Source organism: Phaenicophaeus curvirostris, chromosome 1 (assembly GCF_032191515.1).
Source record: "Phaenicophaeus curvirostris isolate KB17595 chromosome 1, BPBGC_Pcur_1.0, whole genome shotgun sequence".
In the NCBI taxonomy this organism is placed as follows: domain Eukaryota; kingdom Metazoa; phylum Chordata; class Aves; order Cuculiformes; family Cuculidae; genus Phaenicophaeus; species Phaenicophaeus curvirostris.
The window spans coordinates 182,836,831-183,413,546 of NC_091392.1; the positions used below are offsets into that span (position 1 = coordinate 182,836,831).

General features: G+C 40.0%; 7 protein-coding genes across 26 annotated transcripts; 4 read left to right on the forward strand and 3 right to left on the reverse strand.

Annotated features, from left to right (window-relative positions):
• Positions 1–828: 828 nt before the first annotated feature.
• On the forward strand, positions 829–37,301 carry POSTN (periostin). 7 transcript variants are annotated; one of them, XM_069882130.1, is made up of 24 exons: positions 829–1,094; positions 2,617–2,715; positions 9,352–9,416; positions 10,718–10,875; positions 11,501–11,665; positions 12,032–12,178; positions 15,037–15,178; positions 16,769–16,981; positions 17,131–17,265; positions 17,920–18,068; positions 18,592–18,728; positions 19,445–19,575; positions 22,429–22,559; positions 22,723–22,825; positions 23,196–23,263; positions 23,847–23,892; positions 25,882–25,929; positions 29,032–29,127; positions 29,754–29,843; positions 31,376–31,453; positions 31,852–31,932; positions 34,122–34,208; positions 35,484–35,525; positions 36,083–37,301. In XM_069882130.1, the coding sequence occupies exons 1-24, from the start codon at positions 973–975 to the stop codon at positions 36,121–36,123; spliced, it is 2,574 nt and encodes an 857-aa protein (XP_069738231.1). In that variant the 5' UTR covers positions 829–972; the 3' UTR covers positions 36,124–37,301. The 7 variants fall into 7 exon arrangements, with proteins under 7 accessions (XP_069738231.1, XP_069738197.1, XP_069738216.1 ...); XM_069882096.1 differs by lacking the exon at positions 34,122–34,208 and having other exon boundaries at positions 834–1,094; XM_069882107.1 differs by lacking the exons at positions 29,032–29,127; positions 34,122–34,208 and having other exon boundaries at positions 840–1,094.
• A 52,351-nt stretch (positions 37,302–89,652) lies between these two features.
• Positions 89,653–430,519, forward strand: SMAD9 (SMAD family member 9). Its single transcript, XM_069882240.1, has 7 exons — positions 89,653–89,664; positions 408,639–409,266; positions 414,284–414,541; positions 417,877–418,014; positions 419,787–420,008; positions 424,037–424,293; positions 428,598–430,519. The coding sequence occupies exons 2-7, from the start codon at positions 408,855–408,857 to the stop codon at positions 428,739–428,741; spliced, it is 1,431 nt and encodes a 476-aa protein (XP_069738341.1). The 5' UTR covers positions 89,653–89,664; positions 408,639–408,854; the 3' UTR covers positions 428,742–430,519.
• On the forward strand, positions 297,738–330,508 carry SUPT20H (SPT20 homolog, SAGA complex component). Of its 10 annotated transcripts, none has more exons than XM_069882145.1 (24): positions 297,738–297,831; positions 298,915–299,013; positions 300,247–300,282; positions 301,413–301,471; positions 301,555–301,621; positions 303,419–303,548; positions 304,153–304,256; positions 304,781–304,897; positions 305,027–305,080; positions 305,875–306,014; positions 307,277–307,433; positions 307,518–307,574; positions 308,592–308,663; positions 310,131–310,288; positions 312,971–313,003; positions 315,324–315,441; positions 317,473–317,581; positions 317,820–317,981; positions 319,723–320,035; positions 321,065–321,219; positions 323,589–323,644; positions 324,964–325,089; positions 328,582–328,687; positions 330,208–330,508. In XM_069882145.1, exons 2-24 carry the CDS (start codon positions 299,011–299,013, stop codon positions 330,306–330,308), a joined length of 2,433 nt encoding a protein of 810 aa, XP_069738246.1. In that variant the 5' UTR covers positions 297,738–297,831; positions 298,915–299,010; the 3' UTR covers positions 330,309–330,508. The 10 variants fall into 10 exon arrangements, with proteins under 10 accessions (XP_069738246.1, XP_069738295.1, XP_069738263.1 ...); XM_069882194.1 differs by having other exon boundaries at positions 319,966–320,035; XM_069882162.1 differs by having other exon boundaries at positions 317,476–317,581.
• On the reverse strand, positions 330,676–342,990 carry EXOSC8 (exosome component 8). The gene is made up of 11 exons (XM_069882277.1): positions 342,913–342,990; positions 338,046–338,082; positions 336,912–336,975; positions 335,072–335,145; positions 334,445–334,490; positions 333,329–333,434; positions 333,198–333,243; positions 332,857–332,953; positions 332,380–332,500; positions 331,354–331,460; positions 330,676–330,891 (listed from the first exon to the last, which is right to left on the reverse strand). The coding sequence occupies exons 1-11, from the start codon at positions 342,927–342,929 to the stop codon at positions 330,776–330,778; spliced, it is 831 nt and encodes a 276-aa protein (XP_069738378.1). The 5' UTR covers positions 342,930–342,990; the 3' UTR covers positions 330,676–330,775.
• ALG5 (ALG5 dolichyl-phosphate beta-glucosyltransferase) lies at positions 343,019–369,055 on the forward strand. Of its 3 annotated transcripts, none has more exons than XR_011339587.1 (10): positions 343,019–343,133; positions 344,826–344,997; positions 346,253–346,299; positions 346,965–347,033; positions 348,219–348,311; positions 349,913–350,026; positions 351,397–351,456; positions 352,027–352,135; positions 354,568–354,719; positions 366,390–366,475. XR_011339587.1 is itself a non-coding variant. In XM_069882253.1 (10 exons), the coding sequence occupies exons 1-10, from the start codon at positions 343,062–343,064 to the stop codon at positions 367,912–367,914; spliced, it is 978 nt and encodes a 325-aa protein (XP_069738354.1). In that variant the 5' UTR covers positions 343,019–343,061; the 3' UTR covers positions 367,915–369,054. The 3 variants fall into 3 exon arrangements, 2 of the variants coding, with proteins under 2 accessions (XP_069738354.1, XP_069738363.1); XM_069882253.1 differs by lacking the exon at positions 352,027–352,135 and adding an exon at positions 367,802–369,054; XM_069882262.1 differs by lacking the exons at positions 351,397–351,456; positions 352,027–352,135 and adding an exon at positions 367,802–369,055.
• Positions 430,520–435,434: 4,915 nt separating the features above from the next.
• RFXAP (regulatory factor X associated protein) lies at positions 435,435–448,312 on the reverse strand. The gene is made up of 4 exons (XM_069857415.1): positions 448,308–448,312; positions 444,820–445,504; positions 439,465–439,572; positions 435,435–439,132 (listed from the first exon to the last, which is right to left on the reverse strand). Exons 1-4 carry the CDS (start codon positions 448,310–448,312, stop codon positions 439,022–439,024), a joined length of 909 nt encoding a protein of 302 aa, XP_069713516.1. The 3' UTR covers positions 435,435–439,021.
• Positions 448,313–495,444: 47,132 nt separating this feature from the next.
• SERTM1 (serine rich and transmembrane domain containing 1) lies at positions 495,445–510,618 on the reverse strand. Of its 3 annotated transcripts, XM_069882292.1 has the most exons (4): positions 510,401–510,618; positions 503,363–503,460; positions 496,908–497,037; positions 495,445–496,554 (listed from the first exon to the last, which is right to left on the reverse strand). In XM_069882292.1, the coding sequence occupies exon 4, from the start codon at positions 496,388–496,390 to the stop codon at positions 496,067–496,069; it is 324 nt and encodes a 107-aa protein (XP_069738393.1). In that variant the 5' UTR covers positions 496,391–496,554; positions 496,908–497,037; positions 503,363–503,460; positions 510,401–510,618; the 3' UTR covers positions 495,445–496,066. The 3 variants fall into 3 exon arrangements, with proteins under 3 accessions (XP_069738393.1, XP_069738388.1, XP_069738400.1); XM_069882287.1 differs by lacking the exon at positions 496,908–497,037; XM_069882299.1 differs by lacking the exons at positions 496,908–497,037; positions 510,401–510,618 and having other exon boundaries at positions 503,363–504,408.
• Between the last annotated feature and the right edge of the window lie 66,098 nt (positions 510,619–576,716).

Sequence of the window (576,716 nt, forward strand, 5' to 3'; positions counted from 1 at the left end):
ATACCCTGAAATTTTATTCCTATGTAAATACTTCTATATAAATGGCTGGATTTTTTCCTTAATATGAATATTGTGAACTCCTGGACTGCATTCTAAACACCACCTGTACTTGGAGCCCTAATTCTGTCACTTCATTGGAGGCCTGAGCCTGTCCCTTCACCCATCTACCTCAGCTCCCTCATTTACTGCCTAAAATAACATTTTCTATTTACTTCATAAGAGGCTTCCAAGGACTGACTAATAAGTATATAATGAAATATATTCAAATTTTCAGGTACTCGGTGGTTTTTATATGATTACATAAAGCTCAGAAAAAAAGCTTTATGTAATAGTGACTGTTATTATTAGAATTAAAATGAATATTTAAACTGACACAGTGTTTAATTGTGTAACTACTTCATAATCAGAACGTGTGTTAATAAAACATTTTTTTTTCAAGACAAAAATGCTACTCCAGGTTATTGACAACAGTATCGTCTGAAACATCCACCAACTTCACTAAATAAACAGCTCATAACTGATAACTGTGAGGACATGGAAAACAAAGGAAAGCAGTGCAGTTCTTACGGGAACAGACAACATCTTCCTCTGGATTTGAATTAAAGCACACACAATGATTGTGACCTCTGGATGCTTTCAGTGCTATAAATACCAAACCATAAGTCCGTGTCTAAACTTCTCAAACTTTCTCTCTTGTTGTGTCAGCAGAATGAAATTTTAAGCCCTGTGTTACAAGGAATAAATTAATCTAACAAGAATTACAAAAGTAGTTTGTACGGTTAATGCATGGTACTAATTCAGGATACTGAAGCTGGCAGCAAATGCTGCTGTTCTAGGGAGGGTGGTACGAAGTTTCAGGTTGATCCTGTGGATCCCTCCCACCACCTTCCAGTATGTATATAAATTGTCAGCTCTCCAGACTGTTTGCCAGTTCTCTCTTCCAGGCTTGCCAGAAGCAACAGAGGGCTAAAGATGAAGATCTTTTTCTTATTCACCTTTTCCACTTTTTTGTTGTCTGCTTTTGAACAAGCAGCTGCTTCTGCTCACTATGACAAGATTTTAACTCATAGTCGAATAAGGGCACGCGACCAAGGGTAAGTAACTGGATTTTATTTCTATTTTAAAAAGGTGCTCATTAATCTTTGTTCTCCCCTTTCTTCTTACATTATGTTAAATGTTATTTTTTTACTGCGAATTTTTACTATCATTCAAGTAGAACTTTCTTTCTCAATTAATTTCACAAGAATCGTTCACAAATAAAAAGCATTCTGTGGAGTTTTAAAAGGAGACAGAATACTGTTAAACCTAATAAAATGTGGAAAAATCTAAAATAACCAGTTCTCAATGAATAAAATCCACAAATTTTAGAATCACTAGAGTTAATTACAGTACACAATTAATGTAGTGGAATATCAGATGTGTTTAAAGTAACTTCTTAAATGTTTGAATAGAGTTCATATCTATTCCACAGCATTTGCTCTCTTTATTCCATCATAATGAAAATCACGGACTCTATTTAAATGCTTTCTAACATTGGAATATATACTGGGAGCCCTTTGTAAAACTTCTGTTCCCACTACAGCAATGTGGCAAGCTGCTCAGCAGGGTACTTAAAAGACAATGCTTACAATCCAGGCTGCTCAGAGACATGGAAATAATTTGAACAGCCGCTGTCAGGGAGACACATGTGTCTAAATATGTTTTTCTTCTTTCTTATTAAGTGAAAAATGTTCTCTGAATAAGATTTTTTTACCATCCTGTCTTTCTTTGCTGAATTCCATCTCCCTGCTACATATACACACACAGTCCCTGAGCTCTTGAGATAAAAAAAGTTCCTAGTTTCCCATGGTTATAAAATATAAATCCTAACTTCTGAACAGATGAATTTTTTTAAGTGTTGAAGTAGAAAAAATAGTGACAAAATGCCTTTGCTTCATGGAATTTGCCCTTAAAACATTCCACTCCTGTACACTACTATGCTAAGGAAAAGGTATTCCTCGTTCGAAATCTGTAACTCCTTGTATTTACATGCCAATTTACCCTTTGGTCCCCAGTAATTCCCAGAATGTTTATTTAGGTGTCTGCGGTACTCCAAAAGGTTGGTAATCAAAATAGCTGATTGATTTACAGAAGACAGAGTTTCCTTCTACATAAGGAACAAGGCACTTTTCTTCCCCATCTCCCTGTGACCTTCAGCTGCACAGACATGATGTGTACAAGACAAAAACTTCAACGAAAAGAGGCTGATGGTATTCACAGCTCAGTCCCTGGTGACTGGTAATTAATTCACTTCACAGGGGAAAGGGAGAAATGCAAGGCATATTGGGAATTGGCTAGGCAAAGCTGGCAATCACTGCCCATCAGAGGTGAGAGTCAAACCAGAAAAGAGGGGAATCTTTTGTCCCTGCCAGGAGGGTGAGCTTGCCAAGGAACCCAGCTGGGCAGTCCCAGGAGCTTCCACTGTGGTTGCTTAAAACACACGTGCCCAGGGAACTGAAGCCAGATGTTCATTTCTTACTATTGTTAAACAGAAACTGTATTTGCCACTATATCATATAAAAATTTTCCAAAGATATACAGAAACTTTTAAAAAATACTTCTTACTCTCACCCATAGCCCAAATGTCTGTGCCCTGCAGCAAGTTATGGGAACAAAAAAGAAATACTTCAGCACCTGCAGAAACTGGTACCAGGGAGCCATCTGTGGAAAGAAAGCGTAAGTATCTTATTTCAAAACTACTCCTCATTCCATGAGATACTACAATGTATGACTAGAAAACTCTCTTTTTCTTACAGGCAAACTCACTATTGTTTTTAAATACAGCGACAGGAAGAATTCAGTTTATAATTTTACAGGGCTACGGATTCTCTTTATCTGCTTCTAAAACCATCTGGATAACTGATCCAGTAATTGTTGCCAAAAATAATCACAAAAGGAGTGGAAAGTCTGAAAATGACAGCATAGTATGTAGTCCTATTTAAGTTCATGAGGTTTCAAAGCATTAGTTTCAGCATTACTTCTCTAAGTATTCATAGCTCTATTTTAAGCACAAAATGATATGAGGTTAAGTAACCTACCCAAATCCACAGAGACACCTAATAAACATGTTGGGAAAAGAACTCAGATCTACTCAGTGGAGCCATGTGCTCAGACCGTGATTCTCCACAAAGGGAAAAAAAAATCTATGTACAACTATGGATATGAGTTTGGCATTCTTCTGGAATCTGTATGTGTATTTCAACTGCCAGCTCTTCACAGAATGTAAATGATAGTATTCTCTGTGACAAAGTCACTAATTCCTCATCAGCCATAAAGTAGCTTCAGAGTGTGAACACACATAAAACAATGTCCTAAACTTTGTCTGCCTCTCTTGTCTCACTTAAAACTAAGTAACCTAACAGAGACTGAGATTGTTTACCCAGTACAATAATGTTTTTTTCTAGTGTACCGCATTTTCTTTTGTTGTTATGCAATTCCTTGGATAAATTTCTCAGCGGTTGTCACAGGAAATTGTTATATTTTGTTTTCCCATTATTGTCTTACAGGGTCCAAACAGGTCTAAGGTGAACATTTTTCAGAAAGGCTTGAGTGGACAGAGAGTCCAGGCTTCAGCTGAAGCTCTGGTTTAGGGTATTAGGAGTCTCTTATTGGAAGTCCATATAATCTACCACATGCCCAATTAATATTTAAGAACACTATTTCAGTAGTCACTGAGATATTGTGTGCCCTAAGACACAAAGATGTTAAGTTATATTGATACAAGGTACAAATAATTTGTTTGAGGAACGTAACTCCATTAAAGTAAGCTTTGTGTTTATACTTTCCTAGCAAACATGATTTAAATGTTAATGTAAAGTGGAATAGAGGGGTTTTTATTTCTGTACCTCAAGCTTCCTTCACTGAAGTTAATGTGGAAGACATTTATCAAAAGTCTTAGCAACGTAAGCTAGTTGAAGAGTGCACCCTTTGTAAATAAGTTCTTAAATTCTCTTGAGAATGTTTTTCTGATTAACAATTATTCACTAAATAAACTAGAAAGGAGAGCTTGAAGAAGTGACTGATAATTTGCAGTTTGTTAGTCATATTGTTATCCTCCTGATTGCCGAAGTCATGTGTAAATAGGATCCATATTTTCCAGTTCATTCTTCAGGTTTAAAAAATGTTTCTAAATAGAGAAATAATAAGAGATCTTGAGGAAAACAAGTTTTCAAACAATTGCATTTAGCTCACATTGAATCCAAATGAACTGTTGCAAACAGAATACATTTAGGTTAAATCTGCAACTATAAGACTTTATAAACTTGAAAGAAATGCATTGAATTATTCATTTCAGAAAGTCAAAGAATCTATTTTGACAAGAAACTGGATTCAGACACAATCTGGGTTCATGCTGGAGAGTGAAGGGAGCACAAAAAACGTGCAGAGTATGCATGCATCCCCAGCAGTGCTAATACAGCTGCAGTTGCTCATGCTCTCTTCAGTACATCCAGATATATGACATTTTCATAACTGACAGCTTTACGTTTTGTTTCATTTTTTTGGCTGGTTCAACTCTCCTCCCTGACAAACACTATTACTGCCATAGTTCAACCTGAGCACGATTCCTACAATTATTAATGTAAAGCTGATTAAGACTCCCAAACCCATGCTTATTTATGTGAGAAAAATACCTCCGATTTTTCTTAACAATTTTTTGCACTGTTAAAATAAGAGTAATATTGTAAATCACAGTAGTCAAGCAAGGACCTGAAATGGACTTGGGTGGTGGTTCCTGCTGCTCATGTTGGGTGTCAGAGGCTCTGCATTTTTTGAGATTCCTGAAAGATGCAATGTGTTCTAACACAGTATTGGAAAGGATCCTTAGGAAAAAGATGGAGGGAAGGTGTAGTAGGAGGAAATTTTCTTCCATTTTCTGAGAAAATGTTTTCATTACTCTGCCAGCATACCATAAATTAATGGAGCGGAGTTATGCTTCTGACACGGGGAGGCACTGATTCCAACACAGTTTTGCCTTTCAAGTACTGCCATGGTTTTGAAGCCTCAACTTCAAAGTCAGTCTAGACCTGAGGAATGATGCCAAAGCCCTGCCAGAGCTGAGAAGAAGACATGATTTTTGTGGGCCAAGCTGTGACCTTCTGCTATTGTAAACGTTATTGCTTACTAATTATTTATTTCCTTAAGGAGGCAGAAGTAACAGCAGAAAGTTAGAGTATGTGTAGCACAAATCACAATGAATGACCGACCCAGAGAAGATATCTTACTATTCCAAATCCCGAGTTTCTTTGGAATGTAATTTTCTTTCTGGAATTCTAACTAGGCTTTCCCATTTTTATTTTCGCCCTGTTTTTATAAGCAAATCCAGACAGGTTAGAACCCAGTTTTCACACAAATTGCAGATTTATATGCATCTGACAACCATAATAATGATGGATTTCAAGTCAAACTAGATTGTGTGTGGTCATTTACCCCAGCTCTTCCTTCAGGACCAATAGGTTTATACCTTTTCTCAGAATCTTTCCTTCTCCTCCAGGTGGCATTATAATACTGTCCACTGTCAGTGGACATTCTGAAGTCATCCAAAATAATTCACCTTTTGAATAACCCCTGCCATACCGCTGACTTCTTTGGCACTACATTTTATTCCACTACAGACACATTGGGGAGAAGGTTATTTCCTGAAAATGACTTAGACTGAAACTTGGATGTTTTCAAAGTCAATTTTGGAAAGTAACCAGCTCCTGTGGTTTTATTCCTAGATAGATGCCATGTTTTCCCATGAGAGAAAGCCTTCTCTCAGCACAAATCTGACAGGGAATTCATTACTACGCTGAGTTCCAGGGGTAAAATGGTTGTGCAGTGATAGATACGTGTGTCAGGAAAAGCAGTTTCAAGCAACAGACAAATTGGACTTATTGAACTAAAGTCAGATGGTGACTGTTCTTTTCACTCACTAGAATTTAGAGGAATGTAAGCTGTAAAACATTTTACAGAGCCTGTGTAAAACCCTAAACAAGAAGCTTGCTACAGCCAGACAGAGAAGATGTTGAGCAGTGAGGGCAGATGGATTTGGGCAGGAGAGTCTATACAAAACTATCTACTGCCTCCTCTTTCCTCTTTTAACATTCCAAAAATTGTACAAGCAGTCATGGAGCAAGGCTAGATGGGGAAAAGAGTGTGTATTGAGAGTAAGTTAAGTTGTAGAGATCCTGGGGGTGTTTTTTTGGTTGTAACAGAGAAACAGTTTTATCTGTTAATTGCAGTTTTATACTCTTTGCACTCAAAATAGAAATGCAGACATGACTGAGAAGATTACTGCCATAACAATACTAATTCAAAGGAAAATGGCTATTCTCATGTCAATATCTAACAAGTCTTCCCTAACTTCTATATATGATCTATAAAATGTTGATTCAAGAATTAACTTTTGTTGGCTTTTATTATTTACTTTTTAAAAAATTTATTATTTATACCTCATATCCACTGCTGTAAATATCCAGTTGGGATGCAACTTTAATATTTGCTAAAGTCAAGATCAACTGGACCAGAACTCTTTCCGCTGTTTCTATGCAGTATTTTATCTCCATGCCAGCAAGGAGTAGAAAGAGATGAGTCACAGACCTGATCTGACTAAACTGAAAACTAATTCATTTAGCCAAGAATAACAAGGAAATAAGATAATACAGCTCTGCTCCTTTTTTCGTTGGAATACACTCCTTTGGATGAGGTTAGAACAATTTTGTGCTGAAAAGAAACTCCAAACAAGCAAAAAAAAATCCCAATTTAAAGCAACAACATCCCCCCCAACCCCAAACCTCCAGAAACTTAAGAATGCATCATTACTTCTTACCTGATTAACTGTTTTCCTCACTGGGACACCATCTAATACTGAACTAGTATGGAGATACAGATGACTTATGCTGTGAGATGGTACTTCCCCTGTGTGCTGTGTCTATATGCGAGTGGTGCTGAGTAACAGCATCTTGCAGTGAGTTTTAACCTTATTGTGGGACCCTCCATACAGATCCCTTTTCTCACATTCCATTTTTCTCACTACATTTTGAGCACAGCTGATAAGTGGCCCTTCTAACTGCAGTCAAATGTAAGGGAACGTGAATACTGTAAGTAGGAACTTACAGTAACCTTTGATGACTAAAAAAAGAGCCTGGGCTGTACATAACAAGTTAAATGGTATAAAGGGCACTGATCTTGTAATGCTTGGCTGAAGAAGCATTTTCTTTCTTAACTATGTTCTTCAGCCAAATTTCTGCCTTTAATGAATTGGGTCATTGTTGGACATGGTAAGAAGACTAAACTTGCCATATTTTATGCTATGCTTATAATTCAGTTCACTCTTTCTTTTCTTCCAAAAGCTAATTAAGACAGCAATCTTTCATAGCTTCTCATGGAGTGATAGGGAGATATTTTATATTCTATGGAAGCAAAAATATTTTCTCATGACAAAGCAGTTCAGAGTTGAACTTCTGATACAGAGTTTTCTTTAATCAGGTTTTTGTGGTTTTTTTTTTAATTAGCTTCTGGCATGGATGCAGCATTGAGGAAGAGATAAGATTAATTTCCTTATTAGTTAGAAAATCGTTAGCCCAAAATGTATGCATTCTTGCATTCTTAAGAAATAGACATTCTGTGAATTACTTAATAAAAACAGATGTATTAAAAAGAACTATGTGAATACTTTCAATCTATGGCTTCTCACTTGAAAAGATGCACGTGGCAGAAGGTTGAATATTTCATGTGTATGTATGTAGATGAAGGAAAGGAGACAAAATATTTCATGGCACATAAAAATGAAAGACACTGTTTTTTTAAAAGAAATCTTCAAACTTCACCAACTTTCTCAGATTGCAGTTACAGAATTATAATCTGAGGATTTAAAACAGCACTTTGTAATGCTATTGTTCTTCTAGTCTACTTTCATTTTTTAATCTCTTGAAGTAGTCTAGATATTGAAGAACTTAACCCCAACTTTTCATTTGAGTAAGCTCTTCCTTTAGATGTTTGTGGTTATGTTTTGTCAGATTTGATTTATGAAAAGTGAGAGAAGTGTACCCAGCTGCCACCAAAGAATCTACAAATTAAAAGCTGAAATACAGTGGTATAGTCTCAGTGAAATCCTTCAAGGAACTAGTGTTCAGCACTTTAGCCTTGCCAACAACAACCACACCAATAAATCAAATCTATTATGTAAAAAATTGTCATTTTTCTTTGTCATTCATTGTACACCATAATTTGAAAAGTAATATCTGAAGTCTAATCCCTCAAAGTTTGTTTTAGACTTAGGTAAGATTATATTATTTGGTGACAACTTTCCTGAAGTTATCTCTGTGCTGACTTCAGTGAATTTGTGTTTTTATGTAAGAGAGAATTTGTCAAGCAGTTCTATCTTAGAGCTTTTATTTCTGTCATAATAAGAAAATATTACATCCGGCTAAATTTAGTGCTACCATTTATAATTATTCCTGATTTGCTATTAGGTATTGTTTATACATATTCAAGAATGGGAATAGTTTATTGACACCATTATATAATGGTTTCTGACCCCTGGTATTGCTAAATTCTATGTTTGCTATGGTGACATACTCATTTAACTCTGGGTTTTGATTTGTTGAAATTCAGTTTTCATAATCACTACATCTACCAGTGAACTTTCCCTTCTGTCCATCCATCCATCCAGTCTTTAGTCTTCCTTCTCTGTGACTTGCTCTATATCTGTTCTTAATTAGTATTTCCACCCTTCCTGACATTCCTCAAAGTCTTCCTTGATGAACCGAGGCTCTACCATCTCACATTCTATCACCATACAATCCACAGGGCTGCTTTAATTTTGGTTTAGTTACTAATTCAGCATGTAGGTGACTTCATGTAGTTTCGTCATTTCAATTTCTGTTCTTTATTTATTTCTTTCCTTTACATCCCTGCTACCACCAGTTTCTATCAATGTCCCCACTTTCTTTATTTTTTTCTTTTTTCAGTCCCATCTAATGCTATCAAAATAGATCAGTTAATTTCCTTCAGCTGTTGTTCTAGTTACATTACCTTCTAATAACTCTCCATGAGTTCCATATTCCCTCTCATGTTCATTTCTACCACTTAAACTTAGTGACAGTGATCATTCTGTGAATTCAAAAGCCTTGCATTTGGTAAATTACAACCAGCTTGTAGTCTACACAGAAAAGGCTGAATGAAAAAATGGGATGAAGATCTGGATAGTGTGTTCTTGGTAATGAAAAATTAATTCAAAAAAATAAACAATTAGACTAAGGTAAAATTAGTATACGATTGTCCTTAGTGTATTGTAGTTACTGAACATGTTGTTTTGTCTATAACCCACAGAACTGTGTTATATGAATGCTGTCCTGGCTATATGAAGATGGACGGTACAAGAGGATGTCCTGCAGGTATAAGCTTATTTTTGTATGCATGAGTCTGTATTTGAGAAGTATTAAAACAGAGAAGACTTTCAAAGTTGGTCATCTTGAGAAATTACTTCTTCTTATTTCCTTCCTCTTTAACAATTATTGCTTAAGAATACATATTTTCATTTGCATACAGTCAATACGGTCAAATCAGCTGGCACCGAATTTTATCATTCAGCTTAGGCTGAATTTCCCAGCTTCTTCCCGTTGCTGTGTTGGAGAGGAAAGATAGTGTCTTCAATTCCCAAAGCTGCCAAAGAACTTTTATTCCTATTCCAATCCCACCCTAGAATAACCTAAAGCATGCCAGTAAGGTCAAAAACCTAGGATATGACATGACATTTGCCATGCCTAAATTTTGTTTATTCTTTTTCCTGAGAAGACTTGACTCTTATTTACTAAAAAACTGTTATATGCTTTAAATAAACTAAGAAGGTGTGAAAATTAGGACAGAAATTCTTGATTTCTCTTATTTGTGCTATTCTCTTTTTGCATAATTAAAATTAATTGCAGTAGGAAAGAGTAATCAAAGAAGTAATACATTTAGTAACTTCAGATCCCTACCTCTTAATTAATCCTTTTACAGTCAATAATAGATTTAGGTATATATAAGGCAGAGTTTGGTTTGTTTAGATTAATTAATCTCACTGTAGATGTTTACATTAGGATGAGGTCAGTCACACTCTAGACTGTCCTGTTCCTCCTCATGATGGTAAAAATAGCCAAGAACAACTAGTTTGCATGCATGTGACTCACTTGTACATGCCTGGAATGAGGAAAGGTGAATCCTGTTATCATGTAGCAGTGTTATCACTGTAAGACTGTGACCCTTCTTATTCTCTGGATGAATCAATATATACACAAGTCACACAACAGAAGGAGAGCAAGAGGCCTCACAAGAATAATTCTGGTCTACCATCTCCAAAGGAGACTCACTGCACTGAAATTTTTGTGATTATAGGTGGAATTTACTCATTTCCTTTCTTGAAGGTCCCAAACACAGCAACTCTTCTAAATAAAACATTAAACATAAACATAAACCAGTTTTGTTTTATTTAATTTTTCAGCTCATTAAGCAAACCAACAAAAAAATAATGGGCAGATGAATTTGGATGGGGTTTTATATGTTGACAATAGAATTTCAGTCCAAGTATACTGTTTTAATATTGATTTAAGCAATTTCAGAAAGGCAATATTGGAGTTCAACCAAAAGAAACAAAGTAGTTTTAATTACAAGAAACTGGATGACTGAAGGTTTTACAGTATTCTTATGTTTATTTCAGTTGCTCCTATTGACCATGTATATGGTACACTTGGCATTGTTGGAGCTACCTCCACACAGCAGTATTGTGACTTATCAAAGCTGAGAGAAGAGATTGAGGGACGAGGATCGTTCACTATCTTTGCACCAAGCAATGAGGCCTGGGAGCAATTAAATCCAGTAAGTGTGTGTGCATGCGCTTGCGCATTGTGTTTCTCTTTCACCTATTGTTTTGGCTCCAGTGGTTAGTCTATGATAAGGTGGGCTAGAAACACTATTGATAGTTTAGATACAAAATTACTTTATGCCAGTTATACTAAAAGAATTTTCATGGTTGGCATACATTGCTGAAGCTAGAGAATCTAAATTTATTTTCAGGAGTAATAAGCAATTATGTGTTTCTTGTTTGAGCACTTCTGTGACAAATTTTGATAGGGTAATTTTTCTTAGCATGGTTCTGGGGAAACTGTCAAGAATTCCAGTAACTGCATGATGTAGACTATAATTGTACATCATCAGTGATTCTGGTGTCCTTCTTTTACTAATATTTTTAGTTAAACAAACATTGAATCAAAGCTCCCCTAATGACTTGTCTGCAATGAGACCACATCTTCCATTTGTGAGCAAATCAAACTAAAGCATCATTTAAATAGAGCCAGACTGATATGATAGTTATGTCTCCTAGCAGGAAATATCCTTTGCAGAGTATATTGAAAGCATATGCTCATGTATAGCAATATGTACATCTCTCCAACTGGAAGAATGATTTGAACCTTCTAATTAATTAAATTGCTTTCTTCTTCAGGAAATTCATAGGAATTTGGTTGACAATGTAAATATTGAGCTATATAACGCTCTCCGCCACCATATGGTAAACAAGCGTATGTTGACAAAAGATCTTAAGAATGGCATGACTCTAGTGTCTATGTATAATGACCAGAAATTGCTTATCAACCATTATCCTAATGGGGTAAGTCTATACTTATTTTTTTTGCCTGTAAAATAATATTTTAGTTATAGTCATTACTCTTTCCTTTCTTTCCTTCTGTAGCTGAGAAGATAGGTAATAGAAAGGCTAACATCTAGCAAGTCATTTTTTACTGACTAAAAAAAAAAATACCTTTGAAATTTTGCCTAATTTTTGACTAATTGCTTAGAAGAATATGTACTCTTTGATGGTTAGAAATCGAAGTTCAAATAAGAATGAACTTTAATCCTGTAAGACAAATAGTTTTGTGGCCAAAATATATCATCATTACCAATCTGTCAGAATCAAAGTCCGAGTATGCGATCAGACTAATATTTCTACTTCTGCTCTTTGATTCTTCACTTATAGGTTGTTACCGTTAACTGTGCCAGGATCATCCATGGCAACCAGATTGCAACCAATGGTGTTGTTCATGTAATTGATCGTGTCCTGACCACCGTTGGAAATACCATTCAAGATTTCATTGAAGTCGAGGATGATCTTTCATCTTTTAGAGTAAGTAGACCAAAACTGATAATGCCTCTCTGGCCTTTTATATTTTCCTTGTTTCTTTTCTACTTGTAAATGATACCTGGAAGTAAGAAGGATAAGTTCAGTATGAGACAGAAATAAGTTAAATTAAGAACTCCAGTTAATATTACAAAGCCAGCTATATAAAAAGGCAAAGTATATTATACATAAGAAGTCTGCTGCTACTCTTTTGTGGATTAAATGGGACCACATTAATAGGACAGAATATGTCCCTGTACTTAAAAAAACGCATATCTTCTCTTTGAGCACTGAGGAAATGAAACATGTGAGCATAAGTTACAGTTTCTGGTGCTATATAAACAAGAAACATTTCATAAGGGATGACAGAAAATGGTAAAAACCCAAATAAATTGAAGAACCTGACTCACAGCAAGTTTCAGGATACCAGTACAGACAGGTAGGAAGGATTTTTCTTGCAGAGAAAATCATGCTTTGTTTTCTTTCAGTTACATCACCTTGCACTCTGTCTTTCTGACTTTTCAAAGATTGAAGTCCCTGTTCATGGCACATACGCCTGCTGTTTCCTGTGGGAATGCCTCTGCACTTCACCCTGCTTTAACAACTTTGGCTCCAAAAGCAAGTGTGCTAACGAAACCACTAAACCAAAAAAGGCCTGAGACTCTACTATGACATTTCTTTTAGTGTGGTTGTTCCTGTTTTCCAGTTTTCCTGTTTCATATGCTCCTCAGTTGAGCTAATAGTATTTCATATTAAGCTGAGAAAATTCTTAAGTCCATATGTGTTTGATTCAATGTATTTTTTTCCTATAAATTTTTTTCCTAAATTATATTGGCATACTCTATCAGATTATCATTTTAATCCATCGTATAGTCTCACTCTATCTTTGGTTACTTCTTCTGCATTGTTCCTTTTCTTTAGTCTTTGATTCTAATGAATCACACACACAGAATCACACAGAATAACCAGGTTGGAAGAGACCCACTGGATCATCGAGTCCAACCATTCCTATCAAACCCTAAACCATATCCCTCAGCACCTCATCCACCTGTGCCTTAAACACCTCCAGGGAAGGTGACTCAACCACCTCCCTGGGAAGCCTGTTCCAGTGCCCAATGACCCTTTCTGTAAAGAATTTTTTTCCTAACGTCTAGCCTAAACCTCCCCTGGCGGAGCTTGAGGCCATTTCCTCTTGTCCTGTCCCCTGTCACTTGGGAGAAGAGGCCAGCACCCTCCTCTCTACAACCTCCTTTCAGGTAGTTATGGAGAGCAATGAGGTCTCCCCTCAGCCTCCTCTTCTCCAGGCTAAACAACCCCAGCTCTCTCAGCCACTCCTCATAAGACCTGCTCTCCAGCCCCTTCACCAGCTTTGTTGCTCTTCTCTGGACTCTCTCCAGAGCCTCAACATCCTTCTTGTGGTGAGGGGCCCAGAACTGAACACAGGATTCGAGGAGTGGTCTCACCAGTGCCGAGTACAGAGGGAGGATAACCTCCCTGGACCTGCTGGTCACGCCGTTTCTGATACAAGCCAAGATGCCATTGGCCTTCTTGGCCACCTGGGCACACTGCTGGCTCATATTCAGTCGGTTGTCAACCAACACCCCCAGGTCCCTCTCCTCCAGGCAGCTTTCTAGACAGACTTCTCCTAGTCTGTAGCACTGCATAGGGTTGTTGTGCCCCAAGTGCAGGACCCGGCATTTGGCCTTGTTGAACCTCATGCCATTGGATGAAGACAGGTTGCAGCCACCCAAGAAATAAATATGGTTACAATATTCTCCTTCATGTGTAATCCAATAAGGGAAACAAGTGAAATGTCAGGTGGTATAGAGGAGATTTATAAGAAAGTTAAGAAGATTTATTTATGGAATGAAAAGGAAATTATGGTTTTTTTAAAAATACTGAATTAGATATTGGATTTTTTTTTTTGTTCAGACTGCTTATTTCTTTGCTACTAGAAAGCAGAAAACTGAATTGATCAATTGTGTTTAACTTCACTTTCATGATTTCCAGATTTGAGTAACATTTCAGGGATTAAAAAAATGGAGATAATTTTTCCTAGTCCTAGAGCCTGAGAGTGGAATGGAATAGACTAGATAATTTCAGTTGGAAGGGACCAAAAATGATCATCTACTCAAACTGCCTGACCACTTCAGGGCTGACTGAAAGTTAATGATTGTTGTTTAGGGCATTGTCTGAGTGCCTCTTAAACACTGATATGCTTGGGGCACTGTCCATCTCTCTAGGAAGCCTGTTCCAGTGTTTGAAGAAAAGAAATGCTTCCTACTGTCCAGTCTAAGTCTCCTCTGAAGCAGCTTTGAACCTTTCCTATGTGTCCTGCCAAAGAATACCAGGGAGAAGAGATCAGCACCTCTCTCTCCACTTCTCTCCCTCAGGAACCTGTAGAGAGCAATGAGATTGCCCCTCAGGCTCAATATTCAAAGTCTACTCCTTGTACTTAATGAAATTACTCATATACATGTGATACATCTGTTATTATTTTAAAGGAAAATTATTAGCTTTAATAGACTATTGTTTTGATTTAACTTGTCAAAACTTATTTGATCACATTTTATATTTAAAATTCAAGCCATAATAAAAACCCAAAATCTCCTCTATTGTTACCTCTATCAGAATTTATTGATTATTGTATGCTAAATTAAGGACATAACATGAGGTATCAATACACACTTTTCTAAAAACTTTGTTTTCTGTTCCTTTTTGACAATGAATTTTTAAAGCTTCTTTCTATAACATTGATCTCAGTCTACCATTAAAGTACTTGTGGGCATGAGGTGAAACTAGTCAACTAATGTATTTTGATAGTATTTCAAATACCCAACATAATAACTAAGTTTATTTTCTAGGCTGCTGCCATCACATCAGACGTCTTGGATATTCTTGGAAGGCCTGGTCATTACACAGTATTTGCTCCCACTAATGAAGCTTTTGAGAGACTTCCAAGGGGTGTCTTGGAAAGGATCATGGGTGACAAGGTGGCTTCTGAAGGTGTGTATCCTTTTTTTGCAAATGAGGAATATAAGTGTGTAGATTAGGAGGTAGAAACTACATTATCGCAGTAGCTCTGAAATTAAGCACCTGTACTTTCTTATCACAGAATCACAGAATAACCAGGTTGGAAGAGACCCACCGGATCACCGAGTCCAACCGTTCCTACCAAACACTAAACCATATCCCTCAGCAACTCGTCCACCCGTGCCTTAAACACCTCCAGGGAAGGTGACTCAACCACCTCCCTGGGCAGCCTGTTCCAGTGCCCAATCACCCTTTCTGTAAAGAATTTTTTCCTAACGTCTAGCCTAAACCTCCCCTGGTGGAGCTTGAGGCCATTCCCTCTTGTCCTGTCCCCTGTCACTTGGGAGAAGAGGCCAGCACCCTCCTCTCTACAACGTCCTTTCAGGTAGTTGTAGAGAGCAATGAGGTCACCCCTCAGCCTCCTCTTCTCCAGGCTAAACAACCCCAGCTCTCTCAGCCGCTCCTCATAAGGCCTGTTCTCCAGCCCTTTCACCAGCTTTGTTGCTCAAATGTACAGGAGGAGTTATTTTTTCTGTTATTTATTTTTCCAGTTACATAATGATTCAAATTAACTGAAATCTTTGCCAAAAAAAATCTAAAGAAAGCTGTGAAAATTAATTACATTAATGTTCCTAATTGTTCAACTGCATAGTTCCAGCAGAGATTCCTGCCTCTAGAGATGCAGGTCTATCTGAATGTGATATTCTCTCATAGCTTTCTCTTGAACAGCTTTTTCATACAAAGAGGACATGTTCTTGTGAAAAGTAAGTTCTTTGATGCAGGCTGAACTGAATTTCTGTTATATATTCTGACAAACTATAACAGTCAGCACAGTTATTATTTTGAGGACTACAGTAAAACAAAATAATAGCCAAATAAGTCTGTTGTGTGAACAATAGTGTAATGGACCACTAAGAAATGGAAGGCTGCAGTTCTATTCTTTTTTATGTGTTCCAGTTCACCAAACAAGTTCTCCATCATTTCATTACAACCTTATTATGTCACTGTGTGGTATCTCAATGGAGAATAATGAAAGGAGGGATCTGGACTAATTTTAATGTGATATAATGACTAAAAATGGAACCCTGAAGTTACATGGCATTTTTGTTGTAGATCTTTTATTACTTTTTTCAGTTTGCTTTCAGTAATTTTTGGCTGATTCTTTCAGTACCCACGGAGACTCTCAATTATATAGTGAGGCATAAGAAAATGTAAAACTAGGGCTGACCTTGCATTATCTATAAAGTTTTGTACTTGGAGAGCAAGTTGTAGCATATAACTGTAGTTGCCTAGTCACATACTTTGTTACATACAGATTACAGCATAATTTTCATAATATAAACCATGCCAAAGACTTTTGGTCATAGGCAGAGGCCTACAGTATCAATTATTATATGAGTAATTTTCAATAAAGAATCTATGCATGGGACATGTAATAATTTGTCCCCAGCTACACGTGAATTTATGTGTGTGTATGTATTTTTATATATATCTGTGAATATATATATACGAATATATGTGTCCAAACGTCTACATATGAACATCCTGCTCTTTTCTCTGCAGCTCTCGTGAAGTTCCATATTTTAAATACTGTCCAGTGTTCTGAAGCCATCACAGGTGGAGCTGTCTATGAAACCTTGGAAGGCAACACACTTGAAGTTGGTTGTGATGGTGAAAGTCTGACTGTGAATGGAGTAAAAATGGTGAAACGCAAAGATATTGTGACAAGCAATGGCGTTATCCACCTCATTGATGATGTGCTAATTCCTGATTCTGGTCAGTGATGTATATGAAAAATGTCTTGCATCCAAGATGTTTTCTGCAGTCTTACCAGATATATTGTCATGGATAAGCATGGAGAATCTGAATCTGGAAAAGGGATAAATTGTTTGTTAAAATATCTTTTCTTATTCTTTTATTTACAGCCAAGCAAGTCATTGAACTTGGAGGTGCCCAGCAGACTACTTTTACAGAGCTGGTGGCACAGCTAGGGCTGGCATCTTCTCTAAGACCAGAAGGCCAATACACTCTCCTAGCACCTCTAAATGGTGCTTTCTCAGGTTAGTAGAAATAAAAATCTACACTCCGAATGTCAAAATACAAAAGAACATATGTTACCCTGACTGTTTTCTAAATATGTTCCAGTACTTGATCTAAATCTCAAGGAGAGAAAGCCATAGAGAAATAGCCATGTCTCACCCATTCAAAATATGTACTAGGCAGAAAGACAAAAGAAGCCTGACTACCAGGCTGCACAGCTTATTTTTAGTGGTATCATTTTTTGATTTATGTAATGTTACTAAAATAAGATACAAAATATACACAGATTGTGGGAAAGGAAAGATATTAATAAACTTCCAGTTCCCTGGAAATTTGTAAAGGTTTTAAGGTGCACATGCAGAAAAGATAAGTTGTAATAGGAACTTCAACAGTAATGAAGTGGGCCCACATTTAAATCATATGCCACATTATCTATAGTAATTAATCAGGGCTATGTCAAAAGTTCATGTCTGAATTTAAAGAACGGCAATTTGCTGAAACTCTTTAGAAATTCATTTTCTGTGTACACAGATCCCTCCAAGCCTTTATTCAAGTATTTCAAAGGAAGATTCACTGCTTCCATTGTCTTTTAATATTTCATACACAGTTAGCCTTATTTGAATGAAAATTCACTACATGAATTACTATATATTGATTTATAAATGGTTTTGTAGATGACACCTTAAGGATGGATGAACGCCTTCTTAAAACAATCCTGCAGAATCACATTATAAAAGTGAAAATTGGGCTTAATGAACTGTACAATGGACAACAGCTGGAGACAATTGGAGGAAAACTGCTTAGAGTCTTTGTGTATCGCACAGTAAGTGAATGGGCCTTTCCAATAATATGTATCCCAACTACAAAAATGAAGAGTCATGAAACAATAAAAGGCAAAGCTAAATGAAACCTCCAACATTTACCATTCTGACCCTCTAGCAAAAAATCTTTAACTTTTAATCTAGGGAAAAAAGAAAAAGCAACCTGATTTTTATCAATGGAACTGTTTGCACTGAAGATTCTGGGAAAACGAAACAGGATTTTACAAGTGACATTCCATTAATTACATTTTTAAAGCTAGATTTTATAACATACACAAACAGGAAAAAAAATCAATTTTAGAAGTATTTATACCATGTTGGCTTACTCCAGATTTTGCTACTTTTTCTTTCTCAAGGAATATAAAATTTCCTGGCAAGAATACATACTTGACTATATGAAGTGCATTTGAATATTATTTTTAAATTTAAGAGCCTGGTAGGAAGTATGCATCCATCTCATTTTATCAAATATGTTTAAATATATACCATTGTGTGAAGAGTTACACTCGCTTCTCTTTTAATTAGGCTGTATGTGTTGAAAACTCATGCATGGTCAGAGGAAGTAAAGAAGGAAGGAATGGTTTTATTCACATCTTGAGACAGATCATTAATCCAGCAGAAAAGACACTGCATGAAGTGCTGAGAAATGATAAACGTTTTAGGTGAGTAGCAGTTTTGAGAGTACTGAGATATTCCTTCAGTAGGTAACTGAATATTCCACACAATTGGTCTGAAAAATATTTGTGGACTGTTGTTTGTTTGATTTTGGAGAAAAGGGATGGCATGGAAGGGGTTATTACCTCCTCAATAAATAAAAAGGAAGGAGCGGTGAGAAAAAGTTGAGAAGACTCGCAGATTTTATGCTAGGATGGTTGTTAATGGCATATAGGAGTCAGTAAGACACCGGAATGAAAGAAGCGATTGGATGATACATCCAGAGCTATAAATGCAACAGAGTCTGGAGGTCTAATCAACAAGTAGTACAAATCCATATGACTGTAGCATGACTGCGCATCCTTACAGCGTATATTTTTGTCCCCTGCCAGCAAATATTTGAAGATTCCTAGAGAGACCAAATGCTCTTGTCATCCTCCCTTCACCTTTTTGATCTGTGGGTTTTTTATGTAATGAATTCTGCTCTGACCCAAGCTGCCAATATTTTTTTTCCCAAATCCTTTTCCCTCAACCTGTATTGCTTAAGACTATCTTTTTTCAATCTCATCTTTCTCCCCCCCATCTTTATTTCTGGGAAATAGTGAAAAAGTTTGAATATTGAAGCAACATCAGAAAAACATAAGGGAACTAAATGCCTGTAACCAAATATAGTTACTGTGCTTCAACAAAATGTGTTTATGTTTTGTCCATTTGTTGTAAACAGCATTTTCCTCAGTCTGGTGAAAGATGCAGATTTAGATGATGTTTTGTCACAGCCTGGACAATGGACTCTGTTTGTTCCAACTAATGATGCCTTTAAAGGTTTGACTGATGATGATATGGCCATATTAATAAGTAAGTAACACACAAAACTAGAAATACAAGCAAAAGTGAAACTGATAGGAAAGAAGCATTTCTTACAAAAAAGACCTCTGATAAAACATCTTACCTTTTGCATAAACCAGATCATAAGACTTCTCTAAATTAATACCTTCTTGAGGGACAGAGATAATATAGTTTTGGAAAAAAGCATCCAACCTGAATTTAAATTTAAATGTCATTCCTTGATATATCATTCCAAGGTTTAATTACCTTCAAAGTTAAAAAGCTACATTCATTTAATTAGTATCAACTTTTCACCATTCAATATTTCTGTAGATTTATTAAACTGAAAGGTCTCTTATATCACATTTCTTTTCTAGTTTTGACCATTGCATTATAAGATATGCAATACTGATTTCTCTGTCTTTCATTTTTCTTCTCTGCCTCCACCCAGTGATCTCTGGTATCCAATGTTCTCTGCAAGTTAGGTATTGAATATGTATTTCTAAATGCCAATTTATGTAATTTCTTTCCATCTTATACTTTTAAGTTCTGGAATGACATAGATTTTTCACAAGATTTAAAAGCAGTTTATTTAATGTCATGCTTTATTTCCACAAAAGGAGAAATGCGCAATGAATACTTCAAATTCTCCTGCAGAATTTCCAACTAAAGGGATAGACTGTGGCCACAGAACTATAAATATTTTTATTTATTTGGAGTAAAGTGAATGTGGACTGTGCACAAGTGCAGGACAAGTATTTGTCTTGAATCCCATATCCACATTGAATCCCACATTTCAGATGAAAGTTCAAGGACATAAGGCCAAATCCCATGAATCCTTAATGACTTCAAAGAGTCCAACTCAGAGCATTCACAAGAAGCAAGCCCAGCTCTTTTCTTCTCTCAATTCACTTTTCAAGTGCCAATGAGGCACTTGAATTTGGATTTGCATTATCTCTTCAGAAATTTAAAGTTATGATATTGGTCTAAATTATATTCTGGTGTGATATGTCTCTAGTGACTGAAAATAAACTAACAAATAGCCTAAGTGGCAGGCATAAGATAGCTATAAAACAAAATAAAGCTTGTCTCAAGGCTGTGAATTGAACTAGATAAATTACATTGTTATGGTTTTATTGGATTATAGAGTTATTTTATTAACTAAGACTGAGTTTATCAAGTGTAATTTTGCCTTCAATTCACAACTTGACAGTGTACCGAAAGCTCATATAATTTTAAATTTTTTCTATAATTAAGAATATAATTATATTTATCATTCTTTTTCTCAGGGGTTTCATGTAGTAGCTTCGCCTATCACTGTGACTCAGTCTTTACTAACTTTTGTTGGCAGATGAGATTTTAATTTGCCATCTTTTTTTCCAGGAAAACATCCATTTCTTGTGATACTTTACATTCTGGAATTCTGTCTTGGCTTTCTTTAAAGACATTATGTTGCTTTCTCTATAAAAATGAAACCTTAAAGTATGTATTTTTTTAAAGGAATATAAAGAAATAGTTTATTTATCTTTATGAAAAACACAAAAGTTATTTATAATCAGTACTATTGTGGCATAGGAAAAAAGTAATATGATAGACTGTAAATCCAGCTTTTTAATGGCCACATTAAAGCTTGTATGTTACTTGATGCCATTTATGAATGATCCAGTCACAAAATCTCAGGGCTAATTTTAGTATTAAGAAAAAAAACATCTAATTGCACTTCAGTAGTAAAGTGAATTCCAGTAATATTAGTGATCAAAGCAAAATAAGCAGAAAAAGGAAAATATCCACTGAAAAAGACACCAGGAAAAGATTATAAACAAACAGTGTTTCCATTGCAGTTTTGTCAATTCAAGTTTCTGAAACCCCTAATAACAATCAATACCAGCATGTAGTGCTAATATGAAACCTGTAAAAGGATAGTCAATATTCCATACAATGGCAAGCAGATGTGTTTTTAAACTGTTCTGCTTGTTATCTTGCCTCCTGGACAGGCTGTGGGTATTTCTACAGCCCATCCTATTACTCTGAACCTCTGTGGACCCAGAGAACCAAGGAGCCCCACCAGGACACTCTCCTGGGCTTCAGAATCCATGTCCATTTTTTAAACAGTCTTTAAACTGTTGGCATTTTCTTTTCTTCCCAAACAAGAATGAAAATTTTGAATTTCATTTTGGAAATGGAAATAATCCCCAGAATAGGGCTCTTTTTCCCCTTTCCCAGCTTCTCCAACCTGTGTCTATTCTCTGTAGGAAAAGACAAAACCATAACTCCAAATAACTCCCTTTGTGCCTAAAAGAATTAACAACTTTCTCCTGCCCAGATGGGAAAAGAGGTGTGTATATAAAGAGTTGTGAGTTATCCCTAGTATACTCAGAGGGGTGTTGTCACAGGAAAATAATTATATTAATTAACTGTGTTTCTCTTTAGTTAGAACAGTGTTAGAGTTCGTGTTGTCAAATTTCACCTTGCTACTAGATATTGCTAGCCTCTTAGTGGACCTGAAATTATTGTATTAGCTAATTGTTTGTGGAGCATATTTAGGAAAAGGGCAAAAGAAATCTAATTAGAGATGCAAGCAAATAAGAGAAAATAATACAGAAAAATAAGAAAGTGCTTTTCTGTTTTTGTTGGGGTTTTTTTGTTTAGGTTTTTTTTATAGGAGTCCTCATGACATCTTTATGATTATGTTCTGAGACCCCTTTTGTCATATGATTGGTTGTTCCTCTTTATCATCTTTTTCAAAGATTCAAATCATATGTGTAGCTTCATTCATATCCTACTTAATTTGGGCTCAAGTCTGTTTCAATCCCTAGAATTTTCAGAAAAAAATATCCATTATCATTTAATTTATACTTATACTTTTGTTTTCTTTTTAAATAGGAGACAAAAATGCTCTCAGGAATATTCTTCTTTACCATTTGACACAAGGAGTTTTCATTGGAAGTGGCTTTGAGCCTGGTGTGACAAACATTCTTAAAACTATCCAAGGAGGAAAACTCTACTTGAAAACAGTTAAGTGTTGATAAATAGATCTCCCTGATACAGTCTTGTAATAGGTATTTGACATTCTACATTACAGAATAAGAGGCATATCTCTGAATTTTCTATTAGGGATTTGATTTTTTTTTCTTTAATGTCCCTCATAACGTTTGAACTGCTTTTGTTCTTTACCAGGTGAATGATACATTACTGGTTAATGAACTGAAATCAAGAGAATCTGATCTCATGGCAACCAATGGTGTCATTCATGTTATTGATAAACTCCTATACCCAGCAGGTGAGTATTAGTTCATGGAATTCATACACACACTTCTGATTCTCTGTATATGTTATGTAGATAAAATAACTTTAAAAAGTTAGTTCCTTTAAAGGGACAATTTCTATATGGAACAAGAAACAGAAAATTTACCTCACTACTCATTTTGTTGACGACTCATACTTGAAGCCATGGCAACTCTTTCAAATATTATGGAACTCAAATGGAAGACAACATACTGTAGGCTATCTGTTCCACTAATATGGAAGAATGTATATGCACAAGTTCATGCTTGTGTGAGTGAGAGTGATAACATCTCCTGATCACTGTAAATAAAATTAAAATGAACACAGATGTATGCTTCCTCTTAAATCCCTATTTCTATTATCAGATCTGCCTGTTGGAAATGATCAGTTGCTCACAATCCTGAAGAAGTTGATTAAGTACATTCAGATTAAGGTAATCTTTAAATAATTATCCCTTAGTCTTTTTGGCAGGTTGTAGGAAGCCATGTACATTATAACTCATGAAAAATTCTCTGGTCTATCTGTTTCTTCAGCAGACAACACATTCAATGGCTCCCAGTTACCCAAATATAATAATGATAGATACACTGCACTCAACAGTTAGAATTTATGTTTTTCAACAGGAAATAATTGTAGAATATTTGCATTTGGATAACTCCAATGTGAACAGGCCCAAATGTTCTCTTTAGCTCAGGTACACTTTATCACTCCAGCAAAATAAATCACTTCCAAATCCTTGGGGAAATCATTCTTTGAGAGAAATACTGACTGGGTTAATTGCTATGTCATTAAATGCACCATCCTCAATAGCCTGTGAGGAAAACAGGCATCCTTATCTCAGCTCTTCTGCTGAGAATTCAATCAATCAACCTCAACAGTGAAAGATAGGACCTAGGCAAATAGCACAGCCTAACTTTTAGCTCAACTAAACACTGAATGCTACCCATGCTTATTAGGAAAGTAGAAGGAAAGTGCTCATTCTTTTATATTTTAACATTCCTTTTCTGTATTTATAGTTTGTTCGTGACAGTACGTTCAAAGAGATTCCACTGACGTTCTACAGTAAGTTGATTTTACATACTTCCAGATGTGTTTGAAATTTCTTTTAAAATGTTGCCATTTCCAGTCTTGAACTGTAGATCCTTTTTTCAATCAAAAAGAAAGCTGTTTCTGGGAAAGCACAATGTACCAATGAAGCACAGGAAGAGAAAGACCCAAAGTAGAATGTTTCTGGCTGCTGTGTTACTGTATGGGGTGTTTTTTCACTTTAGAGATGTGTGACAAGAAATTAACCCTGAAGTAAGCTGTTCAGAGTCTTTGGGGTAGGCAAAATATGTATGCAAAAGATTCTTTTGCAGCTTTTAGCCATGGTTCAGCACTTGGTGTGTAGTAGAGTTTGTACTGGTTCTTTCTCCAAGATGTAGCATTTTATCATCCCAACGATCAAAATGTAGCATTTACTAAGCTCTGTATTAAGATGCTTTCTTTTTCATAAATGCTTCCAGAGAGACAAAGTGTACCTGTTCCAACTGTTTCCCTTTCATGCAAATATGAGGACTGTATGGGAGGCAGTAGTCCTTACCATTTTCTCTTTAGGGAGTAAATGTGAAAAAGAAACCTTTTTTCTGTCTTGTAACTTTGCTCAGGGTTTGCATTTAGTTTCAGTATATAAAGTGCTACTGTTGGAGCAAACTGCTAGGAGACAAAGGTCCTGCAGGAGCTTTGGCTTCTGAGGGACTAAGAATTTAGGCAGATGATTAAATTTCTCTCGAATTCTACTCAGATATCTCAGTGGAAATAGAGAACATCACATTACACTTTTGAAAATTGAAAATAGAAACACTGACATTAAAAGGTCTTTGGAACAAAAAAAGGAGGTAATATAAATCCTGATGGCAGGTTGAATTTGAGTCAACAGTACACCCTTCCATCCAAAAGGGCTGACCATGTCCTGGGGTGCTTCAAGCACATCACAGCTATCTGGGCTAGAGAGGTGATTATCCCATTCTACATTGCACTGGTGCAGCCCCATCCTGAATACTGTGTGTGACCAAGGTGGTGAAACGTCTCAAAGGCAAGATGTATGAGAAGTATCTGAGGTCACTGGGTTTCTTCAGCTTGGAGAAGAGAAGGCTGAGGGGTGACTTCGTTGCAGTCTACAGCTTCCTCAAGGGAGACCAGTGACAGGACACAATGAAATGGAATGAAGCTGCTTCAAGGGAAGTTAAGATTGGACATCAAGATAACGTTCTTTGTTGAGAGATTGGTCAGTCTCTGGAACAGGTTCCCCAGGGAAGTGGTCACAGGAGCAAGCCTCAAGACATTCTATGATTCAATCTTCCATAGTCAGTGAGAGTGGCAGGAGAAGTAATATCTGTAAACTGAAGCAAGGGAGGTCAATGTCAAACACCAAGAAAATTTTAACTGTTGCTTTAGTTGAATGTGGGAAGGGGAAGGCTGGGACCTCTACCAGTGAAATCTTCTCTACCAGTGAATGGATATGAGACAAACGACGATCTATCAGAGATGTTCAAGGAATAGTTGAGCCTGTCCTAGATGTAGAGTGACAGCTTGATCTCCCAAAGGCACCACAGTCTTGCTCTCCATGACATTCTATCAAGTATAAAAACAGTTCTGAACATCAGAGTGTTTCCTCTGTTTACCAGGTCAACTCCATAAGGTAAAAGAAAAAGGTGAGATTCAAATTTAAGATACACCAGGGAATTGTGCAAATCTTTATGCAGGGAATTTTATGAGCCATTACTATTACGTACCTTACATATTCATGGGTTTCATGACTAGTGGGCTTTGTAAGGCACAAAAAAAATGAAAACAGCATATCAGCAGACTCTTTCTATTCGTGACCTGTATACACTATTTTGTAATGAGAACTGAGATCTATACCCTAGATCCTTTTGAGTTACTTTATCATTTATAAGAAACTATGATGTTTTCTACATCTTTGCGACAGTACCAAAATCTAAATGATCATTACCATGAAGAAACTGTAAGAATGGAATGTGTTTTATATTCCATTTTCTATACTTTCAGAAATTAACATAATTGAAAGCAACGTCCAGCCCATCATCAGAAAGGAAGGTAAATGAGGCCCTTAATATATATTTCTGTATATGTTTGTATACATATACAGGATATATATTTGATACATTTCTTTAGCAAGATGCATTTTGTACATAACTCCAGCATGTACGGCACTTTGCTGGAAAGGCAAAGATACAAATATTGCAATTAGAACTGGCTGAATTTTTTTATAAAAAGATTTCCCGTGTTCCCATTTCTCTCCAAATGTATTTTCTCCTTTTTCTATGGACATTTTATAAATATTTTAAGCAATCTTTTTTGAAACCATTTCTTTTATGTGCATCACATATTATTATACTTTTAGTAAAAACATTATATGCTTTTATTAAAACAGTTATTTTAAAAAATAAAGTAGATTTGTTTCTTATATTTTGAAGGAAAAAAAAAAAACCCAGTTCATATTCCTATAATTTTCAACCAGTTCTAAATACCAATATCTGTCAGATGCTTGGAATGGACAATTAGCCAACCTTTCTTTTTTAACTTTTTGAGGCAAAAGGATGACCTAAAGTTTAGCTGTGGGACTGAAGAGAACAAATAGTGGGGCTGGAACTGTCAAAATTGCTTGTGAGTCATAACTGAACTGAAACACCCATTGTTTTATTTAATTTATCCAGACTGTTTAATCATTGTTTCCGGGAGGACTTCCTCCCAGCAGAAGTGACATGAGCTTGTTTTTCCTGAAACTCATCTGTGCTTCATTCCACCTAAAATTAGACACCATATTCTGATTTAGTTGCATATCCATCACTTAACTAGATTCACGGTATATTGTATATGGATAGATGATTCCATATGATAAATCATCTAAGATATATTAGAAATCTTTCTATGATGAAGGTGAATCACTCCCTGAAAGTATCTGTTTTTCTATGTTAAATCCAGAGACATATAGTTTAGTTGATTTACATGATATTTAGAAGTTTAGAAGTTGAAAGTCAAATGAAATAAAATCCTCTTTTAAAGACAAAATGAAATAACTGAGCACATCTATAGTCAAATGTACACTTAAATGTTATCCAGCAAGGAGAGAAAAAATAACTTTTTGAGTTAGCGAGTGCTGAAAAGTTACTCCTTTCCATTGCCAGTACAGTGTTCTGGCTTTGGGACACAGTCCAGGAAACAATCTCTGGCCAACACAACCTTTCTGCTAATGATTGAGAAATAGTCCAAACAAAGCCAATTCTGGCTCTTCTGAGTTTGTTAGCGGTAACAGTAGTGAGCAACAGCTCTCATCAAAACCACATAACCCAACAGCTATCATTAGAAAAAAGCTGGAAATCTGCATGTTAATTTTTGCAGCATATGTCCGGAAGTTCTAGCAGACAGTGTTGGGAAAGAGATTACATTAAAAAAAAAAAAAAACAAAACAACATAACCCCCACAAATTTAGAGCATGATGTCTGCCCTTTTTTGTCTCGATGTTATTTACTTGAGTTGTACTTCCATTGTCCAGAGGAGAGTTAAAGAGTTAAATTTGATTGAAACTCAAATGTTAATGGATTAAATGTTGAAAGGATGGATCCTAGATTAGGCGCTATAGCAAACAGTGGTTTTGCTTTTTGTTTTACATATGTTTGTTGTATCAATCACATAGGAAGGCACAGTAATTCAGAAATCTACAAAAAACATAATAGGATTCATAAATATTAATAAATGTGTATTTGACAGGTTTTCATTAATATCCATCACTTTTGTCAATGTATGTTGGTATTTAATAGATTCTTAACATGCAGAACAGAAATAAGTGAACAAATCTTTTAAGATATCTTCTTTCCAAAATTTTTGAAGTTTTTTGGCCTGAATTGTTACAAAATTAAAGAAAAAACAATGAAATGTTCAGCTATTTAATACTCTGAGTAGATGAATAATCTACTCTGTACTAACTAGTCATCGTTATAATCCTTTCATACCATCTTGTCTGCAGCAAATAAATGAATTGTTTATCTCTAAAGTCTAACTTAATAAAACATCTTCTGCTGCGAAAGCGACAAAACCATATGCTTGATTTGTTATTACTGAAGGATACTAGTTAGCCTGAATTGCTCTGTGTTCAACGATTAACACCAAGCACCCTTACTAAAAAGTTGTTAAATATTGATCAGTAACTTTTTTAAAAAAACTGTGCAGTATCAACTTCTACATAAATACACAAACAGAAAAAAAAGATTTTTAAGAGATTTTTAAGGGAAGTGAGAGAGGTGGGATGTCTTAGGTTTCTTAGTCTGAATAAGGAATAAGGGATCTCAAGTACAAGATGTCACTATAACACTTGTTAGAGAACCATAATAATCCTCTTAACTGACTGCATCAGTGCTATATGCCTGATTTTTTTAGTATCTGTTGCTTCAGCCTGTCAAACGCAGGTACATTTATATCAGTGTGCTCTATAGGGATTGCAAAGGATTAAGAGGTTTGTTTTGGCCATTGAAATCAAGATGACCTCTCCCATGCAACTCAAAGAATGAGCCATGAATGCTGACTAATATCATTATAACTGTTCCAGTTGATTTCTGAAGTTTATTTATTTTTTTCTTTAAGCTGTGTGAGTCTTGGTAACTTAAAAAAATAAACCCCAAACAACATAAGGCAATTCTTATTAAAAGGCCTAGTTCCCTCTTCAGTATCTGTACAGTTAGTAGGAAATAACATGACAAACATTTCTCCCTCTACTTCTTTTACAAGCTTTCACATAACAGTTTACATGCTCAACACTAGCAGGGCAATAGCTATAGGATTTCAGCAATGCTGCACAGCAGGCTTCTTATCAATATGTGTAGAGGAAGACTTCTGTTCACCTGCTGAATATCTGTTATCTTGCCTGAAACTTATCAGCAGATGTTAAAAATATCACACACACAAAAGTAAAATAAAAAAAATAAAAATTAATACAATAGGATCCAAGTTTAAGAGCATGGGAGGATCTGCAAGATTGTAAAGCACTGCTGCAAATGGCTTCTCGGATTCCAAAACCCTATCATTGCAGTCATCTGGTTTATTAAGAGTAGTGGATAGGTACTTGCTTCCTCTCGGCCCTGTGGAATACCATAATTATTTTTATGACTATTTTTAACTTGTTGTTTTTTTCTTATGTCACAGACCCATCTATCACACAGCTTACTAAATTAATTGAAGGGGAACCTGAGTTCAAAATAGTCAGGGAAGGGGAGACAGTAACTAAAGTGATTCATGGAGGTCGGTATACTTTCAGCAACTCAATTTGTATTAGTTAAAATTTAAAGCATTCATTATTCCCAGTCAGTTTCTACTTTCATGTAGGTGAATTATGTGATATATTAGACAAATGTTCTGTATTTAACAAGACCTTCTCAAAGTATTGTAATTTTATTGCAGCATTTCATTCTCACTTCTCATGCATTTTGGAATGCAGTTTGTTTGTGGTTTAGGGGTTTTTTTTTTTGGCCTATCTGTGTCCTGTAGCTGCAGTCAAGACAGTGTTAGAAATGCTCTGCATGCCAACAAAATTTTTGTCTCAGTTAAGAATTATTTACTGGTTGTTGTCCTACAATCAGAAATACAGCACGTGATGGTCTGATAGAAAGGCAATTTTATCAGCAGGAGAGGGAAACTTTGTCTCCTGCTTGCAAGGGGCATTGAGAAGTTCACGTTTAGAAAAGAAAAAATATGGGTCATCCTAAATTCTGGTGACACAGTTCTGGATCTCCTCTAAAGATGTTATGTTTTGTAGAATACGCTGTGGTGTTTCCTTGTGTGCTTCAGTAGGTTTCAGCATCTCAGAAACAGCATTTGTATCACTGTTAATCACTTGATTAATGTCTTCAATTTAAAAATCCTTGTAGAACCAATTATTAAAACATACACCAAAATCATTGATGGGCGACCTGTGGAAATAACAGAGAAAAAAGTAACAGAAGAAAGAATTATCCAAGGTAAATTACACTGAGCTATTCATACTCAGGGAAGTTCATCGTTACATATAGAAGTAACACATCTCAAGTTCTATCCAAATGTCTAAATTGCATGTCCTGGAGAGCTGAATTTTCCTTAATGCTTCCCACTTCCTACTGGTGGCTCAAATTCTGTCTCTGTGTATTACAACGTACACATCCAGATGTAGCAACAATGTTTTAACAGCATTACAAACGTGGGAACTTGTCCATTTTCTTTTTTTAAAAATGTATTTGCAAAGTATCTGCTTTTGCAAGTGTCTTGCTACCATTTCAGGACAACATTGCTTTTATTGCATTTTTTGAGCCTGGCTGCTTTAGAAAGAAGACTTCAATTTTTGTGAACTTTTGGGTTGTGTATCTCCAGGTAGGTTTCATTTGACCCAAGACTGATCTTCAGTGTGTAGATACTGACTTTTGCAGGTCATCCCAGGCTTCCTTGATAATTGTTTCAGGAAAATAACTTGTCTGTTTCTCTGTAAGGAGGGTGCTATGTCGATTTGACATGCATAAATGAAACTTTTGTATTCGGGTAATAAAAGATAAAATGAACGTGCATCTGTCCTTTGGTCTTCCTCCACAATAACTTTCAAACTCTTCGGACAATTTCAATTATATTTGATGTACTGCAGAGATATTTCTTTAAAAAACCTAGGAACTTCACAAGAATTGAGAAGTGGAGGGAGGTGCATTTAAGCAGTCATAAATTCTCTGTTAAAACATTTGGATCCCATTGGTTAAATATCAGTTTGAATGCTGCCATTAAAATTCTGTCTGCCAGAGCAGCTGTAAGGGGAAAACAGTATTATAGAAATATATTGACTTAGCATAAGGTCTTAATATTCAATTTATTTAGAAAATCTTAATCAATTTAAGAAGTCATTCAAGCAAAAAAAAAAAGACAAGTTTTTTTCATACAACTTTTTACTACAATAAAAATATTGAAATGAAAAATATTTGTGGTTTCTGAATAAATCTTGGACTATTTTTCAAAACAGAATTTCCGGGGAGAAAGTAAAATATCATTTTTTCATTTCTCAATTTCAAGTTTCACTCATATCTCACGTAAAATAATGAACATAATGTAAAATACTAGTGTTTCAGACCTGAGAAATCCTTCTTAGGAGAAACTGATAAAGAAACTCGTGTTCTAAGCTCTCAAATAATTCCCAGCATTAATAAAAGCAACAATGTATATTTATAACAGTGGATCCATGTTTTTGTGGATATATGATATAATACAAGTAGTTAAAACTGTGTTTTACTTTAAGAACGTAAGCAGATACTTACTATAAGCATGTTAAATTTGTCTATGTGTAATACTCTCCTGATTAGCTCTAAATACTCTATATAACTCTTTTTCACTTTAATTTGGGCCACAGTAAGAGATAAAATGATCATAAAAAAGCAGGTAAATGCACGTTAAAGACAGAACTATTCAAAGTTTTAAATGGAACAAAAATAGATAAACAGACAATCCTATTGTATCTGATTAACATTTCTTTTTTTTCCAGGTCCTGAAATAAAATATACTAGAATTACTGCTGGTGGTTCAGACAATGAAGAAAACTTAAAGAAATTACTTGAAGACGGTTAGTATCCTTGGTTTCTGTCCTTTAAAAATGATATTTTATAAATAATTATTGAATGGATACTCCATGTTTCAGCAAAAGTGTTCATACTGCAAAATCATACCTAGAAATAAAACCTCAGAAACTGAGAAATGTCCAAATCTAATTTTATGATTTGCGTCTCTGATCTTCACATTTCAGTCAGCTCCAGAGTTGAGACTACATGGGTCCAATATAGAGTATGCTATGTTTGTTATGCAATATGTTGTTTCAGTGTTTACATGGAATATTATATCATAGCAGATGAATTCTGTAATTCAACAAATGCTTTGACAGGAGTAATTCAGTAATATGTTGTTATAGGATTGTCAAATGTTTACTGTAAATCATCTCTTCTGTGATAACCTGTATCCTATCAGAGGTTACCAAGGTGACCAAATTTATTGAAGGTGATGGTCATTTACTTGAAGATGAAGAAATCAAAAGACTTCTTCAGGGAGGTAATTCAGTGTATTATAACTAACATTTTTGCAACAGGTTATGATAACTGAAACCCCTCTCACATTTGTCGATGTCAACATTTTAAAGACTGACCTAGCAGAGATGTAATTTTAATGTGGAAAAAATAGAATGCCATATATGAAGTGCCAGATGGCTGTGAAACAGAAATAAATACCAAAACTTGATTAACCAATTTGTTACAGTATTGATCATGAAAAAACATTACTTGGATATTTTCAGTCTTTAAAAAGTTATTTACTTAAAACATGAGGGAGCAATGAAGATTTATTCCACTAGATGTGAACCCTTTTTTTCAGCAAATTTAAATCTGTGAAAAACACTTATGAAGTGGAAAGTACTGTAGCCAAATTCACCTTACTTATCAGTTATTCAGAAATGAATATTCATTGCCCTCAAGTCGATAAATAAAGGCATGTTTGACATCCTTCTTTCAATACTTACAGGTGATGGGCATCGATGCATTAACCTTAATTCTCTTCAAATATAGCATTCCAAGGAATAGTTTTCTTTCCTCCTTTCTTTCTTAATTCTAACTGTTTTGGCAATATATAACCACTAGATGTAGAAAACTGTTAAAAGAACTTGTGCATATGAAATTAATCTTTATTTATGAATTTGGAATGTCCTCTGCTTAACGTAGATTAGAAAAAACTATCTATAATAGCAATGGAGAATTGAAAAAAAAAAAAGGAATTCATGTGCTTTGGTTATAGTAAATGTCTGACTTAGAAGCTTAAAAACAGATATGGATATTTCTCTTGGCATAAATTAACCGAATCCACTTCATTTTATGATCATTTTTTAGGAAGCTGCAAACTTCAGTGCCAGTGACGTGGCTCACAGGCAGCTGTGTGTTCACTGAACTAAACCTTCAAAAGCACTCTTTAGTATATTTGACTTAAACTTCAGTTAAATAAAAAAAAAATTGTGATGACTGAATAACATAGACAACAGCTTTCCACAAAATAAAACCATGTTAGTTGATAATACAGCTACTCTTTGAAAAAAGCCAAGATATACCTATGAATACTATTGAATATATTTCTCTCTTATGTTTCAAACATCTAAGTCATAGTTTTATTGGTCTAAGCCAATGTTTGCCTATAAAAAAAATTGGAGGGGAAGGAACATCCAGAGCATTTTTCACCTTATTCTATCTTAAGTGTCTCAGCAATGTGAAAAGAGTTGCTTTCTGGCGATGCCTATTTCAGTGTCGAATATTATAAAAGAAAGTTGAAAATGAAAGAAATTGAAGCAAGAAAATACCTCCATATACTGAATGATGTTCTATTGGTGTCAAACAGGCAATAAGAGTAGGAGGAAACTTTGTCTGGCGAACTGCTCAAAATTCTGGTGAAGGATCTGATGCCAGAAATAAACAATTATAATTGTAATTGTAATCATCATCTTAATTTACAGAGAGATATGATTAAATAGACATAATCTGTACAGATATGTCTTACAGTGATCCTGCAAGTGTATGGAAAAAAGTTTCTCTACTAAATTGGGAAAAGACAATACTGTCTCTTGAATTATTGCTATTCTTCCTTGCTATTATCTGCTAGTTTAAGCATCTTGCTTTACAGAATGGACCAAATAATTAGATTTGCCTTTTGTTTTAATTTTATTTTTCTCTATCTTTCCCATGATTTATCCAGTCAGCTACTCTTGTCTGTCATGATAATACCTTACCACACATTTTGCCAGTAAAAGCAGCTGCACAAGCTGCTTTATGGCTGTTGGTGATAATGGTGATAGTGCTCTATGGCCCTCTTGTCCATACCCAATTATTTCTGTTTTACCAAAAATTTCCTAAGCAATTTAAAGTGAGCCCAGTCGCAAACGAATGTGTTCTCACTGTCTAAGGTAAAATAAATATTTAATATGGTCTGTAATTCTACTCATACAATCTCTGTCACCGCTTATCACAATTAGTAGCCTGCTGAAACAAAATTTCAAGCCAAGATTGCAATGAATCACTCTCAGGCCTAGAGAAAGAATCATCTGTGGCAGGGCCAAGAAAATCATCAGGACCTTACAACGTGAATAACACACTGGTCTGCATACATCTACAGCCCCAAAATGACAATGTTTCCATGGAAGGCTCCATGCATATGGAAAAATGCTATGTCAGGTTTAATTCCTTTGTTTTTAATGCTTATCATAGCTGGAACTGAGTACACCAAGGTTACTAAAGTAATTGAGGGAGAGCCACAGATTATCGAGAGAGAAATCAAGGAAGTCCATCTGGAAGGTTAGTTTGTCCAAAAATCCAGTATCACTAAGAACTGCTTTGTCTGAAATGATCATTCCAGGTAGGGGTTTTTAGTATATACTCACAAAAATCACTTAGATCTGAAGCCAATATTTTATCAAGAAGAGTTTTATAATTGTTTTGGAAAAGAATTCTTTAACTGACATTGCAAAGAAAAATGTTGAGGCTTATCTTGTGGATAAAAGTCACTAAAGATTTGGCATGCATAGAGGAAATGTATAAACACAAAGCTTAGGTAAAACATTTGAAGGAATGCACACCATAAGAATTACCTTTTCTCAAAACAGCGCATCCAGAAGAAGACCACGTGAGTCATATTTAACTTGAATTATTTCTTGTCAATATTAATGGGATCTGTTGATGTGAGAGGTTCTCAGCTTAGTGAAGGGAGGGTAAGGTGGAAGGAATATAACCTCTAGGAATGAGTAAATATCTCAAAAGATCTTGGAATATCTCTGTCTTTATCTTGTGGTTAAATGAGGGAAGCTCTTGAGCGTGAAAAAGCTGAACAGTGTTGTGGTCCAAAATGAAACTTTTAAAGGAGACAAATACAATTCAGACTGGCTTTACACTAGGAATTTGCTCTGAAAGTTTAACAATATTTTTTTCAATGATCTTAGCTCAAAGCTAAAAAAGAGCTTGTTTAGGGGTTTTTTTGTATTTATATTTGTATTTGTGTCCTTTTTCAGTTCTAATTCTAATAATGCAGAATAAGTTATTCTGTCAGCATTTGAACTAAATTCATGGGAAAAACTACTACGGGTTTTGGAGACTGAAGTTAAATGAATATGTTGCGACTTTTTATAATTTGAAGTTTATGCTAAATACTGAAGGTATATTATAGTATTTGTATAACTTCAATGTTGAGTAAACCTTGAACTTGTAAGTCACTAATAGTGTTCGATGGTGTTGAAGAGCATGAGCAAAACGTCCTGGCACCTGCCTACATTGTGTAGCCATCTGTAGATCAGTGTGAATAACAGATTAATTCATACAGTTAAAATGTAAAAATACTTTTGAAATGTTGCTAAGATTTGATGGATGAATGCACATGGTAGAAATACGTGAACTGTATAATAAGCATTCGCTTTTCAGGTGATCAAGTCAACACGCTAATGGGAAAAAAGCCTTAATGTACTGAATACCTTACAGAACGGGTTTTGCAAGTCAGCAAGGAGTTTCCAACATTTCTAATGAGTTTTTATTCAAAGGATCTTACGAATAACTTCTGACTGCAACATTTCTGTTTTCTAGAAGCACCTATACGGAAAGTACAATCAACCAGGAGGACACAAGGTAAAAGCAAAACATATATCTAAAAATGTTATCATGTATGAAATATTATGCTCAGTTATGTTGTAAGTCAGGAGAGAAAAATGTAGCCTTGATAAAATGTAACTTTAAAGGAAAGAGTTGTACTCATGGTTTAAAACAAGAAATTTTAACTAATCATGGTGTTGCTAATTACTGTGCTTCTAGATTTTATTTTTTTCTTGTATATATTGCTGTATGAAAATGAGTTAGATTTTGTGCTTTTGGCAAACAGTGGTTCAGGTCAGAATACAGGCATCGAAGTCAGATCTGACTCTGAAGTTTAACATAATGAAAAAGGCGCTATGAGATTCCCCTCCATGGGATCTGCAACTCAATGATTCTACATTATTTTGATCAATTAAGAAGCTGAGAGTTCATTATAATTTCCTAGCTGACAGCGTAGCAATGAAAGATTCAGCACCATGCTTCAACTTTCTCCTTCAGATGTTTGTTTCACAAGAAAATATACTATATAGAGTAACTATATTATATATAATAATAGATAATAACTGTGGGGATTATTTTTCCATTTTTGCCAGGGGGAACAGCAAGAAGGAGGACAAGACTAGCCTATTCCTAAAAGCTTTCCAAGACAGAAGCCACAGAATTACAAACTGATGACACGGTCTTTGAGAGGAAGAAATACTGGTTTTTAAAAATGAGAACATTAGAAAATGATACTGTTTTGATAACATAATGTAAAACTGAAATATAAATGCATAGAAAGATTTGAAGCTGCAGATACTCACTGCTAGCACAGTGCTCAATAGGAGGAGTACTCAACTGATGGTGCTTTAACTGCTCTTCACAGTAAGCTTAGTGCAAGGTGGGATCCTAGAACTACCGAAGACCATCAACTTCTGTAGAACTGGGATTCCTCCCTATGCTGGCTAGTAAGTGTTTGCAGGGTTGGATTAAAAAAGAGCAGGGAGTAATACAGAATGTATTTTTTTATTATTATTATTATTATTTCCACTAAATAAGAAACATAAATGAAATTTGATGATTTTCGGAGAAAATAACTTCAGGTGACTTCTAGAGTAATCCAAGGAAATATATGTTAAAGTAGCACTTTTGATTCAGTAGTACTTGTACGCTTTTTATAAATCAAACTACACTGTGTGTTTAACGTCATAATGACACCAATAATGTTACCTTTCTAAACAAGTATGCTTTATATGAATTGTGTCTTATTTTTATTCTACATTGCATATCCAAATGCCTCCTGATAACATGACTAGTAGAAGCTCTTAGAAAGTAAAAACCTAACATTGTGAGCTTCATGAAATGTATTTGAGACCATATTGACTTCTTTAATTTCAAGAAAAATCATTCCCATTAAAGGAATCCTATACCAATACGTATACTGAGATTCTAAACTGTTTTCCCACCCTTCCCTAATTGTGCCATTTGATTATTAAAGTGGCTGATAAAATGCATGCAAACAATTAACTCAGCATGGAAAAAGGTTTTACAAAAATTAGGCTAGGTCTGAAAGCTTTTGTATCAAAAAACGCTTTGCTGTATTCTGGTGCTAATGCAGAGTTGTCTGTAAATTATGTCAATTTTATAACTCTAGTTTTATACTCATAAAAGTTGTTTGCCTTTATTAACAAAAGCTGGAAAACAATTACTTATGGAGTAAGAAAACAGTGTGTTCAAAGTGCCTTTATTCTGCAGACCAAAGTTTCAGAGGAGTTATCTAATGAGCTTTTATACTTGTTTTGAAACAAATTCTCAATAAAGAATTTGGCTGAACTATGCTTGCTTTTATTTGTAATTTTTTTTAATATGATAGCAAACTAAATATTCTTAAGCTCTTAGCGTACTTTTCAGTTAAGAAATATACTTGCACAGAAGCAAGATGATGCTTTCCTTTCTCAGCTGGCACACGCTAATGCACTTCTACTGCATCAGTCTCTTTAAAACAGTTAAACACCTTCCCCAATTCCATAATCACATACCATAAGAACTACTCCCGAAATTATAAAGCTATTCAAGCATTGGGCTGATAAACTCTGTGACCTTATTGGGCTGTCAGACTCTCAATAAGGTGACCTCAGTATCCACTATCACCATGCTTTGAAGGAAGGACTGGTTTTAACTCTGGTAAGAGCTAGATAGCTTTCAGGTGAAAATGAAAATGAAAATGAAAATGAAAATTAAAATGAAAATGAAAATGAAAATGAAAGCTCTTAGGACTGCTTAGGGGATGAACTGAAGCTGTTGCTTTTGCCCAAGGTCTTTAACTCTTACTAAATCATTAACTTGCATCTGCTTTTGGCACTTCAGTGCCACTATAAGTTGTTCAGTCAAGTAAGATTTTAAAGGATAGTAGTTACGTTATGGAGGAATGTGTTTGTGCTCTCATTTCCCAAAAGAGTAATGGGCCCTGAAGTTTGCAGAGGAACTGGGGAGGAAACAGGAGAAAGGAAGAAAGTAGATTAAAACCTACTGTGTGGTAGGTTATTTTTAATGTTTTAAGTGGAAACAATTCTGTAACATACTAATTTTTTGTATATTTTCCTCTGTGAAAGCATTTTAAAGCCTCTGGTAGTGAAATTTCTTTCTGTGCTTTAACATCCCCTAGTACAATCCAGGTTAAATACAATAAATAAACTGTGTTCTTCCATGAACTCATCTTTCCCTGATACATTCCATCCGAGTCATCTCTTGACTACAGAAGGGGTCTGCCCAGCTGCACTCCATTTGATGGAGTGGCTTTTTCTATTTATCCAAACAAGAATCCATCCACAACAACACATAGAAAGAAAATCAACGTGATCTTTTAGTTTCTTTTCACACAGTTAGTCATTTCTGGCTCAACAGTCTTTTACCAAAACGCAGATCTGTAGAACTTTTGTGACTATGACCCCATCACCCACCCCTGTTATCCATTTTCCCTCACTTTATAGTTGTTTAAATTAATACCATGTGACTAAACAAAGAATTAGCATACTACCATGTCAGAATGCTTACGAATAAGAGAGAATTCACTCTTTCATTTGGATCTATGCGGTTACACTGAGCTTTACTTTAATGATAACTTTACATAGTTTAATACATATAAGCCTACTTCCCAAAGTTAGCTATGATAAAGAACAAGACAAAGCAACTAAAATCTGACTTCTCAGAAACACAACTTTGTTTATTCTTTCCCTTACAGGTGAAAATGGCTCAATGACATAGAAAAATGTGCCCTTAAAAGCAGCACCACAAATTATAAGCTGTTTCACATAGATTGCTCTCTTCTGTGTTCAACAGACTTGCCAGTGATCTGAAATTGGCTAAGAGATCCTAAATTTAATAGACAGCTGACAGCCATGTACAAATCTTTCCATATTTTCATACACATTCTGATCTGTGTATCCTCACTCATTCATAAAATGCCCACAAGACTGGTGAAATGAGGCCTAAGAAAGAAGAAAAAAAATATTCTTAACAGTGCCTGATTCTTTCTTTACATGACTCAGCAAAACGTTTCACCCAGCCTTACTTCTCTCTCTTGTTTGAACAAGAGCTTTGTATTGTACAGCCTGATTTCTGCATCACATAGTTGTCATGTTAAACTGCTTATAGTACATTTTCCTGTCAAGGTTCATATTTTTCAGCTTAAATAGTGTCCTGTTAATCTTTGTACTGTCAGGAGAGTAAATGTTTCTATGGACACTGGGCTTTTATATCTTCCTTTCTTGACTTTTTGTTGTTTCTTCCAAGCAATTACCTCTGGAGGCACCTCAGTACTCTCACCATAGACACAGCAGCCTCTTGACACAGTTGTATAAGTTCTAGCAGTATAGGGATATGTGATATTTATAAAAAAGATAAACAGAATAATATTACTTTAATCACCATTACTTTAATTCAGCTTCTAAGAAATGCAACCAAAATTACTGTGAAATCAGAAAAATCTCAAACCTCAACTATCTTGAAGTTTTTTAATGTGAGGAGGGGAAATGCCATATGTGATATTCCTCTATATGAAAAAAATGAGTAGCTCTACTCGTTAAAGCATTTTAAATGTCTACCTCAGCCATTCACAGTCAGCGTACCCCCTAGCAGAGCTGCCTTCCAGTCAGTTAGCCCACAGCCATTATGGTGCCTGTGATTATTCCTCCCCTGGGCAGCACTTGGCTTTTCCCTTTGTTGAACTTCACAAGATCCCTTTTGGCCAGTTTCCCCAGCCTGCCTCCTGAATGGCAGAACAGCCATATGGTATGTCAATCACTCCTCTCTGTTTTATAGTTGCTTCACACTTAATGAGGGTATACTCTGTCCCATTGTCCAAGTCATCAATGTAGATGTTAAACAAAACTGAGCACAGTACAGACTTCTGGGATATACCACTATGAAATGAAAAATGCTGCTACTCATAGTGTGTTGGATGTTTAAGCTATGAGGAACACTGCTTACTGCATGCCTGCTTTATAAACATGCTTTTCATTACAACTCCTGCTGAAACTTTTTAGGGTCATTTCAATATTGCTGTTTGAATCACAGGGATTTAGTCCTCTGTTTTCTAGTCCAAATATCTTTTAATATTTTTCTTTTCAAAATATTTAGCAGTTTTTTTTCAGCAGCTGTACTTCCCACACTGGAACACATGGTCTGAGTCAGGACCACATTGAAGATGTGTGATGTGAATATGACGCTAAACAGAATTTAAACAGTATGTTTATTAATTGAGAAAAATATATCGATACAAAAATTGCTGGCAAGAGGCAGAGACATTTTCAGGGGCACAGATGGAAGTGACTTGACCTATGATTTTCAGGCTCTTCAGACTGTACTGCAAATGAATCTTAAGGTCATCGGTGTCCCTGCAGTCCCCCAGATCTCAGGTGCCTGTCTGTCACTGTGATCTGTAGGAAATCCAGACCCCACAGTTCTCAATGGCAAGTAGAGATCTTCTGTCTACAGACACCTAGATCAATTTGTCTGGAGGACTTAGAAGGACTTCTTTCTGTCTGTTATTAAGTCCTTGATTGCAAAGTACCCATATGGCAGTGAAAGATACAGATGGAGATGTGATTGAGACTGAGTCCTCTTGTTCCATCTCTAGAAAAAAACATCAGCTATGATTTAATTGGGAAAGACTGTTCTTTCCAGGGGGAGCCGAAGAATAGTTCACTTGTGGTTCCCAGCTGGTCAGGGAAAGGAAATACAGTAAGCATAATTTTTAAAGAGCAATTTTGAACAAAAGTTTTTTTTTTAAATATGATATATATTGCTGTATTTCTTTCTATTTCATTTTCATATGAAATTGGATATGGATTACGTTGTCTTTGGAAAGGCTTATTCTGTTGTGCCAAGACACTGACTAAAGTACATGTTAGCACTGCAAGGCACGTACCTCTTGTACTGGTTGAATGGTTGCATGGATGGTCAATGGCTCAATGCCTAAATGGAGATTAGTGTTGAGTGGTGTCTCTATGGCATACATACTGGGACAAGTGCTGTTTAATATCTTCATCAGTGACATGGGCAGTGGCTTAGAGTGCACCCTCAGCAAGTTTGCAGACAACACCAAGCTGAGTGGTCTGGTTGACACATCTGAAGGATGGGATGTCTCATCCCTCAAGCTTGAAAAGTGGGCCCAGGTTCAACAAGGCCAAGCGCAAGGTCTTGCACCTAGGACAGGGCAACCACCAGTATCAATACAGACTAGATGGAGAATGGATTGAGAGAAGCCTTGCCGAGAAAGACTTGAGGGACTGGTGGGTGAAAATCTGGACGTGAACCAGCAATGTGCCCTCACAGAAAAGAAGGCCAAGTGTAACCTGGGCTGCATCAAAGAAGCATGGCCAGCAGGTTGAGGGAGGTGATTCTGCCCCTCTGCTCTATTCTGGTGAGACCCTATCTGGACTACTATGTCCAGCTCTGGAGCCTTTAGTACAGCAAAGACACGGACCAGTTGGAGTGGGTTCAAAGCATTGAGATAAAAATCATTAGAGGAATGGAATACCTCTCTTATGAAGAAAGGCTGAGAGAGTCAGGTTCGTTCAGTATGGAGAAGAGAAGGCTCCAGGTTTTCTGTACATAAAGAAAGATAAGGACAAACTTTTTAGCAGGGACTGTTGTGATAGGACAAAAGGTAATGGGTTTAAACTAAAAGAAGGTAGATTTAGACTAAATATAAGGAAGAAATTTTTACAATAAGGGTGGTGAAACACTGGCACAGGTTTCCCAGAGAAATGGTAGAAGTCCCAGGAGCATTTCAAAGACAGTGGTGAATCTTCACATGTCCTATATATGCCCAAACTCCACTGGGACAATATCTGAATGTGTACTCTCCTCTATTTACAGTCCTCAGAAAGGACTTTCAAAACACAAGATGGGGAGATGCGATGCTACAATCCAAACAGGAGTGACCCTACAATAAAACAGCTGTATATCAGATATATGTTTTTTATTTCTCCAGCTGCATGTCAGAGACATTACAGATGGAAAAGTTTTATTATATCATATTATCAATCTCATTACAAACGTTGGATTGTTCTCCACTGTTATAGTCCATAATGCTTTGCCCAGGCGTGTGTTACAGTCATTCTCTCACACTCTCCTCCTAGTCACTTTCCCATATTTTGCTCTGCTCTCTGGCTCAGCTGCCACCAGACTAGGCAGACATATTCCATCAAGTACTCCTCCAGCAGAAAAGACTGCTGGTTTAGTCATTAATACTGTGAACATCCCTTTCAATGTGACAGTAATAAACTTGCACATACTTTCCTGAAACATCTGAAGGACCGGAAGTCTATTTCAATATTGAACAAACTATTGACTTTGATTTAGTTCATGGATGGCCTCATTGGCCTGTAACATTTTTTTTTCTTTTGCCTTCTTCATGATGTTGTAATAGTTCAATATTGTGTGATTCTAGAAATCACCCAATCACGGAATGTTTACTGTTGGAAGAAATCTCTGGAGGTCACAGTAGCGTTAACCTGAGTCCTAAAAAAATACTTAAAGACTCAGTTGCTTTTGTAGAAAAATTTTTATGTGATAGAAATGCTTGCCTGTATTTCATTCCTTATTCCAAAATCAAACGTATTTTTCAAATGCTAGTGCAATGAGGAACTGTTTCATATAATCATTAGCATTCCTCATGAATTAAGTCAAATCATGTAAGTGGAAGTGTGGCAGTGGGTTACTATAAAATTCAGCGTTCTTTTTAGTTTCATCATTGAAGACCTTATTGGTCAGAAAGTCTTCATCCATTAGCAGCCAGGATACCAGGGCTATCCCCAAGAATCAGGCAGGAGAAAACCATTCCTAAGTCATTTGGCATTTGGCATCTAGACTCTGATATTTGAAGTTCAGAAAGCTCCAAGGCTTCCAGTTTCACAGCCAGAATTTCCTGTGAATAGGAGTACAGTTGACTGACATAACAAGAGAAAATCGGGATGAATTAGCTGATCATAGAGAGAAAATAAGCCATATATGTAAAGTATATGCATCTACAGTTTGTCCACTGGGAATCTTTAGATTGTGTTTGCATCATCTATCCATACACAATATGTACACAGTTACAAGGAATTTATCATGTGGATAGTTTGGTGCATTTTGTAACTCTGTACTTGGCTGCAAATGTTAAAATCTGCAGCCGAGCTCTACAATGTGACTCAAATGAACTTAGGACAGTAACCAGCCACTAAGAAGTGCCAAGTAAAACAAAACAAAAAAAACCCCAAACTCCAAGCCTCAATATTTTATATAAGCAACCAGAGTCAGATTCTACCTATGTGCCTGTGGCTTAGAAATGCTGAAGAACTCAACCAAGCCATTAATAATTGGCTGTACTCTTTCTATTCAAGGATAGTTCAAGGGTAGAATCAGTTTTAGCAATTACAATGCCCTATACTGTCATTGATCACACTCTCAGCACCAAGATCCTAGAGCCAGAGCTAAACATCTCTTTTGGATCACTCATTTCCTCTCTATCCAAAATTCCAGGTCAACAAGAAAGTTTGTGACAGAGCTCAGTTGGTGACATTTATGACTCACCTTCTAGTACTGCTGACACTCTGCCATCTGCATGAATGTTATTAAAAACATTTTTTGCAATGGAAAATCACCACGTAAGGAGTAACAAATTTTGAAGGTACAAACCAGGCTTTTTGTATCTCTTCCAATCCTGGATGCTTTTTTATTCACTCATGGGTGATGAGACACTATCAAAAGCTGACTGGCTTTTCTACCTCAATCAGGGGAACTAGGTTGTAGGGGAGAAATCCCTGAATGATCCGGGATTACCCCAACATAGAGATGATGGCATGACATACACAAGCCTAGCACCTTCGAAGTGCTCTCAGGTCGCAGAACAACATTGTGATCAGGTTAACTAACTGCTCACTAATACATGGCAGATTCCCATGTGTTCAATTCTCTGCACTACTCAATGCAGTAAATCTTTACTTCTGAAATTTAAACATTTAAATTTCACTCCTTGTCAACATTTTTACTTTTATATTCTCTTTGTTACTTTCAATGATAGAAAGGATAGCAAATTATTTTTTGAGGCAATCACCACAGCTGCAAAGTAGCAGACAAGCATTCAGTACAAAAGCCCTTCACAAGGGCTGAAGTGGAAGCATTCATACAGTATCAGAAGGATAAGTGACTTTAAAAACTTCAGTTGGGAGATGCAAAAGAAATTATTGGAACAAAGATTTTACCAGCTGTTTGATTAGAAATAGAAGGTGACTATTGTCTGGGAAGAGATATCCTACCTCTGAAGACATTGCTGGAAGCAGGATTACATCACGATCATTTGCCTTTATTTTTGTATCATATCTCATCTCCAGCCTTTATTTATTATATTACCTAAAGAGGAGGAAAGCTTCATTAACTGTGACTGAATCTGAGCAAAACTTTTAAACACATGGGTCAGCATGTCGAAATTACAGATAGTCTTGCTCCCAGCAGCTGGAAACTAAAACAAATGGAGCTGTGAGTGGGAGGTCCTGAAGCATGAGTGGTTTGGGTCTCTCCCCTTGGAGTTGGAAACTGAGGTAGGTGCCCAAGTCTGTCATTGGCTTTACAGTAACTAGACAGATATCGGTTCTTGGTCTTTACAGCATCCAGGGAAAAGGAAGGTCTGCTGTTATGACTATCACCTACACAAACCTACAGAAACTACTGGCATTCAAATAACAGCATGAGAAGTAGAACATTGGGGTTATGGTTTACAACACTGCTAGTCAAAACACAGCTTGATGCACATTACTTATGTTCATGTTTTTTTTTCCTGGAGAATGACTTACTGAAAGAGTACAGTAAGTGGTGAATCTGATTTGTTGATTTTGCTTCTAATGAAGAAAGAGTCTCTGTTATGGTTAATGGCTTTCCAGAGCTCCCTGAGAGAAGCCTAGCTAATTCACTCCTATTTTTTGCCCTCTTAATCCAATCATTCTTTTCATCACATCAGCTATCCTTAGCACTATGTCTCTTCTATGTTTTAAAAAATAATTGTCAGAGGTTAAGGTGAACATATCAGATTTCGATCAGGTGATGAGCATGGAACTGTAACAGCTTACGAATACTGGATGCAACCTTTTTATAGTAATTTTTATGATGGGATTACGTAGCTTGAATAAATGATGTAACTGAAAACTTAAAAAGAAAGCAAACAATAAATCGGGATAAGGCATCCTAGAGCAAACACACAAGGATCATTACAGGACAACTGGAAAACCACTGGTAAGCAAGCTATGAAATTTTTGCTTTGTAAGTCTATTCAATCAAAAACTCATCTCAGCAGCTCCCTCTGGGTTCCCTGATTGTCCATTTCATAGAAGCGTTAGTTTATTCCAGGAGTTTCTTTGAAGCTCACTCTAAAACAAAAACTGATTAACGTCAGCTAATAGTTTACTCCGAGTCCTCACTTCCTGGACATTATTGAGCTGGCGTACAAAGTGTGCTCCCTCTGTCTTATGCACAGACATCCATTAGGGTTTCCATCCTCAAATCTCATTATCAGTTTTCACACCATGCCCCATGACATTCAGCAATTGCCCTCAGTTTCACAGTGCATTGTTCTGGGTTACAATTCAGACTTCACAATGGTTTTGACAGTGGACTAAAAGAGACAGACCAAATAACTGCAAGGCTGAGAGAAAATATAGACTCACACATTGCATGGGTGAGGCAATCCACTGTAAAGGAAGATCATAGAATCATAGAATCACCAGGTTGGAAGAGACCCACCGGATCATCGAGTCCAACCATTCCTATCAAACACTAAACCATATCCCTCAGCACCTCATACACCCGTGCCTTAAACACCTCCAGGGAAGGTGACTCAACCGCCTCCCTGGGAAGCCTGTTCCAGTGCCCAATGACCCTTTCTGTAAAGAATTTTTTCCTAATGTCCAGCCTAAAACTCCCCTGGCGGAGCTTGAGGCCATTCCCTCTTGTCCTGTCCCCCGTCACATGGGAGAAGAAGCCAGCACTTTCCTCTCTACAACCTCCTTTCAGGTAGTGGTAGAGAGCAATGAGGTCTCCCCTCAGCCTCCTCTTCTCCAGGCTAAACAATCCCAGCTCTCTCAGCCGCTCCTCGTAAGACCTGCTCTCCAGCCCCCTCACCAACTTGGTTGCTCTTCTCTGGACTCGCTCCAGAGCCTCAACATCCTTCTTGTGGTGAGGGGCCCAGAACTGAACACAGTATTCAAGGAGTGGTCTCACCAGTGCCGAGTACAGAGGGAGAATAACCTCCCTGGACCTGCTGGTCACGCCGTTTCTGATACAAGCCAAGATGCCATCGGCCTTCTTGGCCACCTGGGCACACTGCTGCCTCATGTTCAGTCAGCTGTCAACCAACACCCCCAGGTCCCTCTCCTCCAGGCAGCTTTCTAGACAGACTTCTCCGAGTCTGTAGCACTGCATAGGGTTGTTGTGCCCCAAGTGCAGGACCCGGCATTTGGCCTTGTTGAACCTCATGCCATTGGACTCAGCCCAGCAGTTCAGCCTGTTCAGATCCCTTTGCAGAGCCTCCCTACCCTCCAGCAGTTCGACACTTCCACCCAGCTTAGTGTCGTCCGCAAACTTGCTAAGGGTGCACTCGATGCCTTCATCCAGGTCATTGATAAAGACATTGAACAGGGCTGGACCCAGCACCGAGCCCTGGGGAACCCCACTTGTCACTGGCCTCCAGCTGGATTTCACACCATTTCCCACCACTCTCTGGGACCGGCCATCCAACCAGTTTTCCACCCAGGAGAGTGTGCGCCTGTCCAGGCCAGAGGCTGACAGTTTCCCAAGCAGAATGCTGTGAGAAACTGTGTCAAAGGCTTTACTGAAGTCCAGGAAGACCACATCCACAGCCTTTCCCTCATCCAGCAGCCGAGTCACTTTGTCATAGAAGGCAATCAGGTTAGTTTGGCAAGACCTGCCTTTTGTGAACCCATGTTGACTGGGCCTGATCCCCCAGTTCTCTTGCATGTGCTTCATAATAGCACTCAAGATCACCTGTTCCATGACTTTCCCTGGCACTGAGGTCAGACTGACAGGCCTGTAGTTTCCTGGATCCTCCCTGCAACCCTTCTTGTAGATTGGCACAACATCAGCCAGCGTCCAGTCCAGTGGAACTTCCCCAGTCTTCCAGGACTGTTGGAAAATGATGGAAAGGGGTTTGGCCAGCACATCCGCCAGCTCATTCAATACCCTAGGGTGAATCCCATCCGGCCCCATAGACTTGTGGGTGTCTAGTCAGGCTAGCAAGGCTCTGATCACCTCCTCTTGGATCATGGGAGCCTCATTTTTCTCCTCTAGCTCTTGGGTTTGTACACAGATGGAACGACTTTCTTTACAATTAAAGACTGAGGCAAAGAAGGCATTAAGTACCTCAGCCTTTTCCTCATCCCCTGTCACTGTTGTTCCTTCTGCATGCAATAGGGACTGTATGGTCTCCCTAGTCCTCGTTTTATTATTTATATATTTATAGAAAGATTTTTTTGTTATCTTTCACAGACTTGGCCAATCTGATTTCTAGTTGAGCCTTAGCCCTTCTGATTTTTTCTCTACACAACCTCACTTCCCTCCTGTAGTCCACCCAAGAGGCCTGTCCCCTCTTCCAGAGCCCATAAACATTTCTCTTCTTCTTGATATCCCTCAAGATCTCTCTGTTCAACCAAGCTGGCTTTCTCCCCTGCCAGCTTTTTGTCCGGAACATGGGGATGGCTTTCTCCTGAGCTGCTAGGATTTCCTTTTTGAAGAGCTCCCAGCCCTCATGAGCTCCCTTGCCCTTGAGTACTGTCTCCCATGAGACTTTGCCAACCAGCCTTCTGAAGAGTTCAAAGTCTGCCCTCTGGAAATTTAATGCTACTGTCCTACTAACCACCCTCTTCACTTCACTTGGAACAGAAAACCCTATCATCTCATGATCGTTTTGTCCTAAGCGTCCACCTGCTGCCACATCCCCCATAAGGCCTTCTCTGTTCACAAACAGCAGGTCCAGGAGGGCACCCGCCCTTGTTGGTTCATTCACCAACTGTGCGAGGAAGTTGTCTTCCACACACTCCAGGAACCTCCTAGACTGCTTCCTTTCTGCTGTATTGTACTCCCAGCAGATATCAGGCAGATTGAAGTCTCCCACAAGAATGAGAGGCATTGATCTAGAGATTAACCCCAGCTGTTTATAGAAGAGCTCATCAGCTGCTTCTCCTTGGCTGGGTGGTCTGTAACAGACTCCCATCACAAAATCTACCTTCTGGTGGGCTCCTCTGATTTTAACCCACAGGCACACAATCTCCTCATCACCACAATCCATCTCAGTGGTGTCCAAGTCCTCCCTTACAAAGAGGGCTACCCCGCCTCCTCTCCTACCCTTCCTATCCCGCCTGAAGAGTTTGTACCCCACCATAGCTGCACTCCAGTTATGTGAGTCTTCCCACCATGTTTCCATGATGGCAACGACATCATAGGCCCCTTGCCCTATGACAGCTTCCAGCTCTTCCTTCTTATTCCCCATGCTGCGTGCATTGGTGTAAATGCACTTCAGCTGAGCTGCCGAGCCTTCAGCCCTCTTAGAGGGAACAGAGTTCATTCCCAATTGCCTGGTAACTGGAGTAGCTAGCTCCATAGTGCCCGTGTCTCCCTTAGCACCCCGAGGTGTGTTCTCCCCCACTTTCTGTGTGATGAGGTACTGGTGGTCCTCACCAGCACACCCTCTCCCAATCACCATTGCCCCAGGTCCAGGCTCATTCCTGTCTAACCTGGGCTCACCCCTCTCCCCCTTCACATCTAGTTTAAAGCTCGATTTATGAGCTTGGCTAGGTTTTTAAGATGGCTCTTAATAGCATGGGTACAACCACTGTCCTCATAGAGCATGGCATCCTTGAAGCAGCTTTATTCATTGTGTATAGCTACTCTCTAAGAACACAGTCAGAAACCTTACAGGGTGAGAAAACACAGGTGCTCAGACTTGATGAGAAAGAAGCACAAGGCTGTTAGGCAATTATACAGTTTCCTGTTGAGACTTGCCAGGTTAAACATTATCTACTACAGCTTTCAACACAATAGGTGTTTGTCCAGTTATTTTTTAACAATTTCATCTTACTCTAGAGCTTCCTTCTGTTGTTAAAATTAAGCAATGCTTTAATCTGAAGAACATCATACACACACCTGAACACATAAACCATGGGAAAGCTTTCTAATTTGAGCTCTCAGGGCACGTTTGTGACACTGTTACTGAAATAAGGACAAAAACTGAATATCTTCCTCCATCTCACTGTGTGATCAGAACTCTGAGAAGACGACAGATCCCACCTACACAGTTAAAATCCACCTCTACCCAGAATGACAAGGAAGGAAGGGTCTCAGGCACAAAACCCAGCTGAGAAAATTAGGTGAACTGGGCCTCATCTGTGGACAGGTGAATCCGACAAGTCTACACCAGAAGACATGAAGATATAATGTTTACTAGATTACAGGAGTACTTTCAAGGCACTCCACAGCGAGGTCAACTAGACATGCGGAAATAAGGATGAACTTCCCATATCATGCAATACGTTCTTCATGTGCAGGGATAGAATCATTGAATCACCAGGTTGGAAAAGACCTCTTGGATCATCGAGTCCAACCATTCCTATCTGCCACTAAACCATGTCCCTGAGCACCTCGTCTACCTGTCCTTCAAACACCTCGAGTGATGATGACTCAACCAACTCCCCGGGCAGCCTGTTCCAGTGCCCAATGAACCTTTCTGTGAAAAATTTCTTTCTGATATCTAGTCTGAACCTCCCATGACATAGCTTTAGGCCATTCCCCCTTGTCCTGTCCCCTGTCCAATATAGTGACAGAAAACTCTGGCATAAGATTTTACCCTATTAATTTTTTTTTTTTTTTTAACCAGGAGAGATTTTAATAATTCTGCAAAGAGAATGAGGCAGGAACCACAGCTCTGATCCTATCCCTCATGGCAGGTTATATTGAATGATGCATGTTCACATCACTAAAGTTGTATCTCCTTCCTCAGGCTTCCTTTGGGAAAGATTTCTGCTCCCTCTAATACAGCCCATACTCAAAATTTTTAGATTGCTTGTATTATTTTATTTTTTTTTTGGTACTCAGGTTAGACTTAATACACAAACTGATCTTAGTTGAAAAATGCACCGTATGGGGTGCTAGATGAAATGGCAGTTTTGAGTCATTTTAGGCTGGCATGAATGTGTTCATATACACATTCTTCCATACTTTCTGACTATTTCTACAAGCCAGTAGAACTGCAGCTGATAGCATGGTCACCCTATGGATCCTCTGCCTGCAGATCCAGACAGCCTGGACTGCAAGAAAGCCTTTAGCACAATAAACTTTGACAGTAAGGCTCTCTGTTGTGCGTAAATCTCTTCAAGAGTGAAGCTCTCTATAGTGAACTCAATCTCCTTTTCAGTAAGTAACAAAAACACTTGAGTTATTCAAGGGATAGCTCATGTTTCTAAATTGGGAATTCGCTTTGTCTCACTTGGCCTGAGTGCTCTTCACCCAAAAAAGGAAGAGATATTGAAATGAACATAAGAGACAACACTAATTAATTGGGTAATACCCAATGCAGACTTCAAGCAAAATGGAGAAACTTTAGTGTTTTGGTCATAGCGATTTCTGCTATCAATGTTTCTGTAAAGAAAAACTCCTATAAAAGATGTAATTTCATTTACATGTGTAATTTTTATTTGCATGTTTTACAAGCTGTTTGAGATTTTAACCTGGCCAGTTATATTAGGAACCTTTAATATAAGTCACAATGACTTATTTGGACTAAAACTGGGTATACATATGTGAGAGATGACATGTTCATAGAACAAAGCTGATGTTTTCAGTTTCAGCATAAAAGCTGTCATATAAAATTCTACTACTACTGAATATTTTATTCATTTAAAAATGTATTTATTTCTTATATTTTCACATTCAGCCAGATATTCTGCATAAATTATATGTGCTAGACCGTATCTAGCTACCACAAATAAAGCTCCTTTTGTTTGCTGTGGAAATTTGTTAAAATTTGATTAAAAGTTAAAGGAGCTGATCTACCAGCAGAGCTGATTAGGGCAGGAGAAAGGATGAAGAGCAAGAAGTAATTTGAACATAATGTATCAGATAATCTGCTGCACCAAAGTTTGTAATCTCTTTTATTTTGAAGTTCATCCTTTTTTGCAAATTGAATTAATTTCCGGCATGACACTGAAACCATTTAACCAAGACACAGGACAAATATGTTGAACTAGTGATCTGTTTGTGTTTTAATATTAGTTATCTGCTCTTTAGCCTTTAGTGTGCACTTAACTCCTACTCGTTTCATTTGTAGTCATGCATCCTGTCTGTACTGAAAAACATGTCTTTAAGCTTAAGTAGCCCCTCTGAGATTTTGCAATGCGTTAATATTGTTTGGTAATGAAAAAGGTTCTGTTTTTACTCTCATCCAAGAAGCTTCTTATCATGTTTATCTAAAACTAAGTTATTTTATCCTCTTTTATCAGTTTGTCTTCTTTAAACAAGTTTATTCAGGATGAAGATATCAGTTCTTTTGAATTATATTTTTCCCTTTCATAAAGTATTTAGCAACAAAATTAACATTTCTTCACAAAAATCACGAGATGAAACTGTATAAAAATAATTATGAGAATTATAAAAAAACTGTCAGAAAGATAACTGCCCACTGGGATACCAGAAACTTCATGGGACCATTGAGTAGCTTGGGGTGTCTTATTTCCATACTTCCCCACAACTGTCCATGATGTTGTCCCAAAGATGCACAAAAAAATGTTGGTCCTCCAGCACATTTTTATCTTGTCAGTGCAGAAAGCAGTAAACCCTAGAGCAGGCAGAATCATTATAGACGACTATGCACAGTCTCTCCATTGAGAGTAAAGTAAAAATTACTAGGACTAAGCGACCATGAGATGATAAAATTTTCTGTTCTAGGTGAAGTGAAGAGGGTGGTTAGCAAGACAGTAGCATTAAATTTCCAGAGGGCAGACTTTGATCTCTTCAGCAGGCTAGTTGGTGAAGTCTCATGGGAGACAGTACTCAAGGGCAAGGGAGCCCAGGAGGGCTGGGAGCTCTTCAAAAGGGTGGTCCTAGCAGCTCAGGAGAAAGCCATCCCCGTGGTCTGGAAAAAAAGCTGGCAGGGGAGAAAGCCAGCTTGGTTGAATAGAGAGATCTTGAGGGATATCAAGAAGAAGAGAAATGTTTATGGGCTCTGGAAGAAGGGACAGGCCTCTTGGGTGGACTACAGGAGGGAAGTGAGATTGTGTAGGGAAAAAATCAGAAGGGCTAAGGCTCAGCTAGAAATTGGATTGGCCAAGTCTGTGAAAGATAACAAAAAAATCTTTCTATAAATATATAAATAATAAAACGAGGACTAGGGAGACCATACAGTCCCTATTGGACACAGAAGGAACAACAGTGACAGGGGATGAGGAAAAGGCTGAGGTACTTAATGCCTTCTTTGCCTCAGTCTTTAGTTGTAAGGAGGGTCGTTCCGTCTGTGTACTAACCCAGGAGCTAGAGGAGCATAATGAGGCTCCCGTGATCCGAGAGGAGGTGGTCAGAGCCTTGCTAGCCCGACTGGACACCTACAAGTCTATGGGGCCGGATGGGATTCACCCTAGGGTACTGAAGGAGCTGGCGGATGTGCTGGCCAAACCCCTTTCCATCATCTTCCAACAGTCCTGGAAGACTGGGTAAGTTCCACTGGACTGGACGCTGGCTGATGTTGTGCCCATCTACAAGAAGGGCCGCAGGGAGGACCCAGGAAACTACAGGCCTATCAGTCTGACCTCAGCGCCAGGGAAAGTCATGGAGCAGGTGATCTTGAGTGCTATCATGAAGCACATGCAAGAGAACTGGGGGATCAGGCCCAGTCAACATGGGTTCACAAAAGGCAGGTCTTGCCAAACTAACCTGATGGCCTTCTATGACAAAGTGACTCGGCTGCTGGATGAGGGAAAGGCTGTGGATGTGGTCTTCCTGGACTTCAGCAAAGCCTTTGACACAGTTTCTCACAGCATTCTGCTTGGGAAACTGTCAGCCTCTGGCCTGGACAGGCGCACACTCTCCTGGGTGGAAAACTGGTTGGATGGCCGGGCCCAGAGAGTGGTGGTAAATGGTGTGAAATCCAGCTGGAGGCCAGTGACAAGTGGGGTTCCCCAGGGCTCAGTGCTGGGTCCAGCCCTGTTCAATGTCTTCATCAATGATCTGGATGAAGGCATCGAGTGCACCCTTAGCAAGTTTGCGGACGACACTAAGCTGGGTGGAAGTGTCGATCTGCTGGAGGGTAGGGAGGCTCTGCAAAGGGATCTGGACAGGCTGGACTGCTGGGCAGAGTCCAATGGCATGAGGTTTAACAAGGCCAAATGCCGGGTCCTGCACTTGAGGCACAACAACCCTATGCAGTGCTACAGACCAGGAGAAGTCTGTCTAGAAAGCTGCCTGGAGGAGAGGGACCTGGGGGTGTTGGTTGACAGCTGACTGAATATGAGCCAGCAGTGTGCCCAGGTGGCCAAGAAGGCCAATGGCATCTTGGCTTGTATCAGAAACGGCGTGACCAGCAGGTCCAGGGAGGTTATTCTCCCTCTGTACTCGGCACTGGTGAGACCGCTCCTCGAATCCTGTGTTCAGTTCTGGGCCCCTCACCACAAGAAGGATGTTGAGGCTCTGGAGCGAGTCCAGAGAAGAGCAACCAAGTTGGTGAGGGGGCTGGAGAGCAGGTCTTACGAGGAGCGGCTGAGAGAGCTGGGGTTGTTTAGCCTGGAGAAGAGGAGGCTGAGGGGAGACCTCATTGCTCTCTACCACTACCTGAAAGGAGGTTGTAGAAAGGAAGGTTCTGGCCTCTTCTCCCAAGTGACAGGGGACAGGACAAGAGGGAATGGCCTCAAGCTCCTCCAGGGGAGGTTTAGGCTGGACATTAGGAAAAAATTCTTTACAGAAAGGGTCGTTGGGCACTGGAACAGGCCGCCCAGGGAGGTGGTTGAGTCACCTTCCCTGGAGGTGTTTAAGGCACGGGTGGATGAGGTGCTGAGGGATATGGTTTAGTGTTTGATAGGAATGGTTGGACTCGATGATCCGGTGGGTCTCTTCCAACCTGGTTATTCTATGATTATGTGAATAAAGGATTCATCAAGCAATAGTCAAAAACTGCTGATGGAAAATTAAGTTTTATTGTGAAACATCATGGGTGGTATGAGTTTATGTTCCTGATTTTGGCTCAGTAGGACAGTTGTGTGAGGTATCTATACTTTGTTTCCAGGAGAGCTTACATGGGAGTTTCTCAACAAACTTATTTTGTGCTTCTGCAGAATTATTCCACTTTTCCCCTCAAGAAACTGAAACTTTCTCTGCAAACATGTATTTGGGTAGCTTTATTTTTGCCCTGCATTTTAGACAAAGAGATTGTCATTGTGTGTGTTGCAATTTTACTCTTCCACTTCGATAGAACTCCTTCATGTAATGATTACTTTTCTATCTGTAGAGAGTTTTGGGAAATTGATAACTTGTTTTCTGTTTTTCACACTACAAAAACCATATTTTGCAGTTAGTGGTTTCAAACTTGAAATCAGTAATATACTTTATAAATCACTGCATCTCACTGCACTGAAGAGCTTCAGGAATTCTTTATATGATAACAAGAACACATCAGGATGAAAAAATATCTTGTTAAGTATTTCTCTGTTCCTAACTTAGGATTCATCAAATCATTGTGGGCTTTATATGTGTTCTTGTGTGATCTTTTTCCAAAACTATTATACACGTGATGTATACTTTCAGCTGCTATTGAAGTATCTGGGTCCTTTCAGCTTCTTGAGCAACCAAGTCTGGCAGTTTTCAGCAGTTTTTGGTTTACAATGTGTGTATGTTTTCCGGCTTAAAGATAGAGCATGAGTATGTTGTAATAGGCAATAGCGGTGTCATTTAGTGTTTTGTTGTATTTGTCCTTCTGACTGTTTTGAGTTGTATGGTTCAATGAGTAACAACAATTGAATCATAGAATCATAAAATCATAGAATCATAGAATAACCAGGTTGGAAGAGACCCACCGGATCATCGAGTCCAACCATTCCAATCAAACACTAAACCATGCCCCTTAGCTCCTCGTCCACCCGTGCCTTAAACACCTCCAGGGAAGGTGACTCAACCACCTCCCTGGGCAGCCTGTTCCAGTGCCCAATGACCCTTTCTGTGAAGAATTTTTTCCTAATGTCCAGCCTAAAACTCCCCTGGTGGAGCTTGAGGCCATTCCCTCTTGTCCTGTCCCCTGTCACTTGGGAGAAGAGGCCAGCACCTTCCGCTCTACAACCTCCTTTCAGGTAGTTGTAGAGAGCAATGAGGTCTCCCCTCAGCCTCCTCTTCTCCAGGCTAAACAACCTCAGCTCTCTCAGCCGCTCCTCGTAAGACCTGCTCTCCAGCCCCCTCACCAGCTTGGTTGCTCTTCTCTGGACTCACTCCAGAGCCTCAACATCCTTCTTGTGGTGAGGGGCCCAGAACTGAACACAGGATTCGAGGAGCGGTCTCACCAGTGCCGAGTACAGAGGGAGAATAACCTCCCTGGACCTGCTGGTCATGCCGTTTCCGATACAAGCCAAGGTGCCATTGGCCTTCTTGGCCACCTGGGCACACTGCTGGCTCATGTTCAGTCGGCTGTCAACCAACACCCCCAGGTCCCTCTCCTCCAGGCAGCTTTCTAGACAGACTTCTCCGAGTCTGTAGCACTGCATAGGGTTGTTGTGCCCCAAGTGCAGGACCCGGCATTTGGCCTTGTTAAACCTCATGCCATTGGACTCAGCCCAGCAGTCCAGCCTGTTCAGATCCCTCTGCAGAGCCTCCCTGCCCTCCAGCAGATCAACACTTCCACCCAGCTTAGTGTCGTCCGCAAACTTGCTAAGGGTGCACTCAATGCCTTCATCCAGGTCATTGATAAAGACATTGAACAGGGCTGGACCCAGCACCGAGCCCTGGGGAACCCCACTTGTCACTGGCCTCCAGCTGGATTTCACACCATTTCCCACCACTCTCTGGGCCCGGCCATCCAACCAGTTTTCCACCCAGGAGAGTGTGCACCTGTCCAGGCCAGGGGCTGACAGTTTCCCAAGCAGAATGCTGTGAGAAACTGTGTCAAAGGCTTTACTGAAGTCCAGGATGACCACATCCACAGCCTTTCCCTCATCCAGCAGCCAAGTCACTTTGTCACAGAAGACGATCAGGTTAGTCTGGCAAGACCTGCCTTTTGTGAACCCATGTTGACTGGGCCTGATCACCCGGTTCTCTTGCATGTGCTTCATGATAGCACTCAAGATCACCTGCTCCATGACTTTCCCTGGCACTGAGGTCAGACTGACAGGCCTGTAGTTTCCTGGATCCTCTCTGCAATCCTTCTTGTAGATGGGCACAACATCAGCCAGCGTCCAGTCCAGTGGGACTTCCCCAGTCTTCCAGGACTGTTGGAAGATGCTTACAGAGAAACATGTTGCTTTTATATTTATTATTTGCATTTCATTTCATTCTCCCTGTTTGTGGCCATGCATTATTTCATTCCAATGACAATCTTCCCTGTTTAGGAATTTAATTTTTACTCCTGCAGTGTTTATCAGTCATATTTTTTTTAACCTTTAGGGCAGTATTCTCTTCTTAAAGTAAGCAATGACAAAACCCACTTTTTTTCTTTAGACCATATCAGCTTCAGGTCTAAGTTTACTACTGGAGAGCAATGACTTTCCTCTTACCATTTGGATACTCACAAGTATTACGGTATTGATAACTGAATGATAGAAGTGTGAAAGATAAGCTAAAGAAGCTGGAACTTCCGCTGAGTAAAAAAAAATGAAGTCTGTTTTTTTCTTTATTTCATAATTCAACACAACTACAACCTAATGCTTTTCGAAATCCTTTGCAATAGGCTTCCTATTGCTATCAACATTAACTTCAGCCACAAAGAACAAATGTCTTTCTCTAGAGCAGAATGAAAAAATACTTTGAGAACTGAATATCTTCAAATTAATGGAACCTGATGAACTTTATTCAAGGAGATAAAAGAAACTAACATAACCTCAGAGGAAAAAGAGATTATCTTCAAAAATTTTTGGAGGATAACAAAGTAGCAGAAAACTGGGAGAAGTGTTTCTAAAAGAGAGAGAAAAAATAAAATTGGATTTTTAAGTCCTATTGCTTGGATATAATTAAGTACAGTCATGGAAAAGAACTTAAATCATGTAAAAGTTCTGGAGAAACCAACATTTTAGCGCATAGTAATTGCAAGCATAGTCAATTCCAACTCATATTAGAGATGTGCTTTTCTTCTAAGGAACATACTTTCTAGTTCCAAGAAGAGTGTCATATTAAAAATGACATTGCCAGTAGTTTCTTGTAAGGTCTCCAAATGTTCTTAAAACAATTTGCCTATGTTACATATACAGTATACAAAAAAAATTGCAATTTTTACCAATATGCCTTTGAAATAATGTGCATTTGTTCAGTCTCACAATTAGTTTTACTTTCACAATTGCATCATCTATGGGCATCTTATGGACTGTTTGAAAATGCATTTATTTTGTTAAAGGCTTCTCTTAGTATGTACCAATTAGATCATACCCATCCCTAATGGAGGACAAATATCTTATTCTAAAACAAAATCTCATCCAAATGTTTTATTTATACAAGTATCTACTAGTTTACAGAAGCAGGTTATAAATTTCACAAAGTACAATATTTCTAACACATTTTCTGGCACTTTTATGTCTGGTGTCAGCTAGGAAAATGCTAAATAGAACACCTTCCCTTGGCAACCTGTTCCAGTATCTCACCACTGCCATGGTGAAGAAATTATTCCTCTCACCACTACGAACATTTGGGCCAGAATGCCACAAAAGCATCAACAGCTAATTCTCCTTTTTCTGTGGCAAACAACCCAAAAGCTCTTCACCTTTTTTAAGGCTTAATTTTTTTTTTTTTCACCTCTGAATCTTGTGTTGGTGCCCAAAGATAAAATTCTTGACTGCCATAAAGTGTGGCTGCCCCATCCCTGGAGGTGTTTACGTTCAGGTTGGATGAGGCCTTGGGTAACCTGATCTAGTCCCTGCCCATGGCGGGGGGGTTGAAACTAGATGATCTTTAAGGTCCCTTCCAACCCTAACTATTCCATGATTCTAAGAATTCCATGCTGTGAAGGGTGATGTTCTTGAATAAGAAGAGGTCAGCTGGACATTACTGGTGGACATTTCTGTAACATAAGTCTCTGTTTTTTCAGCTTTAGCTTTTTCAGAGGAAGTAAACTGAAACTCTGGTGGTTCCATTTATATGAATTCTTGTAATTCCTCAGGAAAAAGCTGAAGTTAGGACAGTCCTCTTCTGTGGCCAGGAAACCTGGTGTTATTTCAGTCATGCTTTCTGTACAGCCATTACTCCAACATGCAGTGATTCAACACTGACAAAGATGCAGCCAAGCAAAGTTGACGCAAATTATTATACAAGCAGAATTATTGTTGCATTTGTCTCTAGCAGGAGGTTTACAGCTTCACATAAACCCATAAATCACTCCACAGAGCCTGGAGTTTCTCAAATACAGGGAAGAGCAGTGGTGCGTGCAGAGCCAGAGGAGACCTAGTAAATAAGGTGGCAGGTGAATACTTAACCATGGTCCTCCCTCCAGCCTCCAATGGTTAGCCACTTTCTCTCAGAATCACAGAATTCCTAGGTTGGAAAAGACCCACAGAATCATTGAGTCCAACCATTCCTCTCACGGGCTAATGCGGCTTTGCAGATACCAAATCAAAGGCTGGAGTAGCAATGCTTCCCAGAATGCATAGCTTGCTGGCCACCACACACACCAGCAACCCTGAGTCCAGGTTACATGTTAAGTTCCTCATGGGGAAAACAGGAAACCATACTGAATCCTCCTTGCTGAAACAGGGGCTTTGCCTCCCTGTAGGGACAACCATTGTAATTTGTCACCCCAGAGCCAGAAACTTCACAGAGTGAAGTAAGGATGTAAAAAATACCTCGAGACAAAGCTGGCTGCCTTCTAAAAAAAGAATCAGAAATCCCAGGTGATCCACTTTAAAGAAGTCTGATCAATTCAATACAAGAGTGTGTGGAGCTATAAAAAGCTTCATGAGTCATAGAATCATAGAATCATAGAATAACCAGGTTGGAAGAGACCCACCGGATCATCGAGTCCAACCATTCCTATCAAACAATAAACCGTGCCCCTTAGCTCCTCGTCCACCCGTGCCTTAAACACCTCCAGGGAAGGTGACTCAACCACCTCCCTGGGCAGCCTCTTCCAGTGCCCAATGACCCTTTCTGTGAAAAGTTTCTTCCTAATGTCCAGCCTAAACCTCCCCTGGCAGAGCTTGAGGCCATTCCCTCTTGTTCTGTCCCCTGTCACTTGGGAGAAGAGGCCAGCACCTTCCTCTCTACAACCTCCTTTCAGGTAGTGGTAGAGAGCAATGAGGTCTCCCCTCAGCCCCCTCTTCTCCAGGCTAAACAACCCCAGCTCTCTCAGCCGCTCCTCGTAAGACCTGCTCTCCAGCCCCTTCACCAGCTTGGTTGCTCTTCTCTGGACTCACTCCAGAGCCTCAACATCCTTCTTGTGGTGAGGGGCCCAGAACTGAACACAGGATTCGAGGAGTGGTCTCACCAGTGTCGAGTACAGAGGGAGAATAACCTCCTTGGACCTGCTGGTCACGCCGTTTCTGATACAAGCCAAGATGCCATTGGCCTTCTTGGCCACCTGGGCACACTGCTGGCTCATGTTCAGTCAGCTGTCAACCAACACCCCCAGGTCCCTCTCCTCCAGGCAGCTTTCTAGACAGACTTCTCCTGGTCTGTAGCACTGCATAGGGTTGTTGTGCACCAAGTGCAGGACCCGGCGTTTGGCCTTGTTAAACCTCATGCCATTGGACTCAGCCCAGAGGTCCAGCCTGTTCAGATCCCTTTGCAGAGCCTCCCTACCCTCCAGCAGATCGACACTTCCACCCAGCTTAGTGTCATCTGCAAACTTGCTAAGGGTGCACTCGATGCCTTCATCCAGGTCATTGATAAAGACATTGAACAGGGCTGGACCCAACACTGAGCCCTGGGGAACCCCACTTGTCACTGGCCTCCAGCTGGATTTCACACCATTTACCAGCTGGTCATTTGTCCTGCTTCTGTGTATTTTTCACGAACCTTGTGATCTCTTGTCTGCATGTATTTGTAGCCATATCAGATAATGTGTACATGATGGATGTGATTTTAAAACTTTAAATGATCAAAATTAATGCAGCTAAAATGATGTGTAATGGAAGGAGGAGGAGGTATACAGAAGAATAATAAATGCAATAGTCCAAAACCTGTTCTTTTGTTTTGATTAATCCTGTATATTAATTCATATCAAGCTCAAACAATAATTTCGATTAAAAAATGAGGAATTGTTTATGTCAGCACTTTCATATGTTTCAGTTTGTGTTTTAAAATTCGTTTTGGAATGAGAAGTGACAAATAACAGCTAAAAATAATGAAGGGTTTTCTTATTAAATATTTTTTATGAACATGGACGTGTTATGTTTAACTTTTTCGTTTGACAAAGAAAACAAAAAGAGTTCAATTTTATATTGATTCATTCTTTAATAATTTTTCAGCACAACTTATTAGCCAGAAGCTGATTATTATCACAATCTTAACCACATTTTCATAGAACCATATGATAAAATATCCAGTTACACAAAATGATAAAGGACTTAACTGCTATGCAGCAGGTATAGGAGAAAAAAAAATCAACTCAATCACAACTTGGCACACCAAGAATTAATTGGAGAGATATGGATTTAATGGATGGACGGTACAGTGGATAAGAAACCAATTGGATAGTCATATTCAGAGAGTAGTGGTCAATGGCTCAAAATCTAGATGGAGATCTGTGAGAAATGGCGTCTCTCAGGGGGTTGTACTGGGACAAGTGCTGTTTAATATCTTCATCAATTGTATGGACAGTGAGATTAAGTGCACCTTGAGCAAGTCTGCAGATGACATCAAGCCGAATGGCGTAGTTGCCACACCAGAAGGATTGGATGTCATCCAGAGGGACATGGACAGGCTGGAGAAGGGGGCCTGTGAGAACCTCAAGAGGTTCAATAAGGCCAAGTGCAAGACCCTACACCTGGGTTGGGGTAATCCCCATTTTCAGTACACGATGGGGGATGATGTGATTGAGAGCAGCACACACAGAAGGATTTTGGGGGTTCTGGTTGATAAGAAGCTCAATATGAGCCAGCAATGTGTGCTCGCAGCCCAGAAAAGCACCCGTATCCTGGGCCACATCAAAACCAGCATGGCCAGCAGGCCAAGGAAGGTGATTTTGGACTTCAGTAAAGCCTTTGACACAGTTTCTCACAGCATTCTTTGAGAATCCCTGGAGGAGAAGGACCTGGAGGTGTTGATTGACATGTCTGATCATGAGCCAGCCGTGTGCCCAGGTAGCCAAAAAGGCCAATGGCATCTTGGCTTGTATCAGAAAAGGCGTGACCAGCAGGTCCAGGGAGGTTATTCTCCCTCTGTAATCGACACTGGTGAGACCGCTCCTCGAATCCTGTGTTCAGTTCTGGGCCCCTCACCACAAGAAGGATGTTGAGGCTCTGGAGAGAGTACAGAGAAGAGCAACAAAGCTGGTGAAGGGGCTGGAGAACAAGTCTTACGAGGAGCGGCTGAGAGAGCTGGGGTTGTTTAGCCTGGAGAAGAGAAGGCTGAGGGGAGACCTCATTGCTCTCTATAACTACCTGAAAGGAGGTTGTGGAGAGGAGGGTGCTGGCCTCTTCTCCCAAGTGACAGGGGACAGGACAAGAAGGAATGGCCTCAAGCTCCGCCACGGGACATTTAGGCTGAACATTAGGAAAAATTTTTTCGCAGAAAGGGTCATTGGGCACTGGAACAGGCTGCCCAGGGAGGTGGTTGATCCACCTTCCCTGAAGGTGTTTAAAAGACAGATGGATGACGTGCTGAGGGACATGGTTTAGTGTTTGATAGGAATGGTTGGACTTGATGATCCAGTGGGTCTTTTCCAACCAAGGGACTCTGTGATTCATCTGGAGTATAGTGTCCAGTTCTGGAATCCTCAACATAAGAAGGATATGGAATTGTTGGAATTGATCCAGAGGACGGCCCCACAAAGATGATCAGAGGGCTGGAGCACCTCCCAGTAAGAGGACAAGCTGGGAGAATAACAATCTTCCAATACCTGAAGGGGGCCTACAAGAAAGCTGGAGATGTTTATAAAGGCTTGTACTGACAGGACTAGGGGCAATGAGTATAAACTGGACAGAGGCATATTTAGACTAGACATAAGGAAGAATTTCTTCACAATGAGGGTGGTGAAGCATTGGAATAGTTTGCCCAGGGAAGCTGTGGATGTCCCATCCCTGGAGGTGTTCAAGGCCGGGTTGGATGGGGCCTTGGGCAGCCTGATCTAGTGGGAAGTGCTGAAACGGCCCATGGCAGGGAGGTTGAAACAAGATGATTTTTAAGGTTCCTTCCAACCCAAACTATTCTATGATTTTAGTGGTTGCATTCTCCAGAAACCTTGATAAGTAAAGTATTATCATTTAAAATATGTCTAATTTGAAAAATTCAAAGTTACAAGTGTAGATAAATATTCTAACCTTTTATAAGATAGTATTTTTACAGCAGTATCGCATTCTCCGTGTCTTAGCCGAAAGAAAATAAATTCCCTTCCCGTTTGAGGAGAGATAAAAATAGCATATACCCTTTTTCAAACACCAGTGACAGAGAATGAATAACAACACTGTAATGAAAAACATTTGAAACACTGTCATTGGCTGCCAGCCTTTTCAAAAACATTAGCACTGTAACCCAGAAATCTTAGCTAATAATTTGCCACTACCACTGAACTCCTGATCAGTGACCAAGTTTTGACTTAAGTGTTCACTTAAGGAAAATGGCAGTTGAGCAGAAATTATACCCCTGTATCCAGAGTTTTTATTCTTACCTCCATCCTAAGTTCCTTCTATGTATTGAAGGCTGTTGAACTGAACAGTAATTTTTTTTTTCACAAATTAACAATTCCCAGCATGTGAAATTCTTGTTAGATCAAAAGATGTCCCAGTCTTAACAAGATAACTGTCCATCAGTTGACTTTGCCTATGATACAGGAATGACACTGTCCTTCTTGCTCAAGGATATGGTTTAGTAATGGACAGGCATAGTTGGACTTGATCTCAAAGGTCTTTTCAAACAATCGGTTCTATGGTTCTATGATTGTAAACAATCAAAAGGGCAAACACAACTGAGACGATGTGACACACAAGACTGAATTCTTCACCAAATACCTTGGCAGCTACAGTGTTTGCTTAGAAGTAGGTATCACCAGCAGATCAAGGGAGGTGATCCTTCTCTACTCAGCACTGTTGAGATAAATCTAAAGTACTGGGTGAAGTGCTGTACTCCCCAGAGCAAAAGAGACATGGGCATACTGGAGATGATCCAGCAGAGAGCTATGAAGTTAATGAAGGGACTGGAGCATCTCTCCTATGAAGAAAGACTGAGAGAGCTAAGATTGTTCAACCTGAAGAAGAGAAGGCTTCCTACTATGAAGGAAGGTTGTTTCTGTTTTCTCTGGGTATCTCACACTAACAGCTTCAGAAAATAGAGACATTTACACTTGGAGAGAGCCTCAATGTGTCACACATTGAGCTGTGTGACCTTACCAGGATTGCCATCCATTGAAAAATACTGCATAACCTTATGAATGATAAAAGCATTCATTTAGTCTTTCTGTCAGATTAAGGCACTGCTAATTTTCCACAAGTCTGGCAAAGCAACAGGCTAGTGAAACAGCAAGACTTTTCCCTTTTTTATCTGGCTGTCAACGATCATTCTCTCAGTCAGATATGACAAGTTCATCAACTGGCAATCTTCCTCTTGTCTTTTGATCTCTTTCATATACATTATAGTAAGCACCAAATGTTGTAGTTGTAACTCCGTATAAGGCAGAGGTTAGAAGTTTTTCTGATGACATTCTTTTTAGAACAATCTCCAGACAGTGCACTACATAGAAGGGAGGTCTGTGCTTTCTCAGAAATTGAATAACTGAAATACAGCTTCTTTAGAAAGCTCTGCACAGAGCTAGCATTTCTTGGTGTGTGGCGTGTGTTGTGTTTTGTATTTATCAGTGTAAGTGTAAAAGGGCTTAAAGCGGTTAAAGGATTTTTTTTTCTGTAGAACCAAGAGAATCTGGCTTACTCATTCTGTTTTATAGGGTGCTGATAGCTTTCACACAGTAAGGTCCACATTAAACTGCTAACCCAAATAGCTACCTAGCCTAGGGGCTGGCTGAAACCCAGGAAAAAGGTTACGTACCCAACATGACATTTAAATGGAATTTAGTTTCGTAAATCCTAAACTGTAATCCAGAAAATGCTATTTCAGTGGTCAGATCACCTAAAGCTAAAAGCATGCAGGTCCTGTAGGTAATCTACTCTTTTACTTTGAAGTTCTCCAAGTATCAGGGTTTGTATTCCCAGAAACTCAGAGCTGAGTTAACTGATGAAGTCCCTATCATTCCTTTGAAATCTGCATTTTCGTTGATCTAAGATGCCTGACAGATCTTATATGTTAAGTATGATAAGTATGAATGTGTTTTGGATAGAAATTGTTAAGGCAGAATAGTGACATTTTTTCTCTTAGAAACTATAGAACAAGGCAAGGAAATCTATCACAGTGGCAGCTATCTCTTACCTAGCAACCTATCCCCATTAAGAAGAGAAAAGACCTGGATTTGCCTTAGTCAGAAGAGCTCTATATCTGTATTTAACTATTATGAGACTTGCTATGTCTGCAGTGAGGTACTGGGCAACTTCCTTTCAGAGTTTTAGTACCAGAGAGTAAAGCACATAGGATACTGAAAAGAGAGCAGGTGAGAGAAAATACTCTAGGTTAGTCAAAGGGAGGAACACCCCACTGGGAGAGGGGAGTCCTGTACATGAGTCCCTGCTGTGAAGACTATACATATACAGCAAAACTTTGACAAAATAAAGGAGTGATTCTAGGTCTCCCTGTCAAAGCCAAATGCAGAGCTGATCTACACAGCCTTGCTTCTCCTCAATCTCATCATCTAGCACAGTGACTCCTCAAGACTTTGCTGCCAAGTATAAAGTTTTGAGAAGGGAGGGGGTGAATTATGAGTCATTACACAGAATAATCTGCACCCTGATGCTTAAGGCCTCTGTTTAGAAAAATAAGCATGGCTTTCTGCATTTACATACTCTCTCTGCTCTGCAGTGGTGACCCCTGGGAGCACTGTGTCACAAGGCAAGGCACATGCTCTGCCAGAAAGCTAATGAATGTTCTCTAAGGCACTGGGCTTGAACTCAGAAAAAGACCTTACCTGGACTCAGTCCAGTGTGTTTGTTTACAGACTGAAGAGAGTCTGGGAATCCACTGCAAAAATCCCAAGCTATGAGTAGGACATGCATATGTAAAATCCCTACACAATGAGATTTTAAAACAAGTACCTAAAACCCAGTTTCTTTCATGTATAAAATTCAGATAGCATGATGATGTCATTAATCCCATGTAGTTTTCTTATACCCAGACAAAGGGATTTCCCTTCTACAGGTGTTGAATTCAGTGGTAGTGCCCTTGCTTCTTTCCCATTCCTTAGCAGCCTACCTGGCTCCACTGCAGCAGATGTGCTTACAGTGATGAGAAGTTACTCATTAAAGCAGAGAGGTATGTTGTCTTCCTCTGCCTATGTCCCATGACCCCAAAAGTAATGGCTGTACTCAGTGTAAGTAATTTTCCTTATGTATTGTTGATATTTGTAAGGCAGAGTTGCCAAGGACAAGTGTCCTGAGTTTCCCTGCTAGCGTTTAAAGGTTTGAAATGATTACTTGGAAGAGCGCGTATAGAAAGGGTCCATCTCAGCATATCTTTCGTTTTAAACTTAGAAAGACGAACATCGTAGGTCTCCTGAAGAAGAAAGATAAGTGCATCTGAAACAGTGCCTAGTAAAAACTGTAACAACAACAGAAAGCAGTATCTGGTAATTGTGTAGGACTCAAGAGAAAAATAGGGTCATGAAGCACTATAGAATATTTCTAAAGGGTTTTGGAGAAGCTGATTCCAAAAACTGAAAAACAGATGCAGTCAAAAGAAAAGAAGCAGCCCCAGAGACTTAATAGGGTGTTTGCCGATAGCTGGTTTTGTAAAAAGTTATATGAAACATCAGTCTAATGTGTAGTTACAGTTAAAGGCAAATAAACTGCTGGCATATGTCAACTAAAGGTCAGAAAAATGGAATGAAACATTTGCTGTTTAAAGCAAAACCTTATTGCAGGCTATGCTTGGGTCAAGCTGCGGACTTCTCTGCTTTCTGTTGGAAAAACTGCATTTCTCTGGGGACAGTGTACAAGTGGGAAATCAGAAGTCTAGAATCTAGAGTTATACATAATATAGGCAGGCTAAGATATGTTCAACTTAATTCTTACTCAAAAAGTGTTCTTAATATTTTTTTTAATAGAAAACACCTTGTGATAGAATTTATCAAAGACTTACACTGTGTATGTTTCTGGGAGGAATTACATTCCAGAAGAATATTCTTCATAAGAATGAAGAAGTAATGAAGAATGATTTCACTTACAATCACTGTGACTATAGCAAGTGTGTGGAACCAGCAGAACTATCGAAAGAGGCAGTTTATGTTAAGAGGAAGTATGGAATGGCTAGCGACCTTGGATACCAAATCATATACAAGTGTTATGTTTTGGTTGGTCTTACATCTAACAGCACTGTATTTGTCCTGCACTTGGGGCACAACAACCCTATGCAGTGCTACAGACTGGGAGAAGTCTGTCTAGAAAGCTGCCTGGAGGAGAGGGACCTGGGGGTGTTGGTTGACAGCCAACTGAATATGAGCCAGCAGTGTGCCCAGGTGGCCAAGAAGGCCAATGGCATCTTGGCTTGTATCAGAAACGGCGTGACCAGCAGGTCCAGGGAGGTTATCCTCCCTCTGTACTCGGCACTGGTGAGACCGCTCCTCGAATACTGTGTTCAGTTCTGGGCCCCTCACCACAAGAAGGATGTTGAGGCTCTGGAGAGAGTACAGAGAAGAGCAACAAAGCTGGTGAAAGGGCTGGAGAGCAGGTCTTACGAGGAGCGGCTGAGAGAGCTGGGGTTGTTTAGCCTGGAGAAGAGGAGGCTGAGGGGTGACCTCATTGCTCTCTACAACTACCTGAAAGGACGTTGTAGAGAGGAGGGTGCTGGCCTCTTCTCCCAAGTGACAGGGGACAGGACAAGAGGGAATGGCCTCAAGCTCCGACAGGGGAGGTTTAGGCTAGACGTTAGGAAAAAATTCTTTACAGAAAGGGTCCTTGGGCACTGGAACAGGCTGCCCAGGGAGGTGGTTGAGTCACCTTCCCTGGAGGTGTTTAAGGCACGGGTGGACGAGGTGCTGAGGGATATGGTTTAGTGTTTGGTAGGAATGGTTGGACTCGGTGATCCGGTGGGTCTCTTCCAACCTGGTTATTCTGTGATTCTGTGATTTGCTTCACAAATCCTATTTGTAAAAGTATTTCAAACTATGTCTACTGGGATTCAAAAAATGGCCCATGGTATCCACAATGTGTCTATTTGGATTAAGCAAACTGAGAGTGGATTAAGTAAACTGCATCATTCACAGAATGAAAGAATCACTAGTTTGGAAAAGACCCACAGGATCATCGAGTCTTACCATTCCTATCAATCACTAAACCATGCCCCTCAGCACCTCATCCACTCAACTTTTAAATACCTCCAGGGATGGTGACTCAACCACATCCCTGGGCAGCCTGGTCCAGAGCCCAATGACCCTTTCCATGAAATTTTTTTTTCTGATGTCCAGCCTGAACCTCCCCTGGCGGAGCTTGAGGCCATTCTCTCTCGTCCTAAAAGTTATTGTCCTGCTGCACCCCAGGTTGATGTGCCACACCAAGACACCTTTCAAGTCAGAGGCAGAGAACATTTGCTCAGTCGCAGCCTTGCAATGACATACAGGTTTCAGCACAGGACTAGCTTTTAATGTGTGCTAATAACAGATGATCCTGCCTTTATTCACAACTGCACATTCATGTGCAAGATTAAATGTCTACAAACCCCTAGCAATCTGGGTCTTTGGAGCTTCTTCAGACGGACCGACTTAGTCGCCCTTCAGAAAGAGATGTTTAATGCATAAGAGAGTTTCTCACTCTGAGACATCCCTGAAGGTAGTCTGCTCTTAGACAAAGTGTGCAGCAGCACAAAGGGATCAAATGCCTGGAGAATTTTCTCTGGACTTGGTTTTCATTTCATGCTCTATTCTAGACTCCTGTAAAGCATGATACTGTTTTCTATAATGATATCTATCATTATATTTGCATAATCTTTGGAATGACTCATTAAATAGCATTCTTTTCCTGAATTATTATGAATTATAAGTTGAAATTACTGGCTTTGGGCTATTAACCTCTCTTGCGTTTTATTTTGCTGAGGACAGTTTATGAGATTCTGTGGCTCTTTATTCAGAATTCATATTTGAGAATGTTTCCATCTTGAGTTGCTTACAGAGTTTATTACAAATCTCTGAAAATCTTCAGAAAGAGGAGTGCCCTATTATTTTTACGTGTGGTCAGGTACTAGCTAGTGAGCTTACATGAAATTTTTATGTTGTTTCCAATGACCACCACACCTTATCTCCTTAAAGCAGCATAAATAAGTTTCCGCCTTACTACTTCCTGGAAGTTATTGTACAAGATACACTCGGATTTCTGGTATAGGAGTTTTGCAGCTCCTTTTTTTATATCTTGAAAAATTCTCAACCTAACCCTGTGAAGCCTTTAGCAATGGATGTAGAAGTTCAGTGTCATTTACAGTAAAGAAGTTAATGGATAAACATTCTCATTTGTGGTTATGCAAAATTAAAACTGGCCTTTAACAAGGGCAAATATTTGCCAAGCCTAAGGAAAACAATAAAGTCATTGAGTTCAGCTTGTCAGCAAGGGTCCAGCAAACCCTTCATCACACAAGTAACCCTATTTTAGCCCAGGAATATCACTGAGATCAACATACAAACATGATAGCCACTCCTAATAGGAGTTTGTTAGAAGTATAAACAATTTAGCTTCATAACACCATGATTAATTAACTCCTAGTCACACCATGATTAATTACCTCCTAGGCAATGACATAAGCTTTTGTGCTGATACATATCCTTTCATCACAAAAAAAAAATGAAAACACATCTTAGACATCTTTCACATGTTGGTTGTTTTTTTTTTCTCTCATGAAGATAGATTGTCCCTTGATTTAATTTCAGCCCTATGGGAAAACATGAACTTACGTACAAAGATGTTACTGAAAACTTTGGAATTCTTCTTTACTGTCTCGTACAAATAAATAATTGAATGGGAAAAATACAACAACCCTCCAATACATAATATATCCAGCAATGGCCCGGTCAGCAGTGAGCAATTTTTTTCCTGAAAAGAATAGTAGATATATCCTGAGAACTTATAATCAGGAAAGCCTTGGAAAACAGTGACATAAGACAGCACATTCTAAGAGAGAAAGAACAAGCAAGTTTAGCACAAACATATACTGTGTATATCTGGTATCGAAAAGAAAACCCATCCTTCACCATACAGGGAAAAAAGTTCAATGTCTTTATCAATGGCCTGGATGAAGGCATCGAGTGCACCCTTAGCAAGTTTGCAGACGACACTAAGCTGGGTGGAAGTGTCGATCTGCTGGAGGGTAGAGAAGCTCTGCAAAGGGATCTGGACAGGCTGGACTGCTGGGCTGAGTCCAATGGGATGAGGTTTAACAAGGCCAAATGCCGGGTCCTGCTCTTGGGGCACAACAACCCTGTGCAGTGCTACAGACTGGGAGAAGTCTGTCTAGAAAGCTGCCTGGAGGAGAGGGACCTGGGGGTGTTGGTTGACAGCCGACTGAATATGAGCCAGCAGTGTGCCCAGGTGACCAAGAAGGCCAATGGCATCTTGGCTTGTATCAGAAACGGCGTGACCAGCAGGTCCAGGGAGGTTATTCTCCCTCTGTACTCGGCACTGGTGAGACCACTCCTTGAATACTGTGTTCAGTTCTGGGCCCCTCGCCACAAGAAGGATGTTGAGGCTCTGGAGCGAGTCCAGAGAAGAGCTGAGAAAGCTGGTGAAGGGGCTGGAGAACAGGCCTTATGAGGAGTGGCTGAGAGAGCTGGGGTTGTTTAGCCTGGAGAAGAGGGGGCTGAGGGGTGACCTCATTGCTCTCTACAACTACCTGATAGGAGGTTGTGGAGAGGAAGGTGCTGGCCTCTTCTCCCAAGTGACAGGGGACAGGACAAGAGGGAATGGCCTCAAGCTCCACCAGGGGACATTTAGGCTGGACGTTAGGAAAAAATTCTTTACAGAAAGGGTCATTGGGCACTGGAACAGGCTGCCCAGGGAGGTGGTTGAGTCACCTTCCCTGGAGGTGTTTAAGGCACGGGTGGACGAGGTGCTGAGGAATATGGTTTAGCGTTTGATGGGAACGGTTGGACTCGATGATCCGGTGGGTCTCTTCCAACCTGGTTATTCTGTGATTCTGTGATTCTGTGAATTTACAAAAAGCACTCGTGGAAAATGTATTTTGGAAAAGCCTTATTAGATAAAACCCACCATAAATGCAAGAACATCTGTCTGTAAAATTTAGGATTGTCTTTTTGAGAGGAAGGATGTAGGGTCACTTTAATAAGTCATATTTGTCATGGAAAATGTCAAAATAATTTAAATTACCTATTGTCTATTCTATGATGTGATTTTAAAAAGAACATGCCAGTGCACTGTCTGTACACTCATGAAAATTGCAAAGAACACAATTTTCAGCAGATTTTGATTAATTTTGAATCAAATGGGACGAGATTTTCACTTGATGAGTAAACTATCAAATATCCAGCTGTGAAAGATGTAGCTAGATGGTAGTCCCCAGCCTGTGGGTTTGCCGAAGCTGTTTGGAATTTGTAAGTTTTAATCATTCTCAGTTTAAAATTGTGAGGTAAGAAATTGTGCAAAATGAATAGATAATGGAAAGGAAAAATGAATTGGAAGAGGAAATATTATTTTTTTACTCATATTTGGACATAAAACTATGCCGACAAGCCTTGAAGCTGATCAAATGAATAGAAGAAAATAATTCGTACTAACACTAAATTACACAGTAAGAAAAACCTCGCTGAACTGGAAACAGTGAATATACTGATGGAATGACATCTAACATACTGAAATAAAGTTATAAGTGAACCACCGATTGGAGAAGAGAAAGGCTGTGGATGTAGTCTTCTTGGAATTTAGTAAAGCCTTTGACACAGTTTCTCACAGCATTCTGCTTCAGAAACTGTCAGCCCCTGGTCTGGACAGGCAAACACTCTCCTGGGTGGAAAACTGGTTGGATGACCGGGCCCAGAGAGTGGTGGGAAATAGTGTGAAATCCAGCTGGAGGCCAGTGACAAGTGGGGTTCCCCAGGGCTCAGGGCTGGCTCCAGCCCTGTTCAATGTCTTTATCAATGACCTGGATGAAGGCATCGAGTGCACCCTTAGCAAGTTTGCGGACGACACTAAGCTGGGTGGAAGTGTTGATCTGCTGGAGTGCAGGGAGACTACACAAAGCGGTCTGAACAGGCTGGACTGCTGGGCAGAGTCCAATGGCATGAGGTTTAACAAGGCCAAATGCCGGGTCCTGCACTTGGGGCACAACAACCCTATGCAGTGCTACAGACTAGAAGTCTAGCTGGAGAGCTGCCTGGAGGAGAGGGACCTGGGGGTGTTGGTTGACAGCCGACTGAACATGAGCCAGCAGTGTGCCCAGGTGGCCAAGAAGGCCAATGGCATCTTGGCTCAGAGAAGAGCAACGAAATTGGTGAAGGGGCTGGAGTCTTATGAGGAGCGGCCGAGGGTACTGGGGTTGTTTAGCCTCAGAAGACGATGCTGAGGGGAGACCTGAAAGGAGGTTGTGGAGAGGAGGGAGCTGGCCTCTTCTCCCAGGGGACAGGACAAGAGGGAATGGCCTCAAGGTGCACCAGAGAAGGTTCAGGCTGGACATCAGGAAAAAAAATTTCACAGAAAGGCTCATTGGGCACTGGAACAGTCTGCCCAGGGAGGTGGTTGAGTCACCTTCCCTGGAGGTATTTAAAAGATGGGTGGATGAGGTGGTTAAAGCCATTCAATGCTTGGTTTCTTCCTAACATCCATGCTTCCTATACCCATCTTCCTGCCTGTAGGCCATAGGCAGAACAATGGGTTTGACTGTGGGTCCTCCCCAGGAGCAGTGTTCAAGCGCAGGGCTACCCAGCCATTACCTCCCAACAGCCTAGGCCACCATCCGTGAGATCTACCTATCCTTCATGGTCCTGTCTGCAACTTTTGTTCACTTCTCACACTGCTATTTGTTGTGTTAGGCAATTTCTCATGTCATACCCAGTATTTCTTCACATCTGGCTTAGTTTGCATAACCTCAGGCCAGGACATAGTCAGCAGCCCAGTCATTTGCCTGCGGCTCTAAGCCAAAGTTTCACATTTGTAGTCTTCATCTGTATTGTTCTGTTGCATATTAGATTACAAAAAAAAAATATGTGAAAGAAAAATTATTTACAAAGAGATATTATTGGTTAAAAGTCCTTTTTCTTTTTGAGAGTCATAGCTTGCATATCCCAGAAGCCAAGTGTTTTCAACTAATCTGTGTTTTGTTTTAATGTCTTTCTAAAGGAAGGGGAAGATAGAACATTAATACTAGACAGAAGACAGAGTTGTTGTTCCCAGTATGGATAGTGGTGTAACAGCTTCTATTTGTGCTTGTCAATTGCAGACCTGAATTTAAGAACTTATCTGTAAAGAAAGGCTTTATATTCTTGTTGAAGAGAGAATAAGAAGCATAAACACTCTAAAAAGCACAATACAAGCTAAGAAAACAACAACAAAAAACTATCTGAGCTAAGCTTGCCACAATAGTTCCCTCAACTATCTGTCGATCTCATAATACAACTTATCGGAACCCAGAACTATTTAAGAGAAGTGAGATACATTGTCCCCGAAAGTAGTCTACCTCTTTTCATAAACCATGTCAAAATCCATCTTGGTTTGCTTAAACTAGATGCATAACTTTTAGATACCAAAGTAAACCAATTCAGGCCTATGTAACATAAGGTTTTACCAAAACTCTGAATTATGGACCTTGACTTCAGATCTTTGTTGCCACAGCAACTTTGCTTTCAAATGAAAAGCTGAAGAAGTCTAAACAACTGGTATGCAGTCATTATTTTAAATTATGGTATTATGTAAATGAGTTATGCATAAAAAATGTGAAAAGTAGTGTCATATTACAAAAGGCCAAATTTAGTATTAATACAAGTATTTTTCTTTAAATTAAAAAAATTAAAAATTCTTAGGCACGTATCTGAACACAGAAATTACATCTGATGCTGTAACATTTTGGGATTAAAATGAGCAAGTGAGAACACATATCCTAAAATGAAAAATTTTAAGCTATGCAAAACCAGAAATTTACACAGAAATTTTATATGAGTCATAGTTTTATGCAAAAGTTAATAAAAATTACTGTCCAGAAGTCTTCATATTTGGTGGTAGAACCTTCAGCAAATCCGGATTTGCAGACTGCTAGAGAGAAGTCTGTTGAAATACAGGCACTGAGAAAACTGAAGGAAAGCATTATCAGATTGATAGTGCCTAGGAAGAAAATCTATCCATGATATAATCTTGAAATTAGTTTGGTTTTATTTATTTTTAGGTAAAAAAATTGCTGCAGCTTCAAACACTTCATAGGCTCTCCTTTTTTTCAGCTGTCATCTGTAACCATGGAACAATGCTGCCTTCCTATCCTCTCATACAGCCCTCAAACATTACTGCTTTTTCTTACTGTAATGTGCATGGTGAAATTTTTTGCTTAACTCTTCAATCATGGCATGGAAACCCTTTTCTGATTTCATTTGCAGAAGCTTTGTTAGATAAAATTACATAGTATCATATGCAGTCCTCTGTTCACAAGAATTAGCTGAATAAACGCTTCTCCTCCATGCCAGGCAATAACGTTAGACCACTCCATACTGGATAATATCTGTAAAAATATTCCATTAGGCAGATATTTCCTCCAGCTGAAATTGCCAGTTTACCATAGTTAAATAAAACCATATGCCTACTAAATGCGGACGGCCTTCCTTCCCAGACCTCTAATGACAGGGCAAAACAAAATATGAAGATCACCATGTAAATTATTATATTGTGCTACCATATTTGCAGGTATGATTTCAGTTGCTCTGAAATAATTCTTCTCTCTCTCATGGCTTATGGTAAACCAAAGCAGATACATATGGTATTGTTTGACTTTAAGGCTTTTGACACTGTTGCGGTTAAATTCTCATGTGCCAGCCAAGGAAACAAGGGATAGAGTATATCAGCACGTGGTATACAAGTACTTGAAAAGTGATTCTCAAAGTCATCAGCAATGATTTTTTCCTGAAGTATTCAGGATATTTCTATTAGAGTCCTATAAATTCCTGTACTGGATTTGGTTAATACCTTGCTGAAATACTAGGAACAAAAGGAGAACAGGGTATATTGATGGACTGCACTAAGCTGGGAGGCCAACAAACTCACTGAAAGATAGATGGCTAGGCAGAAGAATGGCAGATTAGCATGCAGAAATTCGCTGAAGTTTAGAAAACAAATAAGTAGTAAATATGATTCTGGTACTAAAAGAGAACATAACACAGGTAATTCTGTGTTTCATTAAGAAGTACAGAGAAGTAAGGCATGCAGGACAATTCTTCTGTTTTAGTTGGCATAGGAAAGGTACTGTACCCTATTGTCGGCAGGAGGATTTAAGAAATAAAGGCAAAAAGGAAAATCTAAGGGGAAGAAAATATAATGTATGTGAAAACTGAGAAGGAATTATGTTTTTTCTCTGTAGAGAAGGTGACAAGATAGGGAGTGTCTGGAAGGAGAAGGAGAAATGGAAGACACAGTAATGTTACAGTAAGAAGTTGACAACCGGTTTTATTTATTATTTGGGAAATAATTTTGTTATTCTCCAGAGGGTAAAGCCTTGTAACAGACTATCCACAGAGATCCTGGAATCCATTCCCTTCCAGGAGGCAGCAAAGACCTTCCTGGACCTTCTTTAGCACATGACAGGCAGACCTGAGGTAAATCTATTTCCCTATTTGTTTTCTCCTTTAGTTTTGAATCTTTTACCCTAACCGCACAAGGTATCAGCTAAATATGTAAATAACACACTTTTAAATACATGCTTTGTATGTGACGAGAGGGTTCTTCAATGTATTTGAATTTTACATTGTTCTAAAACCCCTGGAACATACACAGTTATTGCAACATCAGGTTCTATCCATATCCACCTGTCAAAGACTGGTGACTATGCTAGCATCTCAAGCCTACTAGAAGCATAGAAGCATAGAAGCTCCTCATATTCCTCCCCTCACTATTCCTCTTCAACACCGTTTTGGTTGTTGTGTCCTTATGTGCAAGACTTTCTGATGACAAAAGCAAAATGACAAAGTAGCCAAGGGCTAAGGTTATGCCACATAACAGCTAGTCAGAGAAAATTAAGTTAACATCAGGAAATGTATCGTAAGCTGGGTTGCGAAATTACCTTCTGACTTCTTTTTGAGTGTAAGCACGGGGCTAATTATTTAGAACCAGGACTCGGCTGACACAGAAGTGATGTTGCAATCCTGCACCAGCCCTGTTCAGCTCTCCCTGCCATGTGCAGCTGCTTACGATGACAGTTTTCTAATTTGTCTCATTTAATTTCTTTGTCCTCAATGGATTTTCCCCTCATTTGAATCTATAATCACAGATATTAAAAACTCTTTTGCACTGTCAGTGTTGACCACTGCCTCTGTTGAAACTTTATGTGAATTGTCCATTTGTAGACTAATGAGTTATTAATCCCACTGTGAAAATATTGAATTGCTTAATTTCTATTTCATGTTGTAAAATTAGTGCATCTGTTATTAATTAGATGTAGCTTTAAATGAGGGTCCCTCTTGCTTTTTACTTGATAGCTTTATATATAAAAAAATAATTGGTGAGATTTATTTAATTAAATGTTAAATGCAGAATCACAGAATCACTAGGTTGGAAAAGACCCACAGGACAATCGAGTCCAACCATTCCTATCAACCACTAAACTACGCCCCTCAGCACCTCACTCACTGTCTTTTAAAAACCTCCAGGGAAGGTGAACCAACCACCTCCCTGGGCAGCCTGTGCCAGTGCCCAATGATCCTTTCTGTGAAAAACTTTTTTCTAATGTCAAGCCTGAACCTTCGTTGGTGGAGCTTGAGGCCATTCCCTCTTGTCCTGTCCCCTGTCACTTGGGAGAAGAGGCCAGCACCCTCCTTTCCACAACCTCCTTTCAAGTAGTTATGGAGAGCAATGAGGTCTTCCCTCAGCCTCCTCTTCTCCAGGCTAAACAACCCCAGCTCTCTCAGCCGCTCCTCATAAGGCCTGTTCTCCAGCCCCCTCACCAGCTTGGTTGCTCTTCTCTGGACTCTCTCCAGAGCCTCAACATCCTTCTTGTGGTGAGGGGCCCAGAACAGTATTCAAGGAGCAGTCTCACCAGTGCCAAGTACAGAGGGAGAATAACCTCCCTGGACCTGCTGGTCACGCCGTTTCTGATACAAGCCAAGATGCCATTGGCCTTCTTGGCCACCTGGGCACACTGCTGCCTCATGTTCAGTCGGCTGTCAACCAACACCCCCAGGTCCCTCTCCTCCAGGCAGCTTTCTAGACAGACTTCTCCGAGTCTTTAGCACTGCATAGGGTTGTTGTGCCCCAAGAGCAGGACCCGGTACTTGGCCTTGTTAAACCTCATGCTGTTGGACTCTGCCCAGTGGTCCAGCCTGTTCAGATCCCTTTGCAGAGCCTCCCTACCCTCCAGCAGATCAACACTTCCACCCAGCTTAGTGTCGTCCGCAAACTTGCTAAGGGTGCACTCGATGCCTTCATCCAGGTCATTGATAAAGACATTGAACAGGGCTGGACCCAGCACTGAGCCCTGGGGAACCCCACTTGTCACTGGCCTCCAGCTGGATTTCACACCATTTCCCACCACTCTCTGGGCCCGGCCATCCAACCAGTTTTCCACCCAGGAGAGTGTGCGCCTCTCCAGGCCAGAGGCTGACAGTTTCTGAAGCAGAATGCTGTGAGAAACTGTGTCAAAGGCTTTACTGAAGCCCAGGAAGACCACATCCACAGCCTTTCCCTCATCCAGCAGCCGAGTCACTTTGTCATAGAAGGCGATCAGGTTAGTCTGGCAAGACCTGCCTTTTGTGAACTCATGTTGACTGGGCCTGATCACCTGGTTCTCTTGCATGTGCTTCATGATAGCACTCAAGATCACCTGTTCTATGAGTTTCCCTGGCACTGAGGTCAGACTGACAGGCCTGTAGTTCCCTGGATCCTCCCTGCGACCCTTCTTGTAGATGGGCACAACATCAGCCAGCCTCCAGTCAAGTGGAAGAAATGCAGAAATGGTTTTTACTGCCATAGTGTAATCAGCCTTCAAAGATGCAAATCTTTGATTTTCAAGAAAAGCTGCATTTCATCCAAGATCCGAAACTGGCAGGATTCATTACTGTAATTATACAGAGGCTCAAAGTACTGAACTCTGGAGAAGCAGTACAGGTAAGAATACTGAACCCATACATTTCAGAGAAAAGCTATTTATTTTTTATTGTGAGACAAACCAAAGATTATTTTTCCTTTCTCCCAACCGAGTTTTGGGATTTTTTCCTGCTCACTCTGAGTACAGTCTCATAAACTGTAGATTCAATCTTTAGCACATGGGGCATAAACATCTGGAGAGGACAAAAGATCTCTTTCCTCTGCTGAAGAAAATTCCCAGCAGTGCCTGCTATATTGCCCCCAGCTTCTCCCTTTCCTCCCTGGCCCTCATGTTTGCCCCACAGTTTCTCTTGTGTTGCTACAACTGTCTATGCAGCTGCTCAGTAGCTCAAACTGGGAACTGGCTCTGGTTGAAAATAACATCTTAGTTTTCTGTCGGATTATTCTTAATCCGACCCTCTGGGCGGTACAGATGGTGGGAACTGGACTTCAATCCCACGCCATGGATGCAGTCCCTAGAAGTTGTCATCATACACAAGATTAGCAAACTGCTGTCAGCTAATGTCATCTTGAAACTATACTAATTTATCCTCTTTATTCTCATAGGCAGTGCCATAACTCTCACCATTTTCCTGTTACTTGCATCTGTTGACTAACCTCTCACAAACTTTCATTAGTGAGAGCTGAAATTGCCTCACAGTCTCGAAGGAACTATTTCCTGAGAGAAGGAGCAGAAAGTGAATGCAGTACCCAACTTGAAGCTTACTGAACTGAAAAGCACAGAGTAAATTTATGCCCTTAGTAATAAATGCAAAAGTATGTCAAGACATGGGTAAAAAAAGAAAGAAAGGTCTTTGTGCTTTTTTTTCTGTATGTTAAAGGAATTTAAAGACTTCAGGTTTTGTTTGTTTGGGGGTTTTTTAAATTAAGTTTTCTATCATCTTGATTGCCATAGTAATACTTCAGAAGAACATGATTTTGAAGGTAGAAAGTGAATATGAATTGACATTCAGTATTTTTAGGGCCATTTTTTTCAGTGACATTTTTAACAGTAAGTTGAAAGTATGACTTCAACAGAAGATTTGTGTTTGAATTTTCCCTAAAAAGACTAGTGTTAGGTTAAGGGTAGGACTTCTTGTTCTTAATAGTCTTTTCCAACCTAAACTATTCTATGATTCTGTGAATTAAAATAGATTAGTATCTGATACTGTTACTTTCCTCAGACACTGCTCTATGAAGAAGTAACTCAAGTTTAATACCTACAATTAGAATCATAGAATCATAGAATAACCAGTTTGGAAGAGACCCACCGATTTTTGTTCAGGAAAGTTCCAACACCTGCCTTTTTTAAGACTCTGGAAAAGTGAGATGAAAAGAAAAAAATATTATTCAGGAAGAATTTTAGCAAAAGTTTTACAATGTCTTGAAGAGATTCTAGAAAATTGATTTTCTCACTAGTGGATGAATCTAGTTTACAGAAACGGTATTTAAGCGTATACACTAGAGAGCAGTTTAAATCTGCACTGATTAAGTTCTTCACTCAGAAACCTATTAAATATTTCTCTTAGAGGGGTTTTCTACTGAAGAGAGGGTGAAACATAAGGAATAGGTTAAGGGAAATATACAAAGATGGGGCTGAAATCACCCTTGTGGGTCATCAATGCAGCAGTGTTGTTCAGTGTCCAGTAAGCTGCAGCTAGGTAGTTCTTGCCCTCTCTCTTTGTGTTATTATAGAAAACGTACACAGAATCTCCTTCTTCTGGAGAAAAAAGTCTTGTTTTTTCTGTACTTCAGTCTATCTATTCGTAGCCAGACCATTGTCAGTGATTCTTAGACCAATATGGTTCATTCATCTCTGATAGTGATTCCTCATCTCAGGTTATATGAAGAGCAATTATATCCCATTCCTGCCTTCATTCTCCCAGACTGCAGACCAAGTTTACTCTGTCTGCTCCCTGCACAAACAGTCCATGCTTCAGTCACATCAGTATCTCTTTGGTGAGCCATTATAATTTGATCTCATTTGCTTTGAAAGCCATTAATCAGAACAGAGCACAAAGTGTAAAATATGATCTCCTCAGTACTTCCTATGAAATCCATATTCTGTATTCTGCTCCAAGTACCTTATGTGATACAAGACTAAGTCATAGTATGGCTGTTACTGGTGGATTATAGTACATTTGAGCTCTTCACTGTACTCTGATAATTGACAAGCTCCCATATGGGAAATTCTTCTTATTAGTTCCTGGGCATGTGAACTTTCATTTTAGTCATAGTTTGTTGACAGATTATGCAGTTTCAACACCCACACAATAAATTCATATATTAGGGATATGCCTCCTGTGTATCAGTGTGTTCTAATATTTGTTTGCCAATGGAAATATTGAAATGGTTTCAAAGGCTAGACATAAGAAACCAGAAATCTTCTCCCAGTCAAAATTATGTGTTGTTATCTGCTCTTCAGACAGCTCCTCATCTACTTAAAAATTCTTGTGCTTATCCCCACCATCTCCACCTAACTAATAATTTTTCAGGTAACACCCTATCATATTTGTTGAAGATATCCAGAAAGATAAGATCTATTATATTTTCCTGCTTAGAAAATAAGCTCTCGTGTTGGAGGAAGTTGTCAGATTATTATGGCTCATACAACTCTGGTAAATCTGCATTGCCTTTTACAACAGTTTCCTTTAACACTCATGTTTTAATTATTCTTCTTTTCAAAATGTTTAGTAAATCTTTCTGTGCTGCTCAGAACACATAAGTTTGAGAGCAAATACAACTACCAGGGTCACTTTCTTTCTTATTTTGTGTATAAGCATTACTATTACTTTTAAATCTAATATGGTACTCCCATAATAGTCTCCCTACAGCTGCTCCATGTACCTGCAACCAGACTGAAATCTGATATAGACCTTCACTGGGAATCCTGGACCTGACATTCCCCAGTGAGCTGATCGTGGTGGACTTCAGTACTATCTGCTTCTAAGCCCTTATTCCCATCAGTTATCATGCCTGTCACACTTTCCTTCCTCTCTCCCCAACCCTCAGTCAACATTATGATTCTTGTTGAAAACTGAGTCAAATATTCACCTAATTTGAAGGTCATGACTAGCTTACTTTACTACCTGTCCCCTCTACTCTGTGAGGTGGTCAATCACTTTTATGATAAGGTGACCTTGTTAATTGTGTTTTAACAGTTTTGTAAAGTCTGACTGGCAATTGTTTTTTTGCACTTCTCAATATATGTTCTCACATCCTGATCTCAACGTTGTAAGGTTTATACCCTCATTTCTTGCACATTCTCTGCTTTTTCCTGATAAACTGCTTGGCAAGGTTAGCTGTCCAGTTAGGGTTTCTTGCCAGATTTCCTCCTTGCTCAGTCCTCCTCTACAATAAAGCACATCAACCTTATCAGTCTGAGTGGCACCATTAGCTTGTTCTTCCTGGTCTGCTGTTCTGAAATACAGAGCTTCAGTCTCAGGCTTTAGTTGAATTAACCCTTCCGCAAACTGAATCTGGATAAGCTCTGAAGCTGGATAAGCTCTGAAGCTGGATCGAACTTTTTTTTTTTATTTATTCTTCTACTATCTTGTGTAATTACCAAGCCCAAATTCAATCAGTATCACAGTTACATATCTGAGTTCTGAGCTAACCTGGTTCATCAAGGATTGATGACATTAGTAAACAAATATATTTATACTTTTAAATCTAGAGCTTTCCAAATTCAGCTGTCTTACTGCCATTGTGATAAATTCTAAATCACTGAGGATTTTCTGTGTTCAGCTATAACTTGAGTCTTTGTTGGCAGAAGGTATGGATAAGTACTCATTAGATTTCTCATTACTCATTAGATTCCTTGCTTTCAGCTGTGATCTGATTGCTAATCTACTTTTGATCTAAGTCGCTATCATATAGTTTAAGAAGCCACGGGCTTCATCTAAATTGACAATCCTTCCTCCTAAATGAAAGCGAATAAATATAATTAGTCATAATTTCAGGGTAGAGTTAGAATAGTAGAGGAAAAAGCATTCTTCATTCATTTATAAGATAGTTTCCATATTAAATACAATATTAGTGAAATGTCTTCAATTAATGGATGTCCTTTTCTTTATTTCAAAAATATGTGTTTACAGCTACGTAATCGGAAAAGTTTTTCAGACACCTAAAAACTTTAAGGACATTTCAGATGTGACACAGACCTTTCTTCTACTTTGGAAAAATAAAAATGTGGTGGTAAAAAATGGCTTCCATTGAAAGAACTGAAAAGAAAAATATGTAACCATTAACTTTCACTTTCAATATAATAACTTATTTTTTGGCAATAATATTTCATTCTAATAAGATGTTCACTACCAGCTTTCCTGCTTCAAAGGAATTTTGAGGTCTAAAAAAAAACCCCAAGAGATATGAGTACTGTAAGTTATAAGTTTTTCCCTGTGTAATGACTTTCTGTACTGTTGCTTAAGCAACACATCTGCGAAAGATTTATTGCTGAAACAAGCAACTGCACCGTGCTTACAGGTACAAATAAAAGTTATGCAAACATTTTTAGAGTCAGAATTGTCTTATTGTAATGAATTTAACAGACACTAAATCTTTTATAACAGTGTTATTTAAAAATAAAATTTTAATTGTGTTTTTTCATGCACTTCTATTTATTTTTCCTCTCATTTTCAAAAAGGAAAGAACATTCCCAAATATGTCTCTTTCTCTAAGCAAAGTGTTAGTTTACATTTTATGTGCCGTTTTTTTCATGTTGATAAGAAGAAAATGTATGGGAACATACTGCCGAAAAAAATGGATTTCCTTTTTCCACTTCAGCTTTTTTCTCTAAAATATTTTTGGGGAATCAGTTTCATTCTTCTCATTTCATAACAAAAACATAATATGTTTAAAATTATTTAAATTAATTTTCTGGATTTATAAGACTAAGACTTGGGACTAAAAGTCTGCAGGAATTTGGATCAGACCTTTTTGAAGTTTGAGAAGACTGGTGCCTGTCTATGCTTTTAGGATAACAGTAGGAAGCTGATACACACATTGTGCCATAGATACAGCAGAACAAGAGTAAGATAGGGCCCGACTGCCTGTAATAGCTGATGTATCAGTGAGATAAGCAAAGGAACAGAAGAAAGAGAGCAGAACCCCAAAATGAAGATCAAATTTGCTGGGTTTTGGGGTAGTCATGGAAAATCCTGGCAAGTCCAGACACCTATTTCTGTGGCATCATTCAACCACCTGTAACTCATGCAGGGAGACATCTTCTTCCATTCAAGTCAGTCTTTAAGATTTACATTCATCCTTACCCCAGTGACAGTGTTTTGTCCTGACAACATGGAAGTACTTTTGTTTGTACTTGCTGCTGTGCTTGTAATACCATGCAACATACTTTCTGCCACTTTACTGACTGATTAAGAGCATTGAGCCCATATTTTGACAGCTATTAACATCCTGTCATGTTAGACAATGTTAAACTGTCATGAGGTACGTGAGAAGACAACATTTCTGCAGCTGAAATTCTTGAAAGCAAACAACTTAAAACCACATTATTCCAAAGAACAATTTACTGAGACAGACTTTGCATTAAATGACTTTAAAAGCAGGAACACAGGAACACTGTTAATTTGGCTCTAAATATCCACCCACACATCACGGTTTTGAAAATTCAAATAGTGATAAAGTGTCTTTGATGTGCAGATGATATTTTTAGTAGTTTAAGCAAACAAATGATATGTCTGGCTAAAACCCACTCCTACTGAATGTGGGAGATTGCTGCTGACAAGTTACTGGACATACCATGAACCAGAAGACTAATGTGTAATCCCATTGGGCCCTAGAGAGCATTCTTCCAAGCCAGTATTTAGATACTACATGGGAAGTATGCACTTATGTTTTCCATTTATGTATCCGTTCTCATGAAAACACAAGTCTCCAGATTAATCAATCTTCTTTCAAAAGCAGAATAATGATTCTTCATGGGTCTCCATTTATGCACACGCGTCTATGTGTCTGTGTGTATGTAGCCATATATACACCAAAAAAAAGAGTTCTGTGTGCTACAATATACTGATAATTATTTTTTTGTAGCTCTCATATGCTAACATATTTTAAAATATCGATCTGATAGCAAGCTGTTGAAGCTAGTCATTTAACACTCCTGTGTTCTCGCATGCATGGACTTAGGTTTCAACCTTATGCATATTGCATTATAGAGTCTGAGCAGTCAGGCCTGATGGTAAGGCCTTGGACAGTGATTCAAGATGTTGTAGTCAGGAGAAATGTTCTGATCAAGAGGCATGCTCTGCAAGATTTATTGTGACCTGAAAATGAAGGAGTGAAAACATCCCTCTACCCAAAGTAGCATTTTGAGAGTCGGAGGCATGGTCAATAAATGGAGTTATCTTGTACAAATTCATAGCCTGAGACAAAAAAAAATGGGAGAAAGCAAGGTGAAAAGGAAGAAGCCAGAAAAACAGCTGTGTAAGAAAGGGGGTGGGACACAAAGCAGAAGGGTATTAGGGAGGGTACTAGACTTTGTTGGGAGAGAAACAAAACTGAAGACCAAAAGGAGACAAGACTGGGACCTGAGAGAAAACAAAAATTATATTTGCATTGCTAGGAACAGATTGAAGGAGATCTACAAGTTTCCAAAAACTGTGTTGCTGAGGCAGACCATTGTAACTGCTGACTGGCCATAGAACTTTGCGCTGAAGTCACTTTTCCAGGTGCACAACAGCCACTGGGAGAACAGATGACTCCAACCCATCTAGGCAGTGAGTCATAAAATGCAGACCACCGTTCTGTCCTGCACATGGCATTATCCATATTTTGTTATTAAAGATTGTGAAACAGGGAAAGTGCTTACTAGATTTGCAAACATAAAACCTACTGAACTTTGGCAATACTACCAGTATTCCAGAAAACATGGCTAGAATTTGAAATTGTGATTGTGTATTGGTAACATAGCCAGAAAAAGTAACCTGCAATTCAATAGGGGCAAGTAGACTTTGGGACAAAAAGGCTCAGGACACACTAATTATATATCAGGGAACAACCTGTTTATAATAATTCTTAAAAAAAGGTTAAGAAGAGAGATGATTTCACTATCAAGGCTGAAAATGAGTCAGTATCCATGTTGTTACAAAAGACCTCGTGCCTTATAGTATATAAACAGAGGTATAATCTGAAAAGGATGTGTTTAGGAATATTTCTAATCAAGGCAGAAAGGATGTTAGACCTGAAATAAAGCACAGCTGGAAGTGCCACACTGCAGAAAAATTATAAATAATTTGCATAAAGTAATTGCATATAGATCTGTACAGAGAAGAGGAAACTATATAAAAAAAAAACCTAGGGAGAAAGACTGAAGAACTATGATTGTTTCAACTGGAGGAAAGTCATAGAAGACAGAAAAGTACTACTGAAATACCTAAATTGTTGAACTGAAGAAGAAAATTAAAGCTCTTTTTTACATTACTGTGGCAAGTACAACAATTAATGTGTTCAAATCAAGAGACTGAGACTGAACACTGGGAAAAAAATATTAATATGAGGAACAGGTATTAAAGCAGACTGTGATAGAAAATTTCCATTACTGGAGATCTTTCAAAAAAAGTTAGGAAAACATCATGAATGATACTAGAGAATTGGTCTGCAGCTACCACATGTATGAAAGAACCTTCTCAAGGACCCTTCTCTCAGGCTGGTCTTGATTTTCTGGTAGTATCTCCAATGTGAATTTCTCTCTGGAAATGAGTCACTGGCACAGGGCTGACATCACTGTGAAAGAAGATCACAGAGTGCTGTTTTTGGACATTTCTGTTTAATTTTTGATTACTGTATTGTTCAGACTACATAATGCTTTTCTTTTCCCCAAAGGAGAGATGACTTATAGTGACTTTATTTCTGCTATGACTTGTCTGTGAGACTAAAGTCAAATATATAAACAGTAATGGAGCAAGAGCTACATATTTACTCTGTGACTATTTCCAGATGCAAGACATCGACATAATTTATCAGTCAGAGGTTGTTTTCAGCTCATCATTAAAATAATGTCTATGTTGTTAAAGTTCCTGGACATAGACAAGAAGAATCTGAAAAAAAAGAAAAAGATAAGTATTTGAAATGAAATTTTGAAGCTGCAAATATTGTGAATGCAATGATAGCTTCTCTTTAATGTCAGTTTATTTACAAATAATCTTTCTATAAAAACCTGATAAAAATGATCTTTTCCTTCCAAATCTGGTAAGGATAAACACTTCTTTAAAAAAATGTGTTTAAGTGCATGAAAGGGTCATATGAATTTCTATTGCTCATATTCATCACAAGAAACATGAGAATACCTTTAAATGGTAGGATTTACCTTTGCATTTTTAAAAATCCTTTGATCATTTCTCAGAATGAATAATGATAGCCAATACTGGAAGCTGTTGGTATCAGTTTCCAAATAGGTTAAAATTTTGCAAAGAATATGCTTCTCAGATTCATCTGGCATCTAGGGCAAAACACTGGGAATGAAGCGGGGGTGGAAAAGGAAGGGAGAGAAGGAGGTATGTAGGGTGTGGCCTTCCAATTCTCATAGGTACCTTTCAAAAATAAGTATTCCCACTGAAATTTATTCTAAATTTAAATACTTGCAAGTGTCCTCATGCACATGTGCACATGTAATGTGTTACAACACTAACTATAACAATTCCATTTTAGTCAAGGGTATATTTATTTTGTGTGCAACTCTAATATTATGTTAATGGACTATTGCTTATATAACATACTGCAGGTTGATTACAACAAGGTGAAACACTGAAGAAATAAATAATCTGGTTTGTATTGAGTTAAGAAATTGTAAAATAAGAAACAAACCAAGTATGTACTTGTCAGCAAATGTTTTCCTGCTTACTATATGTGGTTGTAGAAAGCATATAACAGCTATGCAAGTCAGTAAACACTGTACTTTCATTTCTAGCCAACACTGTACTGACAGTTTAAATAGACCTATGAGATTTATTCTTACCTCTACCTACTTTATGTACTTCTGAACTCAGTAATGTTTTGGAAGAGTTCCTTTAGCTGTTTGAAGATGTATTTTGCAATAGTGTGAATGGTAGCAGAAATTACTCCCAGTATTACACATACAGCTTAGTCACTCTTTTTGCTTTGAGGGGTTAGGGGGTTAAGCAGTACTAGAGCATAAATTTAGGAGGTAGTTTTATGCCTTCCCAGAGACTTGGTTTTGTTCTCCTCTTCTGTCTTCTTATTATCTGAGTAAGCAGCTAGATACTACAGCTTGATATGAGACCAATAGAAACTAAATCTACAACCGCAACATCTGTGTGATGCATGTGACTTTAACTTTGCAGCAGCTGGAAGTGCAGGGAATATATTTGACTTAAAAAAAAAGAAACTCCACAGGATGCATTTTTTTTCTTGATTAACAATATAACTATCCATGCCCATGTGGTGGGTTATTTTTGGTTCTTCTCCAGAAAATATCCTGTTTCTGATGTCATAATATGCAGTAATTCCTTGGGTCATTGACTAAAGAATATGTGCAAGTACAGTCAGTCATTTTGTATTTGTTCAGTATGAAAAAGAAAGAAAAGTCCAGACTTCAGGAGATAAAGTGACGGTCATGAGGGCAGCTTCTTAAAAAGTATAAATACATAAAAATGAGGCAGGAAGTGTTGCCAAGACTAGTCATCTCTTCTAGCTGGTAGAAACTGGATTTAATGAGTAGCTATCATGGGAAAGGAAGTCTTTCTCTTTGTATTTCTGCATTTCTATGCATTTTTTCTTATCTATGTGGAAAAGGCCTGCATATAACTCTATCATTTCTAACATCCTCTTAGTTTTGTCTGAAACTAACATCATCAGGTGAAAAAGGCAAAACTCCTTGTCTCTAGGGAATTTCAAAAAATATTATACAGAATTAAGGCCAGGTTTGACACTGCATAAATCCTGCAGCTTGGGGGTTAATGCTTTGTAGCCCTGTTAGTGCAAGAAAATGGACATAGATGCGTGGGTTTGAGCATGAAAATCCATAGGAGTTAAAGCCTAACCCAAAGTTTAGTATCTGGTCTGTCCTGGCATGAAATGACATTGGCATGTATGTAACCTCCCAGTGAAGCTGAATCAGGAAGTTAATCCAACCAAAACCAGTCCATTTCTTTCTTTCAGATAGTCTCCAGCTTCCTGAGTGCACTTACCACTCAGTCTGCTGAGCTCAGTGCTAGGGCATGAGAAGAGGATGGAATGGTTGTGGAAAGGGGCAAAGCCTGCAATCACATCATCCTTATCCATCTTATGACTATACTATGTATTTATGGCCTTGGACTGAGCAGTAGGATGGCTTGAGCTATTTTTCCCTGCATAGCACATTTCTGCCTTTGTGCATCTTTCAGTGCAATGTAAGCAGAGCTGGTTAAGGAGCTGTAATTTGAAGTGAACCGAGGAATGTATCTGGCTGGGAAGAATAAATGTTCTGTCTTCAGCTGGACCAGCTTCTCAATACACCGGTGAAAATGCAAATGCCTCTGCCAACACTTATCCTGAGGTTGTTCAGGGTAGGGGGCAGAGAGAAGAGAAATTGCTTAATCTGGTATAATCATTGAAGAAATTCACATGGGAAAACAGGCTCTGTAAGTAAATTAAAAACAAAACAAAGACTATACATAGGAAATACTCTAGAGCACACAAAGCTCTGCAAATGCCTCCTGAAATGTCATGAGTAACTTTTAAGCAAGTTCTTCCACTATCTGAATCTACTGGGAATCCTCACAGTTTCCTCTTTTCATTTCTGCTCCTGTAGGTTTTTTTCTAATAAGAGAACAAAAGGGTTATTCTTTTATACTTTAACATATATTGATCTAATGCTTATCTTCAGCAATGATTTCTTAGACATAAATCAGCACCCAGAATATACAGGCATGGTAGCTTGACTCTGGCTGGATGCCAGGTGCCTACCAAAGCCACTCTATCACTTGTCCTCCTCAACTTGACAGGAGAGAGAAAATACAACAAAGGACTCGTGGGTCAAGATAAGGATGGGGAGAGATCATTCACCAACTACTGCCACCGGCAAAACAGATTTAACTAGGGGAAATTAGGTTAATATATTACCAGTCAAATCAGGGTAGGATAATGAGACATAAACCCAAATCTTATGAATACCTTCTTCATACCCCTCCCTTCTTCACAAGCTTAACTTTACTCCTGAATTTTCTCTACCCTCTTCTCCCTCAATGATGCAGGAGAATGGGCAAAGGGGCTTGCAGTCAATTCATCACAGATAGACTCTGCCACTCCTTCCTCTTCTGGGAAAGGACTCTCAACATCCTTCCCCTTCTCCATTGTGGGGTCCCTCCCATGGGAGACAGTCCTCCACAAATTTATTGAATGAGTCCTTCCCACAGGCTACCGTTCTTCATGAACCATTCCAGTATGGGGTCCTCCATGGGCTGCAGGTGGATGTATGCTCCACTGTTAACCTCCATGGGCTGCAGAGGCACAGACTTTCTCACCATCATCTTCACAACCGGCTGCACATGAATCTCTGCCCCGGTTCCTAGAGTATCTCCCCTCTCCCTTCCTCACTGGCCTTAATGTCTATAGAATATTTTATCTCGCATATTCTCACTCCTTTCTTCAGCTGCAGTTGTGCAGGGTTTTTTTACTCCCTTCTTAAATCTGTTGTGCAGATTCCCAAGGACTGCAGGCACAACAGGCTAGCTGACAGCCATTGGTCAGTCTTAGAGTCAGCTGGCATTGGCTCTATCAGACACTGGGGAAGCTTTATCAGCCTCTCACAGAGGCCACCCCTGCAGCCCAGCTGCTACAAAAACCTTGCCATGCTGTGCTGTAACAGACTTACTAGGACTTGTGGTTAGCAAATACCAAACTCATCATGAGTTTGCAAAAGGAAGCAGTTGAACAAACAACTCTATCTGATGAGACAGATGGATCGGATGGATCAGAATGCTCAGATCAGCTGAGCGACACCTCAGGTGAGGCAGAGGCCTCACAGCCTATTTTTGCTTCAGTTAAAAACAGACAACCCCAAAAGCACCTGCTGAAGGTGTGGTGAACCATTGAGTCATTGCTTCTGACAACCCAGTTGGCCTCATCAAGACCAATCAATGCATACTGATTGACTTAGTCCTACGCCACCAAGAGTTTTCAAAAAGTGTAAAATTGACCCCTGAAAACCTTCTTGTTGGGGAGGAAAAATGATCACATTACCTGACATGATATGACCTGGATGGGTCAGCTGGCCTGCACCTCACTTCTCCCTAAGAAGGGATGCCCTTTTGAAAGAATCACACACCACTGACTTTGTCGGTTGTTGTCCCAGGAAAATAACTACTAACTCAAGTCTCAATTGTTATTTCTTTTATATATATATATGTATATATGTATATATGTATAGTCATTTTTAACTGATTATAATCATCTAGTGCCAATGTAGCCAGTGAATTTAACAATGGCAATCCCAGACTAGGTTTTATTTGTCACTTAAAATATATTACCTACTGTTTACACTGGTTCTGACTGGTGGCTAATACATATACACATATCACACAATCCTTTAGTGATAAACTGTTGACAAATCTGGGACTAGAGATGGATCCAGCAGCACTGAGGTTCCTCCCTGAGGGGAAACTTAGAAAGGAAGGGGGTTAATCCTGAACTTCAGATGGGCATCCCTCATCTACCTGTCAGGTCGTACCTATTTACTGTGACACATGCAAACCTAATACAACAGGTTATGACACCTGTACTCCCTGAAGCACACAGAGATGGAGCAGTGTCTCAGGGATTTTCCAAGTACTTCAAAGCCATTAAACAAACAAGCAAACGGAGGAAGGGGACATCACAGTCCCAGTCCATGAATTTATAATTAACTGCTTTCATCTACTGCTGAGACAAAAATCTGTGCTTCGTAACCAGAAGGATATGACAAATCTGTTTGTCTTCTCTTAACCCATCAAAATTTCATCTGTTGCTACATTAGTTATATCTCTCCTTCTTTCTCTGTCATTACTCCTGACCAGCATTCGAAAGTGTGGCCACTGCAATCTGTAAATAACCTGCATGGTATGAGAAAATTGCTGATTATTACTAATGCCAGCCACATCCTATTTGGGGATATTTCTCTTCCTTCTCTTTCACTTGCCCTGCTGCGTGAGAAGGAGTATTTCATATGATAACTCTTTTCTTCATGCTGTTCCTACTGTTCTTTGGGACAAGCATCAAAGTGCTTCACTCTAAAATATGTGAGTTAACCTCAGTATCAGCCTCACTGCCTCAGGCAAAAAGTGTAAGGTAAGCAGAGGTCCCATTTATTTATAAAATATGTCCCCTGCTACATATTTCTATAACATTTGGTTTTATAATCTGTGTTGGTAAAACCTGCAGCATACATAATTATATTCCTTCATGAGCCTTTTGAGGTCTCAGACAAGACAGGTGTGGAGGTGAGGGAATGACATTAAAAAGCCAAAGATGCACTGTCCTCTGTAATCGACAAATCTCTGCATGCTTGTGGAAAAAGAAATTAAAGCTTGAATACGCTGGGAAGTAACAAGGATAAAATATAAGTTCAGCTGCTGCACAAATCCTGTTCTAGTATGCCGTGTTGCTCCATGAGGTACTACGACTCTGTTCACACTCACTGTGAGGATGGACGTTGGGGCCCTGAAAACATGCAGCCCACTCTAGAAAGAGCTGTGATGCTAAAGCCAAAGAGCAAACACCTCGCAAGGATACATTCTGTGCTACCCCCTTCATAGTCTTGATTGTGTTCATATTGCCTGTGAATTACTGGAGATAGTCCTGAATGCTTTTGATGTTTTGAGGAGTGTTGTAAAGGAAGGGGGTTTGGACATTTAAGATAGATAGCAGTACCCTCAGGAAAGCTGGACACAGGCTTCTGCTTTCTCGCTGACCCAGAGGAGCAGTAATGACTTTGTTTAAGTTTACTTAAAGAACACACACTTACTGAAAGGGTGAGGCGACATGCAACTACTTCTCGAAGAAGCTAGAAAGTTGCTGATTTGGGATTTCTGCTGCTTTACTTATATTTCACATCATAACATTTGTGATACTCCGAGTAAATAAAAGCAACTGAAGAGACACGGATAATTCATGCTTTCTCTGCACAAGCAGTTTTCATTACATGACCAATAGCGATATACTAGTAAAACCACAATCTACACTTAACTCAGGGTGAATTCGGCATTTCCTGCTAATTGTCTGAACTCCATGGGCTTTTGTAAGCTTGGAGAATTTCCCACTTAGGTAATTTCAGCTTTCCACATGTGTTTGTATTTTTTCTAATGGATCACACAACCTGTTACTTAATGCACTACATGGTAAAAAATGAAATAGTAAAAATATATATGGATATTCTACACTGCTTCATGCCATACCCCCTATCAATGAATCGAAGAGTGTTTCAGACGCACACAGCTCCTTAGTTGTGCAGATTCCTTGCCCAAGGACTGCAGGCACAACAGGCTAGCTGACTGCTTTTTTGTCTGAGGGCAGCAGCTCCGAATAAGACGTTCACCACATCTGAGATTCAGGGTGGGGCAGCTTTTTCTCAGTCCAGTACACGTATCTGTAGGCACAGAACTCCTGTGTCAATCTGTGTACTTTCTTCGAAGACCTTCGGTGGGTGTTCCATTGCAATGCTCCTATGAATGAAATCATTGACATTATACTGGGAAATATTTTTATAACTTTTGGCAGCAAAGTGGGAGTTTCAAAATGTAAACTAGCTTAACAAAATATTTTATAAACTCATAGAACTGTATCACCAACCCTGAAGGGAATAAAACAATTCTTCGTGTTTCCAGGAACTGTCAGTAACATTATTAACATTTGTTTTTGCTTAGATTATCCTAAAAAACTACTTTTGCTGAAAAATATTCAAGGGTAGATACATATATATATAGCTTTATGCTGCATTTTAGGCATCCTGATGATGGTAACTAAAAGGTCAAATGATTTATTTCTGGAATTGTCTGTATATTGCCATATATTGTTAGAAATATTGAAAAGAGAAAAAAATTGTTCCTCTGTGGAAAAAAAAACAGTGAAAGGTACCATTTTGAAAATGTAATATTAATAAAGAAATGTGTCCAATGATCACGCTTAAATTGCTCCTTTGAGAGAGTCACAATGACCTTCAGTGGAGCTGAAAATCCAGTAATACTTTGTCATCAAACTTCAATATGACAGTGGCTTAATCTCTTCAAGTCAGCATGGACGCTTCCTTTATGATCAGGAAGGGGAAAAAGGAAGGGAAACTGTTTCCCCTGATCAAATCAAGGATGCGACCCTGGAGATACCTCTTACTCTTCCATAACTATGCTGAGAACCCAAAAAACAAGGCTACAGTAGATTCAGATTGACAGAGGGAAGTAAATTGAATTTCGTTTTAAAGGTCTGCTTGGCTCACTATAGTAATATGAACCTTACACTTCCAACTTTTGTAAAATTTGACTAGGGAAATTCCTGATAAGGAGACCCTAAGTACAAGCATTATTTGTCTTCACATTTGTCCAAATCCCACTTGCTAAAAATATGAGACTTTATTCTGCTGCTTTCTGTCCATTAACTTCTAATAAGAAATCCACAGGATTATTCAGCTAAGGGGATGACCATATCGCCTGTTTCCGTTGGCCTTGGTGAGTTATTTACAGTGTTAATTTATGTTTATGCAGATGTGATTTCCATGAGAGAAGATATTTGTTTAGAGAGGAGTTAGAGTTTAGTCAGGGGTCTTTTGGTATCATCTGAAGGGTGGCCCTCAGTTCCAGGGTCAGATCAAATGCATAAAGAAAAGGAGGTACATGGGCAAGTAGGAAAGTAGCACGTACTTGAGGGTCTTGCTAAGGAAGGGTGATGTCATTGGAAAGGAAGAAAAGTGCAAGTCTTGAAAACTGGCCTGGCTCAAAACCTGTGTAGAAACTGAATGGCCTTGAACCATAAATGTGGAACAAGAACTTTTGAATTTGATGATAGCACAGAAGAATCTTGTGGCTCACAAGCAAGAGACATGATCTGTAAACTAGCATTTTAACCTTAGGTGATGGTTGATGTCAAAAAGACACATAGGAAGAAATCTCCTTGAGGGTATATATTTCCTTCTGAACTAGTTTCTAAATCAAAACTAGAGTGAAAAAATCCCTTCAGGTCTGAACTTTGAAGTTTTCTGGGCTTGAGATATTTCAGTATTTTTCTTTGCAAGACTACAACTTTATCTGTGTACTTGCAAAATATTGACTATGCCTTTATATTTTCCATTGAGAAAAAAACAGATGTCTTTTATGCAGTCATAACATATATAATATTATTTCCAAAGCTAAGTATGTATGTTCTTCATTAGAAAATGATACTAAGTATCGAGTCTATCACTAAGTATAGAATCTATATTAAGAATTTGAGCTTGTACCTGAATTCTTCAAATAATGTTCTAGGAAAATAATTAAATCAACAGTGACACATTTTTGCAGCAGTTAATGATAGCCATATGCGAGTATTGTGAATGTCAGTAACAAATTTGGAGGAGCGCATAAAAAGAGAACTTTTATAATGGAAAAAGTAGAGAAAAAGATGACTTAAACCTACTTCTGAGCCAAAAAAAAAAGCAAACAAATATGCTGGGTTTTCTGCACTAATTTAAATTAGTTTTCTTTTGGTTTTGCACGAAGATATCAAGAGTTCTCTGCATGTGGAAAATATGTTCCTTGCAGGGGATCATTTGCCATGTTTTTCTCTTGTAAATCTCATGCCTTTTACAATTCCATGAGCAGAACGGCTCATATAGACAAAGACTCTTCTTTACATAGTAAGCGGTTCTATTCAGCATGTGTCTTCAAAGACCAATGAAGAGTACCCACTGAATTGGAAAGGGCATGTTCCTTTGATGGAGAGGGCACAGTCACGTAACATCGATTTTGCACCATGCCATATATTGTGTACACAAGAAACAGGGTAGAAAATGAAAAAGTACCGGAGAAAATCTCATTCTAGATTAAATCATTGTATGATTTGGAGCTTTTCTTGAGAAATGTCTGTTCCAAGTAAAGACACCCTGCGACAGGGAACAGCTACACCAGGCCAGATCTGTTTTGCTGGAGATGTGTTGCTTGCCTGCATCCCAGATGTGAGGTATTACAGAAAGAGTTCTTGTTGTCAACATGGGTTCTAGTGGTACTGCAGGAGTGAGCTTGATCATACCAGGAGTGAATACAGAGCCTTAGGGTCTGGAGAGAAGGGTATGGGAGCTGAGGTGAGGTTCTCCTTGATCCTGTCACCAGGTTGACTTTGGCTGCCAGACGTCCACAGATCCACTCTCTCACTCTGCCTCCTCACAGACCAGGAGGAGAATGTAAGACAAAAAAGCTTGTGTGTCAAGACAATGTTGTCACTTAACAATTATCTTCACAGGAAAATTAGCTTTTGAAACTAATTATCGAAAATCATGAGTAAAGCACAGAGGTACTGATATGAGAGGAAGTATAAAGTTGCCAGTTGATACAGGCTTTCTCAGACACTATTTTCGATCTCTGCTTTCAGGACTAATATCTGCCAACCTATCTACCTTTTGTCTTAAAGAAAACAAATGCTCCTCACTCTACATGCCCTTGACATGATTGTCCTTATCAGCTCCTGCGGTAAAAACAGCTAATATTTGCCTTGAAATAAAAGGAAAGGGATGAGAAAAAAACATTAACATGAATAAAAAATGCCTCATTAATATTTTAGAGATTTCATTAACAGGCCTATTCTTTTAATTTCAATGGGAGGTATATCTTGGATATTTGAGCACATCAAAAAAATCCAGCCTTCTGTGATTATGAAACATCATATTTATACAGATGTTAAGTTTTCAATGGAAAATTGCATTAACTGGAGACAAACTAGCTATGTATCCTCTAAGGAAAAGTCATAAGCATCCAGTTTTCCACATATTGCTACAGTTTATCTCCAGAGTATCCTTTGTAGTATTTCACCCAAGGGTACATTCCCGTAAAACAAAAAAATAAAACAGGATCTGTGAGACTGGGAAGGAATACAAATAACATCCCTTTTAAACAATGGCTGTGTCAAATCTAGTAAATAGAATATTATATTTTTCTAAAGAAAGATGTTAATATTATCAGTGTCAAACATTTGTTGATGCTGTATGTCATGAAGCGGGAGAGAATGCAAGTGGGTCTATGCAAGCCCGGATAAGAAGATGACATACAGAAACATACGTGGCAACAAGAAAGAAAGCCACATGAAAATGGTATTTAGAGCTATAATGCACACAATGTGTTGGAAGGAAAACTGCAAAAGTTTTTGGAATATAGTTTCCCAGTAAGACTAGGAAAGAAAAAGTGTGGTTAGTTATAACTTCAGTCACCCACAGTTCCCATGACCTGAATGGACCTTCAAAACGTGAAAACAAGTTGAGTGAGGTAAGCAAATTTTTTTCACTTGGTTCAAAGTGTAGCACTTAGCTTAATGAGATGGCATTTCAGGTGCATTCATGTCATCTAAGGACAGAGAGCTAAATTAGGAACCTGTATAAGTAACCTCAGGCCTCTGTATGGATGGTGAAGCTTCCAGGGAGAAAAAGAAAGACTTGTGTTTTAATAACTTATCCATCTCATTTGCTGGAAAAGTTCCAAATATTTAATTTGTGAAGTTACTTCAAATCTCTTTGCATACTTCAAATCTCTTTGCATTCTTCAAATCAGGTCATCTTATCAGAAAATATTCTCATTATCTATGAAGACAAGGCTGCATTTTAGCTCAGTATTCTGGTCTGCTTGAATAAAACCCCAAAGCACTTCATCACAGTTCTTTTTCCTCCATTTCTTATAACAGTTGTCTGGTTTGCAGAATTCTTTTGAGCTCTACTTTGTCTTTACTTTGTCTTATTTACTGCTTGAAGGATTTTCCTGATCTGAATCATGTTGCTGCATCAGATTTGAATTTGAAAAGCAGACACGGGAAAAGGTTCAAACAGAAGATTTCTAGATATTGTTATGTCTTGTTTTTTGAATATGTGGGAAAAGGATGGACATATCTGACTGATATGTTGTCCAGGGTAAAGGTTTTCCCTTTTGTTTTCACATGTTATTTCCCTGTGGAACTGACCCTAACAGAAGATGCCACTTTTTGTCCTTGACTTTTTGTTATTTACGTCTTACAGTACACAATAAGCAGCTGCAGTGACCAGGCACCATTCCTCAAGTTCTGGACTCTCCTAGTTTAAAGTTGAAAGGATCCAGTTTGTCAAATAAAATTGGCCATTTCTGGAATTTAGAAACAAAAAATGTGATTGTTTCCAGTTTAATGTGAATTATTTTTTAATTATAGAATTTCATAAGTACAAAAGTGGAATTCAGACAAATACGGTTGAATTTTGTGCTAGATCATTAATGCAGAAACATAACAGAATTGTTAATCTGTACAGGAAAAAAAAATTAGATAATACCCTCAGCACTGCCATGCTGTCTGAGTTTATGTAAATCAAAAATCCACTATCCCAGTGTTTTCATAGTTAGAACTCCTCCATCAACATCCTAAGATTAACTAAAGTTTTACTTAGTTTTGCCTTCAAGAAGATCTGGATGAGATGTTTAATGAATCATAACATCAAAGACTGCCAATGAACTACAACTGAAAAGAAATTTCACTTCTATAGACGTGACTAAGAAGCAGGCCTAGCCCCTTTTACTTCTAACCAAAAAGTTTTTATTTCAGTGGGTTCCAAAATAACCTCAGCTATTTTTCCAGAAAAATAATTGTGCAAAATAAAGCCACCCATTGTATTCTATGCCAAAATCTCAAACATTTTGATTAATTGCACACAAGGAGTTCTTTGAAGCCAGATTTAAAGGTAGAAAGCAATGGATTTAGTTGTGCACAATTAACACTCCATAGATAGATTAATAACTAGAGATTTTCAAGCAATTTTCTTTCTCAAACTAGGAAAGCAAATGACATAACACTTCATTTGGTTGATATCCCCTGGCACGAACCACTGCCAAACCCATTTCTAGCACCCATATTGGGAAAGGCGCTTTTTTATTTGTCAGCTGAATTTTAGGCAAGCCAACATTATTTTTGTTTTTTTCAATTAGTTTAATAGTGTTAGTGAAATTCTAATTTTTACCATAGTGATCTATCTTGTTCCCTGCTTTGCTGAATCTACTCCTATAAAGCATGGAGTAACAGCCTTCCCAGATATAAAAGTCATATGCCACACTGCTTCCTCAGGACACTTTCTGTAGCAACTGCCTTTCTTCAGATCCCTTCAGCTTCTCCAGAGAATTTCCATCCCCATTCGCAGTCAGGGCCTTCTCAAGACTTTCTGATCGAGAAGAGAAAATCTAGCTGTTTCTTTCAGAGCCTACTGAAGCCTTATTCATGGTACAGTACTGTCCAATCCCTCTCTTTTACAATGCAGGACCACTGGAAGTGCGGTTACTAGGGAAATCATTAACAATCTTCACTGAGAAGAGGTCATGTGATCACAGGTAAATGATTCTAAAATTTCATTAAGCTATATTAAACTAAATCTTTAGTTTACAGGTTTTCCATTGTGCTATATCTTCATACAAGCATTCACATATTTAATTTTTGGCAAAATTATGAACCCTGCTTCTCCTGGGGGGCCTCAACCACCCTGATATTATTGGAGGGACAACATAGCAGGGCACAAGTAATCCTGGAGGGAAGCCTTGGCTACGGTGACCATGAAATGGTGGAGTTCAAGAGCCCTACGGCAGCAAGGAGGGCGTGCAGCAAACCCTGGACTACAGGAGAGCAGACTTTGGCCTCTTCAGGGACCTGCTTGATAGGGCACTATGAGAGGGGATGGGAGAGTGGCCCAAGAAAGCTGCTTAATACTCAAGGGTGACTTTGTCCAATCTCAGCAGCAATGCATCCCAAAAAAGTAGAAGTCAGGCAAAAACCACCAGGAAGCCTGCATGGTTGAACAAGGAACACCTGGACAAACCTAAACAAAAAAAGGAAGCCTACAGAGGGTGGAAGCAAGGCCAGGCAAATTGAAAGGAATACAGAGGAGTTATCCATGTAGCCAGGGATCAGGTTACGAAAGCCAAAGCCCAGACAGAATTAAATCTAGCCAAGGATGTCAAGGACAATAAGGAAAGCCTCTATGCCAGTGATAAAAGGAGTACTAAGGAGAATGTGGGACCTCTCTGGAAGGAAACAGAAGACCTGGTTATTCAGGATATGGAGAAGGTTGAGGTACTCAACAACATTCTGCCTCAGTCGTCACTGGCAAGGGCTCAAGCCACACTGCCCAAAGTGTAGAAGTCAAAGGAACAGGGGGATCAAAGAACCACCCACTGTAAGAAAAGATCAGGTTTGAAACCATCTAAGGTACCTGAAGGTGCACAAGACCACGAGGCCTGATGTAATGCATCTGCACATCCCAAGGGAACCAGCAGAAAAGGTTACTAAGCCACTACCCATCTCATTTGAGAAGTTCTGTCAGTCTGGTGAAGTTCACACTGATTTGAAAAAGGAAATATAAGTCCCATTTTTTAAAATGGGAAAAAGAGGGAAAAAAGAAGACATGGGGAACAACAGGCCAGTCAGTCTCACCCCTGTGCCCAGTAAGATCATGGATCAAATCCTCCTGAAAACTCTGTTGAGGCACATGGAAAATAAGGAGGTGATTAATGACAATCAACATGACTTTTCTGAGGGCAAATCATGACTGAGAAATTTGGTGGCTTTCTATGAGAAGGCTGCAGCGATATTGGATAAGGGAAGAGTAACTGCATCATCTGCTTGGATTTGTGCAAAGCATATGACACTGTCCCACATGACATTCTTGTCTCCAAATTGGAGAGACACAGATTTGATGGATGGACAATTCAATGGATAAGGCATAAGCTGTATAGTTGCACTCAAATAGTCGTGACCAATGGCTCAGTGTCTAAGTGGAGACCAGTGACAAGTGGCATTCCACGGGGGCTGATATTGGGATCAGTGTTGTTTAATAACTTTGTCAGTGACAAATGGAATAGACAATGGAATTGAATGTACCTCACAGTACTTAAAGGGTGCCTAGAAGAAAGATGTAGAGGGGCTCCTTATAAAGTAGTGCAGGGATAGAACAAGGGGTAATGGTTTTAAGCTGAAAAAAAGAGAGATTTTGATTAGATATGAGGAAGAAATTTTTCATTGGAAGGGTGGCGAAGCACTGGAACAAGTTCCCCAGAGGCACTGTGAATGCCCCATCCCAGGAGATGTTCAAGGCCAGGCTGGCTGAGGTTTTCAGCAATCTGATCTAGTGTCCTTGTCCACAGCATGGATTTTAGAACTCAATGATCTTTAAGATCCCTTCCAAACAAAACTACTCTATGTTTCTATGTATCTAATACGAAAAGCTATTTCCAGGCTCCCTATTCACTATGGAGGAAACTGGGAATAATTATTTTGGCAAAATCCTTTTGAAATGCCAGAAAATGAAAGCATTTTATTTTTATAAACCTTTCCAAAGTGGTAAAAAAGACCCAACATGTTGCTTTTCCATAGACACAGTCATTTACTTAAAATATTCCACTCTGCTCAATCACAATGTATTTCCACAGATGAATACTAGGTCACTGAATGACTCATGTCTGTTCCTAGCTCACTACCCTGCTTTAAGGCTCGTTTCTTTTTTGCCTGCTGTACAGCACTGTCAGAAAAGTTAAAGCATGTGGCAAGTAAAGGAATGTCTCAAACAGAAGTAGGCACATACTGAATAACACGTTGATAAGGTCAACTTGTGAAACCTACTGAAATCAGTGATATTATTCCACTGATTTCCATATGCATTTGGCAAATCCTTTCATGGTTTTCAAGACTAGTATGGCAGAAGATATGTATCAAGGACTTTTAACAATACTATTAAATCATATTTTCAATTATAGTATGTTCTTCACATAATAAAACATTCCTGCTCAAGTTTTCCATCAAATCATGAGGTGATATCCAAAATACATTCCTACAGCTGTAAATACAAGTAAGAAAATCCAGTACATACAATCAACATACTTTTTCAAGTGTGTTCAAATTGTCAAGGTCCTAAACTAATTACACACCATCTTTCTGTTAGCGTAAACTGGAGGTAAAACATAGAAAAGGAAGAGAAGCAATCTGTTAAATATGGACCTTATTTTAGAGTATAACTACACTGGTATTTGGCATTACCTAAATACAACTATGGGCAAGCAGCCACTCTGAAAAGTTTAAGACTTTCTGTGAACTTAAGCTGTAATTTTGGAAACAGCTTGTTGCTTATACACTGAAAATTAATACTGGGTTGTTTTCTTTCCAATGTTCTGTTAATTTGCTGTAAAACTCAGCTCTCTCTCTCACATAAAGCCAAGAATGCTTGTATCTCTCCGTTTTCCCAAAACCGAGTGGTACAATGAATGGCAAAATACTGCATCTGCAAAATGCTGTATTCTCAGATGGAACTGCAGATGCAGTATTTTGCCATGCATTTTGCAGAAAGGAGAACATTCTCCATAGTATCCAATATAAATATCTTCAATAAACACTACTCAGAAGGCATAATTGGAGGACAATATGAGCACTACAATGCAATACTTTGTTTATTTTTTCGTATTCCACAGTTTAAGTGAAAAGAACACCTCTTCGTTTCAGTGTATCTAAGGTTTTCAGAGTATGGATCATAATAAAATCCAGCATTTAGCCTGAAGAGAACAGTTTCAGAGCTGTACTTGCCAGTTTTTTTATAGTTGCTATTTTGGATAGAAATGTCTGCCCTGATTCAGTCTTTCTATTCTACAGCCTTTCTACTCTCCAGCCTTTCTACTCTCCAGCCTATCTACTCACTGCTCAATCCAAGGAAGCGGTGGGAGGAAAATATGTTAGTGTTTGGTTTGGTTGTTTTTTGTAAGTTACTCCTCTAAGACTCCATAAATACCATACATTAATTTGGAGTAATAAAATATCATAAAATCATTTAGTAATGGATGGAATGACTGTGTGAACCTTGCTGACTCGCTTTTTAAAAAATTCAAGGTAATCCAATGACTTTGTGTTTTTAAATTACTCCAAGCTAAAGAAAGACTTTGTTTCCAGGGGATTTAAAAACATAGTGTTTTTTTTTTTAATGTCTTCCGTTATTCTTCTAAAGCAATAGGTTCTGACAACTTCTACTCCAATCTATTTTCCAGACATCACAATACAGATGACAATAACATCACATTCTCAACTTTGTGGTTTGATTCAGCAAGAAATATGCCAACATAGTGGTGCTTTCTTCCCCCAGTTATTCAGAGGGAGTCAAAGTTAACTGTAAAGCCATGTTTTGTGAAATGTAGATATATTTTCTGACAGGCCAAAGGGGATGGACCTTCAGTGGACTCAGACTAGCATATATAACATATAGGCCAGGCCAGGTTTGTGACCAGCAATTGTTTATGCTGGACATCTCAAAGGAAAGCAAGAGACAAGAAGTTCTTGTCAGAAATTTCTCTTCAAGGAAGTCTTAACTTTCAACAAGAACTGGTTTAAAATCTAAGCAGGAGATTTTACATCCTTTTCCAGTTGATTATTCAATATTGCCTATTATATCTCCTGATAGGCTTGTACTCCTATTGGTGAAATCACATAACTAGTATAATTTGGCTTAACAGAAGTTAAGAAACTTAGATTGCCTTTGGGTTCCCATTAGAATTAGAAGACAGAAAACCTTGATCTGTATGAGTTCGTTTCTCCACAGTGTACAGAATCCATAGCTTTTGGAGTTGTACATTTTAGCTACCAAAGGAAATAGCAGACATAATTTCCTCTTTGGTCATCAGGAAAAATATGCTAGCTAAAACACATGATGCATGTTCCTTTACATATAGGCTTCTGGTCTAACAAGGTCATGGGATATTAGCTAGATTTTTTTTTTACTGTGAGGGTGATGAGGCACTGGAACAGACTGCCCAGAAAAGTCATGGATGTATATACCACCACTGGAAGTATTCAAGGCCAGGTTGGATGAGGCTTTGAGCAACCTGACCTAGTGGAAGGTGACCTTGTCCATGGCAAGGGGGTTGGAACTAGGTGATCTTTAAGGCCCCTTCTAATCTAAATTATTCAACGATTCTATGATTCTAATATGAAAGGTTATTTCCAATCTCTTCATTCACTTAGTAACAGGAATAATTTCTGGGAGTTCTGTCCCCTTTATAAAGTTATTCCTTCTAGCACCTTCAACATTGAAGTGGTTAGATTTTGTCCTGTGAGTAGTGACATGTAGCTTCCATATCCCAAGTGAAATGTAATTAAATTTAAGCATGGAAGTAAACATTTGTGAGACTGATGTTTTAAGTAACTATAAAAATAGATTCAGAAGATTCTTTCTTTGCCTCTTTCTTTTTCTTTGAGATCTCAGCATAACCATCTATGTAAAGACTCTGCTGAAATTGATATAACTTTATGAACCATTTTTTTCTTCCCTGGAATATATTGTTCTACTAAAAATACAGAGCACTAAAGCTGATTCATCTGAATACAGCTTTGCTCTACTTAACAAGTTACCAACCAGGCCTGCTGCCCCCATTCATGTATATTCTTACAATTTCAGATGGTGAAATTTATATATTACTTGGCATTTTAATTCAATATTGATTCTCCACTTTTATCAAAAGATGCATTGTCTACAGTTTTTCAACACAGTGTGATTAGTATGTTGAAGCTTTACACTAAGATCTGTTTTAAATATATTTTTGGTTTTTCTTAACTGTCCATCTAAATCCTGTTGTTTTCTTGAGTAGTTTGACTTTCCTTGTACTTTTCTTTGCAGTACTTACTTTTAATCTGAAGTATCTCTACAGCCTTTTTTAGAACATTTCTTTTTTCATTTTCCTTTTTGTTTTTTTTCAGATTTCTGAGCCTCACTTTCCTAGATCTATGACTCCTCTGTTTAATAATAGTATCATTTTAATTTTGCTACTCAAAGACACATCTTCACATTTGTGGTATACCTGTCATGTGAATATTGACGTGTCAATATTAGATCACTCTCTTTAGCACTATCAGAGTTGTTGTAAGCTAAAGAAAACCAGACTTTTAAAAGTAACCATCTTTGGCTTGGCCTGGGAGATTCTAAAAGCAGCATGCAAAGCCATAAGAAAAAAATGTATCTGAAATGTAGTACAAGAATGTGACTCTTGTATTTCTGTGTGTTATGGAAGAACAAAATGTGTTTTTTTCTCCAAAGTGAGTTTTATTTTGAATAATAATTTAAGACATGACAGAAGAAATGAAAGCAATGCTGCACATACACCTTACACTTGACACACGCAGAAGTGTTTCTAAGAGTGAGGTGTCAAGATGAGGCCATGTGATCACTCTATTTTATGGACGAAAGTAGGTCCAAACATATTCCTTTGTGCAAAAATTATCATAAACTGAGTCTTTAACTAAGTCTGCAGATGCATGGGGCTCATAACCTGAAAATATGGCTGGTAGTCTAAAAGCAGCAAAAGTAGATCTGTAAATTAAGTGATACTGTAATTTTTTCTCTCATTTTAAATTTCAATAAAGAAAATAATACAATGTAAGTTCCGATGACTGTATAACTCAGAAGTATGATGTAGGTAGGAAAATAAATAGAAAAAGAAATAACAAAGACAAATTAAAATAACTGTAAAACAACGAGTACCCTATTTTTATCCTAATAAAATGCAGTAACGTATTCCTTAGTAACTGAACAATATTGCTGCCCTATATTAGAATGTTATTTGTTCTTTCCACCCTTTTAAAAGCCTGGATCTAACTAGAATAACCAATTGCAAATTAGCCATTGTTTTCATTGGAATTTTATGAAAACAAGTGACTATTTTAAATGCACTTTACTTTTTAAAAAATTTCACTGTCCTGTAAATCGGTGTTTCATATGCCACGGTATTAATTAGAAGTTTAAGAAAGAATGGCTCTGATTCTCCTGATGAGTGGACATTAGACTTAAATACTGTATTTTTCAAATTATTTCTATTTCAATACAGAAATCCCAAACAAGGAAAATATATGATGCATCCAGTCCATGGATAAAACAGTTGTGTGACAGTTCATACCTATGGATTTGAGGACAGTTCTATCAGCAGATTGTCCTCAAAAACACAGTACAGCTTTGGCTGCACCAGACACAGTTCCTTCAGCCCTGTCCAGACCTTCAATTTTATTCAAGATGCCTTTTCTTCCTCAGAAGTTTCTGTGCACCCTCACACCAAGCAGCAGATTGTACAATGACAACTTTGCTCTGCCACCAGCATGTGTTACTGACAGTTTGGAGGTACTTGCAGGATGTGGAGAGTATGTTTCACCAGCCTGGACATTAGTCTGACTTGGTTTAGAAATGAGAGTCATGAAAGAAAACAATTTGCAGCACACTATAAAAGCAGGCAATGCTGATGGGAACAAGGTTGCCTGGCTGAAGTATTCTTCATCCTTGCAAGCCACAAAGGAAAACATCAAAGCCAAAGAATAGTGTGTAGTTTCAGCACTTTGGTGACACCAGTAAACCTTACTGTACTAGGTATGAAAAAGTATGTGGAATGGTGAATATAAATTAAGATATTTAACACAAATATATGACTTTTTTCAGCATATAGACCTGCATGAGCGGCATGTTGTAGGCAAGTTACAATCAGTGTACCTCAGACATCAGTATGGGATCATTCATGTATAACTTTCTCATTAATTACCTGAATGATATGGTGCATCCTCAGCAAACTTGCAGATGATTCAAGCCCGTTAGGAGTGGCTGATACACCAAAGGGTTGTACTGCCATTCAGAGAGACCCCAACAGGCTGGAGAAATGACTTAACGGGGACCTCATGAAGTTCAAAAAAGCAAAGTCCTGCATCTGGGGAAGAACAACCTCACACATTCACACATGCTGGGAATGGACCAGGTACAAACAGTTTGGCAACTGGAGTCCTGGTGGACAACAATGTACTCTCACTGCAAAGAAGGCAAACAGCCTCCTGGATTGCGTTAGAAAAAGCATGGCCAGCAGGTTGAGGAAGGAGATCCTTCTCAGCACTGGTGAGAAACACGTGGTGCTACATTTGGGCTCCGTAATAAAAGAGAGACATGGCCTCACTGGAGCATGTCCAGTGAAGGGCAGCTAGGCTGATTAAGGGTTTTGAGCATCTTTAATATGAAGAAAGTCTGAGAGAGCTTGGACTGTCCAGCCTCAAGAAAGTAAGGCTTAGAGGGACTTCCCTGAGTCTGTACACAATGTGTGTAAATATCTGATGGATACAAGGTATCAGAATTAGAGAGGCCTTGTCAAGGGTGCCCAGTGACAGAACAACAGGCAATGGGCAAAAACTAGGTATCAGAATTCCATTTAAATGTGAGAAAAGAAGTTTCAGAGCAAGGATGGCCAGACACCGGAGTAGCTTGCCCAAAGATGCAGTCTCCATCGATGGAGCTATTTGCTCATGGACAAAACCATGAGCAGCCTGATGTATCTCAACCTGCTCTAAGCAGAGAGGTTAGACAAGATGATCTCCAAAGGTGTCTTCCAGCCTCAACTATTTCAATATTCTGCCATCCTATATAAGCTCTGGATCATTGTAGATGGCAATGTTCTTCTAATTATTCCTGTCTTTACAGCAACAAAACATCACTACTGCCTAGCTTCAGGCAGTAACCAAAGGATTTATTCCTTGTGGACTTAACACATTCCAGACACCTAGGCAAGCTACAAATGCTTCACTCACTAACAGAGAATGTGGTTGGCTACGGCTAGTTGTGACTCAAGTAACTGGTCTAGAAATTAAATTGCTGATCACTGCTACCTCTGGAACAAATCCAAAGCCCATTAAACTCTTTTACTGAATTCAACTATTTCTGAATCTGCAACTTTCATTCTTAGCATTAATTTATCAAGATAAAAACAAAACCCCAGCAATTAAATTATCTCCGATTTGAATTGAAATTTCAAACTGCCTAGCTGGAAGCTCTGCCAATGCATTTCTTTCCCTCATGGCACTGTTCAGTGATTTCTGTTAATATCTTAGCCTGAATTTTTTTTGCATCATTCTGGAATTTGTATAATCTCACAGTTATGAGTATGGATTGGCAGATATAATTGGAGATGTGTGCTTTGGTAATGGGGGAGAAATAAATTATAAAAACATAAAATATTACTGCATATTGCACTGAAACTGGAACTGTTATTATGGGCTGTATGATATAGACAAGCTGGTATACAACATAACAAAAGAATCTCAAGACAGTAATTCAAAATTAAAAAAAAAGATGTATTAACTGTAATTAAGGCTGGTTTATTTCTTCTTGAACCATGTATTATATAATTGCCCTCTTAAACAGCATGAGTTAAAATTTGTTTAGTACTTACTGTAGTGAAAAAAATTATAATAAGGAAAAATAAGGTGGTTTTAAGTACCTATTACCACAATTCGGGTCACGGTCTGCCCTATTTTTAGGAGTTATGACATGTAGAGCATTTTAATTTCTCTAACTTTCTTAATATATTGACTTTTCACCCTTCCATTAAATTCTGTACTAATTGTCTGAACTGTCTTTGAATCTGACTTGAAAATTTCTCTTGAGTGATTCTCTTATCATTATAGGTGAATTTTGCTTTATCTCTCCTTGCAGGTACAAATTTAAGTGCCAGGCTGTGTACAAAGATAGTCATTTGAGAACCTTTCAAATGACCTTTTTGGTCATTGGGCACTGGAACAGGCTGCCCAGGGAGGTGGTTGAGTCACCTTCCCTGGAGGTGTTTAAAAGACGAGTGGAAGAAGTGCTAAGGGGCATGGTTTAGTGTTTGATAGGAATGGTTGGACTTGATTATCCGGTGGGTCTCTTCCAACCTGGTTATTCTATGATTCTCTGATTCTATGAATATTTGAGAGAAACGTTATTCACAGACATGGAAAGAAATTAAATTATTTACATTTTGGACAAATGAAAGCTCTGGGGAAACGGTGTGACCGTTAGGTCCAGGGAGGTTATTCTCCCTCTGTACTCGGCACTGGTGAGACCACTCCTCGAATACTGTGTTCAGTTCTGGGCCCCTCACCACAAGAAGGATGTTGAGGCTCTGGAGCGAGTCCAGAGAAGAGCTGAGAAAGCTGGTGAAGGGGCTGGAGACCAGGCCTTATGAGGAATGGCTGAGAGAGCTGAGGTTGTTTAGCCTGGAGAAGAGGAGGCTGAGGGGAGACCTCATTGCTCTCTACAACTACCTGAAAGGAGGTTGTGGAGAGGAGGATGCTGGCCTCTTCTCCCAAGTGACAGGGGACAGGACAAGAAGGAATGGCCTCAAGCTCTGCCAGGGGACATTTAGGCTGAACATTAGGAAAAAATTCTTCACAGAAGGGGTCATTGGGCACTGGAAGAGGCTGCCCAGGGAGCTGGTTGAGTCAGCTTCTCTAGAGGTGTTTAAGGCATGGGTGGATGAGGTGCTGAGGGGCGGGTTTAGTGTTTGATAGGAATGGTTGGACTCGATGATCCGGTGGGTCTCTTCCAACCTGGTTATTCTGTGATTCTATAATTCTATGAAAGTGGTTGACATACTAAAAGGCAGGTTCTTCCACAGGACAGGGTTATTACTGAGAACTGCAGTTCTTCAAAGTATTTTCCTTTCATGTCTTATTCGACCTCTGACTTAATTGTGACAGCGAGGGGACTAGACAGCAGTACTCCTTACAGTCAGCATAAAGATGACACACCTACAACAAGCGAGTTTCTGCAGTGTCACTGGAAGGACTCTCACTCAGAATGGAAAAAATTCCCTAAGATATTTTTAAACTTGTGCTATGCTTAATGTGTCACATGAGGTAAGGCATCAACAGCGCTGTGTAAGAAGCTGCTGCGTGAGCAGTTGGCTTAAGCGTGGGATCTCTGCTTCCAGCACTACCTTCAGACACAGGAATTTTCTTCTGTCAGTGCAACAGGTCTCATCACACAGTACACAGAGAGCAGAGGCCAACAATGAGAGGAAACAACCCTGAAACGTATGACTTCCAGTACGCTGACCACAGAGGGTCACAGGCAACTGGGCTTTTGCTATTTTTTTGCAGAGCTGTATCTTTAGAACTGTGCCACAGGACAGTGGGGCCAATATAGGAGCTATAAATCATCAATAACTTAATCTTAAAAGTTTGTTCTGGCTAGAATTGGGAAGTGGCATATCGTTCCACCGTCCTTATTAATTTTCTTCAAAAATATGAAAAACAAAACTGAGACTAAGTTTTAGTTCTTGTTAAATGATATTATAACCGCACAATAACTGACAACTTGAAAATAAATTTTCTCAGGTACTGAGGAGAATATCTGTTTTGGCCCTATTTATCAAGATGACATGAAGTTTATGAAATATGCTTTACTTAGATATGCAGTTATTTCAGTTACATTTTAAGTAGAAGACGATAGCAGATAAATATTGATTTGGAAGTAACATTGTGCCAAAAAAGCTCCAGACTGTGCACTTTGAAAAGCAAAGACAGAAAAAGTGCAAAACCCAAGAATTGCCTCATTCTGAGTATCCAGCCATAAACATAGAATACAATTTAATAATCCCAAGGAGAGATGTATTATGAGGAGATAGTATGGGTGAAAGACTTCGTTATTTTTATCAGCCTTTCAGTCAAATGATGAGGAAAGCTTGTGTTGTATTTCTCCTCAATGGACTAGCATATCCACCTTCATCTGCCTTCTGTTTTTCAGGGTCTGCTGAAAAGTGTTTCTAAGTGTTTGGCTCGGTAAGACAAGTAAAGATAGGACTTTTTTCTAGATTTGCTTAAACCTAGGGTCCTCAGGCCTTAAAAAAAACCCAAATTAGATGGAATTCCGACATTAAAACATCCTCTAACAATTTCAGTAACTGCCACACTGAAGTAAGAAAAATGAATGCTGGTAAGTGAAAGTTCACAGCACCAACAAATAACTTGCTACCACATATAATCTCAGTGCCATATAAGTAGGAATACATCTATGCACTGTACTCAATCACAAACACACAAGCAGGTTAGCAAGGGAAAAAAACTTTCTCCTTTACTTATAGGGAAAAATCATTATATAATCACCACCTCCTGAAACAGCCATTTCAATAAACCCAAATCGAATCTAACCTGCAAATACTATCACTGGTTACAATCCCAAGAGGTTTATTCTGGAGAAAGTTACTGTGCAACAACTCCAGTTTTGATAAATCCAGTCTTTGCTCTATACCTGGGCATCTCCATCGTGTAACCTAGGCTCTAGAAATACTGGACTAATTAAAGGTATTGCCTTTCCTCTCTGAAGTAGAATCCAGCTTCATTTATTTAGCAAAAGTTGAGACGTCTTGTCCAGACTAATTTTTCAGGCTCTCTCAGTAGTCAGTGCAGTGATTCATCTCCTCTCAGATGTTTAAAACAGTTAGGATGAATAGCCCTTGAGGGGGTCTATCCTTCTCCATTCACCGACAGACAAAACAATTAGCTTAGACTAGACTTCTTAAAAATTTAGAAAGATGAAGAGCAATCAGATGAATCACCTAGAGCATTTCCCTGGACTCAGATAACTGCAGTAATAGAGGAGGTAGAAATAATTTTTTAAACAAATGTTTCTCATTTGATTTTTGTTAGTCTGGTCTGCACTATCTGCCATAAGTGGTGAATAGTAAAGGTAACAATTATCCAATAACTGCTAGTTAATCCTGACAAAAGGCTGAAGAGATTATCAAATTTGAAACCGATAAAAAACCTTGTGGCAAAATCCCTCACTGCCATTCCTTACTGATAGGACTGTCTGTGACAGAGTGTATTGATTGTGAAAACATTAACTATTCAAATAAATGTATACTTGAGTGCTGGGAGAATCACAGCCTAATCCGATTCCTACAAAAAATTCTGTCTTAAAAGAATGAATCATCAGCTTCCCTCTGTCTTAGTGGGATTAATGCTTAAACTGGTGAATTAATATTCATTCACCATTGGTTTTCTAAACCCTTGACAAAAAAGAAGCATCAAATTATAACTACGAGATAAAGCATGAGACATTTGCCATTTGAGCCAAGCTCCATTTTCCTTGCAAATATGTGCATAACCATAATCAATCACATATGTCAGGGTATACCTGAATAATGCATATTTTCCACATTGCATAGTTTCAGCAAGGGTTTTTTAACATGTAATGTAAAGTGCAGGAATTTGGACACTGTTCAATATATGCATGCTTGTATGATCACCTCTGGGTTTTCCCTCAGGAAGAGAGTAATCAGATCTTCTAGTCTTCTGATATTTCCATTCTAGAGGCTAGATCTTGGTCCTAGTCACATGGAGATTAATGAGGAATGCTTGCACCAAAATAAGAAAATGCCTTGGTTTTTGTCAGATTGGCCAGGAATGTTTTGGGTTTGGTTGCATAGTTTCGTTCCATATCACAGAAAATCCAAGACCCTTAAAAAGAAGTTTTTATACATTTCTAGCATAACCTCAAAATAGGCAGGATCTCAGTGACCCGGCCAGACACCTGGGAAGCTTAATTCTAAGTTATAGAGCCTCTGAATTATTTCTCTAATCTGAGAAATATTTGTGATTTGCATAACACAGAGTAACTCCAACAGTAAAGTGTCCTGGTTTACGGTGTGCAGTCAGTTTTTTTAAATCTGAAAAGGTCTTCTATTTAACATGAAAGTTTTGACTTAACCACTAATCTGCTTTCTCTGTTCCTCCTTAATGTGTGGATATTATATCTGAGAAAGCTTTCCTCTGCTTTACCAGCACGGAAACCCACATATTTCTAAACAAAACTGAAACATCATATTATTAATGAAAGTAATTAGGTAAGATAATCAAAATATTAAAATAAGTGGATCTTTATTGTAGATAATAGTTCAAAATTATTAGATTCTCTGACAATAGTTCTTCCAAACGAGCATCCAGAGCATTAGATAGAGTCCATTTGTTTAAACAGAATTTAAAGAGTAAAATGACATACTCAGAGTGACAGAGTGAATCAATAATGCAATAAAACACGCAAACGTTGATCTAGAAGGGATATATGTCATTATTGATGATCTTCTAATAATTTTCATTAAAAAAAATCTCTGGAGCTCATATTCAAACTTTCTTCAGTCAAAAGCATCACTGAAGTGATTCAGAAGACATCGATGTTTGTCTACACTTTCCTGAAGTAAAGGTAACCTGAAATAAAAGTCAGTGTGAAGTTGGGCTGTTCCACATGAAGCATCAGGACAGTTAAGACAGTGATGTTTTCTAATTCCAAACTCTGTTTTGTCACTTTACACATTATAATCTCAGCCCACTTAACAGTCACTTCCAGCTAAAATATAACCCCTCAACAGTGGGGACACCTTATCCATTCAGCTCTTGAGCTCAGGTTCAGATTGCTATTCACATGAAGACTATGCAGGTGACACAGGAGCAGGCAAAGCAAAGATGCCACATTCAGAAAACTTAGAAAATGCTTTAAGGCCTGTTCTTGTCAGCATGGTCTGGAGCCTGACTAGCAGACAGGAGAGTACCACGAATGCAGGAGTCATGGTCTCTGGCTCACGTTTTCCTCCTGACTGTAGGACTAGCTAGTTTCCTAGAATTTCCAGACAAATCAAAGCAGTGCTCAGCCTCCTGAAGACAAAACAATAAAATCCCCTCTCAGATACATTTGAAGACCTGTGTTGCAGCTTCCTGTAAACCCTTTCTTGATGAAATATATGCTGCAGTTTAAGGGTAAAGGAAGACAGAAAAGCATTTAGATCCCAAATAACTTATAAAAGCAATGGAGAGTTTCTTTTTCCTTACAACTTTACACGTTTACAAAGCACAGTTCAGTCAAAAGTTAAGTATATCCCCAAGAATGCCTGCAAATGTAAGAGCAGATATTTTTGAAGTCAGGAACTTTTCCAGGTGAGTCAAATGAGATCACTTTGTTAGCTAATCGAAATGGACATGCATAAAGATTGTCCTATGTGGAAACTGCACTCAGCATTGCCTGCGCAAGAGACCAGCCTATGAGTCAGATTTTGCTTTCCTGGTATTACCACCTTCTGAAAAGACAGTTAATATATCATCTCAATACTTGAAAACATGGTACTGTTGTTCAAGCCAAGTCTGATTTTTTTTGCCAACAGAGCCATAACCTGATAAACCTCCTCTTTTTTTTCTGAGAACAGTAACACTGAAGACATGAAAATATCCATTTTCAAAGCAAGTAAATTGATTAATGTATTTCTTCCACACTGACTTCATTTAAGTGTCAATATTGCAGCTTTAGTCTTCATTATTGAAAGATTGTCTCTCACTTCTGGAAGACTTTGTCTCAGATACATTTCTTAAACGTGTTTTTTTCTAATTTAATACCTCATAAAATCCCAGTTTGCAGATGGCAGCGAGAGTGGGAAATCAGTAGGAGGGGGTTTGTGTTTGTGTTCATATTGGAATAAAGTTAAGTTTTTCTTTCCTAACATTATTCTTCTGAATTTTCACTCCGACTAAGAGCTCACAGTTCCAAATTTGTCATATGACCTCCTGGAAAGTACAATGTGCTAAAAGGTAATATCATATTGTGAAGTTTTTTCCCTTTCTCCTCTAGGAAGAGCTACAAGTGGTTCAAAACAATCCTGAGCTTCCTGTAGAGATGACTCTATGACTGGTGATATGTAAAGCTGGCAGAAATCAAGAATTTAGCCCAGTATAAGAAGGCACATAGAAAATGAAAAAAAAAAATCTGATCTTACCAAATTGGCAATTACTGGCAACCTAGCACACTGAATGTTTTTAGTCTTCTGTGTGGCAGCTTAGAGAGATTTGCTCTGAGTAAAGTCCTCTCTTCACTCTGTCTATTAAAGGTGTACCAGTCTGCAGAAAGACACAAACAACTCAGCAACATACGTGGAATAAGCACGTCAAAATCTGCCTTTTTAGCCTGTGGGGAAGAGTTTTTTCTTTAGAAAAGATTATCCTCTTAATTTGTCCACAGAAATTTTAAAATTGAACAAAGAGATAAGCAAAGACTTCCACACATCTCCATGAGAAGGGATGATAGCAAATATATCTCAATGACTTTATGTTATAAACTCTGTCCAACCCTCAAGCTTGATAAAGAACACAGAAGATTAGTCCAAATCACCTAGTGAAACTTTTCCTTTAAGTATTTAGCAAATATGGAATTATTCTGTTGAAACATCCCTCCTCATTCATCTACATAGGCTTCCTAGCATCTTTGCTCAAATTTTAGTACTGAAAGACTGCCCAGAGAAGTTATGGATGCCCCATCATTGCAAGAATCACAGAATCACAGAACAACCAGGTTGGAAGAGACCCACCGGATCATCGAGTCCAACCGTTCCTATCAAACACTAAACCATATCCCTCAGCACCTCATCCACCCGTGCCTTAAACACCTCCAGGGAAGGTGACTCAACCACCTCCCTGGGCAGCCTGTTCCAGTGCCCAACGACCCTTTCTGTAAAGAATTTTTTCCTAACGTCTAGCCTAAACCTCCCCTGGCGGAGCTTGAGGCCATTCCCTCTTGTCCTGTCCCCTGTCACTTGGGAGAAGAGGCCAGCACCCTCCTCTCTACAACGTCCTTTCAGGTAGTTGTAGAGAGCAATGAGGTCTCCCCTCAGCCTCCTCTTCTGCAGGCTAAACAACCCCAGCCCTCTCAGCCGCTCCTCATAAGGCCTGTTCTCCAGCCCTTTCACCAGCTTTGTTGCTCTTCTCTGGACTCTCTCCAGAGCCTCAACATACTTCTTATGGTGAGGGGCCCAGAACTGAACACAGCACTCGAGGAGCGGTCTCACCAGTGCCGAGTACAAGACTAGGCTGGATGGGGCATTAGACAACTGATGTAGTAAAAGATGTCTCTGTCCACAATGCAGGAGGTGGAAACAGATATCTTTAAAGGTCCCTTCCAACTGAAACCATTCTAAAATTCTATACATCTATAGCTTATCGCAGTCTATCTAATGTTCAGTTCAGCCCTGAGATAGAAGCTAGCCTGAGAAGTAGCAATTATTTCTATATTGGCCTTTATAATTTCAGGACAAGAGCTACAGAGATACATTAGATTACTTTTGAAATTTTGCATTGTTGTCATAGCACACTTTTTATGGCTGAAATGTCAAATTAACTGTGGAATTAAAATCTACATTTGTACTTAACCTGGTCTTCCACTCATTGAAACACACATATAGTTTTTTAATGCGTATTTGTTCATGGAAACCAAGCCAAAACAGATCTTCAAGGTGTAGAATTTCCCAAGGAATCCAGGCAGAAAATATGAAAGAATATACTTACAAGTCAGATACCTATTCTTGTGTTTGGACTTAACCAGGGACTCTGTGATTAAATTGAGTTAACAAACATTTTAAGTTTGTTTTACTCTAGAACATGGAAAGAAGAGTCCCTCACCTGCTATACTAGATCATTCAATAACATTACGTTTCCTTCATCTTGATGACTGCTTATTTTTTTCATCTTGCCCGTGCAACATAAGACACTTGGCTGGATTTACCAGCTCAGCAATGCTCTGTGAATTTCTCTGCAAGCTATCCTTATTCATCCTGTACTATCCTGATTTTTCATATCCTTCTTCTACTTTTAATAGTGACTCAGAATTTCAACGCTAATCCAGTAACTAGGTTAGAATAATTAACTATGGTTTATTTCACTTTATGTTAATTAATTTATTTCTAGCCATCTCAAAATAAGTATGTGGACTAACTAATAATTTAGACTACCTCTGTAAGCAACTGAGAGACATTTTCCAGAGTATGACTCCTTCCACTCCAAAGTAAGCGTCCATAACAAATGGAAAGAGCAGATTCCTGGATGTACTTTTTTTCTACTGACTAATGAAAGAGCATAAATATTTACCTCAAACTGGAATTTATCATTTAGAGTAGATTTTAGAACAAGGCCGAATAAGGTTATCTCTACCCTGACTAGAGACAGAAGAAAATGTAATTGTTTTCCCACAACTGCACAGTAAAAATACCCAGCATCTAAAATACATTGTCTTTGCGACTTCCTCCAGGAGGTCAGAAGATTACTTGAACAGTTATTCTGATTAATTTTAGCAATACTTATGCACTAATTTTCAAGAAAATTACATAACATGATTTTTCTGACATTTGCTGTAGAATTAAGTAAGAGTTAAATTACATATATGACAACATAATGCCTTAAGTATATAAGAAATCCAGACTGGATAAGAGCATATTACTCTCACTAATTTCCAGTTTTGTTGAAGCTTAGGTCCACTTTCCCTCCTACCTCAGAAGTTAGGAAATGAAGATAGGTACTTCAATGGTTGCTCCATGAAAAGTAAATGGTGTTTGCTTTACCTAGAGTTTTGCTGGACAGAGCACCAGCTAGCCAAACCTCACATCTGGAAGAAAATGTACACCTGAGTGTGTGATTGCTTCTGCAAGTACAGCAGCTGCCACCTATCTGCTAATATTCTCTTCAGTACAAAGGAAAGTCATTAGCCTATTCAGGGTTTTGAATATTAAAGAAAAAAACTACTGATTTCTTGCTATGGGTCAAATGGGTGAATCTTCATGTTCATGATCTCTCCTGGAAAACCAGCCTCCAAGCAGCTCCTATAATAACGTATGGCTTTTATATGCAGTTTACAGAAGTTTAATTTGGGACTATTGTTGTTTGCAGTCTGGTTTTGTTGTCCTTTTTTGCATTTTAAAGACTGTTCCTCAAGATTGTAGTGAGAAAACACAATGGACCTGAGTTGTAAATTGGTTTTAGGGAAAAAAAATGGAAAGTGCCATTTGGCATAATTAAGCATGGTGTAAAATTAATTCTCTGTGGCAAGGCCCTAATTTTAATTTTGTTTTCAATAAGAAGAATTTCCTCCAAAGCAGAATAATATTTATCTCTTCTGAAGAATTTTGTGAGCTAAAATGTTGGAAAAAAAACTGTCTGGCAAGGATCTATTCAGAAAAGACAACAGGGTAGGCTGAGACATGTACCTTATTCTGACCTCTCTGATGCAAATCTTATTTGAGAAATGTTTAGGTAATTATCCTGATAGAAATATAGATATATAGAGATATATACACAGAAAGAGAGAGAGATCAGTAAGTAGTCTGCATTATGTTAATAAAAATGAAACCACTGCAATAACATTTGGACTAAAAGTGATTACGTAAAGAATAGAATGGAAGTTGTCCTTGCTAGACAGAACAAACTAGAAATCCGCCTCCCAACTACAAAAGCTTAAATGATCAGAGTGGAACCACTTAAGTATTTACTTTTAAGCATGGCCCTCAGTACCTCATCAGGGACAGAAAAAAAAGAAAATTAAAAAGTCAATGCAAATAAGAGAGGAACTACCGACAATAAGAACATTATACAGAGAGCATAAGATATTCACACTGATAAAGGAAAAGATATTCTGAACCTTGAAGGACTACGTAGGATGTGGCTTTGATTTTCCCTTGTATTTTAAGGGCATTTTTAGATACCAGAGTATGTATCTATGACCCAAAGGATGAAAACATATGAATCAGGGTTCTTTCTGATAAGGAGTTGCAGTTATACTTCAACAGGTAAATCACATGCTCCGTACCTATATGCTGAACAACACTTTTCTGCACTCTGAGGTTTACTTTTGTGTATTTGAGCATTCAGCTACATTTCTTTGAAGTTTCAGCTTCTTACAGAGCTGTAAGCAATCTCTCGGTTGCCTTACTTAAGACAATGTGAACTTCTTCATTTAATCAAAGAAACCACCAGAAAAATTTAATCTGTCAGTAAATCACTTAGGATGTTTTACGCATGAAGATGCTATTTTTTACTGGTTTTTACTCCCTAGAAATTTTATAGTAAATCTTGCAACAAGGGTAACGTTTTAGTTGTTCCCTGTTTTTTTTCTCACAAAACTTAGAAATGTTTCCAGCTTTCCCAGAGGGGACTGTAAGATTCAATAGAAGGATCTAGTTTAGACATGGATGGAGTTTAACACTTTTATTTGTTCAGGCTTAAGAAATTAGAGATTCTTGAACGGTGCTGTTTGTTTGAGTTGCACATAACAAGAATGATGCTCCAGCTTGTTTCAGCATATCCTGCAGATCATACAAAGACAATGGTGCCTGTAAGTTTCTGTGCTTCATGGCAGGTTTTGTAGGCTTACAGTGACACAGATAGACCCTGAAAATCCACAGGGAATATCTTTGCAAACCTCGCCATTGCACACACCGCTGCTTGACATCCTAACTTGTCTCCTTATTTATTCATCCCACGTACCCATAATTTTGTCAAGATGCGCTCAAGCTCTTTACATGTTCCCAGCCCATTTTTAGTAACTAAACAAAATGACAGAAAAAGGTCCCTCCAAGGCACAAATGGTAATGCAATCACTCTTCATGGGGGTGTAGGTTGTCCAGCAAGAGCAGTCTTACTTCTGCAGGAAGCAGAGTGAGCAAAGAAGGAGGCAAAGAGGTTGAGGCAGAAATTGCCAAATGAAGTTCTTTTCCTTTCCTTGCAATACCAGTTGTCACTACTCAGGCACACCGAGATCTCCATCCAACTCCCACTACTGAATGACAGCCTGTCCCTTCAACAGAATTCAAGTCAGAGCAGAAGAATACCAACTGGAGGATGCAGACAAATACATGGAATTATTTTATCTATTCATCTAAGCAAACATGGTATTTTGTTCACATGAGAAAAATTAATTTAGAATGTTGAATCTTCTGTAAACAAAAACATAGCATTCCTAAAAATATAATCATACATACATCCATCTGGAATAAATAAAAAAACCTATTGGTTTTATAATGTCAATTCTCTGAAGGAAAATGTAAATCGAATTTAGTAATGTTAATCAGATAAGAACATGTATGAAAATCTCAAATTCTTCCTAATATCAATATCAGAATAAATTCCAAACAAAAAAAATAATAGCTTGGTCAGTGAAAGATAAGAAAGTAGCCTTTATTAGGAAAACCTCCTTAATGATTATCTTGCAAGATGATAGATAATGAAAATGCTTTTAAATCTTCTGCCAGGTCTCTAGATTACTCAGTATTTAGGACAATGTTCTGATTCTCGATAGTAGTCATTATGTTCCCAGTATTGGAGAGGAAATAAAGCGTAAAGAAGAGCACTGAAAGAAGAGAGAAAAACTCCAGAATGTATAATGTAGGTGGAAACAGCCATTCTGTTGAGATGACTTGTCTACAGTGGCAGCCAAAATAATCAGTTTAGATGAAAACCTAAGTTTTATAGAGTAAAAGTTGGGAAGTGAATCCCATCTTGTTTGTGTGTATGATATCAAGATGCCATTGTTTACAGTTAGATCCTCAAGTTATGCCTATATACTGCTACTCAGACTGCAGATAATACTAATACTGCTAATAATACAAATATGAATACTTTATTTTACGATTATAAAGCCATAGCAAAATAGTCCCTGTGAAAAACAAGATACATAAAACATGCTAACATTTTTTTGTCCTTTCTTCACTTTCTGAAAGATTTCTCAACAGTCTCAACACTATAGCAGAAAAGTACTAGTTACTTTTCTGCCTAGAGAAGATCTAGGACAAAATTCAGAGGAAAATTTATTTCATTACTTCAACGGAAATTCAAGTTCATTAAATAAATCAGTTGTAACAGAAAACCATAAGAAATCCAGCAAGCACTAGAACAATTCTCATTTTTACAATAGCAGAATAAAATCTTCCGTTTTCACAAAACTTTACAAGTATAAAGTATTGCAATATTTCCAGGCTTTTCTGATTGCTTTTTCTAAAAACAAATAAACTTGTGGTCACAAGGTATGTAAGTTCTCTGGAATCAAAATAACTTTGTAAACTGAAATCCTGAATTTGAACAAACAATGTTATTCTGTTTTCTGAATCCCAGTAAAATCTCCTTAAGAAAAATGGGATCCGTTTCTTAGCTTTATTTAAGTATCAGAAATAGCATGGATTTAAAGCTTGCTGTCATGTGTAATAAATGCAATTTCCTGACATTAGACATATCGTAAAGAAATGTTGATTTTTTTCCTTCAGGTTTTTCTGATCTAAGTAAATACATCACATCCTGAGTCAATCTCTTGATTGAAATCTCTTGATTTCTTCTGTAATCTCTTGAGTTTAGTTATTTTAAATGCTATGGGGAAAAATGATAGTTCAACAACAGACATTTATGATGCTGTAAGCCCTTCATTGTATGTCTGATCAAATACTAAGACCAAAGACAATTGGTAGCTTTCCTGATATGTATCAAAGGATGTGAAGAAATGCAGGATTAAAAAAGGAGAAGTTGTAATGTACTTCTAAAGAAACATGATAAAGAAAGACAAAGCCTCTTCATACTGCTTTCACAGCAGAAAGATGAGCAGTTCCACCACAGACGAGAGAATAATCCACATCTGCTCATGAGGTCAAGGGACACCTGTGAAGGAGGCTGGCAGAGTTTCTTCTGTGGTTCCAGTGTGGTGGTGGGTCTCCACTGGCTGGTCCAGATAAGCACTACTTCACTTTTAAACACTTCTATTCATTCACTGAAATAATTTAAAAAAAAAGAATACATTTTTTTTAGAAAAAGACTTGTATGGTTGACAGATCTGAATCTCCAGTCCCCTTGTTCCCTTCACCCTCGATAGAGGCTTGTAAGTGAAACAATAATAACAGGGTATGTCTTATCTAAATTAACAACCTGAAAGTTAAACATCTGCTCTAAACTGGGCCTCTTATCATCAGCAGGGCAAGAGAGATACCTACCCAAGGTGATTCATCCCATCTGATTTAAATAATTTTCTGTGGATGGATGAATAGTCTCTAGACATTTCTGTGTTTACCCACTGAATTCAAATAAGTCTAAACACCAGGTTTAGATTAGCTTCTAATTCATAGAGCATTAAGCCTAAGCAAGTTAAATTTCACCTGTAGAGCTAAACAGAAACAAGATGCCTTGTTTCCTTTTCCTTTGTGTGTGTTTGGGGCCTGGGGATCAAGGCATCCCTTGCTGTTGACATGCAAGGCAACTGTGTTTGCTCCTTCCTCAGAGCCAAGGGAAGCACATAGGGATCAGCAATATGTCATTTGCTCCTTTCTGCAATGCGACAAGGGTGGAGGGACAAGACCTGATAACTCACAAAACAATAAGGAGCTCAGTAGCTGGTAATTACCTGGCCGGCCATCATGCTCTCACACAAGCACAAAATCAATTCTAGAAAAATAACTTCATGTGCTTCGTGGTTCTCTTGAAAAATAGGGATGCATCTGCTAGTTAATCATAGAATAGTTTAGGTTGGAAGGGACCTTAAAGATCATGCAGTCCCAACCCCCCTACCATGGGCAGGGAAACATCCCACTAGATCAGGCTGCCGAAGGCCCCATCCAACCTGGCCTTGAACACCTTGAGAAATGGAGCATCCACAACTTTCCTGGGCAACCTGTACCCGTGCCTCACCACTCTCACAGTGAAGAACTTCCTCCTTATGTCCAGTCTACTGACTGTTCTTCATTATTTATAGCTCTAAGGCTTGTTCCAGAACCTTTGCAACCAGTGCAAATGTTTCTATTGCCTTACATTTCCAGTCCTTAATCCCGAATTTAATAGTATCATAGAATCACAGAAAGGTTTAGGCTGGAAGGGGCCTTAAAGATCATCTAGATCCAATCCCCATGCCATGAGCAGGGATGCCTTCCACTAGGTCAGGGTATTCAAAGCTTCATCCAACCTGGCCTCAAACGTTTTCAGGGATAGGACATCCACAACTTCTCTTGCCAACTTGTGCCAGTGCCCCATCACTTTCCTCTTAGAAAATTGTCTTCCTAATATCTGATCTAAATCTATCCTCTTTCAACTTAAAACCTTTATCCTGTCACTAAAATCCCTGATAAAGTACCCCCCCTACATCTTTCCTGTAGCCCCCCTTTAAATACTGGGAAGCTGCTGTAAGGTCTCCCCGGAGCCTTCTCTTGTCTGGGTTAAACAAGGCCAGCTCTCTCAGCTGGTTCTCATATGGGAGGTGGTCCACCCTTCTGATCATCTTTGTGATCCTTCTCTGGGTTTGCTCTAACAAATCCATGTCTTTCCTGTGCTGAGGACTCCAGAATTGAGCACAATATTCCAGGTGGTGTCTCATGAGAGCAGGGTAGAGAGGCAGAATCACCTCCCTCAACCTACTAGTCACTGTTTTGATACAGCCCAGGATACGTTGCTGGCTCATGTTGAGCTTACCCACCATCACCCCCAAGTCCTTCTCTTCAGGTCTACTCTCAATTCATTCTCTACCCAGCCTGTATTTGTGCTTGGGATTGCCCTGACCCAGGTGCAGGACCTTGCACTTTGCCCTATGGAACTCAATGAGATTTGCATACACCGACCTCTCAAGCCTGCCAAGGTCCCTCTGGATGGCATCCCTTCCCTTCAGCATGTCGACCGTGCCACTCAGCAGGGTGTCATTAGCAAACTTACTGAAGGTGCATCCAATCCCACTGTCCATGTCACCAACAAAGATGTTAAAGAAAATCAGTCCCAATACTGACCCCTGCAGAATGTCAGTCATTACTGTTTTCCACTTGGATGTTGAACCACTGACAACTCTTTGAGTGCAACCAACCAGGCAATTCCTTACCCACTGAGTGGTCCATCCATCAGATCTATTCCTCTCTAATTCAGAGACAAGAACGTTGTGTGGGGCAGTGTTAAATGCTCTGCACAAGTCCGGTAGATGATGTCAGCACTCTTTTGTTATCCAGAATTGCTGTAGCCCCACCATAGAAGTCCACCATATTTCTCAGACACTATTTGCTCTTAATGATTGCTGGCTGGCACAAATCATCTCCTTATTTTCCATGTGCCTCAGCAGAATTTCCAGGATGATCTTCTGAATAATCTTGCCAAGCACAGAGATGAGACTGATCGGCCCAGCTCTTCCTAATGTCACCTGGTGATCCTGGAAATTATAATGAAAAACTTAATTCAAGATCTAAAAGTGTATTTGACTGACCCTGTCAATGCTTCCATTAATTATTAATTAATTTTCCAATAGGCTTGAAAATTTTTTAATTTACTATTCAAAATCCTCAGTAGAAATAAATTGTAGGTGCTTGATGAATCTATGATTAAAACTGTCTCATGTAGAAAATATCAGACTCTTATTCCTTAGAGAATTTAATACTCTGTATTTAAGTCTGCCCTGAATGACATCAGTATAATAATTGGAACTGCCAAACCATATTCTAGGAAATTCCATGTTTCCAAATTTCCATCTGCATTCCAGTCAATTCAGATACGAGGCATATGTATAATAGACACAGCTTAGTAGGAATGTAATTTAATGGTAATCTTACTGCATGACTTAATTATGAGCATTTTTTGAGTAAAGGTACTGTGCCATGTAGCACTTTCTGCATTTGCAAAATTATGTAGGGCCACTTGTAATTTTTAGAGCGTGTCGTGTAATTTTTTCACTCTGCGCTAAAAAGAACAATTCAAACAAAATTAACACTGTGGATAGACTGTGAGTTTGCTGCCCACTGGTAACCAACTCTACCTCTGCTTAAAACACTCTTTACACTCTTTTGCCTTATGCTGAGCACAGCTCAATCAGAGGACGTGGTGCACTGTCTTTACTAAAGCTACATTTCCTGTATATATAACTAGAAGTGTAGCTTTTGCCAAATCTCAGTCAAGTTCTCAACAGGCAAGAGAAATCTGTGACTGCCTGATGTCACATGAAGTCAAGATCAAAGCTTCAAAGTAGAGATCAAAGTATCCTTCTCACTCTTAACTGATCCCAAAACACATTTAGTTAAAAAAGAATACACTACCCCTTACAAGCCTCAGCTCTCTTCTCATTAGAATTATTATTTCTACTGACAAGTGTTTTCAGACCACAAGAGCAAAGTTATGTATGTGTAGAAGTTTGCACGTGTCAGTAGTAATAAGTAACTGCCATGTACACAGTGTACTAATTCACAGCAATTTGAAAGCAAATTTAAAGAACTGAGATGAATTGTAATGCTTGATCTGATATCCCATCCCTTCATGGTTAGGTTGTCTGAATGTGATGCAAAACAACAGTTTTCCAAATGATTGCACTGGCATTCTTAAACAAAATTATGAATTAGCTGTTGTTCTTATTTCACCAGCCTTATGAAAGGGGTCATATAGAAAATATCCAGACCTCTAACACCACCATCACCTCCACCCACCTGTATATTCATGTATTGACCTCACAATGTTTAAAATGATGCTACTATTGCCTTACAGAAAGGAATATGTAACAAGTTCATGGACGAACTGCAGCCCACAAGCTAAAAAAGTAGAAAAATCATCCCCATTTATGAAACCAGTATTCTGCTATATTTTATAAGGGAAGTTCACAAAGGTGCTTAAGCCTTATATTTCTGTATTTCTCATGCTTAGCTATAGACAGCAGGAAGTCCTACTCCAGTCTGGTAAGCATTTGGCAATTCAAAATGGTGTGTCCTATTCCCTTCATCCAAAAGGACCAGAAGGGCCACAAGGATGCAGGGGAGGAATCAGAAAAGAGAATCCCTCAGGCTCTGAGAGGGGTTCCAAAGAAGCCTTCTCCTCTCAAATATAAATAAATCAAATAAACATGTGGCTTTGGCATGTGTGATGTTTTCCTGAAGTCTAAATTGCAGGTCCAACTGATGACTCTATATTGAAATGACTCACCACTATTCACTCGAACACCATCCAAATTATTTGGAATGTGACTAGAAGCAAGCATCAGCAGTTTTGGATGGTGCTACTTATGACAAGAATTTGGAAACAGCCTGCATCCAGATAGTTACAATTTCGATCAAACAGTATATTATTTACTTTTATTGCTGCCTGACATTGTCTGTTTCTCAAGAATTAGTTATGAAGTTTATTAGAATCAACTTTAGTCAGAAAGATGCTACAGAACAAAATCACCTCATAATATAAAAATGTTTATATTACAAGTATTTTCTTACCCTGTTTATAAGACCTGCAAAATATCTTTAAATGAAAGAGACAAAGAAGATAACACCTACTCACTCTTCACTGTTACTAAAACCTTTATTGCTCTAGACATTATGAGTGAAAGGTGATTAACATAACACTTCATAGTAAAAAATAAGTAGTTTATTCCTTTAGACAGAGACATTTGTCATAGTCATAAAAACCTCAACTACACATAAATCAGAACATAAACAACCTTGTGCAGTTGTGGTTAGCTAAGCATACACAAAAGGCAAGACCTGTAGGAAGGATTTATGAGAGGTCTGGTTTTGCTAAACCAATTTATATGGTATTGGGATAAGAGTCTGGTTTTCAGATCCACCAGTTCTTCTTCATTCCTGTAGCCCAAGTGACAGCTTGTACTACTCAGCATCTAACTCCACAAATGGTCTCAAAATGTCAGTGTGTATGTCTACACAAAGGAGCTGTCTACCAATGACAACATTAATTTATAATGTATTTATTAGTCTCAATATTCATATTATGATTTGGATTCATTTTGCATACTTTAGCCATCTAAAAATTAGGTATTTACATGCAATCAGTTGAAAAATCTCCTCTGCATTAAGAATCTACAGTCTTTTTCCAAAATAAGGGAAAAGATGCTGTGTTTGCTCTAAACAGTGAAAATGGCATGATCATCTACTTTCTATGACAGTCTATCATGTAGCGCAGTAGTGAGGAAGACTTGGATTTAAGACTCTTTCCAGTCTCTCTTATAGCCCAGGATAAACTAGCTGCCTGGATTATGTTTCATCTGGAGAAAAACTAAATGGTCCAGAAAATTTCTGTCTCTCTAACTTAAAGCCATTCCACAGTTTGGGAAGTATTACAGATAGAGCAAGGGGGTGAGCACAGACCTTGCTGCCTGGGTATTCTTCAGAGAGAAAGTAATTCTCCTGATTTCTCTTGTAACAATTCAGTAACTGTTCAATGCTTTCTCACTTGAGCAGGGATTGAACCAGAACTGCTGCTTCTAGAAAAGTGTCTCTATATTAGCCATATTTGACTTAAACACTTTTTTCTCTATTTTTCCCTAACATGAAGGCTATTTCCCTTTATTTCTCTTGCACAATGGCCTATATTCCTCAGGAGGAGGAATGCCTGCCAAAAATGTGTAATAGTTCTATGCCTTCAACTACTTTCTGCACTGTATGTAGTACTGTTGTCTTAACTCCCCTGAGAAAAAGGTAAGGGCCATCTCCTCATCATCACTGAAGTGCCTGAATACACAGCAACTGATGTGAGAGGGAATAACATTTCTCTTCTTATATTTTGAAGGAAAGAGCGATATCTTCTGTTGCTTATTCAGGTTTTGAAAGGAAAGACTTAGAAGACAATTCTGACTGAAAGGAAGCATTTGGCAGCTCTGTAAATAAGTGTCCTAAACCCCAGAGAATGTCTGGCACACCCCTGTTACCAAGTATTTACTATCAGCTACTTGCTGTGTTTTGTCTATCCCAATATCAGATGACTAACTCTCCTCATGTACACTGCAGGGAGTCACAAAGCTGAGGTAAAGGCTGAAAATTTGGCATAACAGTTTGATTCCTAAAGGTTTGAGACAGTTGAGTAGTTTAACACATATCTCCCTCTGGCACTTGGTCTAAACTGTCATCTTTGTTTATGAGGTAGTTTCTGGAGCTTGGTTCTAAAAATTTTCTTTGTTGAAAGTTGTACATAAAAGTGATTCGTAGTAGAGGATAGTTATTGCAAAAATCCTCAGCCTCATTCTTCTTAGCCATCTATACAGAATTACAATATTTATTTAGACACAATTTGCAGAAAGTATCTTTTACTTACTGATAACAACTATAGACTTACATTATAGCATAAAAAAATGGTTCTACAGAATAAACAATAAATGTTGAGACATTTCTATAGAACAACAGCAAGTCACAACTACTCAAATATTTGAAACTTTACAGTCTTCAAAGGTCTTTGGCAAATCCCTTAGAAGAGTCCTGTTGGGTTGATTCAAAACCTTACCCTGCACCATTGTGACAGTGTAACTACCTTCCCCACAGCTGCAGTTCATTACCTGCTCAGAGCAGTGAACCAGAGCAGCTGAGGCAACAAGACCCACCTTGCCCTGTGACAAGGTAGGAACCTGTGGGAGGACAAAGATCATACCTGGGCAAATATTGTGGCCATGCTTCCAGTAACTCCAGGAAGACTACAGAGAGAGAGTCCTACTAGCCAACAGAGGAGGGGGACACATATAGCAGTGTCAAAAACATGTTTTTAAAATGTGCTACAGATTTTTTTGGGGATTTGAGGACTCCCCCATTACAGTAAATGAGTCAATAAACAGGATTTAAAACTGCATATCAGGAGAGAAAACTTTAGCTTCTTCAAAGGTTTACTTGGAGGAATCCCATGCAATAGACCTCTGAAAAAGTAAGGGGTCCAAGGTTGCTAGGCAGTATTCAAACCCTTCTTCCTTCAAGCTCAAGATCAGTTTATCCCTAGGAGTAAGAAATGAAGCAAAGGAGGCAGGAGACATGCATGGATGAGTAAAGAGCTTCTGGAAAATCTCAGCTAGCAGAAAGAAGTTTACAGAGGGTGGAAATAGAGACTGGCCATTTGGGACTGACATAGGAATGTTGTCAGGGTATATAGGGATGTAACAACGAAGGCTGATGCCCAGCTGGAATTAAATCTAGCCAAGGATATCAATAACAACAGGAAGGGCTTCTTCAAGTACATAAGAAGAAAAAGGAAGGCTAGGGAAAATGTGGGTCCACTGCTGAATGAGGTGTGTGTCCGTGTGACAGAGGATGCAGAGAAGGCAGAATTGCGGAATGCCTTCTTAGATTCAGCCATAGAATCATAGAATAGTTAGGGTTGGAAGGGAGCTTAAAAATCATCTAGTTCCAACCCTCTGCCATGGACAGGGACATCCCACTAGATCAGGCTGCCCAAGGCCCCATTCAGCCTAGCCTTGAGCATGTCTAGGGATGGGCCATCCACAACTTCCCTTGAAAACCTGTTCCAGTGTCTCACTACTCTCATCGTGAAGAAATTCTCGCTAATGTTTAGTCTAAATCTGCCCCTCTCCAGTATAGACCCCTGAGGGACATGACTTTGTCACAGATCTCCATCTGGACTTTGAACCATTGAACACTACTCTTTGAATACGACCATCCAACTAGTTTCTCATCCACTGTACCATCAAATCCATATATCTCCAATTTAGAGAGGAGGATGTTGTAGCAGACCATGTCAAAGGCTTTACAGAAGTCTAGATATATGACATCCGTTGCTGTGGTTACCCCATCACACAAAGTCACTAAGTTGCTCATACAGGATTTGCCCCTGGTGAAGCCGTGCTGGCTGCCATTAATCACCTCCATGTCCTCCATGTGCTTCAGCATAGCTTCTAAGAGAATCTGTTCCATGATCTTCCCAGGCACAGAGGTGAGGCTGACAGGCTGGTAGTTTCCAGGGTCATCTTTTCTACCCTTTTTAAAAGTGGGAAAAACATTACCTTTCTTCCAGTCAACAGGGACTTCTCCTGACTGCCATGACTTTTCAAATACCACAGGGAGTGGCTTGGCAACCACATCTGCCAATTCCCTCAGGACTCTGGGATGCATCTCATCAGGTCCCCTAGATTTACATACATTCAGATTCCTCAGGTGGTCACGAACATGATGCTCCTCTACTGTGCATGGCGGCGTTACTCCCCTGGTCACCGTCTTGCTGTCCCATGATCCAGGAGGGGTGAGGAGAGCAGTTATCAGTGAAGACTGAGGTAAAAATGTAGTTAAGTACCTCAGCCTTCTCCTCATCTGTTGATATGAGGTCACCATTCCCAACCATCAGTGGGTGTACATTCTCTTTGACCTTCCTCTTCTGGTTGATGTACCTGTAGAAGCCGTTCTTCTTATGCTTTCTTTCTCTTGCCAAGTTCAGCTCCAGCTGCACCTTGGCCTTTCTGACTTCAGCCCTACACATCCGGGCAGCGTCCCTGTACACATCCCCGTTTGCCTGTCGCTGCTTGCACTGCCTGTGCAGTTCCTTCTTCTTCTTTAGTTTAACCTGCAGGTCTTGACTCAGCCATGCTGGTCTCTTCCCTTCCCTGCCTGATTTTCTACATACGGGAACTGAGCGCTCTTGCACTTTATGGAAAGCACCCTTAAATATTTTCCAGCTCTGTTCCACTCCCTTGTCTCAGAGGCCAGCACCCTCCTCTCTACAACCTCCCCTCAGGTAGTTGTAGAGAGCAATGAGGTCACCCCTCAGCCCCCTCTTCTCCAGGCTAAACAACCCCAGCTCTCTCAGCCGCTCCTCATAAGGCCTGTTCTCCAGCCCTTTCACCAGCTTTGTTGCTCTTCTCTGGACTCTCTCCAGAGCCTCAACATCCTTCTTGTGGTGAGGGGCCCAGAACTGAACACAGTATTCGAGGAGCGGTCTCACCAGTGCCGAGTACAGAGGGAGAATAACCTCCCTGGACCTGCTGGTCACACCGTTTCTGATACAAGCCAAGATGCCAGGAGGTCCTGCTGAGTAATTCCTTGAAGAGCTGGAAGTTTGCTTTCCTGAAATTTAGTGTCCTGACTATACTCCTCACCTGCCCTATATCCCTCTGGACCGTGAACTCCAGCGGCGCATGATCACTGCAGCCCACAATGACTCTGATCCTAATATCACTGATGAGTTCGCTTGTATTGGTGACCATCAGGTCCAGTATTGCATGTCCTTGGTTGGGGGTCTCTATCAGATGGACTAATAAGTTATCCTCAATGCACTCCAGGAGTCTCCTGGATTGCCTACAGCTTGCCGTGCTGCTTTTCCATCACATGTCAGGGTGGTTGAAGTTCCCGAGTGGGGTGAGAGCTTTTCAGTGTGAAGCCTCCTGTAGCTGGAGGAAGAAGACTTCATTGGTTGGCTATCCTTGATCAAGTGTCCTGTAGTATACACCAACCACAAGGTTCTCGTTGGTGCTCCTGTCTTTACTTTTGAGCCACAAGCTCTAAATCTGCTTGTGGCTACTCTTTAAGGATAGGTCTTCATATTCTATCCCTTTCCTGAGATAGAGGGCAATGCCTCCACCTCTCCTTCCTGGTCTGTCCCTTCTGAACAGCCCGTATACTTCAATAGTCTTTACCAAGGCCAGCCCTCAGGAACCCCAGACCCTGGAGGAAAGAAAGAAAGTCTGGAGAAAGTATGACTCTCCCTTGGTCACGGAGGGTCATGCTAGAGATTATCTAGGCAAAATGGACACTCACAAATCCATGGTCCCTGATAGGATGCACCCATGAGTGCTGAGGGAGTTGGTAGATGTTACTACTAAACCACTCTCCATCAGCTTTGAAAGATCACAGAGTATAGTACAAGTGCCTGAGGACTGGAGAAAAGTTAATATCTCTCCAGTTTTCAGAAAGGGCAAGAAGGAGGACCTTGGCCAGTGAACCTCGCCTCCATCCCCAGAAAGGCAATGGAACATCCTGGATGTCATCTCCAAGCATCTGAATAGAAGAACGTTATCAGGAGTAGTCAATATGAATTCACCAAGGGGAAATCATGCTTGACCAATCTGATAGCCTTCTATAATACTATGACTGATTGGGTAGATGAGAGGAGAGTGGTGGATATTGTCAAGAGGATGGGCCAGACTCTTTTCAGTGATGGCCAGCAACAGGATAAGGGACAATAAGCACATCGGAGCACAGTAAGTCCCACCTTAACAAGAGGAAAAGCTTCTTTACTGTGAAGAAGTTGTGGAGAGGAGGGTGCTGGCCTCGTCTTCCAAGTGACAGCAGACAGAACGAGAGGGAATGGCCTCAAGCTCCATCACAGGAGGTTCAGGCTGGACATTAGGAAAAAATTTTTCATGGAAAGGGTCATTGGGCACTGGAAGAGGCTGCCCAGGGAGGTGGTTGAGTCACCTTCCCTGGGGGTGTTTAGGTCACGGGTGGACGAGGTGCTGAGGGGCATGGTTTAGTGTTTGATAGGAATGGTTGGACTCGATGATCCAATGGGTCTTTTCCAGCCTGGTGATTCTATGATTCTATGACACTCCTGTTCAACCAACTCTAGGTGAACCTGCTGTAGTAGGAAGGTTGGACTAGATGGTCTCTGGAGAGCCCTTCCAAACCCTACCATTCTATGATTCTGTGATTTTAAGACCTGCAATATCTATCAACTATGATATCCTGTCTTAATTTGTGATGAGGTCTAGCAGACTGTAAAGATTAATGAAGCCTAAAGAGGGAAACAGCTACATAATGTACCAACCAGGAGGAAAGAACAGATGATTCCAGCTGAACTGCGTAGCTACTTGTTCCTGGAGCAATGAACTAGATGCTCCATGTAATTTAGTTTAGTAAGTTTTTTTATTATTAGGTTTTGACAGACCAGCATGGTGTTAAGGCGAGTCATTGTAAAAGATAACCCACAGATATTAAACCTTTGTCTGCACACATATGCAAGACCATACTCAAGACTCATGGTAAAATGTGTTATGTAGCTTGATAAATAAAGTATTCTAACATTTTTTATGTAAAAAAAACCTGTTACCAGGTATAGATTCCTTTTCAGGTCATTTCATTAATACTTTAAGCTTGACAGTTATATGCATATCAAAAATGTGCCCCAGCATTTCTCCCGGGCCATACTTTCTCTGTATTTATCTTGATTTTAAAAGCATTTTTTGGCACTCTTTTATCCTATATTTAGAATATTTTGTGAATAACAATTTACATTGAAAGGCTGGGTAATTATTGTTCCTATGTTTGCACGACCAAGTGGCTTGGGACAATGTAATAGGAAAATTCATACCAGGTTTAACCTGGAAATATCTTATAATTCATTAATAGTTCCATTTATTTTGCTGGGATTAGTTCCATGCTTAAAATTAAGCACACTGCTGCATCAAATCAGTGTTCTGGAAGTTTTTAATGGGTATACTATAGCCATGTAACTTAAATAATGAGAGGAAAACTTGGAGAATAGATACTGCTGAAATGTGATACAAGGGGACAGAAAATGAAAGTCAGACTTTGTGATGAATTATCAAATCTGTTCTCCAAAAATTACCCAAAGAAGGATTTATAGGAAAGCTAACCATTTCTGAGCAATAAAATGGCTGAAGTACAAGAGACGTGAAGTTTTTGATTTTGCCGCTCATTTTTTTCATAGCATCATGATGGATTTGCAGTAAAACTGAAAGGCAGAAATAAATATATGGTAAAAGAGTCTTCTGCATATGGCAGGAAAAAGGGGCGAAAGAGACAGTGCAGGATGTTTTATGGATCTCAATAAGAGAAGTTCAACAACAAATGGCGTAATAAGATAGTAGTTTTAATAAAACAGAATAAAAAGAGGAATATAGATAGTGAGTAAATCTTACATCCCTTCAGACGCTGGGAATCCTACATTTGTGCAGCAACAGAATGACTGGGGAGGTGTTTCCACAGCACACTGCACAGATCCCCTCCATGGAGAGATTCATCTTCTCTCCCATGCCACAGTATCCCTTATGTTGTGTAACAAGCAGAATCATATATCTTCTGACAGGTTAGACTGTTACCTCTGTCAGTGCATGGTGCACACCAGCAGTTTCCAACACAGCAGTTGCAGATGTTAACATATGGGCCACTTAGGCTTTAAGTGCAATGCTTAATCGAGCAAACACATCTTGCTCAAGATCACTAACTCCTCAAATAAGTCGTCTGTGAAGCTTCCAATATAAACTGTTGAATCAGAAGTGTTGATATGGAAGAGAAATGTTTAGATTCATTGCAGTACCAGGAAGAACATCCTTGAAAGGAGATTTGACCTGTTGAAATACGCTGAAGGAAAAGTGGTAAAAGGTCCATAATTCAGCATGCTTGTGTGAACATAAACATTTTGCAGAACAGCCTATATTGTGAAGACAACATGCTAGAATAAAGAGTTAATGGCCTTTTGTCCATGCTTTCCATAAGTTTTGTGAAGCCTATAATTAACACTGTAATCTGCCCATTCTGTTCATAAACAAGGAGCTATGGTGCAGTCAGCCCACATGGGACTCTTGAAGAGATTAATAAGGATTGAAGGGCTTAATTAAGTATTTGCAGAAGGTAATTTACTCCAACTTTTCAAAATGTGCTGTCTATAGTCCCAGGTAAACTCTCACTGTGATTTTTATATACATGCAGCTATCTGGATCAAGAGATTTCGTCTCAGCTGTGGAGAGCTATGATGTGCTGATGGAGAGCTCTGGTGAATGATACTTCGTGATTGAGAAATGTGATACCTCAGTGTTCTAGTCCTAAAAGAGGCATTCTAGTTCTTGAAATTATTGTAAACTTTTCAAAGCTTAGTTTTACCTTTAGCTCACATGCAACCAAGTTAAGGCCACTCTGCTCAATGCTGATGCAGAATTACAGCTCAAAGGCTGATGGGTGCTACAGATGGAAGCTCAGCAAATCTGAGATGGTGTTATTCAGAGAGTGGCAAGCAGGAAGTCAACAGGTAAAATGCTTAGGACTCTAGAAGAACAAGAACTCTTCTAATTATCTGGCTTTCATTTGGACCCAATGATTAGGCACACAGTTAAAATCACTACATAGGTTCCCTACTTCCTTTTAAGGATGAGAAGTAAAGGGTCACTTGTCTCTAGTAGGATTCAGCCAGCTTTTAGGAAGATGCAACCCTGAGTTTCTGTGCTCAGAAGGAAGAGAAAAGCTGCTGTTGCTGCTGTGTTCAGTCAGGGGTGATGACACTTCAAACAGGTTTCATCACAAGTCGCAGCCCCCAAGGTAACCATATAAAACATCTCTCAGCCCCAAAGTATCTGAAGAATACTCTGGGGAAAACAATCCACAGTACAAAGCAGCCTTGCAGTCTTTTCATCTAATAGAAAGCAGGGCACAAAAAATACACAGGGTGAAGTTAATAATCTGTTAAATTGTTTTATGGTCTCCACATGTATTTATGCTCCCATGCTGTGAATAGAAAAGCATCCAAAGTAAAAGTGGCCTGTACTTTCTCAGATTGCTCACTCACAGTTAATTCTCCATGAAGTCACAGTGGTTTTATTTGTTGATTTTAAAATGCACATGTTTTAGAGGAAAGAAAAACAGGAAGGAAAATAAAAATCCTTGTAATGACATGTGGTTGTAGTGTTTTGGATTTTTTTCATCTGTCATAAACATCTCCAAGGAGAACTGTATGTATCAATGATTGTCTGCTATAAACTACACAAAGAAAGAAATGCAAACTTTGGTATAATGTCTTCCAAGATCGTACTGTCAGTCATCATGTTGAAAATGCTTAGAATATAGCTTTTTTGAACCAGCCTTCCTAAACAAAACAGGATCATATTTTACCATTCTATGTGTGAGAACCTTTCAAATGACCTTTTTGGTCATTGGGCTCTGGAAGAGGCTGCCCAGGGAGGTGGTTGAGTCACCTTCCCTGGAGGTGTTTAAGGCACAGGTGGACGAGGTGCTAGGGGGCATGTTTTAGTGTTTGATAGGAGTGGTTGGACTCCATGATCCAGTGAGTCTCTTCCAACCTGGTTATTCTACGATTCTATTAAATAATTTCTCAATCCACTGGCACAGTTCAACTAAATTTGAAAAAAAAAATAGAGATCTCTAAGGTATAAAGTTTATGCATATTTCATGAGCAGAGTAAGTCTGGTATACCTTAAGAATACAGACATCCTTAATGAAGTAAGGACTGCAGCACGAACCCAGTACTTATTGGACAGCAAAGAGTCTAAGGGGGAGGGAGATGTTACGAATGCTTTAAATGTAGGAAAAGTTTCACTGAACACCAGAAAAAGCACACCTCAAACAGATATCTGTAAGCTACCAGATTTCATTAGTTTCCCTGTGAAGAGGTGCACAGCTGGGCCTTAGCAGAAATCTGTGACCTACAGCTGAAAGCAACCCACCAGCTAAACACCAAAGCTCTGATACTAGATCTGTGAATAAAACTGTCCTCCTGTAAGGGACATCAAAATTGAGACACCAAGCCTTCTCAAGAGTTGCTAACTGAAAGCTGTGCTTTAGTGAGTGTAAGCTGGAATGTTTTTCCATTTTCACCCATCTTTCATTGTCTCATTGTGTATTTTGCAGGTCAAAAATCTGAAACTTGCCCTGAGTTCAAACCTAGCATTGCTGCCACTGAGCATACACTGGGAAGGTGAAGGAGCCACAAGCTGCACTTCCCTTGATGGGGAGGTCCATCATGACAGGTCAACTGCTTCATCTTCTCCATCGACACTGCAGGTCCTGCCTCTACAGCTATGCAAAACACCTTATATCTCTTAGACATCTGTCTAGAAATATTTACAGCACATACACACCTGTGTGCTATATAGTGTGACACAGATATAATCTGCTGGCAAATGGTTGAAAACACTGCGGCAAAATGCATCACTTATTTTTTTTATTTTATTACTTAGAATCATATCCATGTGTCTGAACATTAATTTTGTGTCCATAAATATTGTTCTGTTAAACTGTATCTTGGTGTTACTGTGTTTATTCCATCCTAGACTTTTCCCATTCTTTTTTATTATTAAATATTCTAAGGAAAAAATTATGGTATTTTTTAGAGAGTGGCAAGCAGGAAGTCAACAGGTAAAATGCTTAGGACTCTAGAAGAACAAGAACTTTCCTAGTTATCTGGCTTTCATTTGGATCCAGTGATTAGGCACACAGTTAAAATCACTACATAGGTTCCCTAGTTCCTTTGAGGGACAAGCAGTAAAGGCGCATCTGTCTCCAGCAGGATTCAGCCAGCTTTTAAGAAGATGCTCTTAAAGTGCCTTCAACCATCAGAAGAGAAAAGTTATGTCCCTGTTGTGGCCATGAGGCTGGTAAATGTCATACGTGGTGAAAATGGAAAAGATTTGAGGAATCCCTTTTTCCTTGTGTGAGACAGAGAAGAATGAATATAAGCTCTACAGGAAGAAAAAAAAATAAAAAGCAACCCTGAGTTTCTGTGCTCAGAAGGAAGAGGAAAGCTGCTGTTGCTGCTGTGTTCAGTCAGGGGTGATGACACTTCAAACAGGTTTCATCACAAGTCGCAGCCCCCAAGGTAACCATATAAAACATCTCTCAGCCCCAAAGTATCTGAAGAATACTCTGGGGAAAACAATCCACAGTACAAAGCAGCCTTGCAGTCTTTTCATCTAATAGAAAGCAGGGCACAAAAAATACACAGGGTGAAGTTAATAATCTGTTAAATTGTTTTATGGTCTCCACATGTATTTATGCTCCCATGCTGTGAATAGAAAAGCATCCAAAGTAAAAGTGGCCTGTACTTTCTCAGATTGCTCACTCACAGTTAATTCTCCATGAAGTCACAGTGGTTTTATTTGTTGATTTTAAAATGCACATGTTTTAGAGGAAAGAAAAACAGGAAGGAAAATAAAAATCCTTGTAATGACATGTGGTTGTAGTGTTTTGGATTTTTTTCATCTGTCATAAACATCTCCAAGGAGAACTGTATGTATCAATGATTGTCTGCTATAAACTACACAAAGAAAGAAATGCAAACTTTGGTATAACGTCTTCCAAGATCGTACTGTCAGTTATCATGTTGAAAATGCTTAGAATATAGCTTTTTTGAATCAGCTTTCCTAAACCAAACAGAATCATATTGTATCATTCTATGTGTGAGAACCTTTCAAATAATTTCTCAGTCCACTGGCACAGTTCAACTAAACTTGAAAAAAAAAATAAAGATCTCTAAGGTGTAAAGTTTCTGCATATTTCATGAGCAGAGAAAGTCTGGTATACCTTAAGAATACAGACATCCTTAATGAAGTAAGGACTGCAGCATAATATTTACTCACTGCAGCATAAACCCAATACTTATTGGACAGCAAAGAGTCTAAGGGAGAGGGAGATGTTATGAATGCTTTAAATGTAGGAAAAGTTTCACTGGACACCACAAAAAGCACACCTCAAACAAATATCTGTAAGCTACCAGATTTCATTAGTTTCCTTATGAAGAGGTGATGACACTTCAAACAGGTATCATCAGAAATCACAGCCCCCAAGGTAATCATATAAAACATCTCTCAGCCCAGAGTATCTGAAGTATACTTTGGGGAAATTAATCCACAATACAAAGCAGCATGAAGGAATCCACTCAATTAATATTACAAAAATAAATGTTCTGATTAGAAATGAAATAAAGATTTTAACTTTAGTGCACAGCTCTTTCAGAAAATCACTTTTTAAAATTACAAATAAAAATGGAAATATTCTCCCTAGATATGTTTTTAAACATATTACATATTACTAACCACCATATTATATATTACTCATCGCTGAAAAGAGTCTGGCCCATCCTCTTGACAACATCCACCACTCTCCTCTCATCTACCCAGCCAGTCATGATATTATAGAAGGCTGTCAGATTGGTCAAGAATGATTTCCCCTTGGTGAATTCATATTGACTACTCCTGATAACGTTCTTCTATTCAGATGCTTGGAGATGACATCCAGGATGTTCCATTGCCTTTCTGGGGATGGAGGCGAGGTCCACTGGCCAAGGTCCTCCTTCTTGCCTTTTCTGAAAACTGGAGAGATATTAACTTTTCTCCAGTCCTCAGGCACTTGTACTATACTCTGTGATCTTTCAAAGCTGATGGAGAGTGGTTTAGTAGTAACATCTACCAACTCCCTCAGCACTCATGGGTGCATCCTATCAGGGACCATGGATTTGTGAGTGTCCATTTTGCCTAGATAATCTCTAGCATGACCCTCCGTGACCAAGGGAGAGTCATACTTTCTCCAGACTTTCTTTCTTTCCTCCAGGGTCTGGGGTTCCTGAGGGCTGGCCTTGGTAAAGACTATTGAAGGATACAAGCTGTTCAGAAGGGACAGACCAGGAAGGAGAGGTGGAGGCATTGCCCTCTATCTCAGGAAAGGGATAGAATATGAAGACCTATCCTTAAAGAGTAGCCACAAGCAGATTTAGAGCTTGTGGCTCAAAAGTAAAGACAGGAGCACCAACGAGAACCTTGTGGTTGGTGTATACTACAGGACACTTGATCAAGGATAGCCAACCGATGAAGTCTTCTTCCTCCAGCTACAGGAGGCTTCACACTGAAAAGCTCTCACCCCACTTGGGAACTTCAACCACCCTGACATGTGATGGAAAAGCAGCACGGCAAGCTATAGGCAATCCAGGAGACTCCTGGAGTGCATTGAGGATAACTTATTAGTCCATCTGATAGAGACCCCCAACCAAGGACATGCAATACTGGACCTGATGGTCACCAATACAAGCGAACTCATCAGTGATATTAGGATCAGAGTCATTGTGGGCTGCAGTGATCATGCGCCGCTGGAGTTCACGGTCCAGAGGGATATAGGGCAGGTGAGGAGTATAGTCAGGACACTAAATTTCAGGAAAGCAAACTTCCAGCTCTTCAAGAAATTACTCAGCAGGACCTCCTGTGACGTGGTCCTCTGAGACAAGGGAGTGGAACAGAGCTGGAAAATATTTAAGGGTGCTTTCCATAAAGTGCAAGAGCGCTCAGTTCCCGTATGTAGAAAATCAGGCAGGGAAGGGAAGAGACCAGCATGGCTGAGTCAAGACCTGCAGGTTAAACTAAAGAAGAAGAAGGAACTGCACAGGCAGTGCAAGCAGCGACAGGCAAACGGGGATGTGTACAGGGACGCTGCCCGGATGTGTAGGGCTGAAGTCAGAAAGGCCAAGGTGCAGCTGGAGCTGAACTTGGCAAGAGAAATAAAGCATAAGAAGAACGGCTTCTACAGGTACATCAACCAGAAGAGGAAGGTCAAAGAGAATGTACACCCACTGATGGTTGGGAATGGTGACCTCATATCAACAGATGAGGAGAAGGCTGAGGTACTTAACTACATTTTTACCTCAGTCTTCACTGATAACTGCTCTCCTCACCCCTCCTGGATCATGGGACAGCAAGACGGTGACCAGGGGAGTAACGCCGCCATGCACAGTAGAGGAGCATCATGTTCGTGACCACCTGAGGAATCTGAATGTATGTAAATCTAGGGGACCTGATGAGATGCATCCCAGAGTCCTGAGGGAATTGGCAGATGTGGTTGCCAAGCCACTCCCTGTGGTATTTGAAAAGTCATGGCAGTCAGGAGAAGTCCCTGTTGACTGGAAGAAAGGTAATGTTTTTCCCACTTTTAAAAAGGGTAGAAAAGATGACCCTGGAAACTACCAGCCTGTCAGCCTCACCTCTGTGCCTGGGAAGATCATGGAACAGATTCTCTTAGAAGCTATGCTGAAGCACATGGAGGACATGGAGGTGATTAATGGCAGCCAGCACGGCTTCACCAGGGGCAAATCCTGTATGAGCAACTTAGTGACTTTGTGTGATGGGGTAACCACAGCAACGGATGTCATATATCTAGACTTCTGTAAAGCCTTTGACATGGTCTGCTACAACATCCTCCTCTCTAAATTGGAGATATATGGATTTGATGGTACAGTGGATGAGAAACTAGTTGGATGGTCGTATTCAAAGAGTAGTGTTCAATGGTTCAAAGTCCAGATGGAGATCTGTGACAAAGTCATGTCCCTCAGGGGTCTGTACTGGGACCAGTGCTGTTTGATATTTCATCAATGATATTGACAGCGAGATCAAGTACACCCTCAGCAGGTTTGCAGATGACACCAAGCTGAGTGGTGCGCTTGCCACACTGGAAGGATGAGATGTCATCCAGTGGGGCCTGGACAGACTGGAGAAGTGGGCCTGTGAGAACCTCAAGAGGTTCAAAAAGGCCAAGTGGAAGGTGCTACATCTGGGCCCGGGCAATCCCCATTTTCAGTACACGATGGGGGATGACATGATTGAGAGCTGCCCTGCAGAGAAGCACTTGGGGATCAGGGTCAATGAGAAGCTCCACAGGAGCCAGCAATGTGCGTTCGCAGCCCAGAAGGCCAACCATATCCTGAGCTGCAACAAAAGAAGTGTGGTCAGCAGGTTGAAGGAAGTGATTCTGCCTCTCTAGTCCTCCCTTGCAAAACCTCATCTGGAGTATTGTGTCTAGTTCTGGAATCCTCAACGTAAGGCTATGGAACTGTTGGAATGGGTCCAGAGGAGGGCTACAAAGACGATCTGAGGGCTGGAGCACCTTCCATATGAGGACAGGCTGAGTGAGTTGGGCTTGTTCAGCCTGGAGAAGAGAAGGGTCTGAGGAGATCTTATGGTGACCTTCCAGTATCTGAAAGGACCCTACAAGAAAACTGGAGAGGGACAATTCATAAAGGCTTGTGGTGACAGGACAAGAGGGAATGGGTATAAACTGGACAAAGGCAGATTTAGACTAGACATTAAGGAGAATTTCTTCACCATGAGAGTAGTGAGGCACTGGAACGGGTTGTCAAGGGAAGTTGTGGCTGCCCCATCCCTGGAGGTGTTTAAGGATAGGTATGATGTGGCCTTGGGTAACCTGATCTAGTGGGAGGTGTCCCTGCCCATGGCAGTGGGGTGGGCACTAGATGATCTTTAAGGTCCCTTCCAGCCCTAACTATTCTATGATTCTATAGGAATATTTTTATGCAGCACTAGATTTTTTTCATATTTCCACAGCATGAAGGAAACCAAAAATCATTCTCTAAACATTCCTGACAAAATCAATAGCATCACTAAAGACAGACTGAAAACATTGAAAAGTGTCAGTTTAGTAGATATCTTCTCAGAGTTCCTGCAGTCTTCTAATTTTTTGTAAACAAGCACGACATTGAGTCTGTTATGTTATTAAATTTAAACTTTCACCAGTCCAAATTTGTAGTGTTTGGCAAAGCACCAAAAAAAAAAAAAAAAAAAGCCTGCAATGCCAATGAAATACCAGACACTTAGGATTAGTAGCTCACATTGAATGCAAAAGATACTCACACTGGCAAAAATTAGAGTATCTACTGCTAGACACCAAGTCAGGAGACCAAGTCTTTCCGTGTCCAGCTGAGACAGCTTTTTGTGAGCAGAATTTCCAAGACAAACTCATGATAAATTTCAACTCCCTGATAGTAATTCCCTACTGCCTTTCTGGATCTGACTCAAATCCCATTTAATTCAGCTGGAACCTGTCCACTAACTTCAGCAGGCTCAGCATCAACTCCCTTATGGTCTACATCGCAGTAAGTTTTTACTCAAACTTGCTGCAGCTGAAAATGATGCTTTTCCACCATTTTTGTAGATGTATATTAGTATGAGGTAATAATACATCCTTCCTCTAGGAAATACTGAGTCTGACAGTGTGTTCTGAGCTCAGTGGAGGTGGAGGGGAAGATAGTACCACATAAACTTTAGCAGGCAAGTACTTAGAAACTATTCAGCACTTTACTTTCCATTGATATCCCTGGGAAATAAACACATCTAATAAGTGCTCTCATTCAGTACTGCAGACTTTGAAACATATTTAAAATTTGCTCAGACAAACCTTGTCTTCACCATTAATTTCAATGGATGAATGAGTCTTCAGCAGCAGACAGGATCAGGCCTTCTGTGTCACCTGCACACAGTTGAAACTAAAAGCAGTTAAGCAACATTTATCAGTGATATATTTTCCCCATTTTTGACACATGACAAACATATATGTCCACATTTATAAGTGCTGTTACATCACTTTTCTGAACGCTACAGTTATATTTGAGTGTATTCAGAGAACAGTGTGTGAGAAATATTTTCATGTTTGCAAGAATGAAAGCCGGCCTTAATGTTTAAATTCATTACATTGAAGGGACAGCTCCACTGTGCAGAAGGTAAAAATTAATTGCTGTATCTGCTTCTTATCCTTTCATGAACCCTTTGGTCGCTGTCCCAGTCTCCTTCCAGAATTTTACTTACTATCTTAATTTCACAGATGTTCTTAACAAGTGGGTTGTAATTTTGCTTAGATGAGCATTTTCAGGTGTTGTGGGAAAGATTTTATATGCTGTGGTTATTGGAACCAATGGGAATATATTGCTGTGTACCCATCACAGTGAATAGAATACGCTTTTACTTCCTTTTGCAGAACCCTCAAAGGAAATGAGTGCAACTGTATCTTTTCTGACTTCACAGCAAATGACGACTTTACGAAGCACGTGGTTAGTATCTGCTTGCAAGCATGGGAGATATTTCATGTTGTGGCTGCACAGGCTCCACTATTGTGCAGATTTTTCTCTGAAGCATACACCAGCACATCCAGGTAGTTCCCATGTCCCACCACAGCCTTAAAGCGTAGTGTAACTGGAGAAAATATCTCACATACACCATCAGAGTGAAATACTCATCCAGATGGAGAATATCCCATGAGACGACCTCTAAACTGCCTCCTTCCCACCTCAGAGACTTTCAAGGCCCCAAGCTCTTTTCTCTTTACCCTTTTGCTTCTAGTCTCTTCTCTGCCTTCCTACCATTGCATCCACTCAGCCCACCCATGAGGACCTGCAGCTCCTGTTCCTAAGAGGCAGCAGGAACACGAGCCACCCCTAAGGGCACGGGTTTATCTTGTTTCTTCATTTCAGACATTTTCTCAGTCAACCCTCTATGTAGCATTACTTCCTGAGGAGGGTGAATCTAATTTAAAGCATTTGTTTAATCTGTCATGAAGATCTGAAAGAGTATGTGGAGTCTGTGTTCTGGGTGTATCTTCAGCAGAGAAACTCATCTTCCTGGCACTAGTTGGTGCAATGGCAACATATGTGGGACAACTTAGTGTGCCACCACCCTCCTGATTATTATGTTGTGTCTGGGAGAGCTCTGAAAGACACAAAGACAAAGCCAGCTTAAGCACCTCAGAATGGAGGTGGAAAATGGAATTTCACCACAAAAAAGGATAGTCCAAGTTCTTAATACTGACAAAAGGATATCCTGTGAAGATCAGACACAGTTGCTAATGAAACTGATGCAGTTGCTAGTGAAACATATTGGTATATTCCTATGTACTTCTACTCTCTCAGTGGTTGCAATACACTGCAAAACATCCCAGGCGCTGTAGAGTGGACAGGATAAGTTTGGGGGTTTGTTTTCACCAGTGACCTGCTGTCAGTAGCCAGCTTCTTACCTTGGCCATGCCTCAGTGCTGCCTGCAAGAAAGAAGGTTACATGCTGTGCTTTTAAATTGCTTTGTTCTCAATTAGAAAAATGGTATGACAAAAAGAAGTAGTCATGAGGTAAGATAATTTCTGCCTTCTTTTATTTTGACAAAAAAAAAAGGAATTGTCTTAAAAAATCATGTGCACTTCCCTGAAAATGATTTAGTTCTTACTGAGAATTGTTTTTTATTTTAATACTATTTACTTTAACAACTTAAGTGCTATCTTGTGAGTTCTACATCCCCTTAGGAGATTGATCTGCTACTACTTTGAGAAGCAGCACAAACAGAGGGGCTTCAGTTTTCCCAAGTGAGCATTGCATAATTGCAAAGAGGTTTCTTTTCCTGTTTGGCCGTTTAGGAAAGGAAATTCTGTTATCAGCCATCCTACATGAACGATGATATCAGAAAATTTCTGAGGAAGTTCTGGTTAAGCTCAACCCGTCTCAATGGGACAAAAAAATGACAGTGACGACCTTCAGCCAAAATACACAAATACAGAAGTCAGAGCACTCCTTTCTATTGGAAAGTGTGAAAAAAGACAACTCTAATGTGGGCAGGCAGATGCAAAGAAGTTGGAAAAAAATATTAATTTTAAAAATCTTTAAAGAAGAGAAAGGAGATACAATCATTAATATAAATTACATAGACCTGTGTTATATGAAGAGACCGGTTTTGAACTATTGGAGTTCTGAATCTGTCTTTTCTGGTCTATTATTTTAAAACTTGATGCACTAATTTTCTCTCCTTTTCTACCTGCAAACTCAGAAACAAAATTAAACCCAGTTCCTAACTTCAGGTTCTTGGCATTTACTTGGTTACCTCTACAAAAAGTAATCAGTGGTATACCCTGTTATCTTGATGAAATGAGGAGACTTCATTCCTAAGTGTCTGCTGAAATATCCCTATTGATTTTGTGGCATGGAGTCACACATCACAGCACATCCTGGAGGAAAGAGCAGCAAGATCACTTGATCACAGGAGTCTGTGCAGCACCTCTCTGAGGTACTGTTCTCTTTTACCTCAGAATCTGACCTCAGAAGGTCAGAGTTCATACAACAAATGCACGAATTCCCTGATTTTCAGCTGAGCAACTCCAAACATTTAGAGAGGGATGCTCAAACAGGTAGTTTGAAAAGTTCACAGCAAGGAAGTGTGCTGCACATTACGATGCTCTGCAGAGGTCATTTGACAGAAAACTGGTCTATGGCTAACTCCGTGAAGCTACATCTACCCTACTAAAATGATACAAGGGCAGAGTGAACTTGAACAGTGGGTCTCTGTTTGCCCTAACCACTTAACCTTTTTTTCTCTGATTCTGTTTTTGGCTCTGCATTTAAATGTGTGGTATTTTTGGGGAATCGCTAAAATTTTCATTACATTTTTTTTAATATATTTGGGTATGTAGAAGTTGCAGTTACTGAAATCATATACTCAGCATTTGAATTTAAATCTTTGCTGAGCTACAAGACCTCATGTATGGCGCATAAGTGGTGCTCTCCTGTTCTTGTTTGTCTTAGTTCCCTTCCACAACTTCTCTTATCAGTGGGTGGGGCAGGACAGACTGTTGTGATTCGTGCCTTGCCCTTTTTTACATGCACTATAGCCCTGAGCCTGTTAGAGTTAGGAGATATCACAGACCAAAAACGTAACCTGCTTTGCTTGTCATCCCACTGAAACACCTGGTATCATAGAACCATAGAAGCACCAGGTTGTAAAAGACCTCTTAGATCGTTGAGTCCAACCATTCCTAGCTGCCACTAAACCATGTCCGTGAGCACCTCATCTAAACGTTTTTTAAACACCTCCAGGGATGGCGACTCAACCACCTCCCTGGGCAGCTTGTTCCAGTGCCCAATGACCCTTTCTGTGAAACAAGCCTTTGATCAGTAAAATGAAGCTTATTCTCAATGACAAAAGGAGCATTCATGGTGTAAGGTGGACACATTGGAATGGAACTGGATAAAAGACAGTTGCAAAAGAGGTATTGGATAGGGCAAGAGATCTTTCAGTATCCAGTTATAGATGGTGTCTGGTTTCCTACACATATCAAAACTCTGTGATGGAGACAGCACAAAGCAGGCTCAGACAAAATGTAGCTACTGAACTTCACAAAAGGCATAAAGTCAAGGAGGATATCTTCCACACAAGTTTATGTTTTTCTATTCTCCAGATATCCGTGGAAAGAATAAAAATTACTTTAGTTATCTTTTTGTCCATATATATAGAAACAATCTGTTTCTTCATCTTGTAACATAGAGTCTTATATCGAAAGTCAGCAAAGTTGTTCCTCACTAAGTCAGTCTTATTAAGTCTAACACTTTCCATGTCTTAAGAATTGTTCGTGTTTCTTTGAGCTCCTGGACTTCATTGTTTAAAAAAAAAACATGCCTGAAAAAAGAAAGCTAAAAATTATCAGGAGACCAAACCAAATTTTGCAAGTATCCCTTAGTTCTTGTGAAACAAGTAAATAAATTTTCTCGAACTCAACGTCTTCCACTATTTTTAAATCATGACCTCTGGAGCACTGAAGATATTCAAAAGGTGGAATAAGCTGCCAAGCTTGTCAAGAAAGAAATGGGAACTTCTAAAGGAAAGCATTAAATATAATTACTGAGCTCATAGATCTAGTGAGAATTCCTGAAAGGAAAGTTTCTTTCTGTGTTTGAAATACAGACAAGCTACTTGCAGAAATAGCAATATTGTGGAGCGGGTATCAAGATGAAATCAAGAGAGACATTATTTTGGTCCTCAAACTGAAAATGTTGCTTTTTTCAAGTAAAAAATCATGTAGAAATTACAGTTGTTTTTTTTAACAGATTGGCAGCACATACTTCTAGTTTTCATCTACTTTTAATTCATATTTTTATTACCTTTGAAGCTCTCACAGAGAGTCAGCACAAGGAACCAGGGCTTGGTTGAAGCCTAGTTGGCTGCAATATTTATCATGGACTTTCAAGCAACCAACTGGATCATGTGCTAGCTCTCAGTTGTAAGGTGGTGCACAGCTAACTGCTAAGTATAAGATTCCTAACCCTTGCACTGGAAAAGAGTGTTTCCAAGTCTGAAATGGTTGCTTCAATATGGACAGTTTATGATTCCAGCTTGAACTCCTGACTTAGCCAAATATGCTGTATTCATAAGTCAAGGGAATGAATGGATTTTTTTCTGCTTATTTCTCTTGTTAAATTAATACAAAGGGCCAAGAATCTTCCCCTTGATTGTGTAAGCATGTTGCCAAACAAAGCTAAAAGGAGTTCAACATGTGATACAACAAAAGGATAATGTATGAATCTAGAAGCCAGAAGGCCTGTTGTATAAGCCTAGGGTCTGTTGGATAGGATTTGACACTGTATGCTTTTCTTTTCTTACAGTCTATAAGAAGTTTGAAACATTTGGTCTTCTATAGCAGAGAGTTCAGGCCTCAACTTTTGTTAACCAGAATGGTCCAATTGTCTATCTAACCAAAAGCACATGGTTCATCCACATGTCTGTGACTCATAGAATCCACTGCCCCATGTGAGCATTATTTGATTAGTCAAGTTGCTGAGTTTGGAGTGCATGAAAGCCTGACAGCAACCCACTTTTGAAGGCCAGCATATTTATTCTCTTGAAGGACTGTATCATTTGTAAACTGTTGTCAAGCACTCACAAGAATTTTCTAATACGGCCAAATTTTGTTTTATTGTCTTTGAGCCCTGTCATGAGCTACTGAGGGCCCTTTCCCATTTTTACTGGTGGGCTAGATACCAAGTCGTCTTTTCTCACTTACTATTTCCAAACTATCAGATTTAGATCCTTCCCAGCACTTCAGCTGAAGGCAGCAGGAATTTTATGGGCATGAAAAGCAGAACAAGAGCATTAGTGTAAATATCTGTAACTGGAATGGGAGCAGCCAGGGCTGGACTTCACTCAGTGTTTTCCCCAGTGCAGTGTGCAAGGACTGAATACCAGAGACTGTGCTTTGGCTCTCATTGTTTATATAATAAACCAAGAACTTCTAAAATGTCACTGACTCCATGGGACCTTTCCCCTGGCTTCAAGTCAGACAGCTTGAGAACACAAATTTTGCTGTTGATGCAAAGTAGGCCTGCTCTGCTCTCTTCCTCACCTCACTTAAACCTGATAAATCTGAGTCTAAACACGACTCAACTAAGTCACTAGATCAAATAAGTCTCCAGGATCTTACTGGCTTCCTCTGAATCACCCCTCATGGGTCTCATCATGAAACCTTCTCCCCTGCCCACCCCTCCAAACAGACCCTACATCTGCTGCAGGGTTCAGCAATTAACTGTGTCACAATAACAGTTTGCAGTGGTTTACCCTCAGCTGGAAACTCATCACCACACAGCCACTCATTCACTCCCCCTCCGATTGTGTGGAGGAGAGAACTGGAAGAATAAAAGTGAGGGAGAACTCTTGGATTGAAATAATAGCAGTCTGATAATTGAAATAAAATAAAGAAACAATAATAATAATAATGATAATTAAAAGGAAAATAACAGAGGCATGTGAAACCCAAGAAAGGTAAGTGATGCAAAAGAAAATATTTACTCACCACCAACTAACCAACGTTCAGCCAGTCCCCAAGCAGTGTCCCCCTCACCCCCCATTCTTCCTCCTAGTTTATTGTTTAGCATGATGTATGTGATTTGGAATGTTTCTTTGGTCAGCTGCGTTTAGCTATCCTGGTTGTGTCTCCTCCCAGCATTTTGTGCACCCCTACTCTACTCACTCATGGAGGGGTGTGAGAAGCAGAATACACCTTGACTCTCTGTAAGTATTGCTCAGCAGTAACTATAACACCCTTGTGTTATCAACACTGTTTCTAATAGAAATCCAAAACACAGCCCCATACAAGCTACTGTGAAAAAACTCTAACCCAGCCAAAACCAGTACACAGGCCTCGTTTCTGATAGCCCTGGACCACTTCTTAGAAACCAAATCAATTTAATAATTCATAGACAATGAATTACTAAGACAATCTGTATAACTATATTAACAAAACATCATCAGATTCTCCTAAAATGGAAAAGGAAGTAAAAGACCTCTTCTGCTTTATAGGGTATTAGATATCAGGGCATTTCAGAGTTGTCTGCAATTAGAAAGAAATTTTGATTTTATGACGTGTTTCTTTGACATAGGCTTGCTTTTTACCAATGCAGCACATATGAACCTTTGCTAGAATGAATGCTAACTGTGCTTTACTAATCAGTCTTTTTCACCTGTGCCTCAAAAGATGGCTTCTTTCCTGCTGTCCTTATTGATTCCAGTTCTCTCCCAAAACTATGCTCATGTTGCTTCTTTACAGTCTTTTCTTCTCTGATTTCTAAGCCAGCTAACACACAGTCAGAAACTATATGTTTTGACAAGAAGCTTATTTAGTTGATTTACATTGTAATCTGACAAATATATTAAGGCAGCATAATCTGGCACTGCTGCAGAGGGAAAGAAATTTAATCTGGCAATTACATTTGCCCTGGTGTCAGCCTTCCCTTGTTCCATCCAGTCCATGAGATGGATCAGGGAACTCTCCCAGCTGAAAAATAACTAAAAGGTGGAGTGCTGCAGAGACTGAATACTCTACTGATGGCAGGAGGAGGCTGAATGGCATATTTTGGTGGACGTGTTACTTCACAGGACCTTAAAGTAATCACCTATCTGCAATTTTAGTCCAACATGAGCAATGTCTAAACTTCAAGGATTTCCTGCAATTTTTGAAGACAGCTACTATGTTAATTATATCTATGTGAGCAGGAAAATGTACAGAATATATTTGGTAGAAGTTGGCAGTAATTTTAAGATTCAAAAAATGTAAGGAGTAGAAATGAAAAAAACCACATCTACACATGCATATATACAGGTGCATTTTGTGACCAGCCCTGGATAAATAACTATGGTAAAGATAATACAAAGTGTTTTCAGATGATTAAGGCACTTGTTTCTCTCCCAGACATGTGAACATGGAACCTCCTTCTAGCTTCTTTTGTTTCTTTATCTACTATCAGGCTTGAAAGTTGAATCTCTATCTATAGACCCCCAAATGGTAAACCTTTGTTCTTGTGCAAGTAAGTAACAGGGAATAAACTTCTTATTTTATGTGAATAGCAAGTCCACCAATCACTCTAATAAAGTCACTCTCCAGCCCCATTTCCACAGTTATGCTTTCATTTTCAGATGCAAGTTTCCTGCATTTTGTGTGACTTTGGCTTTAAACCTTAGGACTAAGCATGCCCTATCCACTGTCTCAAGTTTCAGGTTAAATCAAGACCCTTCTCAAGATTTCCTGAGCTTATTTTCAACCTAGAAATGTGAACCCAGTTTTGCATTTACTTTAAAACTCCTCAAATCATATGTTTTGATAGGAATGGTTGGACTCGATGATCCGGTGGGTCTCTTCCAACCTGATTATTCTGTGATTCTATGGTTTTTCCAGTATGTCCACAGTTTTCCTCGCTTTTGCTGTTGTCATGAAGTAAGCTTGTTCAATTCTAATTACAGGTGTTCTTTAAGAATGGGAATTGTTCAGTTTCCTTGCCTCTTCACTGACATGTCATACACAGCCCTAACTTTCCTGAGTTCATGCTCAAACCTGAAATCAGTCAGGCTATGTTTTCTACTGCTTATTCTCTGATCCTGAGCGACTTAGTAAAGAGAGTAGAGTATATTTAATCTTAATGACTCTGGGTCCAGTCTACAAAGCTGATGGCCAGAAGCGAGATGGAATGCAGCCTAGACAGTCAGATTGTGGGATCTGGACAAATTCAATGAAGCGCAAAACTCTTACAAACTCGTTGAGTATTTTTCAGGATTTATCCTCTAGCCTCTGCAAAACTCATTTCAGATCCTAAATCAGAGGAATCCACTAGGATGCACTACTAAGAAAGTTGTCTTCTTGTCTTAGGAGCCATTACCTTCTCTGGAACTTTATCTATGCTTCAGCTGTACTTCATGCAATAGAAATTATCTTTTAGCTCTGTGTTGAATTCAAAAATACTCAAAAAAAATTCTTTACAGAAAGGGTCATTGGGCACTGGAACAGGCTGCCCAGGGAGGTGGTTGAGTCACCTTCCCTGGAGGTGTTTAAGGCACGGGTGGACGAGGTGCTGAGGGATATGGTTTAGTGTTTGGTAGGAATGGTTGGACTCGGTGATCCGGTGGGTCTCTTCCAACCTGGTTATTCTGTGATTCTGTGATTCTGTGATTCAAGAGTTTTTAAATCACTACACAGCTTCAGTTTGCTTGCAAAATTTACCTACCACGTAGCCCTCACTTATGACATTGATTTAAAATGTGAAACATTCTCAGTATGATACAGGATGGGGGACGATGTGATTGAGAATGGCCCTGCAGAGAAGGATTTGGGCGTGCTGATTGATGAGAAGCTAGCATTTGCCGGCAACGTGTACTCGCAGCCCAGAAGGCCAACTGTATCCTGGACTGCATGAAAGGAAGTGTGGCCAGCAAGTTGAGGGAGGTGTTTCTGCCCCTCTGTTCCTCTCTTGTGAGACCCCACCTGGAGTATTGTGTCCAGTTCTGGAATCCTCAACATAAGAAGGATAAGGAACCCTTGGAACGGGTCCAGAGGAGGGCTATAAAGGTGATCAGAGGACAGGAGAGACTGTCATAAAAGGACAGGCTGAGAGAGTTGAGGTTGTTCAGCCTGGAGAAGAGGATATAAGAGACCTTTTAGAGACCTTCCAATACCTGAAGGTGGCCTACAAGAAAGCTGAGGAGGGAGTTTTTACAAAGGCATGTAGTGATAGGACTAGTGGGAATGGTTATAAATTGGAGAGGGGGAGATTTAGACTGGACATAAGGAGGAAATTCTTCACAATGAGGGTGGTGAGAAACAGGAACAGGTTGCCCAGGGAAGTTGTGGATGTCCCTTCCCTGGAAGTGTTCAAGGCCAGGTTGGATGAGGCCTTGAGCAGCCCGATCTGGTGGGAGGTGTCCCTGCCCATGGCAGGAGTGTTGGAACTGGATGATCTTTAAGGTCTCTTCCAACTCAAATCATTCTATGATTGGAAAGCCTTGTCCCTTAAAAAGGATATTTGCGTGATATTTGTTAAGTTCAGCAAAGAATCCTCAAACTGTTAAAACCATAAATCCAAGCTTGTAAATATCCTAGCCCATGCCTTGAAACTTGTCAGCATTTTTTTATTTATTTTAGGATTGCAAGGCTACATCCCCCCAGAATAAATGTTCTGATACCTGATGTTTCTTTTACTCCAAACACCCTCGTCCTTCTATCATGGCCAATAGAATCATAGAATCATAGAATCATAGAATAACCAGGTTGGAAGAGACCCACCGGATCATGAAGTCCAACCATTCCTATCGAACACTAAACCATGCCCCTTAGCACCTCGTCCACCCGTGCCTTAAACTCCTCCAGGGAAGGTGACTCAACCACCTCCCTGGGCAGCCTGTTCCAGTGCACAATGACCCTTTCTGTGAAAAATTTTTTCCTGATGTCCAGCCTGAACCTCCCCTGGCGGAGCTTGAGGCCATTCCCTCTTGTCCTGTCCCCTGTCACTTGGGAGAAGAGGCCAGCATCCTCCTCTCTACAACGTCCTTTCAGGTAGTTATAGAGAGCAATGAGGTCTCCCCTCAGCCTCCTCTTCTCCAGAAGATTTCACTGTGATTTTTTTCCCCAGCTTCTTCACAAGCATATCCATAAGACTGCATTTAGTTCAGCCTCCACAACATTTATTTACCACTTTTCACAAGTATTAAGATGTATGATACTTGTAAATATTTTTTTTAGTATGAAATTCAAGTTTGCCCATCAGCTGTAACCCTCCTAACCCTCATAACTGAATGTTAGGACAGCACCTGTGTGTATATCCAGGGCACTTAAGCTGCTAATACCTTGAGTGGTCCAGAAACTCCCCAGCTAGTGATCTGCATAGGTGAGATAATAGAGCACGTTAAAATTAGGTGACTGATGGAACTCTGTGCTGCCTTCACAAATGTTTGGTCGATACAGGAGCTCTCCAGGTGGGAACTTTGGGCACATCTAGAGATTATTCTGTAATCTCTACACAGATCTTGCTGTGTTCATTCAGTTCTTATGATTTAATGTATTGATAAACATCCTGGCTGCAGTGTCACAATGAGTCCCAGGCAATTCCTTCTCTTTAATTGATCAAATAATGCATAGGTAAGTTATTTATAAATAGGCAATAGAAACAGTTACTGCACATAACAGTCATTCATATGTAGTTAGCATATTTAGATGATGCTTTTATGCAAAGATAATTGATAGGAATGAATTGAGCGTGATCGGAGGTGGTAATGTAGTGCTGTGGCCAGCTGGATTATGAGAACTGAGCAGAACAGCAATTTGTTGGATGTTACCTGATCCAGCTGAAGACATCATTAGAGGATTTTTATGACTGAGACTCCTTTTGACACCAAACAACAACAAGCAATTTGTTTGGAAGATCTAATTCTCTGTACAAACATTACATTTTGCTAGGAGCTTTTCTGTAATGGTACCAGAGTCCTACTGATCTTCATGTGATCATAAGTGTCTGGAAGCTTATAAGCTTAAGAAAAGCTTATCCCACTGATGCTGTCTTTAATAAGGTAAATTGACTATTTGAGGATTTAAAAAATAACATTTTGTGTGTTCAGTTTCAGCATAGCAATGCATTACTGGCCACTGATATTCTTAATCATGTTAGAGCATTTCTTTAAATGGCCAGAGGCCAAGCCTTCTGATGAAAATTGATTTGCCCATTTCTTTGAGTTGAATTCCATTTGCCAATATCCAGTATCAGTTTCCATTAAAAAAGAGCTTGTCATCTCATTTTTTTGTAACAATGGATAAGAATATTTCAAAGTTACTTCGTTTGGATTTCTAGAGTCTACAATTAATCCATCACCGCCTCCTCTTTTCTTAAGCAAAATTACACCAGTTGAAGACCAGACTGTAGTCTCCAAGATGTCTTTGTGATACATTTAATGGCCCTTGTGGGAAATACACAACTATGACATTAACAATGTTAAACTAAAAGACTTTTCCCAGAAATGTGGGATTTGAGCAGAATAATTAAATGAACCCACATTAAAACAGAGCAACGTTCAGAAAATAGAATGTGGGCAAAGATAAGAAATGGTCATATATCCTGCTGCATAACTTCAGAGCACAAAGACATCCTTGGAAACCAATGTACATTACAGGACATTGCAGCACAACATTCTATACTATCTTTGTAGAATACCAAAAATGCCAAATCTGGAAAGTTAGAAACACCCTGTTCTATTCACAAATCCATTCGCTATAGTCTGCATGATCTTACTTCCATGAGCGATATATGGCTTTTTACGACCCTAAAGATTTATAGTACTGTAGCACATTTACCAAGGAAAGTTCTTTTTAAGAGTACTGAGAAGAATTACGTGAGCTGGACAAGCCAACTAGTAATGTACCTAAATATTCTCTAGGTTTTGGAAAGCTGGCTGCATTCAGCACCCCACTTCAGTTTCAGTTACAGAAAAGTTCTCTACGGTACGTTTTAGTCTAAAAACAAGGGTATCTGTTGAAGTGAAAGTCTTCTAAACTGTACTATAACACAAGCTGAAAGACCTCAGAATCCTATCATTAATGTGAAGAAAGAATTTGAATGCCATCTTTTTGTTACTGCTACACACAACCCCCCTGCGGATTAAAGAATACTCCACACAAACGAGAGCCCAGAAGCAAAAAGAACAGTGCAAAGGATACTTTATGAGGAGTAAACGTAATGGAAACTGACTTGAAAAGATTGAGATACTTGCTTTGTTTTGTTACTGGAAGAAATGAGAAGCTACAAGCCTCCAGAACTGTGGCACAGGAAAGTGAAGTCTGTAGTAACCTTTGGAGAGCTTTGCCTTTAACGAAGCGTTTCCTTTACTTGATGAGTTCACCAGAAGATAGGTCTAATTCAGTCCTGATGTAATTCAACTAAAGTTCATGGAGTAATTCACTTGTACCTTTCTTTCCCCTGCTTCTTTTTCACTTTATCTACATTTCCCTTTATTCCTTCCCTCTACTCACCTGGCCTCAGTTTTCTTTCTAGATACATCTCTACAAAGAACCGTATACATACACAACACAGAATCACAGAATCACTAGGTCAGAAAAGAACCTAGTGGAACCTCCTGGACTGCTTCCTTTCTGCTGTATTTTACTTCCAGCAGATATCTGGAAGATTGAAGTCTACCATGAGGACAAGATGTAGCAATCTAGAGACTTCTCCCAGTTGTTTATAGAAGAGCTCATCAGCTGTTTCTTCTTGGCTGGGTGGTCTATAACAGGCTACCATCACAATATCTACCTTCTTGTGGGCTCCTCTGATTTTAACCTGCAGGCACTTGATCCCGTCATCACCATGATCGAGCCCAAGGGTATCAAAGCACTCTCTAACACAGAGGCCACCACCTCTCAAACCCTTCCTGTCCCTCCTGAAATGTTTATGCCCCACCATAGCTGCCCTCCAATTATATGCCATCCCACCATGTTTCCATGATGGCAACTACGTCACAGTCTCCTTGCCCTACAATAACTTCCAACTCCTCCTGCTTATTGCCCATGCTGCGCGCATTGGTGTAAATGTGCTTCATCTGGGCTGGTGAATCCTCAACCCTCATAAAGAGAATAGTGTTCATTCCCAATTGACTGGTCCTTGCAATATCTAACCCCTCAGTGCCAGTTTCGTCTTTTCTGTTACCAGATGCACTTGCCCCCACTCGCTCTGTAGTGATGTACTGGTGGTCCTTGCCAGTACACCATCTCTCAGGCACTGGAGTTCCACTTCCAGGCTCACTCCTGACTAGCTTGGCTTCATCTCCTTCCCCCTTCACATCTAGTTTAAAGTTCTATTTATGAGCCCTGCTAGATTTTTAGTTAGGACTTTAGTACCCCTAGGAGACAAGCATACCTCATCCCTAATTAAGGAAGCCTTGGGGTGTGTGGGCCAGTCCATGATCAAAGAACCCAAAGTTTTTCTCCTCACACCAGGTTCAGAGCCAGGTATTAATCAACTGATTATTTTTGAACTCTTGCTCCTCATTCCTTAGTGTTAGAATGGAGCTAAACACTACTTGCACCCTAGAGCCCTCCATCTTTTTCTCCAGAGCCCTGAAGTCTCTCGTAATTTCTCTCAGCTTCCTGTGCTGTGTGTCATCATTGCCAATTTGAAATACTACCAGATAGTAATAACCTGTATCTCTCACCAAGGAAGGAAGCTTTCTAGTGACGTCCCTCATTGATGCCCTGAGTAGGCAGCAGATCTCCCTGTGGAGCGGGTCTGGTCTGCAGATAGGTCCCTCTGTTCCCTTTAGAAGGGAATCTCCCAAGACAACCAGTCTCTTCTTTTTCACAGAGGATGTTTTGATGGTCATTTGAGGATGACGCAGCCTAGGGAATGTTTCTAGGCTGTGGGAGCCATCCTCTCTGTCTGTGGGGATGGATTCCACTTGCAGCGCTTCACATTTATTCTTCAAGGGAATCTGGGGGTTTGTTGTCTGAATGCAGACAAAAGGCTTCCTGTGCCAGGCAGGAACTTGCTGTCATTCCACATCTCTTATTCCCTCAATCTTGCAGTTGGCAGATGTGTGGCACACAGCCACTCTAGCTCCAGCAGCCTGCTGAGTTTGCAAAAGGGCACTGCTCCACTGATCTATTTCCCTCTCATACTCCCTGATAGTCCTTAGTCTAGTTATCTCCTCCTTCAGCTCTGCCACCAAGTGGAGGAGTTCCCCCACATGAGCACAGCTTCCACAAGTGAAGTCAGTACTGGTGATGTGAGTCAGTGAGGGAGGGGGGCACTGCCTGCAGCCCAGGGTCTGGGTAGCTGCATGTGCCCACTGAGGATCTGTCTGGGTGGCTACACCCATCCTGCTTGCTTCAGCACCCGGAGCAGCTTTAATGTTATGCCAGGTGGCCACTATTGTCTGTGGTCCCTTCTGGCCGGCATCCAGCCCCTCTCTGCACCTTCTCTGCTTGCCCTGCCTGCTCAAACTGCCACTCAAACTGCCCTGTTACACTAACACACCCAGCACCTGTTTGCCACACTCCTGTTTGCCACGTTCCAGGTCGCAGTACTCCCTAGGGGCTGTTTAAATCTCCCACAATATCCGCTGGGACTGCTCCCTCCCATCAGGCACCATGCAAGAATGTAGTAATCTCTACACTAGTAATTACTAGTACACTAGTAATCTCTAACAAACTCTCAACTGTAATTTTGGTTGATCAAAGATGTGTATAATTTATAGTGCTCTGTGTTGCCGAGTAAGACCTATTACTATAACACACATACTGTCTCCAAGGCAGCACATTTGAAACATTCATGTAACCTCTGTGTGGTATGAAAAAAGTCATCACGCAGATAACCCATCTCAAGGTAAGAAGTAAAAGAGAAATGGAGAAAGTGCTAGCAAGATGGTGCCACAGAGTATAGGTGTAAAATAATAACCTGGACATGATCAGAAAGACGAGGCAAGAAATGTGAAACAGATGGAAAATGACACAAAAGATAAGAAGAACTACTCCATACATTTAAATAGCTGGAATGAAAATAAATTAGTCAGTTTGTAACTCAATAGAAATGTCAGGTGATACTGAGACTGTTCAAGTGTTTTATCCCTTCACCCTTTGGTCTCTAAGTCATCCAGTAGTGATCTGTCAGGCAGCAAAGACATTTAACAGCACTGACGAAGATATACCTAAACCACAGAGAGGAAATGTTACGGCTTTTTTGAGGAGGTTAGATGTTGGCTGGGCTCAATTAAATTAATCAAAGGAGACTTAGAAAAATGGCTCTTGTAACCCCAAAGTTGCTGGCATTTATATTTGAGACCACAGAGGGTGACAATGTTTTTCTTTAACAGTTAGAGGAACAGAGGAATTATAGGCCAGCTGTTTTAACATTGAATTTCAGAAAAATAGAAAAAAGTATTTATAAATGCACAGTAGAAAATAAGGAATTATATAGCTGCCAAGATAAATTTGTCAAGAAGGGATTGTATTAAAGCAACTAGATTTATTATTACAAAAATGTAACAAACATTGTGGATAGGTAATACACAACAGATGACACATCCTACCTGACATTTTCATAAGCAAACAAGGGAAGCAAACAAGTCTGTTCTGAATTCAATAGTAGTAACATTTTTATTTAATGATGATGGATTAGAGAGTATACACAGTACATTTGAAGATTATCTTTGTGCACACTGGAAGACAGAAATCAAAATTAGTTTGGCAAGTTATATAAGTAGTGTGAGAAAACTAATATTTAACTCAAGAAAACTGCAAGTTCTGCAATGGATAGGAGTAATCAGTTCCACCATTATAGACAAACTACTCCAGGGATTGTAAAGACATAAAAGCTGTGTATAAAACTTATGAAATAATCCTTCCACATTAATCAGCGGTATTCAGGTTCTGGCTTGAAGAACAAGAAAAATCATCAGTAATCTAGAAAATACAGCTTCTGTGAAAAGATTTGAAAAAGCAGTGATGATAAATTTAGGGGGGGAAAAAAGTCAGAGGAGTGAGAAACGGGTCTCTCAATAAATAAAATATATCTACAAATACAAATGGTCAGAAATAATGAACTTCTTTTGAGGCAAAGGAATTTAGAATAAACATTAGTAGAAGTGATATAGCAATAAGAGCAGTTAAGCACTAGAGCAATTTACCCAAGCGATACTGTGGCATTTGCAGACATTTGTGAGGCATAATAGGAGGCCCAATCCAGCTTCCTGGAGAGAGGCAGCGCTGTGGAGGATAAGAGAGAGAACCATGCAAAGCCCCCTCTAACTCTTGCTTGCTGCAAGTTTTTTAATCTATTTGATAAATCCTTAAAAAAATGGTCTTCAGAAAATGAGGTGTACAGTAGTTTCAATGATCTGTCTTTCCTTGAAGTAAAAAGCACCAACAGAATGATCCAAAATCTGAAGACTGGAAATAGCTATCTAGGACCCATCATACAGTTATCGTTGTTTGCCCATTCAACATCTCTGATACTGCCTGCAAGGAGGAAAGGGGAGGAGATGTGAGAACAGTTCTAGGCTCTGAAATTTTCTCTTTTCTCTTAAGGCAGAAGCTGTTAATGCAAGGGAGCTAAATTATACCAACAGCTGTACACAGAATATCAGAAATAAACATGTATTTGACCGAATTGTGTAAGCCAAATTAACTTGTTTTATGTTATTCTGATCATCAGAAGCTGTACTGAGTAGTGAGAACTCAACACTGAATTTTACTACTCATTCAGTATTCCCAATAATGAAGTCTGGCAACTTTAAACATTTTTATTTACAGAAGGTGAGTGGAGTAAATAATTGATCTGCAGTCTATTAATGTGATGAATGCTAAATTTTTTTTATTCCATCTTGAGCTTGGCCAAGTGCCACTGTTGATACTTTTCAGCTCTGGAGACTTCAAAGGAGGAGAGTTTGCTGGTGTCAGCCTCTTCCTAACAGAGTATCTTCTGCATGTCATAAAATTATCCTGCTATGTTTACCATCACTTTTGACCAGCCACAGATAAAACACCAAGGAATCATGCATAGGAAAGCAACAAATAACACACGTTGTTGGCTTTTCCACTACCTACATTTGTCAAACTATCCTTTTTGTATTAAAAAAAGAGGAAGAATAAAAAATAAATAAATTAAACAAGTAGGCTGTGAGGGAAGAAATGGGTGAAACTATAAGCCCTATTGCCTGTTTTTATAAACCAAATATTCTGGAGTGCCAGCTGTTAACTTTTTGGTTTATGTATAAGTAATACCTTTATTAATCATCTTCATATTAATCATCATTCTCATTAGGACAATATTTTATTTACCCAACTGATGCAGCTCAAGGTTGTGGTATTAATTAACATAATTAATATAATTTCTACGATGAAAGTAAAAGTGAGTATTTTCTGCTCTATATTACTTTCCCATTTGCAACATTTTGCTCTAACAAAATGGTTCTTCTGTTTGTGATTGTGCTTAAGAATGGTTACAGCTTCTAGGCATAAAAAGGTGATTGTGGTTTCCCTGAAGACCAAATAATCACTAAGTGGGTTTTTGTTAATGGCAGTCATGTGTGCAAAATATTTCTTTCTCATATGGCTCAATTTCTTTCCTTGCATGCCCTTGAATTTCAATTTTTTGAGACACCAAGCTTTCTGCTATCTAGGTGGAGACTATTTGGCACATCGGACTGAAAGTAAATCAAGTAAAAATACATAGTTCAGTAGATGAGCAACTCTGACTTGATCAGACATGAATGCTGGAAAATATCTTCTACATCTTGGCATGTGAGGTCTATAAACAAACTTCAAAAGAACAAATGAATGTTACACTGGGGATCATTTCATCTCTCAGTCACACTTTTATTAAAGTATTTGTAAAAGTCGCTTTTTTTTTTTTTTCCAAAGCAGCTTTGAGGATGGAATGCATCATTAAGCCTAGGTCTTGGTTCTCGTCTCAGGTCACCAGTTTATGTAAGCTGGGAAGTCATTCCAGTTCCTTCAGCAACAGCCAGTTTCTTTTGTCAGTCATGTATGTGTGGTTCTAGAAAGACTGAAGCAAATGTAGCTATGCCAGGTCTAGATTCCACTCCAATGACCTCAGAATGGTTCCTCCACATTTCCATCAGTAAAATAGATAACAATATCTGTTCCTCATGTAGTCTGGAGGTTAAATCTCAGGTGCACTTCTAGTCTGCACTTGGTAACTGCTACAAAGCTCTCAAAAAAGATGTCAAAAACAGTCCTCCACATCTGAAACTGAGTATACAGGCTATTGCCTGCTCTTTAATGGACCTGAACTACATAAGTATCAAAGCATGAAAGCTTATGTAATTTATAATAACAATTGTCTTTTTTGATGTATTATATCACACATGATGGTTAACTGTTCTAAATCTGACTTTTTTGTATCAAAGGACTTCCCCATGCTATGCTAAAAAACATCTTGCCAAAAGATATTTTAAAATTAGAGGGGAGGAAATTGTGTACAATTTTAAATTATGTGAAAGGCAATGTACGTGTGAGGAAATGTCCCACATTTCAAGACAGAGTACTAAGAACAGTGATTTCTGCAAGTCCCACACGTAATATTTTTTCTTCTCTATATTTTTAACCTAAATATAAACCAGACATGCTACTCACATGCCCATGGTCATCGTGCAAGTATAATTAACAGGTTTTTTTGCCAAGAGGTTTATATATATATATATATATTAAAAAAAAAAAATATATATATATAAAAAATCTATTTCTTTGTATTTGCTTGAATCTGCCTTGTTGTAGCTGGAAAGGATGCAAAAACATTAGTCTAGTGGCTAGTTACACGAGTGAACGGTCTAATCCAAAGCTTGCACAGGGCATTGGAATGAATCTCAGTGGCTTTGGAAAGTCCCTAATTAAACTGGCTTTAACAGTCATTACTGTGTTCTCCCTTGAAGAACAAGTATTCTCTCACAAATACTAAAAAAATTGTATTTCAATTCTTTAGAATAGTGCCCCACAAGAAAGATATATTTAGAATTTGTTTGGTCATGAATAAGACTTCTTGGGAAAGAACATACTCATGCCAATTGATTAGTGAATAATTTAGCATATTTTTGTAGTATTTGGGTTAAATAGCTTTTTATTTTCAGTTTTATTTTTGGTGAATATCATTATTTTTTCAAAACATTATTGTGAGAACGTGGTTTTCAATACATGTGTTTCTAGCTAGCTATAAACTCTGGCTATGAAAACAGTCCTGATTGGGAAGTCTTGAAAGCATTTCCAAATATTCCAGAAGACTATAAGAATAAAATATAAAATGCAACAGACCAACACTTTATTTTGCCAAAGTTCAGCAGAACCTGAGTCTCAAGAGTTCCAATTTCTGTCTAAATTTAGAGGCCTTTTTTTTCATGAATCATGTGTTTGGTAGTGAAGGTTTTTTTATGAAGTTTGTTTATTGAAAAATGTAAATGCCTCTTCAACAAACTGTAGAACATGAAGGTCTCATCTTCATTATCAGAATAACTCAGTTGAATTTGTCGATTTTTTTCTTTTGATATTCTTTGGGTCTGAGTAAGGTCTGAATGAGATTCAGTATCTCTAATGAAGCTTAAGAAAAGCAGGCTTACTGGAGGAGCAACCACTAAGTTGGACAGGCAGTGTTGGAACTAATGGACAATGTTAACACATGATTACATGGGTACCAATTGGCCACATATTTAATTTAAATACCCCTATTTCTTTCATTGGAGAGCTGAGAAGAAAGTTTACAAATGAACAGGTGCAGCAACACCTTTCTAGCACAAAGGACAGGATATCTAACTAGTTTCAAGATAAAAAAACTAAATACATACGTGAAGAGTTTGTGGCTTGGTTTTTTTTTTTGGTGTCTCACAGTTATGAGTTATTAGATTTAATATCTTTCCCAATCCTTTTCCAGTCTGATTTTATACTTCATTTCTATATTAGTAATAATAAAGTTATCAAAGAAACTCATCATTGTAATCAGGTATATATTTCCTTTGGGAAAAATTAGTGCCATTTAACTCATTTTGTAGTAACTCCCTTGATTTTAGCTGTTTTAAAAAGCTTGCATATTAGAGAAACAGAACTATATTTGTTCAGCTCACTGTTTTCCTCTTTATCCATTTTTAAATGACATATTTATCAGTGGCTCTTTCCAGTGATATGTACTTAGTAACTTTATTTGGAACCCTTGCTACAATTCCACAATTTCCTGGACCAGTTTTTCCATTATCTTATACTGGAAGCGACAAAGTAAGTGTTGCCTTCTCCTTGATGTGGTAGTTTCTATTTTATAGACTCCTTTCCATTTTAACCATAATGGTCCATATGGAAATTACTTGGCCATAACATTGTATGTGGTTTTGCAGTTGAGCCAAGAACTCAAAGTCAATGTGAATATTGTAATTAACTTTTGAGGGGCAGGGATGTTATATTTTTAATTGTAAACAAACGGGAAAGAGGTCTTATTTTTTTAAAATATTTTTCTCTGACCTACAACATAAAAGAATATAAAGCAAAACTCACAGAGTAGTAGGAGAGCTTAATTAGAAATGAAAATCGACACTGTAAGTGGTACAATAGGTCCATCAAAGTACAAAATGAGTTTCCCTGTGGAGTTTAAAAGCTTTGTGTATTGCTTCTGGCCATAAAAAGTTTTTGACTGAAAAAAAAATCATGAGTCTAAAGTATATTACCTACTCTTCATCTTTCTTTTGGCAACATCTTGATGATTTCACTACAAAGCATGTTTTAAGACATAGTATAAAAGGCAAAGAATATCTGTGTTAAATTGACTAGAAGGTGACATTATTATGTAATTTTTTAATCTACTAGCCTTAAAAAAAAGTAAGTCAAATAAGAGAAACAATTGAGTTTATACTTGAGCATGTTTGTTTTCTATGCATGGAAATTGGAAATCTCCATGGCATATTAGCCTAAGGACAGCCATCATCATTTGCCAATAAAAGATAGGAATTGCTTTAGGAATTTGTCGTGAGAAGACTGTTTAACCTCGGGCTGATGGATAACTGAACTTCTGTCTAAGCATAAGATGATTGTTATGTTTTTTAACTGGAATATAAGTTAAATGAAACGAGCTACACTACCCTATTAAACACACTGTGACATATGAACACCGTCCAAGAGACAGAGCAAACCTACTGGTGTGTTTTCCAAGCTCTGACTCATATAAATTTGGACATAGTCAAGTTTATTTCTGGCGGGAATAAAATGCTTTACATAAGGGGAAAAAGAAACACAAGAGTTGGGGGAAGAGGGAGCTTTAAGGAGTTTATCTCCTCAAAGCAGAATAAACACTACAGATATGATCTGTGAATGTGGATGTGTATATGTGCATGTTTCTGCTTACCTAAGCAAAATCACACTTTCATTGTAAATAGAATTATATAGAAATGTGTCTCTATAACTTGAAAATGAAACAGTTGTCTTAGTGTTAGATCTTGGGGGAAAAAATAATAGGTACATGCTTGCTCACATTTATTTTCCCCTTTTTCAGATGCACTTTTCATGAGTGACTCTTTTTCTTTCTCAGAAAGGGGAGAAAAGACATTCTTATGGAGAGGAGACAACAGTCAAGGTTCATTCTCTGCATAACTGCATCAGTTTTCAACTTGTGACCATCTGCAGATAAGTCACTTCCTGGAGCAGGGATGTTTTATAGAAGGAAAATCCATAGCACCAATGGAAAATAATTTCAAGAAGGAGAAGGAAACATTTCAAGAAAGGCACATGATGAAAGTAAAATAGTGGATATACTATCTCAGAACAACAAAGAATGCAACAGTGAAACCCTTGACGAAATCAAGGACTTTTCAACAACAACCTCATGGTACATTATGTCAGCAAACAAACATAGTATCTTGGCTAGGTCTTTAGTATCTGGAGATAATTTCATCATAAAAGCTTGGGGAACGTTGCGTCATGTCCAATTTCTTTGCATCCTGTCCCTCATTGTCATCAAAGACTCTAATGCAGAGAATGAAACTTGACTTTTCTACTCTCCATGAGAGTGTTTTCCTCTTTTTCTCAAGAAGAAACATTATCACTCAGCGTGCTTTGACAAATGAGCAGGTTTATCCTGCTTTTGCTCCAAATAGATTAAGTGTTAACAAGGAAGGAAATTGCATAGGTTGGGTCATTCAGTGTTTCAAGTATGAGTAAAAGTGGATTTCTCCAATCTGTCTCAATCTAGCTGTGTGGTTTGCAGGGACTCAATAAAAAGACATCTCTTGTCTCTTTGTCTTACAATGACGGTAATGCAGACGAAACAAGAATGAAATTCCTGAAGCGCAGTTTAGACAGACTCTGGGCACATGAACTCAGGAGGTCAGTCCAAAAGTCCTTGCCCAGCTGGCAGGCACAAGAGATTCTTCTGGTCGTGGGTGCCTGAAGCTGCTTCATGTCCAGGAGCAAGTTTGGCTAGACCTACCAAGGACAATTTCTGAGGGTTTAATTTTCCAATAACCACGGACTTCTATGAAAATTAAACCTATCAGTTCACACATGTTCTAGCTTCTTAGAAGTTCTTATTTGCTTTGTGGCTGGGCAGTACTGTAAATCCGTGAAACTTTTCTCAGATCCCAGTTTTTCAGAGTGCTTGAAGTACAGGATCCATGAATCCATCATGATGAGCAAGGAACTGTCTAATTTGATCTGGCTTTTTTTCCCCATCTGATATTCTGACTTCTGTATTCCCTCTGCTAGCCAAGTAGTTTTAGAAATCCAGAAATTACAAGATCATAGAATATCTCAAGTTGGAAGTGACCCATAATGATCATTGAGTTCAACTCCCCACTCCTTGCAGAACTCCCTGAAAATAAACTATATGAGTAAGTCCATCATCCAGACATTGCTTGAACTCTGACAGGTTTGGTGCCACAAGCATTTGCCTGGGTAGTCTGTTCCAGCGAACAATGACCTTCTTAATGAAGGTCCTTATCCTACTGTTAAATCTGAACTTCACCTGACACAGCTTTATTCTGTTTCCTCATATTGTACCACTGGTCACCAGAGAGAGGAGATCAGCACCTCCCCACTTTTGGGGAAAAAAAAAAAAAAAAAAGAGGCCTGAGAGTGGATTGAGTGACTTTACAAGTTTATTCCTCACTGCAGTAGTAGCTGTGGAACAGCCACTCATCTAGAAACTTGGTCTCCCAAACTGGCTAGAGTACTTTCAGTTAACAATGTTGTATCTCTCCAAATGTACCACAGAAAGTGTAACAAGTACAAAAAAAGTTTGTACACAGATCTGATTTATGAGGCTGATTCTAAAAACAAATACAGGATGTGTGCTTAATGTGAAATTCTTTTTCAGAATTTGAGTGGCAGTTTTACACAGAGAAGAATCTTCCTCACATTAAGTCATTTCATTGTCTATTTATTTAAGCATGTTTTAAGATAAATTGAAGGATTATTTGGAATGTACAGCAATAAATAGGTTGTCTTCTGTGTTCTTTTCACTTAATCTGAGCTCCTTCCAAACTGAGATCAATGAAGGAGGGAGATGAAGTTTGTTATGGTCCTTCTCATTGTATAAGCACCATTGAATAGCACTGAATATAAAAACAAAAGGGTGAAGGGCAGAGTACGCCTATTTAGGAAGGAAGAGTTAATGATGCATATTGTCCAGAGGGATATGAAGTGAAAATTACTGGGTGTGTCCAAATGGTTCTTGTCCAGCACAGAATCCCCTGCAATGGAGAATTGCACATGGATGTCTGGGGTGTCTGTGAGAGAAGATACACACCCAGGCAAGCAAAGAAGCACTCAGAGAACAGGGAGAGCAAATGTTTGGCAAAACTCTGCTCAACACCTCCATGAGCATTTCTGGCCTTAACTACACACATTTTTCTATATAATGTTCTCAAGATGGAGTTCCATTAAAATTCTTCTGCTGATAAATCCTTTAGGTATTGCATGCAGATGGAAGGCTGTTTATTTTGCAAGCAGAAGAATTTAAAATAAAATTATTTCTTAAATATGTTGAGAATTATATATATCCTTCAGCTATTTATCTTATAGGAAGTGGAGAGCCAAACATTCATTTGAGAGAATGAAACTTTGAAGTCATTTTCCAGTTTTACCTCAGCTGTTACTTATCTCTTGGGTTTTCCTGAAACTATTTTCTTTGTCTGATTCACTCATGATCAATGATGCCTACAGCAGGACAAAACACACAAAACCCCCAGCATTTAAATTAGGTACAAAAGTACCCAAAGTTCACACAGAAAGTGGCTGGATTTGTAGACTGTAAAGCAAAAAGCTCCACTGAAAATCATTTAATCTTACTTTCTGCAGGGTGATTCCCAGAAGCTCCTCAATCAAGTCTGTATTTTTTGTAGAGCTATATCAGGGGAAAAAAACCTAAGTATGTGCAAGACAGAAGCAGGAACACTATCAGGCACACGTTGCTCAGGGAAAAAGTTTATGTAGCCTTTTCTGTTATGGCGTTACAGAAGAAGGAATAATACCCACCTGAAAAAGGCAGCTCCAAGACCCCTGTATTTGCACAATGAAATAATTAATACCACATGAAACTCCAAAATATATTTAAAAAATCACAGCCAGATAATCCATTGCATTAGGGCAGGGTAAGCACTTAAAGCTAATATGCGTTTTTTGTGGAAGTTATAAGAAGTCATCTGTACAATTTTGTTATCTTGAATGGTTTTTTTCTGAAGTAAGCCTGAAGACAAACCACTCCCTGCATTTTATTGCCCCTTCCATTAACTTGGAACATAGCACGAGAAGACTATGATGGCACACAATTGTATCAAGAGCAGCTGTTAATCCGACCATCTTTACCAAGGTTTTGCCAAAATGTGATTTCTAATCTTTGTTGTAAGGAAGCTCATTGAAGTTTGTCAAAAATAGAGTAAAAAATAAATAAATAAAATTAAAACAGTTCCAAACACTAAATGTTACCTGCACTACAGCTTGCGTTCTCCTCCTTTTCAGAGATGCTAGAAAACAAAGTTCAAGATTAAGTGTAGTAGTTTTCTGCACTTGCTGCAATTATAGTTTCTTATGTACCATAGCTACAGACATAGGGACATCACACTCACCTGGAAAGCAAGCACTTTCTGCAAAGTTTAACCTTCAGGTAGAACAACCGAAAATTCCTGATCAGCTTGGGCTGCCTTGATAAACTTAGAAAGACTCATAAAATCTAGTTGATCTTTGCACATCTCCAACTGAGAGAGACTATAATCCTTCATGAGAGCACCCTCGGTAAGTCTGCAGATAAAACAAAGTTGTATTTGAATGTTGATCTGCATGAGGGAAGGAAGGCTCTGCAGAGGGATCTGGATGAGCTCAATCGATGGGCTATGACCAGCTGTATGGGGTTCAGCAAGACTAAGTGTGGGTCCTGCAATTTGGCCAGAACAAACTCCATACCATGCTACAGGTCTGCCTGGCAAAAAAGGACCTGGGGGTATTGGTCGACAGCCAGCAGGACTTTGCACTTCTCCTTGTTGAACTTCACATTGTTTTAGTTGGCCCGTCTCTCCAGCCTGTCAAGGTCCCTCTGCATGGCAGCATGACTTTCTGGCGTATCAGCCACTGCTCCTAGTTTGGTGTCATCCGCAAACTTGTTGATCCGTAAACTTTGCACCATCATCAAGCTCATTAATGAAGATGCTGAACAGTACTGAACCTGGTGTTGAACCCTGATATAGAACACCACTAGATACAGGCCCCCAGCTATACTTCTTGTCACTGATTACCATCTTCTGAGCCCAGTTATTCATGCAGTTTTCAATCCACCTCACTGTCTGCTTATCCAGCCCATACATCAATGTCTTGCCTGTGAGGATCCATTGAAGCATTCTTATCATGGGAGCCATCCCATCACTTATCCATAATTCCAAAAAAAATATAACCCTGAAACTGCACACATGTATCTAACTCATGATTTTTATTCCCCATTCAGTGTGCATTAGTACACAGGCATTTTAAAAAGGCAGCCTAGGTCTGAGGGTTTTTTCCATAATGGTACCCTGTAGGTAATTCCTTGCTTATGCGCAAGTGCTGGAAGTGACTTCACTTAAGCCTTATTCTGTTGAATTTGTGATCTCTTGCTGTCGCATCACCATATGGTCTTTGCTGAGCACTTGTGTCCATTTCTCCCTCACAGGACTGCTGATTACACTCTTCATCCCCCATCATTCTTAGTTTAAAATCCATTTTATGAAGTCTACTGGTGAAAATAGCTTCTCCCTGCTTAGTGATGTGGATCCCACCTCTCCTTAGAAGGCACTAACACTCAAACAGGGTCTCATGGTCATAGAACCCAAAATCCTATCATCAATACCAGTTTTGCAGTCAATTTGATAGGAACGGTTGGACTCGATGATCCGGTGGGTCTCTTCCAACCTGGTTATTCTGTGATTCTGTGATTCTGTGAATTATTGATTTGTCTTATTAGTCCCCGTCACAGTCCCACTGGAAGGATCAAGGAGAACTCTTCTTAGGCCCCCATGCCCTTACCTATTGCCTCCAGAGCTCTGTAGGCACTTTTGATACCCTCCAGTTTTCTGCTAGCATTGTCGTTTGTGTCTAGATGGAATAACAATGAAGAGTATTCATCAAAGGCTTGGACAATCTTCAGTAGTCCATCCACAATTTACTGGATCTTGGTCCCTGACAGGCAGCAAATCTTTCTAGATGACTGGTCAGGCAAACAGATGGGTGCCTCTGTCCCCTGCAGCAGAGAGTCACCTACTAAAATGACTTGCAATTTTGTTGTACAAACTGAATGAAAATCTTTCACTCAGCGTAACAACAGCAATTTTCATTCCTAAAGGAACATTATGTAATGTTTATGTAATGTAATGAACATTAAATAATGCTTAGGAATTAGGAGTTTAAAGAGATTTGCATTCTCTTTGCAGAAGAGAAATAACTAGAAAGCATACAGTGAAATGGATTTTATAGATCAGATAGCTGGAGTAGCCTGCTTACAACCAAAATTCCCTCCCCTTCATCAGCTTTTGGCGTGTAGCTTAGACAACCTTCTGCCTTGTAAAAAGTAGTCCTAGTCACTCACCAGTCTGAAATGCACTTGGGCAAAGGTCAGTTAAAGACTATAGTGAGCTCCTGCTCAGTAGTGCTGTGCCTTGATTTCTGGTTCAAACTCCATTTCAAGGTTTCAGGTGACTTGGACAGCTTTTGCACACAAAGGTTTTTAGTAAAAATTTGAAAGCTTTTAGTAGATATCTGTCATCTCTACACATGATCTAACTAGAGCTAAGACAATTAGACAAATAATCATCATTGTCTGAAAGTATTTTTTCCATCTTATGACACATAAATCACTCATAGGATCATAGAGAAAAAGTTTGCTACAGTCCTGACACTTACCGTGAATTGCTCAATTTACCAATGAAGGAATATTAGCCCATAAATGCTGCATTTAATCAACTGCTTGAGTGAATTATTGCCAGAAATATACTTGTTAATTATGGTTTTTCTACAAATTCTAAGGCTGCTGGATTAATTTTAACAGCGTTTAGAATCTGTGTCCTGTTAAAATACTTTCCAGCAGTTAAAATATGTTTGTATGACACAATTTTCTGTGTTTATATCTTAACTTTCCATAAATATACAGTTTCCATGCACACAGAAGAAATACTAGTTATCCTATATTAACCGTAGATGAACTACTCGCAATGCACTCTGTGAATTAAGTCAGTTTTTCCTAATGAAAACAATGCTGTTTATAGCAAGACAATGGGTGGAGTTAAAAAATAAATAAATCAGAACTGGAAGAAAATAGAAAAAGCAAAGTTAAACACTCAATAAGTGCTTTTCCAGCGTGTCTTGTTTCTGTATACATCTAGACAAAGGCCATTATTAAAGAGATCAGCTAATCCTAAAGGGGAATTCTGAGATTTATTGTTGAATTTACCTTTGCCGGTTAACTTTTTTATCTGTAGCTGTAACACCAGCATACTATTATCCCTGAAAACAGTTCACACTGGAACTGGACAGTCTTAGCCTTGCCTGGATATTATTGCCTAATTTGCACATGAGCAGCTTTGTCAAGAAACTACCTGAATCATTGCAGAGGGAATCCCAAGTGTAAACTAACATGTCTGGAGTGTGAACTATGTAATGATGAAGGAACAGGGAGCAAAAATACTTGGAAGTGTAGATGTGCCTTCTGTGACATATAGAGCAGCTGATTGTTCATCACCTTCAAATTACATAGGGAAAAGAAGCATTTCTCTAAAGCTAGATTGTATTCAACTCTGTCCAGTCTGAATGCAGATGAACATGTCAGTCACTCAGCACACATTAAGTACACTTCTCATCTAGGTTTCTATTCCATAGCTTCCTACGGAACCTCACTAAGTGCCTATTGTTGCTGGTAACAAAAAATCTGTCTTTATTTGTGACTTAAGCTTAAGTTTTGAGAAACTGTACCAAACATACAACATTTGTAACATATTAACTTGGATTCCAGCTTGAACTGTCTTCAGACTCCGGGTTTCCAGAGTTTTGTTTGGTGGCCATATTTTATAAAGGTTAGTGAAGGTTGTAATTGTGGACCTGGAGTGTGCTCTTTCATTCAATTCAGAGACGTAAAGAATTAAAAAAAAATGTTTATTTATCCCAATTCTTTATAGAATTAAAAGCCTCACTAGAGACTGCAGTAAGACTTCCTTTTACTGCAGGCTTTTACTAAGAGACACTAAAGCTTTTTCAGCCAGCTCCTGGCCAGTGGTGATTTTCACAGGGTAGTATAGATAGCTTACATGGTTCTACACATAGTCCGTGGTTCTGTGAGTCATTCATATGGGAAGGATGGGGTCAGAGTTTGTCTCAGAAAGAAAATTAATACTTTGTGCTGGAAAGAGAATGATGCAAAAATTACCATTAATGTGTAGACTCAGATTATATATTATAATGTGTGTATATATATATAATATTATAATGTGTAGATTTCAGGGAGTGTATAAATCAAACAAGTAGTTAAAACTTCATTCTCAGATAAATAAAACCTAGAAATTTTTTATACTTTGACACAACAGCTGCAATTTATTATATTTCAAAAATAATTTATCATTATCAAATCATCTTTCCTTGACAGAAAATTGACAAAAATTATTGATTACACGATGTACTTAATAAACCTGTGCCCAGGCTCCAGAGAATAAAGGCATTATTGTCTATACAATATAGTATTAAAGAAAATAATAATATTCATTGCTATGAATCATAAATTACAGTGTGGGATGATTAAAAACAAATGGGTGTGGAGAAGCAGTTCTTTAAATGGAGACATCAAGTCTCTGATGTCTATTTATTACAAATGTCTGAAATCCATCACAACATTGATATGTTGTGTTGTTACTGAGTTTGATTTGTTTTGAATATTTACACTGAAATGTTTAGTTAACCATTAAATACAAGAACCAGTGAAAAACAATAACTTTGTCTCATACCTCTTCCCAATATCCCTATTTGTGGCTATACTCTAGGTCACTACATTGCAGTATTCAGCTTTCATACTGCTATCTTTATATGTAGACTCAAAACCACATATTTATTTTCCTCAGTGCAATTTAACAATTAAATACTATGGGATACCTTGAGGGCTACAATGACTGTCCGGGTTCCTGGGACCTCTCAGAGCATGAAACCTTCATGAACAGGCTGTGGAAAGCAGTGGGAGGACTACATCCACTTCCATGTAACAGGCTGATGACCAGGCTACCGTGCCAGACACAAGCTGCTGAAGACACATGGTTTCTTTCCAGCACCTCATCTGAGCATGAAGGTGTTGGACTGATACATATTCTTTGTGCTATGATTAAAAACTGTCTCTCCAAATATTCCTTCCACGCTTTCACAGGAAAAATAAAAACAAATTATAGCTACCTGAATGACTAGAAGGCATTTGTGGCTTGTGTATTAGGCGTCAGTGTCAAGGTTTTGGTAAAGGGCGACCTGCAGGGTGGCTTCTGTGAGAAGAGATCACGGTAGACATGGGCAACTCCAACAAACCCACCACAGGACACAATGGGTCCCATCAGCCAAGCTGGTCACGCCTCAGGGAAAACATATTTGAGAAAGGGCAAAATGTCAGAAAGAGAGGAGGAAGGACCACGGAGAGGAAAAAATATAAAAAAAAAAAAAAAGATGAAAAGAGGAGGAGAGAATCAGAGGGGCACAACAGAGGCAACACCAAGGCCAGAGAAGGAGGTGCTTCACAGCATAGCAGATGTTCCTGAAGGATCGCAGAGCATGGAGGATCCACCCTGTACAGTAGGAAAGGAGTTAGAAGGAAGGAGTGGCAGAGAAAAAAACTCTACATCCTGACTGCAACCTCAATGCTACACTGCTTTTTCCTGCCTAAAGGCAATGAATGCAACCTCTGGTGATAACAAGATGGAAACACTGGTGTCTAAAGTAAAGCTGAGCCTCGGAAAGGAGGATTGTGGTTTGCGTACATGTTTTAATGTTTGTGTCTTGTTTGTTTCTTTATTTCCAAATGCCCAAATAAGTAAGTAAATATTTATATTCATTAGCAAAAAATTAAGTTAAATTCCCCAAGCTGAGTTCCTGACAATAACTGGTAACTGGTTTTCCTGTTTTTATTTCAATCCACAAGCTTTCTTGCTCCTGTCCTTCCTATTCTCTCCCCTATCCAAATGCAAGGAAGGCAAGTCAGTAAGACACAGGCTGGTTGTTTGACTGCCAGCTGGATCCAACCCACCACAGCTTTTTAACTAACCATGGACATCTAAATGCCAAGCATGACAAAAAAAAATGCCAGCTCTGAGGATTCGAAGTGATTCATAGAATTGTCCTTTAGCCCCTTCAGCCCTACAATTCCATGGTTAATTTTTAGGCCATACAGACAGAATGAATTGAAAGGGCAACTTGGCTGTATATTTTCCCAGGACTCAAACAGGTCCCATAAGATGAAAGTGTTCATATTCACAGACTTGTAGATTTTACAGTAGAGTGTGAGTGGGGAAAGTATGAAATATATAGGAGAGTTGGTAAAGATCCATGGGTAGTTTGTGGAGCAAGAACCCTAAGGAATCTGTGGGAAATAGAGCACTAATCCTCCTTCCTGTAACTGGACAGCTATAAGACAGATAAAAAGAGCATGAAACTTCTCCTATGAGCTGGAACAAAATGGACTATGAGATTCTCTCTGTCCTCTAAGAGAGCAAGGAAAGTCAGCCAGATGTGAAAATGTTCAAGCAGCAAACTGCCTAATCATTTAAGATTGCACCTATTCTCTCTCCTTAGTCTTAAGACACACAGTTACATCTGTAGAAAGCAGGCAGTGCCCTGCACAGCCAATGGAGTTATCTCCAAGTGAGCTAGTTGTTGGCACAAAGGAAATATGGCTGTGTAATGTGGGACTAGCAAAAGCCTGGATTCTCTGGATAGCTTCTATGTCATCTAGCAGCCAAAACTCCAAGTCAAATAGCCAATGAATATCATAAAACAAGGTCTACAATTCATAGCCAGTGATTTCCAAACATCTAGGATGCATTACGCCTACTTTCCACATGCTGTGCTCACAATTTCTGCACAGTCATTTTATCACACCCCAGATTCATTATGCATGTTGCAAATTAATTTTATGTCATGTGCATATATACTGTGATGTCTTGAACCGATTGCTACTGGTTTGAAGCTGATTTATTCTCAAGTTGCAAGTCTATCTTGTTCAGGATGTGTCAGAACTATATAAACTAGCACGAATCATCAATGTGCTGTAGGAAATACAGATCTTGATTTCCTAGTCACTTTGGCCTTACCTGGCATGAGGTTCATGGCATACACATACATATTTCAGCCAAAATTTTTCAGATGGGAAGCCTTACAGGGACACTTCAGATGTCTGAGGAGCAGATCAATTTATTAGTTCTGCTGGTTCTGGGGTAAAACGCCAGTATTTCTAACCAGGACTGTCTATAAGCACCCAGATCACACAGCACTATATCACATAATAAATACTATGAGATAATGGCTTATTAAGTCCTAAAACATGGAGATCTGTTTCTTAACTGTGGAGTATGTGTCTACTTGATGCTGTAGGTTCATCTGGACTCCTACTTGCACATTTTTAGCAGGGCTGAGTGTCCCATCCTTGGTCTTACCTGGAATTTCAGAAGTTTCTGGTTTTGGACAACATAGGTCTGAAAGATAGGTGGTTGTTATGGGTTGATTTAGGGCACTTTCCACTTGTGGAAATACTGATCCCATAAGTCTAATGGATTATGGGTCCCTCTATGCATTTATTTTTCATGTAACTACGAATTTTGATAAGAGTTGCAATGAAAACTTCTGATTCAAGAAGTCCTTAAACAAGATGTCTTGCAAAAGTATCTAGATAGATTGGAGCAATGGGCAGGGATTAGTGAGATGAAATTTAACAAGATCAAATGCCATATTCTGCACCTACAATGGAGTAATGCCAAACACATGTATAAACTGGCAGAGGAAAGGGATCAGGAGGTGCTGGTTGGCAGCAGTCTCAATATGAGTCAGCAGTGTGCCCTGGCAGCCAGGAGAGCAAACCACATCCTGGAGTGCATCAAACACAGTGTAACCAGCCAGTCAAGAGAGGTGATTATCCTGCTGTATTCAGCATTGGTATGGCCTCAGATATGAGTATTGTGTTCAGTTCTGAGCCCCACAAGTTAAGAAGGATGTGAAGGTCCTCAAATGCATCCAGCAGAGGTCAACAAAGCTGGAGAAAGGAGTGAAAACCACGCCCTCTTAGAAGCTGCTTGGGACTTGGTGTTATCTAGTTTCAAGAAGAGCAGGCTGAGAGGAAATGGCCTCAAGTTGAGCCAGGGGAGGTTTAGCTTGAACATCAGGAAAAAATTCTTTACAAAAAGAGTGGTCAAGCATTGGAACAAGCTGCCCAGGGAGTGGTGGAGTCTCCACGCCTGGAGGCATTCAGAACACCCGTACACATGGCGCTTTGGGACCTGGCTTACTAGGCATGGTGGTGTTAGGCTGACAGTTGGACTTGATACCTTAGAGGTTTTTTCCAACCTTAGTAATTCTTGGTTCTATGATGTAGGGGGGAGATTCTTTTTTGATTTTTTTTTCCCTTTTCCCTAGAGTCTTCATTTTAAACTCCTCACAGTTCAGCAGCAGATAGTTTGTAAAATACCAAGTCTCGGTATTTCCAAATTTGAACACACAGAAGTGAAAAAGCAGTCTCATTTGATCTGAACTTTACTGTAGTCAGTCTTTATGATGAACTATACCAAAACTCGAACTACCAAGACCTGCAGACTTCTGACCTCCAAATTCATGCTTTCAGTGTAACTTGAGGTTAGCAATGTACCTGTTCACGGATATTTCTTTTCTTGCCTTCCATTATTGCTGAGCATATTTCCAGTAGGAAAAGCCAAAAAGAACAGCAAACATTAAAGATATGTTTTGTCTGAGATTGCTTCCTGTACTAAGTCCAGGAGCACCCTCTGACTGGCTGACCAGCTAAGTGCAGTACATCGGCATCTATTACTTCCATTAAGATGATTATATATTCCAGACTTACAGCTCTGTGTATTTTGCCAGACCAAATGCCATCCTCTGTTAAGCTCTTCCTCAGAGAGGAAAATCTGTCTACTTACAGTTAGTATGAGCCAAGCCATCATCATGCCAGGTCTGCAGTTGAAAATCTGGAATTATCTTATAACAGCAGTAGGAATATTTAGGGATGAGTGATTGTAAGAACGGGCTCGTGGGACTGGCAGTGTTCAGCAGGACTTTGGCCAAACTAAACACAAAATAGAAAATGCTCTTCAGTCATTGCTGCATAATCCCAGATCCACTCCTTCCTACACATATCCAACAAACTTAGTTTAAAACCTAAGAAAATAGATGTGCAGACAAAACAAATCTTCATATCCAATTCACAGTTATTTTTTTCTTCCAGGTAAAGAGTGAAAAAGAGCAACAGGGAGCCACTTCATTAATGTCTCCAAGAAAAGAAATACGGGTCATCATCATCTTAAGGAAGGGACTGGAGACAGTCCTTACTTCCATTGAGACCTCTGCCTGTGGGTTGTTCAATGACTTTGCAAGCAGCTAACCCAGTTATAAAACAGTGGCTTTCAATCTGTTGTCCATAAAGTGCCAAGAGTTCATGGACTTTTTTTGGAAATGCAAAACTAACAGGACAATTCTCATGAAGGAGAAATATGATATATTACCATCTAGAGCTTCACTGGAAAAAAGATTTAAGCTCTGCTAACAAAAAATAATAAAAATCATTGTCTTATAGTATCTGATCTGATCTTTTGTTGACAAAAGAACATTAGAATGAGGACAGAGTAATTATAAAACTTAACTGGCTGTTACTCGGTCTGTAAAGTAAATGGGTGCTATTAGCTAAGAAAAAATAGCCAAAGGTGATGGGCAAAACTGGTCAGTCACTTTAGAGGGAAGCATGGGAGCTGATCTTTAGGGCTGTATTGTACTCTTAGCTGGTATTTGGAAAGAAAAATACAGTCTTATCTGATTTTTTTCTGCCTGTTTGTACAGCCCAAATGTTAAGCTAATTTTCTTTAGGGAACTGATCCTACAGTTTCTGCCATTCACGCCATGATGGTCTCTAACTTAGACTTCAAGCACAGCAACTCTGACAGAGCTAAATTGTAGGTACATTTGAGATCTAAGGCTACTACAGAATTCAGGAGGTTATTTGCTACATGGCAGCTCATTCAAGTAGTGCACAGGGTAATTTACCTTGAATCTGCATTGGCATTTTAAAGATCAAAAGGTACTGCTACAGGCATCAGATCCAGCTCCCACTAAAGGGTGGAAATCCTAGGATCAGATCCTTCATTTTTCAGACAAACAAAACTCATTTCCTTAAGGGTAACTGAGACCAAAAGCTATGAGGTGGGAGAACCATACCACTGATTGCAGACTGCTTGTGTGATTAGTTAAATATCTTCTGAACCTGAGGGACTGAGAAAATGGGTGAAATAAAATGACTGTATAAGCTGATTGATAAGACGTAGGCCTACATTTCTGGCCCATGAGTATTTCATAGAGAACATTCTAATAACATTTTGAAAATATCCATTAAAAAACATTCAAATCGAATGTAGGCCTACCTTTCAGTGAAATTATTTTATAAGTGGAACATACAAAGAAACACCAAGTAAAACATTTTGAGAAAACTGGATTTTTTTTGCCGTCATTTTTCAACCTGACATCAGGCCAGGATATTAATTATTGTAAGAAGGTTTCATTTAGTCTGTATAAGAGGAGTGCATGCTGTGTGGGATATTTTCTGTTAGGCCTGCGTAATGGACTTTGTGAGTCACCACATAGTGGTCCTATGGGAGGTGCAGCAAAGCACGATTTCTCTTGTTGTCAGCTAAATTCTTTGAATGTAGGATGACTGCACGTCTTTCTTCATGTGGCACTTTTCTGTGCAGTGAAATAGCATCTGACCAACTTCATCCCTTCTTGTTTTGTTTGCTTCTTTTAGCTGATAGTCTATAGCCAGTGAAAAGCCAGATGATTCCTGTGCTTTCATGTCTACTAGACTCATCGCTGGTTCCCGCAACTTCTGATGCTGCTGACTTTCAAAAGGCGGGCAAGCGGGATACACCCAAACCCTTTCAGTTGCTGTTAATTCACATCAGCCAAATGCATGTGGAATTTAATATATAGAGGTGGAGGGTAAGGCTTAGGCTGAGTGCCAGCAGGTCAGTTTGCATTCTAGGGATGAGATATCTGTGCACATTTAAGATCCGTTTCTGTAGATGATACACTCCTGATACTGCACACAGAGAGGTGCAGGTGTTTGGAGAGTTCCCAGGACTCAACATGTTTATTCTCCAAAGTCAGGCAGAGAAACTTGCTTAATGGCTTCCTAGTTTCTTTTGGCTGACTTTACCTAATGGAAGGGTTTGGTCCCTTGGAGCACACTTCTGTGGAAATTTGTATGGTGATATGCATGCATTTTTTTAAAAAACAAAAAAACAAAGTAACAAAAAAACACCCCTGAGTAAAACAGTTTCTCCTGTAGATTCCTATCATCCAAGGCAAGTGTTACTATGCTCACAAACAGCTAGTACCTCCAAGAGCCCTGGGGGCAATGGTGCCTGGTTTCCTAGGAAGCTATGTTTTGGAGATTAATGTACACTCCAGGTGTCTAGTTTGCACAAAACTCACTTTTGCTGTTGGGGTAATTAGTAAAGGCTCTTGGCATAACTTAATAGCTCTGATAGCTCTGCTTCTCTGATTGTGGACTCAAAGTTTGTTATATAAGGATAGGCCAACAGAAAGAGAAAGAGAGAAGTCTGTATGAGTTCAGTTTCCTTAAGAAAGCAGGCTTTTATGTACTCTGTCACGTACAGATACATATTGAAGAAGAAATCACTTTTTCTGTCCACAAGACACTTTTTTGCTCCCAAAATCTCCACATTCAATGAGAATCATATTAAGTAGAAAATCCAACAGAGAGCTGAACAGCTTTTCTGTTGACAGCCTCACCAAATCTGATATAATGATACAAAATGTTTTGTTTTGACATGATTTTTATTAATGGAAAAATGATGATTCCAGAAGTCTTAATCAGTTATATTTTGGGATTGATTACTCTTGGATTTTGAAAAGAAATGTGGGGTGCAAAGAATAGAACTAGATCTGTATAACCGATCCATGCAGCTGTTCACATTTGTATTGTTTGGGTCAAATATATATTAACAGTCAGGATTATACTTGTGTCTATTTAGTTGTATTCAGTGCCAGCTAAAAAGAATGTTACGATAACACTTTGCATGGGATGATAAATTTTATCAGGCATTTTATTTAAAAACAATGTTTCCTGGAAAACATTCTTTACAAATGTAAACACTGATGATAATTTCTTTCAGAGTCCCTATGTACGCCTTCTATTCCTCCAATAATTTCACTCTTACTACTATTCATCCACTTTCTCTTCATAGCATGGTGTAATGGGCCTTCCTTCGTGAGGTCAGACGTAAACCTACACTCAAAATCAGCATTAAGGAATGTTTCTGCTACAATATATATATTAAAAAAAATAGATAACCCTGTTGATCTCACAATTCAGTTTGCTACTCAGCACTCTTGGCTTTTTCCTACAATTTTCATAAATAAAAATCTTCAATTAGGTCATAGAATCATAGAATAATCATAGAATGGTTTGGGTTGGAAGATTCTAGTTCTTACTCCCCAACCACGGGCTGGAACACCTCCCACCAGCCCAGGCTGCTCAAGGCTCCATTCTACCTGGCCTTGAACACCTTCAGGGATGGAACAGCCACGACTTCCCTGAGCAACCTGTTCCAGTGTCTCAACACCCTCACTGTGAAGAATTTCTTCCTAATGTCTAATCTAAATCTTCTCCCTTCCCGTTAGAATAGAAAACCGAATCATTTTCCACCCACAGGATGGGGTGGGGGGAGGGCGGGGGAAGAGAGATAAAATGGCAAAGATTCCAGGAGTGGTGCTGATTCAATTATAATTTTTTTTTTCTTTCACATTTGGACCTATTTAACAATTTTTTTTTCCAGATATAAATCTGAAGAAGATATATTGGTGGATCATATCCCTTCCACCACAAGGCAAGATTCCTATTCATAATGTGTCTTTCATAACTTACTATGATCTCCCTGCCTGAATAACAGACTGAAAAAGCACAACTGCAGTATATTATAAAGATGGTGCCTGTCCAAGAATCTTGTCAAAGAGGAGTATAAAAAGATAAGATACAAAATTTAAGTCTGCTAAAAAAACACAGTAATTCAAAAAGATATAATTCAGTGCTAGGCTGACCTCCAATAAAATGTATCCACTTAGAAAATCATCTATTTCAGGCAAAACTTCAAAAGTAAAGTGTCAGAAATCTTTTGAAAAGTTCCCGTTTCGTGTATCATTTTGATACTTCTATTTTTGTTAGTTATTCATAAATTCTAATACTGAAACCTCATAAACTCTAATACCGAAACCTCGTTTTTTAGCAAGGGTGAGCAATTTCAGGTTCCAATCTTTTCTTGGAATTGCATAAAATTACTTATAGATATTCCATTTTCTTTGCAGAACTTCTCCATCTCACCAATACCTGTGTCAAATAAGTAGGCTTGGATTGGATAATGTACAGATCACTGCAGGTCTACTAAAAACTCAGTAAGGGAAAGCAAATGTTTAGAACTACATATACATGCCTAATTCCTTTATAGATGAGAATTCTTAGCATGAAGAGAGCTGAACCTCTTGTAAACTCCCTAGGGCAAGGACATCTTTTTGTATAGTAAAGCACTGCACCCTTTAGGGCAATACTAGAAGTGACGGTCATATGTACACACTTGCAAAAAAAAAAAAAGTCTTTGTTCCTGGTATATAATACAGAAAATTTAAAAAAAACCCAAACAGATAAGAATTAGCTTAATTTAATGGTTTTGTGGCAGATAAGGAAAAACTATTTTTGAAACCTCATGGAAAATAACTTTGTAAATCAAAGACTTTTGCAGTAACCTTTCTGGTTTGTTTCTTTGCATTTTTTTACATATGTCCTTAATATAAACCTGTTATGGCAAACTAAATCAACTATATATGTTTTGATTCTATTAAATCAAAGGGTTAAAACCCCATAATTTTGAACACAGTTTGCAATGTGTGTTGAGTGTAACACAGCTATACATAACACCCGCCCAAGTCTTCGCAGATGTTACTTAGCTTTGCCAAAGAGTTTCAACACTCTAGATGAGGTCTTGAACTCAGGTTTGGCTGAACCGGTGTAATCTACATTTCTTCCCCAATGTAGAAGGCAAAATAATGAGCTACAATTGTTCTCATCAGCCGATTCCCCCACATCTATTTCCTATATTTTGGAATTATCAACGTCCAAAAGTTGTCCTTTGAACATCAAAGAAGGGCTCAGGAGGACTTTTTCCTAGAACAGCCATGAGTAAATGGAGCTAAATATCAATACATAATACGAGCCTAGTCTCACACAGGATAAATACACTAAAAAAGATCAAGGTTAATATGAAGAAACTCTAGTACTTTTATAATATCTCATCCACGCTGTTAAAATCCACTCCTTGATGACGACCTGATTCAGTGCCTTGCAAACATAAATGCCAAGAAATATGACTAGTCCTTTGGTTAATTATTAGCACTTCTTACTTGCCCACAGTTTTTCTTATGCTTTGTGATCTGATATAATAAAGAAGAATTTGAGGGAACATAAGTAGCTGGCACTGGTGAGACTGCTCCTCGAATACTGTGTTCAGTTCTGGGCCCCTCACCACAAGAAGGATGTTAAGGCTCTGGAGCAAGTCCAGAGAAGAGCAACAAAGCTGATGAGGGGGCTGGAGAGCAGGTCTTATGAGGAACGGCTGAGAGAGCTGGGGTTGTTTAGCCTGGAGAAGAGGAGGCTGAGGGGAGACCTCATTGCTCTCCATAACTACCTGAAAGGAGGTTGTAGAGAGGAGGGTGCTGGCCTCTTCTCCCAAGTGACAGGGGACAGGACAAGAGGGAATGGCCTCAAGCTCCACCAGGGGAGATTTAGGCTGGACATTAGGAAAAAATTCTTCACAGAAGGGGTCATTGGGCACCAGAACAGGCTGCCCAGGGAGGTGGTTGATTCACCTTCCCTGGAGGTGTTTAAGGGACGGGTGGACGAGGTGCTAAGGGGCATGGTTTAGTGTTTGATAGGAATGGTTGGACTTGATGATCTGGTGGGTCTCTTCCAACCTGGTTATTCTATGATTCTATGATTCTATGATTCTAAGTGAAAATACTGTAAATGCAAAGAAGAGTAAACAAGAAAAGACCATTTGACAGGTGTTTCCCAATCGTGATTTTAAACCTCCAAAAAGATAAGATAGTCGGCATTAGTCAGTTGCTAGTAACAGACATTTTCATTCCCACGCTTTTCCCATTTTAGCAAAAATAACAGAGTATGGTACTAGTAATGTTTTATCCCTTTATATATTTTGGAACAGCAAATTCTATATGCAAAAATATTCCTCGTGTGCCACTAACCTTCCCAGGCAATGCAGTTTTCCAGACCATTAATTTCCACTCATCTATCTTCATATTTTACTTTGGTATAGAAAGAAGACTTGCAAGAGATCTTGTGACTCTTCTGAAAAGTCCACAACAATTATCATTTTACAAGTAGTCCTTCCAAGCTGTGACAAAATGAGGATTTGGGCAGTTAGATGGATGTTAAAACATACCTGTAAAAAAACTCTTTCAAAGTCAGTTACATTTGAGAATATATAATATAGAATGCATGCAAATACATGCAATCCCAGACACAAGTATGCACCACTGATACAATTTAAGCTTTCTAATAAGATTTATTTTTGTCTCCTTCTTCCTTATCTATGATGACTTTAGTATAAAGACACAAAGTACTCTGCCTTCAATGTCAGTGGAACCTTTGTCTTCTCAAAAACTGAATTGGTTCCTAAGATTTTACTCTAGTTAATTGGCACTGATGCTCCAAATGCTGCATCATTCTATTATTTCAAAGCAGAAAATACAATTTACCCTACGAAATTATGCTCGAGAGCCAGCAAAATGGGCTTTTGAACTTTCTGTCCATTAACAATGTCAGAGATTTTACAACTTTTTTTGAATGCTGCACTTAAAAATGCTAGTGATTGCTATAAATTACTGCTTCATTTTTTATGGTAATTTTCAGACTTTTGTCACATCATAAGGCTAAAACACAGACAGTAAATGGAAAGGATCAGCATGAGTAATACAACTTTAATGACAAAAGAACAAGCCCAGAGCACATGAAAACAAAATCAAGAGTTTAGAGTTCTCGCTCATGATTGTTCAAACAAATTGAAATATTGCATAATCTTCAAAATAATCTTTAAAGGAGGAAAAAGATATGGAGGTCATAGTCTGTATAAATTTATTGTATTCAATTCTATTCGGGTCTTTGAGCTAACTCAGATTTCTTGCTTTTCTTGCTCTTGCAGAAACATTGCTCAGAATTCAGACATCCAGCCCCTTAGCTTAAAACCTTGAGAAACAGCTGATTTCCCTAAAGGGGCAACAATAAAATTTCTAGAACTGAGCACTTAATTTGCACAGAAGTATCTGTAAAAATATAAAACCCAGTAAGTAATATTTTTGAGACGAAGGATAAACTTGAAACATGTATTATAGAGAAAATCTATAAGTGAACGTGTTGCTAGCCCTATCTTGACAGCTCTTAACACATATATGAATGCAAAAAGCAAAGCCAGAAATTAACAATGCATACATATGAACACATTACCCTCTGCTTTTCTTTACTGATGGATTTCTCAGATAGTGTGTGGACAGGCTAAAGCCTTTGCTGGAGGATATTCTCTATATGCTGCCCCAGATCTGCTACCTGCCGTTTGGTTTTTTCCACATTCACACACTCACTTACCTCATTCAAACCAAAACAGCTGTTTCCGGAATCAGCCGAAAGAAGCATCCATCTACTTTTGCAAGTAGTTATCTTAGGTACCCTTAAATTTGGGGTTTTACTACTTAAGTCACATCCACATCCAGTCCAGCTGAGGACCAAGGTGCTCCACCTAGGGACCAGCAGGTCCCTCATGTGTCAGAAAAGGAGCCAGCAGGGAAAAAAACCAGCATGGTTGAGTAGAGAGATCTTGAGGGACCTCAAAAAGAAGAGGAATGTCTATGAACTTGGGAAGGAGGGACAGGCATCTTGGGTCGACTACAGGGAGGAAGTGAGATTGTGCAGAGAAAAAATCAGGAGGGCTAAGACCCAACTAGAACTCAGATTGACCCAGTTAGTGAAAGTTAACAAAAAATCTTTCTATAAATACATTAACAATAAAAGGAGAACCAGGGACAGTGTTCAGTCCCTATTGGATGCAAATGGAACTGTGCCAAAGGATGCAGACAAGGCTGAGGTACTTAATGTCTTCTTTGCCTCAGTCTTTAATAGTAAGGAAAGGTGTTCTCTCTGTGTACACACACAGCAGTTAGAGGAGCAGTACAAGGCTCTCATGATCCATGAGAAGGTGGTCAGAGACTTGCTTTCCCAGCTAGACACCCACAAGTCTATGGGGCCAGATGGGATCCACCCAAGAGTATTGAAGGAGCTGGCGGATGTGCTTGCCAACTCCCTTTCTGTCGTCTTCCAGCAGTCCTGGCTGACTGGGGAAGTTCCACTGGACTGATGTAAATCTCATGAGGTTCAACAAGACCAAGTGCAAGATCACACACCTGGGTCAGAGCAATCCACAGTTTCAAAACAGGATACGACATGATGTGATTGAGAGCTGCCCTGCAGAGGAGGACTTGGGGGTGCTGATTGATGAGAAACTTGACATAAGCTGGCAGTGTGTGCTTGGAGCCCAGAAGGCCAACCGTATCCTGGGCTGCATCAAAAGAATCGTGGCCAGCAGGGCGAGGGAGGTGATTCTACCCTCTTCTCCCTCTTGTGAGACCTCATCTGGAGTATTGTGCCCAGTTCTGGAATCCTTGACATAAGAAGGACAAAGAACCCTTGGAAGGGGTCAAGAGAAGGGCTACAAAGATGATCCGAGGACTGGAGCACCTCTGCTATGAGAACAAGCTGAGAGTTGGGGTTGCTCAGCCCGGAGAAGACTCTGAGGAGACTTTATTGTGACCTCCCAGTACCTGAAGAGGGCGTACAAGAAAGCTGGGGAGGGACTTTTTACAAGGGCATGTAGTGATAGGACAAGAGGGAAATGGCTTTAAATTGGTGGGGGAAAGATTTAGATTAAACCTAGGCGGAAAATCTTCACGATGAGGGGCGTGAGACACCGAAACATGTTGCCCAGGGTAGTTGTCTGTCCCTGGAAGTGTTCAAAGCCAGGTTGGGTGGGGGCCTTGAGCAGCCTGATCTAGTGGGAGGTGTCCCTGGCCATGAGGTGAAGGTTGGAAGCAGATGATCTTTAAGGTCCCTCCCAACCCAAACCATTCTGTGATTATGATTCTATGATTTAAGAATCAAAATACAAGCTTCTTTTAATGCGAAGCATTGTATTCTGTACATGACTGAATTGGAACCATTGAAATCCCCAGTAACTATTGCAATTTAGAAATCAAAATTTAGACACAGTTATTAATATGAAGAACAGTAGTAGTTCTGAAATAGTACTTACAGGAATTGTGTTTCAAAGAGCTGCATGGTTCTTTCATGATACCTGAACACCTAATCCAAAAAATAATTCAAAATGATGCATAAGGTTTGGCAAGGATGATTGGTTTTGAGTCAGTGGAAATTATCCCGCTGAGTCCTGTCTAAGTTTCAGTGTCAGACTTTCAAGTAGCAGGCTTTGTAGAAAGCTTTCTAGATAGTTAATTACTGCATAAAATTTTTAAATGAGTTGTCTGTTTCCAGAAATGCAGGCTGGCTCCTGCACTAGGAAAGGACAATATCATACGCATTAACATAGTGGCATTCTAGGGTTGCAGACTTATACAGACTACGTTTCTATATATTAAGGTGATAGTAGATATGATACTGCATTGATTGAGCAATGAATCCTGATTACTTGCTACAGAAAGACAGAATCTGAGAATGTGCCATAACAGATAAAATCTGTCCAACCCAATGCTTGCTTCTAAATAGACTACACTTTGTGCAATATTCCACATCATGAAAGACCTTATCTAAAAAACACTACCTCGTGAATATCCAGTGGATACCTTTTTTATAGTATCATTTTGCTAGTGTTAAATTCTTAACAAGAACTGAAGTGCTTAGTGTTGGAAAACACAACTCATTTTGGAATCAGATCCTGGAAATAGGCTAGATTTCCACCTTTTTATTTGGATACAGGAGTTAGAAGCATCAGAAGGGATCTACAGTGAGCAGCTTGAGTAACCCACTAGAAAATGTCACAAAGATAGGCATGTCTGAAAACTCTGCCACTTCCAATGCTACCATGCTGCCTTACGTTTCTGTGTTCTGCATCTACATAATACTGAGGGTCATGGGCCAGGGTCTTCCTCCAGCCAGACATGAGCACTGAAGTGATTCCTTTGAGTGCATGCATATGGATCACTTATGTTAAGATCCTCCTAAAGGAAAAAAATACTGATTCCCATGTTTACATCTGAGAAAACAGAAAAAAAAAAAGAAGAAATATTATAGGGGAAAAAAAGATTTCATGAGGAAGGTAAGAGATTGCATGTCTGTGTAATGATTTGGCTAAATAACAGTGTCTTCTAACTGGCCTTTGCTTTTAAGTGTGATGGGTTATTAAAACTTAGTGTAGATAAAATATGAATATGGATTTTAAAGTCACTAGCCATTGTGTCAGGTAACTGAGATGAAAGAAAGGATAAACCCATGTGTTCAAGTAGAACTGCGTGGACAGCCCAAGAGAGATTCCCAGCTTTGGGTGCTGGGTGCTTCAGTTTGATAAATGTCAGTTCAGAACTAACTGTCATAGGGATAAACCCATGTGTTCAAGTAGAACTGTGTGGACAGCCCAAGAGAGATTCCCAGCTTTGGGAGCTGGGTGCTTCAGTCTGATAAATGTCAGTTCAGAACTAACTATCATAGATGACTGGATAAAAGGACTCCTTATAAAAGGAGTCATAAATATATTACTTAGAAGTATATTACTGTGCCTGTAGGTATGTCAATTTATAGTCGGTCAAAATTATTACATTTATTTATTAAATATGAATTATTAACTTTTCTAATCCTGACAGAGTAGAAATAACATTAACTTTACCAGAAAAAGTAACCTTTTTACCACCCTATTATGCCAGATCATTTTCAATGCAAAAAAGACAAGAAAGGTGGCATAATAGAAAGAAAAAATAACACAGAAATATTATGTTCTGTTATCTAAAGCATGAGGTAAATAGCCACACAGATTCTTGAGGTTAGTTGTGAATTCTTTCAATTATATTGCCATATAACCAGTGAACATATCTCAGGAGGCGGTCTGTCTCATGGTTTTGCCAAGGTTTCTGTGGTCCTGCAGGGGTGAGGGTGTGATTTGTTTCTTAAGCTTCTCTAAGTGCTTGCTCTGCTGAACTGAGTTGAATACATTTTCTGTTCTACACCATCCCAAACTGACTCCTGCATACTTCACCTTCTAGGGTCCAGGCTAATTTGCTTGGTTAAATAATAGAGAGAATGGCTTAATATAACATACAAATGCTCAATGACCAACTTCACCATTTTACTTGCCCATCAGCATGCTGCCTTCAAGAGATACATGAAGAACTTTCAGTAGGCGTCTACTGTAGGCTTCATAAACACAGGAATTTCTGGAAAGCAGAAGGCCAATGTGACTCACTGCTCTGGATTTCTGAGTGTTTTCTGCAAGGTGTTAGGGCATTTTTCACACTATTTCTCTCTTACATTGGAGGGTGAGATGGAGTGGCCCTGCTCTACAGTGAATTAAAAAATTCTGTCAGACTGACGTAAAATTTTCAAGGGCACCAACTGCAGTATAATGCCTGAATGCTGGCATTTGTTTGGAAGTCAAAGTTCATCAGACAATCTCAACGTAAACCTTTGAAAAATATTTCTTCCAAGTCTTTTCAAGGTGTTATATTAGACAAAGGAAAAATAACCCTATGACCTGTAGTACCGTACTATGTTACAGTTGTATTCTGTGCTACAAAAGTTTTTGTCCAGGCCTTGCCTACTCACCAAAAGAAAAGAATATGGTGAAGCTGCTTTTCTGTACTTAAGAGGAAATTCGGGACAGTTAATCTAAAGTGGCTGGAGGTGTGAATTTAAGTTGGATTAATCAAACCACATTAAGCCTTTACATAATCACTCCCATTCAGTAGTAAAAATGCTTAATATCAGCTATATACGCTTAATTGGCTTCCCAAGTAAATTAAACCATGCTCAGTGGAGGTCATTTTAGTGCTAGTAAAAGTGTTAAGAACGGAAGTCAAAGTGACTGATGTAAATTTCCAACTCTAATTCATTTTACTGGAAACTATTCTCCATTAAAAGAATCCTTCATAAAAGGTATAGTTGTTTTAAAAATAAAAAAATCCATGCAAAAATATTCATGTAGGTCTGACAACAAAGACAGCTTCTAAAAATCTAAAGATCAGCATATTTTTAATTAGCATATTTTAGAATATGCTAATAGAAATTTAGCATAGTTAGGTGACCTAAATACCTCTTTTGGTATTTATTAAGCTCCTTAACTTTAATTCTTTTTCCTCCAGATGTTTTTCATATGGCCCAAAGGTGGCCACTCCTTGTAAGTGGAAGAAAATTTTAAAAAAGGCTTTGTTGGGGATTTTTCTCTACTGTGTATTTTAGAGCTTTTAGGAGGATAATTCTTTATAGGAAAATGATTTTGTATGGTAGCCCTGCTGATTTTTTGCCATCAGGACAAATGGACAAATCAGAGGTAAAGAACTATCACTTGTTGTGTCTGAGTTGTATAATGGTTTTGGATATTATTGACATCCCAGTATCCAAACCACAACTCACACAGAGCCAGTCAATTTTAATGGATGAAATTCCTCACCAGAGTAAAAAATCCTAAATTAAAACCAATATAAAATTAACACTGAAATAAATCTGTACCACTATATCTAGCAGTAGTCAGTGGAAAATTTTCACAAATGATTGCTAGCAATTCACGTCTTCTCTTCTTCTGCAGAAGGACAAAAATATTTATCTGAATCCATGCCAAAGATATGACTCAATGAAGGTTCTTCCAGAATCAAAAGTCAGTGGACTTCTAGGAAAAATGTAATGATTTAGCTGAGGTGCCTATTATTCATCATTAACAGGGCAAAATTCTCCCTTTAAAAGACTTCAGTGAAAGATCCCTCTTAAAGTTTCCCTCTTCCAATCTAAGACTAAGAACAATACAGTTATTGTTTAACTGGAATATGAATGTCAAAAGTAATAAAAAATAAGTCAGTGAAATCTATATCTTAAGCTTTTAGCAAAAAAACAAGAGGCAGAAATGCTTTGACAAAACTGTTTGCAACCCCATGGGGAGATGGATACAATGAAAATAATTGCAAATATTCTTTCTTTAATTTAGAAGGACAAAGAGGTTAACATGTTGGTAAATATGTTTGTAATAATGTTTCAGAGTGATATGTTAATAAGGTATGTATGTCATGGAGTTCTATAAATTATTTAGGAACCATTCTTTCTTATGGATAGTAAAGAAAATCTACCAGATGTAGTATAGATTCCAGGGCAATTTAATTGTATTTGTATTCATGAATCTAATTAAATTGCAGTGGGTAGACTGTAAATTGAATAACAATTACTGCTGTATTTTATTAACTTGAATAATATTCACAGCTGTAATGTGACAACATTTGTCTTTCATTTGATGCTTACTATCATTCTTTGGTAATCCTCTTGGGTTGTCAAACATTACCCTGAGCTAACTAGACATTCAGGATGAGGTCCATCTCATATAACTTAGATATCTAATGTAAGTTTTCTTATCTAAGTTCTTCATTGTATGGTTTTCTTTGAACGTAACTAAAAGTGGAATTTCAGAGAAACAAGCAATTCATGCTCATGGTAGGACAAATAATGTTCTTAAAAAGACTTTCTTCACAGGCTACAGAGGTGACCTAGGTAATTGGATTAAATTAGATACTTATTTTTTTCAGATGGCAGAAGTTAGGTGCAATGAAGCTTAGTCTGTAGATACAATGTAAAGTTTTGTCTTCTAAGGAGAAGAATGGTGTGTCTGTTTAAAATTGGTTTCATTTTCCCTTATTGTTCATGGGTGGATGATTAGTATTCATAAGCAATGTGAATAGCCAGAGCCTTTTGCTTCATTTAGGAAGTCTATTCCCATTCAGTGTGCTATTTAAGTTTTAGTTGTGGACGTTTGCCATGTCACTTCACTTAATAGACATAGCAGTTCCAGAAAGCTAAGGAGGGACAGGATATAGGCCTAAACACTAGCATGTGCTCATCCCTAACACTGACTTCTCAGCACAGTCCCTGGAAGACTTTTGACTTTGCCCAGGTAGCAATCTTCCAGCAGTTCCTTGGCACAGTTCAGAAGGAGTCTGGTCTGTGGACTGCTCTCTATGGGTGACTTGGATGCAACAACTCTGTTTTGGGGAAACTGGTTGAGGTAAGGCAGCTTAGCTTTTCATTATGTGTGCAGTGGAGGTTGTTCTAGGGCCAGAGGAAAATCCCTTGCTATGAACATATAGGTGTTGCTGCAAGGGCTATGCATACATAAATACGAATGTCAATAGAGCTGTCTTTTAGTATCTGATTAAATAGTCTCTAAATGAGAGCCTACATGTTAATTTACACTATCTGTGGCATTATATTTTAGTATATTACTTCTTATGCATTTAATACTTAAGCACTCAAAGAAAACCATCTTCCATTTGAAGAGGCTGTTGTGTAATTTACTTATAGCTGGACAGAAGAGGCAAAAAAAGACAAATATGTTAGCTGAACTGCATGCCTGGAACATGAGGAATAGAAGTCATAAACCTCTGCTTAATTATAAACCTGTTCTTATAAACCTTAAAAAGTAAAGGGACCTGAGCATGTGTTTAATTACTTTGTTGAATAACACCAAAAGCTGGAGTATTTTCACTAGTTTTCACTAATTTCAGTTCACAAGCTGTAAAGATAAGCATGTGTGTAAACTTTGCAGATTGAGTCTTTATTAGAATTACTGTGATGAGTAAATGCTATTCAGTCTGCATCAGGTTTGAAAAGAATTAAGTAGGAAACAAGTCAACGTCTCACTAGCAGTCTTCCTCGTATTGATTTAAATTTTTGACAGTATTTCTTTATTTGCATGAAGTCATAATATATAAGAAACACATAACTATGAAATATAGATAGGATTTAAAGCAAAAATGTAAACTAAGTAAGTGTTTTCTAATTCATTGCATAAATATTAATTACGTAGCCTGATAAATACCAGCTTAAAATTCTAGTCTGAAAACTTTCCTTTTCACTTTTTCTATAAGACAGGACATTTGTTGTACTGTTTGTAGAAATAGTTCCTAACTTTATGGCAGCATCTATCTGAACTGGCTTTTGTAATATTTTCTGCAACAGTTACTTGGTTTTTGGTTTGGGGTTTTATTCAGATCTATAGCATACTACTTCTTCAAAGGGAAAATTGTTTATTTAACCATTTTTTCACTGATTCTAAAAACATATTACTCAGTGGGACCGGTAACACCACAAGATATGGAAATTATCTCCATGAAATTCACAGCCTCAGTCTATAATTCAAAAAATATTTTCATAACCAAGGCTATGAAAATATTAATATTTTGCAATTATATTCAAAATTGACAAAACACGCACTGTGAATTCTAGCACTTTAGCTGAATACTGATAGCTTATTCTGTAATTTAATCCATGATTAATTCTGTAATAGGGTCAAAGATTTTGCTGAGAAATCACCTTCTTATTCAAGTAATACTCAGTAACCTTTTGAATAGCCAACCTACAGTGACTTTTTGACAGGGTGGTTTTTATTTTTTAAGTAAAGCATTCCAGCTAAACTGTAGAAGAAAGGACATAGCATTCTTTTACTTCAGCAGAAATCTACAAAGAACCATTGGTTCTGCTAAGGAATCAGACTTGGTCACCTGTCCTATTAAGCCTCTTGCTATCCACTGTACAGATTATTCAATTTATTCAGTTCATTTAGTTCCTTCCACATTATTTTCTCCTGAGAAGTATAAAACCCACACATTCATACACACACACTCACATATACATACATATTAGTGGAAGTTATGATACCGTATCACAGTACACAGACGTAGTATCTGCTAGTATAAGTGTACATTATACCAATTGTCAGCACTGGCACCATTTTTCTTAGCATTATTAGGCTGAGAACATTCTTGTTTAGATTTTCTCATGTCTATATTCTTGAGTAGAACTGTGCAAAGGGTGTAAACTCCCTATGGATGTCAAGATTTTGAAATTTCACATATTACCATCTTGGAATATACTGTACACATTTTTACTTTTTTTTTGCAAAAGAGTTTTCTAGAGGGAAAGCTTTTCTGAACTTAGAAAAATATTTCATTTTTATAAAATCAACATTATTCTTAAAATAATATGTTTTTCCAGAAATCAAAATAGTTGCAAAATAGAAGAGCAGACAGTCATGGGTTGCTTGTTCTTTCCCAAGAAAAAAAATTCAGACCCATTTGGTCAAACATTTATGATCTGATGAAACTGCAGGTTCCAATGGAGAACTGTTGCAAGAAACTGTTGTTTCTTCTTTGCCTCAGTCTTTACTATCAAGACCAGCCATCAGGAATTCCAGGTCCCAGGTGCCAGGGGGAAAGGCTGGAGTGAGGAACAAGTACCCTTGGTGGAATAGGATCAGATCATGGAGCACTTAAGCAAACTGGACATACATAAGTTCATGTTCACTGGTCTGATAAACAAGGTGAGATCTGTAGACATTGTCTATCTGGACTTCCATAAACCTTTGAAACTGTCTCCCATAAGATACACATGGAAAAGCTGTTGGTGTACAGGCTAGATAAGAACATTGGATTGAGAACCGGGTGAATGGCTGGACCCAGAGGGTGGTTATCAGTGACAAAATGTCTAGCTGGAGGTCACTCACTAGCGGTATATTCTAGGGATCAATATTTGGTCCAGTCCGGTTCAACATCTTCATTCATGATATGGATGATAGGGCAAAGTGTGCCCTCAGCAAGTTTATGGATGACACCAACATGGCCATGTGGCTGATATACCAGAAAGTCATGCTGCCATCCAGAGGGACCTCAACAGGCTGGAGAAATGGGTTGATAAGAACCTCATGAAGTTCAAGACAGAGAAGTGCAAAGTCCCACACCTGGGAATGAACAACCCCAGACACCAATACATGATGTGCTTTCCATTTCCCCGTGTGATGGTGTGCCTCCCGTCTCCCTCTTCCAGGCTGATGTTTTCCCAGAAATCCTGATCAAGTGATAACTACCAGTGGTGATTGTGAAGGTTGGTGGCAATGTGATGGCTGCATCCACCTCACGGTGATTTCAGAGGAGAAAGATAACGACACATAGGTAATCAATTGTAATGCACCCACCTGGCCACAGTGCTGATCAGGGTCAAGCTTAAGCCAAATCAGAAGAACTGGTACCTATGGTTGTTATGTAAATATGACCATGAGTCATTCATAGAATCATAGAATCACCAGGTTGGAAGAGACCCACCGGATCATCGAGTCCAACCATTCCTATCAAACACTAAACCATTACCCTTAGCACCTCGTCCACCCGTGCCTTATACACCTCCAGGGAAGGTGAATCAACCACCTCCCTGGGCAGCCTGTTCCAGTGCCCAATGACCCTTTCTGTGAAAAAAATTTTCCTAATGTCCAGCCTAAATCTCCCCTGGTGGAGCTTGAGGCCATTCCCTCTTGTCCTGTCCCCTGTCACTTGGGAGAAGAGGCCAGCACCCTCCTCTCTACAACCTCCTTTCAGGTAGTTATGGAGAGCAATGAGGTCTCCCCTCAGCCTCCTCTTCTCCAGGCTAAACAACCCCAGCTCTCTCAGCCGTTCCTCATAAGACCTGCTCTCCAGCCCCTTCACCAGCTTTGTTGCTCTTCTCTGGACTCGCTCCAGAGCCTCAACATCCTTCTTGTGGTGAGGGGCCCAGAACTGAACACAGTATTCGAGGAGCGGTCTCACCAGTGCCGAGTACAGAGGGAGAATAACCTCCCTGGACCTGCTGGTCACGCCGTTTCTGATACAAGCCAAGATGCCATTGGCCTTCTTGGCCACCTGGGCACACTGCTGCCTAATATTCAGTCGGCTGTCAACCAACACCCCCAGGTCCCTCTCCTCCAGGCAGCTTTCTAGACAGACTTCTCCTGGTCTGTAGCACTGCATAGGGTTGTTGTGCCCCAAGTGCAGGACCCGGCATTTGGCCTCGTTAAACCTCATGCCGTTGGACTCTGCCCAGTGGTCCAGCCTGTTCAGATCCCTTTGCAGAGCCTCCCTACCCTCCAGCAGATCAACACTTCCACCCAGCTTAGTGTCGTCCGCAAACTTGCTAAGGGTGCACTTGATGCCTTCATCCAGGTCATTGATAAAGACATTGAACAGGGCTGGGCCCAGTACTGAGCCCTGGGGAACCCCACTTGTCACTGGCCTCCAGCTGGATTTCACACCATTTCCCACCACTCTCTGGGCCCGGCCATCCAACCAGTTTTCCACCCAGGAGAGTGTGCGCCTCTCCAGGCCAGAGGCTGACAGTTTCTCAAGCAGAATGCTGTGAGAAACTGTGTCAAAGGCTTTACTGAAGTTTATCTTACTCCATAAATAGTAAGCAGATCAAGAGCCCTTTGAGCTCCCCTGAAATGACAGTGGGCTGCACATAGGGATCTCCCCTTGAAAGGGACACCTCTCTAGATTAATCCTTGAGGTTGACAGAATCCTTGCCACAGCAGACGCCCAGTAAGTGAATTGGGAATAAGTGTACTGAAACTTTCTGATCTTAGCTTAATGGTATGAAGTATTGATTATGCACATATAATCCTTTAGACATAACTATGCAGTAAGTAATCAAGTGCACCTTGCCATAGCTTTCCTGACTTCTTCTGAGATGCCTCTGTAGAAGAAGATAAACAGTGATTTATTTTTGCATGTTGTAGGCTCTCTACTGGTATTGAAAAGCTTCTGCAAACAGACTTTTAAGGAAAAAAAGAAAAATGTGGACTCTCTGGCTACAAGGGGTTTCAGGGACTGCAAGTCTAATAGATTACATCTGAAATCATTTTGCAGCGTTTGAGTCAGAATTTTTGAGTTGATTTCTTAAGGTATGCATACATGCATGTGTGTTTATTTATATATACGTGTGTATATATAAATATACATATATTATTATGAAAAAAGAGGATAAACATAAACTTTGTCAGTTTTCTATAGCAGCAGGGAGCCTGCTGAATTTGACAGGCTACTTAATGTGAAACATGCTTCATCTGTTAATGCCAAGATTCAATATTGTTAACTCAAATGCATATCATCTAACTTTCATTTTGCTTTTCATATGAAATCTGCATGAATATCATGTTTACAGGCAAAAAGGACATGAGCCCTTTAACAAAAGCCTAAACAACTTAGATTAAATCCAATTGTGCATACCCAAAGGAACTTAATACCGTAAACAACCTTTAAGCATCTGAAGCATAACATTGCCTTTGAATGAACAGCTTATAACTAGTGATGGCAGGATGATATCTATTCCAGACCAGTTATTAAAATCCATAGCTCCTCTGTTTCATGGTTTTACTTGTTTTTATTACAGTGGCAAGGTCACTTGCAAGAAAACTGGATAAGGAAATGACTCATGTGACATTTTAAATTACTATATTTTCATTAGAAAAGATATTATTCCTGGAGAAGATTCTCTAAGAGATCAGCCAGTGCTGAGAGTCATATACTTTTTCACAGGCAGGCATTTTAAAAAAAAAATAAATGCAGCTATGAGTCACTGCTATTTAATGCAGAAACTCTAGATCTTCCTGTGACCCAGGTTGATATTATTATTGGATATGAACTGGTTAAGAGAGTTCCACCATTCAGCTGGTGAGCAAACTAAGATGTAGGCTCTTCAAAAGACACTAACAATGATTATAAGATCATCCTGCTAGTGGCTGTGAAGCCAGAGTTCATATTATGTACATCAGAAAAAAAAAATTGGGTTAAAAGATGAAGCATAGCAGAGAAATTGGCTAGTTCAACTTCATCCCATGATGTCAGCGGTGCAGACAGCCATGGAGCACACGGCACAGAAAGCACTCACTGTTCCTATATTCCCCTTTCACGGCTCATCAGGTTTGGCTCTACTTCACTGGCAGCTGAAAAATCTGTTCTGTTTAGCTACCAAGTAGCAGAGAAAGAAGCGGAAATATTGGGCATCCTTATCTGTCCTAAGAACAGTACATGCTTGTCTGAGTGAATGTCTGCAGAAAGTGTAAAAAATACATGATGTGAATATTAACAATGTCTGTGCAGAAGATAATATTGCAGAAGTTATGAGATGGTGTTGACTGCTTGTTGGAAAGACACCATACACCCTCCTGTGGTTGTGCCTCCAACAACTGTTCTACCAATGCAGGACTCTGGACCTCAGCTCTGTCATGCTTTACATCAGAGCAATGGCTACTCCTCTGTCTGTTGTTCCTGTATAACAACTTACTGAAGCTCGCATGTTTTGCCATGCTATGTAAATCATTCATTTCAAAATAAGGTTGTAGAAGAAGTTTCATTTCACTTACAGCAAGACCAGGGGTAGCTTATTTTTCAAGAAGATATTTTTTGTGACCAGAAATTAGGTGCCAAACTAGACCAAATCTGCTAGGACAGTCAGTCAAAAACAAGAAATTAAGGAAAATTCAAAATCTATCAGCATTTATTGACAATGCTGGTCTTGTGATAGGAATACTGATACTTTCTACAGAAGAAAATCCAAATCAGACTATATAAAGGCAGCTGGCATTGATTGAAGAATATATTTTTTAACCCAAATAATTTTATTTCCCTGAAAAAAGGGAGATTTGTTTTCTATACTACTTCTGTGTGGTGGGGTATGAGAGTGTGGGGGGTGCGTCTACAGTTGACTTGAACCTAGTTTTGACTTCCCCTCCATTCTTTAGCTCAATAAGTTACCTTAAAGCCTTTGGAACCTAAAATGATTCCTGCGGTTTTCTACTACAAACACAAATTAAATTCTCTTAAATAATTTTCCAGTATTTCAGATGTGAAAAGGTTTTGCAGCTATAGGAAACACAGAAAAAAAATTTTGCTACATTTCTCCTGGGCACCTCTCAGTGCTATAATCCACTTTGCTTGTCAGGAGTTAACACGCTGCTTTAACTGAGGAGCATAACAATTACTGAGGTTGAGGACAGTCAAAACTACGTATCTCTAAAGCTTAAATATGATCATCTTGAGTATACGAAGCAACGAGGTATGAAGGAACTCTTTTTTACTTTTCCAGGCTCACATGTGTAAACGCAAGGACAGAAACGTGTTTCCTCTCCAGGAATAGTCTACACAGTGAAATGTTTAGCAGTGGAAACCATTTCTTTCTTATATTCCCTTTTAATTCTTCAGCATAGTTTCTATCTTTATTTAACCCCAAGAGATTATTATTCAGATAAATGCAGCTTTTCAGTGTAGATGCACTATATTTGTAAGTGGCTTTTTCTTTCTGCCTGGACTTATCAGGATAGAACCATTTTGACTGTTCTTTCTATATAATCTATTTCCCAAGAATCTCCTTTATCTTCCCCAGTTTAACATTACTGATTTCTAGAACTCTTTAATTTCTATGGAAATATTTATAAAAGAATAAATGAAGTCAGTATAATAATCTTACATAGAATCATACAAAATTAAAGAATTTAAAATGTGTATAAATAGTCTCTCAGGTAGGTTTTATTTCTTTGGACTTTGGAAAACTCTTTTCTTGTTCTATCAGAACAGTTTTAGTTTTTGCAGGATACGTAGTGTATTGCAAACAATAGGTCATTGATATACATTGTATAAATTATTCGATTTTTTTTTTTAAGACCAACTGCAATGCCAGATGATTTTGCTTTGTCAGACCTGGTCATCTTACTGATACTGTACCATCTTTACAAAGCACTTATTGTGATATTGCTGGCTGGACACCTAATGCTTTGTTATCACAATCACTGGCTAAATCATCAAAATTCACACCCCTAAGTGAAAAAATAAATTTGCCTGGAGGAATGTGGATATCCCACAAGATGTTTCTGGTCATCAATATTTTTCTTGATCTGGGAATTACTTAGATTGCTTTCAAAGGAGGTAAAATTTTGTTATCAAAGTCTGAAGTTCTCTATAAGAAAACATTTTGCAAATTTTGAGTAGATTTAAAATATAAATAATAGGAAAGAATTAAGAAAAACATTTACTTCAAACGATAGCTTAAGTCTCTGATGCCTTATTTACTCATTCCTTTTGCTGCTAGGCAAACTGTATTGTAGTCTTTCTCCTTTTACCGCTGCAAAATATCTTCTGAAATATAAATTCCTTATGAAGATAATATTCTTGGAAAAAAAACCCCAAATGATTAAAATCTACAAGCCACAACCATTCAGTATTGAAGATAGGCTTCTGGAGATACTCCTATATATTTTGAACAAATAAGTTATTTTGACAAAGGCAAGATTGTCCATTCTGCCCATACTGTAATTGTTCACATTCAGCCCTGTTGGCAAGAAGGTCCTGAGGTGAGGAAAAAAAGATTACTGAGGAGAAAAGGAAGCCCAGATTTTTTATGAATACCCTTTGCATTATAGTAATCTATACTAATAGGAAATATACAGTAGGACTCTCAGTAAAAATCTCTGCTTATGCTTTCGAAGACACACTGTCAATAAAAAGACAATGAAAGTGTAAGAAATATTTTCAGAAATGTACATTTTTCAATATGTCAAGATGTATTTTTCATGCCAAAGAAGTCACTTAATCCTTGCACATTAAATGTAAAAATTTTTAGTAGTTAATAATAATAATAACAACAGCAATAACAATACCAGGTATCAGTAAACCACTTCTCTTGCTTTATTCTGAAGGGCTACCTTAGGACTTTTTCTAAGTTAGAATCCATATTTTGTGAAGATCAAATATTTCCAACTGATTTCATAGGGGATAGTCCAGCCAAATACAGAATACATGTGAGTTTAACACCATTTGCACCTTCACCTGACCACAATTCTCTCTTACCCTGTGGACCTCAAAGAACTGATGCTGGGCTATTTGAACCAGTGCAATGAAACCATTTACTGGAAACACACGTTTCTTGAACTGTATTTCCCTGAAGCTGAGTCCTCCTCTCCACCTTGAGCTCAGCAAGCACACTCAAGCTTATTCTTCCTCTCTTCTCCCCACCAGAGTAGGTCTGATCCAGCAATCTATGTTACACTCACTAGAGCTGCAAAATAAAGGACTGTGAAGTTTAATGCTGTGAAAGATAAAGTAGCTATCTGCATTTGCGATTCACTTCTCGGCTCCCATCCATGAAGTGGGACACTTGAGCCTTTCTCTCTCTTGACTTTATACCTTATTAAATTCTCTCTATAAGGACTACTTCTTACTTTGCATGTGGCAACGTGCCAGATTCAGCCCTAATAGAAGTCATGTGGCTTACGCTGTGGTACGGCGGATGTTTCCCTTGGCAGCTGTTCGGATGTAAACTGTTCTCTCTGCTCTTGCCCAGAGGTATTCCCACTTCCTCCCATGCCATCCCCTTCAGCTGTACTCTGCAGCTGTTTGTGGGACTGTGAGATGAATAAAACCAAGGAAGTGATTAAAAAGATCCAAGGGTAAAAATAGCCTTTGTTTTGTTTGGGTTTTTTAAGATGTTTTTGCTCAGAAAGAGCTGACCAATGCATATGCCATCAATTAGCAAATCTTATATGCCATAGGAGACCATAAACAACTCTGATGACATAAATGAGGAGATGACATAGGGACAGGAAGAAACATGGAGGCAGGAGAGGTAGACAGGAACAGCTAAAACCAGTTTTGCTGCTAAGGGGAAAGTCTGTGGAACCATGGCCTTGTTGCCACTGTAAAAAGCACAATATAAAATTTTTCAGAGCTTACTTTTGAACACTGCTTACAGAACAAGTGTTTAATACATCAGCAGCTTGGCGGGATTCATTTTGTCATTATATTTCTTTGAGGGAGCGTCTGGCTCCACCAACTGCTACCTAGTAAAATGAAATATCAGACTTGTCCAAATCATGTGAGTTTCAGGTATGAGTGACAAAAAGAGTCCAACACTTACAGCTGTTTGGTTGGATTATTTTCTTTTTTCTCTCTGTGCATATTTATTTCATTAGATTTATCTCTGCTTCATTTTCTTTCTCTTCATGACACTAGGTTTTTAAACATTCCAGATGAAGTATCATCAGATAACATTTAGAAAAAAGTCTTTTGATTTCTTAGCATTGGTTTTATGTTTAACTTGTTATATATGTGGAATTGAAATAGACACTAGCAAGGACTCTAGCAGGCAAACTTTTATTGCCAAGGAAATAAATATGGCATGACTGAATTCTGAGTCTTCTGAATCTCCCATTTGTATTACTTCTAGGTCTCAGATGAGGATTGTTAGGTTGGAAGAATTATCTGAAATAGGCGCATTTTATGTGGTGACTCCATTTTGAGCATTTAAAAGGGATACATAGAAAATGTGCGCAAGGATAGAATTAGGGAAGTCAAATCTCAGCTGGGGTTAAAACCAGAGAGGGGTGCAAAGGGCAAAGAAGGATTTCTTCAGGTACAACTGGCAGTAGAAGAAAGGTTAGGGAAAATCTGGTAATTGGGACATAAGACCCAGTGACAAAATACATTGAAAAAGCCTGTATTAACTGCTAAGACTTGTCCTCTGGCACAGCTGTTCCCCAAACCCGCTAGCACAGTCTGTAAAAGTGAAGCAGTACCCACATAAGAGGAACACAGTTAAGGAGTGCTTACACCAACTCAGATATACATAATTCAGCATGGCCAGCGGGACCAGAGAAGTGACTGTGTCTCTGTACTCAGCAATGGTGAGGCCACACCATGAATATTGTGCTCAGTTTTGAGCCCCTCACTAAAAAAAAGACATTGAAGTGCTGGAGCGCGTCCAAAGAAGGGCAACAAAGCTGGTGAAGGGGCTGGAGAACAAGTGTTATGCAAAGGGAACAGGGGTTGTCTAGCCTAGTGAAAAGGAGGCTGAGGGGAGACCTTATCACTGTCTACAACTACCTGAAAGGAGGTTGTGGTAAGGTGGGTGTTGGTCTCTTCTCCCAGGTGACAGGCAATAGAACAAAAGGAAATGGACTCAAGTCGCACCAGGGGAGATTCAGAATAGACATCAGGAAAAAAATCTTCACTAAAAGGCTTATCAGACACTGAAACAGGCTGCCCAGAGAGGTGGTTGAGTCACCATCACTAGAGGTATGTAAAAGACAGGTAGATTAAGTGCTCAGGGATATGGTTTAGTAGTGGAAAGGTAACAGTTTGACTTGATGATCTCAAAGGTATTTTCCAACAAAGCAATTCTATGATTCTATGATACACTTCAGGATGCTGCAGCAGCTGGCTAATGCCACTACAAGGCTTCACTTTATCATCACATTATCATCCCTGAAAGGTGAATTCAATAACTGGCTCCAATGACAAAGAGACATTAGTAGATGTTGTATATCCTGACTTTAGCAAGGTTTTTACTGAAGTTCATAGTATCTTTATAGAGAAATTGATGAAACACAAACTGAATAAGAGGATAACAGCTGTTATTAATTATGCTATGAAACAAACTAGACACTCATCTTTAGTAGGTAAGAGATTATTTTTATATTTTTATATATAAATAATTAAAAGATTGATATATAATAAGTATGAAAGTACAAAGAAAGCTCTATTTCCATGAGAACATACAGAAACTCCCAAAGAAGGTTAAGCATTCCTTAATGTTTAGATAAATCCTCTATAAATTAGTAGAGTCAGCCAAGCTTCCAAACGTAAAAACATATTCTAGGAAAAGGAGAAAGAAAGACAAGTTTGAAAGAAAAACATTTCCAAGAGAACTGAGGAGGACCAGGAGAAATGTAGGCTATCCATTTTGCAAGTAGAGAAGCCTATGTTCTCATTTAGTCAGGCAAACTCACATTCTCATTTTGTATTCAGCTTCTTTCAACCTTTATTCCTATTTTATCAATTTCAACAATATTAACATCAAGAAAATGTTTGATGAGGCAGAGCTAAGAACTTTGCACAAGTGCACATCACTCTTGTCATGGAGTGTAGTTTTCCTTGCTGCTGTTTCTCAAGGCAATAACTTTCTGCAAGTAATCATAAAATAACATCACAATTGGAGGCTAAGATAGCATTTTAATTCATTCATATAATCCTCTCTATAACTTCATGACTACAGCTTCAGTCCTTCAGGTGTGCAAACTTCTGGGGTTAACACTTGCTTTAGTGTTGCTTCAAGTGACCAAAGAGACTACTGTCAAAGGGATGTATAAACATGAAATGTTTTATGTCACATTGAATCGATGTTTCACTCTGCCATTGATGTATTTCATTAAAAAGAAAATCCAGTGCAAATCTGCAGCACATTAATTCCAGTTTAGTTGAAAACTAATCTAAAGACATACAAATTGAATTGAAAAAAAAATTTAAAAAAAAACTTTTCTCAATTGAGTTTCTACTTGGATCACGCTACATCTCACTTTCATTCTCTTAAGGTTGAAAGGAAAGAGAGGAGATGAACAAGGTCTATATTGAAGACCAATAGTTCTTTAATTCACAGTTCTGTTTCAGATGTGCTTTTTTGAGCTCAGGTGACAGAATGCAGTACAGCATTTATTTCACAGTGCTCACAAATATCATCTAAAGTAGCTGGTTTCCATTTTTTATTTAATGTCCATGATCATTTTTCAAAATATAACAATGGACATATCTCTCTTCTGGCTGCTACAGAAAAACAGTCAAAAATAGAATAAAATTTCCAAAAGGATCAGCAGTCTGAATAGCTTGGAAACATCCAGCTTTAGTTTACAATCTGAGAAATATGGCTGCAGTCCTGGGTTACCTTTCAAAAGAGGATACCAGGAGGAAACCTGGAAATCTATTCCAAATCCTAGAAATTATACTTGAGGGAACAATTCCCCTTTGGCGAAGACTGGTGCTAGGTGACCTAAAGGTGTTTTCCATTTCTGGTTAAGCCTTTTAAAAATAGATAAATGTTTAATAAATTCTTATAACTTCTACAAGTATACCAGCAGATCGTTTGAGTTTAACCAAAAGACTCAGCAGGGCCTGACCTAGCAACACCTTACATCAGAAGTTGTTACCTGTATAAGCAGATCCTTGAACTTTGTGAGCTGTACTCACAAGTCACAAATAAGGTCCAGGGGAGAAACTATAGGACAGGAGCTAGCATTTTCTGTTCCCTCTTATTCTTATGACAGATATGAAGCAAGTAGAAGAGAATGAATCCTGCTGGGGCATCACGACCCTGATATGCAGTCAAGTAACAAAGGCTTATGAAAAGGATTTGCAAACTGATGGATAATCCTTCCATTCAGTCCCAGATTTCTTCCACTAACTGATTCCCTCAGCATGGAGAAGTGCTTCTGGTAGGACTGATTTGTACCCCAGCAGACCAGTGAAAAAAGGAAGGGGATATATTTTGAAATAGAGTCCTCTGTTTTTCAATAGCTATGCAAGCACTGAAATGGATGAAGCCATTAATGGGTCTGAGATTTTAGAAAACATTTTAAACAATGTACTTTAGTTTTAAAACTACAAATCTAATTTCTAGCAAGCACAGATATTGCCAAAGAAGTCTGAGTAGTCCTAACATGAGGTTTGAAAAATAATTCCATGTGTCAAAGCCATTAATTTTGCTTTCAAAGAAAAAATGCAGTAATTTAGAAGCCTGTACAGCATGAATATGAAAGAAAAATATTTCCCTACATGCCAGCCAACATATAATGAACTACTAATGCAAATGAATATTTAAACATTTTAGTGAAAGTTACTAGAAAAAATGTTTATTAAACAGTTTTATTTAAATAATGCTGTAATGCCAAATCTGAGACTCGCATGTGGTACAATAACAGAAGGACGTGATGTCTTCCCCAAATGGCCTAAATAGATAAAAAGATGTATTTGAGTTTGATTTGTCCTGTATTAATCTTTTATGAATGGCCTCTAAGTGAATTTACTACATCTCCACATTCAGACAAAACATTTTGGTAAAGGAAGTTTAAAATGAAATCTGATAGCAGTAGATCAACTGGAGTTGCAGCTGAGCAAAAACCCACTTCACAGTCAGGATTATATAGGACATTTTTCCTTTTCAGAGGAAAAAGTACCAGATCCTGCACTCAGTCTCTCGCAGTTCTCCACAGCTAAAGATTTTGTCAAACAGGGACATAGGTAGTAAATTTAGCATTTCCACTGGGACAGAGAACTAAAACTGAGACTTAGGACTTCATCAAGACACTTGGCAATACTAAGTAAGGAGAGAGGCACATGGTTAGCACGGACACACATACACCTTTGCTGTTTCTGTAAGTGGGAGTTTCAGTCATACAACTTAACTTTCAGGAATCCCAAAGGTTTCTCTGCTTTAATGTATAGTGTCCTTTAAAACAGCTTGTACTTCCTGACCCCAAAAAACTTAAGTGTGTTGTTAAAATTGCACTTAGCAATACCTGTAATTGACCTACTGCTGAAACAGATTTCTGATTTGTGCTCCAGAATGCCTAGAAGCTATGAACAGATTTGCCTGGAAAGCATTTTCCCAACTCGCAAAATTTTGTGGACTTGAAGAGTTTTATGTTCCTAGACAAACCTCACACTTTTTGAAGTTTTTCACAGGCAGAAAAAAAAAAAAAACAAGCACAAAAAGAAAGCAAGAAAATGTCAAGAGATTGAACTCACAGGCTACCAATTATGGCCATTGCCTTATGTGTGAGAGATATTTGTCACATTCCCAAGCCCTAAGTAGATTTATTTCTGCAAAGCAGAGCAATTCTAAGAACTGAAAATGTAAGAGAACAAGCAGCACTGACTGTGTTGTGGAAGACAGTGTTTAAGTCACTGGTACAAGTCCAAAAGGAATAAAGTCTAAAAGGATAAAATGTGAAAGAAGAGTAGCAAGCATTTAATTATTAAACAGCTTTATCTAAAGGCCACACTTAAGATAAATAAAGATTCTTATATGCCATGATTCCTGGAATCAATCCCACTCAATTCCCCAAAATCAAGCTCAGCTGGACTGTGCCCACTTTAGTGTTTGAATTGACCATGACTTACAATTCCTCATCTCCAAGAGACCAAATTGTAGTTATTTATGGTCCAAGCCAGAGATAAAGGCAGCAGAAAGCACATAAAATCCCATTAAATATTTGGTAAGTTGGTTCAAATATTCAAATGATAAGGTTTGTAATTTTTCTCAGGTCTAATAGCATACTGTGTGAACACTTATAGCATGCTGTATGTGTTTTTCTCAGGTCTTATAGCCCAAAGCATATTGTATGCATTTCATTTTACTCTTAACATAGAAGCTGGAAACAGATTAAAGCCGAGGATGCCTGGGAATAAGCATAAATATTTGCATCAGGCTTTTCCACTTATAATGGCATTTTTCACCTTTCCATGCTGCACAGGGTTTTCCTTTCCTGCAGTGTTCTTTTTGACAGTTTTTTTGCGGGGGGGGGTTAAGTCAGACATGGTACTTACTGATGGAAAAAGTGAGGAATACTGAAGGTATAAATTTTTATATGGTTGTTGGAATTTTAAGTAAAATAGTATTTTGATATTTTTCACAGATATTAGCCCCTAATTCATATGAGTCATAGAGAAGCCCCCATCCCTACAATTTAAAAACATTTTGCCAAAAATTATTTCCAGGCACAGTGTAACCATATCACTGATGCACCTCCTTTTCATATGTGCCAGAAACATTACAAGCCTTTTGCAGCTATAAGAGAAATCTAAATATAATACATTTGCTAACTTCATGTACTGTATCACATCATGTATCATTAATATGGCTCAGAAACTGAAGGCAAGAGCAAGGGCAAGGATAGGACAAGACAAGACAGGATAGGAATCTATTTCTCAGCTGTTTAGCTCTTGACACAGTAAAAGATCAAAAATCTTTGGTTTAATTTTAAGACCTAAGGAGATAAACAGGTAAATTCTGGTTTAATTCTCTTTCTCTTAAAATCTTTATATATTGATAAAAAAAATAAAGGTGTGTCAAAGTTTCCAGGAAATACCCATCCTTAGACTTTGTGAGTGAACCACCGCCATCTAAACCTGCAAAATCATCTGACTTTTCAGACTGGCTGGCTAGGCAAACAGCAGTTTCTTATTAAACCATAGGATCTTAAACTTTGAGACTCTATGTATATCTTGTAGACAGAAGAAAACACCCTTGTCTTTCAATTGTTAGTAAATTTGTCGTTTAATGAAAAGCTATGCTGTGAAGAAACAGATATAAAGTTGCAAGGGAGGTTTTTCTCTAGATGTTCAGTGTTGTCTGTGTTAGTTTTTCAGGCAGTAGGTGAAGATTTGTGTGCGCGTGAGCAAAAAACTCATGAAAAAACTCACAAAATGCTGAAGTAGTCAGGAATATAGAGTTCTATATAACTGCCAAATAAAAAACAGATTGAATACAGTTTTTACCAGTGGGAGCCAATAATAATAACAGTAGAAAAACTCATAGAGAATATAATTTAATTGTGAAAGAACTAAATGAAACAAGGATCTGTATGCACAGAAAACACGAAATAAAACAAAAGGGCGTGCTAAGATTAATGTGAACCTCCAATTTCATCAAACGTTTAAATATTCTGTAAGTTCAAATCAAGGTGGTAACAATATGAGGTTCTTTGAAAGCTATATTACACAAGTGAAAACACTGAAAAAAGCTATGGAAACAGTGAAGCCACTGCAGTGCTAAACAATCACAAGGATTGATACAAGTAAATTCCATCTGAGGGTTAAGCATTTAGGTAGAACTAGAAGTGTTTCAGTATAAATACTATTCTACAGGTAACGCAAAGCTGTATTTGGCTGTAAAAGCATTTTTCCTTCTCCACAGTGCTCTTGTTCACCCAAGGAACCTACAAATTGCCAGAAGCCTCACAAGAGCTCCCTGGTGGAAAGGTGTAAAATTGAGATGAATCATGAAACCAGAATGAAACGTTAAAAGAAGCTGAGTAAATCATCCAGGGAAGCCACAAACACCTGGATGGAGTTAACACAATATTCTTTCAAATCAGTGTTTCTTGTTTCTTGTTTCTTTTCATTGTGTGCTTTCCTCTGTAGATCTGTCTCCTCTCATCACCACACTGCTTTCTGAGCTCCCTCTTGACCTGGCTTTAATGTGTTTGTGCGCTCAGTTGAATTTATCACGTAAACATGGCCTTTAACACATATTTTTAACACATATCAATTATTTCAGCACATATTCTGGGTTCTTGGTCCTAATTCAAGGTTTATGAAAGATCCAGGAGCAGCTCTAAAGCAATCAGCATAGTATGAAGTCTGTGAACTGTTCATTTGATACTGGAAAAAATACTCAGCCCAATATCCAGTTTCTACTGCTCTAGAAAGATGAGAAACATCTTTTCCCTTTTTAATGAAAGAAAAAAAAAAGGGCATGTAAGTATGCTTTTGATGTCCCAAGCATGCGTCTCTTTTCTCTCCATGTTTATATTTAAACTTAATTGCTAAACAATCACTTTGCATGAGTATCCTATCAAGGACACATGTTCTCTTTGTTTTGCTGAGCACATGAAAAGCTCTCACATAATGAGTTTGAGACTTGAGAAACAAACAGTGTGGGTTCTTAATGTCTTATTAGTTAATCACAGAAAAACATTCTTCATTTCCTCAGTGGACTACGTATTTTGATTCAGCTGAGCTGAAGAGGGGGATGTCTGGGAACACTTTCTGAGGATTCATGGTACAGAATATTAATGTTGCTTAAAATAAAATTATTTCACACAGAATCACACAGAATAACCAGGTTGGAAGAGACCCACCGGATCATCGAGTCCAACCATTCCTATCAAACACTAAACCATATCCCTCAGCACCTCATCCACCTGTGCCTTAAACACCTCCAGGGAAGGTGAATCAACCACCTCCCTGGGCAGCCTCTTCCAGTGCCCAATCACCCTTTCCCTGAAAAATTTTTTCCTAACGTCCAGCCTAAACCTCCCCTGGTGGAGCTTGAGGCCATTCCCTCTTGTCCTGTCCCCTATCACTTGGGAGAAGAGGCCAGCACCCTCCTCTCTACAACCTCCCCTCAGGTAGTTGTAGAGAGCAATGAGGTCTCCCCTCAGCCTCCTCTTCTCCAGGCTAAACAACCCCAGCTCTCTCAGCCATTCCTCATAAGGCCTGTTCTCCAGCCCCCTCACCAGCTTGGTTGCTCTTCTCTGGACTCGTTCCAGAGCCTCAACATCCTTCTTGTGGTGAGGGGCCCAGAACTAAACACCGTATTCGAGGAGCGGTCTCACCAGTGCCGAGTACAGAGGGAGAATAACCTCCCTGGACCTGCTGGTCACGCCGTTTCTGATACAAGCCAAGATGCCATTGGCCTTCTTGGCCACCTGGGCACACTGCTGCCTAATATTCAGTCGGCTGTCAACCAACACACCCAGGTCCCTCTCCTCCAGGCAGCTTTCTAGACAGACTTCTCCTAGTCTGTAGCACTGCATAGGGTTGTTGTGCCCCAAGTGCAGGACCCGGCATTTGGCCTCGTTAAACCTCATGCCGTTGGACTCTGCCCAGTGGTCCAGCCTGTTCAGATCCCTTTGCAGAGCCTCCCTACCCTCCAGCAGATCGACACTTCCACCCAGCTTAGTGTCGTCTGCAAACTTGCTAAGGGTGCACTCGATGCCTTCATCCAGATCATTGATGAAGACATTGAACAGGGCTGGACCCAGCACTGAGCCCTGGGGAACCCCACTTGTCACTGGCCTCCAGCTGGATTTCACACCATTTCCCACCACTCTCTGGGCCGGGCCATCCAACCAGTTTTCCACCCAGGAGAGTGTGCGCCTGTCCAGGCCAGAGGCTGACAGTTTCCCAAGCAGAATGCTGTGAGAAACTGTGTCAAAGGCTTTACTGAAGTCCAGGAAGACCACATCCACAGCCTTTCCCTCATCCAGCAGCCGAGTCACTTTGTCATAGAAGGCGATCAGGTTAGTCTGGCAAGACCTGCCTTTTGTGAACCCATGTTGACTGGGCCTGATCACCCGGTTCTCTTGCATGTGCTTCATGACAGCACTCAAGATCACCTGCTCCATGACTTTCCCTGGCACTGAGGTCAGACTGACAGGCCTGTAGTTTCCTGGGTCCTCCCTGCGACCCTTTTTGTAGATTTGAAACAGACGCTCACAAGTTAGCCCAGGTTAGAAACTTCTTGCTGTTTTGTCATGACAGCTCCACCCGTGTCCCAGTAAGGTATGTTTCAATGAGCTTTCCAAGTATGTAACTACGCGTCATTCACAGTGCAGTCTGCAAGCTGGCTTTCAGCTCTTACAGTATTAATTGGTGAACTAACAAGAAAGCTGACAAAATAGTGGTGAGTTTTAAACATAGAAATGCGTGAAAAATCAGTGTTGTAGTCTTGGATTTCATGACCAAGGAAAAAGACTGAGGAAGTAAACATACTCTGTAAACATTTTTTTCTTTTTTTATAGATCCCCTGAATCAAAGGTAGAGAAAAAAAATTCAAATGTAGCAATTACAGTATTGCTGCACCAACAACACAAGTTCATCTCTTGAAAAAGGAAGGAACTCACATCCTCAAAACTTCTAAAAAAATTAAAATAATGTTATGGTTCTTACGTGAACTCCAAAAAGAGATGAAATCAGGGATGGAGATAGGGCAGGAGTGAAGTGAAGGTAAGCACATGTATGTTACAACGAATGTGCTAAGTACCCAGCAATGAGCTGAGGGACACTACTATAGCCACATTAGCTTTCCCTTTCTGTTTTTTCCTTCCACCAGTAAATTCCTGTGTGCACTAGGAACAGGAGAAAGGTGTAGAAAAATAAGAGCAGTGTTCATATGACCTAGCTTTAGCCATCTAAAAGTTTGTGCTGGCATCTCAACTAGGCTCTCAAAAGGTCAATGGAAACAAAGGATAACTATTATTAGTGATTCCTCTTGTCCTAATCGAAGTAGTGGATTACTTATATCTGAATAACTTCCCACTTCCCATTGACAACAGTTCTCCACCTGCAAGCTGAAGACAAGTTTAGATTGGGTGATTAACCTGTAGCCAACACCTGTTCGGTGACCTGCCTACTCATAGCTCAACAAAAAGAAAGATTTCTTTGTTTACATTTTTTTGTGATAGAAAAATGACAAGGAGCTGAAGACTTCTTTTACAGAGGGAAGAAAGGCGCAGCAATAACTCATGGCTAGATGTTGAGGTCAGACAGCTTCAAATCCAACACATGGTTGTAGTGATGATTACAATCAATCATCTGAACAGATTACCAAAGAAAGTGACAGATTTTCCATGTCTTGTGATTTCAAATGGAGATTACATGTGCTTTGAAAAATAAACTTTAGCTAAAAATGTTAGGACAGTAAAAGAGTAATAAATGCTGTTGTTTGATATATTTCTCACAAAAAAATGAATCTAGATGGTCTAATATTTCATTCTTGTTTCAAATGTATCATGGTTTATTTACTTGTATTTTTATTTATCTGTCAGAGAATCTCAGATTAATGTAGTCTCAAAGACAAAGAAACTATTAATTTATGAATCTGATGGTTAATTCCACCAGTGATTACAAATATTTGGGAACTGGGGGTTTTATTTGATGTGATATAACTATTCTTTTGATAATTTTATCAAAGTCACACGGTGAACAGCACATTCTTTTTTGTAAGCGCTTCAAGACGTTGTTAGCTTCTCTCTGCTAGCTGTTTTTTTAAATAAAATTATACTTACCTATAGGACTAATTGATCATTAAATTATAAAAACTGTATTATTAACTTTATTTGGTGCTTTATTTGGTCAGTGGAGAAATTATAATCTAAATATTGAAGCAGAAAAGGGTGGGCTAAAATAATTATCTTCTATTTGTGACAGATTCCTGGCGAGAAAGAACTTGTCGCTTATCCCAAAAGTAGAGGTGAGTAGAGAACTGATAAAGCTCCAAGGTTTTTACAGGAGAAATCTGAATAGGAAGGAGTGGCTATGCAGTTTTGCGTTATTTTTGTTTTGTTATTTTTGTGTTATTTATGAAGATATTAAACAGTATTTGTCGCAATACAGACCTTTGAGGGACACCACTTGTTACTGGTTTCCACTTGGATGTTGAGACATCGACTATAACTCAACCATCAGGTCTTAGATTTTCATGTTGTACCCCTCTAATGACTCCATTATCAGGTCTTAGATTTTCATGTTGTACCCCTCTAATGTCGCCATTCAGAACGAATCCCTATAGGAGCTTCTTTTTGTTAGGTTTGGGGGCTTGGTTTTCTTTCTTTTAAATTTGGACCTATAGGGGGCTTTGAGATTTACAGGCTCACTAGATTTTGTTGTTGATTCTGACTGCATAATGTTCAAGGCAACAGCACAGTGTATTTTTTCTAAGTATAATAAGATCCTGAATTACCTCATGTTAAAAATATCCCATGTAGAAGTTCTAAGGATTTGAATAGTTTTTCCTATGGAGAGTACATTACTTCAGATAGAAACATTTTTGTATGGTCTGGAATACATTAATATGGGTCTGTAAGTTTCTAGTATGTACTAATGCCAATTAAATAGTAAGAACTCCTTATATCCTCTCCTTAAAAGAAGTGATATTCATTCCAAAATGTGCCTTACTTACAATGAGACTGTTGTCAGTTGTCTTCCCAGAAAGTTTTAACTGGAGTAGCAGAACAAGGTGAACCAAACTTCTAAAACTGAATAGGTATACTCAGGATGAAAAGTCAGAGGATGTGGCCTAAGATTCTGAAGAACAGCAACACTGGCAACAGGTATCTTTCTGAGCAGTCAACACCCTGAGAAAAAAAAACAAAGCTCTCTTCTTCTTAACAGAATAGATGAAATTGTCTATCAGAGAGTGTCTGACCTAATGCTGATCAATGTTCTTATGGACTATGTGAGCAGTTGCTGAGAAATTCTCTCCTCGAAATGTGCTCTTGATAACACCTAGGTGAAGAAATAAAATCTGTGAATGCAGGTAAACATCTTCCTACATCCACCCACATCCACTTCACTTTTGTTAGTAGAGGCAGCAGCCTCAGGATGAGGTAAGCTTACCCTCACACATACACGCAAAGAGCCATGAAAAAACTTCAGCAGAAGTGGAAAGAAGAAACTGGAGAAAGCCAGGTACCTTGGGATCCCTTGGGAAACTTTCTTGGGTTCAGACCTAATCAGAGGCACACACAATTTATTGCAATACATTTACTGACTGTGTAGAATTACTATAAAGCTCCAAAGCAATATCAGGTGCAGTTCTACTTTATTCTACCTATTCATTCAAGGCTTTTGTTCAAGTTCTGAAGAGCACAGTGTTTCAATAAGGTTAATTTTATGTCTCCACTTTATGAAACACATATTGCAACTGTATTCCAGATGATATATTAAGAGGAAATAATACACTGGAACAGTGTATTGTCTGCCTCCCAGGTAGAAAATGGAAGTGCAGTTCATGTATGTCCCAGGCTATTTGGACCAAGAATAGCTTTCAGGAAATGAAAGGGTTTCCATTTAATTACAGCAGTATTTTTCTTCCTTCCAGCATACATATTTATGCACATCTGCATAAGTATGTCTGTTTGTTTATATTTCATATATATACATCCACATAACACACTTTCATATGTTTTTTCTTTTAAACCCAAACCTAAATGGTCCTGGAAAGTCAAGCTAGCAAGAGACAGAAAGTCAATGGCCTGATGCTGGTTTTGGTAGATAGAAGTCTATCTGTGCATTTTGAACTTTAGGAGAGTTTCTACATATGTACTCCTGAAAGCAGATCTTGGGCATCTTCCAGATTCCGGAAATGGTCTTAACCAAAAATCGGTTTTGAAAGCATTATTTCCAGAGGTGAATGGCTTTCCGCTCCTCATGTGATCTAGTTCCAGGTCTTCTCATAAGTTTCTCAAAACTCAGATTTTGCTTCCGGCTGTGAATTATCTGTAATTGGTATCCATTTGTTTGTTGTTACTTATTAGTTTATTGAAGACATGTTTCTGGTACTTTCCATGAAGTGCCAAAATGTTGGGGTGATGGCAAGATGCCATTTGAGGATGAAATTTCAGATGGAAATAAAAGCTATCAATGAGAAACAGGATGAAGAAACTGTACTAGGAAAGGAAAAGGCTGTTAGAGCAAATATCTGTATAAGGGAGCAGTCCAACAAACCATAGGAGAACAAAGTATTTGAGAGGTCTTTTGAGACTATATATTTCTGTTATATGTAAATATTTGAGAAGTTTACTTTTTTTCCCAGTACATAAGGTTGTTAGTTTTCTCCTGGGTGGGCAGGAAAGCTGCTGCAGGGAGTGCAGTGTTGGGAACTGTTACTGCAGGGCTTTGATTGGAACACTTTCCCTATGGACAAGTAGACACCAGTGCTGCAACAATTATCTAGCAAAAAAAAAAAATGATAGATGAAGACAGATGTCAATTTACCATTTCTTTTATAAAGCAGCTTTCTTTCCCTGCAACACCCAAAAAATCACAAAGTTGTACTCAATATCAATATGAACTCATTGATATAACAGTAGAATTGGAGACCATTTAATGATGTAGAAGTCAAATAGGCAAGGTCAGCCAAAATGAGAACAGATTTTACATATTCCAGAATACAAACATTTTGAATTTCATGCTTATCCACCAAAACAGTATGACACTAGCTATGAGTTATAACTAGAGAATCTGAGCGGAACTGTGTATAAATCAACAGATCTGCATTTACCAGAACTACTTCAAAACCTTTCAGTGCCAAAATAAGCAGTAAAAGAGATTTGTAAACATGGATGTGTTATCATTAGTCTTATAAATACTTTCTGTTGTAGAATTGACACATGTAATTAACAAACGATCTGATACACAATTCTCTCTATCACTGTGCTCTTCCTGTGCAGAAATGTTCTTACAAACAGCCGTAAATACTCTTACTGTCATAGCAGATTTGAATGTAAAGACTGATTTTGGTTAGTTCTTTGTTCACATCCTCTGCTTGTAATATGGATTAAAGGCACAGATGACTGTGCTGATAGATTTGACTCAGTTTTCTATTATCTGGAACAGTCCTCAGTACAAAACCTGATACTAAGTAGTATATTTGTAATCAATTATTACTTTGGCAACAGGAAAGGTACTAAAAGCATTTTGACTTTTTGTGACAAATATAAATATTTAAAGAGATTGAACCAACAGAATCCTGAACTACCTGGAGATTAATTAGGTTGGTGACAGGTAAAGACAGCTTGAAGACAGACTGGAAAACGTCCTGAGAAGCTATATAGTTTTTAAAAAGTACTCAAACATTTAATTTGACCCACATTAGAAAGAAGACTCACTTTCTATTTTATCAACCGTAATTACATTTCTATAGCTATTTTGATTTTTTGGCTTCAAATAAATCTGAAAACCTTTACAGATAGCAAGGAACAACTTGCTGGCCCTATTTGCTGATGCCGAGCCCAGTACTACTGTTGATATTTATTGACTGCTGTGTAGTTCTTTGGCTTTTCCTTGGTTTTGAATGAGTAAATAGCTGCTGTACAATTTTTAAATTTTTTAAAAATTAAAGTGTAAGAGTCCTGCACATATCACTCTGAATAAATAGCACATTTCAAGCAAATATTTTTATCTGCAGTAATGAAGACTTGGCTTCAGTAAAATTACTCATTGATTTGTGCCAGATTAACAAAAGTATTATTAAATTATTAACAAAAGAGGGAGGAAGACAAAAAATCATAGAGAAATACACAGCTCTATTTCTAAATTAAAGTCAGTTTAACTAAACATTTAAAACAATGTCATGTCATTCCAGCAACAAACTGTAACTAGAGCCCACTGGGGAATTAGGTTGAATGTATTGCACTTGAAGGAAAACTATTTGAAAAATAATGGACAAATTCCTGGCTACAGTGAAGACTCAGCAGAGTAAACTAAGTCTATGTGTACACAAAATGTATGCTTTTTTTTCTCTGATATTTCTCAAAGAAGGTGGGTCTAATGCTATTTTCAGCTGCTGGGATTGTGGTGTTTTACTCAACATTATGACTCTTACTGCCAAAGCTGGAAACACAAGATTTAAACCTATGGGTATTACAGCTGTCCTTACTTCTGAAAAAAACAATCACTAAAAGAGGTTTTCATTGGAAAAAGTTGGTTCCATATAAACCATAATTTTCTGCTGGTTTGTCAGTTTCAAATACAACTGTAATGGAAAAATTGATCTTACTATAATAAGGACAGAATGGAATGTTTTAGCATTGCTATAACATAATGCCTGAAACTTTCATTTTAAAAATGTTTTTTGCATCATGGTTGTATTTTTATGTGCTAAAATGAAGTTAAGAGTTATATACCACACAAAACCTTTCTATTACCCGGAAGCAGTTTATTAAGATTTCATTTTGCAGGCAAATTCAATTTTTTTGAGAATTTTCTTAGAATTCAAACCTACATTTTCAAATATTGGCACCCCCCATGGAGTTCCCATTCTAACTATCCCACTCCATTAGATGTCATCAAGATAGTCTTGAATACTACATTCTCAGAAATTTTTTAAAATACTTTCTCAGAAAGTAGCTCCTTTTGTTCTAATCCTTGAGTGTGAAATATTTCCCTGGGTATTATTCTCCTCCATGGAAAGAAGATGGTGCAGCATGAAAAGTTAATGCGATGCCCAGGTCACAATGCATACAAAGCGGGGAGCTGAGCTGGATGGGGATCGGGCTGGAGAGACATGGACTGCACAGCTGCTACTGCATGATTCAGATTCCCTTACCACATCAGCTCATGAAGATGATGGGAAATAAAAGTCTACCTATCTCTCTTGCTTTCCCAGTAAATTCTCATCAGAGTACATCTATTCCAACTGTTTCTTTCTTTCTGCAGGTAGCCATGTATTATTTTCCCACTTAGGGATGAAAGTCAGGGTGCACCAAGGTAGCAGCTGGATTAGTGAATACAGCAGCGTGAGAATTTCAACATCACTATTGGCCTCTAACTACTGTAAATAAGGACATGGTATTAGAATCATAGAATCATAGAATAAGCAGGTTGGAAGAGACCCACCAGAACATCAAGTCCAATCATTCTTATCAAACACTAAACCATGCCCCTTAGCACCTCGTCCACCTGTGCCTTAAACACCTCCAGGGAAGGTGAATCAACCAGCTCCCCGGGCAGCCTGTAAACAGTCGCCCAAAGCAGCAGGTACAATAGAAATCGTGTGGCCTTTGGGATGGTAAATCTGTTACACTCCGTTCTTCTTGTCGCTTTCCTGAGGCTGTAACACAGTCTTAGAGGACTGCAAGAGGTATTTCAAGTGAAATCCAGTGTCTCTGCATTTCTCATTTTTGTTTTTTTAATTGTATTCTACAGTTTCTTCTGGCTTTTCTGCAGGAAAGTTTGAGTCAGTAAAGTCTGAATCAGGGAGGCAAATGGATGAATCTGTCCTTCCAGACACACTGTACAGCAGAAATGGAACAGACAAAAGCCAAAAAGGTGAAGGCAGCTGAAAACACATTTGGTAGGAAATTAGAGGCCCTCAGCTAACAAAAGTGGATCAGAAGAATCATATAAATTTTGCTATTACAATTCCCTCATTCATGATCAAGTCATACTTCACAAACATACACATATGTGAACAGATATTGTGTTGTGTATATTTTTGAATGGTCAAATAAGAAAATAAAATGTATACAAACTCCTAAACAACTTATCTCTCCAGTTGTATTGAATAGCATCTGTATTTTAGTTAAAGTATATAAGCCCTAATGAAAATTCTATGTTTAGACTTTTCTGTAATTTGACATCCAAGTCATAGCTGTCCAAGAGAACGGTGAGGCCTTACAAGAAATCAGTGAAATAGTCCCTGTCTATGTACTACTACTTGTTCCACTGCCTTTCCCTTTTCAATTGTGTGCTCATGTAATCCAACCTTTTGAAAGCAGATGTTACATACACCTCCCAGTCACTGGAGTAAAAGCTGAGAACAAACTCAAAGATTCCAGGTGAAACCTCAGTTCCAGACTTCAGCAGCAGTGGAACCAGAATGGAGACTTTGGTGACTTCTTGATTTGTGTAGAGGGAAAGAGAGACACAGGCAGGGACAGAAACAGCCAAAGGAAATGACAGTTCTTCAGTCTTTACATCTGGCTTCTAATGGCCTAGCACTGATGTGCTCCTGTTCACTTTGTAATTTCACTTGGTGTGCTTAAATCAAGTGATAAATATGAGATAGTTGTATAGAATTATAATCTTCTGTAAAAAAAAATGAATATTTTAAACAGAGGAAATTAAAGCTCTGGTTCTTATTCGTGTAACAAGAGTCCATTTGATTTATCTAAATTTAATTCATGGTGGATATAAAGACTCCAATACAGATAGATGAAGGCGCTCCACATATTGTTTCTGTTTGTTATTACCGGAAAACTACCTCAAAAGACATCTGTTAACATTTTAATCAAATTGTAATCTGCAAGGAAATTTTTGAGAACAAATGAATTACTTCGTTTATATTATATTTTCCTTAGAAATCTTGACCATTTGGATTTCATATGCTTAAAAGAAAATATTTTGTAAAAAGATTAGATTCACACAGTGAAGCCACATTACCCAGGGACATGACCCATTTTTTCTTATTAAAACCTAAATGTCTTTAAAGAGTTAGGAAATTGCTGTCTGTGCAGTCAGGCAGGGAAGCCTCCAGATGACACAGGACGCTGTGAAGCACAGCAGGGCTGCCGGCAGACTCAATGCACAAAAACCGCATGGGCCTAGGCAGCAGGAGGTGCAGATGGATACGCTTCTGCAGCTGCCTCTCCATGGCATGCCAGGAAGTCTACATTTCTCTTAATTTGGAAAGATGATGATCAAATGTCCAGAAGTAGGTCCCACCTTCACAGCATTGTCCTGTGATATCTCCCTGGTTCAAACAATTTTAATTCATTTTTCTCGAGCATGGATGACTTTCATACTTAACACCACAACTAGGGCCATACTTCTGCCTTGCTCTTTATACCTTTTCCCATATAGGAAGAGCCATACATCAGGCTGCCAGGAATCACCAGTTTCTCTCTTATAACCACAAAGTTAATTTCATTGTCCCTTTTCATAATTTCTCACTGTGTACCCACACATTCTGATATCTACAAAAAACTTTTCTTCAAATCAATTTCAATTTCCACTCCTGGTATACTTTGATTCAGTTATTGATATCCTTCTCTGTGGCTAATCATCCATTTAAGTTAGGATATCTTTCCCAAAATTTTTCCATTCACTTGAATATAAATTCCAGAGAGTTTTTGCTCTTATTTCTTAAAGAAATTCCAACTTTCCTTTGTACTTCAGTCACAGAGCTCAACACACAATGTCATTAGCCTTTTCCCTTAGTTTGTCAGTATTTTCCCACTGAAGTCCAAGATATTAATTATAAATATAGCTATGTTTGCTGTCTTATTCACTATTATTGAGTTCTACTTTCTCCAAGTGATTTTGATAAGAAAATATTATCTTTTTACTTATCTTACCACTTATGATTTTATAATCTGTAACCCATTTAACTAACTTTAACTTGTACCTAAACCTTCCTTGAACAGCACATAGTATTCAACAACTGTGTTCCCATTGAAAATGCTATACTTCTCTTAGCCAGTAATATTTACTTTCATTTCCTAAACCAAAACTTCTGTTCATCCATTTTTGGGGGGCTTTGAAGTAACAATAGTTTGGTCTTGTCATGTTATTCACAGAATCACAGACTTAGAGCATTGCTGAGGCTGGAAGGGACCTTGGAAATCATTTAGTCCAACTGCCCTTCTCAAAGCAGGGTCATCTAGAGCGGGTTGCCCAGGACCATGTCTGCTTAGGTTCTGAACAAATCCACAGACTGAGATTTCACTACCTGTCTGGGTAATCAGCTCCAGGTTTTTACCACCCTCACAAATAAAAAAACCAAACAAATAAAAACCCAAACAAATAAAAACAAACAAAAAAACATGTTCACATATTTCCTCTGTGATTTTCACATAGCAGCAATTCAGCTGTGTTTTCTTTCCCAAGAAAAAAAGTTTATCAAAGCACAACTAAGTAATTTAAAAATTAGAATATTCACACATCCGTACTAAAGCTATTAGTTACTTGAAAAATGCACTTAATTGACATCTTTAATATGTGAGGATTATAAAGGTATTTTCAGCTGCTGTTCTACCAGTATTTCTTCTACAAAAATGTTAAAAAGACGAGTTCATTTACTTTTAGCAGATCTAAAAGCATTCTGCACTGTATATAACTCATTATTTGGCACTATGCATAACTCATCATTCTCTAAACCTACAAGTTCTAGCTAACTGCAGATCTGACTTTAGATCTCACTTGTGCTGTCTTCTTGTGATGTCATTCTAGACAGTATTCCTTTCACTGTATAAGTCTATGTAGAAAAGTCTTTTAAATCATAATAACCATGGTGAATTTTTAAGGGTTTTTAACTTCTCAAGGAAATGCTACATTAAAATCTTCAAGATATGGAAGAAGGAATTATTCTGTTTGAGAAGCAACTAGATGTATTAATGGTCCTGTACCTAAGGGACAGGTTTCAAAATGCACCTGCCGGAAGGAATTTGGAAAACACTTATTATGCAGATGTTGTTCAGGTGAGGTCCTGCAAGGATCAGTCTTCCCATGACACATCACTTTCCTACCAATGAACTTAAAATGTAAGCCCTTACTGCTAGAGATTTCAAATAACACTAAGATTAGAGGTATCATTCATAATAATCAAAAGCAGCTCCCCACCTGATATGGGTGCTGAATACTGGGAGAAGATAATACTGAGGCCACAGTGCATCCAGATGGACAAGGCAAAAGCAGGACACATGCGAAGGGAGAAAAAAAAAAAGAAAAAAACTGGAAAACAATAACAAAATCCTATGTATACTTTTAAGATTTTTATTAGTAGCATGCAGCTGAAAATTTTCTTACCTGGATGTAAAGTCCAGCTTTATTTCTTTGTTTGCCTTAAGCATCTGTCTGAGGGCTGGCCATTTGTGCCCTTGTTTTGTGGCACCAGCAATGAACAGTGGAGGGGGTGCAGCAGCTGACACTCCCCAAAGACTAATCTTGCCTGATTTTAACGTAACAGCGGGTGCTGTCCCCCTCCGCCTTTCTTCACAGCCACCTGACTGTCCTAGCTGGACCCTCCCAAAAGAGCTTCTGCACTTATGTGACAAGACCACCCCACACAGAGTGATGGGGCACAGACTGGCCTTGTAAAAGAACTCACAAGGAGCCACACAGCACGCGTGTCCACCACTCCATTCAGATCCCTTGACCACACAGCATGGAAGAAGCTGCTGCTGGAGAGACCATGTGTTCCTGAGAAACTGCTGCTGCCCATTGAAGTGGTGACCCGTTTCCTTTCCCTTCTCATTCTCCTTCCCACCTACCCCCCACCTCTTATTTACCTTACAGTGTTTTCTTGACTGGTATCAGTGTGTGTTGGATCAAATCCAAATGACCTTGGCTGTGAGCAGGGATCAGATTGTAATCTGAGGAGGTTGAAATCTGTTTTCCACAACTTTGGGAAGTTGCCTCCCATATCTCAGCTGTGCATCCAAGGTTTTTTGGTCTGTTTATTTTGGTCAAAGCCAGGATAAATTTTGCTTTTGATTTCACCCTGAGAGTGACCTTGTCAGCATCCAGATCGATGCATAGATAAACGAACCACCTTCTTCAACTGTGCATTTTGAAAGAAGGCCCAAACACAAATGTGGAGCTTGTGGATTGGGGCATGACACTGGAGTATGCACAAGGCAATGAATCTTAGCAATGTCAAGCACAGAGCAGTCAGTAATAACAAAGAAGAGCTATGCAATGTTATGAGTAATTCACAGATCCCACCCCAACATCTGTCCTTGCTGACCCAGCCTGAAGTATCTTCTGTTGCCACCTCTCTGCTGGCTAGCTACACATTGACCAAGCCTTGGAGATCCATCAGAAGTTAATATAACTGCAGTTCCTTCAGTGGCAAACCCAAGCAATGGGGCTCAGCACTGCAGCAGTGATGGCTCCATTGAGCTAGGATGCCTCTTACACCAGTGGAGGGAAACATGCACAGCTAATTCCCAGCCTTATTCAAGTGTACAGTAAGTATGTGTCTCTACCTCCACTGATTCTGAACGAAGTTAGGGACAATTAGTTCAGTTGATTGCCTCTTCAGTGGTGAAATGAATCATGCTCAGTTATCTAACACCATCTAGCACATTTCTGTGCGAGTATGAGATAAGAATTTGCTGCTTGCTTGATCTGAATGCAGAAGGCCCATGCTTTTAACCGTTTTGTAAAAATATAAAAAAAAAAATTCAGGCTGACATTAAAAGTTGCCTTTTCACAACAGCCTGAACCTGTCTAACTGTTCAGCCTTTCCACAGCAGCCTGAGCCCATCTAACTGTTCATGGTACTGGCCCCGTGCTCCCTGCTGACTCCAGTCATGCACTCCTAGCTTCTCCTTTGCATCACCTTTGCAAGTCATCCAATCCTGCACTGAATGTTTCATATGTTTGGGGTGGACTGTCTGTAGAATTTCACAGAACCACAGAATCACCAGGTTGGAAAAGACCCATCGGATCAGTGAGTCCAACCATTCCTATGAAACACTACACCATGCCCCTCAGCACCCCATGGATCAGTGAGTCCAACCATTCCTATGAAACACTACACCATGCCCCTCAGCACCCCATCCACCCGTCTTTGAAACGCCTCCAGGGAAGGTGACTCAACCACCTCCCTGGGCAGCCTGTTCCAGTGACCAATGACCCTTTCCATGAATTTTTTTTTCCTAATGTCCAGCCTGAACCTCCCATTTGTCACATTTAAGGTTTATTTCCTACCTCCTTAGCACACTGGTAAAAATGTTTAGAATTGGAGGCAAATATAAGGTTGTCATTCATCAAAGCCACATTTCTACAACAGGGGTGCATTCACTGAAGCTGATCGGAGATTGGTTTAAAATAGACACCAGGAAATACTTCTTTACCCAGAAGGCAGTGATCTTCTGCAGTCTGTTGCTGCAGGAGGTTGGGTAATCAGAGAGTGCTGGCATGTTCAGACTCAGATCAAACTGTTTGACAGCAGGTCTGAAAAGAGAACAGGGAGGAATGTACCCTCTTCTCTCACCCACCCAGTGACACAGGATGCATTTATTACGATCTCATGAACTCATTATGAGCATGTAGGAGTCCCAGAACTGGTACAAGAGGGAAAGCAGGACCACAAAGTGGAAAACTGGAAGTGGGACAACAAGCAATATGAATGATCTGCACATTAACCTTAAATGAAAACAATCTTATAAACTTCCATAGTAAATTTTGGGAAATCTCTTCTTATAACTACTTTTTACATTTTGTATAGAACTCTGTCCTATACAGTCTCTGCTGAGCAAATCTCTCTTTAACCTCGTGTTGTTTACCATACCTGGTCAAGTGATGATAACACTGAAAATCAATTTTATAATATACTCCTCTTGAAAAAAACATTATTTTTTTTCAGAATCATTTTTTCAGAAGTCATTCTTTTTATTTCTGAGAAAATTGCTTTGTCAGTGAATGAAAAAACAATCCCAAACTTGATTTACCTCCTAGAAGTAATGCTTTTATTTTGAGGCAAAAATTGTTTGTTTGGGTTTTTCTTAGATAAACCAAATCAAGCAGAAACCACTTGTATATTGTCTTATAGACCCAAATAATGGGTTTCTTCTTTCATCTACCCCAATGGATTTTCCACCAGCTCATAGAAACAACCTATCCAGCAAATGCTTGGAAAATGAGTGATGGTTAGTAAAAAAAAAAAATACCTTGCAAACAGGAGTACCATGTATTTCCTGCATCTCCTTGGCAAATATTTGTAGCTAGAAAAGCAAATTGTGTCCTTTTCCCTTAAATGATACTTCCTCCAAAATTACCTTCCTTTGATATTCAATCTGCATAAACTGGATATAAATGTGTTGTCTATACTTCCATTCTTCATTAATTTGTGACTTTACAATATTTAGATAATGCTCATAAATTAGAAAACCAAGTGCATTCAAAACCAATAGCTTTAAAGATGAAGTCTGATTTATTTACAGCTTTTTGTATGGTGGCCTGTGCTAGCCAAGTATTTGGACCAGTGAACACGGGATCCTTTAAAATCCTATGCTCTATGTTTTCACCAGTGCTTTGTTTTCTGACTGTGAAAGAAACAAATTATGCAGTTGTTGAGGATTTATAAAGAAAGAGCTGTGCAGGGTAGTAGAGAAACCTTTTATATAGGCCAAAGTTCTTCAGTGGATTACATTTATGTTATCTAGTATTAATTGAAACAGGCTACTACTAAGAGTTTATGATATTGTATTAAAGGCTGAGGGTTAAGACTGCTGCTGTGCATTGCTCTCCTAGAAAAAGTAAAAGCAAGAGACAGGCTATTTGGTATTTGCTCTAGAAACAGGCTTCAGAAATAAGGGTAATTTTTTCAAACACATTTTTTTCAAGAACAGATTCAGAACTTGAAAACTTTTTGTGTGTTTATTTTTCTCTTAATAAACTAACTTTCCTTAAGTACATTTTGTTTAACAATTTAAGAAAGTAGCATTTCAATTTTTCTACTCAAGATTACTCTCAATTTTAGAAAATTTTTCAGTTTTGTTTTTAACTAAATCAATTAACCAATTTCCAAAAAGTTAATTACTGTGGGAAAATTCCCTCATTGCTTCTTTTTGCTGACCAGGGATCTAGGATGAATATTAAGAAAGTAATATAAAATGCATTTTAATGTATATGATTGTTTTTAAGAAAAAAATATTATTAAGGTGAATTCAATGTTCAGAATACCATCCTTTTAAAGAATTTTTTCCTATTATTAAAATTGCTTTTATGCCTTCTTCCTGTTCATAATAAGTAGAAATGAGCTTGAAGCAAAATAATGACGAGTATTGCTTTACAGAGGAGTCTGAAGTATGGTTCTGGCTATTTCTTCTGCAAATGGTCCCTAACATTATGATAACCTGAGCAAAAAATATTCCACGTTCATGTTTGACTATGAAGTTGGATGACAGTTTCTGTAGCCTTAAAGCAGACCAGGAAGATAGGCTTGATGAGGACATCTGCAGGCCAGGCACCGTGTGCTATCAGACCTGTGTCAAGTCTCTAGGACTTTGTACAAGACTCAGTCCCTCTGCCACCTGTTCCTGAAACATCTCTCAGCTGCAGCAGACACCAGCTGGCAGGGTAGGTCAGTGTTTCTGCAGTCAGAGGCGCAGACAGAGCTTGTTCACAGGTTGTCAGTGCAGCATCTGTGGTGCTGCTCTATGACTAGAAGCCACATCAAAGCTGCCCAACACTGAGGTTATAGAAGCCTTGCAGCTTGTTTTACTGCTTCAGAACCACATCCAGTTCAGACATGCAGACGTAACAGTCCTTTGCTGTGTTTAGTGAGCTGCAGCATAAAAGCACCCTTGATTCAATCACAGTGTTTAGGGACATTTAAGAGAAGGTCAATGATATGCAGTAAAAGCACTGCAGTTATTTTTATCAATTACAACAGGGAAGACTCCATCTCATTCCATCTTTTATTATGTGGAAATTTGAGAGATTTGGGGTCATAATGCTTTTCAAGTAAGGCAAAGAATCACACACCAGTCTGAGAAAATGAAAAAGCAGCCTGATTTGCAAATGTGTAGCTGTGAAAATGTCAGGGACTTTCAGATATTTCCTTCAAGTTTAAAAGTTAAGCTTTATACACTTACACTGAAACTTACTTTAAATTCCATTTTTAAGCGTACAAATTAATAAACATAACTTTTTTTTATTTCATCATCCAGCTGTCCCTCTGGAGAAGCACACTGGGCTATAGGTTAATTACTTATGGGTTTAGCTAGCTTTCCACTGAAACAAAGCAGAAAGATGACCTAATTCACCATAATGCTGATTTGAGTAAAATAAACTTTTGCATATTCTGTGCTTCTTTAATTGAAAGAAGCAAAATAATTTTTAAATCCACTCACCAAAGAAATTCAGAAGTAGGTGCACAAGAGACAATGTGAAAGACAGAAGTGAGACTTATCGTCATTCTAGATGTCTAAAACCTTTGCAGTCAACATGTGTGACACTGAACTTAAATTTGATCTTTGCTGTGTTCTCCTGCCATGACTCCAAGTGAACACAATCGCACATTGTTCCTGACAGTAACAAGACAATGAAAAGACTCTCGTGCACTTAAATCAATGTGTTTGGAAGTGCCCTTTCTTCAGATGTCTTGGTAATTTCAGAAAATAATAAAAAAAAAAAAAGAAAAACCTCAGCTAAAAAGATTTGTTAGCTGGCAAATGCTAGACGAAATAATAACTGAGGAATGTTACAACCTACACTTTAAGTTTCAGAGGCAAATTCTGTCTGTATTCTTTTTGAAACATCACACTTCTAGCCTCATTGTGTAGAAGTGATGAAAATTTCAAATTACTTTCAGTTTCCATAATATTTTCTTTAAAAATAGACCTGAGGTGAAAAATAAAGTACTTCTAAGAACTGCATAATTTCTAAGAAGCTCTAAGAGACCTACAATATGAGAAAATATGATGTTGATGCAGTAACATGAACATCTTCACTCAAGTAAAAGCTGAAACAAGATTTCTTCACACTGACTTTGCAAAACCTTGTAAAAGTCCCTGTGAAGTAGGGCTGATGATTAATCACACATGTAATTAACACTTGCTGTTTAAGAAACTCTTTCTGTCAACATGGAGGCAGTTTTATCTTACTGAGGGCAGCTGATAAAAACGACTCCTGACTCTGGTTGCAATGTGATCAAAACTTTTCTGAGTAACTCCACTTCGTCTTCTGGGCTTTCAAAAAGCCTCCACTTGAACTTGTGCTATTACTGTAGAGTGAATAGAGGAGCTATGGAGAAGAGATGCAAATGTGCAGAAGGGGAAAATACCAAGGAATATTTTAAGAATATGTTTTGGGGGGTGTTATTTGATGGGAATTACATTTTAATTGTTAAAGATAAAACCTGTCCTCCCAGAAGTCTGCAGAGTTTTCCAAACAGCTTCAAGGAGGCAAGGATTTAATTTATCTCTAACAGACTTTCCTAATATTTCTTCGGATCTCTTCAGCCATGTGATGTTGTGACATGTCTTGGGATAAGTTATCAAATATATTTTACTTGAATCCAGAACCCTTTTTACAGGAAAGAAAACCCATAATGAAGCTGCAATAACTGATTCAAAGAAATCTAAGCAAATTGAACAGAGATGTACAACTGCCAAACCGCAGCATTTGCATTTCACCATCACATTGCCAGCATTCATTTTAAAACAATGACAGTATTCTTAACCTCAGAAGATTACCTTCAGTATAATTTAATCCAATTTATTGTGTGTGAACTATTCTTTGATAATTTTCCCTTCCACAAAGATAAGTTTGACAGCAGAGTCCACTTCCCTTTGTTTCTCTCTCAGTTTCACTCTATTTGCTTGTATAGTTTACTATTAAATTCCACTTTCTGGATTTCAAGTAAATGAGTAAACTAATTTTAGTGCTATCAGTGCAACAGAGAGGCACAAAGAATTTCAGCTGTAGTGCTTATATCGTATGTAACACTTAGACACTTAAATACTTGGAGTAGAAAGAATCCAACAATGTGTCATCTGTTTCCAAGAGCCAGGTTGTTGTGCTGTTCTGGCAATGGAAAGCAGCAGATCTGGGGGTGAGCACAGATAAATAGGGTCTGCCTGTCCCCACTCTGGTAACAGAAGGCTTACTGGGTTCTTACTGTCCAAGCAGGAACACATGGCACTAGAAGTTTACTTTCAATATCTGACTTGGATCTACTGACCCAGCTATGATGTCATGAAATAACCACCTTTAGAGATGGCTCACAGCCATGAGTTATGTAATACAAAGACACTGTAAAGAACTCAGGTGAATCCAGCTTCCAACATTTATCAGTTTTATTTTGCTTCCATATCCCTTCAGTTGTTGTCTTCTCTAGCAGCAGGTAAAGTAGTTTTAGAAACTGTTTACACATACTCCAAAATTGTGTTATCTCTACAAGTGGTCAGCAAGGGTTCAAGTCTTCCAAGTTCTTTTCACTAATAAAAACCCAAAATTGAGTCAAGGGTCTTTGTTGCAGAAATATTCATTTGCGATAAAATAAAAGCAAAGTAAAGCCCTGCACTGCAGGAATACAAGGTAGATTTTTTCCTCACTGCCCCAGACCGCATTTATCTGACCTGTGGACCTTCAAATCCTCTCACCAAGCTTATCTCAGTGCTTCTGCATTTATGTGTGGCTATTCCTTGTTTCTCATTTTCTCTTAGCTTAGCCACTGCCTCAGAAATAAAGTCAGCAAACACTTCTCCATTCATAAGTAAATTATATGTGTATTTTGCTGGTACATAAAGCAGTTTCACAAATTTTTTTACAGCAGACTAAAAGAACAGGCATTTTATAGTAGCAACTCCTCCTGATGCACATTTACCATCTCCGTGAAACCTATAGTTCTGACCCTGCTCAGGAAAAAGCTCCACCCCAAAAGAGAAAAAAAGGACATTAACTGTAAGAGAAAGCGGTGAAATTAGATAAAATAAAAGAATACATGGGGTAAGAGCATGGCTTTAGAAAAATCTTAAATTACTAGAATCATAGAATCATAGAATAGTTGGGTTATTAGACACTAAGGACATGTAGAAGTTAATTTTAAGTAGCAGCTCCTAAAGAGAAATACTACAGGGTTGAAAAGGTAAGGGAGAGCCTATCTTACACCAAAGAAAATGAACTTTTATGCAATTAGAGCAGGCCGAAAGAATTATCTGTTATTAACTGCAAAGTTATACTGTGAGGGTTAACATGGGGTATGAGGACATATTTAGGCTGGAAAACTGTATTGACCTAAAACAAATGGAAGTGAAAAGAACCTGGATAAATTCAGCATGCTAACTAGAAGGCTTCTAATCAATGTGGCAGGTGTTGAAACAACCATTCAGAATGAGTAGCCTTTGGGAAAAAGCTCATTGGTTTTATATTGGAGTTTGATGTTTTAATGAAAAGCATTACATGTTGTGGTGGAGTATTTCAGTAACTGGAGCATGGAGTTCATAACTTATAAGATCTTTGCCAGCTCTGTAACCTGATAACCTGATGTAAAACTCAGATGATGCATTCTTCACTATTCTCATCTTATTTTTCCTCTTGGGCAACTTTGGATAAAAGATAAATTTCTGTCACATTGTAGTGCCATTTAAACAATATCAAGAGTTTTCTTTCCATGCCAAATTCAGATTTATATATCAAATTCAGATTTATATATCTGAATAATACCTTGTGTCCCTGAGCAAATCTGCTCACTGCAGCAGATTCTCTCTCTTTTGTTCTGCTGGGAAACTTCATCCTTCCAGCATGTTTCCACAAATACGTTCAGCTCTGTGAGTGACAAAAAGAATTAGAAAAACCTTGGCCTCTAATTCTTCCACTGGCTTCTATGACTAATTAGGTTTTCATCCAGGTGCCCAAAAGTACTCAGATCCCATCTCCTGTTTCATACACATAGATCACTCCAGAATAAGGTACATATGAGTTTATCCTCAGCAACACTCCTTCCATCTTCTAAGGTGTGACATCAGATTAAATGCTATCTTGTTACAATGCTGGTTGATGATTATACATCACAAATCTTAAGTGTTCATACTCTAGGACTCTGAGCGCAAATAGTCCAGCTCTGAAAATCTACACAAAAAATATTTATGGATTGCTGCCTGAGACCCAGCCACAGTAACCACTCAGATGCACTTTTTGCTCCTTCCTGCTTTTGGTGGTAAAAACCAGAAGTTTCTGCAGCAGGTTGGTCTCTGATTCATAATTACCACAAATCAAACACCTCAAGCCCTAGAAAGCACTGAAATAAAGGTTTCCACTGAACTGCAGAGACAAAGAGGCCAGTCAAAAGTTAGGATCCCTAAGCATTCACAAGTCTGCAGTTCTCTGGATTCAGTATTTTATTTAAAAACTTTGTATAACCCATTTTCATAGAATCATAGAATCATAGAAACATAATGGTTTGAGTTGGAAGGGACCTTAAAGATCACCTTAATCTAGTGGGACACCTCCCACTAGATTAGGCTGCTCAAGACGCCATCCAGCCTGGCCTTTAACACCTCCAGGAAGTGCAACTTCCCTGTGCAACCTATGCCAGTGCCTCTCCACTCTCATAGTGAAGAATTTCCTCCTCATGTCTAGTCTACATCTGCCCCTATCTCATTTATAGTTATTCCCCATAGTCCTATCTCTATATGCCTTTGTAAACAGTCCCTCCCCAGCTTTCTTGTAGCCCCTTCAGGTACTGGAAGGTCACTATAAGATCTCCTCAAAGCCTTCTCTTCTCCAGGCTGAACAAGCCCAGCTCTGTCAGGCTGTCCTCATATGGGAGGTGCTCCAACCCTCTGATCATCTTTGTAGCCCTCCTCTGGACCTGTACCAACAGTTCCATATCCTTTTTATGGTGAGGATTCCAGAACTGGGCACAATACTCTAGATGAGGTCTCACAAGAGAGGAATAGAGGGACAGAATTGCTTCCCTCGACCTGCTGGCTGTACTTCTTTTGATGCAGACCAGGATACAGTTGGCCTTCTGGGCTGCAAGTGCACACTGCTGGCTCATATCAAGCTTCTCATCAACCAGCACCCCCAAGTCCTTCTCTGCAGGGCTGCTCTCAATCACATCATCCCCCATCCTGTACTGAAACTGTGGATTACCCTAACCCAGGTGTAGGACCTTGCATTTGGCCTCATTGAACCTTACAAGATTCTCACAGGCCCACTTCTCCAGCCTGCCCCGGTCACTCTGGTGGACATCCTGTCCTTCTGGTGTGGCAAAGGCACCACTCAGCTTGGCGTCACCTGCAAACTTACTGAGGGTGCATTCGATCTGCCTGTCTGTATCATTGATAAAGATATTAAACAGCACCAGTCTCAGTACGGACCCCTGAGGGACACCACTTGTCACAGATCTCCATCTGGACAACAAGCCATTGACCACTATAGGAAACTGCTGTGAAAGTACAAGAAACAGTATTTGTCATACAACAAATTAAATCAGATACCTTGAAGCTTCCATGGTGACTTTACAGGTAACTCCTCCAGGCACATAAACCTTCAGGTAATTATATAAATCTCTCTAAGTTGAGTCTATAACTTTTCATTTATAAGGCTGAATAAGTCTGTGCTTTAACAGCACATTTTGAGCTTTCCGGTCTTTTTATTCGATTACATTATATGTAAAACCTACTGGATTTAAGCCATGTAATTTCAGGCATTATTTGGGATGCATTCAAATTTTGTGTATTCTACACAGACTTGAAAGGTCCATTGAGAGTAGTCAGTCAACTAGAAATAGCAGTTTAAAATATTTTAAGATGCACAGGTATTAAAAATATTGCTAAATTGAATTTACTTTATCCTGGATTATGTTGATTCAATAGAAAATGCAAACAAGCTGAAATTTCCCTGTTCAAATTGCAAGCTTTCAAAAAAACACTGGTTACTAGAACTGATGGCTTAGCTATAAAGTATGTAAGTATGGCTTTATCCATGAACAAATGTACAAGATGTTCCAATTGTGAAACTCTGAGCTGAGATCCAGAGATGTCAGGGGGAGAACATGATTAGAATTAAATTAATATCTGGAAGATGTCAGTGCTAGCCAAAGGGTCCAACCTGAATATACATTGATCAACATTTATTACTATGCTAACAAATAGAAAAAGTAATTTAGTTGGCACATTAAAGCAGAAGAGATTAGATCTCCTGGAATTTGGGACTGTTGAACAGAAGTTGCATATCAACTGTGGACCTTTACCCTACATGGAGGGTCTTTCAGAGTGCGCTTGTACCCAACACAGTATGAAATACATTTGAAAACCCAGGTCAAAACTCTTTGACTTAGCTCCCTGGCTTGCAAATCTAATTGTACAGGCATGATGGAGCAGTCATCCAAGTATGAGCATAAATACTTTAATCAATGGAGAAGCAGCTGTTGTTGAAGGGTTCCAGAGAAATCTCACATTGGCTTAAGCATAGCTCTCGAGTGCAGGAGGTCCTGCCTCTGGCAGTTCCAAAGATCATAATTTTGCCTGACTGATAACGTACAAATTAAAGCATTTGCTTTAAGAGTGATACTTCAGGTGTCACTTGCAAGCTAGGACTGGATCTGATTTCCTGAGTTACTCCCTCAGATCTTTTTACCCAAGCCCTAATCAACCTAAGGCATTTGTAATAACAATATAAGTACACTGTTGTGGTAGCTAAGGAGCTACAGTGACAGGCCCAGACCACTCTGTGCGAACAAGATCAAACACAAAAAATTATCCAGGTTTGAAGCTGCACCTCCTTATCAAGTAGTTCCACAGAGGAAAACAAATCCTCCAGTAGTAGTTCCACATTCATGTTTTCTCAGTGATTTTTTTCATTTATGTCTATTGGGAGACATGTGACCAACCTCCCTTCTCACCATTCCCCTGCCCAAAGGGGTGCTAGTTAGTTGTTGTATCTTAGGAAAGGAAGAAAGCCATAAGCAAAAGGAAAACACGTGTGAGTTTCTGGACAGCCTAGTAGAGGAAGGAATCACAACACAGCCAAATAGGAGGACCTAAGGAAAAAAATGTACAGGCAAAGGGTAAGACCGTCACAGGGAGAATCAGCTAATAAAGAAATGTATATCAGGAGCCAAAAGGACATAAAAGAATGAGTGAAGGAAAGAGAATAAAATTAATGGCCTTTTTACCTTATAGTGAAACTATGAGTAATATAATGTTGACTTATAACTGTATCTAAAAATTATGAGAGCTATTCTTGTCATTGGAGATTGGAGATTTGGAAAAGGAAGTGAGTTTCTCCAAGAGACAATGTTTCTGTCAAAATGCAGTATGCCTTATGATAATATATGAAAACCTCAGTCTAGAGATTAGAAAGTATCTCATAAATTCTTTCTGCAAATTCAAAGCAAATTGGCATGGGAAGCAGGATAATCTGAAGAGCTTTCAACACAAAGTAATAAAAAACATATAGAACATTTCCATTCAGCAGTCTTAGCTTATATTTCATTTCTGACTTTTGTAATTATAACACCAAAATAACTTCATGTTTGATTTATTTCTCTTTAATGAAGTCCATTTCTTGCTATATCTGGCCAATGGTTTTGTGTTATGTATGGTAAGATACCTAAACAAATTGGCTGAACAAATATAGCTAAGAAACTATCAGTCTATGCTTTCCAAATGAGTTCTTTCCCTCTTTCACCTTTGTTCTACTTCTATCCTCAGTCTCAAAAAAAAAGGTTTCTTCCATTTTGCAAACCTGTGAGCTGAAGTACCTGGTATGTTTTCTCTTCTCTCTCACTTAGCTGCAGAGATAACAGCCCATTGGAGAAGGCTGATACTGTGCAGATCACACCAGCGTGCAAATAGAAGAAGAGGCCATTTGATCTGAAAAGCTTTTCAACCGGACAAGAGCGTACCTCACATCCTTATATGGATGTTCACCAGATGAGCTTTGCTCATTTTCTGCAAACAACACTTCTGAAAAGGTTATGGAATGGGATGAATAATTACTATATGACTTGTAGCATAAATATTTCCAAAACCAAACTGGAGTTCCATAAATAAGTGAAAAAAAAAAAGTGTTGAAATTGTGGTTGTTTATTGCCAGAGCAAAAAAAATAATCTTTTCAATAAATTTTATGCTGATTACTAGAATAAACAAAAAAAGGCTTATCCACAGGGGACCATGTAAAGCAATAGATGAGGGTGCTTTTAAATAAATTGTGGTAATGGGGGAAAGCTGTGTGCATTCTTGTTCTCTGTGTGAAATATGTCAGGAGGAAAGAATGCCAAAAATATTATGTCAAGATTTTTTAAAACTACTAATGGTTTTGTCTTCTCTGTTTTCACTTGCCTTATGACACCTGGATTTGAAGGTAATAGGGTATGAGTTTGAAAGGTACTTAATGGTCTGTAAAGACTATTGAAAGATTCATTTCTGAAAAAGCAGGACCTGGACATGGCCCGCAATGCCCATGCAAGTTTGTGAAGGGAAAAACCATCTCCATGGAAGATGAAGAGCACTTCGTCACCAGGTACAGCAGAACCAATATTTCAGCCCTTGAAATAAGTCTCTTGTTAAAACCCAGAAAATAAAATGGTAGCAGGAATTCTCATATGACAAGAACACGCAAGCTTTCACTTACCCTGCAGAGCAGCAGGATGTTGCACTCCATCTGACAATTCCTCATGCTTTACAACACATTTTTCTCTCCCATCCATCCAGTTCTTCTCCCTTCCTGGCAAAGCTGTGCATTAAGGGTCATTTCAATTTCTGTTGAAATTCAGCACAAACATCATTTGTGACAGTAGGAATAACTACGCACCAATCCTTTAAATAAATGAAGAAATATTAAAGTTGATGTATCTCCATAGGTTTCAGTTGCTAATCTTGGTTTTCTTGTTTTAATAATGTGATGCTTTATGTACAATATATGTATACCACAAGCATCTTTCCAGGAATTACTTGAAAAATGCATGAAATTATCCAAATGGTATATTTTAAAAAATAATCTTGGTAACAGGTCTTCTATGTTTCTTTTCTGTGGATATTTTAGACCAGTCCTAACATGTACAAAGGCCTACAAAGTGCCATCAGAAAATAGTGGAAGGCAGCCTAGAGGTCTTGTACTGCAGAGAAATAAATGATCTTCCAGACAGTGTTATAATTCACTGTAGCCAAGATGAAGAAGAAGAGAGTGATGCTGAAAGAAAAGCAAGACACAGTAACACAGAGCATAACAGCCACTTGACTTTGTCTCCTTAGCACACCAGCAGAAGAGAGATTTTCTGGGATGTGAAACTCTGGCAGTCTACATTGACTTGAGGGCAGAGAGGTCTTCTGGATGCCCAGGGAGAGGGATCACAAATTAATTCCTCTTTGCAGAACTGAATTCTGCGCTCTAGGAGACTAAAGAAGATGAGCTGATCCTAAGGGGACATTTGGAAGGGCAGTGAGTGCAGCACAAGCTTCTACACACGAAGACCATGCCTTTCTCAGGGGCTCTCTGCCCCTGCCCAGGGAATAACAACATTTATTTTAACCAAAGTATTTGTGCGCCGAAGACAACTGGCTGAAAGTGGCTACTGACATGTTTTAGAAACTGCCCTAGACAGCAGAAAAGAAAGATGTTGATAAAGGATGATAAGCCTACAAAGATCCTTTGTGTCCCCTGCTATGGTAAGCAAAAAGGACATCTAGTCAGGTAGGAACACAGCACATTTACACTAGACACCATATAGGACACCAAAACTTTCCCCAACACCATGTAACAAGGTTAATGTTTACAGTTAAAGGCATAAAAGGGCAGGGGAGGGGAAGAGATGAACAGACTTCTGCATGAAGCATGAAACCTAGCAAGGCTGGAAAAGCCAGGCTGAGTTAGGTAGACTCCAAAGTTGGGTCACTTCTCTGGAAATAAACTGGGACTTTCAAGAGAGATCTTTGCTCTGCCTGCCATACAAAAAAAAAAATCAGAAGACAGAGGAAACCAGGGAACCGGAGTCAAGCAGTTTGCATGTTTCAGTTTGAATGTATTCACTTCCTTATTAGCAATGGTTCTGTAAGACATTTCAGGGTATTTTAAAACTTTCTCCAAAGCCTGTCTAAAGTATGAATTTATCTTGTCTTCAAAAGTTATACTGTAACTTTTGGACCCACATGGAGAAGTGGATGCAGATAGGCCACTGAGATTTCAGTGTTGGTCCAGGGGCCTGCAGAGACTGCAGAGGTAAGAAACACAGAAACTGAGTCCAGGAACTACACCGGGGGAAGCAGGAAAAGAGCGAGCCTGCTGATCCACAGAGGCTTGGAGAAAACAGGGCCAGAGCAATGCAAACAAGTAGAGAAAGCCTAGCTGAATGTGTGAGAGATAGTAAATCTTACAATTTTGTTCCCAAGGAAAATGTATTCGTTTCAATTCTGCATGACATTTTACTTGCACTAAAAAAAAACAAAGCACACTTGTTTCTTTTATGGAAACTTCATTAACTACTTCAAAATAGCATGTGAATTACCTCTGTCATTACCTCTCACTGCACTTAATACTATCTCAGGAAATTTATAATGGGATTTAATCAGCATAGAATGTCCCTTGACACCTCACTATGTTCCTAAATAAACTAAACCAAGAGCTAATTAATTATAATATTCCTTCTCACTAAAGTGTACTCACCCTTTCTGAGGCAGGACAAGAATCATGCCCTAGAGCCCTCTATTGCATCTGTGCCTCTTGCTTAGTAGATAAAAATGTTGGAATTACAGCTTTTTTTTCCTAGAACTGACAGTGGGAAGAAACACATAGAGCTAAGCCTAGCAGTTTCTTAATAAATCAAGTTTCCTTTACCTAAGGTGATAAAACAACATGGCTCTAACTTGTTATGATGGTGTAGGATGACATCTAATATAAGCCTTGCATCACAATATCATCAAAAATATTCTAGACGTTGCTGAAAAGAAGAAAAACACTTCTCTGGTGTCAGCAGACAGATCATCTCTTTTGCAGCCAAGACGTGTCACAGAGGCATAGACTTCGGTACTGTCACAGCACAAAACATTTTGGGGTGACAGAATTTATTAGGTCCTGCTTTATTAAGCTTGGTGCTGTGCATATAACAATAAATCCTGTCCAAGGTCACCACAACCCATTTTTTTTCCATCCTTTAGTGACTACAAAGTACTGATGGCTACATCTTCTCATCTGTGTGAGCCTGATGTCTCTTATGGAAAATCACCATGATCTAGTTGAAAGAGAGAAATGTGTGCCAGTGGAGGACAGAAAGACAAAGGTTACAAAGGAAAGAATGGCTTCGTTTTGGCTGAACAGGATAATTTCCTAACCCGTGGTTACATTAAAGGAATAAATGTTTTCTTCTTCCATGAGTGAGGGTAGAAGAATCTGGCAAGATTATAGCAAGATCTGCCAAGATCCTAGCAAGGACAAGAGGCATAGGTTAAGGGTCCAGTCAGGCTAGCAAAGGAACTGTGGAGCAGGGAAACATCAGGGCAATCCCTGAACTGAGCTATGCCTTGAAAATGTCTCAAAAAGCCATAAAAGGCTGCATTAGGAAGACAGGGAGTGAATGTTTACGTTGGCAGTAGCTGGGATGCAACCCTTGCACCACAGGCTTTGATGATGGTGTTGTACCCCCAAGATGAAAGCTCCTTCACAAATCAAGGGCACTTCTCCAAGATCCTGAGTGACATCTTCCCCCAAGCAGCTGTTGTTGGCAGCTCTGTGCAGGATGTACTCTGAGACACCCCTCAGCTCCCATCCTCACCCTGGAGCAGCCCGTGGAGGGCCCTCTGCCAGAAGGTGTTCCTGGGCCAGGGAAAAGGTTCAAGCTCGGAGCACTTGATGAGTTCTCCCATGCACTGGCAGGAGCTGCTCAGAGCATCTTTAGTACCCTGATCCATCCCAGACTTCCCTGCAAGAGTGGAGGCTCTTTCCGGTCTGTGTTTGTGAAGAAACACTAAAGGAAGCAGTTGGCTTCTATTAGCACAGCATTTGAAGAGCAGTGCAGAAATATCCTCCCTTCAACATGCATAAGTCTTTTACTCCACTGCTGTGGTGGCACTGAAGTGAGGTGAGGTGTGTGGAGTGGGGTGAGACCCACACCTGCAGAGGGCACAGCAAGGACTGTCAGGGCTGTCTACATAAACTCCCAGACCTTCTGTCCACCCTGGCTCATTTCTGTGTACTTCCCTCTAGACCAATGTTTTCTTATGTCTTGTTCATAGACTGTTGAGCTCTTCAGGACACAAAATATATCTCCATCCTCTGTTTATCACTTGTAGGTTCACTCACTGGTTTCCTCCAATGCACTTCTGTCCACACCAGGGCCTGCACCAGGCTGCCACTTTCCCTGCTAAACATCCTAAATCCATGCAAAATCCCCAAATTAAGGATTTAAAGTCACCAGAGAATGGCAGGAAGCCCACCATGCCATGCAGAGAAAGGCAGGCAGCAATCTTGCTCCAGACTCAGGACCACAGTGCTCAAGCTGAAACAGGACAGTCCTCCTTGGTTACACAATTTCTTGTCCTTGTAACACAATTTCTTTATTCCAAGGAGCAAAGACTGGGAGTCACAGAGGATCTAGTGAGATCCTTTTTCATCTGCTGATTGGAGTCCAGCATCTTGGTCAGGCACCCCATCCTAACCAGCTTCTGCTAAGAAGAGGCAAAGGTTGGTGACCAAACCCAGCAACTCTGATTCCATGATGAACAGGGGAACAGTGGTACTTAGCGTGACCCATGCCTCTGGTCTGGCATCAGCTCCACAAGGCTGCTCCGTCACTGCACCTTGTCATCTAAGACCACTGCTAAAACATACACAGACACAGTTACCTAACAGTTACCTAACAACCCAAACTTGGGGCTCAAGCACACATTTGTAATGCATTCAGACAGGAACTGCGAAAGAAGGGAGGCTATAGACTTGGGTTCAAATAATTATTTTGCTCAAGGAGCATCCTTACAATTAGGATAATAATGAATTACGAAATAGTTATGAACAATCATAACTAAATGACAAAACCAAAAATAATTATTATAAAAAATGCCACCATGAATCACAAGAAATACTTGCATGTACTTCCGATTAACTACTTTGACATGTCAAAAAAACAGTTGATTTTCTTTATAATTTCAGGTTTCTAAATTGTGAAATTCTCTTGAAGAAGAAAAAGTTACAATAAAAAAACTTTGTTTCATTGGCTTAAAGCTCAGAGCACTCCAGTTCTGAAGTTTCATGTTCCTATTTCTATTTGCATATTACTTGGAGGATGAATATGGAAGGAAAAATAGACCACAGATATTAAAAACAGAGGTGTGACATTCTTCATCACTTCAGCCTGAAGCACAACTGTCACTTCCTCTGTTACCCAAGGCAGTTGATGTTCCTAAGGAAAACAAATGTTACAAAATTGATGAAGGTGGTGAATACCCATAGTGTGTTGAGAAGCAATCAGATTACTCAGATTGGTATGTTCTGAGGGCAGACCTACAAAAAGCACACAAAGAAATCAGGAAAGAATTCAAGGTTAAATAAATGCTACTGCTTTTGTTTTTAAGGAAAAAAATAAATGCAATCTTCTGTGTTTTTCTTTCTTCTTTAAATGGGCATTTGTAATTTTCTTTGCTTAAAAAAATCAGTTAAAATTATAATAACCCCAAAACTTCAGACCTAGATACATCCTGGCTTCATGTCCTTTGGAAGTACAGCATTTGGACACAATAACTTATTTTATGTAAACGGATGCGGACCTGTCAGTGTCTCACATAGGAGTGAATGCTCTTTTATATATACTGTTGGACATCATCAAAAATTATTTAGATATGTCTGGGTGAAGTAGGGGCATTGACATGGAAGGAGGTCCAATTCCCTTCCTCAAAACTGCATGCTTCTCAAGATAAAAGAAATAAACAGTTGTGCAATATGTAATGACAACATGGCAGACTGGATTGACCTGGCACACTCTAATGCAAACCAGACTCTACAAGCTGCTGAATTGCTCCTCACAACTGCCTCTTTAGTTCCCTTCTACAGAAGACCAAATATTTAACATTAGAGTTTGTGCTTGGTTTTGTTTTTCTTTTGGACCTCCACCATGGCACTCATGTTACTATTCTCATATTTGCAGTAAATCATCATTTTCACCATCCCTTCCCTCACATATAATTTTTTTTAAAAATCATTTTTATTTTCATATTTTCCATGTTCTTAGAAATAAACAGCTTGAACTCCAGCAATTTTACGCTTGCTTCTGTTACTGAGCTAAAGAGTAAAAAGAAGAGAGTGGGATAGGGAGTTAGCTGTCTCAGAAACCAATTTCTGTTGCATATAGAGATGAAACAAGACCAGGAACTCAAAAGGGCTGGGGAGGTTGTCTGGGATAGGTGAGATCGTCATTTCTGAATTTGCACTGTTTCTAATAAAGAGGTAGTTTCAAAGTTCAAACTCACTGTCAGCCCTTACAATTTATCATGGACTACTATTTCCATCATTGTGAGAAACTCAGCTGTCAGTAAACCACTTTGGCATGAACCTACAGACATGACAGCGACGTCCTGAGACTGTGAAGCCACACTTTTGAGACCCAAAATGATAAGCAGACTCAGCAGCTTTACCTCATCTTTCACCTCCAAGCTGAGCTGTGTCCTCTGTGATGACCCAGAGCCTGTGTGCTTTTGAATCCATGGAAGATTAATCTGGATGGTGCCCTGAATGCACCTCCCTCCTTTTTTTTGTGAGGAATATGAAAGCCAGAAAGCCAAATAAACTGCAGATCCAAGTAGATCTTTCACTTGCGCTTAGCAGTGGCAGGCAGAGAAATTCAGACAGCTGTTAGTGCAACCCATGAGGATAGAGGTGCAAAAAAAGAGGGAAGCTCTGAAGATTGTAATTGCTCAATAGTTTATTGGGTTTGTTTTTAAAAAAAAATAATAATTGCTTGGGATAAAAGTAAAGGAGAAAGGATAAATACGATAGAAGTTTTTCAGAGGCCTACATCCAAAAAGCCAAATCTGTGAATGTGGAATATTCAAAGGGTCTTTAGATGGCAGATTATCCTGGCTCTTACAAAATGATCCTGTGAAATTACTGAGGAAGAGCCTTAAATGCTAAAACATAGTTAATTACGAGAATATGCGTAAGAGACAAAAATCAGCATCAGAATAAAACACCTACTCCATCTAAGTTGGTGGAAGATGCTGTGCATATAGTGAAAAAATTGCTCATAATAAGCAGTGTGGTAAGGAACTATAAGTAGTCAACAGAGCACTGCTGACTCTTGCCACAAGACCATTTGGTGAAATCCTGTGTAACAGATACACAAATGCTCAGCTGCAGGGAACAAGATATGCAATAAAGGATGTCATCACACTGTGGTATTGGAAGAAAAATACTAGAAAGTCAGCCTTTAACGGGAAAGAACTAAGGTGGCTTCCATCGCTATACCACAAGATCTCATTGAGAACTTAGGGGACTGACACCGGTCAGTCAAAACTTCCTTGAGCTAAAAATAATCCAATCATTTATGCATTGGGACCACAAAAGAAAGTGAAATGCTAGGAGAAAAAAACATTGAACACCAACTCAGGACACCTAGGAATTTAGCAGGCAGAAGCTGAAAATTATTCACAAGGTTTTCCTGCTCTGGTAAGTAAGACCAAATTGTTTGTGACCAGTAATTATTCCTTTAATGAGTTTTCTCCCTACAGGACAATTGCTGAAGCAGCAAAGATAGACATGAAGACACATGCAGGCACAGGCTGTGTTAGAGCCACTTGAAGGGTTGCTTTATTGCATTTCTGAGTTCAGGTCTTTAAAAAGCAAGGTCATGTTTCTCTGCATATAGCTTTTCCATGTTTCCAGTGACACACTGGTGCTAAACAAAAACACGTGCTACACAAAAACACAGCGAGAGCCCAGCAGTGCTGGGCTACATAATGGGATAAAGAGGCAATGGACATTATGGTCAGATTCTGTTAGGAGCTGAAGGAGGGACAGACATGGAAAAAGAAGAGGGAAAACCCCCAAGACAGCACAGAGGAGTGAGATGAGACTATGCTTAAGATGGGGGTGGAGATGAAGAAGGGAGATGGAGGCAATGCAGAAATGCTCACTAAGTGCTAAGAGATACAGAGAACTGAAGGGAAACAATAATGCAGCTCCTACATAATATATTATAAAGAAGAGATATACATAAATATCTAGCAAGGGAATTACAATATACAGCTGTCTTCACACCACATGATAAGCCAAATGACCTCACACTTAGTGATTTAACTATGGCTATTTTTTTTTTCTTAAAACTATGAAGAATATGAGCTGTGGCCACTCCCCAAACAAAAAACTAGAGTATTGCACAGGAAACTGTAAAATGTGGTAATAATATATGATAAATCACTCCATAACCCTTGCATTATGCCTTGTTTAATAGACAGGAAATCTTCACAAAAAAAAAAAATGAAGAATGAGATAAATACTTCTTTCATAATAATGACCATAACAACATAACAGTGCAAATTTGGCTAACAGAATTCTTAAGGAGCTGAATTTTGTATGTGTGAAGTTCACTAGGGTGCAATGAAACAATAAATGCAATATCTTGCAGGGACAGATCCAGGCACACGCTATCAGTGCTTTGAGGTAACAGATATCTTTCAATAATATCAATGAGGGTTCATACCAGGCAGCATTAAGATGGTTCTTCCTGCCACAGCACCACCTGCACTGCCTGCTCACATGCAGGACTGAGTACTTGTCTCCCTCCCTCTAGGACCCACTCACCCACCGCGTGTCGGATCAGCCCTGTTTGTGTAGTTCCTAGCAGAATGACTCACAGCTGTGAGAGGGATCCAAATCATTCATCACAGAGGAATCAAGACTCTTACTGGCACCCTCTTATAGCGTAACTGCCAGCAGTGGTTGTGTTCTCAGATTATACTACTATGACCTTAAGTGTTCATAGCATTATATCTTTCCTCTGTGCTTTGCAAGACTCAGCATAAGATTCTAAAGCTTTCCTTTCCAGTTTCAGTAAGGACTATTAGAAAATTTTGCAGTACCCTTGCTTACCCTTCATTTCTGCAATTCTTTTGCAGCCTACAGTCTTTGAGGGCTTTGAACTCATTTACTAATAGGCTCTCATTGCAGGAATCCCTTCTGCCTTTATGCAGAAGACTTACAAATTTCTTCTTTGAAGTGTTTCTTTCAAATGCTGACTCTCCATAACCCCTGGATTACCCAGAAGTAAAGACAGGATGGAGGCTGTGGGAGTGGTGTTATCTAACTACTTCAGGTCATTTTAAAAACTTAACTGAGTACAAGCTGGAGGAACACAGTTAAGAGCTTATGTCCCCAGGAGAATTCAGGAGAGAGGGAAGTCATCCTGACAGGGAGGAAGAAATAGGGAGCATCTTTGTGAGATACCTGTGCTAAGCATAATATCTCCTCTTCCCATGCATTTCATCCACCATCTTTTATTCCTCGCTTTTCTTAGATGGTGCCTGTCTTGGATCCTTTTGCTTAGGTATACATCACCAATATTTGTTGCTATCCATCACATGCAGTCACCTCTTTTTTATAAGCTGTTTTGCTAGACTGTCACCGAGAGTACAACGGGATGTATTTCTCTCTCAAGGAAACACTGTTAATTCTCTTACTTGTTCAATGTCCAAAAGCCAGAGCAGTGCTACTCTACTTTGTTAAAGAAATGCTCTAAGGATTGGACAGTACTAATGTTGATAGTTCCTTAATGTCATAACCTCTATAAGTGAGTTACCGCAAGAGCTCTGACTGATTTGATTAGCAAAAAAGTAGTCATATTCTTCAGATAAACAAGATGACACATGAGTACAGGCATCCATCACCATGTTTTGGCAAACTGAAGCATCTTCTGAGACCTCAGGTCTTTTACAGTCACTTGCTTTTGCTTTGTAAAGCATTTTTTCAGGGACTGTATCTCATTAATATCTTTTAACAACTTTATGTTTTCTATGCTTCAGCGAACTCAACATATTGCTGATGATTGATTGCAGTCTGGATCATTTGATGTCGTGTCTCTAATGGGTGTTTACCCTTGGGAAGTTTCCAAGAGAACATTTTTTAGTGAAGTTTTCTGTTTTATCATGATCAGTTTTATCAGAAACAGTTCCATTATAACAAGACCTGCCAGGTGAGTCTTGCTTGCTCTCTCCTGGCAGACTGCTGCACTTGTGCACAGGCAGCATGCAGTTCTAGAGCAGGCAGCAGCCAGCTGCGCCACTGTACATCAAGAATTCTCCCTGGAGGACTATGAAAACAGGAAAACCTATTTCAGGATTTCTAGAATTCAAGCATAAACCATTTCTGAAATCTGAATCTCCATGTGAAGATGTTACACTTCATCAAGTCCAGGGCAATTTCCAGGTTCTCAATCAGATAATGAAGATGTAGTTATCATTTTTTACATTAGATTCCAATGTAGCAGGCAAATTTTTAAATGTTTGTTCGTCCCTGCCAGCACTAGAGCAGTGCAGAGAAATACACCTGTAAAGATAGCCCAAATACTATGTAGTCTTTTTAAACCTCTTTTTTTCCCCAGTTCTCAGGGACATCCTATCTCACTTCTGATTTCCCCATTTTTTCATTGTTCTGAACTTTCAATTCACTCCAGGTTATTTCAGTGTAACTGGTTTTGATGCATGTTTCCTCACTGCAGTTCCTGATGGCTTTGCTGTCTCTGCTGGTTCTTCCCCACATACTACACCATCCATGAGAATTAGAAAATGCTTAGATGGGGAAGTTCACAGGAGGCAGTGAGATACTTGCACTGATAAATGAGAAAAGGCTGGAGAGCCAGCTCAACTGCTCAATGCTGGGTGTCTGCACTGCTATATTTTTAGCTTGCTTTGTGGCTCTGTCTTGGTGAGGTCCAGCTACTCACTCCCAGGCAAAGTCTGAGTATGGCTCTGGGGTTGGTTCATGCCAAGAACCCTTCTGAAAGGCAATATAGGTAATATTACATCAGATTTTGTTCCTGTCCTTCAGCGTCATCAGATTTTGCCCTCTGAAACACACTCCACAGCTCTTCCTCCCCAGGATTTTCAACACATAATCTCCATTTCAGATGTGAAAACAGTTTGGTGGGCTTCAACACAGCTCCTGTATTGGTTTAGCTACCATAAACTGAGGCACAACAAACACTTATTAAATCTTAGGCTCACTGTACAGGACTCTAGGAGAATCAGGACAAATAATTGTATATGTGATACAGCTGCAACATCTTTTCCAAGCTTGCATAGAAATTCTATAGCTGACAAGAGAGTTAAATCCAGCTCTGCCAAGGTGTAGATTATAAAGTCTAACTACCAAATCATCTTTTCTTACTAAGACAGAGAACTCGGTCTTGTACCACTCTTTCGCTCTTTTTTCCTGGTCTTATAGATTTCAGCTGACTCTAGATTTTTAACTTTTTAACTTTCTAGGATCACAGTCACAATGCAGTGGGTTGCAGATGTTGGAGACAAACTTCCTCTCCTATCTTTTTAATCACTGTTTGATGTTCCTTTCCTTAGAAACGAGGCACTTGTCCCAGCCCATCCTATTGTTTTCCTTGTGTCTGCATTCACCACCACAAAGGAACAAAACTATTGAACTTGATTACAGCTGCAGTATCCTGGACACCCCTCCTAGCAGTTCATGTGCAAACCTCATCTCCAGCAGTGTTAGAGCATGCCAGACACGAGGTGTCTCATTATCTCTCATTCCCAGCATCCAGCAGCATTTGGGACACCCTGCTGTAGTTTAAGCCTCAGATGTCGTTGCATAATGGTTCCAGACACATCTCTGTGGTTTCTTCCAATGCCTCTACTCCTTGTCAGACCTTTCCTCATTGATTTCCATTCTTCACTTAGCAAATAGCCTGTGGCACTGCTTCCATTTGATTTTCCAGTGATTTCTTAAGTAGATGTTTCCAAAATATTTTTTTAAATAAATAAAAAGCCTAAACTCTGGATACCTCTCTGAGGTACCTCTTCTCATCCTGACTGATGAAAAGATTTTTCTTCCACCTTAACAGTCATTGCAAATGTCTGTTTATTGATACATAGTCTCACTGGCTATCCGCTTGCAGACTTTCTTCACCTTGAGCTCACTGAGTTTTTCCATATGTAGCTTAGTTTCACCTGGGAGCCATGGTTTATAAATCTCTTGATTTTTTTTGGTGAAGATGTTAAGCTTTTGCTATGTATAGATTTTACCTCAAGCAACAGTTGTTTGGCCAACTTTCTTTCTTACACCAGTTGATTTTGGGCCCCCTTTTGTATCTCAGCTAGACAGACATCAACATCAGCTGCGTTACTCTCACCCATCAGAGACCAAATTTTAAACAATAACTTTGCGTCTGGCGATACAAAGTATTAACATCTGCTCAAGTTTTAAAAGTAAATAAATCATATCTGTATATTTATAACATGGTATTTTTTCAATATAATGAGAAAAAAATAATGTGTGGTATCAGCATGTTTTGCAAGCTCTATGCTCTTATATATTAGTTAACGTGTTTCAGTCACAAACTGACCTTAAAAACCTCCTTTTTTATTAAAACCATCAGTTTCCCTTATCCCTCATCCATTCTGTGTTCAAGTACAGTAACAACTCCACCCAGATTCAGTGCTGGATATGAAAAAATAGTATCAGCCCTTTGAAATAATTAGGAATTGCGTTGTGCCAGGCAATAGATCACTGATCTACATAAAAATTTGAATAAATATAAGTAACTGTGAACAGTTCAATAGGATCTCAAATACATGCTGCTGCTGAAACCTGCAATAGCAAAGCACAGGTTCAAGGGGGTGCTTAAGTCACCAAGTCAAATCACCCTGTGCTCTCTGCTGGCAGGTACACTCTGTAGCTCCAAAATGAAGATGGGGCAGAAAGAACACAAACAGGGTCCGAGGTGCAGGGTATGTACAATGCACTGAAGTCCTGTGCTTCCAGACAGGAGTTTGAACTGAGGTCGTCACATAAATTGTCTTAGCAGGAGTGGGTATGGTGGTCCACGCAATTATTTACCGCAGTTCTCAACTATATGTTTTCATAGGATCATAGACTCATAGAATAACCAGGTTGGAAGAGACCCACCGGATCATCAAGTCCAACCATTCCTATCAAACACTAAACCATGCCCCTTAGCACCTCGTCCACCCGTGCCTTAAACACCTCCAGGGAAGGTGAATCAACCACCTCCCTGGGCAGCCTATTCCAGTGCCCAATCACCCTTTCTGTGAAAAATTTTTTCCTAATGTCCAGCCTAAACCTCCCCTGGTGGAGCTTGAGGCCATTCCCTCTTGTCCTGTCCCCTGTCACTTGGGAGAAGAGGCCAGCACCCTCCTCTCTACAACCTCCCCTCAGGTAGTTGTAGAGAGCAATGAGGTCACCCCTCAGCCTCCTCTTCTCCAGGCTAAACAACCCCAGCTCTCTCAGCCGCTCCTCATAAGACCTGTTCTCCAGCCCCCTCACCAGCTTTGTTGCTCTTCTCTGGACTCGTTCCAGAGCCTCAACATCCTTCTTGTGGTGAGGGGCCCAGAACTGAACACAGGATTCGAGGAACGGTCTCACCGGTGCCGAGTACAGAGGGAGAATAACCTCCCTGGAGCTGCTGGTCACGCCGTTTCTGATACAAGCCAAGATGTCATTGGCCTTCTTGGCCACCTGGGCACACTGCTGGCTCATGTTCAGTCACTGTCAACCAACACCCCCAGGTCCCTCTCCTCCAGGCAGCTTTCTAGACAGACTTCTCCTAGTCTGTAGCACTGCTCAGGGTTGTTGTGCCCCAAGTGCAGGACCCGGCATTTGGCCTTGTTAAACTTCATGCCATTGGACTCTGCCCAGCGGTCCAGCCTGTTCAGATCCCTTTGCAGAGCCTCCCTACCCTCCAGCAGATCCACACTTCCACCCAGCTTAGTGTCATCTGCAGACTTGCTAAGGGTGCGCTCAATGCCTTCATCCAGGTCATTGATAAAGACATTGAACAGGGCTGGACCCAGCACTGAGCCCTGGGGAACCCCACTTGTTACTGGCCTCCAGCTGGATTTCACACCATTTCCCACCACTCTCTGGGCCCGGCCAGCCAACCAGTTTTCCACCCAGGAGAGTGTGCGCCTGTCCAGGCCAGAGGCTGACAGTTTCCCAAGCAGAATGCTGTGAGAAACTGTGTCAAAGGCTTTACTGAAGTCCAGGAAGACCACATCCACAGCCTTTCCCTCGTCCAGCAGCCGAGTCACTTTGTCATAGAAGGCCATCAGGTTAGTGTGGCAAGACCTGCCTTTTGTGAACTCATGTTGACTGGGCCTGATCACCTGGTTCTCTTGCATGTGCTTCATGATAGCACTCAAGATCACCTGTTCCATGACTTTCCCTGGCACTGAGGTCAGACTGACAGGCCTGTAGTTGCCTGGGTCCTCCCTGCAACCCTTCTTGTAGATGGGCACGACATCAGCCAGCGTCCAGTCCAGTGGGACTTCCCCAGTCTTCCAGGACTGTTGGAAGATGATGGAAAGGGGTTTGGCCAGCACATCCGCCAGCTCCTTCAGTACCCTTGGATGAATCCCATCCGGCCCCATAGACTTGTGGGTGTCCAGTCGGGCTAGCAAGGCCCTGACCACCTCCTCTTGGATCATGGGAGCCTCATTTTGCTCCCCTAGCTCCTGGGTTTGTACACAGATGGAACGACTTTCTTTACAATTAAAGACTGAGGCAAAGAAGGAATTAAGTACCTCAGCCTTTTCCTCATCCCCTGTCACTGTTGTTCCTTCTGCGTCCAATAGGGACTGTAAGGTCTCCGTAGTCCTCCGTTTATTATTTATATATTTATAGAAAGATTTTTTGTTATCTTTCACAGACTTTGCCAATCTGTTTTGTAAATAAACTAAAGTCTGCTAAGTCAAAACTCTTGGTACAAGAATAATGCAGATGTTCTCATGATAGCTGATGTTCCTTGAACAGTAGCAAAAAGGTCTGAGAGTTCCTTGGAATACACAGACCTTGATATTTGTAAGTAGGTGTCATCAATGGTCTTACATGGAACACTGAAATGCATCCAAAACAAAAGAAAGACTTAACCTTAACAGTTTCCCATTAAATTATTTAACATCTAGCATATATGGGATGTGTTTTGTATAGAAAAATAAGAAATAAAAAATTACTGGTACACTGCCTCTTTGAGACAAGAAGTTTTGCTCTCTTTGTTCTCTTAGATGGAAGCTGGAAGAAAAAAAGAGTAACTTGAAAAGGGGCTAACAAATCCTTGACGTCTATTAAATTAACCAGTTGAAACTGGGTTGTAAGGAACTAGGACTGATTAATAAAGCATGTTAAAATTATTTCTTGATTCCTGACCTCAGTTTTCAGGATGTTGTGGGGGTCCATGTCAAAGGCCTTACAGAAATCCAGATAGACGACATCTGTAGCTCTTCCCTTGTCCAGCAAGGTAGTCACTCCATCACAGAAGGCCACTAGGTTGATCTATCAGGATTTGCCCTTGGTGAAATCATGCTGGCTGTCTCGAATCACATTCCTGTCTACCATGCTCCTTAGCATTATTTTCAGGAGTGTCTAGAATCCATGATGTTCTCAGCCACAGAGACAAGAGCAACACATTGGTAGTTCTCAGGGTCCTCCTTTCAATCCTATTTATAAACTGTCACAGTGTTTCCCTTTTCCCAGTCTCTGGGGACTTCACCTGACTGTCAAGACTTTTCAAATACCGGAGAGTGACTTGGCAACCACATTAGCCAAATTCCACCAGGACTCTGGGATGCATCTTGTCAGGTCCCATAGACTTACACGTGTTCAGATTCCTCAGGTGATCTCAAACTTGATCTTCTTTTACAGTGGGAGGGACTTGGTCCTCCAGTCTCTGCCTTGCAATCTGCCCACTCAGGAGGTATAGGAAGAGAGACTGACAGTGAAGACTGAGGCAAAAAAAGTTGTTGAATACCTCCTCAACTGTTGTTGACAGTTTCCCAGTCGTGTTCACCAGGGGACTATGCTTTCTTTGACCTTCCTTTTCCAGCTGACCTACTTACAGAAGTCCTTATAAGTCTTTGTGTCCCTTGCCAAGTTCAGCTCCATCCATGCCTTGGCCTTCCTGACCCCATCCCTACACAACCAGGCACTACCCCTCTACTCTTCCTAGGACACCTGTCTGTGCATTTCCTTCTTGCCCTTTAGTATGACCAACATGTTTTGACACAGTCGTGCTGATCTCTTAACTTTCTTTCCTGATTTCTTACGCTTGAGGATTAAGAGCTCTTGTCCTCTACGGAAAGCATCCTTAAATATCTGCCAGCTCTGTGCTGCTCCCTTGTCCCTGGGGGTGCTATTGACCAACTTCTTGAGCAGCTAGGAGGTTGCTTTCCTAAAACTCAAGTTCTTGACTTTACTCTTTGCTTGTCCCTAATCTTGAAGTTTCAGATTAACTCACTTATGTTGGTGACCAACAGGTCCAGCAACACATCCCCTCTGATAGGGCTGTCTATTACCTGGCTTAAGAAGCTATCCTGAATGCACTTCAGCAATCTCCTGTATTTTCTACAGCTCATTGTGCTAATTTTCCAGCAGATGTTAGGGTAGATGAAGTTCCCCAGCAGGACAAGAGCCTATGTCCACAATAACTGCTGTAGCTGGAGTATGAAATGCTTTGTCAATAGGCTATTCAGACAGCCTGCAGTAGACACTAACCATGAGGTTTCCTTTGTTGCCTCAATCTCTAATTCTTACCCATAAGCTTTCAATTTGTTTGTGGCTATTCATAGGAGGTAGGTCTTCATGTTTATCCATTTCTTGAAGTAGAGGGCAACCCCTCCAACTCTCCTTCCTCACTGGTCTTTTCTAAACAGCCTGTAGCCATCAATAGGAGCTCTGTGGTCATGGGCTTCGTCCTACCAATTTTTAGTAATGGCCTTTCCTTCTTGAACGTGCCTGAAGTCATTAATAACACAAAGTCAGAGACAGAATTTAAAAATGTTTCAAAACAAGTTATGAAAAGTATCTCAAAAATGAAATAATTGAAGACGAGGTTCACTTTTTTGAGTCTGCTGCTTCCAGAGTCTGTTCTCTGTTAGTACTATTGCTCATCCTTTGGCAACAGTTGTTAACTAATGGAAATAAATCACCCCTCCATGGCCACCATTAGCCAAGAAAGCCCTCCTTTAACATCAGTGGTGGAGTTTACTTGATGGATAGCAGGGAGCTGAACTACTTGTACCTGTTGACTTTACTAGTCACGAGAAGCATTAAGTTAACATTTGTAAATCAAACACTAATTGACTTGCGTAAAGCCAAACGGAGCCAGAAAAAAAACCCAAAAAGAACCTCTTTCCTTGGGGTAACATATCTTACAGATAGAGAGGTAAATGGAATGTATTCCCTTTTGTATCTGTAAAAATAACAGCAATACCTTCAGCAATGCAAAGTACAGAGTGGGTTGTTTTCTCAACATGCAATGATGCATGCTGTGAAACCACTGCTTGTTCATTAGTACAGGAGAAGTTGCCAGGGAAAAACAAAGCAATCCCACACCCTCTTTCATTGTAGCCTGCAACAGCAGCACAATTTTTGTAGCCCAGGGCTATCTGACATTGCTTGAACTAGTGAAGATTTCAGAACAGGTTCCTTTCCACATTTCTTAAGTGGATCTTGCAGCCCATCTGGAGCTCCATGTATCCTTAGCTACTCAGCACTTTGTGATGCTCTGATCTGGCAATGCTCAAGCAATGAGATGATCAGAGAAGCACTAACATGAGACATGACCACACCAGGCGTGAGCATGTGAGATGTGTCAGGCAATGCCATGAGCACACCTTGCTCAGATCTAGGCATGTTCATGAGGCAGGGCTGCGCTTAGGTTAGAAGATGAGCTGCAGAGCAGCTGGGCATGAACACAGATCCCAAAGCTGCAGAGATCTGATGAGCAGACCTCTGATAAACAGCAAGATGAGTAGAAAGTTTAAACATTTTCAAGGTACTATGCAGTAGCACAGTACATACATTATTTTGTCTGAGCGTTCTGATAAGTTCTTTCATCCACCCAGCAGACTGGAAAGGAGACCCTTGTGTTTATTCTCTGACAGTATTCACTCTTAGTGAGTGAATAGCATAACAAAAGTACCAGAGCCTTGGACAGTATTTGAAAAACAAAAAGATGGTTTCGTTGCAGGGTTCTTCTTTGCTCACAGTGACAATTTGCACAGCTGCATCCCAGTTACCCCCATGTTATGTCATCTGCCAAGAAAGCTCACAACAGCTCTCACCAACCACATACAAAGATATGGAAGCCCCTTGACCCTGCACTTCAGAGGCCTCCTGTGTGTTTTATTTCTGAAACTATGCTGTCAACACCACCACAATACTATGAGATGGACCCAGAAATAACTGGGATGCAAACTGAAGAAAAGGCCAGCAGGGTGACAGAAAGGAATCACTCACATAGATGAGATGCTTGCCTAACCTGCCCTGTTTGAGCAACACGGAGAGCCAGTACCTGTGGGAAAAGAAAACTCCCATGTGAACAAGAATAATCTTGCTATCAGGACAAGGAATTAGCACTTCTTATTCACTTTACTATCTAAGCTACACATTCCAAATTTTAAGATCCCCCCCCCATGAGAAGAAAATTTGCAAGGATGCTGACGCTTGTTACACACTGGTCTTTAGACAGCTGCAACACAGGGTTGTATCTAAGGTACCCAATATCACTTAAAAAATTAGTATTCCAGTAATGTGCAGTTTGTGCTTTGGGAAAGACTTGAACTATTTCATATCACAACCATGAGTCAGCCTTTTATGGAACATCAGTCTGTGAGCCAATAGATATTGCTTATGCTTTCTCATTATTTATGGCCAGGCACATCTACAGGCACAAAACATTTTTAACGCAGTTCAAGTCAACAGGACAAGTGAAACCATGAAAAAGAACTAACACCAAGCCACACACTCAAGAGGATTTTTTTTTCATTTTTTTGTCTTATTTTTGTTATTGGTGAATATGCAGGGGATACAAAGGAAGGAGTTTACATTCCACTCATAACTTTCATGAGATAAAACTTAGGAAGTAGATCAATACTAAACCTGTAAAGGAATAGTAGTCCTTCCCAAGTGCAAAAGTAGCTTGTTTGTCTTACACTGATCTTGTCCACCACCTGACAACGGAGAGTTATCAAACCTAGAGTAAGCAAGAATCTATGTCATCCTCAGAAATATTGCCAGTAGACAACTCCTGACAATTAAATGATTTCACATTAAGAATGGTTATATAAAATTGCCTCACTCAATGAAGTCCTATTTTTATATGTCAAAGGCAGATATCTAAGACAAGTAATTGACAGAGGAGCCTTTGCCTTGCACAAATAAGTAACACCCTTCCCAAACTAGAACTTCTAAAGACAGTTAATAAAAAGATCTGCCAAACAGTATTCATTGTCCTTATAACTGAGGACAACAAAATGTAAAGATAAAAGTCTCTTCAGGAGCTCAGCCCAGCATTCCTGATTAACAATTCCAACTCTGACAGTGAGAACCAAAGTGAGCTCAGGAACCCTCTGACAAAGCCAATGGGTAGGAGAGAGAGAGAGCAAGAAGGTACCATTGGTTTGCTATCTGGGTTGTCATCACAGAAGCTAGAAATGTGTCTCCACAAAGAACACAGAAGGATGAAAGATTCAATATGCAGTTTCTACTGACTTCCCAAACAGACATTTTTTTCTCCATTGAAGCAAACTGAAAGTCTTCTTAAAGCGTTTTTGACTGTTCAATGTTTTTCTTGTGTCCAGCAGTCTTTAACACTCCTTTTAAGGACAAGAAAATTAGGAATGGCATCAAGGTAGTTTTTATTTCTAAAGGCCTTTGCCAAAATCAGTTCTATGTCTTACAGCCCTGTATTGTACACCAAGCAGTGCTCGGCCTGCTGAGAGAACGAGCTGTGAGCCACATCAGATGCTTTCAGAGTGGCAGGCAACCATTAATGCTTCTCAAAATTCTCCAGTCCCATAGAGATGACAGAGACCATGGGGTGGGGGTAGGGGTGCAGAAAGTCTCAGGCGGTGATGAAGAGCAACGTGCCAGCAGCACTCACCCCACAGCCCACTCCCCATCCAGGGCTGGGGAAGCCCCAGCCTCCAGATAGCCTCTCCACAGGGATCCTTGCACTGGGTGGGCAGGAAAACCATAGAATCATAGAATCACCAGGTTGGAAGAGACCCGCCTGGCCATATTGTGTACATACTGTGTCTCCAGGGCATCTGGCAGCAGCAGACCTACAAGACAAGTAGGATATGGGCAGTTGAGCTGCAGCACTCACACAAGGTGAGTAGGGGCAAAATTATGGGAAGGGTGGCCGTCATCTTGCCTGCTACAGAAGGCAGCTCTGCAGCCTGAAAAGTTGGGCATATTCTTAAAGGATGGAAATTGCAGTCAGGTTATCCTTATCCTCTTTTCCCTCCATGCACACAACCTCAGGAAATCTCTGTATGGATTTGTGCTGGAGTAACTAGGGTCTAAATAGTGGTTCTTCCAAAAGAGCAAATTGGCACACAGGAGCTTTGCTCAGCCATTTGGCTGATCTAATGCATTCATTTTACTGACTCATTTTTTACAAGCTTGTCAAGGTCCCTCTGGATGGCATCCCTTCCCTTCAGTGTGTCCACCACGGCATGCAGCGTGGTGTTATCAGCAGACTTGCTGAGGTTGCACTCAATCCCACTGTCCATGTCTCTAACAAAGATATTAAACTGCACTGTTTGCTATACCAAATCCTGTGAAATGCCACTCAGCACCATTATGCACTTGGACATTGAACTGTTTACCACAACTCTTTGAGCGCAACCATGCAGCCAATTCATTATCTCCTGAATAGTCCATCTGTCAAATCCATGTCTCTCCAAGTTAGAGACAAGAATGTCATGTGGGACAATGTTGAATGTTTTGCACCAGTCCAGGTCATTCTTCCCTTATCAACCAATATTGTAGCCCCCCTTGTAGAAGACCACCAGATTTGCCAGGTACAATTTGCCCTTAAGTGAAGCCACACTGACTGTCACCAAACATCCTTACTTTCCATGTGCCTCAGCAGAGTTTCCAGGAGGATCTGCTCCATGCTCTTTCCAGGCACAGAAGTAAGACTGTCTGGCCTGCGGTTCCCCAGATCTTCCTTTTTCTGCTTTTTTTAAAAATAGGAGATATATTTCCCCCTTTTCCAGTCAGCAGGGACTTTATCAGACTATCATGACTTCTCAGATATGATGAATACTAGCTTAGCAACTTTGTCCACCAGTTGCCTCCAGATCCTCAGATGTTTTTCATCAGGTCCCACGGATTGTGTGCCTTCAGATTCCTTAGATGGTCTTGCACCTGCAAGTTGCCTTCTGCAACTTGGGCAGCATGGCTTGAGCCCTTACTGGTGAAGGCTGAGGCAAAAAAGTTATTGAGCACCTCAGCTTTCTCCATATCCCAGGTAATCAGGTCTCCCGTTTCCTTTTGGAAAGGACCCATATTCTCCCTAGCTTTCCTTTTATTGCCAATATACCTATAGATGTTTTTCTTGTTGTCCCTGACCTCTCCAGACAAATTTAATTCTGTCAGGGTGTTAGCTTTCCTATCCTGATCTCTGGTTGCTCGGGCAATTTCTCTGTATTCCTCACAGGATATCTTTCCTTGCCTCCACACCCTGTAAGCTTCTTTTTTCGAGTTTAAGTTTTTCCAGTAGTTCCTTGTCCATCCACGCAGGTCTCCTGGCATTTTTGCCTGACTTCCACTTTTTCAGGATCCATCACTCCTGAGATTGGAGGAGATGATCCTGGAATATTAACCAGTTTTTCTGAGCTGCTTTCTCCTCCAGGTCTTTATTCCATAATACTCTACCAAGAAAATCCCCGAAGAAGCCAAAGTCTGCTCTCCTGAAGTCCAGGATAGTGAGCTTTCCCTCCTCACTGCCCTAAGGATCTTGAACTCCATGATCTCATGCTCACTGCAACCAAGGCATCTCCTGAGCTTCCCATTCCCCACTAGACCTTCCTTGTTGGTGAGAACAACGTCCAACATAGCACCTCACCTCACTGGCTCTTCTGTCACTTGGAGATAGAAGTTATTATCAACACAATGCAGGAGCCTTCTGGATAGCCTCTGCCCTGCTGTGTTGTCCCTCTCCAGTGACAAAGACAACTTCCTATAACATTCGGGATCAGAAAATAAGGAATAGAAAGCTGGAAATTTGGAACATACTAGAACAAAGAAATCTGGAATAGACATTGAATTCCATCTTTTTTCCTTGGATTTTTATTCCTTTCCTATCTCTTTTTGTCCTTTTACACGTTTACATTTTTGCCTCAAAAATCTACTAGATGTTATTCATTTCAAGTGTGTTATGATCAGCTTATGGAAGACTTTTTATAGCATATTTTGTTCTGAAGTGGTAAAAATCATTTGTGTGTGAAAAATAGGTAGCATTTTGAATAACACAATTACTACTTGTCCATATTTTCTCAAATACTCAGAAAGACTATTCATTCACGCAGCTGTGATTCAATATTGCCATAAACTGAAGGTTCAGTTCCTCACCAGTGTTTCTGAATGTTGTTTCACACTGTACACCCAGCAGCCTGTCTTATCACCCTGACTCCCTGGCAGCTAGTGTTACCTCACCTGTTCTACTCTCCTTATCCCAGAAGAGAGTCCAGGATCAGAACGTAGTCTTCTCCGACAGGTCTTCCCTGGTTGACCCCTGGCACTGTGAACCTTTTGCGCAACTCCCTGTGGTTTCACAACTTGACCCTGAAAAATCTACTAGGCTTAGGCAGGAGGATAGCACTGCCCCATGCTCCTCCAGTGCCCTGTTGCTTTCCTCATTTAACACCTGAACACAAGGCATACACAGCATTCTCAAAAATCCCTCTTCATTATTGCCAGCCCTCTTGTGAGATGCTATGGAGCAAAATGTGGAGCAGAGGTAAGAAACAGTGAGTTCACATGCCTCAAGATAGGTAAGAGATATTTCCTAATCCATCCTCTTTACTATTACAGGCATACCTAAATATTGAAATACATTTTCTTATAACTACTGCCTTCACATGGCAAATGTAGTCCCTCTGTGGTTTTATATACTCTAACACTAAACAACCAGCAGTGAGCAGATGTCCTCTGCTGAGTACTCTTTGTCACAAAACTTTCCAAGCTAAGAGACAAAATATACTATTTCCACAGAGCTAATTATAATAGGTCAAAAGAAAACTTCCTCTGAGTAACTGTGTGATTTCTAAGGAAATCTTTCTTACTCTGTGAAAGCAGAGATTACTCACAGTATGACAAACCTGGAAGAACTATTAATGGTTTCGCTCCCAGTTGTCACCAATACTTTAAGCCTGACATCAAGCTTCCAAAAATATTAATAATTTACCTAACATATTCCTGAAAATATTTTGCCAAAAATGAGAAACTTATTCTTATCCCTTAGGGAATGGTACGTATTAAGAATTCAGAACAACTTTTTCATTCGAAATCTTTTACTCTCATACCAAAGGAGTTGGACTGTCACTGCAAGGAACTTTATCTAATAAAGCACTTACATGCATGGGCAACTTCAGTGGAATTAACCATGTTCTTAAGATAAACATACCCCTAATCACTCTTTACAGATAAGAGCACATTTGTTCAGGTCACTTTCTCAAGTTTCTTTAAATACAACATAACAAAGTAGCACAGAGCAGCTATATTCCAATTGCTTACACTTTAAATAAAAGAAAAAAAATTCATCAATTCCGTATGATGAGATTTATAAAGAGAAATATTCTGAAGCTGCCCATAAAGGAATGAGCTTTACAAAGAGGAAATAGGTGAAATAAAATGAGCAGGATAAAAGTAAGTGAGACTTTAAAGGGAGTTATACAACTTCATTGCCTCACATAAGATGAAATTTCATACTATTGGGAAAATTCACCAAGTCTTTCACTCCATGGGTGTACAAATGGGAGAGGGATACAGCTGATCTCTGACTGCAAAAACAATAAAACTAATGAGGTGATATAAAGCAGACAGGATACGAAAAAGAGAGTTGGTCTGCAGCAGCTTCATTTCCTATGAATGTCTGTGAGGTTTTGAATCACAGCTGTGGAAACAAGCTGCTGAATTTCCTTTCCTAACCCTCCTGGTAATTTTGTAATTTAGGTATAAATGCTCTAGAAATCAGTATTAACAACATACTGCCGAATGTCTCTTGTGAGTGGAGGATGCTAGTGGGAGAGAAACAGTGACCTAAAGCTATGTTGTCATGCAGCTAAGAAGACAAGGAAAAGAGCCAGGCAAACAATTCCCAGACTGTTTTTTTTGGTTTTTTTTTTTTCCTGAGCAGAAGATGATCTAGCTTGTCTGGACTTTATAACAAAAGTGAGTCCATTGATTAAACATTTTTTATATTGTTGATTAAAATATATTAAGGACCCTGTGTTGTAGTGCTTTGTCTGAATCAGAACAAAATGTTTTCTGTTAAAGGGGAGATGAAAATGTGCTTATCATTCAATAAGAGGCAATCTGGAAAAATAATTAAATATTCCAGCGTGTTCTTGATATGTTAACAAATCTCTCCTGGACAGGTTTCCTTCAACCCCAGCCTAGAAACAGAGTATTCATTCTCTGTAAGAAAAAAAACAACGTAGCACATTGCAAAACTAGTATGGTGACAGAAAGCAGTGAAAACCAAGTAGTTAACACCACCTCTACCACTTAGTATTGAAGCAATATTATTCCAAAGTTACTGCACTGTGCTCTGTGCTGTTCTTTTCTCTAATGGGGAATGAAGAGGTACCTTGCTGCTGTGAAATAAAAGTCTTTTTAATTTTATCCTTGACCCTGTAATTGAGCATGCCTGAAAAGTCTTCTGAGTCTGCCTGAAGCCCACTGCAGAATCAGATAAATCTCTACTCCTTGGATGCAGTCTATTGTTTTAAGGGGCTTTTGACATTACTTTTATTCCTAAGGGACACTGTTTTACACCAGAAGGTGTTAGTCCACTGTAATCAGGCACTGAAGTGGGCTACCCAGGGAAGTGGTTGAGTCACCATCCCTGGAGATTTTTAAATGATGGGTAGAGGAGGTGCTCAGAGATATTAGATTAGACAGGTACAGTTGGACTCAATTACCTCAAAGGTCTTTTCCAACCAAATGATCCTATGATTCTGTGATACTACCTTCATAAGAAAGGCACTCAAACTCTCTAAAGCATCATTTTAAATGTTTTATTTATTAGAATTAACTATAAAGAAAGTGAGTATAACATAGGTAAATTAATGTCTGTTTAGATGCTAGGAACTTTAGATGCTAGTTGTGCTGGATCAAACCAGCTCCCATCTACATGCAGTATGCCACATTGTCTTCAATGGCCTTGACTTTTCCCATGGCCATCTTGAAAAGCTCTTCTCTTCAGTCCTCAAGTAAGAAGAATATTTCCTAAGCCATTTCTCCTCGTGCACTTATAGAAAGCTCTCACATGACCTCAGCAATGCTCCTAGCTCTGATCCTCTGTCCTACAGAGTGGGGTGGAGGAGGAGAAGCAGGGAAAAGTAGTGCTGAAGTTCTGGTATAACTACTTCATGAACTCTGAATGCAGATAAGAGAGGAGCCTAAGGGCTCAAACAGGTCAGCTGAACATGTTTAAGTTGTGCGCAGCTCAAGAAAATGCTGCCTCTTTCTGCCCACCTCACCATCACACCAGAAGCTGTAGCAGGTACAGAAGGAAATAATCACTGAATATGCAGTCCTTGTCATTCAAAAATCTGGATTTTAGCCTAAATCATAAGATTTCACTGGCTATGACATATTTTCAAGGCTACTTGTGGTTATATAGTTATATAGAGCAATCCAAAACAGCAGAAAATCCTCCTGGGAAAAAGGCAGAGTGATTTTTTATTTTTGAATGACATTAGTTCCTTGCTGGGCTTATAGCCACACATCCCAGCAGTTTCTAAGTGCATCTAGTGGAAAGATTTCAAAGATGACTACAAAACCTGTAAGGCTTTCTTTGGAGTTTCTTTCTCCTTTCCCTTTTGATGGTGAGCACAAGAGGACTTTTTAGTCATGTTTTGTAGTTGACAGCATATAATAATGATTTCCTTTTTCAATACATCTGTTTTAGAGCATTGATCTCCTGAACCAACTAGGAGGCGTGTATTCAACAACAAAGGACTGATTTATTCCAGCTTTCTTAGAAAGAGGCTTATTTCTCTGTACTTTATCATAATCTGTTGCCTGAATGCTGGCAAGTCACCAGGCAAGTTCTGACATATAGCAGTCTTTTATGCTGTCATATTTGAACATAAATAAAGGAATGAAAAGGAGAACAAGAAATGAGATCCTAGAGGATGGTGTGTTTGATTCTCCTTTTGAAAATGTACTCTGGCAGCAACATAAGAAAAGTCTGTGCCTGGATCACCACCTGTGGACTCTGACTCACTCATCATAGCTGAAAAAGTCAAACTGAGGTTAGGAGGGAGCAAAAGTCAAGCTTCACCAGACACAGTTAAAGAAAGAACTCCTATACCCTACTGCTAAAAAAATATCTGAAATGGTCAAAAACAGCTACATCGGACAATGGAAAGGCTCTGTAAACAATACAACAACCAGAGACATTTGTGTTTGCTGGTTCCCTGGTGTTTCTGGGGAAACTGTACCTGTAAGGGTCTTCTGCTAAAGACATTTGCCCTGTGCGACCGTGGGCCTTGGATATTCCTGTGTCATGAAGTCAGAAAGACAACTGGAGAAAGATCTGAGTATAGCCAGCCTCTGCCAGGCTCTGTAGGGTTTGCAAATGTCCTATAGCTCTGGAGGTAAAACTAAAAAAATGCATTCTTTCAATAGTAATGAATTCTGCAGTAATGTCTTACTGTCCAGACTGGACACTTGCCATCTATGCAAATAATAATTGGGGAAGGAAATCTTCCACCTACAAACTAGACAGAAAATTAGATATGCCAAGATAAGCGAGACACCAAGTCTTCCCCAATGCTTATGAAAGGTGTTTTATGCTGGACTACTGGGTATGTGACAAATAATCCAGCATGAAAGGAAAGAAACTTTAGATGAAACAGTATACAGAGTTTAAAATCAGAATCCAGAAAAAAACAGAAGTTTTACATACTGTGGCAAATAACACAAGCCAGGAATTACTTAGCCACTGCAGAAATAGGAAAAAGATTCATGACATTTGATAAGACAAAGAAGATGACAGCAGAAGCACAAGAAAAGAGTGGAAAATATTTCCTAGTGCAAAAATATCACAGGAGAAGGAATAACCGCTATAACCACTAATTTAACCTGGGCATATATACATCAGTCAATGAAGTAAAGGAAGCTGGAAAACAAACAGAGAAAGGCAGGACAAAATTAGAAGATATAGTCTGGACCTAAAGTATCTGCTTTCCTCACTAAAGGAATATGATAATAATATGAGGAAGCAAATAGAGAATTAGAATAAATAGAATGTCTAAAAGCATCACTAAAGTTATGTTTTGCTTTTGTTGTTGTCTAGAAGGAGTACTAGGGAAGAAGCCAACATACTTAAGCAAGAGATTGATACCGCCTGAAGATGCAAAAGCTTGTAACTGGGAGCTTTTGGGGGATAGAGGTTTGAGTCATGAACTATGTAAACTATGCAGTGTAAGTCTCTGCTTAAAGTCACCAGCAATGATGTAGGCTGTTTATGCTCTAACTGGAAGGGTGATAAAGAAAAGTTGAATCTAGCTTTATTTGATTTCAGCAAAGGGAAACTTCTAAGAGCATGCTTTAATTACAAGTCTAACATGTTTTTATGGACAGCAGGAATACTCTTTAACGGTGCATGTGAATATAGCTGACAGCAAAAAAAGAAAAAAAACTTGAGGTGAACATTGGATAGACCTTTAGCTACTAAATATTTTATAATCTATTCATTCATCATGGCTTCATTTTATAAAATCTGCAGTGTAAAAAGGAAAAGGCAATTAGAAGTGAATAAATTTTCCTCAAAAAAGAATGATCAGAATCTGTCTATGGCTATATCTTCATCTGCACTTCAGGAAAGTTCAGAGCAACTACTGAGAAAAGTCTACTCATGATAAAAAGAATAGGAAATCTGACCACTCTGTGTACCTCACACTGTTTAGCATGTCCTCAGCTATCTGGATACATGATGTACTTAGTTAATGCAATGTACTGTTCATTGCAAAAGTCAGAATGAGCTGTCATAACCAAGGAGCAGGATAACTTCTGTACTGCTTTGAAAGTACTTGAATCCATAAGAGCCCATACTGCGTTCACAGCGAACGCTTTCAGTGACAGCAGTATTTGTAGTATGAGTAAATACATTCATAACCATAAGCAGAGCCAACAACAGGGGAGGATTATTTTTTAACTAGTATGCAATAAAGCATGAAAAGAAATGTTGATTCCTTAGAAATCATTTCTTTAAATAGGAGTAGGATTACTTACTGACACCTTCATTTTTCACCTGCCTACACCAGAGTTCATCCGGAGTAAAACAGAATTGAGCACTAAACGTCAAGGGACCTTGAAATTATTATTTTCTTTAAGATACAATGTATCCTAGTGATAGTTTCACAACATTGCTTTTTGAAGTTCTTAAAAAAAGAATGCTAAATCCAGTTCTTTGAAACTGATAAACTAGAGAACCCTAGAGCCTACATCTGCTGTCTGTACAAACTGGGAATTACTGAATCACTGAAACTGAGATCATCAGACTAGCACAGGTAAAAGAGGGCCTATATTGTCCATTCTCCCTCTCTTCTTTCCCTAAATCAAACCTAAATTAAGGACAAGGGCATGTATATAAAAACAAACTTACTTGTTCATAATGACTTTTCAAAGGAACATGACGACTTTCCAATTAAATACTTGTTCACTTGTTTCTATTTTTTCCATCTATGTACATTCTTATTTTGCTTTTTTTTGATTTGGCTTATCATAATTCAGCATTTGCCTAATAGTGTGCAAGTCTGATAAACAGCATGCTAAGGCACAGCCAGATGTTTTTCAGAGGCAGCCTGTTTTTAAGTAATTCCAGGGGATAAAGGTGGTGTAACTGTGTTTCTTCCTGTAGTAGGAGAAAACAGCTGGTAGTGCTTTTGACAAAAGCTAAAGTCTAACAAGACTGAGAGGCGTTCCTGAAAATATCAGGGAAAGATAATAATTATAAAGGCTCTCTGTTACTGATTGGTTTTTAATCACCAGGAAAAGACATGAGACTAGGGAAAATACAGGAGGTCTTTCCCTGGCATTTTCATGGCTGATCAGTCAAACCGTGCCAGGAGGACTTGCACAATCAGTTTCAACTCAACAAATCTTTCTGAAATAACCTTCATTTACATAGGCATAATCACAATTGTGTGTGTGACCAGACACACATAACTTCCTTTCTTGATATTAGTCAGGCCACTTCACAGAAAAATTTCACGTTTGGCTTGTCAAGTTATTATAGTGGCTATTGCAGCTTTTCCCTTGACTACTTTCCTTTTTCTCCAAGATCTCCAGGATTTATGATAACTCTTGTCTTTCTGCTTTGCTATATTGACTAAGGCTCCAATGGCCTCATGCCATCTGAAGGCAGTATCCACTGCCTTCAGCTCTACAGGATTTAGCCAACGATGTCTATAGAAAGCAGTCAGAAGAATAAATCAAAGACTGCATTTTATTTCAAATAGTGGAGTTATATTATTTAAAGAATCCTTGCACTGCTACCAGGAGTATTAGTATTATTATTTTAAACAAACAAAGAAACAAGGATTTACAAATAAAACCACTCAGTTTATCTTAAAAGATATTGAAATAGAGTATGTTCTTGGGGCAACTCATTCACTCGCACCTTAAATTTAATTGCCCGTAAGTTCTGCTCTTTTTACTTATTTCTGAGCATTTGCAAGGGAAATGCCTTTTACTATCGTGTTCCTGTGACCCATTCAAGCCATTTTTGTGACTCCTGGGCTTTCATACTGCAGTCTTGAGTTTGTCATGGCACATTAAAACATGGTTTCTTGTGTAATGCACAAAGAGTAGGTTGTCCGGTCCTGTCTGAGTCAACATCTGTTGCAGGCCTATACACAGATTATAGCACAAAACCACCCCTTTCCTTGCAACTCCTCCATCCATTCACCTGGTGTGGTAGCTCACTGAAAGGCTCAGATGCAGCAGTGGCATTCAGTAGTGAAGGGCATATCATGAAGGAAAGACTTGTGAGGATATTGTGATGGAAATAGGTGTTCATTGGAAGAGACAGAAATGTACTAAAGCAAAATTGCAGAGATAGGACCCCTGAGGCATAGAAAGAGAAGGCTGTTGGAGGATGGAAGGGAAATAGTCCACTACTTGTAATGACCTGCCTTTATTTTCTTAGTATTGGAGTATTATTACTCCTATGTAGCGTAATACAGATAGAACAAATAATAAGTAACATACTTAATGAAGATGCAGGTATTAGAGTGACTTGAAATCGTATGGTTCACATTATAGTTTCATATGAAATCATAAGGTTTTCCATTAGTGAAGCATGAGGTGAAAACTCACCATATTTTCATTTTGCCCTTCTAACTCTCTCAGCAGAAAACCACAGCAGGGCTTTGGCTTTAACTCAGTAAACTAATTTCACGCTCATTCAATTGCTAGAGAAGGCTTCTGAGTTTTGATGGTATTGGTGTGCCTTTCCCCCCGCCTTGATTCATATTGTTCAAGCATAATCATATCCTTCAGACAACTGCTCTTGCACAGTCAGAATATAGTTCAAAATGCTTCAGAGGAACTGTAAGGAGAAAAACATGCTGATTAACTTTAGGTTCAACAGAATTCCTTCACAGTTATTTGGGGTTTGCACATGGTGAACAGCATGCATTAAATGCGTATATGCCATGAAGGAAGGTATTTCACTCACTTTCTTCAGATCCAGACTTGCAACAAGAACAACTTGAAAACTTTGCCAGATCCCCTCAAATGTGTTGCTGCTTTTCCCTGACAATATATGGTGGATCACATCTCCAGCTGGTCTAAATCAGAAGAGTTTCATTGGAGAATATTAATTCCAGAACAAATTAACTACACAAGTTCAAAATAGCACATCAAAATTTAAAGGCACTTTCCCAAATTTCCATGGCTTTTAATCTGCTAGAAACTTTATCTGTACAGTAAACTAGATTACTCAAATTTACTGTGTTGGGTTTATTATCCATTTTGTTTCTTTACCTCAGGGAAATATTCACTTTCTGATAGCACTGTGCTACTGATTAAGTTAGTCTTAATATAAAGTTTTAACAAGCTCCTGGAACACTTACTTATGGATGCAATCTTCCTTAAAGAATGAGAGAAACATTTTTTTTATGAGAAAGCAGAGGAAAGCCACTCCTCTGATGAGAAATGGAAACCATCCACTTGTTAAACTCAATCGGTAATATTGTGCCAGTTCTCATGAGTTTTCCTGGTTGTATCAACACACACACACATACACAATATAAAGCCCAAAAGGGCAGAAGCAGGACCGGAACAATAGTACAGATTACCTGAGTACATGAGCAATGCTTAATAATTACTGTAAAGGAGTGTCAGTTTCCCAACCATTTTTTAAAATTCTGAAAGGCTCAAAGCCTGTAACAGCTCTGTCTTTATTGAAATGTAGCATAATAGATTCACAGACTCATTTAGGTTGGAAAAATCTTCTAAGATCATCCAGTCCAACCATTAACCTAACACCGCTAGTCTACCACTAAACCATGGCCCCCAGAGCCACATCTACTTGTAATCCACTTTTTAAGGTCGTTCGAAAGCCTCCAGGGGTGGTGACTCAGACACTTCCCGGAGGCAACCCTTTCAGCAAAGAATTTTTTCCTAATATCCAACCTAAATCTCTCCGGGTACAACTTTTCTCATGTCCTGTTGAAAATAAAAGTAAATCCTCTTAGACTAAATCATGCAAAAAAGCAAACATAAAAGCAAACAAAATGGAAATCAAACCAAAGATCTTCCCAAGTCAAAAGATTAAACATTATTTAAAGGGACATATTGGTATTCTGTATTTTCTTTCTTCTCTCCATCAATCGTAACAGCAATCGATAATGCACATTTTTGTACACCGTGTGCCATTTCTTCCGTAAGATTAGTGCTTCCAATTGCATGGCTTTAGAATGATAATCAGGACCCGTGCTGAAAAGCAATACATTTTACACAGGTGCCCTTTAAATGACATATCAATAAACTGTATGGGTCATTGGTATGAGATGCATTCAGATATTCATCAGCAATAAAAGATTTTGGCAGTCATATAGATATTGAAAGCATCCTAGGCTCCTTTGCAAGATAAATTTTAAAGACATATGTTATTCTTACATTAGCTCACAAACTAATGAAACAACCAAGAGGAAGAACCTTCTGAAATGCAGGTTTTGCCCTTAGCTGTCTCTCTGACATTGCATATATCTTTCTCAGGTGCTGGCTCTGCTGAGGACTGGATACTGAACCGAATGAACAATTCTTCTCAGCTCCCAGAAAAATAAATAGTCCCTGCTCTTACTCTGGTGTTCTCAGGCATTTTCCAAAGCCCCTCACATATGTACTGTTACTTATTGCTGCACCACACTATTCCCACTCACTCCTGAAGACATAGTGTTTCTGAGAGTTTCTCAATCCATCAGCTGACCCTGGAGACTCCAGCAAGACGTGCACAATACGGAGTTATAATGTTTGTTATGAACTCAGTCTGCAAGAGCTCAACTCATTTGTCCCTTCAGGACCTGGAGATAAGAGTCTAGCAGAGTAGTGTCCATATCTCTACTCAACACGGACAGAACTGAGCTGCGCATCCTCCCAGATGAGCTTCCCAAGATCCAATTGACACCAAACCCCACTGCAGAGCCAGAATACATAATCATATGCAAAGAGCCATGTCCATGTTTAGGAAATGGGCCCAGACAAAGCCCATTTGCAAACCAGCAGTTGTGGAAAACTAAATTTATGTGAAAATGACCCATCTCTTTACCCCAGACTGAACCCAAGCCTCAGCTGTAAGCATCTCTAATAGTGGAAGTTGTTCACAATTGGATCGGAATCAAACAATGCAGCCAGGTTTTATGTTTAATATTTAGTCATATTGTGTTTACTGTACCACAGCTTGAAGGTCAGTACTACATTAGGGAGCTTCTGTTTTTTTAACTGCTCAATCTCATGCTGTTGGATGGAAAACAACGTTTCTATATCATTGAGATCTCTCGTTTCCAAAATACATATTTTTCTCTCCTTTTTTCTGAAAAAAATCAAGATGATGAAGCACTAGGTAAGACAATGCTTTCATTAAGCAAACAATCAAACAGCTAATTCTTTATTTCCTAGAGGAATAAGAGACTGGAAGCCTGAAAGATGCAGTCACTAGTAACTTAAGCTACTATAACTCTAGAGAGTTTGGAGTTTTCCAGCAAGGGAAGCATTAGGCTTCTCTGTACATGCATAAGCTGTATCCTCCAGAGGAGCTTAAGCTCTAAATGCCAATAAGATTTTCCCAGAAACAAACTATGCTTCACAGCAGTGTTCCAGACTGTAGGAGAGACAACCCAGAAGGCCAAAGGAAAATGAGTATAATGACCGAGTGATTTATAGCATCCATCAAAGGCAGTGTTATTACAAAATGACAAAAACATCTCCTCTTTCAGCATTCTGGTCACTTTGTGCAATGTAGATGCCAAAACCTCATACCTATGCAGACCTATAATTACAGGACATGAAGCAGAAGAAAGAGATTAACAGCTAGTCTATGATAGATGCGAATAGCTACAACATCAAGCAAAATCTCTCGAATAGCTGTTCTGCAGAATCAGAATAGGGAAAAAAGTAAACTCATTATAAATCTATAGAGAGCACTTCAGAAGCTTTCCACCCTGCTGTGGTATTCAGCCATACAAATTTCTCTTTCCCACTGACACAAGCAAGTAGCAGTGCAATAGTATTGACAGGAGCAATGAGATCAGCAAATACTTTAATTTCTACCTCACTGCCTGCTTTTTCTCTGTTAAGCTTCTCCTGGTAGCTGAAACATCCCTATCTATAATAGTTGTTAATACTGTGAGGTTTTATACTATTCTTTTTTTTAATACAAGCTGCTTTCAATGCCAATTCAGTAACTCTGCAAAAGAGGATTATGAAAAGCTTCCCTCTTCCTTTTCTGAATAGAAATGTACTTACTGTCTACAACAAGTTAATCATTTTGAGCTGAATGCATTCAAAATACATCTTCTTGTCTACCTGAGACAGGTAAACAGGAAAGCAATTCACTGCCAATAGTCAAAACAGCTAACAGATAAAATGGGCTCAGAGCTTTTTTGTCAAAGAAAAACTTACTAGCCCAGGACATGTGAAGCTGCAGAATTCACAGACCCACATCTGAAAAACTGAACAGACCACAAGAAAAAGGAAGATTACTGGTATATGAATTCATGTCCTTCACGTTAAAATCATAATAAAACACTATTTTCTAAAATAATCACTTTCTTTGGTAGTAGAAAAGCCACTCTTGGCTGTGTCTGCTGCTGTTCAGACTACTGGCTGAAACTGGAAACACAGATGGGGAGTATCAAAGCTCACCCGTGGAAATGCCATTTTGTGCTTCCAACTCTGTTCTCCACTTGACACTTAAAACATAAAGAAAGAGATTGCCATATCAGAACACACTACTGATCCATATAGCCAGTAAAAAATTGTGGGACAACCTATCCAGAGAAGGAATGTCTTGTTCACTTCAGACAGAGAATTGTTGAACTATATTCTGAAGCCCACGTACTTATCCAAAACTAATTCAGTTTTCCCACTATATAAACATGCCTAATCTCTTGATGTCTGCCAAATTTTGTTCCAACAGCTCATACTACAATCAGCTAAAGTAAGAATTCACCATAAATTTGGATGTTTCAGATCCTGATGGGTTGTCCAGACTGATGAAAAAGAGAATAATTAGTTCCAAAATGTGAATTAGTTTATTAACTTACAACACCACTGGTAATCCTTGTAAAGAGTCAAGAGATAAAGCATTAACTCTTAATCAAATACATTATTTTTAGTGAAATTGAGTGACAGTGGAGTGCAGAAAGACCAAGTCCTGATGTGCACAATGTTTCCAGTAGAAAATAGTTTACTATAGTTATGAATGTGATTCATAAATCTGATGGAAAAATACATAATGAGAACTATAGAGATACTCAGCTTGAATTTCAAACCCTGCAGTTCTGGCAAGCTTAGTGTATTAGTATATATTAATGTATATATTAACTAATATATATAGAGAGAGAATAGAACTAATCACCTCTCACTTTTTAGTCCAACTCCTGCTCAAATGAGCAGTGAAAGCTGGCATGGAATGGAATGGAATGGAATGGAATGGAATGGAATGGAATAGAATAGCATAGAATAGCATAGAATAGAATAGAATAGAATAGAATAGAATAGAATAGAATAGAATAGAATAGAATAGAATAGAATAGAATAGAATAGAATAGAATAGAATAGAATAGAATAGAATAGAATAGAATAGAATAGTTCCACTGGAAGAGCCCTACAAGAATAACCTCTTCCAACTACCTGAGCACTTCAGACCTGACCAAAAGTTAAACCATGTTATTAAGGGCATCATCCGAATGGCTTTTAAATACTGACAGGCTTGGGATGTTGACCACCTTTCCAGGAAGAAAGATAGTGGAAAAGGAATAGGACCCATTTCAACCTTCTATGATTTTACAAAAAGAAGTAATGTTCTAGGCTTTCCTAGAAACCTTTTTCTACCCATAAAACATGCTTTTAAAGGGCAGAAGATGCCAAAGAGAGTCTCTGAGGTGCAGATAAAATGCCAGAGTACTACCAAATATCTGCAGGGTGGGATCCCTCAAAGAGTCACAGAGTCAGCAAGTACAGTTTTCTGTCTAGTTGATTCTAGCTGATCTACTTTGTGTTTACCAGCAAAAGCACAGGGGTTTCTTTAGAGATGCCAGTTTTGCCTTCCTCTAATTAAAAATTATGTTTATATATATGTACATCTTTTCCAGTTTGCATCCCAGGAGAATTTTCACAAGAGGTGATTTTATGCCAAGTAAACAAAACATCTAATTAGCACTTCTGCTGGCAGGCAAAGGAAAGAGGACAGCAGCTGATTGAACACCGTGTCCTGCTCTGCTCTAAGTAGAGCATCATTACGGAGAACAGAGCACCTCTTGGGTGAAAAGGCATCCATTCCCCCTGGAGCTGCAAGTCCTGAACCTTGCCAGACATTCATGTCCCATCACCTATGATTAATTGTCTCCATCCATTTTGCATTTTCAACCTCTTCTTAGCAACTTGTCCAAATGAACTACAGAACCCTGCAATTTAAGCCCACAGCAGGCATGCTGTATAGATTTTCTCAGAAAAAAATCCTCACAACACCCAAAGAGCTGTGGAATAGACATGAAAAATGCCAGCATCCACTTACAAATAAGTAAGTAGATAATGGCTACACTTTCCTGTAAGAAAAGTCTATCTTTAAATTGTTGGATTAATACAAAGACTTGGGGTCCATAATTCTCAGCAGAGATGTCTTTGAAAGCCATAGTGGAGAAACTCTCCCAGTCATGACAGACAAGTAAATAAATGAATTAATTAAAAAAAGATCTTTTAATAGTATGATGGATATTATCTACTGCCTGCCTTTTCCAAAAGCTCCCTTCAGGGCTGTATACAGGAAAAAGATTAATGGTGTGCTATTTAGCACCACCTTGCGATGACTTATCCAATGCAAAGGAATGCAGTCAGGGGAAACATATTGTCTTGGCAAACAAATGCTGTATAAAACACTTTGGCATTTAGGTTGGGTTTATTAGATTGTTTTTTTCACACCAGCAATTTCAGAGCATAATCACTGGGAGCTGAAATTGCCAGAATATGCCATTCCTTACTACTACAGCATTTTAAAATTAAACCAACCAACCAACAAAAAAAAAAATCCCAGACCTGTAAAGGCAAGAGTGCATTTAAATGTGTGTTGATTGGGAATGAGAAGCCTTTTAAAAAAAGGTTAAAATTAATTGTTATGTATTAACAAAGCAAACAGATTATTATATTTACTATACTACAGGTAACCTTGCAAAGCTGTCTCTAGCCTAAACATTTAAGAAAAGCAACTAGCAAAATCAGAAATATTAGCTTCTTAGAGAATCACCTAAGTTTATTCAAATAAACTGCATTTGGAAAAATGTAAGTGGGAATAATCTGTTTTTGAAGCCTGTATATCGCAGAGTTAATTCATCAGGGCTGTAACTGATCTCCCTAAGTCCATGGCGTTACAGAAGGGGTTATGGCCCCTCTGCCTTGGCCCTCTAGACTGTTAGCAGTGATGCTCACAGCCCTGCACACAGATACACTTTGCTTACAGCCATGTCTTTGTTTAACCTTAGAGCAAGTCTATGGAGTAGGAAAGCACTACTATCTCTCCTTACCCCAAAGAGATTCCTTTGCTTCACCCCTTGCCCAAAGTTTTGTAGTACAGGGTTCTGCAACCCGGACCTGGGGTTAGATTTCATCTCCACAATCCCTCCTGTGTGTGCAGCAAGCACTGGACTCCATTACCAACACTGTGTTTTCATACTCCCAGCTCAGCGTAAAAGGCCCAGTCTGAAGCCTGACAAAACCATGGTAACATTTTCCAATTGCTTTCTGTGGTTCTTGGATTAGATTCTATGACAACAGGTGAGATTTCATAAAGAAAAAAATTAGCAGCCTGCCAAAACCCTTCTCTCCCCCTCCAAAGAAAAGCAGAAAGAAACTATTTCAGTGCCTTCCAAGATTCAACAGACACCTCAGAGCCTGGATTTTCTAATACTTTCAGTGTGTAATCTTTCCAAAGCCTCTAAGTAGTTGTGGATTGTATCAAAAAGAAGCATTCTTCCCCATTTTGCGGCAGAAAGTCTGCACATGACAAGTCACCCCTCTGCAGAGAACCCTCACCCTGTATCACTCCTGCCACCGCACCCCCTGGATACCCAGTCCCAACTGGAAAGGGCAAAGGAGGGCATTCCCAGATAAACCGTGGTCCAGTTAATAAACAAGTATGTAAATAACATGTAGGTTAAACAAATGCTGATTAAGGGCTGATAGTTGAGGCAGCTTGCAGTTTCTCTACTTACTGCCTAGATGAGGTGGCCAGGAATTTCGCACCATAGTCTGCCTTGAGAGAAAATTCACTCATGGAACTGGCAGAGGTTTGTGGAAGGAGAGAGACCATGATTAAATATTCCCTTAAGAGAGGCTGCATTGTCCTTGTACGTATGTAAAATGTGTCCCACAATGAAAACTGCTAAAGGTAGTGTGTGACTTTTAGGAACTGCCTGTCTCCTAGGAAAGCAAATCATTTTCTGTGCTGTTTTAACAATTGGCACACACTGCAGCCCTCCTCAGGAAATAATCTAGTGCCTCTTCAAAGAACAGTGGGGAAAAGAAAAAAAAAAGGAAAGAATCACCTTCACCATGATCAGACCAAAACCAGCTCAAATTCAGTAGTACTTAACATGAGTGTTCCTGCAACCTGCATAGATGCAAAACACTATCTGATTCAGAAAGCTGTGGTAATATAAAGAGATGGAGTAAACGCCACTTTACCATTTGCACTGCTATGAGCCCTTGACTGTCATAACATATACATGTGAAATTGTAAGAGCACTCCTGGAGTATTGTTCAAGATTCTTTTTAAAGAAAAAAAAAAGAATATTCAGCTTCACTGTATTCAACAGTCCAGAATAGACTGGAAAGATGGAGTTTCATTATCAACTCATTCACAAACTGAACTATAATTACAAATGACTGGTAAAGATAATAATATACCTTGGTTGTCTGTCATTATCTAGAGAGTTTGTACCTGATAGATGTCAAAGGGAAGCAGTGACACAGCAAGTGATATCTCTGAGAATATCTCTAAAGAAGTTTAGCTACCACAACAAAGAAAATGGGTTTGTGATCAATAATAATTAAAAGAAAAATTTCCTTTGGTACTTCTATCAATTAAATGCCACCTTGCAAAATCTGCAATGGTCTGACAACAGCCTGTGTAAAATGATAACCAAATAAAGTAGAAGGGAACAGATAAAGGAAAAATAGATTAGTCTGTAATTATTACAGTTTAAATTTATGTGTCTCTATTAGGTACTAGGCTACAGAAAAGGCTCAATGTATCGTTCTAAGTGCAAGGAAATAGCTGAAGTTGAAACATGATGAACTTTTTAATCCAGATGGAATGGAGAAGAATTGTATAAGGCTACTTATTCCAACCTGCATAATCCCCATTTAAGACACCTTTCTGAAAACAGTTTCTTTTAAAGGCTTCTATTAATGTTGAGTGCAATTCACAATGCACAGCTTCATTACCTATGTTCTTACACATTCAGTTCACTTGGTGTTCAGTGGTCTCCTCTGGGAAATGAGTCAGACCTCCTAAAAGTAGCTCCCGGTTACACTGGAACATTGGTGGAGAGAAGCAACAATCCCTGACGACCTCTGGAGGGAGAACCTGCTCTTCTCTTCTGTATTCCTAGAAATCAATACCTAGATAGGACTTGGCGGCCACATCTCCCACCTTCTGCAGAGTAACTTACTCAAGAGAGAACTTGTGGTGAATCCGCTTCCTTCAGTCAGAAAAGGCTCAAACCCACACCTTCAACAAGACATCCCAGGGCAGTCACTCAGGAGGGGTGAACTGCTCCAGCCATGTTGGGTCACTGTGTGGTCAGGTGTGCAGAAGTCATCAGATTAGAAGGACAACAGGCAAGGGAGGTATGATTAAACACTAGTGATGAGGACAATCAGTTGGGAGGAAATGAGTATGTAAAACTCTTCCTAGGATTTGCAGCAGATGCTTTGTATTAAGTTCCCCCCTTTTCTTTATCTTTTTAGCACAGGCTTCTCACCTTACATGGGTGAACAACTATCTAATGGTAACATTTTTCTCTTGGAAGCTCTCAAGTATGAACATCTACAGAGGTTTTCAAATTCTTAGTATGAACCACTGATTTTCATAGAACCATAGAATCACCAAGTTGGAAAAGACCCACCAGATCATCGAGTCCAACCATTTTCTGCTTGGATGTTTAATTAAAGAGGCATGTGTTTTTAGAGGAGTGATTCTCAGCAGATTTATCTTCCATTATGTTTCCCACAGCATAGCCAGACCTATTTACCAATTCTTCTCACTTAAGAGTCATCATGGACTTCACTGACACTTCAAAGAAACAGCTAATATTTCCTAAAATCTAAGGACATACATAACAATCTTCTCTGGTACGCCAGTAAACTCAGACACACTGGAACTTTTCCCCTGATTTGCAGAAGAATTTACATCTTAGCAAAGCTACATCCATCAGTGTTATCTGCAACAGCCCTGTGGAGACCCTGATTCCCTGTCTCTAGGAGTCCCATGATCTGAAAAATATTTGGTTTTGTTGCTCCTGCATTTCCTGAATGTAGGGCGCCGTTAGAATCAGTGCCAAGTCACTACAAGGTGCCAGGTCAAGTACAAATGCTTTGGAAAGGATCATTGTTTAATTAAAAACCAGGCTTTTTATGCCAGCAGTTTTCCTTCTTGTGTGTTTGCATGATGACTAATGTAATAGAAGCTATATCCTAACATGGGACTATAGGCAGCTAAGGAAAAATAGTAATAAAAAATTGTCATTTATTCTTTAAGTCATTATTAAATTGCTTCCTCTGGCCCTCTTCTTTAGAACAAATTCCTCTCAAGTTTCCCAAAAGGAAAACTGAAGTCTCTCCAGTATGAAGCGTGTATTGTTCCACTATAAAGCTTCAATTCTTTTTTGAATGATGAGGTTTATTGCGGAGGTTCAAAAGCATATAAAATATATACAGTTTGCTTAATCTTATTAATGATAGTTTTTTATTAGAAATATTTTCTACTTGAAACACATACAGACAAGTAAAGAGCAGAATTCTCCAGGTAAAACCAATGTTTCAAAATTTTATCTCATTGACACATAACCTTGAAAATTTCATTGTATGCAAAGATGAGAAAATTAAAGCAAAGGAGCAAATAGTATCATTGAAATGTGATCTAAGTTTCAATATAAAGCATAAGGTTAAATCCAAGTTCAAATAACTCATGGCAAGAATGTTTGGTATTAGATCAGGTTGAAAATTGGTCCACCAGCCTCAGCAGAGTCACAAATAAGCATTTGGAGCCCCAAATTTACATTAATTCATTAGTCTCATCCAGCGGTGAGGAGATGTGACGTGAATGGCCACATCTCACATTCCCAAATCAGGCCACACATAGGAATTCAGTTACTATTTGCTTCCTCAGACTGGGTCTAACATTATGGCTGTAAGCACAGGCTAAAGTTAGAGACAAGCAAACATTTTCCATCCACTCCATAGATCTATTCCTTCTTTCTAATGTAGGAGGAGCAGGATTAATGCTATGATGGCACACAGCTCTTGGGAGATTGTGAGCTGCTGATACAGCAGCATGAGAGCTCGAGAAGGTTCAAACAGCGGCAAAAGACATCTCACACTTACGGTGGAGCCACATCTGTTTTCAGCACTTTTAATGAATTTAGAGTTTGGTTCACTGTTTTGTTATGAGATCTCCACCATAGGAGTGTACACAGCAAAAGTCACTGTAAGAATCACAGGACTTCATTTGATAAATGGTAATGGAGAAATGAAGGTACAGAGACACTGCCATAGTGTTCCAACAAAACCCCTTTCCATTGCAAACTATCCATGAGGCAGCAAGAGATAAGGTATTGAAAGAGCTCCAGCTGACAATTTATTGTTCTAAAAATATTACTGTCCTCTGTGACAGTTATTGTAAAATAGCATCACAGTTTGTGTTTACTGAGCCGAGCCCATTGACTGCCTACTGAGTGTATGTATTTTTTTTCTGTCATGAATGCAAACAACTGTGCAACTGTTAGCCATGCTGCTTTAATTCAGGATTGTGCAGCATGGCTAGAAGGTATGAGGGTAGAAGGACTTTAAGAATTCTGTCAGTAGTTCAAAAACTTCTGCAAGCTCCAATTCTTTCTTCAGCAGACATCGGAAAACATATCATTAGAGGAAGCTGATGTGATGCAGATTGATACTTTTCTTTCCGTGTTCCAGCAGTGGACTACATACTTATCTCCTCAGAGCAGTCATTTGACATCATGTTAAGTCATTATACTTGACTGTCTGGCCAGATAATACTAACACCATCTTTTCTACAAACAGGATTGGAATAATAAAATGGGTTCTGTATTTATTTTGCAATGTAAAATCCTGAGATATATATCCATGAATAACACTGTAAGAATGTAAAGACAGTTCATGAGTTACCATAAATAAAAGTTAAATGGCATGAAGAACTACTGCATTTGGAGTCTACAGTGGACTTCCAAATCTCTCTGCTTATTCTTGCTTAGAGTGGAAGGAAGGAAAGAGTTATCACTCTGTTTCATAGATTGAACATGGTGTAATATGACTTGGTTTTGGCATAAACTGTGACATCTGTCCTGTTTTATATTTATTCTCCTATGTGTTTATTAGAGTACAACCTTAGCTACTTTCATTTGGACAGAAAGGGGACCATAAGACTATGCACTGTTGCGTGTGTTTCTCAGCAGTTCTCCAGCAGCAAAAAAGAGCAAAAAGCCAGAAACTGGACAGCTTTGTCCTGTTGCAATTCAGGTTTTATTTGGTTTGATGTCTGAGTTTTCTAAAGGCGCTGTTTATTTTCATATTGTATTTGGTTACTCCTTAAAATACACAGAGAAATATATTTATTTCAGAAAAAGACAGTTCGAAAGAATAAAATATGCTGAGATTCGTAATGATCCCTAGCTCCCCAATGACTCCAAATCCTCAGCCTTTGCAAGGAAAACTTCATGACTATTGCATTGTGCAGGAAAGCAAATCGTCAATCTAGAGATTTAGGACAGCTTTTAGATACTCCTGGCCTGAGTCACAGAGTATTTTGATGAGCTCTTGAAACTGACAAAAAGGGCCACTGGAAGCCAGAGTTTGTCTGAAGGACAAGTCTGATGTTGGCACCTGTGTAACGGAGAAGGCATGTAGTAGTATACTCCATTATTTCAAACTTCCTGAAAACTAAAAGGCTGATGCCCAGCTAAGTTGTATAGCTGCAGTGAATACAAAATATTATGGAGGCATGATTAACTACCTTAACATACATCCATCTTAACATTATCATGCTATGTAATAAACATGTCTGTTGCACAGATATTTTTTCCCTGGCACATCTCTGCAGCTGCTGACAGTCAGTGGTTTAGGGTGTGTCTGAACTACAAGTCAAACCTAGATTATGGACTTTACTTGTCATCTGTGGATTTATCCTCCAAAACACAGTTGAAATCTTTTTTGACTTAGGCTTCTGCTGCCACAAGTACTGCTGTACTTCCTTCTGGCTATCTCATCTTCAGTTCATTAGCAACTCTTTCTTAAAAAACCAACAAACCAATCAATCAAATTCCCTTAGTTATATCTTTTTCAACATTAAGAGTTCTAGTCATCCATCTTTGCATGGATGCAATGTCATCTTCATTCTTCTCTGTACTTTTACCTGTTACAGTTGGTAGGATGACCTACCTTAACATGACAGAAGAAACCACAGCTATTTCTAAATTACAGAATAAACTGACTGAGGCTAAATATATTCACACACACATAAAACCAATCATTGTGACTCTTTCAGTGGTATAGGCCTCTCATTCATCCCTGACTTGTTCTTCCTCAGCTTCAGCCTGCTGAGTGCACTAATAGGTTCTGTAGCCTCTTTTCTCCTCCAGCATTGGCAGTTAGTGCTCAAGACCAGCTCTGGCATGGTATGGTAGAACCTTCTGTGCAGCTGCTGGGAAAAAGCCAGAAGAAACCTTGCTGGTGGCCTCTCCACAGCTTGAGAGCAGCTTTAGGTCTCAGCCCTGGTCTAAGGTCCTTGTCTGAGCTGCATTTTAGGTATGCTTCTGCCTGGCCTTGTGCTACGCTTACCTACTGACTTGCCTTCCCAGCCTGGCTTCAGACAAAGTCCATCACCACAAACTTGTCTAGCAATCAGGGACACTGGCTGCCCTGCTTACCCTCAGACCTGCTCTGCTCTAATTGTTTGGATACCATAGGATCGGACTTCTGTCCAAAGGTCTCTGCCCTTCACTCCAGGCTCACTTTCCCTTGCAGAACAGCCCTGCAGTCACTGCTCCCTGACAGGGATGAAAATATTGAAAGAGAGAAAATAACACTGCAAGTGCAAGATCAAATGTCAGAGCAGAAATCCTCTTTCTCAACTCAGAAGACACATCACTCAAGGAATTATTTCAGTACACCAACCTGGATATTACTTCTCCTTCAGACAAGACACCACATTGTCAATACTATTGAAATCTTCTAAGAGACCTGACAGATTAGCATGGATATCTGTCCACTGCTCGTTGTTAGGAAAAATCCTGATTTTAATGACAAAACAAAGGAATCAATTCAATGAGCCAAACTGATGATGGGGTAATATATAAACAAATATTACATGGACATGTAAATGGCATTTAGCCATCTGCTCTATAAATCTACTGAAGAACAATGAATGTTATAAAGATTGTCAGTCCATAGTGTTTCTTAGACAATTCCTAGTCTTGCCACTTTTTAATCCTTCAGTAGGGATACCTAACTTACAGAAAAGCTTTTGAAAGAGTTTTAATTCAAAGTTAAAGGAAAACCTCTTGCCACTGTAGATAAATTATTATAAATTCAAGACTCTTCTTCCTGTTATGGAAACTTACCTAAGTAAATACATCCACAATAGTATAAAAATCTAGTGTAAGACAGGAGGATTCTTTCTTGTCTTGTAACCCATCTAGTACCCAAGTGGAATAAAGCAGATGCAAAATTAGACCTAAATATTCTAAGGCCCTCAAGAATCAACCTAAATATATACAGTAGAAACAAGAAAGCTGAGGAGGGACTTTTTACAAGGACTTGTAGTGACAGGACAAGGGGGAATGGATTTAAATTGGAGAGGGGAAGATTTAGACTAGACATTAGGAAGAAATTCTTCATGATGAGGGTGGTGAAGCATTGCAACAGGTTGCCCAGGGAAGTTGTGGATGCTCCATCCCTGGAGGTGTTCAAGGCCAGTTTGGATGGGATCTTGGGCAGCCTGATCTGGTGGAGGTGTCCCTGCCCATGGCAGGGGTGTGGAATTATATGATCTTTAAGATTCCTTCCAACCCAAACCATTCTATAAAACATATCATCTCAATGCCCAAAACTCCACACAGTACACCATGAAAACATAAGGAGGCAGGGTGGTTGTGTCTTTTTTAGGCAGCAAGTTTCCATTATTATTCTTTGCAGCACAGAAGCAGAAAAAGAGCACTGTTGTGAGGGAAAAAAAACCCAGAGGAAAAAATCACACAAAAATATTCCAATTCACGTTAGCTTGGATGTCTAGACAGAAAACGTGATAAGTTATCGGCAGCAAATTAACTTAACACATGGCCTTTAAAGATTCATATGCAAGCCATAAACTTGCTTTATATTTGTCCCTGGCATCACTCACTATCATTCTAAGCCAACAGCTGTAGATAGACATAGGTTTGCAGGTTTGCAAATATATTTAGCAATTTTATTTTAGTTTTATTGCTTGTCTGCTTTTTACCTTGCCTCCCCCTCTAGGAACTCTTTATGCTTGTGGAAACTGAGAATTTTCTCCATTACTTCTTGCCTTAATTCTTAACAAGGTATAATTTAAGAAGCTACAGACCATACTTCTGAGGTTAGACTTAGTGGATAATTTACATCTCCTGATATCTGAAATTATAGGAAGCTTGCCTAAATTTGGTTTTGGAGACTTTCTATTGGAAAACTGGCCATTGACAGAATTTATGTATTGTAACTTCCCTGGGTCCAGAAGAAATAAGCCATGAAAAATTATCCAGGAGGAATTTTATGCGTAAATGAGATAGAGTATGCCAAGCTGGAAACAGCTATCACAGTGGTATGAGATAAACATGGCAATGCAGGCTCTTTCCATCATGTGAACACCCAAAATGTATACGGCTCTGTGAAAAATAGAGAAGTGGGTCCTTTATTATAAAGAAGTACACAGAATATAGTAGGGATAAAGGATATTTACTTGCTGCATATGTCCTTTAAATTTATACGACATCCATGTTTTCTTCTCTGTTGAGAGAATAAACATAAATCCTTCAAACAGGTACACATACTGGTAGACTGTCAGAAAAAACAGATCACAGCATATAGACAACCTCTGCTTACATGATGAAACTAAACTGGAAAAGGAAGCACATAAATTAAAGCTCTTGTTCATAATGTTGCCTATGCCTGAAGTGTGGGACAGGACATTGAAGCTTCCACTTCTGACTTTTTTTGACCTCAGGACAAGATATTAAACTCATACACAAGGACTTAGATAAATGTCTTCCTTAGACTGTCTTAATGGTGTTTGCTGAAAGTGATAGTCCAGATGCCATAGTAAAAGGTTAACTGCATTTTGGATTCACTGTTATTGTCTGGCTAGGCCCCAGAGTAGTTTATGTAATACTAAAGGAGACAGGAAATAACTTCATAATTAGGAATCAAACTTCTTAGTCAGAATTTCATGTTTTACTGGAAAATGTGGGGTTTAGTTCATAAGAACTGGAGTCTGAATTGATTCTGACATCTAATTAAAAACGACCAATTCCCATGTAAGTAGTTTACTCTCTCTCACCTTCCTTCCCCACCCCACCACCTTCTCTATGGCCTAGATCAGTAATGCAGGCAGCCTAATGTCTCACCATCACAAGTAAGCAAAGTTTTTCAGCTATAAAAAAGAAAAATTGAAATGATGGGGCCTGACTTTGCTTCCTCTTTTTTACCTACAGTTTACCTAGGCATATAAATATTTAAAAAATGCAGACATATGATGAGATTATTTTTGAGGTCATAGAATGCAAAAGAGTTCATGCAAGAAAATAAATACATAATAAGAATGATTCAGAATAGTTTAGAAAGGTCTAGGAAGTCATCAAACCTCACTATTCCTCACTGATAAATATTTTGTAGTAAACTTCACACTTGTCTGCCGTAGTAAAACCAAAATATTATATCTATGAGCCACAATAATTTCTTTGTTACACCTTATTTAACCTGGAATTAGTCAGAGTTTGTGAACTTGCTGCAAATATCCCATAAATTTATGTAACACTAATATTTTCTTCTCTGTTGAAAGAATAAACATAAATCCTTCAATCAGACACACATACAGGTAGAGTGCCAGAAAAAGCAGATCATAGCATATATACAACTTTTTTTCACACAACGAAAGCAAGGTGGAAAACAAAGTGTATAAAATAAAGCTCTGTTCAGATCAAACACTATACTTCATATATAGCTCCGCCTGCATGATACACATACACTCAGCTGAATTCTTTGCCTTTTAAATCCACTTTTCCCACAAAAGTAGGTTAGCACCTCTCAACGGTGCTTCTGAGAATGACCAAAACAGGCTGACATTGCCTACAATGGGTCATACTCAATGCCATATAATTCCACTCTGTCCACAGCTGGAAGCTAAGCATTTGGAAGACATCCAGCAGCTATGGCATAAACCCAGCTCAGACAGTGTAAGGACTCACATGTGAGTCAGCTTTGCAGAGCAGGGACACTCCCAAAGCTTGCACTTCTGCTTGTTCTGAAAATAGACTAATGACATCTCTTAACTACCCAGTTACATATTGTTTTTTCATAATTGCCTGCAGGTGTTCACGAGCTTGTTGTGAGTTGTGTTATCATAGTGATTGGAAGTCCAGACAGCATGAAGGGTCTCTCATGGTAGATGACACATTGAAATGCATTATGAGTCAAAACCCTGCTCTGAAGAACTAAATTGGGATTGAAATATTCTGATTCTTGAATGGAGACATGATAAACCAGGATTGTTGATGAAACTTCCATCCCAGAGGTCCAGCTTGTCTCCAGAGGAGGGGGAAAAAAAATGTGCTAAACCGGTTACAAATCACCCTCAGAACTGGTCTAGTAAAGACTACAGTATTTAAGGCACAAGAAACTAGTGACACTTTAAACCATGACTCTGCAATTTTGCCATCTCACCAGCTGATAAAGAGCAATTTAGCTGTCCTCACATGACAGAGGGTGAAAGGAGAGGGAAGGCAACCTCTATCAATTCTGCTTTTCTGCTCCTTTTCTCATGAATTGAGGCTCAAAGCAGAATAAACCGGCAAGCAGTGGGAGGGAAGGTCGGAAAAACCTACAAACTCACAATGGTTACAGACAGCATTTCGAACCTAGATTTTTAGACTGACACCTCAGCTTTGTGGCAGAGAATCCTCCTGGAGCATATGGTATTCTCATAAATCATTTGATGAAAAGCTAAGTTCTGCTTTGGTTAGAGTTATAAACAATATGAGGAAGTAATGTGTATTGTTTCAAACTACTGAATATGCCAGTATTTGGCATTGGCTGGACAGAATTAATTTTTTCTTCATTGTAGCTTGTAGGGACTATGTTTTGGATTTGTGTTGAAAACTGTTGATAATACAGCAATGTTTTACCTATTGCTAAGCAGAGCTTATACAGAGTCAGGGCCTTTTCTGCTTCTCACCCTGCCCCCTAAAGAGCAGGCAAAAGAATCTGGTAAAGGACACAGCCAGGGCAACTGACTCCAACTGACCAAAGGCATGTGCCCTGCCATATGAAGACATGCTTAGCAAAAAAAGCTGAGGAGAAAGAAGGGACATTTGGAGTTACGGCATTTGTCTTCTCAAGTAACCGCAACACATGATGGAGCTCTGCTTTCCTGGAGATGGCTGAAGCAGTCAATGAATGCTTGATTTTTCTTTACTTCTGCACACAGCTTTTGCTTTACCTATTAAAATGTCTTTATCTCTACTTATTTTCCTTGCTTGCACAAAGCAAGACTGGGGGTAAAGAAAGCCCTTTATCTGAGGAAGGAACATCTCTTAGATCACAACAGTTTAAAAGATTTTTTTTCTAAATGTTGTAAATATTTTGATAATTTTTTTGTTCTACAAGGTGAAGTACAAAGTCCTACACCTAGGAAGGAATAACTCCAGGCATCAGTATACGCTGGGGACCACTCAGGTGAAAAGAACCTTGGCAGAAAATGACCTGGGTGTCCTAGTGGACACCAAGTCGAACACAAGCCAGCAATGTGCTCTTGCTACAAAGAAGGTCAGTGTTATCCTAGGCTGTATTAGAAAAAAGTATTGCCAGCAGGGCAAGAGATGGAATTCTTCCCCTCTACTGAAGACTGGTGAGACCACACCAGGAGTGCTGTGTCCAGTTCTGGGCTCCTCAGTGCAACAGAGACATGGATGTATTGGAGAGAGTCCAACAAACGGCCACAAAGATGATGAAGGAACTGGAGCATCTCTGCTTTGAAGAGAGAGTGAGAAAGATCAGACTGGTCAGGTTTCGGAAAAGGTGGCTCAGGGGCACTTTATCCATGTGTATAAAAACCTGAACAAAAGAGATGGGCTCATTTCAGTGCTGCCCAGTGACAGGACATGAGACAATGAGCACAAACTGAAACACAGGAGATACTGTCTGAACATCAGTAAACACTTTTTTTTACTGTGAGGGCAACTAAGCACTGGCGCAACTCATAGAGGCAGTGAATCCTGCCCTCAGAAATATTCAAAACCCAACTGGACAAAGTTCTGAGCAACTGGCTCTAGGTGGCCCTGCTAGAGGAGGAGGATTGGAGGATTATGGTTGGACTCGATGATCCAGTGGGTCTCTTCCAACCTGGTTATTCTATGATTCTATGATTGGACCAGATGACCTCCAGAGGTACCTTCCAACCTCAGCCATTCCATGCTTCTGTGAAAAGAAGCAATTATATCAATGATTACAAGTGCCTTCTCATCTGTAACTTCTTTCATCTTTTCTTATTTCATATTTTATGTAGTTGTAAGAGCTGAAATGCAGACGATACTTATCACATCACATCATCACACAGTCTGTTAAGTAGATCATTAAAACCTTCCATTTTTGTTGACCTTAAGTCTTTAGTATACTACGACCAGGATTCATCTTACTTAGCTCTATTTCCCTAGGTAACTAAGCAAATTTGTTGTGGGTGCTCCTGCTACAGGCAGTTCAGTTCATTCAACTGTTAACTGTGGTTAAATGGGCACTTTATGTAAGAGAAACCTGAACTGCCACCAAAAGGGAAGTTCCCACACTCTCCACACTTCTGCATCCCTCCATGGATACAGGTAGTGTGCTGGACCTTGACCCTGCTCATTCCAGATGCTGCTACAAAAGTTACAGAAGGAGCAATGGATGAATGGGGCATGTGGGGACACCTCCTTCAGCAGCAGCCCAGAGGCACGTTGGCTTAAATTACACCTCTGCCCTTGACCTCAGTCTTCTCTCCGCTGGCTGTAGAGGAAGTTAAAAAACAATGGCTCAGATGAGGCTGTCTGCTAGACAGAAATGAATGTCTTTTACTGTAATTAAATGTTTTTCTTATTAAATGTGATTAACTCAGCTGTACCTCGGTCAGTGGCAAAACTCTACAATCTTCAGTGACTCAAAATCAAGCCTTGTGTATCGCGCACAGTTCCCAGTGATGAAAATACATGCACAAAAGAAAGGTAGAATTATTTTTTTTGTTGTTTTGACTAGACATCTTTAGGTCAATTGATATTTTAAATTTGCTGAGAGTACAAATCAAAACTTCTGTTTATGGGATCTATCTAGTGCTATACGCAAATAAAAATGAATGTGAATGATGAAATTTCAGAAAGCTACTGCCTAAAAATTCCACTTAGACACAGAAAAATACATTCATGCACAGCATGAAAATAACAAAGAACATGCTAATTATCAGGAATTATACTGAAACAGAAATATGCTGTCTTTGTGACAAGAATGTGATTCAAAAAAACTCTCCCAGAAGGAATGAGATCAGCTTCCAATCATTTTTAATATGGTCACTTTTCATGTATTCATTAATGTAGTTACTTCATCATTTACAATTACATTTACATTAAAGATTTACATATTTAAATCATTGGACATCTGTCTGTTGCTTTCAGTCTAGCTTGTCTGACACAATCATATAAATGTTCCCATATGTCAATGACTTCATTCTAGTAAACACAGAAAAGTGATGAGGGCGCCAAAGAATATTGTTAAGTTTCTTCCATAACTGAATCATTGTGGCACAAAAAATCAAATACTATAAAAGAATTACTAGGAATCAGTCATGAGAAACAGCTGCATATTTCCCCAGACTAAAGCAACATAGCTAACATTGGAACCTCTGGGGCTATGACTCAAAAGAGAAGCATATTGTTTGTGAATATTTAGGCTACTTCTCAGTCTTTGCTGTCAGTGTTACAAAGCAATGCCCCACCATCCTACTGGTCCAAGCGATGACTGTTCTATGCCCAGAAATCCTAGAGAAGTGTCATCTGCTCTTGTGCAAATCTGTTATACACACATAACCAGTCTAATGCAGGGGACATGGCAAACTATTAAGCATTTCTAGGTTTCTAAATCTTTCTATCATCCCTGTTCAAAAAGCAGGCAAAAAGTGAGCTTAAAGCAATCTTACCAGAAATATTACCTCTTATCTGGCAGAAATATAAACATCTGCATCCACACAAATGATGAATGCTGCAGAAAATATACCATACATTTTTCAACACTGAAATCACTGATGCATTACAATATTTGGCCATGCTCTCAACATATATAACTCACTATGGACTTTGGTGTTGTCATCTTACTCTAGCTTTCCTTATTGAACGCTGATTTGCCACAAATGTGACCATCAGAACCCTTTTACAACTGATTGTTTCAAGTAATTGAGCAGAGACTTATCACATTGTCTTTCAGTTACTCAAAAATTTACAAACGTGAACAGAACAACAAGGGCTCCTTGACAGTCACAGGAATCTCCAGGTCCCATCCTGATAAGGACAAAGATGGGAAAATGGCAGGCCATGGAACAAAGTCACATCATTCCTTAGCTTCACATTCATCCTAAGAGCATAGCAACCTAATTTGGGAATATCTTTCCATAATTATATATGAAGTTAGATCAGGAAGAAAATTATCCAACTGCTTATACCAAAGGTGAGCAGATCTATCTTTTAAAGGTTTTCCTCTAAACAGAAAGGAGATGAATACAATAAACAAAACTGGGAAAATGGTGACAACAGATGAGAAGGCTGAGGTACTCAACAAATTTCTTTGCCTCAGTCTTTGCTGGCAATTTCTCTTCCTAAAGCTCTCAAGTGGATGGACCATCCCTCCAACTGTAAGAGAAGATCAGGTTCATGATAGAACTGGAACAGGTTGCCCAGGGAAGTTGTGGATGCCCCATCCCTGGAAGTGTTCAAGGCCAGGTTGAGTGGGGTCTTCAGCAGTCTGATCTAGTGGGATGTGTCCCTGCCCAAGGCAGAGAGGTTGGAATTAGATGATCTTTAAGGTCCCTCTCAAGTCAAATCATTCTATGATTCTATGATTCTATGATCACCTGAGGAACCCGAACACACATAAGTCTATAAGACCCAACAAGATGCATTCCAAAGTCCTGAGGGAATTGGCTGATGTAGTTGCCAAGCAACATTCTGTGATATTTGCAAAGCCATGGCAATCAAGCAAAGTCCCCAGTGACTGAAGAAAGGGTAACATTACACCTGTTTTTAAAAAGGTTAGAAAGGAGGACCCTGGGAACTACTTACCTGCCAGTCTCTCATTTTTGCCCAGGAAGATCATGGAACAGATCCATTTCTAACAGGAAAATCGTCTTTCATCCATTTGACAATCAGAACTACCCATTATTGCTCTTCTTGTATGATGAGAAATTATGCAAAGTTACTCTCTTTCTCAACCTCTCTACCAAAATTTATTCAGAAAGCATGAAAATTAATGACTGGAAATGCCTTTTCCTCTTAATGAGTTAAAGTCCAGAAGTTGCCTCCCATGCAAGGACATATTTTCTCAATCTTCATTTTCTTTTTTGCCATTTTAGCATTTTTCCAATGAAGAACTTCTAAAATTTACAGAAGAGTCAGTGAGGGCAGGGAAGGGGGGAAGAAAAAAAATCCCAAAAAACATAACATGTCTTAAATGTTATTCTATTTCATTTTAACACCAAAAGGAACAAGAGAAAAAGTACTGGTGATTTAAAAAAAAAAGGAACCCTAAACCATTTAGTTCATCTCTTACTGAGTTTGCAAGGTAATTCCAGTTGGAAACCCTAATTGTATCATATTCCAAGCTGTGCAGTTTTATCATTTATCTGTCCAAAGTATATCTACTATATCTGCTATGCAAGCCAAATGCTATTTGCACTGTGCTATTCTGAGTGGGGAAGGCAAGAAAGGAAAATCTATCAGTAGCAGATCAGATATTCCCACAATGAAGGAACAGCATAATCTGCTTTTTAGTGAATCTCCTCCCATTGTTTCATGAAATTTTGAGCTTTCTGTTTAAGTGCCTAGCTAGCTTTCTCCACATTATTACATAGCTTGTTCTTTTTCTTAAAGAGGGCCTGTTTAGAAAGGGTTTTTTTTCTAAAATAACTACTGGAAATATGAAACAATTATTCCTCACTAGGTACATTTTCAACTACTTTTTCTTTGGATAATTAGAACAATTCTAAAGGAACAAAATCAAGGGGTAAAGCTTATCAGTCAGTTCAATTTAATTATGTATTTTATGCACTATCAATCAGTCGAAGTAATCATATTGCTTTTATCTTGTATTTCAGGGCTGTTGTAAAACTAAAATACCTCAAGCTAATTAAAAAGTTCCTCTCTATGCAACATTTTTGTTACACAGGACTAGCTATGTCATGACTAGTCACATAATCTGTGTAAGGAGAAACGTGTGACACTGATTCAAAGGAGCTGAAGGAAAAATTATCATGAGGACCCCCAAACACTGAAAGAAATATCAGTGTTAGCTAAACAACTTTTTACCATACAGTTACATGGGTACAGACTGTAATAATTAATACAGATTAAATCAGTAGAGTACCAAATTAATGAAGGTGTGAGGAAATATGGGAATAATACATATAATATTCATCCAACAATACAATATGTAACATTTTTCAAAAGAAATCTATAGAAAAACATTTGTGCAGAAAAGTGCATTAAATACGCTAGAGAAACATGGCACCTGTGTGATGCTGGTTTGCTGGTATCTGGAGAGACTTTCCCTAGTCTGAACTGCCATGCTGCAAGAGCAACACCTTGAGATAAAAAACACAGTGTGGAAGCAAAAGTAACCTCAGCCACAACATGATTTCTGATTACCAGATCAAGTAACCATTCATTTTCTGTCAAATCCTTTGTCACTCACTCCACACACAGACCACCAATGTGCCAACAACCAACTGTTTAATGTTACATTTACTCTGTGTTCACTCTCATGAATTATTCATTATAGGCCATTCAACAGCACTCTAAAGACAAATTTATATGTATTGAGGTAACTTTTCATGGTTATTTATGGTAACTGAAATTGTACTTTCCTCCTGAGCATATTGAGCATAATGTGGCACTTCATATCAAATCATAGCTCCTATTGACTTCCATCCAGCTGTGAGTCCTTAATACTTCTACAAATGTAACCATAAGATACCAGACCTAGCAGCCGCTTGTTGACTTTCTATTGGCCACCAGAAAATTACTTTTCCAGTGACATAGCAGAGCCATGACAGAAACAGGGGTTCTCCAGGGCTGCAGTCATACTTATAACTAATAAAACTATCTTTCTTCTTACAAATATTTACTAAGGAAAACCTTACTAGTTCAGTAATGATTTGTGGGTGCTGCAGGCTCCTGCAGGTAAGCTCAATTAATTTCTAGAGTAGGATAGGAAAGCATTGGAAGATTAGTGGTACACAGCATGTAGAGTCTGTCCCACAGCTGCTGAGTAGGCCTTTATTTCTTCTAACCTAGGTACACAATGGCTTTTCCTCTAAGAGTGGTGTCTCATCAGTCTTCCTGATTGCCATGTTGGAAGTATTCCTACAATATCTTGGACTGTTAGTGATACCACACTGAGATATTCTTTGAGTGTTATCTGATATGGGTCAGCCAGTATTGAACCAAACATTCAGCAAAACATTAAAATAAAAGCTGAATCTAAAGATGGCTTTTCTTCATAAAGAAAAACTAACTTATGACCTTAGGTTGTGCGTAGTCTGACCACACCTTTTAAGTCTCTGAAGTCCAGGAAGGCAACCCTAATGCCTGGATGAACTTCAACAGAGGCATTTCTATTTGTTCTTCATGCTGCATTCTCATTAATTCTTGTGAAATGTACACTTTCTCATATATTATACAGTAAATGGTGCATTTCAAAGAAGTAGCTGTCTGAAATGACATAAAATTTGTAGAAGGCATTAGTTTCAGATTGAAATAGCAAAAGGCAAAGCCAGAGACTTCTCCAGCTTACAGCTGGACTGACTTCAAAGACTGATTTTCTGCCTAGCAATTCAGAATATTCTTTGCTGAAGAGGAGACTGAGGTTTTATAATTCAGTCTTTTCATAGCCTCTGCAGAACTGGATAGTTGCCATCTACATCAGAGTAATGCTAGAGGTGCTTAAAAGATGAGGTTATGGAGTTGAGAGAAAGGACACCTAGTATTAATAACCCATACCATTAGATAAATTGCATTGATGGTAAAACTATTATTTAAGGCAAAGAACAATGACACTAATTCAGAAGGATCCAAAAATTGCAATTAAGAATCACTTCACAAATAACTGAAAAATAGCACAGTTATACTTGAAAAATTATGCTATGCTACTCATAAGGCATTTTGTAAAGAAGAATATATAAAATCTCTTATTCAATTTTCTAACAAAAAACTTTATCAGTACACTTAACTGTCTGAGTAGTATCATGAACTTAAAACAGGACTATTTATGTGACATAAAATAATGTTTAAAACACCCATGCAGGACCAGTGCCCAGCACTTTGGGCATGACACAAAAATCTGAGGTAGGTTGACAGAGATTAGTGGGGCAATGAAGGATATAGACTAGAGTTAGTTTTAGATTTTGAAGATGACATTTTGATGTTCCTTTATCAGGTCTAGGGTGGGATTCGGTGGCCTGAAGATTTATGTGGAAATTTCTATTGAGACACTGAAGATTCAGTATCTATAGCCTGAACATGACTTCCATCTTGAGATTTTGAAGATATAAATACTTGAATAATATGTGCAAATATGTACAAGATTTTAAAACAGAAAAAGCATATCCCATCCGGTGCTCCACAGAGATGACAAATGTACGAAAATATAGGAACAGATAGGACATCCTCAGTTATCACGTTCACTTTCCCACAGCCATAGGACGACAAATCCCAGGCAAGAAATGTCCATTCCTTGCCCTTACACACACCAGAAGCCACTTCCTATTTTGATATAAAATGTGATGAATGTGCTTCATGACATATCAAGGGCTTAGAAAACTAAAAGTACCATGGAGTTGAAAACATACAAACATACATGATCTGCAAAGTCAAAAAATATGCTACTCCCCAGGCAATAGTTTGGCCTGGACATAGTAATTAACATCTCTAGCAAAATAAAAGAGAGACAAAACAAAAGAGACCTCAGATTGTGGAAGAACCTAGGTTAGTGAAAGGTACAATGTTTCTTCTAGGGCCACAGGCCTTTGGCTGGCCAGTCTCTTCATTTAGCTTACCTGGTTATACAGTCTTCCAAGATTGCAGTGGGTTCTATAGGAAAAAGAATCACGAGGAGTAAATCTGAGTATTTCAGCATGTAAACAAAATTACAAGCCAACTTTTCATGACTATAATTGAAGAAATTGGCTTTGTTTGTGTAAGTAATGGCCAAATACTCTTAATTTGAGAATCAGTACCAGGTTTTGGATTTGTTTATCATTTACAGCATACTGTATAATAATAATAATACATGAAAGAAACAAAGAAAAAGCCAAAATTAAAAGGAAGCAAATCCCCCTAGGAAAGCTTTCTGGATTCTCTACACTAAAAGAAGATTCACTGTCTCTATTCTATCTGGACAGCAACAAAAAAAAAGTGGCTTTGAGTCAATGTTCTTCTTAACAGACACACTTGAGTCTCATAAAGCTGAAAAGCAGAGGCTGCCAATAGCTGGAAAGAAACATGTATTCTCAAACAGAATTATGACCTGATATATAAGACAAAGTTACATCATAAGGATACTTGGCCTTCTCACCAGGTGATTTTTTCCATGCTATGTCAGATTAGCAATATTTAATCCGACTTCTTCATAAGAATAATACCATTTATACTTAATAGCATTTTAAATAGTCTTAAAATAGAGGCATATTGGAAATTTTAAAATTCTGAGGCATGCAAAGAAAGTTATAGTGGCATTCTGTCTGGGCATGAGAAAAAAATCAAGGGCCTTGCTTTCATCATCTATTTCACTGATCACTAATTTTACTACAGTTAGAATTTGTATCATTTAACAGGTAGAACTGGTATCTCCCAAGAACCTGTCATTTAAAATGTCTCATCTCCAAAAGGGGAGTGGAGACCAAAGTCCATTAATTCCAGCCCAGTTAGAAATGCAGTGGAAAAGCACCAAAGGTCCATAAACACAAAATGATTTATTGCTAATATGTTCCCACACTACTTAATCACACAGGTAAAATACGTGGCTCCAAACACAACACAATTATAAGTATGTAAAATACATGGCTCCAAACATAGTCCTATGACACATATGAAAAATATGCAGCTCCAGACACAATACTACAATAGGTCATAAGCTAATCAAAAATAGAGAAAAGGTGAAGAAGCTGTGTGCTAATGAAAAAGAGAGGGGAAAAAAAGAAAAGGAGAGAAAGACCACCAGTTCCAACATCAATCCAGCCAACAGGGGAGGGATGGGTAGGGGGACAACAGGACACAGGTTCAGTCGTAGGAGTGCCCCACCTGAAGTTTCCCCATGCTGGTCTCTATTCTCCCCCTTTCATAGCTGCAGGAGTTCCCTTTCATGTACAGGTCAAAGGAAAACCAGGAGTGTTTGAGACAGATAAGGCCAAGAGAGCCTCTGCTCTTTGTCCTTATCTTTGACTGCTAATCCTTTGTCTCAGGGGATTAATGGCTGATAAATTCATAAAGGTCCCTGTTCTGCCTATGGTCCCCAACAGCCAGAAGCACAATCTCACTTCATAGCCCAGTAAAGCCAGGAGCAAGATCCCACAAAACAGCCCCCTAGATAAGTCACTCTACAGTATCAGCCCTTTCCTGAGACTCCTTCAGCACACACACCACAGAGTGCACCTACAACAGCTTCAGGTGGACATCTCTACATGCACAGTAAGGAGCTGGCATTGCTGTCATTCAAGCAAACATCAATATGACAAATGAATACTGCACGTCTGAAGTCCAGTCATTTAAGAGAGATGATTTTGTTATTTTAGGTGCTGATCGCATATCAAACAATGCAAAACAAATGAGTGTCAATACTAGTTTAAGGATGAACAGATTTCCCACCTGTTCAGGTTTCCTCTTCTTGTCACAGGGTGGAGCTAGCTATCTCAGGCTTATAGACAATACAGCAGCAAAAAAGAATGTCCCCTTTCTTACACCAGAAGCAACAGCAAGCTCCCCTGTCTGCCTTCAGTTGGCTTTGATATATACTGATGTTGTTGGTGTAATTAACCATTCGCATAGATTTACCATGAAGCCTTGTGGCCCCCTTTTAATTTCCCATGTATTCATTTTACAAAAGGGACACTATTAAAGAGCAGAATACAATAAGATTAACAAAGTACCGCTTGTGTACTATGTTTTATTCATTCCCAACAAGATGAAATAAGTTCTTACAGACAGCAAGTACAGAGCAAAAGTCTGCATCAGCAGTTGAGCTATGAAATGTTGTGCCAAAAACCTTGCTAATCCTTTGGATTATAAACTATTACTATTATAATCCATTCTTTCAAAATGGATCTGAGAAGGTTATATGACTGGAATTAACCCTTGTTCTACAGAACTATGAAATGTTCCTTATACGCTACTCTGATCTTCTTTAAGTAGACACTTAAATAACTAGTGTATAAAAAGTAATCACAAGGGAGGAAATAAAGCTTCAGCAGCAATTAAACAGAAATTTAGAGATATATGGGTTTAAAAAAATATAACTTTTTTTTCTCATTGATAAATCAAGCTATATAATTTTATAATAACCATGGATCTGCCAAATATGCGTATTTCACCAGTGTGAAAGAGAATGGGCTATTTAATATTAACTGAATAATATATTTATAACATCTTTTAAATCTCTAGAATTTAGAAGCCTCTGACAAAATTTCCCCTTCTGGTAACATCTCAAGAGTTTTCTTTCTAGCTGATTTTTAACGATGTACCTTAGCAGTACAGCCCTGACCTCTAGTGGGTTTAGTGAAACCCACTAGAAGTTCCAGCAAAACCATACAATCAGACAAGGACTAGCCATTTTATTAAACAAATGAAAAATAATTACAGGCCAACAGCAGTATTGTGTTTGCTTTATGCCAATATCCATCTGATTGATGAGATGTTTATGACATTCTGCACATGAGTGCTCATTACCGTTGGGAGCTCTGTATTAAGTAAACCCCATTATTAATTTCTTAGCTATCTGCATAGCTTGGTTGACTTATCTTTTTTTGGTTAACTTACCTTTTGCCCAAGAGATATCAATCACTGGATTCAGAAAAGCAAATAAGTCAGTTATGGGATAAATACAATGCAGGGTTTTTATAATCTAAGAATATCTTATTGCTGTGAAGGCTTATGAACCCTTATTACATTCAGTGCAAACTTAACGCTTCCATGATAAACTCCAGATTTAAAAGATTAAGGATCTTAGGTTTTCTTTTATTTTTGTCCCATGGTGAAAATGAAATCCGAAGCTCTGAAAAGATTCCTGCAATGATTTTCCAATGAAATATGGGAGGCTTCCATAAGAAGACTGCAGAAAATATGCAAGACAATATTCAGTCTAGCTGTCTTATCTGGAAGGCCAAAGAAAGACACAAAAGGATGGGAATGAGGGCTCTTTCTTTCAAATTACTGACACAGATTAAACGATATACAGACAGTCTTAAGAGGATAGACTATGCTCCTCCCTATATATCCTAGAGTCTCCAGCACAAAGTGCTAATGAAAGCATTCATACAGCTCATGTTCTTGGTTACATTATGTACCTACACTAATGTAAATAATTTTGTTCTGATTTACCATGAACTAAGCAAAAGGGAATCAGATCAAACTCAACAGTCTGGATGGTGAATATTGCAAAAGAAGACCAAAAAATCCGTTGCTTATGAAGTCCAAGGCAGTTAATCCAAAAATTAATGAAGTATAATTTGAAAAAAATTTCTAGGGATTCCTGAGGCTGTCCTAAATTTTGTTAAGTTGAGATTCTTACATTCAGACATCATTGTCTTAACTAGAAGATCCTCCACTTTTTACTTCCCCCCCTGTATGGTTTGCTATGGCTACCTCCCTATTTAGTAAAGCCAAGTTGACTGCTAAGAGTTATCATGTCGTACCAGTGACAAATCCCCTCTCCTGAATTACTCAAAATGTAAGAATCATAGAATCATAGAATCATAGAATCACCAGGTTGGAAGAGACCCACCGGATCATCGAGTCCAACCATTCCTATCAAACACTAAACCATGCCCCTCAGCACCTCATCCACCCGTGCCTTAAACACCTCCAGGGAAGGTGACTCAACCACCTCCCTGGGCAGCCTGTTCCAGTGCCCAATCACCCTTTCTGTGAAAAATTTTTTCCTAATGTCCAGCCTAAACCTCCCTTGGCGGAGCTTGAGGCCATTCCCTCTTGTCCTGTCCCCTGTCACTTGGAAGAAGAGGCCAGCACCCTCCTCTCTACAACCTCCTTTCAGGTAGTTGGAGAGAGCAATGAGGTCACCCCTCAGCCTCCTCTTCTCCAGTCTAAACAACCCCAGCTCTCTCAGCCATTCCTCATAAGGCCTGTTCTCCAGCCCCTTCACCAGCTTTGTTGCTCTTCTCTGGACTCATTCCAGAGCCTCAACATCCTTCTTGTGGTGAGGGGCCCACAACTGAACACAGTATTCAAGGAGCGGTCTCACCAGTGCCAAGTACGGAGGGAGAATAACCTCCCTGGAGCTGCTGGTCACGCCGTTTCTGATACAAGCCAAGATGCCATTGGCCTTCTTGGCCACCTGGGCACACTGCTGGCTCATGTTCAGTCGGCTGTCAACCAACACCCCCAGGTCCCTCTCCTCCAGGCACCTTTCTAGACAGACTTCTCCTAGTCTGTAGGACTGCATAGAGTTGTTGTGCCCCAGGCGCAGGACCCGGCATTTGGCCTCGTTAAACCTCATGCCATTGGACTCTGCCCAGCGGTCCAGCCTGTTCAGATCCCTTTGCAGAGCCTCCCTACCCTCCAGCAGATCGACACTTCCACCCAGCTTAGTGTCGTCCGCAAACTTGCTAAGGGTGCACTCGATGCCTTCATCCAGGTCATTGATAAAGACATTGGACAGGGCTGGACCCAGCACTAAGCCCTGGGGAACCCCACTTGTCACTGGCCTCCAGCTGGATTTCACACCATTTCCCACCACTCTCTGGGCCCGGCCATCCAACCAGTTTTCCACCCAGGAGAGTGTGCGCCTGTCCAGGCCAGAGGCTGACAGTTTCCTAAGCAGAATGCTGTGAGAAACTGTGTCAAAGGCTTTGCTGAAGTCCAGGAAGACCACATCCACAGCCTTTCCCTCATCCAGCAGCCGAGTCACTTTGTCATAGAAGGCCATCAGGTTAGTTTGGCAAGACCTGCCTTTTGTGAATCTGTGTTGACTGGGCCTGATCACCTGGTTCTCTTGCATGTGCTTCATGATAGCACTCAAGATCACCTGCTCCATGACTTTCCCTGGCACTGAGGTCAGACTGACAGGCCTGTAGTTTCCTGGGTCCTCCCTGCGGCCCTTTTTGTAGATGGGCACAACATCAGCCAGCCTCCAGTCCAGTGGGACTTCCCCAGTCTTCCAGGACTGTTGGAAGATGATGGAAAGGGGTTTGGCCAGCATATCTGCCAGCTCCTTCAATACCCATGGGTGGATCCCATCCGGCCCCATAGACTTGTGGGTGTCTAGTTGGGCAAGCAAGGCTCTGACCTCCTCCTCTTGGATCATGGGAGCCTCATTTTGCTCCTCTAGCTCCTGGCTTTGTACACGGAGGAAACAACTGAGATGATTTAAAGGTAACCCTCACTTTATATGCTAGCATGCTACAGTGCATTGCATAAGCTTGGTGTCATAGACTAATATTTAATTTTTTGGCTGCTTCTATATTGCTCTGAGCTCTACTCGAAATGCTCCAAGTGCCCAACTCCTCCAACTACAGGTTCCTTGGCTTTTAGAAAGAGAATGACAGTTATCCCAACTCCAAATGCAAGCAAAGGATTGACAAAGAATGATGTCGGATTCCTGCAACAACATCAGTTATCAAAAGCAGGCTTTGGCATTCTCATTAGTTTCTGTGTAAGCACAGAGCAGGAAAAGATGAGCCAGAGTAGCCTTTCTGTATAAAGTACAACCTGGACTGTATAGCCTCCTCTGGCCCAAGGTAACCCTGACTGCCTGCCTCCGGATCATCAGGGAGCCGATCTGCTCTGACCATTCTACATCTCCCCAGTTCTCACTTCTTTCTCAAGAAAACAGAACTGCATCCAAAAATAACTCCTAGTAACATTAGCCTCTGGTTTATTCTCTGTAGCCCACGACATTTCATATTTACCATTGATCTGCTATTAAATCTTCTTGCTTTGTTTGCTTCCTGAGGAGGATGTTAGCTCCTACATTCAGTCTCCAAACTCCACACCTCTGTATACAGAAATTCCAGCAAGTCTTTACCCATTTCTACAGAAAATGCCATAATCTGCCTAGGAGGCGGCCATGTCTAGGCTTGCTACCTGCCCTACCACTTGACAGAGGTGGGGAGTGGGGACAGAGACCCTTAAAATCCCCACGGAAACCTGCAACTGCACCTGCAACTGCATGTGCACCCACCATCTTCCAAACTGGGCTCAACAAAGGAATGCGTAATGCTATATGCAGAGCCCCAGAAACAGTGACTATCTTTCATCTTTTCTATTTCTCCTGTAAAGCTGACCAGCCACAGGCTAGGATGTAATACCATTTTAGATTCCATTAGGTAATCTCTAAGCTCCCAGTTGAAGAGTACAGATCTTCCCTGAGTACTGTGTCATAGTTGCTGGTTCTGCTCTCTCCACAGCAGTTGTCTCCCTTGTCTTAAATCTGTTCTCCTAGAGGTGCTACCACCGTCACTGATGGGCTTGGTCTTTGCCAGCAACGGGTCCGTCTTGGAGCTGGCTGGCATAGGTTCTATTGGACGCAGGGGGAGCTTTTAGCAGCTTCTCACAGAAGCCAACCCTGTAGCTCTGATGCTACCAGAATGTTGCCATGCAAACTCAGTGCAAATGCAGTTTTAAAATTAGCTTTCATCACTCCAAACCGATGGTTGTTTGGATAATGATATGATTAATCACATGGCAGCTCTAGGAAGTTACTCAGAAGCATGTCCAAAAAAATCCTCATGATAATCTGTTATAGAGAAAAGATGTTTACATGTTCCTGGTATGATTCTTTAGAACAATTACTGTATATCTCAAATGGCAATTATAAGAACATAGAGCATTATGATTGAGCAAAATTTACATTTAGGCACTGAGCTTATACTAAGGAAAGCTTCCCCAGCCACGCATCCACCATACTTTTCCCAAGAAATCTTTCTCTGTCCTTGGATTGTTGTCAAACCACCCCACCTGTCCCCTCTCCTCTCAGAGAAACCAGTTTCCACAACTCAGCGCTGCCCAGGAGTCATGCATCAACCACCCTTACGGCATCCAGGTTGGATGGGGCCTTGAGCAGCCTGGTCTGGTGGTGCTGTACTCCTGAGCAAACCAATATGAGCTGCTATTTAGCGTCCCTACTAATGCCTAATCTAATCATGGAAATCAACAAACAGTAAAGTCCTTATTTTGTGATATTTAAGGAATAAAAAAATGAAGGCTGCAGAAGACCAGCACCCCGCCAGTACTTCAGGAACCAGAAAAGATGGGAGGTCAAGATAAACCTTATTTTGAACCTCATATGGAAACTTCAAAGGGAGCCAGATGCCAGCAAAATAGAGTAGGGGGCTGTTTTGCAGACCTCAGACTCAATAAAGGATTGTGGGGAGCATGCATAAGGGGTAAGGACACCTATTATAATTAGTATTGGGAAATGTGATTTATATGCATGAATTTTATGAAAAATATAATACATATGTACAAATTCAGTGCATAAAAGGTTTGCTACTTGTATTCACTGGTGTATACGGCAGGAGGATCGATGATCGATCCCCCCCTGTATATCCGATATAGAATTAAAACCAATGCCTGCTTCTTAAGACCCCCAATTGGTGTTCAGAAGTTTCTTTTCCCAATTTCAGTGACAGTGGGAGGTCTCCCTGCCCACGGCAGGGGGTTGGAACTGGTTCATCTTTAAGGTCCTCTCCAACCCAAACCGTTCTATGATTCTATGGTCCCTGACACACAAGGAAGCCTGTTCATGTCTCCACAGCAGCATTACAGTAGGTACCCAGTAGTATCCAGGCTCTTTACCACCACTGACCCCTACAGCCTCCCCTGCCTTGGCTCAGGGCCCTCCCCGTGATACAAGATGTAGTTAGTATTATAAAAAGGGGAATATTTTGATTTAAGCTAAAGTAGAGTTAAGTTTCATCTAAGTAACTGTGTTCTTTGAAAGTTAAGACAGAATGTCTCTCTGATAGGATGCTTTCTTTACAATGGTGTTTTTCCAGACACTGTTCATCCTTTTGAAAATTATAGAATTATAGAATCATAGAATAGTTAGGGTTGGAAGAGACATTAAAGATCACCCAGTTCTAACTCCTCTGCCATGGGCAGGGACATCCTACTGGATCAGGCTGCCCAAGGCCCCATCCAACCTGGCCTTGAACACCTCCAGGGATGGGGCAGCCACAACCTCCCTGGAAAACCTGTTCCAGTGCCTCACCACTCTTACGATGAAGAAATTCTTCATTATGTCTAGCCTAAAACTGCCCCTCTCCAGTTTATACCCGCTCCCCCTCGTCCTATCACTACAAGCCTTTGTAAACAGTCCCTCCCCAGCTTTCTTGTAGCCTCTTCAGGTACTGGAAAGTCACTATAAGGTCTCCTTGGAGACTACTCTTCTCCAGGCTGAACAAGCCAAACTCTTTCAGCCTGTTCTCATATGGGAGGTGTTCCAGCCCTCTGATCATCTTTGGAGCTCTCCTCTGGACCCCTGGATGATAACGTCCTGTCTGAAGCATGATCTGTGCTGAACATACATGTCTCTGGTAATCCCTTCTGTTTGCAGACTTTCCCCATCTCAAAGGCAAAGTCAGGCAAAGAACTGACTCCAATGCTCCAAATTAGCAAGACTTGACTGTTGCGAAGTTTCATAATAACATTAAAATTAGACCTTGGAAAGCAACAGAATGTGCATAAGACTTCTTGGAAGACTTATCCACAATGCATGTAAATGGGAAATACATTCTGTCCCCAGCTCTCGTCTCGCTGCAACTCGACTGATGAAGATCGCTCCCCGGTGTCTCCCAGCCCCGATAACGGATGCTTGCTTCCTAAAACACCAAAACGACTCCCGGAGAGCTTGACTTCCCAGCACTTTCGCCCTCGCCTCCGCCGCGCTCCGCCCGCTGCCTTCCCTCAGCCTCGCGCCCCGCGTCGCTATGGCGACCGCCCCGCCCCTTCCGGCAGCGACCGGAAGCGCCGCGGCGGAAGCGGGAGGGGGCGGAGGCGGGCAGGGCCCCGCGGAGCCGGCAGGGAGCGGCGGCGCGGGGGGAGCCCGGGGCTCGGCCTGTGCCCTTCGCCCGGCCCTTGCCGCCTGGCTGCTCCGTCCGGCCGCTCCCGGGCCCCGCGAATCGGCCCCGCTGCCCGCCTGGCGGTGCGGGTGCCGTGGGACCTGGGCGAATCGCACCTGTGCCTCGCTGCCGGTAGGGGTGGATGCTCTCGTTCTGCCGCTCCTAGGAGCGGGCGTCAGCCGGGGAGGAGGCGGAAAGGCTGCTCGGGAAGCCGGGGGCCTGTAGGGCGACACGCGTGGATTCCCTCCAGAGCCATCCTGTGCGGGCTTCTTTGCGCCTCCCACACCGCCTCGCCATCTGCCAGAAGGCAGCAGGTTTCAGTCTTTTGGGGACCTCCAGCCATTGTCTCTAGGAGCTTTTTTTCTGTCAAAATTCCTTCCACGGAGGTGCCAGGTAGCAGGCGAATGTTACTTGAAATCTAGGAAGATGTTTCCCGATCCGTGGCTGGGTGTGGAACATAACTGCAACCAAAATGTTTCAACAGATAAAAATGACATGTGGTGCAATTTCTTAAGTGAATGCTTCAAGTATAGTGAGGCACTGTGGTGTTCAAATGTGAAAACAAAAATGATTTGACTGTTCACATCTCATTGGAATGATGCTAAGGGCAGGGTTTAAAGATTGGGCGTTTTGAGCTAGGTTTTTTGTCATAAAGCTATCTAGCTGAATTTCAAAATGAAATAGTGTAGGAACATAGTGTCTGAGTGCACGGCCATCTAAGGAAAACACTAGTGCTGTGCAGATTTTATTCACTTTATAATTGACCGCCTGTTGTGAGTCAGTATTAAACTAACACCTCAAAATAGTGCTAGAAGGCACTGCTACTGGATTTGTTGTCTGCAGACTAATACATTCATACAAGTGAAGCAAAAAATCTAGTCGGGTGTGCCGAATATTCAGGTTGCTTGGTATTAAATATTCTAGCCTTCTGTGCATCTGTCAATCTGATGTTTGTGATTTCTGCTGCAACAGAGGAGCATACTGGACTGTATGATTTTAATTATTTGCTTACTGCTAATTTACCATTTAATTTAACTAATGTAAAATGTGCAAAGTGACTAGTCATTAGGACGGGAGGTTCTCTTTTTTTGCCTTTGGGGGAAAGAGTACTACACAAATGAAATTTAGGTACAATGAACCACTGAAAATCTTTTGTTTAAATAAAATGCTTATTTAGTTTCTTAGTAATATTTTTTTCTGTGACATTTTTTTCAGTAGCCCCAAGTGTGACCATAAAATATGATTCTTTGCCTGATGCACCAGTCTTCTTAAGTACATCATCTGCCATTTGGTCACCCAGCTTCTGCTACAATGGTAAGTTATGATTCAGATAATATATTTTGAGATCTTTTCACTCTAGTCTGCTGGATATCTGACTAATGAAGAGAACGCCATTAATTATTCTCATCATCTTTAAAAAAAGAGATTTGCTTGTCATTCCTGAGTTATGGTGTTTCTCTTTTCAGGGGTGTCTTCCTTCATAGCCTGTAAATAGTTCTAAACACTTAGTCACCATCCAGTTCATCAGAAGGATTATCACACAGTGGTGTGTTTTCAGTCATGACTGGTGTTAGATAGCTAAGGATGGAGTTTAAATCCTGTCTCCACATAGTATTCTTCTAGCCATAGTATTCTTCTGACACTATTGCCGTGAATTTTTACCTGTTCTCAAGCAGTCTGTGAATTGAATGTCTGAAATCATGCCGTTGTCTACTAGACCTATATAGAAAATATGATTATTTGACATATTCAGATAAACACCTAAACACTTTAAAAATTTTAATGTTTTGTAGTGGCAGGTTCTCATGAGCTAATTGGCGCGTTGAGTGTTCTTTTTGTCAAGCATGAGCAAGAAATTTTGTATTGGAGACACTGTAGGTGAACGCTAGAAAGCACAAATATTTTTGCTGTATATTTCTTTGCTCTTACTGTTGTATGCTTCCCCCCCACAGCACTAGATTCTCTTCTAATGTATGAAATAACTAGTTCTGCTGTTCATGGGGCATGTCCTTCCATTCCTTGAGGTTCAAGTAAAGGCATTTGCTTTCATGAACAGCTGATAGGGGTGGATTAAACTGAGGAAACAACACAAATATGTATGTAGGAAGTAGTATCTATTACAAGTGTTTCTAAAATTTACTAAGGAGTGGAAGAGTCTCCCAAAGCTCTTCACTCTGTTTATTGAATAGTGTAGCCTAGATCCTCTATTTGTCATCTCCAATTATTTTGCTTAATATTTGTTATTACTTTTATTAGGTGTAATTTCTGTTCCTACTTTTAGTTCAAAATGCCTTTAATTGTCCTAAGATTTCATTATTTAGTTAAAACCTTGCAAGTGTAGACACTTGGTAGCGTGATTAATTACTGTTGATGCAGTTGCATGAGGTTTCAACTGCTAAATTTAGTATGTGCCAAAGAATGTTTGAGCCTGTCTTCTAACTATGAATTCATATCAGTAGTAATAGAGTGTTTTGTAGTGATTTTTGTGTATGAGAGTGTTTAAACAGCTAATGTACTTCCTGAAAAAAATCTTTCTAATTCTTGCAGCAACAAGCTTTAGAACTGGCACTGGATCGTGCAGAGGTAAGGAGTAGCTATGTTTTTTGTTTGCACATAATATATTATTCTCACAGTTAAAAAATAACTGCTGTATTTTCGTATTTCTTCTGAAAAGTACAAGAGGAACAGGTTATGTAAATGTTTGTGTGTATAAAGAATTATCATACACGTAATGCTGGTTTTGCAAAATTCTCACTAGAATTGCTACTTCATTTGTCTCTTTCCTGTTGCACTAAAATCATCATCAGATGCAATAATGCTTTGGACAGGCTATGCAGGGCCTCTGTTTCCCCATTAAAATCATCAAATCTGTGTGCTATGAAATAGGCAGAGTGGTACAGTGGTGATCCAGAGAGAGCTGGCAGAAATATATGGCAAAATCCTGTGTTTAAGGGTAGCTCACTTACAACAGAGAGGCAGGTGTCTTCACATCCGTGTTGTTTCATGTTGACATCTGATATAATGCTTACCTTGGACCCTGTTATGGGAAATAGGCGTTTCTGTAGGAAAACCTCTTTCCATTGAAATCCTGAACTTAGCTGTTAAGCAAAATGCTTCAGACGAACAATAGAGATTTGACAAAAGCTTGTTAGAATATAAATTGTATTTAATGTAGGGTAGTATCTTTATTCTTTTTAAATAAAAATATTTAATGTACATGAATTATATTCATTATATGCAGCTCTATAGAGCAAACTAGCGTGAATGCAAGAAACAAGGGCAAATTAAACTTCCTGAAGTTGGTCATGTAGAGGGGTACTTTATTTGTAAATATTGTTGAGCCAGTATGCGTTAACTTGATTGTATGTTATCATGTTAAATTCAGTAGTGTTTACTGCGGTAGTTAACGAAGTACAGCAGTATTATTTACTACTGTAAATACAAAAAATGAATGTAAAATCAAGACTTTGCATGCAACTTATGCCATAGCCATGAAATGCTGTGTTTCACAGCTAAGTTGAGCTTTGTCCTTCTTGGTGACAGTAATGCACGCGGGATTATGTCTAGTATGGTTTTGAAACAAGCATGTACCATAATCATTAATAACTTTCTTTATCCATAGAACACTGTCTGGTAATGAAGTTGTATGGTAGCTGGAATTAGATTTTATACATGTTGTTCTTTGTTTATCTTTGTTTATTTTTCTCTTCTAGTATATCATTGAAAGTGCCCGTCAGAGACCTCCCAAAAGAAAATATTTATCCAGTGGAAGGTAGTAAGAGTTTCATTGTTTAGCTTTTACATAGCTTTTCTTTGATTTAATTTTGGTTACATTTTAACCTTTTTCAATTTCAGAAAATCTGTATTTCAAAAACTCTATGATTTATATATAGAAGAATGTGAAAAAGAGCCTGAGATAAAGGTAAGTGGAAATTGTTAAGATGTTTTTCATTGTTGTCTGAACAGGCAAATTCAGAAAATACTTGATTTATTTTGCATTATTTGTTTGTTTAAAAAAAGAATAGATTCTGGTTACTGTTTTAGTTATCTAAGGCTAAGACCACAGGAGAAACAATTATTATGACTTTAGTGGACTGAACTCTGTAATTTAATAGCATCTTCTTAGTTCAGTTTTAATTAAAAAACAAGTGGTAGGAGGGCCAATGACCACCTGGAATCCCTCAATCTGTTTTTAAAGGTAATGAAGTAGAATGCTGACAGAGGATTGCAAAGATGGCATTCTTGAGGTGCTTTTCTATATGTGAAAAGAGAATTTCAAAAAAATGGTCTAGAAAGGAGAGGGGTGTCTGACAAGTTCTAGATAACAGTACTATTAAAATAAGTACCTGATATAATATGAATAGCAAGGCCTAGTCTGGATCGAATGACCTAGTCAGTCTGACTTAATCCTGTGTCACTGAAGTCATTTGTGGTCAAGTTCCAGGGCTGCATGCATTGTTGTTGGCATTGCTTTGAGAATAAAATTGTGTAGCGTGACTGCCCTAGGTAGAAATGGTGGAGAATTTTTTAGAATCTGTGCTTTGTTGTACATTTAGATTTACTTCTTCGATAACAGATGAATTGCTAGTGTGTAGTGCTTAGCAACAATAAATCTAAGGTGTAGTAGGCACAAGCTACTTTGTTCAACTGTGAATACCAAATGGAATGAGAAGAACAAGCAGTGAAGCCTGCTGTATTGCTGCTGCGAAAGGAACTAAAAACCAATGAGAAGACAAATGCAAATGAGATATTAGTTACTACGTGCATGTAATTCTTTTGTGTGACTCTGATTTAGTTGGTTTTATTTAGCATATTATGCTGATTCTAATCACAGTCATGAGTAAGGTGTTAAGCTTAAAGATTAAAACATCAGTAGTGAATGGCTAACAATGTTTGCACAGCAGGAACCGGATCAGGCTTGCTAGACTAGAATCTGAAAAAGATCCTAGGATTTCAGTGTAAAAGTTTCTGCTATATGAAATGAGTAGTTGTGAAGGCTTAGTAGAGCAGTAGGATGTAAAATTATCTGAGGTTTAGAATTCAATGTTCTAAGGAGGCTTCAAAAATGTTTAACTTGTAGGATACCTTTGAAACATACGAACCGGGTTTTTTTGTATACCTGTTATATGTGGAAAAAGATCATTCTTACAGTTAAATAAGGTAGTCCCTGCAGCTACTGGACCAAATTTCAGCAAATGGAGGCAAGGCAATGCAATTAATAAAGCTTCCAAATGGTGTAATTCAATATTTAAATCCTGCTTCTGTTAGGAATATTCATTTTTTTTTTTGCTTCATATTTTTTGTTGTCAAATGGTGTATAATTAACTGTATAAATTGTGCTCATAGAAGTGATACAGATAATCATAGAATCACCAGGTTGGAAAAGACCTCTTGGATCATCAAGTCCAACCATCCTGATCTGCCACTAAACCACAATAGTGCACTGTAGATTTACATTGTGGCATGGAGTCATCTTTTTAACTGTATTGTCTGGGTTTTTTTTAGTTTAAATGAATGTTTTTTTAAAAAAAACCTCTGTGTATAAGCGTGTATAGCAATACATAATGAATATACTCGGCTGAATGTATTCTAATTAAATTTAAGTGGGCTTGTTTAGATGTATACTTCAACACTAATCTAAATAATATTCTAGCAATTGCTTTTCTTTCTACTAATTGCTTGATGGTATTATGTTCATGAGCAATGTTTACTTTTAAAGCAGAAGCTGAGGCGAAATGTGAATTTGCTTGAGAAGCTGGTTATGCAGGAGACGTTGTCATGTCTGGTAGTGAACCTCTATCCAGGAAATGAGGGTTATTCACTTATGCTCAGGGGAAAAAATGGTTCAGGTAATATTTCTGCTATTTCGTTTTCAAAAATATTTTGAATGCTCTGAATAGTTAGAATGTGTTGCTGCTTACATTTAAATGTTTTATTTCTAACATAATCCTTTGTGGAAAAAACAACAACTGTACTTGATCTAAAAATCTGCACAAAGCTGACGTGCTCAGAAATGATCTCTGTGCATTGTACATCAGTAGGTATTAGTCTTTTGATTGCTTTCCATTCTCTTATTTCCCTCTGGCTTCCTGAGTTACTTATCCGAGTTTCTCTTGCTTCAGGTTCCTTCTATACCTTATGAAACAAGAAATTGTTTCTTTCACTGCTTCCTAAATCTAGGATTTTGATGTGCAATAAGAGCATATCATTTGGCAGAAAAAATTTCAGCCATTGAGCTGTAAAGGCATGTTGCCTTCTGCACAGTAGGAGCAAAATCAAGCTCTGGGAACAGAAATGGATGTTAAAATTAATACTGTGTAAAAAAATGTTGCCTGCTTGGATAGGTTTCCACCAGCCCTGCTTTTTCCTGTGACAAGCTTGTTTTAGATTTCACATTGTTAAAGTTTGAACTTGGAAGGCAAAAGAAAAGCAATATGTTTTGTTTAAATTCAGATTCTGAGACCATTCGGCTGCCTTATGAGGAAGGAGAGCTGCTTGAATATTTGGATGCAGAGGAGCTACCACCTATTTTGGTTGATCTTTTAGAAAAATCTCAGGTTTGAAAGATTTTTTTATTGTTGTTATTCAGAAAGAACTTACATTTTGTACCCAGATATACCTTGATTTTTTGAATGCTTCACACAGGTGATTCCAACCACAAGACATAAAACACTTGTGCATTTGGAACTGCAATATTTAATGCCTCAAATTAAAATTTTAGTGTTATATAGGAGAAAAATACCAGAGAGAAAAGGATAGAAGAAAGATTGCTATGGTTAAGGCTGTGAAGTGACTTGAACTCTGTGCTTTAGCAAAATATCCTGTGCTCTTTGTCATTATTAAATATTTGACGTGGGAATTTTTCTTAAGACTACATTGCTGGCATATGAAAACACCACATTTGGTGCTTGTATTTTAGGTGTATATAGGTATGTAGTAAAGACCACTGGTCTGACCAAATTAGTGATTAGCTTTAGTTATAGTATCACTAAGTATTATATGATATATAACAAACTTCTTTTTGGAGGCAGAGGCAGGTATTTATTTATTTACAAGTTGTGGGTTTTTTTGTTTCAACTAGGTTAATATTTTTCATTGTGGATGTGTCATAGCAGAAATACGTGACTATAGGCAGTCGGGTAACATGAAATCTCCAACGTACCAAAGCAAGCACATTCTTTTGCGTCCTACAATGCAGGTAAGAGGTATTTTAAGTCATTCCTCAGTGTTAACAATAGTTACTAGAATGGATACAAACTATCACTGAACACATTTTGAGAAATCTTATTTAGTCGAAAGCTAATTGCTGTTATGTCTTCTTCCTCAGACTTTAATTTGTGATGTACATTCTATAACAAGTGACAACCACAAATGGACACAGGTGGGTTAGCAGTTATTTTTAAACTTTACAGTGATATGGTAAATACACAATAAAATAAAATGTACTTAAAGTATTTATTTGTTTAGTAAAATCTGATAGACAAAACTGATCGTGTTTTTTATTAATTCAGACTGTCAGTGATGCGCATAATGCTGCATGGTGCACAATCCAGTGAGCTGCCAAATTAACTTAATATCATCTTCCCACAAGATGCCATAGAAATCAAGGATTTGCTAAAAGTTTTATAGAATTTTAATTTTTGGTAATGCAGAATGACAGTATTGGAGTTACTCTAGCTAGTTTACCTTACTTCATTCTTCTTCTGCATACAGCCCCAGACAGCAGTTGGTGTCTAATGATGCAAGTGCTCATTTGTATTTCAGAGCACACAGTCATGCTCAAGTACATTTCAAATTGTAATTTAAAGTCCCAGATAGGTCATCTTAGTAGTACTCATTGCCAGTCCATCAATATAAATCACTGACAGAAAATAATTTCATTGCCACTAGTACTGTGTTTAAAACAAATGAACAAACAAAACAATTGGAAAAGCACAACATGACCCATACTTTTCAGAAGGACTTTTCATCCTGTTGAAAACCCACCTAAAGCTCTATAGCTCATAAAAATGGTTAGTGATTCTTAAGTGTTTAGTATCTTTTGTTGACTATCCACATGCTTTTTTTTTCCAATTTTCTTTAAGATAATGTGCACATATTTGTAGCTATATATCAACTTAATTAGTGTAAAAGTCTTCATACGTATACATTTATTAATAGCTGTGTATATTACAGGAGGACAAGCTTCTACTTGAGAGCCAACTTATTTTGGCTACAGCAGAGCCTTTGTGTCTTGACCCTTCAATAGCAGTGACCTGTACTACAAACAGACTTCTGTACAACAAGCAGAAGATGAATACTCGCCCCATGAAACGGTAGTTTTCAGTGTGAAGTGTTGAGGCTTTCTTTGAAATTTTATGAAGTGTTTCAAAGAAAAATATAAGCAATGTTTTACATAAAAATTTTGCTTCTCATATGTAATACCTACTTAAATACTAGGAATACGAGGAGCAGTGAAGAAGTATGTTGTTTTTAAGTGCTCGATATTGTAGTATATTTCAATTAGATGCTGTAATATGCTTATTTTTGTATATCAAAGAACGTGCATATATATTTTCTTAACATAATACATTATATTGCAGCTTAGATTTTGTCCTTTTTGTCATTATTCAGATGTAAGCTCTGTCAGATGTCAACTCAGTAATGTAAGATATATAAATGGATATCTTGCATTTTATTCTCTGATTTATTAAAAGCTATGTACAGGTTTAACCCCGAATGAGGAAATCGAGGGAATTATTTATGTGCTTGATATTTAGGCTAAATAGAAGTGTAGGCGTATTAGAGTCTTAGAAAGCTTAAAAGTAATGTGTAATAGAGTCTACACAAAATATTGAAATTGTTTCACGTCTGTGCATGGTTGTTCACTTTTTTCCACAAAAGCTCCAAACAGTTCACAATTTGTTCTGCCAAAAGTTACATTCACTCTGTAGAATGAAAATGTAATACTGGTCTGAAATATCCAAAACTAGATTTGCATTCTATTCTATTCTATTTGCAAATCAATGCTAGTGTGCAACAGGGGTAATGTCTAAAAAGATATAAGTGGTAGAATTGATGAAACTGTCCTTAAAATTAGAGCTTGCTGTTCAACAAACAAACCACTAGTAAAGCAGGCAGGAGTGTTAAATTAATCCAGAACAGCATTAATGTACCAAGGGGTTTGGCATAAGACAAGGAGTGGAGAGTAGCTACTGTGTTTATAGCTTCGTAGTTACATAAGCAGGACATAGATCTTTTGACAGAACTGAAGTCTGTGGTAATGTAGCAATATTTTAAGCTTGGCGACTTTTCAGTTAGTTACTCATTTTGACACTATACTTCAGTTATGCATTTCAAAAATAACCCTGTTCTTAGTGCTGAAAAACACAAACAGAATACTAATATTTTTTAAAAATACGAAATCAAGAATTTGAGTTGTACAGTGTAATCTAGAGTAACAGTTTTCAGTTAGTACTTCAAAACCTGTCCTTTAAGCACAATGTAAGTATTTCCCTGCATATTTTTGTGTTTATACACAGGCAGTGGGGAATTTCGTTTTGATGGTTTTGCAAGCCTGTCTGTCATTTTACCATAGGTGCTTCAAAAGGTACTCAAGGTCATCTCTGAACAGACAGCAGGAAGTAGCTCACTATTCAACTCCACCTCAGCTCAGACTACTTGACTACTTACAGAAAAGAAAGGAGAGGAAAGGAGCCCAACAGTATGACCTCAAAATTTCTAAAGCTGGGAATGTAAGTGCTCTGAGACGTAGATGGGTATACTTCTAGCTATTTATTTAAAACATTTAATACATTAATACTTTTTTCATCTTCCAGTGCGTAGATATGTGGAAACAGAACCCTTGCTACTTGACTGCACCTTCTGAAGTGGATGTAAGTCCAGTAGTTTCCATTAGCAATTATTAGCGATTGCATTGAACATTGTAGAGTATGAAGAAATTACTAAAGAGAGTATCCAGTATGAAAGCATGACCTCTAAATGGTGGGAGTGACTTTAACATTTAAAATGATTTTTCTGTACTGTAAGATATAAACACAAGCTAAATCACATAGGAATATAGTTCAATTGTAATGTGGTAGTTTGGATGAGGTAAACAGTGCAAATAGACTTCTAGTATTATTCATCTGTGGTTCAGTGCGCACATGCCTATTTGAAGTTGTCTGCTAATATAAAAAATAGAAAAAGAAAATAGGTAGGGAAATGATTTAAATTACTCAGTTTTCAGTTTGGTTGAAATTAGTCTTTTTTGACATGATACTACTGGACATAACATTTTCTGTAGTTTCATTGTTTATACAGAGAATTGTATTTGGGAATTCTTTGGATCATTCTGTGTCCATTCTTCTCTCAGGGTCATTCTCATTCTCAATGGTTTCTGGCACTGCCAGAACACATCCTGCTAGCATACAGAAGAGACTCAGTAGATAAGGCAAGATTGTGTTATAGCTTTGGACTAATGGGGCTGGCAAGAGCGCACACACATTAAATGATGCTGCAAGTTTGTACAAGCTTTCTTTCCCCTTGCACTTCAACAGTGTTGGACCCAACCTAATCAGAGACTTTTGAGTTGTGAAATTTCCTAACCATCTCACATTGCAGGCAGTGATTTCAATCTGTGATCTTAAGCTGTGTTTTGCACTTGTTAGGTTTAGCTTATAAAGTATGGTATAAGAGAAGAAACAAAGTTCTAAAGGTTCTGCAGTTCACTTTTTCTGTATGCATAACATGAAGATAGATGCTGTGTAAAATATCAAGCTATCCTTGCACTCACTTTGTAAGACTGTCATGTTAGACGCTGTTAAAAACAAGAAGCTGTGCTAGATTGACTTTAGCTCTGGCCCAATATGACTATTGTAACTACTTTTTTGCTATCTCTTATTTCCTTTAAGGTGGAAAAATATGCCAAAGTGGAAAAGTCTATCAAGCCTGATGACTCACAACCAACTGTCTGGCCAGCACATGTGAGTAGTTTAGACATTTGGCCAAACTTCACTGCCTCAAGTGCCTCTTATTTCAACAAAATCAAATAAATCTTCTCTCCCCTTATTTAATTCATCTTCCATGTGTTATATAGACACAACGAGATTACCACAGGTACTTGTAATTTCATACAGGGTGTCATGCATGTAATCAGTCTTGTAATTTCCTCAGGTCCTCCAGAAATATAAGCGAAACCAACTTCAATCTCCCAAGTGGCGTGTGCTGTTGCTGTGTAATAAAGAAAGCATAATGATTTAAAGGAAGCAGTACTATGCTCAAGAAATTGCTTTTTTTACCTAGATACTCAAAGATCGGTAGAAAAGAGCTTCTGTTCGGTCTTAAAATCAAAACGTTAAATTTGGAAAGAGATTAATATTAAATACCCCTTCCAAAAAGTTCGTTCTGCAATGCTTAAGTTGAACCTTAATATTTTTGGCATAAACGATTTGATGAGAAGTAGTCTTTGAACATAGCCATAAATAAATTCATTAACTCTGTGTAATTTTGGAGGCAAGATACTATCTTTATTAACAGCATCTGTCATGTTGTCTTTGTAGTTTCATAGTAGAAAGTAATACTTTCCTATAGAACCTAATCTTCATCTCTGACATTATATGCGGAACTTCTTTTTGCATTGTCATAATTTATGTATAACTGTTTCTCTATGTGAGGTCCAACACAAAAAACCACCAAGATTGTCTGTAACTCTTTTTGTTTAATAAATTAAGAAAATCAACTAAGTCACCTTCTAAGTTGAGGTAGCTGGCAATGTTCAAAGCAATCCCACAGATCATTTTCTGAAAGGCTGTTGAGAATCTTCGTAGTTTTTAATTTTGCAAATTTTTTTTAATTTTCAAAGTGGGTTACTTTGAGCAGTGACTTGATCTTTTGGATCTCTTCACCATCAGCCTCAATCAGTAATTGAAACGTTTCCATTGCATATGTCATCAAGAAACTTGATGTTAAGTCACTTATCTTGCACACCAAAATTTTCTGACTGAGGGTAAGAAAACATTTATATTTGAACATGTATCCATTTGTACTGAGTGAAGCAATTGAGTTGAGCCTTGTCTCCCTGTGACAGGTTAGAACATGTCCTATAACCGTCTCTTTGTCTCTCCCCTCCCACTCTTGGTTCCAGAGCTATAGGGTTAGTCTTGGGATTTTTTGTGTCAGATCCTGTATGTTTACCTAGTCTACTTTTCCAGATCTTATATGCAATACTTTTGTATTTTAAAGAGTTGAATAACTTTCTCATCTCATCCTTATAGATAACTTTTTCTCAAATAAATTTAATTTTAGATAATGCACCCGTTCTTATGGAGTGTTACTTAACTACCTTTCTTACAGAGTGTTTCTCAATATATTGTATAGAACAGACATTTTACTAGCTGTATCTGTTATCACTTGTTTAGGACTTATTTGGTTATTTTCTTCTGTCTTTCTAGGAAATAAAAGATGATTATGTGTTTGAATGTGAAGTTGGTAATCAACTTCAGAAAACAAAACTGACCATATTTCAATCTCTTGGCAATCCCTTGTACTATGGTAAAATTCAGACACTGAAAGGTGATGAGGAAAATGACAACCTGTTAACTCCATCACAGTAAGTTACATGTTCTTTTAAACTGTGCTGTGATCTGGTAGATGAAGGAATACAAACATACTTATACTTTTCAGTCATAAAAATATTTCAGATCTAGAAAGCTGATTGAAGAGTTTTGATCAAAAAAGTGAGCTAATAAACCTAAAGTTTCTTTTAACAAAAAAAAAAAAAGAAACAACAAAACAAAATGTGTTCAAGCGGTCACCATATCTTAAATATACTTTCATGTTAAATCTGTGTGTTATTTTACATTGAAGATATATTGCTTTAAAAAGAAGAAAACAACAAACCGACCAGCCCCCTCAAATTGTGGGGAAATTTTGAGACATAGCATGCTTTTTCACTGTTACTTATAATTTTGGTTGTTGTCAAAATTCACGTTATGCTGTGAGACCATAAGACTTGATTATATCATATTTGCATTTATGCAGAGAAATTCAGGCTGAATCAATGATGAGGAAAAACATGAGCTTTTAAGAAGCTTCATCACTTTAAATTGTTTTGAATCTACTATTGTTGACTGTGGGTCTAGGAAGATTCTCTATTTTTGGGTCTTGGGGTTAACCCTTGTTCACTACGTCCTGTGTGACGGGCAGGTGTTCAGCCATCTCCAGGATAGCAGGGCTACATCACATATAACGGTTACTTGGGAAGACAAAACTCCTTAACTCCAAACATGACCCTCCTTCCTTCTTCCTCCAGCTTTATATGCTGAGCATGATGTCATGTGGTATTGAATATCCCTTGGGTCATTTGAGATCAGCTGTCCTGGCTGTGTCTCCTCCCAGCTTGGTGTGCACCCCCAGCCCACTTGCTGGTGGTGCAGGGTGAGAAGCAGAAAAGGCCCAGAGTCTGTGTAAGCACTGCTCAGCAATGATGAAAACATACCTGTGTTAGCAACATTGTTTCCAGCACAAATCCAGAACATAACCCCATAGGAGCTACTATGAAGAAAATTAACTCTGTCCCAGTCAAAACCAGCACACACATGTAGTACTGATATTCCATGAAGAACAGTGCTAACTTGCAGTTGTGTAATAATGGCAATTGCTGGCAATGCAAAGGATCTATAGGTCTTAGGTTCCTGGGCTTTTTTGGAAATCTCTGATCTAGTCCATCATTTTTAAGACATTACCAGTTGAAGTTCGTCACAATTTTTTATTTCCTCGTTGGAAAACTTCGTCATATGAACTGAAAGATGCAGAAGACATTTTTGTTCTGCTCCCAGCCCAAACCATTCTATGATTATGTGATGAATATGCTCAGACCTGTAAATCCCTTTCATTGCCAGCATTATTACATAACCTGTGCCAGTGTTTCACCATCCTCATTGTAAATAATTTCTTCTTTATATCTAGTCTAAGTCACCTTCTTTTAGATTAAAACCATTACCTCTTGTCCTGTCACAACTGACCGTGCTAAAAAGTTTATTCCCCATCTTTCTTATAAGACCCCTTTAAGTACTAGAAGGCCTCTGTCTCCTCAGAGCCTTTTCCTCTATATGGTAAACAACCCCAACTCCCTCAGCCTTTTCTCATAGGAGAAGTGCTCCAGGCCTCTAATCAATTTTGTGGCTCTCCTCTGGACCTGCTCCAACAGGTCTGTTTCTGTCCTGTGCTGAGGGCTTCAGAGCTGGTCTTGCCAAAGAACAGTAGAGGGGCAGAATCACCTTCCTTGAGCACCTAGCCATGTTGCTTTTGATGCAGCCAAGGGTACAGTTGGCCTTCTGGGCTGTGAGCACACATTGCCAGCTCATGTCCAGCTTTTTTTTTTTCATCCCTCAGTACCCCCAGGTCCTTCTCTGCAGCACTGCTCTCAATCTTTTCATCTCCCAGCCTTTGTTGATACTGGGCGTTGGCCCAAGCCAGGTGCAGGACCTTGAACCTGACATTGTTGAACCTCATGAGGTTCCCATGTGCCCACTTCTCAAGCTTGTCCAGGTCCCTCTGGGTGGCATCGCGTCCCTCAAGTGTGTCAGTCATGCCACTCAGCTTGGTGTTGTCTGTAAACTTGCTGAGAATGCACTTGAACCCACTATCCATGTCATTGATGAAGATACTAAACAGTACTGATCCCACTATGGACCCCTGCAGGACACCACTTTTCACCAGTCTCCATCTGGGCATTGAGCTGTTGACTACTACCCTCTGGATGTGACTGTCCAACCAATTTGTCATCTACCAAGCAGTCCACCCATCAAATCCCCATCTCTCCAGTTTAGATAGATGTTATTGGGGACCGTGGCAAAGGCCTTAAGGAAGTCCAGATGGATTACATCCATAGCTTTTCCCTTGTCCGCTGATATAGTCCCTCCATCGTAGAAGGCCACTGGATATTGATATGTTGATTTATACATAATTCTTCCCTTGTACTTTTTTGCAGTAGCAGTTATTCACTTCCACTTTTTGAAAAGAGAAAACTTCCGTATTCTTCCTCTTGCTTTATAGATAATTTATTCTTAAAGGAGACCATGTGTGTATATTTTATATATTATGAACCCAAATTTGTCTTTCAATTACTAAATAATGCCCAGTCCATTAAATGAATACAATAGGTCTTGTGTTTTCAGCAGGTCTGAAGAAAAGAGCAGCATTGACAGTCATTCAAAGTTCTGTGATTATAAAAACTTGTTCTTTTATTTCAATTTATGACTGAAAATTTATTGTGTGTTTTACATTTCAGGTTCCTTATTGGTTCGAAGACTGATGCTGAAAGGTAAATTAATATAATATATATGCAACCATTTGAATTGATACCAAATAATTAATTCTGTTTCTTTTAGCGATTGTCACTGCTAGTATTACAGTTACAGAAACAAATGCAAAACAGATGAGGAAAATAAGATGAATTAATCATCGTTAGAAGTAGGATACAGAGTGCAGTTTTGATATTTATCAAGCAAGGAAGAATAGAGGAAAGGAAATACGTGAATACAGCTTGTCCCACTCGCTAAATTTGAAGCATTCTGTTACAGTTTGCCCAGTTATTCTTGATTACACAGGTAATTGTAAAATTCTGAGAGCACTTAGCAGGAGTTTCATCTTGACACTTTCTGCGGTAAATTAGCAATCATGGAAATTTTCATTTGAACTTTAAGGGTAATCTAGGAATTTAATAGAACTTATTTTAACATTTTGTGCATTACTTGAATCTGCTTTTTTAGTGAAGGAAAAAATTTTTCATGGAAAGGGTTATAAGGCGGTGGAACAGGCTGCCCAAGGAGGTGGTTGAGTCACCTTCCCTGGAGGTGTTTAAGGCATGGGTGGACGAGGTGCTGAGGGCATGGTTTAGTGTTTGATAGGAATGGTTGGACTTGATGCTCCGGTGGGTCTTTTCCAACCTGGTGATTCTATGATTCTATGGAGTAAGCAAACAGTTTTCCAGTATATTTTTGTTGTAGAATAATTAGGAGTAAAAGCTCTGGTTTAACTGAGGCAGCAAAATAAGTATTTCTTCAAGTGTTTGTCAGGGTGCATCACATTGCAGATACTCATGTTTTCTTGTGCATGTGAACACAGAACCTTTAAAAGCAGTCTGTGTCAAAGCCAGTTGGGGTTTTGTGCCTTAATAGGAGAACTTGAGACATGCAATGGGTCTTACCTCCTCACCCTCTTATGTGCCTAGCAGGGAAATGAGTCCTTGGTTTGGTCAAGAATTATTAATAGTGCTCTTCGGTTTAGTAGGTAAATTTGATCTAGAAACGCTTTGCTTATATTCTTTCCTACCTCATTTATGCTGACAGAAACTTTAGCTGCTTGTGTTGTAAGCTGAATCAGGGGATTGGTTGGCTGCAAGCTATATCAACAATAATACATGGATCTAGTTTTAACTGTGAGTGATTTTCAGATCATGTTTGCCACTGGGTTGTACAAATGCTTTTATTAGAATAAGCAGTTGGGTTTCAGGGACTAGACAAGGAAGAAAAATAGAGGAGGAAGGAAGGCAGGACTGTCACTTTGAGTATGTGGCATTTTGTTACTCCAATTCCAATGTAACTTTGAGGCAGTCTAAAACCTAATTGCTGGAAAAAAAATGTAATGCACCCTTTCCTCTGCCATGTGTCTTATGTCTGCCCTTGCTTATGTATTCACTAGTCATGAAGCAGAATATTGAATCAGTGCTATGGCAGAATAAAGTGTAGTTCATTGAGTTTAGGTGTAAGCTAATGGAAATATTCCCACTGTTTTTCATTGAAGGTCAGTCTGCCAGAATATAAGCCAAAATTGACAGGTCTTCAACTTGATTTTCAAGCCTGCAAAGTCATTGCGTATGTTTTGCACATGTTTGTGAAACAGTATTCCCTCAACTTGATGTTCTCACATTAATGGAGAGGTAGTATTTGATTTGATAGAACAGTATTTTAAACTTGTTTGCCTGATGCTACTGATGCTTTAAACTCCTGGATGCATCAGTGCTTGTTAGTCTGGCTGTCCTGGTGCTCGGAGAAAAAAAAGTGATCGCTTTTGCCATGGTAACTGATACTTGGATATGCATTCAACGTGGACTTTTTACTTCATCACTTGTTTTCAAAGTCCTCATCTGACGTCGACCTCAAGTTAAAGGAGGGTTGACTGTTCCACAGGGAGCATAAGCATAAGGATATACAGCTTTATAAAATATTCTGGATTTGTGTGGGGAGTGGGATTGCCACTAACATACCAAAGAACTGCAGTTGATTTTGGGAAGGGAATTGTTCTGTCTAATGTTTTGTATATTTTCCCAAGAGAGTGGGGTATTTTAAAACTTGTTTCTTAAACTGTACTATACATTAGAAAAAAGGACGGTGATTGAAAGAAAAGCTTAGACGGAGTAAATCTAAGAAAAGAGCCCAAGAACATGAAGCAGAAAGACAGCTATATAAAAATACAGTTGTTTTAAACATGTGCAGCTCTGTTTTAAATAGATATATACTTAAATAACGTACATTTACATGTAAAATATATATGACTAATGTATGCAATAATTTGTTTACATATACATATCTACTTCAGAAGTTCAAAATTGTTAATCTTTTTGTCCTCCTTGTTTGTTTCAGAGTGGTGAACCAGTATCAGGAGTTAGTACAAAATGAAGCTAAATGTCCTGTGAAAATGTTTCATAATTCAGGTGGATCGATCAACCTTAGTCATCTTTCTCCAGGGAAGGAAATGGAAGTGAGTGTATGAAGCTGTACAATTCTTTTATTTACATTTGTTTACTGAATTATTAGAATAAATTTTGGTATCCACTTTTCAAATGAAACTAATCTAAAAATGTCGTTCTGAGTGAAATCTTTAATTCCTTCTTTCTAATCATTCAGAGGTATTATATTGGGAAAGTTTGGAGGAACACACTTGAGTTTTCACTGTTCAGACTTTGTTTATCCACGTCTGTCTTTTTTTACATTTTTTTTAAGATGCATATAGTATAGTTAGCTCCAAAGTTTTGTTGTAGTGTTTTCCCTTGTTCAGATGAACATTTTACAGAGCAGTATAGTAAAATACAGTTATGCATCTTATTTTGCAGGTCAGTAAACATAGAAGCAAAAGCAGTAGCTAACCTTCTTTTCTCTTACCTTTAGAAATCAGCAAAATTAAGAAGAAAACTTTCAAAAAATAACCTAACAACAACAAAACCTTTAAAAAGCATATGTTTGTATGCACGTATCCAGTAGAAATTCCTGGATTCCCCAAATGTCATGCCTATTGGCATTGCTTTGTGGTTTACTTAATTCTGGCTTCCTTGGTCAGATTCAGTACCCTAGTGGTGAGCTGTGTTTATGTTCCAACCTTTGTATCCTTTGGGCTATTTCTTTTGCTACTTTTTCCCCCCTAGACACCTACTTTCAAACTGCAAACAAACTGCAAACTACCTCTGAAAGAGGTAGTTCTTAGTGTCTGCCAGGAGAACAGCATGCAAAGGCCAGCAGCTGCAGAAAGGAATGTTTCTGTATGTGTGCATGCACATACAAACATACATATGCATGCGTTTCTGTGTGCATGCATATATATACTAAAATCATAGAATAATTTAGGGTGAGGGGGTACTTCTAGAAGTCATCTTTTTTGCTTGTCCAAGCCCTCACCAAAGTTACTCAAGTTACTATATTTAATTATCTGGTCCCCTTTTGAATTGGACATTAGTCTTTATTTGCCCCAATGAAGAAAGCAGTTTTTAATAGTAGAAGACAAATGTAATCCTCAGAATTTTCCTTGAATGATTCTTTCTTATAAGCAATCAATTGGAAACATCAATTCAGAACATGTCTCATTACTGGGGATCAGGGAAAGCTGAGCTCTCCATAAACATTGATTCTGCGCAATGCTGAATGCTCAGATTTGTTAGCCCATGCACATCTCATTTAGACACCAGTACTGAAATATTCCCTATAAGAATATCCTCATTTTCTAGTTAGCAGTTTGTAGATTATCTGTTCGTTTAGATATTACTTGTGTTTATGGGATACCTGTTTTGTAGGTAAAAATATATATACTGTAACTGCAAATGTGTTTCACTGTTGAGTCTTTTGACAATGCCACCTATTTGAATTACGTATTTAGGGTGTGTTGTGAGTGACTTGAGCAGGACAGACTTCATTAGCCGAAGTTAATTTATGTTCTAACAACCTGCTGAGTAGGTTACAAGAACAGACAAAAAGGGAGTACCTATCTTTCAAAAAGATTAGTGAGGTTCTTGATACCACTGAAGTCAGTGGGAAAATGTGTACAGATTTCTGCACATGCAGGATTTTCCTAAATGTATTTAAATTCCTGCTGCCAGAATCAAGAAATCTGATCCTGTTCTCTAAATCCATATTGGTCAGAAATAGCAGAGATACAGAGATAGTGAATGGATGAAATTATGTAATTTTTCAATTAAGACTAAGTTGTCACTCGCGTTTGTGAAAATTGCAAGGAATTATTTCAGAATTGCAGAGAAGATTGAGACACCTTCCTTTTTTAATTATTTTCTTTGCTTGGTTTAAATTTTACTGGCACTTTCAAACTGCTTCTTGATGTTAAGCATTTTATCTAAAGAGAGGCAGTCATAGGTTATGTTTGTAGAATAAGTACATTAAAATCTGAAGTGTTTGAAGGAATTTTCTTATGGTTTTGAGAAGTCCAATACAAATTGAATTCTTTTCTGTCAAATGTGTGGAAGCTCACATTATTGCTGTGGTAGCGTTAACTTCTCTTTCCTCCTAGCAGCCGGAAAGTCTATCAGGCTCTGTTCAGTCTTCAGTGTTGGGGAAAGGTGTAAAACACAGACCTCCTCCCATCAAATTACCTTCAAGTTCAGGAAGTAGCTCTTCAGGTAATTATTTATTGACTCGGGCATCTTCTTTGTATGTGTTCTGCCTATTGTAAAATGACACAGTATCCCTTTTGCAAAGGTTTAATAATAATAAAAAAAACCAAACAGTATCTCCCCTGTGAAAAGAGCATAATTTGTTGATTTCTGATTACGTTTTTCACAAAATTTTATCGTAACAAATACTCAAGTTAATATGTACTTACAGAACAATAATGTATTTTAATCATGCCTTTTTTAGGTAACATTTTTAGTCCGCAACAGTCAAGTGGCCATCTAAAATCACCAACTCCTCCTCCTCCTCCTTCTAAGCCTCCTGGTCTTTCTCGGAAACAATCTATGGATCTTAATCAAGTTAGCATGCTCTCTCCAGCTGCCATGTCTCCTGCAAGCTCTTCACAAAGTGAGTCACGACCTAAATTCTCCATTAAATCTTAGGCTCTTGCATAAATGCTTCCTGAGATAAACTACTTAACCTGTGGAATGGTGAAACTTAAGTGTACAGTGTACCCTAAATTGTATAAGTTGTGCAGCTTTAGGCAGGTCTCTTGTTCGCTGTATGTACTTTATGTTTATTGTAACTGTGTTTGTTTTTTCTGTATATATGTATGCACCCTCTGTGTATACGTTTTAATGCATTTTATGCAATTAGTATAATCTCATTTATGAAAGGCTGGTAGATGATGTGATGAGATAAAATTCCAAAGTGTAGATTTTTTTCCTCTAGTGTAAAAACAGTATGTTAGATCAGTTTGCCTTTAGATAATTTAAGTATCTAGTTTTTAAAATGTTATAGGAGCTGGTGCAGTTGTATCTCTATGTATGTATATAATCTGATCAGTCCCAAGATGGTGATGCAATAAACGATAAGATGATTTTTTAAAACACTCCTACACTGTTTTACAAATCATTGATGATTGCAAGTGTGGTGGTGATGCTGCTGCTGATAGCACCATATTCTCAGGTGTTAAAATGTGAATTTCACTAAGTGACATCCTAGCTTAAGTATTTTCATTAACGCTGACAGGATCGTAGCTGTAGATCATAAACACTTTTTAAAATATGTGTGTATCTTGAGACATTTTGTGAACCGATCTGTACGAAGAGAAATAATAGCGGCAGTTTTCTTTTTTTATGAACAATTGTGTACTGCACATTCCAGTATTCTGCACAGTATTATAATTGCTTTTTGCATTAAATAATTTAAAATCTGGATAGCTTGAAAGGTGTAACTTTCCTGCCTTCTTGTTTTGCACAAAGAAAAAAAGAAAACTTATGAAAGTTTTCTTCTGACATACTTACTCTGGTTTTCTGTTAGTGCTATGAATGTGTATATCTACTGCACACAGTTGTTACTTTAAGGCTCTGGTCACAACAGCTGGGCATTCACATTTGTTTCCTTTCTTTCTGCAGGACATGAAAGCTAAAAAAAAAAAAAAGAAAGAAACAAAAGAAAAAAACACCTCAAACATTTTTTTTGTTTTAGTTTTTTCTATTGATAAATTGTGCTAACTGCATCCACAACAAATATAGACATACGTGCTACATTATAGCAGAAGGAATTACACAGTAACTTTTAGAGACGCAGTATTATCCTCTGGTTCTTAAATACTAAAACGTTATTTGATCAAAATTTGGCAAATGGGAGTTTAGCTGTCTGATGAAATTTAGATCAATGCCATGATTATCCAAATACTGTATGTTCTTTGTTGAATTTGTTGTTTTCCATGATATGTTTTTAACACAATGCTGTTGTGCGGGCAGTGCATATAGACTATGTTTAACATCTCAGGACAAAAATAGTAATTAGGTTAAAATGGTCACTAAGAAATAGTTTTAATTTTATTTAAGTATTTTTGGATGGAGTTACGACTTTATGATAAATTATGGGAAGACTAAATGGAGGATACAAATTGGTGTATGGCTTAAGAACTTAAGCATGGAGAGTGGGGTTTCTGTGTGATTATACTGCATCCTTAACATTGAATGTGTGCTGCAACACTCATGTCGTGTAGAAATTAACACTTGCAGTCTGAAAAATGGAACAAATTGTCAGTGCTAAATAAGATTCCATTAACCTTATTATACAAAAAGGACTGGCCTTTTATAACAAACTAGCACTTTTTATTTTTCTCAATGAGCAGGGTCTGGAACTCCTAAACCATCTACTCCTACTCCAACCAACACCCCTTCATCGACCCCCCACCCTCCTGATGCTCAGAGCTCAACTCCTATTACCCTTTCTGCCACCCCTACTCCCCAAGATTCAGGCTTCACCCCTCAGCCCACTTTGTTAACCCCATTTGCTCAGCAGCAAATGTCTCTGAGCCAGGCACTGCCTGTAATGACCATTCCTCTTTCCACCATGGTAACATCCCTTACTACAGGAACAACTTCCACCCAGGTCGTGGCAAACCCTGCAGGACTTAATTTCATCAATGTAGTGGGCTCTGTGTGGTAAGTTCCTTGTTGTGATGGTTTCTTAATTTGCCCTGGGTGGGTTTGTGGCTGGGGCAGTGGGGTGGGGAAGGGTGGGAGTGGTACACGACTGTCCACCATCCGTTAGGATAGATATTTTTCAGGGTCTGCAATGCAAAAAAAGGTCACTCACTTTGTAATTATAAAGTGAAAAGCCACTAGAAACTATTTGTATTTCTCAAATATAGGGCACGTAGCATTGGAGTATTGAAAAACTCTGTTAAGAAAATTGTGCTTCCAGCTATTTGGATGCATGTAGTTTAGTTTCATAAGGCTTAATCTTAGTTTGTCGTTTCTGAGGTTTCACTCTTAAAGTTGGAAAACTTTTATTAATCAGAGAAGAGATTCAATGTCATATGCAGACCCCTCTAAATGAAAAATGGAAAGGGATTTGATATTAAAGTAACTATGAATGAAAGATTATATGTAAAATACAACAAAATAACAAATCTGGTTTTGAACAATTTAATCAAACATTGAGGTTAAACATTCTTTGATCTTTAAAACTCCTTTTGTGGTTAAAAAAAATGCTGCTATCAAGAATAGATTATATGGTATAATGTGAACTGATAGTTTGAATGAAGTGTTTTGATCAATCTAAAATCAGTGTAAGACAAGGTGTGACAAGTGTCAGGCACTTGCATTACTCATCCAGGATGTTCAGCAGTTTATCACTGTCAGTTAATTAGATAGCTTTGTTTTGTAGTGCAAAAAGAAAACACAAATCTGTTCCTTAAGTTTGTTACGATTGTACAACCATTTTGAAGACTGATCTTTCAGTATATCTAGAGTAGAAGAACCACTTGTGGTTGGTCTTTCTATAGATTGTACCAAAGGAAAAAAGGTATATGCTAACAATGTGACGAATCTTTAAGCTGCCTTCATGCTTTCTCCATAATCCCATTTACAGCAAAAAATTGATTTACTTGTCACGAGACAGAGGGCAAAAATTTACTCAGATTTGCTTGTACCACTTGGGATTGATGTGTTGTCTTTCCTCTTCTGCAGTGGAGCACAGACACTGATGAGTGGCTCAAACCCTATGTTGGGGTGTAACACTGGTGCCATAGCCCCTGCAGGTATAAATCTGAGTGGCATTTTACCGTCAGGAGGTCTGGTACCAAGTGCGCTGCCTGCTGCAATGCAGTCTGCCTCTCAAGCAGGTTAGTGTGAATAAGTTGAAAAGCCACCCTTCAGCCAGGGACAGTGTGAAAACATTGTGAGAAGGATGGACGGAAGTGGCCGTTGTGTGAATAAACTGTGTATTTGATGGCTGGAGCATGGGAACAACATGCAGATTTTCATATTGAAAGTGTAGGCTATGGTTTTGATTGTTTGAAAAGCTAGACTACGGAAAGGTGCTCTAATGTAACATTCAACATTGATAATGATGACTGCCAGAAAGAAAGCATGACTGAACTTAGAAAGAGGCCTCACTTTTTATGTGTGGGGCATTTTATTCTATCACTGGTACTAGTTTATTCTAGTAGGACAATTAATTAGTTCTTTATTGCCTTCAGATGTGACTATATATCTGTATGCCTCAGTACAGCAGCATTTAAATTCTTAGCTTATTTTTTCTGAAAAAATAACAAGACAAAAAAAAACCCCTAAGGTATGACTATGGAATGAGAAGTGTAGCAGGGACTTCAACATATCCATCCCTTGCACTGAGTCAGAGTCAAAGCTGTCTAAACCACACTGAACCAATGCTTATCTAAGCTGTCTGTAAATAGTTCACTAAAGAAGGCTCCAGTCTCTCTCAGTAGCTGTTTGGAGTATTTCATTATTCATACAAAATGTTTCCTTCTAATTGTGATGCATCACCTTGTTGCGAATTAAATTATTTTTTTTTCTCCTGTTCCTTGCAGACATGGAAAGTAGTTATTCACCCTTTCTCTTTACATTCTGAGTATCAAACATGCTGTCATGTCCCACATTTGTCTTCTCTTTCTGATAGGTTGTATTTTTCAAACCTTTCATAACCCTGTCACTTTCTTCTAGACTGTCCAATTTGCTTACATCCTTCTTAAAATGTGATAACCAAAACTGGACACAAGCCTGAGCTTGGCTGATTTACCACTGTGGAGCACAGCAGAATAAATGCATCTCATCTCTTTCACAACATTCCTGTTAACATTTCCCCATATGAGGTCTGCCTATTTTTTATTTGTATTTTTTGCAACAGCATTATGTTAGCATAAGAATGCCTTTACTGGGTTAGGCCAAAAATCTGTCCAGTTTATATTCTGTCTCTGACAGTCGCTATTAAGAGGATACTTAGGAGAGAGTTTAAGATGAGACAGAAGTGTGAAGTGGAACTTCTCTTGTTTACAACTGTACCTCTTCTGGCAATCTACAGCTTTGAGACTTTCTCAGCTGAAGACTACCCACATGGATCTTTGCGCTTAATATCCCATGCTAGTCTGTGGATTTATCTAATTGGTTTTTGAACCCATTTATATTTTTGGCATCTACGACATCTTGTGACAGTGAGTTTTATAAATGTAACCCGTGTGAAGAGGTTCTTGTGTGTTCTGTGGTTTGTCATATGGATGATTTGGATATGTTTGTGACTTGCCGTAACTTCTCACGTCCTTTCTTGCTGTATAGACACAAAGCTAATTGGTCACAGTTCTGTACTTGTTAATTTGTCTTGTTTATTAAGTGTTACTGATTTTTGGACCTCTTCTTCAATTCGCTAGGATCACTTTTAATGCTAATTCTGCCCTTTCAAGCACTATCAACCTTTTATCAGTTTGATGTCACAGATTTTTATATGCTGTGCTGTCGCCCACATGAGATTAGTGACTTGAGCAGACCTCTGGGAGGTTTTTGACAGCTGCTGTTTTATTGAAGTGTTTATATCTGTTCTATGCCAAATTTACAGCTTACTACACGTACATCTTTTTATAGTGAAACTTTGAAGAGTTCCCTGTGCAGTAATGCCAGAAGCTCTATAAGTCAAATATGTCTTGTCAGATGCCCTTTCAGGGTTGGACAGTTGTTTTGATGGGATTTTTTTTTTCTGTTAAAGATCAAGAGACCGAGAGGCTGTTACTTCACTGAGTCCTTGGACATTTCTGGATTTACTGTACAAACACTGAAACTTTTTAAATCCAGAAGAATCATCACTGAAGAATAACTGCTATATTCTCCATATTTCATAGAATAGTTAAGGTTAGAAGGGACCTTAAAGATCATTAGTTCCAACCCCCCTGCCATGGGCAAGGACCAGTATATTTACTGATGTGTAAATGGATTAACAAGTTATAAGGTTACAGGCTACAGTGCCTAGCAGCAATACAGATTCCTTTCCATTTAGTCAGTGCTCTTTTAACTTTGAATCTGGGTAACTATGAACTTACCAACAACATTATGGAAAATGCATCATTGTATTACACTTAAACTTGCCAGTTTACCAACTTCCAAATGTTTAGAAATTATCCCAGTGGAAACATGTATTAATTACAAGATGCATATGTAATTAACTAAAGACTTCATACTAACAAAAAGATGTTTTCTTTAACAGGCAGCCCATTTGGTTTGAAAAATGCATCAAATCTTCGGCCCTTAAATCTTCTACAGGTAATTGATATACTTGGACACAATAATAATGATAATTTTCTTAATTTTCTTGAGAGACTTGTTTAGTTCTGCTTACTGCATTGCCTCCCACAAATCTTTGAAGCCAATTGATCACCATTTGCTGCAAATTTTATTTGCTCCTTTAAAAACTTAGAGGAAGAGAGAAAGTTACTTCCATAAAGATAGCAGGTGAAAATTATATTCTTAGCTCACAACAAAGCAGCTAGTTCACAGTAACAATCTAAAACTGCTGACATCTGAATTCATGAGACTAATCCCTTTTCAGCATTTGCCTGAGCTTTTATTGGTAATCATTCTTTAAATGGTGGCTATGATTATTTACAAGTGCAAAACAGTGCAATAGAATCACTTGTGTTACAGATAGAAGGCCTAAAAGCTGTGTGGAACATGCATAGGTAGACACCATAAAATCCTTAAAGAGCTTCTGGTAATGGAAGTAGAAGTTCATGTAAGATAGGGAGTTTAGAAGGTCTGTAAATTGAGAATAAGTTTCTCCATTGAAGAGCAGAACAGGGGAGTGTTTGTGGAACCAGATGTAGTTCCTGGATCTTGAAGTTAGCTGTGAGTTACAGGTGCAGAAGTGCAGCTCCAGTGTTCCACAAATGTTGCACTGTGCTTCAAAAGAATGCCAGTTAAAGATGAGCTGTAGCTTTGCTACTTTATCCTCCCACTCCTGTGCATGCTCTGGAAAAATGGAAAAGGACAGCAACAGGAGGAAGTTTATACCAGAGCAGAGCTCTTCGATAAAATTTAATGCTTCTATTTGTCTGAGTCCACACTGAAGTACATCCTTTCAAGCTACTTCTTCCACTCCTATAAGCCAAGAATAATTCATCTGAAATCAGTTCAATTACAGCTGAAATAAGGGAGAGGAATCAAGACTGTTTAACTTCACTGGGGTTTTCTTGCATCAGACCGTGCAGCTTGTTGATTGGAAGCATCTGTTAAAATACAATGGTGTGTTCTGAAAGTGAAAATAATATCCAGTGCTTTTGAAGACTAGCTGTTACATTTCCAGTGTCTGCACAGTCTCTACTATTTTAATTAGAATAATTAATATGTATTTTCCTGTGGAAATACCTCACTATAATTTAATACAGGTTTGGTTTTGAGCATAAGGCCTTTTCACAAACAGCAGCAATTGTAAATTGATTCGTTGTAAAGGATTTTTTAAAAAAACCCAACAACGAAAACAAACATCCAAGGAGTACATCATTACCAATGTCATGTTCATCCTAGGACAATGGGAAACTTGGCAGCTTGATTGAATTATGCCTTTTGTTCTTAATCTTCAACAGCTTCCAGGTGGTTCACTTATTTTTAACCCACTCCAGCAACAACAGCAGCAGCAGCTGTCACAGTTTTCTCCACAGCAACAATCTCAACAGTGTACAGCCTTTAGTCCTCAGCATCAGGGAGAACAGGTGTGTGCTAACAGCCCTCAGTCAGGGATGCATGGATGAAATGGTTTCACCTATTCTCCCCATCTCTGCAAGTAACTGAGCCTTTACACAACAGATCTGAGGCAGAAGGGGAGGAAAGTCTTCCTCCAAAACCTTCTCAAACTGCAAAGACTGCAGTGGCTTTGTTGCCATGGCTGGAGCTGGGTTATACTCCTTTATTTATATGCTGTATAGAGGACCTGGAACAAACCAACCAGCTGAGCATTGCTGTACTCTGGCATGAAGAGAGCCAACCCACTGTATGACTGGAGTAAAATCATCTTGGTGTTGTCCTGTTTATCATAATTAGTAGATACAAAAGAACAGAAGAGAAGCACAGTCAGGATTACTGGAGTAACTTTTAGATTGATGCAGAAATAATTGCTGGTTTTGTCATTAACTGTGGTACTTAACTTGGATTAAAATATTAAGCTGGTTTCATCCAGTATACCATTTTAAAGCTTGAAATTCAAGCAATTTTGTTATATGCATTCAAAAGGGGAAGTAAAGCAGCGGAAACTGCTTGGAATATAAGCCAGGCATTTGGAATTTTAACGAACATACAGCTTGACATTGTTTCCAAAAACTTGAGAAATGAGACCCTTGAAGATAGTGTGGTGTGTGTTGTGCCCTTTATCCTACTGTCCATGTCTGCAACAAAGATGTTTAACAACACTGGTTGTGGATGCCTCATCCCTGCAAGTGTTCAGGGCCAGGTGAGATGAAGCTTTGAGCAACCTTGATTCAATGGAAGGTGTCTCTGTCAATGCCAGGGCTGTAGGAACCAGATGGTCTTTCAGGTCCCTTCCACCCCAAAACCATTCTAAGATGAGAAGGGTCTTAAGTGTCACTGTTAGATGACAACCAATGGAGAGCTATTATTGAACTGGTCCCGCACAAAACAACCTGAGAGGTTGCAGAAGAACGAAACATTGACCATTCAGCAGTTGTTTGGTGTGCGCATCAAACTGGAAAATCAAAATAGCTCAACAAATGGGTGCTGCATGAGCTGAATGGTTAGGAAGTCTGCTCTGTGCATCTTTCACACACTACCAATACATTTTTTGATCACATTGTGACACGTGGTGAGAAATAGATTCTGTATGACAACCAACAAACTGGACTGTGGAGAAGCACCAAAATACTGCCCTAAATCAAAGCTGCATCAAAAGAAGGTTATGGCCACGGTTTGGTGGTCAGCAAGTAGAATCATCCACTACAACTTCCTGAATCCTGGCAAAACCATCACAGCAGAGAAGTGTTGCCAAGAAATCACCAAAATGCACCAACAAGTGCAATGTTTACACCTAGCACTGGTCAATTGAAAAGGACCAGTTCCTCTCCATGACAACACATGACTGTGTTTCACAAATGAGTCTGCAGAAGCTGCACAAAGTGGGCTATGCAAGTACCTCACCCAGCTTACTCACCACGCCTCTCTTCCAGTGGTTACCAGATTTTCAAGCACCTCAACAACTTCCTGCAAAAGAAGGTCTTCCACAATCAAGCAGCAGCTCAAAACGCCTCTGAAGAATTCATCAGACACCAGAATTCTATGCTACCAGAGTAAATAGACTTGTTGGCAAAATGCCTAGATTCTAATGTTTTTCATTTAGAATAATATTTTTATTTTCTAAGCTGAGAAATACTGCTTGAAAGTCGATGTTTAGAAACAGCAATTATTTTGTACCAACCTAATGCAACTTTACTTAAACTGCTGTGAGATAGGTTATGGTCCTCGTTGCTGTAGTTCAACAGAATTGTTCTCTGCACATCAGCAAAAGTATTGGTTGGCTTTAAAGCTGTAATCTTAAGGCACTTTGTCTGCTGCTCCCTGTAGTTAGCCTCAAGGGCTTTAATCACTGAAGAATCCTGAAGTCTTAATAGTGACCAGTCTGAGTGTTTTCAAAATGACAAATTTTGAGTGGTTGGTTCCACCTGTGCCTAAAATTTTTACCAGGACTAATGCAGCAGCTTCAGAAAACCAGCTGCTCTGCTTTTGTGTCCTTTGTCTTCCAAGCCATGCAAAACTTCTGTTTACAAAATAGTCTCTACAGGATACTGTTCGACATAATAATTTTTGTTGTGCTGCTGTAGACTGTTCATAAATAAGGTGCCTCTGTAAAATGATTTTTATGGTGTGTAGTCTCCTGTGTCAAAGGCCTTGTTCTGGAATGGGGGCAGTTTAATGGGAGACTCAGATTTATTCTCAGAATCCAAATGTCAGTTACTAGTTGAATTACTTAAAAAAAAAAAATATCATGCAAGCCTGTACTATTGGATTTTATTTTCCAGACATTGAACTTTAAGGGCCTTTACAAAAAAGCTGATGTAAGCCTAGTCCTTCTTGTGGCAGAAAGTTCTGGAGGAAATCAAACTATCTGCATTGCCTAACTTTCCCAAAGGAGCTTCTCTTTTATCTGGCATCACAGGGTTAGGCTAGGGTCATTAGCTAAAATGAGCTATTACCAATACCAGATCCCTTAGCTTTCGCTAAGGACAAGAATCTGTGTGTTCACAGTGCTGTAATGCGAGTGCTTGGTGGAAAGAAACTAAACCCCAGACAACCAAGAATTTTCTGTGCTGCCAACAGAATGTATACATTCTTATCTCATACTCAGGGTTTTTTCCCCCCAAATGCTGATTCTATGGTTTTGTAAGTCTGTCTTAGTCATTGCGATCAAGATGATGATGTCTTTGTAACGTGCAATCTTTTCATCCAGTTTACCTAGCTCTTAGTGGCATTATTTCATATGGTTATTCTGAAGAAGCATGGCAATTCCTGGAAATGCATCAGCTCAAAAGATTTTTTTCTTTCTTTCTGACTGATAAGCCATGCTGTTTGCTTAAATCACATACAGAATACTTTATTTCCCCTCTTTATGAATGAACTTTAAGTTCTAGAAAAGGTCATAATTCAGTGCCCTTTAACCTCAGGAGACACTAGATCAGACTCCGCTAATTCTATTGAGTGATGACTGAGGATTTCTCTCTTCTGGAAATAAAATTTCAAAAGCAGGGTTTGTATTTTTTATGAAATTAAGGAGTGTGTGGCACAGTATGAGCTTGTGAATGTAAGTTAGACTTTTCATATTTTAGTTGATTGGGACCTTTGTGCTTGGATGGTATCTGGTGTCACCTGAAGACTTTGGGGTTGGGAATAGGACAGGAAATGTCATTACACCCATGAACTATAGTCTCTGCAGACTGCAGGGAGGTTGACAACAACATAGGACTTCTGTGGGGTAATGGGCATAATACCATGTCTGCTAAAACAGCTGGTTTGGGGCATTCGGCATCTGTTCGTTCTGCTTTAATAGTAATTATGTTATAGCCTGTGTCCACACGCTCTGGAAGATGTAGAGTTAAATGTTTTTTAATGGGTCTTCAAAAGTTTGCCTTCACGCTGGCTTTATTTATTACTCATTTATACCAAAATTTGGTAATAAGGATCAAGCTTTTCATTTTTGTTAGGGGTCTGACCAAGGTCCATCCAATCAAGATCAGGCATTATCTGCCCAACAAGCTGCTGTAATTAACCTGACTGGAGTAGGGAATTTTATGCAACCTCAAGGCACAGGTACGTGCTTGCTGAACCTCCTTTCATAGTTAAGTGTGTATATTGGTAAATTCACACTAAAATGAAGTTTGGTCTTGAAGAAGACTTACATCAGTTCAGAACAAGTTACTATTTATTACCAGCACATGAATTGTATAAGAAACACTGGACTTCCAAAGCATACACTTTTCTGCTTTACTTGGCAGTTAAGTGTAGTAAATTGATAATATCACGGGAAAATTAGTCATGCTTGATACAAAAAGAAAATACAAGGAACTTCCATGCCAGACTTCATTGAGGAATGCTTCCTTAACTGTGTGCTTAACATCCAGTACAAGAAACCTCTTTGTGTGTTCACAAGCACTTCATAACGTTATAACAGAGCATGTATATCATGTATATTTTATTCTGTACTGATTCCAGTCTGACTCTGAAACTAATTCTATTCATCCCCCTTTTCTATGACAATCTATTTCTATTTCTCCTTCCCTAACCCTGACAAACTCAACTTGATCTCTTTGACCTGCCTGCTTTCACCTTCTCCTCTCTTAGTGTTGTCTCAGCTTGGCTCTGCCATGAACAGACCTGGGCAAAGCCTTCCTCAGCAGAAACTCCAGCTCTCTTCTGCCTTACAACTGCAACAACAAGCCTTGCAGCAGCAGCAGCAACAGATACAAGTAATCCAGCAACTTCACTCTGACTGTATTTAAAAGCAAGACAAAAAAAAAAAAACAATTTAAAATAAAATTCTCAGCTCCAAAACCGAAAATCTTACCCCTTTAACTTTTTTTTTTTTCCTAACTGAATGTCTTCACGGTCTTGCAAAGGGGAAAAAAATCATGAACTTTAGGAAACTGCATCATGAGAGATTTGAAATCTATGATTCTCTCAGCTTGGAGCACTGAATTTATTTTAATCCATTTAAGCCATCCACCTTCCTGGTTTGCTAACATTCAAGGAGTGCTTGTGGCACATATCTAAATAAGCTCTGCCAGGTGCCAGTAGGTTTCTAAAGCAGCGTGAATATAAGCACCTGTAAGTTCAAATGTAGCACTGCTACAGTCAGTGCACAGAAAAGCATTCCTATAGCATTCTGTCGCTCACATGCTTTATGAAAGTATTTCTGTATTTTTTTAGCACAGTCTCCTCTTTGTGATACAAACAGAAAATGCAGTGTATACACTGAAAAGGAATTATGTTAAAAATGTGCCGTGAAACCCAAACATTCACTGAAGTTGCTGAGTTACCGCAGTTACTGCAATGGAAAGAAAGGGCAAAAAAACAAAGCTGTCCACATACATGTGTAAAATGTTTACGTTACATTTGCCCTCAGCAGGCTTCTGTGCCACTGGTGCTGCTTGACTGTACTCATTGCCCCAGTACTGGAGCCGTTTCTTTTGTCAACCTGGTGCTTCCTCATTTTTATTTTTTTATTCATCTCCCTCCCTCCCCCCAACCCCCTCCACTTCATTCTTCCTGATGGGAAACAGCTTTATAGTGAACACTAACAAGCTTTTTCTCCCCCTTTTCCTTCACGGCAGCAGTTGCAATTCTTGCAGCATCAAATGGCTATGGTAGCAGCAGCAGCACAAGCAGCTCATCTGCATCATCAACAGCGTTCAGGCAGCCACTCAAAAAGTAAAAAGAAAAGAGGCACGTTGGCCCCTCCAGAATCCTGAGACTTGCTCCCCCCGCCTCCCGCTAAATAAAACATAATTCAGAGGAATTTTTTTTTCAGATTAAAAAGGAGAAAGCTTAAAAACAAATCAGTGTTTTACTTTACAGGTGAGAAAATGAACTTTTGACACTATACTGAAATAAATGAACTGTTTCTGAAAACCAGCCTTACAGAATTTAAGATATTTCATCTAGAAAGGGGCTAAGGCTATGTCTCCTTAAGTCATTTAAGTTTTTTAAGAGAACCTTTTATCTTGTATTTTTTAACACTCGGCAGCATTGTACATAGTATAAGGGTGAAAAACATTTTAGAAAAAAATGATCTTTGTAAATGTAGTATTGGTATTTGTTTATTTAGTATAAAAGGTTTGTGAACACTATAACAAATACAATTTTTACAAATCCATTTTCGAAAAGATCTCCTCCTTTTGTTCACTTGGACTTAACACTTTTTATCACTTTGTCTATCAGCTTCTTTACTTCTTTGTGCCTTGTAATTGCTCTGGTGATACAGTCCTGAAGCTTGGCTCCTGTAAGAGGACTTCCACCTAAAAATTAAAGGGGAGAATTTGATTTTCTATGTATCTCTACCTGTGTTTTCCAAATAAGAGTATTAACAGTAATTCTCGTAATCAACAACATTCATCTGGGGAGCATACAGGTTCCCCAATTCTGGCCTCAGGCAAAGAAAATGGAAACAAACTGTAAAGTTGTAAGTGCTCAAAATTTGTCCTTTGCTGTATGTAGGTCAAGCTGTGACTTCTTTTTGAGCATAGGTTAGGACAGACTTTCAGCTGGGTGGAGTCTGCAGTGGTCATGGGAACCTACAACGTCAGTTATGCCACCTCTTTCAAAATTAATTTCAAGAGCAAATCACGTAATAAGTACTCAAGCAGACAACCTGGTATCATAAAGCACACACATTTTACAAAGTAAAGCAGGTACAGAACATCTTGGTCAAGAAAAGATTATCATCTCTGAAGGTTCCTATGTAATAAACTTGGAAGTACCTGGTTTATGGACAGAACATAACCTGTCTTCATCATCAGTTACAACAGTTACAGTTCCAGTTGCCAAGTCTTCTTCCTCACCAGTTGGATCAACAATGAGTAATGTGCTTGTGAAAGAAAAACATGCAAACAAGTTATTACATGTTGCTCCATTAACATTACTGGAAAGTACTCATAACTATTCATTTTTACTGACTTACAAAACACTTGCAGGTGGACTCAGTGCTCAGGGTTATCCCCATATCCTACTTGAATGAAAGATCCTCTGATATCTCTAAATAGGCCTAAATCTTACATCGGTTTCACAGTACAGTGAGCATCATCTGATTTGTAATTTTTTACTTCTCAAATGAATATCACCATAAATGACTGCATTTCTTATCAACAGCAGCAGAACACATACTTAACATGCATGGACTAACGAAGAGCCAATAAACTGTCAGGCAAAGAGTAAAATCAGATGTGATTATTTTGAACTCTCAGATTCTTCACCTACATGAACAATGACTTAAGAGTGATGGTCATACTTCATCTTAGATAATTATGTTTTCCATATCCAGAGGTTCTGTTGTTCTAACTGGACCATTACTTCTTACTTCCTTTGTTGACTTAATACTTGGTATAAGCTGTTTGAAAACTACTATCTTTTGCATCAGGTATTTACATACTTCTAAAACATTAACTGCATTGGTAACATTATTTCATCTCAAAGTTACTGCAAAAACACAAACCAATACCTATTCCTGTACTTATAACCATATTTTTTCGATTGAGAACCAGTTCTGCTTCAAGTCAGAGGGAGGAGTTGGGCAGATTTCATACTCATTCATATTACTGCACTACAGATCAGTCCAACAAGAGAAGCTGTGGGTTGAAGATCGAGTGGAGCAGCCTGAGTGTGCACTCCTCACCAGCACAAAAGCTTAAGAAGTGCAGAAATTTCCGTAGTAGCAGCCTCTGTCTTTCACTTCTTTTTGACATACACAGTTGTTTTCATAAGTGTGAAACAGTTACAAACTTACTTACTCATCAAATATAGCAAACGATGTGGCAACTGGATGCTTTCTGATAATCAAAGGACTCTTCTGTTTTAAATTAACTTCCGGTAAACCAGTTTCTTCATTTATAGTAACCAATGGCAATTGTACTGAAGAAATAAAAAATGACAATGGTATAATATTAAACATTGTTGGTTTTAGTAGGCCTAGAGATGTGCAGGACTAGTGAAATATTTCAGCTGTTCTTTTAAACAACTGAGAACAGAGTTTTGGCTACACTACTGGTGTTCTATATTAAAAAAAAACCTGCTCCCTAGGTGTTGCACATCTATGGCATCCATACCTCATTTCCGCTTTGAGTTTTAGTAATTTAGCATTCAAATGATGGGAAAAAAAAGCAGCCTTTAGGAATAGTGAACCAGCTACCTATTCATCATGATTAAAAACTACATATTTCTCCATTAATGCTAATCTGAGTGTCTCTCTTGCTCTAGCAAAGACTTACCATTTTTTAATGCTGCTAGCAAAGCAAAGGTACTGGCATCCAGAATGTTTCCATCATAGTCCAGGCATATGATATCACAGTATAACACCCAAGCAAGCTATCGAAGAAAGGTTTGCACATGTGAGATATTAGAGAAGTTAAGCAAGCAGTACAGTATCTAAGAAAATGCTGGCCATATCAACAAGATGCTTATTTCTAATATAGAATTTTAACACTTCAGATGTAAAACAAGCTATGAAGTAAAAAAAACAGAAACAACCTATAATCTCAAATATCTTCTTTAATGTCTCAACACTATGATCTTGTCAGTACCTCCCTCTTCATTTCGAGGCACAACTTACCTTGCCAGCTGCAATACATAGATCTTCTTTCGCTATTATCTGTGAACTAAAATAAAATGAGACGGTAAACTAGGAAACAGAAAATGGTCTTGCAGAGTTGTTTGTGTATTAAATGCATTAAGATGACTTACTTTTCAATCACATCTGCAATGAACTGGCTTGCTGCTTGAGCCTCTTCACCAGGTGGTCCAGAGCGAAACCTCGTGGAACAGAGGGATGGCAGTTCTACATTTGGAACTAGGTAACAAGAATAATTAGTCATAAACTAAAGAAAGCAGGCAATGGGATAACAAAAATAGAAATAAGACAAAACCCACTCTTAATAGCATTTTATGTACTTCAAATGAAAGGTGAGACCAAGAATTTTTCAATCAAGACTTCCTACTTCTCCCCTCAAAAACAAGTTATGCAAGAGTTTGTATTAAAGAACGTGCAGTATTCTGTACTCAGAAACTATCCCATGGAGAAGCACATCCTCCTCACTACCTTTTTCTGTTTGCAATCCTGCTATGAACATCATGACCCCACATAAACTCCTAAGTGTTAAGCATTCTTAAGTAGATCAAGAAACAGTAGCATTTCTATCTCACTGCCTGACTTTACTGGTATGCCATCTGCTTCTCATCAGCCATTAAAACCTGATGCTTTAGACTTGAAGCAAAAACATGGATAAACATTTGTGACAAAAACCTAAGCATAACCAAGTTCACTGAAAACAACATACTTTGGAGATGCCTGGTATAAAACGGCTTTAGTCTACGGTCCCAGTTCCCTGGAATTATTTTACTTCAGAAAAATCTCCGAACAGGAGTGAGGATGTACCCCTTGGACTTCCACAGTTCTCTGAGAAATAAACAGGGTTTATTTCACTGGTTTTAAGAGTTCATTTTGCCTAATGGGACTTCCAAGACAAAAGTTAATGTGCCTTTGCACAACGTTGCGTTCCACAGTCTTTTCTAGATGAACTGCCTTTCCCCTCTTAATATACCTACTTCCTTCTGCTGCAAGTTTGTTTACAGCCTGACCTGGAATCAGCAATAATGAAGGTAGCTTTACATGGAAAGCTCACAAGCAAAAAAGGACGAGTTGTGAAATTTCTGAACTATCACTTCCTTTATGTCAATTTGGAAACTGATCTTAAGGAAAGCAATATGACTTTACCCAAATTCATTCAACCTGTCCCTTCATTACAGCCTGTTAGCTGAAGCAATACAAGATCTGCCTAAGATCTATACTGAAAAACTTACCAATATATCCCTTATTAGCAGAATCTACCGCAGGTGCAGCAAGTTCCTGGAGAAAAATAAAGACAAAAAATTAGAACTTAATATTGTACAAAAATATTTTCCAGCTATTCTATATAGAAATGGTCATTTTCTTGCCAGTTATCATTACAGTGACATTTACAAAAGATATTTTTCATCAGTCTCCATCTGTATTTCTCCTGTGGGAAAATTCCACACAGGGATGTGCAGTCGTATATCTCATAGCTCACGGCAGGCCAGCAGTAAAGTTGAGGTTAAAAGGCACTTAACAGTCCAGCCAGCTAATTACCAGTCCACTTATTGATCAATATTTAGTAACTCTGATTATATAGCTTTTATCTAGAAATAATGAAGACTTCATTTTTATATATATATATATCTTTCCCCATATACAATACCCCCACAAAAATACATGTTCTCAGACTATATACATAGGACTAGACAGTTCGATAATTAAATTATACACTAACTTCCTCATCTGAAAGTAATTCAAGTGAAAGACTGTAATTGTGTCTGACTGACATATTATTTTAACTCTGTAGGACATTGATTCTAAACATGATGTACAAGTTCAGCTAACAGTTAAATTAAAATAAAAACCAACTGTACCGCTTTAACTCCACAAATCACCGTAGTATTTCCTAACTTCACCAGTGCAGAACCATCAGCAGTCGTAATTGAACCTGAAGAGAGAAAGTGCTCTTCAATACAACCTATTTTTCCATTCAAAGGGCCTTAATTAATATCCACCTTCACAAACTGTTTGCTTTCCATTGTTTGACACTGAACACAGGCTACACAAAGTCTCAATAAGCCCAGGGTGGGAACAGAATCTCTATATTAAACATTCAGTCACATAGGGTGGTTGAGGCTGGAAGGGATCTCTGGTCATCAACTGGCCCAACCACCCTGCTGCTCAAGCAGGGCCACCTAGAGCTGAATGCCCAAGACTGTGTCCAGACAGCTGTTTAATATCACTATGGATGGAGAGTCCAAAACTTCTCTGGGCAACCTGTGCCAGAGCTTGGCCACCCTCACAGTAAGAAATTGTTTCCTTATGTTCAGAGGGAACCTCCTGTGCTTCAATTTGTGCCTATTGCCTCATGTCCTGTCACTGAGTACCACCAAACAGAGTCTGGCTCTGTCTTCTTCCCTGCCTTGAGGTATTTATACACGTGGTAACATCCACTTCTCAGCCTTCTCTTCTCCAGGCTGAGCAGTCCCACCCCTCTAAGCTTTTCCTCACAGAAGAGATGCTCTAGTACCTTCATTGTCTTCATGGCCCTTTGTTGGGACTCTCTCCAGTATGTCCATCTCTCTCTTGTATTGGGGAGCTCAGCACTGGACACAGCACTCCAGGTGTGGCCTCACCAGTGCTAAATAAAGGAGAAACACCACCCCCCTCCACCTGCTGGCAATACTTTGTCTAATGTAGCCCAGTATAACATGGACCTTATTTGCAGCAAGGGCACACTGCTGGCTTAGGTTCAGCTTTGTATCCACCGGGACCATCTTTCCCTTTTCTGTCAAGCTCCTTTCTAGCTGAGTGGCTCACAGCATACATTTGTGCCTGGGGCTGTTCTCCCTAAGTGCAGGACTTCGTGCTTTTCTTTGTTGAACTTGATGTCAGCCCATTCCTCCAGCCTGTTGAGGTCCTTCTAGATGGCAGCATGACCTTCTGGCCTATAAACCACTCCTCCTAGTTTGGTGTCAAATGCAACCTTGCTGGGGGTACACTTTGCACCATCACCCAGATAATTAATGAAGATGCTGAACAGCACTGGACCCAGTATTGATCTCTGGTGTACTTTATTAAACTAGAAGTCATAGCTGGTTTCCTTAAGTCCACCTTCTGGCTGACTTACAGCAAGACCTAATGGAAGGCAGCATTGTACAATGGAAGAGACCTGCAGTGTCAAGTTTGAGCAACAATCAGCAACTATTCCATGCTGGTAAGCAAGCCTGTATTTTACTCATAGAAATTACAAGGTGTAAGAAAGGCAAGTAAGGTGCTGCTGCTCACTGCATAAGATGTACCTTGCTCCTGCTTGAGACAGTTGCTCACACTTAGAACAAAGCAGAAGCCAGGAGTTACTGCCTCTTTCAAGATGCTAAGGCATCAATTTTTCACTGATCAGCATAGGCATACACGCTGTCTTCAGGATCTATAACATACACTGCTGAACTTAGAAACAGACAAGTTCCCACAAGCACCTAAATTGTGCTGTGCACGCCAGCCCAGGAACAGGACTGAGTAAGAAAGCTCAAATATATTACTGTACCATGCATTCTCTTGAATGCTTGTTGAAACTATGCATAAAAATCTTCCCACTTTCTTGTTTCAAAATGCAAGCACCCAGAAAACTAACTAGCAAGTCATTAAGGTCACTATTATAATCTAAGACTAAAGATACCTCCCCCATCATCATGATTCCAAATAAGCACTTGCCTATGTTGACAGTAGTTGCCCGGAATTCACCTAACTCTCTTCCATCCGGTCGACAGTTCTCTTTCTATACAAAAATCATAAAGTTCAAATTAGAAAACAAACTTTATTAAATGAAACACCAATATTTATGCTACACAAGTTCATATAAAACCTTTTAGCAGAAATACTGACATACAAAAATGCTAGGCAAAACTCGATCACATTCCAGACACTTTTTCATCACCTGATATATAGATTGTGCCCACAAAAAAAAAAAAATCTGTTCTTAATTTATTACAATTTATTTAAAAAATACATACACAACAGTAGATTGATTGTCTCGATGATAAGTGCAAACGGCTAGATTCAGAATATCATTCAAGCACTAATACTCGATGATCCCATAAAACAAGAGTTTCTACCAGTCTGCATCGTTTAGGTTTTCGTTTTAGCCAATTCCCGTCCCTCACCACCACGTAGAAATTAATGTTAGAGTGAACTAAACGAAAAAAAAAACATTCTCTCAAAAATCCCCAATGTTTAAATGCTGTCGGTCAGAAGCTATACAATACCTGAATATTGAGTCTAAAATGGCATCAATTCACGACTGTGTTAGATCCAAATTATTATTCATCACCATTTCAAGCTTCTCAAAAGCAAAGATTTTTGGTTCCATTATGAGAACCAAAACTGACTGCAATAATACTGGATCGATTTCTACCTTAATAAGGGACAGACTAATTTAACACACCAAAAAGTGGTTTTCCTTCACAGTTACAGAAAGCATGGTTAACAGCAATGTTCTCTATTACTTACTTTCAGTAGCATCTAAAACACTGGCCTGAAATAACTCTGTACCAGACACAAACCTGCATCACCATCTTGGTCACATTTAACTTGCATCCCTCTCAAGGCCAAGAGAAGCATATACCCATCAAGCTGAACAGGGAAACAACCTGCCACAGCACCAATTGCACATATAGATGCAAAAACACATTCAGAAGAGTATGACCATTTTTCCCTTGCTCACTGAGTTTTGGTTTACCCTTACAGTTTAAGATTTCCATACAGACAAATTCTGTATGAAAAGCAGAACCAAGCAAGAAAAAAAAATGATAACAAGCAATTTGCACGCACATATCACGTTCTACTCACCAAAAATCTTCTGTAGTATTCCAGTGGTTCCACCATTCTAAAACAAATAAAAAGAGAAGTTCTCATGTAAGCTCCTGAGTAGATAAACGAGAGTAAAAAGATAAGCAAGCACAAACCTACAAAAACAAATAATTTGAGAATCAAGATCATCAGCAAAGCTGCTTAACAATACGGTTCCAGAAAGCTGGGACAACTCTAACCTTATCTAAGAAAAAGACATTTTCCTACATTCACTTTCAAAATTCTTCTCCCTTACAAGGAACCTGCCTGCCCATACACCAAGATGATCAAAGGACTGGGAAAACTCCCATATGAAGTAAGGCTAAGAGAACTCGGTTTGTTCAGCCTTGAGAAGAGAAGGATTAGAGGAGACCGTATTACCACGTACCAGTACATAAAGGATATCTACCAAGAGGATGGAGACTCCCTTTTCACAAGGAATCACATGGAAAAGACAAAGGGTTATATGGGTAAGTTGCTCCTGAGAAGATTCCAGTTGGATTCCAGAAGAAAATTTTTCACCATGAGGATAGTTAATCATTGGAATAATCTCCCCCAGCAAGTGGTAGATTCTTCTACACTGGACACTCCTAAGGCTCAGCTTGACAGGGTGCTGTGCCATCTTATTTAAAATATACATCACCTTGGACCAGATGATCCTTGAGGATCATCAGTGTTACCTTGGACATTGGACCAGATGATCCTTGAGGTCCCTCCCAACCTGGCACTTCGTGATTCTGTGCGATAAACCTAACAAAACCTACTACCTTTCACCTCAATAATCTTGACAATCAGTTTGAACTCAAAAGGAACGTTAACTGAGACAAGGGTGTAGAATGTTTCTGAAGAAATGCAGAAAGGATAATTTTATTACCGCGTCTGAAGTATTTGCTAATTCAAGGGCTGTATTCAGATGTACAAAATTATTTAAAACAATTTTATAGTCTTGAAACGTTAGCTTTTCTTACAATCTTTAAGAAAATATAAAATTAAGAAATATGCTCCATGTAGCACTTCTCCTGAAAAATAATTAATGCTTATTATTAATTATATATTTCTAACAGCATTTGTGTATTAGTATTTTAAGCAGAGGACAATAAAGTAAGAAATACTCTTTCTAGTAAGAAAGAGTAGTTCTTTTCTAGTAAGAAAGTGTTGCTAATATGTGAACAAAGTATGCTCTGTTTTGTTAAAATAAGCACATGTAGGGAAAAAAGAAAGGATAACTGGAAAAGGTAAGTTTTCCTAACGCAAACTAACATGTAGAGGTATCCACAACTCATGATGGCAAGCATGAATTAACCCCTGTTGGTTCCCCACATATTGGTCCTGTACTACTATTTTTTAATCCCAAGACTTGGCCTATTCTCTTCCTATTAAGGTAAGAGAAATTGCTAGACCCTGTTTCACATTTAAGTTTGCATGTTTGCATTTAAGCAGCAAATCTGGAAGAAGGAAGGACACAGCAACAGATTTCCAGAGAACGTGTGGATGCTCCATCATGAGAAGTGTTCATGGTTAGGCTGGATGGGGCTTTGAATGTGATCAAGAAAATGACGTCCCTGCTCTTCACAAAGATTTGGACTCAAAGATCTTCAAAGGCATTTTCCAACACAAACCACTCTATGATTCTAAAAGGACCAGGAGTTCCCTATTGTAATAACCTTCTTGTAATGATTCACTAAACTCATTCTCCCCGTACCTCTTCCCTTCAACAGAGCAGGCTACCCTCCTCCACTTCCCAGATTCACAGAACAGAATCATAGACGGTTTGGGTTGGAAGGGACCTTAAAGATCATCTAATTACAACTCTTCTGCCGTGGGCAGGGACACCTGCACTAGATCAAGCTGCCCAAGGCCCCATCCAACCTGGCCTTGAACACTTCTAGGAACGAGGCGTCCAAAACTTCCCTGGAAAACCTGTTAGATAGCCTCACCATCTTCATTGTGAAGATAAGCCACAGGACAGCTCACGCTGGCTGGGCCACTGGAGGGCATCGGGTCCAAACCCTCACCAAAGCAGATGCATCACTTAGGGCCTCGTCCAACCTCACCATCTCTGTGGATCATAGAATCATAGAATAACCAGGTTGGAAGAGACCCACCGGATCATCAAGTCCAACCATTCCTATCAAACACTAAACCATGCATCTTAGCACCTCGTCCACCCGTGCCTTAAACACCTCCAGGGAAGGTGAATCAAGCACCTCCCTGGACAGCCTGTTCCAGTGCCCAATCACCCTTTCCATGAAAAATTTTTTCTAATATCCAGCCTAAACCTCCCCTGGCGGAGCTTGAGGCCATTTCCTCTTGTCCTGTCCCCTGTCACCTGGGAGAAGAGGCCAGCACCCTCCTCTCTACAACCTCCTTTCAGGTAGTTGTAGAAAGCAATGAAGTCTCCCCTCAGCCTCCTCTTCTCAAGGCTAAACAACCCCAGCTCTCTCAGCCGCTCCTCATAAGGCCTGTTCTCCAGCCCCTTCACCAGCTTTGTTGCTCTTCTCTGGACCTGTTCCAGAGCCTCAACATCCTTCTTGTGGTGAGGGGCCCAGAACTGAACACAGTATTCGAGGAGCGGTCTCACCAGTGCCAAGTACAGAGGGAGAATAACCTCCCTGGACCTGCTGGTCACGCCGTTTCTGATACAAGCCAAGATGCCATTGGCCTTCTTGGCCACCTGGACACACTGCTGGCTCATGTTCAGTCCCTGTCAACCAACACACCCAGGTCCCTCTCCTCCAGGCAGCTTTCCAGCCAGACTTCTCCTAGTCTGTAGCACTGCATAGGGTTGTTGTGCCCCAAGAGCAGGACCCGGCATCTGTCCTTGTTAAACCTCATGCCACTGGACTCTGCCCAGCGGTCCAGCCTGTTCAGATCCCTTTGCAGAGCCTCCCGACCCTCCAGCAGATCGACACTTCCACCCAGCTTAGTGTCGTCTGCAAACTTGCTAAGGGTGCACTCAATGCCTTCATCCAGGTCATTGATAAAGACATTGAACAGGGCTGGACCCAGCACTGAGCCCTGGGGAACCCCACTTGTCACTGGCCTCCAGCTGGAGTTAACACCATTTCCCACCACTCTCTGGGCCCGGCCATCCAACCAGTTTTCCACCCAGGAGAGTGTGCGCCTGTCCAGGCCAGAGGCTGACAGTTTCTCAAGCAGAACGCTGTGAGAAACTGTGTCAAAGGCTTTACTGAAGTCCAGGAAGACCACATCCACAGCCTTTCCCTCATCCAGCAGCCGAGTCACTTTGTCACAGAAAGCAATCAAGTTAGTTTGGCAAGACTTGCCTTTTGTGAACCCATGTTGACTGGGCCTGATCACCCGGTTCTCTTGCATGTGCTTCATGATAGCACTCAAGATCACCTGTTCCATGACTTTCCCTGGCACTGAGGTCAGACTGACAGGCCTGTAGTTCCCTGGATCCTCCCTGCGACCCTTCTTGTAGATGGGCACAACATCAGCCAGCCTCCAGTCCAGTGGAACTTCCCCAGTCTTCCAGGATGGAGATACCACAGCCTCCCCAGCTGACCAACCTTCACCACAAGCTCCCTCAACCCCGCATCTACTAAGAACTGTGTTTACTAGGACTGGTGCTGTGCAATATCTTCATCAATGATATAGACAGTGAGATTGAATGCAACCTCAGCAAGTTTGCATATGACAGCAAGGCGAGAAGTACAGTTGCCACATCAGAAAGACAGGATGTCATCTAGAGGGACCTGGACAAGCTGGAGAAGTGAGCCTGTGTGAATCTCATGAGGTTCAACAAGGTCAAGCGCTACACTACAGCAGGGCAATCCACAGTTCAATACAGGATGGGTAATGATGTGATTGGGAGCTGCCCTGCAGAGATGTAGTTGGGGGTGCTGGTGCATGAAAAGCTCAATACAAACCAGCAATGTGTGCTACAGCCCAGAAGGCCAACCGTATCCTGGGCTACGTCAAAAAAGCATGGCCAGCAGGTCGAGGGAAGTGATTCTGCCCCTCTATTCCCTCTCTTGTGAGACCTCATCTGGAGTAGTGTGTCTAGTTCCGGAACCCTCAATGTAAGAAGGGTATGGAGTTGTTGGAATGGGTCCAGAGGAGGGCTACAAGGATGAGCTGAGGGCTGGAGCACCTTCTATAGGAGGACAGGCTGAGAGAGTTGGGATCGTTCAGCCTGGAGAAGAGACGGCTCTGAGGAGATGTTATAGCAACCTTCCAGTACCTGAAAGGAGCCTACAAGAAAGCTGGGGAGGGACTATTCATAAAGCGTTGTGGTGACAGGACAAGGGGGAATGGGTATAAACTGGAGAGGGGCAGATTTAGACTAGACATAAGGAGGAATTTCTTCATTATGAGAGTGGTGAGGTACTAGCACAGGTTGCCCAGGGAAACTGTGGCTGCCTCATCCCTGAAGGTGTTCAAGGCCAGGCTGGACGAGGTCTTGGGCAGCCTGATCTAGCGGGATGTCCCTGCCCATGGCAGGAGGGTTGGAACGAGGTGATCTTTAAGGTCTCTTCCAACCCTAACTATTCTATGATTCAACCCGCTTCCACGTGGTTCTGTCTTCTTCACATCCCCCGCTACCCGTTTCAGGCAGGCCAAACTCGGGTCGCTCAGCCCCTGCTCGTACAACCCGGGATCCAGGCCCTCTCCCCGCCGCACCCTTCGTGCACGGGGACGCCCCAGAGCGGGTCGCGCTGCCCCGGCGAAGCTTCGGGGTGAAACCGCGGCCCCGCCCGCGGGGCTCACACGGCAGCGCCGCGAGGGGAGCGAAGCGGAGCGCTGCCCGCGCCGGGCGCAGCGCGGCAGAGCGGGGTAAAGGCACTGCAGGCCCCCGCGGCCCTCGGGATCAGGCGAGAAACACGCCGGGCCCAGCACTCACTTGAAAGCCGTCGCCATGGCTGCGCCGCTGCCGTCCCGGAAGCGCTGCTCCCCGCGGCCGGAAGTCGAGACCGGAAGCGGCGGGGGCCACGCGGGCGGTGATCTCCCGCTTCCGCGTCGCTGCCGCCGCGGGATTGGGCGCCGCCCGCTATGGCGCTGCCGCCGGCCCTGCCCGCAGCCGCGGCGGCGCTGGTGGCCCTGGCCGCCCTCCTGCTCGTCCTGGTGAGCTCCGCGGGCACCGCCGGCCCGGGATGGGGGTAGGCGGGGAAGGGGTGGAACGCAGCCCCCCCAGTCCCCGCCGCGGCGGCTGCGGGACCGCCCCCGGCTCGGCAGCGAGGGGCAGGGCCGTGCGGGGCGTTCCTGTGCGGAGTGAGGTTTCACAAGGTGGGAACGGAGCTTTTCATTCTCTTATCCCGGTAACGTGCTTTGGCGGTGACCGCCTGGGAGTCCCGCATGTTTCCCGGTGACCGGAGGCGACCGCGAGCCCCAGAGGGTCCGCGCCTGGAGAGTGAAGTGCTGCTGCCCACCGGGAGCACCGCGTCTCTGGTGTTCACCAGTAAACGCACTCAAAAAAACCCTAGTTCTATAATCCCTGATTTCGGTACAGGGTGGGGGATGATGTGATGGAGAGCTGCCCTGCAGAGTAGGACTTAGGGTGCCGGTCGATGAGAGGCTCGATACGAGCCGTCAGTGTGCGCTCACAGCCCAGAAGGCCAACCGTATCCTGGGCTGCATCAGAAGAAGGGTGGCCAGCAGGTCGAGGGAGGTGCTTCTGCCCCGCTATTCCTCTCTTGTGAGACCTCATCTGGAGTAATGTGTCTGGAATCCTCAGCGTAAGAAGGATATGGAGTTGTTGGAATGGGTCCAGAGGAGGGCTACAAGGATGATCAGAGGGCTGGAGCACCTTCCATATGAGGACAAGCTGAGAGAGTTGGGGTTGTTCAGCCTGCAGAAGAGAAGGCTCTGAGGAGACCTTATAGCAACCTTCCAGTACCTGAAAGGAGCCTATAAGAAAGCTGGGGAGGGACTGTTTACAGGGGCATATAATGATTGGAGTAGGTGGAGTAACTATAAATGAAAGAGGGGCAGATTTAGACTAGACATAAGGAAGAATTTCTTCATTGTGAGGGTGGTGAGGCACGGCACAGGTTGCCCAGGGAAGTTGTGGCTGCTCCATCCCTGGAGGTGTTCACGGCCAGGTTGGACAAGGCCTTGGGCAGCCTGATCTAGCAGGATGTCCCTGCCCACGGCAAGGGGCTTGAAACTAGATGATCTTTAAGGTCCTTTCCAACCCAAGCTAGTCTATGATTCTATGTATTTAAGCCATGAGGTGTTGCAGGCATGTCCGTCTGCCTGCACTCATGAGCGGTGCCACTGGTTTTGGTTGCTGTGCAGGATCAAGGACAGCAGCAGCGTGCATAGTAGAGGTTTCTTGGGGAAAGAGCAGTGAAGCCTGGAGCACAGCTTGAGGATGTGGAACAGGTATGAGGATGGTGAGATGCTGGAACAAGGTGCCCAGGGAAGTTCCACTCTCTGGAAGTGTTCAAGGCCAGGTTGAATGGGGCCTTGAGCAGCCTGATCTAGTGGGAGGTGTCCCTGGCCATGGCAGGGCGTTGGAACAGGATGGGCTTCAAGCTCCCTTCCAACCCAAACCATTCGATGACAGCTTTGGAGGCATCTACATGCTTTGTGTTTGAAAGCAGCAACAAGCCAAAGATGCTGACAGTGGCCAGAGTAGGCAAAATGGTAATGAAATGTATGAGAAGGTTTTGGTCCTTCCTGAAATGGTCAGTGGATGAAGTTGACCCACCCCAGTACTGAAACGTGGTTGGTTGCCCCTTGTAGCATATTCACCAGCTTGGTAAACCTTTAATAGAATACTCAAATATTTTTTAAATTTCTTTTTCATCACAGATTTGTATAATTGCTCATGTAACTGCCAAAAACATGCCAACACTTCACCGACATGAAGAAGAGAAATACTTCATAAGTGCTGAAGGCAGGAAAGAATCCCTACCAAGTATACATGATCCCCCTACAAAGGAACTCTCTGTTGTTGTGCCTTCATACAATGAGGAAGACCGGTGTAAGATTTTTCTTGTTTTGAGAAAAAGAAGAAAATCTGTCTATTTTTACTCTAATGATGCAGAGGTCAGTTTATGTTAGCAGTAGATTTCTGGCAGCCCAGATTCTGTATCTGATTTTGGACACAGTTTCCAGAAAGCAGTCCAAATACACTGAATTTCAAAATTAAGATACTGTGTAACTTGATTTCTGTTGCTAAAAATAGCATGGGGCACTTGTGAGAATCATCTGTGTTTTAATGAAGTTCAGCAGAATGGCTGCTCTTTGCTGTCAGGCAAAAAGTATAAAAAGACTGTTAAAGCTGATATGAGAGCTTCCCACTCTGTAAACAACATGAGCTTCAGACAAGCACAAAAAAGGATAGGTTTTTGTTTGACTTGGCCATATATATGGGTACCTGATGCTGAAAACCTAAGACTTTTGGATGCAATAGAAAGAATTAAGCTCTAAAGCTGTACTTGGCATTCACGTGATAGCACACATTGTTATCCGTTTTCTTAGTAATTGAAAATGCTGAGGTGTTCGGGGTTCCATTAAGAGAGGTGCTGACGAATAATACAGGGACACAGGGCGGGCCTGACCCTTTCTCACATGCAGTGCATTCCTCTGTGCTGGTTCTTGTTCACCTGTTTTCAGTAAGTAAGGTCTTAATATGCTTTCTGTGATTTTCATTTAGGTGTCTCTCTCTTTGCAGACAGAATAATCACCCGAGATATGCTTAGGAATGAACATATACTGCAAAGACAACCATAAGGCTGCATGCCTTTTAACCTGTGGATAAATCAGCTGTAAAAGTAGTTCTTGTTTGTTGGCTGAAGCGTCATGGCCAGCAGCCTTAGCAAGAGAAGGCGTGTAACTGACCAGTGTTAGGAATTTCTCTTATTGCCTTCTCTGACAGCTTGCTTCAACAGAGAAAATTCAGTGCTTGTTTGCAGAGTCAGTCATGGAGACAATTTTTTTTTTTCCTTTAAATTGTAGGTAGAATTACAGAAAACAGAAACTTGGTTCTTGTTTTCAGAAGAAATGTTATCATTACATGTGTGATCATCTTCGGTGTTGTTTTTGCATTCAAAAAGGACGCAACTTAGAGTTGCAAGTGCTAAGCTTGTTTACTGAAAGTAGTGTTGTATGAAAGAGGCTTTTTGCTTAGCTTTGTTTTGCGGTTGTTTTCAGCTTGCTTGTGCAGGTGCGTTTTCCTGGGTTTGGTGCTTTACCTGTTATAATCTGCTAACCTAATCTCCTCCACTTTTCTCTAGTACCTCATATGATGGACGAAGCTTTGGATTATCTAGAAAAAAGACAGGTATTTTCATTTTCTGTGCAAAATTTATTATTTTTCTATATAGTATAAATCATCAGTGATCTGTTCACTTTGTTATTTTGGTGTACATTAAAACAGCATTACATAGCCACTTAGAAGTAATGCTTCTGTCTCTTGTCAGTTATTTTTAGCTTGAATGCCGGAATGTATTTTTAAATTAAATAAAAAGTTAATATTCCACTATATGATGAAAAATTTTTGTGCTTGAAATCTCTCCAAAACGGAGATTAACCATATATTTAGGTTTATAAATTAAATCCTGGTTTGTTCCAACAAGTTTCCTAAGCATCTGTTCTTCATTAGGGTTTGTTCTCTGGGTAAGAAGCCCATTGCGAAAGTTTGTGGGTTTGGTTTTGTTTTGGTGTTCCTAGCAGGAATGTATTTCTGAGCTTTCATCTTCTATAAATAAATTGATTTTTCAGTTCTAGATGGAGGAAAACTATGACAAGCCGATGTAATGGACCATGCATCAAATATAGCAAAATAATTATGCTATCTTAACAAATTTACTACATCGTATTGGTGTCTGTTGGCAGCCATGAATGAGTTAAAAACTGCTAGGGAGAAAAGGATGCTGATGTTTGAAAGTCCTGCTACCTACTTAAGAAATTGGATTAAATGCATTATTTCTGTTTTTATTTTTCAAGAAACGAGATCCTTCATTCACTTATGAAGTGATTGTGGTCAATGATGGTAGTAAAGATCAAACTACAAAGGTAGGAAAAGGAAGTGTCTTACCAAGTAATCAGAGGTATGGATCTTTCTGCTGTGTTTGTGAGATGTAATAATGTTTTGCATTTATATTTTGGTACTTGAAATAGTTGACGATTAAAGTTTGTGTTTCTGAATGCCTTCTGCTATTGTCCTGTATGCATTGTGGATGTCACACACACATGTAGGCACATGTAATTCTTCTGCAGATACTAGTATTCTTGATTGGTGGCCATCACAACCATTTTCCTGCAGCTGAGACTAAAAAGTCTGATCTTAACATCAAGACATTTTTTATGAAATATTCTACATGTGCATAGTGATGTGAATGTGAACTTGAGGAAGCTGAAAAGCCTTTTAAAATGGCTGAATTATACAGTGATGAACAGAACAGCTGACACGTTGTATAAATCTTTCCCACACCCTGCATGGCATTGTTCATTTAAAAATCCCCCCATTAGTAGTAGTAGTTTCAAAATAGTTCTGCATTCTTCTGTTTCGACTTTGATATATGTCACTGGAAGGGAAGACTGACCAACTTGAGAGGTTTCTTTCGTATTGCTTGGAAGATGTATGAGTTAGCTACTAAAACAAATGCTGTTTTCTTGTTTACTCCCCTTAAGCTTGTCCATTAAGGATTGCTCCTAGATATTTTTTGACTGCTTTGCATTCCTTCTAGCATGATTTCTAACTGACTACACTATAGCCATGGGCCTCTGGACTTGAGACAACATTTAGAAAAAAATAGAGGAGAAAAATCATGCTTTCTCTTCCCCACAACATGGAGCAAAATGTGCACATCCCTGCAGTGTGAATGGAATTTTAGATCACTGTGAATTTTTGTTTAAAACCATAGGTAGCAGTAGGTGAAAATTAGTTTTCTTTGATTAACTGTTGGTGTTTGTATAAAAGGTCTGTATAGTATGAGTTTTTTGGACTTGGATGAGTGAGGCTTGGGAGAATATCCTCTTCTTATTGAACATGACTAACATCTTCAGTCTCCTTGTGTTGACTGTGCACTGGTTTTTATTTTCCTAAACAGACTCCAGCAAACACTGGCAATGTATTTGTGACGACTGAAGTGATTGTAGCTCTGTGCTATTGAATTTTTTTTTAAAAGGGTGAGCAAATGTGAACTTCTACCTTGATTCCTGCTTTTGTTTTAGCTGCTTTTTCTGTGTGTCTATCAGGTTGCAATGAAGTACTGCAAGAAATATGGAAGCGACAAAGTGCGAGTGCTTTCTTTGGTAAAAAATCGAGGGAAAGGAGGAGCAGTCAGGATGGTAATGGATACTTTCATCTCCTTCTCTGTCTAAACTACCTGTACCCAAATATGCAGAAGATACAGCTATGCTGATTGACATCTTGAATTCAATACATAAACAAAATTCTTATCAGAAAACTGAGTACAAACTGAGTACAAGTTCTATAAATGAAGGCAAAAACTCTTTTCAAAATAAGCTTGTTTTAGATCATGGAAACAGTATTTTCTTGCTAGGAAGATCAATAACAAAGAAAACTTTTACATAAGAATTCGAAAGAAAAAAAAAAATTGGATTTGAGTTTCATGTCCTGTAGTTCCACTTAGAAATAGGCTTATGTTTAAAAAAAAACAACAGAAAAAAAATCTTTATGGATTAAAGTAGAGCTTCTCTAGAGAAAATACAGCTAAATTTGCAAACACTACTTTCCAAGTCATAGTTGTGGTTTTAAAAATGGCTCATCAACAAGCTCACTTATCCAGCAAAGTTTGTGTTTCCTGAAGCCCATTGCTTTCATCTCTAGTGAATAGTAGAACCAGCACAGTTTATGCTTTCACATAGTAATTTTCACATAGGTGTTATCATAAAATTATCATGGTCTAATTGTTCTAATACTAAAATAGCTGTTAGACATTTAGAAGGAACATTTTTTCCTAAGATGAATGACACCTTTCTTTAGTGAAATGGGTGGTATCATCTATGGGTTATCAGTGACTGTCTTTACTTGTATTTTAAGCTCTGTCTTTAAAACATAAATTAATTTATTTTTTTTTTGTGAAATGTAACTACAGCAAATGGAGACAATATTGAATTAGGACATATGGAGTCTTTGCAAGGGATATAATTTTGAAGTTATTCCAAGAGAAGGGGAATGATTCTTTGCGTGATACATTCTTGCACTGCAGAGAGTTAAGTGGATATGTATGCTACTACTTCCTTGACAGGTTTTTCCAAAGTCACACATGCTTGGTTGTGACACTACTTTTGGCAAATCCACTGCTAATTGTTTTCCTGTCTTGACTCCTTCAAAAATTATCAAATATGCCTGACCAGGAATATGGAAAAACAAGCTGAGAGGAGACCTGTGCATTCACAAATGTTTTGCAGTAATGCTTTGACTTAAGACTTACTTCTCAAAACCAAGTTAAGGTATTCTCTTGAAACAGGGTTAGGGAAAAATAGCGCTGCATCCTCCTTTCCACAGCTGAAGTGAAAAAGAAAAGCTATCCAGTGCAGTGGCAGCTGCTAGTCACTGCTGCTTTGTGCTCTCCTGTGTAGCTAATCGTAGCAACTTGTTGTCCGTAGGTAATTTGGATTTGTCAAGCTTTTAGTTTGCAAGCTTCTCTGAAGAGGGATTGTTAACCTTTTGTGTTAATGCATTGTCTGTCACTGTGGGATACCACTCAGTGTGTGAAGATGTGATTATAATACAAGACGTGATTTACCAATATAAATTGGTAAATTGCTGTTAGCATCGGAGTATTAAGACTCACCTGTTGTATTGACTCCTTGAGATACCACTGTTCTAGTTACTGCATTAGGTTTATTGAGTGCCTTGCAGCTAGCTTAAGACAAATATTGATCTCAAAGGTGTTGATTTTTATAGACTGTTTTGATTGCAGGGTGTCTTTAGTTCTCGGGGGAAAAAAATTCTTATGGCTGATGCAGATGGAGCAACAGAATTTGCAGATATTGAAAAAGTAGAAGAAGGTCTAAAAAATCTTCAACCGTGGCCAGTGAGTATGATTTCTCATGGTTCTAGTTTAATATGTGTGCGTAGAGATTGATTTTTATACTTCTTTTAAGCTTGAGGTTTTTCAGATCTGATTGAAGGTCTACATGTAAGTCTGAAGACCTAGGTCAGCTCAGAAGCTGCAGGAATAGGCTGTCAGAAGGGAACTTCCACAGAGTCCCTGCCTCTTCTCCATTCACTGTGCCTATTTCAATGCAGTACATAATTTTCTTTTTCCCAATCTTCCTTTGAAGTTTTTCTACTTCATGTAAATAGCATGTGTTGCCTACTCAGTTAAAACCCAAGTTTTTCTTTCTTAATTGTTTCGTATTTTCTATTTATCTGATGTCATCCTATATACTTTTAAGGACGCTTCTTAATTTCACCCTGTTTTATAGAGGTTGACTTTTCTCAGAGTTATTAGTTTAAAAATAGCATTTGAAAGAACATTTATTGTGAATAAATATTAAAAAACCTGTGGAATAAAAGCTCCTCCCTGCATAGTCATTCTTTTCGAGTGCTTGGTTTGAAAGAATTGAGGCCTGTTTTCTGCTTAAATGCAAATGAGTCACATACTTGTAGCTAGTTTCCTAAAGTGCCAGAATCAAAGTGCAGCCTTCCAGTGGGAGCTAGGAGGCATGTGCCTGTGTGCAAGGTCTTAGTTTGCAAGTGCAGGACCACAAGTGCAGGACCACAAGTGCAGGACCACAAGTGCAGGACCACAAGTGCAGGACCACAAGTGCAGCAGCTATTGGGCAGCAGTGTTTTCTTAATGTTCTCTGCTACCATGGCAGCAGCAGCTGCTGATTCTCCCATCATCAGTCCTATATGCTCAAGTAGAGCAGATTTGAGAGATTCCGTATGAGAAGTAGTAGCATGAGGTAATTTTTAAATGTGTTTTTGTCGACACTTTTGATTTAATTTGAGATTATATTTTTGGCTGGCACCATGGCATTTTGTTCCTTGGAAGGTGCATTAGTGGAATAAATACTTTGTTTACCTTTCCACTGTGCAATATTTAGGGAAAACATACATTGTATCATTTAATGTCTAAGAACGCTGAATATGTATCTGTGCTGTTTGGCACATTTAGTGTATGGTACCTCAGAGGAACAATGTAAGCTAAACCAGACCTGAATAAATTGCAGTGATTTGTGTGCACCAGATGCAAAATGTAATAAACTTTAGATGATCTGTTAATTGTAGAAAAGACCGATGTTTAACCTCAGAATCTGTCAGCAGAAAGAATGCAGTTACAAGAAACAGAAAAATACACTGCTTTGAAGTTTTACTGTACAGTTCTCAACATAAGATTCCACTGATCCAGAAAATGTTGGTGTAAGTAACAGCTCTTTAATTTGTGTTCCTGTGCAGAACCAGATGGCTATTTCCTGTGGTTCTAGAGCTCATCTGGAGAAGGACTCAATAGCAAAGGTTTGTTTCCCTTCTTTGCTCCTTAATAATGCTCAAACACTTCTATTGTATTCTGCTCTACAGAGTTTACAATTAAAAGAATAGGAGCTAAAAAGTCAGAGGAGCTTGTCTAAGTGTAGCATATGCTTCATCATTGGCAAAGGATGTGTTCTAGATTTCAGGCCATGGTTTCAGTTAGTGTTCTAGTTTATGCATTTAATTTTCCCAGTTGAGAACATCTTACAAGCAGAACTTCTCATCCCTGACAGAATTGGCAGCTAGTACTCAGTACTGTGGCTGGAGTGGAGGGCAAATGATGAGTTCATCTTTATTGATTCTCTTCCAGTGCAAGAGCTTGATCTACAGATCTCGAGACCTGTTTAAAATGAGTTAGGGACAATCAGTGGCAAGCTGTTTGAAGATTATTTCAGTTCATAGGGAAGTACTGTAATTTTTCTGTATTACTCATAGCAAAATTTTTGAGCGTTGAACAGACGGACAGTACTGTTTTCTGTGTGGCTCTTGTGGAATAAACAGTGATGCATAGGCGCACAGTCTTATCTTGCATCTGGTTTTCTGATGTCTTGGCAGACAGTGGTTGACAAAGCACAGGCATGGAACTTGTATTGCAACAGACGCGTTGCTGGACTAATTTTTTCAGCATCATTGGATGTGCTCATCATGTTGAATGTTCTCAAGAGTAAGCTTTGTTTATACTGTTGTTTAATGCTTGAAATGATTCTAAAATAAGTACCTAACTACTAAAATAGTTACAGAAGTTCAAAAGAAGTTACACTGCTAGTGTTCGGCCCCTGGTAGATATTTTTTTTTTTCTTCTGGTTTATCAGGTAGTATTAAAGTGATTCACTGGAGAGAGTTCTTGTAAATGCTGCTGCATATATGTTAGCATCCTCACAACAAAAAACCTAAGTCCAAAACCTTCTTCATTATTAGAAATTAGGATTAATCTTTGTCATGATACTTGCATGATTGTAGTACAGAATATACCATTTGAAGTTATTTGTTAGCTGTGCAGCTTGTGCATCCTGGAAATGTTGCTACTATGTGGAGACCATGTAGATGATGAATTTCAGCACAGAAAAGATACTTCATTGTGTGGTCAGGTACTGAATAAACTCTCTTCAGTGCATTCATATTTATTTTCATCTTTGGAGGCCTTGCTACATGTAGGAGAGGAATTGAAACGGGGATGCAAAAGTACAGTTTTCAGGATGTGTCCATCCTTTTCTTCCTGTTTCTCCCAATATTTCTGACTCTAATAGAGGAATCACTAACCAGTTTGGTAGTACTGCTCTGTTTGGACTATGGACCTCAGATTGTCACCCAGCTGTCCCTAGGCTGGAAAGGAAAGACTGCCTTTACTACATTGGGAAGAGACTGTTGTGTAGTGAAAGAGGTATAAATAAATCACAGAACAGTCTCTAGAAGTTGGGATTTGTCTCTGTGCTTAGTAGCATCTAAAACAGGAGAGTGAAGCTGCAGTAAGCAGCCATTCAGTATTTATTAAGACCAGAATTTCACCCTTAAGTTCATTGTCAAGGCACCAAGAAAATTCTGTTCTGCTTTCAGAATTGTTAGTGTCCTTTAATGAATCCATAGTATGGCACTCATGAATAGTCTTGGAAGTCATGAGCATAACCCAGGAACTCTTCTTTGTGAAGTAAGTGCTTGGTTGCACTAGCTGATTGTCATGCAGCCTCTTAGAGCTTCACTTTTGGGACTAGTGGCCTTGTGTTCTTAGTCACACAGTGGTTCACTTTCACCAAAGGAGCCAAAGAATCCACACCAGATCTACTGTTAACCTCAAGGTAGAGCACTTTTCTGAGAGGCACAAGCTATGAATTTGAATTTCCTTAAGCCAAAGGCTATCACATAATAAGCTGAGCATCTGCTCATTTTTCAAGTGAGGTTTGGAATTATTAGCTTTAAAGGTGATTCTTATCACCTAGAGATGCTAACCAGTTAAATTTTTGGCTTCTAAAGATTTTGGATGGTATTTGGCTTGCAGTTTTAGATACAATAACCTAAATGGAGCTTAAGACCAGCAGTTACGACAGAAGCAGTTTAAGGATCATAGTTCTAGCTGTTTAGGAGCTGTATTGAATGAAAGGTTAGGAGGGACCTCGGCAAACCCAGAGTCCAGCCTCTGGATTCCGTGTACAAACTTATCTGTATTGTTATTATGTCAAGAACAAAAGTATAACCAAAGAGTGGGCTGGGATACTATTTACCAGGAACATAAAATGTGTTTGTGAAATACATTTTACTGTGAAGGTTGCTGGAAATTTAAAATGAAGGATGATCTTGTACAGTACCTATTACTTTAATCCCGCTTTTACTTGGTCCATCATATACGGCAAAAAAAAAAAAAATGTGCATTCACTAATTGTATTCCCTTAAGAGCTGTAACATGGTGTGTTCAAGTCTTGAATGAAAGAAGTGGGTGGCAAACAAAAAGAGGTGCTCCTTTAAAAAAAAAAGCAACAACATTACTTTGTTTAAAACAAATTTATGCCAGAGTAGCAGCTAGAAACTGTTTAGTTTTTATTGTGTATTCTTAAGAGTGGCAGTCCTTATGTAGTCCTGCTGGTTTATTCACCATTCTTTGTCCTGTCAACTTTTGAATTTGCTTGACCTCTTCAGCCAAGTTTTAGGAAAAATTGACAGAGGCGAAAACCATCTTGTGTATGTCCAGTGTAATATGTCCCCCCGCTCTTCTTTTTCTGGCTGAATTTCCAGAGAATCATGCAGAAGATACTACAGCTGTCCCACTCATTAGTTGAAATCCAGGTGCAGGTTTCTGCTCCACTTAATAAGTCATTATCCAGGATGAAAAGCTGCTCTGAAATAGGGAAATAATAAAAAAAGTACTTGGACTTCTCATATCCTAGGCCAACATACTAACCATGTGCTTGACTGGCAAGTCTTTCCTTTTCAGATGATGTTTTGTTTCCCTGTAACAATTGAAAAGTCCTGATTTCAATCTTCTAGAAAACAAAAACCATTTACAGACTTTCAAAGCTGTCACAAAAAAGGATTATTGTCTTGTAAAACAATCACTTTACTCATCACTTAAATTAAACCACCTAACTTCTTGCCTTTTGTCCACAGCGCTCTTACTTTCGAACTCTTCTTATGTATGGGTTCCATTTCCTTGTATGGTTTCTCTGTGTCAAAGAGATCAGGGACACACAGTGTGGATTTAAACTTTTAACCAGAGAAGCTGCTTTGCAGACTTTCTCAACTCTTCATATAGAACGCTGGTAAGGTCTTTATTTTTTTGTTATTGTTCTTCCCTAATTGAACATGGCTTTGAAAAAGTAATTTCTATATTGCAGCTGCTGTGAAGCATGTGATGTCTGTGTATAAATCCTAGCGGTTCAGTTTAATCAATTATTGTACTTCTTGCATGGGAATTTAGATTTCTTGTTATGCTAAAATATCTTCGTAATTGGTAAGAATTATATTTTATTATTCAGGTATACTTAGGAAGTAGCTGGATATTTTTTTTTTCTTTCTCCTCGTGATGATAGGGAGGAGGGGATCAGATAGGCTTAACAAGTTGACTTCTTGCAAGGCCATTTTATTTTGGCATGTGGTGTAGCATGACATAACTCTAAGTAGGACATTTTGGTTTTGCCTTGTCAGAGCAACTGATAATTGACTAGGAAAGAGGAGCATAAAAAGAGAAAATCTCAATAACTCTTCTCCCTTCACCTCTAAAAGCAATTCCAAACAATTTTTGATTGTGTTGTAATTCACTCCCTGTTTCTGAGAGTCCTCTCTCCTTTTATAGATGAGAGCTGTGCAAGCAGAGTAAGAAATGGAGAGAAGCTCTTATTATGATAAGGGAAGTTAAGAGTTATTAATCCTACTCTCAACTTTTTTATCAGTGTGTTTTTATGCATACAGCCTCACAATTCAGTGCAGATTAACCAAAATATTGAACCTAAAATCCGTATCTGATATTTGTAATTGCTGAAAGCTCAAAGTGAAAGTAAATGCATGCTCTTTGCTTATTTTCCTTCTAGAATATTTTATTAGAGGTCTACTGGTAAATCTCATTCATTTAAGACAGTAGAAAGCAATGCATGGTCCTTGAATTACTTTAGAGCCTTCTTTTATTGTGCTTTAGCTGTAACTGTTCACTTATGAGAGAGATAGTCATGACTGTTGTTCTGGGACTGAAATGCTATTTCCTCACAAATACCTAATTTGTGTAAATTTTGCTGAAAAGGATGGCTTAATTAACTCTAATCAAATCTTTTCAGACTATTGTCTTCACCCAAGAAAAGCCCTCATGGGCTTGCTGAAAGGGAAAAGAATTACTAAACAATGTTCCTGCATAAAAATGTGTGTGATCCTACAGTCCTAGTCAATTCCAATACATCTGATTTTAGGTTGAGCTTTGGCAGATACTTTAGCTATATTACTCCTCCAGAATGGGTTTGCAAAGGTAGCATTTGGGCATACAAATCTGGTGCAGAATGTAGAACTTCTATTGAATTGAATCTGGAATTGTAAGCAGTCAGCATTTGGAAAGTCATTTTCCTAGCCCAATGGTTTACTCATTGAGACAGAAGTATTTTTTGTGCTACTACCTCCAAATCAAATTTGGTCTATAATTGTTTAAATTTAACGTAGAGGAATTTTCTGTATACACGGTTAGACACACATGCAAGGCCCAGAAGTGCACATCTCGGAATTACCCTATTTGACTTCACTTTATAAATTAATCACAGAATCACAGAATCGCAGAATCACAGAATCACAGAATAACCAGGTTGGAAGAGACCCACCGGATCACCGAGTCCAACCGTTCCTACCAAACACTAAACCATATCCCTCAGCACCTCGTCCACCCGTGCCTTAAACACCTCCAGGGAAGGTGACTCAACCACCTCCCTGGGCAGCCTGTTCCAGTGCCCAATGACCCTTTCTGTAAAGAATTTTTTCCTAACGTCTAGCCTAAACCTCCCCTGGCGGAGCTTGAGGCCATTCCCTCTTGTCCTGTCCCCTGTCACTTGGGAGAAGAGGCCAGCACCCTCCTCTCTACAACGTCCTTTCAGGAAGTTGTAGAGAGCAATGAGGTCACCCCTCAGCCTCCTCTTCTCCAGGCTAAACAACCCCAGCTCTCTCAGCCGCTCCTCATAAGGCCTGTTCTCCAGCCCTTTCACCAGCTTTGTTGCTCTTCTCTGGACTCTCTCCAGAGCCTCAACATCCTTCTTGTGGTGAGGGGCCCAGAACTGAACACAGTATTCGAGGAGCGGTCTCACCAGTGCCGAGTACAGAGGGAGGATAACCTCCCTGGACCTGCTGGTCACGCCGTTTCTGATACAAGCCAAGATGCCATTGACCTTCTTGGCCACCTGGGCACACTGCTGGCTCATATTCAGTCGGCTGTCAACCAACACCCCCAGGTCCCTCTCCTCCAGGCAGCTTTCTAGACAGACTTCTCCCAGTCTGTAGCACTGCATAGGGTTGTTGTGCCCCAAGTGCAGGACCCGGCATTTGGCCTTGCTAAACCTCATGCCATTGGACTCTGCCCAGTGGTCCAGCCTGTTCAGATCCCTTTGCAGAGCCTCCCGACCCTCCAGCAGATCGACACTTCCACCCAGCTTAGTGTCGTCCGCAAACTTGCTCAGGGTGCACTCGATGCCTTCATCCAGATCATTGATGAAGACATTGAACAGGGCTGGACCCAGCACTGAGCCCTGGGGAACCCCACTTGTAACTGGCCTCCAGCTGGATTTCACACCATTTCCCACCACTCTCTGGGCCCGGCCATCCAACCAGTTTTCCACCCAGGAGAGTGTGCGCCTGTCCAGGCCAGAGGCTGACAGTTTCTCAAGCAGAACGCTGTGAGAAACTGTGTCAAAGGCTTTGCTGAAGTCCAGGAAGACCACATCCACAGCCTTTCCCTCATCCAGTAGCCGGGTCACTTTGTCATAGAAGGCGATCAGGTTAGTCTGGCAAGACCTGCCTTTTGTGAACCCCCTGCCTTTTGTGAACCCAAATTAAATGCTTAGAGAAGAAATACTATAAGAAATGAATGAGGATAATCAGTTTAATCTGTAAAAATGCAATTTTCAATCTTATTATGTTTTAAAGTGAGAATTTTAAATATAATTGGTCAGAAATAATCTGCAAAGAGCTCAGGGTTTTATTAAAAAAATCTTACCAGCTTCTCTGGACATGGTCCAGAGCCTCAACATTCTTCTTGTAGCAAGAGGCCCAGAACTGAACACAATACTCGAGGTGCGGTCTCACCAGTGCCAAGTACAGGGGCAGAATAACCTCTTTGGACCTGCTGGTCATGCCCTTTCTGATACAAGCCAAGATGCCAGTGGCCTTCTTGACTACCTGGGCAAACTGCTGGCTCATGTTCAGTCAGCTGTCAACCGACATCCCCAGGTCCTTCTCCTCCAGGCATTGCTAACTTACTTTATAGTAGTTATGTTGTTGGTGTGGAAGACACCAGATCTTCATGTTGGGGTGTGTTTGTTCATTGTGCTTCTATTGCTGCTCTAAAATCAACCTTCTGTTCTTGCTCTTTTATTTACAGTAAGCCATAGACCTAATCCCCTGAGTGTTATCTTATTTATCTGGTAAAAGGTACTGGTTAGTCATGAAGAATGTTTGTTTTGTTTGTCAAGAAAAGAATAACTCAACTTCTTCCAATAAACAGCCCTTCAGATACTTCCAAGTCACAAATTTGCTTAAAACAGCAATAGGGTTTTGGATTTTTTTATGTGGCTTAATTTTCTGCCAAAACTGGCAATATATTGTCTGTGTTTATCCTCATCTGTCCTTCAGCAGCCTCTGTGCTTCCCTGCCTTCATTTTTGTACTTATTGGCTAGTTTATACCAAACTGACAGAACAGTAGAGAATTCAAGGTCAAAAGCTTTGGCAAGTTTTGTGGAAACTGAAACTCCCATAAAGGAGAGAAACTCAAATTATTGCCTCTGCTGAAGAAAAAAACTACAATAAGGACTCAAAAGTTATTTGTCAGCTTCATAGCTAGCCATTTAGCATGTGTAACTGGAAGATAACATGTCAGTGCACAAAACAGTTCTGTCCCTTAATTAAGTTAATATTTGTAAGATCTGGAAATAAACTGGGAGATGGGGAGGTGTAAGCATGTGGAGAGAAGGGCACAAGTTAAAGGCAATTATAGTCATAATTGAAATGTCTGTGTTTTACAGACACTTGGGATAACTGCTGTTAGAATTTACTTAGGGGATATCAAACATTCGTCCCATAGTGCCATGTATTGGATTCCTTTGTATGCAACAATATAAGAATCTGAAATAGAATCACAGAATCACTAGGTTGGAAAAGACCCCCAAGATCATTGAGTCTAATAGCCCAGTAATGGAAACTTCTGATTTTAAACAAAACTAGGCCCTGATATCTTTCTATTGCATAGCATGTGTGTAAAAAGGAAAATAAAAATTGTTTAGACATTGCGCCATGGAGTTTCTGTACATATCATGAGTATGAAGATGCAAGAGGAAGAAATATTAGTATTATATTTCTGCTGACCTGGAACAATGGGAAGTTCCTAACTGGGTCATAGAATAACTCGTGCATACTGAGACCATCAGTAAGGGGTTGCAAAGAAACCACAATCCTAATAATAGACAAGAGGTTCTGAAATATGGCTTTATTACTACATCTGCATTACGGCATTGGGGCTATTTGACACTTGAAAAAATTAGTTGATTCTTTTTGAAGCTTAAAATCCCATGAGCAAAGTGCGGATCTGTTGGGTATTGAAAGAAGAACTCAGTTCAATTTAGTGTGGTCAGTGCTCAGATATTCTGGTAATAAGGGAAGAGTGAGCTGGAGAATATTCAACAAGCAAGCAGAATTTAGTAGGATAAACGCTGTCTTGAGAGCCAACACCCTAGCCATTGAGTCTGTTAAGGACTACCCTGCTGCATGTGGTGAGGTGTTGGAGAGAATGGATACAGTTTGGGTTTTGTAGAAGCCTTATCTGCCTTGTCTGCTCCAGTTTTGTCAGGCTGAGATTTTTTTGAGGTGCTGCAGTATTAAGTGAACTCTTACATGATGACATAATAAATATTTAGATTAAACATTAATACCAAACATATTTACTCATGATATTAATATAAAAAGGCTATAAAATTGGCTATCCAATAATTCCTGCCCTTAATTGTTAAGCTTATTGTTCAATTAGAATATAAGTGTGCATACACAATTGACAGGATTTTCTTCATCTAGAGTGTGTCTAGTTGTCATCTAGCCTCACTGCTTAGACATAGAAGAAGGGACAGTTTTAGGGTATAATTCATTTCTTCCTAATACAGGCCTCTGAAAATAGGCCAAAGTGCAGCTGAGAAATGCTTGTTTCCTGCCCTCAACACTAAAGGGACTCTAAACAATATGTACAGAAGGAGCTGTCTCTACTGTAGATGACTGAAATTCAACTTGTAGAGTAGTAATATGTGGAAAAAAACATGTTAGGTTGCTTGTGCTTGAGCTCCATCACAAGGATAAACTGTTCGGTAAATCTTGAAAGTAGTAGGTTAGAAGGAAAACTACTGAACATTTTTATATCAAGACAGCTGACTTTCTGGACTGTGTAGGCAGCATCCATTGATTCTGTAGACAAAAAGTCCCAAGAATTATTCCCTTCTGAGAAAATAATCCAGTAGTGTCTTGGCATAAAAGAGAGCACCAGTGCTGAATTAGCACTGGGCAGCAGGAAACTGCCCTGTATTGCTGGATGTTGTCAATTCTGCTCCAAAAGGTAGAGAAATATATATTCAAGAAATAATACGGGTTTTATTTCTGTGTCCCTCAGTAGCCTGGTAACATCACTTACTCAAAGAGCAAGTGCTAGGAGCACTCTCTCTTGGAACCTGAACATTCTACAATCTGGTAACAGATATATCAGTGTAAACAACATAGCTGTCCTCCTGCTTGGATGGACAGACAAAGATTTTTGTGTTTCTGTACTTAAGTAGCTATCAGAGACACCCAAAATAAATGCATATGGTGTTTTCAGCGTTACATCAGCACCACCAATAAAATGGAGTCTTGTATTTCCGTATTCACGTTTAACGTGAAAAAGAAGGGGAAAACATCATGACCTTCCTTTATATGAACTTATGTGCATCTTTGACCATTTCAGTATTAGTTTAATCATAAGGAAATAACACAAAGTCAGCTTCCTTAAGAATGAAAAACTAATGGCTTAAATCTTTACTTTTTCCTGCTTTCTTTATATTCTTTCTGTTCCAGTAGACATTGAATTGAATATCACTACTTTAATGTTAAGAATACTAGAAAAATTAGACCACAAGTTTCCTCTTGCTGTGCTGAATTTGATTCGTATATGATTATATTTAGGAAATCTTTAAAGCAAACTGAAATATATAAAGAAAAATACTGTTTTATCGTTATGGTGATAAGGATCATCTAACACTTTTTTGAAAAGAGACTAAGACATTTCCTAGAATATTTTGTCAATCTAACCCTAAAGTTTAGAAAGCATTTAAAATTAATAGATGCTGGAAACCGTGTATCTATTTGATGCTAAGAAATCAAGCTCACCTCCTAAACTAGATTTTTATTGTTTGTTCTGGTTGACTTTTTTGTTTAACTGTCCTTTGGAGAGCTGGCTGTGTATATACGAATACAAACCAAACGTTCTTGAAATTTACTTTCTGAATAGCAAAGTTTTGACATTAGCTTGAAATAAGAACAACCTTTTGAGCAGAGAGCATATGCTTTGCATTTTAGGTTCTGAGTCAGATTACACCACTAATCTATTTTTCAAAAGTGGATGGAGCAGATTTTTTAAATTAAAACTTAAAAGAAAATTAAAAGGGGTATTTTAAAAACATAAGAGACAGTTGGAATTACTCACTTTCAGACTCTGAAAGAAGCTCTGGTTCTGCATCTGCAGTCCTGACCTGAGATAGGTAACTGTTTATGTTGAATTTTAATGCAGAGGAGGAAAACTAGACAATCAAATAGTCTCACTGGCAGAATTTTCCTATCTTACATTTGGTCATTGATTTCTTCTGACTACAACAACAACAAAATCATAAATTTATTCCAGCCAGAAAATGTCTTTCCTTATTCAGGAAAATGAGACATAGCAGCAGTTACTGTCCTATCTAAAATATTGATAAAATGAGGGGAATTAAAACGATAATTCTAGTCCTTATTTGATTGACATACTTATGTAAAGTGGCAATTTATAATGATATTACATAACTCAGCAGATCACTGATTAGATCCCAATTGTTCCTGTTTCTTTTGTCTATAAAAATTGCCTCAACTACTGCACAAGCCACGCTATTTCACATTTAAAACTCGAAAGTTCAATAGAAAAAAGTATTTCTTACTTCAGTTTGTCACTAATCTCTAAATATGAGTCTGTATAAAAATAACAGAAAAATAAGTATCCATATTGCTACAGGGACTTTTTTTTTCCCCACTCCTTTATCATTGTAGACCAACACAAGCGGTGGAGTTGATTGGTTGCCCCTAGTTCTGTTCATAACAAGTAGAATTGTTTGTAAACATCTAATCAATGCAAAAATGTTTTATTGTTACAGCTGTGTCTGTTTTGCCTTGTAAAAGATTCTGCTCCTGGCAGATGTGGACTTTCAAAAGCCCCAGGACAGCTGGAGCAGTGTGGGCAGCCTCTTGACATCCTATTTCATTCTTAGACCTATTTGGCCACTGAAAGTTTTCTTTGCCCACTAGGAGTTTGTTGGAACAATGTAGCTTGGGTTTATAGAAGTCCTGAATTCCAGTTAAAACAGTATAACCGAAGGCATTATTTCAATATTTGAAACGATATTGGACCAGCAAAAAAAGAGTCCTAGTGCAAATTTAAAATACAAAGTAGTTTTGCAGGAAAGATATTTTATAAGCTGAAGCATTTTAAGGGTTCAGCTTACAAGGGTTGAATTCAATTAGACACCTACCAACTTGATGTTCAGCTGAATTTTGACCAGCATCATTCTAACTTAACCAAAAGTACTCCTTAGTGTAAATGCAGCCACACAGAAGCTTTTTTGTTCCTATATATTAAACTTCATGTTTGTGTAACATGTTTGTGTTAATTAACACATAATAGAGCTGCTATTAGAAGTAGATGGGGAAATTGTTTGCACCATGTATTTTTGGGTGTCCAACTTTGGGTACTTAGATTGGAGCCTGAATTCATTCAAAGTGGGGCCAAACTTAGGTATTCTAAGCTGTGTTCCCCATCCCTGGAAGCACCTTCTTTCACTCTCTGATGCCGGATCTGGTGAAGTACATGGCATGAATAATTCGCTGCTATTTCTAACAGCGGTTCTGTCAGATGTTAACTAGTCACAAACCAGCAGTTCTGTCAGATGTTAACTACTCACAAACCAGCAGTTCTGTCAGATGTTAACTAGTCACAAACAGCTTTGTGTCAAAGCACATGTATTGTACTCACTAATTCATCTGCTGTAGTATCTTTGATCTCCTCTCAGGCAGGCTGCAGCTAGTCTACCCATACTTAAATCCTGATCGTGGAAACTTCTGTATGGTTTTTCTGTAGCATCTGGATTCAGTGATCTGCAATATGGGTGTAATACTACCAGTGTTTTGAATACATTGTGATCTATATTCCCTGATTAACTATCCTGGTATGTGTATGAGGTATACTGAAAGGTGGTAGGGAACAAGAGGAGGAGTATACTACAGCAGTATACTACCCAGCAGTATACTACAGAAGTCATTCTCCTTTCAGCTTTGAATAAAGGTTTCTTAATTTCAGGATGTATTCCCTGTTATACAAAAGGCAACCACATGTAAGGATTTTAATGTAAAACCTGATTAATTCCTGTGCTTTTAATCTTTTACTTTGAGCACTGACATTCACCAAACTATTAATTGTTGTTGCACTGTCATGTATATGCTGAAATTCCAGTAAATGCTTGTTCCTAGGAATTGTTGCAAATAACTCTTAGTTCACTAGGCTGATACTTTATGTAGTAATGTTTTTAGAGCAGCTCATATAGTGTAATTAATCAGACAATTATTCTGTGTCTTTTAAGATTTTTAGTCAGTTAAGTATTAAGTATTACAAAACTAGATTAAGTCTTAATACACGACTCAAATATTCAAAGGTGAATACGTGAGAGGTTTGGCTTATAAATGTAAAATGTCAGCAAAAATCAAATATTACAACTTCAGTAGAAGTTCAACCTTCATTTAAAGAACACAGTGGAATGGCAAGGATGCTTGGGGATAGATCCAGTTCACTGAGGTAAAAAAGAAAACACACTACATTTATTCCTGTAACTTTCTTGTGACCATTAAAAGGCCTGTGTCCTTATCAAAATCAGTTCACAAAGTGGTTATAAATTCTCTGTACACCCTAACTGCAGTCTCTGTAGATAACCACCGTTTATGCTGCCTTTGCTTGTGAAATTCACATACAGCACGAGTCCAGATTGATGTATGTTTGGTATGAATTTACCAGCAAGTCAGTGTACTGTGGTCCGTGCTTCAATGGGAACCTAACTGTTTGTGTCATACCTATGTGCACATTTCAAGGCAGACTTCTGTTGTTTCACTCATTAATAAATTTCACAGAAATGCACTACATTGCTTAAAAAGAGTGGGTGGCTTGAAGTAGAAGGAAACCATAAACTAATAATGTTGTTTTCATCGCATGTATTTTCTCTAGTGGCAGAAGATTTTTTTCATTTCAAAAGAAAGTTGTCTTGGATTAGCAAAAAGAGTTTAAGAGGATTCTAAATTTATGAACTTATTGGGAGAAATTGTGAGCCAGCATTGAATTGTACTTGACTGCCTCATAGCTGCATTCTCAAGGCCTGTGTAAGCTAGTTTGGAACATCTGTACCATTGACTTCAAACTGAAAGCCTACCAATAGTCCAGCTGAAGCACTTCCAATTCCTTAATACTCAAGGTTTAGTTCCCTGGGGAAAAACCTCTGCATTTGATGTTTGAATACACATTGAATCTAGCAGAAATTAAACATGGATGACCATTGATGTTTTTTTCTAGTACAGACTGGTATTTTTCAAAAGCTTTTTATTTTCCCATTCCCCCTTGCATAAGGCTATTTAGCTTGAACTGCAATTACAAGAACTCATCAAAGGAACAGAATACTTCTACTGGCATTTGAAGACTAAAAATGGGGGGTTGGGGGAAACCTTGCAATCAATACATTTAAAGAATTTAACCACAAGCACCAGTATCTTCATAATTGTGATTTGCGTTCGCCCTTTTCAATAGTAGCTACTGGTAGTTTCATGTGCTGATTTCTACATAAGCATCATAAACTGTAGTTGCCAAAACACTTTTCTAATACCAAAAGCCTCGGTGCCTCAGGGCCTGAAGGCCTATGTGAGCATGCAGTTGCAAGGGTGAAACACACAAGCAATTCTCTCTTCAGAGAACCAAAAGGATTAAAGCATATTTTGAACAAACAGGGCAGGGAGGGGCAGCTGACTTAGAGTAGGATCACCTGCCCAGTTCATTTCGCTGCACAACCTGCGAACAGTTGTACCAGCAAAAGAGACATCTCTCAAGAGGGTTTTTGTGTGGTACATTAAATGGTGACTGGGTATAGTACAACCATTGTTCAGCTGTTGTGCACTCCTCAGATCACTTCTGTGCTGCTGCCTTTACTCTTGACTTAGTAAGTACAAGGAGAAAGCATTAGACCAGTGTAAAGCCACAGCAAGTGGTCATCCCCTTTGATGAAACTACTAGAGATATTGATAGTCCACTTTTGACTGCTTGGTCTTTAAACATGTCTACATCGTGATTGTGACAGAATGAAAAGTGGGCACTGATCTGAGCACAGCGTGACTTATACCTTCAAAAGCAGGATGCAGGGAAGTATTGTTGAGTTGCAACAACCCCATGCAATGCTACAGGCTTGGGGAAGAGTAGCTGGAAAGCTTCCCAGCAGAAAAGGACTTGGAGGTGTTGGTTGACGGATGTCTGAATATGAGCCAGCATTGTGCCCAAGTGGCCAAGAAGGCCAACACAGTCTTGGCTGGTATGAGGAGACCTTGTTTCTCTTTAGAACTACTTAAGAGGAGTTTGTAGTGAGGCAGCTGTTGGTCTCTTCTCCCAAGTAACACATGATAGGATGAGAGGAAATGGCCTCAAGCTGTGCCATTTAAACTCAATATAAAGAAATGTTACTTCACTGAAAGTGTTGTGAAGCATTGGAACAGGCTGTCCAGAGACGTGGTTGTTACCATCCCTGGAGGTACTTGAAAGTTGTGTACATGTGGTACTTAGGGACATGATTTAGTGGTGGTTTTGGCAGCGTTAGCTTAACGGTTGGACTTGATGATCTTGAAGGGTCTTCTCCAGTGTAAAGAATTCTATGATTCTTTGATCATTATCCGAGGAGATCTTATAATGACCCTCCAGTAGCTGAAAGGAGCCTACAAGAAAGCTGGAGAGAGACTATTCATAAAAGCTTGTGGTGATAGGCCAAGGGAGAATGGATATAAACTGGAGAAGGGCAAATTTAGACTAGACATTAGGAAGAAGTTCTTCGCTATGACAGGTGGGGAAGTTGTGGGTGCCCCAGCCCTGGAGGTCTTTAAGGCCAGGCTGGATGGGGCCTTGGGTAGCCTGATCTAGTGGAATGTCCCTGCCCATGGCAGGTGGGTTGGAACAAGGTGATCTTTAAGGTTCCTTCCAACCCAAACTATTCTATGATTCTATGTATATTGTCTACGTTCTGAGCTGTTTAGTCAGGGAAATTAATTTCCCTTTCTTGTGCATCTGACCTGTAGAACATTAGTACCAATTCTATAATTAAACACCAACCTCCTTAAGTCAGGCTAGAGATTTAATTAACAGTGCCACCACTTCTGGAAATAAGTGTAACTATGTTTGCTGTTTTCTGTTCTGCTTCAGGGCGTTTGATGTGGAACTTCTTTATATAGCTCAACGCTTGAGAATACCTATAGCAGAAGTTGCTGTCAACTGGACTGAAATTGAAGGTATGGAAACTGTTTACACTCTTGAAAGATTCCTTACACGTCAATCCAGAATAAAATAACCAAGAGTCCTCCCATATTTTGTCCATTTTTGATAACACACAGCCTTCTTTCCATACAAATTTTGCATTTCATGTACTTGCCAGCCTTCTGCCATGGCGTGGTACAGGAAGAGTAGGTGGAAGGGTAGCAAAGGAGAGAAACTACACAGTCCAACTAGAGACAAAAGTAGGTAGATGCTGCTGGAGCAGAGCACTAGTTTGGCACATCCTCTTGCTGTAACGTGTTAGTAACGTGTTAATGAAAAATATTGCAATTATGAAACACTGTGCAGAAAGTCTGAACATCATTGTTTATTGATTCAATTCCATTTCACTGTCTCGCCTTCCAAAGTTCTCAACCCACCTGAAGGCCACTCACTCTTCTTAAGGTGTGGTGTTCTTTCAGACCTGTAGGGTCTCTGTTACTGGGTTACTGGAAAGTACAGCTCTGTATATGTTTCCTCATAACAAAGCCAGCTAAGAGCTACTGGTTGCTTTTGCTCACATCACCTTTCCCATCAAATGCAGTTCCTTCTTTTTTTTTTCCTTTCATGTTCTTTTCCTTTTTCGATCTGAATCTCCTCTTGAACTCAACCCCTGAACAACAGAAAGTATATTGAACTACAAGAGTGATGAGAGTTGCAAGCAAGTAGAGAACATCCTAAGCCAACTTTGCTAGAAAATAGATGGTTTTTTTTCAGTGCAGTTCAACATGTATATTGCACCTAACACAAATGTTAGCAAAGATGGAAGAGGGCTTGGTTTCAAAGTCTGGGTTCCTTACCTTGCCTGAAGGTTGGTACGTTCATATTACTGCTGTGAGACAGCAGGTGGTGGCCCTCTTCTCCAAAGCCACTGAGAAATCATTTGCAAAATTATTTGTGTTCAAGTTCCTATTTACTTGAGCAAAAACTTGTTGCAGAGAAGATTATGCATCTTTAAATTTTTAACGCATTTGCTGTACAATTTTGGTCAGCTTTGAATTGGTCAGGCAGTTGGCCTAGGTCATTGTAAGTCCCTCTCAACTGCAGTATTCTGTTCTGCTCTGTTCTGTCTTGAGACATACATGGAATTGCTGTGTTGCTTGCAAACTAAAATCTTCTGCTTGTCGTATAATGTAATTACTACAAAGCAATAACTTTTGCAATATAATTTTTTTATTAATGTTAAGATCTAGGTTGTGGGGCTGAATGCGCTGAGAATGCAGAAGTTCATGACTGCTGCATGGCTTGCCAATGGTCATTTTGTTTAACAACGTCCTTCTGATTTTTTTCTTCATTAATCACAGGTTCTAAGTTAGTTCCCTTTTGGAGCTGGCTGCAGATGGGCAGGGATCTTCTTTTTATACGACTGCGATATATGACTGGTGCCTGGCAGCTTGAAACAAGAAAATATAATTAGGTTATTTACATTCTCCAAATATATTATTATTATTGATGGAATGAGAGCAGTTTCAGTCAAGTGAAGCGGTGATGAAAGCTGAGGTAATTCTTCATTGCTCCTGTTGTATGTTTCATTTTTGCAACATGTATATGTTTTAAAAGATTGTTAACAGGGAATTTGTGCAGTGTTTTGAAAAGAGAAAGCATTTCCAAAAATATTTTCTTATCTGGTAATCAGTTTTATACTTTATTAAATAGTAGCTTTAACATGTCTTATAAATTCACTTAAATAAATATATCTGCTTTTGTCTCATCATACATTTGGAATTTCCTTATATGTATTAAAAAGAGGCGCTCTATTCTGCACTCTGCAATATTGTGTTGTGAATGACCCCAACCATTTGTTCCTGCAGTATCTGGAAATATATGGCCATATTGCAACTTAGATTGATCAGTTGTAATTGACGTTGATGCAGGTTTAGATTCAGTGTTATGGGAAGCATTAATGGGTTTTTCTGAGTTGTAATAGTAATATTCATAGGGCTGTTTGAAGAACTTTCAGCGGTCTCTTGACATTCCAGATGTTTTTGTCTGAAGCCGAAATAGTTTGTCTGAGATTAAACTGCAGTTTTTATCTCCAGACTCTATTAAGTCTCAGGACAAGGCACATTTCATTTTAAAATGTGGTCTTTTATAAATGCAGTTTGTTCATATGTACTAATTAATACTGCATGCTCAAGGCTAGGAGTCCTTGGCAACTCCAAATCTGTAGTGAAAAGGGTATGTAAAGCTAAGTCAGAGCATAGTGCACATTGGGGGCCTGCACTTTAGCAATGCCAATTTGAAGTTGTCACGCTTCAAATATGATCAGAGTGGGAGGGGAGGGGTCTTGAGTCTTAGTAATGTCTCTCTGTTACAGTACACAAGATTCAATAGTGCTTTCAAATCAGTTGCGGATTGCCAACAAACTAAGCCAATCTTTCTTTTGGAAACATGCATAAATTTGAACAGATTTAAAGAATGAACGGTGTATGGTTGTATTTTCACATATGATTTCACTAGTGATTTTTCTTGCTGCTTCTGTAATATTGAGTTGAGTTTTGCACCTTTTAGGGTTACCTCAGTTTTCTGTAAATTGAAAGATTGGAATAAATTCTCAAAAAGTATCTTCAGTTTGATTTTGTGAGCTTTATTCTATTGCCTACTGCACGTGCATGTCTCTCACTTCTGCAGAGCCAATCACATGGCTCCTCATTGCCATTGCTAGAATAAAATACCAACTTCTCCATTCTTGTAAAGTGAATTTCCCTGATCAAACCTGGACTATGATAGGTGTGTCTATAATAAATTAAAGTTGCCAACCAGTTCTCAAAAGCAGATTCTTGAAACTTTTCTCATGTCTTCCCTTAAGATTGAGCTTGTCTGAAATTTTACAAAATAATTCACCTTTTTCAAATGACGAGGCCTAGGTCATGTGTTATTTACTGCATGACAGGTAAACATCAGGTGACATCTTCTTTAAAACAAATTCTGCTTTCGAGTTGGATGCCAGAGCTTCAATGAGGAGTGATTTTTTACATTAATTTGCGTGTTTTCTACAAAGTTGTTTCAAAACTTTGCAGATAAACTTCCCAGTAACTCTCTCCTTAGTGAACAGTCTCTATTAGCAATTGTGCCTATGTCATTCCAACAAAGTGCTTGATATCTCCCACCTTAGAGATAAGGCTAGATTTACCATCTCTGAGCTTCATGAGTTTGGATGATGGAACTTGGTAGCAGGGAATTCTCTTATTTTTTCAGCAGATTTGAGCCATGGATAAAGGTCATTGTATATCTTCGTAGTCCAGAGTCTGCTCTCTGGCTCTGAGGTCAATAGGCATTGCACTGCTCACATCCATATGCTTATGTCTTCCTCCTCAGCTGCCTTTCAAAGCAGGCTTGCTACATCCACACTCTCTGTTGGAGATAGCCCTTGACCTGCACAGACTGCCACCCTGGAATCAAAAATATCTTGAGAGGAGGGATGGGCAGCTGTGGGACACCTGGCACAGGCACGATGTAGTTTACTTGTTTAGGTGTAGCCTTAGATAGTCTGTTGCAGCAGGGATAAGAGCTGAACCATGGTGGGGGAAAAAAAAACCAAAAAAACCCCACAAAAAAACCCACAAAACCCACAAAAACAACGAAGGGAGTAAACTGGGGCAGGAGGAGAATGGAGAGAAACAGAAAAGGGGACTGATCTGGGGTTGAGATTGAAAGCCAGAGTGAAATGGAAGATGGGAACTACTGAAACTGCATGAGGAATGGGAGTCGAACGGCAATGGGCTCCATAAGGAGGCTGGAACGAGGGAATGAGGAAGGAGACAGATCAGTTAAGGATGGAAGAAAGGAGATACTGCTAATAGGGAAAGGGGAAGCTGAAGGGGCTCACTAAGTCCTCCAACAAGAACAGGGTTGGGACAGAAATTGTTTAAAACAAGTTGGGAGTGAGAATACAATGATATTCAGAGTCTGGGCTGGATGCAGATATGGCACTATCCCTATCTTTCAGCAGATCAGAGTTTAAAAAATTGAGTTCCAGGTCTGTCATAGAGTGTTCTGGACTTGGAGCATTACTGGTTGCTTTTCTGAGAACTGTTTGGAATGATCTCACGTTTGGAACAGTTACCTGCATTTGTTGAACAAACTGCTTCAAGCTTTCTCTGAAGCAGAGGTAGCAAAGGAAACATACTTTAACTGGGCAGGATGGTTGGCTTTGCCTTCTGTCACTCAGTAATCTTCTGGGTAGCACACTCAACTCCATGTACTTGCAGATTATGAAATACAAGACATACAGGCTATCACAGGAGACCAGGTATCTATCATGCGTATGCTCTAACAGAAAGTAAGACTCATGCTTGAGTTCAGGTTTTTACTTACTATCAGTTATCAGCATTCTCTATCTGTGTGTTGGACAGGTACCTGTAAACTTCACACTGTTGAAGCAAAGGTGCACCTGCTCTGTAGATCCTAACAAGAAGCAAATAAAAGGTTAGAAAAAGTAGCTTTTCTCTGCCAAAACTGAAGTGCATAAGAGCCTGCCCCTAGTGAAATTTAGTACCTGAGAAAAGGAGCCGCAATGACAAGAACACTGAAAACTATTAAGCAAATGTGAAAGATAATCAGGTATTTTGAAAAGCAGCTACAGAATGGCTATGAATTATTTAAATAGGAGATGAACATGTGCCAGAAGCCCCAAATTACGGTATTAATTACACAAGCAGCAGTTTCTGACACCAAAACATTTTACACAAAAGTAAGAGTTAAATTGAAATGTCAGAGGCAGAGTGATGATAAACATAACTCATTTATAATTGCCAGAAATCAGATCCTTTAGAAGTTAAGAACCCATATAGTAGAAATTTGTAGCTGTCAGAGATCAGAAATGCCCTGTCTTTGTATGAAATATATATCCTAACAGTCATTCACATCCTGATCTTCCCCAAGCTTTTCCTGTAACAGGAAAAATTAACTGTTTTTGTGAACTACATATGTTTGTAGATACTTACTACTTACTCAGATTAGTTTATTTCCAAGTTTATTTAATTTATTACCATTATTTTTCTGTGTAGCTACCTGAACCAAAGGGAAGTTTGAAATTGTGTATTTTGATTTTCCTATGAAAATGACATAAAATGACTGAGGTTTTGGACCAGACCCAATATGTGACTTCAGAACTTAAGCATGAGGTTCCCAGGTGCCTACATTTAAGGTTACTGAAATCCAAAATCCTGAATGAGGCTCAATTACCTGTATGAAATACTACACATCCCAGTTTAGCCTGCTGGCTTTTGTCAAAGTTGTCAGACTTCAGCCTGTGTAGGATAAGGGGAATCATAGAATCACAGATTCATGGAATCACTTGGTTGGAAAAGACACTTGAGATCATCAAGTCCAACCGTACCTCTCCACTACTAAACCACATCCCTGAATACTTCATCCCTGTCTTTTATACAGGTGACTGAACTACCTCCTTGGGCAGTCTGTTCCAGTGCCTGATAACCTTTCAATGAAGAAATTTTTCCTGATGTCTAAGCTGAACCTTCCCTGGTATAACTTGAGGCCATTTCCTTTTATCCTATTGCCTGTCACTTGGGAGAAGAGGCCAATACCCACCTCGCTACAGCCTCCTTTCAAGTAATTGTAGACAGTGATAAGGTCTTCCTGAAGCCTTCTCTTCTCCAGGCTAAACAACCCTCAGCCAATCCACATGAGACTTGTTCTCCAGCCCTTTCACCAGCTTTGTTGCCCTCCTCTGTATGCTCTCCAGCACCTCTGTTTTTCTTGTAGCAAGGGGCCCAGAACTGAACACAGTATTCGAGGTGCAGCCTCACCAATGCCAAGTACGGGGGCACAATCACCTGGTTCTGCTGGCCACACTGTTTCTGATAAAGGCCAAGACTCCCATTTGACAGCTGTGGGCTCACCACAAGCTTAAAGAATGACTTGTCACCTGCAGGCACATTTTCCTGGTGTGTAAAGTTAAATTCTTCCTTTTTTAAGCTTAGGCAAGACCCAAGGTCTTATTGCCCTCTCAAAATGAGACCTTTAATTATGGAGCTCTAGCTGTCTGTCTGTCTCTTGGTGTATTCCACAACTTCCACTTGATTTTATGGACTGCCACAACATGGAATGGGAGGCTTGGGTGGAACATTTTCCAGTTGTTCCTACTGGGAGAAAGGCTGATTGATACACATTTGATAAAGTCTTACTTAATTGCAGAGACTCAGTAGAGAACCAAGTTTCTCTGAGCATCAGCAGACAGCTTCCCTGGTCACAAAGCCTGTGATTCAAACCAGTGGTCTGCCTGACTTGTCCTCACTCTTCTGTTTATAGATTTGCAGATACTAAAGGTCTCCTCATTTGTGATTCAGTGAAATCTTAACCTTCATTTCCTCCCACCCATGGTGACCCATGCAGATGCAAGTCTAGATTACTCACTGTCCTGCATGACTCGGTCCTCCAAAGATGCATCAAATCAAAGTAATTTTACTGACTTTGAGAAGGAAATAAAACCAAGTAGAGTGTGTCTACATGGTAATTCTGCATCATTCTTACCCACATCAATGTCTGTATGGTAGGTGCTTTCATAAATACAGATTTCAGTTTTTAAAAATTATTTAGATATCTCAGCATAAAATCTTACTTTTATGCACCGCTTTTCTAACACTTTAGAAGAGACATTTTCAGTAGGCTGCTTAATATCAAAGAGTTGTCTGAAAAACACATACAAGAAAACCAAATTACTGAAAAATTTTCAGTGGTTTACACAAAGTTTCTTCACTGTTACCATTTTTAATCCCAACCCAAAGCAACAGCAAGGCAAAATCCCTTGATATACACTTAGCTTTTATGCTTACAAGTCATTTTTTTAACTCATGTTTTAAATACAGGTTGGAAAAATCAGAAAACTTCTCTCTTTTTTCTCTTAGGCATGTCCTGCTAATGCACAGTGTGTTTTTGTGACAACTCTAGCAGTTACCTCAATGTCCCTAACTGATTTCAGTGACACTGCAGCATTATTGCCAAGCAGAGTAGCTCTTCAATAAGTAACAACACAGAGGTGTCCATGTTTCTTTTTCACCATGGAAAATGAAATTGTATTAATATATATAAGCACAGCAACATCTCCAAGCTATTGAATAGTCCCAGCCAGTATTTAACTTTAATTCCTTGCTAATGTTTAAGGCTCTGGAGACTTAGCAATAATTATTTATGTACCTGTTTTCCAAGTGTTCCTTGGGTTCACAGTCACAATGCTGACTGCAAACTAAAAATAGTCCAAATGAGGAGACAGCCAAAGACAGAAGACTGCAATGAAGTTTCTGAATCTCGGTGTTTATTACTTAAAATAACATCTAACCTTATTTATGATCCATGTGTGTTTCTTAGGGATGCAGTGGCATGTCTGCTATTGCTCAAGGGGAATGAATTAAAGTGGTGTTGTGGCACTGCTCCCTGCCAGCTGAACCGTAAGTTATCTACCTCTTTGGGATAGGGATTCAGAGGTTAGGAATTGGATGCTACTATGTCGTGCCTATTGCGTTAGTCAACAGCACATAAAGGAGTCTCAGGCACACCAGCCCAAGGGGTCATCTAGGCTCAGGGGAGAAGCTACAGACAAACCTTTGTTTCTTACCAGAAAAAAGACATGATATTTTTATATGAGCAAGCTAAGTAATAGTTGTGATATCATAGCTGAGAGGAGTGTGTTAGAATATGATTTCATTTAAAAGATCCATCAGAAAAGAAAGAGCTAACTAACTTCTGTTTTCCTGGATATCTTTTAATCCATTTTGCTTTATACTCTTCATCAATATGTTCAGCTGCCCTAATGCATAGTTAGATATTCCCCCAGTCCCGCTTGCTTGGAGCAGTCTTCCAAGTACCAGTACACTTTTGCAGGTAACAGTGAATCAGTCTGTAAGTTGTCCGTCTGTCTGCAGATTCCTCTATCTGCCAGATTCTTATGCTACACACATACACACACAGAGCCTTAGCATGTGTGTGTTAGTGCAAAAGGTAGATCTTGTTTTGCTAAAGCAATGTGCTCCACGCCTCCCTTTCTGCAGAAGATGAACTCTTGCTGCATGTGGAATCTACAACACTCCATAGCTGATAAGTGTAGAGTACTCATTTTAAAAGGAAGAAGTTAAACGGTCTGTCTCATTTCAGACCAGCAGCCTGCTCAGCTGTAGTAGCTCTTCAATGCAACGTAAATGCATGACTGCAGTTATTAGAAATAATCTGACTTACTTGAGGCAAATGTCAGCAAGCAGGCTGCAGCAGCACAGGGTGTGTGCTGGCTGGGTGCGCTGGCCAACTGCAAAGTAAGCGTTATTACAGCAGTTCAGCAGGTCCAGGGGAATTGCTTCTAACTTCCCTTAAGAAGAGCCACACTACCAGGCAGTACTCCTCTTTGGACTTCCTGCAGCTCCCAGGTATTTATTCCATTAAGGCCTCCTAATTCTTACGCTTTTTCTAAGGACACAGTCTACCATCAGTATTCAGTCATACGTTCTCCAACAGGCTGCAGGCCATTGTCCTTTGTCTACATTTACTCTACCACACTTTCCAACAAGCAGCAATTTATATACACTCATGCTTAAAGTCTCTTTCTACCTGTACACTCTGTATTCAAAGAACAGCCGCAAACCAAACAAACATCCTCCAGAAATGGCTTAGCCACAGGTGATCATTCCTGCCTACATGACCTTAACTCCCTCTCAGGTCTATGCCCTTGCATCAGTCAGTCTCTGCCTTTCTTGAGTCTTCATGTTCTGCTGTCAGGATCACTGTCCTCCTTTCAACTCTCAGCAGCCTGTTGTTTCAGCAAAGTTAACTTCAATATCTAGACTGAATGCAGATCTTTGTCACTGACATATTCTATACAGTTTTCTTTCAGAATGAGGTGACATTAACTCTGGAATTCCCACCTAATTTTTACTGTGTTCTAATGTTTCATCTTTGGTTATTCTGAAGCTGTGTAAAGATCCCATTACAAAACAAAGGGAAATAGCGAGTGTCAGCTTTTGGACTGGAGATCAGAAAAGCTGTTTGAACCACAGGATGATGAAGAATCATTGAGTTCTTCAAACGGTTTTGGCAAATTTACTTTGCACTGGAAAGCAGCCTTCCACATGTGGGACAAATCTTTATCTTCCTATCTTTGCAGAGTGGAGAGAGATTTAGCTAATTATGTCAAGGACAGGCTTCATCCCATAGCCACGTAACAACCTCAGTTGCATGGGCTCTTATAAATTACCCTGCCGCACACTCTCAATCATCTGCTGTCAAACCAGGAACTAGGTCAAAACCACAAGGAATTTCTGACTCTTTTGGGCTGACTAGGCCTGATGCCATTTAGGGTCTCAACAACAGAACTGCTGATAATTTTGTATCTTGGCGCCAAAAAAAGAAAATTCAAACCCGTATTCATGGCCATCTTCCAGTCTTTGAGCCAAGTTGGAAATGGTGTCAGCTCAAGTGTCAGCTCTGTCAGCTCTTTAGTAGTTTCACAAGTCTGGCTAGACTCTGCCTGGTAAAATGTTTCATTATAATAAAAGCTTAAGCACTGATGAGGTTAGGACAACCTTTACTGGTTTTTAATCAAAACAATAAAACTCTGTTCTCAAAGAAAATTTTTTTTTGATGTTATGTCTAATTTTACTATTCTTAATATATTTTCTCAATAAAATGCTTCATAAGAACAGGAACAGAAGAAAAATAACTAGTTTTCTGCAGGACTAGTGCAATGGGGCTAAAAAGGCAACAATTGTCCTTATAAAGGAGACAGCAAGCAATTTAATTTCAGTATTTGCTCTAAAGTGAGATAAAAACAGTTGAATGTAGAAGAATGTATTAGATTTAAGCAACTTCTGTGTGCACTATTCATGTTTTCATGTATTGCCTCAACTTCCATGATACCTTTCAAATTCTTACACCCATACCCATATCCGTATATCATGGAAATGTAGCATGGTTTGGGTTGGAAGGGACTTTAAATATCACCTAGTTCAACACTCCCTGCCATGGGCAGGGACACTTTCCACTAAATGAGGTTAGTCCAAGCCCCGTCCAAAGTGGCCTTACCTCCTCACTGCCCTAAAGATCTTGAATTCCACCATTTCGTGGTCACTGCAGCCAAGGCTTCTCTTCAGCTTCACATTCCCCACTAGCCCTTTCTTGTTGGTGAGAACAAGGTCCAGCACCTTGTTTCATTGGCTCTTCTATCACTTGGAAAAGGAAGTTATCATCAATGCATTCCAGGAACCTCCTGCATTGCTTGTTCCCTGCTGTGTCGTCCCTCCAACAGATGTCAGGGAGGCTGAAGTCCATGAGGGCCAAGGCTTGTGAACATGAGACTGCACCTATGTGTCTATATAGGGACTCTTCTGCTTGCTCTTCCTGGTTGAGTGGCACTTAGCAGACTCCAAATATAATGTCTCCTGCCCTTGCTCTCCTTTTAATCCTGACCCAAAAGCTCTCAGTCCATTCCTCACCCTCTACCAGATGGAGCTCCAGCAATTGACTTCATGGCAAAAAAAAAAAAATCTGGACCTTTTCTGCTCATGTATCAATTGAATTAATTATTGGGAAAGATGGCCAAAACAAAGAAACACAGCTAGACAACTTGCTAGAGCCAGTCGTCAGTAAGTGGTAAACAAGGAATGAGGAATGCTGTGATTTGTTCAGAACCTACAGAAACACTGCAGAGTGAAGATGTCACTCACATGTGTGTTTTGTTTACATGTGTGACGTTTGTCTTTCACAAACTTGCCATTGCCTTCCGAAGCCTCATGCTGACCAAAGAAGAGCTAACTTCCTATTCTGGGCATTTTCCTCTCCAAACAATAGAAGAAGATTATGATAACTTCCCAAATACAGGGCCATTGCTCAGGTACCCTGGAAGCGAATGATACCTGAACAGTCTTTCAGAGGACAGAGTGTGGTCACATCTTACACTGAGGAAACTGAAGGAAGGAAGGAAAATCCAGTGCAAAGCCCACTCCATTCCCTGAAAGTTTGGACACGGAAACAGTTTTGGAGAAAGCAGCAAGGTAAGGTTGATCTTGCTGCATGCACCCTCTGCCATCACAGTGGAATTTCAGGACTGGCTTGAACAGACCTGCATGTTTAAGGGAATCTAATTTTTCATATACTGATTTCTCTGGGTTGTAAAATAATGAAGTATTATTTCTATTCCTGGCTACATCTGATTTACTCAAGATTGTACATCAGTCTAGCCCTAATCTGGAAGATGGGCATGATAATGTATTTACCCTCAAAAAAACCTTACTGAATTTCCAGTAGTAGGGTAAAAGATTTTAATATGTTCAAATAGAATGTCCTCACTGTGGACAGCAAATATTAACAGAGGGTTAATCACTTCATGGAAGTGATTTTGTTGATTATCTGAAACCCCAATTACCCAGCCTGCAGGCTGCACTAAAAATCCTAGGGTTTTATTTTCTTTCCTCTCAACATGTTCTCTATTAACATACGCATGATGCCTAGAGCTCTGTAGGTGTGCAGTCAACACCAAGCCATTGCATTCCCGGCCTTAAAGAAGTTCTGTTATGTACAGTGGTTACTTTGCAGAGAAGATCATCTTTACTACTAAGTGCAAATCTAGTGCATAATGTAGTTGCAAAGGTTTGAGCAAGAGCTTTTATTTTTCCATCAGGTAAGGTGTTTGGGGAAAACATTTTCAGAGTGGTCATTCATAAAGCTAGTACTGCACTGTCAGATATTTAAGAATTAGGAAATGCCAGCAAGCACATAGACTGCTGTTCTCAGCTGTGCCTAGGTAATAACCTACCAGGACCCAAAAGTTTATTAGGGAATTTACATTCCTGCCTCTGCAAAAGCTTCATTCTTTCCATGTTGAGTGAATTGGGCTTGTTCAGCCTGGAGAAGAGAAGGCTCAGAGGAGATCTTCTAGCAACCTTCAAGTACCTGAAAGGAGCCTACAAGAAAGCTGGAGAAGGACTATTCATAAAGGCTTTTGGTGATAGGACAAGGGGGCATGAGTATAAACTGGAGAGGGGAAGATTTAGACTAGACATTAGAAAGAATTTCTTCACCATGACAGCGGTGAGGCACTGGCACAGGTTGCCCAGGGAAATTGTGGCTGCCCCATCCCTGGAGGTGTTTAAGGCCAGGTTGGATGGGGCCTTGGGCCGCCTGATCTAGTGGGATGTCTCTGCCCATGGCTGGGGATTGGAACTAGATGATCTTTAAGGTCCCTTCCAATCAAAACTGTTCTATAATTTTATGTTTCTTCTGCAGACTTTTCAACTTTTGCCCCTAATTTAATCTGGATTTATACTCCCTCACAGATGAATCCCATACAGTCCTTCTAGAGAGGACTGTGTCCTGAACAGATTAATTCTTCATTCTCAAAGAAGAGGACAGATTAAAGCCAGCAATACATCTAAGGTAGCCGTTGCCTTTGCAGACAGTAAAGCATTAAAAAGCTTCAAAATAAATTGGCTCACATTTCCCAGGGCTTTGCTTAACACAGCAAAAAAGCTTCAAGGGAACATTCAGTGGATGTAAAGCCAGTGGCCAACATTATCTTTCACATCTGAGAGATAATGTAATTAAAAATAGAAGATGTATTTATCATTTTACTGAGAGGCAAACTTGACATCAGAATATTACGTGGCAACACTCCATTTGTGTTTGATAAGCACCACTAAGTCAGAGGGAACGGACCTTCATGGAAGGCTTTGCAGCATAGAACTTGTTTCCCACAAAAAATTCACCAAAGTCCGAATAGAGCCACAACATGATGTTGCTGCCACTATTTTGTTTGCTGTTGTGAGGCACTATACAAGCACTCAGTATTCCAAATACAGATGTCATTTTGTAGATTGATTACATTAGTGCAAGTCTTCTCAAGTTTTATGATGCCATGGCTTTCTCAACAGCAGGGAACAGTCAGTCTCACAGATCTACTGCATTTTTGCCAGAAAATAAAAGGCTAATGACTTGAAATACAAATGTCACAGTAAGGCACATGATTAATAGCTACTGAGTAATAAAATCATTACTGAAAAAATACATCCAATGAAAAGTGTAAATCTTTTCCAATGAAAAGTTTAAATATCCCCTTGGGAAAGGAATCCTCAGTCTTGTTTCTAGTGCTGCAGAGGCTTTTTATTCAATAGCTTGTCAGGCAAATGTTGTGGAGCAGTTCCCAGCACATGGACAAGAACCAAGACTTCCCATTCTCAGACACATTCCTCTGTTAAAAAGAAGGCTGTATACCTCTCCACTTAGTCTGCTTCCCCAAACCCTGCACTCTTTGCTGAACAGCAGCCCAATTTCAACAAGAGTTGAGTGACCCCATGCTAGACCTTTCCATAGCTCAGTGGCTGTTTCAGAAAGGAGGTACCATGGATTAAAATCCTTAAACCTGAGGAGGACACAGAACACCTGTGCTCCAGTTTGCTGTAACCATCATGTTGCTGTGGTAACATAGCCTCTACTTCCTGCCCTTCTCAGAAGATGGTCTGGTGCTCAGTCTCCTACAAAGTAGTGCAAGTCCCTGAGTCAAGTGCCTCTTGAAGAACACATTTCCAATGTATCATGTGCTTTCTAGCAGCTGCCTCCAAATGGCTTTGCTCCCACACACACGAGTACAAAACCAGAAATTGCCATGCAGAGGCATGGAGTCCCTACATGGAGCAGCAGCCACCTCACTAGGCCTGCATAAGGCTCCCCTACTGCGGTAGGTGTGGTCTTCGCAGTTTGGGTTGGAAGGGACCTTAAAGATTATCTAGTTCCACCTCCCATACAAGGACAGGCTGAAAGAGTTGGACTTGTTCAGCAGAGAGAAGAGAAGGCTCAGAGGAGATCTTGTAGCGACCTTCCACTACCTGAAAGAGGCTACAAGAAAGCTGGAGACTATTCATAAAAGCTTGTGGTGATAGGACAAGGGAGAATGGAAATAAACTGGAGAAGGGCAGATTTAGACTAGACACTAGGAAGAATTTCTTCACCATGAGAGTGGTGAGGCAGTGGCACAGGTTGCCAAGGGAAGTTGTGGCTGCCCCCTCCCTGGAGGTGTTTAAGGCCAGGCTGAATGGGGCCTTGGGCAGCCTGATCTAGTGGGATGTCCCTGCCCATGGCAGGGGGGTTGGAACCAGATGATTTTTAAGGCCCCTTACAACTCAAACTTATGATTCTATGATTCCAATCCCCTGCCATGGGCAGAGACACGTCCCACTAGATCAGGCTGCTCAAGGCCCCATCCAAACTGTCCTTGAACATTGAGAGGGGGCATCCACAAATTCCCTGGGTAACCTGTTTCAGTGCCTCACCTCCCTCACTGTGAAGAACTTCATCTTAATATCTAATCTAAATCTTCTCCCTTCCAATTTAAAGCCATTCCCCCTCGTCCTATCACTACATGCCCTTGACCTTCTTGTCTGTCATCCTCATCTCTTCCTTCGTGCCACAATGGCATGACCACATCTATGTCAGCATGTTCTCCAGATGAAGGCTAACATATTTGAAGTGTGCTTCATTTTCAGTTAGACCTTTTACCCATCTAACTCCCCACACAGAGACCAATTATAAATGCCTATGAAAAGAAAGGGATGAGAAGGCACAGCCAGGGATGGTGGGATGGCCCTTAATGATAGCAGCTCTACCTTGATCAGCTGAAGACCATCATGGAGCTGCAGACACACTGCACTGACCCCACTGTGGGAGCACCCAGTCATGTCCATTATGAAGAGCCCAGACACCTACTTTACGCTGTGAGAATCATCCTGCTGTGAACAAGCACTACTCTAATGTTCAACAGCTTTTGACTGAGAGGCTAAGGCAGGCTGGAAGAACAGTTACAACTGTGATCAAAACTTTACCAGAAGGGGATTATACAGCCATGTTGTGGAAATGAGATCCATTCCCAAACTCTTCGTTAAGGCATAATTAATTGGGAAGCCATGGTTTTGTAGCATAAGACTAAAAGCAACAGCATGATCAGTTACTTCTTCTAAAGAAAGCTAGATTGGCAGTAGCATGGGACAAGAAAACAAACCGAGCAAGGAAGTGTTTCCAAAGTAGGTTCAGTCCATGGTCTCATTTCTTTGTTCCCTGAAGAACCACTGTACAGTAATCGTTCATAGCAGTCAGTCATAAGTCTTGTCTTCCCAAGTACAAAACAGTAAATGCCATCAGCCCACTGGAAGTACCAAATAACAGTAAAGAAACCTGAAGGGAGAAGTTTCTTCAGCCAAGGGGAATCTGAGCCAGATGACAGGCTCCAGGTCATGGAGTGGCTGCCCCCAGCAGAAGACTCCTGACACTGTCCATCACATAGTAAGCCAGAACACTGCCCCCTAAGCCAAGGCAAATGTCTGACCTTACATCTAGAAGTGGAGACGTCACCACCACACCTTGGCCCCTACCCTCACTCTTTTCATGTTCTTAGTATCCTTGACCTAGTGCCACCCCAGTCTGTGCCCAGCTAACAGGGCTATAAAGTGGCATCCACCTTTTCTTCTCAGGCTTTTGGTCATTCTCCTCACTTACATCAGTTGGTCTCCTGGACCTGATACAAGAGGGTACAATGAGCATTAAGCACCTACCCCTCAACTTCCCTATCCATGCCTTTTCCTTATCCAAGCCCACAAAGCTGCACCCACCCCACTATCTGTTAGTCGTAGTGTAAGCAGCCCAGACAAGAATTACTACTGGCTCCTCATTGTCTTCAGTTGACCTCTGCAATGATCGTAACTTTTATTACTGGACCAAAACCCACAGCTGCTGCTCCTGCTCTTCCCACATCAGGATCTCCAAATCCTTATTTCCCTAAGATGCAAACTTGTCACCTCCATCACCTGGAGGCTGCTAGGCAAGACAGCAAATATCTTGCACATGCTGGTGAAGAAAGTCTCCATAGATTTTATTTAACCCTGCAGTAGATGAAAGTAGCCTCATCCAAATACCAGCAGCGGTACAGCATGCCCTTGCCCCATTCACATCCGAAGTGACACCATTCTTGGCAGCCTTCCATTTCCCAAGACTTCTCCACACAACTTTCAAAAACCAAGTAAACCATAAATCACTTACCCCTATAAAGCCTTTAAAATCTGCCATCTAGGACAAATTCCTGTGCCAATTCCTTAACACCTGCAACCTAGTTTTCCTATGCAGCTGGGCTGCTGGTGCTCTAGCTCATTTAAGAGCCTGAACGTCCTAATGCAGATACATGTCAGTACAAACTAACATACAAACTGAATGAGACATACAACCCTTAGTACAGCAAAGGGTAACTGAATTGGGGCACTGCTGCAGTATGTATTAAATATAAAGCATCTTTCCTGGGACCTGGTATTTTAAACAGTGTTGTGATTTGCTATCCACACCAAGACAGAGATGCCCAGGCCACATCACATTCTCTCCTGTAATTGCTTAAGAACTCTGGCCTCCTCAAATGTAAATGGAGAGTTTGAGGAAACACAAACCTTTGATGTGTGTGTGTGGGAGATGTAATGCATTTAGGCAGAATATTTTAGTTACGTGAATTACAACAGGGCTGCTTGCTCTTTCCCTTGTTTGCATGCTGAGTCATTTCCACCTGGACTCTGCAAACTTGGACCCATGCACTAAATGTTTAAGTATTTGGAATAAACTACTAATGCTGGGCTCTAGCTCTGGCAAGCCTTAAGCAGAAAAAAAGAAATCACTCCTTTTCTTTATTTCCCGGAGCTTGTTAGTGCCTCCTTTGGAACAGACTGGAGCTAGCTGAATATCCCAGTTTGAGATACACAGTGCCAAGGGCCAGTATGCTGAAATCATCTCCCCTGGTTCCCAGCGACCGACATCTGAAATGTCTCTGAGGCTTTAAGTTGACATCCAGTCTCATTTGTGAACAAAATATGGAGAGATGAGTCAGAGTAATTTCTTGCCCTTTGTGAAGAAAACCTGATACCTTGTGCATAGTTGCAGTATTTCTATACAGATTTTACATATTTTCACCATCCTAGTTCTATTTTCCTTTTGAGTCTTTTGATTTTTTTCAAACAGTAATTTTTCTGCTGATGTCTCTAGCTAAATGAGGTGTTTATTCAGCATCTCTGCCTTATAAATATTTACTAATGAAGCTTTTACAAGCTTTTTCACTCAGCCTGTTCACTAGCCAGTGGAATTCTTTCCATTTCTTTGATCCTGAAGCCCCCCCTTATTTTAAATTATTCTTCCCTTGGCAGCTGAAGGAAGATGTGGCAATGTCTACCAAACTCTTCCCCACCACTATAGTTAACAATGATACCAGTTGTAGATCAAAGAATCCATCAGAACAAACTGCTTCCTATGCAATAATCCTTCTGTCTCTGGAATAAGCAAGTTTATCTTCATTGTGCATTCCGATAAGATGCTATTATAGTAGTGACTTTAATTACATTTCTCATTATTACATTAGTGTGCAGTAACATAGGGTTTCACGGAATCTAAATGTGTTAGTTTGTAGAATATGGTGCCTTTAAGTCTTGTGATAGGGGAAAATAAATCTTCGAAAGCCACAAAACCAACAACAACAAAAAAGGTTCATCTTACACTCTGTTGGGCAGATGCCCCTGTGGAAGGAATGAAGACATTTTTCTGGAATATGGACTAGAAGGTGGGAAAAGATGAAGAGACATCATAGGCAACAGTATATGCAAACTTGTACATCCCCGTGATGCAAATGTGGTAAGACTCTAGAAAATAAGTAGCCAGTTTATGACTTAAGGAATAAATACTTTTTGTCCAAAGTTCATATATTGCTATACCTAAAAGTATATTTTAGTGGCACATCTTTAAATGTTTACCTATTTTCCTCCTTAGGAAGATAGCTTCATCTCCTTGTACTTTTTTTCTTTTACTGCAAGGCTAAAAGCTGTAAGACTAACGCACTATCTCTAAGCATTTTGTCTTAAGCATTGAGTGGGTTAAAAACTGTTTGTAGGCATAAAAATATTCTTTAAAAAATATACACTTTGGATGTCTAACAAATGGTTACTTTGCTGATACTCAGTAAAACAGATTTTTGTGTAACTTGGCATATCAGATAACTTGATTAAATGTGAGGTCTGGTATTTGGTGCCAGGTGATTCTCAGGGGAGTGAATTTATCACATGCTTAGTCTTGCAATCCTTACTCAATAATTGTTTGACCTATAACTTATTGAAAATGGTGGTAGTCCACATGAACGGCAGTCAGCTTTAAATCCTGGCATAAATTACCAAATGCATCTTCCTTGGAAAGGCATGGAGCTCCAAATAGACCATTTCTACTGGTCCTATGGAGCAGTAATAACTTCATGATCTCCAAGACAACTGCTGTTAGTGTATTTGCAAGGAGTGGATTGGAGAGCAACAGTTTTGTTCTTGGAAGCCCTTGGCAAAGTATTCAGCCAGTCCCCAACTTGATTTAAAACAAACACATGGTAAAATGATGCATTGCTTGACCCCTGTTGCTTGAAGCAACTATAAGTTTATGAGGCTCTTTCTACTTCTGCCAGACAGTGAAAATACAGATAATTCTGATCCATATGAATCAAGGTTTTAATTAAAATACAGTGAGTTTTCTAATACAAACAGCATTTTCCCTTCTACTCCCTGCATCCTGCTTTAATGCCAACACAGAACAAATAAGCTGTGCTTATCAGTACAATCTTCATGTCTGTCAAATATCACTGAAGTTTGTTTTCCTCCCATTATATTTTAAATAGTCTAGTTTATAAAGATGTCTTTGCTCTCCTCCAGAAGGCATATATACTGTCTTTGTTTAAACCATGGGAGTGCTGCAAAATAAAATGTTATTAAGATGTTTGCCATCAACATTAATTGTGAACATCTTTTCATGTTTTCATCTTTGTTTTTATCATTTATAATTGTGAACATCATTTAGTGGAGAGAAAAGGCCAAGGACAGGGTACTATTTAGTGAAGAGATGACATTCCAAGATGGGCTCTCTCAGAAAGTGGAACACATCTTTACACTCTCTGTTTTGCGATATTTGTTAATGAGGTAGTAAGCCCATGAAGAAAAGGGGAAAAAAAACCCAAAATGTGAAATGACCTTTTGTTATGACTATTATTTTCCCCTTTCTACGTGAAGAATATGAAGAAATCACAGAAGCTTGTGAAGGTTCAAATAACTATACCTTCTAAATAAACACAATGTGAAAGTTACAACAAACTTAAAGATATCTTCAGCATTATGGTTGGTTTATGAAGATAAAACATGGTGAGAACTAGTAAGAAATTCATGGGTGACTAACACAATGCTTCCATTTGCCCATCCCTTAATATTATAAAGAAAACAGTATTTTGTTTCTATTTTACACCAAAGTTCTGTAGATGGAACTGTTTCAGCTAAGTTTCAAGTGGAGAAAGGCTCACAATAACCAAAATTAGCACATTTAGGTGACCCCATTCTTTGATAATTTCCAAAACATGCTGATCTACTTAATCCTTTTTCTTCATGGATAACAATGGCCAAGTGAAAATTCTCTCTTGCTTTTAACGTACTTTCAGGAGGGGTCAGGAAGGGTATCCCGTGAGGTCAACAATTTCTTGTGAAAAGTTCAGCTCACTAAGAATGACTTCCTCAGCCCCAAAACTCAACATCTAACATGAAAGAGAATATGTTTTACACTCAGTCTTGATGGGCAAAGAAATCTATCACTAAATTAAAAAGACTGCTTAAGTGAAAGGTATCGTGACTTGATTGTGTTTGTGATGTGCGACCAGAAGATAGTTCAGACAGCCATACATTGTCTTGGTAATTTAAACAAAACTAAACAAAACAAGAAAGAACTCCAGTCTCACAAAGCCGAAAACAGCTAAAAGATAAATCAGCTGAAAAGAAAGAAAATAAATGGGAAAGGGAATAATAGAATAATAATTAGGAACCACGTAATACATTCTAGGAGATGCTTTAAAAACCACAATCCAACTGAGAATGGAGGCTGTTGTGGTTAACAGAACAGACTCAGAAGGGGCATGAACGGGAATATATTCTGTAAAACACAGGAGACAAAAAAGAAATAGAGATTTTAGAAAAAAAATAATAATGGAAACAGAAAGAGAAGAAATTCGTAACTAGAAGAATTAACAGTAAGAGAGGGGTTAAGCGTCCCAGGAAGTAATGTAATTCAAACAATGATTTGTATGACTACTGAGCTAAAATGAAGGAACTGTGAATACTATAGCAAAGGCAGATACTTAAAAAAACATCTGGAGAAAAAATGAAATGACACATTACTTATATTTCAAGGCAATAACATATTTTCTTATTTATCTACAACTGAAGATGACCGAAAGATAATCCTAACTTTGGACAATTTTTAATAATCGCATCCCGACACCTTGCTCTCAAGAATTTTAAATGTGAGTATCAAGGAACCCTGAGCCTTGCACATTCTTTCAACAGATTTTGGAAAGCTGGGAACATTAAGGTGGAAGATAGCTAATATTGTGCCAGCATTTGTAAAGGGATAGATGGAATGCACAGTATTATTAGAGATCTTCCTGGGCTAAAAGCAATTTTGGGAAAACCAATGGAATGTTTACACAGGTCATAATTGCTAAAGAATTAAGGGAGGGTAAGGTAAGTAACATCAGTAACAAAAATAACTAGTGAAATTAAAACTGAATTAAAAGGTTATATGGTAAAGGAAATAGGTTCTACGTTACAAACTTTTCAGAGATATTCAGCTTCATGTTACCTGACATTTTAATTATGAAATTAATGTAAACTGTATTGAATTTGTATTATTCTAAATTGATTAAAAATGGACTAGTTCCTAGGTCTGAAAATGTCACCATAAATGGGGAAAATTTTATCAACTTGATGGCTTTTTAATGAGGGCCCAAAGAGATCATTTATTGACCTTGCAGTACTTAGCTGTTTTAAAAGTGGCATAGACTAAACTGCAGAGTTGTTACTGAGAACTTTGCCAATGACACAAATTATGGTATTGGTAAAAAGGGTAGAGAAAAAAATACCAAAGTAGTCAATAGGGCAGGTGAGAACCTCGAAGTCACTCCACCCTTCCAGATTTCCAAGGAAGGACCAACTGTTCTGATAGTTCTTTGCTCTTCTAGGGGGAGAAATTCCCCTCCATCCACAGGGAAGTTATTTCAAGTACTTGCTTGTACTGCCTGATGCAAGAGAACAGTGCACCTTTCTGCACGTTCAAAAATAAGGTGATATGCAGAAGTGAAGACCATTTGCAGGCAGACGTATGCGAAGCTGGGGAGTCAAACCTGCAACCTAAAGAGATCTCAGCCATCATCTCAAGGAGGCCTAAAATTATTAACAAACTATGTCATTGCCCATGGCAGGAGTGTTGGAACTGGATGATCTTTAAGGACCCCTTCCAACCCAAACCATTCTACGATTCTATGATCACTAGAGGCTGACATATAAACAAGGCTAACAAAGTTGACTGAGTTCCTTGTATGTCCCCTGATGTCTGGTAGAGTTGGAGGATCCTGAATTGTTGATGTCCAGAATTCAAAAAGATGTTGAGAATTTGTAAATGGCACAAAGGAGAGCTCAGCGACTGTTAAGTAGTAATAATGAGCTTTTAGCCTCATGTGTAAAGATAAAAGATCAAATTGCTGGAAGCTGAAACTAGAAAAATTCAGAACAGAGAAATCTATTTTTCTTTACAGCAAGGATAAGCCTAACCACAGAACAACTTAGCAAGCCTTGTAATGGATTTTCCATCACTAAAGATTTCAAAATCTATGTCTTTCCAGAAGATTTCCTCTAGCTCAACCATAGCTATTGGCTTTTCTCCTGAAGTTCAGGGAAATACTCAGACCGCTGGGTACATGTGAAGTCAGAGGATCTTACTCTTTATGTATCTTTACATACTGTTTCTTTATCACAGTGTTTCTTTTCATTCAACCAAATCCTCCACAACAAGAAAACAGATCAGGCTAGTAAGATAAAGAGTGGACTTAGATGGAACGGCTGACAGGCCATCTGATTCTTCCCAGCGTTAGGTGTGAAGTTCAGAAGAAGGCAGAGTATCACAGCAGTTCTTGAATCAATGCCAGCTGAGACTGAGACACATATATATTTCAGCCAGGTCAAGCAAAGAGCAAGGAAGTGATTCCTTATTACTGATTTCAGACAGTGCTGGCTACAGAGAATGGAAACAGAATCGTTCTAGAGTTTATCTATCTTCTAAAGTTTACTCAACCATCAACATTGTTACACAACGGAATAACAAAAGCAAAAGTAAATTGTTGCTGTCCTCTCCCTTCACATGGTCTCATAGTTTTAAGGAGAAAGCAATAGTCTGTCAACAGGAAGATTGTCTACTTCAAACTAATCATCTCAGCTAGTCTGGAGTCAGTTCACTACTCTTGGAATAAAAAGACATCCTAATACTCAAATTGTTCTGAGCATCTCGGAGCCTTATTCTCTTCAGATGAAAACAAACTAAGTGCAGGTAACAAGAAAGGTAGCTGGATCTCACTCAATGCATTAAAAACTCTGGTGCATAAAAGTCAGGGGTTTATGTGTGGATCAAAAAAAAAGAATAAAACCAAGGGAGTCTATGGAGTTCTGATCTAATAAGATGACAAATTTCACTGGAATTACTTAAAATTTATGTTCTTTTAGCTCAGAGCAGAATTTGCCCCCAAAATCTTTAATCACAAATCATATGACTTCATTCTTGTGCAGCTGCTTCAACAGGTACTTACATACACATAGGAACAAAAATCTTTATCTCATTTGCAGTGCTGGGTGGAAAATTATCCTTTCTAACTCTAAAAACTGGAGTAATCTGGCAAGTTCAGATATTTTCCTGAGTCCTTTTTAGTTGGAAATTGAAAGTTACCAGAAATGTTTTAAGTTCACTTGTCCATATCTCAGCATGCTCCTTTACTCCTTGACACCTCTTTTGACTCGGGATGAAAAGTGCCATAAAGATAAATGATAAATTTTTGATCTTACTGTTTGTCTCACACAAAAGGGATAAAATCCACTTTCTGGTGTCAGTACAGGAAGCCACTCAATCTGCTCACCTCTGTGTGTCCCGTTATTTCTGAAATATTGTTTTACAGTCTCCTCAGGTGCTCCTTGTTACATGTCCACTTTGCTGATGATTCCCTTTTTTCCTTCCCTCACCTTAGGCATGCATCTCCAAACCTGCCTGCCTACCTCTTCCTTCTGTCTCTCTGAATTTATAGCTCCACTTTTGGAGTCTGAAGGAAGGAGTAGTGAAACAGCAATTCTAACGCCTTTGCTGTGAGAAAACAGAACACCCAGCTGCCCTACACAGTCTCTGTGGTGGCACATTCACCAACATGTTGCACAAGATTGCAGCTGCTTTTTCCACCTATTTTTCTTCTGAGAACTGGCATCTTAAGACACAAACGTGCAGAAAATTGATGTAAGTAGCATGAAACATGTTTGTACAGAGCAAATGTTTTATCTTGCTTGTGTTGGAAAAGATGTGTGACAGAAGGAAGCCTTCTGTTCAACTGTTTATTTTTAAATCTGATACAGATGTGTCCAAACTGTTCATGCCTTAGGATACTTAGATATACAACCTGCCTGTGATTAAAGAAGCAGGGTAAACTGAGCAAGCTTCGAGACAAAACAAGCAACATCAAACTTAGCCGATGGCTGAGCAAGGGGCTGGTCCAAGTTCTAGCCTAGGAAGGGGAGCAAAAGGTGTGGAGCTAGGCATTCTGGCAGCGTTTGGGCTCATTGTTCATGCACCTACTGAGAGAGTGAGGGGATGGTGATTGCTGCTGCTTGAATAGTCAGCTTCTCTTTCTCAGCAGTGCTGCCCTGCACATCTGACTCCACCCTACTATACAGGAACAGCCCTCGCTTTCCAGAGCTCTGGCACAGTCAGTGCGGGCAGCAGAAACACAGCTGTGTTCCCAAGAATCTGCTGCCAGAGGGAAGTGCCTGCTGTGTCTCTGCCTAGAAAAAGCCCATGAGGAAAATGTAACTCAGAGTTAATCCATGATACTGGGCCTAGAAGTTCTCTAGTGCCCACACCAGCACACTTGGAGCCGTTTGAGGTATCTCCATCATGCAGCCTACAACACTGCTGTTGTCACAGCTGTTTCTTGCTCAGTGGTGGGCAGTGCCAGTACCTCACTGGAGCCCTAGAGCAGTATATACAGAGTCAATACATTTACAGCTCTAAGGAACTTGCAGTTCCCTCCAAGTGGAAAGTTCATGGTTTTCTATGTGTTTTAAACAGTTTCAGCGCTAAAATACATTAGAACTCTTCCTTCCCTTTTACAGCTACATCCAGTCTTTACTATTTTCTACACATCCTTTTACTCAGTATTTTCTATATAGAGCTATCCAGCATAAAAAGACAAAATACAGACCAAAAAAAAAGGAGAATGCTCTCCGATCAGGTTTTGGTTTATGAGTAAAGAAGGTTGGTCTGTATTTTATGGGATGGGATTTGAGAAGGAAAGTTGCACCACGCACAGGATAAAGGAGGGTGTTTGCACTTACAAGGGGCAGGATGGGAAATGAGGCTCTGGAGAGGGATGATTGTAAATGAGAAATGGAAGTAGCAGAGCCCCTGCAGTGCAGAGGAGTGACAGGTGATGAGTCACGCCTGCAGGAGGAGGGGAGAGTGGAGCCTCAAGACAAGGACACAGGCTTTGAAAGCCACGCAGATGAGAATTTGGACTCATGGAAGGGTCTGAAAATGTGTGTGAAGAGAGGGAAAAGGAGAGATGGGATATAAAAGCCCTTCTCCCAAGAAGATACGTAGTTCAATAGACTTAGCAGATCACAGCTAACACCAGCATATATTCACCTGTTGTAATAAAATAGCGACGCACACGCCACATCATTTGAAATACAAAAGTATGCAAAACAAGCATTCCCTGCTGTATACTCTGTGGTATATCATACCCTAGTAATATATATAACCATGTGATCTCTTTTAGCTAGTGTTTTTCAAAGTGGTGCAGTTGAAATTGTCACCACACAAATATGAATGCAATTCAGTCATTTCACAAATAATTTTTGCCTATTTAACTGGAAGGTATTATCAAAGTAAGGATTTAGGAACTGACTGATAAATCTAGGCAGTGCCTCTCTTTCTATCCCCCACTGGTTGGGGTCACTCCAGTACTAGAACTGGCACTGTAATTCGCCCTGCCAGTGAAGATGGGCTGGAGACAGCACAGCAGGCTGTGCACCAGAGAGGTGACAGTATAGACCCACCTTGTCCCACCACTTCTTTGCTGGCAGCAGCAACTGTGAGCAGTGGCATGAGAAACCAGAGGTTTCAACACATGGAAGAGATGCAGCGGGAGGCAGCAGAACTTGGGTACGACAGCCCTCAGATTCATGATTAAGAGCCGTGTTACACCACACCTCAGCCAAGACACCTAAACTGTCCGCATGTGTAGCATTTGCAGTGTGATGTCTTCAGCACTTAAGTTAAAAATAAACGACAATATGGGTATAAAATCTCGAGTCATGCTGAGTTAGGATGTGTGATTGGCACTTCTTTATAAACGTTTAGCGTGATTTATAAATAACAGCATCTCTTCTGCCTGTGGATAAGTCTCCTTGTAGAAAGGAGAGGTATTTGGTGTGTTATATTGTATCTCCCTGTTACCCCACAAGCCTCACACACACACACACACCTGGATAAATTTTCTCTGTGGAGCTGTAATTCCATTGTGGCTTTCTGATGTCTACTCAAACAACATTAGCTTTTCTATCATGTTTTACAATGTAAAAATTTTTGGCAAAAATGTCAGCAGGATGGTATCTTTAATCACATTTATTGATTGACCTCAAAAGGCTCAGTGCAATTTAACTGGAATCCCTCAATGTGACCAGGGTCAGGTTCAGCTAATACCTATTCCTAGCCCTGACTAGAGTCCCAGTTTCACGAGTACCTTTTATTTCTAGTGTCCTTGAAGCCACTTGAATTCCCTGATGCTTCTTTCTCAGCCTCTCCTTGATGCAGCTAGTACAATGTGCTACACAGTTAGAAGTGGTTACTCATAGGTAATCCGACAGTTTAACAGGTAATTCCTAGTGCAGAAAAGACATCTATTCACCAATAATGGCTGCAGTTTGCTGTTCTGTGACCAAACCCATGAATTGATGGGACAATTCAAAACTTGTGTGCAGGTACTACTAATCCTATTTACAAAACACTTTTTTTTTCCTTTTTTTTTGGCATTGCAGTTAAAAGCTAAATGGAGATCCTATAAGCCCAGCTCACAAATCCATCAGGCAGGTTTTCAGGACAGTGAATTCAAGACGCTGCCTCCGCAGCCAGTGGAAGCCCAAGAGCTGGCTGCCATGGCTCCAAACACAGGTCTGAATACCAGAGGGAGGGGATTTCTGTGGGACACCACACACAGTGACAACGTTGATGTGGGGTACAGGTGGAGAAGCAGACGGCACACCTGGGAAGGAAGAGCCAATGGCCTCCACGCCAGCCTCCAAACCCCTCTGCTGTGGTCTTCCCAAGATGGTCACCCTCCCAGTCTCTATGCCCCCCATGCCCAAAAGCAGGATCAGCATCACCCTGAGTGATGTAGGTCTGAGCTGAAGTTACCCTGCACCCCACTTGGCCGCAGCTAGTACCCTTGGATACTCATCATGCTGCTCTGAGCCAAAGTTAACCACACACTCCACTTGACCACTGTGACCACCCTTGGATGCTCATCACCCTGCTCTGAGTCAAAGTTACCCTGCGCCACACTGGACCACAGCCTTTACCCTTGGATGCTCATCACCCTGACTGCTGCAGGTCTGAGCTGAAGCTACCCTGCACCCCACTTGACCACTGCACCACCCTTGGATGCTCATCACCCAGGTGCTGTAGGTCTAAGCTAAAGTTACCCTGCACCCCACTGGACCACTGCCACTGCCCTTGGATGCTCATCACCCTTCTCTGAGCTGAAGTTACCCTGCACCCCACTGGACCACTGCACCTCCCTTGGATGCTCAACACCCAGGTGCTGTAGGTCTAAGCTAAAGTTATCCTGCACCCCACTGGACCACTGCCACCACCCTTGGATGCTCATCACCCTGAGTTCTGCAGGTTTGAGCCGAAGTTACCCTGCGCCTTACTTGGCCACTGCCATCGCCCTTGGATGCTCATCAACCTGCTCTGAGCTGAAGTTACCCCGTGCCCCACTTGACCATTGCACCACTCTTGGATGCTCATCACTCCGAGTGCTGTAGCTCTGAGAGGAAGCTACCCTGCGACCCACTGGACCACAGGCACCACCCTTGGAGGCTCATCACCCCGAGTTCTGTGGGTTTGAGCCGAAGTTACCCCGCGCCCCGCTTGGCCGCTGCCACCGCCCTTGGATGCTGAGGGTGTTGAGCGCGGGCTGGGTGCGGGGACTCAGCGCTGGGGCGATGCTGCTGCCCCCTCGCTCCCCGCTGGCGCCGGGCTGGGAACGCGCGTTCGACATCCTCGGGGGCGCTTGCCCGCGCTCCCCATGGGGAGGGGGTGGCGGCGTATGGCGTGCGGGGGTGGGTGGGTGTGTGTGTGTGTGTGTGTGTGGCAGGGGCGGGCCGGGCGGCTGCTGGCCCGGGGCCAGCCCGGCGCTCTAAGCCAGAGGCTGCCGGCTCCCGCCTGGCTGACGCCGGCCGGGGCTAACGCTGCCGCTGCCGCTGCCGCTGCCGCTGCGCCCTGGCCCCGCCGCGCAGCTGCAGCCCCGCGCCCGGCGCGCCGACACCCCGGCCCGCAGGTAAGAGCCGCGTCCCGGGGAAGGGCAGGCAGGGAAGGAGGGAGGGAAGGAGGGACTCTCCCGCCGCCCCGAACTTCCCGGGGCTGCTCCGCATCCTCCCCGGCGCTCGGCGAGACGAACCGACGCCGGCGCTGCGAGCGAGAGGCGGAGCGCGGGGGGAAAGCGCCTCAGGGGCGGCTGAGCGCGGCGGGTCCTCCCGCTGTTCGCGTTTCTCTCCTCCAAGTAGCAGAAAAAACTTCCCCACAACCCCAAAACCAACAAACCCCCCTCAGATGACACGTTTGGAAATACTTTTCCTTTCGGAGGTTATTTTCTGTTCGAGAAATCCCGCTCCAGGATGCGCTTCCAAGCAAAACGGAGCTGAACTGCTGGGGTTTGGGTTTGTATTCCAGCTAGAAGCGGGGACTCTCTTTTATTTTTTGGCTCTGGAGTTAAAACGTCGCGTGTTCCCAAGTAACCAACACTTCCAAAAGCAATAGCCCTCGATATGGCAAATCATGAATTATTGGAATTTCATCTCCATGCCCGGGCGGCTCTAAGCGGAGGGGTTTCAAAGTTCGGCTCATTTATATCAATTCTCATACTGTGCGGTGACTTTGTGTTTTCCTACTTTAATTTTATGGGTGAATTTATTTGATGCTAGCCAGGTCTGCTTTAAAAGAGGTATAAAATAAAAATAGAGGGATAAAAATAAATGACACCCACACGGACACATGCACACGCTCACACACAGGCGCGCGCTGTTAATTACTTACGGTCTATGAATTAGTGAAAAAAAAAATTCAGCCTGAAATGGTCAACTTTTCAGTGAAGGAGCTCTCCTTTGGCAGAAGTGGAAAATGATGTGCACGTCTCAGGAATGTGCTCGCGTTTGTGATGGTTCAGGAAGGACACTGCAGAGAATTTAAGTTTAAATACTTTGTATCTCCAATGTGTGGAAATGTCCATCATTATACGTGCGTGTATTTGTGCGGTGGGTCGGAGTAATTTTCTCATCTTCAGGAGTATAAGCTATAGAAAGCACTGTAAAATTCTTCCCCTGAGCAATAGTAGGATAAATGTCATCACTCAAACAAACCTCATCCGTTTTAATCCAGCCAGACAACTCCCTTCTCTCAGATTTGATAAGTACCAGTGTCTGGCTGGTTCATGTTTGTTTCCTGTTAGATTTTAAAGCAGAGGCTGGGGATGTTTGTGGTTTGTTTGTTGTTTTTCTTTTAATATTGAGTTAATTCGACATAGTGGCTAAGATAAATGTTTCCAAAAATATATTTAAAGTGAGTTGTATCAAGAAGGATATTATATTTTCTGGGTTTGGCAGTAGTTTCCATTCTCCTCTCTCCTTTATGATGGAGTTAAAAACATTTTCTTCTTCACGTTGTTAACTCGCACATATGCTAGTAAACAGTAATTCTGCAAAAATGACTGGAATAAGGGTCAAGTGTATTTTATCACAAATTCTTATGATAATCAGGATTTGTAAATTGTTAGGGATTGCAGATAGAAGCTTTCATTTATGCGCAACAACTGAAATGGATACACACAAAGCTGACAACTGTACAACTTTGTGAAGAAGTTGAGTGTTCATAGTTTATTTAGAATCATAGAATCATAGAATAACCAGGTTGGAAGAGACCCACTGGATCATCGAGTCCAACCGTTCCTATCAAACACTAAACCATGCATCTTAGCACCTCGTCCACCCGTGCCTTAAACACCTCCAGGGAAGGTGAATCAACCACCTCCCTGGGCAGCCTGTTCCAGTGCCCAATGACCATTTCCATGAAAAATTTTTTCCTAATGTCCAGCCTAAATCTCCCCTGGCAGAGCTTGAGGCCATTCCCTCTTGTCCTGTCCCCTGTCACTTGGGGGAAGAGGCCAGCACCCTCCTCTCCACAACCTCCTTTCAGGTAGTTGTAGAGAGCAATGAGGTCTCCCCTCAGCCTTCTCTTCTCCAGGCTAAACAACCCCAGCTCTCTCAGCCGCTCCTCATAAGGCCTGTTCTCCAGCCCCTTCACCAGCTTCGTTGCTCTTCTCTGGACTTGCTCCAGAGCCTCAATGTCCTTCTTACACTCTTGCCCAAGGCTAAGAGGCACGCACATACGTGCCAGTTATCTGCAGAAGATGGGGTTGTTTGAGGAGGAACTGGGTAGCACTTCTGGTTTGGAAGCTGCTTTCATGGAAACTGATAGCAGTGCCCCACATTGTTTTCAGTGGGTACAAGGCCAGACCTAACTCACTGAAACAGGAATGTAGAAGTGTCCGTGTAGTGTATCACATACTATTTGGACAGTAAATCCTCCTTTCTCTCCTTTTATTCTTTTACATACTCTCTGCATCTCTCGTTTGAATCCTTAGCTATCTGCTGTTATCAGCCTGAGAGATAGCATGTCGTATAATCCTCTCTCCTGAATGCTAAAGTGCTGTAATTTTGATGGCCAGGCTAATCTGTCTGGATAAAGTTTTATTTTTCCATTGTTAAATTCAAAGGACAATGACTACCAATTACAAGTGACCTCTAACCAAAACACTAGCTATAGTTTATCTCCGGTGCTGATACGGGCTAACAGTCATCCCAGCATCAGCAGTACTAGGCACCCTATTTCAAAAAAACTTAACAGAGTCAGAGGAGCCAGAAGGGAAAAAAAATCCATATGCTCTGGGTAATTTCTCTTCTGCAAAGAATATAGGGAAAGTGTACAAAGATTCTGTTTGCTGTGCTTCTTGGGAATAATTATTACGATGATAGGGAAGAAAATAAAAAGAAAACAATCATAAATATTTTAACTGAAAACAGCACAGCAAAAGCATATGTAGGAAAGGTTCTTATGGTAGACTGCCTGGTTTCCTTCTGCAGGCAGGTATAAAAAATCATTAGTGTTATTGTACATTAACAGCAAAAGATAGTAATTACAGTGACAATTTGAGAGAATCATTGCCGTCCTGTAACTGTATTTGTTGTAAGGAGGCATTAGGCTCTGAATACAGTATAGTAAAATTAATTTTTAAAAAATATCCCAAATTATTTCCTATCTTATACTTTGTCTTTAGCGTTCAAATGCTTAATACTCTGGGAATGTGACAGGCGAAGAGGTGAATTAAAGAGTCGAAGGCCATGTGTACTTATTTTATAGCAGCTGAAAACCTTGCTGTGCTTTTGCAGAGGAGTGGATCTAACAGACTGCGGGATCAGAGCCCAGGCTGAGATCCTGACTAATAGATGTATGCGTTCAAATCAAAGCAGGTGAAACATTATCTGCCCAAGTTTTGTGCAGGCACCTGTGATTTTAAGACAGATAATTCTACAGGACCACTTGCAGATTTCTGCAAGAACTATTGCAACATCTTAGACAGATGTAGGGTTGAGCAGTTTGCTTTGAGGTTCAGCTCCTCTGGACAAGGACACACCAAGGACACAGTGGAGTTGGACATCGATTTCCCAGTTTCCCACGTAGCTGCTCCTAAATAAAAATATGAAACAAAAAAAAGAAAACAAAAATCTGGTAATTGATCTCTGTTTTTTTCGAAACAGCATTAAGATCAAGGTGTGATTAAGATCAAGGTGTGATTAAAATCAAGGTTTCTGACTGGGAGGAGAAATGCCTCGTATTTCCCAAATCCTTGTCTTCAGAACTTGCTTCCTTCCCAGTCTTTTTCCTTGTCAGTAGCATCACCATCCTCCCTTCTGCGAAACTTAGCATCATCTTTGCCTTTTCAGTTTCCTCGCAGGTCTTGGTACTCCCAGATGTCTCTTGACACTTTTTCTTTGTGTTACTTCTTACATTTCTCCTTCCTTTTGTTTGCAGCTGCCAAAGCATTAGTCTGCACTGTGGCAACCTTCCAGCTTGATACTGCAACCTCCTGTTTCCTAACAAGCTCTTTTCACCCACCTACAGTCTGCCTCCAGTCAGCATGACCCCTGCCAAAATCCTGTACCTTTTGCTTTTCCTTCTGAAACGTCTCCATGCAGACTTCTGTTCTGGAGTCTCTTTGTATGCCTGATCTTTGTTTAGGCTTTAAAAATGTTTCTCACTTCCAGACTTCCCCAGAACTATTGGCCTTAAACTCTCAGTCCACTGGAAGAGATAAACAAGGAGGAAAGAAAATTAACAGACCCTCAGATCATTATAGTTGGTTCTGCTTCAGGCTTCCTTTCACCATCATTATTTGGCTACAACAGGATCCACATTGGCCATTTCTTATTAACCGTTATTGTGTGTTTATTTGGTTGGGTGGTGTGCTCCGTCACACAGCTGTGCTGTAAAGAGCCCCAGTCAGGGAGCTGCTGGTGGTGGTACCCTTTCCAGAAAGCGATATCTGCTAACAGCAGAGCTCTGTGTAAAGAAGAATACAAGAAACCTGCCACAGGTTTTAATACCTTTCAGCAATACTTAATATTTTTGTGCGTGTTTTCTTGCTGTTCCTTTCCTTAACAAAAAATCCGTCTTTCTTCTTGAAGCATTCTTGCACAGCATCCCTCATCAGAAGAGCTCATGGCGCTTTTCACAAAGTGGTCCCTGTCAGGGCACCTTTATGACAGATGCACAAATCAAGGTGCATGAGGGAAAACCATTTACCCAGAGCCCTGTGGCAGGATCCAATCCCACACGATGCCTGGCAGGTGCAGAACTGGCCAGAGGCACAGTCAGTGAACTTTCCAAGAGTCCCTTATGGCTGATGGCTGTCTTGGCCTATCCAAACCTACTGGTCTCTGTCAAATTACTCTGGCCCAGCAGTTTCTTACCCTGCAGCACATATGAGGTAGCTAATTTATCTCTCTCTCATCAACAAATCTTGAATTACTTCATACATGGCATGAAGCCTCCACAGGGACATCTAGAGTAGAGAAACCAAAATTCATTCTGGTGTAAGGCAGCAGCCTGTGGCTCCTGCTACGTGTCCTGCAGGACTGGTGCTGGGACTAAGGCTTCTTGGTGGTAAGCTGCTTGGGGCTTTTGGGTTGGAGGGACTGTGTGGGGCAGAGCTGAGTGCTAGGAAGAGAGAGAAGAGGGAGAAGCACCCCTGAAGAGATGGGTTATTCCTTGGACTCCAGGAGTGTGTCTGCATAGGAGAGACATGTTTCCTTTTAAAGGCTCAGGGCTCTATTTCCACCTTTTGCTCAGTATTCTGTGTCTTCTGAAGCTGGTTGTGGGCATGGCATGTCATATTACATGCTAAAGAGAATTTAGCACATTTTATGCTTGCAGGCTCGAATGTAGGCATATGAAGCCTGTTCAATGTCATAAGAAAGTGTTCTGATTTGCAGAGCAGCTGAACACCCACATCTTGAGTTGAAGTCACTGTGAATGGCCAGCTGTCTCCTCCTCTGGGAGCTAGATAGATGAGTTCTTGCTCCTTTTGTTTTTCGTCCTGTTGTTCTGAGATAACTTCCATAGAGAGCTCAAACATATCCAGATGTTTTTCATGGAAAATGCCTCGGTGCTGTTGCTTAGGAGCATTGACCCCTTGTCCAAGGCAATCCCTTAGACTCTTGTGTTGCAGTTCTCCAAGATACAGGCCCTGTGGATGCTCCATGCTTTCTCCTCTCTACAGGGTTTCAAAACCACTGAGGGCTCAATTAGCACAGATTAGTGCAGATGTTCATGCAGGAGAACCTATATGTCAATCTTATCGCATTAGCAATTTCCCACAGTGTTGCACAGTGAAAGCCTTTTAGGAAAAACAGGTTTGAATATGATCTGATTTGAACTTAATGAGATGCTAGTGTGATTCCATGGAAAACTGCTAACTTGATGTATATGGAAAACCTTTTGTGTGTGAAACATATGCACTTGGCCGGGCTTTCCCACTTGGGAGGGAGAGAGGTGGCCGGCAGTACTGATGCTCCCTCTCCAGGTCTGCTGTCAGTCAGAGAGGAAGCACTTCTGGAAGTTCTTCCTTTTGAGTATTTTATTGGTGATCTGTATGATCTATTGATCTATATTTCACTTGCCAAGCTGTATGAAGCTACATATTCTGCAAAAGATGTCTGCTGCGTTAACACCGTAACTGAGTAAGTAACTCTTCAGACAGCTTTCCCAGATGTCTCTCTCTCTGGGGCCTTAGGTGTTAGCCAGTGAGCCTCTGTGCCAGGCTACAGCTCGGAGTGTGGCTGGGGGTGCTCTGTCAACATGGGGTCTGACTTTGTGGCATTAGATACCTGGCACAACTAGGCAGCAGATCTCAAAAGCATGAGATGCAGTCCTTGCGTGGGGAGTACCAAGCACCATGGTTTCCATTGCCAGGATCAGACCTCACAGTTCTGCCGGCAGGAGCTAGACACCTGTCAGTTCTGTGTGTTCTCCCAGGAAATGAAGGTGTCTGGCACTCTGCGGAACCTTACCCAGCTGGCCCTCGGGTCTTCTGATAGGTAGATGGGATGTGCTACTGTACACCATGAGGAGATAATTTTCTTTATCCATTTCCCCTGTGTGCACTGCAAATGCACAGAAGGCCATCCCTTTCTAACAACTTAAGACACTAAACTTCCAGGGTAGGCTGCCGTCAGACTTGAGCGTCACATCCTTGGTGAAGTCATCATACTTTGGATGTATCCTTATTCACAACATTTTTAGTGTCTTAACTCTAAGCAAATCCTTTTCCTAAAATGGGTATTTGGGAATGACTCCAAGAATGCCAGTGATTGATAACGAGGATTAAGGATCCGATTAGTGTGGATATAAATGTTAGGCAAGCAATGAAGCTGAAATTCTTTTCTAGTCCCCTTCTTCCTTTGTGAAGTGTTTGTTCTGGAGGCACTTGGCTGCATGCTTTGTATTGGAGACGAGTCAGCGTTTATTTTAAAAGCAGGAACTCTATTTTTTGCGTATTTCCAACTGTTCCATTTTTAGAAACACCAATGGGCTTTGCTACAGTTTCTCTGGGAATGGTGGGTATGTGAGGAATGCTGGACCAACTGTCTATAAAATGGGGATAACCAGAGCCATGAGAAGACATTTTGGCTCCCCGGGGCAGGTTGATGAACCTCCCCATCGTGTTACACTGCCTCCTGCTTTCTTCCACAAATACATCCTCAGAGCTCCCCATGCCGTATGTGCTCCCTGGCCTCTGGCTCTGCTGGAGGAAGGCAGCTGAGAGAGGGGCTTTTCCTCACACCTGCTAGCCTGAGCCTGAGCAAGGCAACCACAGGAACGGGTACGGCAGGGACTAGGTGAATGGGGCTTCCTCCTGCGCGTGGGGAGCAGGACATGGGACAGAGAAGAGGTTGTGTCACTGTGGGACTACATCTCAGAAACTTCAGTGTGGCCCAGCCAGGGAACACAGTGCAGTTCACCCCATAAAAACATCACAGTCACTGGTTTCCTTTAAAAATTAATACCGAGGAAGGAAGTGCAGTCAAAGAGAGATCGTAGTGATAAATTGGTCCAGTTTCATATTTTTGCACAGACTATGATTGTGGTAGTTTTGCAGGGTGCCTTTAATTATTGTGGGAGATTTTCAAAGGCAAAGGTCATTGAGAAGGTCAAGCCTTCTGCTTTGGGTTTACCTCGAGCTAGGGGCCAAAACCAATGTAGCCACGTTAGCCTAGTCCTGCACTTGAAGAGAGGGTGGTCATAGCAGGGGACATAGGATCGGAAGTGCATATCTCAAGGGGTTTTCCAGCCCCTTCTTCCTCCCCAAGGCCAGTGCAGTTCTTCTTGAAGAAAGCTGTTTGATCTGCACTTACGGACCTTCAGCAGCGGTAACTATCCCAATGTGTAGCTATACTATTCATATGTTGTCCCTCTTTCTTCAAGTGGACATGGGAGACAGATTGCCCTTATCCTGCTTGCAACAGCCTTTTGCACAGTGGCTACTGCTACCATGTGCATGTCCCTCTTTTCTCCCCATCTTAAGTCACACTAACAAAGCTTTGTTAAGTGTCAATGAACTCACCCAGAGCAATCAACTGCAGGAACTGCTAAATCCCTTCCTAGTCATGTATCATGGAAACACTAAACGTGAACTGGGTACTTTATTTTAATTTGTGACTGAATTTACACTTTTTAAGTGCATCCACAAATGTTTGACCTATGGAAATTTGTGTACCTGTCCTAAGGTGTATAGCATATATGCTGAAACTTGTCATTTGTATCAAATGAGAATGTAAAGCTGGATGATGCTGAGTATATGAGATAATACTTGATTGATTCTGCAAGCTTGGAGAAATCCTTTGGAAGTCACAGGCACTGGCATCAAGTTTTGTCCTTATTTTATCTGTCAGGCAGTTGAATTCAGTGAAAACTCCACAACGTGGATGAGTGACTGGAGAGGCACAAAACTGTGAGATTTGCTTTTTGATATTGATGGCTTCACATAGTGTTCAGTATGGAAGGGCTTTTAGAACAAACTTGGGAAAAAAAAGAGAAAATTAGTTTCAGAAGTTTGCATTATTCATTTAAGCTCACAGGGATAAACAATGAGATGTTGCCAGGGCTGTGTGAAACATGGATAAATTTGAGCCTCGGGTACTTTACCTCCTATCATTGCAGCTACTTTCGATTGCAGCAGTCCAGGGTCAAGCCAGGAAGAAATTTAGTTTCTCAATTAAAAAAAAAGAACAACCTTCTTTATGTCCCATTAAATTAAAACACTGGGTGTCAGATTCTGTGGCTGTGGAAGAATTCAGTTACATTGTAATGAATTATTCATTCACTGCATTTTGTTGGGTGCAAAGACAGTGGTTTCAGATAGGTTAATAACAACTCCTTGTCTGGTGAGTCACTATCCCAAGAAGCCCTGAGGGATCCCAAATGATGTTGAGGGTGCCACCAGTGGAATGTGTCTTTTCAAGTGATTTTCATGCATCAGGAGTACCACGTGGCCACTGTTCCCAAGCCCTGAGCTTGGTTACTGGAGCAGCAGCACTGGTGGCTGTGCAACACAGGTGTGCACTTCCATGGTGCTCTTCAGGAGTGAATGCACTGCTAAAAACTGCTCCTGTCCAGCACTGATCTCCTGTGCCTGCAAAACTCTGGTGCCAGGATTGCTGCTTTAGGCTCAGGGTGTGGGAGCAGATCCAAGGCAAGGTTGGTAAGGTTCCTTGCTCATTTGAGCCTCAATTGTTTGTAAATACACTTTGGTTTGTGTGTTTATTTTAAAATCCTTTCCCCTGCTAAAGTGTGAAAGAGCCCCATAGCAAAGGGCGGTGATGATGTAAAGTTCTTTGCCAGCCCTTGGTGCGCGCTGGCTGCTGCCAGCTGGGCATGTTTGAAACCAAATCAAAACTTGATTACGCTGAGAAAACTTGTGTGCTTCTCTCTTTCATAGTAGGTAGAAGTAACTGAATCAGTGTTAGATAAAAATAACTAACCAAGTGCATATTCGCAACATTCCTTTTTATGCTGTTTGACTGAAATAATTTCCTCCCTTCCAATTCTGTTGTGATTTAGTCACCAAGCAGCAGACTTCCAGCTATAATTGTCTCACTACTCCATTTTCCAGCATCTCCAAGAAGTGCACAGTTTATGTCTAGACGACCCTCTGAGAAATCTCCCTCTGTGGCCTTACTTAGCTGTTGCAATGACACTGAGACTGATGATGTCAGCCATTTTCAAGACTGATAGCCATGCCTCTCACGGCTAACTTAGCTGAAGCAGACGCTCTGAGGGGAGACAGAGCCTTGGAGCATTATTCCAAAATCAGATGCATGCACAAATCTTCACACACCTGCACTTGCACACCATTGCACAGATACACTTTGGAGTGAGGCTGGACAATGCTTTTATACAGTTGTTTTTTAAGTCTGATCTCATTAGCATCCACACAGGTTTCCTTTTTGACATCTGCATAAAGCTTAGAGTGAAATATAATGAGAACTGGTACAATTCCCCTGATACATCCATGGGAACTGAATTAGAGGGGAATTCCATTGGCACATTGGCTTGCACAGACATTCTGCTGAGGGGTGGATGTGAGTCTTCCCCAGTGCAGTGGATCCTTTTTACATTAAGAAAAATCTGAATTTCCCAAAATCTTTCCATAGTGGGGAAACTAGTATGCTGCCTCATGAGACAGAGTACTGCATGTTTAATTTCCATGAGCTCTGGAACCCCTCTTATTGACTTCAGCGGGAACTGGCTCAGGTCAGGAATCAGCAAACCCACGATGATGATGTTTCATCTGTTTTCTCTGTTCTTGGTGTGTCAGGCTCTTTAGTAGCACAGTGAAGTTACTGTAGTGGACTTCCTGAAGTAACACATTTCTCCTGACATGAGGCTAATTCATGAGGCTAATAGGCTAATTCTACTCTGGGAGGTAAACACTGGGCTTAGGAGTAGGAGAAAGTATCTTAGTCCTCTTCACTCTGTGTCCGTGTTGCTGGGTCTTAGCCTGGCAATCATTCAGACTTGAGGTGAGACTCATCTCAGCCGGCTTTAACTGTATGCTGTGCCTAGTTTTGCTGATCGTTTTCTAAGTGTTTACTTTTAGGTGAAACGGTTCATGCCATGTATGTGTACGGTTTTATCAAGTACATATTTAGGGACTTGAGAGTGACTAGGTCAGATAGGAGTGTCAACAGTTTGGACATGTTTATGTGGCTGTTTCAATACTAATAGATTAAACATGCTTGGTATTGTTCTTGGCCTCGAGGCCAACTGGGATGGAGAGGCTTGCTTCCATGCAATGGCCATCTCACCCTCCAAAGCAGGGTGGCTCTGTGCAGATTTTTTATTAGGAGTGACCTCTGGTACCTGCTAACTCCTGAACTATGCACAGGATTTATTTGGGAAGAGTGCTACTGACATAGACCAAAGCCATTCCAGATACTGTGGTAATAATTTATGCCATAGGTATTCAAGTTCCCATGCCCAGAAATGTGCCCCAGTGCTACTATAGCCATAGCTGAAGTAGGCGTGCTGTATTTAGGGAGAACAGAGCAAGAGAACTGGGCTGAAGCATTTCCAGTGTCGTCTCTTTCTGCAGACCGCAGAAGCAAAAGGGTGCGTCTGTACTCACATGGCGTATGTCTTCAGCCTCTTCCCTAAAGCAAGCTTCAGACCTTAGGCTAAAGTTGGTGATGGAGTAAAGATTTACAGCATGGAAGATTGACTGTTTGGGGTTGACTATTCACTTACCTGACAGATGACAGACAAAGCCTTCCTTGTAGTCCTAGAGGAGAGAATCATGTTAGGGATGTACCCCGAATGATGCCTGACTCATACTCAAAATAGCACATTGTACTGTCACTGTGGGAGACAGAGGGATTGACATGTGTGGTGGGAAAACTTCCCACCCCCTTGCCATTCTCAAGTGACGAGCATCAAGAAACACAATGGATCATCAGCAGAAAAAAAACATCAGGCACGGTTTTGAAACATTTGAATGCTGGAAGGTTCCAGTTGGGTAGGCAAATTGCCTATTACAAAACATATACAGCGTAAGCAACTGCAGTACTGAAAGGCTGTTAAAATTAAATTGTGAATTGACATCTCTGTCATTACAGCCCTGGAGCAGAGCGACTGCCTAGGTATTTCATAATGGAGTATCTAAGGCTAGCAACACATGGCCTAGGCAGCTGAATAATATGCAGTAATACATACTGTAATAACATTAAACTGGGATGTTCTGATAATAATGTTATTTGAAAGCTGTGTATTTTATTTAATACCATTTATATTATGTATGTCAGTTGAATTTGGGGAAAAATATTTTAGAAGAAGCTGGAGGAGCATGGTAGGAAATTGTGCAATGTACTTATCTGAGACTACATCACATGGTCTGCAAAGCATGGCTTTTGCTTTTATACACATAGCCTTGGCGACTCTCCCACTAGCAACAATAGTGCTCAGACTCATACTGATGTCATTGTTGAGTTATTTAATTTGACTGAACGAGATTAATGTGTTTATTTAAAACCTCGGTCAAAATGGAAAAGAAAATCTCGGGACAATATTTCTACATGAACGTGTGTGTTTTCATATCTGATGATTGTAATGTTGCATTAACTTATCAGGGGCAGTTGTTTACACATGCTAACGCCTGGGAGACCCCCTCAGATAAGAAGTGTGAGCTATTTTCCCTCTCAGCCTGGAGCAGAGACTTCTACACCACTGCTGGTCCTCTGGGCTTTCATCCCAGGCTCTCCTCACTTCCTGTTGCTACTTTCAGGGCTGATCCACAAAGACTGAGGCACTGTTTCATTTTCTCATGTGGGGATGGCATTGGTGCCATCACTCAGTGACAACAACGCAGTGGTGGATCCTCCTGAGGTTCTCATCGGGGCAGCGAGAGGCAGACACGTCCTCTACATAGGATGCCTAGACGAAGCTGGCACTAGGCTCTGTAGGCTGAGCCTTCTCCCACAAAGGCTGGAGTCTGCCTGCCTAAATTTTATCCACATTATGTTTTTTTTTTACGAGCAGCTTGAGGGTTTTTTCCTGTGATAAATCATTCTGAACTTATTTAAGTTTCACGTGTACCCTCTAAGTGTTTGGAATAGACTTCAGTATTGACTAAGAAGCATTAGTAACTATCCAGTTAAGTGCTCTAGGTCATTGGATTTTTACTAATATAGAGAGGGGAAAACATCTAGAATCTGAAGCTTGTCTTTGCATGGCAGGACAAATTTGGGCAGTTCCATGGAATCGGTCATTGGTTGCTGAATGGCACTGCTATACTTTGTCAAGAGCATCTCTTGACAGTTGAGGACAACTGGACCTATCCATAGTTTGATAGTGTAGAAATTGCATAAGCCGGAGCTCAGTCCTGTGGTAGGTGCCTGAAGCAAGGTGTGCCTGCTCTTCTTTCCAGTTTTGTAGTCCCTCTGTTCATATTTTCATCCAGCCTTCTGTCTGCTGGTGCTCAAAATATGAGTCTCCTGGGAAAACAGCAGCTGCTGCTGGGGCTTGTGACATTCCGAAGAGTGGTTTTTATGCTTTCTCTTCTGTGGGGCCAAGTGTTTCCATCTCCCTAGCGCTGTGGAAGACTCTGGGGAATTTGAGTACCTCCCTCATCATTGCTGGTTTTGTGGAAGAAGGGAAAAAGCTCCTTATGTTTACATGTATCTGCATTTCTCAGGATGCTGGGCATCTTAAAGAGTAACAGAGTGGGGCAGAGAAATGGGCATGAGAACAAAACAGAAGGGAAAACGGCTCTAGGTAGTCAGTGGTCCTCAGGAAACACTGTGTACTCTAAGATGCTCTGATGCCCTGGGCCGTGTGTGCTTACCCTGCGGCACACTCCAGAGCTGTGTGATGCTGAGTGTATCAGACTTTGGTGAGGAATCAGTCTTTGGGATTGGCCTCCTGTTTCAATATGTTGCGCCTGCGCTCAATGTCCCCAAGTGCCCTTTGAATTCTTACAAGAGCTGTGCATTTAAGGAAAATGGAGAATAATATGGTTTGTGAAGTCCTGCTTCTCCCAGTCCTGAGCAACATCTCTCTGTCTCCTCAGTGGTTGCATGTAACCAGTGCTGAGAGCTATGTCCAGGCTTTTGCTAGTTGGGGGCAAGAAGGCCCCAAGTCCTCCCACAAGGGCGAAGTAGGGCAGTCATGGAGATGCTTCTCTGGATGAATCTACTTAGAAGCTTTCCCCACCTCCAGCTTTAAGTGTCCTCAGTATAGTTCAGACCTTTGGACTTGGGAGTCCATGAAGTATATTTAAAGCAGTAAGTAGCTTGACCTACAAGGACGTTTTTCCTCAGAGTTCCAGTCAGTGGAAATGTGTAATTTTCCACTAAAATTAGACTGGCTTCAGCTACGTTTAAGAAAAAATAAGAAAGAAAGAAAGAAAGAAAGAAAGAAAGAAAAAAACAAAAGAAAAAATCCTGCAAGAACTAAATACTTTCCTTTGGACTTTGTCAGATGCAGCACCTCCTAACAGAAGTAACTCAGTATCCATCCAGCACAAACTGTGTCCAAAAGTCTGTGATTTGCATCCAACAAACTTTGAATTGTTGGAGAGAGTGAAACAGATTGGCTAGGCAAACAAGGTTTCCTCTTGCATATGAGACAATGTAAATAAGCTTAGAGAATAGTGATAGATCTTTCATAGGCGCTATGTGAAACCTCCGAGTAGTTGAATTTTAAATTAATTTTGCAGTTAATATTTTACAGCTCTTGACAGTCGAGTGAGATTGGAGGGGAAGAGTTCCATAAAATTTGACGTTATAGATTTAAATTCATAGGAGATGCTTGAGCTGAATCTACAGCTACCAGCATAAAAAAAGGGTATAGTTTCTTTTGTATTAAATTTAGCCCCAATCCTGCAACAAATTGCCTACTGCATTAAAGTCTTAGATTGAACTGACTGGACACTTAATGCTTTCTGACGTCTCACTCTAAAATAACTGTGGAGGGTAGTGGAGAGGAGAGGCTTGGGCCCAAAATAAACAGCAAAAAACAAACAGAAAGCCATTGAAAATTAAAAGCACATTTTGAATAATTTCTCTTTCAAAATATTTTGTTGAAAAAACAATGAACGGAGTGTGTGAAGCCTAACAATGTATTGTGTTGTTATTCCAGGCTTCATCAGCAGTTTCTTGATGTTTGGGAAAGTTCTGAGACCCACCCTGTTGGACTACTTGTAACCAGCAACTAAGACTACAAAGAGGTCTATGTGAGAGAACTTTTCCTTGAAAGAAGCATCCATCTCAATATTGTGGAAATCCCGTGCAAGCCTTGCAAGGCAGGAAAGTGATTTGTGCTTCAGCTGGCACTTGTGTGTAATCTCTGCTTCTTATGCACTCCAGCACCCCTATCAGTTCCTTGTTCTCCTTCACCAGCCCTGCAGTAAAAAGGCTGCTGGGCTGGAAACAAGGAGATGAAGAGGAAAAGTGGGCAGAAAAAGCTGTTGATTCCTTGGTGAAGAAGTTAAAGAAGAAAAAGGGTGCCATGGAAGAACTGGAAAGGGCTCTGAGCTGCCCAGGTCAGCCCAGTAAATGTGTCACCATCCCGCGTTCCTTGGATGGGCGGCTGCAGGTGTCTCACCGCAAGGGGCTTCCCCACGTCATATACTGCAGAGTGTGGCGCTGGCCTGATTTACAGTCTCACCATGAGTTGAAACCACTGGAATGCTGTGAGTTCCCATTTGGCTCAAAACAGAAAGAAGTGTGCATTAACCCCTACCATTACCGGCGGGTGGAAACCCCAGGTAATTATACATCTGCAAATGATTCAGATCTCTCTGTTAGTTTGGTCACTGGCAGGTCTAGTCTTGGTGCATCCTGGTGAGTTGTGCTCTGAAATCTAAAAAGGCAGGGTCCGTTTGATGGAAGGACCCTTTCCCTGTCTGATGGCATCACAGCTCTGGCAGCCTGGAGGAAGGAGGGAGTAAGAAGCACCTCGCCCCATGGGGTCTGTGTCTCACCGAATCCCTGAGGGCACCTGGATCTTGTCCGGGATGCTGAAAGTGAGCTTCCTCTCCATGGCAGTGGGTGCTGGCTGCCCTCTGTACCCTCCTTCTGCAAACTGGGGTCCATCTGCATGAAGTCTAGGCACCATCCCCGACTTACCACCCTGGCTAGATTTATGTCTCATTGTTTGAAAACCAACAATCAGCTCATTAATTCACAGGAAAAAATTATCACTAGGTCTTTCTTTAAATATTTGAATTGCATGTTAAAATGGCTTATTTTGCTATAGATATGAAACAAGCTCAGTTGTTTTTTTCTAAAATGCATGGTGGCCTGCCTTCAGTGGGATTTACTTACCTGCATGGGTAGTTCATGTGAACTAAATCCCCCAAGTCCCCATAAAACCTTAAATTTTTCCACTGATGATCCTCTTTAGTCTGGACTTTGTCAGTACTGAAAACTTGTGATCTCACTGAAGGGTCATTTAATTGGGCCTTGTGTCAGTGAAACAGCTGTTAGAAAATGACAGTGTTCAGTGTTGACTTCTATAGGGATGTTAGAAAGCAGGGCTGACAGAGATCTTGAGCAGTCACCCTGTTCTTCTCTGCCCCTACTCCCAAACCAAACCAAATTACCAGGTACATATCTGATAGATGATTTTCTAATGACCTCTAAAAATCCCGTGTGATGGAGGCTTCATAACCCTCCCCAGGCAAATGAATGTATTGCTTTACTATCCCTACAGTTCAAAATGATTTCTAATGTCTAAGCTAGCTATCCCTTGCTGCCAAAAATCACAGTAATTTAATTTAGTAATGGATATGGTTGGTAAGTGTATACCTATTATTCTGTGATTACTCTTTGTCTGGCATGAACTTTGCTCTGAGGTGACATTAAGATCAGATAAGTGAACTGTGGGATGTTTCTTTTCACACAGATGAAATAAGGGAAAGACATTTGTTAAACTATAAGGGCCAGTCCCCTTTCTTATAGTCCTTCCGCTGCAGCAGAGCTGTCATTTTGAAGCTGTATCTGAACTGCTGTAAACATTGTCACAACTAAAATTTTACAGCTGCAGTCAGTGGTGCTTGTTGTCAACAGTTTTCAGTAGAAAGAACTGATCTCCTGCCTTGATAAAATAAACTCTTAAAGAATCTAAGAAAAGTTGCTCATAAAACATCTTGTTTTGTGTATCTTTCCTTTTGAAAGCTGCAGTCTTTAGTGTCTTTTAATTTCTTCTGGTGTAACCACAGTGTAGTTAATGGTGTATGCTCAGTGCAGTAGCTAACAGCACTGCGCAGGCCTGTTTTTTACCCTGGTCTTCTAATCTGTTCAGTGTCAGCTAACAAGCGCTGGTTCTGGGATAATCCAGCAGCTGCTAAATGGCTGTTGTTCCAACCCTGAAACTCAGAGGATTTCATCTGTGAACACGTCTCTATTGATCATCTCTGCAACAGACTGGCTACATCTCTCCTAGGAAATGAGACAGAGCCAAGGTGCAGGTCTGAGCATCACTGAATTGGTGGCACAGTTCCAGGCACAGCTCTGACCCATGTGGACTCGCACGGACTAGCAGTTCTCAGGGCGCAGGGGTTAGCCCACAGGAGGGGCTTTGGGCCCTTTGGATGTGAACACTTTGTTTTGGAGGTAAAAGGAGCGCAGATGCAAGGATGCAAGCTGTGCCGTGGCAGTTCTCCACAGGACCTGGGAATTGTTCTTGGGCTTTTGTATGCACCCTTACCGCTCTTCTTTTGGGACCACTTTAGAACCTCCCTGCTAAAAATGAGGTGCAGCAAGGAGTATAGCCTGCTCAGGTGTGCTGGAGCAGTGGCAGGAGAGGTAACCTGGACCACTGCAAATGGCAGCAATGTAGTGCCAGGCCTGAGGCAGCTAGAAAGCAGCGCTGCAAGGAGGTGGTGGCGAGGCAAGAGAAGAAATGAGCTTGAGGAAAAAATGGTAGCAGTGAGATCATTGCAGAAAAGTCTGGGAGTGATTGATCTAGGTGCCAGTCTGTTTAAACAACAGTCCTCTTTTAACTACAGGAAATCTTTTGCATCTTGGTTGTTGGCAAACTTAGGCTTACGTGAGATTCTCTTGAGTCTCATTCCTCTGAAGAATCCACCCATTAAATTAGTCAGCAGTGTATTTCTTTATAACCCATAAGCTGGTATTATTTTCATTAAAATGTGCATCCTTTTGGGGCTCGCTTTCCATCACTGCAGTCTTGCTGAGTCAACCACTCTGTGAGCAGACCCATTAACTTTTATGAAGGAGCTGTATCAAAAATGAGAGGGCCTCACCCTTTCCGTAATGGCCTGGCAGATCCCTAGACATCTAGGTCTGTATTAGAGAGCAACTTTAAGCTCTGGTCTGAGATTTTGGGGTTTAATTGCCTCTGCGGTGTCCTCAGGCTGCCTAACATCGTACCAGTTTCATGGAGCAGCAGAGGAAAACTACAGAAGCAGCAGCAGCTCACAGCCTGGAGCTGTGCACAGGAGCATGGGACAGGGGGAATCCAGCTCCCCAGAACCACACTTGCAGTGGTGGTACTGGTCTTGTCCCAGTACAGAGCAGATGAACTGGGCACCAGAAGAGTCTGTTTCTCTCCGCTGGTGATGAAGAGATCTGTTGGAGACTGGGCGATGCACCTCAGATCTGAATACTTGTGTTGTCTGTATGAATCCTACCTGGGGACTCTAGGAAATCCCAAAAGTTAAAGAAGTGGTAAAGAGGCAGACACATATTTCTCTACCAAAGGACTTAAGAGGCTGTCACAAAATATTCATTCCACACGTGGAGGCATATCAGAGGCAGAAGGAAAGAAAGTAGTCTCCAGAGCACCCTCTGTGTGCTGGCCAGAAGCTTAATTAGAAATGCACTTGGCCAGAGAAGGGTCTACATATAGTCTCTTAACAGGTATCCTGGTGCCTGTGTTTTCAGGCAGGTAAGAAGATAACTTCTGTAGTGAACCCCATGTCATCAGTCCAATCTTTTATAAGTTTTTAAGGCTCAGTTCTCCAGTTTATGGGTGACTGGCAAATTCCCAAGTGGTAGATGCCAGTGGATGGGCAGGAGTCTGGTTTAACCCTGCCCCAACTGCAGCATAGTGCTGCATCAAGCAAGAAGCTGTAAAACTGTCATAGTGGACACTGGTTCTCCTCCTCCTACTTAAACTGCTCCAGCTTTCTGAGCAATCAATGTGCAATGAAGGTGCACTCCAAGGAGGATGTTCCTACAGACTCTTCTCATGCATGTATTTTTGCATTATCTGTATATTATTTGCTTTATAGCAATTATTCCAGTCTTTCATTATGCTGGATAAATGAGAGTTTACTGTAATTAAAAGGTGTTAGCTAACTTACCTAAATAGAATTGGCCTTACCTAGATAGAGCTTTTGGTCCCAAATAATATGTTAAAATACATTTAAACCATAAATTCCTGTCAGTGCATATAACCAACAGCACACATGCTGTTTGTTTCCGTAAGCTGCTAAGGACAGACTGAAAGATTACGTGCTGATAGGTTTTAGGCCAAAGGAACTCTGGACCCTAAGTCAATCAATACAAGCCTACTGAATTTTTCCCTGTGCTGGGACAATTAATCCTTGTCACAGTAACTCAAATCGCCTCCTTATCTTCTCTGGTAGCTTTTAGATCCGCAACTAACAACTGGGGAGTCATTGCCCCTGCCTGTGTTTAGGGATTTAACTAAAACAACTAAATACTACGTGAGCTAGTAACTAATAGAGAAGTCTTGGGGTACCTGAATCTCCCATTGTAGGTGCAGTTCTCTCCCCAAGCCTAAAGCTGAACTTACATATGCAGTACTACTTAGCAAGCCTCTTTATATTCCAGCCTAGGGGCTGTATCTTTATAGTTAACTCACTTAGTTGGATTTTCTAGTGTTTTGACTCCAGTTCTGCTCTCTTTTCTGATATGTCAGAATCTGAAATCATGTGGGTCAACTTTAGGTTTCTCACTGCATCAGTGATGTTACTGCACTGACAGTACGAGCTGAAAGGAAGAGACTTTGTGAGGGGAGGTAATGTCTTCTATTACACCAGTTTTTACATGGATTAATTTGGATTTCAATTTTCTGACCTGTGTTTTTCATGTCTTAACTACCAACCATTGACATTTGCCTCCTCATGCTAGATCTTTTCTAACTGCATTGCAAGAACTAAATTAATATTGCTGGAGTATTTGAATTGCCATTTACATTTCCTTTTAAAGATCCCACTGTCTGGCTGGCAGCATTTTCAGGTACCTGAAAACCTTTTAAATCTGATCTCTACCTTCTGGTCTGTGTGTCCTTTTGTCTATCTGTAAAATGCTGGTAGCAAAATAATGCAGTGCATTGCTGAGGATTGTTCATTTTCATAAAACTTGGTTCTGTTTTTGGCAAATCCTGGTGATAATATTTAGCAATCTCTTAACATGTTCAGTCTTTCAGAAGGAAGGAATGGGTAATTTTGATAGGGAGAAATGTGTCTCTTGCATTTCTTTTAGAGGGCCATGTGCACGTGCCATACATGTGAATTTTATGGTACCTTGCTCAAATCAGGAATGAGTTCGTGTTTTGTACATGGAACTGCTGCAACTGGCTGCAAGGCTGGAAGAACAAAGGTCCAAGAATTGGCATTTGATTCTTGGTTTTTGACAGGTTTGTTATCCTTCGATGACTTTTTATGTAGACAACAATACTTGAACAGCAAGTTCAAGTATTGAATATGCCTCTTTTCAACTTACAAAGAGCAATACTTCCAAGAGTGCGGTTTTAACCAGATTTTTTTCTATTCTTATTTCTATTTTCAGTCTTACCTCCTGTACTCGTTCCAAGACACAGCGAGTTTAACCCTCACCTCAGCCTCCTCGCCAAGTTTCGAAACACTTCTCTGCACAGCGAGCCACTGATGCCGCACAATGCCACATACCCTGATTCTTTCCAGCATCCTCAGTGCACCCCTTTTCCATCATCACCCAGCCACATGTTCTCCCAGTCACCTAACAGCATCAGCTACCCCAACTCACCAGGAAGCTCTTCTGGACCAGGAAGTCCCTATCAGATCACGGGTAAGAACGAGCTTTCAGACATCCTGACTGAGGCAGCTGAGGTTCTTGACAGGGCCTGGGATCAGGTGTCAATTCTGCATGCTTTCACCAGGCTGTCCCTGCAGACTGAAATATTGGACAGGATGGATTTGCAATGTGACCATCTTGTGACTATCTCCTAGTATAGTCTCCCAGTCCTTCTGCTGGATGCTCAAGGGGCTAAGAGCAGTAGTCACCCCACTCTTAGAAGTGTCTGGATGATATTTTATGATTGCTGTAAGGGGAAAGTTGAGGAGATGAGCAGGTGTCCCATCTCCTGCCTAAAGCTGCCACCTCATGCTTAAAGCTGCCAATCCAAGCTTTTGATACTGTCCACAGAAAAGATCACTTTCAAGACCTAAGTTAGGCAATTCTAATAGAGATGGTAAGAGTAGGGACCTTTAGAAACTCCATCAAGAGAGACAGAATAAAATGAGAAATTGGTATGCAAAATATTTTTTAATATATAGTGAACTCACTGGCTGTATAAACTTCAGGAAATTAAGATGGTTAACAGTCTAGTGAAGCCACCTGGTAAATTCCTAATTTGGGAATGTGTTTCATGAGCTCCACAGTTCTGAGGCTGACAGGGTTATGTCAGTCAGATTGTTTGCATTGTGAACCCCTTACTCAGTACTGCTCTAAATATCTGAGAATTTAACTACAATTTTGCTATTAAATATACCAAGAAGGTGCTGTGCAACATAACTGAGAGCTAGATTTAATATCAAAACATGATTCAGATTCACTTCTACACTTCGTAGTATCTCTCAAATAGTTTCAATGATCTCAGTTTTTTCACAAGGATGAATTCAGGTCAGAATCTTGTAGCTTAATATTTTAATGTTTCAACTACAAAGCATTTAAATCCATGTCTTTAATGATATGCCTATTTTGATTTTCAGTGCAAGAAAGGTGTTTATTTCTACAAGGTATTTGTAGTATTTGAACTTCCTTTCAAGCTGGACGCTTTCAACACAGTGCCGTGTTCTTTCTTCCTTCATCATTCATTGAATGGACCTTCGTTCACTTCTCTAGGTCTATGCTTCAGATTAAATCAAATTAAGCAACATCAAAACATTTCAGCAAGTAGTAGGACTTGTTTGTCTTCTCATCTTTTCCTTTTACTTCCGTGTAATGAAGCTGGGTTCAGTGGAGCTGGTCCTGACAGGTAAATCAGGCCCGTTGCAACTATCTAATGAATCACAGAATCACAGAATAACCAGGTTGGAAGAGACCCACCGGATCATCGAGTCCAACCGTTCCTATCAAACACTAAACCATATCCCTCAGCACCTCGTCCACCCGTGCCTTAAACACCTCCAGGGAAGGTGACTCAACCACCTCCCTGGGCAGCCTGTTCCAGTGCCCAATGACCCTTTCTGTAAAGAATTTTTTCCTAACATCTAGCCTAAACCTCCCCTGGCAGAGCTTGAGGCCATTCCCTCTTGTCCTGTCCCCTGTCACTTGGGAGAAGAGGCCAGCACCCTCCTCTCTACAACGTCCTTTCAGGTAGTGGTAGAGAGCAATGAGGTCTCCCCTCAGCCTTCTCTTCTCCAGGCTAAACAACCCCAGCTCTCTCAGCCACTCCTCATAAGGCCTGTTCTCCAGCCCCTTCACCAGCTTTGTTGCTCTTTTCTGGACTCGTTCCAGAGAACGAGTGACTGTGACTCTTGCATTTCGCTGAACTTGGGACCTTGCAAAGCGACTTAAAAATGGAAATGGCTCAACTTGACATCTTGTGTCTATACTCTCTGTAATCAGTGGAGAAAAACATGCACTCCTAAACCAAGATTCATTGCATTTTAAGGTATATGTCTGAAGTAGCTGAGATGCACTGTCTGCAGCTGCCTGTTTTTCTTTAGTGGGTATAACAAGAACGTATGGTGAGTGGCCTAGGTATAGACATCAAAAATACCTGTACAACCAATTACATTCCTTTTTGTCAGTTGTATTCTCTTCCACTCTTTCTTGATTTTGTTTTACTCTTCTAGCTTGTTGCATTTTGTGTGGGAGGGTTATCTTCTATGTGATGAAAAATCATATAGTGTATGAAATTCCTAAATCTTGAACAATGCTTAAGTAGAATAACATTGCTGTGCAGTGCTTGCTTGGAAGATTCAGTAGCTGTCCTGTAACATGGCTCATGTTTATCCACTCTGAAAGAAGTTGCTTTGTTTTGAGGGCCAGCCAACAGACCCCGAATACAAGAGGAAATTTCAGCCTGAAATCAAGTTAAACCTTGTTCTTCTTAAAGAAACTGTTAGCCCTGTAAGCTTGTATGTGACTATAGTTTACTAGTAATCCCACTGAGTTTCCATTCAAGTGAATAAAACTACATACTTTTAGTACCTACACAGTGAAGGTCAGCATTTTCTAATATGAGAATGAAGTCCCTTTTTTTTGGCTTTCTAAAGCCTCCTATCTTTCTTGAGAAACCCCACTACAGAATCGCTTTATGTTTGCTAGCTTACAGTACCATAAATGGAACAAATCCAGAGTGGGGCAGGTTATGTTGATACTTCTTGTGCATAATTTTTCTTCACATCCATTGCTCTTTGATGGGAGGCTGAACAAAACAGAAGAGGGCCAGCCTTCACACATAGGACAGAGATAGAAAGGACAAATCCAGAGGGAGTTTTGCGAGGTCTGAGTTTGGAGTGTAAAGGCTTTCCATAGGCTTTTTTATAGTCTGTGAAGAAAGAGATTGATCCCAGAGGATCAGTAAACTTAACTTCTGCTCTTAAATAATCCTGTTCAAGTTTTGTATTTGTGAGAGAGGTCAGGAACTGAAGGATCAAACTGTGTTAGTTTCTTAGGGTAACAACTTATGTTAATAGAGAGCTTGACTGAACAGCAGTCCTAGGCCTGAGGCACTGTTTTGACTGTCCCTCTCTCCTTCAAGTGCAGCATTTCCAATGTGACAGCCCTGCCTTCCCATCCTCCCTGAACATGTAATGGTCTTAATCGGAAGACTGAAGGAAGGCCAGGTTCAGATTTGTGCTCTGTTTACAGCCCTTCTCTAACTAAACAATGCTGAAGAAGTGCTAAGTATTCACCAGGAAAAGCCAGAGAGCATTTACCAAGATATTGATTTAGGTGTCTTTTCTTTCCTTTTCTTTCTCTCTCTCTTTCTTTCTTTCTATCTCTCTCTCTGCCTCCCTTCCTCCCTCCCTCCCTTCCTTCCTCCCTCCCTCCCTCCCTCCCTCCCTTCCTTCCTTCCTTCCTTCCTTCCTTCCTTCCTTCCTTCCTTCCTTCCTTCCTTCCTTCCTTCCTTCCTTCCTTCCTTCCTTCCTTCCTTCCTTCCTTCCTTCCAGTGGAAACTCCACCCCCGCCTTACCATGCAAGAGAACCTCCAGGAATCCACAATGGGCGATCAATGGATGCAATAGCTGAAAGTCAACTGGTGCTATCTTTTCCCAACGGAAGTAAATCTGCTGATGGAGAAGCTGAAAGTAATTACCCATTTGTACTATTCTTCAAAAAAAAAACATTAAGCAATAAACCTGTTATTTGAACAAGAAGGTTTTGTGGTCTGTAATTGTAGGTTTCTGACAGCTTTGCAGTAAGGCTGTGTACTAGATCCATCCATAAACTAGCAGAATACATTGATTTAAGAATTCAGTGAATTATGTGCGAGGTTACAGTTTAGACCTTATTTGTATCCATGGACTATTACAGTTAGAAAGATGTTATTGAAAGCGAACACTGTTATCTACGTTGTAAATACAAAGATATCAAATCAAAGATAGTAAGGCAATATAACATAAAGCACTAATGATATCAGAACTGATTTCTTTATTACCTTCACTTTTGGGTTTCAAATGCTTTAAATACTTCTGTTTGAGACCTTTCTTACTGCAATCTTTCTGTTAATGTGACTGGCTGGCTAGAAAGAAAAGGGTATGTTTTAGTGAAGTACAAAGAGATTTTTACATAAGGCCAAACTCTTTGTCCTCATAGAATTCATAGAAGAATGGGAAAAGGCATGGGTGGTTGGAGAAGGATCTGGGATCTTCCCCACTCCTGTCAAAGCAACTTCATGACCCCTCCAGCATGGTCTCTGCTACCTCCTTACTAGTAGTGGCAGGTGTTGCCTCCACCTTTCAAAGCCTACTGCTGCAGAGCAGCAAGGGGAAATGGATTTCCTCTGCTAGACTTTCCTTTGGCTTTCTGCTACTGCAAAGGAAAAATCGCCATTGTTCTTGTAGTCCAGTGTGTTGTATTCCTAATAAAATGTCCTTTATGGCATGAGGACTGAACGCTGTGCACACACATTCACATTAAAAAAAATAATGTCAGCCTTCTGAAACAGTGAGGAATATGCATTTATGACAGAATTGGAGCAGTGAAGGAAAATTGAGTGTGATAGTGCTAATTACAGATGGGCACACAGAATGGCCAGATAATAATTAGTTATCATGCGGTGATACTTTTAAATAAATTGTTGAGATACTTTAATCTCTTTACCACAGTTTGCCTTTCCTGATCATTACTCTAATGAATATTAGTTGGAAGTTCATAGAAGTTATGCACAGAGGTGTGCTGGGGTCAGGGGCTCTCAAATGTCTGTGGTGGGCAGGTGGGATAGTTTCCCACTAAATCCTGTGGGGCAAGTAAGGCTCAGAGATTCTGTTACATTTTTGAGTTTTTCTCTGTCTCTGAGTTAGAAAACTTGGACAGGGGTAGATCCAAAATAAATGACCTTGCTGACATTTCTGCTTGCAGTCCCACATGGAAGTAGAAAGCCCCAGAGCATGCAAAAAAGGGGCGGGGGGTGGGGGATTGATTATTTCTGAACTTCAGAGTTTGGTATTAGGCTGAAGGTTTGGCTCAGTTTTGACTTGCTTTGAGCCCATCTGTCATCCCTAGCTCCTGCTAGCACGCAGAACAGATGTATCCCTTACTGTTTTCAGTGTAGAGATTGGGCCTCAGTTCAGCAAGCAATGTCAGCATGTGCTTAATTTAATGTAGTAGAGTCGTCACTTTTAAGAACAAGTAGGACTGCTCAGAGGCTTAGAGTTAAGCTCGAGTACCAGCCTTTTACATGTTTGGGGCTTCAGTCAGAAAATTAAAAAGAAACAGATTCTGCTGTTGAGATAAAGCTTGACCTAAGTTAATGTTTAGATGAAGAGGGTGAGAGTGGGAGGGAGGAAAGGAGACAGAGAATGATTGTTTAAAAAATACTACTGAGAGCTGAACAGCTGTTTAATTTTATTTCCTACAGACTTTCGGCCTGTTTGCTATGAGGAACCCCAACACTGGTGCTCAGTTGCCTACTATGAACTCAACAATCGGGTAGGGGAGACTTTTCAGGCTTCCTCTCGAAGTATCCTGATAGATGGATTTACAGATCCCTCAAATAACAAAAACAGGTTCTGCCTAGGACTGCTCTCAAATGTAAACCGCAACTCTACTATAGAAAATACCAGGAGACACATAGGAAAAGGTAAGAGGAAATCCCTTCTCCTTGGGAATATTCAGAGCTTGAAGGATCTGTGCATTGCATTAACAAACCTAGCTCATTTATCAGATGTGCTTGTTTTAAAACCAAAACTCTGAGATTACTTCTGAAACAGAAGAAAAGCAGCTGATTCTTTTCTGACTGGATAACAATCAGCAGAGTAGCTCCTTACAAAAGCTGTTTACATGGACGGAGAAGAGAAAAATGTTGTTTATAGTTGTGTGTTCTAATTTAGCAGTACGTATTTTCATTTTATTTATTAGAGCTTCTGGCAACATTGCTGTTGAAATGCCACTAAAAGGATAATTGCTGGTGCCTCAAGGCTGGTTCTCCTACCACCAAATAACAAAGGGAGATGGATAAAACACTTAGTAGTCAAGTTATTTAGCTGAAGATCTCTACCAGAGTTGCTTTTGTAGCTTTTTCCCTCATACCAGTCGGATTCCCTGCCTTGTCAACTTCTCACCAGTAAAACTAACTCTTGGATTCTCCCTCCAGCAGTTCTCCTTGGATGCTCTACTTGCATCATATGAATACCCTATGTACACAGGATTATATGCTGCTAGTGACAATTACAAGAACATTGCACCTGCACTTGTGTAGCTGCACACATTCCATCCCAGCTCACGAGGGCTGTGTAGGGCCTGATATTCTCCCAGAACTTACTGTTATTTGTGGCGGCAAGTCAGTTAAGTCCTTTACCAGCCACTTCTCAGTGCATACGAAGCTTTGCCTGTTCTGGTACATCCAGTCTAGACTCATTGTCTTGCCAGCCTGGCCTCTCACCATTAGCTGCCTGGGAATGGATTTCCCACTGGGTTAATTAACTCTAATTGTTCCACTCCTATTATCTTGTCAACCTCATCTCATTTCCAAGGGCTAAAGCAGTATTTTAATTGGCTCTTTGATAGTCTAGTGTTGAATGACTGAATACAAGGAAGCTCTGAGACAAATGTGGCATAGTTTTTACAAACATCAAAACTGAAGGCTGGTGCAGAAGATGTTGTACTTAGCTCTTGCACTTTTTTCTGCCAGGGAAAGAACTTGTGTTGCAGAGGCACTGTGTGAAGCCAGTGTGATGCTACAAGTGTTCATCATAGTACTTTGTTGTGAGAGGTGGAAATAAGTTGTACATCTAGTTTGAACTTACTCAGAAAATAAAGCAAAGCTTCTTTATCAGCATAAGCTGTCAGAAGGGTGTAGATCAAAACTAAGCCTGACTAAAAGAAGAATGACAAAAGATCCCAGTCAAAGCTGTCATTTGAGGATTGTGACTTTCTGTTCAAAAAGAGGAAGAGACAACAGAAAGAAAATGAGATAAATGCTAATGGTGTTCATCCATTCACATCTGAAGATCTGTCTTCATTGATTAGAAGTCTTTTAAAGTCTTACACTAGGAATCTGCCCAAGGGAAGGGAGCAGGTTGCTCAGAGCAGAGCTTAGTATATCAGAGATCCTTAATTTTGCCACTCTTCCCTGCTTATGCAAATCTTAAAAAAACATGTTCAGGTGGAGTAGAAGTGGCACTAGTACAGGCCTGCAGTAGAGTAAAGAAAGCTCAAAAAGCCTGTAGTTCAAAGGCATACTACCCAGATGAAAGCTACTGGAATGGATACAATTGTCACATGTTAACAGGGGAGAAAAAAGAGTGAGTAAACAAGATTAGCTCAGTAGGATAAGGATATGTGATTTAATTGTCATCTAGTGTATCAGCATGAAACGGTTTCCTGGAAATACCACATCAAAGCTTAAAACAATCCAGAACACAATGCAACATCTACTAGGGATTGGACCTGTTTCAGCAGTTGGACTTCAAGGACAAAAAGGGGACTTCTGATCAGAGTATCAAAAAGGTGTGCATGCTTGGAGGCTGCTGAGTTTCCAGTTTCTGCAGAGAGCAGTGAAGTCCCACTAAAACATATGGGCCCTTTACTTGGTCTTCTGCAGATCTGTGTTCAGCTGCTTGGCTCTGTTGAGGGTGCTTGTCATTGGCAAATGAATACCAGAAGAATGGAAACACACACTGACGTTTCATTGCTGCTGTATTTATTGCTTTTAAAAAGTCTACAAGGAAAAAAGCAACTGTAACCTTTGCTTTCAGAAGTGACTTTGGCAGGTTTGTTTTTTTTTTATTGTAAGTGCACATTTCAGGCAATGTCTTGGAAAGCATTAATTTTTTCGGAAGTCGTGTTACTCAATATACTCTGAAAATCCAGCCTTTAAAATTTGCAGCTTAACACCTAGAAACATGGTCACCCTAAATCAGTTGCCACACCTGGAGATTCAAAATGTGGTGAATATTTGTGTCTGTATTCTCTCCCTATCCTGTGTTCTCACTCTATCTATTTATTTCAGAAAATTATATGGACTTCAACAAGGTCAGCTGGGACTTTGGTGTTTTCAGTCCTTCTCTTTTATCCACTTAACACAGAAGGGGAAGGAAGCATAGGTCAAGTAAGAGCAGTCACAACGTGCAGCACCCCATATAATGTCTGGTGCAGTTGGACTTGAGCTGACAACTGGTCTAATGGATCTGTCATCTCATTCATGTTCCCAGTGGAATACGAGCATGTACTCTGGACCACACCCCCCTGTCATTCACATCTAATTTTCAAGTTTTTTGGTGCATGGAAGTAAAAGTCAAGTGATGGCTTGAAGACAGACTTCAAGGTTCCTGTCTGAGTCACTCTGGAAGTCTATGGGAAAGTGTGTTTTTCCCAGATTCCTTTCCCACTCAACCAATTTTCCCTGAGCCTTTCCCACTTCTATTTAGAGGCTGGTTTTGTCCTAAGGGTGTGCTGCTGCCCCTTGCTGTCATGACCACAGACTGATGAACAGACTTGGAATATGTAACTAGTCTCTTTTGTATGAAAGGCAATGAAAGACAACTGGAATAAAACTAATTACAACTGAATTATTAAAGCATAGTTATCACTAGCTTTGCAGGTAGTCCGCTGAGACTCTGTGAACATGTACATTTTTATGTAAAGGCTTGAATGCTCTACCTGGGAATAGAGAGGAGGGTTTTATTTTCATTTAGTGGAGGTTTTTATAAGAACAAAGAACCGAGTTCGTCCAGCTCTTTTGGCCATGGGAAGTGTTCATCTCACCTATTCTAGCTATGGGAAGGGTGAATGTCTAAGCATCTTTACAGGATGACTTGGCCCCCGTCAGGGTGTGGTTTCAAGCTCACGTTTAAACAGCCTGAGTCCCCACTGCCACCCTTCCACTAATGAAGATCTCACTGCAAATAAATCTTCTTTTGTTTTGTTCTGTTTGGTTTTAAGTTTATTAGCTCGTTCAGTTCCCCAATCTGGATGGCTGCCCAGTCCCCAGCTATTGCTGCCAGCGTGAAAGCAGGTGTGGGAAGAAGCAGCAGGGGCAGGGAACGAGAACACCTTTTCAGCACCTGCACAGACTTCCATCAGTTTAATCTGGCTGTGAGCCTACACTCTGTAGCAGATGGAGTAAATCATCTGCTCACAGTGCCTCTCATCATCCATCAACTAGAGAAGGCATGTCCACAATTAGCTTACACAAGGTCCTTAACTTTATGGTTGCTGAATTGGGCTAAGATAAATTCTCCCAACAATTTAGGTATATTTTCATGCAATCAAACATCCGGGGGGGGACTGAAGTCTTTGAATGGATAGAAATGCTTCCATCTTCATTTCCCAAAGTCACAGTAAAAAATTGAGAGTTGATGTTGATAAGTCACTAGGGCATTGAAAATTCTAGAAGAAAACCAGACATTTTCTTGCAAAAGATCACTTTGAACAGGATCTGATGAGGAAGTCATATCATGTAAATGCAAATACGTGGTTCTGATGTAGTAGATAAAGCAAAATATAGAAAAGCTGCTTTAAATTCACACCATGCTGTGTTTGAACTGCATGAAATAGGATCCTGTGGGCTTGTTTGTCTACACCAGTGAAAGAGTTAGAAGAATTACTGGTATAAAGTGTGTTGTGAGCAACACAGGAATAATACATGGACTTTTTTCGTTTTTCAAGGTGTTCATCTTTACTATGTTGGTGGGGAAGTTTATGCTGAATGTGTCAGTGACAGCAGTATATTTGTGCAAAGCCGCAACTGTAACTATCAGCATGGTTTCCACCCAGCCACGGTCTGCAAGATCCCCAGTGGCTGCAGCCTCAAGATCTTCAACAACCAGCTCTTCGCCCAGCTGCTTGCCCAGTCAGTCAATCATGGTTTTGAAGTGGTGTATGAGCTGACCAAGATGTGTACTATTCGAATGAGCTTTGTTAAAGTAAGGATTCCTTGTTTTCTTTTGCAGTTCTGAAAAGGCAAATCCTATCACTTGCTAGCTTTGGTGCAAAACAAGACCACATTAAATCCTTCCCAAGTGGGGATTTAAGATACCCACCTTGCAAACAGCAAGTCAAACTGCTTGTTTTCCAGTATTGCCTTAAACTTCTAGGTACTTAAAATCAGTAGCTTTTGTGGTCAACCAGATATATTTATTGGATTCCAAAGATTAGATATTTAAGTATAGGCATTTAATAGGCTTTTATTGTGGAAAATAAGCACAGCTTGGATGGTGATGTTCCCCCATTGGTTGCCTGAAAAGTTCAGCCTACAGGGGCCTAGTGATGTTTAAATGTTGTAGCATGTATTAAGCAGTTATGGTCTGTCCTGTCATTACTGGTTTGCAATAGAGCTTGGCAGAGCCATAGATCTGAAAAGGATGTCCTTATGACTGGAGACTAATTTATGGTCTCACCATTACTGTAGACTTGTGTATCTGATCTCAGTCAAGAAACACTGGGTCCTCCTTCAGTCCCCACTGACCTTGCTGGGAATTGTTGTTTGCCACCTGTCTGATCCTTGGCAAGAGATTGTCTTAATTGCTGATGACATTCACCCTGGGTAGCCACACAACCAGAAGGACTTCTTGGGAGCAGAGTGCAAAATCCAAAAGAACATCTGACCTTCCCCCTGTTATTTGGAAGAGACAGAAGGCCGCCAAATCCATTACTGATTCCATGTCTTTTATATCTGAACTTTGCAGTCTGACTGCTCTGTGTGCGATGTATCAGTCTTTGTAGCAGCTTCCTGAATCTTCTGCATGGCCTTCTCATGAGAATGAGATCTCTAGATTCCTTTTAGCACTTAGGATTTTCTCAGGTGCCTATTGTAGCATCTAGACCCCAGGGAATGCTGAATATTTCAAGACTATTTACAGATGTGCTAGACTGACTAGCAATAGTGCTGCTGGGGAGAGCTGGCAGCAATGTTCAGCCTGCAGACTAGAGAAGTTGCACCATTAGAAGCAATTCAGTCCTGCTAGGTACCGTAAGAAGTACCTTGAGAATGTTGGTTTCTCTTTCAGATTTTGTTCTATACAAATGACTAAATCAAGCTGATTGAATTCATATTTAAGACACTACAAAACTGCTTGAGGCTCTAGCCCAGTTACCTTGTGTTCTGCAAAGCAGATGAGTTGAATCCCACACAGCTTTCTGGTCTGACTCCTTCCAGCCATCCTTGGGGACCCATCTCCTTATCTCTGAGAACATTAAGAGTGCCTTGTAACTTTTCCCTAGAGTCCAAGCTGAAATCTTCCTGTCCGTGACCACCCTGTTGCTTTGTTCTTGGGCAGGAACTGACATCTTGTTCACATGCAAGCAGTGAAGGAAAGCAAAAAGCCCAACAGCATTTTCTTTAATAAAAGACATGAATGGGCCTGTTGTTTGTAAAGGCAGTGTAGCTAGTTATGCGATATTTTCATTATCTCAGCCACTCAGGGGCAGTCTCTTTCATGTGTTATCTGCCTCCATGCCCAGCAGTAGAAATGGTAGGGCTGATGCACTAAATAATGTTGCTGCCATATTATCACCTTGCTTTGTTGATACAACGGCAGCCACTATGGTGCCTCAGGTACCAGAAGACCAGTGCAAGGAGTTATTTTGAACTCTTTCTCATGACCTTTGGAAAATGACTGTACATGTCTCACCCAGCTTCTTTCTTCCTGGCCTGTAAAAACCCCTTCCTGTGCTCAGTCTTCTTAAATTATTTCTCTCCCAATGTGTGAGCTCTGGTGTGTTCAGTCTGAGGATAGGAATGACCCTGGGTCTTGGGTGTGCACAAAGAATCCTGTTGCTTGTCAGAGGCGCACATCAATATCACCGAGGTGTGGGACAGTTGTGTGGCTTCTTCTGATTTGTGGCCAGGTGCTGTTGCTCACCTACAGCCCACAGGGCAAGCAGAGCCAAAGGGCTGGGGACTCTGCCTCCTACTACCCCACCAATGCCTGAGCTGCCAGCTAGGAGGCAGGATGGGCAGGGGCCGAGACATGAGAAAGTTGCCAGGACTGTGTCATTTTCTTGAGGCAGGACATGGGACAGAGGGTGGTGAAGGTCCTGTCCCCTCTGATATTCTTCACCTGCCCACAGAGCAGCTGGGAGGAGCTCAACCCGAAGGCAAATACAAGTATATCATCAGTGAAAGCAGACAGCAGTTTTCATCCCCTGAGTGCTGCTCCTTAACCAAAGCAAGGTGGCTGTTGTCCCCTATCCATAGATGAGGCAACTGAAGCACAAAGTGGAGAGACAAAGGGTTTCTCCAAGCCAAGGTCTGAACCCAGCACCCTCCCTCCCACATTTACCTAGGTCTTGGGACTAAGGGAATGATCTAGCAGGCTTAGCTGTACTTCCCAGCATGAGGCAGCTCAGCAGTCTGGGACATGGCTGGAGCCTAGGCTGGAGAGAGCTGTTGACCACAGGAGGTGGGAGGGTTGACAAGAGCAGCAGGACCCCTTGGCTCAGCAATCCTGTGCCAAAAGGCACATTTCTGGTTTCCCTGTGGTGGTATTGATGTCCTCTTCCCATCATCTGGGCAAAACACCACCATAGCTTTGCAAGTTGTTCTCCTTCTGTTCCCTCGTCAAGAGACCTTCACCTCCAAGTTCATTCCAGCCCTAGCCATGAAGGAGGCTGTCTGCAGCCCTAGAGTAATGTATGAAAGGCAAGGGGTCCTGTCTTCTTGGCATTTCCCATGCAGAGAACTCCAGCTGGCAGCCTGAGACAGCAGCAGTGGCACCTGGGCACAGTGAGCATTTGGGCATTGCTGGCAGAGGTGGGTGGACAGCTGCCTGACTCCTCCGTATCAGGCAGGTTGCACTTGCAACCTGTAAATCCTATTCCTCTAGATCTTCTGTCCTGCCAGTCAGAAAGGGTGCACCAACTCCTTCTGGCCGTGTATCTTCACTGCAGCTGTGTACATAAGACTTCACAAACTCAGGAGCCTGTCTGCAGTAGTTTAAAGAGTGGTATTTTATGCAAATATTCCCAGAACATAAATCTGAGGTGCCTGTGAATGTAGGGCCTTTCTATCTACCTTTCTGATAAATGCTCCACAGATCAGAAAAATGCTGTCTAATTAAAAGTACTCTTTAGGCTTGATGGGTCCATATCTTATTCTTCTGCTTTCTTCTCTCTTCATTAAGTAGAAATGGATTATATCCAGACCACTTATTATGGCATCTAGTTTTGGTGTTGATCCTAGTTTTGCAGCTGATCATCTAGAGAAGTGGGTTGCTAGAGCCTCAGTTGTCTGAGTTGTTCAGCACTTTACAACCGATGTATCTTTGGCAGGATAGATGAGCATAATGATAGGTAAAGTCTTAGCTTCTCTTATCAGTGGCCTACAAATGAAGAGCCTCATCCTGCAGGGGGACCACATTTTGCACATTGCCCTTTGGAAATCTGAGTTGAGTCCTAGCAGTGAGACAGCTGGTGAGCTGTGAGACTTTAGGCTGTGGCTTGGATGTCTTGAGGTGCTGTGAAATCAGGCTGCCTGCTTAACAAGCAGGCACAGTGTCTGCTTGAGGAATGGGGACTTCTGGTTCTCTTTTCTCCCTGCCGGCACTACATTTCTCATCTTCCATCAGATGCTCCATATCCCTTATCTCCCTTAAAGAGGTGGAAAAATTACTGCAGGACTTCCCATGGCAGACAGCAGGGAACTCCCATGTTAAAAAAGAGGACATGTTCAAGGATAACAAAACTAGAGAAAATGTCTATACATAGGTTAAGTTTAAGGTAAAGGGGACATGAGGAACCTTGTTAGAAGTTTCTAGATACCCAGAACTTCTAGAGTCTCAGACTTGCGGGATATATCTCTACCAATAAATGAAGAAGTGCCCAGGATCATTCCTAGTTCCTGTTAAATTGTTATGAAAGGGCCTTGTCTTCTGTGCCAGACAGTAGTCTAGCAGATTTCCAGGTCCTGTCTCTGGGGTGTGAACAGCAGGGACCATAAGCCATGGGCTGTGTGCAGGCAGCCAAGCTTGGAAATAGGCCTTTTCATGTCAGTTAGTCTCAGCACCTGGAAGTATGACTGAGCATTTTTTATTTAATAATATAGAGTCCCTGATAACTATGATAACAATGACCTTAAAAAGGTGCTAAGTTTCCAGAGAAAATTATCCCTAGGACAAAGCATTAAATCTTGGGAACTAGGGGGATGGGCTACCTGTAGTTGTGCAAGACTGTCATTTAATGTTTGTTTTTCTAAGAAACCTCACTTTTTGGTCCTTTGATGTTTTTATAGGGCTGGGGAGCAGAGTATCATCGCCAAGATGTTACAAGCACACCCTGCTGGATTGAGATCCACCTGCATGGACCATTGCAATGGCTGGATAAGGTGCTGACACAGATGGGCTCACCTCATAACCCCATCTCCTCTGTCTCTTAAGAATCATCTCTAGAATTCCCTTAGGGTGGATGCTATTGCAGGCAGTGGCTTATAGGGTTTCCAGTGAACAGAAGCTTCTATATGTAGATGTATGTAGCTGTAAATATATCTATAGTGTACTTTACCTTTTTTTTTTTCATGCTACGTTTTGTGGTTTCTAGTTACTCTGATGCCAGTACAATAAGTTTAGAAATTCAGGTATAGTGTATCTGTTCTCTAGTACAAAACAAGCCAAATTCCTGCAAAAGTGTCAAACATTTCCTGTGAGCATCTTCATTCCCCAGCCAAGCCAGTAAATGGTGCGAATTCTCAGCACTTTCATGTGGATTCAGAAGCCTGGCTGTAGCTGTTCCTAGTAGGTGAAATTCACTCCTCTGCAGGCAACCGAAGTCTGATCTCTGCACTGTTTATATCCATTCTGCATCCTAATTTTGGGTCTAAAAGAGGACCTTAGGTGGTACACAGCACCATGCATAGAGATGACTTTTAGCCAGTGAACTGAAGGACTAAATTGCAATTCCAGTCTGTCTCCATGCTGCAAAGCTCGATGGGACAACAAATCCTTTGAGGAGTTGAGGTACTCCTGTATCCCCTAGGATTTGGCAGGAGGAGAGAACCCTCAGCACGCATTCAGCACTGGAGCCTTATCAGAGCATCCTGGACACATCTGAGTAGTCTGATACTGTTAACACAGTAGTATATGGTACTGCTGCACTGAAAAGCAACAAGCTCCTCAGAAAAAGAAAAACAAGAAAGAAAATTTTAAATGTATGCCTGTAAGTTTAAAAACTGATTAACTTCCAGTGCTTTTTTGCGAAGTATTTACATACTTGCATATATACCCGGCATGTAAACTGAATCCTAACCATTATACAGTATTGATGTAGTTCATTTCAAAGTTAGGACTGTCTGTAGTTAGACTACTGTGCTATTATTAAGGGTACGTCTAAAAGGGACTTGAACTGTGATTCAGAAAAGGGAAATGAAGTGTGCTTTGAAGAAACGAATCATTATTTTATTATTCATCTTGTGATAGTCTCTGTAGTGGGAACAGGAAGCCCCACACTCACGGGATGCAACGAGGAGGTGGTGGGAGTCAAACACGTCCATCCACCCACCCACTGTGCTGGGCCAGTCCTCAGGATCTAACTGCAATGCTCATTTTTGACAGTGGAGGCTTTCCTGCCAGTCAATTTGTACATCCCCATGGATGGTTTCTCATCATAGATACAAGCTTCGTAACTTGTACTGCTTTTGCCTTGCCTGCAAAGGATGGTGAGGCAGTTTACGCCATGAATAACTGAAGGGTGAATCTATGTGCAGAGCCTTTTTAAAAGCTCCTTGTCTGTGGTCCTTCTGTAAGCAGGAAAACCTATTGCTCTTCTTATCCATGCAGCCAGCCTCACAAAGTGTTGTTCACTTGGTAACATTTTCTGAGGAGTCAGGTGAAACTCTCATTACATTTTGATGGTGCCATTACCTTGCTGAAGAGACAGAGATTATTTCTTTCCAGACATAACAGTCCATGGAAAATTGTTTTGCTTTCAGGGTCAGACAGAATGATAACTTCTCCAATCTCATTCCTCCCTAGAACACACCAGAAGTATCCTGAGGGTAAACAAAAATACATTGAAGAGAATGTGGGTTCTTTTCTTCTCACACAGTATCTGCTACTACACATTTTAGTGCATAATTAGAAAAGAGTCTGAGAAATTCAGCTACATTGCATATGCAGATCAAATAACAGTCACTGACTTTCTGTGTGTTTTAGATGCTACGTAAGGTGGTAATTATGATCAGAGGAATCGGTAAACTAGCAGGGCTACTTCCTTTGAATGCACCTTCAGCTGCATTTGTAGGGCACAGAAGGACATAAACCGTCATTAAACTTGGGCAGTAATAGCAAGTTGTATAGGAAATCTGTATATATGAGGAACCCTATTCTGTCACCATTTGATGTCAGCAGTGTCACTGTGGCACAGGAAAAGCTTTACTGTCTCTTGTAGCAATGAAATCCAGTAATAACGTTACACAGAAATTCCAGGTGTGCCACTTACTGTTTAGCAGATCAGAGAGAGATCAGCCTGAGGAAAATGTCTTGTTCCTCAGCTACCTCTGTCATCAGTGTCATATTGAGGTGCTTTTAGCATGTTTATTGCGCAGCAGTTGTTGCTCATCCCTTTGATTTTGAGGCAGCTAAGGACAGAGAAAATCACCTCCCTATCCAGAATCTAGCTCTCTCCTTTATCCTAGATTCTTCCTTGTCTTTCAGGCTGAAATCTTACTTCTTAATATAGAGAGAAATCTAGTTGTTGCTTTTAGACATTCCCAGCATTGTCATCTTCCTTGCAGAGAGCAAAGGGGCATTTTCAGAGATGCATCTGCTCCTGGGCCACTCCTGAGCCCTGTTTCCTGCCAATGCTGTAGAGGAAATTGGATGGCCAGTGAAGAGAAGCAGGTTTTTCTGGGGCATCATTGTTTTCATCATAAGCTTGGTATTTCAAGTAGGTGAAATACACTGCACTCTGAGCATACTTATAGCGAGATCTTATAGTGACCTTCCAGTACCTGAAAGGGGCCTACAAGAAAGCTGGAGAGGGACTGTTCACAAAGGCTTGTTGTGAGGGCTTGAATGTAGGACTGAGGGGAACACGTATAAACTGGAAAGGGTCAGATCTAGGCTTGACATAAGGAAGAATTTCTTCACCATGAGAGTGGTGAGGCATTGGAACAGGTTGCCCAGGGAAATTGTGGATGCCCCATCCCTGGAGGTGTTCAAGGCCAGGTTGGATGGGGCCTTGGGCAGCCTCACCTAGTGGGATGTCCCTGCCAGTGGGGTTGGAACTAGATGATCTCTAAGGTCCTTTCCAACCCAAACTATTCTATGATTCTACTTGCATCTTCCCATTGAGAGTAAGGGAAACGCAGGTCCACTAGCTCAACTGTAGACCAAAAGCAAGTGTTCTGCCTTTCCCCGCCTAGTAATGGTCCTTGCTCAGTAAGTGTCTATGTTGTTTAAATGGAAGTTGTTTAATTCAGAACAGTATTTTCCTATTCTATATGTCTACTTTTATAGTAATCCTCATACAAATAGGATTTGGCTTCAGTGCAGTCCATACATGCATCTCTTTAAAGGTAGTCACCTTAAAGTTCCCTTACTAGTAAGTAAAAAGGCACTTCTGGAGCATGATTCTTCTGACCTGTTTAAAATGTCTGCATTAGGATGAGATGAATTTCAGGAAATTTAACTACTTGCTGAAAGTTGGATTGAAGCACCTGATTCTGGGCAATGAAAGCCAACAGCCATCACAAAGTTATTAGCCTTTAGGAAGGCTATTATCATTGTGTGAACTGTTAATATTTCCTGTCTTGATGGCCTCTAGGGGCTTAGTCCACGGTATGAGATGATGTGAAAACACACAGCAGCTGACAGCTCCTTCCCAAGAGAAGCGGAAGAGCTCATATCATGAGGGAGAAGTAGTAACAGTGGATGAAGCAAATAAGTAAACATGAAGATGATCCCTGTCCATATGCAGTGATAAAAAGTAAAGTAAATTGATTTCCATTCCTCTTTAAACAAAGTTTTTCTACCAGGCCTCTCTACTACGATTTGAGATCAATTAAAAATTCATGTTTCTCATAATTTTACAGCAGTGTAACTTTGTGTCTTACTCTAGTCCCCCATTTTGGAAGGAGATATTTTCTGCTGAAAGGTCTTCGTGACCCTATCAACCTGTAGTCACTTTAAAGCCTTTAAATGCACTCATTAATACTCGAGCTTTGGAGGTAGGCTTCCTGGGAGATTTAAAACCACTTAAAGTGAGACTACTTTGTCAAAGCAAATTTTTTAAATTGTTTTTTTAGCCATCAACAATTCAAACACTCTTGAAAATTTCTGTGGAGAAATACCACGCATCAGTAGGCTGCACTGGGAGTTTGATCAGGCAGTGTCATGTAGCACATTCATCATGGTATGTAGACCACTTGTTTTCCTATTAAGTAGCCAAGAGAAGACGACTGCTGAATTGCTGCCAGTTCTTCAGTAGCCCCAGTATTAATGTGCCATTTGCATCCAGAGGTGACGGAAGCAAATCTGGCACACAGAGTGCAGAAGCCATCCAGTAGCACTGCTGCTCTGACATAACCTTGCACTGTAACAGCTGATCAGGTACGGTGTAGCAATGGCTGTAGCATTCCCAAGCGCAGCGCAGCCTTTGGCTCCCCATCAGAGGCTGCGCCAAAAGCATCTTTACTCCTCCTGAGTATTTCATGGTTTGCCATGCTCAGTCTGAAGGATAACGTATCAGCAACAAAAAAGGGAACTGCGGCTCCAAGTCACATCAAATGGACTTGCACAAATGCCTCCCATGTCTCTAGCAGGTACTGTCTCAAGACTTTCACCACCCTGAGCAGCCTTCTCTGAGTCGTCCCTGCGTTGAGCAGAGTGAAAGACTTGATGCCCTGCAGACATCCTTTCCAATTTACATTATTCTGTGGGTTTGTGTGGAGATTCAGTGATGACAGGTCAACACAGGCAGGAGCTCTCCATTATGGAGACAGTTTCAGGATGAAGCATGTTTATCCTCGGCAATTTCTGCATGAGTTCAGTGCAGGACAGAGCTGTGAAGTATTAATGTTGCCTCAGCATAAAATCAACACTACACACTTCTCTCACTGTACACATTATCTCTGCCACACAACTCTTAAAATGGAAAAAAAATCAGGCATTTGTGACTGTAACTTTAGATTATCTGCATATTATTATTCTTCCTGGTTTACAACACTCACCTTCATCTGTAATGTCTAAGAATCAAAGTCTCACAAGCAACTGAGGAGTTGCACATACAGCTGGATTTACAGAGGCAGCTTGGCACAAGACTAGATGGAAATGATTTATAAAGAAGCTTGATCGAATTTGGTAACTTTGAAGGGGTCTCAAGTAAATGGCCAGTTTTCTTGGCTCATTAGAGACTTCTCTAGTGCAGCTGTAGCTTTTGAGAATACTTGAGCACTATGTGATGCTCAGCAGAGGAAAGAAGCTTTATATCTGCTGCACTATTCACCTCTCCCCCTGGCTCCCTATAAGCTAACTTAGTAAACCCAAACCCAAACACAATAAAGAAAGATTGAGTCATAGGGTAATGAACTATCATTTTTTCAAAGTTGGAAAGTTCTGCCCAGAATATAAATTTATATCCTCAGAAATGTATCAAACACAACACATCCCAGATACTCTCCAATTCAAAGGCTCCTTGCTCTGGAGAAGCCTGGAGAGCAGGCTGTTACTTGTACATCCTAACTCAAGCCCTTCTGTGTGAGTGGAAACTCCACCGAAGGGACTGATGTATTTATGGCAGACTTACAGTTCATGGTTGGTTTCAGTAGCCAGGGATGCACTAAGAAGATAAGGGAGTGGGAAGGATGGAGCATATGACCAGCTATGCTCCATGGTCATCACTGGAGGTATGAAGGGAGTATGTGCTTGTGCAGTAATGGTATTCACTAGAGCTATTCACTAGAGCTTTTTACATTCACGTATAAACTTATCATCAAGACCTGTTTTAGGAGCACCTTGGAGTGTCATAATCCTTGATCTGGTGCTCTCCATACACACAGCCCGGCTGAGTAGGGCAAATCGTGTCAATGTGATGGAGGCAGTAGGCTGTAGTTAGATCTGGGAACTGCACTTGCAAAATTACCCTCTGCCTTACTGCAGGACTAATGAGTTCAGCTTTGGGGTAACCATATGAGGACACTATAAGCACATCCACTTTGTGCTCCTCAAGGAGCAGCCTAAACAGAAACTGTACAAGTGAAAGACAGGTTATATATATATATATATAGAGAGAGAGAGAGAGAGGAAATCGCAACAAAACAACTCACTTCATGCATAGGTAAGAAATTGCAGTGTGCAGTAGAAGATGGAATCGGCAGGAGCCTTCAGAGGGACTCATGACTATGAAATCACATTTATAACAGGAACTATGAGTGAGCAAGTGTCTTTCCCTGAAAGTGACAAAGAGGTCAGGTCACCATCAGAAAGGAGCCTGATAGAGTTGGCCCCATTTTGCAGTGGGAAGCGAGATTATGAGAGACTTTAGATCTGTGAATGAAAAGCTGCTCAACCTGGAGGCGTCATTGCAGTCACTGAAACAGAGCTTATTCCTAATGGCACCTCTGGGAGTAGCTTTCTGCAAGGCACAGAAAGCCTGAGTGGGCACCAAGTGTATTTAGCAGAGAGAAATCACGCTGTGTCTCTAGCATAGACAGCTGCATGTTGTGCACCAGCACAAAGCACAGCCCTTGGTCCATACTAATTGCCTCCTCATACGGAGCTCCAGAATGGCCAGGAGCAGCCCGGATCCTGTGACCTGTTCACCCCTACGCTTATCCAAACAGCTTGCCTGGGAGTGCCTTACATTGTTGCTATACTGATGCTGCACTTTTCTGCCAGGGAGATGAGGCATGAAGAGTCCTATCAAGACAAAACCTCCACCTGCACCTGGGTCATGCTTGCAAACTTGGTGCCTGTACAGATAACGAATCTAATCTGCAGGCCACATCTCTCATGCACGGTAGACGTAACCACTGCATCCTCCAGTGTCAGCTACTCTTCCGTTATAGCCAATGAGAACATTTGCAGCTGTTTGTGAACAGTTTTTAGACCTTCAGTCATAGTGTTTTTATTATCCATGGATGCTGCTATTTTATATTCCATGTTAGTATTCAAATAATATTGTATATGAATAGCATAAAAGGAATAGATCAACCAGTTAATAATTTTAAATACAGACCTCATCAGCAAAGAAAAGCTAGGCAAAACTTGGTGAAGTCTGACCCCTTGCACTTTCACAACAGTGCACATATCATGTTTCAAAGTGTTTTTTTAATGCTAAAATACATTATATCTAATGAATTCACAGTTATTCCTATAAGATGCTTTACAAACAAGAGAGCAAGGGAACAAACACATTGATGAGCAGAGATAATGCACATTCAGATAAATTTTCTTTGCTTACTCACACAATTGGTGTTTTTAATTATTTCTACTACTTTCTAAGTACAAGTTAAACATATCATGTCATACTTTCTGCAGATAATTCAGTGTTAGCAACTTAATCTCTCATTTCAATATTGTCTCTGTGATACAAATTGGGCTGAGAAGCGAGACAAGAAAGTGAAGAAACAGACCTTTTAGTGTGGTTCAATGAAGCCAAGTTTTTAAGTTCTACACAGTCAAGGGGCCAGAATGGTGGATTCGAGCAAGGTGTGGGATTCTTGTGTTAAGTATGAGCTGTCACAGAGTGATGCATAAAAGAACCATAAATCATACATAGATTTAATAGCGTCACATCTGTCCGTGAACAATTCTGCCCTCTCTTTTCCATGAGAATCAAGACAAAATGTCTGCACCATTCAGAAGGCAGTATTCTTCATAGTTGTGATATTCCGTACAGCAGTGTAGATCACTGTATGAAGAACTCTATTTGTTCTCTTGCCTCTTGAGAATGAAAAAAAAAATCTCAGACATACTTAGTTTTAGGGACCTGAGAGAGCAGGGCTGCTCAGGGTCCTCTGGTCAGCCCAAGTACTCTATCTCATGCCCTGCTATATCAAGTGCTAATCAAGTGGACATTTTCACAAACATTCCTCCTGCTGCATTCGATTTGAGACATTCTGAAGTCAACATATACAGTCTGATGTTTGAACATTACACTTTTTAACACACTCCATTTACTTTAGATGGAATTATTCTATTGTAAAAGGGATTATTCACGTCTTGTGTTTTACTGTTAATAAAGATATTTCTCATTTAAGAGTTCTTTCCCTTGTGTTGCATTTCTTCTCTTTGAAAGAGATTGGCCTTGAAAAGCTGTAGGTTCCAGTCTGAGCTCCAGGGACTTAAGAAACCACAGCATTTAGAAAGCCCTTATTCATACAAGTCAGTCTTGGGCAAGAGGAATCCTGATATCACTGAGTAACAGGAAGAAGCAACGCTTGCAGCAGAATGGGATGCTAGACACTATAAAATGGACTGAAAATTAATACCACATAAAATCTGTATTTTATAAAGTATATGCATCCCTCACTGGCAGATTTGAAGATTCATGAAGATGGTTCAGCTTACTTCTCAAGGAGGCAGCTCTGATCCAACAGGCAGTTCACGAGCAGCGATGCCACCCTATGACAGAAGCCCTACTTACAGACCAGACTGATATCAGTGGGAGGACAGACATGCAGCTATGCAGGTCTCAAATTACTCAAGAGGAAACAGAGATAGTTGTTACAGAAGTCAGGTTTTAATCTTTCCAAAATTCAGATTTTGTTCTCCAATATCAGAAGCAAGGGAGTAGAAGACACAGTGCTCTTGCAGCCACGTGGGCAATGCTGGGTTCACGCATGGCTTGGGAATCCCACCTGCCACTCTGCCTGAACAGGACAGCCCTGCTACCAGCACACATCTCTGACATATGCACCAGCCTGTCGGGCACTGATACCACAGACCACCAGAAATACAGAGCTGCTCCATGCTGAACATCTCCATGTACACCTTCAGCAAGTTTCATTTGTTCTGAGGTAACCAACTCGATCAGCACTGTCTTAACAAATGTCCCCTGTGTCCCTTTTCTACGGTATGGGTTGGTTTGGTTTTATAAAAAGTAGTTTAATCAGATCTGTTCACCTAAATGCCTTCATAAGCTGACCATTTTAAACAAAAGCAAGTATTTTATTCTACAGTTTCAGCCCACTACAATTTCACATATATTCTGATACATTGAAAAGAGTAATCTGATTTTACTTAAAGCTAAAATTACTTTCTATAATAAGAGCCTTGAAACATAAAACACACCTAGTCTGAGCTAGCCATTCTGATATAGAAAAAAAGCATACAAACTTAACAGAATAAAAAAAAAAACAGGCTTTGGGTTTGTTTTTTAAAGAAAAACAAAGATTTTACTTGTTGGTCCAGAATTTTTGATACAAAGTTTCAATTTCTTTTTCAAAGAACAACTTGCACAATGCTAAACACAATAAATCCCTACTGGACAAGTTCTATACGTACAGAAAGCACAACTTGTAAAAATTAACAACTAATAAATACTCCTGATGAGCTATTACTCAATAGCAGATCAAACTTCTGCAATATCAAAGCAGAACTTTAACAAGCACTTACACCATTCAGATAAACCACATTTCCCAATAGAGCTTAATACAAACCTTTGTTTTGAAAACAAAACATGGGGTTCAAAACTTACATAATATCCCGTTTGGATTCTTAACTAGATCAATTGTAAGTTCATCTAAATTGGCTGAAAACCTGAGAAGTCCAGCATTAGAACTGATAGATATCAGCTGTCTTAACAGATAATTTTTAACTATAATTTTTTTTAGAAAGACTAAATAAAGGAAAAATATATACAATTACATTTTAGTTTTTGAATGCATTTGCTATTATGAGTTAAAAACTTTAAAAATTAATTTAGTCTCGTCTGTAATTAAGTTTTATTTCATGCATAAGAGGTTGGTCCTTACAAATAACTACATAAAACAAGGTCCAAATCTCAGTTGCATACGTTCCACCTGATTCTCCTCCAAAGCATCTTGCTGTTTACCTCTTTTGGAACTTTCAAACACAAGTTTTTATGCTCTGCAGTGACAATGAAGCATTTCAAACCTACTCAACTTGCAGATGACAAATATACAGCAGGAGGATGACCTGATTTGCACTTTTCCAAGCCACTGGATCAAATTCTTGATGGCATGCTTTCTTTGCCTTTAGTTCCAAGATTCTATTGGATATAGGTTTCTCATATCCCTGAGCAACTGGGGACAGGTTAAGTTATGCTGCTGACTGGTTCAAATTCAGGACTTTATTTCACAACTTCCATAGAAAGTAACCGACTTCCTTCAATGATTGTCATCAAAGAGTGACTTGTTTAACAGTAAATCCTTATATAGAAAAATGTTAACTTAGTGGAAGACTTCGGTAGGAAAGGGGTGTACAGCTAAACATTAATATAAACAAATTTTTTTTAAAAAACTAAGCATGAAAATGAAGTATTAAAAAGAATCAAAAAACCAGACGTCTCCAGATACACTCACAAGTTTGCAGACACCCCAGCAGCGCAAAACCTCAAAAGTGCAAACAAGAAACAAGTTACATATTTAACAGCAGCACAGTAGTTTTCCTTGAAACAGATTGTTAGTATTTATATAAAATACACATCCTACTCCTCCTGTAGCACCAGACTCATCAGCCGGTCATTGATCTGTTCCAATTACCCGGGTGCTCCTTGAAACTGTTGCTGCCTTTGTTCCAAAGCCCGCTGACTTAAGAGTTGCTGCTGTTTCTGCAGAAACTGCACTACTTCTGGACTTCTGAGTAGGGACTGTAAGAAAGATAAGGTGGACTTTACTTTGAAGAGTTCACATACATTAAATAGAAACCAGAGTGATTATATTTACAATATAATAACCATGTCTATTTAGTACTACTTAAATACTCAACTTCAATTAACATGGCAGCAATCCTTCAATTAGTAATCTTACTATTCTTGAGGCTGAGAGACAACCTGCTCTGCAGCTTATTTAAATTTGAAGATATGCACATGTACTCTATGATCAATAAAATTATTTTAGTCTTTCACAAGTGTGACAGTTGAACATTACTACACTGCCTTTATTTATTTGAGTTCAAAATCTCTAAGAAAACAAAACTTACCAGCCTCTTTTTATTCAATACTTGTTCTAAAAGAGTAGGTCTTGCTGGGCGATCTCCAATGGATCCTGCTCTCTGTTTTGTAACAGAAACTGATCCTTCAACACTATCCTGTACATTAAATTGAAAAAAAATACGTAAGTGAGACTATAAACCCTGATACAATGATACATTTACTTGGCACTACAGCGAAGTCCCAAGAGTAAAGAATGTTTGCCTCCTTATCTGCAGAGGAAAAGAGCAGCACCAGAATAGAAACATATCTGTTCATGAATTCGCCCCTCCTTTCCACCTCATTTTCACTATTTCATGCAGCTGAGTTAGTCTTAGATACTGCAAAACTAACCAATTAGCTATGGCTAGTTAATGGCTTGAATTTATTTGATTGCACTTCTTAAAAGTTAAGTCATTCACATAAAGCTCAATCTCCAGCCTGCGGGACTGAATGACGTTTAATATTTTTGATTGGGTAGGAATAACAATAATACTTGGATACGTGTAATAGCAAACTAGAACATACATCACAATGCTATTATGAACTTGTCAAAGCTAAAGACAGTAAAAAGGAAGAGAGTAAAATCTGCATGGATTTTTCTTTGTAAGTTTATTCTGGTTTATGTTCAATTGCTAGTCATATGAATTAGACTGTCTTCTAAACAATGTGGCTCTATAATCTGCTCTAGAGAAAACATTCATCACTTTCAAAGTTTCAACCCATGTTAAATCCTATGTGTATTAAATCCACAACTTAATAGCATTTCCATTTATCTGAAGGGGTTCAGACAATAACAACAACAAAATAGCCCAGTATGTTTTACTTCAGATCTATCTACAGAAGTGAAAAAATTAAATAATGAAACTTCTATGCGGAATCTAATCCTGACCCCACAACGGGACAGCATTGTGTGTGGGCCTTGACAGACACCACTGCAAAGAGCACACTAAGTTTAGCACTAAATATTCTGCTTTCTTCTGCAAATTCAGGCTTTAATTTTGTAACATTTAAAGCAACCTGCACTTGCACAAACTGTGAGAAGAAAGCCCACCCTATTTCAACACACAATAATCACTATTTCATATCATAGATCAAAAAGTCATAACCCATCACTACATGAAATGTAGCAGTTGTACACTTCTCACTCTATTTCCTCTTCTGAGCCTGCACAGGTATTTGTGTAGACACATCACGAACTACGCATTATAAATTATTTTAAAAACAGAGATAACAGGGGAAATCTTGTATATAAGTCTAGAATTTACCTGTATCTTGAATACTATGTATAGCTTCTGTTCTCTCATCTTAAAGAGAAGTAGCTACTACAATCAGAGAAGGTTCACAAAACTGCAAGCAACAAGGATGATGAAAGTATGCAACTTTTGTTCTCCGAGTACTCACCCTCATGAGCCAGAAGACAAGGAGGGAGAGCAGAACAAAGCTCCCACAATCCATGAGGAAATGGTTAAAGATCTGCTCAGCCAATTAGACATTCACAAGTCTATGGGTCCCAATGGAATCCACCCAAGGGTATTAAGGAGCTTGCTAAACCCCTTTCCATCATCAACCAGCAATCCTGGCTGACTGAGGAAGTTCCACTTGACTGGAGGCTGGCAGATGTTACACACATTTACAAGAGCCTGGAAGGAGGATCTGGGAAACCACAGGCCTGTCAGTCTGACCTCAGTGCCAGGGAAGCTCACGGAATAGGTCTTGAGTGCTATCACACAGCACACACGAGACAATGGGATGATAAGGCCCAGTAAGCACGGGTTTATGAAAGGCAGGTCCTGCCAAACTAACCTGATAATCTTCTACAACAAGGTGACCTTCTTGTTGGATGAGGGAAAGGCTGTAGATACAGTGTACCTGGACTTCAGTAAAGCCTTTGACACTGTTTCTCACAGTATTCTACTTGAGAAACTGGCTTCCACTGGCCTGAACAGGCATATCCTCTGCTGGGTAAAAAACTGACTGGATGTCTGGGCCCAAAGAGTGATGGTAAATAGAACTAAATTCAGTTGGAGGCCAGTCATAAGTGGTGTCCCCCAAGGGCTCAGTGCTGGGTCCAGTCCTGTTCAACATCCTTATCAATGACAAGGATGAGGGGATCGAATCTACCCTTAATAAGTTTGTGGATGACAATAAGCTGGGTGGAAGTGTTGATCTGCTTGGGGGTAGGGAGGCTCTATAAAGGGATCTCAACAGGCTGGATTAATGGGCCCAGAACAACGGGATGAGGTTTAACATGGCCAAATGCCAGGTCCTGCACTTGGGCACAACAACCCTGTGCAGCACCACAGGCTTGGGGAAGAGTGGTTGGAAAGCTGCCTGGCAGATAAGAACCTGGCAGTATTGGTCGACAGCTGACTGAACATGAGCCAGCTGTGTGCCCAGGTGGCCAAGAAGGCCAATGGCATCTTGGCTTATATCAGAAACAGCATGGCCAGCAGGACCAGGGCAGTGATTCTACCCCTGTACTCAGCACTGGTGAGGCCACATCTCCAATACCATGTTCAGTTTTGGGCCTCTCACTACAAGAAAAACACTGAGGTTCTGGAGTGTGTCCAGAGAAGCTGGTGGGGGAGGGGAGGGGAGGGGAGGGGAGGGGAGGGGAGGGGAGGGGAGGGGAGGGGAGGGGAGGGAGGGGAGGGGAGGGGAGGGGAGGGGAGGGGAGGGGAGGGGAGGGGAGGGGAGGGGAGGGGAGGGGAGGGGAGGGGAGGGGAGGGGAGGGGAGGGGAGGGGAGGGGAGGGGAGGGGAGGGGAGGGGAGGGGAGGGGAGGGGAGGGGAGGGGAGGGGAGGGGAGGGGAGGGGAGGGGAGGGGAGGGGAGGGGAGGGGAGGGGAGGGGAGGGGAGGGGAGGGGAGGGGAGGGGAGGGGAGGGGAGGGGAGGGGAGGGGAGGGGAGGGGAGGGGAGGGGAGGGGAGGGGAGGGGAGGGGAGGGGAGGGGAGGGGAGGGGAGGGGAGGGGAGGGGAGGGGAGGGGAGGCTGAGGGGTGACCTTATCACTGTCTACAACTACCTGAAAGGAGTTTGTAGAGAGGTGGATGCTGGTCTCATTTCCCACGTAATAGAGCAAGAGGTAATGGCCTAAAGCTGCACCAGAGGAGGTTCATATAGGACATTAGGAAAAACATCACCACAAGGGTTATCAGGCACTGTAACAGGCTGCCCAGGGAGGTGATTGAGTCACCATCCCTGGAGGTATTTAAAAGATAGGCAGACGAAGTGCTTAGGGATTTCATAGTAGACAGGTATGGTTGGACTTGATGATCTTAATGGTCTTTTTCAACTAAGGGATTCTATGATTCTGACTTTTTACTGGGAAACAGGCATGCTACACCTTTTCACTGTGGGAAGGAAACAACTTAGATACAAACCTACCAAGTAAGCATCATACACTGAATATAAATTAGTTCTGCACTGTCTTCTAACATAAACACTAACTGGAAGATTTAAGTTAACAGCAGTCGGGTTAAAAAACAAGATCATTCAAACCAGGCATCACATCTGAGAAACTAGCAGAGGATAATGAATGATAAGAATTTACAGGGGTTCAACAAAATTCCAGAAAAGTGCATGGAACAGACATCATCCAGAGCTATAAAATACACCAGAAAACCCCCACTTGTCCGAGGTAGTCCTTTGAGCTGAAAGGGAAAGAAGCTGGGAGAACAGTCCCTAGCAGCAGCCTTTTTCTTATGCAGCTGATACATGGCACCTTTACAGCTAGACAAAAAAGATTCCTTGGTGCAAAACCCAGTATGGTTACTACTATATTTGTATGGAGAAAAACAGGAAAAGGGAAGCTTTTTGACAGTTAGTTTGCAATTAGATATGTTCCCAGCCACACAACTCCTGAGCCAGCTTTGTTGACAACTAAGCATTGCTTTTAGTAGGAACGCCAGTCTGCCAGGTAATATTTTTTTCCTTTCAACAACCACTACTTTATATTTGTCCCTTCAAGCACAAACTGGCCGGCACCTTCAAAAGTAAAGCCATTTCCCTCTTTCTAGCTCATCTAAATACAAGGCCTTAAATGCTAACTGAGTACAAGCAACCTTCAGAAGGTATGTTATCTTGGCTAAGTCACAAATTTTAGAAATAAAAACTAAGAAGCTGAATGTTGGCATTAATTTTGTCACAGACAGCATCTCCCCCATCTACACAATACACATAAATTTACAAAAGTAAATGTGAACTGTTACTAGTCTGAATATTTAACTGCCATCTAATGGAAAAAGTCACCAAGATACGTGCTTTTAAGAACCTACACAACGGATTTTGATACACAATATAACCTGACAGCTAACAGACTTCATTACTTTAAACCCCCACTTTTTGCACCAGCTAGGCAGGACAACTGACATCTCTCTTAGAACTGTAATTTCATCTTTCCTCCAGTGAAACACACACATGTTGCACAGTGATGCATCTTTTTGCAAGATTTTTCTTCTCAGTAATTTTCTGGTACAGTTGTAGATTGCTACAGTTTATACTGGAGCAGAAAAAAAGAAACAGAGCAATCCCAGGCCCGCCCTTCCCTGCCGGTATTGGAGACCTCCTCCCCTTCCTCCGAACAGAAAGGTCACTATCACTAGATTGGAAAGGACCTCCAGGATCACCAAGTCCAACCATTCCTATCAAACACTAAACCATGCTCCTCAGCACCTCATCCACCCATCTTTTAAATATCTCCAGGGAATGTGACTCCACCACCTCCCTGGGCAGCCTGTTCCAGTGCCCAATGACCCTTTCCATGAGAAATTTATTTCTGATGTCCAGCCTGAACCTCCCCTGGCAGAGCTTGAGGCCATTCCCCCTTGTCCTGTTCCCCATCACTCGGGAGAAGAGTCCAGCTCCCTTCTGTCTGCACCCTTCTTTTAGGTAGTTGTAGAGAGTAGTAACGTCTCCCCTCAGCCCTCTCTTCTCAAGGCTAAACAGCCCCAGCTCTCTCAGCCGCTCCTCGTGAGACTGGTTCTCCAGGCCCTTCATCAGCTTCGTTGCTCTTCTCTGGACTCGCTCCAGAGCCTCAACATCCTTCCGATTCCACCTGACAGCATCCCGTTCTCCCGGGAAGCCCCGGTTGCCGAGGACAGGTTTAGACAGTTTGAGGGGTAGATTTAGACTAGACATAAGGAAGAATTTTTTCACAATGACGGCGGTGAGGTACTGGCACAGGTTGCCCAGGGAACCTGTGGCTGCCCCATCCCTGGAGGTGTTCACGGCCAGGCTGGACGCGGCCTTGGGCAGCCTGGTCTAGCGGGATGTCCCAGCCCATGGCAGGGGGGTTGCAACTGGATGATCCTTAAGATCCCTTCCAACCCAAACTGTTCGATGGTTCTATGAGCCCCCGCGCCTCACCTCTGCCCGGGGTCCGCCCCCCGCTGCCACCGCCCCGCCGCCTCCCAGCGCCTGGTCGTTCTTCTTGCGTTTGTACTTGTCCTTGTAGATCTTGTTGCGGTGGCGTTTGCACATCCAGGGCTTGCGCTGCTTCACCACCTGCGTGGTGGTCTCGCTGCAGCCCTGGTAGGTGCAGCTCTTGCAGCCGCCGCCCGCCGCCGCTTCCCCGCTCGAAGCCGCCGCCTCCTCCTCCTCCAGCTCCTCCGGGCTGGCCGTGCTTTCGCCGCCCGCCGCCTCGGCCTCCTCCCCCGCCTCGGCCTCGCCGTCGCCGCCCCCGCCCAGCTCGTAGAACACCATGAGGCCGCCGGTACCGGGGGGCGGCGGCGGGTCGGCGCCCGGCAGCGCGCCCCCCGCCGCCTCCTCGCCGCCGCCGCACGGCTGCATCACGAGCAGCGCGAGCTGCTGCGGCGGCGAGGAGGAGGACGAGGAGGCGGAGGAGGAGGAGGGAGCGGCGGCGGGACTGGCCCGCAGAGCGCCGCTCGCAGAGGCCGCCGTGCCCGCCGCCCGCGGGGCCTCGGCCCGCGCCGCCCGCCGCGCATGCGCCCTGCTGGCCGGGAGGGCGGAGGGGGAGGCGCCATCTTGTCGGGCGCAGGGCGGGAGTGGGCGCGGCTGGGCCGGGTCACGTGACTGGCGGTGCGGAGGGGAGCTGGAGGCGGGGGGTCAGCAGGTGGGGGGTCTTGGATCATCGAGTCCAGGCGTTCCTGCCTGCCACTAAACCGTGTCCCTAAGCACTTCATCTACCCGTGTTTTAAATATCTGCAGGGATGGTGACTCAAGCACCCCCTGGGCAGCCTGTTCCAGTGCTTGATAACACTTTTGGTGAAAATTTTCCTAATGTCTAATCTGAACCTCCCCTGGTGCAGGTTGAGGCCATGTCCTCTCATTCTGTCACCTATCACTCGGGAGAAGAGACCAACACTCACCTCTCTGCAGCCTCCTTTCAGGTGGTTGTAGAAAGCAATAAGGTCTCCCCTCAGCCTCCTCCAGGCTGAACAACCCCAGTTCCCTTAGCCACTCACCATAAGACTTGTTCTCCAGCCCCTTCACCAGCCTTGTTGCTCTTTTCTGGATGTGCTCCAGGACCTCAATGCCTTTCTTGTAGTGAGGGTCCAAAAACTGAGCACAGTGCTTGAAGTGCAGTCTCACCACTGATGAGGACAGGGGGTAGAATCACTGTCCTGGTCCTGCTGGCCATGCTGTTTCTGATATAAGCCAAGATGCCATTGGCCTTCTTGGCCACCTGGGCACACAGCTGGCTCATGTTCAGTCAGCTGTCGACCAGGTTCTTATCTGGCCAGGTTCTTATCTGCCAGGCAGCTTTCCAACCACTCTTCCCCAAGCCTGTGGTGCTGCACAGGGTTGTTGTGCCCAAGTGCAGGACCTGGCATTTGGCCTTGTTAAACCTCATCCCGTTGGTCTCAGCCCAGCGGTGCGAGCCTCCCTACCCTCAAACAGATCCACTCTTCCTCCCAGTTTAGTGTCATCTGTGAACCCACCGAGGGTACATTCAATGCCTTCATCCAGATCATTGATAAAGATATTGAACAGGACTGGACTCAGCACTGAGCCGTGGGGGACACCACTTGTGACTGGCTCCAGCTGGATTGAACTCCATTTTCCACAACTCTCAGAGGGCAGCCCAGTCCTCTGAGGAGTCCCCTGGGATTTTGTGTTGAAGCTGTACCGGCTGCACTGTCATGAAGCCCTTCTGTCTTCCCAAGTGCAAAGAACCTCCATGTGGTCATGTCACAGCCACCAGTGCAGTGTGGCCCTGTCAGCTTGCTCAGCTCCATGGCCTGCTGTGGTATTGTTATGGCAATACTAGACCCAAACTGTCCAGACACTGATGTCTGTGGGTACTGCCCCTGTGCTCTGCTTGTGTCCTCATTCTCCAGGCATTACCAGCTCGAGAGTGGGGACAACAGGGTGCAGTTTGGCTTATTCCCTACTTCTTCCTTGTATGGCCTTCAGCTCACCATTACTCTTGTAGCTTCCCATTTGTTGATCCTTGCCCTTTATTTCCTTCATTTGCCCATCATTCTCTCCTAAGTTCACTCCTACACAGCTCTTTGGACACTTTTTCCTATTCCAGGGTTCATCTGAGCAACTAAGATCATCTTCACCTAACTCGTACCATTAAGAACAGTTTATTCTTAAGTATACATCTTTATTCTGCAATGTAAATGAATGCTGCATCCATAATCTCAGCCAGTTTTGTCTTACACTTTATTCCAATAAATGCAACTATAAGATCCACCTTCAGTTGTCCTTCTACTTGCTGCAGGCACTGAATTTTCCTCACTCCTGCAAAGAAGTCTCACAGACCTCCATTTCCTTGACCACTTCTGTTTGCCCTCCGTTTTTCTTACCTCCTTGCTCTCTGCATGGTCTTACCTTTCTCATTGCATCTTCATCCCATATTAAAGAAATGCTGCTGACCCAATTTTTCTCTGACAATTACCACAGTTCCTTTTTCCTGTCATTAAGGTAAATGATATTGCTGCTTATGCTTGTAGCCATTCTGTTTCACCCTTGACCATGCCATAATATAGTTCTCCCTCACTTGTCAAAATAGCTAATGCAGAATAGTCCTAGACAAATCACAGTGAACTGAGTAACTCTGTCCTTGTGGTCTTTGACTCTCCAGACACCCTTAAGATAGGTGAGGTGACTCCCAGCCCTACTGTTTAAGCTGGAACCACAGGCTATTTCTTTGTTGATAGCAAAGACTCCCTCTCCTCATACCTGCCTCAATGCCTTTTCATCTCTGCTAGAGCCATGCTGGGATGACTTACAAGACCCTGTCGTTAGGACTCAGCCTTGCATCTCTGCCAGTAGTGAAACATCTGAGAATTACATACAGCTTTGTTGTCCTCCTGCCTCTTAACCTTTTAGATGTGAGCTTCTTGAGGCTGAGGAATATTTCCAGAATGAAGGTTTCCAAGCAAACGTTCTGCTGCGAACTCCCTCTCTTCTTCTGTCAGGTGGAATCTATCTCAGAAATCCTGGTAACAGACAAGGATCTCATCAGAGAGCATGCCTGGATGCGTACTTCAGATCCTTATTTCTTGTTTTCCTCATCTGATGAAAAAAGAACAACAACCCACCCCCCCCGAAAACTAACAATACCCTACAAAGATATAGAGGGGGTTAATTAGTTAGCAAATAGATTTGGCATTTAATGAGCCTATTACCGGACTGCAATGTAAAGTATTATACAATTCTTTTCACCCCAGATCCTTATAATCTGCTTGCTTGAGGGCATAAAAACATAAATAGGAATTAAATTAGTGGCAGTTAACGAATGAAGCTCTTTTTAAAAAGCTGACATTGATGCTGTTTTTTTCTGCCTGATTTGCTCCAAAAAAAAAAAGAAACATTGTGATGGAAAAGAAATCAAGAAAAGTATTAGCTTCCTTGGGCTGCATTCCTGGCAATTTAGTCTGTACGTCATTGCCGTCCAGCCAGGGGCAGCTGCATCATGTTTTGCCTTCCCAGGTGCAATTAAGAGGACATGCCAAATGTGGTTATTGAAATCTAATAAGTTCATTTGTCCTTAGGCTGACAGCTTGTTGTTTAAATAGATTTTGTAATTTTCTGCTGTCTCTTTAATTTGTGTTGGTGATATAGTTCATTTTAATGTTCTAGATTTCTGTGCTAGTTCTTAATATCCAGTTCTTAATTGTCTTGGGAAACAATATGTATTAAAGAAACAGATACAGGATAAGATTCGGGAAGGTAATCATCATTGGAGAGGCTGATCTGTTCTATTTACAGACCAAGACAGTACTAATGATTAGAGCTGTGGTAATATTTTCAAATTGTGAAAGTTACTTCAGCATTTTTCTATGAGTGATCATATGAATTCTGTTGACTCAATGTCTATCTATCTGTCTATCTGTCTTCCTCGTAGAACTGCATTTGCCTTTATCATGTGATTTAAGAGCACAGGCCATATTAAGAACTTCTGTGAGTAGTAGGTCTATGAAATTCATACATCCAGTCTTGTAATATCTCTACAGAGAGAATGCAACCTAAATACAAATTATATGCTAACCTTATTGCTGTGTTATAAAATGAAAAAATCGAGTCCGGGACAGGATCTGAGTTTTTAAGAGAGCCATGAAGGGTTCTTGAAAGATACAAGGGAAAGAGACTGCTGGAGGAAGCTGAGAACTAATAATTTTTAAAGTGCTTCTCTTTATAAGCACATAATTTGATAAGAGAAGCAAAATGTGAGTATGCAGTCAAGAGAGACTTTTATATTTATCGTATCACTTAGCAATCTATCCATTTATTCCTCCTACCTGTTCCCTGGATTCAAGTCAAATTGCACTGTTATGCAGTCAAGGAAAGGTTCAAAAGCTCAGCAGCCTCTAAATAGATCTCCCCTCAGAGGAAGGCAAGGTGTGGAGTGATCAATATGATCAATGATATGGATTTACAGATGGTAACGAGTGCTGAAGTCTTACAGTGAATAGCAAAGCTATGTAAACTACTTTAAACTATCATAGTTGGTTCGATAAAACTTAATATTCAGGTAAGTGTACAAAATCATGGTGTCAATTTTGTCAAATCTTATAAACATCACTTTTTACTCTGTTCAGTATTTCTATTTCCCAACAATACTAGGAAGTTAGAAACTTGTTAGGCTTTATGAATTATACACAGATTTATTTTTGCAAATCATGGAAATAAAATCCCCTAAATAAACAGAGGTTTGATTTTCATTATGGATATATATTCTGGTTTTAGTATATGTGTGACATAAAATGGCCATCAGAAATAGGTTTCTTTCCCCAGACCCATCTCATTTTGCATGGTTACCTTTGTAGCATGACAACAGGTAAATTAACTGAGTCTGCTGGAAGTAAGTGTCCCCTTTTGCTTATTTACATTTAATTAGACATAAATTAACTGGCTTATAAATAAAAATAGCATCCACAGGATAATAAAACCAGTCAAAAATAGATCTCAATAAAAGCATGCAGGAGCGGAGTTAGAATATGCCTTGAACCTCACATTGGTCATTTATTATCCTCTGTGATCTCAAAAGCTTTAGTTATTAGAACACGTCTAAATCTGAGAACAGTGTTTCTCTGAGTTTTTTTTCAGTTGCGGAAGTTGGCTTTATCTGGAGCCTATCTTATTAGTCTAGGTCATTTCTATTCACAAAGAATGGATGGGTGTTTATTGCTTTTAGCACCTGAGCAGAATCAGTGTCATTATGGATGTTCCCCTCCCTTGTAAAAGCAGCATCCTTGAAAGTGTCCTGAGATATCTCCTATTCTGTGTGAGTCATTATTTATGCCTTTATAGTGCTGAATAGTTATCACCTTGGCAGAGGTCAATATCTGCTAATTCTAGTTATCACTGTTTCACAGATTGATTCCTTCTCAATCTAAGTAATTCGATTCATGCCTGCTTTGAAATAACACCCCAGAAGATCTCTCTCCTCATAGCCAAGGAAGCGTGAATAACAGAGAAGAATTTTTTTGCCATGGCAAAAGAAAGCATAGTCACTCTGTTTAATGAAGCAGTAAACATAAATAATGCGATAAACTTACAAAACTAAAAAAAAAAAATGTAATTATCTCAGTTTTAGACTATGAAATATTCTCTTCCACTAGAAACTGAGAGAGTGAGAGAACCTCGCTTATTAAGGAAGTTAAAACTAGATGGAAGCAGAGCTCTAGATAAGAGAAACAATCCTCTGTTGGCAGGGAAATGCATCAGACAAGCTGCTCTGTCTGTTGCTAACATCTGTGACTGCCAAATATAAGCAATTCATACCTGTATCTGAATGCCAGCATCTTTTTTGTCCTTCTTTTTTTTTTTTATAACAATTGGTAAAGTTGCTCATTTTTTTTGACCTTAGTACTGATATTCTTTATTCTTTCATGATCTAAAGGCGTCATGCCTTGGGGTCACTCCTACTGTACAGTTACTCACACCAGTTGTGTTCTGAGTAGTCTTTTCTCGCTTAAATCAAGCAATGAAGTATTTCCTGTATAGTTCCCATAAGCAGGTTTTGCATGTCACTTCAAGAAGTTTGAAGATTTATTTCTGGCATAGTTATTTGGGCACCAAAAATTTATATTTTCTATTTTTGGATTAATACCACAGATTTCTTACGTGTAAATGTTATGAAAAGTGTCTAGTTCTTCTGAAAGTTGTGAGTCACACTTGAGAGTCCCCTTTGTGGATGGGGATGGCTCTGACACATTAACAAGGATTTCTTTCTTGAACTGGAACTATTTTTGCATACTTTCCTATCACTTAGTTGAAACCATGAAGTAGCAACTTAAGAAATTCTTCCACACAGTCACAGGGGGGTTTCTGGTTTGTTTTTTGATATGAAGTTAGGGATTTTTGTTTTGATTTTTTTCTGTTTAAGCCATTATTCTTTAAAAAGTACAAGAATCTCAATCCCCCTTTTTTTTTTCTTGTACTGCAGTGATGAAGACAGCACCCATTCTTGGAGAAAGAGAAGGACAGAGGCGCAGAATGTTCCTGACATAGGGAAGTCAAAATGCCCTAGTTAATGAAATTGCATGTTAAGAACTGTCAATGAGTAAGATTTGTAGGCTCCTCATTTTCATGCTTTGCTAGCCCTCTCTTCTCCTTTACACAAAATCAGGAGAAAAAACTGTTGAATTCATGGCCTTTTAACTCTTTTGTTGTATTCTGGTCAAGAACCTATTCCTGTTCTTCTTGAAATGCTTGGCAAATACAGGTAGAAAGAGAGTTCCTATGGAAGAACTTCAGTATGATCAGATTCAGACTATCAGAGATCAAAAAGAGACTCATTTTTGCCAGAGACAGGGGAAAGAATTAGCACTCTGCAGGACTGAGGGTTGGCTTGAATCTCAGAAAATAACAAATCTGTGCTTGAGAATATATTTATTTTTTCCCTTCTCAGACTGATCTTACAAGACTTGTATATTTAAGAAAAGGAATAACATTTTCTAGACAAGTATGTTGTCTTCATAATGCGTGCGTGCAGCTGTTCTCAGTCTTTCATCTTGACAATCAAGATCATGTCTAATTTGGACCTGAATGCCTGCCTGCAAGCATCCAGGATTAACAGCTTGTTGGAAAGCCCTTGGGGACACACCTGTTTTCCAAGTCATTCAATTAAACCTGGATGTTTAAGTAGTCAAATTATGAAGGGGTCTGGGCCCAGACTTCCAAGCTGGATCAAGTTGGTTCCAAATACAGGAACCTGAGACCACCCTCAGAGGGCTCAAATGGAGTCATTATAGCCTACCAGAGTACGGCTTAGTCATTTGCTGATATCTCTTAATTCTGGTTGCCTTTGTTCTTCTTCTTTTTTGAATGATCTAGGGCCAGATTCTTGGTTAGTTGCTAGATGCCCTGGGGCTACTACTTCACAAGAAACATTTTTCTCATTGAGTTTTTTTGGTCTTATCATGCAACATTACCTGAAAAAATCGTGTCAATGTTTACCACATTGGCATTCCGGCTACATACACCTAATTCAGGTGTTTCTGGAGGCATATCACAGACTTTATTGTACTTCAGCATCAAAAGCCGTTTCTAGGCAAAAGAGCTTCATGTATTTTCAGAAGCTTTTGGTGAACCCAGAAGTCCCCGTAGCTTGCCAACCCATTTGGCTGAGGCCCATCTGTTTCTGTATAATTCTTATCCGTTCCACCCAAAGGATAAATGTGATACATGGGCTGAACTTCTCCCATTTAGGATCACTGGCCTGACTATTCAGTAGACATTCAGACTTTGTTCAGATCCTGGTTATTATTTTAAAAGAAGCTACTGTCATACAGAAAGCTAGAAGTTAATTCGATCACTGTAGACTTAATGGCTCTGCTGAATAATGCTACTGAATGCATTCTTTGTCAGAATAATTAGTCAAAAAATTCTGACAACATCTAAATGTCCCTCATTATATTGCAACTGTTATGCAGTGCTATGACATAAAGGTGATATTTCCTTATTATGTACTTTTCACAGAAATGTTTTGATGAAGACGATTTTATTCCAAGTAATGTGCTAAAGTTGACTAAGGACTAAGTAATTCTTGCTAGGCTCTTTCTTCTCAATAAAGAATTATAAGTCACATTTAGAAACATGTAAAAGTCTGAAAACTGTAAATCTATTCCTCTGTGCTTCACTTTGGCACTGCCACTGCACCTAGATGTTCTTGCCCTCTTCTTTATCCTGAAATGAGGAGGGCCAGTAGCTTCAGGCCACTGCTTTGAGGATAAAGCTAATTGACAGACTGTGGTGTAAGTAGTACACAGATGCTGATTTTGGACTTCATTAGTGGTGATGAAAAATCTAAATGCTGTGCTTTAGATAATGAACACAAGCTGGAAGTTTAGGTCATTGTGGTCCTCTCAAACTGCTTGTACTGGAAAAGATTTTTAGATGCAGATATTCTAGATGTTACACTCTGCTCTCTCATCTGTTTTAAACAGGCAATATTGGTTTGATTTTTTAAAAAACAATATTAATAAAGTGAACCTATGTCTATATACGGTTGTTTACTATCTAGTATGAGGGGCTGCTAATTGCCAAATTCATAGAATCATAGAATGTCCTGAGTTGGAAGGGACTCCCAAGGATCATTGAGTCCAACTCCACTCCCTGCATAGGACAACCCCAACATTCACACCATATGTCTGAGAATGTTATCCAAATGCTTCTTGAATATTGCCAGGCTTGACTTCACTACCCTCTGGATGAAGAACCTTTTCCTAATATCCAAACTAAACCTCCCCTGGCATATCTCTCAAAGCCTCAGCATCCACACTGAAACCTGTAAGATTAAAGTCAACCCTGCCAGTTTCCACAGCTATGAAATTACAACTGAAAGCAGAATTTGGACCAACATGCCGTTTATTTGTTGTCAGTCTCTTCTGTGACTCGAGCCTTACTGTCAGAGAAATGACAATGCCTTTACTTAGTCCGGCAGTGTCTCGAAGATCTATCTTGCTTGTACAAAAAAAAGAAAAAGAAACATTAGTAAAAAAATCAGTTACCACTGCCTACTGCAATGATATCCCTGAAGGCTAATTATTTATTTTACTGTGTTTAGTCCTCTTAGTTTGCCCATGACCTGAATCTCTTGTTGCAAGTGCGAATGTGTCAGATGTATGCAGTGACGTGACCAGTTACAGCTGTGTTTGGCCTATTTCCTCTGGCATCAGACAGGAGCTTGTATATAATGTCCTTAATTTCTTGGTAACTGGCTGAGAGGCAAGACAGCCAGTATTACTTAGTGTATTAATCTAATCCATGAGAGTTGCTCTTTAACCCATGTCTAGCCTCATTAGTCTTATCCACTTCTTTACTCCCATGTAATAAAGATTCTATCTAAAGTAATGGTCTTTCAAGCACATCCCAGTCAGGCAGATCAACAAAACTTCTGATCTTTTAACAGTTTGTTCTATAAAAAAATGCATCATCTGATTATATTAAAAGTGTTTAATACCAAGCAGGAGGGGGTTCAGACCATCAGTGCTAAGACATTGTTAAACTTTCTAAAAACTAGAGACAGCCATTTTCTTACCTGAGAAAGTAAGTATTCCTTAGTGCCAGATTCGGAAAAGAAGAGTTAATCACAGAGTTAAAAACAGGTGGACTAGTTACAAAGAATAATTGCAGTCACTGTGGAAAAAAAGATTGCCCTAAACAGTAATTATAAAAATAAGTAATTATAAAAATAAGTAATTATAAAAACACATACTACACATAAACATGCACAACGTGTACAAGAGTTAATTTTTAAAACAGAAAAAGTTGTGTGCAAAATTTTATTAAAAACAAAAAGAAAATAATTGATTTAAAAGAAATATTTTTTAGACGGTTAAAAAGGACAGTTTCAGTCTGTGAGAAGGGACGTTTTCGGCTTAGAGTGAGTCTTGGAACAGTAGTGAAACCAGGGCAAGATTTGTTAACAAAAAATTGTTTATAATGAAAAATAGGTAAGGAGCAATGGCCAAAAATGAATATAAAATCATGACATGTTGAAAAATTGCTAAAGAATGTTAGCATCATGTTGAAAAATGAGAAGCTGAAGATTATTAGATTACTAAATGGAAATGATAAAGTTATTATTAAGGAAAAAGTAGAAGTTTAATATTGTTTTTGTTAATTAGTTGGAAAATGTACCATGTCTTTTTTTTCCCCTCTTTTTTCCATTATAAAAGGAAACGAAAAGTATTTCCCAGCTCAATAGCAATTTAGGAGGATATTAAATATCTGCAAAAGAAAAATTCTGCTAAGTCTACAAACCTGTGTAATTTGTACCCAGAGACCTGATGAGCTGGCCAGGTAGTCCTCTTGTCTATTGAAATTTAATTTTAGCAAATCTTGGAACACCACAGCTGTATCAAGAGCCAGGAAGACTGTTAATGCTACAGCAATATTCCAAAGACATGCCTGATGGTCTAAAGTAGAATATACTGGTTATGCTGATGCAAGTCATGTATATAAACCTTCAGTAGCGAAGAATAGACATGGATTCTACCTATTAAAGAGCTGGATATCAAACACAGAATAAAAGCGAATGAAGATGCACCAGCAAATCTAGTAGAAAGATGTCCTGCAGATACTTTTTTCCTTTCCCTGGTTTTCTGGGGAAGGATCACTCCTCTGTTATGTAGGGTTGTATCTTCCACACTGTGGCAAAGGAGAAACTTGTCTTCTTTTCCACCTGTTCCTGTATTACCTCTGAGTTGTTCCCTCTACTCACTTACAGGAGTTTCCTTCAGGAAGACAATGGTCAGCACTGATACCTGCGGCGTCCTCTCCAGAGCATGGAGAAGGGCAGAGCTAGGATGTTGACAACTGAGTATCTGCTTACTTGTGGAAACAGGCTCAATGCTGCTGTAGCAGTAATGCACTTCCACGCAACTACCGGGTCTTTCTACAGGGTTTTCACATTTTCACACATTGGACAGCAATTTGGGAATTTGTATGTGCTCCTGTATCCATTTTGTGGAGCAAAGCATAGCTTCTGAAAAGCTGGACTTCAGCTAATGCTGCTACTTCATGCTTCAAAAGAAGCCCAGCAAAGAAAGGTTTAGTGGCTTCATATACAGCCATTTATGTATCTGAACCGGTGCCAGCAATGCTCCAACTTGAATGATCTTACAAAGAGGAGGAATTTCTTACAGACAAGTTGCCACTGCAGTGAATGTTCAGTAGGCTGGGGCCACAGCAGTACCATCAGGGTGAGGGAGAAGGTTTGCAGATCATATGGGCAGAGTAGAAAGAAACAGACAAAATGTTCTCTCTCTACCCTTCTTAGGTGTTTCAGCATGGCAAGCCGTGACACTGCTAGTTCTGGCAGTCCTCACCATGGAGGGAAAAAGCAGTCTCTGAGCAAAGGTTGCTTTCTGATGCTTTTTATACCTCAAGTTCCATTCCCTCCTAAAAGCAGCATTTCATCTTGTTTTTTTCCATGTGTATGACATCAGAAACACATCCCAACAGAAAGGCCTGACTGAGGAGTTTATAGCTGGCAGAAACCAGGAAACATAACATACATTAACACAATTCTTGGTCCCCTATAGCCTCTCATTTCTAGGTTTCAAAGCCATCCCCTGACTTTTGGTCCAGAAGAAAGAAATCAGAAAAAATTGTGCTTCAGAAAACTCTAGTCCTGAGCTTTCCCATTACAGGTTTTGTATGAAAACAAATTCTTTTCTTGCCCCACTATCTGATGAGAATCCATATATTGATAAAAATAAGTATGTTTGAAAATTAAAGATTAAAAACTTCTAGCTTGAAGAAAACTGTTCCTACAACTCTCACTGCAAACATTTGAGATTATTTGTAGAGTAGACACCTGCAATTCATAGAAAAAGGGGAGGAGAGGGCAACGAGGAGGAGGAGAGGAGAGAAGAGGGAGGGCAGAGGAGAGGAAAGGAGAGGCAAGAAAGGGAAGGATGAGGTATGAGCCGTCAATTAAAAATTCTTGAAAAGAAAATGTGTTAAATTCTCACTTCCTATTCTCATGTGGGTGAGGTATGTTTTACCCAGCAGATCATGTTCTGTCTGGTACTTACCCAAAAATTCATGTGGCACAGAGATTGTCCCTGTCATTTGCTGTGCTGCACCTACCAAGAGTCCCAGAATTATCAACTGGCATTGCCAAGAATCATCATAAGAAAAAGACATAAGCGAAAATTATCTAAATAAGCTAAAAGCTGTTTAACAGACTAGATAGGCTAAAGCAAAAGATATACAGCTGAAAACCTGTTAAATGCCTGAAGAGAAAAAAAAAAGCTCCTAATAAATCCACATATCTCACCCCTCAAAACACAACAATAAAAAGCTCAATTATAAAAATGAAAATGTGAGAATAATGAGGGGTTGTTGTTCTCCTCCTGCTTAGTACATAGTAGAGTATGCTTTTGTCAGAGATTGTGGGATCAGGAAGTAAATGCCAGCACCGTAAGGAAGGAAGGCCATTCATGACCCCTATATGACCAAAACTCCACCAATTATGATTTAATTCAATAGGATTAGTTTCCTTTCTTTCCCACTTCATTCTTGCAAAGGCTAGAATGCTGTTGCTGAAATAGCAAACTCTAGTTTTGATCTGAAATGAACTTATCTTCTTGATTTGAAGATAAAGGAGTTAGATTCATCTTCATACAAATCTAGGTTTGTGTTCATACAGTTCCATGGGATTCTCCAGTATTTATATGGAAATGTGCCAATTTCCCTCAGAAAAGGATGCCTGAAATTGTGAGTGTGGCAGGATCCGGTTGAAGCTGTTATAGGTTAGTTTTCATGAGTCTAAATGTAGAACAACACATGAATAAGTGAATATACTGTTAAAAAATGTATTTTTTTTCCATTTTCTCCTCAACAGATCTGTTCTGTAGATGAAGAATAAGAATTGGAAGTATTCTGTTCTGCATCAGCATCTCTGAATAGCTTCACTAAATCAAGTTGAACCTAGCACTGAAAGTGTTACAGATCACCCATACCTAGTTCTAAATAAGTCCTCTTCCATTTGGCTTCTTTTCCTTTATTTGTCATTCTCAAAAGACACATTTCTCTCAAACTGCTCTTTTCCCAGTTTCTTTACGTATGCCATAAAAATTCTCAGCATTTCTTTCCAAAGCTCTGATAATATGACCATAGCAGATTTGGTATTGCTCTCATTCAGTTTAATTTAATCTATCTCTGTTCCTTTCTTTACATATTAATTTTCTTGTTTTCCTGATTAAAATTCTGCCTGTCATGACTAAAAATGTAAAGCTTAATTATTTGTCAAAGCCACAAAAACTCTGAGAAGAAGCCTTCTCACAGTGCCTGTCCTCCAAATGGTGCCATGCGCTTGTGTTGACTCCAACCAAATCTGATTTGAAAACAATGAGCTAAGAGAATTACCTTAGCATTCAAAGATCTTTTGCTGAATCAAAATTAAATCAGTCTTGGTCTTTGTAATTATAAAATGTGGAAATAGTTCCTCCCAAATGAAAATTGCTGAAGGAGCCACCTTCTGGAAGGATAGCTAACAGTGGCAGGAGGCAGTAAACTCATGTGTCCCAGCTTCCATACCAGGTAATTTTAGGCCCTTACAAAACTGTTCCCAGCTGAGAACCAATAAAACCTTAATCTAGGTCTCCTTCTGTCCCAGTAAGTTATGAAATACTGCCTAAGTGCTGGCCCCTCAGAATGGTCATAGCCCTTTTGTGGGAGAATACAAGCTGGCAAGAAAAGCACAAGGTTAATCAAAGCGCTACTTTTAACAAAAGCTCTCAATGAAGACAGTTCCTTAGGGTTCACTAGGGGAAAGCTGTCTTTCTATCAGTTATGAGTATGACTTTTTTGCACCTTTAGCAGCTTTGCTCCTTTTGCATTTGATGTGCCAAGATCAGTTCATACCTCATTGGTGCTAAGGGATAATCTAGGCTACTTCCTTGTTATTTCTCTGATATATTATTAATTTTTCTGTTTTTAAGCAAAATCAACTCGTGTATTAAAAATTGTTAGGAAAGCAATAACAAACGAAATAGAAAATAATATGCATAGTGTGCCTCTTGGAGGTGCCCAGTACATTTCTGGTTCTTCTGTCTCAAGGGTGATAGAGAAACTGTAAGAAGCAGAGATATGAGTTATAAGGATGATCAAAAGTATGGAACTGCTAAATAATAAATAGATGAGTGAGTAGACTGGCAGGGAGAGAACTGAGAGGGTAGAAAATGAAAATGAATGGTTAAAAAAGACAATTATAAATTATTATTATAAGATGTCTCATCCAGTACAAAAGCAAGAGAACTTCAAATGAAACTAGCAGATGACTAGATAAAAGCAAACAAAAGAGGTGAATTTCTATACAATATTCGATTGAGCTGTGGAAATTTTCACTGCAGAAAGTTACAAATGCCGCAAGTTTACATAATTAAAAAAGTGACTGGACAAATTCATGAAAGAAATCTTCAACTAAAGTAAAATGTGAATGTGTTGTTATATGCACAACAGTACTATGTATAATAGTATAAAATATGTGTTTTAAATATCCATTGTGTACACCACAATTGTATTAAACAATTGCGTAACACAGTTGTAATATACAAAATGACATTGTCTCTGACTCAGGAAGTCCTCAAATGATTATTTGCCGGATGGTTGCCATGAGAGCATTTGGAGGAACTGTTAGTGTACTGTTTTTATTGACTTTATCAAGCATACTAACCACTGTTTTCCTGGGGATTGTTGCTATTGTTTACTTCCTTTTTTTCCTTTTTTTTTTTCCCCTCAAGAGAAACCACTCTTACCAAACTAAGTGCCAGAAATGGCTCTCTGGAGAGTCTCACAAAACATCCCTTTACTAGGGGTATTACTGTCCATTCCTGCCACCTTTGAAGTCTGGCTGCTGCCATGGCACAGGGTTGGCCAAAGCCTTGCTCCACCCCCCTGGATGGTGCTTTTGTCAGTGCCGGGGAGAAAAGGAAATAAAAAAAGTGGGAGGTACTGGGGTATCACAGAGTTTCATCTGTCACTGGTCTTGTTTTCTGATTCTGTGATTTTCAGAAGCACTATTACTAGTGTCAAATGTTAGAGACTGACAGTTACTGATGGTCCATGATTCTGGGAAATGGAAGGTCATTGCTAAGAGGAGCCTAGGTAAACTGAGACATCTGAGGCCAAACATGCCACATACCACATGCTACCTCTGACTAACTACATACGGACTCCTTTTGAGGGCTGAAACCTGGGCTACGTGAATCATTCTTCTGATCCTGTCCAGCCAATTTCATATTCTTATAAGCATGAAGAAAAGATTATTCCTGATCATCTTACAGTTTCTCCTTAAACTAACTTTCCCCTTCTGAGAGGGGGAGGAGGGTCTTTTCCCAGCAGCTTGTGGGGCTTGTAGGTAGGGCTTTAAACTAGATATGGAGGGGGAGCGGAACAACATCAAGCTAGCCTGTAACAAGTGGTGGGAGGATAGGTGTCAGGGATCAGGTGTTAGGGAAGATACTTCTCTAAAACACTTGTAGGTAATAAAGAGTCCACTGGGAAGGTGATGCAACCAGCAGCCCAGCTGAAGTGCCTTTACACTAACGCACGAAGGTTGGGTAACAAGCAGGCGGAGCTGGAAGCTACTGTGCTACTAGGAAGCTATGATCTAGTTGCCAACAGGGAAACATGGTGGGATGAATCCCATGGCTGGAGTGTGACTATGGACGGCTACAGGCTGTTCAGAAGGGACAGACTGGGAAAGAGGGGTGAAGGTGTTGCCCTCTACGTCAGGAAATGGATAGAATGCGAAGAGCTGTCTTTGAATAGTAGCCACAAACAGGTTGAGAGCTCGTGGGTCAAAATTAAAGACAGAAGAACTAACAGAAACTAACAGATGGGGCCTTGGGTAACCTGATCTAGCGGGATGTCCTTGCCCATGGCAGCAGGGTTGGAACTAGATGATCTTTAAGGTCCCCTCCAACCCAAACTAGTCTATGATTCTATGATTCTTGTAGCAGTTGTAGGAGAATTCATTGAGAGTGATAGCTAATATCCTAGTGAATTAGACAAGTATGTTGAAAAAAGTTTATTAGACAAGTATGTTGAAAAAATTTTATTAGACAAGTATGTTAAAAAAAGCAGTTGTATTGGTTTGGAAAGAGCATTGTGGTTCCTGTAGGCAGCAGCTCACAGCCTGTCTGGCCTTGAGTCCATATCCACTTACAGATGGATCAACAAAGAATAGGCTGCAGACTTGTATCTGTAAGCTAAGCTTGAGTTCACATCTTCAGGTCCACCGCAGAAGACTTGATTGTACCCCAGAGGTCTTACATTAGTCATAAACATACTGATCAGTGGGGTTCACTGTAGTTATAACAAAAATATCACACAATGTCTGAAGATATTTCTTTTTCTTTTTCTTTTTTTTTTTTTTCAGAAGACAAAGAGGAGGGAGAACAACAGAAAAAATTGATGCACTAGTTGTTATGAAAATGGTAATGGGAGGTTGTGCTGTGGTGGCTTCCAGAGATGAATATAAACTAAAATGGACACTTCTGGTTTCCTGATACCCTTATTTGATATATAAAACTATAGGAGGAAGAGACTTCCTTGCAATATTTTGTGTTTTGTTGAAGCACACAACTAGAACAAAATTGTCACTAAAATTTCTTCCATCTGCTGCCTTTGGCTACAGGTACAATTCATCATACATGAAAAGAACTCTGGGGCTAAATTCTCTGTTGGCATTACTCCACAAAAGTCCTGGACATGGTCTTCCCTTTGAAAAATTGATTCTGAAAGGTGCAGGGGAAAAACAAGAGAAAAATGAAAATAGTAGTACGTGACTGCCTTTTCTCATTGTTCATTCAATCATATAAAAGAAACTGTTTGCTACTGATTTCTGAGGCAAATATCTTAAAGAACCAAACACACCAACAAAATCCTGAAGCAGTAGGCCGTGCTTATTTCTGTATGTAGTAAGGTATGTATGGCATTGTATCCATAGCAGATGCTGCATGTATTGTCATAGCATTTTAATACATGACCATCTGTTTTTGCAAACTGCTGCTCTCTCCATCAGAAACACATCTGATCTCCATCTTTCAGTCTGTGAAATGCCTCGGAGCAGAAAATAGACACGTAACCACCTGATGGGGTCCCTACTGTTTGATGCAATATCTAGTATAAAAGATTTTAGAAGAGGAAAATATGCCCTCCATTGTCTTTTAGGCTTGAACTATATTGTGTTTGTCAACTATAGTATGAGAGGATTTTCCTTTATTGAAACAATTTGAAGTTCTCATTGGAACAGGGAAGTCTACAGAGAGCCGCACAGCCGAGGCAAAACGAGTACTCAGGGAGGGGTGGGGAACACAAATGTCATGTGCCACATAGGGTACCTTAAGACCTGAGGGTATTGCATGAAGTCAAGTGCAACAGTGTCCACAGTAGGCAAAAGATTTTCCATTATGGTCAGTGCTGTCTCACCTGAACAACTTAAAGAAAACCACATGGCAAGTAATACTGGCATCCAAAAGAACATTTTTATATAAACGCTGTCCTAAATTATTGACCTACTGTCATCAGTTAGAGTAAATGTTAACAATCTCTAATGCATTTGTGAGCCTTGAGCCTGTAAGAACCATTTTATGAACGAGCAGAACATATGAAAACTCCAGGAAAACTGTTCTGTGTTCAAGTACTGTTACTGGAATTACAGGGGTGTACTATAAACTGCAAATACCTGTTTAGCTTCTAGCACCAGATCTTCCTGCACAAGAACGTACATCTTTGTGAATGGTGTACACTGAGAAGACAGTGCCATCTGACTGTATCTGTTCAGGAAAAATGAAATATATCCCAGGAGTCATAATTATTCAGAAGTCACTGTGACCATAACAGGATCCATGCCTCTTTAGAACTGTAAATAGGCAGTTAATTGTGCGTAGCATTTGGCTTGTTGTGACTTGTGATTGACTCATAATTCTCTTGCAGATGTAGCTAGCACCAGCCCCAGTAGAGGTGCCTGGAGGTAAGAATTAAGAATCTTTGAGTTGGATCATAGGATTAGTAAAGGATTTAAAAGCTGGGCAGCATGGATTTTAAAGGACCTCTGATACAGGTCCCAAAAGCAGATAAATATCTGTCTTATATTGACATCTGAGGAAATGAGGAGTCTAACTTCTACATGGAGTTTGAACTGAAGTTGATTGATCACCAAAGCCAATGAGACTTCTGTTTTTAAGTTAATTTAGAAAAGACTGTCAATACCTACTTGTATGTCACCCACACAGGGATTACAATAGCTGAGAAGAAGCTCTCTAGCATCAGCAAATGAATCAGAGCATGTAACCTCAGAGCCAAGGCAGGTAGTGTGAAGAGTTAAGACATGGATCACATTATGGGGTGATGCAGGAGTCTCAGCTGGCACCATCATTACAATGACGTGATAGAACCCAAAAGCAGAAGAGCATCAAGGACTTCACTTTGTTTTCTGTGCACAGCACAGGCATTTCCCAGGGCATCTCCAAAGAGCAATCCAGAAGACCCAGGAGTCAGTCCATGGGAAAAATAGTGGTTAAACTCCAGTCCTTCTCTGCCTAGATGCCTAGACACAAGCACTTCAGAGAGCAGAATTCACTTCTTCTAAGAGTCTGAATCATCCAGGAAGTATGCAAATTGGATTCAGCATCTTCAGCAATCTCAGAGGACAGAAACCTTTCCTTCCAAGAGCCTGATGATCTCCTGGCTGTACATGTGAGAGGGGCAAGGTACCCACAGCACCTGCCTCCAAGTGATGTCTTTAAGCAGCTAGGAAGGCAAGCACAATGGGGTCAAGAGATGAGTCCCTAAAGAGATCCTAAGTCTTACAGCTAAGAAGTTTATGAGGTGAAGACCTGGGTTCCCTCCTCTAAAGGGATCACACAGCTTACATAATCCTTGAATGAAACCAGAAGTTACCTGTGAACAGCAACTGCAACCCCCAGCTCCCAACCCCCAACAGTATATTTTATCTATGCAGTATCTTATACAAAGTGATCCTTGACAGTCAGTGCCAAATTCTGTTATGGTAGCTTTCACTGTCCAGAGATTTACATAAAATATAATCATCTAGATTGCCAGAGGAGGGTACATTGAGCAGGAAAAAAAAAACCAAAAAAAAACAGTTAAGTGCAGGGTCCTGGGGAAATGCTGGAAAAGCAAGCTGTAGGGACCTCCATGATGAAGTTACCATGGGAGCTCTGGCTTTGGGATGACACTTTAATGTAAGTTTCAATTCTGTTCAACTTTAGATTCAAAAGCAAGCAAGCACATGGTCCAAGATATGCTTAAAAGTGATGTTCTGATCCATCTGGCTCAGATATCTAGCAGTGAAATATGAAGGGTCTTTGGTGGTCTTCACAGAGAGAGAATTGTCTCAACTGTAGACTGCCTGTCTTGCCCTGTGTGCTAGCTATTTCAACAGAGAAAAAAATGGATTTATAAGGAGTCTTTTGTTGATAATTGATAATTTTTCCAAATTAGGAAGGAAGTAGCTAAAAAAAGAAGTCGGAGGAAACTTACAATAATTTTGTTGTACCATTAATACTTGTTAATCTAGTTACTTGCACAAGACCACATTGCCTTATTAGGAGGCAGCAACGATTGCTGAGGGAGGTGGCTAAGATCATGGTAAGCATCAAATGGCTGCAAGGTAACAGCAGGAGTCCATTTCAGAAGAGAAGGTCAGAGAAGCAGTAGTTATTTGACTCACTGTTTTACAGCAAATGTAAGGATGCAGATAGTTTGCACTCAACACTCTACTAGTTTGCCATTCCACACCACCATGTGCTATCATATGGTCACGCAGGGCTTTTCAATGAATGGAGCCATCAGGATTGCTTTTTCAACAGAGCTGCTAGTGTGTTCCCTGTCAGCTCGCAAATTCATGCAGCGGCATAAGGTTGGCCTGCATCAGACACATGTCATGATGGTGTCAAGCATCAGTGGGAAGGGAGCAAAATGTCCTTCAATTTCAGAAAGTTCCTTGCCAGCTAAATGCAACCTTCTAGGCTTTGATTCATGCTTGATAATGCATGTTGAAGGCATTTTATTGAAACTCTTTCTTAGGACATGCCAGCTGTGTGATCAAGTACTCTGAAAAGTTCAGTGATTACACTGCTGCAGGCTTTCAAGGAACCAAGCCATCAGGAACGATTTATAGCTCAACTCTCTCTTTGCTGCCAAGTTTTGCTCCTGGTGAGATACAGAATTCCCGAGAGCCTGGTCTTATACATGGTAGTGAATAAAGCTTTGAAAAATTGTGTTCTAAAATCCATTTAACAAATAACACCACCCAGTCACCTTCTAAGCTTCCTTGACTGTCCCACATCTCTCATTCTGAGTTAAAGGGGATTTTATTCTTCAGGAGTACACAGTAATTCCCAGTGGTGATTGTTACTGATAGATTATAATAGAGCTCAGCTGTGTTGCCCCTGGACTTCTAATCAGCTTAGCAATGACAGAACTTCTGTCAGAATTGCACTAAACCTATTTCATATTCAAAACTAGACAAGTGGAACCACCCCCTCCACAAATATTTTAATGTACTTTATTATGAAAATAAAGATAAAATAAAAAGAGATGGCCACTTTCCACCCATGAAGCATATCTTCTGATAATGCTTCAAGTTAGCAGGAGTGACTGACTCTATTAACAAGGTACCATAAGGCAGATTTACACCACAGTGGTTATTCTCCTGGGTGAGCCTATGAGGAAGCTTTTACTCCATAGCAAACATAAGGTAGCTTAGCCTGTACTCACCAAAGTGCAACCCACTTGACACTTAGCCACAGTTGCTGCAGGGTAGCTAGTACTTTGCGGTCACAGCTTCTCTCTCCTAGTAGTAATTGTTTGTGTCCCTGCCTTCAAAATACCAGACAGGTTATTATCAAAACGGTCTCCTCGGAGTTCCTAGGTGCTGCAAGTAGAAGTCAGAATCAGTGTTTGGTTGTAGTTTTGGATTCGTGTTTATCAGATTAAATTTCCTTTTCTGCAGTGGTCACAAACTTCTTGGTGACCTTTAGTAAGTCACTTCGGCTCTGATCCTCAGAGATAATTAGTCCTCCACTTCCACTGAATGCATGATTAATCATCTCTGAGGATCTAGGATTAATCCTTCATTTCTTCAGTCGAGGAACAAAGTCTAAAGCAATATCAGTCCTCTTTACTATTTTTGTCTATACAGCCTGTAGTCTTTCTGTGTATAAACTGCAACTACTGCAATGACCACAATGTAGTGTAGATCTGCTTAGCTTTGTAGTAGGTGGCTTTGTGGTTTTGAGGTTTTTTTTGTTTGTTTGTTTCCTAGAGCGGTCGCTCCATGTTGGGAGAATTTGCTAAGATATTTCGTAGAGATATGAAGTATTTTTCTCTTCTGATGGTGTTGCGGTTTAATCTTAATTGGCAACTAAGACCACAGAGCTGTTCTCTCACCACTCCCTTCTTCCCCCACTGGGATAGGGAGAATAGGGGAAAAAGGAAAGCTTGTGGGTTGAGATAAAGACAGCTTAAAAACAACAGCAAAAGGAAGATATGATAATGGTAATGGTGGTAATAATAATAATAAACAAAACATGTAATGCACATTACATTTGCTCAACATTTGCAGAGACTGATACCCAGCCTATTCAAGAGCAGTGAGCCCTGGCCCCCTACTGACTTCCCATTTATATACTGAGCATAGTGTTATATAATATCAAATATCTCTTTGGCCAGCTTGGGTCAGCTGCCTGGCTACACTCCCTCCCAGCTTCTTGTACACCTGCTTGCTAGCAGAACATGGGAAACTGAAGAAGTTCTTAATTTCTCAGCAACAACTAAAGCTCTCAGTGTATTATCAGCATTCTTCTCATATTAACTCTAACACATAGCAGCTGCTAGGAAGAAAATTAACTCTATCCCAGCTGAAATCAGAGCACTGATAGTTACATTCACGTGTCTATTCAGCTGTTCACCTGAGAAGGGATATCTGTCATATTTGGTCAGCATTCAGTGAGGAACAAAGCACTCTGTGATGCTGATTTTGGATGTTTGTGACTAAAATAATGAACTTGTATCTCCTGAACTGGATGTGTAGCTACTCTGAAAGAATCAAACATTATTTTCATTTTAGGCACAGTATGGATACCTCAGACCATTTAATATTTGTAAATCAGTGAGAAGATTCATTTAAAACCTGAACTAGCTGCACTTTTTCTGTCTCTAATCTCTTTAACGAACCACGAATCTGTATTTCAACATGATAAATTGGTTTCATTCATGGTAAAAATCTATACAGGGTTGAAACACCTTTCAATTGGGTTTCATCTCACATTTTGTGAAATAAAAGTTTGAAATTTGATGTAAAAATCCTCACGGGGTGGGGGACAGTTTCTTCCCAATTTCTTTCTAGTTCTCTTCTCTCAGTGAACCTCTCCTCTGTCTTTTTTGTTTTGTTTTGTTTTGTTTTCTTAGCATTTTTTGCTGCAAGCAGTGTCCTGTGTTCAAACTGGAGGTGTTTGAAGGGTATCTGAAAATGCAAGAGATCACAGAATCATAGAATCGTTTGGGTTGGAAAAGACCTGAAAGATCAGCTCGTTCAACACTTACCCCACCATGGGCAGGGAAACATTCTACTGAGTCAGGTTTCTCAAAGCTTCATCCAGCCTGGCTTTGAACACCTTCAGGGATGGGGCATTCACAACTTCTCTGGGCAACCTGTGCCAATGCCTCACTACCTTCACAGTAAAAATATTCCTCTTAATATCTACTCTAAATCTCCCCTCTTTCAGCTTAAAACTGTTACTCCTCCTACTATCACTGTACTCCCTGATAAAAAGCCCATCCCTGTATTTCCTCTAGGCCCCTTTTAAATACTGAAAGGCTACATATAAGGTCTGTATGAAGCCTTCTCTTCTCTAGGCTAAACAAGTCCAACTCTCTCAGATATGATTGGGAAATTTATACCTTTAGGCTTCTGTTTCTGTCAGCGAAGTGAATAAGTGTATTAATTGTAAAATAAGTAGCTAAAAACATGACCATTGTGCATGTCTTCACAGTACCTGTGTTTAATCACTGGTAGTAAAGTCAGCCCTAGGTGCTCTCAAATAGGTACTTAGTGTACAAGGTAAGGCAAGACCAACTCCTTAACTTTAGGTTACAGAGACTAGAATTTTTCTGTATCATTCAACGCATTTTTTGTTGTCTCTAAATTCTCTCATGATTTCTGGCATTGCAACTTCGCTAGGTATCTAGCTGTTCCTTTCTCGTACTAGCTCTTACACCGCTCTCAACATCACTGCTTCCTGGACAGGCTCCAGTTAACAGTCTAGCTGATAAAAGGAAGGGCATATTATCTGCAATTGCTGCTTTTTTGAGCCCCTTTGCTGTGGAGAGATAATCATGCTTCTTTAAGATACTCCATTTTCACTTTCAAAACTGAGAAAGCAATATAATTAACCATGACAGAGGAAATGGCAAATCTTTTTTCCCCCTTGTTACAGAAGAGAAGAGGGGAGGGGATGTGATGGTTCTTGCTGCAAATGCATTCATTTCAGTGTCCTGACATGAGGTCCTTCAGAAAAGATTAATTTTCTAGGGGAATATGGTCTCTTCATTAAGCAAAATGAATAAAAATTTTAATTGGCATAAATATGAAGATGTCTTGAATGCAGAAACACATCATTAAGGCCTTATATTTTTTTACTGTTGTATAGCCCAGCTACTAAACGCAAATTTTAAGACTTTATCAAGGTGACATATATTATAATTAATCATTGGCTTAATGTGAACTCAAGCAGTTAGCAGAGTGAAAAACAGAGGTGTATGTTATGATGCACTGTGGCATAGCTGTACTATATTTTATGTATTTCTGAGTGTTAGTAGACTGGCTTTATATTATCTGATCCTTCTTTTCAAATAGCCTGCTGGTTGCATTGGGCTGTTGGATTGGCTGCAAGAGCCTTCCTAAAAGTGTCCTTTACATCAACAGTGAAAGAAGCAGCTCAGGTTTCTGAGCTGTCCTAAAACCAGCTGCCTTAATGCCACCACAGATATCTTATATCTTGGAATATCAGAGGAAATCCAGGTCATGGACATATGTGGCCATTAACTTTATGGGTTGTGTCATCAACGTTATGTGATGTGTTACGATAATAATATTGTATTACAATGCTCAGCAGAGAACTGGCCTGGCAAAAAGGGGAATCGCTTACTGCCAGTGCAATAAGTCCATTCACCTGAGCAGAACAGCCAGAGAGCAGCAGAGACAGGGCTGTGCCACAAGGGAAGAGGAGCTGGGAGCTGGGGAGACAACAGGGCAGGCAGGTCAGAGACCCCACAGCCCTGAGCCAAAGTGCCTGAGAGAGGTGAGCAGCACAGACCCTGTGATTACAGCTGCATTCAGCCAAGAGGCCAGATCACCAGACAAGTCTCTAGTGATGGGGCAGGGCGTGAGGTGAAGCTGGGTAGTTAAATCCACGGGCTGTGGCAGAGAGATGCATTGCTGGGCACAGACATGGCTGCAGCAGAGCTTTGACAATGACTAAGGCCAAGAGCATCACCTTAAAATCCTCAGCAAAGGGCTGTTGACTCCAAAGAGGCACTTTGCAGCTCTTTCTTACTTAGTTCTTTATTGTCAGGCAGTTGCCTTGTATCAAACTTAGCTGTGAATGCAGACAGCCATACCTCTGGAAACGGAATGAAGGTGGTGATACACTCAGGGCCCTCATATGGGTGCTGCATAGGAAAGAGGGAGAAGCCAAAACTCTTCCTTTCAGCAGCAAAATGTTAGATAAATGGAGCCACGGTATTTATTTCACCTTCAGATTTTGATGCTGGAATAAATGTGTTGCTAATACAAGAGCTATTCTTCAAGTATCTCAGTTAGTTCTATCTACCAGAATTCATAGAATCATAGAATCACCAGGTTGGAAAATACCTCTTGGATCATCAAGTCTAACCATTCCTGTCTGCCACTAAACCATGTCCCTTAGCACCTCGTCTACCTGTCTTTTAAATATCTCAGGGATGGTGACTCAACAAACTCCCTGGGCAGCCCGTTCCAGTGCCCGATGACCCTTTCCGTGAAAAATTTCTTCCGGATATCCAGTCTGAACCTCCCCTGGCACAGCTTGAGGCCATTGCTCCTTGTCCTGTCCCCTGTCACTTGGGAGAAGAGGCCAGCTCCCTCCTCTCCACAACCTCCTTTCAAGTAGTTGTAGAGAGCAATGAGGTCTCCCCTCAGCCTCCTCTTCTTCAGGCTATATAACCCCAGTTCCCTCAGCCACTACTCATAAGACTTATTCTCCAGCCCCTTCACCAGCTTTGTTGCTCTTAAATTAAATTAAACAGAAATACTAAATTATTATTTTTCTTCTATATGCAATATGAACTTACAGCTACTTTATTCAACATCAAAAGTATCCCTTGAGCAGAGAAATCTGTACTTGTCTGAGGAGCACTAGTAACTGCTTTCAGTGAGATTGACAGACTGGACTACTTGCAGTAGTTTCTAACTAACTTCTACTCTTAAGTGAGCATATAGCCAGCTTACTCTTACATGACCTGGCTGTCAATTCACTGATATCTTTGAAAAAATCATCATAACTTTTAGAAGCAGTAGTATAAGCCATGCATTAATTAGAGACCTCCATGGTGTGTGTCTGAGGCTGTGGTGCAGTGATATCTGAAGGCGCTGTCATCTTCACCATCCCTTGCCTTTGTTCCACCAGGCAGTTCCCCAGCAGTTGTGCTGGCAGGGATGTTTGTGAGGGTATGCTGTCAATGTGATAAGGTACTAAATCAAGTTTAAAACAAATTAAAAAGGTACATCTTTGTTCAGTTGCTTCGTCCTGTCCTCTAGTACCACTGGGAGGGTGAACGTCCAGCGGTGGGAAGGCAGAATCTAAGGGAAAGACTTAGGGATAACAGTATTTAACTTGTGGAGTTCTTCAGTCAGTAACTACACCTGATATTCTTCTGAGGCAAAGCCACCACTGCCCTTTTGATTGTAGAAATACTGAGTTAGGACATCATGATTTCACTCATAAAACCTCTGAAAGGGACATGAAAAGCCCAAGGAAGCAGAGGTACTTTCAGGAAATTAATTCCCATGAAGTATTTTTTTTGTGTTGCTTTGATCACTTTGTCCATGTAATCTCTTTTGTAAATTATTCATGTCTTTCAATGCTAATTTATTCTGATATAAGAGGATAGGATGACTTTGGACTTCATTTGGGTTGATGATATCCCAAGAATATTTGGATGACTATCAAAATGCTGTAGTCTCTGCCTCTGTAACTTGAATAATGTAAATAGTAAAATGCCTTTTGTGAATGATCTTTTAAAATAAATATGTAAGGCAGCCACAAGTATTTGTGACCACTGTGTACTGAAACTGTTATTAATAAGCTTTTTTCCACAATCTATTTAATGAAACAGGACTTATCAGTCTCCTACTAAATGTTTCATCACTGAAGGACAGGATGCTTTTTCTCAGGATCTTGTTTTTTTCTTACCTGTGGCAGCTCAACATGAAATCCATGACAGGAGACAATTTGGGCCAAAGAATGTAAAGGTATATGTTATGACTTTTTTGTCTTATCTAATTTTGTTGCACAAAGAGACGTTACCAAGCAATGAAAACTGAAATAATCAGGATTTCAGATGCTTGCCTGATGAATGGCAATCCCAATATGGCTTGAACCTTTAAGATATAGTGGAACATAGTGAATGGGCATTTTGTTAGGTTCTACATCACCATCTCTCTTCAAAGATATGACAGATTCACAGGGCTTTTCTGGGTACAAATCTATTTAAGACTTCTTCATGCCACATTTTGTATCCTATTAAAAAGATACCTTGCCAGTTTTTCATGTGCTCTTTTTTTCTTAGATATCTGGGAAAAAAAGGCTGTGTTTCATGCTCTGAAGATCCAAAATTGGTTTTAAAAAAATCAGCATGAATATCTGAGGCCTCAGCTTCAAAGATCTTTCCTGGTTTCTGTTAGCTGTGTGTCTGGGTCTGGTGTTATGCTCACACTGACGAGATTAGAGAATGTCTGAGGCAGCCAGTGAACTTGAAGATTGTCTCACACTGATCTACCTCCTGAGTATTTTTACCAACAACAGAAAGTTAAAAACTAGACAACCAAGAGCTAGTGAGAACAGGTCTGGAACTGCATTTTGATTTGTTGTGGTACAGTAATTTTTTTAAGATTATTTGACAACTTCTCACAGAAGGGAAATGTTGACAACCTTCAGTAGCAGATGGGCTGATTTCTTCCTCGCTAGCCCATAACTAACTTCACTTCAGCAACACTTTTTCCTGTTAGAAACACATTTGAAGATAGTTGTTACAGTGGAGATTAAAATGTTCTACATGTCTACAAGGTAGAAGAACTCTTTTTTTTTTTTTTTTCACCTAGCAATATAGACGTCAAAAAGAAATGTACAAATAAGATCTGTTGGTATTCTGTAATTTTTTATCACTACATTTCTGTGGCTCATTTTTGTTGCCACACTTAAAAAAGTATGCAGATATTGTAGTCTTGCCAAAGTTTCTTTATCTGCTCATATGGAAGATTTGTTAGTGATAAGACTAATAGGAATTTATTAATTTTTTCTTAAATTGTGTGAATATGATTAATTGATTTTTTCTATCACACCAGCTGTTTCTTATAACCCTGAGGATAAAGGCATCACTTTTAAGAATACAGCTTTGAGTGCCAAAGCGTTGGAAAGTGTAACTCTGATTGAACATCTCCAAAAGACTGAAAGTCCCTTTTCCACTTACTCTGATTTGCCTACCATGAATTATCAACTTTATTGCAAGGATTTTTCTTCACTTTGCAGCTTCTAGCAGTCTCCTGCATTCTCTTGCAGAGAGATCTGCACAAGGTTGCCCATGTACACTGGTGAACTTTCCTGGTGAAGTTAATGGAATAATGATGTTAAAGCGTTCCTGGAAGCACATTCAGTCCTGGTGAAGTCAAGAGGCAAGTTTAAAGCTAAGCATGTACATAGGACTGAGTTGGTCTCATTGCACAAAACTGCAGAATTATGCAGAGATGTAGACAACAGCACTCTGCAAGAGAAATTGTGAATTTCTGGCCCCCTATCTTATCCTGAAGGTACTGGAGTGACTTATCTTCTATAATCGTCAAGTATCTAATTCAAAGTGATTCTAGTGCTTCCTCTTAAAATTCATCAATGGTATCTTGACATTTTCTGTCTATTTGATGTCTTTTAGTATGAGCTACCATAGGCTTAAAAAAGTTATGAAGATAGGCTGATGGAATATGAACCCACAGTCTGCCAAGCTGCCAAGCCATCTGCTTATTGTTCCAACTGTCCAATGATCCCAATAGATTTCAATTTTGGTTCTCAGTCAGCCAGTACAGTATTTACTTTCACTGACCATGTAGCTTCAGAAATTATTACCTCTTAGCAAAACCCTCAGGGATTTAGAAGGAAAAATGAGGCTTCTACATTTAGAAAGGAATTTATTAACTCAGGAAGATGAAACAATATTGTTTCCTGGATTGAACGCATCCAACAAAAACAGGAATATGCAATTTGGCTTATTCCCATACTTACAATGAGTAAAACTGTATCCCAAAGTAAGCAAGACCAGCTTTTCAATCAGGTAACTCATTCTTGGGGTAAAAAACCAGCTAGAATAAATCCTCTTCAGACTCTGTGAAGGAGCTAAAATGACTGTGCATCCTTTGTGCCTACTGTCACACAGAACAAAATAACTGGTGTTTAAAGAAGCAGGTAATAGTAAACAAATCAATTTAGCAGGTGTACACATATTGATTCTTTGAACAGAATAATTTGTCTCTTTCTATAAAAGATCTGCCATATTTTATTACAGAAGAACCTTAGTAGTTTATTTTATTCTTTCTTTCTTATTGTTATAATTCATTAACCCACAAATCAGCTTTTTCAGAAGCCCTTGAGACTCCGCTTGAGCTAGCAGGAGAACGGGTCCTTAATTCTATAATTAAACACTCACTGAGGATCTAATAGCAAAGTGCTGCTGCTCTACCTGCCATTATTTTGGCTTCATTGATTTTACAAAATATATGAGTACATTGGCCTGATACATTGTCAAAAAACAATTGTAGTGTGTCCATAATCTGGATAGCAGATATGTAAAAATGCTGTCTTCTTACTCAAGAGATCACTTCCCCATGTGCATACAGTCAGATCTGCCTATTTTGTGCCAGAAATACTCTTTTTTGTGTTTCAGTTCTGTAAGCACCTTGTATATGTATTAACATTAACACTTGATGTGTTGAATCTCTCAAGGGCATTCTCAACGTGGTGATCACCAAGCCTGGGGGCATGGAGTTGTGCACATATTTTTAAAAAAGTGCAGTTGGAAGATCCTAAGACTGACAGATCTTGAATGAATTCACACCTTGACTTTCTGTAAGCATCAAAGCATACATAAGGAGAAGAGAAGCTAGTCTGAGTTGTAGATGGCAGGCAGAATTTATAGGGCTGGCAGAATGCATCTCTTATGGATAAAGGGAGTATGTTTGATCTGAAAGTAATTAAGATATAAGAAAAATGGAACTCCAGAATGCTATTTTACATCACTTTTCATTTTCAAATAAAACTATAAAATTAAGCCATAATTGTCCAATGTTACATTTTATTGTGCAAGAGCTTTGTTTCAGCAAGGCTACTCTGCTAATCACATTGCTTGTTTTCTTTATTAATTCACATAATTCACTACATAATTCTGTGTGTCATCAACTCAACCATGGACATGATCCAGTCATCCTTATTAGACTTAACTGAAGCAAATACGAAACGATTTGGAAGTTTGATGTTGTAATGAAAAATGATGGTGCAATAATTTATAATCAAGCTCCTCCCATCTAAAAAGTCACATAATGCACAATTCCTTATGAGCCAATAAATATTGCCATTTCAGGTGACATTTTTACTGATCATATGCTTTTCAGTCATGTCTTGAAGAGCCATTACTGAGACTTTCTGTGCCTGTCAGATGTAGAAGCATGTAAAAGATAGAAAGCATAATTTCTTCTCACTTGTGTCTTACCTGCATGCAGATTACTCCCCTAGCCTGCAGTATCAGTACAACTTTTTTTCTGCTAGATCCAGTGGCCTAGTGATAATTGAGACAGGTGAAGATCTATTCTCAGGGAGAAGATCTGTCCCACCTCTTCTTGCTTGCACCCTAAACTCACACATTGCTGTTGCTAAGGTTCAGGTTGAATCACAGAATCACAGAATCACAGAATAACCAGGTTGGAAGAGACCCACCGGATCATCGAGTCCAACCGTTCCTATCAAATACTAAACCATATCCCTCAGCACCTCATCCACCCGTGCCTTAAACACCTCCAGGGAAGGTGAATCAACCACCTCCCTGGGCAGCCTGTTCCAGTGCCCAATGACCCTTTCTGTAAAGAATTTTTTCCTAATGTCCAGCCTAAATCTCCCCTGGCGGAGCTTGAGGTCATTCCCTCTTGTCCTGTCCCCTGTCACTTGGGAGAAGAGGCCGGCACCCTCCTCTCTACAACGTCCTTTCAGGTAGTTGTAGAGAGCAATGAGGTCTCCCCTCAGCCTCCTCTTCTCCAGGCTAAACAACCCCAACTCTCTTAGCCGCTCCTCATAAGGCCTGTTCTCCAGCCCCTTCACCAGCTTTGTTGCTCTTCTCTGGACCCGTTCCAGAGCCTCAACATCGTTCTTGTGGTGAGGGGCCCAGAACTGAACACAGGATTCGAGGAGCGGTCTCACCAGTGCCGAGTACCGAGGGAGGATAACCTCCCTGGACCTGCTGGTCACGCCGTTTCTGATACAAGCCAAGATGCCATTGGCCTTCTTGGCCACCTGGGCACACTGCTGGCTCATATTCAGTCGGTTGTCAACCAACACACCCAGGTCCCTCTCCTCCAGGCAGCTTTCTAGACAATCCCACTTCTACTCATCAGCTACTTAAGCATGAAGCTTGTGTGCTTTTCAGACTGCTTGATTTTCAATACGCTCTTCTTATTACACCTAAAATCATAGAATCATAGAATCACCAGGTTGGAAGAGACCCACCAAATCATCGAGTCCAACCATTCCTATCAAGCCCAAAAGCATTCAGCTTTGAGGTGCTTATCTGCTAGATGTCTAATTGACTTCTAACTCCAGTTGGGAACTATAAATCAGGTGATTTTTCATATCCTTCTCAGATAAAACACTACACAAACTGAAGTGTTGAACTTGTTTGTAAGTCAAGATTTCTCTTCACAAGGACCTTGCTGATTCTTCTCAAGTAGACAATTTTTATCCAACTGTACACTTATTCTAAACTTCATTATACTTCCAGTTAATTTGCCTGGTAAAGGCATCAAGATCACAGACCTAGAGTTTCTCAGGGCTCCCTTGGAGTCCTTTCCAAAACTGGTATCACACCAATTTGCGACCCTCCAGTTTTCTGGTATTAAGACCACTAAGATCAAGAGTTAGCAGAGTACATTCTCATGACACAGGCTAGTTCTGATGTTCCAAGTTCTTAACAGGAAGCATAGGATGTAGGTTTACTAAGGCCAAGTGCAGCTGCTGTTTCCCCTGAAGATGGTGGAGATCCCTCCACTACTGTAAATGACCATTCATTCTACTGAAAAGGTTTCAGCAGAGTCTGACGGCCTACACTGGCTTCGTGTTTGGTGTAGCGTGGTACATAAACAGTAAGGGCAAGCATGGAAGCAAAGGATCCCCCAGCTTCTCACTCTTTGCTCAGTCCACTAGGCTGCAACAAAGCTGATGGATGATAATATGGCCTCTGTACTATATGTGCTACCAACAGTTTGCTAACCCACTGTGCTAGGCATTGGTTTTCCTTGTATAATTGACAGAGGTACGATATGCAACCTTTAATTCAGTGGCAGTGCCACTGTCTTTGCTTGAATGAATAACAAGTGTGCAGATGGTTTCAAGAATCCACAAAGATACCGAACTAAACCATAAACTACATTAAACAATAAAAAATAATCAGAGAAGAGATAAATATTCATAAAATTTAAAAAAAAAAACTGTGGAAGTCCTCACACAGCCCATCTTTGGCAAATGGCTTGAATAACAACACCTGGTAACACAAGAGTATGAAGTAATTATTGCATGTGAATATTGAATACACAAAGGTGTCTGAAGAACATTTGCCCATGTTAACTGTTGATGTTAAAGATGAGGGTGACCATCAGCCCCCAACTGATGGTGTTAAAGGGGAAGAGAAACCAACAGTAGTTTAAACAGTAGCTGGGGAACTTCAAAGAGAACTTTTAAACAAAGGAGTCAGCCTGAAAAGAAGTGTGAAAATTGGTAATCAGGGATAGAGACACCTTGGAGTGTAACTAGCAATAGTCAAACTTCGTTTTACACTAACAGAATCTGCTCTACTAGCACTGCAGCCTCCATCTACATCAAACAGAGCAGCATCCCCATGGGACACCCCATGAAGCCCGTGCTCAGTGGGTGGTGTGACAGTATGGGGTGCAATCAGTGGTGACCCACACCCAGGGTACACATCAAGGGACTTCTGGAGGGACCTTTCCTTTCCTGTAGGAGACATTTATCTGTTGTGTTACTGTTATTGATCCCAAATGTACTGCACGTGAGTTGTGTATCATTAAAAAAAATCAATAAACTGTTTCAATCCTTATTCAGTTTAAATTATAAGAACTGAACAGCTTTCCTGTGCTACATTATTTGGGTAGCTGATGACGACACAAGAGGAATCTTTCCACTGGAGAGCACTGCTTTGCCGAATAGGCTTGTTATTTTCAACTATTTAGTGGCTAATTTCGAGTTTGTATGAAGTCAATGAAACTTGCTCCATCAGACATTGATGAAGGAGCTGTAAAGTGAATGGTTTCCAAAACATGAACCTCAGACTTTGTATACACTAATGCATATAGTAATGTTTTCAGCTGTTGTGCACAAAGGTGAGTCTTCAATCCCTGTTTGGTGGGCTGTTTGGTGGGACTTGTTATGGCCAGAAAAGGGAAATGCAAAACCAATGCATTACAGCTTGTCTATGATAGCTCTGTGAGCAAGGCCTTCAAGGAACAGAGGTCTGTGGAAGTCTTCTTCTCCACAATAAACCTCTGCTGTGGCAACACCTGAGCTGGTCAGTCTAGACTCCCTCAACTGCCAAGAATCAGTTCTAAATCATGACATGCCGCATCAGAAAACACATATCTGAAACAAGTCAGGTGCTTTGGATCTTGGAAGGTTTTGTTCCGTTAACCCTACTTCCCTCTGTTAATTGTCCAAGAATTCTAAAGCAGCTACTTCAGAAGCAGATATCTACAATGTAGATAACTGATGCAGGATTCATCTTGCAAGTAAAGACCCTATATGTAAATGTTAAGAAACAGTTTCAGTGACTTGGTGCCTGGTCTAGGTGATCAAAATTTGGTCAGTACTATTGATGAAGCCTAGAGCATTGTGCATATACAAGAGTGTTTAGGTTTAGATTAACAAATACTCATTGTGAGTACTAACCTGTATGTCTTGTCTTATTCTCTCTGGATTAACTATCAGTTAGTAACAATCCCCACACACAAATCCCCAATCAAACAAAACCCTTGCTTTGAGATAGTGAAAACTGAAACATTTCAAAGCAATTTTGATAGTGCAGGTTCCCAGCTTGAGCTCTTTATAACACTGTAAACTTTCCACACCTTTTATCAGCTAATGTGTAAGGGAGATGACCACTTACCTCTGAGCGTTTGTAGCTTTCTTTTGCTGTGTTAGAGAGCTGAGCTGCAAAGCATGTCTGCCTTCTAACTGAACATTCAAAGGAGAAATCCTTCTGGGTGGGATCATGGCCAAGGATTCAAGACACTGAGGCCCAATTCCTAGATTTGCCATGTGCCTTTAATTTGACTTCGTAAAAGACATTTATCTTCCCATTTGAAAGACATAATCAATCATTCGTAAAGGAAAGAAATAGCTATGTTTTTTCTTCTTGTGTTTAAACTGGGCATACTTTTTGCCTAGTGTGCTATTACAATTAAATAAGAGGCAAAGACATAAGTTCAAAAGCCAGGGGTGATGCTGGTGAACAGGAAACAGAGGCAAGGATTTTTCCATTGAAACACATTGGAAAGGTGTCCTGGTCTGGTGCACCTCATGGCAGGTCTAACCGTGACTCACAAAGCTGGTGATTTCCATTGCTCAGTGGATGGCAAGTGATGACTGCACAGCCTAATTGCAACAGGAGGGAGCTTGAACACATTGAAAAATTGTTTCTCCTGAAATGGATGAGCTAGGAAACAGAGACTGGAAAAATAAGGTTTTGCAAAGGCCTTTGGGTCATGCGTTGTATCCAGCATTACTTTCATTTCAATGACCTTCCCACATTTCATTTCCATTTCTGTAAATATATATTCGTGCCTCAGATCCACACTGAGACCCAAGCTGGATGGTGAAATATTCAAAAAATGCTTTCAAAAATATTTTACTTTTACTTTTATTGCATACATTTTGCTGAGATTAAAAGGTGACCAGCCACACATTTAAAAACTGTGTTTTAAGTAATCTAAAATAAAAACAAAACTTCTCCCACCCCCTCCAAATAATGCAATCAGGCTTGCAATGAAGTATGCCATGCCCTATTAACTTTTCCATTAGGAAAAGACACTCAGACACTCCCTGTTTAGGTAGTCTGCTGTCAAAGTCTTCATGTTTAAAAGAGCAGAAAATAAAACACAAAGCTGCTGTACTCTGCTAACTCACAGGGCATAGCATCTTGTGGTAAGGCAAATAACTCTGAGATGACAAAATATCTTGAGGTGTTTCTTTTCACTGTCAGCTTAGGTAGGGCAGAATTTACTGTAGCAAATACGTCTAACACCAGCAGAAGTGATAAGGTGGGTTGAGTTTGTGATTCTGCAGAAAACAGGGCCATTCCGAGATTTTAGTAATTTCTCCATTGCTTAATTGCTATTTCAGCAAATATTACCTCTGAATAAAAATGGAGATCTGTATTATGCTCTGTTACTGTCATGCTCAGAGGCTGCATGTGACTAGCTGGGAGGCTAAATGCTTTCAGCAGCAAGGAATAGTGTTATCTGTAGCACTGTTAAGGAATCCATACCAGAAGGCACTTCTTTTCTGAAGTGTTTAATTTTGTGCTTAAGGCTGAGATCTCAGGAATGCTTTCTATTTTACTTCTTCCCCACCGTCCTCATCTTCAGGTCTAGACAAATGAGCTGCACAGAAGAACTGAGATTAAAGAAAACACAAAGCAACTAAACAAAACAGAGAATTGACTAAGGATTTTAAGGAAAAGGTCTAAGTAGGAAAGCCAATAGAAATGTGGTTTGAAGTGATCAAAGGACAAATGAAAAATATAACACATTTAAATTAAGGCCATTTCCTGTCTGAAAAAGGCTGCCAGAAAGGAGAACATCCAGAAATTGGTGAGCGGACTATCTTCATACGAGATGAGTTTTATCCACTCTGGAAAGGTTATGTCTGTAATGAGAAAGAAAAATAAGAAGATTTAGGAAGTAAAGGAGATCTAATAAAAGACCTGTTAATTGCTAAACCAGACATAGACTCCCGGAAAATATAAACATATAAAAAAATCAGTGTATTCAGGTTATATAGGGACTGTGATACTTATGCAGCAAATGTAGGTTTTAATTGGGAGCGGCCACATTGCCAGTTCCTGCAGAGCCCGAGACAGCTGAGATGATGCCTAGAAGAAGCCATCAATCCTGAATAGCTTTAGTCATGCTCTTGGAGCTGGATGTACTTCCTGGCCAAAGACCAGCTGCTGCTGCTGCTGAGATAAGGAAAAAAGAGGCTACCAAGAGTTAAGATTCGTGCGAGGAAGAAGTGGATGAAGAGTGATGAAGCAAACCTTGTAAGTCCGCATATCCTGCTTGAAGGGGACATCTCTTTACAGGGATGCAAGTAGCAGGGAACTCCCTAGTAAGGCAGATTGCACTCAAAGATGTGTGTGAACAACAAACGAAAAGAAAATCAACTACAGTTTGGTTTCTTCGGATGGTAGAAATGGCCCTGGCACTTACATTTGGAAAAGGATGAGCTCCTATCCCTCGTCATGTGATGGAGCCAATGTTGGGGGAAGAAAACCCCACAAATCTGTGAAAGGAAAGGAGGAGCCACAGGAGACAGTACTGTGGACCTTGCCCACCCAATGCAGCAGTCTGTAACTCTCCCAGCTTTCTCTTCTCCACAGGGTCTCATGGCTCCAAGCACTGCCCAAGATCCCCTGTTGCTCCTAGGTCTTGGCTCTGCCTCTAACTGGCAAATAAGGAGGAAGAAAAGCAGAGGAGGTAACAGCAGTAGGTCTTCTACAGATGTAAGATGCCTAATTCTGTTGATAGCTCTGACAATTTATGCCAATGTAATTACAATTTAGTAATGTACTAGGCAGAGTCACTTATGAAATATTGCTCTCATAACTGTCTTGATAGGTACTTTGATTAGGATGAAGGCTCCCTGAATTGTAAACAAAGGCTAATGATAAGCATTAATGTATCAAGATGCTGCTTGGTAGATTACTGCTGAGGCTGGTATTACATACAGGCTTATTTACAATCTTATTTAATGAACTGGATGAAGAAGTAAACAAGAAATCCCAAGGGCGAGCTAAATTGGGACAAGGTGAGCACAGTGGAGGCAAAGGACTGATGAAAAGATGCTAAGGGAAAGGATGGTTTTAGGGTTAATGGACTGGACCAGGGTTCAGTTTTCTGACTATACCATGCACAGCTTCCCTCTGTCCGAGCTTCCAAAGGTGCTGATTGATTTCAGGCTCTTCCAGACACTTCAGAGGATAAAAGCGATAGTTTCTGTGTACCTTGTGTATCCATGGGTTACACCACTGATAACTGTACTTATTCCTCCAATCCTATTTAATTTGAAATGCTTCAAATATTAAGTGCAACACAGAGAAAGCCCCAGGCAATTCCTTTTGTGGCCTTACAGAACCACAGGCAAATAAATAACAATGATTCATGAAGAACATGGGAAGAACAAAACAAAATTAATTTAAAACTGTAAAAGACAAGACACAGCTTGTGGGAAAGCTCAGCTGAGGCAGAGATTCCCAGTAGGAGCATGAAGCCAGGGCAACAGCGTAACAAGGTTTAGTGTGATGAGGAGAAAAAAAAAGATTAAATGTGAGGTTGCCACATTATATGGCCAATTTGGGGCTTTTTATGCAGTGGCATTTCCTTGCAAAGTGGGAATCAGCAAATTCTCTGAATGCCTGTGAGGTGACAGGAGTTACAACATTGTGTGGGATGCTGAATATCTTCTCAGAAGCAATTGACAAGTTCAGAGAAGAATGATGGAAGCAGTTGGGAGGATGGAGGAGTTTGGTGGCATACATGCAAGCACATGAATATATAGATGTGTATGTGAGGGTGAGGGAAAGTAAAGTGAAATCATTTGGCATCCTCAACAAACATTCGCAAGATGTCAGACAAATGTGTGTTTCATACCTGTGTTCCAAAAAATTATCACTGGGAGACTTCTTTTGGTCCATAGCTTTGTGAAATCAAAGCTTTGTTAAGTCCAAAAACCTGCACTGGAATTGTTTCTTTAATAGCTTTAATCCAGACTTTACTACTATTTTAGGGGGCAAAATAATCCCTAAATAATAAGGATGATTTATAAACTAAAATATTGTAATTCAATGCTGCAATAATATGCATCTTTGGGGACTTACAGAAAACCAGGATGCAGTGGTGCAGTGGTCTAACTATTCAGATGGGTGTTTTATGAAAACAAGATAGAAAGCATCTGAAATAACTTAGAAAATAATGTTTGCAGAATGTGTGTTATAGTATAACACCAGGACTGTTTCAAGAGAAAGAAAGAATCACATCCCATAAAGCCTGACTTCTAGAAATCCACCCTAATCATAAAGTGTATTAATGTGCATTCAAGAATGCTTGGCAATGATTTAATTTCAGAGAAGGAAAACCATACCATGAAACAAAATCCTCACTACTGTATACTTATAACCTATTAAAATTCATGGACATCCTGTACTAAAGGAAATTGCTTTTGAAGTGATTACTTAACAATTCCTTCACTGGATTTTAGCCCAGACTTATAAATTACTCAGGATTTTACTTCCAGATTATGGACACAGATGTTTCATAGAAATCACTGACACAATTTCTTTCACTCTTATATTGCAGCTGTGGCCAGTAGAAAAGGTTCAAAATGTCTAAGGCCCTCGAAGAACCAAGACTGTTGCTTTCTCAACAGTTAAATTATGTTAAGTGTATTCTGATACTTTAACTAGAAGCTGTTTGTCATTTAATCATACTGTACTTTATTAGGATTATGTTTTAAAACTTATATGAAGATAGATCTGATATAGCACCCAATTATTTTAAATAGCAATGTTTTTCATTGCAAAATCCTTTTTACACTTACTGCTGTATTACCAGATTGTATTTCTTTAGACTGAGAGTTCCGTGCTAGGTGTCCAACTGAGATTATTTTTTTTCAAGGTTTCAAGAGAAAAAAGACAGAGGAGGAAAAAAACCACATCACTTTTTCACAAGTTCCCTTTTCACTAAGATTTTTTTTGTGCCTTTATGGACATGAGTAATGAATTTTGGAGTATCTCTTTGAGTTTCCTATGAAAATTTGTCCAGGTGTGGGCAAGTTATGTGTCCCAAACATTGAAATAGCACATCTGGTTTTATTGTGCGCTTGCTAGAATTAGGCAAATCCCCTTTCTGAAGTCCTTCTGTACTATACAAGCCCCATGTGCAGATATTACTGCCCATGGGGCATCCCGTAGAGCAAGTTAGCACCTCCAGCTTAGATGGCTGAGCTGTATTTGCTTGGTAATCCCATCTCCTGGCTACCAGCTTTTCTGTGACAATGGACACCAGTCCTCATAGCACAACAGGCAACATTTCCTCCTTTGAAAGAAAGGTTGGAGCCAGTTTTGTTGTCTAGATCTGCGTTTCTAGTTGTTAATTGTGAGAGAAAGTAGTTGCTTCCCTGCATGCTAGCACAGGTTATCCAACATTTAGGACAGGGAAGGAAAGTATTCTCCGTCCCCACTTATCCAAGTCTGAGCAATAACCTGCTGGTTTCTGAGAATTCCATGTGTAATCATACATCCTTCATGGCACTTGTACAGAGGGAAAAGGCCGTGTATATTCTTAGGGCTGAGTATTTTTCTTTGTAGGAACCACCCTGGAAAGTCTAGATATTTTTAGTAATTAGTTATAATTTAGTAATTTAGTATAGAATCAAAGAAATTAAATAGCCCCAGTGAATGGTGATAAAACATGTAGTAGTTTCAAGAGCGTTCTTATAAAGAGCTTAGAATTGCAGCAGCAACACCTTTAAGCTTTGAAAGTAATTGTTCTTTATCTAACCTGGCAAACATGTTGCCCCAAATGGTATTTATACATTTCCCTGTTTAATTGTGTAGAGACTTTTCACATTATGGGCTCATCAAATAGGCACACTGACTTTACTAGGACTCAAGAGATGCCTGGAGAATTATTACTATTACAAATCCAAAACCCAAATGAGGTGCTGTATATTGATATCCAAATGAGAAGCATGTGGCTAAAAATACATCTTGTCAGCTGTGACATGATTTGTGTTATACACCAGGTCCACTTAAAATTTGCTACAGAGAACCAGGAAGAACAGAGTCTGCCTGCAAGAAGTACTTGTTCCTTACCCTTTTGATATAAAGCAGATGTTACCTATTATCAGCAGGCTTGTGTTGCATACTAAACAAAGCTGGTAATATTCAGTAAAGGGCATAGGTAAAGGTACACTTGAGAGGGATAGGCATGTATTATTTACTGCCGTCAAGTCAACCTTCTGTTTCACTGCAGTTTTTATTGCACAGGTTTTGTAGGCTTGCTAAATCAGCAGGAGGTGAAGTCACATCTACTTTACTGCACTGGAGATTTTCAGATTACTTATCATAAAGTGTCATGTATATACAGCAAGAAATAATTTTGGAAAAACTAAAGAAAATAGGAAAACCTAAAGAAAATAGGAAAAAATGAGATCTACCGAAGTACCAGCATACAAGTAGAACCACAAGGAGTCATTGTTATGTTTAATCTGAAAAAAACAACATACTTCCATTGTGTCATTGCGACTATTTTCTGTCACTTCTTTTCCCCTTCCCCTCATAGGCTGAATTAAAAAATAATGTCATTAGATCCATCCTGTGGACAGCTCACAAATCACAGCCCTTAAAGGAGATGATCTAGACTTCCTCTTTACAGCTCCAGAGGTGTCTGTACAATGGGGCACACGGTTTAGTTATTGACAATTAATTTCTCAAAGCGGATGTTTTACACGTTTTCAGGGATGTGGTTTTTTGACTATAAATTACTTGAAGTGGCAACAGAAATGGAAATTGGTGGTATTTGTAACTCAAATGAAAACATTCACTTTTACCAATTGCTCTGTTTCTGGAACTCTAGTATAATTTTAACCATTTTTATTATTTGATTACATTCTCATTCCAGCTACATTTTTCTTCTCCCTGTAAAAGTCAGTAACTTGTGCTCTAAACAGCGGAAAAATTAAACACCAATTAAAGCAATTAGAAAAACACTAATTTTGTCTGCTGAGTCTGGTTCTGAATTCCCTTTAGATGTGTAACTTCCATGGAGGTCAACAGGAGGTCTATGAGCAAACATGCATTAAGATCAAGACTTGAAAGAAAATTAGATTAAGGTTTTATAAATAACCAAATTCTGTTTTTTTCCAGATTAATTAAATAATTGAAAAAAATCATCACAGATCAATCTGAAGTAAATATTCTTCATAAAACCACAAAATTGCTTTTGAAAAAAACCCTCTAGGTTAAATAAAGTTGTTTCATTTGATCTGTGTAGATACACTTCTTTCAAACTTAGAGATATTTGAGTCACTTTTAAATACAGTTCAAAACAATTGTCTTTGATAAGAGTGTTTGTTTCAAAACTGTAATAAGACATTTCAACTTACAATGTGTTCTGTTTAATCAAAACAATTTCGACAGAAATGCATAAAGCTCTTCATAGTAAACTATAACCTGCATTTTTCAGTGAATGGAGAAGATGGAATAACATAGGAAATATCTGCTGCAGGTCTGGCTGCTTGCAGGTTAATTCTGGTAGAATCATTGCCCACTGCCTGTTCATCATTTGTTTCAGGGACGTGACAAGTACCTAATCTCTTTTTCCTGCTGAAATCCGTGCCTCCTACCCTGCTCCCTGAGCTGCTGATTGGTTTAAGCATAGAAATTGTAAGTTATTGTTAGCTCTAAGGGTGTAGGAGTAAGAAGAAAATGAGGTAAAGCGTATTGAGTTATAATAGGTTCTCCTGATGGAAATAATGACCAAAAGGCACAATAGCCATTGACAGATTTTAAATGGCATCATGACATGAACATGACTTAAGTGAAAATTGTTGTGACGGAGGTGATGTGGAGATGGACAGAGCTCCATCTTTGTGTTTCAGGGCGTTCATCATAGAATCATAGAATCACCAGGTTGGAAAAGACCCATCAGATCGAATCCAACCATTCCTATCAATCACTGAACCATGCCCCTCAGTACCTTATCCGCCTGTCTTTTAAACACCTCCAGGGAAGGTGACTCAACCACCTCCCTGGGCAGCCTGTTCCAGTGACCAATGACCCTTTCCGTGAAAAATTTTTTCCTAATATCCAGCCTGAACTTCCTCTGGTAGAGCTTGAGGCCATTCCCTCTCATCCTGTCCCCTGTCACTTGGGAGAAGAGACCAGCTCCCTCCTCTCCACAACCTCCTTTCAAGTAGTTGTAGAGAGCAAGGAGGTCTCCTCTCAGCCTCCTCTTCTCCAGGCTGAACAACCCCAGCTCTCTCAGCTTTTCCTCGTAAGGCCTGTTCTCCAGCCCGTTCACCAGTTTTGTTGCTCTTCTCTGGACTCACTCCAGAGCCTCAACATCCTCAACATCATCGCAGTGAGGCATCAGTCACCTTGAGTACTATTATAATATGAGTTACAAGGTATAATGAGGCCAGTGAAAGATAATAATTTAAATGGAAAAAACATAATTAAAAGTCATGCTCATAGTGTTACTCTTTTCCCACCTCTCTCAGCTGCAATATGCAGAGACACAAACTGGTGCACTAGTATGCCTGCAAAATACCTTTCAGAAAAGAAAACAGGCAAAGTGGCATTTTATGGCAGGTTGGGTTGATGTTCAATCTCAGGAACCAAAATACTGGTACTCCAAAATTCTGGTTTTGCACTGAAGGCTTGGAGTTAATTTAAGGCTGATGATCTTCAGGGCTGCAGGAATGATGGTGGTTTCCTTTACAGAGTTAGAACTGTCACTTTCCTCACTTTGCCCTAGAAGTGTATGAAGTAGCATGGATTCTGCTTTTCAGTGGGTCTTCTAGAGGATTGTGAAATAATAATATCAAGGATATCCATAGAAACCATTCAAAAAGTAATAGGATCCTTGTTATGATTTACACCAAACTAAACTTCACAAAGTGTAAATGCGTTACAGCCAATGGCAATTGACAAGTTTCCTACTTCTACATTGATTTCTTCTGTCCTCATTCTGTTTTGGTCTCAGATTAACTCATCATGGAAACATATAAACACAAAATTGGAAGAGATCTGTAGTGATGATTTAGTCCATCCCGCCGCTCATAACAGGGAAACCTTAGAGGCAGAGAAGGCTGCCCAGGGCCTTCCTCCGGAAAGTTTTGAGTAACTCCAGGCAAGGTGGTTCCACTGTCTGTATAGTTTATACCTATAATTTATTGGCTGATATATATACTAATACAATAGATAGAGTATTGAAAGCATATGTCTGTGTGGATGGATATAGATAGTTATGAACTTCTCCTGATGCTCTGAGCTAGACAGATGAGAGGAGATCTCATCTAGAGGTCAGGTAGGCTTATTGGCTTGAGATAGCACTACATTTACAGGCTGCCCAGAGAGGTGGTTGAGTCACCATCCCTGGAGGTATTTAAAAGAAGGGTGGATGAGGTGCTGAGGGGTATGGTTTAGTGGTTGATAGGAATGGTTTGACTTGATTATCCTGGAGGTCTTTTCCAACCTAGTGATTCTGTGATTCTATGATCAATGAAGGTGTATAGCCCCTGCACCAGCGCAAGGCCAGGTCCAGGGAGCAGATACAGCCTTGGGTCATCCTGCACCCACTTGTACGGACAGAACTATGTGGGCTGACATAGCTCTGGTGAAGGGGTGGAGGGAACTGTGGGGTTGCTTCCAGCATCATTTCTTTACAATTTTAATTTCTAAAAAACTGCTAGATTGAATTAACTGTAAATCCTGGGATCCTCAAGAATAATGTAATGTGAATTCAATCCATCACTCTGATTAAAATTTCCTTGGCTTTTGCTTTTCACTTTTCCCTCTGCTAGGATATCTCTTCTGGGAATCAAACTGAAAAATGTCCTAGAAGACCATCGGAGCAGTGTTACTTTAAGAGGATGTCTACTCAGATGGACTAGGGCACAGCAGAGAGCAACAGCAAAGCTCTGTCTTTTCGATAGCCATGTTGAAAAGATTTAGATAACAGAAGCAAGGAGAATAGAAGCTGAGCAAAGATGCTTATCAGACAGTCTGTTTATCTTAGTTGCTGATTTTTCCACCTTCTCTTTCTCTCTGTAACTACTCTTGTATTACAAAATTACAATCATTTTTTGTAACGCAAAATAACGCTGAGGTTTGTTTCCCCACCCCCACCCCCCGAGTTCTCTTCCACTTTGAAGGAAGCACTCTGACTACAGTACTTAACTAATTGCTTTTGATCTTGCCAAGTTCAAGTTACTGTATCTGATCTTCATTGCAGCAGCCACTTAATGAATACTGATGAATTAGACACTGGAAAGTGCCTTTGGTCAAACAGCTTGCCTTGTTCTGAATTCTCAGTAGAACCAAGCAATTATAAATCTGTCAGTCCAATCTTCTTTACCTTCAACATGAGCTACGATGTTTTCTAACACAATGGAGAGTTTACTGATATTTTTTTTCTGGAGGTTTTTCTAAGGAGTGGGCTTGATTATGTTATACAGCTGCTGAGTCGCTTTTCAAATCATGTAGCTAGAGCTACTGAGGCCAGCTAAAGTGTGCATCAATAAATTAACATTACTTGAAACAGTCATTACGGTATGGAAGGCAGAATAAATTTTTCTTCTGAGTTGAAAAGAAATCCGGAGACTCAAGAGGAGATGGCAGAGTCCTTTGGCCAGTAGTACATCATCCTACATGCCAACAGCCACAGAAAACCATTCAAATACAGCAGGTGGGCAAAGGTGTGGTGCAGGTGCAGTTATGAGATACCTGTTGTGTCACACTATATGCGTCACCTGTATTTGGTGAAACATACTTCTCACTTCTCTGTGGAGGTCGCTGCCAGGCTCACTGTGCTATTGGTCACAGCCATCCCCCTGCCTTCTCAGTGATTCTGGGGCTGCAGACCTGCTGTGTTGGGGAGGCCCTGAGGCTGCTGCTCTGGCTTCTGCCCAGCAGCTCCAGGTTATGTGGAGAGGCAGATCTGCAGGTAAAAAACCTTTTGGTAGCATCCCAGATGAAGTACAGTTTATTGAGCGATCCTTCAAAGCTTTCAGATGCAAACAGACTGCCAAAAAGTGATAGAGAAATAGGAGGATTATGTGAAAAAGTAGGGCTCTTGCATGGCTCTGAGTGGAAAACGCTTTGCCAGAGGCAAAGGGTTCAGGAGCAGAGCAGTGAAAGCCAGAGCTGCAGCAGGAAGGGAGGCCCTGTGGGATGTGCAACTGGGGTGCTTCCCCTGCATGCGTTGGTGAAGTTACCTGTGAGGTACTAACCTTGGTGGCCCCCTGCCCATTAACCGGTCCCCGTTTGGCACCCAGCACTAGCACTGAGAACAGGAGATAAAGACACTCTGTGTCTCCTGGGGAATAGTAGCCCTACTTAACTTTTTGCTGTAATGCTGCCTGTTTGTGCCTAATTCACTGTCTCTCTCATCAGAAGTTGCTTTTCTGACACTGCTGCCCATGTTTCTTCTACCGTTAGTGGCCCTTTTCTGGTTTATTTCTGCCTCAGACATGTTAATTTGCATGTTTTTTTCCGGCTGCATCTCATTTCACTCCCTGCCATGATTCTGTTCTCACTGGGTGTCTTTGTATTATTCCTTTGTCCTGGCAGGTGTTTGCAGCTTGTCCCAGTTTAATATAATCTGCAAGCCTTAGTGTTTATTTCGATTTTCTGCATCCTGATGAAAACGTTTGGGAAAAGAGGAGCAGTCATGGGGGTACATTGGCAGATGGCCCCCAGCACGCAGCTCCCATCGCTGGAGCAGCATCCATGGAGCTGGACCAGGATTTGCTCTGAGCATACCATGCAGGGAACCTCTGACACAAATATGTCCTTTGCACTTATTTCTTACTTGTCAGCAAGTGCTGAGCCCAGGCTCAAGATAAAGCCCTGCGAATGATTTATGGGCTGTAACTAATATCCTAAGACAAAAGGCAAACTGATCCCTGTTTTGAAGGGGCAGTGAAGGTGCAATTCATTAGCTAACAGTTTAGTCCCCATCTTATACTTTATGACAAAAAATAAAGAGATGTAAACATATTTCATGACCTGATCTGCATGACCAAATCAGTATGAACTATTACGAGTGCAGCTTCATAATCAAATATGTGTGGCAGAATAGCTCTGACAGACACCTACACCAGTTTATTGAGGCTAAGGCAGAGAACTGGAAGTATAGAGTAATTATATACCCTTTAAAGCAGCAGAATGTCTTACCTAGAAGAACCTGTGGGCAAAAATATTTATGTCAGCATAGCTGGAATAAAATGCTCCACCTTAATAATTCAATTGAATATTTTTTACAGTATTCTTTAGAAATCGGTATTTTGAAAAAAATGTAATTTTCCAAAGGAAATTTTTAAAGCTTGTTTGAAAAAAAATATACAGTAGATTATACTTAAAAATCAGAATTTTATTGCTTCTAGTTTATTTTAACTGAAGCTACTTACAGAAGTTAATTGTATTAAAGCTGCATCTTTTGGTGACCATGTTAACCACTGAAACAAATACACTCACTGTGCTGATGTCCATAAGGAACAGAAGGTGAGCTTAAACCATGCAAGGGAGCCCAGTCCAAATTTCCTGAAGGCTCACAGAGACCCTAGATGTGCTGATAACCACCAGCCAGGATTTTCAGACTTGTAAAACGTGTGCTCCTCTCCCACTGATCTGAAACAAAGAAACCCTCCCCCCCAAGAAGTGAAAAATAGCTTATGTCACCTGATCCTGCTTAACTGTTACCTGCATGGTCATTACCGTGATTACAGTAATGTGCTTACCTGGCCTTGAAAGTGAGTTCACAGGTTGCTGGTGTTGCTTTTTTCTCCAGTGTCCTTCATGGGAGGAACTATGAAAATATTTTCATGTAGTATCAGCAAAGTGTCCCTGGCCAAGCACCAGCCTGGGACAGCATCCTCGCTCGTTTTAGCCACTCCACTTATTGGCAGCCTCAGAGAGCCACGAGTTTTATGGAACTCTGGTGTGAGAGATGGGCTGTAATTGTGTGAAATGAGTCTTGATTGCTCATCAGACTGGCTGGTATCACAGAGCTCATATAATGCAAAGCAGCTTGAGGGTTGCTCTACGTTAAGCCAAAGACATACGCAAAACCAAGACCACATTTTGTGGAGGAGAAAAAAAGGACTTCAGGCTACTTTTGCACCCTGAATTTGAGGCATGCAATCCCCTGCTGTAGCCACAGACTGGGGACGTTGTCTTTGGGAGCGTAAAAGAGGCTGCAGACTGAAAGGCCATTCAGCTGGGCAAGCAGCTGGGCTGTAATTCATAATGTTTCCTTAGACAGCCCTAACAAATGCACTGAAATCAGTCCTGTCAAAAAGAATGGGAGATATATGGACTTTGTAAATAAACTCCTCATGCAGATGTCTTTCCCAGTGATCTTAAGGAAAAAAAAAAAGAAAAATATACTCTGAAGGAAAAAAATCTCAAGTACAGCAGAGCACGATGCTCCACGGGGATTCAGCCTCTCTGGAATATCACAGGGGTAGGCGGTGAAAGAGGAGGACAAACAAGCTGCATGGAGGAAGAGTAAGAATCATTCTCAGGCAAAAAGGTATTTGTAGGAAAACTAGACAAGAATCTAACCTTACAGAGGCAACGCTTTCAGGTGAGTTGGTGGACAGAGAAGGGCTGAAAGCAGAAATTTAATTCAGTGGAATAAACTCTCCACAGAGTTGAAGAGTTGCTAAGTGAAGAGTGTGGCACTATATCAGGATGGGAATGATTTGGTAATGCTGAGGACAGGTGGGTTAACCTTAAAGTAGGGCCAGGGAGGCCAGCAGTGCAAGAGAGTCTTAGATACAGAGGCTGCTACAGCCTTCACTAGGTACTCTTCGATTAAATACACTGAAATGGACCACATTTGTTGAGCTAAAGCAAAATATTTCTTTCTGTGTAATCCAGAAACCCCTTCTGTTCTTTCTTTATCCATGCATTATTGATATTTTTCTTTCTACAGATTTCCAGCCATACTTTATTGACCTGAAGTCATGCAGTCCAGGAGTCGTGTGTTACGGAAGTCAATGACACTGCTGGAGTCAGAAGCCCTAGTGGAAAAAAAAGGCCTAGGGCAAACACTGACTGTGAAATGTGGAAACACTCAACAAAAAGGCAGTGGAAAACCTGGAAGAGTGTGTGGCTGGAGGCAGGAGGAAGAACACAGCAGCTCTTTAGTAAAAAGTTACTGAGCAAATCCCCCCCGGTAAAGATGTTTACTCAGCTTCAGAGCTGAGAAAACACATCAGAGGAGGCAGAGAACTAGAAGCCACTGAGGTTTTGCACTGACATGAACCACAATCACAGCTGCTGTGCACTGGACTTGCTCCAGCATGTCCACATCTCTTTATTAATTGAGAGGCTACAATTGGATCCACGCTTCCTACCAGTGCTGAGCAGGTGCTCAGCTGAGCAGTGCTCAGCAGTGCTGAGCAGTGCTTCTAATGCAGCTAAGGAAGCTCTTGGCCTCTTTTGCAGCAAGAGTGTGTTAAGGGTCCATGGTCAACTTGTCCACCAGGACTCCCAGATTCTTTTATGCAGAGCTGTTCTCCAGTTGATCAGCCCCAACTTATCCCAGTGCCTGGGGTTATTTCTCCCCAGGTGCAGGACTTTGCATTTTCCCTTGCTGAACTTCATGAGATTCCTCTTTTCCTGCTTCTCTAGCCTGTCCAGTTCTGTTTGGTTTGTGAGTAACAAAAAGAAGGGGAGACAGAGAGAGGGGGAAGTAGAAACCACAGAAATTTGATGAAAATTAAGAAACTAATCTGTTCAATTTACGACGGCAGAAAATTCTGGCAACTCTACCTCAAGGTAATTCAAGCTCAGGTTCTCAAGTTGGTTTGGGGTTTTTTGTGTTTTATGTTTGTTTGGTATTTTTTTCTTGAAAAACTAGCACTCAGTAATCTTCAAAAAATTCCACCATGCTTTTTTTTTGCCTGTGGCTTTTCCTGATGCTGTTCTGTTGGATCCAACTTTTTTCTTGTCAACTCTTTCCTGAGGAGAACAGGTGTAACTCAGCCGAAATCATTATGAATGTACTTAGTCCCATATGTCACAGCAGAGTGGAACAAAAATTAATAGCATCTAATAAAATACAAAGCAAAATCAAATGTGTGGTTTCAGTTACCTTTTCTATTTCTGCAGTCTGAGAAGTACTTTTCGCCCTTCTGAAGCCTGGCAACAACTCACTGAATGAAGCCAATGGGTTTTCAGTAGTCTGTATTTAATATTAAATGTCTCTATATCTGCAAGCATAAACTAGCAATGGCAAACATCAATGGGAGAAAATACCATGTTAGACTGTGGTCTTATCTCTGGTTTTGATTAAATTCCAGCATTTGCAGCAAAGGAAGCAATAAATTTGCAGCTTTATTGGTAAAAAAAGGTAGTTGAACAGATGCTCCATCTTGATTTACAGTTCATCTACTCTTAGCTATCAGTCAACACATAAATAATTCTTTTACTGGTCTGGCATTTGGAAGAGCTTTCAGAAAGGAATTAATGTTTCCTGATCCCTTTAAAATAATTAACTCTTTTCCCAATACACATCATCAATGAGAGTGAAAAGCAACTTACAAGAAGATTTTGTCTAGATGAATAAAATATTCCAGAGACTAAAGTTATTAATAAAACCAGTCTGTTTCAGACAACCTGCAGTTCTTTATTAGTTAGCAAATTCTTTGACCTTTGTAAGGAGCTAATCACCACTGTAAGTCATTACCATTTACCATAGTGTAGGTTCTCTTTTAAAAACTGAAAACACCAACTGCAGCATGTATGTTGTTTGGCACTGACCTGTTGCATTTCTAATGATTATATTTACACCAGGCTTTTCACAGCTCCCATTTAAACCCTGTGTAGTTAACAGAAGAATATGTCTTGTTGATGAAGGCAGCTTGGTGGGAGGGCATTTGTAGCAAATCCGGTTGGGAGGTTTTCTGCAGCTCCCTAATCCATGGGCCTGCTGGACAGTAGTGTTGTGTGCCAGGAAAACACTTGCCCTGTGCACCTGCTGAGATCAACCCATCACCCAGAGCTACATGTGCCATCAAGAGAAAAGGCAGCGACATTTTCATACCCATCCTCCGGTCTTTCCAGTGACTTTGATCTTGCCTTGTGAGCAAAATTTGCATAGACATGAGTGGCAGGACCAGACTCTGCTCACATAGTGCGATGAGGACACCAAGGAATCACAGAGCACAGTGTGGGGTTGCAGTCCTTGCAGGTCACACTTGGCATTTTGAATAATTTATTTGACTGTTTGGATTGATTTAATCTTCAGCTGACCACAGGATCCTGTTCACAATGCTGCTAGTTCTTTTACTGTAGAAATGGAGTACAGTCATAACCCCAACTATAGTGTTGGAAAGAGGAATGAGATTGTGAAAGATCATATATTTCTTACACTTTCATCCCTGGATGCTCCTTATGCTGATGAGGAAAAGGGGCACAGACAATGCCTTTTTTCTTCTCATCTGTTCCTGCCCTCTGCAGGCACACTTTGCACCTCCCCAGTGTCAGAGCATACGTCTGGCTGGCTGTAACACAGATTCTCGTATCTGCCTTCCACCTCAGTGCACATTTGTGAAATTACAGGACAAAATCTGGCCCAGAAAGTCCTCACCAGTACAGGCAATTTCTGTCCCTACTGGCCCTGATCACGAGTGCAAATATCTTAAACCTAAAGTGCAGTTACAGAAGCTATTCTGTTGCCAGGTATGGTTGTTGTATGCAGAACATTTAAAAGAAAGCACTGGTTTATACTAGCATCCATTAAGAATAAGCTACAGTATCAGTGAAGGATGCAAAGGACTTGTGTGGTATTTATGATTCAGCAGCAAAAACTGCCCCCTAGAGGAACAAGTGATTAGGCAAATTAGATGCAATAAGGTCCAAAAATACCTCCACACATCAAGCAGTGAGCATCTCATTATTATTGTAGTCACTTTACTAAGTTAACCAAAGAGATTAAAAAACTGAAATACAGAGACTTTATACAGAATGAGTTGGGAGTACAAATAAACAAAAGTAACATCCTTCAAGAAATGGATTTTAGTTGTGTTTTATAAACATCAATAAATACTGAAAAAGACATCAAAATTATAAAAGAAACAATACCAACAAATTTAAACTATTCCAATATTTATAATTTAAGCTGGCTTTTTTATACTTTTGCAATAAGTATTTCCTACAGAATTTCTTATTTAATCAAAGAAGAAAAAAGAAAAGTAGTTAGCATATTATCAATACAAAACCAGGGAAGGGGTCACAACTAAGGCAGAAAAATTACACACCCAGTTATAACTGTATTACAGTTTGTCAGGAATATTCTTAATGAACACTGAGTATGTGTGAGAAACAAACAACATCACTATTACAGGCAAAAAATGATAATCAAGTGTCATTATACATTGTCCAAAATGAAAAGAAACATTAGTAAAAGGGGAAATGAAGACTAGGAAAGGAAAGAAAAAAAAAATGAAGTAAACTTTAAAAGCCATCTCTTCATAATAGTCTTCTAAGGCAAATGTTGCATGCACTACCTCCCCAAGAAACTAGACAAAGCTCTTCCATTCCCTGTGCATTTCATTTAGTTTCATGAAGAAAGGTTTGAGAGAGCAGAGCGCTGGGAAGAAATACTACAAACCTCTAAGTTAGTGAAAGAACTTCCAGCATCACTATTATATTCTGGGTAGGAGGAACTGGAAGAAATTATATTTTTCAGCCTCTGAAGTGCAATGATCAATAGCAAAAGAAGAAAAGCTAGGAGACTAAGGAATATAGAAACATAGACATAGACATTGGATAAACGAGCAGGTGATGAATCCACTGAAGTTGAAAGAGATGTGGGATACAGCTCCAGAAAAGTTCCATTTTCCATGTTTCCTACAAATCCAGATGAAGGGTCGGGTTCTGACATTTTTGGGTTTGTATTTTAAAAATCACAAGAGATCTTGGATTGAAAGGCAGTTTTAGCAGCATAAAAAAAGGTTTATTTTAGGCGACCATTTTTCTATCAGCCAGTGATCAAGCTTATGTTTTACTACTCAAGCCCAGGACAATGTAAGATTGTATCCTTCAGAACTGCAAGGAAAAAAAAAAAAGCAAGATTACTTTACTAGCAGATAATGTGATTTAATGTGCATGTAAGACAGTCTAGTTCTTAGAAAGTTACAAGTTATTACTTCGTAGCACTATGCTGCAATTCTTATAGCATTAGTTAACAACTATCTTTATATCTCTCTTTTCCAAAATACAGGTCTTAAGAGAAATCCTACCCACCAATGAATTAAAATTGACCTTTCCCCACCATGAGTTTTTAAACTGAGGATTGGCACAATCAAAAATATAGGTTATGTGGAACAGTCATATTTGGATTTAAATTAGTCTTGTGGATAAAAGCTAGTTAAGGAAGAAGATCCCCTCTCAAGACTTGCCTCCAGCCACTTTATGTTGGATCCTCAAAGCTCAAGTGCTGGCAAAGGTCAGAGTAGCGCTGGACAAGCAGATCAGGGTAACACTAAGCTGCTTTTCTTTAGACTGACATAGTCAGTCCCCAGGTGCAGTCTGGAAGCATAAGAGAAGGCTTGGTGAAGAGGAATTCCTTGTAAAAAGCTGACGTGCTGTAGCTGAATCACGTGGTATAACTCATTGCCTTTGTTTTGATACAAAACAGATAATGCAAGCTACAGGCAGGTAGGAAATTAAGCTCATTTTCTGCATATGTATTCTTTCTAATCAACCATCCAAACAGCCTCTTACTCAGGCACCACAAGGAAAGCTGACGAGCTTTCCTCCCACTAGGAAGAAAACATCCATTCAGCACTACATTGCCAGAGTGGTCCCTCTCATCCTGACATTGCTTTCAGCCTCATCCTGTGGTCCCAGTTCAAATCAATTCTCTCTAACTGACAGCTAGAGGTCTTGAGGAAAATCCCTCTGGTTTTCATGGTGATAGAGAGCAAACGCTGTCAGCATCAGCCAGAGAGAAAAAATCAGGCCCTTAAAGTAATGGTGTGACAGTCTAGGGTCTCTCCTGTGTCACACAGATCCCCAGGTATTTCTCTGAGTTTCCAGGAAAGTGTCCCAGCACAGTTCCTGGCAATGTTCTGATTTACAATTTGTCCTTTAAACATGCTACCTCTGCTAGCTCCTTTCAGAGAATGATACTTTTTGACACTAGGTGTGACCACAGAAGCCCCAGCCTGAACTAAAGATGCTTCTGCTGGTGCTGTTTATTCTCTGAGAACACTGAAGGCTCGGAGAGATCCACTGAAAATGCTAAGAAGTTTGCTTTGCAGTCACTGAAGTTTGCATAGTTACTCCCTGTACTTTCGCACTGCAAATGAAATTTACGAGGTTATGTGATATGCCATAAAAAGTCCTAAGAGCCTAAGTAAACAGGGGCTACATTAAGTGCTAGGTAGAATCTAATTCTATGTTTTTAAATCATATTTTATTTTCTATACCCCAGAACTACATCTATACTACTACATAAAACAGGTCAAGGCTATTCTCTGGTCTCTGAGACAACTTCTGTGGCAAAATTCATCAAGATGCCTCAACTCCCTCTTATCTCCAAGGACAGGGTGGCCAAATCACAGCTGCTTTAGGAATTAATGATGGCCAATCCTAATGCCAAATATGTTCAGGCATTGCCTGGAGGGCATTAGCTGGGCAAAATCATGCCAAGAGGTGTGCTTGCTAATTCAACAGGAGAGATGATGACAGGCCTATGCCTTTGGCTGGGTTAATTTACTAGAACATGCACATCCATAATGTTTTCAGGGATAAAAAGTTACATGGCAGATTTTGTTTTATTGTTTATTTATTCTTTTATTGCAGAGCTTTTGGTAGTCATAATCAAGCATCCCAATAGACTACAAGACATACAGGAGTACAAAACTGCATCTGCAAATACCATATAAAAATGTTCTTACTCTTGTGGTATGTAACTCATACTGATGCCTAAAATATACTAAACTAAAATCATTTTATAACCCTAATAGTATTTAGCCACATAAGAAACAGTATTTATTGTACCTTGTGAAATAAGTCACAACAGACTGAACAAAGAGAGGTCCTTATGAGATTATACTTCTTTTGAACTGTCTTTAATTTACTGATCCAAAATTAACTAATGGAACAATACGTGTTCATTCCATGTTCTGGAAGTAGTTAAGTGCATTATAGCTAATTTATCCTTCTTAAAAGATAAGCTTTGATATCGGAGATGTTTATCCTTGGTTACTCATCATAATGAAAAGCAGATCCATTATTAATTGAATTGCTCTATAATAACTTCAGGAATTAATTCACATAAATTCTTTAACATGACAGAAGTTAAAAGCCTTTAAATTCTTCACAAATTTGAAATCCACTATGTTCTGCTTTTCCCATTAACAGTTTTGGCCCTGGTACAAGGAAAAGCTTTGGCATGGGACTTACTTTGAAGTTAGTGGAAAATTTATGGTCTTAAATAGGACTAATCAGAACCTCACAGTTAAACAGAGTTGTGAGCACTTTGCTAGATTAGAGCCTCTATAGGTCTGACAATGTCAACTTTAGCTTCAGCTAAAGTGGCTCTCCTGGTAATATTTTAGGAAGAAAAAAAAAATCTGTGTTGTTTTAATCACACATTCAAAAATATGGACATAAAGTGTAAGGTTCTATGCAGTCTACAAGGATTTTTACCATCAATCTGTACCCTGTTGGTGTAAAACAGCAAAATCCTATGGAAGATGAACATACCTGGTCCTGACATCTGAGAATTACTCATAGGAAAGGTACAAAATGCATACAGAAAAAAATGGATCTGATCCTTATGTCTGACAACAATCTCTGATGCAGTTCTAGCATTGGAATCCCACTGGGAAGCAGCCAGGCTGGCTCAGCCAGTGACAAGGGGCAGGATACAGACACCATTCTGGACCGAAATGCAGCTACACAGTCCTAGAGCTGCCTGAAGCTCTGCCACGCTGCAAATCAGATCTCCCAGCCTTTTAAAGGGGGATTTACAGTAGTTTTATTCAGTGCAGCACAGCTCCTGCTTTGGCTCAGGTTCTCCCTTCTGCTGGGCTAAGAAGGCAAGAGGCACAAACCATTTCTCTCTCTTACCCTAATCCTCCCAAAGGAATAACCCCCAATAAAGCCAAATGTCAGCTTTATCTTCTTGTCTGGCAATTGGTTTTGTGCATTTCTGAAAACTAAATAGAAGAACATCATAATATCTAACCCAGATCTGGTCCCCAAAACATGCATTTTGTTACTGAGTTCAGAGTATATCGGCAAAATTGGAAATGTCTAACTGCAATAAACTCGTCATCTTTCTGAGAGCCATAAACCAATCACAGAATTCGGCTAAGGAGCCAAAGTTTTCAAATTCTGTAGAGGTCCCTGTCCTTCCTTCATTGACTGTTGGAAAGCTGAGTTGGTTTAAGGCAAAGGCTGAATTGAAAGTGTTGTTGCTGAATGACTGGAGATAAGCAAGGAACTCTGACTCTTACAGGAGAAGGCTTCCTGAATAACCAGTCTTGAAAATTCCTGGGACAGGAGAACTGGGACCTGTCTGTTGGGGAGCTCATATTTTCTGGTGTAGGTGGATCTGGATTATTTTCTCAGAGGCACCTCTGCAGTGCCAGGACAGGGATGCATGGCTTGAGGGAGCTTACTGAGTCATCAAGTTGAGCCTCACTCCTGTAGGAAGTTCCAGGTTATATTTTGCCTTTTCAACACTGGCTGAGTTTTCCCACTCTGTTTTTCATGGTTTTTCGGCCTTGATGCTTTAACAGGAAAACTGCTTAGATAGAGTCATGCATTTCAGAAAGACAACTCACTGCACCTGGAAGGCACAGATTCCATCTCCCCGTTCTGCTGGTTTTAGGTATAAAAGAGAGCAAACTTCATTTTGCTACTTCAGTCTCCAATATAAGGTCTAGCACACAAAGAAAGGCTCTGCTAGACACGTGGTGTCATTTGTACATCCTCACTTTTCAACTGGAACCATTATTTCAGTATTTTCCTCCAGCTGTGCGTTGTTCCTTCATACATGCCTCAGTATAAAGCGCTTTTCACACTCATATGCAGCTTTTAATCTTTTCTTTTGTCTCATGGCAAGTTGGAGATAGGCAAACTGGCATTCACCAAAAGCAGGACAAACTGGGTAGGTGAGGGATTAAGTAAACCATCGTTGTGTAAGAGGTAAATCCCAGGTACCATGCAGCATCATACTTTGGTAACCAGGCCAAAGCTATCACCTCTTTGCATCTTCAATGGCATCTGTCATAAACCCTGTTTTATCAGAAACTGGAAATGAGGACAGGAGCAGAAATCTTGTCAATTATCATATGCCATGGGTGCCAAATTATATGTAAGATACATAATTTAATCTTGAGCACCACTAAGACAGTAGTCATCTCCCAGTATAGTCTATGTTGAACGTTAAATGAGATTGTAGCATTCCCCAGGATGGCATGCAGTAAGCAAAAAGCTTTTTATAGTGTCATTTGTCTTAAATCCTTTACCACACAGGTACCTGTATTGTGTTTCTCTGCCTATCTTGATGCAACAACTCTATTTCTCCAGGCTCAGTGAAATAAAATTTGACAGACCATACTCACAATCACTGAGGCCCTAAAAACTGAGGAATCAGAAGCAAAGAAAGATAGGTAGATTCATTTTCTTGGGAGTTTATCAGCCATAGATAAGCACTTCATTTTCTTGGTTCTTCCTGGCTTTTTGTGACTACAAGCTGAGAAATACCTTGTCTGTTTCGGAGGCTTCAAAATGTTTAAGCAGAGAGACAAACTGACATCAAAGAAAATCAGTGTTTTCATGCTGGCACTTCTGTCACAGTCTCCCAACAACTCTTTCTTACAGGTAGGAGGTATTCTAAAAAGCCCTCATTGTAAACAACTCCTAAGAGAGAAGAGCTTAATTTACTATACCATAGTTATAACAGTGAAGTTCATCGTCCTGTGAGGCATCAATATACTATAAATTTTACCCGCCTTCCTTCTGGAAAACTGTAAAACACTTTTGGCTAATTTCAGTGCAATGTATACAGAAAGGCAGAGGATGGATGCAACAGGATTAGAATTCTATCATCTTTAAAAAAAGACAGCTCTGTGAAGCAGGGCAGGGAGTTTCTTGTTGACCTAGAGCAGGACAGTTGAAGAAGCTTGCCTGTGCCAAATGTCCACGGATCCTGGCAGAAGCCTCCTCTGGCCATCAGGCTTTATTATCTTGCACACAATGTCCTCCTGTGGATCCAGTTCCCATGGTTGCACACATATGTGTTGCAAGGGCATGGAGATGAGGGTCAAAGAAGCACACTTACACTAGTGAAACAACACATCCACAATGGATGACTTGGGATGGTCCACTTGATGGGGAGGATCTGGTGGTTAGCAGATCCTATGTGACACAGAAATTATGGGCCATTATTCTGGCTAGAAAATGGCTAGGAAAGAGAGATGAGGTGAAAGATGGTACTGGGTCTGTGCGAAAATTGTTTGCTCTGTATGAGGCAAACAGCTCTTTGTTTTGAATAGAAAGGGGAGGCAGAGGACATTCATGAAAGATGACACTGATAGTCTCTATTAAAAAACTCACAAGTGCGTTCTCTGGTCTCTTTTGCTCTTTTGGAAAATTAAAACCAGAAGTGAGCAGAGAATGATACCATTTCCTCATGCCCTGAAACCAGAACCACCTCACTTTCATTCAGCATCAGAGCAGGAAGAACAGGAGGAGGATTGTGCAGGTTGCCAGGTGATACAGTGATGCCAGTTCCAGGATGAAACCTCCCCATCCATAATGCTCTGTTTTCCCCCCAAGTTCTGTTATAGTGCTTACTTCCAAAAGCTGGCAGCAAGTTTTCAATAGATCTATTAAAAAGATTAAGGTTTCTCATGACCTTTGCTAATTCAATATATGTACAAAGGCCAGCAAACTTCTTCTTTAATTCTTTTATCTTCCCCCTCACTACCTTACTTTTCTACTTTTATTTCCTTTAGAATACAGGGCTACATCAATACATATTATCCTTGCAGATAACAGGTAACACAAAACATTTAATGTTCATAAAAATATGTTTGCATGCTCATACTAAAGGACCGAATGAACTTTACAAACAGGGAACCCTTCAGTGTTGAAAGGCACTTTACTCTAGACTGGAAAAATGTAGCAGTTTAACATCATGCAACTAAATCAGACAGTGGCTCTTGATAGAAAAGTGAGCAACATTTCATCCCACTGAAAATGTAGGGAGGAAAGGGAAAGAATCACTGCTCACTTGGGAGTTCAGGAAGAATATGATCCTTAATACTTCTTACTCTTGCATAAATGCCTTTGGCAACTGAAAGACTACAAATAAGTAGGATGCTTCCTTTTCCTTTTACAGATGGACTTGAGGAGCACAGTCCTTTTACCACTCTGTCTGGGAAACAGGATCGGTAACCAACTGACTCAATAAAAAGTGCACACGAGGAGAAGAAAAAACTATTTCCTGCTACAAGCAAAGTCTTCCTTTTAATTTTTGAACTAATTTCATTTTTTATTATGATTTAATATGATCTAAATTTATGACTTCTAAAATCTGAGAAGACAAGCACCCAGATTGCTCGGTTGCAGATTAAAAACAAGTTATAGTTTGTTTCGGGTATTATCTGGGGCTGGGAAAAAGAAACTCAGAGCCATAAGGATACTAGATTCATTCAGACAAGATCAAATGTTTGTATCATTTACATTTCCTATGGATCTGCACATTATACAGTTTTTATATCAATTAAAAGCAAAGACATCATGACCTGGGATCAGACCCAGAACCTGTCAGTTGAGTCTGCTCCTTAAAAATAAGACCAAAATAAGCAAAGAGAATGAGTAATATACTTACAAGAAGGAAGATTTGTGGATGCAAGCTAAATGTCCAGTGTGCAGGATTGGTTGATTATTGCAGCCAAATCTAAAGGGACTGCATGCTGAGAAAAGCCCCTATAAAAAAGCAGATCAAAGGTGAAGAGTTAAGTAATAACTACATTGAAAAAATTGCGAAGGAAAAATGCTGAATTTTGTCTGCTCTTGGTGCCAGAAATTTCAGAGGAAAACAAATTGACTAGAAACCTGGCTTGTGTTTTATGCTTGCTAGCCACATCCTTCTGCTGTCCAGTAAAATCACTGCATGTATAATACCAAAACCATGATCTTGATCTCTGCTTTGCAGCCATGGCTTGGTAACACCTTTCTTTTGCAGAGTGTTCCAGAATCAAGACAGCCTGCTGTCCCCTGGCACCTCTTTAAGCACCAGAGCATTGCATCTGCATTCCAATTCTTTTCACACCATCCCCTAAAGACTCCTGCCAGGAATCAGGTCTTTCTGGATTACACACTATTATTTATTTATTCGCTATATTTCAGACAAGCTGTAGTTTAAGTTCACTTACCTGAAGTCCCCAAACTGAATACTGGTTTTTTGTGTGCTATATTCATCCAATACCTAAAATTAAAATGTGGCCCCTGAACTGTTTTTAATAAAGCAAACTAAATTGATTATATATGAAGAAACAATCCCAGGTGATGCAGTTTAAAGTAAAAGTAGGGCCACTTTCAAAAAGATCCTCCCCTCTGGGAAAGAAAAGATGCTTGCACAATCATTATACATCTCAGAGCTCTACCCGTTCAGCATATTTGGTTTGAACTGCATTAGAGAAGCAGATCTCTAGGGATGAATGTTAATGCATTGTTGTGTTGCTTTCATCCCTTCAATCACTGAATCACTTATGGTTTAAGCCTGTCCAAGTTCAATAAAGAAAATTATCTAGTGCAGCTGTTAAAAGTCAGCATTGTTGAAATCAAAATGTTTTGACAACATTGATTATATTAATGTCACACACAAATGGAGTCAGATAGCTTCCTCATCACCCCCCTCACGGGGAAGGAGAGGTGGGAGGCTGCAGGTAAGCCCTGAAGTCAGCTTCTCCAGGGATGGACCCAGCATGTCCTCTGGATGCAAGGGCAAGCAGCCCATCACCTTGTCTAGAAGTGCATAGGCTGAGGCAGGTGGTGGTACTGGGATGGAGAGGCAGGTGCAACAGCTCCTGTATATCTTTTCTCTGGCGAATATGCCTCTGTAACAAAGAGCTTGGTCCTATGGCCCTCAGTTTTGTCTGCTCATAGCAGAGACCCTTCCCCTTCCCTTTGTTTCTTTCAGAATAGCTTTCCTAGGGGAAAGAGGTGAGGATCTCTGCAACAGGGACTGTATCTTCAAATAAGACAAATATAAATGATTTTGCTTTTTTTTCCCTGGTCTCTTTTGCATGATCTTCTTTAGTCTATCTACCCCCAGATTACATAGAGCACTGTTCTTGTCCATTGAGACCTTCATTCAGTGCGACACCCCAAATCCTGGCAAGGCAAAGGGAACAGAGCCTACCAAATCTTAGGCTGATTAAACACACCAGAGATGCAGTGCAAAACACAATACATCCTCAAAGCTTTTTAAATGTGTGCATTCATATTCAAATGGCAAGTGCAGACAGTGAGATGGAGAGGTCTGAGATTTTAATTACCTTTGAAGTATACAGAAATATTTGGAACAGAGCATCAAGAAGCTTATCTATAGGAGACTCCTTGGTGTATACAGTTGTATTCCACAGCCCTAAATAATTTTTGCAGCAATCTCATGCCCTCTGCAGATATTTTCATGGTCTCAGCTGTGCTAGTAGCCCACAGCTTAGGCTTGTGCTGACCATGTTCTGGTACAGCAGGATTTAGCCCAAACACTGTACTTACTTCTATTGCCAATAAGTTATGTGAGGAGCAGGGACCTATCTGTTCCCTCTGTCTTTTGGGATGTGAACAGGGAAGAGAATCTCATTGCTGTACATCTGAGACCTCAGATGTGGAAATAGGGCCCACCCTTGTCCTTTCTCCCGTGGGATTGTGAGTCTGGATATTACCCAAAGAACATGCAATCATCAGGGAAATCAGTCTCCTTCCTGTGCTGGTTTGATAAAAGTATTTATTTCCCAATTTTGTTGAAAGTTTCCTGTGAAAAATTACAGCTTATTAAGAAAAAAAACCCAAAACTTTTCATTGACCATAGTGATGGGTCATATTTAATTTCTCCATGTCCAGTTCTAGCTTTATTCCCTTTATTCCCACTCTGAATAACTTTTATTACTGTTGGCCACTTTCAAACAAATTCAACCCCAGGAAGAAACCTCCAAGACAGCTGAGCTCCTAAAGTTTAACTGCAGGACACGATCAGGCAGAGAAAACATGAAGATTTACACAGTCATTTGGTTCCTCCAACAGCTTTAGGTCTCAGTAACTGACTTCTATTGTCAAACACAGCCGTTAGGATGTCACACTCAAAGTAACAGAATGTGAGTGCCCATGAAGACAGCAGGCTAGAAGAAGGTCCAGTGCAAGGTTGGGCATGGAAGGAGTAATCAGCATCTATCAGGATTCCTTAATATATGTGTTTTCTGGAAATACTTCATTTGATTTCTTGCAACCCCGAATTCAAAAGTTTTGTTTGAAGAGAAAATTTAGTGCAGGCTGGAATGGCTGCTTAACTAAAAATGTGGATTTTCACAGGGCAAAAAATAAAGGAAGGTAAAAAAAAATGAAGAATGAGTTAAAGCCCACTTGCCCCAGTGGAACAAGTATATGAAAATATTTCAGTTTCTTCTGTCTTGCCGCCTCCTTTCATTGTTGAATCATCCCAATACTGCTACCCTCCTCACCAAGGCTGCAAGTCATTATGTGGAGCATCCCATCAACACCGATAAGCCTCTCAGGAGAAGATGCCACCCAGCACGTGTACGGTGGTGATGGTGACACATTTAATCTCAGACCAAACAAAAGTTGATTAAACTTCATCAGCTCTTGATTGACTTAATGTAGGCTTCCGATAACCACCTTTTGTATTTCACGCAAGCAGTATTGGCAGCATTTGGCATTACGCTCCATGCTTGGGGCCAAATGGAGGGCTGTACACTGCTTTTGCTCTCCCTGAAGCCTCACAGACTTTTCATGGGGCAGTGCTTCAGCTCCTCCACATAGCTTTTTTTTCAGAGCAAAATCTACCAGTTAAAATACCAAACCCCAGGGCAAACAGCCCTTGTTATCAGAGCTTGTTTTCATTCTCCGTCATTGAAGCTAAAAACATGCAAGGCTCAGACCCTCAGGTTCAGCCTCTCTCCAAGTAAAGGGGGATAAAACTTCAGACGTATCAGGCACTAACTCCTTCACCTTCCAGGAATACAGTTTTAAGACAAAATGTGGCTAAATCTGGAAGTGAATGGATTTAAAGTCTCTATTGTCCCCTTCAGTGCTGCGGCACAGCATCCTGCCCAATACCAGATGAAGTGGCTGCACACACAAGTGTGACTGAAAACAGCTGAGAGCCTCTGTCCCTCATACTCTGTGGGGGCATGTCCACCTCATTTCAGGAGCCCTCCCTGCAGACTTCAGCAAGGGGCCCTGCTAAACAATAGGTGGCTCTTAACTTTGCTAGTCAATGGGGTTATTAGTCCTTAACTATTGAAGTTGTGAGCCAGTATGTGGAGTCCAGAGTAATCAGAAAACACTTTCCAACGGTAAAATTCAGCTGACAGACTTGCTTCAATATATTTTATAAAAATAAAGTATATGGTCCACATCAAACCCCAAAATGTCAAGCAGATTTCATTTTAGCCTCCTCAGAAATCCTGACACAATATAAAGCCAGGATAGAATTTTGTGTACATCATTCAACAGAAACCACTGCTAATGCATCCTTCAGTTTCAGAATTTTTCTCCCAGAAAAGCAGATTCAGTACCACCAACTGTGTACTGTGAACTTAAATGTCAATGGAATTTTAGGCAGAAATGAGCTATCACAGTAACTCTGCTAACTGTAACTCTGCTTCCTGACCCCGGTGCTTCAGCCTGCTTTGCCAAGAGATGTAAGAAAGAGCCATCTCCTTCGATTCTTTGTTTCTCCTCAGTGGTGTAACAGAGATGATCTTCATCCTTATGCCTTTCCTTATTTTACCAACACAGGCTGCATGGTCTTCCTTGACAAAGAGACTGTGGCATTATCATCTCCATATTTGTGTGCATAAAGTTTACATATTGACACTGTTTGCAAAACAGTCTGCAAAGATACAACACTATTGCCAAGGGAGTTGCAGTGAACCAGATTGTAACACGTAAGCATAAGGGGGCAGGATTGCACCTGAAATGCCAAAAAGAACAAGGGAGGTTAACGGAGACGCTACAGTGATCTATGCAGTGTTGCCTCTCAGGTGTCCAAGCTTTAGAGAACGCTATTGTGGTCAAATCCAGAGGCAGACTAATTCAGAGACACGGATGGTGGCAGCACGGGTGAGGGCTTGTCTCAGCATCTCATCAGACATATGCGGAAAGCATCATAGCAAAAGCGAATGTGCTGAGACATAGCAAGGAAATTAGTGAAATGATGGACAAGTTGCCTAAATGAAGCTACAAGTAAGAGAAAGTTGAATCTCAGGGAAATATAAAGGTGACAGCGTGAGGGGGACAGATGCTGAGAGCATGGGCTGATCAAAGCCCAGCAGTTATGTCTTGGTAAAGCAGGAGAAGTGGTACATTGTGTGCAGGGAAACTATCGAGGACATTTGAAAGTGAAGCCTGAAACTGTCGTGCACGAAGCAGGGGAGAAGGAGAAGCAGCATCAGGACTGACAAAGAGGGGAGATGCAACCAAAGCAGCAGACTAAGAGGTGAGTTTTTGCAGCACCACCATGGATTGACTGTGCTGTAACAGGATTTCCTCTGCACCAGCCAGGAAAAGGAGGTAACCGCAGTCATGAAGACACAAGGGGAGGAGTGCTTGCATGAGTGTGCAGGAGGCAGAGGTGAAAATGTCTTGACTTTTAGTATTTAAATTTCAAACCTTTCAGAGCACCAGATTTTTTCAGTAACTTCTGGATGTACTCTTTGGTTGCACTAATTCCTCTTCTGCTTCTGTGTAGATGGGGCACCAAAAGGAAAACCCCACTGCTTCCTGCCTCCGATGAGGAATTTACAGAATACAATTTATAATATGCACTGCACCAATAAGACCCAATTATGAACTAAGACACTTGGCAGACACAAGCTATCCCAGTCAGCCTTTTACTTCTGAAAATGTGAACAGCAATAACTTCCTAAGCCAAGTGCATTCATACACATACACTCACCTACTTGTCGACATTACTAGAGTAGACTTGGATGCTGAAATAGCCCAGGACCCCTTCCCCACCAGTTCAACAGCATTTCTCCTGTTGACAGCGATGCACATGTACTGAATATAGCAAGTAGCAGTCTGCAGGCAGGCAAGCCTGCAAGCCAGAGCAGCCGACAGCCAGGAAAATGTGAGGGAGCTGGGGGTAACGTGCCTGTCTCTCCTTCCCCTGCCTTGGGTGATATGGATGACCCAGTCTGAGGAAAAGGCGAGGAAGGAAGGCAGACAGTACCCAGCTACAATCAGCAGCAACAATTCCTGCAGGGAACAAGCCCTTCTAGGTGTTATAGCACAGAGAAGGAGGCTGGTGGTTTCTGGTTGCACCTTGTTTCAGTCTGCTCAGGCATAAAAGGGTCAGAGCGGGGTCAAAATAACTGTAAAAAGCAAAATCATAAGGAAACACTCATCAAGCCTCCAGCTGAATTTGTTATCAGAATAAAACTGCCAGCACTATTTACATCCTATATATTTACACCTATCTATTTATATTTTTTCCTATTCATCTTTCTCCCATTCTGCAACAGTTACCTGAGAATTAAATTTAATAATATTTAGTATGCGTTCCTAATTGGTTTTGGTTATATAGATGTTAATCACTGTGCTCAGCCCTTTACCACTATTGTTCAGCCCTTTACCACTATTTTCACAATTTCCCTCTAACTAACTGTTCAGTATTTGCAGAAGTAAGAAGAGTTTGCTTCACTTGTTTTCTGTCCTGAATTTCAGCACCTTTGCTGATATAATATTGCAACAGCCTGCAGCTTTTAGCTAGACATGAAGTGCTGGGAAAGGGCGTGATTTTTTTGCATCCATCCTGATTTCTTTTTCCACGCTGCGCTGTCTAAGCTCAGCTCTTCTCCCAGTACATCGGACAGGCATTTTACAATCTATTCGCAGAGGGAGCAATTCCTCTCCCATCATCTTCCCGCAAACAATGTGAAAGAGCACACGGGCGGCAATCTACGCTTATCACAGAATCACCAGGTTGGAAAAGGCCCACAGGATCATTAAGTCCAACCATTCCCATCAAGCACTAAACCATGCCCCTCAGCACCTTATCCACCTGCCCTTTAAACGCCTCCAGGGAAGGTGACTCAACCACCTCCCTGGGCAGCCTGTTCCAGTGCCCAATGACCCTTTCTGTGAAAATTTTTTTTCTGAAGTCCAGCCTGAACCTCCCCTGGCAGAGCTTGAGGCCATTCCCTCTCGTTCTGTCCCCTGTCACAGAGAGAAAATTGTGCTTGCACAGTGATGACCCAACACTCCGTGCAATCGAACCCCCGGTCTGCAGCATCTTTCGGAACTGGAAAGCAGCTTGTGCCTCCCTCCCCGGAGCATCCTTCCCCCCATAGCAGCGCACCCCACGCCCTCTCTGCCTCCTGCAAAACACCAATTTCTCCAAAGCGAATAATTCAACCCGAGCACTTTGAATCATAGAATCATAGAATAATCAGGTTGGAAGAGACCCACCGGATCATCGAGTCCAACCGTTCCTATCAACCACTAAACCATGCCCCTCAGCACCTCGTCCACCCGTGCCTTAAACCCCTCCAGGGAAGGTGAATCAACCACCCCCCTGGGCAGCCTTTCCCTGTTCCACAACCCGCCAAGTCAGTACGGACCAACCGCGGTTCTTTCCAAAACACGTTCGGGAACAATCAAAAACAGGCCCAACACATACCCGGCTTAAACGTACGTGAAACCCAAACGCCCTCGATTACAGCGCCGAAAGCCAAACCGTCCAGCGGAGCCTCCCGGCTCGGGGGGCGCCGGGGTCGGGCCGGGTGGGGGGCAGGCGGCGGCGCTCCTCAGCGCACCCCGAGGGCAGCGACGAAGCGCCCCGCGATCCGAGCAGCGCGGCGGGAGGAAAAGCTCCCCGGAGCCCGGGCGCCCTTCGAGGGAGACGGGCAGAGCGGGTCCCGCCGCCGCCGCGGCCAGAACCGCCCCCGGCCCGCCCCGCGGTGGGCGGCACGGCCGGGATTCGCCAGCGGCTGCGGGGGGGGGCGGGGGGAGATCGCCGGGAGGGACCGGGCGTCCTATAAACCCGCACCCACACCCGGCTCCGAGCGTCGCTCGGCTGCCCCGTAGCATCTATTGCTGAAATGTGTTGCTCCCGAGCTCCCGAGGTGCGTAAGAGTCGTAACAGTTGGGTTGGAAGGGACCTTAAAGATCATCCAGCTCCAACCCCCCCTGCTATGGGCAGGGACGCGTCCCACTGGATCAGGTTACCCAACGCCCCATCCAACCTGGCCTTGAACGCCTCCAGGGATGGGGCAGCCACAGCTTCCCTGGGCAACCTGTGCCAGAGCCTCACCACCCTCATCATGAAGAAATTCCTCCTCATTTCTAGTCTAAGTCTGCCCCTCTCCAGTTTATACCCGTTCCCCCTTGTCCTATCACCACAAGCCTTTATGAATAGTCCTTCTCCAGCTTTCTTGTAGGCTCCTTTCAGGTACTGGGACGTCACTATAAGATCACCTCGTAGCCTTCTCTTCTCAAGCTGAACAAGCCCAACTCTTTCAGCCTGTCCTCATATGGAAGGTGCTCCAGCCCTCGGATCATCCTTGTAGCCCTCCTCTGCACCAGTTCCAACAGCTCCATATCCTTCTTATGCTGAAGATTCCAGAACAGGACACAGTACTCTAGATGAGGTCTCACAAGAGAGGAATAGAAGGGCAGAATCACCTCTCTCGACCTGTTGGCCACACTTATTTTGATGCAGCCCAGGATAGAGTTGATCTTTTTTCCAAAGAGAGACCATGTAAAGCCTGCATCTTGCTGGGCAGAAAAGGCCATGGGAAATTCTTCTGTGGCAGAGAGTCTGCAGAGGGTGAGATCATAGCACCACAGCGAGTAGTGGGGTACAAGCAAGGGAGTGGGATAGAAAAGCAGGCTCCCTGGGAAGTGAAAACTTGCAGATGTATTTCTGAAAACTCTTCCAAATTTTCGGGAAAGCTGCTGAGACCCTCAAAGATACTTTGACATGGTGTCCGCTAGAATGAATTAATAGTCATGCCAAGACCAACTGAGGTAATGCCTATAAATAGTGTAAACAAGAACAAAATCTGGCTTTGCTGGTTTGTTTGGAGAGTGTCTTACCTTCAGACATCACATACTCTGGAATCAAATATTGGGAAAATGCTGGCTGGCTGGGACACATTTGCTTGTCTGGGCACTGAGAGGAAAGGCTCAGCTGTCTTCTGATGCACTTGTCTGATCCACTATGATTTTTTGGCCAAATGACTTTACTGTGGTTTATAAATCAGTGATGAGCACTGTGAAGAGCAGATGGGGACTTTAATGCACCCTCTGCAGCTCAGTCCTGTGTCTGGCTAATGTCCATGTGCAGTTCTGAAAAGGAGGTTGGAAAAGGTTGTTCTTCATTTTAAACTGCTCTTTGGGAGCTGTGCAGTTCATAATACGCTGCGGAGGCGCTTCTGTGAGATGTTCTTTCTTTGATATACTCTGTGCAATTTCAGTATAAGAGTAGCTTGGGATGCCATGAGACGAAGTCAGTTTTGGAAGAATAAGTAAATAAACACAAATCTTAAAGAGAAAATAATTCCTGAGGAGTGAACCAAATTTCTCCTTGATAGAATTCAGTGACATAAAAAAGAGATGGATTTTAATTTCAAGTGGCAGAAATACCCTTTCTATATTTTACCCATGAAAGAGTAAGTCAATGTTTTTGTGGTTTTGATATATTTTTCGTTTATGTTTGGCTTCTCAGGGGCAAAGCCATGTATATAGTATATGAGCACAAAAAGAACAAAATATCAATGATTGCTATGATATTCCTAAGCTGAAAGCAGGACACTGCCTCAATTCAGCTTGGAGCCACTGCAGAAAAGAGCACATTTGACAGTGGGCTTGCTGATTACGAGTTGTTGCAGCAATAAGACACAAAGATTGTTGAACCTGTAAGGAAAGAAACGTCATAGACACCTACTATGCTACTGGCAATTATTAGATTGCAGAGGCATAAAATCCTGCTGAAACCTTTTTAACAAAAATACTGAGAATTTGCTATATCCATTCACATTTGTATACTCGAACTGGAGGACTCTGGTAAAAGTCCTATGCGGGGGATGTCACTGGGCATAAACAGAGAGAGATGGTTGATTAAAGTTCTCAATATTGATTTTGTCATGTAGGTGGGGGCCCAGGTAAAAAAGTCTAAGGAGAAACAAAAGTGGCAAAGCAAAATATTTGAATCCTGAAAAAAGAAAGAAGGCAAAATAAATACTTCTGGTTACAGCTCAGTTATTCCAGCACTGGAACTGCAAGCAGGGACAGACAGCAAGAATCTCCCCCTGAGGTCAAGTGGCAGGAAGAAGAGGGGGCAAATAAAGGAGAACTGAAGTGGCTGCTAAGCCGGGCAGATAGCTGCTAGCGCTGGCCAGAAAGCACTTTCCTTTACAAAGCACTGGTGCTTTCTAGACAAAACAAATCATGATTCCCTTGGACTTTTCTCACTTTAGTGAATTTCAGTTCAAAGCCTAATCCACTGAGGAATGAGGAAATTCCTAAGTGCTTCCTACTGATGAATTTGCTTACCCCACAGCACCAGGCATAGTCACTAGTGATCCTTGGCTCTATGAGAAACTCAGAAGTGAGATCTAGATTTATTTAGTGTGTCTCAATCTCAAACTGTGTAATGTAGGCTAGGTTGTATCATCCTAGCTTGTATAGCTACAAAAATATGTCAATACTGAGGAAACGAATGGAAATTCATTTTTGCAGCTGTGCTCTGATTTTTCACTCTTTTTTTCTGAATAAAGCACCTCTCAAGGGGAGGTGAACAGCACCAGCAGAAAAGGGCAAGCATTTGTTCAGGAGAGGAAAATGGGGCAGAAAGGCTTTTATGCTTCTCAGAGGTCACTGATATTTCCTGATGTTTTTTTAGCCTGGGTTATATCACTGATGTCCTGCCGCTCTTTGTGGCTTGTTCATTTGCTGTGAGCTGCTCAGTGACATTGGTTAAAGCAGCACCAGAGGAGTTGTCAGCAAGATCATGCCTCTTGCAGTCAACTCTGGTGGCTGCGTCAGGACCTCATGCAGAGGCCGTGGTAGTAGGAAGCACTGCAGCTCCAAAGTAATTAAGTTGCTCTTTTATTGCTCTTTCTCCTTCTTGTTTTCTGTGCAAACAGCACAGTATGAGCTGACCCTTTTTCCTCAGGACAGCGTCTTTCATGCAAAATGCATCTGAAAATGTTTGGCAAAGATAAAGTGTTCCATAAAAGCCTTAAACATAGAAACATGAAGACAGAAAAGACCTTTTCAGAGAAGGTTTGAAAATGATGAAGGCAGAGCAAAGCAGAAAAATTTATGGAGAGTCTTCAGATGGTGAGAAGACAAAAAAGTCATTACAAAGACACTTTGGTGTATATATATATGTATGTATTATTTTTTAATGCAGATACAGCCAGTTAGGTACTGACTCTGTCTGGGAGTCAGAACGTTGAAGGCTGTAGATCTGGAGATCACTCTGGAAAGGTATGGTTGCCTCTGAAGTTCTGGGCTGGAAAGGGCATGTCAAGAAGATATGGCTTGACAAATGCTCAGTCCAATTTGGCTTCCAGAGCTCAGTGTCTTTCCTCCTGCTACTAGGCTGTATATGAGACAGTACAGCTTTAGTGCATTTAATGTCTTTATACAGAGAAAATTATGGGAAATTGCATATTGTTATTACTATTATTAAAGCTTTGACAGCTCTTGATATGATTCCTTGTACTTGCCTAAATTCATTAGATAGTGGAATAAGCAAGCAGCTTCTTGATTCCCCCATTCTGCTGGAATGTGTGCCCACAGAGCTGCTATATCCACTTCAAATGTTTGTAGGGGATGCTGTCTACTTGATTTCACTATGTCTTTTCTGCTTTAGTATTCCTTCCAGGTGTACCACAGCTTGGGTAGGAAGAAATTGATACAATCTCAGCCTTCTGTGTGCTCCTACAATGTGAAACACAGAACTTTTTCTGTTTTTATTAAATCAGTCCCCAAAGAAATAAGTTATCCACATTTTTTGCTTTATCTTCATGGTTAGAGTCTGTAGATGATTCTTTTTGTACTCACTAAGAGACTGTAATTTATATATTGTAGTGATTGTTTGGATACAGCTCACCCACATTATGCATCAGAGTGCTGCGTTTTAAGGTTCTGAAGATGAGTCGTTCTGAAATGCTTAAATCCACTTTGTTATCAATGGAAAGTGATAGGTGACTGTGAAAACCTCCAAAGGGGGTTTGTACTCATCTTAGTTTGAACACACAAGTTAGGTGTACATGACCATTTCTGATGGCTTTAAATCTATTTTCTTTCTCCTTTTGAGTATTTAGGGAGTTTAGGGACTTCTACAGAAAGGGCTGCTTCATTACAATCCAAAGAAATAGGCACACAGCAGATAAATGAACTAAATCCCATCCTAGAAAATCAGATCCTTATCTGTTCAGCTGAGATCTTATCTTTAAACACTTACATGTAGAGAATGCAGGTCTGCTAAGGGCCAGCATACAAATAAAAACTCTGTTATTTGCACAGATAGTCCTTTCCCCAGAAAGGCTGGCTCTCCCCTTGTTCTTTGTCAGGCTCCCAGGAGAAGGCAGCAAGTAGTGACACCTTGCTGAACATGATCATGTAGTCTTAGTGCTTGGCTTTGTACTCATCTTTTAGCAGCACATATTTTGTCTTGTGGGTTTTTTTTATGAACACAGTGTATGAAAGCTAATAAGTTTGCAGGGTTCTGTTTTCTGACACTGAAAAGGTTTCTGCACTACAATTTTCACAAACATTATTATTTAATAACAGCCAGCACTGCAAATAGGAAAAGTCTTAAAATAATTATTGAGACAATATTTAACTTCTAACTCCTCCATCAAATAAAAGCTACTTGGTAGTGCAAGGACCAGCTAAATGATTTTGAAAGCACAATTGACTCCATTTTTAGGTGTTTTAAAAATGCTGTTAGACCTAGAATTCTCCAGATACTTCTAGTCTTCTTAATTACCTGCAGCCATTATTAAGAATAGTCACTGCAACATTTGCTTGTTCTCTCCACTACTCTTACTAATCCACTTAGGGACTTGACAATCAAGCCACCTCAGGAGAGGTTATCATTAATGAGAGCCCTATGGAATAACAGGCTATTCATTTCCCTAAATGTCATTTGTATAATATTCATACATTCACACGCTAATAAAAGGACAAGCGCCTCATGCACTGCTTATCCACGATACGAAACGCTGGCCTGAATCTTCTCTGTTTGTTAACAGTTAATATTTATCATAGAAACTTTTTAATGTAGCCAAATTCTCCACTGTCTGTAATAGGATCCTGGCCCTCATCTCACATAAGATAGCTTCAAAATGTGTGTACATTTAGGTGTTTTAATAACAAGCCTTTTTTTTTTTTTTTACACATTTATTTTATTACTGAAGTCAGGGGCAGTGAACTGCAATCTGGAAAGGGTTTTCTTCCCACATGAATCTCACTGTGGGGTCGGAAGAGATTTAAGCGCCAAACTGGGATTTCCAAATTGAAGTCTTGTTCTGTACCTTTAACTTCTCTGTGGCCTCCAATCTCTCCAAAAAGCGTATCACTGCATCAACCAGTACAATCCCTATTTGTATTGATACCCATGCCCTTTCCTGATACAATCCGTTGGTTGTTTTGCTCAGATTATACGTACATACATTTTTCTACATGCAACAGCCTGAATGTGGCCTCTGAATTGTAGAGGCTGGTTTCAGCAATACAGTTCATTTCCTCACTTTCATTGTTATACTCACAAAATTAATGAACCAATGCTATTATCTATAATAATTACAGATAAATTCCCAAATCAGGGTTTCTCCCCTTATACTACACATTCAAAGTGGAATTCAAGGCATGATGTTTTATTAGGTCTTTTCACACACGTACCCTTGGCTGCTATTACACCTGTATCAGATGATCCACTTACAAATACTAAATATAACCAAGGCAGAACTACCCTGGTATCCTTACCTGTGATGTCTTAATGCTGATGTAATTTTCAAAAAATGAATATATAGCTGTTAGTCAAAGCATTTCAAATCTGATGTCCATGTACTTTACAAAGATTTAATACCATTCTGCTAGAGCAGAAGTACTTTAAAGAGAGTACAAATGTGATCTGAGCTAATTCTGAAACCCCATTATGCTGCCAGACCACTTAAAGTGGCCCGAGTATAAATGAAAATCAAGATCTCCATCACAAAGATAAACAATCCCCTAAAAAGATCAATCTCATCCCCACAAAACAGCAGAAGCAACAATATTAGAGTTGAATCTTGGGGTTGGACCTCCTGTCTGAAGCCTACAGGGCTAGTTGCAGAGCCAGTGGTGAGAAGGGAAAATAAACCTAAAGCACAAGGCATGTCTTGCACAGAGATGTCTTTCACCCAGAGAATGTATTAACAGCTACTGCAGCCCATCTATTTATGTGTGTTGGATGAAATATTCCTAAAGAGGGTCTCTAACGCTTTAGAAGGCATTTTATTCTTTTTTTATTTTTAACAGTAATAAATTCATAGCTGAGGAAAACCTAAACCAGAAAGTTCATTATAATTTAGAGAAGTGGGAGGTTTTTTTGATAGTTTTAGAATCATAGAATCATAGAATCATAGAATAACCAGGTTGGAAGAGACCCACCGGATCATCGAGTCCAACCATCGCAATCTCAAACCATTAGCATCTCAAAGATCGGTGACTGCTGCTTCTTTTTGGCCATGAGGCTTTTCTAGCAGTGTCCTCATTTCATCAGAATCAGAGGACATCTATGAACTGTGTGATAACCTTAGCTAATCATTCAGAGAGTGCTAACATAAAATGCTATGACATCAGCACTGAGATTAATTCTGATAATGTATCAGCTTCTGAGTATGTATCTACACAAGCCAGCCTAGAAATATATATTCTGAGAAAATCAGCTTTTTGTCTCAACACTATAATGAAATGCAGTTCCTGTCACTAACCAAGAATGAGAAATAACAGCTGTTCCTGCTTTTTTTCTGTGATGAATTCTCATAAGAAGTAAGGCGGGGGTGGAGGGTGGGGAGAGGGAAGTGGATTCCCTATTGATTCAGAATCTGATAATACCAAAGGTAAATAATTACAAGTTAGCTTGGCCAGGGACACCAAAGGGACAAAAGCTCTTTTTTCTTTCCAAAATACCTATGCTAATGGCAAGTGAAATTTTCAGAGGCTTTGTGTTGAGACAGTGTTTAAATAAGCTGGATCTGACACTGAGAAGTACTAAACATGCATTTTGTAATACATGAGGAGAGTCCTTTATTGACATTAAGATTTAATTCCTTCGTGTTTAGCATCCTTTGACTGCAGTTGTTAGGATTAAAGCATAAGATTGATAAACAGAGGCCAATAATTCTTCACTGGAAGTACTTACCTCCTTATAGAAAGCGCACCTTTCCAGTGTTCTACACTATTATCCTACAGCAAGCATATAATACATACCATGTTATGCAGCCATGCTTCTGACCACTTATAAACTATTTTATGTGCATTACTATTGCTTTTTGACTGTGTTTCAGATCAGAGGAAACCTGACAGAGAAACTCTTCCCAAGTTGCACATTTGAGGCTCAGAAGCTCAAAGTTCTGCTGAAGTATAAACCAGAACAGTAAGAGAAGATCCCTTCTCCAGCCATTTGGAGAGGTTTGGCCATGGAAAGGCAGATTGTCTAGGTCGCATTAGATACCTGAGTTATGCTTCCCACCCCAGGCTCAAGCCACCTACAAACAAGACTATTATCCAGAGCTAGTCAACACAGAGCCTTATGCAAGTTGTGTCATGAGTACAATGTCCTATTTCAGTCTTATATTTTTCCCTTTCCTGATGTTCAGTTTTTGCTAGCTGCAAAAACCTTAGCCTTATTTTAAAAATCACCTACGGTACATGGAGGGCCAGCTCTGAGGTGGGGAAGACAGGAGACACTTGTAGGACATGACCTGTCTTGCTGTCTCTGTTGAGACTTCTCCATTGCATTCCCAATATAGTTTCTCGTGTGCTTTCTTGAGAGCTCTTTCAATGAAAGATGATGCAAAAAAAGATTTTGTTTCCTAAAGATTTGTTATTAATCAATAAAATGCAGCAAAACTGATCACATCACTGTTGAGAAGACTTAAGGGGTGACTGAGGAAGATGGTTTAACAATTTCAGGATGGTAGACTAATATTGACACACTGGGATGATTTACTTCTCATAATTTTATACATGTGCAGTCCCATGGGCACTAGTGATTCACAGGAGTGGCAAAAAAGACAGAGCCCTATAAGGAAGCTAGACCCCTGTAAGGACCAGTTATCCACTAATTGACTGATTTATTCCCATTACTCAGTCTAGAAGACAAGTTTCTTCAGCCAGGTTCTCAATATTGAAATCCGAGAAATATTCTGCTTGGCAGATATTTCTTATTGTTAGCAGAAATGTTACAGAAAATTAATTTGTTATTTGGTTAATAATATCTATTCCAAGTTGTCCATCATAGCTAATTGAAGGAGTTCAGCTAGTGCCAGTTTTTCGCTCTTTGACACTGCTTAGAATCTGATTTCTCATGGAATTTTCCATCAGATTTTTATAGTACAATTATTTGTTGCTTTCTCATGATTTACACACATACATATGAGTATACATAGTAGTAAGATCTTAGATTTCTTGGTCTGTAGTCCTGACAATCAGTACAACGTAAATTGATGCCCTTGATTATGGACACGTGAACTGTGAAGGACTTGATATCTGGAAGCAAGAAAACATCGGAACACTGTTATTCAGTCCTTTAAGTTTTGGACATGTTGTAGTGTAATGGATACAAAGTCCTCAGCAGATAACATCACATACAAAGGAAGGATCTGAATTAGTGTTTCTGTTGCCCTTAAATTGAAATAACTTTCTAATCTGTGTAAATTGGTTAACAATAACTTATGAGTTCTTATTATACATAAATACTGAATTCCAAGAAAACAAGTGGAATGTATGATTATGACTATTATTTTTTGCCCAGTAAATAGAAAAGTCTGGAAAAGTAGTTCTAAAAATACACAAGCTTTCAATGTGAGGTGTATGTGAAGCCTTTCCCCTGAGGTGGCTTATCCACAGAGAGCCCAGTTCAGTAATGACCAAAGTCTTCAGTTTTACCACTTTTTAGTTATTTGCTAGTCCATTTGACAGAAGAATGATTGTCTCAATCCATCAACTGTACCAAGTTAAGTGGATTAACACGGTACTTTTCATGTAAAATGACTTCACAAAGGTAATAGTTTTAAATGGCCATGATAGCTCTGAACGGTACCAGTGTACTTTTGGTGGGCTATAGCTATAATCCCACAGAGAGCTCCAATCTTGTTTGAGTGCTTTGATGTATTCTTTGTGAAAATGCCAGAGACACTGCCTTACAAAAAGATATATCAACATTCAAAATTATCACTTGAATTAAAGCAAAATCATTACACTTTCCCCCCAGATTAACTCGAATCAAACTATGGTTCCTGTTTCCTGTCATGGAAGTTGTGATAGTATACCTTGTATAGCTTCTGGCTTCCTTTTCATCAAAGTGCACTAGGTTATTAGCTGATACCTGAATAATTCATTTTTTACAATTTTCCTTTAATTTACTAATATTCCTGTCAATTCTGTATGTTCATATATATCTGAAATAACACTTTGTGTTTAGTGAAAAAAAAGAGATTTAAAACCAGAACAAGCAATACGGCGTCCAGATGCGAAAAATTAACTGTGCTAGTGATACAGATATTTCAAAGTAATTCTAACATTACCTTACAGCAGTCTTTATTTTCCTGTGTTTCTTTCCCAGATTTGTAGGTATAAAAATTTCCTCTTGTCCACACAGGCAAAACTACTGTCTAGCAAGCCCTCATTAATGATTGAGGTGAGTGAGGCTTGGATCCCTGTGCCAAGGGAGACAGAGCAAGGATTCCCAACCAGCTCATCTGCAACAAAACTGAGTAGGCACCACTATCAGATACATTTTTATTTTGGCTGAAAAGCCCCTAGATTTGTTAATGCTGCATTGGAAATACAAGAATTCCCTTTGCACATCTGGTGCAAGGTGCTGGAACAGGTGCTGAGGCACTGGAACTGGTGGTGAAACACTGGAACTTGTTGCCCAGGGAAGCTGTGGCTGCCCCATCCCTGGAAATGTTCAAGGCCAGGTAGGATGGGGCCTTGAGCAGCCTGATCTAGTGGGAAGTGTCCCTGCCCATGGCAGGGGGATTGGAAGTGGTCTTTAAGGTCCCTTCCAACTCAAATCATTTTATGATCTCCTCTCACATGTGTTTGTCTGGAGACCCCATGTCCGGGGCTTGGACTTTAAGCACCTTGTTCAGCAAGAGACTGCTTCTCTGTGCTGCTGCATGAATGGCAGATAGATAGACAGGCTTCAGCTTAGGGGGGAAGAGAAGGAGCAAGGACATTCACCTCCAGTCACTCCACATTTCTTCCTGGTGGCCCCGTGCCTCCCTGACTATGACCACCAGATCTCTATTTTCTTTTTCCATCATCAGGCAGATCACTGTCCCATTGTTTTACCTTCTCCCAAAGCTTGCAAATTTTAAAGAACTTTTTGAGACAGCTCCTGCAGCAGTCTTGTGCTGTGTAGACAGATGGTTTTTCTTCTGAACCAGCTGGTCTGTGGCTTTAATTATTTCCCCTTCAGGTACTTGCCAGCCACAGACTTCTGAAATTGAAAAAGCAGCCCAGGTTGCAATCTCAGTTACACATCAGTGGAGCTGATTCCAAGTGCATGGGAAGAGGACTAATATTTTAAATCTCACTGCATGGTGTCTGTTGAGTTTTTCATGCAGGAACAAGGGAGGGTGCTGGCCATGAATACCCTTTCCTTTCCCAGAGCTAGTCAGTGGAAAAGGTCAGCAGCCTCGCAGGACACCTGTCATCCAGGGCTCAGGACCGTGCAGGGCAGCGGTGGTCCTCATCCTGCTCTACCCATGCTGTGTGGTCTTGGACAAATAATCCAGAGGTGCTTTCAGACAGGTTTCTATGATGGTTCTGTGCACCTGAACTACAGCCCCTGAATTCAAGGAAGAAATGAGCACACCAGCATCATGGGCAAATCTGTTCACCAGACCTTGATAGGGTCAGAAGAGACAAGTGGGAAGGGTAACCAAGCACCTGTTCATCAGACTTCGCACACTTAAATGTCGGACACCTGCCCTTATTATATAGATAGTGGATATGGGATTTTCTTCTCAAAGTAGCTCTCACTGCTGATCTGGATCTCCTAGGTCCCTTGAGCAAGGGGAAGGATGTAGCTGGGTTGTGATGCCTTTTGCCCACGCTTATGGCCGACAGCAGATCAAGTTCAGGACCAACCGGTCAGGTGGTGAAATACAGCTAAGCACCCTGCTCCTGTAGGCTGCTGAACTCAGAGAAACTGACTCTGCTGGTTGCTTTGTATGGGCTGCAAAGATACAGGTAGGCATAGAGTGACAACAGTAGAGCACATTGCTGGAGGTCTGCAAGGTGTCAAGAGGCAGTAAATGCAGCTTCCTTTCTCTGGTTTGTTTTTTTTTTCACACTATATCCCATGGGAGGATTATAAAGCTAGATATTATCCCATAAAGCATGCCAGGGTCTTTGAATTTATGTAGTATATCTCTGTTCTTAGCTTGGGAAATAATTATAGTATTTAAAACTGTCATCTGCTGCTGAAACAGTAACCAACCTGGAGCCCAAGTGTGTTTGCTTCTATAGAAAGTCATCATGTATGAATAGGCCTCTTGTCTCCATTTATCCCTCCCAGCTGTGCTATTTTATATGTTAAAAATATTCTTTCATTCATTTAATCTTATTCTGGAAGACACTGAAGCATTTCTAAGAGAGCACTTAATTACATTAGCTTTTCTGAAAACAAAAGCACAGCATGAACACCTAAGTAAAAAAATTAGATTACTAGATGCAGGTCAGAGGAGGCAAATGTCCTGTTACCAGCTTTACAGACCTCAAACTCTTTATAAACTCATCACTGTGGCAACTAAAATTATAGCTGCATTCCAGTGACCAAGATTTTGGGCAAGGAGGAGCAAGACAGGGTGACTTACTGCTGTGGCACTTTATGAGTGTTAGGAAAACAAGGCTATGTCTGAAATTAAGAAGGCTATCAAAGCAGTCTCATATGACCCTTTTATATTAATTAAATAGTTTCTCTGCAATACTGAACATTGTTCCTCTCTGAGATATATGTTTGTCACCTTTTAGCTAAAGCAGTCTGAAAGCCACAGCTGCCCAGGTCTTTTCTTCTCCAGTAGCTGAAAACCCTGAGATTAACTTATTTGCTTCTGAATAAAACTGAATCTGTTACATGCTGTTTCTCCTCTGAATAATGCTAATAATCAGCTAGAGACATACAAATATCAGGAAACCTTACAAAAAGTTTATAAATGTAGATATGAATTATATTTTAAAGATGTATTTTTTTTCTCTAGCCAGTGGGAGTTCATCATCAAGGTCTTGCAATTTAACGAAAAATAAATTCTTTTTGAATCCACTCAGCAATAGTACTATACATCCACAATAACTCAGCAGAAATCAAATTATTTCCTCTGACATTACATCAGTTACAAGAAATAAAAACCTTACTCAATAAAATTTACAAATTAAATCTCTCATAGATATTTATGCCTCTACTTTCTACTTTATTGCTTAAATTTTACCCACAAAATGCTGATATCCATCAATTGCTCAAGCAAAATGTGTTTACACAAGCAGAGTTTTTTCTTGGATGGGTACCATAAGGTTTGCATACTAATCCAGGATATCACAGGTAAAGTGTCTTGTGGTTACTGCAGAAGATTGGAAGATAAATAACCCGGTTTGTAGTTTTGCTACTGTCATTGCCAATAAACTGCTGAATGCTCTCAACACATTCCAAACCCAAAGCTGTGGCTATTCACCCTCTTGCATGTAATACAAGAAGTAATAGTGGGTGCAACAATTAAAGCATTGGGTATTGATGCTGGCGAAAGTGGCAAACCTAACCCTGACAAATGCTGAGAAAGCACCAAGGTGCAGCCTGGAAAGAGTCCTGAGCAGCTTCATACAGGAGTTGTAGAATAGAGCAAAGCTACAACCAGGGCTGAGTAGGACCAAACACACAGAAGCCACTGCTACCACAGGCTGCTGGTATGGCAAGGTTACCAGCCTAGAGAAGATGAGATGAGATTGCCTGACACCCAAATGCTACCACTATACAGAAAACAGAATGTTTGGTCTCAGGTGACACTCTGTAGACAAAAAGCGACATAAATGTAGGAAAGTAATAAACGTTATATTTGCTCTAGGCTTTTCTCAAGATTTCCAAGTTTGGAGACAATATAAAGCCTGGTTGTGTAGTCATCCAATGTTATTTTACTGAAAAGCTAAGTAGGATGGTAGCTGATGATAAAATTACTAGTTATATGTGCATTCACTCAGCCATGAATTTAAAGGGATTTGAACAGTTAAATCCCTACCCATTCAAAGCAAATAAAAGGAATGATATTTGATTCTTCTCAAATGACTCAGGTTCCATATTTTAATGAAAACTTCCATGCAAAAACATACTGGATTTTTGTCCTTATTTGAGTCTTCCAGGTTGGAGGTATTGTCACTTTCGGTTATCAAAAATGTTGATAATGAGAGTCATCAGCAATGTAAATGGGACAGCAGGATGAAAACACAGAATGATGAGAAAATTTAATCTCTTACTATATGAAGTTTAATTAGTGTTAATATATTATTCAAGCTAATTGCACCCAGTGTTTTGTATATATAAGTTCAGGAAAATATCGTTTAATAATTTCATAGATCAAAGTACTCTGTTTAACACCTGAGTACCTGCTATAGCTTTGGTCGAGGTTTGCTGCCCCCCTTCTCAGTGAACACCATGACAGCATGTGGGAGGCTAACAAATGCGAGAGGACTGGGAGGGCTGTGGGAGAAACTAAGGTTGTGGACATGAACGTGTGATGTTTTATGGGTCTACACTTTTTAAAGAGAAGAAATGTCTGAGCACAGACATCTCACACAAATTATTTCTGCCTTTGACAGAAACAAGTGAGCCAAAAAGACTGTGCTTGAGGTTGTTTATAGAGAAACTTGGCTCAGAATATATAATAAAAATAAAGGGTATGCTGGATAGTCTTCATATTATCCTTATTCTGTATGCACTCTAGATGTCAGAAAACAATAAATTTATCTGTTTGTTGCAATGGATTTAATGTACACCACGTAATTAATATAACGTCATGCCTGTAAAGTGTTTTGAAAATGTAAAGTGCAAGTGCTAGGGGCTGTTGTAGTAATGGATGTTTTAATTTTTTCATAGAAGATATACAGAGGACAGTTGTAAAGCAATATTATGAAAGACAAACAGCACTTACTAATTTGATCGCAGCTAATAAATAATGGATAACCATTGCTGGAAGCTTTTTCTTCTTTGGGTAGTGTTGTACATTCCTTAATTTATGTAATCTTCATCCCAAGACATATATGGCTCTTTGCAGGCCTGGGTGAGAAGGATTACAGCAGAGGGAGGTGGGGAGGAGGTGAAAGAGGAGGCTGAAGAGCAAGAATATGGGTATGAATATTTGCTTAGTTAAAGAGGAACATGTAAGCCCTTTACATTCAGTTTTAGGATTTTTCCTGTGCCATTTGTCCCCTGTACTTGGGAAGGAAATACAATACCAGCCCAGCCCAGATGCAGCAGGATATCCCATTTGTAGGGCTGGGGTTTCAGGAGGAGGGAAAGCGCAGATGAGAATCCAGATGTGTATGGGCAAGAGTTTTCCATAAATCCTTTTAGAATGCATTGGCAGGAAGAGGAGGGGCAGACATGGCTTAGTAGTCCAAGATTCCTATGTATTTTACATACGAATCCAGTTCCAGGGGAACTAGACTGAAAACCATAATTTTTGTGCTGCAGAGTTGTTCTTTAGGTAGTTTTCTTCAAAAAGGAGCAAACTTCTCCCATTAGATCAGCTAGGCAAATTTTAAGACTTTTAAAACCATATCCTCCTTTTCAGTCCTTTGATAGCGAGACTCTTTTCTGACACAAAGTCCTTAGTCTTCTTTCTGTTTAGTCATCAACCCATCTGCATGGCTTGGCAGTGAAGTTGATCTCCTGTAATCTGAGGCTGAGCATTGCTCTGTACCCCTCAGACAGGGAACTGCATTTACTAAAGATCCATTTCCCTTCTGACAAATCCCCAGAGACCTGCTCTGCACTCTTTAATCAATGACACACTCTCCAATACACTTAGTGTGGGAAGCATCACTGAAGAGTGAGTTGCAGTGGCTATTTCAGTTTAGGTATCAGTATGCCTGTCTCAAACTTGGATGTTGTCAAGTCATCCAAGACATGCTTTAAGAACAACCAATTGCTTTTTCCGCCTTTTGCATTGTGGTTTCTACTGCTGCTGCTGTTGCCTCCTGTTGTAGCACTGTGCCCTAACACGAGGCCACAAAGGGAGGGAATCTTGTTAGGTGCATAGAGCTGCTCACCTGCCTGAGCCCAAGGCTGAGATGGGCTATTGGGCAGCTTTCATGGTGCTCAGTGATGCTTCGATGGAGGCGAACATCTTCCCTAGGCCATGGTCGTACTTGGTTAAGACTGTGAAAGTGGCCTTAAGGGGCCCCTGTGACCTGGAAGAAATTGGGGTTGTCTTAACATAAACTGGCAATGTGGATGTGTACAGGTATATTCGGCATCAAGGAAAAAGTATATGCTGGCAATAAGGAGGGGAGTAGCTTTCAGTACTGGAGGAGAAGGAGCACTGCCAGATGGTCCTCTTAGAAAATTGTTCTTGATGTGGCCTTAAGACACAGGGAAATGCCTACAGAAATCAGAGGACATCTCACAGGCCATTAATATTGTCCTTAACTTTTGGTGGTCAGTCAGAATTGCTGAGAAACTCAAGTAACAGGAAACTAAAAGTCAAGGTAAAATCTGTTACGGAGAAATAAAAAAATAGTTCTTTCAATTTTCTGGGACCCAATGCAATTGAACTAATTTTTAAGTCCTTCTAAAGCGTAATGCTCCTTTTCTGAACTTTTCCTTTTCTTCCCAATGGTGCTTTTGTTCTGCTGTGAAAACCAAAGTGTTTTCATTTAAGGGTATGTGGGGACCTTTAGAGTAACCCAGTTGACTCAGAAGTTTATACTTAAAACAATTTAAATTTTCCTGTTCTTAAAACTGATAAATTATTAATTATCTGATGGGAAGAACTCTGTTGTTAAATAGATCTCAGGCACAAGTTTACAATGCTTTTAAATTCAAAGGGGAAGTATTTCTTCTGTCATTTTCCAGGGTTTGTAATCTACGTCCCACTAATTAACACACTGTTTAAATTATACATTAGCTCTTACTCTTGTTGCTATATAGCACACTGACTGATCTGCACTTTAGCTTTGTCCCTTGTAGCTGTCAGACCCTGGCAATCAGGCTGAGGTTTTTATGTGGTATCGTTATGGTCCAGCTGGGCTAATAACCCTTTTGTCTTAACTGTTTTCAGCTCAATTTGAACAACTGGAGCAAAAGAAATATTTTTGTGCATGGGACTTGTAATCTTTTTTTCCTTCTGTTTTCAGTTTTGCCATTTGTGCCATTCTCTGTATGTAGTTAAGGAAACTTCAAGTTAGAGACAAAAGAAGTCTGATAAAAGTGATAAACTTAGACCTGAGAAGAGAATTAACAAAGGGAGAGAGGAGTGCCTGTGCTCATCTTGCAAGGATGCAAATGCCAGCTAACTCGGTAGCAAGTCCTTCCAGAGATTTAATGGTCTCTTCCCTCACTTTTCATGTGCCCACAAACATTCCACATCATTTGCAGATCATAGAATCATAGAATGTCCTGAGTTGTAAGGGAACCTTAAAGATCATCGAGTCCAACCCCATACCCCTGCATAGGAGAACCCCTAAATTCATACCACGTGTCTGAGGGAACCGTCCAAATGCTTCTTGAATATTGTTAGGTTTGGTGCCATGACTGCTTCCCTGGGGAGTCTGTTCCAGTGCTCCACCACCCTCTGTGTGAAGAACCTTTTCCTAATCTCCAACCTAAACCTTCCCTGGCACATCTTCCTGCCATTCCCTCAGGTCCTGTCACTGGTTGCCAGAGAGAAAAGATCTGTGCCTACTCCTCCTTCTCCCTATGTGAGGAATCTGTAGACCACTAGGAGAACTCCCCTCAATCTACTCTTCTTCAGGCTGAACAGACCAAGTGACTTCAGTCTCTCCTCATACGGCTTCTGCTCTAAATTCTTCATCAATGTTATGGCCCTCCTCTGGACACTCTCCAGTAGCTTTACATCCTTTTTATACTGTGGCATTCATAACTGCACAGAGTACTCAAGGTGGGACCACACAAGTGCAGAGTAGAGTGGGACAATTACCTGTCTTGACTGACCGGCAATGGAGTGCTTGTTGCACCCTAGGGCATGGTTGGCCCTCTTGGCTGCCAGGGCAAAATGTTGGCTCATCTTCAGATCTTCCATATATTCCATCTCCACACATTCCACATCTCCTGCAAATAACACTGCCTACCTCCAGCAGCACTCTCCAGAAAGAAAAACAGGGCAGCAGCAGCAGATTGTGTGTTAAAGATACATGGTAACTCATAGCTCAGCAAGCAGGTGTCAAAAAAACTGACAAATATTAATGAAGGCTTCAGAAGAGCTTAAAGTCACTTGATCTTTTTTCTGCTGGTTTACAGTCTGGCTTATATTTGGAGGATTAGAATATCTAGATACCTATATCCTAGAATATTGTGTTCAATTTTGGTCCCTGCTATACAAAAAAGATGTGGGCAGCCTGGAGAGGGTCCAGAGAAGGGCCACAAAGATGACCAAAGGACTGGCAATCTTGCCATATGAGAGAATCAGCATTGTTCAACTTTAAGAAAATAAGACTTAGGGAAGACCTTATCACCATGTTCCAGTATTTAAAGGCTTGCTACAAAGAAGTTGGAGATTCCCTTTTTACAAGGGGTCATGTGGAAAAGATGAGGGGTAATGGGTACTAGTGACTCCTGAGGAGATTATGATTGGACACTAGAGGAAAACTTTTCACAATGAGAACAATCAGCCATTGGAATAATCCCCCCCACGGAAGTGGTGAAATCCCCGACAATGGACACTTGTAAGATTTAGCTGGACAAGGTACTAGGCCATCTTGTCCAGATTGTGCTTTTGCCAGGAAAGGTTAGACCAGATGGTCCCTTCCAACCCGATATTCTCTGAGCCTGTGTTTTTCTCTATTATGTTTTAGTCCACTTTAGCACCTAAAGACTTTCAATTGAAAAACTCAGCTGTATATCCAAATAACACATCACACACACACACACACACAGAATTACAGAATCACCAGGTTGGAAGAGACCCACCGGATCATCGAGTCCAACCATTCCTATCAAACACTAAACCATGCCCCTTAGCACCACGTCCACCCGTGCCTTAAACACCTCCAGAGAAGGGGAATCAACTACCTCCCTGGGCAGCCTGTTCCAATGCCCAATGACCCTTTCTGTGAAAAATTTTTTCCTAATGTCCAGCCTAAATCTCCCCTGGCGGAGCTTGAGGCCATTCCCTCTTGTCCTGTCCCCTGTCACTTGGGAGAAGAGGCCAGCACCCTCCTCTCCACAACCTCCTTTCAGGTAGTTGTAGAGAGCAATGAGGTCTCCCCTCAGCCTCCTCTTCTCCAGGCTAAACAACCCCAGCTCTCTCAGCCATTCCTCGTAAGACCTGCTCTCCAGCCCCCTCACCAGCTTTGTTGCCCAACATGATTGCACTAACTCCATGGTGCAATGATACAAGCTTTCACTAGCCCAAGTGGTGTTACACCTTTAGAGTTTTTCAGTGTGCAAGTTATGACCAGGTGTTCAGAACATTACAGCTAATTTTTATGCACTTATTAGAGATACATGTTTCTAAATCAACATCAAATACAAAATAATTTCAATTTTTTTTTCTACTTTATATCATAACAGCTGTCATTGTAATTAAACAATACTTTCAGTTTTAAGGCTAGTGAGTTCATATGTTATGCCAAAAGCTGACTTAATTATACAATTTGACAAATTCTTTTTCATGGTAAGGTTCCCTTTGGATAATGCATTCAGTTTAGAGATTGGAAAAAGCACAATTAGAGCTTGTCCCACGCTGTCTTGTATATGGGTAGTGAAAATGAAATCTGGAGTAAGGACATTATGAGGACAAAGACATTTATCTTCTACAATAAGAGTTACTAATCAATATAATTCTTCCCCACTAATTCCTGCAAATATCTTCCCGTTGAGGGTCAAAGAGTAATTTTGATTTAATTAGAGTCTCCTGATAATTACTTGTTATTTATTTGTTACTACTGGAACTTTCTTTTTCTCTCTAACATCAAGCAGATTTTTGTGTTGTGATTCCCTGTATCGGCTGGAGTTAATTTAGACAGTTTTATAGATGGTTTCCCTAACATACACTCCTGTTCAGTGAAACTTGCATCAAAAATCCTGTTAACAAATAACTAATTACTGGAGTTCCTGTATGAAGAGGATATACTGCTCAGACGTTTGCTGATGTTTCCATTTGACACCAAACAGGCTAAGGCCTTGGTCCTAACATAGTTTCACATTACAGAAAAGCCTCCATTGCTTCCATTTCTTTAAATGGTCCTGTTACTTTTGAATACCTTGTATCTAAAATATGAGTGAACCCAATTTTCATACAACCCTTTTATGACACAAATTATCCTTGCAATGCAGAGCACCAGAGAAAGAGCTGATCTCGTGTTTCAAATTATTTTGCATAAAATATATTAATTTTTCTGCAAACATAGACTTTCTGCAAGAAAGCATCCACATGTGTCTCTTTAGCATGTAGTTCCCCCAACAGGAGACCAAGCATTTCTGTTTTTCCACCCCCTTACCACTTTGATGGAGGTAGTGTTTGTGGGGTGGCTCTGATTTTCAGAAGGCTTCAGGGATTTACACAGTTCCAGTCCTTCACATTTATAGCAAGAAATCTTTTCAACAAAAATCTGATGGTGCTTATCAGCCTTTCTGCTTACTGTGATGATTGAGGACAGAAAGGGATATGAAATCTGTTCTACTTCATGTATTAGCTGTCAATTTTCCTGTAAAATGCGTTCCCTGGTCCAATTTCACTTTGACAGATCGACTCCCATGACCAATACATGAGCCATGTGAGGAAATTTATTTTGCATAGAAAAATGAGTCTGCTGCAACTGACAATTAAAATACTACCTTACGTTTCTGGGGAAAAATAAGCCTGTCTTCTATAAGCAAGGTTTTCTGTGTCCAGATTTTCCTCACACTTCAGCAAGGAAGATATAATCTGTGGCATAACTTACCTTATTATCACCAAGTCAGCTCTGTCAGTAACAGTGGTTAACCACAAAGTGCAGGTGACTCCTACAGAGACGATGGAAATTATACTACAAACTAGTAATTTGAATTATATTTTTTTGAATTTCTGCGTATTTGCCTAAATTAAACATGTCTTTAATTTATCCAAACCATTATGTGTGTGCTTTCTGTTATAAGGATTTCCTTTAACCAGAATTAAGCTTGGTTGCCAAAATTTTGAGGTCCTATTAAATCAACTGGCAGACAAGACTATGCTCTATCATTTGATGAAGTGCAAAGAAAGAGTGCTCTCCTCACTGCTTGTAGGATTAGTGTATCTATTATGCTGCCTTCACAGTATTTTTTCTCATCCAAATGTAATTAACAATCTTCTATTTGCAAGAAGCTCTGTTGCATCCTCCAGCCCTGATTACCCAGAGAGAGTATTCAGCGTGCTCAGTTTTATCTGCACCTGGATGTAAGTCAGGTGCTCCTTATTTACCTTGTCTTGGTCTTGCAGCTTAATATTTTGCCTTCATCCTAGATACATTTAATGTTAGATAATTTTTCCTTTGCTTCTTTCATTTTTCTAAGATTTGTGCAAAAGTTTGCATTGACCTGTGATACACTTCCTGCTCATTACTATTATTCTTTGTTTATTCTTTTCATTTAAGCTTCCATGGAGCTTCCTTGTTTTTTATTTGTGTTCTTTGGACCCTGAGAATCACAATGGTCATACCTCAGCCATGTACCACCTTCTTTCCTATTTCTGATTTCTCCTTGCCTTAGTGCAATGTTTGGGAACACCAAATGGATTACAGGGCTTATTTTTGTTAATTGTGCCCAGTTATGAATGCTGGTCTCCTGCAGGTATATCAGATTATGAAGAGCCAGCACACATCCTTCTCCTGTCTTCCTGTTGCCTGGCTCTGGGTGTGTTGGATGTCATTGCACCAATATAGCCGCATTGTTCTGTACTTAGTCTGCGTCAATTAGTTATCAAAGTAGTTTGTTGTAGCTGATTTTTTTCCCCTCTGGTTGTTCAATGTATAGGGCAGCAAGATTATATTACTATAGGCAAGATTATATATAGTATAGGCAAGCTTGCAGTAGGAGTCCTCTCGCAACCTTTTAGTGTTAGCCTACAGTCTCTTTTAGGCAGTTTTGTAGGTGCAAGATAGTGACAGCTCTCAAAGGTGACAATCATGTTATCTGGCTTATCAACTCTTGCAGCTCAAAAATGAGTGGGTTTATATGTCAAATAACTAAGTCCAATCAATTACTATTCATTAGTATTCAACATCAGCATCAAATACCCATACATTACCAGAAGGGAAATTGTGCTTGTATCACTCACATCCTCACTTTTTCCAAAACTAGATCTCAGAATTGATTATTTATACACCGCTTATGGCACTTGAAGCATTTAATTGCACTGCTGCAGATCTCTCTCTCTCTCCCTGCCTTGATTTGATGGCTGTAAATCAGATGCTGATAAGTTTTCAAAGACAGTTGTACTAATTGTACGTAGCACATAGGGTGTGCTTCATTAACCTCAGCAGAACATGCAACTCATATATAATCACATGCAAACCCAGAAATTCCAGTAGTTAACAACCGGCTACTTTCCATACTAGAGCTTAATATGCATATGAACCCTTCTAGAAGTAAGTTCACCACTAGGTAACTTACCCTGCGTACAGTGCAGTCTGAGCATGTACTGTAATAGATGTCTGAAGAATGAAATTTGTTCCTCCATACCCCTCAAGTCAGATAGATTCCACCTAATAATACTTAAACAGCTCTTACTCTTGCCATCCTTTCCACCACCTAGGATTGGATGAGATTCTTATTCGATGCACTTTGAAGAAATGTAGACAAACATCTCTCAAGGATGGTCCAAGAATGCTGATTCTCAGTATAGCAACTTATAGTCCTTCTCCTTGACATTTCTATAATTCTAGCAAAATGTTAAGTTCTGAAATAGACACACCAAAATCTGCCTTTAAATTAATCTTGCATCCCTCACTCCTCAAGAGGTAGGTTTCTGTGTATTCTTATTGCTGTGATTAACAATAGAAAACCACATAAAATAAATTAATTCCTTTATCTTTCCCTATTATCCATTAAAATGTGGGATCCATTTCCTCTGCATTACAATTCCAGTGATTTTAGTAATGTAAGTCAAAAATAATTCAGTTTCTAAAATGAGGTTTTGATAGTGCAATAGAAGAGATTAGAATGTGAATACTTTTACTTCCAAGAGAAAAAAAAAAAAAAAAGGCAGTCTCTTTTTCTTCATTGGATAACAGAGGGTTTGTTAAACCCTCTTACATGCTGATGTCCTAAAACCAGACTATGTTTAGAGTAAGGTGCTGAGATAACTTAATTTCTGACAACTGATAAGGCAATTAAAAGAGTTGAGCTGTTTTGACTCCTAACGCCCAAAATTTACTGGTAGGTCAAGAGATGTGACATCATGGGCCTGTAACGGTGATGTGATGTAAACGTAGCCTAGATAGCGGTTAGTTATCAGAATGGGATATCCTGATGTGTAGCACAGGATTCGTATCCTACAACATGTTAATTGCTACATGAATTAGGTAGCTCAGAGACTACTATATGAAACATTACTGCTAGCAAGACTGTGCTAGGTATTGTTTGATTTCTGATTTGGTGGTAAAGAAAGCTATTGCGCTAGCAACGAAGTGTCTCCTCAAAGTTTAAATTTAAAATCATAACTACAGCTCCTGTAACATTTTATCAGTTGGGGCATAGCTTTCATATTTTAATTGTACTGGAAAAAATATTTTTTCACTTAAATATTATTTTTCCAGACATCATATTTTTGCTTCTTTACTTTCTATCATTGAATTACCAGTAACAATCTCCTTTTTTTTTCCCTTCTGGGCGAGAAGATATGCTTAAGTAAGTTTCCACTTTTGTTAGTAATGGAGGTAAATACCAGTATATAAGAAAAGACTTTGTGTAGGCTACTAGGCTATTTTTTTTTAAAATTGCTTTAAAACCAGGCCATGGGAGACTAGTTGCTCTGATGAAGTCCAGTGTTGCTTTCAAAGAATGAGCATGGTCCTCAATTTATCTTTAACATTGTCATGTCATTCAACATAAAGAAATGAAAGCCCTTCATGGTTTTCTGGGTGAAAAGCAGGGTAGAAGCTCATCTTTTTTTCATAGTATAGTTATGGGAAGATGAAATGATCAATTGGTGAATGAGAGATTCACCAAAATCTTGCTTTGTGTTGACACATAGCTCACTGGTGGGTAGTGGTCAAATTATGATGAGCTACGGGAAAAAACAGATTGAACAGATTTTGAGTAGTATCCTGAACTGTGACTCAGGTGCTGCAGTATATCCAATACTTTTTGCATCTCAACACAGAAAAAGGTCCAAAAGATCATGGTGAAGACAAGTAACTTGTCATTCTCCTTTGTATTACTAGGGTATACATATGCATCCAAATCTATGTCTTTCATTGGCATGTGAGGTTGAAGGACAGGAAAGTTGGCTGCCTGGGTTCAACACTACACTACATATGTTACTAGAAAACAGGGAAAATTTAATTGGAATTGCACATAATAGGTCATTTCATGGTGTCACAGTTTATTCCCAACCTCTGGCTTGATCAGCAGCTAAACACAAGCAGTTGTGAACCCAGTCCCCACCCCTCAGGGAGAGGAGAAAGGGAAATGAGAGAGAGAGACTTCTGGGTTGGAAACTAAATATTTAATAAAACAATAATAATAATAATAAGTAAATTACTGCTAATAAGGTAATAATAATATAGATACAAATATATGAAAATGAATACCCCATTGACTATCACTGCTGATGCTGCACACCAGGCACAGGGAAAGGTTCCAGACTAGACTTCATGTCAGGTTTCACCACTTGACTATTACCTTGGTCTATCTATTTACAGAGACAGATATGAGCAATGGCTTTTCTGCATACTAATGTCCCCCTTACTTTGATGACAATAATAGATTTTAAGTGTTACCTCTTCTGAAGACAGACACTGTCTAAAAGCAGATATTTAACTTTCAGAAAATGAAGTTAACTTAGATGAGGCATAGCTAGAAAGTTAGAAAATTAATTCTGCTTTATCTCAAACCAGAACATGTGGCCAATGAGCTGTTTATAATTTAATTAATTCTTAAATATCCATGTGTATAGTTAACTCTCTCTTTTATCAAATAAAGTGATAGATTGGAGATGCTCAGGTGTTTCAAGAAACTTGAGAGCCAATAATTTTATCAAAGAACAAAGAAGAATTTAACCCTGAAGGGTAACATGTCTGACAGCAAAAGAAGACTGCTCTGGCCCTCCTGGCCTTATGTAGCTGTTTGGTAGCTGTAAAAGTGCATGAAGAAAGGATCTGGATCCCTGATGCTGGGTGGGTTAGGAATACACAATACAACAGAAGAAATGCTCCTTTAACAGAGGAGAATTGTGTTCTCTTTACTTGTCAGTCTCTGCTAATCAGGTGAGAGATATAAAATCATAACTGGTGGGTTAGGATGTGTTTAGCCTGGGTGATGTGGTCTTATAAGCCTTTTGGGAACTGGAGTGGTGCATCACATACTTGTGAGTTCACTGTAACCGCAATTATTTTTTTTACTGTGGAAATGCTGCAATATAAATAAATTTGTGCTTAAGCAGTGGAATGATATTCCCCGAATGCACTGTGGAATATATGTCCACAGAGAAATAAATATTTAAATGACATTATTCATGGTGTAAAAGAACAGGTGACCAGAGTGATTCTTTGGTGCTCTCCCAAAGATGAGACCTTTAAGATCTGATAGACATATTGCCCTGCTAAGTCAATAAAGTTATAAATTTCAACAGGTACCAAGTTGCTCCCTAGGTTTTGCTTTATAAAAGTATTGTTTCTAAGTCAGCGATCAAAAGTGCTACCTTTATCTCCGACTTTTTCTGCTAAATTCAGAGCTCATGGCCAGAACTTGAGGCTTTGAAAAACAAAAGCTATAATTAACTTCCATAATCACAGTCTAGTCTGAGGGAGACAAGCAAGGGTTCTGGCCTTTAATTATTTAAAAATCCTTCCATGGTTTGTACTATCTCTTTCATAGCTTTTTTTCTTAGCTAAAGTACCTGTAAATCTCCCTGAGCATGATATGCAATCATGGTTATTTTTGTAACAATCATAGAGTTCTTCTCAACCACAAGACAGTGGAGTTCAATCTCAACCACAAGACAGAGGATGCCGTGCAGAGAGCAGCATACAATAAATGCACCTAATCAGTTGCCAATTGTATAATTAGCAAATGTAAAAATTGGTGGAAATTTGGAGAATCCAAGGATGGCTGGCATTTGTCTACAAACATTAATTTGCCAAAGGAGATCATGTTGCACATGTTTCTTGGAAAGATATATGTTCTGCTGCATTCTCAGTTTAAATGATGTATTTCAGAGAAGAGTAAAGCAAAAGTGGGCAGCAGAGAGCTGGTGTATCACCACAAGTGAGGCTCTCCCTTACCTCACCTGAAAACCAGGGAACTGCCTCAGTGGTGCTGATAGAGAGAAGCACTGCTCATCCGCACTTCAGGTTCTCCCACCATCACCAAAAAACAGCTTTTGGTGACACTTGACTCTCTTCTCTGACCTAAGGAAACCCAGACAGCTATCTTTGACTGGAAATAACCTTTTAGAGACCTCTGCTAAATGAGGGAAAAGCCCTCTTAAAACTTTTTGGAAAATTCAAGGTGGCTGAGGGAAATCCCATTATATATATGTCTAGAGCTTCTTTGTTTGCAAGACACAGCTATGTAACTATTTGATACCCTCCTGATCTTTAATTTTCTGGCCTATATCTGATGTATGCTGAAAAAAAGCATTTTGCACCTACACATATCTAGATAAAAAAACATTAAACATTACTCAGTCAATAGTGAGCCTCCCAACAGGCAACTGCTCTGACACAGCTGAATTAGCACAGCCGATGAGCCTTGGAGCTTGCTTCTTTGTGTGGCTGAACTTCAGTGCCCTTACCATAACTGAGAACAATAACAACAACAAAAAAGGAGATCAACTGAAATACCTTAAATATGCATCTATCTAGATTGTTTCTTACATGGAAGTCTCAGCAAAACAAATAAGGTTGAAAGCAATTCTGACACATTTTAAAAGGACAATGGAAATTATCCTACAAGCCCAGAGAAATGAATAGATATTGACTTCGACTATTTTAAAGTTAAATCGATATTTAATATCCATGCATTGATGTTTTTATGTAATGTGCGTAGAGGATTTCTGGGGTTTTTTCTGAGTACTCAATTCACAGCCTAGCAAAACTTAGAAGCTCTGAATGGGACAGGACTCATTAGAAAGGTGTAGAAAGACTATAATTTTCTAATACATTTTCTAGGTCATTTTCCTGTGTGTGTATTACCCTAGAAGTATTTTGTATCTCTTTAGCAGAAAGTGTTGGAATCACATTTATCATAAAATTTGTCCAGTTCGGTAGTTAATCACTTGAAATATCTTCCTTTTTTTTGCTTGTCCAGCTCCCCTGTTTTCCAGAAAAAGAGTACTAGTCCTCTATTGCATAAAGATAGTCATGATTCATAGAGACTTTCAGAAAAAAAGCTGCTGACCCCAAATAATTGCAGGTACAGTTCATGTGTTTCAACACTTAAATCGGGTTATTACCTTTTTTTCTTTCCCCTCTCCCTCCAAATAAATGCATCTGCCAGAATTACTAGGTAAGATTTTCAAAGTTCACAGATTTTGAACTTTTCATCTCAGACCTTGGTTTTAGCCCCAAAAAGTGAAGTAATAAAAGTATAGGAAAAATCTCAAAGCTTTTGGTTTCCATTTTATGTTCAGTTTTCACGTTTGGAGGGGGAGTTGGGAATACGTGTTTGTGTTTCTGTGCTTCATTGTTTGCTTCTGGGATTATTTGAAGGTGTGAAGCTTTTGCTATGATGTTGCAATAGAGCAGGTATTTACAGCTCTTTACTTGTTTTGAAATTGCAGTGGAAGTAAAGAAACAGATAGGAAACTTTCCACAAAAGTAAGGAAAATAAGGAAAGCAATGAACCACTCCTCGAGAAAAAGAATAATATGAGATAAAGAAGTCAAGATAAGAAAATAATAACAGTGTTCAGTACTGTCAGTGTTTTGCTGTAGGAAGATACTTCCTCTTTATGAACAGGCTCAGGAGTGCCTTGACTGCAGAGTGGTAAGGATGCTGTCCTTCTTGTATCTCAGAAATGAATAATTGGTGTGCCTGCTTTCCCTGAGGACTTTTGTCTTCTTTAAAGATGCTCTTCTCCAGAGGCCTGGCTGAAGTCAGAAGATGTTATGCCTGAAAATCCTGGAGTGTGTTGCTGGATTAAATTCCCTCTTAAGAACCAGCTTTTATCATTTTTCCTTCTCTGTTTCTCCTCAGCTAAACACCAAACTGGTTTGCCTTTTGCCAACAGTGTCAACCCGCAGGTGCTGTTTTCCGGCTCTGTGAGAAACCAAACTTCTTGGTTTCTGTGACGCAGGCCATTGGAGGCTATGCAATTTTTATTTTTATGTTCATGCATGATTTGCCTTTGGAGCCTTCTTCTAGTGGCTAAGTCTCCAAATCCTTTCTGCTGGTACAAGTGTGCTCTTGCCCTCGTACTCCATGCAGTTCTTTGTCCGCATGCGCATGTGGACAAATTCAGAGAAGCAACAGTATATTTCATAGACACAAACTACACTGGCAGAGGTTTCTTTCCTGAATTTTATCGCCTGCCCACTGTCAAAATCAACAATCTCTTTATTATTACTTCAATACAGACGCTATCCCAGGAGTGTGCTAAAACCCTTACATTCCTAATCCTGATTAAAAGCAAGAGCCCATTTCTTAGAGCTTTGCAAGCAAAACAGCTGAAAATACAGAAAAAGGAAGGAAAATACTGTCATATTTTCTTCTGGTTCCCCAAGTCAAGTTTTCTTACCATTGCCTCTGAGCTCTTGACTTCCTCTGGTTTGCAGATGCAAAACCACGGAGTTTTAGTTACTTCTTATACCTCCAAAATAAAAAGCACTCTATTCCACAGTGATGACTGGACATGACAAGGGGACTATGGCTGCTTTGGCTGGGAAGGGCCACATTGCAGCTGCCAGGAGGTGACAGGTTTTTCCTGCTGCAATTCACCTTCATCAGAAGGTTGTCACATCACCTGCTTTTAAGCTTTATGCAGAATGTATTTCTTTGGACGGGTTTTCCTAATATAACCTTGACAGCTGGCAGACCATCTTCTGTGCTTTCAGAAAGTCTTATGCAACACATATACCGTGTCTTGTAGGAGAAAAACTCTTTTTTTCTTTGGCCATAAAATATAAAAACTCTGCTCAGATGTGGTGGTGATAAAAGCCTTCATAAAAAAAATAACACCCACATTCTCCCTGGTGACTTTTGGGGGTAATTTTTCTGTTTTTTATACTGTTCTAATCCCTATCCAAATCTAGCTGTCTGGCTTCGTCCAAGCTATTTAATTAGAAATAAGCATAAAATAATTATGACAAGTGCTGCAATGGATTCTTATGGGAAAAACAGAATTTTAAGAAAATTTGAATGTTTTACACTCTGGAAAAGTGTGACATTCAACTCCTTGTCCTTTGAAAAAAATGTAAAGTTACCACAAAGAATATTTTAATAAGTAAAAATACATCTATTGATTTTATATGAGCAAATTATTCAGTGTAAGCCCAATGTAAGAGAAGACACATGTTATGTTGACGTGAAATGAGATAGTGGATGTGAGAAAGAAAGAATCAGTTGTGAAAATATGTCATTTCCCTGTTGTGTTATATGTAGGAAGTTAAATTGTATGACCTTTCTAAACGTACGCATCAATTGCATCTTCTACTGAACTCATTACATCCATTGGGTTAGTCTTTGAAAGTTACTGGCACTTTTCCTTCTCTGTAAAGATGTAAACAGTTACATTTCCATTCCTCATTGGTGAGAATCTCCATGCTCAGAGCTGTTGGGGCAGGGCAGCTGCTGTGCTGTCACCACACCAAGACCCTCGGAGAACCTTGCAGTAGCAATCACTGTACGTTGCTTTCTCCCATGCTGATACCAGCAGTTTTGGGTAGTGCTTTTCCTGTCTATGTGTGGACAGAGTAGTGGGATCAGCACAGCTAGTCTGGGCTGGGTGAGGACTGGAGCAGAGTTAGCCACCAGGTCTGTCCCTCTGCAGGGCTCTGCTCAGCCAGCCCCAAACATCACAGGGGCAGGACTACCACCACCAAGCCCCATGGAAAATAAAAATGATCGTGTGAAGTTGTAGGAGCTCACGTGGGAAAAATGTGTCCTGGAGACAGCTAACTGAAAGAAATTAGAGCGAGCTAGAGAACAGGAATGGGGAAAAAAAACCAGTGGATTTTTAAAACATGATGGGAGACAGTTAAGATGCATAGCAACACATGTTAATATCACTCAGCTGTGTTAATACCATAGTTGCTCTTTGTTTCTCATACTTCCTTATCCTTAGCCTGAATTTTGCTTATTTGGGAGCTAAAGCTGCTTTCTTCCCCCTTAATCTGCATTTCACCTTAGCTTGCTTGAATTTAAACCTTCGTATCAGGTTGGAGACAGGCAGAAAGGAATCACTCTGCCTTTCAGACAGATCTTTTCTGCAACCTATTTCTCCCTCCCTTTTTTTACCCCAGGAGCCTGTTTGGGGTGCATTCCTCCACCATGCAGGGAGCTCCATGTCCCAGCTCCATGCCCTGCTGCAATGCTGCCCTGGGACCACGTCTCAAAGCAGCCCTGAGTGCTCAGCATCCTGCTGGATTACTCACTCTCAGCTCACATTTCTTTCAGGAAGCCCAGCCTTGCTTTTTTTCTTCCTCTAATTAATGTCAGGAATATTTTATTGTCGTGCTTTCTTTATACCAGCATTCCTCTAATTAGCTGGCTGAGTTATCTGGTGTGTGTTCGAGACTGTTCAGTGTTAATGAGCCTGTCAGTCACTGTTTTCAAAGGCTCCGAACTTCAGAGAAGCTGGTAAGTGAAAGGACCTGTTAGAGATGGTTAGTTCATGTCTCAGAAACCCAGAGTCCTCCAGGCTTAGTTTAACCTCTTGTAAAATCAGAATCATAGAGCAGTTTGAATTGGAAGGGACCTTAAAGAACATATAATTCCAACTCCCTGCCATGGGCAGGAACATCCCACTAGGCCAGGCTGCCCAAGGCCCCATCCAACCTATAGTTGCAGTGCTACAGACTAGGAGAAGTCTGTCTAGAAAGCTGCCTGGAGGAGAGGGACCTGGGGGTGTTGGTTGACAGCCGACTGAATATGAGCCAGCAGTGTGCCCAGGTGGCCAAGAAGGCCAATGGCATCTTGGCTTGTACCAGAAACGGCGTGACCAGCAGGTCCAGGGAGGTTATTCTCCCTCTGTACTCGGCACTGGTGAGACTGCTCCTTGAATCCTGTGTTCAGTTCTGGGCCCCTCACCACAAGAAGGATGTTGAGGCTCTGGAACGAGTCCAGAGAAGAGCAACGAAGCTGGTGAGGGGGCTGGAGAGCAGGTCTTATGAGGAGCGGCTGAGAGAGCTGGGGTTGTTTAGCCTGGAGAAGAGGAGGCTGAGGGGAGACCTCATTGCTCTCTACGACTACCTGAAAGGAAGTTGTAGAGAGGAGGGTGCTGGCCTCTTCTCCCAAGTGACAGGGGACAGGACAAGAGGGAATGGCCTCAAGCTCTGACAGGGGAGGTTCAGACTGGACGTTGGGAAAAAATTTTTCACAGAAAGGGTCATTGGGCACTGGAACAGGCTGCCCAGGGAGGTGGTTGATTCACCTTCCCTGGAGGTGTTTAAGGGACAGGTGGACGAGGTGCTAAGGGGCATGGTTTAGTGTTTGATAGGAGTGGTTGGACTCGATGATCTGGTGGGTCTCTTCCAACATGGTTATTCTATGATTCTATAACCTGGTCTTTAACACCTCCAGGGATGGGGCAGCCACAGCTTCCCTGGGCAACCTGTGCCAGTGCCTCACCATCCTCATTGTGAGAAATTCTTCCTTATGTCTAGTCTAAATCTGCCCCTCTCCAATTTATAGCCATCTGTAAAAAGTCCCTCCCCAGCTTTCTTGTGGGCCTTCTTCAGGTAGTAGAAGGTTCTCATATGGGAGGTGCTCCACCCTTCTGATCATCTTTGTAGCCCTCCTCTGGACCTGTTGCATCAGTTCCATATCCTTCTTATTCTGAGGATTCCAGAACTGGAGACAATACTCCAGATGAGGTCTCACAAGAGAGGAATACAGGGGCAGAATCACCTCCCTTGACCTGCTAGCCGCCTCTTCTATTTAGAGTGACTTTATGCCTGCCTCCTGAGCTTGTCTCATTCCGTGAGCAGCTGCTGCTGCAGACTTTTACTGAGACACGGCTCCTTGGAACTACCTTTCACTCGCACGATAAACATTTTTCATTTTATTTAATTTAACATTTCAGAGACTTCAGACATTCAAATGACCACTGTGTGGTTTCTTTTTGCTGACGTGTCTGCTGCAGAAGGAGCCTCATTCTGCCACTGCTCTGGCCGTCTGCAGTGGGGGGATCCAGCAACAGATCTCACTGTCATTTTTAGCAATATGTAGCTCTTCTGGATGAGCTGATTTGGCAAGGTTGGACTACAATTATCAGAGCTAAAATTTGGCACTAGCATGTCATGGCAAGGACCTATTTCCATGGGGACTCATGTGTAGCAGCTGATTTGGCTGTACAGATATTTCCCACAAATTGCAAGTGTTCCTTGCTTTTCTCATCTCCTTCTGTCCCTGCATCAGCACCATATTCATGACAAATAAGAAAAGCAGTTGCAAGATCTTTACAGAGATTTATGTAAGTGGGCTTTTTATTTGGGAGCTGCTCAGAGTCACTGCTGTAACTGAGGCAAAAGCTGCAGAGCTCTGTGGAGTGCACTAGGATCTCAGCTCTAACCTCAGAGGAGCTACAGGAATCAGGGTCTTGGCTTGCCTGGAAGGCTGGCTGTGGGCATTGTGTTGTCTCAATGACATTGGTACCCAACAGATATTCCAAAGTTCTGTACCAGAAAAGCTTGCAAGACCCTTCAGCTTGCCACAATAGTCAATAAACACATCCCATCCTCAAGCAGTTGCGATACTGTCAGGGATCCTTTCTTGTGAAGTGCTATTTTTAATTCCTCAGTCCACCCAGATCCACCTTCACTCTTTTCACAAGGCAGTTTGGCTGCCACATTCTTTGAACTGCAGTTCTTACAGAGGACACAGAATTGAAAGGTTCCTCAGGAGGCAGGTTCCTCCCAGCCTGAACAGCTCCTGATAACTCTCAGCCTCCCAGGAGCAGTGCAAGCCCATGACTTTCCACTGAGCCCATGCCAGGAAGAGATGGCAGTGACCTCTCTCTGCCTCATAGCTATGCACCAACCTTCCATCTACAGGCTAAACAACACTAATTTATTTGATCTTTCCTCATAAGCCATATTTTCCCCAAACGTGCTCTCTTCAGCACCAAAACCTGGTTTTCCTTTTCAAAACCATACAATTCCTCCCCATATTCAGCTGGCAACTGTAGACCAACCTCTCTTTTATGAAGTGTTTTTTTTGGAGTAAGGCATTTATTCCTAAGTAATCTCAGTAAACCCATGTGAGTTAAAACATTTGGCTTTATTAAGTGATTCCAAAAAGTTAATTTGTGTCGGGATCTTTCTGAGACATGAAAACTTGGAATTGCCTGTTTCTTCTCTGCCCTCTCACAAAGACTCAGAAGTGCCCCTGCCTTTTACAGCCTCCCATGAGCTCACATATTCTGCAGCTTCACACAGCTCCATGCTTGCTGTGGCTGCAATACTCCCTGAGGTGCATCTTCCTCATATGTCATGGGTATGAAATGACTAGCCAATGGATCGCAGTTAACCTTTTTTACTAAGGGAAGCAAAAACCTCTATTTAACATGGATGAAAGCAAAAGGCATTAAGCATAATCAGTTCATAGCTTTCACCCTCTGCTGATAATGGTTTATATGTTTCGTATTTGTCTCCTTATTACTGATGCTCCCACAGAAGCTAACAGGAAATCATGCTATAACCAGAGACAGAAGGTGTCTTACTTTGTGCCTTCGATTTCCTAATCTCCCTATAGACTCATGTTTATGTTTTAAAGCTGCACTCACTAATCTTTTCTTACCTCTCTTTTTATGCCCCCTTGAAGCTGGGTCAATAAATACCTTGGTAATTAGTCACACTAACCTCTTACTAAATTTCTTATTCCTCTTCCCCCCGGGGATATTTGGCAGTCATGCTCTTAATAACATTTCTTTAAAGGAACAGCCATCTACTCCATTTGCAGTTTGATTGCCTCCCATGAGATCTTACCAGTTGCCTAAGCCTATCAAAATTTGTTTTTTCAAAGCTCATCTTATCTTGCTGCCCTCCCTCCTTGTGAGGTGAGACAATTCCATCATGGCATGGTCCTTTGTATCCTGTTCTTTCCTTACCTTAAAACAAAGATGAGGAAAATTTCCACTCTCACAACTACTATTGTATTAAAAATAGGTCTTGAATATTCTTCCTCTCTCCTGAACAGGTTGTCCAGAGCGGCCATTGCTCAGGAATTCGTTGGACATTGAACAGTTGATGGTGAGCAGCTCAAAGATTTTTTGCACTTGTTTCTCTTGTTTGGTTTTTTTTTCCCAGTTTTTAAAATTATTAAACTGTATCTCAATCTATGAGTTTTTACATTCTCGCCCTTCTGATTTTCTCCCCCATCCCACTGGGTGAGGGAGTGAGTGAGCGAACAGCTCTGTAGAGCTTAGCTGCCTACTGGGGTTAAACCATTACGCCTTACCAACCAATTTCTCATTCACCTCATGTCTTGCTGCTGAACTTCTAGTTTACTCACGTGTCCAAGTCACACATGATTAGATGTAATTTATCTTGAAAAATTCACGTTCAAGCAATTAATCAAATTGGAAGCGGCAGAGTGACTATGATTGAAATGCTTTTATGTGTCGTGAGCAAGGACACAGACAGTCATGGCTTGTCTCCATAGATAGATACAGACAGGACCTCTTCTTTTCAGTTTATGTGACAGAGTTATTCAATCCCCAGAGCTGGCTTGCAGCTTCGAAATACGTGTGGGAAGGGCATTCTAAAGTGTTTCTGCACCTTTCAGTATCTTCACACCCTCACAGAGGTGTGTGTTGGTGTAGCTGTTGACCCTTTGGTATAGGGTGCAGCTGTCAGTGAAGAAGAGGAAAACAAAGTCTTGTCTTCATGTCTGCTGATAACGTCCGGGTACAACTGTAGTTTCTGCAATACATCCTAGCAGAGCTGAGGGGCAAACAGTTCTAGAGACACAGAAGAAATACACAGACCCTAGGTCCTGCCTTTGGTATGTCAGCAACCAGACTGCTCATTTTGCAACAGAAAGGTTCAGTTTTGCAGAGTCCAGGTACAAAAACTGAGCTTCAGACTTCCTCCACTAAACCTTAATAGATGTTGTTTAGCCAGATGTTGTTCAGTGGCTCACAGCAGAGCTGTTCCAGTTCACAAGTGTCTTTAGACAATAGATGAGGAAAGCCTCTGGTACATCTATGCTTTTGCTAGGTGTATAGCAAATATAAGTCATCTGGCCTACAATATTTTTCTTGAGATAACAACAGATTTCATACAGGGCCAGCAGGACACAGTCATTCAGCAGTAAATACAAATAGCAATAAAAGCAAAAGAACAGGCCAGTATTAGAAAAGTTAACAACTGGCTGTAACATCTTGGCTTGCTCATCCTGCACTCGTGTTCTTACTTATTTACAGAATTAGTTGTCCTAATGTTTTTTTGGTTTTTTTATTTTTTTTTTTAGGATAAGGGGGAGCGTCAAAGTGATAAGAAGAAACAAGGTGATCACAATTCATAAAAAAAGAACTTTACATGACCTTGGCTATTAAATCTCATCAAAAGCCCCCAGAAGATTCTACTCAAAGATTACAGCAACTTTGATTTCTGTCATACTACTTATGATTTCTTATTAAGTAGCACAGGAGCAAGAACATAAAAAGCTAAGTTTCATAACTGTGGACTGGAAAAGTGAATCCCTAGGAGTTGTTCAGACTGTTCATTCACTTTCACATTCAGAGAAACGTTGTGGGGATGTTGGAATGAGCTCTGGTTTTGCTTTCCATTGTTATAAGCCAAGTGCATTACTAAAGCTGTTCTTCAGCTTTAGCTTTAGCGGGATCAGTAGTGTTTCAGGTCGCTGGATGACTATTCCTGCATTAATACTAAAGGATGAATGACTTGAGCCATTAGAAAGCAAAAAACTCACTTCCAGTAATTCTACATGCTGCTGTAAAACAGTCCAGTGTCCCTGTCAGGGCATTAGCTCTGCCTGCGTAAGGGGGCTTCAGGGGCAGATGGTGAGAGTTGGGAGCTGAGGAGGGAGACTGTAGCTGTGGCCGAAGCCTTGCAGGCTGCTCACATCCCGTTCCACCGCAGGCTCCCTGTGTCATCTCTGACAGGTTACTGAAGCTCTTTGTGCATCTGTTCTCTGCTGGAAATATAGTTAATGCGATTTCTCTGAATTGCAGAAGGGAGTTTTGTGGCTAATTAAATGGAGGTATGTGAAAGGCTTTCAGATATTGCAGTACCAAGGTCACTATTAGTACCATTCAGAAAATGATGCAGCAAATAAGGTGAACAATAATTCCTGCAAATAATAAAATACTAAGTCTCATTGCAATTAGGATGCTGTCCATCAGTTGTTCTCTCTGTGGTGTGAACCTTTCTGTCCCAAGTCCTTTCTCCATATACTACGTGAGCAGATAACATTATTCTGAAGTGAAAGAAATCTTATGGATTCAAAAAGAAAAAAATCCACTGGGAGTATTTCCTTCAAAGTCCTATTCACCACTTCAGTCTCCCCCTTGAGCTCAGAATGAACCATCGATACCTAAGCCATGAATTCGTAAATTCACAGAGAATCACTTATTTGGTCTATGTGATAAAGTAGCTACAGAATGTGGAAAGGATTCATTAAACAATTAATAGTAAACTTAAAGCATTTTGATTGCCCTTGATTCCTGCTCTGCTATTACACTTGATTTTTCTTTCCTATGCTTCTAACAAATGTGTGAAGCGGAATTCTGTTGCTACCCTTTTCAGTTAGCATATGATGAATTCCTATACTCTCCTGTGTATTTGAAATGTGCCTAGAAGAATTTTGAGTGAATTTAATCCTCTTGGGGATGGGTATACTAGTTACAACATTACCCATGGATAATCTAAGACTACTTTGGTTTTTCTTTTACATTTCTAGCAACTAATGCCCCTGTCTCTAATGCCCCTCTAGATATTGATCAGCCTCCCAATATACCATTCCTCCAGAAGTATTTTTCTAATTAGCTGTTTCTTCTTAACTGAAGTTAAGGACTTTAAGTCCTGTCCCTGTCCCTCCACCCATTCACACACCCTCTTGTCAGCAGCTTCTCATGTGCATGAGAAGAAAAAAACCCCCAAAGCATTACCTTGGCAAAAGGATGTGTATCTCCCTGTCAGTTCTCTCCAGTAGCAGTATACACACAGGAATAAAATATCTCTTTGTTTTCATATAAAGACCTTTAATCATTTATAGCCTTCCAAAAGAACTGCTTTTTTCACAGTGCCAAGAAAGGTGAGTGAAATAAGTACTAAATTGAGAATCTTATTTGGTGATGACTTCATTTGCACATCCATCTTCTAGACAGTAAATGCTCTAGAGTGGGGATCATGTTGCTTCTGAATTTTTTATGAAAGAGCAGCTATATCATAAGGCTCTTTCTGGCAATTAGAATAATTTGTCATTATTTTGGCCATAAATGCTTCACAACTCATCATTTTTGTTTGTGTGTTTGTTTGTCTCCACAAAATTCACTCGTTGTTTTTACTGAGAGCTTCACACACTTCATTTTCAAGAACTACTTTTTTTCCCAAATTTTTGTCAAATATCCTTCCAGCTCTCAACACCACATTGGAGCCTTCCACATTTGCAGGAGTCCAGAGCTGGTGGCCAACTCCCATCTTCTGCAGTGGCTGCAGTAAACACACTTATTTGTAATTTCCCTTCTGCTCTAACGTACACATAATGTGCACAAAGAACTGTTCTTGTCCTTGTCCCAGCCATGCAAATCCAGACCAGCTCAGACAAAACGAATCAACACTTCACACTAGTGCAATAATGCACTCCAGTATAATAATTTGACCCTCTTCCTTTTTGTATGGTACACAAGAGAAACTTGAAATGCATGCAATCTACTGGTGGTAAAGTCTCCATAATTTACATGCAGTTCTCTGACTTCCCTGTAAGAGAGACAGACCTCTCTTGTGGCTTTGCAAATCATTGATCGTATAAGCCAATGATCTTAAAAAGTGCATACCAGAAGTCAGATCCCTGAACAGTCAGTCTGAACTGAATTAGCTGAGCATCTACTGTTTCTCATGCCTCCAGGAGCACTCAAAACCTTTCAAACATGAATTATTCAGGCAGTTATTTAATATTGTCTTAGTAAGGTAACAATAGATATTCGAGTTTAGAAACCTTGGTTTTCTTCTAACTGATATCCAGTAAATGAGTACTAATAAAACTATGTTTAAAAACTGAGATTGTGAGATAGCACTGGTTTACATTGTCAGCAATAAGATAACACAATGCGTTGAATTAACTAAAGTGCAATTGCACCCAGAATGTTAAAATTGCATGTAGGGTACATGTGGTTCTTCCTTACTCCAGTAGCATCTTTAGTAATTCTGGCTAGTATCCCAGCTGAGAATTGATGGAATAATGGACAGAGTCTTTTTTTTTTCCTAACTTATTCTGGAGGAGTTTACTAGACCTGAACTTTTTGCTAGTGGAATTTTACCTGCAAGATGCAGACTTGTCATGAGGCTGCCCATTGTCTGTTACAGTTTGAGCCAAGAGTTTTATAAAAATAATCCTCCTGCAAAAAGCACTGCAATGAATTTATAAATAATAAAATATCTGAAGCTCCGATTTGAAGTAAATATAAGGATAACCATTCACTCAAAAAAAATGACTTTAAAAAAGCTCTTCAAGATATTTAGTCACAATTTTTTTCCCTTTCCTTTATTCAATTCTATTTCAAGTTCTCTTAGCGTAATCATCAACGGCAATTAAAGATCGTATATTTTCTTCAGAATTCTGTTCCACCTTAAATGTTGCTTGGGAATGTTGTTTTTATTTTCTTTACATTCCTGCTAAGAGGGAGTAGCCCAGAATTGATACTTATACTACCATCTAAGTAGCCCTGAACAGCTAAGGTCTCCAGGTTCCCAGTGTCCAGTTCTACTGGCCTGCATCAACTATTGCTGCAATGGGCTGCATGCAAAATATCCAAGTATGTCTGTGCATTGAAACGGACATTCTCATCTCACAGGTTTTGTCCTTAAAATGATCTTTTCTCCTTTGAGAGAATCTGAGAAAGAAAACCTTTTAAAAGTACAAGCCAGAGCAATTACTCAAAACTTACTCTGTGAACCACGCAGAAGGTGAATGCTGGTACAGTAATATAGCATTAAGAACAAAAGCTTTGTCAGAAAACTGTGGTGAGAGCTGTGCTAAGTAAACTAGATTTATTCTGCATAGTTTGTGGCTGATGTGCATAGTTTGATTAAAATACCTCCAAATTTCATCCCACTTCTATCTTTACTCATAATGGCAGTACTTATTGTAAGGCTGACAAACTCACAACACGAGCAGAGGTTAAATTTTTCACGTCCTGCTTATCTCGCCTTCACTGTAGTTCATTTTAAAATCATAGAATCACAGAATCATAGAATCATAGAATAGGTTGGGTTGGAAGGGACCTTAAAGATCATCTAGTTCCAATCCCCTTGCCATGGGGCACCTCCCACTAAGTCAGGCTGCCCAAGGCCCCATCCAACCTGGCCTTGAACACCTCCAGGGATGGGGCAGACACAACTTCCCTGGGCAACCTATGCCAGTGCCTCACCATCCTCATAATGAAGAAATTCTTCCTTATTTCTAGTCTAAATCCAGTTTATACCCATTGCCCTTAGTCCTATCACTCCATCCCCTTGTAAGAAGTCCCTCTCCAGCTTTCTTTTAGCTCCTTCAAGTACTGGAAGGTCACCATAATATCTCCACGGAGACTTCTCTTCTCCAGGCTGAACAACCCCAACTCTCTCAGCCTGTCCTTGTATGGGAGGTGCTCCAGCCATCAGGTCATCTTTGTAGCCCTCTTCTGGACCCATTCCAACCGTTCCGTATCATTCTTATGTTGAGGATTCCAGAACTGGACACAGTACTCCAGATGAGGATTCCAGATGAGGACTCGAGGGGCAGAATCACCTCCCCCAACCTGCTGGGCACACTTCTTCATACTCAGAACATCTGCAAGTCTGGCACTTTTTATTTTGCTGACACAGAATGGGTTTAGCAACCTGGTTTAGGTAGCTTTAGGATTCTGCTCTCCTAAAGGCAAAGGAGAGCCTTTGCTCTCCTTTGCAAATCTTGACTTAATTCTCTCATCAAACACGTGCAGGTAGGTTAATCCTTCCCATGATGGACTGAAGCACTAAAGGGTTGTTACTGGAACTGGAAGAAGCTGTTGTGTTGTGAGACATCACACAGTATGCCACTGGGCAACAAAACCTCTTAGATACCAAGAGGAAAAGACTCCTGGAAGCCAAAAGGCTAGTGCTTGGTCACTGAGTCAGTATCTCCTGACATAAGTCCCACAGAAGGAAGAGGGCAAAAGGAAATTTTCCACTGTGTTCCTCATGTGATAGTGGCTGCCCCCCTGCAGGCTGAGCAACTCCTCTGTAAACTCTGCAGATCACTCATAAGATACCTGAAAATCTAGAGACAGTAATTACTTTAACGCTGCTAATGAAGAGTATACCCTACTCAGCCATTCTCCTTAATTAATAGTTAATTTCCTGCTGGGCTTTGGGTCATTTCACTCAGTTCTATCTTGGGCAAAATTAGGGGTCTGTCTCCAGGTATACTTCCAACTCTGCAAAGATGTCATGGATAAGGCTGCACCAGGGTTGACTCCATGTGCCCCACACAGTCCTCTAACACTGTCCCAACAACCTACACACTCTCAAGGAGTCCCATATGCTCTTCTGCCCTATATCAGGGTATACAACGCCTGCCCTCTGTTTCAAGCAATAGAAACAGTATTTCAGTGAGCTGCAGCACAAGTGTAGGGTAGTCACAACTGGAAAAAGATGTACAAAATAGTATATCCATGTATTAAAGACACAGGGCATAACGTGGGACCTAGAAAAGCATCAAGTCAAATGCAATATAGTGCAGACATAGCCAGTGTTGCTCTCCTCTGTGGTGAGTTCTAAGCCATGTGGTCAAGAACCAATTCATGACCCTTGGCCTCAAGACCACAAATTTCCTCCCTGGCTTTCTTCAGGTTGATAGTGTAGGCATAGACCTTGACCCCTGGAACCCCTCCAAAGGAGCTATCCTGCTAGATCCAGCCACTGGCCATGGTTTCCACAAAACTCTACACTTAAAAAAAGCAGGAATGTTTATACTTCCAATGGGGCTGCAAGGAAAAAAATAAGATCTTTCCCCAGATAAGCTCACAAGCTGGAAGAATTACTAGTAAATGGCACCAAGAATTTTCCTCCTATGACAGACCAAGGAGCTTTGTGAATCCAGACCTCCAGTCTCTCTGGGAAGACCCCATTCCAGTGTCTGTCAGATTGCTGATGCTCAAAATATCTCATTTTAGACTGCAGCAAGTATCACCAGAATCTATATATGTTGCACAGCATAGATATATCATATGGCAAAGGGTTGATGACAAAGGCTTTACAAGGAGAACATCAACACACCTCACCTCAGATAGTGAAGCAGACAGAAGCGATTTTCAGGAAGTAGCAACCTGGACAGGGATTTAACCTTCATTATGATAAGTCCCATATCTTCTCAGCAAGCCTCTGAATAATTTAGTGCCCTGGTTCTTTCCATCATTTCAATAAGATATTCAGCTTTTATGGAATGCAGATATGAGAAAATAAGATTTCAGTTCAAAGATACATTTTTTTCTGGAATGAAAGTGAATGAAAAACCAAGTAAGTCTAGCTGAAGAATTTGTTTTGAGTGAGGTAGTTTATGCTGTATTTTTAGGCCCTCCACAGACAGCTGCATGTCACTCAGAAAGACACCCAGATGTTCATTCTGGGGACAAATTAAAGGATAAAATAAAAATATAGAGTAGCATATTTTTTTTTGTCATCAAGAGATCTTTTGCTTTTTGGTAGTGAGCATTCATTTGTTTCAGATTTAGTGTCTGCCAGATACCAAAACAAAAAAAAGGAAAATCAGTTCCCAGTGAGGAAGTGTTTCTCTGTGAAGTATTTAAGAATGTGTATTAGGATGCTCAGAGGATTATTAATACAGAAAATTAAGAAGCAGATTTTGTGGAGAAGTGAAGAACAATGTTTCAGTAGGGCAAACGAACCAGTGAAACAGACCAGCAGTGCACTCAGCAGAGTAAATTCTCTTTATCAAAGCGTTCAATATCAGCAGCAATATATTTTTCAGAAGCTACTAAGCAGTATCCAAAATGTCTCTTAGTAACAAAAACACTTTTTTATTTCTGAGCAGCAAGAATCACCTGCCTTTTGTCAGTTCTAATGTTTGTGACTTTATTTCCTTTTTGCTGATGTACAGCTCAGCTGGTTACAAAGAACAAAGAGACATAGGGAGAAGGAAGGTGCCGTATCAGCACTTTAAGACAAAGGATTGTGAGTCTGTAACTTCTAAGGAGTGGGGAAGAAGAGATAAAGAAACACTTCAGAGCACACTGAGGAATCTATCAAACGTTTTGCTTCAAGTTCTGTACTACGTTGGCAAATGTTCTTATGGACAGTAGCTTAATGCCACAGCTATTCTGTGTTCCATTTGATTGTAACTGCTGCAAGAAAAGACTGAGATGGATCTTACCCACTGTTTCACAGAATAGCTGAAGACATGGACAGAACTGAAACCCACAGATATGTATATGCATAAATATACATATATATACACAGAAATTATACATCCCTGGCTGATTTTAGAACTTTTCTCTAAGAGCACAAAGATTCAGTGAAAGACTTGTAAAACCTTATAAATCTCCTGGATTTGAAACCCTGACTTTTTAACATCTCAGTGATTACAATACAATTTCCAATTCTGAGTTTTATAAAATGTTTCCTCTGTTTCAATACATTGTCAGAAAGTACGAATTTCAGCGCTTCCAGGAAAAGAGCAAATCAGGTAGCTGGTGTTCACCAAGCACCTGGGGCCCCTATCAGTGGACAAGGTATGAAGAAGATATTTCTCAGCACATTTGCAGGACATCAGGGAAGATTTCATAGAATCATAGAACCATTTAGGTTGAAAAAAAACCTTTAGGATCATTGAGTCCAACTGTAAACCCAAGACTACCAAGCCCACCACTAAACCATGTCCCTAAGCACTACATCTACACATCTTTTAAATGCCTCCAGGGATGGTGACTCAACCACTTCCCTGGATGGCCTGTTCCAATATTTGATATCCCTTTCAGTGAAGAAATGTCCGATCCAAACCTCTTCTAGTGCAGCTTGATGCCATTTCCTTTTGCCCTATCACTTGTTATTTGAGAAAGGAGATCAAAACCCACCTTGCTACAACCTCCTTTCAAGTAGCTGTAGGGAGTGATAGTCCCCCCTCAGCCTCCTGTTCTGCAGGCTATACAGCCCTCAGCTGCTCCCCTGCTCCCCGTAACACTTGTTCCCCAGACCCTTTGCTAGCTTTGTTGCCCTTCGTAGGACATGCTCCAGGACCTCTATGTCTTTCTTGTTGTGAAAGACCCAAAACTGAACACAGTATTCAAGGTGTGGCCTCACCAGTGCCAAGCAGAGAGGGACAGTTACTTCCCTGGTCCTGCTGGACATGCTGTTTCTGATACAGGTCAGGATGCTGTTGGCCTTCTTGGCCACCTGGGCACACTGCTGGCTCATATTCATCCAGCTGTCAACCAACACCCAGAGGTCCTTTTCTGCTGGGCAGTTTTCAGCCACTCTTCCTCAAGCCTGTAGCACTGTATGGAGTGGTTGACCCAGGTGCAGGACCCAGCACTGAGCCTTGTTGAACCTCATCCCATTGGCCTCAGCTCCTTGATCCAACCTGTTCAGATCCTTCTGTAACACCTCCCTTCCCTCAGCAGATCAACACTCACATCCAACTTGATGTCAGGATTTTCCCCTCTCGCATTCTTTAGGACTGGTCAGCTGCCACACATACATAGCAGGAAATTAAAGATTTACTGAAATATGTGTTCAGCTCAAGCAAATCCCAAGTGGCAACATACCTTCACCAGAGCTATTCACCAAAGTAAAGAATCCTGACGCCTCAAGCTTGCACTTGGTATTCTCCAACACACTGAACTTCTCTGTAAATTTGTATTGCAACAGTCAGAAGATGATGAAGTACACTTAATCAGTTAATTTTAAAACATAGGGTTCTAGATTACAAAGCAGTAACGAAGCATTCAACAAAAATGTTGGCTTTCCCCCGACATTGTATTTGTTTGGCTCATTTCTGCTTTTCCTGTAAGTGTTCACTGAATGGCAACATGAAAGGCCATACCCAGCCCTCAATTAAAGATGCTGCTGTCAGAAGTGTGAACAGAAATCTACAGAAAAGGCTCAATCACGATTTGTGATGCTGTTGAGCAGACATTCTTTTATGTTGTTCCATAATCTTTTTTGGAGCAGGACCTTGTTGAATTGAATAAGACAGAAACAGAAATCCTAAAAGCAGACTGGTCAGGAGATCATTATGTCACAACACAGCGTTGATCAGTAGCACACATTTTGCAGGAAAATGGCTAAGGAAACTAACAGAAATTCCAGGTGCTTGGTTTCATCCTAGAGCCATGTACATAATTACCACCAGGCAGCTGTGAGTGGGCTTCCTGAATGTCTGGGAATCCAGTCCTGGAAAACATGTTTACAATGTTAGGTAAAATACAGATGTTGAAGGTCCACCTCTACCCAGTAGTGTAAAAATCTCAGCTGGAATCCTTGAGCTTCCTCTGCAAGTTCCAAACAGAAGCTTTTACTAAAAAAGAGAAGTAACTACTATAAATATTTGCTACACATCCTTTTCACTGCTTGTGATCCTTGCCACAGTTATCTCTGAGTTTTTTTTAAGATGATTCTCTAAGCTATTTTCCTTTTGTTCATTCTTGCAGCAAGTATCCAGCGAGCATCTTATTAATAAGATAAACTACAATAATCAAAGAATCAGAACAAGAAAGTAACTGCTAATTGTGAATTTAAATTCCATCATCTCTACCATGTCAGTGTGGGACAACTCTGCCCACAGTGGCACTAAAGCAGCTATTGATGAACAAAGAAGTCACATTTGGTTCATTCACTGTAAATGTGAGTCAGTTATTGAAAAATATATAAACTGAGGCATGGAAATGTAACAAACAAGGCCATGGCTGTCAGTTTTACTGTCAACTACCTCCTTTAGTATATTGATAATGGATCAGTGGTATCATGTTAGGTATTGTGCTTAAGAGCTGACTGCTACAAATGCAAAGAGGCGGAGGGGCAACAGCAGTGGGATCCCCCTAACCCAGCTGTGCCAAAATAGCACCAACCCTGGCTGCTGCTGGGCTGAGCAGCCCCTGGACCTGGCAAACCCCCAGGGCATGGTCCCAGGAGGTGTTCCACCCTGCCTAACTCGGAGGTAACTGCCCACTGTGGTGACAGGCTCACTGAGAGAGGCTCAAAGGTCCAAGTGATGATCTGGAGACATCCTTACTTTGTGTGTATATACATGAGTAGATACTCCAGTGGAGGACTTTAATCCCCATCAGCAGAAGAGGAGGACTGGGCCATCTGTGCCGTTCATGTTTGTGTGAGTGATGAGTGATTTCTGTTTCTGCTGATCTGTGTAAGTGTACGTCTACCTTTTATGTGTATGCTAACTGGGAACATGTGCCAGATGGACTCGGGGATATAGTACAGCAGCAGCCTCACTAGATATTTGACAATATCTAGCAGATTCTCTCATCAGCATGCAGGGTTTCTTGATCTAGTCTTTTTTTCGGCTGTTAAACATGGTTTCTTCTTGGTCTGCCAGACAGAAATCTGGCAGGTGAGGTTTTTGGTGCCTCTCTTTCCCTTTGGTAGAAGTGCAGATGCTGGTCTTCTTCCTGCATTTCAGTGTAGGTTCTCCAAGAAGGTGACTCGTGCTATTTCAAAGAAGTCTCAGCCCCTGAAGAGCCATTTTAGCTCCCAGATTGCTCAAAACACCACAACAACAGTGAACAACCACTTGGCAGAATTTTCGCCTCATGTTAGATTGAAAAAAACTAAAAAGTGACTTTGCCTTTTGCAAGTGATCAGCTACTTGCCAGAAGTTAGGTGTTTCGGCATCCACCATTTAACACTCTACTTCTGCAGCTGGAAGTGCTCAGCCATCCCAACATGTTTATGCTTTTGAGTGTTTATATCAGCACTCCTACTACTAGAAGCAGTTGCTCCCCTCCAGTGGGACTCATTTCTCCATGTTACACCATTTTTAACTTGTCCAAATTGCATCTGAAAAATGTAACTGTTGAAGTGGCTTATTTATTGTCTTATCTTGCAATAAACGGGGATATCTTTGCAGTGATAGTATTATTAAGAACTTGTAGCTTGGCATATTGAGGGCACTGAGGAAAAAACACAAGATCAAGGAAACTGAAACAAAAATTAAAAAAGCCTTCTGTTGTCTGAGTGAATGTATCTAAATTGTTGTCTCAGGTAGAATTGACTTAAATTTTGCCTTTTGTTCTGTCCAATTCAACCAGTTTTGCTCATTAAAATCCTTGAGATTGAAAATAACAGAAGAAGGATCTCTCTCACACACACAGAGGAGGATTTCTCTCAGAGACTATTCAATTTATTTCAGAAGTGTTAGGTTTTTTCCCCTGTGATTTTTCTACATACTAGTACACCGGTGCATATTCTTGAGCAAATTAGAACCTTTTTACCTATCTGTCATCAACAGCAGACTAAAACAGCCCTTCCAAATATTCCTTTGATTTTTAAAACATCGATTTGCCTTCCAGCAATCTTTCAGCAAAGAGTTTACAGGGAGGATGATTAATGGCACAATTTGTTCCAGACTGATTATAGAATACAAGAATTTAGTCATCAAGTTTCAGGTTGCACCAAACATCTGATTAAAGGAGTTGCAGTCAATTTGCTTCCATCAATGAAAGTTACTAAATCACAAACAGAAATCCATCCCAATTTATAAGAGCACTTATGCTGAATGAAAAGTTTTGTTCAATTTCCTTTGCCATCAAGGATAGAAACATACAGAATAATCATGCTACCAACCATCGTAGCTCAGAATCAAAATAGGCTCAATGAACCCGCAATTATTTGCATGAATTAATGAGCAAATAATTACAAATGGTAATTAGACCAGCAAGAATTAGGCTTTGTTCACAGAGAACTCCTGAATCGAAAGAATATTCCGAAGTTCCTTGTTACAAATTATTTACTCTACCCTAATATAAACAGTGGAATTAAATTATTTTATTAATCTTATATACAGTTAGAAAAAACAGAAGCATGTTGTACACACACACACTTATATACATATAATTTACATTTTAACCGAATAGGATGACAGGACATGGGTATCACTTTTGTTTTGCTTTAGTGAATAAATACAATTTGAAAGGTGACTTTTCAACAAAGCAAAAAGAATAAACACAATCATTTTTTTTGTAAGAATCAGTTCCATATCTGATCAAAATAATAGTCTTGTAAAGGCAGATCTTGAACAGACTATGCTTCCTTAATTTGCTTAATCCTAGGGGAATTTGTCTTTAATCATCACAGAATTTTCTGCATTTATCCTAAAGATTTGGTGATTGCTTTTCACAACTGCCTTTGTAAGGAGTTGAGAGATCTTTGTAAAGCAAAAATTTATCAGCTGCAGAAGTTATTTTATTTGATTTTTTTTCATTGAATTGAGGCCAATAGAATCTGCTTTGAAATGAAAACATTTATTTCAGGACAATAAGGCTTCATTTATTGTTTGGAACAGTGCAACTCTGACTAACTTCAGTCATCTCATAAATATACTGGACAAAAGACTTTACAACAAAAGTACAAGGAAACAAAAGAAAAGAAAGAGTAAATGGAAATTGCTGGCTCATTACATAGCGTGTGGTTTCATGAAACAGTAGGCATGGAAAGGGGACGGACCTAAGCAATACCTTTTTCTACCCCTTTTGCTTCTAAACTAATGGAAATCTAACCTCCTACAGATGTGTCAATATAAACTCATAGGGCCAATGATCTAGGCTGAACTCTCTTTTGAAGTTTAATTAATAAAAAAAGAATAAAATATCTTTAAGTGGATTTATTATACAAACCCAAGGTAGAAAAAAAATTGGCAGACACAGAAGCCAGAAGTAAGAGAATGGGAAGACGTGGTGCTGAGCAGCTGCAAGCATACAGGTTTGGCAGGATAAGAGCCCCTAAGGTCAAGGAGGTGCTCAGAGAGCTCATTCATATTGGCCATTCCCCAGGAAAAGAAAATGGCCATGAAAAAATTCCCTCAGAAGCTCCAGTCAAACACAAATGAAGGCTTTGTGTGGTGCAATGACTGAAGAGGGAAGTCCTCTGATATGACTGTTTTCCTGCCTTCATGAGCAGAAGACATAAATGACTAGATCACAGTATGACCCTCTCTTCTTTCTTCATTAAGAAATGATTGATAGACTTGCACACCACTGGAAGATGACAATATTGCTGTTTCATGGAGAGCAGACCAAATAAAACACTCATTCCCTGATATTTTGAGAGGCTAGTTCAGAAGATTTATGGCCACAATTAAGTTTAGAGGTGGTAAAAATGAATAATTGCTTCATTAGTATGCAGAAAATATTTGCTAAGTGTATTTTCATTGTGGCATCAGCAATGAAAAAAATCTTCACGGGGAGTAGTCTTTTTTACTAAAACAAATACAATATGTGGCTGAAGTGCTACAGTTTAGTTACAGACACGGTCGTCCTAATTTCAGTGTTGTTCTCAGAACTGAGTTAATGTGGTAATCTGTGCTAATAGGAGATATTTCCCCTTTCACTACTTTCATTTGCAGTTTGCTTTAAGAACTGACAGGATTCAAAATCAAAGCAGGTCTGACCTGGCTCTGAAGATCTATGCTGTCCCAGACACGCTTATGCATTGCAGTCAGCGCTGTGGCCATCACCAGAATCCTTCCTCAGTCCTTCCTCTGCTACAACTGAAAGCCCAGTAGCACCTTCTGCATCTCCAAGTCACATTCTGCAGCTCTGCATGGCCCATAAAAAGCTGCCTCGGTGCTCTGCTCATTGCAGGTGGGGTAAGTGCTGGATCAGAAGAGAATCAGTACCTAGAAAAATCTTAGTCAAATATTTATTTCTGTGGTTTTATGGAGACATTTTTCTAGTGGTAACATTCCTGTGGTAGTAAGAACGCAATAATTTTTGTGACAGTTTCTTGTTCTGCTTATGCATTTGTTTCTACAGTTGTTTATGTTGTTTATTTCGATGCTGATGACAATCTGGAGGAGGAATGATAAGCATTTCACTATAAACAGGCAACTGTCATTATAGATACAAAACCCTAAAGAAGGAGGAGCCAATGGGAACTTTTCTAAGGGAAAGAAAAAACATGTACTTCGCCAGCTTCAAGAGATCCAGTACCACATAGTTTTCCCTGATACAGTGCTTGATGACCATCAAAATATCACAGCTTTAGAGTGAAACAACTTCTGATCACTACTGTTTCAAGAAAGCAAGACAGCAAGGGCTCTGGTAGGCAAGAAACTTCTAGAAAATGTCTGAGAAATCTAAATCATGTACAGCAGAATATATTTTCACACAAAAATACAACAAGTATTTATAAGGACAGAGGAGTGGTGAAGCATTGCGTATACAGACGTATATGTAAAATGCTGCAGCAAAGAAGACGGGTGTTGAGAACCTCGTCATTGTCAAGTGAAAGATAATGAATGAAGATGTTCATTTTCATATGTTTTGTTGTTGTTACCCTTTCAGAAACAAAAAGGACAACAATAGCAGTGCAAAAATATACAGGGTGGATAAGTTAGATACTGCATACTTTGAAACAAAAGAGTCACGTATATCAAGGCTTCCTTGAATTCTTTGGAAGTATTCTCTTTGCAAAGAGTGGTAATGATGACTAACTGTGCAGTTAGGATGAGCTGTATCCTGGTACTACATGGGAGCCCATAAAATACAAAATTCAGCCAAGAAATGAATGCAACAAAAAAACAGGGGTTGAATTTGAAGAAGTATTACGCATCATCCATGATGACAAAGGGAAATGTAACATCTATCTAACAACAAGGCATCTTATAAATGGATAAAATTTCCACATATAATAAAGTGTTAATGACAGCAATGAAAGCAGCTAGATCAAAAGCAACAGATGTTGCAAGAGATTTTGAGTTGAGTAGCTTTACACGAGATGACATCAAAGTACTAGCTGTGGATGAGTCATGGCTTCCTCTCTTCCCAACTTGTATCAAAGGTCAATGTACCAGCTTTTGTTGTATGAAGATTTTCTCCCAATGTTAGTAGATATAAAAGAAAACTTTTTCAAAACCATGTCTTGGCTAAAGAAATCAATCAATTGTTCTATCCTGGCTGCTGAGATTAAGTCTTCTTTGTTTGCATGGTCATACATAGAAAAAAATAGTCTCAAGGCACTACTTCCTAGAATTTGTTGTGAAATCGTTAATGGTTATTGTGGAGTTTATTTAAAGGTTAAATAGATTGAAATATTTTCTGTCCTATTGAATGACCCAACAGATTGATTACCCTTTGCATCCATAAACTCCAAGCTATTGTGCTGCCAGTGGACATCTACTACCACACCCCCTGTGCCCTAGCCTGGGTCACCATAGACAGGTTTCAGGAATGCATTCAGTAGGTATATACATCCAGATCTGAGCATTTTGCCTTGTACTGTCTTTATGGTTTATCATCAGTGGACAGAAATAGGTACTTTTAGGGTACCATATGACTTATCTATTTTGTACCTTAGTTATGTATGAGAAGAATTATGTCTTGGAAGTGTTCAGGTTCCATATAAAACAAAACTATAAGGGGAATATATGCAGGTTGTTCATATACAATTGCTTTCCTTTGTCATTTGAATTTGATTGAAGGCAGGTACCAGCTGAGGAGACGAAATCATATAAGGAGTACAGCATTGCATTAACGGAATCAAGAAAAACAATTTACATGACATCTTTGGCTCTGTCAAGCCTGCCATTAGACTTCCTGCTTGCCTGCTCACATCCAACACTTACAATTACTTTACACCCATGCTTCTAGGCTAAACTGGACTGAGTAGTCTGATCTGCACTGATGCCCTGGTGATCCACATTGACATAATTCTAAACTATCAGCTCTTCTGAAACAAAAATTATCCACCACTGTTAATGAGAAACATCCATCACTGAAGATCATATGAACATTGGTCTTGTCAAACTTATCTTAAGTTTGTAGACCAAAGATTTGTATTGCAAAGGCAGAAACATAGCATTGGAATATTGAATTGTGTTTAAAACATTATTTTTGAAGGGTTTGCTATGTTCCTGTGCTGAATCAAATCTCATAGGTTAAAAGAACGATTACACAGTTAACCTATAGGATAACATTCCTCATGTTATGTGATGACTGGTCTGTTTCAAGCTAATAAAATATCACTATGAGAAAATCAAGCTTCAGCGATCACCTCAAAGGAAAGCAGACATTATCTGCATACACTGTGCTACCCACAGGAATAATCACAACTAGCAGGAACTCTTTAGTTTAGCAGAGATAACAGACTCGGCAATACTAATAGGGTAACAAGGTCATGGGGATTGGTGCAGGCAGAGCACTGATCAACCTTCCACCCTTTTCTAGGTGTGACTTTGTTGGTGCCTTTGTAGGCAAACAAAACTCAAGAAGAAATACATTTTTTTACAGAACAGGCTATTTGCAATTTGGACAACCACAGGAGTCTTTGAAAAATTTCTTTTTGAAACTGTAGACATTTCTGCTCTTCATAAATCCCTAGAAGTGTATGAAGTGACATAGATGAATGTTGCAAGCCATTTTTTTGTGCTAAGGGGTGAAAATGACTCAAGCTAGATATCAGCATAAGACAACTGCCTGTTCTGAGAAGTACTGCATGTAAGCTATCATGCAAAATGTTGAAGATTATCTTGGTGATGTGAATCCACTGGGCTGAACCCAAAAAGTTTGGACTGGCAACTTAAGCAAAAGGAATTTGTAAGTTGGCAAGGTAACTCAATCCCCATGACCCAAAGCAGTTTTGCAGTTTAGGAAAGCAACTTTCTCTATTCATGCCAAACCACTGAATGCATGTAACACACTCCCAGCCATAGAGTTAGACAAGCCAGAAATCTTTATGAGGCAGAAATGCCATCACATAGAGACATATCTGCATGCAAGATCAATTTAGTGAGTATTCAGAGGAAGAGGAAGGGTATTTTGTAGTTCAAGCTATGCATAATATGCAGGAGAAGACAATGGGAGTAGGATTCATGTGGCTAAATACATACATATGCAAATGTGGATTTCTGTATCTGGGCTTGTCATCTAGGTACATCTAGAGTATGAGTCCTTTAATCCTGAAAGAGTTATCTAAAATAGAACATGTGAAACATGTCTTGTAAGTGCCTTTTTCCTTCTGCTGTAAGCTAAAGCTAGCAAGGTCAGGTATAGATGACAACACTGTAAATATCTACCTAGTCATCAAGGTCCTCTCTTTCCTGCCTTGAAATATCCTTGATCTTCATCAAAGGAAAATACAGTGTTATTTCTCTGTGATACTTTGAGGGAGTACATGATTTTACTGTTATTACAATTTGGGGTGGGGTTGACCAATAATGTTATAATAATTTTCTTTGCCCATCAAAAGGGAGTGTCTATCAGTCTGAGCACAATTACCAAGCTACATTTTGTGGTCTCTAAGTAAGGCTTCAGCTCTGAATGTCTTCAAAAAAAAAAAAAAAATTACAGGTTGCAAAGTTAGACAATGCTAACTCCAGAAATATTTTTGCACAATTTGAGGTCCCTGCTAATAGCATGCACAGACCATCAGAGGGGAAGAGTCTTCTTTCTTGACCAAACACCTCTGTCTGGATCACACTTTTGTCAGGGAGCCTTTGAGGACCAGAGAAAATGTTATGCAGTCAGAAACTTGAGGGATCAGACCATTTTGTATGCATAAGTACCATTACATGTAGAAAAATTGCGATACTCAAGAAGTTTTAAATCTAGTAGAGAAAGGCATATTTGGAAGTGCTTATAGGTATATTTGTTAACTGAAGCTATATATCTGTATACTGAAGCTTTCAATGAGAAATTATACACACATGTTTAAAATAACGATGATTTCCAATTAAAATGGATAACCAAAGAGAAGCAAGATCCTCCACTTTTTGATGGTTTCAATTTCAGCCTTATTAACTGTTCTGAAAGATATGCTTTAGTCAAACAAGGTGTCTTCATACATGGATGGACTGCATGAAATGTGATGGCTTGTGAAATTGTTTGGATCTAATGGTGTAAAACTCTTCCTTGCCCTTCTGTGTTATGAAATTAGAAAGTTATTCATTTGTGCAAAGTTGCAGTACATTATTACGACACAGGAAGGTTAACCTTTGCCTCACACAGCCCTCTGGAATCCCATTCAGACAGCATATTTAAAAAGTGATTTTTCTTTCTGTTCAAGGAAAATGTATTTGTCTGAGATCCAGCTGATTGATAACTTCACATTTTCTACCCCTTTACTGCTTATTATTTATTGAAAAGTACTTCACAGAACCTTTTATTAAGATGCTGTCTCCAAACACTAGAAGATAGTCAGGTATCATCGCCTCGCTTTATGGGCTGAAAAACGCAGAGTATTGAGCTGCCACTTGTAGTAGGGTTGGGAACAGGTTAGGAATCTCTGATATGGGTGACTCAAATCCTGTGTAATAACTGAGGTGCCTTTCACAAGTATTACATCAGACGTGTTCCTAATCACCTTTCTGTGGTCCTGGCTCTGCACTCTGCTTGGTTCCCTTCCAGAAAGCCAGGATTTCTCACCCTCATAATTTTTCTGCTCCCTACTAACAGCAATGTAGCACACTGACGATGTCTAGTCTGCATCCCCCCTGCATTCCTCATTTAGTATCTTGTCCATGTCAGTAAACAAAATACCTTTTGTGGTTCAAAGGGCAGAGATTTGCACTAGTTTTTCCTGTGGTGCCCAATTGACATAATCGTTTCTGCATGTAATAGTTTCTGATTTTTTTCAGGTTTTCTTTTTTTCTCTCCCCAGAAAAAAACAATATAATTCACATAGAAAGGAAGAAGTTTCAGAGTTTAACACTTGTGTGGGATACAATAGGCTATGAGTGCTCCAAGCACCATCTACAGAAATGACAATTGCTTGTATTATAAAAATATAGGCAGGGTAGATGAGAGGGACTGGTTTACAGGGCACTGAGCTGATGCATACCAGCCAATAACTAGCTCTTTGACAGCACTGTTTACTAATGATCAGATTGTAGGGTGCAAAAGCTTGTGGTGTGCACATGGTACACTTGCCTGGCTTTAGTGTTCACAGTAGACTGCTTCCATTCAACTGCTTTGCAATTGCAAATACCTTAGAGGAAAATAGATATAAATCTTACTCCCTAAGCCACAGTAGTTCTGGTGTGCAACCAAGCTGATGTGTAAGCAATTGTGCATAAATCCACAGACAAAAATCTCACTGTAGTCCAAAGCAGATCCAATGGATGACCCGCAAGTATTTCTTATTTTTAATAAACAGACAAAATTAAACTGGAAAGTCATGTTCTGTCCTAGGTTCTTGGAGGGATCAGCAAATAGAGAAAACAAAAAAATTTATGACAAATGGGGTCCTCATAATTTCTTCAGGGTACCAATCGCTGTTGCAGGGTTTATTTATTGTAGAGACAAATCCTCAATTAGCTTACCCGGCAAGGAAAGATAAGAATAACTGTGCCTTCCAACATTTAAGAATTGGAAAAAAAAAAAGAAAAAAAGTGCCTTTTTGTCTGAAGAGGCCACCTGCATTTTTCCAATGCTTACGATCCACCCCAGCAGGAAAAACTTCAGTATGAATCATGACTGTCAGTCTTTTGGTTGGTGCTGCTGTGTTTGCTCCTCTCCATGGGCTGAGGAGGGATTCAGGGATTTGCAGACTACAGAAGATGACCTGCTCAGTAAGGACTATGCCATACAGCCTAGTACTGTAAGTGCTCAATTTCCACAGTTCTTGCAGGGTTTGACAGGACCTGGGAACTTACCCTGTTGCATCAGATTTGGCCAAAGCACATCACAGTAAAGAACACTCTTAAAATCACTGGGGACCATTCAAATGGCGCTTACTGGTCCTGCTCCTCCTCAGTCCCAGTCAACAAAAACCTGACATTGAATTTGCCTTTAAAAATGGAGGCCAAAATGTGAATGATCAGTAAAATTAGCAATGCTCATAGATAATAAATAAATAATATCATCTTCCTGATGTTCAAATATCTTCCAATGTAAGGAAGTTTTCTGACAAAAGGACATTTCAGAAGTTGTCTCCAGACATGTCTTAGGAAAGCAGAAGTGACATGCAGCTGAGAGCACTGGTTGTGAGCACTGGTACATACAAATCGTTGAACAGCTGCAACAGTTCTGGCATGATGCCCCCAGTACCAATGTGGACTCCTCCAGGGAAAGACCTTCTGTGTTGGATGCATGTAACGCTCTGAGCCACCTCCACAGGCTGTGCCACCATGTCTGTGCCACCAAATGGTGATGGGTAGATGAAAGCCCATGTGGGAATGCTTGCACTCAGTCACACCTCTTCCATTCTCTGAGAGCAAAAGCCAAGAGGTGATGTGAAAATGTAGCCAAGAAATTGATTCTGTAAGGAAAAACCACAGTTCTTGTGAAACTCAGGCATTTAGTCAATGTAACAATGTAGTGTCATAGACAAATTTGTGTTCCATCAAAATTTTGATGGTGTCCTCAAGAGTCCCAGAGGAAGTAATAAACATTCCAGAGTTTGTAATTATTAATTCATACTCATTTATACAAGGGTTGTGCTCCTGAATATCAGTACTGTGACATGTGCATCCTTTTCTCCATGTCAGTATATAGTTTGGTGCCTGGTTCAACTTTTTGTTTACTTTTTGAAGTTCGCTAGCATTGCCCAAAACAAAGCACATTATTTCATGAGACAGTGAGATAAACAGCAGCTGCACAGCAGCAGCTTTACAATTACATGTAAAAATGAGCTTATCAGTCAGCAAATCCCTGAGGCAGCTTAGGAAGAAATTATTTAGCAAATACCAAGAATGGTGGCCCACGCCTTGGTGTGGGTCTCAGAAGTCTTTTTGAGATGTGATGATGGTTTTTTTTAAAGAGCTGATGAGATGCACCAGCAGAAAAAAACATTCAATAGATAAGTACTTCTATTAGATACCCTGTTCACAGCTCTGTCTTTTAACAGTCATTAGCAAGTCTTTCCAAACAAATCTAAAGCTTAAACCAAACTCCTATAAGCAAATTCTCAAGCAAGATGCTGGTGTAGATGCAGGATACTGCGTCATTAGGTGTGGGTCAATCAGCAGAACTCCACCAGTTTCCGCAGAGCTGCCTTTGTTTACTGAAGTTCAGACCCTCTGGGTGCATTGCACCTAGAAACAGAGCAAGTAATTGCTGCACAGTTTCACTGAAATAAAAAAGGGAAACCATTCAAGTACTGAGAAAAGATGACTCATTATGAGCAGTGGTTTATAAATATTTAACACATCAGTCATCCTAGATGAGACAAAACCTAGGTCAGCTTTGGTATGATATGGTGAGTTACTCTGAACAAATTTCAAAGCCTTCCTCCCTTGTCAAAAACAAAGATTCTGGAGTACTTATTTATGGATATGAGTTTTGAAGGATCTATGATTCTATGATTCTGTGATCAATGATGCGTTGATTCTGCCTAAACTCCCAAGGACTGCAGTACTGCATGAGAGGAGAGGGAAGAAAGAGCAAGTGAGTTCAACCTGAAGCCACTTCATGGCACACCCAATAAGGTGAAGTGCTGTGATTTCTGTGAAATGAATAGCCAATATCTAAGTGCTAAGCATTTAGCATTATTACTAATTATTAGGGGTCAAGATAGCATCCCAAGGCCTCTACCTAATAAATAAAATTGTTACTGATGTAATCTGAATTGGGAAATCAATCCATCATCTTTGCAGTGTGCTTTCAAATTGGAAGTAGCTGTTCAGGATACAGATGATAATTTTCCATTCCGTGTATGAAAGTTTCCATTCTGTTGGTCATGCATGTAATGGATATATCCAGTCGTTTTCTTCTTTCATTTTCATGGCAACTCCTTTGATTTAAACTATCTTTTCAGAAGATGGTCATAATAACCCTGCATATGTTAAAAGTCAGCTCTTTTCTTGACCTTCAAGCACTTTACAGGATTGTTGTTCTCATTTTGTAGAAACATGCACCGAGCACAGGCAGTGCCAATGGAAAGCAAATGCTTGGAAAGCTCATCCAAGGATAGAAGGTAAAATGAGCTAGCTTTGATGAAGAACAGAATTGGTTCCAGTTTATCATGGCTTTACCTGACTAGAAATGCTATTGAATGGAAAAGTTGTCAGGCTTTTCACAAGGAAACAGAGAAAACCATCATGCAAAGAGGAGAGTGATGTGCAATCAGACTAGAAGCAGAGCAAGCTGGAAGAACAGTTCTCAGGGACAGACAACTGAGGAAATCTAAACAGTCAGGAAGAAGAAGAGGCCCAGGTGTATAGCAGACACTGTTGTCCACCTTTTAAAAGTCTGAACGCTATGCTAAGTATAGGACATTTTTCCTAGGTGCACAGAGATGCCCCCAGACAGTAAGCATGTGCTTGCCCTTGAGAGAAAGGGTATGTAAGGAGATGCATACTACTCCATTGTTGGCAGTTTTCATTTTGCACTTGTTGAAGCTCTATTTGTGCAAGGCTGAGCAGACACCCCAGAAAGGTCACAAGACCCAAAATTTTGAGCTCTTCAACCCCATACCTGCCACATAAACATGCTAGGCCCTACTTTTCTGTTGATGCCAGCTGGCCATCTTAGCACTGGCTGATGTTTTCTGAATCCCAAAGACACTCCAAGGAGTTAATCCAAGTAGCTGTAGAAATTGAGAGTGGCACTTCTTAAAAAGCTCACATTTCTATATTATGTCCTACTTTCTAAAATGTCTTACTCTTTCTTTAGAGAAATAAAGTGTCAAATGCACATCTGGCCAGTCTCAGTATTTGGATGAGTCCTGTCCCTTCTCTTCCCTTTCTTCCTCTCTCCTTCTTTGAGGTGCCCCTCACTTTCTCTGATATTTAACTACCCAAGAAGACAAAAATGTCATGCAAGGGTTGCACTTGTATAGGCCTTTTCTTTCTCCCAGAAGCTTTATTTCTTCTCACAGGTCACCTGAGACACCTACATCCAAGAAAAGGATTTGACAAGGGAAGATCTGTGTATGCTGCTATGTCTTCTGATCTGAGAAAGAATATCACTACTTTTTTTTTCCCATCACAGAAGGCCATTTGTCAATATTTCTAATATCTTGCCATGTTTTTGATCTTCTCTACATTCCTATTGGTCCTGTGCTCAGCTATTGAGTGACAAAAAGGAGTCATCATCCCTGGAAGGTGTTCAAAAAATGTGTAGATGTGGGACTTTGGGACACGGTTTAGTAGACATGATAGCATTGGACTGGCAGTTGGGCTTGATGATCTTAGAGGTCTTTTCCAACTGGTGCTTTGGCTGCTTCATTACCTAGCATCTCCTGTTGGCACTCTTAATTATCAACTAGCTGGCTGAGCCCAGAATCAGATCTCCATAGAGACAAATTGCTGCAGAAGAATCTTTCCCTCCTTTGAAGGATCTTCCTGCTTAAGTTATTTGGGAAGCATCTGTATATTTTCTGAGTTTCTTATGGTTCAGAAAGTCTCCTTCTCTTGAGAGAACTCGCTCTGAGGAAATACCCAGAAATGACATCTTTCATCCTTCTGCTCCTCTTCTTTCTGCGCCAGCTACATACCAGAGCATAAACAACTAAAAAGCCTAATCCATCTGTCTGCAGAGTCTCAAGTGCATGTGGATTATGCTGTTCATACTGCTGACAGAATTTGGCAGTGCGTGGCCACATTGCCCAACAAGAGTTCAAAAAACTGGCATTGGAAGGGATAGTATGTGCCAATTTGACACAAGTAACCCTGGCTCAGAAATCCTGTAACTTCTAGCAGGAGCATGTGATACTTCTCCATTAATTTGGACTGCCCCACACGGCCTCTTTTGTGTTGGGAAAACTAGGGGAGAGTTGTTCCTGTTATGTGTCATTTAATAGCACCAATCCTAAGACTGCAGCCTGATCTTGGGGAATTTTGGAGGCAATATAAAATCTCTGTCACTCTTTAGGATGAAGTAATCTGTCTCATTTCCATTGGTCTTCAACTTTATTTTCTTAGACTAACAGGAACCTACAACATCTACTCTGTAGTGATTTGTGTATTCTGTCCCCTTTTCTTTGGGCTTGTGTTTCCTTCCTCCTTTGTATTTTTTTAATTGGTGCAAAGATTGTGGAGAAAGATGAATTTTTCCTTTAGAACTAGCTGACAAATTTTCAGGCACACCAACCTATCCTCGGATCTGCAGCAGGAAAAGTGGACTTTACACTAATAACAGTTTGGGAACAGTGGTACTTGTTCCAACCATTGTGTTTGCACTAGGTACAGGCAGTTCTAGTAAATATGACGCCTGCTGCATGTTGAGTACAGGAGAATATTAGCAATGATGAAATTGTTAACATTTGTGAGACAGCAAAAGAGACAAGTAATTTCCTTCTGCGGAATAGCAATGATTTAGAATCAAAAGTGATATGGGAAAATTACTGTGCTGTAAAACAACTTCTTAGTCCATGCCTTTCATCTGTTAGAATTATCCCCTTTGATTCCAGCCTCTTGTCATGAAAATGTGTTGATTCCTCCTAAAACCTGAACATAAAGATGAGAGGGATTGGTTGTTTTGCAAGAAATAATATCCTTTTGGCATTTCTGGTGGTTCTGGTTGTCATATACTCATGCTCATTAAGTTCTGGTAACACAAGAAATATCCTTTCTGTCTACATCATAATAAATGCAAGTTTTCAGCATACATCCAACTATATTAGTTATTGCACCAAGTCACACCATATCACAACTAGAAGAATTTCCACACACCACAGAGCAAAACATTCATAATATTCCCTCTAAGGGTCTTCAGCTTTCAAGCTTTGTGGCACAAGTTCATCTTCAAGTAGAAAAAGTTTCTGTATATTTAAAATCACTCACTGGTTTTCTCTTCCTTGAACTTTCTGTGGTTCCTCTTGAACCCTTATAGACATTCAGTTTTATGTAATCTTGTAGCAAGGATTTTCACAGCACCACTACATGTTTTTTGAGGAATGCTCTCATTTTTTTGTCTGTTCTTTATACGGACTTCATCCAACATACTAACGATAGACTCAACAGTTATAAGGTTTCTCTCAATTATCTCCCTTTGCCATTTCTGCTTGGGCACCTTTGGCTGTGGCAGCATCCAGCATTCTACTATAAGAGACCCATTGGTATAAAACTCTTGGCCAGAAGAGTGGTGCACCACCTCTTGCCCAGGACACCATGCCAACCAGAAAACCAGATACATAGTGTAGTTTTACAACACCAGCACAACAAAATGAGGCAAAGCCATTTCAGTCAGAATACAGAAATTACTGCAATGCAATCTCTCTTCATCAGCTTCAGAGTATGTCCCTCTCCATACACACCAACACTCTGTCCCCTAATTCCAATTCTTGATGTTTAACTTACCACCTGGCAGTGATTTGATTGTGACTATTGTGACTTCTTGTGACCATTTGCCCAATACTTTTTCCAAAGGCAAAATGGAGAATCATTCCCAGCAGGAAATAATTTCCAGGGCCCCGTGAGTCCTTGGGAGAGTGCAGGAAGGCTGTCAAGGTGGCATAATTGCCTCCTGTGGACAGTCAGTTTATATCTCTGGGTATTGTTATGACATAGTAGCTAAAGATTTAATTTCCCTGTTATTTTCCTACTGGTATCAAATTTCCTTCTTCCTTTACTCAGGCACTTTCATTCCCTTTTACTCTCCCCTTTGTTAACACAGTGCCTTGTCCCTCTGTTCTCATTGCTTCTCATTATCCTTCCACAATCCCACAGTACAATCTAACCATCACCTGCACTTTTCACTGCCCTAACCTGAAGAAAGGCCTGACAGATATCACATGTTCAAAGACTAGGAATGCTGATGAAAGCTTTTTAGCATAAAGAGCAAATAACAAAATACACGGTTGGACTCGGTGATCCGGTGGGTCTCTTCCAACCTGGTTATTCTGTGATTCTGTGAACTTAAAGGAGGAACCTAAGAAAGTAGTTTGACACGAAAAGAATATCCAGTATGAAGAAGTAAATTAGATCTGTTTGCCTTCTGTTGAGGGAGCATCTGTGAAACTCAAAGGCAGAAGAAATATTTTTTAAACATATATTTAACTACAAAATATCTTGCCCCAAACATAATTGAGGGAAGAATATAGCATCTTACAAAATGTTAGACAGTTGGATAGAATGTAGCCACCATAAACTTCACAACTGCATTAAGTGTGTTTAACAAGTTACAGTGGTTTGACCTAAACCTTGAACTTTTTGGTGACCCACAATAATTACTGTGTGAGTTGGTGGAGGGAAAAGAATGGGTAGGAGTTACACAAGCAAGTAAGTTCATCAAAACTCGATTTCTGTGAAAGAAAAGCTTTTGGACCAGTGAGATCACTGTTCCAGTTTAATACAGCAAATCCAACATACCATATCAATTTTTGGTGCCTTATCTTTTTATCACACACATCAGACCTGGTGAATTCCCTTATTCCCCTGAACTGGTGAGTGCGGAAACAGAAACCTGGGCTGCAAGGGAAGAAATGAAAGGTATGATTTTATTTAAAAATATCCAGTGCACTGATTTTTCTGTCTCTACCCTGTGATGATGGGTGATTGTAGAGCAGAAACAAATGATTAGATAATTGGAAAAGCAGGTACTTGCATTTGAACTACAGGCAAATTCATTCTCTTGGGTGATTTAACACAGAGATCTTCACAACACAAGATCTCCTACTTAGTTAAAGCTAAAAATGTCTGGTTTACTAATAATTATTTTTCAAAACAGATAATTAAGCAGTGAGACATTCCAAGACATTTATTAATATTTAATAATGCATGGTACAAGGCAGAATACTTCTAGTGTGAATTTGTTCTTGATAACATTCTTAATTCTCCAGCCTATCCTGAATGCCTTAAAAAATCCAGACTTCAGTGTAACACGTGAATCATTTAAACCCAAGACCAGAGTTAGATTATAAAGCACTGAGTGTATGCATGTGTTTTATGAGAAGTACATGTTTGTGATTCAGCTGTGAAAGCTGAGGCTGTTTTTTTTCCTAGAGTAAAACCTAACCCAGTAAGATTTAATTGGATCTCTGTGGGAGATGGTGTTGAACTTCTGTCTCTCCCTGACTTATTTACATGGATGTATGTATGATCAGAAAAAAGGAGTTTCTGATTCCAACACATCATTGAAACTCTTCTGAAAACATAAAAGGGAAATTAAAACACAAAGGGGTTTGCTCTGATTACTCATGTATAAACGTCTGAAAGCTGTGGAGGAGAAAAGGTAGTTTTGTAACACTGCTAATTGTCAAATGGGAGATAATCCAAAAGCCAGAGACAACAGCCACAGGAGAAGCATATGTGTGTGGGGTTCTGGAGGATGTGTTTTATATTTCAGACACAGCTAGAAAGCAGGTGTTAGCCTCTGGTAATGCCATTTCCTATATAAAACTCTCAGTATGACAAGTTTCCCAGTTGTTTGTCTTTGCAGAAATCAAGTCATTAGGTGGTTGTTTCTCATCTCTAGGAGACTTGAAGGCTGCAGATCAATACATCAAGTAGGTGAACAGTGGATATTGGGCATCAGGGGTTGCAGTTATCTAGTTCAAAGGTGAGGAAAGCAATTGGAAGCAAGTGGCTGCATGGACTAAAATAATTAGATCAGATAATTCTTCTGATGTGAAGTATATATATTTCCAAGGAATGCCAAAAGATAGAACAAATAGAATGAAGTACTCATTTCAAAAATTGCATACAGTCAGTTTCATAAGATCAAGTGATCTTGAGTGCTATCACACAGCACACGCAAGACAATGGGGTGATCAGACCCAGTCAACATGGATTTATAAAAGGCAGATGCTGTCAAACTAACCTGATCGCCTTCTATGACAAGGTGACCCACTTAATGGATGAGGGAAAGGCGGTGGATGTAGTGTACTTAGACTTCAGTAAAGCCTTTGACACTGTTTTTCACAGTATTCTGCTTGAGAAACTGGCTTCCACTGGCCTGGACAGGCGTACCCTCTCCTGGGTAAAAATCTGGCTGGATGGCTGAACCCAAAGACTTGTGATAAATGGAGCTAAATCCAGATGGAGACCAGTCACAAGCAGTGTCCCCCAGGGCTCAGTGTTGAGGCCAGTTCTGTTCAATATCTTTATCAATGACCTTGATGAAGGGATTTATTGTATCCTTAGTAAGCTGGGAGGAAGTGTCTGCTGGAGGGTAGGGAGGTTCTGCAAAGGGGTCTGTACAGGCTGGGTCAATGGGCTGAGACCAATGGGATGAGGTTTAACAAGGCAAATGTAGAGTTCTATACTTGAGACACAACAGCCCTGGGCAGTGCTACAGGCTTGGGGAAGAGTGGCTGGAAAGCTGCCTGGCAGAGAAGTACCTGAGGGTATTGGTTGACAGTCAACTGAACGTGAGCCAGCAGTGTGCCCAGGTGGCCAAGAAGGCCAATAGCATCTTGGCCTGTATTAGAAATGGCGTGGCCAGCAGGATCAGAGAAGTGATTCTGCCCCTGTACTGAGCACTCGTGAGGCTGCGTCTCAAATGCTGTGTTCAGTTTTGGGCTCCTCACTACAAGAAAGACATTGAGGTCCTGGAGCATGTCCTGAGAAAGGCAATGAAACTTGTGAAGGGTATGGAGAATAAGTTTTATGAAGAGTGGCTGGGGCAACTGGGGTTGTTTAGCCTTGAGAAGAGGAGGCTGATGGCAGACCTTATCGCTGCCTACAACTACCTGAAATGAGGTTGTAGCGAGGTGGGTGTTGGTCTCTTTGCCCAAGTGATGAGTGACAGGATAAGAGGGAATGGCTGTAAGCTGTGCCAGGGGGCATTCAGATTGGACATGAGGAAAAATTCTTTCACTAAAAGGGTTATCAAGCACTCAAACAGGATGCCCAGGAAGGTGATTGAGTCAACACCCCTGGAGGTATTTAAAAGCTGGGTAGATGAAGTACTTAGGCATGTGATTTAGTAGTGGACAGGTACAGTTGAACTTGATGATCTCAAAGGTCTTTTCCAACACAGGAATTCTATGATTCTATTAATCTATGATTGTAACTGTCATTTGGACTGGAAGTATTGTAAAAAGAGAGAAGAGGAAAGCATTGGTTTTATAAGCCCACATGTTAAACACTTTTATTCTGTCAAGCATCATGGTAGGTTAAATCCCTTTGCCAGGCCTTACAGGCTTCTTCAATACAAATTTAATTTGAGATCAGCCACTGCCCTATCGCACATGTGAAGCTCATCGAATGACTGCAATGGATGAGTGTGCTGTGATTGTGCCAAGTGCACTGATCCTGACAGCAAATAAATCTTGAAAGAAAAAACTTACTTAAGTTCTCAGGTGACTTCTTATAGAACAAAAAGGGTATTTGGGAAACTGAATGAATCTCCTGCTGCATGTCGTCTTGCAGATTTTCTGCAATATTAAAGTGTGAAAGAAAAGAACTGAAGTGGTAGATGTTAATACTTATAAATATCTAAAGGATGGGTTTCAAGAGGATTGGACCAGGCTCATCTCAATGGTGCTTAGCAACAGGACAAGGGGTAATGGGCACAAACTGGAGTACAGGAAGTTCCACTTCAGCATGAGAAAAAACTTCTTTACTCCGAGGGTGATGAAGCACTGCAACAGGCTGCCTTGGGGAGGCTGTGGACTCCCCACTCTCGAGATATTAAAAAACCACCTGGACACATTCCTATGCAACCCGCTCTAGGTGAACCTGGTTTAGCAGGGGAAGATGGGTTAGATGATCTCCAGAGATCCCTTCCAACCCCAACCAGTCTGCTATTCTGTAATGTCATCAAAATGCAGTTACTGTAACCCCTAGAATTATTCCAAAACAGCTGTAATCTTTTGGAAGGGAGAAAAAAAATATCTCAATTAATGTTATTGATTCCTCATGTGAAAAGGGACTCACAGAACTTTAAGCTGAATTTGTAATTGCATATTTTTAATGTAGAACAGAAAGGACAAACTGACAGAAACTCTTCCACTGAGATGCTGAACTGCTGAGCACTGTGAATGCTCAGGTGGCAGCTGAAGAAGGGAAAAAAGCTACCAACACTTCTGCATAGCATAGTTATCTGACACAGGCCACTAGGGCTAAGACTCAGCAATATCCTTGGGTAAAAGTGTTCCTGGAGACTCTGTAACTAAATTCTGAGCTGATCCCTTTTGTATCACAATGAGCTATATAACCACAACAGCTCTGTGGAGCTGTAAAGTAAAAAACATGAGAGGTTTTTAGTCCTATGAATGAGATTTAGAAGTAGCCAGCATGGAGTGAAAGAGAACTTTCTTTTTTTAAATGGGGTATACAGTATTAGGGAATATGCAGTCTTCCACCACTTTAAAAAAATAAAAGCAGGCTGAACAAAAATATTAGGTCTGGACACCAAGATCACTCTGCTGTATATGTGCAAAAACATGGAAAGAGAAGCAAATCAAACCCAGGAGCTAGAGGAGCAAAATGAGGCTCCCGTGATCCAAGAGGAGGTGGTCAGAGCCTTGTTAGCCAGACTAGACACCCACAAGTCTATGGGGCTGGATAGGATTCATCCAAGGGTACTGAAGGAGCTGGCGGATGTGCTGGCCAAACCCCTTTCCATCATCTTCCAACAGTCCTGGAAGACTGGGGAAGTCCCACTGGACTGGAGGCTGGCTGATGACGTGCCCATCTACAAGAAGGGTCGCAGGGAGGACCCAGGAAACTACAGGCCTGTCAGTCTGACCTCAGTGCCAGGGAAAGTCATGGAGCAGGTGATCTTGAGTGCTATCATGAAGCACATGCAAGAGAACTGGGGGATCAGGCCCAGTCAACATGGGTTCACAAAAGGCAGGTCTTGCCAAACTAACCTGATTGCCTTCTATGACAAAGTGACTTGGCTGCGCCTGGACAGGCGCACACTCTCCTGGGTGGAAAACTGGTTGGATGGCCGGGCCCAGAGAGTGGTGGGAAATGGTGTG

Bases quoted from the DNA above. Each gene is read 5' to 3' on its own strand.
- POSTN (XM_069882130.1), top strand. From the start codon at position 973: ATGAAGATCTTTTTCTTATTCACCTTTTCCACTTTTTTGTTGTCTGCT. The intron at 16,982-17,130 runs GTCAGTGATGTA...TTTTATTTACAG, and splicing joins TGTGCTAATTCCTGATTCTG to CCAAGCAAGTCATTGAACTT. The intron at 22,826-23,195 runs GTGAGTATTAGT...TTCTATTATCAG, and splicing joins TAAACTCCTATACCCAGCAG to ATCTGCCTGTTGGAAATGAT.
- SUPT20H (XM_069882145.1), top strand. The intron at 317,982-319,722 runs GTGAGTCACGAC...CTCAATGAGCAG, and splicing joins TCCTGCAAGCTCTTCACAAA to GGTCTGGAACTCCTAAACCA. The intron at 321,220-323,588 runs GTTAGTGTGAAT...TTTCTTTAACAG, and splicing joins GCAGTCTGCCTCTCAAGCAG to GCAGCCCATTTGGTTTGAAA.
- EXOSC8 (XM_069882277.1), bottom strand. The intron at 335,146-336,911 runs GCAAGTGCTTAT...TTCTCTCTTCAG, and splicing joins GGCAACTACTGTCAACATAG to GTTCAATTACGACTGCTGAT. The intron at 333,435-334,444 runs GTAAGTTTTTCA...CTTGTTACCTAG, and splicing joins TGCTAATAAGGGATATATTG to TTCCAAATGTAGAACTGCCA.
- ALG5 (XM_069882253.1), top strand. From the start codon at position 343,062: ATGGCGCTGCCGCCGGCCCTGCCCGCAGCCGCGGCGGCGCTGGTGGCC. The intron at 346,300-346,964 runs GTATTTTCATTT...TTATTTTTCAAG, and splicing joins ATTATCTAGAAAAAAGACAG to AAACGAGATCCTTCATTCAC. The intron at 348,312-349,912 runs GTAATGGATACT...TTTTGATTGCAG, and splicing joins AAGGAGGAGCAGTCAGGATG to GGTGTCTTTAGTTCTCGGGG.
- SMAD9 (XM_069882240.1), top strand. From the start codon at position 408,855: ATGCACTCCAGCACCCCTATCAGTTCCTTGTTCTCCTTCACCAGCCCT. The intron at 409,267-414,283 runs GTAATTATACAT...TTCTATTTTCAG, and splicing joins CCGGCGGGTGGAAACCCCAG to TCTTACCTCCTGTACTCGTT. The intron at 420,009-424,036 runs GTAAGAGGAAAT...TCGTTTTTCAAG, and splicing joins CAGGAGACACATAGGAAAAG to GTGTTCATCTTTACTATGTT.
- RFXAP (XM_069857415.1), bottom strand. The intron at 439,573-444,819 runs GTGAGGCGCGGG...TTTAATGTACAG, and splicing joins GGGGCGGACCCCGGGCAGAG to GATAGTGTTGAAGGATCAGT. The intron at 439,133-439,464 runs GTAAGTTTTGTT...TCTTTCTTACAG, and splicing joins TATTGAATAAAAAGAGGCTG to TCCCTACTCAGAAGTCCAGA.
- SERTM1 (XM_069882287.1), bottom strand. From the start codon at position 496,390: ATGTCAGAACCCGACCCTTCATCTGGATTTGTAGGAAACATGGAAAAT.